The sequence below is a fragment of the Chiloscyllium plagiosum genome, unplaced genomic scaffold, assembly GCF_037043375.1.
Source record: "Chiloscyllium plagiosum isolate Xiang-an unplaced genomic scaffold, Cpla_swu_hap1 HiC_scaffold_2, whole genome shotgun sequence".
In the NCBI taxonomy this organism is placed as follows: Eukaryota; Metazoa; Chordata; class Chondrichthyes; order Orectolobiformes; family Hemiscylliidae; genus Chiloscyllium; species Chiloscyllium plagiosum.
Window position 1 is genome coordinate 112,292,208 of NW_028270140.1, and position 576,716 is coordinate 112,868,923.

The 576,716-nt window shown below is 40.6% G+C and overlaps 2 protein-coding genes across 7 annotated transcripts; one reads left to right on the forward strand and one right to left on the reverse strand.

Annotated features, from left to right (window-relative positions):
* Nucleotides 1–6,111: 6,111 nt before the first annotated feature.
* xrcc4 (X-ray repair complementing 4) lies at nt 6,112–392,384 on the reverse strand. 5 transcript variants are annotated; one of them, XM_087999705.1, is made up of 10 exons: nt 392,246–392,371; nt 362,283–362,350; nt 361,507–361,653; nt 347,203–347,366; nt 340,804–340,991; nt 232,256–232,422; nt 223,407–223,559; nt 221,623–221,750; nt 140,649–140,784; nt 6,112–8,754 (listed from the first exon to the last, which is right to left on the reverse strand). In XM_087999705.1, exons 4-10 carry the CDS (start codon nt 347,345–347,347, stop codon nt 8,640–8,642), a joined length of 1,032 nt encoding a protein of 343 aa, XP_087855831.1. In that variant the 5' UTR covers nt 347,348–347,366; nt 361,507–361,653; nt 362,283–362,350; nt 392,246–392,371; the 3' UTR covers nt 6,112–8,639. The 5 variants fall into 5 exon arrangements, with proteins under 5 accessions (XP_087855831.1, XP_043564433.1, XP_043564426.1 ...); XM_043708498.2 differs by lacking the exon at nt 361,507–361,653 and adding an exon at nt 372,741–372,915 and having other exon boundaries at nt 392,246–392,364; XM_043708491.2 differs by lacking the exon at nt 361,507–361,653 and having other exon boundaries at nt 392,246–392,370.
* An 89-nt stretch (nt 392,385–392,473) lies between these two features.
* tmem167a (transmembrane protein 167A) lies at nt 392,474–423,866 on the forward strand. 2 transcript variants are annotated; one of them, XM_043708560.2, is made up of 4 exons: nt 392,474–392,608; nt 404,136–404,245; nt 412,487–412,521; nt 423,445–423,866. In XM_043708560.2, exons 1-4 carry the CDS (start codon nt 392,606–392,608, stop codon nt 423,513–423,515), a joined length of 219 nt encoding a protein of 72 aa, XP_043564495.1. In that variant the 5' UTR covers nt 392,474–392,605; the 3' UTR covers nt 423,516–423,866. The 2 variants fall into 2 exon arrangements, with proteins under 2 accessions (XP_043564495.1, XP_043564487.1); XM_043708552.2 differs by lacking the exon at nt 392,474–392,608 and adding an exon at nt 401,990–402,130.
* Nucleotides 423,867–576,716: the final 152,850 nt, after the last annotated feature.

Consider the following 576,716-nt stretch of genomic DNA (forward strand, 5'->3'; position numbering starts at 1 on the left):
ATAAACAATCTATTGTAAGAGGCGGCTCAATGATGGGGGAACCCAACACCTCAGTGCAAAACTGAAGCATTGGAAGCACCTTCAGAAGTGATGAGTGAATGATTCATTTTGGCGTCCTCCTGAGATAAAAAAAAATTGGAGGAGTAGTCCATTTGGCCTGGTGTCCAGTATCACAGATGTCAGTCTTCAGCCAAATAGATTCATTTAGTGTGATTTCAAAACATGGCTGATGGCAAAAGCAATAAGCCCTGACAACATTCCATTAATAGTCCTGAAGACTTGAGCTTCAGAACTATCTTGTGCTTCGCCAAGCTATTCCACTACAGCTGGAACATGGGCATCTACTTGGCAATGTGGAAAATTTACCATGTATATCCTGGCACAAAAAGGATAATTACTGTCCCATGTGTCTGTTCTTAATCATCAGCCACATGATGGAATGTTGATGATAGTGGTATTAATTGGTACTAAGCCACTAATAACCTGCTCATTGATACACAATTTAGGTTCTGCCAAAGCCACTCAGCTTCTGATTTTGTTGCAGTCTTGGGTCAAACTCAGACAGAAGAGCTGATTTGAAGAGGGAAAGTGAGCATAATTGCCTTTGATGTCAAGGTTGCATTTGATAGTATGGCATCAAGGAGCCCACAAAAAGTTGTAATCAATGGGAATCAAGGGCAAAACGGTTTGCTGGTCGGACACATTCCCAGCACAAAGAAAGATGGTTCTGGCTGTTGGAGATTGAGCATCTCAGCTACAAGATATTGCTGCAGGAGTTCCTCAGGGTAGTGTCCTAAGGCAGTTTACATAAAGTGGAGGAAGCAAGGATCTAGCACTGCTTTAGAGGATTACAGGCTTACTAGAAAGGAGCTCAGGAATGGACTGAGGAGAACCAGGAGGGGGCACAAGAAAGGCTTGGAAGGAAGAATGAGGGAGAACCCAAAGGCATGTTACTCATATGTGAGGAATGAGAGAATGATCTGGGAGAAGGTAGGGCCGGTCAGAGATAGCATAGGGAACTTGTGCGTGGAGTCTGAGCAGATAGGGGATGTCCTAAATGAGTTTTTTGCTTCAGTTTTCACTAAGGAAAGGGACCTTGTTGTGAATGAGAACTTTGAGGAGCTGGGGAACAGGCTTGAACAGATCAAGATTGATGAAGTTGATGTGCTGGAAAGTTTGGCAAAAACATTAAGATAGATAAGTCCCCAAGGCCAGACCAAATTTATCCGAGGTTACTCCATAAGAGCGAAAGGAGGTTGCTAAGCCACTGGCGAAGATCTTCGCTTCCTCACTCTCCATGGGAGTCATACCGGAGGATTGGAGGGAGGCGAATGTTCCTTTTATCAAGAAGGGGAATAGGGAAATCCCTGGCAATTACAGAGCAGTTAGTTGTACGTCTGTGGTCAGCAAGGTTTTGGAAAGAATTCTGAGGGATAGGATTTATGACTATTTGGATTAAAGGCAGTCAGCTCACAAATCTTATTGAGTTCTTTGAGGAGGTGACAAGACAAGTCGCCGAAGGTCGAGCAGTGGATGTTTAGATTAGATTCTTTACAGTGTGGAAACAGGCCCTTCGGCCCAATAAGTCCACACCAACCCGCCGAAGCGCAACCCACCCAGAGCCATTCCCCTACATTTACCCCTTCATCTAACACTACAGGCAATTTAGCATGGCCAATTCACCTAACCTGTACATTTTTGGATTGTGCGAGGAAACCGGAGCACCCGGAGAAACCCACGCAGACACGGGGAGAATGTGCAAACTCCACACAGAGAGTCGCCTGAGGTGGGAATTGAACCCGGGTCTCTGGCACTGTGAGGGAGCAGTGCTAACCACTGTGCCACCATGCCACCCTAATGGCGTACATGGACTTCAGCATGGACTTTGATAAGCTTTCCTCACAGTATGGAGGTATGGGATACAGGGAGATTTGGCTGTCTGGATTCAAAATTGGTTAACTGACAGAAGACAGAGAGTGGTTTTAGATGGAAAATATTCTGCCTGGTGGTCAGTGGTTTCCCACAGGGCTCTGTTCTTGGGCCTCTGCTCTTTGTAGTTTTGATAAATGACTTGGATGAGGAGGTTGAGGAGTGGGTTAGTAAATTTATCAATGACACACACGTTGGAGGTACTATTGATAGTATCGAGGGCCATTGCAGGCTGCAGCATGACATAGATAGTATGCAGAGCTGGGCTGAGAAATGACAGATGGAGTTCAACCTGGATAAATGCGAAGTGATGCATTTTGGAAGGTCGAAATTGAATGCTGAATATAGGATTAAAAACAGGATTCTTGGCAGTATGGAGGAACAGAGGGATCTTGGTGTTCAAGTACATAGATCCCTCAAAGTTGCCACCCAAGTGAATAGGGTTGTTAAGAAAACATATGGTATTTTGGCTTTCATTAACAGGGGACTGAGTTTAAGAGCCACAGGTTTTGCTACAGCTCTACAAGTCCCTGGTGAGACCACACTTAGAATGTTGTGTCCAATTCTGGTCACCCTATTATAGGAAAGATACAGAGGCTTTGGAAAGGATGCAAAAAAGATTTACCAGGATGCTGCCTGGACTGGAGGGCTTGCCTTATGAAGAAAGGTTGGCTAAGCTCGGACTTTTCTCTCTGGAGAGAAGGAGGAAGAGAGATGACCTGATTGAGGCATACAAGGTAATGAGAGGCATGGATAGAGTCAATAGCCAGAGACCTTTCCCCAGGGCAGGATTGAGTGGCACGAGGGGTCATAGTTTTAAGATAGTAGGAGGAAGATATAGAGGAGACGTCAGAGGTAGGTTCTTTATGCAGAGAGTTGTAAATGTATGGAGTGCATTGCCAGTGGTGGTGGTGGAAGCAGAGTCATTAGGGACATTTAAGCGACTGCTGGACATGTACATGGATAGCAGTGAATTGAGGGGAATGTAGGTTAGGTTATTTTATTTTAGATTAGGAATAATCCTCCGCACAACATCGTGAGCCAAAGGGCCTGTTCTGTGCTGTACTTTTCTACGTTCTATGTTCCATGAAACCATAGCACCCGGAGGAAACCCACGCAGACACAGGGAGAATGTGCAAACTCCACACAGACAGTCGCCCGAGGCGGGAATCAAATGCGGGTTCCTGGCGCTGTGAGGCAGCAGTGCTAATGACTGAGCCACTGTGCCACTCCCAATGGATTGCCGCCTACATTTGTTGTGTTTATTGCACAACATTCAGCATCATTTGCAATTCCTCAGATACTGAAGCAGCCTGTGTTTAAATGTAGCAAGACCTGGACAATATCCAGGTTTGTGATGAAAAATGGCAAGTAACATTCATGCCACACAAATGACTATCACCAACAAGAGATCAACACATTGGCACTGACACTTAATGGCATTACCATCATTGAATCATCCATTATCAACATCCCAGGGATTAACATTGAAACTAAACTGGACTCACCATATAAATATAATGGTTATAAGAGCATCAGAAGTTAGGAATACTGTGGTGAATAACTCACCTTCTGACTCTCCAAATGTTATCCATCATCTACATGACACAAGTCAAGAGTGTGATGGAATTTTTCCTACTTGCCTGGGTCAACAACACTCAAGAACCTTGATACCATCCAAGACAAAGCAGCAGCTGGACTGGCATCACATCCAAAATCATCCACTCCCTCCACCTGCTCAGTGGCACATGTCTATACTATCTGTAGGCTATACAGCAGAAAATCACCGAAGATTCTTAGACAGCGCCTTTCAAACCAATGACCACTTCAATCTAGAAGGATAAGGGGCAGCAGATACATGGGAACACCAGCACCTTCAAGTTCCCCTCCAAGCCACTCACCATCCGGACTTCAAAATATATCACCATTCCTTTATTGTTGCTGGGTCAAAATGCTGGAATTCCACCACCCACCCAAGGGAATTGTGGGTCAACCTACAACACATTGACTACAGCAGTTCAAGAAGGCAGCTCACCATCACATTCTCAAGGGCAACTAGGGACAGGCAATAAATGCTGGTCAGCCAGCAACTCCCAAGTCCCATGAGTGAATAACAAGAAGAATGACAAGTGAATTGAACAGGTATTTTGCATCTGCCTTAAATATAGAGAATATACAGATCCAAGAAGCAGTGATAAATCAGGAAACAGAAAGGAGGAAAGAACTCAGAAAAATAACAATTTATTCAGTACCACTTTGGTGACTGTTAAGAGTTGCAGGTTGACAACTGCTCAAGTCCTAAGGACTTCATGTTATGGCCTTAAAAGAACTGGCTAGGAGATGCTTTTAAATTCTCAAACTTTCTTCGGTTTGGGGACAGTCCTAAGATTGGCAGAATTAGAATGTAACTCCTTTATTCAAAATGGGAGAAAGACAGAAAGCAGAAAACTGAAATTCAGTTAGATTTATATCCGTCATAGTGAAAATGTTAGAAGCTATGATTTTAAAAAGATATTCTAACAAATCCCTTGGAAAAATTTATTGTAATTAGTCAGAGTCAACATGGTTTTGTGAAAGAGAAACATGCTTGACAAATCTGTACCAGCCTCCATCACTTCCTCTGACAACTCATTCCATACATATACCACCCTCTGTGTGAAAAAGTTGCCCCTTAGGTCTCTTTTATATCTTTCCCCTCTCACCCTAAACCTATGCCCTCTAGTTCTGGACTCCCCCACATTAGGGAAAAGATCTTGTCTATTTATCCTATCCATGCCCCTCATGATTTTATAAACCTCTATAAGGTCACCCCACAGTCTCCGATGCTCCAGGGAAAACAGCCCCAGCCTATTCAATCTCTCCCTATAGCTCAAATCCTCCAACCCTGGCAACATCCTTGTAAATCTTTTCTGAACCCTTTCAAGTTTCACATCTTTCCAATAGGAAGGAGACCAGAATTGCATGCAATATTCTAACAGTGGCCTAACCAATGCCCTATACAGCTGCAACATGACCTCCAAATTCCTGTACTCAATACTCTGACCAATAAAGGAAAGCATACCAAACGCTTTCTTCATTGTCCTATCTACCTGCGACTCCACTTTCAAGGAGCTATGAACCTGCACTCTGAGGTCTCTTTGTTCAGCAACACCCTCTAGGACCTTACCATTAAGTGTGCAAGTCCTGCTAAGATTTGCTTTCCCAAATTGCAGCATCACACATTTATCTAAATTAAACTCCACCTGTGACTTCTCAGCCCATTGGCCCATCTGATCAAGATCTCACTGTAATCTGAGATAATCTTGTTCGCTGTCCACCACACCTCTAATCTTGCTGTCACCTGCAAACTTACTAACTATACGTCTTATATAAATGATTTGGATGTGAGCATAAATGATGAAAAGTAGTGGACCTGGCACTGATCTTTGTGGCACTCCACTGGTCACAGGCCTCCAGTCTGAAAAACGGTCCTCCACCACCACCCTCTGTCTTCTACCTCTGAGCCAGTTCTATATTCAAATGGCTAGTTCTCCCTGTATTCCATGAGATCTAACCTTGCTAACCAGCTTTGCATGGGGAACCTCATCGAACGCCTTACTGAAGTCCATATAGATCACATCTACCGCTCTGCCCTCATCAATCCTCTTTTTTACTTCTTCAAAAATTTCATTCAAGTTTGTGAGACATAATTTTCCACGCACAAAGCCATGTTGAAAATCTCTAATCAGTCCTTGCCTTTCCAAATACATGTACATTCTTGATAGGCTAAGTGAGCAAGCAAAGATGTAACAAATGGAGTGTAATGTGGGAAAATGTGAAATTGTTCATTTTGGCAGAAAGATTAGGTAAGTATTTTATGGTTAAAAGAAGCATCTAAATGGTGAGAGATTACTGAGTTCAGATGCAAAGGGACTGGGGTGTCCTCGTGCATGTATTGCAAATCATAGTATGTGTTGCATATTACATCACCTGAAGTGATGCTCTTGCAATTTAACAGTCATCCCATACTCAGCACTAAATCTGTGAAATGCTTTTGACTCAAGTTTCAGAGGGTCCCCAGGTGACATACTCCAGGAAGAAGCTAATGTTATAGGGATAAATGTGGGAGACAGAAATTTGTTTGAAAGGAATTAGTGAGGCAATAAAATTATTGAACAAATCATTGAACAACCATGCTTGGAATCAATTTTGACAAAACCAATAGTATTTATTCAACACTTTTTTATTTGTTCAATATTGACACAAAATGAATTGTAATACCATCATTCAACAAAGAAAACCATTTACATGAATTTCTCTGCTCAAAGTTACTTCCTCTATGTAGCTTTGCTCACCCTTCTAGAGTGGTTCCCAGCTGGATAGATGAATAAACAAATGAAGCTTTCATCATTTCCCATCATCAGATCAGGCATGCAGCAGTATCAAAGAAGCACCTTAAGTGCTCTGGGTGAGTGTTATCTGTTCTGCATGTCTTTAATCCTCTGTTTGTAGATTAAATACAGAACCCATGTCTTTAAAAAGGAAATAAAAATAAACATCAAGCATTTTACCAATGATAAACTACAAAACAAACTGATGGTAGTGCATGCTCTACAGTAGAGGAACAACATTAAATACAAGCACAGGAACAGTAATGCATAAAAAATGGAACAAAAGAACATCTTACTGAAATTAATGAACAATTAGCAATCTTGAATGATAGATTGTAAATTAAGGAGTTCAACTGTATCATAAAGTGTAAGAGTACAGCTCACAGGTGTGTGAGGTAATGAATTCTCAGCTAAGTAACAGCTTTTTACTCACAACCATCTGTTGCAATACTGACAGAACTGAATCAAAAGTACAAATCCAGCAAGTTTGTTTTCTCAAAGTCCACTACCCAAATGAATTATCTTCTTAATGGAGTGTAAATAATTTTTCAGAAGGAATAGTACTGATCAGTTTACAAATTCAATGAGTACCACATGCAACTATATAAAACAGAGATGCAAAAGAATGAGAGAGACGTTAGCCAATTGTTTCCTGAGCAGGCTTCAAACTGTCCTCAAACTGCTGTAATCCTTCAAATTTCTTAATTTGTAAACCTGGATGAGAAGTGGTTTTGGAGATGAAAGTTCAGTCAGGGCTAAATGATGAAGATAATGACTAAGTAACTACCCTTTTTTTTAAGAGCAGAGCATTACACATTAGTGACTAACAGCATTCAGGACTCTTTAAAGCTAATAACAAATCATGCCTCTTTTAGCTCATAGCAAAGAAAGATGGTAACTGGGGTTAGTTATATCTCAAAATCAGGGAAGACAAAGGGCTTTTTTTCCGAAATAATGTTATCATTTTAGTCTATTACTTGAGTCTCTTTGTTGTGTCCTCCTGTCATGTAATGCAAGGTGTGAGCCTAACCATGTCTTTTTGTTCAAACGTTTGCCTCCAAGTGGATACAGCTACATTACACATCAGTTAGATTGGCATTACAGTTGAGCTGCTTTCATAAGCCCACCTGATATGTCAATTGATGCTGTGTTGGCAAAGGCAGAGATAAACTAGGGATTTGTATGAGTGCATTAACCAATAACTAATATTAGTAAATATAATCTGCTACACCTCATAGATGGTGTTTTGAGCACACTGTTGTTGAAATTACAGTCTTTATGGGCATATTAGGATATGCCATGATATGTTTCTGGAGAGGGGATTCAGTTAAAAAAAAACTCTTGACCAAACAGTGAGATCCATAGCCTAGAAATTACCTTTGTTATTAACTTCCACGACTTTAATGAGACCTTGTTACTTATTTTAAATGGTTAATTTCCCTGCTAACATGGTAGAGGAAAAGCACATTTTATATGCAAGTGTATTTTTGCTGACATTAGCAACACTAATTTCTATGCTTATAGAACTAATTGACTCCTGCCAGCTACTGACAGTGGTGTTAGGAATTACAGTTACCTGTTGGACATTAGAAATCCTCTAATTGTCAACACTAAGACATTAAGTGTTGGTTTTATATTATGTCCTCTGGAACTCTGCCAGGCATCTCTACTCAGAGAAGTAAACATAAATTAAACTTGCTGAAAACAGTATTGAAGGCAGTAGTAATGAAACATTAACATTAATCTTATTCAGCATCCTTATGACGTCAAGCCTTGATTTCAATATTTGAAGATTCATCCTATTTCTTAGCATGGTACTTTGAGAGGGATGGCCAACCTGTAGCAACATCCTTCAAATCTATGTTATTCTGCAGTTAAACTTACCTTGCCGTTCTTGTCAAATGTGCTTCTTTCCAAGCACAGGGAAATTCAGCCACTTATTCATATTAAACTTACTTTCACATGCATTTAGAAACTTTACAACTAATCCCATTAGACATTATGAAGGGAATACTCTGAGAGATGCATTTAAAAAAAAATTATTTGTGGCATAATAGAAAAGTCCGAGATGCATGGATTTTCATAACTTTGTCCTCATTCGCATATGGATCACAATAAAAGAGGAAGGTTTGTGTTATGTGATTTGAAAGAGATCATATTTGCAGAAGAATAAGTTCATTTTATATATTTAATAAGAAACTAAACTTTCAAAGAACCCAAATAGTAATAGTTGAAATTACAGATGAAGATTTCCCTATAAATAATTAATTGTATTTCATAAGATGATGGCAGTACACATATACTAATCACTTGGTTTATTTGCTATTCTCTCTGTATAATTTAAATATTTTCAAAGAGATCATCCGCTTCAACAGTATTCGGTAAAGTTTTTTGTGATTCTTCCTCTTCATCTTGATGATGGATTGCTGATGATGTAGAGCTCATTGGGCATGATCTGCAGAAAAATAACAAAGCAAATAAGTTAGAAAAACAGAACCATTGTCTTTGGTTGCAAAATAACTGGATCTCTTAAATTGTGAGGTTAATATGACTAGTACTTGTTACTAGAGTTGATATCAAAGATTACAGAATATTAGTTATTAAAAATCTGTAAAGAGAGTAAATTATCAGTTTCTAGCAATTGCTTGGAAGCAGAAGGTTCCTTTATTCCTTACCTTTGTGATGTGTTGGAGGAAGCTTCCTGTTAAATCAATGGATGAGTCTCAATTAGGGTGGGTGCACTGATCAGAGAATAAACTGATGCTGGACACCAAAATATGATTTTGAATATCACACAGGAAGCCAGATGGGGTAGATAGATGGCTTGCTTTGCCAGCCAAGTAACTGACAGTAAACTCAAGTTCTTTCAGACCATTCTGGCAGTCACGCTGTTTAATTAGCAACTGTGGGTTATCCAGGTGTCAAGAGTAACATTTCAAAAATTCAAAGTGGTCTTTACTGAGTCTCTTTCATTTCATTTAACTACCTCCACTGAGAAAGCCAGACAGCAGCTCACCATAGATGACAGCTTTGGGAATTCTATAATCAATTATGTGTCAAGTCCAATGCAAATACATCCTTTTAATTGTGGCCTTGATTCTAATTATAGTACAGCACTTCAGGGATTCAGCAATGTGTTTAATTTCTATTTAGCAAACTGAGTGCATGTAGTCTACTATGGAAACATGACAGTGTTGAAAGGCAAAATGCTTTATTCATATTACACCTATTTCCTTGATGAAGTTAAATTAGTACAGCCAAAGGCATGAATGATAAATTATTTGTCTTTAATGACAAATTTAAACAAATTAATAAATAGTTGTAATTAATAAAAGAAACCAATAATGAGTGATTGTGAAGATGGATGTATAAAACATTTTTGTTGCTATGGTACTTGTGAAGAAAGGTTTCTAATTCCTTGATGTGGTGCTACCTGTGCTGGCAAGATTCAGAAAGCAACATGTAAGATTCAGAAATGTGGAGCTTGGAATGGGTCACTAAAACGTTTATATCCTGCAGAAAATTGTCTTTCAACTAATAACATTTTAGACTACTAATTACCAATGAAGAACTACACCAGAGGAGCCAGGCTAGTTGAGCCACTTTGTCAAATAGAAATTGCAGCTTCACTTATGAGCTGGTAGTCCTGTGGTCACAATCCAGATGTTCCCTATAGCTCAAGGCTATAGAATGTACTCAGTGCTGTGTATTTTGCAGAACTTCAAAGTTACATTTTAGAATGGAAAAAATACTAAGGCCACGTTGGACAATTGATCTAAAGCTTACTTGTTGGTGACCTTCAATGCTTACAGAATGTTATTTGGACCTGTCAAATTCAGAGACAACAGGACAAAACATCTTCTACTGCTGTGACTTCCAGAAATATGTTCCAATATTAGAAATATTAGGAAATATTAAATGATAAAGTGAAATTTGCTGCTAAAGGTAATTCATTCTAAACAGTAGGTTGCCTTCACCAAGAAGATACTTAATTTTCTTAAAAGTAAAATGTACTTATATGCAATATTACATCTCCATTTACAAGTTCCCTGATGACACCACCATAGTCAGTTGAATCTCAGATGGCGATGAAATAGAATACAGACGGGAGGTGCAAGGCCTGGAAAAATGGTGCACTGAGAACAACCAGCAAAACCAAGGAACTATTATTGACTTTCGACGGGATGTTACTTATGCTCTCCGCTATACATTAACAGCACAAAGGTGGAATGATTGGAAAGTGTCAAGCTCCTGGGAGTGGTCATCCACAAGAAGTTTTCTTGGACTCTTCATGTGGACGCACTGGTTACAAAGGCCCAACAATGTCTCTTCTTCCTCAAGCAGCTGAGGAAATTTGGCATGACAGCGAATACCCTTGCCAACTTTTATAGGTGCGCCACCGAGAGCATTTCTGTCTGGATGTATCACTACCTGGAATGGCAACTGTATCATTCAAGATCAGAGACGGTTACAGAGAGTAGTGAATTTGGCCTGGACAATCATAAAGGCCAACCTCCCATCTATAGAATCCACCTACCACGCCCGTTGTCAAGGAAGGGCCGCCAGCATTCTCAAAGATCCATCCCACCCTGGCAATGTTTTTCTACAACCTCTACCTTCGGGGAAAAGGTACAGAAGCCTGAAAACACGCACCAGCCGGTTTCGAAACAGTTTCTAGTTTCTAACAGTTGTTAGAATACTGAATGGACTCACAAACTCTTAACATTTGCCTGTACCTGTGTTTTTGTTTTGCTGCTGTTTACCTATTATTTACTTATCTATGCTACTTAGCATTGTGATCTGCCTGTATTGCTCGCAAGACAAAGGTTTTCACTGTGCCTCAGTACACGTGACAATAAATTCAATTCAATTCAATCGCCATTGTTCATGTTTGAGAATTTATGTCAAAATGTAAAACTTAAGAGTTGTTTTGTAAATGATCATTCTTCCATTTAGAAAGACCAATTCTGAATCTAAACGCCAAAGGCCAGATATAGCTCTTACTGGGCTACTAAATGGAGCAACTATGTCCTGAAAGTTTGATCCATAATAAGAGCAAAGATTGCAAATAACAAAACCAACATGGTATTAATTCCAGCCAATCAGAATGCTCTACCTAGACAGTCATGTTTTACCAGCTGGAGTCAGTATGTTGGGTAAACTGAAGTGTGACAATATAACCAAGAGCAGATTGTAAAAACAAAGTATACAGATTTTTAAAAAATGAAAATATGTTCTTTGTCATGACAGGTTAAGAACAGTTCCTTTAAGAGTAGAAGTTTAGCCTTTTATTTCTATATTTCAGCTCTTCTCTAGATAGAGAATGAACTTAAGACCATCAGCATTATTTATTCATATTTCTAAAATTTCACATAAAAGTAAAAACACAATGCTACTATTTTCTCTCATCCTTCAAAACTGGATGGCTGGAGACTTACTAATTATTCATTGACTAAATTCTACAGATAATGGCAGCTAACACAGGACTTAATCTTACAATTCTGTTTGGTAAGGATTTGCATGCTTTCAGATGTGAACTGACAGCATCAATCATTACACAGTTAAAAGCTGCTTTAATTAAAGTATAATAGCAATAATGGTTAAGTAAGATTTTACCTCAAGCATTATTTATTAAACTGTAGATGCAATTTTACACATAATTTCTTAAATTCAAGCATATCTTTCTAAACGACAAACTATATTGTTAAAATATATCAAAGCAATATATAGAGATCATTTTCCTTAAAGACCAAAAAGGTTTTCACTTTAAAATTTTCCCTTCTAATGCTGATCCCCCACTCATGTTGGAAGTATGCCCTCCAGCATGATCTTTTGGGAGGCTACCAGAGTTATACAGTCATAATGTCATACAGCACGGAAACAGACCCTTTGGTCCAACTTTTCTGTGCTGACCAAGTTTCCCAAACTAAACTAGTCTCACTTGCATGCATTTGGCTGATAACCCTCTAAACCTTTACAATTCATGTTTCTATCAAACTATCTTTTAAATGTTGTAACTGTGTCTGCAGCTGTGACTTCCTCTGGCAGTTCACTCCATACGTGAACCACTCTCTGTGTGAAAAAAATGCCTCTCAGATCCCTTTTAAATCGTTGTCCTCTCACCTTAAAACCCTAGTTTTGAAGTCCCCCACCCTAGGGAAAAGACTTTTGCTATTCACCTTATCAATGCCCCTCATGATTTTATAAACCTCAATAAGGTCACCCCTCAACCTCCTATGCTCCAGGGAAAAGAAGTCCCAGTTTATTCAGCCTCTCGTTATAACTCAAACCCTCCTGGCCTGGCAGTACGGTGGTAAATGTTTTCTGAACCCCTTCCAATTTAATAATATCCTTCCTCGAGCAGGGTGACCAGAAATTCACAAATTACTTCAAAAGTGGCCTCACCAACATCCTGTACAACCTCAACATAATGTCCCAATTCCTATACTCAACTGTCTGAGCAATGGCGGCAAGTGTGCTAAACACCTTCTTAACCACACTGTCTACCTGTGATGCAATTGCATTTGCTGTCCAATTAAAGGATGATGGGTGCCAAATAAGCAGAGGAACTGTCAAAACACTTCTGAATGCTTAACAAAAGGCCAAGAAACCTGAAGGCTGACAGTATAGAGCAGGAATCCTCCACAAGATGCTTTTAGCTGTAGCCATACTAAACTTCTTTCAACTCTACAATAGTGGAGTGAACAACCTGTTCTGAGCTATCTCTGCTCTCTTTTGATGCCAATTCAGGTTGAATTGGTTCAGATTACATTCATGGAATTCAGAACAATAAAGGGGTTCTCATAGCAATCTATAAAATTCCAACTGGACTGGACAGGCTGGCTGCAGAAAAGATGTTCCTGATGGCAGGATAATCTACAACCAATGGTTAAGTAAGGATATGAGGTAAGCCATTTAGGGCTGAGATGAGGGGAAATTTCTTCATGCTGACAATGGTGAGCCTGTGGAACTCACTAACACAGAAAAAAGTAGAGCCCAAAACATTGTATGATTTCAAGAAGGAGTTTAATATAGCACTAAGGACTAAAGGGATCAAAGGATATGGGGGAAAAGCAGGAACAGGCTATCGAGTGGATATCAGAATGGTATATTCACTATTTGCCACATGGCATGATCTCACCCTACCTCTCACTCGGTGATAACCAGCTTTGGTGAATAATTAATTAATGATGTGGGATTGAAGTCATTAAATTGACACGTTTTCCAGGCAGGATGATAATTTTTCTTGTCCAGAAATTAATTGGGGGAATCAGGAAGTGGCATGTTCTCCACCTCCACCTTTGCCTTCCTATCTCATTATAAAGTGCCACTCCCCACCTCCTCCGCCCACTCCGACCCCCCTTTCACCCTGTGAAAACGAAAGTGGTTGTGGAAGGTCGGTCAATTCTGGAGACAACAATTTAGGAATGAATGTCAATGCCTTGGAGAGAGAAGAAAAGATGTTTGTTAGTATAATCCCATGGATGAGGACCTTCAGTTACATAGCAAGAATGAAGAAGTTGGAAGCATCAAGAAACTACATCGCTACCTGGAGGCAGCCTTTAAGCAGGCAGAACTCCAGGCAGATGTTGTCATGTGTTGCCCCATGAATGTGTTCCTTCACTGGTGGGATGCTGAGGCCTTTTTTTCTAAGTAAATGATAGTTGGAAAATGAGCATTTCCATTCTAGGGTTGCCTTTTCCCTCATTTACCTAAAAAGGGCGCCGACTGATTCTTCAGAGCTGAAGTGATTCTTATTGGCCCTCCAGTTTTGAGAACCCAGTTACCATCCTTAACTGGAGAAGGGAGAAGAAGGACTCATGCTCATTCCTGAAGAAGGGCTCATGCCTGAAACGTCGATTCTCCTGCTCCTTGGATGCTGCCTGACCTGCTGCGCTTTTCCAGCAACATATTTTCAGCTCTGATCTCCAGCATCTGCAGTCCTCATTTTATTCTTGACTGGGAGGCAAGCTTGTTCTTTGGTCATCAATAGGTCAACTTGGGAAAAGTCACAGCCTTGTAACTGTTACCCACAATTGACTATGATTGTGAGGTTCCAAATATGGAGGGAAAATTTTCCTCCTGGTATTTAGTACAGAAATTAGCCTTTTGGCCTCACAGATACACACCAGTTTTTATGCTCTATGTGAGCCTCATTCCATGCCTCTTCGCTTAACCTTGTTAACACATACATCTCTTCCTTTCTCCCTCCTGTTTTGCTAAGTTCTGCATGAACTGCATTGATATTAGTTACTTTAATTACACCTTGTAACAGCCTGCAGTACATGCTAACCACACTCTGGGGGAAAAAGTAAATTTGCCCTGAATTCCTTAATGGCTTTAGTACTGACTATCTTATATTTATACCCTCTAGTTCTGGTCTCTTTTGCAAGTGGAAATACTTTGTCGATGTATATACCCTATCAAACCTTCCTATCGTTCAAGACCTCTATCAGGGTATTCTCTAGCCTCATCTTTTTATGCAGTAAGTTTTCATTACCTGGTAGTATGGGTAGCGGAAGCAGATTCAATAGTAACTTTGAAAAGAAAACTGGATAAATACTTGAAGGGAAAATAAATGTCAAAGTTACATGGCAGGAGTAGGGGAAAGGAATTAATTGGATAGGTCTTTATGAGAGCTGGTGCAGACATGATAGGCCAAATGACCACCTCCTGTTCAGTATCATTCTCTGGTTCTCAACAGGATCCATTTGATAAAACAATTGTGTCTTTACTGCCTCTGGTTCTCGCCAATTATTATGCAACTTAATGTGCAAAATGTTCCAAAAACTGGGCTCGCAGTAGGCACTCATAAAGCAATTACATATAAAATCCAAGATTTATGTTTTCTCTTTCGTAAACTGATTTTTTAAAAAGAACTTGCAGCCTTTTCCATCTTATGGCGTGGCTTGGCTTTAACATGTTAAAAATTTGCTTTTGGTTTGCAATGTATAGGCTACACAATGTAGACAATTCACCATTTTTAGATATTCCATAAATGAACAGAGTGAACTTTTGTTGCAAATATTCTTTAATCTAGATTTGATGGCAATTTAAATCTTTCATGTGAACTGGAACTAGCTGAAAAACATTGGCCTGTGTAAGAACACAAAGGAAGGGGCAGAGCCATACATCTGCAACAACAGCTCTTTATGAGCAAACTGCCCGTGTCAATCATAGTAAGCAAACTATTGTACACATGTGAACCAGATGCTCCTTCTGTAAAATAACCCAGGGTGTTACACAGATGAATCATTGAGAAGTTAATTATCCATCAGTCCTAGCTATTAGTCTGGGCATTTTTTTTCTATTCCATCTGTTGCAATCCAGCCCAAACTACGTGGAAACAGAAACATTACAACTGAAAACTTTACAGGCACAAAAGCTCTTTTGAGGTTCTTTGTTTAAATTTTGGAAAGAACAATTTTCAATTGTTCTCCAGATTTGCAGCTTAGAATTCCAACAGTCAACAGATTTGCATTTTGACGCTATGTTTATTTCTCACATCCCTTTACGAAATAAACTATTATTAGCTATTGCCAGTCAAATACTGATTGAACACCACCACCACCACTATGCCTTTTAAGAAATTAAAAATGACAAGTATATATACAAGCTAATACATATTGGATAGCAAACATCAATTCTGGTGACTTTTTGTGTTTTCATAAAGTTTTCGGGGATGTTTTTGAAGTAATGCACTGTGTGAAGCAGGCCTGCTTGTCTGACCTGACGTGCACTCTCCCTTCCTAACTTGGCTTCCAGCCGAGTCCAAAAATCTGGGTTCATTTAGGAATTGGTGGGAACAACAGATGAGGGGACACTGTTTCATTCATACTGTAAACAAGCATTCAGTCATACAACAGGATGACAAAAATTGCATTTGCCCTTCACACTTTCCCTGAGGGTGAAGATGGAAATACTACCTGGTGATAATTCATGACCTAGTACACTGTTATTTCATTGCGCTGGCAAACTAAATTGTCTCATTTGACCCTCCCCCCCTACATCATTGAGATTTGAGGGGAGGAACTACTTCTTGCAGTTTTCATTTATTCAGAAACATCTTTACCTGAGGTCAAAACTCTGCTGCAATTTAGCTTCAAGTAGACAAAACTTCACATCATTACAATTTTCTGTTTTCTTAGAGAAAAATACATGCCAACATAGTAATCCAGAGCTTCCACTGTTGCTCTCAAAATTCAAGCGTTTTTTTAACTTGGGATTGCTGATGAAGGGCCGAGATTCAACCAGGTTCAAAGTTGAGGAGTTGGAGAAAATATGTGTGAAATCAAGAAATTATGGCTGAATATAAATGAATTGATTGGCTACATTCTAAGACAGTAGAGCTGCTTCTGCTATTCTGAACATCAATACAGGTTCTTAACAGGATGGGTGGAAAATGCAGAGATCGGAGCAGTGTGACACTGATTGATTTCCCTAGTGCCAATGACATGGCTGTAGTTTAAGCTTCAAGTTCCACTGTTGTTAAATCAATTAACATTTGCATAATTTTGATTTCAAATTACTTTGGGAATTTTTCATGGGGACACAATCTGAAGATAACCGGTCAATCGTCTCACTCAGATGTGAGAAATGTCTTCACTCAAATAGTTGGAATACTCTACCTGAGATGGTTTTAGATGCTCAATTGTGAAATATTTAAGGCTGAGATAGACAGACTTTTTTTTCTCTCTCAGGCGATTGAGGGATAAGGGATCTGGTGGGAAAGTTGAAGCCAGATCAGTCATAATTGAACGAAATGACATAGGAGACGTGACAATCAGTATAGTCTTCTGCTCATAATTCCTATCTGCCTGCTATGTTAAGCAAGTATACTATAGATGAGAATGACGAAGTTAATTATCAACCGTCTTCCAGTCATAAATTTTGCATGACAATTAAGGTGGACTTTCTAGCTGGAACACAAGAACAATAACATTAAATTGGTTTTGCAGATGGATTCATTTACATTTGCCGTTACTTCTTAATTCATTTCCTATTATCGCCATCTCTATTTGGACAATTTTTAATCTTGTCACCGTAATTGTTTTGAATCAAAATTCGATTATGTTTCTCTACAGTGTGCCACATTCTTATTTTCTGAGAACTGTCATTATAAACAACCTAGAATGATTTTTAGAGGGATGATAATTTCTTCACTTAGAATACTGCCAGAACTGTTCAAAAACTATCAGACTGTATCTGAGAGCGGAGTGGTAATCTTACTTATGAGTAGGATGAGAATATAAGTCATGACAATTGACGGGAGGTCACAAATTGAATGTACTGAGGGTTGCTGAATCATTACATAATCTGGATCATTTGCAGAAATGGAACAATTAGATCTATCCAATAATACAATCCTACTTACAATTCTGTTTGTAAACCTCACAATTTTTTCCTGCTGAAAGTAATCCCTGACATCCACAAAGTAACGGCTTAGTGAGTAACATAACCAACACGGCCTGGAAAAAGACTAATCCTTTAAAGTAGAACAAGCAATCTTCCTGGAGAGTGCTAGAGGCTTTCTCCATAATATTGCTCATACTGTCAGGAGTCTCTTTGAAGTTGCAAAATGATAGTTCTCCTTTCTAGCCACTGATGTCGTGTTATTCTTTATGACAATGTTTTTAAACAGCAGGTTTTATCCTTTCTCATGTTGAAATAAGTTTTGTGCATGTACACTGAAAAATAATTACCACTATTCCAAAACAGAGTTTAATACTGGAAGCTGTCTGAGGTTATGGCACCATGTATAAGTAATTCTGTCTTTACAAGCAGGATAGCAACTGCAGATTCCTTTACATTTCAGAGCATTAGTACATCACTGACAATAAAAATGGACACTTATCAATCTAAAAATCTTACTAAAATAGGCTTCTGCAAAAAAAAAACACTTTATACATTTAAACATACTGAAGATTTATTTTTGTATCTTCAACACACTGTTTACTTTTCCCCATTTTCTTAAAGCAGCGACTCATGCTGGGGTTTGGTTCATATGTTGCTGGCCACCCTCTGATACTAACTCTAGTGGTAATTCTTCAAATGCAAGCCCCAGACAGTAACTGTCATCAGGTCTTTCGACAGGTGACCCTCAATGGGTGACCCTGATCCTTTCATCACTAATGTCCATGCATTCAAACTTTGTGCCAAGACGAAACTGATTGTGATCAAGAGTGAAGGATTTGACTTAATCTTGTACTTTCAAGTTGAGAATAATCAAGCAAACTCTAGTGCTTCACTTCCTACCCTGGCTGGTTTGGCAGAGTTTGGATAGATACTGAATCTTGTAATTTTTTTTATATAACTAAGTTTATATTGTGTGGTGCAGATACCAATTGAGCTAAAAGGCACTGAAATGAAGATTAAAATCCCAGCAAAGAAAATGCTTAATCAGAATATGATATTTTCTAAAACAAATCTTAACTGCCTTGTGTTCTTATATGGCCTATTGAGGATAATTACAATACTTTGTCTGCAGTTCCTGCACCTACCAATACCAATCTTGGTTCAGTAGTAACATTCTCAATTCTAGGTCATTGACCTTTATGTCATCATTGTTGACTGGAGTGGTGCCAAAAGACTGGAGGATAGCAAATGCTGTTCCCTTGTTTAAGATGGGGAGTCGGGACAACCCTGGTAAATATCGGCCAGTGAGACTTACTTAGTTTGTGGGTAAGGTGTTGGAAACGTTTATAAGAGATAGCATTTATAATCATCTGTAAAGGAATACTTTGATTAGGATTGTCAACATGGTTTTGTGAAGAGTTGGTCATGCCTCACTAATCTTATTGAGTTCTTCGAGAAGGTGACAAAACAGGTGGATGAAAATAAAGCGGTTGATGTGGTGTATATGGACTTCATAAGGTATTTGATAAAGTTCCACACGGTAGGCTATTGCACAAAGCACGGAGTTTCGGGATTGAAGGTGATTTCGTGATTTGGATCGGAAATTGGCTAGCTGAGAGAGGACAGAGGGTGGTGGTTGATGGGAAATGTTCATCCTGGAGCTCAGGTACCAGTAGCGTGTCGCAAGGATCTGTTTTGGAGCCACTGCTGTTTGTCATTTTTATAAATGATCTGGATGTGGGTGTAGAAGGATGGATGAGTACGTTTGCGATGATACTATTGTAGTCAGAGCTGTGGATAATGCCAAAGAATGTTGTGGGTTACAGAGGGAAATGGATAAGATGTAGAGCTGGGCTGAGAAATGGCAAATCAAGTTTAATGCGGAAAAGTGTGACGCAGTTCACTTGGAAAGAAATAACAGGAATGCAGAGTACTGGGCTAATGGTAAAGTTCTTGGTAGCATAGATGAACAGAGAGATCTCGGTGTCCTGGTGCATAAATCCCTGAAAGTTGCCACCCAGGTTGATAGGGTTGTTGAGAAGGCGCATGATGTGTTGGCGTTTATTGATAGGGGGATTGAGTTTCAGAGCCACAAGGTCATGCTTCAACTGTACACGATACTGGTAAAGCCGCACCTGGAATATTATGTGCAGTTCTGGTCACCGAAACAGGAAGGATGTGGAAGCTTTGGAAAGGGTTCAGAGCAGATTTACTAGGATGTTGCCTGGTATGGAAGAAAAGTTTTACAAGGAATGGCTGAGGGAACTGAGGCTGCTTTTCTTGGAGAGAAGAAGGTTGAGAGGTGACTTAATTGAGACGTATAAGATTATCAGAGGGTTAGATAGGGTAGACTGAGAGAGCCTTTTTCCTCAGATGGTAAAGGCTGACATGAGGGGACATAGCTTTAAATTGAGGGGTGATAGATTTAGGACAGATATTAGGGGTAGCTTCTTCACTCAGAGAATAGAAAGGACAGCCTGCCTGCCTGCAACAGTAGTAGACTCGCTGACGTTTAAGGGTATTTAAATAGGCATTGGACATATGTACGGATAATAATGGAATGGTGTAGGTTAGATGGGCATCAGATTATTTTCACAGGTCAGCGCAACATCGAGGGCTGAAGGGCCTGTACTGTGCTGTAACGTTCTATGTTGTATGTCAGCAGGTTACGGGTTCAAATTTCAGTTCAGAGATTTGAACACCTATATCAGGCTGACACTCCACTGCAGTACTGAGGGAGTTCTGTACTCTTTAGGAAACCATCTGATCCTTCATGTGAGCTGCTAATCTGAAGCCCTAATCTGTCCTCTCAGCTAAGTTGGAAAGATCCCGTAGTACTATTCAGGAGAAGCCGCAGAACATTCTCATACATTCCCTACTAATATCAAAATCAATTAACTTTTGTCATTTGCAAATTGGATGCCAAGATTTCTGTCTTTTAAGTCATCATGGGATGTGGTCGCTGCCCACTCTCCATTGCCTTTTCAGAAGGTGGGGGTGAGCTAACCTCTTAACTGCTGCAGACTATTTGGTGTAGGAAAATACACATTGCCATTAGGAAGGGACCGCCAGGATTCTGATCCAGTGACACTGCAGGAACAGCCATATATTTCTAAACTAAGATTAGAATTTTCAGTTGGCGGTGTTTCCATGTCCTTAGGATTCTCAGTAGAAATGGTCATGAGTTTAGAAGGTGCTGTCTATGAGCTTTGGTGAATTTTCTATGATGTGCTTGTAGATGCTAGACACTATTGCTACCCAGTGTCAGTGGTGGAGGATGTGAATGTTTGTGGATGGCATGCCCATAAAATGGACTGCTTTGCTTTGAATAGTGCCAAACCTGATGTTGTTCGAACTGCATTCATCCAAGTAAGTGGGGAGCATTTAATCATTGTCTTGTGCCTTGCTGCTACTGTCTTGGTGGGGAGGACTTAGGATGGCATGAGATGAGTTACTCACTGCACAATTTTCTTTTGATCATTCATGGCATGTGGGAATCACTGGCTGGGCTAACATTTATTGCTCATCTTTAGTTGCCCATGGGAAGATTTCCTAGCCTCCAACGTGTTTTCATAGCCACCTTGTTAATATGGCTAGTCCAGTTCAGTTTCTGGTCAAATCAGAGATAACCAAGATATTGATCATGTGGTGTTCAGTGATTGTAATGTCACTGAATGTTAACAGGTGATGGTTAGATCCTCTCTTGCTGGAGATGGTTGTTCCCTGCCACTTACATGGTAAGAATGTTACTTGCCACTTGTCAGCCTGACTTGGATATTTTCCAGATCTTGTACATTTGGACATGGTCTGCTTCAGTATCTGAGGAATCATGAATGGTGCAACCAGTGAAACAGTGATAACACTTCAAAGGTACTTCACTGGTAATAAAGCACTTGTGGTCATCTTGAAGTTGTGAAAGGTATAATGTAAGTCATTTCAAAAAAAGTGTAACAGATTTTCAAAACACTAAATATGTCAAAGTAGTGGGTTTAATAGTTTAATGAAGCTGCGGTCCACTCAGTATTAAATGAGAAAACTGAGAACTACACAATTTATTTTATGTAAAAAGGGATCGAAAGAAAATCTGTTGCCAGATGCACAAATTCCAGATCTGCACAAAGCATTCTCACATACTAAAAACTATTCAATCACTAAAATATACAGGCAAAAAAGATCTTGAAGCCATTTCAGCATTGCATATCCATCTCACTATATAATTTGCTTAACTATATTGAATATTTCATTGAGAATAGGAATAAGCTGAAATTATACATCATATTGCAAAACAACGCAGTCTTTATGAAAGACTAAAGAAAGAACCAATGGCAGTATCTTACAGAGGTCTAGTCAACCCTAGCTGTGGTGATACATGACCCAGCACCAGACGATTAGTGCAATGAGGTCTATCTCGGCATCAGGACCAACCTGTGTCATCTTTTATGCTTTATGTAAGTAATGTGGTGAGATTTTGGTAGACAGTAGCAAGATGTCAGTTGATGGTGATTATTCCTTGGTAAATGCCTTGTTAACAGCCCAATATGCCTCATTACTATTAGAAAGCGTGACAAACAAGTTTAATGTCAAGATAACTCAATAAAGAACCCAGAGTGGTACCTAGCAGATTCAGGTTGCAGTTTACTCTGAACAACCTCGATGTTGGAAACCAGGCACCAACATTGCAAGGCACAATTATCAGACACTGGTCACCTGCACCACACAGCCTCAGACATTGGCACATGCCAGCCTCCAACAATCCTACTGGCATTTCACAGATCCACTTATAGGATCCTTCTGAATTTCAATGGTGCACCAACAGCTATTATTGTAATGTTGCAACAAGGACACTGCACGATAGGGGCCATGGGCCCAGACCAGGCTCTCCTACACTCACTCACTCTGAGCCTAACTGGGTGTTCACACCTTGGCTCATCAGTCAGAGATACCAGGCTCATATTGCTGCTATCTTGCCATGCCATTTAGTGCATACTCAAAGCCAGGAAGTTTGTTATGGGTGTCAGCAGGCCTCAGTCAAATCAAGGTGGATAGCCATCACTCAGAACAGTCAAAGTCAGGAACCTCACTACATCAGGGTGAAGAATCAAATGCTGGGCAATGAAAGACAGTCTTTACTCTTGCTGTCTTATTCTGGGCAGTTATTCTTATGGACTGAGAGAAAGGCAGGTATTAGGGGAGACGGATGTGGATTGCACTTTCTAGTGCTGTTGGTACAGCTTGAAAGATGTCTTAAGTGAAAAGGCTGCACAAAGGTTAGAATAGTTAGTGGAGTCAAGGGTTCGGGTGGATAAGAGTGAGTGCAGTAACTATTGCAGGCGATAGTGAGAATGGTAGAGCATGAGCCTTGGTGGGAGATGGGTACACTAGCAGAGAAAGTGAGTATGAGGCATTAGAGAAGATATGGGAGCATTTAACCTGGCAGAGTGGGGAAGGAAATTGATCTCTTTCTTACAGAGGTTGAACTTTCCTTTAAACTGATGAAAGTGGGATGTCAACCTTGGACCAGGTTGCCATGATCTGGTGCCTTACTGCTGGTCCTGGCAGAAGACAAAGTCCCACTTTGGTACAGTGTCATCCAGCAGTACCTTCATAACCCTGTCTGTAAAGTGGGATGCCAATTTCCCCAGATATCATGTCCAAGACTTAAGTCATAAACCATGCAATCAAATGGTGTGGGTGCAAGAGATGCCAGTAAATCTGAGGATATCCACTGAGTGGCAGGTTGTTCCTGAAATGTTACATGGTAAGGTAGCACCGAAATCGAACGTGAGAGAGGCCATAAGGGTGTGGTAGATAATTAATGAGGTGCGTTTGGCAGATGCAACAAGAAAACTCACTAGGCCAATGCTGAGAAACTCTCCAAAAAGCTCCACACAACTCAGACTTAGCCAAAGAATTTGTAAGATCCAGTGCAAAGTGCTGTAGAAACTCGGCACATGTGTGGAGGGAAAACACAAATTAACATCATGTCGATATTCATATTGGTCGTGAGATGCTAACATTGCTTTTATTTCAGAAATCAACCATCCAGTTCTTTTTTCCTTCTGTCTTGAAGAAAGATTGTTTGGCAAAGATTTCAGCTTGTCTCTTTGCTTTGTGCATATGAGGAGCAGTTCCAATCTTTCCTGGTCCAGAGCAATAATTGCCAAATTATTCTCCAAACAAAATTAATTTCAGAACTTAACTGCTGGTATTAAAAATTCAGGCATTAAATCCACTTTTAATAAATCCAGCCTAATAAATGCATTTTCGAAGTGCTTAAACAAAGACATTTCCGATGAACAATGCATTTTTTCTCACTTGTTCACAAGCCTAAATGCTTTATTTTATTGAACGATAGGGAAAGCACATTCAATTGCTAAGTAGTAGTAAAAGACCTCAAATAATCTACTCTTCTGAAACCTATCCTCTTACAAGCTTATTTGTTCTAGTGTTCATACTGAAATATGAATTGAGACGGAACAGCAGAGGTCTTAACTCATTCCAGTCTAATCTTAAATTAATGCAGGGTCAGGCTGGCAGGAACATTTGCAGCAAACATCTGTCTCTTTTGATGTCCAGTTAACTGACTTAGGAGTCAAAAGGTCAATGTAAACCTAACAGTATATTTAGACATCTTTACCCTGAAAAGTTTACAATTACTTTGATCTGTTTATTACTCTATCATTATTTTCAGCTGTTTCATACTGAGGAGAATAAAGATGCTTTGATTAGTTGATCTTTGAGCCCAAAAATATACTTTTTTGTTACCTCACTGGGCTGGAAAGGGTTAACCTGTCAGTTCGACAATTTATTTTGAGAAAAGAACACCAAGACATAGAATTGAACCTTTTTATACCGAGTGTGTGGTCTGTGGAACTGTGGAATAACATCCATTCAATAACAACTCAGTCGGATCTATTTATTATTAATAGTGCCTGTGTAAGAGTCTGGCACTTTCAGTGTGAGAGAAGTGATCGCTGACACATTTGGTCCACAGCACTTTAAACCACAATATCTGCTCATCACACTCGTTTTCTATAGTGATCACCATTATTTTCAGGCCACAGACTTTATACCTTTCTTGTGCAAATCTATTCACACTATCTACCATGTGATCAAGTGTGGCAGCCACTCTTATCTGGGCCCAGAACCTTTCATGTTGCTGTTGCAAAAGGCTAATCTCAAGTAACCAACCACACCAGTCAGTTGTAACATTCTACACAAGTAGTACTGAAATGGTAGTTTCTGTTATTTCCCTAAGTACTCTTAGGAAATACTAGTAAGCTTATACTTTATAAATAATACAAATTTGAAGTATATGCCCAAGACAAAATTTACAAAAACAGATTGTAATGATGTACAACTGCCTGGTAAGGTAACCAAAAAGGAATAGTTTTGCCAGTCTGGATCTCAAAAGGTTCTCAGAACAAATATGTCAAAAGCCATCAAAACTCATTCCCGCACATACTTAACTCTTCCATTTTATCATTCAGTTGCATTTGAACACTCAAAAGTGTTTTTGCCTCAAGTGATTGGCAAATTAATCCCAACATTCACCATTCTTTGAAACAGAAATTTTTCCTGTATTCATTTTAGATTTAAACTTAAAAAGAATAAGTTCAAGACCTTTGATCCTTTTACCTTCTCCATTATCATTTTATGTACCACTACCCCAGCCACTTTCAAACCTTTTTTCTGGTCTATAAACTTTTCCTTCATTACTTTCAATATTGCTGAGCCCCTTTAAATTAAAGAAATGCTTTACTCATTTTTTTTTCAAAAGTTGTTGCATAAGTGCATGTTTCTGTGATCAAAATCAAACACAATGCTTCAAGTCAGAGAAAGTGAGGACTGCAGATGCTGGAGAACCAGAGTTGAAAAATGTGAAGAAGGGCTTATGCCCGAAACATCGATTCTCCTGCTCCTCAGATGCTGCCTGGCCTGCTGTGTTTTTCCAGTACCACAATGCTTCAAGTGATCAAGATCAGATATGCTCCAGCGATCTTCCACACTTTATTTTTTATCCCAGGTGAGTAAGAACTCACAAGGAAACAAAATGCAACATATTATGAATCAAGAGGGAATAATAACTATTAATTTTGACTTATTTCATGAACTCTATCACTATCTAATTTTCACACATTCTGTTTCAGCTTAGACTCTCTGGGTCACAGGGATATTTAAAATGTTAACCATACCTGCTTATGGAGACCGATCTACTGAATACTTCCTATATATGAATTTTTTCTCCTTATTGCCGCATTCTTTTTCTTCTTTTCTCATTGTCTTCTTGCTACTTTAAGACCAGGGAAACAGTTTTTAATTGCAGCATTTCTTAGTCCCCTGGTTTTCTGCTATCCTCAGCATTAACTCTGTAGTTGGAGAAATGCCACTTTATATGTTAAATCTATTGCTGATGTTTTGGATACAAAGATATTCTGGAAAGTTGTATAGCTAGGGTGAGACAGCTTGCTTTAAACTAAACAACAGGGGAAAAAAGGTGTCACACCAGGGAAGATATGATAAATTAAAGGGAAAGGAAAGGCATATTAGGAAAGGGCAGAACAAAAACTTGAGAGTGAGCCAATCAATAAGTCTAGAGTTTTCAAAAAAAAACATAAAATGACAAAACTAAAGGCTCTGTATCTGAATGCATATGTCACACTTGTATCAAAACATGTGAATTAGAGTCATAGAGATGTACAGCATGGAAACAGACCCTTCGGTCCAACCTGTCCATGCCGACCAGATATCCCATCTCAATCTAGTCCCACCTGCAGCACCCGGCCCATGTCCCTCCAAACCCTTCCTATTTATATACCCCTCCAGATGCCTTTTAAATGTTGCAATTGTACCAGCCTCCACCACATCCTCTGGCAGCCCATTCCATACATGTACCACCCTCTGCGTGAAAAAGTTGCCCCTTAGGTCTCTTTTATATCTTTCCCCTCTCACCCTAAACCTATGCCCTCTAGTTCTGGACTCCCCAACCCCAGGGAAAAGACTTTGTCTATTTATCCTATCTATGCTCCTCATAATTTTGTAAACCTCTAAGACAATAGACAATAAGTGCAGGAGTAGGCCATTCTGCCCTTTGAGCCTGCACCACCATTCAATATGATCATGGCTGATCATCCTGAATCAGTATCCTGTTCCTGTTCCTGCCTTATCTGCATAACCCTTGATTCCACTATCCTTGAGAGCTCTATCCAACTCTTTCTTAAATGAATAATGTCACTCTTCAGCCTCTGACACTCCAGGGAAAACAGCCCCAGCCTGTTCAGCCTCTCCCTGTAGCTCAGATCCTCCAACCCTGGCAGCTCAAATTGAATTAAATACTGTTTGACCGAATAACCATTGCAGAGATGTGGCTAGCAGGTAACCAAGGCTGAAATTTGAATATTCATGGGTATTTGAGAACTTGGAAATACAGGAACCAGGGAAGACACAGTGTGGTAGTCTTGCTCAGTTAAGGATGACATTACTACAATAGTGGATATTGCACCGTCCTTTCTTAGTCCCACTATGATATGGATCACAACATAAATTTAATTGTCTTACCTCATTCTCAATATGGCCAATCTTATATTAGATAATATCTCAATATATCTCTAGATTTTGCATAAAAACATCCCTAAACTAAGTTTGTTAAATAAATACAAAGTTATTGATTCAAATAAACTTATTCCATGAAGATGTCGTAACGTGTGGTGCTGAAAAAGCGCAGCCAATCAGGCAGCATTGGAGGAGCAGGAGAATCGACGTTTCAAGCAGCAGCCCTCCATCAGGAATGAGGCTTGTGGCCCAAGGAGGCTGAGAGATAAATGGGAGGCGGGTGGAGCTGGGGGGGAAGGTAGGTGGGAATGCGATAGGTAGGTGAAGGTGATAGGCTGGAGAGGAGGGTGGAGTGGATAGGTGGGAAGGAAGATGGACAGGTAGGACAGGTCAAGAAGGTGGTGTTGAGTTGGAAGGTTGGATCTAGGAAGGTGTGGGGGGGTGGGGGGAGGGAAATGAGGAAACTGATGAAATCCACTTTGATCCCGTGTTGTTGGAGGGCCCCAAGGTGGAAGATGAGGCATTGTTCCTCCAGATGTTGGGTGGCTAGGATTTGGCGATGGAGGAGGCCCAGGAACTGCATGTCCTTGACGGAGTGGAAGGGGGAGTTGAAGTGTTCAGCCACAGGGTGGTGGGGTTGTTTAGTGCATGTGCCCCAGAGATGTTCTTTGAAGCGTTCCACAAGTTGGCATCCTATCTCCCCAATGTACAGGAGACCACATCGGGAGCAACACATACAGTAGAAGACGTGTGTAGAAGTACAGGTAAATCTTTATCAAATGTGGAAGGATCCTTTGTGGTGTTGGACGGCGGTCGGGGGAGGTGTTGGTGTAGGTTTTGCACTTCTTGTGGTTGTAGGAGAAGGTGCTGGGAGTGAAGGGCTGGTTGATGGTGGGGGTGGGGGTGAGTGGTGGTGGTGGATCTAACAAGGGAGTCACGGAGTGAATGGTCTTTCCAGAATGCAGATGTGGGTGGGGAGGGAAATATATCCCTGGTGGTGGGTCTGTTTGTAGGTGGTGGAAATGGTGGAGGATGATCTGATATATCTGGAAGTTAGTGGGGGTGGAAGGTGACGAGCAGGAGGTTTCTGTCCTTGTTGCAATTGGAGGTATGGGGTTCGAGGGCGGAGGTGCAAAATTTCTTTTTACAAAGACTCACATTGAGAAAAATACTTTTGGCCATTAGGTTTTAGGTCTTGAAGCATGAAACAATGTAGGGCATGTTCAGGTGGCTGTTGATCTATCATTCTAGCATGTGTAGATAGCTGTCACCAACTTAGGCAGGTATCTCTGGGATATTGACAGATGCAGCTTACTCAGAAAACAAGTATTGAAAAGATTTTTGGTTGCTGTTTGAGAAGACAAACAGATTTCACATCGGACTTACCACCAAACTAGTTCAGAAACAGGAAATATGAGCTGAATAGATCCTGTTTTCAGCAAGCTTTCTCACTGAAGCACTGTTAAAATAGAGCACCCACTCAATTGTAAAAAGTCAGATGTTTTCCCTGAAGAGAATTCACGCAACTTAGCTCCACAATATCCAAATTCATGTGGTTTCCAAGAAATGCCTTATTACAGAAAAGGTTCCATTGTTCTTTTGTTGATCTCTTTAGAAAAATCCAGCTAAGTCCAATCTTTCAAAATCAAGCCTTTAAAAATAATTAAATAGGAGGCCACCAAAACACCACAGCCCTTGGAGAAAAAAATTGAAACACCATTTTCAAAAGCATTTCATTACAAAGTGTAGTTATGATTAAGAAATACTTTAATAATGAAGACATATTTAGACACTCATTCTCACACAATTTTTCTCTGTAATCTATAGTTTTCTCAAATATCCTTCTAGTACTTTGAACCTTTTATTGTCCCATTTTCTATCTTTCTTCAGTTAGTGGGGTGCTGAAAAAGGGGTTTGGATTTGGGACCAGCTCGTAATCTCAGTTGCCTGTTTTGCAGTTGCAATATTCTGGTGATCTGTGTGAGTTCTTACTAACAGGGGGACTATTTCTTTTAAAAGAATAATTTTCCCCAAGGCCTCAACTATGTTTAATACCCACATCCAACTATCAAAATTATTTTGCCCTACTTTCTCAAATCTGATAATCTGTTTCCAAGCTGTTTCCAGATATTTCGAGTATTTCTGCCTGTAAACCTCACGGACCAACTCATATTCACCGAGAATAGCCTTCAAAATCTGGAACTAAACAGGTTTCTAACCTTTGGGAACATTCTGATGAGGAAAGATCCAAGTCCAAGACCCAATGGGAGAACTAGAAACCCCATCAGAAAGTAAGGCATAACTTCACAAGCTCTTCCCATCAACTTGTTTTGCATGAACAGTGTACAGTCTGCTTTTTGCAATCTCTTCTGCTATCTTTTCAAAAGGAATGAAAAATCCCTAAGCATCCCTATGTGGGCGGCACGGTGGCACAGTGGTTAGCACTGCTGCCTCACAGCGCCAGAGACCCGGGTTCAATTCCCATCAGACTGTGTGGAGTTTGCATGTTCTCCCTGTGTCTGCGTGGGTTTCCTCCGGGTGCTCTGGTTTCCTCCCACAGTCCAAAGATGTACAGGTCAGGTGAATTGGCCATGCTAAATTGCCCGTAGTGTTAGGTGTAGGGGTATGGGTGGGTTGCGCTTCGGCGGATCGGTGTGGACTTGTTGGGCCGAAGGGCCTGTTTCCACACTGTAAGTAACCTAATCCCATTAACTTTGGGAGGGCTTGTGCAAATTTTAACAGTTCTCCCATTGGATCTTGAATTGGACTTGGATCTTTCCTCATCAGAATGTTCCCAAAGGTTAGAAACCTGTTTTAGTTCCAGATTTTGAAAGTGCCATTCCCTTTCTCTCTGCAGCTGATTTCCTCTCTCCTTTTTCTCTTTATTTTTCCTCTCTTTGAAGTTCAAGTCTGCTAATTTCTCTTGTTGGAAAGGGCTAAAGATAGGCTGAGTGAGTGAGCAAAGATGGAATATAATGTGGGAACTAATGAACTTGCCCATTTTGGCAAAAAGAACGAAGAAACATTATTTATATGGAGGGAGATTGCAAAACTCTGAATGGAGGTACCGGGGAGTCCTGTTATTTGAATCATAAACACCAAATACACAGGCTCACTTAATGTGTATAACATAAATATACTGTAGTCACTTATTGCAAGTGAAAAAGATGAAAAAAAGTAGGAATGTTTCACTACATTCTCCAGGGTTTTATATATAGTTTGGTTTCCTTACTTAAGAATGGAGGTTAGAAGGAGTACAGAAAAGGTTCCCTCTTAACGGGCCAAATGGCCGACTCTTGGTCCTAATTTGTATGTTTGTATATTTGGCTAGTGCATTTTTGTTGAGAATTTTGGAAGATGGTAACTATTTTAGTTAAACAACATAAGAAATATAATTTTGTTATTTTCTGTTTATTGGAACACAAGGAATCATTATTCTCCAATCCCCCCCTCCCATTTACGGGAATTTCTGTGGATATGGTCCTTCTGGCAGAAAGCAATGGCAAGGACAGACTAGAACTGTTGAAAATAATACAATAATAAGATTTGAAGAGTGTGAATTTGTAGCTTTAGATACGTCTTTAACAGTGGCTCTCATGAATCTTTTTTGGCGGGTGGTGAGTGCTTCTAAATCGAAGCACAGTAAGGTTAGAATTGACAGAGAAAACATACCTAATTTTATTTCGTCCTTTTCATAGCCATTGTCTCATGTCAGTCTAGGGTTCCATAAGGAACACCTTTACTTCTTCACCTCACCCATCTTGGTGTGACTGTTATTAATTTATTTTGTTCTTTTTCTTGCTCTTAAGCAAAATCATAATTGATTCGAAATTTGACCTTTGTTTCCTTATCCACAGATCCTGTCAGACCTGCTAAGTTTCTCCAGCACTTTCTCATTTTATTTCATACCTCCAGCAACCTTAGATTTTTACTTTTATTTTATTTATGAAGTGTGGCTGAGAGTCTCAATGGTGTACATATCATTGTTTCATTATATTCTCACATAAATACTTTATAGCACAGAGCACTAGATAGCAATCTAGAATCTGTAAGCTTTCTTCATTCTCATGGCTAAGAGATGCTGTGGTTAATAGCAGTACCCCAGTTGCTACCTTAGTTAAAAATAGCTAACTTGATACTGACCAAGATTAAGACTAAGGATTTTCCTGCTTGTTAAAGGGCAATGTGATTGTCAGTTGATGCAATACTTACTGAGCAAAAATTAAATTACATTTAATTAAATATTGAATATAGCCAGTAGATACTGCTATCACGTATTGTTATCATGTGTTGTGGTGCAATTTGTTCTTGCCATTAAAATCAACCTAAAAGAGACACTGATACTGTCTTTCAAAAGTTTTACAATAGGATTCAATAATTGCATCTAACAGATGCTGGATCAGCATAAACGTATAAAATATATTATCTTCCAAAAATGTAAGCATGACACTGGGTGTAGCCCAATGTGCAAATTAAATGAGCCTCCCCATATGGTCCACAATTAATTATTGCTGGCAAGAATAGCCACAAAGTACACCACAGACAGCTGCAGTTTCATTTTGTACATTCAAACCCCTGCAATATAAACTAAGGTATTATTTTTTTTAAAAAGTGAGTACTAAATAAAACTGTCAGTTGTTAACTTCAACAGGATTGTGCAGATGAGATATTAATCTATATCACAAAAGGCTGTCATAATTACTCACAAACAGCTCACCTACTAAGTGAGCAGACATTAATCAGCAAATAATTTTGAAAGAATCTAGAATGCAGCAAACTTCTTCTGTTGTTGCTTTTAGCTACTCCTGTCAGAATATAGCTGTTGGGTATGCCAATCTCTTCAGGTTTTGCCCATCCAAATCAACAGTAGCTCAGCTACAGCAACTCTGTTACAACCAACATCCACCTATGCTCAGGTTGACCCATCTTTCAGCTGTCCTCCACTTTGTTTTCTCGGAGATACCTCTGTAGCTTTTACATTCTGATCAAATAGTCAAATTATTGACATTTTCTTTCCCGTCTGTCACTTTTTGCAATCCTTTTTGCAACTTTGAGTACCTCTGCATTTGTCTGATGGTCTGTATATGCAACATTTAGCCTACATTTTAGCATCCATGTTTCTTCCAAAGATCCATTATTGTCCAGATTTCTGAGGTATTCAAGAAAGTGGACAGAATGTACCATCTTAGATGTATTTTTCCTGTCACTGAGTTTTCTTGTTGACACATCCTTCATCAAATTAATTCTGGCTATCTCTGTTCTTTTTCTAACTTTTGCGTCACACCTGCTGTTATTATTTGACCTAAATAGATACTTATCTATGAGTTACACCATTCAGTTCAATCTTCACTCTTATTTCTTCTAAAGTATTCCTTGTAGTCTCCATTTAAATACCGAGAAAATAATAGGCACTTGATGTCAGGAACAATACAATGGCTCCAGGGATTATGTGGAGAGTCAGGAGCTTGAGCAGACCTAAGAGGACATGGAACAGTTGGGTGAATTTTATGTTCTGAATACATTTAGAAAATGAGGTGCATTTTAGAGGATTTCTTCATAGGACTGATATGGTCGACTCCATGCGAGCTGTGTGCAGATCTCAAGTTTTCTATTTCCTACAATCATTCTACACTCTTTAAACTTAATAGCATGCTTTTAAAAATTACTAGTAACTCTGTTAACATTCACCTGTACCTGTGTTTTTGTTTTTGCTGCTGTTTACCTATTATTTACTACCAATGCTACTTAACTCTGTGATCTGCCTGCACTGCTCGCAAAACAAAGCTTTTCACTGTGTCTCGGTACATGTGACAATAAATTCAATTCAATTCAGAATGGTACTCACTGGAATTTTGAATAATAAGGTGGGGGGTTCTCATAGAAACATATAAAATCCTGATGGGACTGGACAGGCTAGAAGCAGGAAGAATGTTCTTGATGTTGGGGAAGGTCTATGGGTCACAGTCTAAGAATAAGGGGTTAAGCCATTCAGGACTGAGATGAAAAAGATTTTCTTCACCCAGAGAGTTGTGAACCTGCAGAATTCTCTACCACAGGAAGCTGTCAGGGTCAGTTTGTTAAATATATTCAAGAGGGAGCTGGATATGGCCCTTGCGGCTAAAGGAATCAAGGGGTATAGAGAGAAAGCGGGAGTGGGATACTGAAATTGCATGATCAGCCATGATCATACTAAATGGTGGTGGAGGCCTGCTAGTGAGAATGGAAATTGAAGTAGCACTGACCATTGTTTTCCAGTTCTCCTTAGACTAGGATGCCAAAGAATTAGAGGAAATATAACACTCTTGTTCCAAAAGGGCTGTAAAGATAAGTCCAGTAATGACAGGCTATTCAGTTTAACTTCAGTGGTGGTGAAGCTTTTAGAAATTATATTTTACAACATTAATTGTTACTTGGGAAAAATCAAGGTGAATTAAAGAAAACCTGCATGGATTTATGAAGGAAAAATCATGTTTTAACTAACTTGTTGAGTTTTTCAAATAAAATAGAGAGTTGATGGGGTAAATGTGGATTTCCAAAAGGCATTGATAAAGTACTGCACAACAAATGTATCAGCAAAGTCAAAGCTCATGAAATAAAAAGCACAGTTATAACAAAGATAGGGAATTGGCTGAATGACAGGAAGTAGAGTGATGGTGAGTGATTGTTTTTCAGAAACAGGCAAGTTTATAGTGGAGTTCCCCAGAGGTCAGTGCTGGGTCTGTGTGGTTGCTCTTAAATGTTAATTACTTAGACCTTGGTGTTCAGGGCACAGTTTCAAAATTTGTACATGACACAATACTTGGAAATACTGTGAACTGAGATGACGACAGCACAGATCTTCAAATAGGCATAGGTAGGCTGGTGGATAAGTGGCAGATGAAATTTAATGCAGTGACATCAGAAGTTATTCATTTTGTGAGAAAGAATGTGAAGATGCAATCCAAAGGGCACAATTCTAAAAGGGTTACAGGAGTGAAGGGTGTATGTATAGTATATATAAGTAGAATCAGGAGATATACGTGCACAAATCAGTGAAGGTGGCAAGATGGATATGAAAGTGGTGAACAGTGTATAGGGAAGGGACCCTGGAACTTATAGATTTAGGCATACAGGTCAAAAGTGCAGAAGTGATGATAAGCATTCTATAGTAAGTAAAGTTCCGTGGCGTATTCTTTAGGAAAGATGTGATGGCACTAAACAGAGGCAGGAAAAGAAATGAAAGTAGTTTCAGGGATGAGGAATTTCAGTTATGACATTAAAAATCCCACAGCATCCGGTTATAATCCAACAGGTTTATTTGGAAGCACTAGCTTTTGGAGCGCTGCTCCTTCATCAGGTGGTTGTCTGTTATGACATTTAGGAGGTAGAAATTGTCCTATTCAATAAAGGTTAAGAGGAAATTTGATAGAGGTATTCAAAGTCATGAGGAGTCTGTACAGATTAGACAGAAAGGGATAAACTGTTCTGATTGGTAGATGGAACAAAAATGAAAGTGCGTAGACTTAGGGTAGAATGTTAAGATCCAGAAGGCTGAGAAATATCGCGGCATGGTGGAGGCAGATTCAGTCACAGCATTCAAACAGGAACTGGATCATAATCTAAAGAGAAAGGAATTTCTAGAGCTATAGGGAAGAGGCAGAGGGGCAGCACGAGCTGATTACTTTTGTGAAAGGCTAACTTGACCACAGTAGACCAAATACCTCTTTCTGTGCTGTAACTATTCTTACAATTCTATGACTTGAGGTCTCAGTGTGGCCAACTGCGTCAGAACACAGCTTTTAATCAAATTTAAATGACCCTAAGTAGGGGAAACTCAGCCATGGAAATGGATGCTGCAATTAGGAAATATCTGATGGAGGAATTGAAAAGAATGAAGCATCTTCTCGTTTTAGCGTGCCAAAAAGTACAAAACAAAACCAAAGAAAATGAGTTAAAAATCACATAACACCAGGTTATAGTCCAACAGGTTTATTTGGAAGCATAGAGTCATAGAGATGAACAGCACAGAAACAGACCTTTTGGTCCAACCTGTCCATGCCGACCAGATATCCCAACCCAATCTACTCCCACCTGCCAGCACCTGGCCCATATCCCTCCAAACCCTTTCTATTCATATACTCATCCAGATGCCTTTTAAATGTTGCAATTGTACTAGTCTCTGCCACTTCCTCTAGCAGCTCAATCCATACACGTACCACCCTCTGTATGAAAATGTTGCTCCTTAGGTTTCTTTTTTATCTTTCCCCTCTCACCCTAAACCTATGCCCTCTAGTTCTGGAGTCCCCCACCCCAGAGAAAAGACTTTGACTATTTATCCTATCCATGCCCCTCATAATTTTGTAAACCTCTATAAGGTCACACTGCAGCCTCTGACACTCCAAGGAAAACAGCCCCAGCCTGTTCAACCTCTCCCTACAGCTCAAATTCTCCAACCCTGGCAAAATCCTTGTAAATCTTTTCTGTACCATTTCAAGTTTCAAAACATCTTTCCGATAGGAAGGAGACCAGAACTGCATGCGACATTCCAACAGTGGCCTAACCAATGTCCTGTACAGCTGCATCATGATCTCCCAACTCCTGTGCTCAATGCTCTGACCAATAAAAGAAAGCATACCAAACGCCTTCTTCACAATCCTATCTACCTGCAACTCCACTTTCAAGGAGATATATAAGAGGCATCTGGATGGGTATATGAATAGGAAGGGTTTGGAGGGATATGGGCCGGGTGCTGGCAAGTGGGACGAGATTGGGTTGGGATATCTGGTTGGCGTGGACAGGTTGGACCGAAGGGTCTGTTTCCATGCTGTACATCTCTATGACTCTATGAACCTGCACTCCAAGGTCTCTTTTTTCAGCAACACTCTCTAGGATCTTACCATTACGTGTATAAATCTTGCTAAGATTTGCTTTCCCAAAATGCAGCACCTCACATTTATCTAAATTAAACTCCATCTGCCACTTCTCAGCCCATTGGCCCATCTGATCAAGATTCCGTTGTAATCTAAGGTAACCTTCTTCGTTATCCACTACACCTCCACCTAGCTTTTGGAACACTGCTCCTTCATCAGGTGGATGTGGAGTATCAGATCATAGGAAATAAATCGGTTAGACTATAACCTGGTGTTGTGTGATTTTTAAGTTTGTACACCCCAGTCCAAAACCAACACCTCAAAATCAAGAAAATAAGAGTAGGGAATTGAAGATGGTGCCAAGGCAAGTAAAATTAAAAGTTCAATTTTATTCAATTAAAATGCATTTTGTAATTTATGGTAAATCCAGCAGTAACAAGTCTGCTTTTATATTTCAGTTAGAGAAATAATTATATCCTCTATCACAGTATAGGAGTTGAACATTTGGAATATCATCCAGCTCAGACAGAATGAACATTTTCCAGGCAGTAGACTTAAGAGTTGCTCTCTTTATTATTTTAAGTTGATGCATCAATCACTTTATCAATCTGCATCAATCTTGCAGAGTTACTCAATGAATTTGTCACTTTGCCTGTGAGCAAGTAGGTGCTTGGAATCAGAGAATACTTACAACACAAGAGACCATTCAGCCTGCCAAATCTGGGATGACATTTTGAAGGACTAATTCTTTTTTTTTTCCTTTTTCAGATAACACTTTTGAAACTGACCCAACCTCCACAACACTCTCAGGCAGTGAATTTTGGATCCTAACAACTTGTTATTGAAAAGAAAGTTTCCCTTACATCATCCCTTATACCCCTCACAATATTGAAATCCTCCATCACATTCTCCAACAATCTTCACCAAGACTGACAATCAAAACCTCTCTAATCTTTAATCCAAGCAAATTTGATAAACAGTTGTATAACTGCTAAAGCAAAACATATATATTTATACACAACACCAGAACAAACTGTTCTTCAGAAAGTTTCTTTCCCATATATTAGTAATAGAAATGCAATTGATGATGGCACTTGGAAAATGAGCCGAATTTAAATGTTCAGCTACACCTTAACAATATCTTCTCTACTTGTGTTGCCATAACTTGCCAGAGGAACAAGTCAAAGAATTTATTAATATCCTCAATTATCAACTCTGTGATAGGACATAATTACAGATGCTATGTAAGGAAAACTTAAATGCCAAGAGTTTTGAGGTGTGTGCTTTTGAGGGAAAAGCATGTTCTTTCTGGTTGGGATGCTGGTTCCTTTAAGAATTAGACTTTCTGAAAGATTTCTGGATTATAAACGCACTTGCTTGCTGTAAATGATGACTAAGCTGCCTCAGGGATAAACAATAGAGACCAAAAGAACCAACCAGAAGCTAATTATAGGGGTGAGTAGGGTCTTTCCTTGTGGTTGCATGTTAAAGGAGTTTGAGTTTAGCTTAGAACAATATGGCTGCAGAGTACAAAACATCTCTTAGAGTTTGTGTGAAAATTTGCATGCTAACTAATAGAGGGTAAACGCTTGCAAACTGAAGGACTCAGAAGAGTGACTTGAACTTTTAGGAATATCCACATATATAAAAAAAGAGCATTTTAGATGCAATACTCCAGCACATTAGACTTAGGAACAGGAAAGTTCTGACCTGATGTTTAAAAGTATTAAAAGAAGAAATTGCTGGAAACATTCAGCACCTATCGAGACAAAGCAGAATTAATGTTTTGGGTCCAGTGATCTTTCTTCAGAACCGATGGTAAACAACGTCTGTTTATTCATTCAAGGAATGTAAGCGTCACTAGCTGGACCAGCATTTATTGCCCATCCCTAATTGCCCAGAGGACAGCTAAGAGTCAACATGTAAGCTAGACCAGGTAAGGATGGCAATTTCCTTCTCTAAAGGACATTAATGACCAGACAGGTTTCCCTGACAATTGTCAATGGCTGCATGATCATTAGACACTTAAAGTCTAGATTAGAGTGGTGCTGGAAAAGCACAGCAGTTCAGGCAGCATCCGAGGAGCAGTAAAATCGATGTTTTGGGCAAAAGCCCTTACCTAGTTTTTACCATTAGACACTTAACTCCAGATCTTCATTGAATTCAAATTCCTCCATTTGCCATGGCAGGATTTGTATCTAGGTCCCCATGACATTCACTGGGTCTTTGGATTAATAGCCTCGTGATGATACCAATTGGCTATCAGTTCCCCTGAGTTATCGATCAAATCTCTTCAGGTATGCTAATTTGACGCCCCTCCTTCCTAAAATCCACTAGCAGCTCTGCCCACGCAAACCCATTATTTACAATCACTTGTGAAGAAGGGTCACTGGACCCAAAACAATTACTCTGCTTTGTCTCCACAGATGCTGCCAGACCTGCTGAGTTTTTCTAGCAATTTTTGATTTTGTTTCTGATTTTCAGCATCCACAGTTCTTTTAATTTTTTTAATATTAAAAGTAATACTGACACTTTTGTTGAAATGGAATCTATTACTATGGGATAGTAAAATTAATGGAAGTAAATGGAAGTTCAAGGAACTCCCAGCCCTTATACAAATCACTGAAACAGTAGTCAGATTAATAAGTACCCAATTGAAATTTTGTGGTGTAAGTGAAATTGGTGATAAAGGAATTATGAATTGAGCAGTCTGTTACAGTGAAACAAAAACAAACTTTCTTTGATATCTCTAACATAATTAACTATTAAAATAGAGTGTAACTATTTGTTCTTTTATTTTTGTTTAGTGAAATTCTTTGATTTACACTCGGAAACTTGTGACTTTCATTTTGTTAGTGAATACTCAAGTTTTCAGATTTTGAAGAGAATAAAACCTGTTAATGGTCTCGATAGGTAGTTTTTTCTAATTAGATTAGATTCCCTACAGTGTAGAAACAGGCCCTTCGGCCCAACCAGTCCACACCGACCCTTTGAAGAGTAACCCACCTAGACCCATTTCCCTCTGACTAATGCACCTAACACTATGGGCAATTTAGCAGGGCCAATTCACCTGACCTGCACATTATTGGACTGTGGGAGGAAACCAGAGCACCTGGAGGAAACCCACACAGACAGTCACCTGAGGCTGGAATTGAATCTGGGACCCTGGTGCTGTGAGGCAGCAGTGCTAACCACTGAGCCGCCCATTTCTTCTAAAACATGATGGTTGTGTTCTTGTGCAACCCCGTGTTATAGAAAAATTGTTCTTTAGAAATAGCACTTAAAGGGTTGGCAATGTAATCGCGTTTCAGCCAACACATGTTTTAAAAGTTCGCACTTTAGAAACAGTGTCCCCAATTCATCAATCATGTTATAGTGAATTTGCATTAATGATATGCACGTTATAGCAGAAAGACCTGTATGAAGATTATAACAGGCTATACTGCAAAAAGTTAAAAAGATAAACTTCCATTTTATTGTTTTTTTAAAATCCATCAATTTACTATCTACTTAACACATTAAAATTAATCATACAGGATTTAGCTTTTCTCTCAGTTATAAAAAATTATATTAACTTTGAAGGGTAAGCAGCATCCTTCTTATTTTGCCAGGTCATCAGCTACAGGAACAATTAGTCCTTCTGCTATTTTTCTTTTGGGTTCTTCAAGTGTCCAAGTAACCTATTATGGCCTCATTATGATGAAGATTGTCAAAACAAAGGATCTGCAAGAAAAAATACTAAGAAAGGTAGCAAAGGTTAAGGTGGAAAGAAAATTAAAGGCGGCTTGAGTTAAGTTTGTAAGAGCAAGATATACGGTATCTTCTGTGCCCATCTTATTAAAGACGTTTTTCAAAGTTTATATACAAATTGAGATTCTGGTTTATTTTTAAACAAGTTCAACTTTTATTGTGTACATATGGTTGTTAAAGGTCATCATGAACTGCTCGAGTGATTTCTATTCTCTTCTGCCAAAAATGAACTGTCTTGCACTGACCCGAAGCAATGGTGTATATTTCTCAGAAAGGGGTTCTGACTCTGAGGCCCAATTTGTGGATAAATGTATGGTTACACATGGATTATTTATTTTCCTGATATGATCTGTTGCCTGGGTTGAAGTAGCTAATCTAAGCTAGAGTTGCAGTTGTAGCAATGCAAATGTTCTAAGTGATTCTTTGCAGTGCAGAAGGTACACACAGGACAGTCTTTATAGCTGTGGTGGTGTTCATGGTCAAAGAGTCTGCTGACACTTGCTGTTCAGTCTTGCTGGCCATCTTGAGGGAAGTACTGGAAGGCAGTTGTGAGCTAGGAGATTTGATGCCATACTCCAGCACGTGTTTAGGCAGGGAGAACCTTGGAGGAACTCCTCTTATATCCATAAACATTACAATGCCAGGATTTATTTAGAAAAGGATATTAAGATAACCTAACCAGGGATGTTTTTAAAACACTGAAGATGTTTTGTTGAGTTCCAACTCTGGCAGCTATTTCTTCACGTGCCAAGTTAAAATTATTTGTCATTCAGGATAAATTAAATGGCATATGCACAACACGCACTGCGTAGACAGTGTTCAGGCTCCAGATGGTCTTTTGGCTCTTATATACATGCGCAGAAGAACACATTCACCATGTCAGTCATGATGCTGAAGATAAACTGCTCCAAGATGAGAAGTTAGAAAAATGATTTTATAGCATCCCGCCATGCACGAAACTATTATAGCTTCAGAAACTACTCTTCAATACAATAAAAGCTAATGCACCGTATAGCTATTTTCTGAAGACATATATGGGGGAATAACATAAATATTAAGTCTGTGTACTTTTTGTGTGCCTTTACACTTTACAAATCAGACCAAATTCCCTCAAAATATATCATGATGATGGCCTGGACCCCAATGTTTTCTTATTTTTAAAGGCAAGTGTAAGGCATTGTGTTCCCGATGCAATTTGATTGGTCAAACTACCAGGCTTGAAGCAAAACACACTTTATTTGTTCACTATAGTTAAAATACAAACAAAAGAAGAAAGAATTGAAATAACCTAACTCTGCAGGAAAACTTAACAGATTAATAGATAATTTAACTACAAAACAGCAATTGCTCCAATATTGTAACATCCCATAAACACAACCTTGGCAAAGGCAAATTTGGTAAAACAGTTCATCTCACATGCAATTCTCGAGTCGAGGAAGAAAAAACATCACGAGAAAACTCAGACAGAGAGAGAACATTATATAGTGTTTTGCTATAGTAGGGAGAGGTGTACAGCAGCTTCCAAACCCCAGCAGCTACTGAAAGTGAAACTAAAATCATGGTTTTGTGGGAGCTTGACCCACACCCCTTCATCCCTATTCTATGGTGCAATTTTTTAAAAAACCCAAGGCCTCACAAGCTGTTTACTTTATTGGTTTGGAAGAGATTGCTTGTCACCTCTAACTCAACCTCTCTTCATAAAAAAACTAGGACAAAATATTCTTAAAGCCATAGTATTGTCATACCATATATAAATGCAAAGACTGACATTCTTGGTGCCAAATATTCAATATTAATAAAATAATGTGTGTGCAGTATACTTGCAGTTGTTCATTTCTGCACCTCTCTCTATTTAACAAGACAACTGTAGAAATGCTAGAGCTAGGTGGTCAGTAAGCACTTTCAAGCACTCTTTATGGCACCGAAGCCTTCAAACATGTGATTGGCCACAAGCAGGGGGCTGATTACAAAAATTTGTCAACTTTTAAAATTAAAAAATCTGTCTTTCTAAATGCACTTTCTTCTGTAACAAAGACCATTCATCTATACAAAGGTGCAACTATTTGTCTGCAGACATATCAACTCATCCCACACGGACTCCGGACCACCTTTAAACCAGCAGAGTTTGGACCTGAACAGGACAAACAGTACAGACTACAGATTCAAAAACACCAGCAACAGTTCTCCTTCAAGATCCTCCGCTCCATGCTTGCAGCAATGCGCCGGCACCTAACCTCTCTACAGTCAGCCCTGCCTCAGCACACTCTCTCAGAATTGCAAAGGACCCACTCTATACAACATCCTCAAGAGAATTCATACTCTCAACAAACAGTATTTCAATTCCATCTCAAACATCAAAAACTGTAAGTACAACAAACTTTTATCCACCCACCTCCATAACCAGCGCTCCTCAAACATTCCAGAAGATTCCCCTGGCCTCGGAATCTATCCCGCCATTAGCCATGCGGCTAATACAGCTGCCACCCCCACGCTGATTGATGATGTCACTTCCGCCCCCATCATGGCCACTCCCACAACCACTTTCACCCCTCACAATTCCTCATGCATCATACCTGACATCACTTCCGCCCCTCACATCATCGCTGATGCCACATGGTCAGTGACTTCCGCCATCCCTACTGCCGTTGTCACCACCACTTCTGCCCCCACCAGCACCACTCACCTGCATTCTGCTGACATGCCCCCCATAGACCCCACTGTCACTATCCCCATCCCCCAGAACCCCGAGGGGAACACTACCTCTGCTCATGACTCCACCCCCATTCCCCCCACCATCACACCCACTCCAGTTACAGGTTCCGCCCCAATGCCCAGCTCTACACCCACACCAGATTCCAGCTCCCAGCCCTGCCGAGTTTTTACCATCCCTCCAGACCTCCCCCTCACTGAGGACGAACGATCAGTCCTCAGCAAAGGACTCACCTTCATCCCTCTCCGTCCACGCATCAATGAATTTAATACACACCGTGACGTCGAACAATTCTTCCGTCGCCTCCGCCTCCGAGCTTACTTTCATAATCAGGACTCCCGCCCACCTTCCGAGGACCCCTTTGCCCACCTCCAACACACTGCATCCACCTGGACACCCCGCGCTGGCCTATTACCTGCCCTCGACATCTTCATTTCCAACTGCAGCCGGGACATTAACCGCCTCAACCTGTCTACCTCCCTCCCCCACTCCAACCTCTCACCCTCACAACGCGCAGCCCTCCAATCCCAACCTCACCATCAAGCCAGTGGATAAAGGGGGCGCAGTGGTAGTCTGGCGCACTGACCTCTACACCGCTGAAGCCAAACGTCAACTCGTGGACACCTCTTCCTACTGCCCCCTCGACCATGACCCCACCCCCCATCACCAAACCATCATCTCCCAGACCATACAGAACCTCATCACCTCAGGAGATCTCCCACCCACAGCTTCCAACCTCATAGTCCGGGAACCTCGCACTGCCCGGTTCTACCTCCTTCCCAAGATCCACAAGCCTGACCACCCTGGCCAACCCATTGTCTCAGCATGCTCCTGCCCCACTGAACTCATCTCTATCTACCTCGACATTGTCCTATCCCCCCTAGTCCAGGAACTCCCCACATACATTCGAGACACCACCCACGCCCTCCACCTCCTCCAAGACTTCCGTTTCCCCGGCCCCCAACGCCTCATCTTCACCATGGATATCCAATCCCTCTACACCTCCATCCGCCATGACCAGGGCCTCCAAGCCCTCCGTTTTTTCCTCTCCAGACGTTCCCAACAGTACCCTTCCACCGACACTCTCATTCGTTTGGCCGAACTGGTCCTCACCCTTAACAATTTCTCCTTTGAATCCTCCCACTTCCTCCAGACCAAAGGGGTAGCCATGGGCACACGTATGGGCCCCAGCTATGCCTGTCTCTTTGTTGGCTACGTAGAGCAGTTGATCTTCCGTAATTACACCGGCACCACTCCCCACCTCTTCCTCCGCTACATTGATGACTGCATTGGCGCCACCTCGTGCTCCCGCGAGGAGGTTGAGCAATTCATCAACTTCACCAACACATTCCACCCTGACCTTAAATTTACCTGGACCATCTCTGACACCTCCCTCCCCTTCCTGGACCTCTCCATCTCCATTAATGACGACCGACTTAACACTGACATTTTTTACAAACCCACCGACTCCTACAGCTACCTGGATAAAACCTCTTCCCACTCCACCTCTTGCAAAAATGCCATCCCGTATTCCCAATTCCTCCGCCTCCGCCGGATCTGTTCCCAGGAGGACCAGTTCCACTACAGAACACACCAGATGGCCTCCTTCTTTAGAGACCGCAATTTCCTTTTCCCACGTGGTTAAAGATGCACTCCAACGCATCTCGTCTACATCCCGCACCTCCGCCCTCAGACCCCATCCCTCCAACCGTAACAAGGACAGAACGCCCCTGGTGCTCACCTTCCACCCTACCAACCTTCGCATAAACCAAATCATCCGCCGTCATTTCCGCCACCTCCAAACAGACCCCACCACCAGGGATATATTTCCCTCCCCACCCCTTTCCGCAAAGACCGTTCCCTCCGTGACTACCTGGTCAGGTCCACGCCCCCCTACAACCCACCCTCCCATCCTGGCACTTTCCCCTGCCACCGCAGGAACTGTAAAACCTGCGCCCACACCTCCTCCCTCACCTCTATCCAAGGCGCTAAAGGAGCCTTCCACATCCATCAAAGTTTTACCTGCACATCCACTAATATAATTTATTGTATCCGTTGCTCCAGATGCGGTCTCCTCTACATTGGGGAGACTGGGCGCCTCCTAGCAGAGCGCATTAGGGAACATCTCCGAGACACCCGCACCAATCAACCACACCGCCCTGTGGCCCAACATTTCAACTCCCCCTCCCACTCTGCCGAGGACATGGAGGTCCTGGGCCTCCTTCACCGCCACTCCCTCACCACCAGACGCCTGGAGGAAGAACGCCTCATCTTCCGCCTCAGAACACTTCAACTCAAGGGCATCAATATGGACTTCAACAGTTTCCTCATTTCCCCTTCCCCCACCTCACCCTAGTTCTAAACTTCCAGCTCAGCACTGTCCCCATAACTTGTCCAGACTTGTCCTATCTGCCTATTTCCTTTTCCACCTATCCACTCCACCCTCTCCTCCCTGACCTATCACCTTCATCGCCTCCCCCACTCACCTATTGTACTCTGTGCTACTTTCTCCCCACCCCCACCCTCCTCTAGCTTATCTCTCCACGCTCCAGGCTCACTGCTTTTATTCCTGATGAAGGGCTTTTGCCCGAAACGTCGATTTCGAAGCTCTTTGGATGCTGCCTGAACTGCTGTGCTCTTCCAGCACCACTAATCCAGAATCTGGTTTCCAGCATCTGCAGTCATTGTTTTTACCATATCAAGTTATGTGGCAAAGTATAAAATCTTGTATTTTTTTCTTGGCTTCAGTTACTTCTATAAAAATATTTTTAAAATGGTTGATTTAAGCAACAAGTGATCTGCTAACAGAGATCCTATTTCCTACAAATTGTTAAGATACTGCAAAATTGAATGGCCAAAGGACCTCTGTTACCTTCCTTTTTAACTAAATAGTTTAATTTTAAAATATCAAAAATATTTAGCAGGAAATAATTTCTAATGGAATTCATTTCATAGAAGCAATCCCAGTTGAGTTCTGACTGCCCGCTTAGGATGCCAGGTTGAAGTTAACTACCGGGGACTGACTTTTTTCTGGAGTCATCAAAATACTCAACTGACTTCCTCATTGAATGATACACATTTATAAAAAAACAAGCTCAGTGATGGTAACACACAAATGGCTGATCTGTTGGCATAATTTATTTTACAAAATTACTTAGATTGTGTTTGTAATCATGTTTTGAAAATTTCCTCCATATATTATTCCATTCTTAGTCCAGAGGGGAACCAGTAGATGTGTTGTATTTGGGCTGTCAGAAGACATTCAATAAGGTACCTCACAAAAGGTTAGGTCATAACATAAGAGCCCTTGGTGCTGGGAATAGTATATTGACATGGATAGTGAATTGGCTAATGAGCAGGCGATAGCAAGTATGGATAAGGGTCTCTTTTTCAGTTTGGCAAGTTGTAACCAGTGGAGCTCCACAGGGATCAATGTTGGGATTGCAACTAATTATAATGAATATTAATAGTTTGGAGGAAGGAAGTGAACTGTAGCCAAATTTGGAGATGACACAAAGATAGATGGAAAGGCAAGACAGAGACAGTGTTAGATTAAGCATGTGGCAAGAAGTTGGCAAATGGAGTGTTATGTGTGAAATAGGAAACTGTTCATTTTGAAAGGGAGAACAAAAGAACAGATTATTATTTAAATGGAGAAAAACCTCAGAAAGCTGCAACACACTGGGACTTGAGGGCATTTGAGCACAAAACACAGTAAGCTAGCAACAGGTGTAGCAGGTAATTAGAAAGACCAACGGAATGTTAGCTCTTATTTCAAGGGGATTGGAGTAAAAGAGTAGGGAAGCCTTCCTACAAGGTGCAGGTGAGACCATATCTGTAGTACTGTGAGTGGTTTGGTCCCCTTATCTAGGCAAAGATATATTTTCATTGGAGGCAGGTCAGAGAAGGTTCACTTGGATGTTCTCCAGTCTGAAGGGATTGGCTTATAAACAAAACTAGATAGATTGGAAATTTATTTATTGGATATTAGAAGAATCAGAGGTAATCTCATTGCAACATATAGGATTCTTAAGAGTCTTGACAAGGTAAAAGCTGAAAGGATGTTTCCCCTCAGTGAGAGTTTAGGACCAGATGGTATAAGTTTAGATTAAAGTGACACCGTTTTAAGACTGAGATGAGGAGGAATTTCTTTTCTGAGGGTTGACTGTCTTTAGAGCGGTGTGGGGGCATAACCCTTATGCTTATTTAGGGCCGAGATATATAAATTCTTGATCAGTAGGGGAATCAGGGGTTGGGGTTGGGGTTAGGGAAATGCAAAAAAATTGGATGTGGAATATCAGATCAGCCATGATCCTACTGATGGGCAGAATAGGCTTGAGAGCTTGAATGGCCTATTCCTGTATTTCCTTCTTACGAATTGATGCAAACGTAGTCAATCAATTTCTTTTTATCTTTTGCACACAACCAAACTGCCGTCAAAGTCAAATTGGCCATGGTTAGGATGCTGTTGCCTTTTTAACCCAGCTGCCAGTACAGACATGTTAGCGTTTAGCTGTGGTGGTGCCTAGCCCAGAAAAATGGGGAGGATAAATGGTCGGAAGGGGGTCTGGTTATAAAATCACCTGAAAACAATGACTGATTATGCAGGTGATCAACCAGCATTGCAGTGACTCTATTAAACATGGGATAACATAAGGGAGGATCCTATAGTCTCTTGCCTGTTTAGGTCCAGGTATAAACTGCCTTTAAAACAGGTGATAGACATCTGGCTGCCATTACATAGATAAGTAATAATGTTATTATCTGATTTAAACAAGTAAAAAAAGGTTAGAGGTGTAAGTTTCAACAAATAATTGCAAAATTTTGTGAACTGCATTTCGTAGTTTGCAAGTAATAAAATTGATTGTGTTATGAGGTTGTGACTTGTGATGTAGGGTCTGACAAAAGAAAATGTTTGAGTCATGAGCTTAGAAGGGAAGACCTGCCTGGTGGTTGTAACCTTCATGATATCAATTGATAAATCATGGAGATGCTGACGTGGCTGTCTGGAAATCTATTGAATTGCTGTCTAATTCTGTATTTCACTGATATTGTTGAGGCATCAAAACATTTCAGTTATGTTGATTTAGCTGGACCCATGGTACTGATTCACTTGTGAAATACCATTACTATTCATTTCTATCCTTATCAAGAAAACAAACCTAGGGCAGAAACCTACAGGGGTTCGAATGATGTGAGCTATGGCGAGAAATGTGGGAGAATCATTAATAAGAAGTCCAGCAAAGTCTACCTTGATATCAGGAGTTACTCAAGTCTCACCACAGAACAGAAAATTCCCTGTCAAGGAGGATTATTACTTATTAATGACCTTATTAACTGCACGTCTTGCTTCATTATTATACAACTTCCTATCTTCGAAGCTGCCATGAGCAAACGAGATACTGAGAATTCTCAACATGGAAGTCAGAGTAGGTACCTGGCATCTACAGCTCACCACTGGCTGAGAAGGTTGCACTGTTTTTTGTCATTTATATAAATGATTTGGATGTGAACAGAAGAGGTTTGGTTAGGAAGGTTGCAGATGACACCAAAATTGCAGGTGTAGTGGACAACAAAGAAGGATACCTCAGAATACAATGAAAAGTTGATCAGATGGGCCAATGGGCTGAGGACTGGCAGATGGGGTTTAATTTAGATAAATGTGAGGTGCTGCATTTTAGATGGGCAAACCAGGGCAGGATTTATACACTTAATGGTTGCTGAACAAAGAGACCTTGGAGTACAGGTTCATAATTCTTTGAAGGTGGAGTGATGGAATTTGGTTTGCTTGCTTTTATTGGTCAGAGCATTAAGTATAGGAGTTGGGGAGGTCACATTGAGGCTGTACAGGATATTGGTTAGGCCACTTTTGGAGTTCTGTGTGCTACTCTGGTCTTACTGCTATAGAAAGGATGTTGTGAAACTTACAAGGATTCAGAAAAGATTTACAAGGATGTTGGCAGGGTTGGAGGGTTTGATCTATAGCGAGAGGTTGAACAGGGTGGGGCTGTTTTCCCTCGAGTGTCGGAGCCTGAGGGGTTTCTTTAAAACAGTTTATAAAATCATGAGGCGCATAGAACTGGTAAAGAAAATTGGTCTTTCCCCCAGGGTGGGAGAGTCCAAAACTAGAGGATATAGGTTAAGGTGAGAGGGGAAAGATTTAAAAGGGACCTTAGGAGGAACTATTACACACAGAGAGTGTTGCGTTTATGGAATGAGTTGCCAGAGGAAGTGGTGGAGACTGGTACAATTACAACATTTAAAAGGCACATGAATAGGAAGGGTTTAGAGGGACATGGGCCAAATGCTGGCAAGTGGGACTAGATTTATTTAGGATATCTGGTCGGCTTGGATGAGTTGGACCAAAGGGTCTATTTCTGTCTTCTTTTATCAGGTAAATACATCAGCAGTTTTCGAATAAACACTTTTTCAGAATCAAAGAACCCTCGGAAGATTGCTGACACTGCGTGCACTGTGTAGCTACTTCCTTTAATATCCTGGATGCATCCAATCAAGTCTAAGAGACTTATCTGTCTTGGCCCCAATAGTTTTCATAGAACTCCCTCTCTATTGATACTCATTATATATTTATTTGCTCTCCCCTTTTGTCTCTTTAATATTTAGTATTTTCGAATGCTATTAGTGTCTTCTAATGTGAAGACTGATGCAAAATATTTATTTGACTCCTCTGCCAGTTCCAGTCCCCCATTATTAATTCTCCAGTCTCATTCTATGATTCTATGAGTCTACGCGGAGAATGTGCAAACCCCACCCAAGGTCAGAATTGAACTGGGGTCCCTGGTGCTATGAGAAAGAAGAACTAACTAAACCACCAAGCCTATTTGAATAATATCCAGCTCCTTTACTCTTGAGGAGCCCATGGGCACATGTTCACGTTTGCTCCCCTTCCTTTTTATATACAGGACAACATCGATTATCCGAACAAGACGGGCGGGGAGTATTTTGTTCGGATAACTGATTACGTTTTTACAGGACCTTGAGATCTTGTTCGGATAATCCGAAATTAGGATATTTGACATTCGAGTAACCGAGGCTGTTCTGTATTTAGCAAAATTCTTGATGTCCATCTTGATATTTCTTGCAAGTTTACCTTCAAAGCTTCTTTTCTCCTATTATTCTTCTGGTCATCTTTTTTGGGTTTTAAAACTTTATCAATTATACAGCTTACCACTAACTTTGCCACACTGTATGTTTTCTTTCCTTTCAATTTTTGATCACAGCTGGCCTATTCATTCCTAGAATTTTTCTTTTTCATTTGGATATATCTTTGATGCGAGCCCTGGACTATTTCTGAAACCTCTGCCATTGTCCCATAAACATCTTTGCTGTAAACTCTTTCCCCAATCCTCTCCAGCTCGGTCAACCACCATTCCTTTGCAATTACTCTTATCCTACAATGCCATGATAAATAAACTGGGCCTATATTGAGTTTAGAAGAATGACAGGGAATCTCACTGCAACATGTAAGATTCTGAAGGATCAGAATTATCAGAAGAATCACTGAGAGCATTATCAATGTCTGGGGAGTCTAGGATGGATGGGGAATTTGGGGAGAGGACACATTCTCAAGATTAGGGGTTTATCATTTAAGGTTGACATGAAGAGAAATGTCTTGACAGAAGATTAGATTAGATTAGATTAGATTACCTACAGTGTAGAAACAGGCCCTTCGGCCCAACAAGTCCACACCGACCCTCCAAAGAGTAACCCATCCACACCTATTTCCCTCTGACTAACGCACCTAACACTATGGGCAATTTAGCATGGCCAATTCACCTGACCTGCACATCTTTGGATTGTGGGAGGAAACCGGAGCACCCGGAGGAAACCCACGCAGACACAGGGAGAATGTGCAAACTCCACACAGACAGTTGCCCGAGGCTGGAATCGAACTGGGTCCCTGACGCTGTGAGGCAGCAGTGCTAACAGCTGTGCCACCGTGCCGCCCCATGGGTTGGCATTATGGAATTATCTTACCGAAAGTGTTTGAGATACTCTACCATTGACTAAGACTGGGATGGACAAATATTTGATCTCATGGGGAATCAAAAAAAAGGGAGTTGAAATCCAAGATTTGGAGATGCACACACACACACACACACACATATACGTTTGGGGGGTGAATTTGTACTTGCAGAGTTACATTGTACTTTGCTCAAAAACTGTATGAATGCATGTAAGACTCTGTTATTTCACTTTTTTGGTTAGAATCAGTCTAAACATTATGGCACAGACAGAGAACACAGGGGGCTAACACCTTCAATATATTGTCTGGCTAACACCATTTTGTTACAATTAACCTGAGAATGTAACTTTTTAAAAAAAAGTTTTGTGATTTACACATGAAAGAACTGAAACTATCATGGTATTCGAACAGATGAAAGACTCAACAAACAATCAAGGTATTTTTCAATGTATGATTTCAGTTACATCACACCCTAAACTTTTGCTATAAATTCTGTGTCTTACAATGGTGTACTCCACAACCACCTGATGAAGGAGCGACGCTCCGAAAGCTAGTGCTTTCAATTAAACCTGTTGGACTATAACCTGGTGTTGTGTGATTTTTAACTTTGAAATCCAAGGTCACATTAAACGTCAGGCTTCATGAGACATATGACCTACTCTTGTTCTTAATTCTTGTATATTCTTGTCTTTACAGAGGTTGGTTCAGGAAAAATAAGCAGGCTTTATTCTCTAAAAGATTTAGTGAATTAGTTGATTTTTAGATGAGCTTAGATTAGATTAGATTACTTACAATGTGGAAACAGGCCCTTCGGCCCAACAAGTCCACACCGACCTGCCAAAGCGCAACCCACCCAGACCCATTCTCCTAGATTTACCCCTTCACCTGACACTACGGGCAATTTAGCATGGCCAATTCACCTAACCTGCACATTTTTGGACTGTGGGAGGAAACCGGAGCACCCGGAGGAAACCCACGCAGACACAGGGAGAATTAGCAAACTCCACACAGTCGCCTGAGGCAGGAATTGAACCGGGTCTCTGGCGCTGTGGGGCAGCAGTGCTAACTGCTGTGCCACCGTGCCACCCATAAAAATAACCCATTTTAGTGAGAAGAGAGTTTATGATCAGTTTTTCAAAACAAAAGTCTACAATGATTTCTGACTGTTTTTGTGTAATTTGAGATCTTATTCTTTGGATTATTAATTCAGTAACATAGTCACAAAACTACTGCACTTGATTTTATATTTCATAGATCCTTCTATATCTTTACATTTTACTTCATTGTCTGTAGTTAACCATAACTATATTGAATGTTACCTCTAATACCTCCATAATGCTTCATGGAGAATAAAACTGAAAGATAAGGATGGTCCCATTAGAGACTCAAAGAATCATAGAGTCCTACAGCACAGCGACAGGCCCTTTGGCCCAAACTGGTCCATGCCAACCAAAATGTCCTTCCACGCTAACCCCATTTCTCTGCACTTGGCCCAAATCAGTCAACTGGGTGCCTGAAATTTGATTGTTGCCAGTGCAAAATGATGAAGCAGCATTGATCCAATACCAATCAAGCACAAACTTCCAAAATTAATTTCCATACTAAATGGCACTAAATCTTTCAGAGTAGCCACAAAGATGTTGTGTCAGAATGCAATTCTGGTATAGTAGGTTAGTAATTTTCTGGAATTGAGTTAAGGACAGATTTCTGGGTAGAGTATGGGAATTTTATTCTGTACTTGACCTTGACTATGTTTGATTTGGCACTGCTCAATGCTAATACCGAATTCTCAAATTGAAATCGCCCAATTGCGCAGTATCGACATCACTCATCATGATAAGTACAATATAAACTGAGAGATTAACTATCCAGACATAAAAAAATTTCTTGCAAAACAGTTGCTTTATTTCCTTAAGATTACATCGCAAGGGTATAATTTTCTCCCATTGACTGGGAATGAGAAAGTTCTAATGTAGTTTTTGCAATAGCCTCAAGCCATTAAAATAATACATATTTTAAATAATAATACTTTCTACTTAATATTAAATTGCTGCTCAGAAAGAACAGTGTTTTTTGGATTCCATTTTACTGTAGAACATGACTAAGCATACTCAATTTTTTCATTGGATTTAGTACAGGTTGTAAGTTCTTTTTGAAGAAAATCAAGAATTACAGCCTGACTAATTAAGATCCTTTTAATTGCTCATTATACCCTCTTATTTGCTTTTCAAAAATTACCAAGTGTTAAACTTTGCATAACCGATTAGAACAGTTTTATTGTTCACTGAATTGAGATTTTTCAGACAGAAGACAGTTTCCAAATTTACCATGGTGATAAAAATAGTTTATACTCTCGAATAATGTCCATTACAATACTAAAATCCTGTCGTGAATCCAATCTCAAGTTATTATTCAACGGGTACTTCAGGATTTACTTGCAACTGCAGTGATTCAAGAAGGCAGCCCACCACCACCTCCTCAAAGTCAAATAGGTATGGGCAATAAATGCTAGTCGCCAGTCACATTCGTGATGAATGCCACCAGCAAAACTAACATCGTTTACAAGATACCATGCAAGAACTGTAAAAACACTACATCGGACAAGCTAGCAGGAAATTTGCCACTATGTTATATGAACACCAAATAGCCACCAAACAACATGACCGACTATCATTAGTTTCTATGCATACAAAGAAGGACACCACTGTGACTGGGACAACACACACATCCTAGGACAGGCAAAACAAAGACACGCATGAAGAATTCTTAGAGACATGGCATTCTAACCAGAACTCCATCAATAAACACATCGATTTAGATCCTATCTACCTTCACTTGGGAAAAAAAAACGGAAATGACATCATCCATTTTAAGAAACCAAGACCTATAGTAGAGAGGTGGGACATACCACCCGCGCTTCACTGGAGACTCTCACTGATGATGTTACCTAGTATGGTGACAAAATGTCCGAAAATAAAACTTCAAGCTCAGTGAGCTAACTGACATACTTATCTCTCTTCTCTCTCCACTAAAGCAGAAATATATATTGCAGACATTCCAGATAATTTTATACAATAGTACTTGTCATTTTCAAGAAAATATTTAAAGGAAAGATTGGGCAGGGAGGACCTGTATCCATTACAGTTTGGAAGAGTGAGAGATGATCTCATTGAAACAGGCAAAATATTGGCAACATTTCAAAGGGAACGGAGTACCAAATAGGGAACTCTTACTAAAAGTGTACAAAGCACTAGTTGGACTGCACATGGAATACTTTGAAGGGTTTTGATCACCATATCTGGGAAAAGATATATTAGCATTAGTGGTAGGCCAGAGAAGGTTTATTCAGTTGATCCCAGGTATGGAGGAATTTCCTTGTGAGAAGTTGAATCTGTTCAGAAACCCATTGGAGTTTAGAAGAATGAGGGGTGATTATGTATTGAATCATACAAGACTTAGTGGCTTGATAGAGTAAATGTAGATGTGTTCTCCCTTGTGGGAGAGACAAGGACTAAGAGGACATAATCTCAGAGTAATAAATCACTCAGTTAGGACAGAGAACAGGAGTATTTCTGTTCTGTCAGGGCGTACTGAATCTGGATTTTTTGTCACAGAGGGCTACGAAGGCTAGGTTGTTGATTTGAACTCCTTTATTAGTCAAGAATCTAACAACTGCTGCCTTAAAAATATTAAATTACCCTACCTCCATTTTCCTGAGAGAAAATGAAATCCAGTTTAAATGAAAGAATTCTGATTTTCAAACTGCATTACTGAGATCTATCCTCTCACACTAGGGAAACATGAGAATTCCAGATGCTGTGTCAGATAATGGGGACATCTCTACTTAGATAAGGGGACTGCAATGGTTCACAGTTTTTCAGGTGTGGCCTAAATATTGTCTTATTTCAGCAAAACCTCCCTATTTTTATACTCCATTCTCCTTGACATAAAGGCAAACATTCTACTTGCCTTCCTTATTATCTGCTGAACTTGAATGCTAGCTTTTTTGTCATTTATTTACAAGGATATCCAAATGCCTCTGTAAAGCAAGGTTCTGCAGTCTATCACCACGTGTATAACATCTAGCTCTTCAATTCTTCGTGCCACAATGCATTATGTTACTTTCTCCCACATTATGCCCAACTGCTAAGTTTTTTGCTCATTTGCTTAATCTTACCATAATCCTCCAGTTTCTGTGTCATCCTCACCAATTCCCTTGCCACCTGTTTTTTTTTGTCATCTGCAAACTTGGCGATAATACAGTCACTTAAATGGGGAAAGGCAAGTGGAAGGTGAAAACAGAAACTTTGAATATTTTTAAGGCAGATCTGGATAGATCCTTGGTAAACAAGGGGTGGAACATTACCAGGGATGAGCGGGAACATGGGAGTTCAGATTACAATTAGATCAGCCATGTTCTTATCAAATGGTGGAGCTGGCTCAAGGAGCCAAATGGCTTACTCCTGCTCGTAGGTTGAATAAATATTAACCAGTATAACTCCCACACATCTGCTAAGGAGGTCAACACCTAAAAACACCTACCGAAAATATGAGCAAGTGTAAAGCAACTGCTGAAAACACAACCTTTTCACACCATCACCAGTGAAACAAATAAAATCAAACATGAATGACATACGATCATTTAAAATTTATGCTTGCAATGCATTGTCTTGTCAAAGTTTAACAATCTATTATTTGTGATGGGGTTTGACTCTTTACAGTTAACTTACCAATTTCTTTTCAGTGGCTCTTTGATCGATTTCGATTAAAATGGTTTCGACACAACAACTCATTAAATGAACTGGTAAAACAATCCACCAATTTTTTTGATCAACAGGTAAAGAACAATGCTGTGCTTACTCACTTATTCTGGTTGTATTTTATGGTTCAGATTAGGTTAGATTAGATTAGATTTCCTAATGTGTCACATCCAATATTCAGATTCGGTGACTCACTATTTTTGCACATTTAATTCAAGCAAATTTCTTTAGAAGCATTGAAATCTAATTGGTGTTTTAAATTTCTGATGAGAAGAAAGTGAGGATGGCAGATGCTGGAGATCAGAGTCAAAGAGTGTGGTGCTGGAATAGCACAGCCAATCAGGCAGCATCTGAGGAGCAGGAGAATCGATGTTTCCAGCATAAACCCCTAATCAGGAATGAGGCTTGTGGTCCAAATGGAAGGTAAATGGGAAGGGGGTGAGGCTGGGGGGGAAGGTAGGTGGGAATGCAATAGGTAGGTGAACGTGGGGGTGAAAGTGATAGGCCGGAGAGGAGGGTGGAGAAGATAGATGGACACAGATTTAAGTTGACTGCAAAAAGAATACAGATGATATGAGGATTTTGTTTCATGAAATTATCACATTCCAGCTTGACGGATTATTGGACAAGCCACATTCATCACACAGGAGCAGAAATTAGGCCTTTCAGCCCATTGAGTCTGCTCCGTCTTTCAATCATGGCTGATAAGTTTCCCAACCCCATCTTCCCACTTTCCATCCAGTAACCTTTGATCTCCTCGACAATCAAGAACCTATCTACCTCAGTCTTAAATATACTCAATGTCCTGGACTCCACAGCCTTCTGTGGCAATGAATTCCACATATTCACCACTCTCCGGCTGAAGACATTTCTCCTCCTCTCTGTTCTAAAGGTCTTTCCTTTACTCTAAAGCTGTGCCCTCAGGTCCTCAACTCCCCTGCTGATGGAAATATCTTGCCAATGTCCACTCTGTCCAGGCCATTCAATATTCTGTAAATTTCAATTGGATCATCCCTCATCCTTCTAAGTTCTATCGAGTATAGACCCAGAGTTCTCAAAGCTTCCTCATATGTTAAAACTTCCATTCCTGGGATCATCCTCGTGAACCTCTTCTGGACTTGCTCCAGAGCCAGTACATCCTTCCTTAATGTGGGGTCCAAAATTGCTCACAATACATTAAATGTGATCTGACCAGAGCCTTATAAAGCCTCAGAGGTACATCCCTGCTTTTATATTCAAGTCCTCTCGAAATAAAAGCCAACATTGTATTTATGTTCCCAACTACCAACTTAACCTGCAAGCTTACCTTAAGAGGATCCTGGAGTAGGACTCCCAAGTCCCTTTGCACTTCAGATTTCTGAATTTTCTCCCTATCCTGTGTGAAACTTGGCTTGATGGACAATATTCTGCAATTTGGTTACTGTGGTGGTCAGTCACTAGTTGTAAATATATCTGCTTTCTCAAAGACACATACAGACAGACTAAATTCACCAATGGTTCCTCACTGACGTCTCAGAAAAGGTCAGAGTTTTTCCTAGCCGTATCTAACTGGACTTTCTAGCCCTGGAAATCTGAGTTTGCCAAAACTAAACATGGGTCTTCTGCTGCACAGATCTTTCTTCTTCTGAAATGAATCTATTTGTGGCCTCTGGCTTCTCATTTATAAAAACTCAAATCTGTAAACACCTTAGCAATCACTGTATTCGATAGATTATGCAGTAATTTTGTCACATACTTTCTTGGAAATGATATTTAGGACTTGCTTGGAAACGACTTGAAAAACAAGTCAACTTCAAAGAACTAAAATCAAAAACCTCTTTACCTCTATTTTAGAATCCATCTCCTGAAATAATGTAAACATTCATTACTGAGACATTTGAGTTAGTCACAGAAAGTAGCTGTACATCACAGAAAGTTGATTGCTTTACAAGATGACCAGCAAGTTTCACAATCAATTTAAGAGACAAAATTAATTGTGCAATTTTCAATACAGTAAAGGTAGCTGTTATCAGATAGCACTTTGAATGTGCTGAAGTTTATCGAGGTTAAAGTCCGAATAGGAGAACATTGAAATAGTTCTAATACAGAGGAAATGAAGCATAAATTGAGTCAATTAATATTATAGAGGTGGATGTAGATGGCCTCTGTCATGGAGAAGTTACAGGGTGGGAACTAGACTCAAGGTAAAATAAGATTATTATTGTGAATATTCTGAGCGAGGGAGAGAGAAGTCTGGGGTGAGAGTACAGAATTGTGAAAGGGTTGAAGATCATAGATTTGGACTTCCTGACAGCGAAATACAGGAAACTGTAGCCCACCCAGGACTGAACCTTTGACAAGCATTCTGGGAGCCCAAGGAGGAGTGGAATGATTAATAGAGGTGGTGTATCTTCATCAACAAAGCATATCAACTACTGAGCATTTCAACTGGAACATTACAATCCTAGTGAGAGGTAATATAGAAGGCAGCTTACCATCACATTCGTAAAGGCAACTAGGGATGGTCAATAAATGCTGGCTAGCCAGTGAAGCCCACATTCCACAGGTGAATAAAAAGAATGAGGGCCAAATTTAGTAGACTTTGGAACTTTGTGGCGCCAACTGTTTAACGTGATAGGAGTAGCCAGTCAGCACTAACTTGCATGACCTGCTAAGTTCACAGCACCTACACACACAAAGACACACAGAAATGATGCCCCCAAATCTCCTACACAATCAGCAGCTGGTTCTGTCCAGCATGGCATAGTCAAATGATTGAGTGAATTTTAAAGCCAGTTCTGAAAGGAGTTTTCCATGTACATGATAAAAGATTCATTCACCTTCCCGAACAGTACATGAAAGTTACGTTGATAGCAATGTTTGGGTTATGTGCTTGCACAGCATTGCAAGCTTCTATACAAACCTGCTGCTGAAGGAAACCATCAATTTTTGTGTCAAGGCATTTTATCACAGCAATTTAGAGGCACCATTTTCTGAAGTGGTCAGGCTTACTTTTGAGATGGAACAGTCTAACAGTTCCCTTTCCTCAACATGCTGGTTGAGGAATTCACTAACAAGTTCTCCATTAATGTGATGCTGGAAACCTACCTTCAATGGCCAATAAACGTCAGGATTTGTATAGTTGCATGGCTATAAGATCGAGCGAATCAACAACCTTATAAATAACCATTTGCTTACATTGCAGAATGATAGAGAAGTGGAATATAGCAGAGCTATCCTTGGGACAATGCCTTTCCTGATGAGTTCACTGTGTATTGGGTCAAGGACCACCAATTACAGTATATATCTAAACAGTGCCCAGTATACCTCCAATTACTCCAGCAAGGTAAAGTATTTTAGAAATTTTAACAATGACTCCTGATGGGATGGAAAAGTAACATGAGACTATCTCTTGATTATGCTACAAGAGAATCAGCAACAACAAAATCAAAACAGCACCAGGTTAAATACTGGAGTTATATGCTTGCTCAGAAGAGAAAATGATTAGGACCAGTCAGCTTTCAGCTTCCTGTCAGCAGACAAGACTTGCCTCTCACTACATGCCAAGTACTACATTGACTACATTCAAAGTTGAGGTTAAGAACTGCAGAGACTACTTTCTACCACAAAACCTCTACACAGAGTGCTATGATAGTGACCAGATTATCTGCTTTGAGGTGTTAGTGGAGTATTAATTATTGTCTCTAAAACCAGTAAAATGTCTCTGTTCTTTTTTCAACAGTACCATGGAATCTCATGTCTCCATTTCATCCACAAAGTCAGAGCCTTGGTTTAATGTCTCATCTGAAAAGATGTATCAAAGTATCTTTTAATTTATTATATTTTTAAACTGTGGACTGCAATGGGAGAACTGTTTTCAAAGCTGAAAATTACTGAAGTATCACTGCAAACTTTTAAAAGCAAATTACCAACACGTATTTTAAATGTCGTTTATATTGCTGTGTATTGAAGCAGGAGGGAGTGAGGACTGCTGATGCTAGAGATAAGAGTCAAGAGTGTGTTGCTGGGAAAGCACAGCAGGCATGCAGCATCCGAGGAGCAGGAGAATCGGCGTTTTGGGCGTATGCCCTTCATTCTGAAGGGCTCATGCTCGAAATGTTGATTCGCCTGCTCCTCAGATGCAGCCTGACCTGCTGTGCTTTCCCAGCAACACACTCTTGACTATGTATTGAAGCAGTGGGCGGGGGGGGGGGGGGGGATGAGCTTATAGATGAGCAGGAGGGTTGGACATGAAACAAATAGCAGATTGGTCTGTGGACTAATGACCAATTTTCAGTGATAAAAGCTTTCTGCCTGCCAACAACTGGAGGACTGGTTTCCAGGTAGCTGAACAGCTTGGGAGTGTGACCAAGATAGGCAGGAAACATAAGACCTTTGGAAAGGAAAGAGCTGTTTTTGCTCTGCAGCAAAAAGCATCTCAAGCTGGAACATAGCTAGTTTATTTCCCACATTTAGTTTCTGTGAGTTCTGATTTTGACGTGATAAGTCAAAGGCCATTCTAAGTGTGAACCAGTCATCCTGTGCCTCCTGTAAATAGAAGTATCTGGAGAAGGAGGACTGAGAAGCAGTTTTCTGATCAGGAAAAGGATCATCTCACCAAACCCTGCAAGCAGGGACCATTGAATTGCCTTCCTTGGCTTTCCTATAAAGATAACATCTATGGTTGTTTTGTGTCTGCATCTGTGTGCAGAGGGGGTGGGATCTGTAAAGAGGTTCAGTCTAAACTAATAGTGTTATATGCTGATGGTTCACAATTGTTTACCTCTAACATTACATTTATTTGTAATGTTAAGTAATCATTGTTAAGTACAGAAACCCGGTCTATAGTTTCTGTCAACTTGGGCTTGAAAGACAAGTAAATTGAGGACTTCTCCTTACTCTTCAAAATCTTTAACTTCTCTGGTGACTGGAGAATAATGGGGCTTTATTTCCAGCACCTTTCCCTGGTGAGGCATAGCAAAGGTGCTATCTCAAATAATGATGTACTCCACTGAAGTGTCATCCTGGGTTTTGTTATCTCTGGAGTTGAACCCACAAATCTTCGATGCCAGAGATGAGAGTGCTATCCACTGAACCAATGATTGATGGTAGCAGATAGATATCTGCAATTGACCTAAACACTCTCTTCGACTAAGCAGGAGAATGATCTTGAGATTCATAAATGAGCATGAGCCACTGAGGCACAGAAGCAGAGGATGAAGAATTAAAAGTAAATGTATGGTATGCTTTTGGGATATCACATCTACAAACAAATTTACAGAAAACATGTTGACAATGTTTCCAAGCTGCTGATGAATATTAGTACTAAGTAGCAACAATTTCATAACTCTATACAGAATGTAATCTTTCTTCTCCAGATTTGAAATTCACGGTCCGTCACAGTAAAGCTTCTGCAACCTCAGGGGCCTTCAGCAACCACATGGCTCACAGATGTGTCGAATGAACCAACTTATTCTGCTCAATCATAGCAACAACTAAACTTGATAGCTCTTTAAAACCACTGTTACAGCAACTGATGCATCAATAACTTCAGTGAAACAAACCGGGAGACCATAATTAGATAATGTTACAACATTGTAAGTGCACTCAATATGATCAAAAGATAAATGTGCTGAGTGTAAATTAATTGAACCTCTGTATATTATTGAATAACAATACTATTGTTTTACTTATAACCAGACATCTTCTGATTATGTAGTACATGTCATCATATTTTGTTAAATGGAATCAATAGAGATTTGCTTTTCAATTAAACCCATAATAAACTTGGATTTGACAGATATTTCATTCATACCCTTCACCAGCTGTTGACAAGTTAGATTGTACTCTTTGTACTTCTCAAGGATATATTTTGCAGTTCACTATTAGTAGGGATGCAAGAGAAAGGTAGAATTTTTTTGAACTAAATGGTCTAGATTTAAAGTAGCAGATCAAAAATATTAATTTATACAGTGTCCTTAATATAGTAAAACATCCCATGGCAGGTCACAGGAACATAAATCATACAAAACAACAGATACCAAACCAAAGAAGGAACTGATAGGGCACAAGATCAGAAGTATTGTGAAAGAGGCAGACTTTAAAGAGCCTATTTAACAGGAGAGATAGATGAAGAGGTTTATTGAGTGAATTTCGGCAGTTAGACACAGCTACTAATGTTGGCACAAAATAAAGGATATGCATAAAAGGTCACAGGCAGAAAAACAGAATTCTCAAAGAGGTATGGGTTGAAGGGGTTTATTGAGCTCCTGAGTAAAGCCATGGAGAGATTTGAAGGATCAAGATTTTAAATTTAATGGAGGCAAAGTAGGTCAACAAGAGCAGGAATGATGGATGAACATGACTTGATGCGAGTCAGTGTGCAATCAGCAGAGATTTAGATGTGCTCTAGCTATAAAGGAAGAGGGAAAGTCTATCAGAATAGTACTGAAAAGATTGAGTTTGGAGACAGTAAAAACAAGGTGAGGATTTTATGAACTGATGGGCTAAGATAATGCTGGAGGGAGACAATATTATAGAGTGAAGAAGTCTCAGTAATGGATTGGATAAGGGTTTGGAGACTTATTTCAGGGCAATAGAATGCTGAGGTTGTGAATCATCTGGTTCAGCCTGAGGTAAGGGAACAAATAATTTTTTGTTGAAAGATGACAACGTACATCATTGCATCAGGTGGCCAAAAGTCTGAAAATAGTGCACGGAGACACAGTCCTTTGAAAATGATGTTTTTCAATAAAGCATTGTGTTTTGTCAAGAAATATTGAGATTGTCATTTAGCCAGTATTTGTAGCTAGAGCTTAAGTTAAGGAGAATTATTCGCATGCAATTTTGATATTTCATCATAGAGAAACAAAATCATAAAGATAAAATACGTTACAAGTGAAATGATTCCCTTGTTATGTCGAAATTCCTTCTGAAAAGGATATTTCCATGTGAACCTCTCCTAATTTGACAGGAGGTTCACAGCAATGCAGGCTTGGCTGTATTTTATCAGGTCTGTATAGACTTATTGAAAAGAGTTTTTACAAGTCCTGTTTTGACACTGTTTTCAGTAATTATTTTCAGTTGCATAGTAATATGTTGTTTTGTTTTTAATTTCTGGCAGAGTTCTTCTTTCTAGCGTTTTTGCTGATCTCTTGGGAGCAGTTGCGCACACAAGCAGCAAAAGTGCCCCTTTTCACAGTTCAGTCAGTCGTGCTCAGGGATTTATGTTATGGCAACAAATAAACACTCATACAGACCAACAAAGCCAAGTAAGAAACCATAACTTTTAAAAGAAAAGTATCTGGCACAAAACGAGCAGTGGCTGCGTATGCTACTGTATGGTTCAAATACAGATTTTCAGAGCATGGCGAGAAGTTGGCTGTTCAATTATAATTGAAAAACGTGGTGCTGGAAAAGCACAGCAGGCCAGGCAGCATACGTGGAGCAGGAGAATTGAGGTTTCGGGCATAAGCCCTTCTTCAGGAATAAGGCTGGTGTGCCAAGCGGGCTGAGGTAAAAGGTAGGGGGAAGGGAATTTGGGGAAGGGGCGCTGGGAATACAGTGGTTAGCACTGCTGCCTCACAGCGCCAGAGACCCGGGTTCAATTCCCGCCTCAGGCGACTGACTGTGTGGAGTTTGCACGTTCTCCCCGTGTCTGCGTGGGTTTCCTCGGGTGCTCCGGTTTCCTCCCACAGTCCAAAGATGTGCAGGTCAGGTGAATTGGCCATGCTAAATTTCCCGTAGTGTTAGGTAAGGGGTAAATGTAAATGTAGGGGTTGGGGTATGGGTGGGTTGCGCTTCGGCGGGTAGGTGTGGACTTGTTGGGCCGAAGGGCCTGTTTCCACACTGTAATGTAATCTAATCTAATAATCTAATCTAATAGGTGGAAGGAGGTGAGGGTGAGGGTGTGGCCGCCGACTTGCGGAATGTTTCAGGGAACACCTCTGGGACACCCCACCAACCAACCCAACCGCCCGTGGCTGAACACTTTAACTCCCCCTCCCACTCCGCCAAGGGCATAGAACATAGAACAATACAACACAGAACAGACCCTTTGGCCCAAGATGTTGTGCCGAGCATTTGTCCTAGCTTAAGCACCTATCCATGTACCTATCCAATTGCCGCTTAAAGGTCACCAATGATTCTGACTCTGCCATTCCCACAGGCAGCGCATTCCATGCCCCCACCACTTTCTGGGTAAAGAACCTACCCCTTACATCCCCCCATACCTTTCACCCTTCACCTTAAATTTATGTCCCCTTGTAACACTCTGTTGTACCTGGGGAAAGAGTCTCTGACTGTCTACTCTATCTATTCCCCTGATCATCTTATAAACCTCTATCAAGTCACCCCTCATCCTTCGCCATTCCAATAAGGAAAGGCCTAGCACTCTCAACCTATCCTCATACGACCTATTCTCCATTCCAGGCAACATCCTGGTAAATCTCCTCTGTACCCTCTCCAAAGCTTCCACATCTTTCCTAAAATGAGGCGACCTGAACTGCACACAGTACTCCAAATGTGGCCTATACAGCTGCAACATCACCTCACGACTCTTGAATTCAATCCCTCTGCTAATGAACGCTAATACACCATAGGCCTTCTTACAAGCTCTATCCACCTGAGTGGCAACTTACAAAGATCTATGAACATAGACCCCAAGATCCCTCTGCTCCTCCACCTTACTAAGAACCCTACCGTTAACCCTGTATTCCACAGGTCCTCGGCCTCCTCCATCGCCAGACCCTGGCCAAACGATGCCTGGAGGAAGAGCGCCTCATCTTCTGCCTAGGAACCCTCCAACCCCACCGGATGAATGTAGATTTCTCCAGCTTCCTCATTTCCTCTCCCCCCACCTTATCTCAGTCTCAACCCCCAGATTCAGCACCGCCCTCTTGAGCTGCAATCTTCTTCCCGACCTCTCCGCCCCCACTCCCTCTCCAGCCTATCAGCCTCACCTTCACCTCCTTCCACCTATCGCATTCCCAACGCCCCTCCCCCAAATTCCCTCCCCCCTACCTTTTATTTCAGCCCACTTGGCACACCAGCCTCATTCCTGAAGAAGGGCTTATGCCCGAAACCTCGATTCTCCTGCTCCTCGGATGCTGCCTGGCTGGCTGTGTTTTTCCAGCACCACATTTTTCAACTCTGGTCTCCAGCATCTGCAGTCCTCACTCTCTCCCGTTCAATTATAATACAAACCTTAAGATGAAGACCCAAGGCTTGCTAAGCCTGAAGTCCTCATTCAAATAATACCAGCACATTGCAAACATCAATCCTGCTGCAGCTTGCTGGAGGGGTCCCTGGAAAATGTGACCTGCTCAGGATTAATAAAAAGCCTTACCTGATTCCTGGTTCATGAGGGGACTACAGATGGAGGTAAGGTGAACCAAAGGAAGCTAGCACACACCTCCAGTGGTCCACAGCATTGTCTTGGAGCCAGCATTCATGATCCTCATTGCTCAGTAATGAAATTTTAAAATCATAAAAACTTGCTGTTTGCTATCTTTCAGGCCAAACTTGGAAATGAGAGTCTAAAACCATTAGCAGCACATTCAAGAGTCTCATAGTGATCTTAGACGCATACCCTGAGACTAGGTTTTCAAAAGCTTTGGGGGCAATTTGGGAGAAGCCATCAATTTCTGGCTAGGACGTCACTGCTGGAGACTGCTTCAGAACATTTATCCATTAATTCTGTGCAAAGAGGGCCAATTGCTGTTTATTCAATAGTTTTCTGTAAGATACAAAATCAGTGAAATAAAAATGATATATTCAATATTGTTTTTTAAGAAAAGGGCAATATTCCTGGAAGAATTCGGGAAGAAGATTCAATAGCTAATTTCAAAAGGAAACTGGAAAAGACGGTTGAAGAGTTTGATTAACACGATGGGCTGAATAGCCTCTGGTTTTGTGCTATGTGATTCTATGATAAGGCTTTAATGGTACAAGAAGAGCTCATATGATACCTCTGAACCTTTAAAACAAAAGTAGCAAGAGCTTAATTGCTGATCTTAGCTGGTGCAACAGTAGAGGAACTACAACTGACCTCAAGAAAATTGGCCAGAGATCCTGTTGTGTGACACTGACTCTGTCAAATCTCACAAATGAATAACCAGGAATTGGAATGCATTTGGCGCCTGTGGCTACGGATTCAGAAAGAGGAATGAGGATAACATTAATGACAAAATTGAAAAATATCTTAGATACATTGGAGTGAAGCCTTCATTATCTCTTGCAGAAGCATTAAGGATACATTTGGTAGCTAGCAGTTACATTAAAATACATTGTTGCAAAACTGATATTTATGCAGAACTGCCCTTCATAGAGCTGGTATAGGCATGATGGCTGAATGGCCTCCTTGATGGCCTGCACTTAGATACAGAGTGAGGGAAAGAAAGAATACTATGCTATTTTACCAGACATTTAAACTGTCCAATACTAAGTGATGACACTATGGAGAATCATAAACAGCTATGTTGCATAAGTTCTCTTTTCTAAATGAAAATTCAAGTTAACAAAGGGAAAAGAAAAAGTTTGCATCACTGTTCAACAGTTATCTCATAGCTTCATTTAATTAAAAGTGTTTTATCTTCTATTTTGGTATATCAGTCTAAAGGGTCTGTAATCAAAATCTATGAGAAAATCTTGTTTCAGGCAAAACAAAATTAAATACTGAAAAACAAAGCAAAGTATTTGCCAAAGGACTTCAAAATAGAGTATTATGAAACTAACACAAATAAATTATGACATTTAAGGAGAAAATATTTGTATTTGAACCTTTCATAACTAATAATATACTTAAGAGTGGAGTCACTACTATAAATATAGGCTACGTAGGCAGCCATTTTACTCACAGCAAGGACCGAAGAACAACAATGAGGTTAATAAGCTAATTAACTATTTTGCTAATGATGAAGGATAAAGGTCATATCCTTCATGCACCTTTTTGTAAAGGAACCAGTCTGATTGCTGTTTTCATGTTTTTGCTTTCAGATGGAGTTATTCATTATTCTGCCACGAAAACTTACTCTTAGACAATGCTATGTCTCTTTATAACAACCATTACCACTCCCCTGGCCTTTTGTCCCATTATATCTTTGTTATTTAATCTCTTTCAATCTCTATTCTTTGTTCAATCCCTTTGTTCTATCTCCCTTCTCCTCCCTCTCAACAGGATAATTAATTGCTACCACCCTTTACTTCTGAAGCAGATTCATTTCCAACACGAAACATTAACTCTGTTTCTCTCTGTACAGATTCTGTCAGATGTGCGGAGTTACCCAGCATTTTGTTTGTATTCCAGATTTTTAGCATTAGCAGTATTTTGCTTTCGTTCTGTCAAATATTGCCTTAGGAACCTTTATATCCAGCGCTCTTAGTTTAATGCCTCATCTGCAAAATGGTACACAAAAGAGTACACCAAACGTTCTAATACTGTGTTGAAGAGTCAGCCTAAGTTACAAGCTCAAGTCTTTGTGTAGAGGTGGGACCACATATTGATGAGTACATCACTTTGATATCTCCACAGTTGAGTGAGGAAGAAAGTCCCCAGGTCACTGACACTCAGAGGGGTGCTGGAGGCTAGGCATCTGCTCAGCTCCAGACAGGAGAGAACCCTGTGGTATTGGCCATTAAGAACTTAATCCAAATGCACAAGCAGACACAGGAGTAGTAGGCAGGTTTGGCAAAGGCACCGGGCAAACTGACTCAAAGGCTGGAGGACTCCACCAATGCTGTTTGTATCATGTTGCCTCTGACATGCAACAGTCAGGCTGCCTCCATGAAGAGGCTGGCAGTTGCTATAGAATGCCAGGTCCAGAAGACTCAGTGTCTGCTGGAATAAAACAAAGAATTGTGGATGCTGGAAATCTGAAACAAGAACAGAAAGCACTGGAGAAACTCAGCAGGTCTAGCTGCATCGGTGCAGATAGAAAGAGAGTTATGTTTCAATTTCAATGATCCTTTGTCAGATCTATTGAACATGTGCAGTGATCTTCAGTCTCTTGCACTCGGCACAAAAGTGGTCACCAATAGCAAGGCGTCAGGGGTGGGCCCCATAGCCTGAATGCTTCCTCTGGTTCTTGGGAGCAGAGATTCAGAAGATCTCCACTGTCTGGTCAGTGCCAGCACAAAGAGCCAGAAGTGACCTTGATGGAAACCCGATATGGTTCCAATGTAGGCACTATAGAAAGATAGCAGCTCCTCTGTAAAATAATGATTCAGCAGTCGCAGTGCACACAAATAATATTTGAACACAGTCCTCCAAACATTGGGACATGGATGTTCCTGACAGAGTAGAGCTGCATGCCTTGACATGGATGTTACACTGCATTGCCCTGATTCAGGGATCTGTTGCTTAGGATGTTTAGTATAGTAGGAGATTATATGTGTGGCAGTGATAAGGATCTCTCTCCCCAGCCCCAACCACAAAGTACAAAAAAAAGCTACACTGCACAATGGATAATAGCATAAATGTCTTATAGTCCAAAATGTGAAATGCGCAGTTTCTGCACCTCATGCAAGCTAGAGACCTTTGATGGTAATTGCTACTTTAGAAACTTGGTGAATCTTTGTAGGCCCCAAAACATTACTCTTGCCTCAGAGCAATTAGTAGCCACCCTTTTTATTTGCAGAGTTGACCACGGTCCTCTCTCGGGTCTGGTCCTGAATACCTCAGCAGCTAACTGACGGTGTCCAAGCCCATGGATGATGTTTTTGGTACACTGTCTCAACTGTCTCCCTTGGCCTGATGGAGGACGACTTCCCTTAGACTTTGAGACATGGCCTTTTGGTTGAAGCACATGCAGTGCATTTGTCATGTAAGCTGACGGCACATGGCATAAGTGTAGCATTAATGTATATAGTACCAAGATACTGCCTCGGATGGATTATTTCACCTATAGAGAGGGGTAAGACAGACTAGAATTGCTATCCTTCGAGCAGAGAAAGCTGAGAGGGGATCCCCATTGATGTAAACAAAATTATAAGGAGCATAGGATAGATAGGAAGGAATGCTCCTCCTTAGAAGAGGGGTCAGTAACCAACATACATAGATTTAAAGTAATGGGCAGGACGTTTTTTCCCACCCAGATGGTGTATCGAGAACTCACTGCCTGCAAGTGTATATTGTACAAGTATTTAGATGAACATCTGAAATCCCATAGCATACAAAGCTACAGACTAAATGCTATAAATTGAATTAGAGTGGATAGGTGTTTAGTGACCAGCATGGACCTCTTTTTATATTGCATTTTGGGTCTCATGGGAACATAGGATCAGGAGTAGGACATTCAGTCTTTCAAGCCTGTTCAATAAAAACATCGCTGATCTGTGACCTAACCCCACAAACCTGCCTTTGGCCCACATCCCTTAATATCTTTTTACTTAATAAACATGTGTCTGTCTCAGACATTAAATTAATCACTGATCTAGTATCCACTGCTGTTTGTTGAAGAGAGTTCCAAACATTGATGACTCTTTGTGTGTAGAAGTGCTTCCTAACAACTCTCCTGAACAGTCTAGCTCCACTTCTCAGACGATGCGCCCTAGTTCTCAAATCTCCAACCTGTGGAAATAATTTACCTTTATTTACCCTGTTCGTGTTAATATCTTCTTCACAGCAGATTGCTGCTCAATTTATATTAGTTATGTTAGTGTCAATGATCAGCTTGGAAGGAAATTCCCACATTGACATTTGAGCCAGAAACGTTCAATGCTGGCTGAATGCATGCCACTAGATGTTGCTCATTATTCTAAATCTTTCCACTGCTACATTTATAAGTCTCCAAGATGCAATGAGGCGAGCTCTCAGCATGAATTTTGCACGATGCCAATGGATAACCTTAAAACATTAGTGAATAAAATGGCCCACAATATTAATGAAATACGTCTAAAATCTATAGCTTGAAAATGACTGCACCATCTTATCTCTCTTCCTGACTTACCCTTTCTCTTTACCATCAAATTATGTCTACTGCAAAAGATCAGGAGTTGGCATGTAAATTATACCAACAAAGTGTACAGAAATAATTGAACAATTACCTGTGTTTACACGTCACTTCTCATGGCCTCAAGACATCCTAAAGCACTTCTAATCTAATTAAGCTCTTCTGAAATGCAGTTACTGTTGTAACAGTGGGAAACACAAAGCTAGCTTGCATACAAAGTTCTACAAGTAGCAATGAGATGTATTATCAAGCACAAAAAAAATCTGTTGGTAGAGGGATAAGTATTTGTCTAAGGCACCATGATAACTGAAGTGAAAACAAAGTGTTGGAGATCAGGAGGTCAGGAAACAATTCTGATAAAAAGTAACAGACTTCAAACATTAATTTATTTTTCTCTCTACAATTGCTGCCTGATGTGCTAATTACTTCTAGTATTTTCTGCCTTAATTTCAGATTTATCATACCTTTAATATTTTAATATTAATTAATATGTTGATTTTTCACCACATTGAGTCTTCTGATCTGAGTCAGAGTTAAAAATCACACAACACCAAGTTATAGTCCAACAGGTTTAATTGGAAGCACACTAGCTTTCAGAGCGACGCTCCTTCATCAGGTGGTTTGAGTGGTGCTCCGAAAGCTAGTGTGCTTCCAATTAAACCTGTTGGACTTTAACCTGGTGTTGTGTGATTTTTAACTTTGTACACCCCAGTCCAATACCGGCTCCTCCAGATCTAAGTCAAAACATTGTGGGTTTAAGTGCTGCTCTGGAGACTTGAGTGCATGTTGTTGATGGTAATAAACTGGCTCAGGACTGATGGCCTGTGTTTAACCCACATCTATCTTTCTTTCCCTTATTCTTAAATTATTCAAAATAGCACCAAATCGTGGCAACAAATGAAAGCTTTTCATTATATTTTGTTGTGTTCTTACTGTAAAATACAGGTGACAATAAAAAAATCACTCAGAATCTAGTCTAGAACTTCAATGCATCACTGGTGGAGTGAATAATTATTGAGGATACTGCCTTCTTGATAAGACAATAAACCAAGACTCCAAATCCTTTTTATATTAGGTACAAAAGATGTTGCAATCCCTTGGAGAGTCATTGAGTCATATAGCACGGAAACAGACCCTCAGAGAATGGTACAGGTTTTCGTATTTTAAAATATTAACACTAACAAAAAGTCTGAAAGAACATTTTGTGAAACACTATTTTTGTAGGCAACCTAGACATGAAAACTACAGAGAAGAGTTCTGGTTAAAAAAACACAATCAGGTATAAGTTACACTCTCCTTTATGTAGATAATTAATTCTCTCAGAGTTAGCTCAAAACAGTGCTTAGCTCCACAGAGTTTAGTTCTGATCTTTTCCTTGCCCAGCCTGGAAACTTAATTCCAGAAATCTCTTTCAAGGTGAGGTTTTTTGGAGATATCTTGCACTAGTTAAGACTAGATAAATCCTCCAGTCTTGCTACAACTCATTGCGAATTTGGTCTTTCCAATCTGAGTGCAAATTGCTGCATTCCTGTGAAGTGATCCATAGATGCTATAAATTTTCAATATCTTACAGGTTGTTTTGCTATGACGCACTTTTCGTCAGCGCGAATTGGCTATAATGCAAGTTTTTTATTAGCAATGTTCTACAGTGTGATTTTATATAGTGGTTTTCCATAGCACAATTTTTTATCGCAAGAGACTTGTAGTGTTAGCAGGTAGCAGAACGACCTGCACTTGTCAGGTTTCCTGCTCAAAGCCTACATTATATGTTCCTCTCAAAGCCCACTTCTACGGCAATGTGAATTACATGGGCCTTGTATCTGTAAAGAAGTGCCAATTACTAATGATTGGGAGCTCAATTCCTGTTCGTCTGGGGACTAAATAAACAGTTTAAAGCACAACTGATTTACATTCTGATATGCATAACAGTTTCTGGGACTTTGGAGACTTCTACACTATCCAATATTGCAATACAGGTTGCTGCACTGTCTCTACCAGTAAACACCTCGCATTTTCTTGCTGATAAATCAAACTGGGTTCCTTTAGCTGCTAAAAATCAAATCATTCAAGCTTGCTGCTAGATATCAGAGTGGATCACATAGTCCCCTCCATTTTACTTTCAATTAAAGGCTAAAGTTACAAAACAAAACAATCTTTCAGTGATGAGATTGATAACAATGATCTCATGGCATGATTCAAAGAGGAACAGGTATCTTATCAGTATTCTGACCAATATGTATCACTCAGCTAACATTACTACAACAAATGATCTGGGGATTATTTTGTGGAATACTGCTGTGAGCATGTTGGTTATTTACTTGTTGCAAAATGTTGTTAGTCTTTTACACTTAGCACTGAAGGCATTGTTTGATTGACCACGTTCATCTCTTGCTGATATAAATTTTAAAAATTGCCATTAGACATCAGAATTTGTCCATGAACAACTCAAGGTATCATTATCAAACAAATTCAACAACCTTCACATTTTCAAATGACTCATCTATTGAAGATGTTCCCTTTAAGGAGCCTTTAATGAATAGACAGTGCATAGACTTCTTTCCAAAAATAGACAGCACCTTCACACTGATGTATATTTAAGTTGCATCATTCTCGCACCTCTCTCCCATATGTGAGGCAGGAAGGTGATCCAGGGAAGCATTACACAGATTCCGTGCTATGTCCACAGAGTTCCTGCAAACTGTGCAGCTGCAATCTACTCGAAATCTGGTTCAGTAGGGCAATATACACCACAGAAAAATATAAAAGTGATACTTATTAGTGACCGTCAAGTGTAGTGTTCAGCCACTTCTGGAATGCAAGATTGACTCTAGCACAAGTTGGTGAGATGAAAATTTCCTTTCTCTAGCAATTGTAGGGATTTACTTAAGTGAACCTGGGTAGTCTCAATGCAATGGCAGCTGAGCACAAGTTCACAATACAAAATTTTCGATAATTTGTAATTAACAGAACTACATTTGTAACCTTAATTTATTAATTGGTAAAGATGAATGAACTTGCCAACTTTGTCAATATCACACTAAAATATACGAAAGGGAAAAGGGGGATAAAATCATGGACTAAAATCTCTATGATAAATTCCAGAATCCGATACAATGCAAACAAAGAGTCACTTACCATCATGTAATATGGAGCAGATATAATTGCTAGTCTGAGTGGAAACAAGTTCCATATTTTTCCAAAATAAAGAAGTGGGAAGTCTGTAAACCATTTGGGAGTTTTAGTATTTAGCTGTAATCATTGTTTGCTTATGATTTGTGCTGTGAATTCCAACATAAACCACTGGCCACTGGGAGTTTCACAAGGAAATGTTAACGGTAAAGCTGGCTAATAGCTTTTTCTGTTTGTACAATGCATGCAAATTAAATCATACTGTTATTTGAATCTTGATTTCTGCTTATGCCTCATCATTAAGCTGGTAACTAATCATCTCAAAGAAAAGCTTGGAGACAAAGTAATTCCAGTAGAGTTGGATTCTGTCAAAGAATTATTTGAACTGATTGGAAAAAAAAGTAACCTTCTGTTAAAGGTAATAAGTATAACATCCATAATTTGCAAACCTAGTTAACGTTATGCAAGTTGTCTGCAGAGTTCTGAAGAATCATCACATTGGACTTGAGATGTTAACTGTTTCTCTCTTCACATATGCTGCCAGACCTGCTGAGGTTCTCCAGCATTTCAGATTTCCAGCATCCACAATAATTTACTTTAGTACAAGTTGTATCAACAAAAGATTTCTCCAAGACTATTACGCTTGATAATTTTCTCCTAATTACAGAATGTAATATGCATGCATTTGTGCTGTACATGTGCCATGTATTTCTAATTTAAACTGGACATGCATTCATGTGATATCAATTCTCATTGAGATTACACATTTTAATATTTTGGCAGTACTGTAAGTGTTAAGTAACATGTCTAAATTACTACTGAATTGCTTACTTCCAATTAGAAATCCAGATATCATTTTACACACATTACAAAATATCATTTGCAGCTAGATTGAATCAACAATTTTCTAACTTTTAAGATGATTTGAACACAGAATCTGTAACATGGCTGTGATTTCTTCTTTGTACTTACGAAAGTCACAAATGACATCCCACATATGATTGCTGTTGAGGTAGATTTTCCTGACTTGTCATCTTGACTAGTGTCCAGTCTTTGGCCACACCAATTACCTCTAACCACCTCTCCATAGTAATTCATTTGGGTGAGGCTCCTTTCTTGTGGCTCCAATCTTAGATATCTAACTGTAGGCACGTGCAAGAGCATTTCTCCTGGCTCCTGTGCCATCTTGTAATCCAAAATGTTCTATCCTTGACTCCCTAATATTTCGTAAGATCATAAGACTACAGGAGACAGGAACAAAATTAGGCCCAGAGAGACTGCTCTGCCATTTGACCATGGCTGATATGTTTCTCAACCCCATTCTCCTCCTTTCTCCCATAAACCTTGATCGACTTACTAATCAAATGCCTAAGAAAATACCTATGTTCTTATCTACATGCTGCTCTTTGGTAACAATATCCACAGGCACAATATTAATTTTCCCATGTAGACTGACCCCCTACACAGTTGTCAAATTACTAAACTGCGCATCTGACATTCAGTATCATACAAGTAGAAACCTCCTCCAATTAAATATTAAGAAGATTGAGGAGATTTGTTTCCTGCCCCTCTCTAAACTAATTCTCGAACTACTGACTCCATTTCTCTTGCTGGCAATTAAGCCCTAAAATTAAACAAATAACTACGGATTTTGGAAATCTGAAACAAAAACTGGAAGTGCTCGAAAACTCAGGAAGCTTGGCAGCATCTGTAGGGAGAAAAACTAAGTTAACATTTTGAATCCAGTGACCCTTCATTGGTCACTATGAAATGGTAACTCTGCCTCTCTCTCTCTACAGATGTTGCCAAACCTGTTGAATTTCTCCATCATTTTCTATTTTTGTTTATAGGAACATAGGAACACGAGAAGGCCATTCAGCTCCTAGAGCCTGTTCCACCATTCATTCAATGAGATCAAGGCTGATCTGTAGCCTATCTCCAAATATCTGCCTTTGGCCCATATACTTCAATACCATTGCTTAACAAAAGTTTATCTAACTCCGATTTAAAATGAAAAACTGATCCTGCACTAATTGTGTTTGTGGAAGAGACTTCCAAACCTCTACCACCCTTTGTGTGTAGAGATGCTTCTTAAAACCTCTCCTGAACAGTTTGACCCTAATTTTCAAAATATGCCCCCTAGTTCTCGAATCCACAACCAGTGAAAGCAATTTATCTTTATCTTCCCTGTCTTGATCTATTAACAATGTTGAAGTCTATAATTAGATCACCCCTTAACCTTCTAAGTTCTAGAGAAAACAGGCCTAATTGTATAATCTCTCCTCATAACCTAATCTCTAAAGTTCAAGTTTCATTCTTGTAAAAGTATGTTATACATCCTCCAAGCATATTTTATCCTTCCTAAGGTGTGGTACCTAGACCTGTTCTCTGGGCTCCAAGTGGGTGTCAAACTAGCTGCGGCATAACTTCTGCCTCCTTACACTCCAGATATAAAGGTCAGCAATCCTGATTATTTTCTGAAAATGTTCATGATATTTTAAAGATTTATACACATGAACTCCCAAGTCTCTCTGGACATCCACTGTATTTAATTTCATACCATCTGGAATGTACCCTAATCAATCCCTCTATTGTCCAAAATGGATAAAATCACACTTACTCACATTGAAATCCATCTGTCCCATTCTCCTGGTCAATCAATATTCTTTGTAATTTTAGGCAAACATTTACACTGTCCACAATGTCGTCTAATTTGGAAACATCATTTTCTGAAATTAAGCCAAAGATCACACAACACCAGGTTATAGTCCAACAGGTTTATTTGGAAACACTAGCTTTCGGAGCACTGCTCCTTCATCAGGTAGTTGTGGCCTGATGAAGGAGCAGTGCTCCGAAAGCTAGTGCTTCCAAATAAACCTGTTGGACTATAACCTGGTGTTGTGTGATTTTTAACTTTGCACATCCCATCCAAAACCAGCATTTCCAAATCATGAAATTAAGCCGGTCTGTTTGCAATTTTGCTGTCATAGTTAATCCTGAGATGAACTTTTTATCTCATATTTGTGTTGACACCAAGACCGTTTAACCTCACCTCTTGTCTTTACCCCTGCCTCAGCTCATGTTCTGCTGAAACCCTCACTCATGTCTTTAGTATCTCTAGATTCATATATTTCAAAACAGTCCATTGCTAGCCCACCACATTCCATTTTCCCTAAATTTGAAGTTACTGAAAATTTTGCCGAATGTATCTTTAGTTGCAGAAACGTCTGTTTCTCTGTCACGCCCACTGATTGCTATCCAATAGTGGCTCCCGATCCTGGTTTTTAAATCACTTCGTGGCCTTGCCCCTCCCTATCTCTGTAATTTCCTTCAGCCCTAGAATCAAACACTCCTTTAATTTTGGCTCTTGTGCACTCCCAGTTAGGAGAGCTCCATAATTGTTAAATGTGCCTTCAGTTGTCTAGTTCCCAAGCTCTGGAATTCCCTCCCTCCACCTCTTCGGCTGCGTCCTTTGCTTTCCCCCTTTAAGACATTTCTTGAAACTCTTCTTTTTGAATGAAGTTTTCGTCACCTGACCTAATCTCTCCTTATGTGACTCAGTGTCATATTTGGCTTTTTAATGCAGTTGTGAAAATTCTTGGAGCATTCGTTATGTTATGGGCACAAGGCAAAAATAAATTATCAACCTCTTTTTACCACCTGGTAGTGTGTCAGTTGGAGACAGGACAAGAAATGCCATGGAATCAATTATCTGGGATCTGCGCCCAATATTTACTGAGAAAATGAGGTCTGCAGATGCTGGAGATCAGAGATGGAAATGTGTTGCTGGAAAACGCAGCAGGTCAGGCAGCATCTACGGAACAGGAGAATCGACGTTTCGGGCATTAGCCCGAAGAATTCCTGAAGAAGGGCTAATGCCCGAAACGTCGATTCTCCTGTTCCCTAGATGCTGCCTGACCTGCTGCGCTTCTCCAGCAACACATTTCCAGCCCAATATTTACTGTCATTTCAATTCAACTGAGGCCCACACCTTAAAAGGTGCACACAAAATTTAATGAGGCTGCAATAACAAAATCACATTATCTTTGGTCTTTAGCACCTCACTTAACCCTGACTGCATAACCAAATACAATAAGTTATCCAGCACAAGAGAAAACAAAGCACAAGAGAAAGGATTAATTTTGTTTTACAGCTGCCCAGAGTCCTCAAAAGTTCCTCATTTGTTAAGCTTTTCATTCGTGGGACCATCTTCATGAACCTCCTCTGAAACCGTTCCAGGCCCTGTACACCCATCTTGAGATATGTGCACAATACTTTGGCAAGAATAGAAACATGGACAATTTTCTAAATGGGGAGAAAATTCAAAAATCCAAAGTGCAAAGAGTTCTAGTCCAGAATTCTCTCAAGGTAAACTTGCAGGTTGAGTCAGTAGTTAGGACAGCAAATGCAGTGATGGCATTTATTTTGAGAGAATTTGAATATAAAAGCAGGGATGTACTTCTGAGGCTCTCTAAGCCTCTGTTCAGACCACATATGGGGTTTTGTGCACATATCTCAAGATGGGTTTTGTGGGCCAGGAGCAGTTTCAGAGGACGTTCATGAAGATGGTCCCACGAATGAAAAGCTTAACAAATGAGGAACATTTGAGGACTCTGGGTTTATACTTGATGGAGTTTAGAAGGATGATGGGGTATCCAATTGAAACTTACAAAACACTGAATAGCTTGGACAGTGTAGCTGTTGGGAAGATGTTTCCATTGGTAGGAGAGACTAGGACCTGAGAGCACAGCCTTATAGTAAAGGGAAGGCCTTTTAGAACAAAGATATGGAGAGACTTCTTCAACCAGAGAGTGGTGAATCTATGGAATTCGCTACCACAGAAGGCGAGGTCATTGGGTATATTTAAGATGGAGATTGATCAGTTCCTGATTGTCAAGGGGATCAAGGGTTACTGGGAAAAATCAGCAGCTGAGAAACTTATCAGCCATGACTGAATGGCAGAGGAGACCTGATGGACTGAATGACCTAATTTCTGCTCCTATGTCTTATGGTCTTATTCCGTTCCTGGCAGTGTGTTTCAGGCACTTATTACCCTCTGTATAAAAAAAAACTTTCCCAGCACATTTCCTTTATTATTTTCCACCCTTACATTAAGCCTAATTTTTGACATTTCTACTCCAGGAAAAATAATCCAACTATCCATTGCTTCTCATAATTTTATGAGAAATTATGAGAAATTACATTAGGTCGCCATCAGCTTTCAAAGCTCTCGCACAAACAATTTCTCTAACCTCTCGTCACGAATGCATTCCAATCCAGGCAACATCCTGGTAAACCTCTTTTGCATTCTTTCCAAGGCCTCCATATTCTTCCTTTACTGTGGTGGCCAGAATGGCATACAGTAAGAACATGAAGATTTTCTAGTATTTGGTGTTCCTAATGTCAAAAGGTTGTTTATCGCAAACATTTAACACTAAGTGCAATGCCCCTGGATTATGTATTTGGATTACTGACATCTCTGAGCACTGCTTTGCTGCCTGATAATTTTCTGACACTTGCTTTCATGTCTAACTTACAATTTGAGAGATACCCATTGACTCAGATGTCTGCATGCCAAAATGTTTGGTCTGATTATTAATTTTCCTTGGAATAAATGTGAGTTTACCTTCCACCGGAAATGTTTCTACCTCATTTATCTTTGTGTGGTTAGTTATTTGGTCCTTTGTTTTCTTGCGCTGTCTCCTGCTTGAGCATATTTTCTGAAAATGACCTATGTTTTGCAATAAAAGTATTTGTTTTTTAAAGCTGGGTGGAGTTCATGCCTGTGAGATTTCTTTGTTTCAAAACATTGGCAAGGACATTTAGTATCTGCTGAGTAACCCATTGTTTTAACTGGTGTGTTTTCTGTGGCTTTGTACTTTCAGAATGCATTGTCTAGATCTTTTATGTCAAGTTTTATCTTTTCCTCCTAGCATCACTCGGTTTGCTTCCAGAACTCTAGTTGATTCACCATCTGAATTATTTTTTCTGGACTTGGATTTTCTTTAGATTGTAATAAGTCTGACAAAGACTCGTCAGAAATGGCTACAACAGTCCAGTTTCTCCTGAATTCTGATATTAAGTCCCCATCGTTGCATCTTTCCACTATCCTTTACAGATCATTGATTGCTCATTCCTGGATTTATCTGCATGTTGTACTCTTTTATTGTATTTTGCCCTTGCAAGAACGTTATGAGTTCTGAGGTTTAAATAAAGACTTTTAAAGGCGATCTATACTCCTTCAAATTTTCCTGATGTTCCATTTAGCCTTCGGTGAGCAGTATTATTATCTGCTATACTTCAAATTGTGTAAAGAATTGTATTTACTTGTTCAGACTCTTTCTTAATGCACAGTGTGGAAGATTTTCTATCCTTCAAGAACTGATTTCTCCAGGATGTTCAACTTAGTGTTTTGTTTGAGCCATCTCTGAAATCAAAATTTCACGGCAATAGGACTTCCGGTGCCATAACTTCCAAATGTGACCAGGCATATCAGCTTCTTTAAAGTTTTTTTATTATGTGGTAATGGCATTATCTCACACTTTGTTGCTTTACTGGAGATATCCCATGCATTGAAACAGTAGAGGTTTTCCAAAAGAATTTGTGTTAAACCAGAATTTGTACTTTAAATTGTCCAACACTTAATTTAGTGGCTTGGTTAGCAAGTTCCCAAACTCTGAAACTGTGAAATATGTGAGGCGTCTCTCATGGCCCTCTTTAGTTATGTTTTTCCACTTCTTCTTCATGGTATATACACTTTGGCGACAATGCTCAAATGGAACTTTTTGTGATTCTAAATTACCGCTCTTTCAGACTGATTTACTGGACTGTTTAACGTTTTCCCTTCTGCACAAAGCATAGTTGGTGTTGAGTCACACAATCCTTGATGATTGCTCACTGGCTGAACTTGGATTCTGGATCGCTTCCACAGACACCACCTCATGATCTGCTTGTACCTCTGCCTTGGAACTGGAGATTTTTTCCCCTGTGCATCTTTTGTCAAGTCTGGAATGCTTCCTGTTCCATTCTCTGAGGAGTTCATCTGTGCTGAGTGCAGGCATGAGGTATATGGGGTATCAACAATCTGCTGTCTCTATTTGTCTTGAAGTTTTGTGGATCACCTGCATGTTTTTTTTCTGGCTTTCTTTGAAGGCCTGAAACCTAACTTCTCTAAATTGGCATCACTTAGACGTAAGCTGGTCATTATTGTTCCTTGTTGTAACAGAAACCCATCATTGCCAGCATGTCATTGTTCATCACATTGTGTGTTGCGTTTTCTTCACGTCTGAAGTAGTAAGGCGTGGATAAAGATTGCCATCTTTTTAATCAAACTCAAAGAGTCTTGTTTGGAAAGCATATAAGTTTATTACTTTACTGCAACTATTTACATATTACATGAATATGATTTATATTTCTACAGGGACTGTTAGCAGTACACTAGCTTCAATGTCTGTCTCATACAGCTCCGCCTTTGCTCTCTCCAGGTCCATGTGGGTAATACTTATTGCACTCCATCAAGTGATCACCCTTTCAGGTTAATATACAATAATGGTCTTTACATATCAAACAGTTTCAGTCCACAAAACCTCCTTTTATCTCCTAAATCTATTCCCACCTTTCACAGAACTCCATTTCTGAATCCTGCCAATCTAGTTTTTGCTTTTTACACTGAACCAAATGGCTGTTGTGAAAGGTATAAATCACATCCGATTGAACTGATAAATTTCTCTCCTTGTGCTCCTCTGCATGCCTGCAACCTTTGATACAGTTGACTTGACCACCCCCTCAAACACCTCTCTAGTTTTCTCAAGCTGAGTTGTAGCTCTCACATAGTTCCATTCTTATCAGTTTAATCAGAGCCCCTGCAGTGAAGTCTCTTCCTGCTCTCACATCATTACCTCTGGTGATTCCACCCCCCCCCCCCCCCCCCCACTGCCCCAACCCCATCCAAGGATCAATTTGTGGCCCTCTCATATTTCTCTCCGCATGCCACCTCTTGTACATTACTCAAAGTTACTGCATTTGCTTTCACATGCAGATATTTTCATCAGGAGAAAGTGAGGACTGCAGATCAGAGTTGAAAAGTGTGGCATTGGACAAGCACAGCAGGTCAGGCAGCATCCGAAGAGCAGAAGAATTGACGTTTTGGGCATAAGCCCTTCATCAGAATATTTTATCATCCTATTAAGGGATGTGTAAGGTGTTTCTCACAGATGTCATGACACATCCCTGGACCAGGTCACATGTATGCCAACGATTCCCACTCTACCTCACCACCACCTCTGTGACTCTCCACATTTAGTGAATTATCAGATTCCTTATCTGATATCCATTATTAGATAAGAAATAATTTCCTTTTTGTGAGTAGTGATAAGGCTGTAAATCATTGTTTATGGTTGCCATTCTAAAGTTTGTTCCTAATGGTTGATCTATTCCCTATTCCTGGCAATAGTCTGAAATAAAAATCAATCTGTAACAATCTTGGTATTACATCTGATCCAAAACTGTGTCCAACCTCACATTCATACTATCTCTGAGACTGTCTTTTTCCTCTTGAACGTGTCCCTATTTCAGCTCACCTGTTGCTGAAAGCTTCAATATTGCCTTTATGTCTAGCCTTGAGGCCAAAGAAGCTACCTGAGTTGGAAAACAAGTCCTCCAGAGCAGATGGAATCCCTGCTGAAATACTAAAATATGGCAGAAAGACACTCCTGACACAAATTCATGACCACATTGCTGTTGTGCAGAAGGAAGAGAGCATGCCGGGAGATCTCGGAGATGCTATAATTGTGGCCATACTTAAGAAAGTAGACATATTCAACTATGGAAATTAAAGAGGAATTTTCCAACTGTCAGCCATGGGTAAGGTTATTGTGAGAATACTCCTTAACCATCTACTCCCACTGGCTGAAGAACTCCTCCCTGAGTCTTAATGCAACTTTAACCCATCAAGAAGCACAACGATCAAAGGGCTTTGTCTCTGTCAACTATGAGGGAATGTGGAATATCATCCTCAAATTTGGCTGCCCGCAGAAATTCAGCACCAGATGTTGACCACTTTGAGTGTTACCGAGTGCAGCACATGCAAGCCAAGTACAAACAGTGAGAAAAATATGCACAATTTAGTGTCTCATCCACACAACCTCTCAAGCACCATCTGCCCCACATGTGGCAGAATCTGAGGCACCAGGATTGGATTATTCAGCCAGCACAGAACCCCTACCCTGCTGGAGTGGAAGCAAGCCAGTCTTATCCCTGAGCAATCTCTACACTTGACTATTTCAATACACTCCTCGGTGATATTCCTCATGCTAACTTCCATAAATTTGAGGTCATACAGAACTCTGTTGCCTATGTGTTATTTCACATCAAGTCCGATATTGACTGCAGATCAACTAACGTCTTGATTTTAAAATTCTTACCCTGGTTTCAAAATCTCTCCATGGTGGTGGTCCTCCCATCTCATAATCTCCTCCAAACCAACAATCCTCAGGAGTAGCTGCTCTTCTCTAATTCTGTGCTTTCCCAATCACAATTTCTCCATTTTTGGTGCTTATTGCTTTAATTATTTAGGTTAAAATCTACGAAGAAGCAGGCATAGCTGGGGCCCATGCAGGTGCCCATGGCTACTCCTTTGGTTTGGATACGAAGAGGCAGGCAAAGCTGGGGCCCATACAAAGAGGCAGGCATAGCTGGGGCCCATACACCGAACAACCCAGATGGCCTCCTTCTTCAAAGACCGCAATTTCCCCCCAGACATGATCGATGATGTTCTCCACCGCATCTCCTCCACTTCCCGCTCCTCCACCCTTGAGCCCCACTCCTCCAATCGCCACCAGGACAGAACCCCACTGGTCCTCACCTACCACCCCACCAACCTCCATATACATCATATCATCCATCGTCATTTCTGTCACCTCCAAACAGACCCCACCACCACGGATATATTCCCCCCCCCCCTCCCCTATCAGCATTCCGAAAAGACCACTCCCTCCATGACTCGCTTGTCAGGTCCACACCCCCCACCAACCCAACCTCCACTCCCGGCACCTTCCCCTGCAACTGCAAGAAATGCAAAACTTGCGACCACACCTCCCCCCCCTTACTTCCCTCCAAGGCCCCAAGGGATCCTTCCATATCCGCCACAAATTCACCTGCACCTCCACACACATCATTTACTGCATCCACTGCACCCGATGTGGCCTCCTCTATATTGGGGAGACAGGCCGCCTACTTGCAGAACGTTTCAGAGAACACCTCTGGGACACCTGGACCAACCACCCCGTGGCTCAACACTTCATCTCCCCCTCCCACTCCATCAAGGACATGCAGGTCCTTGGAATCCTCCATCGCCAGACCATAGCAACATGACAGCTGGAGCAAGAGCGCCTCATCTTCCACCTAGGAACCCTCCAACCACAAGGGATGAACTCAGATTTCTCCAGTTTCCTCATTTCCCCTCCCCCTACCTTGCCTCAGTCCCAACTCTCGAACTCAGCACCACCTTCCTAACCTGCAATCTTCTTCCTGACCTCTCCGCCCCACCCCCACTCGGCCTATCACCCTCACCTTAACCTCCTTCCACCTATTGCATTTCCAACGCTCCTCCCCCAAGTCCCTCCTCCCTACCTTTTATCTTAGCCTGCTTGGCACACTCTCCTCATTCCTGAAGAAGGGCTCATGCCTGAAACGTCGATTCTCCTGCTCCTTGGATGCTGCCTGACCTGCTGTGCTTTTCCAGCAACACATTTTCAGCTTAATTATTTAAGTCCCAAGTTCTTGAATTTGTTCCTTTTCTGCCTCGCTCCCCTCCTTAAGACACTTTAAAGCTGCCTCTTTGACCAAACATTTGGTCACCTGACCCAATATTAACTTGCTGCTCAGTGTCGTATTTTCTAAGAAAATTTGGTGAGTGTTTCATTATGTAAAAAGTGTTTGCTGTTGCTGGTCAATGACTTTAGAATCAGCATTCGTTCAGTGTAGTGAATAATTAACACCAGTAAAGCTTTGTGAGGTAGGCCTATGATTTGTAAACACACTTTTGTTGGGTTGCTATGATCACCATTATCAGATAACTCCTGGAATTCTGTTGAAATCACAAATCCCTTTTAGCTCTCTTGTCTAAACATCAACTATTGTTGTCGGTCTTTCACTGTTATCCAGAGTAAATAAGTGTAGAGTTGAAAATGATGACTGTGTAACCAATATTTTCTTAAGAAGAAGAAAAATGTGATCTAAGTGTTGTGCTTCATAGTGATACAAAAGGTTGCATTATTTATTTCAATGAATCCAATTGCTGCCTTCTAGTTCATGCTGGAAAAAACAGTTCAAATGCAGTGAGGCAATGTTGACACAAATTCCTCAGAGGAAACCTTAGTCCAAGAACACGTAAGAATCCTCCCACTAAACATCATAAATGAGCAGAGTTTACTTAGTGAAATCGAAGCATAGAATTAAAAATGATAAGTAATTATAACCATTCGCAAAATACAGAAATTGTAACAGGAGAATGCTATTAGACAATGTTTGGTCCAGAAAAGGCCTTTAGTTCATGATCAATAGTAGGGTCTTTTCCAGTTCTAAAAACACCTCTTGGCAATGCTATTTTTTTGGGTGAGTAAAATTTAATTTATTCTATTTTCACTGAATAATAAATGATCCATAACTGGTTGTCTTATTGGCATTTACATTTCCAAAAGGCCTTCTGAGCATTTCATGTTTTGTGTAGAATGATTCATAGATGCTGAAACATCACTGATTGCTACAATAGGACCAAGCAAATATTGAAGGCCCATTGTATCATTCAGTATGAATGATACAAATATCTCTCTGGGTTGTCTTATCCAGAAGAAAACACTTGCAATATATTTTTTAAAGTCAAAACACTTCAAAATAGAATTACAAGGAAAAAAAATTGAATGGCTCATAAGTTTACAGCATTATCAAAGATATTTTCTAATGCTGATCTACTTTCTCAAATGAATTTTTCTTTATGTTTAATGGGCTTGTCAAGACTTTGATCTAGTGGGTAGTTTCCTTAAATGCCAGATTAAGGCTTCATTTTGTGCAAAAGTTCAAATCTGTAAATGTCTAAATCAATAATTGTGACATATTTTAAAATCGTTAACGACTGATTGCCAGATGTCTTCATATATTTATCTAAGGGCAACAATAAAAATTAAGAACAAATCACTTGATAAAGTGGTCTTCCACTTCTTCAACTTCCTCAGAAAACATCCCTAGGTCCAGTCATAAGGAAATCTTTTTGTTTTAGATTCAAATACACGATGACTTTTGCTCCAAACAGACAGTTGTGCACTGTGCATTTTTAAAATAGTTTTCCTCGACTTGGTTGACAATTTTCTCAAATCAAATATTTGAAGTCTGAATTATTACACTGACAAAGATGTTTTAAAATTGAATAAACATTCCAAGTGGAAGAACAAATGGATAAAGCATCAAAGCAGGAGATGTGTGATTAAAAGCTTTGTTAAAGAGACAACCACATGATGAAGGAGCGGCGCTCCAAAAGCTGGTACTTTCAAGTAAACCTGTTGGACTGTCACCTGGTGGTGGATGATTTTTAACTTTATTAAAGAGGTTTCATTAGTTTTAATCTGTGACTAACATATCCTTCAGTCTACCACTACTATCAAGCAAGAGGATCAAATTCTAGTTTAATGAGTTTAGAAAGTTCTTGATTAGTAAGGAGATCAAAGGATATGGGGAAAAGAGGAGAATGGGGTTTAAAAACATTTCAGCCTTGATCAAATGGCAGAGCAAAGTCGCTGGGCCAAATGGCCTAATTCTGCTCCTATATCTTATGGTCTTACATGCTAGGAGCATTAGTAGGTATACCTAAAATGAGGTTACAAGCCAATAAAGCTGTATCTATATAGGTTTGTATCTATGTTAAACAGCAAAAGTTGTAGACATGAAGCTAGGAAATTTCACAACCACGAGATCAGATCAAAAGCTCCACAATTCAGCCACACCTTGATGTGAATGACAGTAGACAATTAAACATATAACAGAAGAGGGTCCTGGAACATCCCAATCCCTAATGTTGGCAGAGCCCAGCATGTGAGTGCAAAAGATAAGGCTGAAACATTTGTAAATGACCTTTAGCCAGAAGTTCCGAGTTATCCATATCAGCCCCTCCTGAACTACACACCATCACAAAAAATGGGCTTCAGCTACCACTCTGTGATATCAAGAAACAGCTAAGGATACCAGTAAAAGATTTGATGGGGCCATACTGGTCCCACTCATCTTGCCTACTTCAAAATGAAGGGCCTCCACAACCAGCAGCTTTTTGTACTATTTATTTTCCCTCTTGAATTGTAACAGTTATGGGCTCAAACAAAGCCTTGCTGTCGTGCTGAAAGTTTATGCTCCAGAATTAGTCATGTCTCGAACCAAACTGTTCCAGTACAGCTACAACATTAGCACCTCAGTGGCAAAATGGAAATTTGCCAAGGTATGTCCCGTCTATACAAGTTAGGCCAAATAGAATCCAGTGAAGTATCTTCCCCTCAATCTACAATTATGGAGATGTACAGCACAGAAACAGATCCAACTCATCCATGCTGACCAGATATCCTAAATAAATCTAGTCCCAGCTGCCAGCAGTTGGTCCATTTCCGTCTAACCCTTTCCTATTCATAAACACATCCAGATGTGTTTTAAATGTTGTAATTGTACCAGCCTCCACTAATTCCTCTGACAACTAATTTCCATACATGCACCACTCTCTGTGTATAAAAAGTTGCCCCTCAGGTCCCTTTTAAATCTTTTCCCATTCACCTTAAAACTATACCCTTTAGTTTTGAACTCCCCTCCTTGGGGCAACTTTTTCACACAGACGATGGTACGTATATGGAATGAGCTGCCAAAGGAAGTGGTGGAGGCTGGTACAATTACATTTAAAAGGCATCTGGATGGGTACATGAACAGGAAGGGGTTAGAGGGATATAGACCAAGTACTGGCAAATGGGACTAGGATATTTAGGATATCTGGTCGGCAGAGACAAGTTGGACCAAAAGGTCTGTTTCCGTGCTGTACATCTCTATGACCATATCTTACTGAACTCACCTCATTAACTGCCTACACTGTCACTATGGTAACTGCTCCAAAGATTCTAGCCCCGTTTTACCAGGTGCCATCCCAAGAAGAACTCGTTACTCAGTGGATATCGCTGAAAGACCAACATCCTTAGCATCCACGCCATACCTAAAAGGCCCCCCATTCTAACATGAGCATTGGCGCTCTGCATTGTTAGATGATGAACACAGTGCAAAGCTGTCGGAGAGGGGAAGAGGGTGCCACCATTCTCTGACATGGATCTGGAAGTCTTGGAGGAGATAATAATGCAGACAAAGGGCATGCTCTTCCTAAGGACTGGCAATGGAGGCTACGACATCAGACCTGTGGCAGCCTAGTTCAAGATCACCATCCGGTTAACGTGGCTTGAACAGTACAGAGAAATAGCCAGGAGTGGCATAAAAAGGTCAATGACCTTCTCCCCTCTTATATATGCGACCTCACACTCACTCAATCTCTGCTAATGCACCCATCCCCCACCAAGCATCATGATTTGCCACTCTCATTATTGTCTGAAAGATCTTCTCCCAGCCAACCCAACCTCCTATACCACTGTGTCCCCTCTGCACTGGTTATTCATTCACTCAAAAGACCTCACCACCTTTCGCCCCCCCTGCACTAGTACTAATAGTCATTACTTTCAGCTCATTCAACACCTCCTTTCCCACATTCCAGGAGAAAATGGCCCAGGTGAGGGAAGAAAGGGCTCAGATAGGTCGAGAGATGCCTGACATGAGACTCTTCACATCCAATGAGAAGAGAATACTGGTTCCCAGAGGACTGGCCTTGGATCTTTTCCTGTAGGAATGAAGAGAGATCATGTCCCACTGAGTAAGTACCACTCTACACTCCACTGGAAACCTGCTGTTAGTGACATTCATTGCACACTCCTTCTAACCACTCGGTGTGACACCTTCTGTCACTTGTGTCTTGCAGGTACCAGCATGGGATGTCCATGATTCTATACAGGAATGGCCCACTCTGCCAGAAGCCACTCCTTTGAGCTCTAAGGTGTGAGTACTGAGGTCTCAGAGAAAATATCAGCAAGGCTTTCTCTGGCACCATCCAGTTCAGAGACTGACAACTAGGTGGAAACATTAGCTTTAGAAAGTTTGGGAACACCTCACTATGACAACTGACTGAGGAAGAAAGGGCCCAGTCAGCTGCTCAGCTCTAGGCAAGAGAAGACCCTTTGGTGTAGGCAAACAGAGACTTTGTCCACAAGCACAAGGAGCAGCAGACAGGTATGCTGGAAGTAATGGCCCTCACTGGCCAGAGACTGGAGGAGTGCAGCTATGCTCTGGGGACCAGCTACCCCAAGCATCATCATCATCCATCGACATCCATGAAAAGTTGGATGATGGCAGTGGAGACCCAAATGCAGCAACCACTGCATGTGCTGAAGAGCCACATATACCGCACCCCATTGCCCCATCTATTGGTCCCCAAGACTGAAGGCACAGGAGAGGGGGCTGGGGATCATGGTGCACACTGCAGCTACTCTACACTCATAAAGAATCAGGGCAGAGTCGAACAGCCAGAGGAGGAACCACACCCCGCCTCTTCAGAAGTCTCCTGTCAGGCAACTCCAGCCCTCCATTTGCCTTCCTCTCCATGACTCTTGGAAGTTCAAGCCATGTACGGTCTACTTGCCTCCAGCAAGAAAACCCTCAGCACGTGAGGGCTGTCCAGATACAAATGCCCAAATTCACCCAACCAAACCTCCAGGGCCAGTGGGCTCCGTTGCCAAACTGTGGAACCAGTGGTACACTAAGATGTAGCGGGAAGAAAACAAAGGAAAAAAACTATCAAGGGTATTTTGGTGCCACAGTTGACATTGCATTGTATGTGGAGTATCAATTTGCACTACGTTGATTTGTTTATCTCTCTCTGTAGTCTCAAATGTAGCTATACCACCATGATCCTAACTCCATACCCTGTCAGGATTTGTTATGGATTGATGTCTATGTTGAGAACCTTCTATAACATAAACATACAAGATAAACAAGGTGTATATAATGTTATGGGTTATACTCATACTACTGCTCGTAAAATGCCTTTCCTCAGCCTCTGTTTCCAAAAATGCTGGTGTGAATGAAATGCTCAGTGATGTCTGAGGCAGGGAGTCAATGCATTCAGCTTGCCAAGGATTAGGGACCCTGCAGGCTTGTATCCTGTACAGTGCATAGATCAGTGTTTAATGTTTGTGTCCTTTAAAGGGCCTCACATTGATGGGTCTTACAGCTCATCCTTCACAGAATGAGACACTTAACTAATCCTCTCGGTGTGTGATCACAGCCATTTCCTTCCCATTGCATAGTGTTGATTTCCAGCATGATGGGAGGTGACAATGAGCATTCTTCATCCAGTGATTTCCAGCCTCTGTCTCCACACAAGGACCCAAACATGCAGATCTCCTTCCTGAGTCTTTCCTGTGAACCCGACAGGCTCTCCAGGTCCCCATCAAACCTGTCTAAATGGGCCTTCATATGCCCACTTTTCCTCTCCAGCCTTGGCACAGACCATGGATAAACATCCCTCCTACATTACCCTGTTCCATTCATACTTTACCATTTCTTCTTTACAAATACAGTTTCCCCACTTCACAGCTGTCACTGCTTCCCTCTGATCTGCAGCCACAATGCTGAGTTATCTTCCTCTGGCAGTGGTGCCCCTTGCATGCACCCGCCTCTCCCCAGATCCTCCTTCCCCTTAGTTTCAGTGGACGAGTGTGATAAACCAACTGCAGCCCAGCTACTTGTGTGACCAAACCCATACAACAAGTGCCCTGACCATTTAGTGACATCTGCACAGTTCCCTGACTGCTCTAGGCCAACCTTCCAGACTGGTCAGTATATAGCCACATCCATCACTTGGAATACAGATGTGTAGACCCAGTGACTGAAAACACCCTGAAAGGATACCTGACCATGGCCAATCCTGTAGCCTGGTATTGGAAGTTGCATTTCACTTACTATGCCAGGGTCCCCTTACTGATGGATGCTTCTATGGACCATGGTGAGGATACTCCCCTAAAGTGTTGAGGCTTGTCAGCGTGTTTGCTGCTGGCACATGGTGCATGAGTTTGACATTGTACACATAGCAAGATGTCTGCTCCCTGACTGAGGATTGTTGATCACCAAGCAAAAATCTCACAACACCAGGTTCTAGTCCAACAGGTTTATTTGGAAGTACTAGCTTTTGGAGCGCTGCTCCTTCACCAGGTAACTAGCGAGGCAGGATCATAAGACACAGGATTTATAGCAAAAGATCATAGTGTCATGCAACTGATACAATATATTGAACACACCTAGATTGCTGTTAAGGCTGTCATCTTTTAGAATGGGTTGAAGGTATCAATTTATTAAATCCCAGAACTTCTTTCAAGTCACATTCCTGAGATAATCTAAGGTTTTATAAAAAAGATGACATCTCAGTTCATTAAAGGTGTGAGGTTAGAGTCTATCTGTATTCCAAACTTGAGTCAGACTGGTTCTATTTCCGAAGTAGGAATTTATAAAATGTCACATTGATTGACCACCTGCAGATTGTGTGCTTTTTGAACAAAATAGAATGTATCTGGAAATAAAATTCCATTTAGCTATTTTTGAGAAGATTTGTAGCTCAGGTTACAGGCCTAAAGTGTGTGCAGCAGTCAACTTGACCACAGTTTGGCTAAGTCATGAAACTAACATGAGGGAAATGAAGACTATCTGAATCTAAATAAACATTTCGGTACAAACATTTCAGGATCCATGAGGGGGAAGGGGAGCAGCTCCAAGTTGTGGTCCACATTGACACTAATGACATAGGTAGGAAAAGGGATGAGGATTTATGGCAGAAATTCAGGGAGCAAGGGTGGAATCTTAGAGCTAAAACAAACAGAGTTGTTACCATTGGTTTGTTACCCGTGCCACATGCTAGCGAGGCAAGGAATAAGGAGAGAGGAGTTGGACTCATGGCTAAAGGGATGGTTTTGGATACCTGGATAATTGGGGTTCATTCGAGAGTAGGTGGAATCTCTTCTAACAGGTTGGTCTACACCTGAACCAGAGGAGTACCAATGCTGTGGGGGGGAATTTGCTAATGCTCTTTGGGAGGGTTGAAACAAATTCAGCAGGGGGATGGGAACCTAAATTGTAGTTCCAGTATCCAGGAGGTTGAGAGTAGTGAGATCAGAAATAAGGTTTCAAGGTCACAAGAGTGCAGTGGCAAGCAGAAAGGTGGTTTGAAGTGTGTCTACTTCAATGCCAGGAGAATCCGGAATAAGGTGAGTGAACTTGCAGCATGTGTTGGGACCTGGGACTTCGATGTTGTGGCCATTTCGGAGACATGGACAGAGTAGGGACAGGAATGGTTGTTGCAGGTTCTGGGATTTAGATGTTTCAGTTAGAACAGGGAAGATGGTAAAGGGGGCTGGTGTAGCATTATTAATCAAGGACACATTACGGTGGCATTAAGGATGTATAAGGACTCATCTCCTGAGGTAGTATGGACTGAGGTTAGAAACAGGAGAGATCACCCTCTTGGGAGCTATCTATCGGCCTCCGAATACTTCCAGAGATGTAGAGGAAAGGATAACAAAGATGATTCTGGATAGGAGCGAAAGTAACAGGGTAGTTATTATGGGGGATTTTAACATTCCAAACATTGACTGGAAATACTATAGTTCGAGTACTTTAGATGAGTCAGTTTTTGTCCAATGTGTGCAGGAGGGTTTCCTGACACTGTATGTAAACATATCAACTAGGGGCAAGGCCACATTGCATTTTTGTACTGTGTAATGAACCCGGCCAGGTGTTCAATTTGGAGGTAGGTGAGCACTTTGGTGATAGTGACCACATTTTCAGTTATGTTTACTTTAGCAGTGGAAAGGGATATGTAAATACCACAAGGCAACAGTTACAGCTGGGGGAAAGGCAATAATGATGCAATTAGCTAAGATATAGGATGTATAGGAAGAGGAAGGAAACTGCAAGGGATGGACATAGTTGAAATGTGGAGCTTAGTGAAGGGACAGCTACTTGATAAGTATGTACTTGTCAGGCAGGGAAGATGTGGTTGAGTAAGGGAGCCATGGTTTACTAAAGAAGTTGATTCTCTTGTCAAGAGGAAGAAAAAGGCTTATGTTTGGATGAGATTTGAAGGCTCAGATAGGGCACTTGAGAGTTACCGATCAGCCAGGAAAGACCTAGAGTGAGCCAAGGGGAGGCAGGAGGGGACATGAGGAGTTGTTGGCAGATAGGATCAAGAAAAACCCTAAAGCTTTCTATAGGTATACCAGGAATAAAAGAATGACTAGAGTAAGACAAGGGCCAATCAAGGACAGTAGTAGGAAGTTGTGCATGGAGTCTGAGAAGATAGGAGAAGCACTAAATGAATACTTTTCGTCAATATTCACACGGGAAAAAGACAATGTTGTCAAGGAGAATAGTGAGAAACAGGCTACTAGACTACATGGGATTGAGTTCACGAGAAGGAGGTGTTAGCAATTCTGGAAAGTGCGAAAATTCCTGGGCTAGATGGGATTTATCCTCAGATTCTCTGGGAAGCCAGGGAGGAGATTGCAGAGTTTTTGCTTTGATCTTTATGTTGTTATTGTTTACAGGAATAGTACCAGATGACTGGAAGAGAGTAAATGTTGTGCCCTTGCTCAAGAAGGGGAGTAGAGATAACCCTGGTAATTATAGACCAGTGAACCTTACCTTTGGTTGTGGGTAAAGTGTTGGAAAAGGTTATAAGAGATAGGATTTATAATCATCTAGAAAGGAATAAATTGATTAGGGATGGTCGACACAGTTTTTGAAAGGTAGGTTGTGCCTCACAAACCTTATTGAGTTCTTTGAGATGCTGACCAAACAGGTGAATGAGGGTAAAGCAGTTGGTGTAGTGTATATGGATTTCAGTAAGGCGTTTGATATGGTTCCCCACGGTAAACTATTGCACAAAATACGGAAGTACGGGATTGAGGGTGATTTTGTGGTTTGGATCAGAAATTGGATAGCTGAAAGAAGATATGAGGATGGTGGTTGATAGGAAATGCTCACCCTGGAGTTCAGTTACTAGTGGAGTACTGCAAGGATTTGTTTTGGGGCCACTGCAGCTTGTCATTTTTACAAATGACCTGGATGAGGGCATAGAAGGATCGGTCAGTAAATGTGCGGATGACACTAAGGTTGGTGGAGTTGTGGATAGTGCTGAAGGATGCTGCAGGTTACAAAGGGACATAAATAAGCTGCAGAGCTGGGATGAGAGGTGGCAAATGGAGTTTAGTGTAGAAAGGTGCGAGGTGATTCACTTTGGAAGGAATAACAGGAATAAAGAGTACTGGGCTAATGGTAAGAGCAAAGAAATCTTGGTGTTCATGTACATAGATCCCTGAACGTTGCCACCCAGGTTGATAGGGTTGTTAAGGCGGCGTACGGTGTGTTAGCTTTTATTGGTAGAGGGATTGAGTTTCGGAGCCATGAGGTCATGTTGAAGCTGTACAAAACTCTGATGTGGCTGCACTTGGAATATTGTGTACAGTTCTGGACACTACATTATAGGAAGGATGTGGAAGCTTTGCAAAAGGTTCAGAGGCGATTTACTAAGTTGTTGCCTGGTATGGAGGGAAGGTCTTATGAGGAAAGGCTGAGGGACTTGAGCCTGTTTTGCTTAAAGAGAAAAAGGTTGAGAGGTGACTTAATTGAGACATACAAGATAATCAGAAAGTTAGAGAGGGTGAACAGTGAGAGTCTTTTTCCTCGGATAATGATGGCTAGCACAAGGGGATATAGCTTTAAATTGGTGATAGATACAGAACAGAGGTCAGAGGTAGTTTCTTTAATCAGAGAGTAGTAGGGGCATGGAAATCCATGCTTGCAACAGCTGTGGATTCGCCAACTTTAAGAGCATTTAAATGGTCATTGGATAAACATATGGATGAAAATGGAATAGTGTAGGTTAAATGGGCTTCAGATTGGTTTCACAGCTTGACGTAACATCAAGGGCCGAAGGGCTTGTACTGCACTGTAAAGTTCTATGTTCTATTATATTGAAAGAAACTGAAATTAGGCAACCAGTCAGGGTCTTCTATTTTTACTTGCATGTGTATGAGAAGTTTCATACAGCAGAGATGAAAGAACGTAGAATATTACAGCGTAGTACAGGCTCGATGTTGCGCCGACCTGTCATACCAATCTGAAACCCACCTAACCTAAACTATTCCATGTACGTCCATATGCTTGTCCAATGACGACTTAAATGTACTTAAAGCTGGTGAATCTACTACTGTTGCAGGCAAAGCATTCCATACCCTTACTACTCTCTGAGTAAAGAAACTACCTCTGACATCTGTCCTATATCTATCACCCCTCAATTTAAAGCTATGCCCTCTCGTGCTCGCCGTCACCATACTCAGGGTGGACAGGGAGAGCCTTTCTCCATCTAACCCTCTGATTATCTTATTTGTCTCTACTGAGTCACCTCTCAACCTTCTTCTCTCTCATGAAAACAGCCTCAAGTCCCTCGGCCTTTCCTCATAAGACCTTCCCTCTATACTAGGCAATATCCTAGTAAATCTCCTCTGCACCCTTTCCAAAGCTTCCACGTCCTTCTTATAATGCGGTGACCAGAACTGTACACAATACTCCAAATGCGGCCGCATCAGAGTTTTGTACAGCTGCAGCATAACCTCATGGTTCTGGAACTCAATCCCTATATTAATAAAAGCTAAAACACTGTATGCCTTCTTAACAACCCTATCGACCGGGGTGGCAACTTTCAAGGATCTGTGTACCTGGACACCGAGCTCTCTCTGCTCATCTACACTACCAAGAATCTTACCATTAGCCCAGTACTTTGCATTCCGGTTACTCCGGCCAAAGTGAATCACCTCACACTTGTCCGCATTAAACTCCATTTGCCACCTCTCAGCCCAGCTCTGCAGCTTATCTATGTCTCTCTGTAACCTACAACATCCTTCATCACTATCCACAACTCCACCGACCTTAGTGTCGTCTGCAAATTTACTAACCCACCCTTCTATGCCCTCATCCAGGTCGTTTATAAAAATGACGAACAGCAGTGGACCCAATACCGACCCTTGTGGTACACCTCTGGTAACTGGACTCCAGGATGAACATTTCCCATCAACCACCACCCTCTGTCTTCTTTCAGTAAGCCAATTACTGATCCAAATTGCTATATCTAACACAATCCCATTCTTCCACATTTTGTACAATAGCCTACTGTGGGGAACCTTATCGAACACCTTGCTGAAATCCACGTACATCACATCAACCGGTTTACTCTCATCTACCTGTTTGGTTACTTTCTCAAAGAACTCAATAAGGTTTATGAGGCACGACGTACCCTTCACAAAACCATGCTGACTACCCCTAATCAAATTATTCTTTTCTAGATGACTATAAATCCTATCTCTTATACCTTTTCCAACACTTTACCAACAATTGAAGTAAGGCTCACTGGTCTATAATTACCTGGGTTGTCTCTACTCTCTTGAACAGGAGAACCACATTTGCTATCCTCCAGTCTTCTGGCACTATTCCTGTAGACAATGACGATTTAAAGATCAATGCCAAAGGCTCGGCAATCTCCTCCCTGGCTTCCCAGAGGATCCTAGGATAAATCCCATCTGGCCCAGGGGACTTATCTATTTTCACACTCTGCAGGATTTCTAATACCTCTTCCTTGTGAACCTCAATCCCACCTAGTCTAGTAGCCTGTATCTCAGTATTCTCCTCGACAACATTGTCGTTTCCTAGAGTGAATACTGTCGAAAAATATTCATTAAGTGCTTCCCCTATCTCCTCTGACTCCACACACAACTCCCCACTATTATCCTTGATTGGCCCTAATCTTACTCTTGTCATTCTTTTATTCCTTAAATACCTATAGATCATCACCTTCAATTAACAAGTTTAAAAACAATGAAGTTAGACATAGCAGTTTTTGCTTCAAAGAACAGATTGTCACAGAGTAGAGGAGGAGAGGGGTTTTTGCCTGAAACTGGAACCAGCTGGAGAAACGTTCTCTTGGCCTCTCAAGAAGGAAAATTGCCCGATTACAGATTGATAAAAAGGAACATCAGAACGCCAAGACATCAAAGGTCATTTGAAATATTTACTACTAGTGAGTTTTGAGAAGATTTGTAGCTCAAGTTGAGATTCTGGATGTTGGTGAATAGAAAGCAGGCCATGCTTCATCCAGAGGCTCACTGATGATGTTACCTAGTATGGTGATGAAACATCTGAAAACAAACTTTCCAGCTCAGCGAGCAAACCTACATCCATATTCATAACTGTTGAGGGTGCAAGACATCAATTAAAGATCTGCGGTCTCAGACTATAACCTTACGTTTCGAGGATACCCGAAGGACTTCAAACTGCATATTCCTTCCATCTTCCATTCTTACTGGAATTCTGGCTCTTTTTAATATAGCCCCAGTGTATGCATGCTTGATGCTATGACTTTTCTACTTCTCTAAGGGTTAGCAGATAATGAAATTACTTTTTCATTCACAATAAGACAACTAATTGAGTCCATACTGATGCAGTAGCCACCAAATACCTACATTGTTATTAAAAAGACCCTCATGTTAGAAAGTAATTTTAAACATTCATTCTGACCAATGGAGAAAGTTGAAAAGATGCGAGCTCATTCATTCCTCCTCACTTAGTGGTAACATCTTCTGTTTAGTAACTATCATTTTATCTTTTATAATATGGAATGTATTAAGATGAAACTTATAGAGCAATATAGAAACTCAAGCTCCCCTTTTGTAGAAGTTAAATTCTTAAGATCTCCATTTCACACAATGACCTCTGACCAGCCATCTGAAACAATGCATCAAGGTTGCAAACAAAAGTAATCTCGGAATAATAATTCATAAATTCTCATTAAACCTCAGATCCTAGCAATAATAGTTACAGAGGACACCAGTAAGTTATAGAACATAGAACAATACAGCACAGAACAGGCCCTTCGGCCCTCGATGTTGCACCAACCTGTGAGCTATTCTCAGCTCGTTCCCCCTTCACTTTCCCATCATTATCCATGTGCTTATCCGAGGATTGTTTAAATCTCCCTAATGTGGCTGAGGTAGGGCATTCCATGCCCTTACCACTTATCAGTGAGGCCAGATGACTTGATTGAGGCAAAAGCTATTTCTACTGAATAGTAACCTGAAGTACTTTTCACCGTCTGCTTCTCTTCATAAGTACTTAATATATCTATTATTAATTTGGTCAAATAGAGATCTTATTTAAAAAATACAACTCAATGTGGCTGATTTAATATTGATTTAGAGAGTTTTCAGTACTTCCTTGTCAATTTAAAAAGATACAAAGTCCTTGTAAAATTAGTAGTTTGGCGCACCGACCTTTACACCGCTGAGGCTAAACACCAGCTCGCGGACACCTCCTCCTACTGCCCCCTTGACCATGACCCCACTTCCCACCACCAAACCATCATCTCCCAGACCATCCAGAACCTCATCACCTCAGGGGATCTCCCATCCATCACCTCCAACCTCATAGTCCCACAACCCCGCACCGCCCGTTTCTACCTCTTGCCCAAAATCCACAAACCTGACTGCCCCGACCGACCCATTGTCTCAGCCTGCTCCTGCCCCACCGAACTCATCTCTGCATACCTCGACACGGTCCTGTCCCCCTTAGTCCAAGAACTCCCCACCTACGTTCGGGACACCACCCATGCCCTCCACCTCCTCCATGATTTTCGCTTCCCCGGTCCCCAACGCCTTATCTTCACCATGGACATCCAATCCCTGTACACCTCCATCCCCCATCACGAAGGACTCAAAGCCCTCAGCTTCTTCCTTTCCCGCCGTACCGACCAGTACCCTTCTACTAACACCCTCCTTCGACTGACTGAACTGGTCCTCACCCTGAACAACTTCTCTTTCCAATCCTCCCACTTCCTCCAAACCAAAGGAGTAGCCATGGGCACCCGCATGGGCCCCAGCAATGCCTGCCTCTTCATAGGATATGTGGAACAGTCCATCTTCCGCAGCTACACTGGCACCCCCCCCCACCTTTTCCTCCGCTACATCGATGACTGTATCGGCGCTGCCTCGTGCTCCCACGAGGAGGTTGAACAGTTCATCCACTTTACCAACACCTTCCACCCCGACCTCAAATTCACCTGGACCGTCTCAGACTCCTCCCTCCCCTTCCGAGACTTTTCCATTTCTATCTCGGGTTACCAAATCGACACGGACATTTACTATAAACCGACCGACTCAGACAGCTACCTAGACTACACCTCCTCCCACCCTGCTCCCTGTAAAAATGCCATCCCATATTCCCAATTCCTTCGTCTCCGCCGCATCTGCTCCCAGGAGGACCAGTTCCAAAACCGTACAACCCAGATGGCCTCCCTCTTCAAGGACCGCAATTTCCCGCCAGACGTAGTCGACGATGCCCTCCACCGCATCTCTTCCACTTCCCGCTCCTCCGCCCCGCCCCTCCAACCGCAACCAGGACAGAACCCCACTGGTCCTCACCTACCACCCCACCAACCTCCATGTACAACATATCATCCGCCGTCATTTCCGCCACCTCCAAACGGACCCCACCACCAGTGATATATTTCCCTTCCCTCTCCTATCAGCGTTCCGAAAAGACCACTCCCTCCGTGACTCCCTCGTCAGATCCACATTCCCCACCAACCCAACCTCCACTCCCGGCACCTTCCCCTGCAACCACAAGAAATGCAAAACTTGTGCCCACACCTCCCCCCTTACTTCCCTCCAAGGCCCCAAGGGACACTTCCATATCCGCCACAAATTCACCTGCACCTCCACACACATCATCTATTGCATCCGCTGCACCCGATGTGGCCTCCTCTATATTGGGGAGACAGGCCGCCTACTTGCGGAACGTTTCAGAGAACACCTCTGGGACACCCGGACCAACCAACCCAACCACCCCGTAGCCCAACACTTTAACTCTCCCTCCCACTCCACCAAGGACATGCAGGGCCTTAGACTCCTCCATTGCCAGACCATGGCAACACGACGGTTGGAGGAAGAGCGCCTCATTTTCTGCCTGGGAACCCTCCAACCACAAGGGATGAACTCAGATTTCTCCAGTTTCCTCATTTCCCCTCCCCCCACCTTGTCTCAGTCAAATCCCTCGAACTCAGCACCGCCTTCCTAACCTGCAATCATCTTCCTGACCTCTCCGCCCCCACCCCACTCCGGCCTATCACCCTCACCTTGACCTCCCTCCACCTATCGCATTTCCAACGCCCCTCCCCCAAGTCCCTCCTCCCTACCTTTTATCTTAGCCTGCTGGACACACTTTCCTCATTCCTGAAGAAGGGCTTATGCCCGAAACGTCGATTCTCCTGTTCCTTGGATGCTGCCTGACCTGCTGTGCTTTTCCAGCAACACATTTTCAGCTCTGATCTCCAGCATCTGCAGTCCTCACTTTCACCTTGTAAAATTATGGCAGTATTGCAGGTACCAGCATATGGTACTGTGATATCTTATTATAGGCAGCAACATCCACAAGTTTAAATGGTAAAGTGTGCCAAATTTACAGATCACAGTGATAGAGCTGGGACAAAGCCAAAGAGGGAAAAGGACCGAGCCAAGAATACCAAGATCACAGTCTGGATAATAACGATTTACTTAAAATTATCAGGAATAAAACAAAACATGGAGTTGGAAATTAGTATATACAGGGACATTTAGACCGAAGAGAGACAACAAAATGCATTCACAGCTTTATTTTGGATGGTGATAATCCAGCATTTTATTTTTTAAATTATCACTTAACCACATCACCATAATACTTTTATTTTGGCAGAATATTTGCTAAAACAGAATTGTTTGCTTTGAGATGTTTTTCATCATTTGTCTAAACAAATGAGTTCACATTGAGGAATACGATACATTGGGAAATATTGCTTTGTTTATTTTCCTAAGTGGAAAATGTGGAGTTGCCAATCCCAATATACAGTACAATATCAAATAATGCAGTGTTGATATTCTGATTAATGATATGAGCGGTCCTGTATGTCCTGTTGGTCTTTGGTGTTAGGAGGGTGAGTGCAGAGACACTGCGTGGAATTTAATCCAGCCCTTTGAAGTGGAAAGCATGGTGGCCAGGCCCAAGTACAGGTGAGTGGCAGCAAAACATCAGAGACTAAAAGGGCTGATGTGGGATTGCCAGCAAGAGGTGGTCATTTAGCTCATTCATGAGCCAATTGGCATCCATTGTATCTAAGTACCAAAATTCAGCAGTGCTTCAAATATTACATGGGAGTCGCATGTCAGTTCCTTAACTCCTGAAGGTAACCCAGCAAACACTATCTCTCAGGGATCTTCTGCAGTGGGAGCCCAGGGGTAGTGTGGAGTCCCTTGCTATTGGATGCTCTGTATCTTGAGTACCTGGCATCAGGGTGGCTTGTAGTGGCTGGTGAAAGCCACTCCCCTACCCCTCTTTCTAGCCCCCTTGACTCTCCCTCATCTGTCCTCACTCACCTTTGGCTTGGGGTTCCCTTTGTTATTTTGAGCTTCTAGCAGGTATATTTCTGGCAGCAGCCAGTATTCCTGTGAGAAAGAACATCCACCGCTGGAGTCTTGAATACCATGGAAGGGTCAATGATGTCCATGTTCGACTGTCCATATGAAACTGACCTGGGTGTCCTGCCATTTCTCTGGTGACACGTGACGTCCCTGTTGGGCTGATTAAATCTGATCCACTGATTTTCTTTCCGATTGTGAATCAATAATAAACTTGCCATTCTTCCTCTCTCCCTTGTATTGAGAGTTTAAAGAAGACATCTTCAGCTCTTCTCAAAATGAATGGGTCTGGGATGCTCATTGATCACACGGCATTATAGGAACTAACCTATTCTGGTTCTAATACAACATCCGCAAGTTTTTGGATCTTATTAGAATCAATACAAGTTGGTCTCAAAATCCTGTCAAGGAAAAAAGATATGATTTTTGCAGCATCTATTGCGATACTGTATATAATCACATTTCTCAGGCAGAAGGGCTGTCAGAATTCCTGAAAATCGCAGTGAGACTCAGTGTAATCCTCAAAATATGCTGGTTGTATCATGGTTAAATTACAGGATTAGTAATTCACATGTGATACTGAGAAAAATGACTAACAATGTATAAGCAGAAACATCATATGCACTTCGCATCACTGCAGCAATTCCTCATCAAAGCATCCTCGGCCCAACTATCTTCAACTACTTCACAAATGATTTTCGCTCCTTCATCACGTCATACATTGGGTAGTTTGGTGATGACTAGTTAGTGGTCAGCTCCACTTGCAATTCCTCATCCAATAAAACAGTCCATGATTACATACAATGGAAGCTGGTCAACATATAGGCATGGGCTGTCACAGGTCAAGCAACATCTGCTCCACATAGGAGGCGATGACCATCTTCAACAAGACTGACGTCAGCCAACGCCTCTTGATGTCCATTGATATTACCTCAGTCAAATCTCCAACTCACAACAGCCTAAGTCATAGTCTTTACAATACAGATGCAGGCAATTCAGGGGTCAACATTTACAAGAAGCCTAAATGTTGTGGTTGTTAGAGCAGACCAGATGCTGAGTGTTTTGCAGCAAGTGACTCACCTCACAACTCCCCAAAATGTTTCTGCTGAGCAGACGTCATGAAAGTGAAAGTGTGAATAGTAAAAGAGTAAATAAATTTCATGTTGGTTGTTTACTGTTCACAGTAGAAGACATAGAAAGTCTTCAAAAGATAATTGAAAATGAAGAAATGATATTGAGGATGAACTTGAAACAATCCTCATCACCAGGGAAAATGAGGTAGGAACATTATTGGACCTAAAGAATGACAAGTCCCCAGGATTGGATGGGTTCCATCCTGGGGTTTTAGAAGGGGTAGCATAGATGGGAGATGCATTGGGTATAATTTTCCAAATTTTCTTAAAATCTGGCAGGGTCTCAGCAGATTGGGAAAGACAAAATATAGCACCTTTATTCAGCAAAGGAGAGAGGCAGAAAGTATAAAACTATAGGCCACGTAGCCACCTCTCAGGGAAGGTGCTAGAAACCAATATTAGGGAGTTTACAGCGGGATACTGAGAAAATCAAGATATGATCAGCTGAGCCAACATGGCTTTGTGAGTCTTGTGACAAAGCAACATTTAAAGTGGATAAACGAGAACCAGTAGATGCAGTGTCTTTGGATTTCCAAAAGGCAGCTCATCAAGTGTTGCATCAAAGTTTACAAGATAAGAGCACATGGTGTAACAGGTGATGTAGAAGCATGGGAAAAGGATCGGCAAGCTAACAGGAAGCAGAGAGTCAGGATAAATGGGTCATTTTTGGGTTGTTGAGCTGCCAAGGGGATTAGTGCTGGGTCCTCAACTATTTACTATCCATGTCGATTATTTGGTACTGAATGTATGAAAGATATATTTGCTGATGATACCAAGCTAGTTGGCAAGAGGAGATAGGAATGGAATGTCAGTAACTTATGCGAGTATGCAAAAAGTTGTCAGATGGCATATAATATGAGCACATGTGAACTTGTCCATTTTGGTGAGAGAACGGGAAAGCACAATATTAGATAAATGGAGAAAAATTTCAAAACTGAGTGATGTGGAGGGTCTTGGTACATGAATCGCAGCAAGTTATTAGGAAGACAAATGGAATGTTGTTGCTTATTGCAAAGGGATAAGAATATAAAACTGGGGAAATTTTCACTGTAGCTCGGCAGAGTATTGGTGAAACCACATCTGGAGGACTGTATACAGTTAATGTCATGATCTGGAGATGCTGGTGTTGGACTGGGGTGTACAAAGTTACAAATCACAACACCAGGTTATAGTCCAACAGGTTTAATTGGAAGCACTAGCTTTCGGAGCACCGCTCCTTCATCAGGTGGTTGTCAGGTAAGAATCAAAATGAATACTTTGGGTCAATGTTTATGAGTGAGAGGGATGATGTGGCTATAGAAATGAGGAAGAGGATACAATTAAAGAAATTAGCATAGATATAGAGGTGGTGCTGAGTGGCTTAAGCTCAAAAGTAGATAAATCTCCAGGGCTGAATGAAATGCATCCCAGATTGTTAAGTGAGAAATGGGAGGAAATGGCAAGGGTACTTGCAAAAATTTAAATTCCTCTCTGGCCCCAGGAGAGGTACCAGCAAATTGAAAGACAGTCAATGTGGTACAGTTATTCAACAAGGGAGCAAGAGATAAATCAGGAAACTACAGGCCGGTCAGTCTAACCTTGATGGAGGAGAAATTATTAGACAAAAGGCATTCCTGATGAAGGGTTTTTGCCTGAAACGTCGATTTTCCTGCTCCTCGGATGCTGCCTGACCTGCTGTGCTTTTCCAGCACCACTCTGATCTAAACTGAGGGAAACTATTGGAAGCAATTCTGAGGCATAAAATTAACTTGCAATTGGAGAGGCAAGGATTAGTCAAGAATAGTCAGCATAGCTTAGTTAGGAGGAGGGCATGTCGGGAAACTTGACTGAATTTTCCAAAACGGTGATGAGGTGTGTAGATTAGAGCAATGATTTTGATATAGTTTGCTTGGACTTCAGCAAGGCTTTTGATAAGGTTCCACATGGGAGACTGACAGCAAAGGTAAGGGTTGATAGGATCCAAGGAAATTTGGCAAACTGGACCTATAATTGGCTGAGTGGTAGTAAGCAGATAGTAATGGTTGAGGTGTTTTTCTGACTGGAAGCCTATGTCCAGTGTGGTCCCACACGGGTCAGTGTTTTGCTCTTGCTGTTCAAGGTTTAATGAAAGATTTAGACTTGAATGTAGAAGTGTTGATTAGTAAGTTTTCAGATGTGGGAATAAAGTGGACCAATGAATCATGCCCCTGCTGATGCCTGCTTGCTTATAACACAGAAGGCAGTTGATTAAAGCCTCGCTCAAGTACTTGGGCACATCATGTTGCAGTCAGTACTGCACGACTATCAGAGATCCCATCTTTCAGATGAAATGATGAGCTGAATTCCCATCTGTTTTCACAAATAAACTAAAAAGATTACACAGCACAATTTGAAGAAAATCAGAGGCATCCTCCAAGTATCTTGGCCAATATTTATCCGAAATCACAATACCAGTTTGAGTTATTTATCTTCCTGATGTTTTGAGACGAAGCATAAATTGACTGTGGCATTCCTTATACTATACATAAACAAATTACAAAAACAATTAATTAGTTTTGAAGGACTTTGCAATGCCTCGAGATTTTGAAGTGTGCGATGTAAAGACAAGTTGTTTTCTATTTGTGCTTTGAGGCTATGCAGCATGCTGCAAAATTAACACAAAGCACTTTAACATGATTTATCCTATTTAAAGGAGCCATTGAGACTTTGTTGGCTCCAAAAACAGCAGTTAACCTCATATCACACAAAATGTCGGAAATATTTTAGAATGACGGGGACTCAATATGAAGCCTTACTTCATGCATTTGTAATAGGATTAAATGCAGTGCCACAAGCCTTTCATGTCAGCCTTTGGCTAATTTACTGAGTGTCTACTGAAGGTGCTAACAGTTGTGTGATTAGCACTTCAATGTTGTTTTAGGAGAGGATCCTTCCATTGTACCCCCTTTCTTGCCACTGGATTTGAAGGATCTCATGACTACAACAGAATTTAGCAATTTATCTGAAAGGCAAAACTTACATCAGAAACAACTGTGCCAAACTTAAATAAGGGTGATTACATGGAAATGAGGGCACCATTTGGCTGAAGTGGACAGGGAAAGCAGTTTAGCAGAAAGCAGAGCTGATGAACAATGGCAGATGTTTGAAAAAAATCACAATTCACAGCTAAGATATATCCCAGTGAGGAAGAAGGATCCGAGGAAAGAGGATAAACCAACCATTGTTAATTAAGGAAGTTAATCAAATATCAAAAAAAAAATGTGGCAAAAATTGGTGGTAAATTAGAGGAATAGGCAAGATTGGACGACAAAAAGATGATAAAAGCTAATATTGAGGGAGCCAAGAGCAAACTATCAAGAAACATAAAACAGACAATAAGAGCTTCATTAAATATGTAAAACAAAAGATGCAACCATCAACATAAGCTAAGGACGTAAGAATAGGGATCCAGGAAATGACAAAGGATTTGAACAAATTCTTGGCATTTATCTTCACTATGGAGGATACTCATAGCATTTCAAAAATACTAAATAAACAGGGAACTAAACAGAGGAGCAAAACACACATTTATCAACAAAGTACTAGGGAAACTAATGTTGTACTCAGTACTGCATGACTATCAGATATCCCGTCTTTCAGATGAAATGATGAGCTACATTCCCATCTGCTTTCATAAGTGAATTGAAAAGATTGCACAGCACAAGTTGAAGAAAATCAGAGGCATCCTTCAAGTATCCTAGTAAATATTTATCCTAAACCAGAATACCAGTTTAATTTATTTATTTTCCTGAGGTTTTGAGATGAAGCATAAAGTGCTGTGGCATTCCTTATGTTATGCATAAACAAATTACAAAAATAATTAACTAGTTCTGAAGAACTTTGGAATATCCCAAGATTGTGAAATGTGTGATGTAAAGGCAAATGAAGACTAATATGTTCCCTCGACTTAGTGGATTCCATCCTAGGATTTTAAAGGAAGTAGCTACAGAGATAGTGGTTGCACCGGTAGTAATTTTCCAAAAATTATTTGATTTTGGTAAAGTCCTAGAGGATTAGAAAATTGGCAATGTAACACTCCTATTCTAAAAAGAAGGGGGAAATAAAACAACAGGAAAGTATCAGCCACTATAAGCTTAATATCTCATTGGGAAAATATTAGAATCCATTATAAAGCACAGTATTTGAAAATGCATCATATAAATCAAGCACAGTTAGTAAGGGGAGATCAGAACTAACAAGTTTATTTCAGTTCTTTGAGGACATAACAAGCAGAGTAGATAAAGGGGAACCAGAAGATTCAACAAGACACTACACTTTAAGTTACTTAATCAGTTAAGAGCCCATGATGTTGGAGATAGAATAATAGCATTATTGGAGGATTAGTTAACTAATAGAAGACAGAGACTTGAGATAAAGGGAGCATTTTTTTTTATCACAACCTGTATTGAGTGGATGACCACAGGGGTCAGTGCTGGACCCCCAATTATTTACCATAACTGCTATTGACCTGGATAGGAAAGTGAATGCACTGTTACCAGGTTTGAAAAAATAAGGCAAGTGAGAATGACACAAGGAGTCTATGGACTGATATATTCCGATTAAGTGAGCAGACAGAAACTTGGCAAATGGAATACAATGTGAGAAAATAAGAGGATCTGCTCTTTGGCCAAAGAATAGAATATCTGAATTTTCTTTTTGATGAGGAAAGACTGCAGAAAGCTGCAGCACAGGGATTTGGGGCTACTAATGCAAGAATCACTAGCCTCCAAGAAAGCTAGCCTCCAAGTTCATCAGGTAATAGGGAAGAGAAATAGAATGTTGGCTTTTATTTTAAAGAGTATGGAACATATAAGTAGGGAAGTTTTGCTAAACCTATACAAGGCACAGGTCAGATCACGGCTGGAATACTGTGAACAATTCTGGGCTCCTCATGTAAGGAAAGATATAGTGGCATTGGAGGCAGCCCCCACCACCCGCCCACCACACCGCCGAGAATATTCACAGGGTAATCTTGAATATGGATGGAGTTCCCTATGAAGAGAGGTTGTGGAGGTTGGGCTGATGCAAATTGAAATTTAGGAGAATGAGAGGAGATTTTATTGAAACATACAAGATTGTCAGTTGAATTGACAGGAGAAATGAAGAGAAATTGTTTCCCCTTGTGGGAGAATCTAGAACTAGAGGGTTTAATCTCAGAGTAAGGGGCATAGATAACGTAAATGGCAAGTGCCTTTTACCTAGTATGGGGGATTTCAAGACTAGGGGCATATAGTTAAGGTGAGAGGAGAAAGATATAATGAGAACATGAGCAGCATTTCTTTTCCCAGTAGAGTGTTTCGTGTGCAGAATGAATGTCCAGAGGAAATGGTGCATGTGGGTACAGTTACAATGTTTAAAAGACATGAATTAGAAACGTTTGGAAGAATATGGGCAAAGCCCATGCACGTGGGACTAGTTTAGTTTGGGACTATGGCTGGCTTGGACTGGTTGGATCAAAGGATCTATTTCTGTGCTACATGCCTTTATTAGTAGAGGCATAGAGTTTAAGAGCAGGAAACCTATATCTGAACTGTATATAACATTGAATAGGCAGAAGCAGGAGTATTGCATGAAGTTCTGCAATCCACATTATAGGAGGGATGTGATAGCATTGGTGAGGATGCAAAGATGATGTACCTGGGCTGGAGAGTTTCAAATATGAAGAGAGATTGGACAGACTGGGGTTGTTTTCCTTACAGCAGAGGTAATTGAGAGGGGATATGATTGAGATGGGTAAAATGAAGGCTGCAGTAGATATGGCAGATAAGAATAGTATAGATATGGCAGATAAGAAGAAACCTTTCCTCTTGATGGAGGGATCAATGACCAGAGGGCCTAGCTAAAGAGAGTATGGAGATGTGGGAAAAACTATTTCAGCAAGACAGTGGTGGGAATCTGGAACTCTCTGCCTGTAAGGATGTTAGAAGCAGAAACTCTCACAGGTAGTTAAGTGGTCATTTTTGACTGGCATGGACATGATGGGCCAAAGGGCCTGTTTCTGTACTGTAGATCTCTCTGGCTGTAATAGTTTTCTGCTCCCAGAGTTTTGACATTAAACACAAACCATTCAAAAGTAACATTCATATGGGATTCAAAGTGGGCCTTCAAAGCCTATAAAATCTATGCAGCCTAGTTTTTTTGCTGCTCCATGGTTGAGGTTGAAATACAGCCTGCACCTTCCCAGCACTGATTAGCAAGTTTGCTACACCTATTTACTGTTGTAACTCAACATTGCAGACTGTTTTTGTTTAAAGAAAACTTCTTTCTTGCTGTTTCTTTCACTGGCTGGCTTTCCATAAACTCTGAAAATCCACACATGTTTAGCTGCGCCATTCCTTGCTGTCTCTTTCATAATAACTGGCTATTTCTCAGCTCTGAAAATTCAATTAACACAGCTGCATCAGTTGACACTATGTTTCAAGTGATGTGTTGTAATAGCTGCCAAAGGCTTCACACAAATACACTCAGAGCTAGAGGTCTCATGACTGCAGTAAGCCAGCCAGTATACTAAAAACAATTGGAATTCTCCAAGCAATAGCCTTATAGAACACACCATTAGATTAGATTAGATTACTTACAGTGTGGAAACAGGCCCTTCGGCCCAACAAGTCCACACCGACCTGCCGAAGCGCAACCCACCCAGACCCATTCCCCCACATTTACCTCTTCACCTAACACTACGGGCAATTTAGCAAGGCTAATTCACCTAATCTGCACATTTTTTTGGATTGTGGGAGGAAACCGGAGCAACCGGAGGAAACCCACGCAGACACGGGGAGAACGTGCAAACTCCACACAGAGAGTCGCCAGAGGCAGATGGCCTCCTTCTTTAGAGACCGCAATTTCCTTTCCCACGTGGTTAAAGATGCCCTCCAACGCATCTCGTCCACATCCCACACCTCCGCCCTCAGACCCCACCCCTCCAACCGTAACAAAGACAGAACGCCCCTGGTGCTCACATTCCACCCTACCAACCTTCGCATAAACCAAATCATCCGCCGACATTTCCGCCACCTCCAAAAAGACCCCACCACCAGGGATATATTTCCCTCCCCACCCCTTTCTGCCTTCCGCAAAAAACGTTCCCTCCATGACTACCTGGTCCGGTCTACGCCCCCCTACAACCCACCCTCCCATCCTGGCACCTTCCCCTGCCACCGCAGGAACTGCAAAACCTGCGCCCACACCTCCTCCCTCACCTCCATCCAAGACCCTAAAGGAGCCTTCCACATCCAAAGTTTTACCTGCACATCCACTAATATCATTTATTGCATCCGTTGCGGTCTCCTCTACACTGGGAAGACTGGACGCCTCCTAGCAGAGCGCTTTAGGGAACATCTCCGGGACACCCGCACCAATCAACCACACCGCCCTGTGGCCCAACATTTCAACTCCCCCTCCCACTCTGCTGAGGACATAGAGGTCCTGGGCCTCCTTCACCGCCGTTCCCTCACCACCAGACGCCTGGAGGAAGAATGCCTCAGCTTCTGCCTCGGAACACTTCAACCCCAGGACATCAATGTGGACTTCAACAGTTTCCTCATTTCCCCTTCCCCCACCTCACCCCCTAGTTCCAAACTTCCAGCTCAGCACTGTCCCCATGACTTGTCCTACCTGCCTATCTTCTTTTCCACCTATCCACTCCACCCTCCTCCCTGACCTATCACCTTCATCCCCTCCCCCACTCACCTATTGTACTCCATGCTATTTTCTCCCCACCCCCACCCTCCTCTAGCTTATCTCTCCACCCTTCAGGCTCTCTGCCTTTATTCCTTATGAAGGGCTTTTGCCCGAAACATCGATTTTGCTGCTCCTCGGATGCTGCCTGAACTGCTGTGCTCTTCCAGCACCACTAATCCAGAATCTGTAGTCATTGTTTTTACCTTATTTGAAAATAGGTATAACAGCTTTAGAAACAATTCCAAGAAGGCTCACTCGAGTCAATCCTGGGATAAAGGGCTTATCTTAAGAAAGACAGAACAATTTGTGCCTACATCAGTTGGACCTTAGGAGAATGGCAACTCATCTTACTTACACATAAGACTTAAGGGACTTAAGGGATAGGATGGATATTCAGAGGATGTTTCCTTTCATGAGGGAGCCTAAAACTAGAGGCCAGAGTTTAAGAATGAGAGATGTCCCTCTGAAGACAGAGATAAAGAGAATTTATTTTCTCGGAGGGTCATGAATGTGTGGAATTCTCTTTCCCACAGAGTGGTGGAGGCTGGGTCTTTACATTTAATTAAGACAGAGTTACATAGACGTTTAAAAGACAAGGAAGTTGATAATTATAGGGTGCAGAAAGAAAAGTGATGCTGAGGCCACAACTAGATCAACCTAGATCTTATTGAATGGCGGTGCAGACTTGAAGGGCCTACTCCTGTTTCTATGTTCTTGTGACGAAATGCTCTCCACTTGTCTAAATCTCCATCAGCTACGTAGATGCAATGAGAACACCTTTAGCTCCAGGAACCTTCAACTCCCCACCGCATATCATGTAGCATTCTAAATTGGATCAGTATTACTTTTCCTTCAAGGGTGCTAGCTCAAATTCCTGTTTCAGGAGGAGATCATTCAGTTCCGTATTTATGCTGACCAAAAAAAGTTAATCTCACTTTCCAGTTTGTGGCCTGACGTTTAGAAGGTTACAACAACTTCAAGTCCAAGTGTTCGTAAAAGCTGTCTTCCTCCACACTCTTTTCAGGCAGTAAATTCGAATTGTTCCCTGTCTCTTGGCCAAAATTTAACTCTCAATCAGCATTCAGAAATAGATTGTCTGGTGATCACATTGCTTTTTATGAACATCCATTGTGCTCAAGTTGGCTGTTATATTCCTGATAATATAACAGCAACCACACTCAGACACACTTCATTGACAGCAAAGTGTTTTACAACTTCTAACCGGTGGTCAAGAAAGAGGCTAAATGTGCTACTTTGAACTGTTTCTGCACTTCTCAGCAACTTGATTACTGTCCTTTGATCCCCATTATCGGAGGTTTACTGTAAATGCTAATCTTACACTCATCTGAATCCATACCTGAAACTAAAGCAATAAAAAGTAACTTTGGAAAATTGGAGTCCACCAGCATGTTTTCTATTGAATTTATCTAAACTTTATCACTTTTTAAGCTCAGATTATGGCAAAAATTGGGAATATAGGTAGGCGTGCCAGTTAAACTAGCCAGGGAACCAGAAAAATCAACATGCAAGTCAAAGACACATCAAATTATGATAACCAAACTCTGATGAATCAGAACTCTCAGTATGTTGAACGCCACCAGTTCTTTTAGTGATGATTTTCGCTTACAGGACGTGGGCATCGCTAGCTGGCCAGAATTTATTGTACATCCCCAGATGCCCTTGAGATGGTGATGCCCTTGAGATGCCCTCAAGGAGCTGCCTTCTTGAACTGCTTCAGTTCACTGTGTTGTGCAACATTCCCCCTGAGCTAAACAGGATGGATTTCAAACAGATCTAGTAACTCAAAACGAGATGCCCCTGAGGTGCCATGGCCATCAGCAGCAGAACTGTTCAACTACAATCTGTAATCTCATAGATCAGCATTTATTCCTGATGAAGGGCTTTTGCCCGAAACGTCGATTTCGCTGCTCCTTGGATGCTGCCTGAACTGCTGTGCTCTTCCAGCACCACTAATCCAGAATCTGGTTTCCAGCATCTGTAGTCATTGTTTTTACCTTGTTTATACCTCCAAACCTGCCAGGTGAAGCTATAACACAGCACCTACTTGCATACCAAATGGCTAAAGCAGCATGTGATAAAGTTAAGCGGTCGACAATGAAAGTATCCCACCTAAGCTGTGCAGTCCAGCTACATATAATTGTGAATGGTGATGGATATTTTAAAAAAGCAGGAAGAGACAACCCAACAAATGTCCCCACTCTGATTTATGGGGAGCCTAGCACATCAGTACAAAGGGCACAGCAGTTCAGGCAGCATCCAAGGAGCTTCGAAATCGACGTTTCAGGCAAAAGCCCTTCATCAGGAATCCATGGCCATCAGCAGCAGAACTGTTCAACCACAATCTGTAATCTCATAGATCAGCATTTATTCCTGATGAAGGGCTTTTGCCCGAAACGTCGATTTCGCTGCTCCTTGGATGCTGCCTGAACTGCTGTGCTCTTGCAGCACCACTAATCCAGAATCTGGTTTCCAGCATCTGCAGTCATTGTTTTTACTACATCAGTGCAAAGGTCAAGACTATTCTTATTAAAAAAATATTTTGAAGGGGCCTGAGAGAGCACATCTTGAGCAGATGTGTCCACGAGTGGGGAATCTCAAACTAAGGGCCATTAATTACAGAATAACTCATTCAGACTCATTCAGAGCAGTGATGCAAAGGATTATTTTCTCATAGAGGGTAGTAAATGTCTGGAATTCTTTACCCAAAACAGTTGTGAAAGCTAAATTGCTGAACACATTTAAAGAGGAAATGGATAGCTTTTTGGAAAATCAAAGAGTTGAGGGCAATGATGAGCTGGCATGAAACAGAAATTGACACCTTGGGCAGATCAACCACAGTCTTATAAAAAAGTAGGGCTGAAATGCCTATTCTTGCTTCTATTTCTTATGTTCCACTTAAAACTATTTTCATCCAGATGTGCTGAGTGAATGATCCATCATGGCTTCCAAATGATGGCCCCAGCACTGCAGATGCTAGTCTTCAGTCAAATTAATTCAGTTCATGTGATAGCAAGAAATGGCTGAAGATAATGGGGCCCTGACAATTTTTTCAAATTACTTGTTCATGGCATTGCAAGTATGCCAGTATTCATTGCCTATCCCGAATTAACCAAATGAAGGTGTGGTAAGCTATCTTCTTGAATCATTGCAGTCCTTTGGGCTGGGACTTAGGCCCACACACCACACTGCAGTTACAAAAGGAGGTCTTGGATTTTCTCCCAATAACAGTGAAGGAATAGCAGTATAGTCCCATGCCAGAATTGTGTGCAGCTTCCGGAAAACTTGAAGGTGGTGGTGTTGCCATGGCATCTGCTGTCCTTGATCATTTAGATGGAACAGGTCACAGGTATGGAAATGCTTTCAAAGGAATCTTGGCGACATACTGCTGTACATCTTGGAGATAGTATGCATCGTTGCCCTTGTGCATTGGATAGTGAAACGAGTGAATGTTAAGTTGATAAGTGGGGTGCCAATTAAGCAGGCTGCTTTGACCTTGAGTTTCAAGTATTGATAGGGCTCCATTCATCCAGGTATGTAGAGAGTATTAGGCTGTATGACTGAAGATTTGTGCTCCAAACCAAGCTGTTCCAATATGGCGGCTCTCCAGATACCTAGCCAGCAATGTGGAAAATTGACCAGACAGGCTCCATCCACAAAAGCAGAATAAATCAAATCTAGCTAATTAATATTCGTTCAGACTACCCTTGATCAAAGTGATGGAAGCTGTTATCAACAATTCAACCAAGCAAAATATACTCCATAATACCTGCTCATTGACATTTAGTATGGCATTCAACAGGACGAGTTGGCTCTCCTTACAGCCTTGGTTTAAAAAGAGGTAAAACAGTTGAACTGTAGAGATGAGGTGAGACTGATTGGCTTGAATTGAATTGAGTTTATTGTCACGTGTACCAAGGCACAGTGAAAAGCTTTATCTTGTGAGCAATACGTGCAGATCACAGTTTAAGAGTTGAAAATCATAGAACACCAGGTTATAGTTCAACAGGTTTAATTGGAAGCACTAGCTTTCGGAACGCTGCTCCATCATCAGATGCCTGATGAAGGAGCAGTGCTCCGAAAGCTAGTGTGCTTCCAATTAAACCTGTTGGACTATAACCTGGTGTTGTGCGATTTTTAACTTTGTACACCCCAGTCCAACATCGGCATCTCCAAATCATGACAGTGTTAAGAAGCATCGATAAGTAAATAATAGGTAAACAGCGGCACAAACAAAAACACAGGTACAGGCAAACGTTAAGAGTTTATGAGTCCATTCAGTATTCTAACAACAATAGAGTTGAAACTGTTTCGAAATCGGCTAGTGTGTGCATTCAGGCTTCTATACCTTTCCCCCGATGGTAGAGATTGTAGAAAAAATTGCCAGGGTGGGATGGATCTTTGAGAAAGATCCTTTGACATCAATGTAGCATTTGACCAAATCCGGAATCAAAGAGCCCAAGCAAAACTTAAGTCAATATAAATCAGCATTAAACTCCCTTCCAGTTGAAATCAAAGCAAGCACATAGAAAGACATACTGTGGTTGTTGAAGGTCAATCATTGCAGTGCTCGAGCATTGCTTCAGGAGTGTCTCAGGGTAATGTCTGAGGCCCAACCAGCTTCAGCTTCATCAATGGTTGTTCCTCCATCATAAGGTCAGAATTAGGGATGTTTGCATAGGATTGCACAATGTGCAGCACCACTGAAGACTTCTCAGATTTCGGGAGGAAATGGCCTAGTGGTATTATCACTGGACTATTAATCCAGTCATGTCCTGGGTACCCGGGATTGAATCCTGCCATGGCAGATGATAGAATTTGAATTTAATGAAAAGAATATCTGGAATTAAGAGTCTAATGATGACCATGAATCCATTGTTGATTGTTGGTAAAAAAAATCTGGTTCACTAATGTCCTTTAAGGAAGAAAACCGCCATCCTTACCTGGTTTGGCCTACAAGTGATTCCAGACTTACAACAATGCCGTTGACTCTTAAACTGCCCTCTTGGCAATTAGGGATGGGTATTAAATGCTGGTCTAGCCAGCGATGCCCTCAACGTACGAATGAATAAATAAAGATACTGAGTTAGCCGGTGTCCATATGCAGCAGGGACTGCATTAGGTTTGGGCTAACAGACAGAAAGTAACAGTCATGTCACGCAAGAAGATGTCCCCTTGACATTCAATATGTTTATCATCACTGAAGACCGAACTACCACCATCTTAGCGATTACTTTTCATAAAAAACTAAACTGAATCAACAATATAAATAATGTGGCTAAAAGAACAGGTCAGAGACCGGAATTCTGAGTTAATTAACTCCTCTCCTGACTCTCCAATATCTGTCTACAAGGCATAATTATGAAATATGCCCTACTGACTTGGATGTTCAGCTCCAACAATTCTCAAGAAGCTCAACACTATCCAGGACAAACCAGACCACTTGATTGGCACCTGATTCATCTCCATTAATGTTCATGCCTCCACCACCAATGTGCACTATTCATAAGAAACTCTGGCGCAATTCACCACAGCATTCTTCCAAACCCATGGCTTTTATCACCTATGGAGATAATGGAACAGATCCCTGACAGCACCATCATCTGAAGGTCTCCCTCTAAGCCATTCTGACTTGGAACAAAATCAATGTTCCTTCACTTTCACTGATCAAAATCCTGGATCTTTCTTCTTAACATCCCTGTGGGTATATCTGCTCTACGGAGACTGCAGTGGCTCTATAAGATAGTTGCCACAATCTTCTTAAGGGCAAATTGGGATGGGAAATAAATGCTGGCCTAGATAATGACCATAAATCCTATGAAAGAGTTAGAATAAAATCCCACTAAGTTAAATATTCAAAAAGCTAGTATAATGCAACTTTGACCATAGCCATCCATTTTCACACAGCAAAACCCTACCATTTTTATATGTTTAATGCATTTTGATGTCAGATTTCAAAAGGAATCTAGGTGCAAAAATAAAACAGACTTTCCAAAGAAATAATTGCTGCTCCATTAGGCTATTACTGCATTCTTTTTCTCTGCACCATTTAAAATTATATTAGAAATGAGACAGTTGAGAGCAGAGTACACTAAAGCAGGTGCTCAGACTGCAATTAGTAGCCAAGTAGCAATCTTCAAAGATAATGGTTGCACACAGCTGGTCAACTGAAATGACTGAGCATCTCCATTTTTTGGCTGCTTAATTAAAATATGCTTATCGACTGGCTCTTAAGCAGCATATTATAATCAGGGCAACGTGTGTCAGACAGAAAGAAATATATTTGTTTCAATAATTGCATACAATGTGATACAGTAAAACCTCACTTATTACGAATGCCTAAACATATTGTGGTCTAGAATAATGTGTTATTGACAGTGGAGTCAATTATCCAGTGTCATCACATAATAACATGAACTTGATTTACAATCCATTGTCAATTGATTTTCTTTGATAAATTCATATTTCGACAACTGTATAGGACAGCTATAGCACTGGTTTTCATCTGTTCATCTGGAGCAAAGGTTAAACTCCAAAAATTAGAAGGAAATCAATCAATACTTATGTCATTAATTATTCCTGACTGTTATCCATACTGTCTCCCACCACTGTAATAAGATATACATTTTATGCTTCTACTTTTATTCCTATAATAAATAAGGAAATAACAATACTTAATGTTGAATATCAATTTCAAATAAAGTAAGAAAAACAGTATGACATGAATAAATTGTTAAATGAAAATAAAATATTTAATTATTACAATTCTGATCGATGCTGCTGTAATTGCCAGCAGGTTTCTTCCTTCCTCAGTTTCACTTATCTTTTTGCTTTTGTTTAGCTTTTATTTTCCCTACTGTGCTGCTTTAAATCTCTTGTCCACTTTCTGTTAACTATTTTCACATTAGCAGGAGGCAATTTTGTACATGTGAAAGGGTGAGAAGTGCTGAATCAGATTTTGCAGTAATAATGACAGTGAAGCTGTCAGCTTTCACCATCATTACTCCTCTGAAACAGACAGCATCTTCAGCTGTTAAAATCCTGCTGTCAGTGAGACGCTGCTGCACAAAGTGTGACGGTCAGGTTCCACCAAGGCCTCTCAGCTCCAAACTCATTACAATTTTGATCCAAATATGAACCGAATTCCAGGGGTACGGTGGCTGCATATAACATCAAGGCAGCATTAAGGAGTATTTGCAAACTTGAAGTCAATGGGAGTCAGGAGGGAAAACTCTCCACTAGTCTGAATCAAACCTAGCACAGCAGAAAATGCTTGTGATCTTGGCAACCCAAACATCTGCAGGGCAGTATCCTCAACCTCTCAATCTTCGGCTGGTTCAGCAATGTTCTTTCCTCCATCATAAGGTGAGAAAGTACGGATGGTCACTGCTGATTGCATTCTTTCCAATACCACTTACATCTCCTCATATACTGCAGCAGTCTCCGGGACAACATTCAGGCCTGGTATGATAAGTGACTGGCAATATTTGTGCTACACCAATGCCAGGTAACATTTTCCAGCTAACCATCTACCACTGACATTAAACTGCATCACTGAATCCTTCACCACCATCATTGTGCAGAAACTGAACCAAACTAACCTCAATAATCATGAAGTGCTTTGAGAGGCTGGTCATGTCCCACATCAATTCCAGTCTCCCAGCCTGGCTCGATCCCCTGCAAGTTGCCTACCGATGTAACGGGTCCACAGTGGACCCATATCTCTAGCCCTGCACTCATCTCTGGAACATCTGGGCACCCAATCAATCTCCTGCTCATTGACTACAGCTCCATTTTCAACACCATTATCCCCTCCAGACTGAATCTTGGCTCTGACCTCTGCAATTGTATCCTTCGCTTGCTGACCCACAGTCTGTAATCAGTGAAGATAGGTAACTGCATCTCCTCCATAATAACACTCAACACTGGAGCTCCCCAAGGATGCATTTTTAGCCCCTTACTGCACTCCCTGTACACCCACGACTGTGTTGCCAAATCCTGAACCAATGCCATTTACAAGATTGCTGATAACACCGCCATAGTAGGATGGATATCAAACAACAAATCAAATAGAGAAGGGAGTTAGAGGACTTGGTGACATGGTGCAGTGACAACAATCTCTCTCTCAATAGCAGCAAAACTAAAGAACTGATCATTAACTTTAGGAAGAAAGGAGGAGAGCATGCCCCCATTTACATCAAGAGAACAGAGGTGGGCAGTTTTAAGTCCCTTGGAATGACAATAATCAACAACCTGTCTTGGACTTCCCACGTAGATGCAACAGTCAAGAAGCCACAACAATGTGCTTTCTTCCTCAGCATAAATGCTGATCTTGCCTGCAATGTTCACATCCCAAAAACAAATAAAATTAATCTAGTAGAAATGACTGAACTGAAGAGCACGCCCTTTTAGGACTCAAATGACACTGCAGAATCCCTTGAAGAAACGTTCAATGAAGTGACTGGATTTTTAATTTTCAGTTCTCAAATATTTCTGAAAAGCTTCCCTGACATTGAAAATCTACCTCATATGTTAAATCTCTACACTATGATAATGATACTAATCTTGATTCCCACATGAATGCCCAAATTATTTATTTTGCTCCTTGTAAAATTTAATTGACAGTCAAGGATAACCAGTGGTGACTTCCTAATTTGCTGTCGTTGAGAATGCAGGGGAGTTACTTCACGGGGTAAACACTCCTGCTTAATTTAAAGCAGCAACACAGAAAAGACTTATCCAATGCAGTACTCTGTGAAAATGCGAGAGGCCAAGAACTATTTTAAGTAAAAATTAACAACTTTATTTCTTAAAGTATAATAGGGAATAATTAAACAACTATTCACAACTCCTTCCTCTAACCTATCTTTTACTTTCCATTCTATGATACTAGTCTGATAAAACTCTCGATTAAGATTCACAAAACAAAACTTCTTATCTCAAAACCAAGCAGCTTTTGGTTCTTCTCTGTATTCCCATCTTCTTTTCTTCTTCTTGGGGATTCAGCTTCACAGGTTACTGATTGATAAAGGTACCTTGAAGAGAACTATTCTCTGGGCAGTTCACAGATGTTGTTGGCTCTGCAGTTCTCCTCCCAACTGTTCAATTTTCCCTAGCCTTATACCCCTAAAGCAACGGATTGTGTCATTGGCTTTTAAGATTGTCGATATACTATATTCAAACTTGATTGGAGTTTAGATTTTTTTGGGGCTACAATTTAAACTGATTGGCCTAATTCAAATGTGTTTTTGTTTCCAGGCAACCAGTTACCTGAGCTTTCCCAGTAGCTGGACCACATGTTACATTGTATCTTATTGAGAACACTTGGTACTGTCACTACTAGCTTCTTTTAACTCTCAAAGGTACAGTACACCCACATCTTCATAACAGGGGATCACTAATTTATGAATGTTAGAACTATGAATGCAATCCCATACTGGTATGTATTAATAACGAATGATTCTTTGACCCTGTGCGTAGAAATGGCTATTTTATATCACCCTCCATTGCGTTCCAACTTGTGCATAAATCGATTTGCGAATGTTTTTTGTTCGTACCCAGGGACTGCCTATAACACAATATGAGTTATTAACAATATGAGTTGTCTGCCTGATAATATCACTGAAGAATAAATTATTTCTTGATTTGTCATGACATTTTAATTAATTTCAAGAAAGGAATAATCCACTTCACAGAGATTGAACAAACCTCTCTTCTTTAACAGGAAGCAAAGGGAATTCAGCATGTCAACAAGGACCCTCACTAGCCTTTAAAGCTGCACCATAGAAAGCATTCTATCTTGATGAACCACAGCTTGGTATGGCAACTGCTCTGCCCAGAACTATAAGAAACTACGGAAAGTTGTGGACATAACCCAAACCATCACGCAAGCCAACCTTCCATCCATTGACTCCATCAACATTTATCGTTAATGCAGAAAGGCAGCCAACCTCATCAAAGACCTCTCACACCCTGGTCATAATATCTTCCAACCTTTATCGTCAGGCAGGAGATACAAAAGCTTAAGCACACTTACCAATAGGTTCAAGAACAGCTTCCCCCCCATTATTAGACATCTGAATGGAACTCTCAAATTTCAAATATAATGTTAATCTTGCATTTGTACACCTTCTTGGCAGCCGTAACTTTGTATTCCTCACTCTGTTCAATCACCTTATGGTCTCTGTGTCTTTGTATTTTAAAATCTGTTGCACTGCACGCAAAACAAAATTTTTCACTGTACTTAGGTACATGTAACAATAATAAATCAAATAAGGTTAGTAATGAGTGCCATTCTTTATTCAGGCTGTTGTGACAATTCCAGCGCACTTTTTCCAGTTTTAATAGTCAAGAGACTTATTTCCACTTGTAATGGTCAAAACTTATTTTCTGTTCTGACAGCTTGAAAACATCAACAGAAATCCTCATAGCTTAGGAGGCTTCATAGGCAAACCTGCTCTGTGCTTGGGTGGAACTGCTCTCTGAACTGAAAAACTGATTGCTCTGAATTGCAACCTTATTCTGAACTGAATTCAAACTGTTCATAGCCCCGATCTTTTTTTGGCCATGTTCGACCTTGCAAACATTTCAAAACTAACACCATAAGTGTCCTGTGAGGCACTCAACTTAAATCACACGCCTTCCTGGAAATGCTGTCTTTAGTCCATTGGTCCAAATCACTTTCACACCTTTTAACAAAATATTTACCTTCACAGAGCTGAAACCACACATTTATTTTAGCTCATCTTTAAAATCCAAATTACCAAATGATAACAGTATAAGTTTATCACACAGCCTTATCTTCTTGAATTCTCTATGTAAATTTATCTCCCACATTTCCTCATTTGTGTACTGCTCTGGAATATTCACATCAAGCAATTTTGCTTCATAATTTGTTTGATTGCATTTTAGAAGAACTAACAAGAGCTGAATGAAAATATTGTCTGGAAATCAGACTGTTACACAATGACAATCTTATCGAATGGACAATCCTAACTTTCACACAATTGAAGGTGGCAAGCAATGAATCACCTACTACTTAGAACATCAGGTTATAGTCCAACAGGTTTAATTAGAAGCACTAGCTTTCGGAGCACTGCTTTGTACACCCCAGTCCAACATTGGCATCTCCAAATCATACTTAGAACTTAGCACTTTTCTCTTAATATAACGGAGTACTGGAAATTTGAATTCCACTCTCAAACACATTAACATCCTGGGCTTGATCAATATTTTTCCTGCTACCACCAGGTAGAAAAATTGATAGCTGTCCACGCTTTCTCTCCTGGCTACAACAGTCGGAAGCCACAGTCCGTTGTCCAAGACAAAGTAAAGTTTCAATAGCTCTATGTGGTGCAAATTAACTTTCCTGCTATAATCAGAGAGATAAGTTTCAAATTTATTTTAGGTGACATTTTGGGATCAGACAATAATCATGCAGTCATGGTCATAGTGACTTAAATATCAACATTCAGCTTAAACAAAACTGATAAACAGCCAAATATTAAATCTCCAATCTTTTAATATGGAAAAACTTCCGTTAATAGCTGGCACCCTCTCAGTCAATTTAGGCACATTTTTAATACTACTATTTGAAATATCGCTATTACATATTACATAAAAACTCACATACTGAATAATGAACATCATATATTAAGTGCTCTTCAAAAGCACTTACAAGTCTGAAGACAGGAATTATAGATGATACTGTCCAGACCCTTATTTCCCACCTGTTTGCTTTTATCCTTTCACTGTTCAAAGGAATATTAATTGGCTTTATCATCAGTGCTGGCACAACATGTATCCTTTCTTTCAAGCACAGTATAGCGCTGACTTTGCTGATTGGCATTAATGATGAGGTCTGACCAGTGCATATAGAAAACGACTGCATCATGTGCTACTTTGGCAGAAATTGCAGGAATTCTGAAATAGTAGCACAGCACGACAACTAGGAGTTCTTCCATTAAAGCATTCAATGTATATCAAACTCCTCAATCAGAATAGAACTTTTCAAATAATAATTATTACAGGAAGTGCAAGTAAGATGAAAATGAAGCAAGATTACATCAATATGAAATTAATATTCCACATAAATATAACAATAATTTCTAAAGAGCAGAGACCATATGCACAGAAGAAAAAGTATCTTTTAGGGACTTGACTTGGAGACCGTAAGAGCATAAACTGAACAGAATTAACCACAATATAATCGTCTGCAATTTCAAAACTAACAAGGAAACAAAGTGTTTTAAGTTCAGGATCAGAATCATTGTCTTATAGCATAGGAAACCATTCAACTTGTTATAGCTGTGCTGATTGTTTGGAAGAACTGTCCAATTAATCTCACTTCTGTGCTCTTTCATCATGACCCTGCAGATTTTCCTTTGGGAAGTAATTATTGAACATGTTTCCACCATTCATCCAATGGTGCACTTCAAATCACAGATTCGGTGTGTCTCTTCTCTAGTTCTTTTGCCTATTATCTAAAAAGTATTTCTTATGGATTTTGACCCTCCTGCCATGGAAACAATTTCTCATGTTATTATTTAAAAATATCAAGCATCATGCAAATGGTACATTCTTTTCAAATTCACTTTCATTTCAATAAAATTTAATGACGAGTATGTGATGCACAATCCGATTTTCATTTCCACACAATATTCACTTTCTCTCATTCCTGTGCAGTAGTTGAGATTTAGAAGTCTCAATCCAAACTCTGTAATCCTGTGGTATGGTACACATTTCATTTTATAACAATCTGGTGAATCTACATTGAGCACCTGACATTCCAGCATATATGCAAACAGATAGCTGTGCAACAAGCACCCTTAACAGATCCCAAATTCTGTGCTGAGCTGATTTTTGCATACAAGTACAATTTGTACAGGTTTTCTCAATTAATTATGATTTTCCCTTGATCTCTCTGTTCAAACACATCTCCATCCATAATAATGGACTGACCTTACATTGAAGAGCCTTTTATCTGGGTTTGTTGTAAAGGAAGGACTTTTCTGTGTTGTACTGACTTTTTTTAAAATTTCACTTATCAGCTATTATTCAGTTGTAAGAGACCTCATCTCACAATCACAGGGTTCTTGGTTCATGTTGTATTCCATGATTTGAGCACAAAACAATCAAAACAGGGGAAAATGAGGACTGCAGATGCTGGAGATCAGAACTAACAGCCAAGTGTAGCACTGATAGTTCACTATAAGGGTGACATTTTTTGGATGAGACAGGTCTTAACTGTCCTCTGAGATGCATGTAAAAGATCTCATAGGATAACTCTCTGCTTTTCTTTGAAATTATACTATGTATGCTGGAGGAGAAAGTGAGGTCTGCAGACGCTGGAGATCAAAGCTGAAACTTTATTGCTGGAACAGCACAGCAGGTCAGGCAGCATCTAGGGAACAGAAGATTCGACGTTTCGGGCACATGCCCTTCTTCAGGAAGAAGGGCATGTGCCCGAAACGTCGAATCTTCTGTTCCCTAGATGCTGCCTGACCTGCTGTGCTGTTCCAGCAATAAAGTTTCATACTATGTATGCTGGTCAATATTTAATCATTAAATCAATGTCACAAAAATAGTTTAAGATTGTGTGAGAGCTGGCAATATGCAAATTGGCTGCAGTGTTTCATGTATTACAATAGTGACTGCATTTCAGAAGTACTTCAAGGCTATGGACAAGGTGTTGTAAAGTGGGATTAGAATGGGCAGTTAATTTCTTCAGCTAATGGGCTGCTTGGTCTGTGTCTGTGATGCAATTTTTTTTGGTCGAAGAGTGCTTTTAGACTTTTGGTAGTCATGGAAAACGCTATTAAAATGTAAGTCCTTTGTTTGCACAATATGTCACATTATTTTGAATTTTTAAAAAAATGACGTCAAACTAAATCTTGAATAACTTCCTCGTTTGCCGAGTTTTAAACATGCTTTGCCTCTAAATACTGTGTCCAAAACTATGCACAATAGTCCAGCTGCAGTTTACTAGTACAATATTATTACTTAGTTATAGAGTCATAGAGATGTACAGCACAGAAACAGACTCTTCGGTCCAACACTTCCATGCCAACTAGATAGCCCAAAACAATCTAGTCACACCTGCCAACACCCGGCCCATATCGCTCCAAACCCCTCCTATTCATAAACCCAGCCAAATGCCCTTTAAATGTTGCAATTGTACTAGCTTCCATCACTTCCTCTGTTAGCTCATTCCACACACATACCACCCGCTACGTGAAAACATTGCCCCTTAGGTCTCTTATATATTTTTCCCCTCTCACCCTAAACCTATGGCCTCTAGTTCTGGATTCCCCCACCACCAAGAAAAGACTTTGTCTATTTATCCTATCCATGCCCCTCATGATTTTATAAACTTCTAAACCCTCAGCCTCCGACGCTCCAGGGAAAACAGCCCCAGACTGTTCAGCCTCTCCCTATAGCTCAAATCTTCCAACCCTGGCAACATCCTTGTAAATCTTTTCTGAACCCTGTCAAGTTTCACAACATCTTTCCAATAGGAAGGAAACCAGAATTACAAGCAATATCCCAACAGTGGCCTAACCAATTTCCTGTACAGCCACAACATGACCTCCCAACTGCTGTACTCAGCACTCTGACCAATAAAAGCAAGCATACCAAATGCCTTCTTCACTATCCTATCCACCTGCGACTCTACTTTCAAGGTTTCTTTGTTCAGCAACACTCCCTTGGACTTCACCATTAAGTGTTTAAGTCCTGCTAAGATTTGCTTTCCCAACATGCAGCACCTCGCATTTATCTGAATTAAACTCCATCTACCACATCTCAGTCCCTTGGCCCATCTGATCAAGATCCCATTGTAATCTGAGGTAACCTTCTTCGCTGTCCACTACACCTTTAATTTCGGTGTCATCTGCAAACTTACTAATTATACCTCTTATGCTCACATCCAAATCATTTATATAAATGACGAAAAGTAGTGGACCAAGCATCGATCCTTGTGATAATCCACTGTCACAGGCCTCCAGTCTGAAGAACAACCGTCCACCACTATCCTCTGTCTTCTATCTTTGAGCCATTTCTGTATCCAAATGGCTCCTTAGCTCTGCATTATTGGCTATAGATAGAATACCAAGTTATGTTTGGTTTTAATCTTAATCTGTGTCGATGATACCTTAAATACGTGTGCAGTTCATGCGGAGGACTCTGTCTTCCCCTAATCCTTTAAAACTGTAACAGTTTGAAGAGTACATCCTTTTGACCGTCTTCTGAAATGTGCTATTTTACATTTTTCTATATCTGTCTACATTTTTGCTGGATAATCATGTCTTTTTTCAACTTTTCACATTTTTACTGAACTTTTCCCTCCCTTTCGATTTGGTGTTAAGTTTCATTCTAGTTCCCATTATTTCAGAATGGCTGCAGGGTCATCAGTTCCTATAATGTGGTCACCGGGAACCTTTCCAAGAACCTTCCTTGTTTATGTAGTGTGGAGTGTCTCCAAATACTTCATACGTTGAGTAAATCTGAGCTGGAGTGACCCTGGCTGTTAAATGCACTCAGCTTCACGAAATTCCCACATTATTCGAGTCCACAAATCACAGGTTTCTACTCTCTTGCTGCAATAATGAACTGAAATGATCTTAATTCAAAAAACGGAAAACTGTTTAAAGCTGTTGAAGTCAGTTACATCCTCACTCCATGGCTGTTCACATTTTTATTGTCACTAATTTGCAATCCTCTCCAAATAAAATTGCACATGCTCCTGTGTCAGGTCCTGTCTGGTCCAGCCTGGTGCACTATCTTAGCAGCAAGCTTCCATGCTGGCCAACTCATTTCAATACCTTCTGTAAGCAAAATTCACAGCTGCTATCACACTACACCAAGACATCTTTACCTTGCTTTAATCCATCTATGTTGAGCTTTGCCACTTACTTTCATACCAAATATTGAAATGAGATTTATAAACTACAACTGTACTGTAAGTGCAGCAGAATCTAGCTCTTGTAGAATTTCAATATTTCTTCCTTGCTTTTGCCTTTTGTAAGACGAGATGAAGAACTTCAGATTCTACTGGCTTCTTTTCTGACCTTCTCTATTTGCACTGCTACATTTCATGCCCTGCAAATACATCACTTGCACTGTTTCTCTAATAAGTATAATATTTTGGAATTTACATTCCATTTCTTTTCCTTACTCTTTCCTAAATATTTTACAATTTGCTACATTGAACTGCATTATATGATTTCTTTACTCAACTATTGAATTCAACAATTTGCAATCTAGCCTCACTTAAATGATCTATCTTTATCTATGTTGTGAATGGGAATTGATATCACAACTGTAGAGGTCACTGGAGAGACTTGTAATATTTTGAACTATTTTGAGCATCCCATTGTTTTATTATGAGGTTTGATGTCAAACTATTAGTTTGGATATCTTTACAAGCTGCTTAATAAGGCCATGTTAAGAACTGTCTTCCAGCTTAAACTTCAAATGAACACTATTTATGATACACGTATATTAAATACCTATCAGCTGAGAACTAACCTATCTTTATGTGTTCATGTCCACATGCACTCTTTGGTTGTTAACCGCGAGTCTCACTTTGGTGTTCCTTCTTGTGTGTACAAACTCAGCCCACTCTATGGCATTTATACTCAGTGATATGCAGCTCTGTGAAATCTTTACAAGATTCCGGGATCCTCAAGCACTCACACAACATCCATTATAGGAAGAACTGTGAGTGCAAGTGGAGAATGACTCTCTGTCTGCTATGAAAACCCAGACCAAGTTGGAATAATTTTAGAATTTAAACTAGAACTTGTTGAAAGAATTGAGATTTTAAAAAAATGGCTTTGAGAATGCTCTGGATGCAGAAATCAATAAAAAGGGAGATGTATATTTATATTTTGAGATATGGAGAACAGAAACTGAAGTTACAGAGCTACCGTGGCTAATGAAAATGAGAACAGGCTTCAAGGGCCTTTTCGTAAATTCAAAATATTGATGGCAAGGTCTCCATTTGTACCCATACCTAGTTTCTCAAGAATTCAGTGAATTACTGGGTATTTTAGAAGACAATTGAGTGTTAACAGTAACACTGCAAGCCTGGAGTCACATGCAGGTCAGACCAGGTAAAGGGGAGTAGATTTCCTCCCCTGAAGGGCATTTGTTAATAAGATAGATATTTTAAATAACAATTGATGATTCTTTCATGGTCACCATTAATTCACCATTAGTTTTCAATTCCAGATTTCTGATAATTCAATTCAAGTTCCACAAACTGCCATGGTGGGATTTGAACCCACGTTTTCCAGGACAGTAGCCTAGGCCTCTGGATTTCTAGGCCAGTGACATTGCAACAACACCATGGTCTCCACAATTTGATTCTTCTTTTGACCTACTTTATTCCTACACCCGCACTTGGTGATATCTATTTATTAAAGGTGATGGAACACAAGCAAGACACAATTGCCAGTTGAAAATCCATCGATGCAAAATCTGAGAGTTATTACTCAACTCTGAACTTGGATTTATCACAATTCCATTATTCATCAAGAACACATTTTACACCTTCACACTGTACCCTTATCTCTCTTCTATCATCGCCGAATTCTTAACCAATGTCTTCAGATTCTCAAAAGTTAATTTTTATTATGCTGCACTCACTCTATTACATTTCAGTTTTTAATGGTTTCTATATGAATTCTGATAAACTGAGACCTCACTGAAACAAAGTCTTGAGCATCTATTACTTTTATTCTTTGTAAGGATTACAGACTCAGTCTACTGTGGTGGAATGCCCTCACTTCCCAACCCATAAGATAATGAAGCACTCTTAACTAATCTTGGTTTTCTAATTCTTTCATGGTCTTTCACCACTTTATCTGAGCAGTCGTCTCTAGACATGTTTCTGGCCAGACCAGCAGGTCATCGGATTCTCGATTTCTACTAGTTCATTGCTTTGCCTGCTCCACCACATTCAGGATGATCATGTGCCTGCTGTTGACAGTTCTCTCCCAAAACCATTATTTCCACTTCTATCACTTTGTTTAAAATTGGATACGAGATGAAGGTTTAGAATAAGTTATTTGGGAACTTAGATTCTAAAGTAGAGCTAAATGGGCTTTTGATTTTAGTTCTGTGAAGGTACTTAATAAGATAATAGTGGTTTATGATCTACAGAAGGAATGGCAAGAAGTCACACAAAGGTTGCAGTTCAGAAGAAAAGATCCATACTAACAAAAGGCAGAGTAGTTTTCTCAATCTTCAGGCCACCAGTGTTGGAAGAAGTCTTAAGCAGTTTCAACAATCTTTAGATGTTTTCTTTCCTTGAAATTCAGTAAGAAGTGTTACTGAGTTAGCTGGTGTCTCAAGGAGAGATGGTAGTGACAGAATCACATGTGGGCGATGGGCATATGTCAGCAAAGGAAGCATTTTGCAATCTCACCAACTGAAGTGTAGATAGCAGTGATACTTCACTGGGATTGTGTGTCCAGAAAGGATACTGGTGGCAAAAAGGGTTGATTTTTAAAATGTTTATCTCAGGATTGTTCCAAACCTATATATAGATTTGTTTTTTAGATTTTTTTGTGTGTGTAGTGGGCATGGATGTTTGCCTGTTAAAAGCACATCAACAGCCTCTTTTGAATTTGTAGCGACAGATCATTGTGATAACCAAATTTTGAGAATAAATGGCCTATCAAGCCAGGTTTCAGTCTGGAATCTGACTTGTCCACTATTACCATCTGCTGGGATCATAAACTTGCTGGCAGACATTCTGTGACACGAGCAGTATTATAGAAATGCAAATTGGCAGTTGCAACAATTATTTGCATTCATAAAATTTAAACTTCAGTTATCAACAGAGTGCAGGAAAGCATACGGTTAGAACATGGATAGACAGGAGAGGAGGCACTGTTCTCAGGATTCAGCGACGTGGACAGAAAAAGGTAGCAGCGGAAGCAATAGGAGTGAAGTGAGTAGAAACAAAGGCTAAGCAGGTTGAGGAAAGCACCTTGGTGACCAGCTACTTTGCAGCTTCGTGGTATGAATTTTCCCACAGTTTGGCTAATTTTGGTCCATTTGAGGAAGTTTCACAGAGGGTTTCCTTCCGTGAGTCCTGGTGAACCTTTTTCATGTAATTCACTACTGCTAGCGTAACTAATTCGCATTCTGCCTCCAGAGCATCACTTTAATGCAACCTTGCACTTAGCAGAGGTGGAAGTGGTTGCCAGTGCAAGGTCCTTCTGAGATTCATGCTTTGGGTGTCATATTTAAATCTCTGCCGTGTACCATTTCAAATGCTGCAAACCAGAAACAGCCCTTAATACATTGGTTGCAAATCAAATTGCCATGACTGTGAGAGACAAGTTGGCATCTGGCCTCACTGAAAGGGGTATGGAGGTTCTGGTAGACAGGATGGTGGATTGGACAGCTTTTGTGTTAATTGGAGGGTCAGCAGAGGACAAAACAACACCAAATGCTGCCAGCCTGCTTTGAAGATACTAACCAGGTCAACACAGTGTCCAGGTCTACAGGAACTCAGTGCAATGCCATAAGAGGCTTAATGCTCTTCTGTGCTCTGCAAGGGTAAGTGCTACCATCTTCTCTGCTATCACACACTCACTCTACCTCTACTATTGCACCCAGCTTTAATCAAGGCTCATAGTCAATAACTCTCACTAATGAATGCAGCATTTTCCATCAAATGGCTTTCAATAACCTTATTTCCCAACAAAACCTCTTCCTACTCAGTCGTTCAGGGCATCTCTCCAACTTTCCTGCACCTGCACCAACACTAATAGTTCTGCCCATCACTTTCATCTCAATTAGTCTCTCCCGCTGTTCTACTGCTGGAGCAAATGGCCCAATGTCAGGCTGAAAATGTCACAGCAGGTGGCTGGGTGACTGCTATTCATCTACTCACTTCAAATGAGGAGAAAATTCTTATGCTCGCAGGAAACAACGGTGATTGCTCCTGTGGAGATGCTGTGATCATTATGTTCTGAGAACGAAGTAAAAGTCACTGTGCTCCAACCATTACCACCAACATGTTCAAGCATTCACCTCAATAGTGCAACTTATTTCCAATTTTGTCTTATGTAGGTGCCAGTGGCATCTACACAGCCTGCTCCCACCAGAGACCAGCCCCCCACCAGTTATCAGCTCCTCATCATCTCTAGGGAAGAACAGCCAGATCCCTCAGAGGATGCAGACAAGGCTGCTTTCTGAATCTTCCACCAACTCTGGGAGGTCAGCAGCAACAGATTTGAGAGGACAGCCTGACTCACTACTGCCCAATATTTTGATGCAGCTCCCCGACTGACTTACCAGTAATTTCTGGACTTTTGGACAGCTTTAGAACCAATCCACAGACTCTAATTGCAACTACTGTCAATCCCCTGAACTGAGATTGTGCAATGCCCTTGATTGACTGCGGTGTCAACCTTGACGGGACAAAAGATTACTCCACTTCAATTTTCAAACAAGGACATTTGGTCAAAGCACATGCAATATGCTTGCTGTGTAAGCTGCTAGCACATGCTAAAGGTGCAATATTGATACAGCACAGTGCTCTAAAGTAACATGTCTGCCCACTTGACAGTTCAGTGTTGGCGAGCATGACCACTGCCTGACTTCCTGCCTGTACCAAAGGACAAGGCAAGACTGAACTACTATGAACCTCTAACGTCTGAACGAAGCAGCAACATGCTAAAAGGCAAGGCCAGGCAGAAATGCTGTGAGGACCCAAACTCTAAAAAAGCGAGTTATGAGCCCTGAAATCCTATTCGGAGGTATGAAGACAGTAGAAAACGGCCTGGAAGCAGCATTGTAATGTATGGTAAAGTGCTAAACTGTACTATAGGTTAGTGTGTGATGTATTATGATGATGTGGTGAGGCTGGTGATTTGCTGATATCAACTTCTGCGAGCATAGGTTACTTGCTCATGGAGCACACTCTGAAAGATTAGGGAATGCTAGCCAACATGGAGGCCTGAGAAAATACTGGGCTGCAGTCATCAAGTCATTGCTCTGACTTTCAAGTTGGGGACTGGCGTATCTAGTTTCTCACCGGGAGAATAAGAACCTGGGTATAAAAATGGTAAAATTTGCTACTGAGATATTACTGCATGCAAATAGGGCTCTTGCCATTTACTAGTAAGATTTTCATCTAGTCATTGAAACCTCAAAGGTAGAATTGGGCTTGGAAATTTGTATTTCGATATCGAGAATGCTACTGCATTGGACACTATAATTACATCTATGGTTAGAGATTGGTGCTGGTCCAGGGTCAATCCTTGGGCGGCACAGTGGTTAGCATTGCTGCCTCACAGCGCCAGGGACCTGGGTTCGATTCTCATCTCAGGCAACTGTCTGTGTGGAGTTTGTACGTTCTCCCAGTGTCTGAGTGTGTTTCCTACGGGTGCTCCGGTTTCCTCCCACAATCCAAAGATGTGCAGGTCAGGTGAATTGGCCATGCTAAATTGCCCATAGTGTTAGGCGCATTAGTCAGGGGTATATATAGGGCGGAGGAATGGGCCTGGGTGGGTTACTCTTCGGAGCGTCAGTGTGGACTTGTTGGGCCGAAGGGCCTGTTTCCATACTGTAGGGAATCTACTCTAATCCTCTGATCATTCTTGTGCCATCGATGAAAAGGAAGCTGCTTTTGATTTTAATTTTGTAGGTTTTCTATGCAAATATATCTCCCTGGTAACATTGCACTAGTATAAATTGAACATGAACATGGGATGATATGCCTAATTTCCTGGGAGTTCTGTGTTAAATGTTTTAACTAGTAAGCCAAGTCATACAGTTCTGCAAATACTGGTTGAAACTGACCCAAAGATGATAGAACGGACTATGTAGATGTTGGTAAGACTGAGAGTGGACATTATTTCCTCTTGGCTAGAAAGACATGTTCCAATTTGCATGGAAGTTAAATTCAGTAAAACCACAGGAAACCTCAAACACATTTTTATCATCAAACAGTCTGTTATGTTTCTGCTGGATGACATTTGAGACAGTGATCTCAACAGTGTATCAACTGGGGCAACAAACTTCTGTTATGTTACCAGCTGATGTAATCAATGAGCTTATCCTGTGAAAAATAGAAAGCAAACTCCTTGCAGTCGGCCTGATATAAATGAATGACCTGTACGGAGGTGAAGTGGAAAGTTGATTTTCTCTGAAAATATAGAAGTCTTTAATTGACACATTAATATCTGTCTGTGTCCTAATTTTCTGCTCAAATTCATCACAGGCAAACTTCCTAAAAGAAGTCTGAGAAAATGCTGTTTGTTCTCTTGTGGTGGAACCTTAAAACTACGCTTTCAGATTATAACAAAAGGTGTCTGTGGGTGCGCCACATTGTATTACAAACACAGCGCAAAGGAATTTTGCAAGTCCCGTTGCCTCTTGAGCCACGAGCTTAATCTCCTTCAGCAATTCCTCAAAACCAAGGGCAATTTGTTTCCCCTCTGGATCAGTTGTTTCTGAGATGGCTGGTAAGGTGGTGAGGCATGAGAGCTAGTGATGCTTGAAGATTTGGGCAGAGGGGTTGTTTGGAGATTGGAGCATTCCCTCCCATCCACTCATTCCAACTTTGCCTCTGCAATGCCCAGTGAAGTCTATCAATATGTTTGGTGTTTGCCTAAACGAGTCTTCTCTATTTTGATCAATCACAAACTAGGATTTCCAAGAAGTTGGCAGTTAAGTTTCACTTCTTCAGGCTGCTTGGAAGACATTCATAAAGTATTTCCATTGTCTTCCGGCAGGATTCCTGCTCTATCTAAATTTTAAGTAGAACAGTTGGTTCAGAATGTCATTCAGGCATACGATTAATAAGTCCACTCTAGATGAGCTGGTGTCCAGCTCTTCCAAACAACTTCCTGAAGCAAAACACCTCATCCTCTTCAATGATTAAGATCATTGTGGATCATTATTCTGATTCTGTATGCCTCCTTTCAATTATGATGAAAAACACCAAAACCTCAAATGTGTCAGCGTAGTTTTTTTTAGCAGATTGAGGAAAAATATTTGCAGACCAGGATATTAATCTAAGAAGTTCATGGTTTACTGGTCAGCAGTAATCCCAGTGTTCATGAATGCTTCAATGACTTGGTCAACCAACTGCAGACATCGCAGAATGATCATGAGGAGAACCTTCACAAAACCATAGGTCATAGGAGTAGAACAAGGCCATTCAGTCCAGCGAGTCGACTCTGTCATTCAATGAGATCATGGCTGATCTGATAATCGACGTTGAGAGTGTGGTGCTGGAAAAGCACAGCAGTTCAGGCAGCATCCGAGGAGAAGGAATCAACTTTTTGGGCATAAGCCCTTCATCACGAATGAGGCCGATGAAGGGCTGATGCCAAAAACATTGATTCTCCTGCTCCTTGGATGCTGCCTGACCTGCTCTGCTTTTCCAGCACCACACTCTCAACTCTGATCTCCAGTATCTGCAGTCCTCACTTTCTCCTGATCTGATAATCTTCAACTCCAGTTTCCTGCCTTATCCTCATAGCCTTTGGTTCCATTAATGGTTAGAAATCTACCTTTCAGCCCTGAATATATTTCGACCCAGGCTCAATTGCCCTTTACGGTAAAAGAAAATAAGACCTTCAGAGAAAATAAAACCTCAATTCTGTAATAAACTGGTGACTCTTTATTCTGAGATTATACTCTCTGATTCTGGACTCTCCCACAAGGGGAAACAATCTTTCCTCATCTAAGCTGTCAATTCAAATAACAATCTTGTATGTTTCAATAAAGTCTCCTCTCATTCTCCTAAATTTCAATTAGTATCGGCCCACCTTGCACAATCTGTCCTCATAGGAAACTCCATCCATATCAAAGATCAACCCTGTGAATATTCCCAGGAGGGACCTGCCTCCAATGCAAATATATCTCCCTGATCTGATCTGTGCCATGTATAAGTTTAGCAAAACCTCACTACTTATACATCCCATACCCTTTAAAATAAAATGTCAACATTCTATTTCTTTTCCCTATTACCCAATGAACTTGGAGGCTAGCTTTTAGTGATTGCCCCAAATCCATGTGCTGCAGCTTTCTGCAGTCTTTCCTCATTAAAAAAAAACAGATAATCTATTCTTCGGCCAAAGGGCATATCCTCTTATTTTCTTACATTATATTCCATTTGCCAAGTTTTGTGCACTCACTTAATCTGTCTATATCAGTCCGTAGACTCCTTGTGTTATTCTCACGTGCCTTATTTTTGCAAACTTGGTGACAGTACATTCACCTTCCTATCCATGTCAATAACAGTTATGGTAAATAATTGGGGCCCAGCACTGACGCTGTGGCCATCCACTCAATAAAGGTTGTGATCATTAAAATGCTCCCTTTATCTCAAGTCTGTTTCCTATTAGTTAATCAATCTTCCAATCATGCCATTATTCTATCCCCAACACCATGGGCTCTTATCTTATTGTGTAATATCTTATCGAATCTACTGGTTTCTCTTTGTCTATCCTGCTTATTATCTCCTCAAAGAACTGAAATAAATTTGTTAGCTCTGACTTCCCCCTTGTGAAGCTATATTAGCTGTGCTTGATTTATATGATGTGGAGATGCTGGTGTTAGAAGGGGTTGGACAAAATAAAAAAATCACATGACACGGGGCTATAGTCCAAAAGGTTTGTTTGAAACAGCTTGAGGAAGAGACCGGGAGCTCCGAAAGCTTGCGGTTTCAAATAAACCTGTCAGATCTGGTGTCATGTGATTTATATAATGCATTTCCAAATGCTGTGCTGTTATGATGGATTCCAACATTTTTCCAATGACTGATATTAAGCTTAAAATGGCTTATAGTGTTGCCTTTTCTACTTCCTTTTTTGAATAAGTGTTACATGGCAGTTTTATAATCCTCTGGGACTTTTCCAGAATCTAAGGATTTTTGGAAAATTACTACTGGTGCATCATTTCTGCAGCTAATTCCTTTAAAATCATACAATGCAATTCATTAGGTCGAGGGAATGCATTGGACTTCAGATCAATTAGTTTCCCGAATACTTTAGTCTTATAATAGGTGTGTTTATTTGCTCACCCGTTAGTTCCTTGTTTATTTAATATTTTTATAATGCTATGAGATTCTCTACAGTGAAGATAAATACCAAGTATTTGTTCAAATCCTCCACCATTTCCTGGCTCCCTATTATTACTTCCCTAGTTTATGTTCTTGGTTACATCTCTCTTGCTTTTTACATATCTAATTAAGCTCTTACTGTCTGGTTTTATGTTATTTGTTAGTTTACCTCATTTTATTTTCTCTCTCATTATTAGTTTTTAATCATCTTTTGTTCACCAATCTTGCCTAATCTTTTGATTTATCACCAATCTTTGCCACATTATATAATCCTTTTCTTTCTGATACTGTCCTTCCCTAGTTAACAACGTTGGTTTATCCTCTTCCTGAGGATCCTTCTTCCCCACGAGGATATATCTTTGCTATGAGTTATGAAGTATTTTTTCAAGCATCCACCATTGTTCATCAACTTTGTTTTCTGCTATCTACTCCAGCCAACTAGACCCCTCATTTCAATGTAATCACGCTTGCTCAAGTTTGGCACAGTTGTTTCTAAAGAGAAAGTGAGGACTGCAGATGCTGGAGATCACAGCTGAAAATGTGTTGCTGGAAAAGCGCAGGAGGTCAGGCAGCATCCAAGGAGCAGGAGAATCGACGTTTCGGGCATGAGTTCTTCTTCAGGAATGAAAAAGGACTCATGCCCGAAACGTCGATTCTCCTGCGCTTTGGATGCTGCCTGCCCTGCTGCGCTTTTCCAGCAACACATTTTCAGCACAGTTGTGTCTAATCCAAGATTTTTCTCTCAGATGGAATACTAAATTCTGCTGCAGTCATGGATCTTCCAAATCAAGTGGCAAGAAAGTTGGTTCAATAGAAGGATCCTCTCCGAAAACAACATTGAGTTGCTAATCACTCAACTGTTAGCACCTTCAGTAAATTAGCCAAAGGCTGACATGAAGGGTGTGTGGCACTGCATTTAATTCTATGTAGAAATGCTAGATTTAGGCATTCAGATTAAGTTCCCATCATTCTGAAATATTTTCAACATTTTGTGTGACATGAGGTTTTTGACATGCTATTTTTGAAGCCCAATTCCTTTAAATTGGATAAATCAAATTCAATTGCTTTGTTGTAATTTTGTATCACGCTGCATGACATCAAAGCACAAACTGAAAACAAATTGTGTTTACATAGCACACTTCACTATCTCAAGACATTCTAAAGTGCTTCAGAACTAATGAATTATTCTTGTAATTTGTTCACATACTGTATAAGGAATGCCACAGTCAATTTATGCTTGGTCTCAAAACATCAGCAAGATAAATAAATTAAACTGGAATTGTGGTTTTCGGATAAATATTGACCAGAACGCCTCTGATTTTCTTCAAATTGTGCTGTGAAATCTTTTCAATTTATTTATGAAAGCAGATAGGAATTCAGCTCATCATTTCATCTGAAAGATGGGATCTCTGATTGTCGTGCAGTACTGAGTGCAGCATTGTGTGCCCAAGTACTTGAATGAAGCTTTAATCAACTGCCTTTTGAGTTATAAGTAAGCAGGCACAAAGGGATATGATCCATTTGTCCTTTTTAATTGTCTCCTTTCATTCAAGAGAGTTTTTTTTTGAGATTTTGCACTTAGTTAATGTACCAACAGAAGTACTGAAGAGGAGCTCAACTTGACAGACAGATTTCTGTTCTGAGATTTTGTCAATTTCCTGGGTCAGAGTCATTTAAATTGTTTTGCAAATAATGGCTGTAGAAGATCTAACGCAGGTAACATGCCTGGCAATCATTGTGCTACCCATAAGTATAGTGCAAACATTTTCACAAAGATGCCTTAGCACCTGTGATAATAATACTGGAAGATCTCCCTCCACTGCATGTTGTAACATTGGATTTCGGGGCAGAGAAGCATCCGTTGCATCCTCCTTTTCTATTGCTTCTAAGTTCCTTTTGCACTACTTAAATCTCATTGATTAAATATGCAAATTATGGGTCTTTTCATTCCCCAAAGTATCAAACATGAGGATGCCAAGGCTAATTACCAATTTAAAAATCCAATTACAGTGCAAAATAATTTCAATCTGAAGACAACAGGAAAATGTCAGTAATTGTGTACGTCAAAGAATACTCAGCCTCAGCAAGATCTGGCTCATTTTGCTCAGAGTTGGCTAAAATAAAATGTATGTGATTGAGACACTCCATTATTATTGCGCAGAAAATTATTGAGAAGCATTTAGCTACCTGGACGAGACACATATTTGACTCAATTGAGTTCAAAATGGTGGACACGCAATATCTATATTTGTGATAACATTTGATGACACTGAAAAGATCAATTTATTTGGAGGTAAGACGTGATAATGCACAAGAGTTGGCACTGTACTGCAGGTCTTGTTGAGCAGAGGAAAGGCAGCAGCAAGTCAGCCTATGTTCTTGAAAGTAACTTATTAATTCTTACTGACAGCTATAATTATCATCCAAAGTCAGAGATTCAAAGACCTGTTCATTTAAAAACTTAAGAAAGGGTCTGCAATGCCAAGATTGATTAAATGTTGAACAAAATTAAGGAAAGCAGAACAAACCTGAAATGAAGTGCAATTTACATTGGCACTGCTTCTATAAAGTCTGTTCCAAGTAAAGTTAACTTCAGTACAAAATGTTCCTCTCAGTACAATCACTTTGCAAACGTTTGCTGATTCATAACAAGATACTTGTGTGCAAACCAATTGTGGATCTATAGTCCAATTTGCAACATAACGTTATACACCAAAGCTTTGTATTCTGCAATGCTTTGTTAATGTGGAAATTGCCAGTCAAACAATTTATGCCAAATACTGTTGTAATCTTTGCACCTTCATTTCCTATTTGTGTATATTCCACTTTAGTTATTGTTTTGTTTTTTCCTCAGCAAGGCAGCAATTCTGAGAATGTACCACTTTCCCATCTATTATCTCAAATTTACCTGAAGCATTCTTGGAGACTAAGCGTATTGGATAACCAATTCTTAATTTGAAGTTGCTGACTTAAAATGATTAATTGTCATGAATTAAAATCATGCAAGTTGTTATTCACAACAATGAGTTTAAATATCACGAACTTACAGTTAGAAGTGATGCCCAACGATTTATCAGTTAAAATGTGGTTGGCATAAACTAAACTAATCATTGTTTCAATTGCATGAAAAATGAAATCTTGTATTCATACAGCACTCTGTACATAGATAAATACATCGATGGGAAAAAGAGAAAGACCAAAGGATAACAAACATCATGGGATCATGAAGGCAGACAGTGAAGTAGCACTGAATTTTTTGGAGAAAATTCTGAAGTTTAAGATATAGTGATTGAAAAACAGCCAGTGGACAGAAGTGTGGCAAAAACGTATGATGCTCAAGAACAGGGATATATGGCAGAATGTGATATGAGGGCATTTGAAGATGAGACCACTGTCCTTGAAGGTGATTTGTTGATACTGTGAAAGTAGCATCACATTACAAAGATAGCATCAATGGGTAGGTGGTAAATTTTTAACAGATGAAAGGGAGAACTAGGCAAGGAGAGTAGTTGAGAAATCAATTCTTGCTGACTTTTTCTTGCATATGTTAAACGGTTATGAGCTTGTAAGGCCAGGTTTAGTGCTTCTCTATAATTATTCTTGAGAAGGCGGTGCTCTGTTTCTTGAATCACTGCAGATCTTGTGTTTTAGAAACCCCCTTAGAGCTGCTATAGAAGGGATATTTCTGTTTTCTTTTACACAGCAACAGTAGAGGAATGCTAATGTAGTTTGAAGCAAGAATAGAAAGTGGCTTAGAGGTAAACATGCAGATACTGATGTTCCCATGGGTATGTGATCCTTGTTCACGTAGGGAGTATAGGTTTTGAGTTTGAAAGTTGTCTTGATGAATTGCTACAGTACATCTTATTGATGGCATGCTCTGCTGCCATTTTGTGCCTGTAGTGGAGGGAATGAACGCTTAACTGGTAAACTGCGCTGATCAAGGAAGCAGCTTTATCATGAATGGTGACAAATTTCTCAGAGTTTGGTTGATTTTACACTTATCTAGGCCAATAGGAAATATCCATCACACTCCTGACTTGCGCATTGTACATGATTAACAGGCTTTGGTGAGTACAGAAGTAGATAATCAGCACAGAATTCCTAACTCTGACTTGCTTTTGTAATTACAGCATTTATAAAATTGGTTCAGTTAAATTTATGATCATTGGTAACCACCAGGGTGTTGATGGTGTGAAATTCAGGAATGGAAATGAATATGAAGAGGTGGTGGTTAGATTTCTTTTGTGGAGATGGTCATTACTTAGCACTCTATGGTACAAATACAATTTTCCACTTATCAATCCAAGCCTGAATGTTGTCCAGGTAGTAAACTAATTTATGTGCTAACTGGTTTGGAGCTGAGTGGCCCTGGCAAAATGTGAAGAAACGTACTATTCTATATTTGTTCCACCCTGCTACTACACTATAATGGAACCCCGGAGATTAACTTGTACACAAACAACCATTTTCAGCAGTTTTGTCATTTCTCTTGAATTTCAATTAATTTTCCCAAAAGTGCCCATGTATATTTGAGTAATAGCTGATCTCATGTAAAAGTCGACCCCCTATTTTTGGCCAAATAATTTGGAATTTTCCAGCTATCTCATGTAAAAGTCGATCCTAGTTCTTCAGATAACAGATCAACGTTTATGAGTCAGTGCGTCGGCTGTTACCTCCCGCTCCAGCTTTCCCGTCTGCCGGTTGTTACGCTCCGTTCCCAGTTTTCCAGTCCGCTGGCTGTTGTGCTCCACTCTGGGTTTTCAGAATTACCATAATTTGGTTTTGTTTTCTTTATTCGGTCAGAGATCAATTGGGGTTCTGTATGAATACAGTATGAATTTTGACGGGCATGAATTTCAGCCCCTCAAAAATAGTATCCATGTAATTGTCAACCCCATAAATTTAACCTTAAAATTTTTTTTAAAAAATTGACTATTACTCGAATATATACGGTATTTCAGAAGTTTGGGAGAATCCCAAAAAACATTGAAGGCTATTTGATAGGTTGTCAGAGATTGTTGATTCCTGCACTAAAATGAAGTACAAGTCACTTTATCAAAATTAAACTTTGTAACTAAAAATTCCTCTCGAAGTAAAATTTAAGAGATCACTGAGTAATTTGACTTGGAGTTACTTGAGTTCAGGATATTTCTTATTCATGATCTGCTTCTTTGAAAATGGATGATGATATTGCTGCAGTTATCCTTGCTATACCAATGTCATTGTAACACCTTCCCTATCCAAACTGAGGGTCTATTGAAGTCAATGTTTGTTGTAGTACAAACATTTAGAATGAGGCAATTTACCACCAACATTTTTATTTTTTAAAAAATGAAACAATATTGTCAGTCTTTAATAACGTAACCAAAAGCAGAAGTATTCTTCCTTTACTGAAATGGCCAGTGGGTTTAGTCACATGTAAGAAGAGAGGTGTCAATGTAAGATCACTGGAGTAGTCATCAAGAAACTCAGGCTAATGTTTGGAGAACAAGGCTGCTATCCCGCAATAGCGGATGGTAAAATTTTAATTCAATTTTTAAAATCTGGAAGTTAAAATTAGTCTAATGTTAACAATGCAACTACTGTCAATTGCTGTGAAAACACAGTTGGCCATTAGGGCAGAAAATTTATTATTCTTACCTGGTCTGACCTACATGTGACTCTAGACCTACAACAATGGGGTTGACATGTAACTGCCCGTTATGGCCACAGCCATTGATGACCTTAGCAAGCTACTCAGTTCAAGGAGCAATTGGGGATGGGCAACAAATCTGACCCAGCAGCTAATAGCCACACTCCAGGAACAAACAATTCAACAAAGAACACAGTCCCTCACCTGAATGCTGAACTCTAATTATACTTTTTAGGGATGACCAACCTAAGTATGATGAGATATTAAAACACACAAGAGTTTTGTTGCTCTTAATATATTTTGCCTTTCTTTTTCTACAACAGGATCACATTTCACATGAATAATGTTTAATTTTGAAATTTCATGCATAAGTGGAATATGAGTTGTCTTAACCAAAAGAAAACTGCAGGAGCATTACAGAATCCAGGTACAACAATGTCAAAAATGTCTTTGTTAGGTCCATACCCAACTCTAAATAGATCCAGGACAGAACTTGAAACCAGTGGATATCGGAGAAACTCTGAAGGAACATAATTACTTTACAGAAAACTTATAATTAATTTAAGCCATATACTAATTTGAATAACCATGATGTGCAGGCACTGTGTTGGACTGGAATGGACGAAATCAGAAGTCACAGGACACCAGGTTATAGTCCAACCCGTTTATTTGAAATGACAAGCTTTAAGGGCGCTGCTCCTTCATCGGGTGAAGTTCACCTGATGGAGCAGAAGCACTCCAAAAGCTTGTGATTTCAAATAAACTTGTTGAACTATAACCTGGTGTCGTGTAACTTTTAATTTGAATAAGTTATTAATAAGAATTTGAATAAGTTACTGCTGTACAACATTAATCCACATAACCAATTAACTCACTTGTAGTTCTAACTCATCCATGTAGCGAGTTTACAAACCAAAACGCCTGCATAATATTTCATCCACGATTGACACCATGAGATGCTAATATAGAAATAGATAATATATTTGCATGACATCATCGTACACTCCTTTAATGGAGGTATTAAAGAATTTCAAGTTTATCTCATTCAGTTCACATATAAAAATTACTTCATCTCTTAGAAAATTCTTACCTCTTTTCTTGAGAACCTTGTGGGATTTCTTCCACTTTATTCTTCTGCTGCGGAAATCGATGCCTTCGCTTTCGACATGGTGCTACATCAACCAAATCGCTCAGAGAGCTGCATATAGGATCACTTTGTGGTGGAACTGAGAAAATAGGAGACAATTGTAATAAATATATTTTTATCCTCGTCTGAACTACCGATTTCAAATCTAGAACACCAAAAAACCGTATAGATCATAATAAAAACAGGAAATGATGGAAACATTTAGCAGGTCTGGCAGCATTGGTAGACAGAGAAGCAAGGTAGTTATGAATTAAAAGCATATATTGTCAGGCTGAAACACAGTAAGGAGCAGGCCCAGTGGCATTTTTTTTGATATTACCAACCTGGAAAGAGCTCAAATTTAATTTAAAATGTCATTTTTTAATATTCCCATTATTCAATCAAAGCTTGCCATAAACTGATGAATAGCTAATAACTGATGTAAAACATAAGAATATACTCACAAAGTACGCAATTCTACCTTGGTCTCCAATTTGAACCTTCTTTCAGAACCTGGACTAAGCTTTTGTGATTACTCATTCATTATATTTTAATCTGTTTTGAAAGCTTGCACTGTGTTCTGTGGCAGTTCCATACATTACCAAAAAGTTTAAGATTAACTACACGTCACAAAAACTACAAAATAATATGTCAAAATATTTGCCACACCGAAAGTTCCAGAATTATCTTCAGCGGAAACTGATATTCCTTCATTGATAGAGAGAAGAAAACAACAGTTATTGAATTTGATGTGCATGCGTGAAGAGTTATTTATTTTTGACCAGGAGTCAATCAGAGAGCAGTGAAAGTGAAATGACCTCTGAGATGCACAATTTTGTGTTGATTTAAGAATATGTAGTTTCCCATTTTATGGAAAGCTTAGCTGCTTTTAACATACCTTAAGTCTAAAGTAAAGTTAACTTTCATGCAAGTTTCCCACTTTAACTTTTCTTAAAAAAGGCCAAAGAAAGTAATATTACTCTAAAAGAAACAAAAACTTACTGCTGTGATACTGTTTAACAATGACTTGAAATAACTCATGATAAGCTAACACAAAGTGAGGTAATAGAACAATGTCACTTACAACTGGATTTGGGAGGATTGCAGAGCTTTGATCTGATTCATTAGTTGTGAGATCACTCAGCACTATCACTGTATTTTGGTTAAGTAATAGCAATATCAGTGGACTAGTAATTAAAAGCCTGGTGTAACGTTCTGTGGAAAGGAGTTTGAATCCCACCAAGGCAGTTGAATTCAGTAAAAATCTGGAAACAAAGGTTAGCCTAATGGTGACTACGAAGGCATGGTTTATTGCTGTAAAATCCCATCTGGTTCACTAATGTCCTGTCGGGAAGGAAATCTGCCATCCTTATCTGGTGTGACCTGTATGTGACTTCAGACCCACAGCAATGTGGTTGACTCTTAACTGCCCTCTAAAATGACCTAAAATGCCACCTATGTCATAGCACAGAATTGCTACAGAACAGAAGCAGGCCATTCAGCCCACTGTGCCTACACCAACCCTCCAAACAGCATCCCACCCAGGCCCATCTCCCCCCACCTCATCCCCACAATCCCTGCATTTCCCATGGCTAATCCACCTACCCTGCACATCTCTGGTTATTATGGGCAATTTAGCTTGGCCAATACACTCAACCTGCACAACTTTAGACTCTGAGAGGAAACCAGAGCACGCGGAGGAAACCCACACAGACACAGGGAGAATGTGCAAATTCCACACAGACAGTCACTCAAGGTGGAATCGAACTAGGTTCCTGGAGCTGGAAGGCAGCAGTGCTAACCAGTGAGCCACTGTGCAGTTCCTTTCAAGAGTAATTAAGCAGAGGCAATAAATTGCCAGTGGTACCACATTCAATGAATGAATAGAAGAAAATGCTGCTCCTGCTGTTCAGAATGTGAGTTTTTAAAATTGTTCATGGGGCATGGGTGTTACTGGTAATGCCAGCATTAAATGCCCAACCAAATGGTGATAGAGATGCTGATGCTGAGATGCTTTGTTGAAATATTGCAGTCTGTGGGGGTTAAGTACACCCATAGTGCTGTTAAGAAAGAGGTTCTGGAAATTGATCCAGTTATAATGAAGGAATGGAAATGTATTTCCAAGGATCTCCTGCCTTTGTCCTGGTAGGTGGGAGATGTCATGGATTTGGGAGCTACTGTTGAGGGAGCCTTGGTGTTTTATTGCAATACACTTTGTTGATGATACACACTGCTACAACTGTGAATTGGTGGTGAAGGGAATCAATGTTATAGGTGATGGACAGGATGTCAATCAAATATGCTACTTTGTCCTGGATGGTGTCAAGTTTCTTTGGTGTTATTGGAACTAAACTCTTTCAGTCAAGTGGACTGTACTCGATTACACTCCTGACTTGTGCCTTTGAACAGATTTCAGAGAGACAAGAGGTGACTTTCTTGCTGCAGAATTCCTAGCTTCTGACATGTTCTTATAGTCACATCTTTTAAATGGCTCCTCGCAGAGTGTTTTAGGGAACATCTCCGGGACACCCGCGCCAATCAACCCACCGCCCCGTGGCCCAACATGTCAACACCCCCTCCCACTCAACCGAGGACATGCAGGTCCTGGGCCTCCTCCACACTGCTCCCTCACCACCCCACACCTGGAGGAAGAACGCCTCATCTTCTGTTTCGGAACACTTCAACCCGAGGGCATCAATGAGGACTTCACCAGTTTCCTCATTTCCCATCCCCTGACCTTACCCCAGTTTCTAACTTCCAGCTCAGCACTATCCTCATGACCTGTCCTATCTGCCAATCTCCTTTCCCATCTATCTGCTCCACTCTCCCCTCTGACCTATCACCTTCATCCCCACCTCCATCCACCCATTGTACTCTTTGCTACCTTCTCCCCAGCACCCCCATCCCCCGGCCATTTCTCTCTCCACCCTGGAGGCTCCCTGCCTCCATTCCTAATGAAAGAATTTTGCCTGAAACATCGATTTTCCTGCTCCACGGATGCTGCCTGACCTGCTGTGCTTTTCCAGCACCACTCTAATCTAGACTCTGGTCTCCAGCATCTGCAGTCCTCACTTTTGCCTTTTAAATGGCTGGTCCAGTTCAGTTTCTGGTCAATAGTAATTCTCAGGATGTTGTTAGGTGATGTCAGTGATGGTAATGCCATTTAATGTCAAAGCGTGACATTAGATTCTGACTTGTTGGAGATGGGTACTGCATAGCACATTGTGTGGCATGACTGTTCCTTGCCATTTATCTGCCCAAGCTTGTGTGTTGTCCAGGTCTTGCTGTTTAAAGATATGGACTGCTTTAGTACCTGAGGAGGTGTAAATGGCTAAGAACATGTGCAATCAACAGCAAACATACCTACTTCAGACGTTGTGATAGAGGGAAATTCATTGCTGAAGCAGCTGAACACAGGACACCGCCTTTAGGAACACCTGTAGAAATGTGCTGGGACTACAATGATTGACCTTCAAAAACTACAAGTCTCTTCCTTTGTGCTACGAATGACTCCAGCCACTGCACTGTTTTCTGTGATTCTCATTGACTCCGGTTTTATTAGGGCTCCTTGATGTCACACTTAATCAAATGCTACCTTGGTGTCATGGGCAGTCACTCTTACCTCATCTCTGTCAATTTTTGTCAATGTTTGGATCAAGCTTATAATGAATTCAGGAACTGAAGGCACATGGCAGAATCTCAAACTAAGGGCAGTGAACAGGTTATTAGTTTGCAAATGCTGTTTGCTAGTACTGTCAATGACATGATCCATCACTTTACTGATGAGTGAGTGCAGATGAGTAGATTATTAATTGGATTGGATTTGTGCTGCCTTATGTGAATAGGATATATCTGAGAAATTTTCCACTATGGCAAATAGATGCTAGAGTTGTAACTGTATGAAACAGCTTGACCAGGCAACTGATTATTTTGGGAACACAAATCTTCAGAGAACAGCCTTTGAAGTATTCAGTGTCATAAGCTGGTTCTTGATATGACGTGGTGTGATGCAAGTTTATAACATATTAGACTTATTTTGGAAACTTGTACTCTAAATTAGAGGTATTGGTTTACAGTCTTACGAAAATCTGATGGCTTCTTTTAAAGAAAGGATCAGAAAGTTCTCTATAACACTGAATTAAAAGCAGCTTTTCCAAGAAATCATGGGAATTAAACTAAATGACTCAACAAACCACCTGGTAAGATAATTGTTGCTCTGTTGACTTGAGTTTTTACAAACGGGGACAGGTGGCCAGGAGCTACAAGTGGGATTGGTTCACATGAATAAAATTCTTATTAGCAGAATGGCATGGAAGTTTTTGTTGGATTTAAGAGCAACAGAGATGGAAAGAATTTAGAAGTTGCTTTCGGAGTAGAAATAGACAGGACTAGAAAAAACCCTATGCTTTTCTTAGGGTTTTCTTAGTGAGGAAATATGAATGAGTTTGCCTGTCTGCATTACTCAGAAAAAGATGGAGAGTTCAAGGGAAGGAAATGCTTGTGACTTCTTCATTTCAGTAGAAATCTTAAGGTCATGTTAGGAGGGATACCTCACTGAGGTTGAATCTCTGCATAGAATACGACTGGGAAAAAGGTTGTTTTATTTCAAAACTGTTTATGATAAGAGTTAAAAATTGTCATACATATAGTTTTTATTGTTCCATTGTGTAATAAATTTATGTTCTTTTATTAAAAATATGTTGACAGCCTTCTATGATTATGTTCAGTTACAGACCACCGTGGTAACTAAATACCAAAAATAAAAATGATGATCTATCAAACCAAATTTTATTCTGGAATCTGATTTGTCTAGTTTCCATAGGCTGTGATCATGGGGAGGGTTTCTGGGGGACAGAAATTTGTATAATTTAAGAGGGATGCTTGACATAGACAAGAGTTATTGTACATGAAAACAGGAGTAGTTGTGCAAAGTTAAAAATCACACAACACCAGGTTATAGTCCAACAGGTTTAATTGGAAGCACTAGCTTTCGGAGCGCCGCTCCTTTATCAGGTGAAGGACCCAATGAACCTCCTGATAAAGGAGCAGTGCTCCGAAAGCTAGTGCTTCCAATTAAACCTGTTGGTCTATAACCTGGTGTTGTGGATTTTTAACTTTGTACACCCCAATCCAACACCTGCATCTCCAGATCAGGAGTAGTTGTGAAACTTGTTATGTGGATTGGAATTTCAGAATGGTTTTCCCCATTGGTAAGACCTTTGTGGGAGCAGGAAATAGTGTGAGTGGTTCATTTGAAGTCTTGGACTAAGGCTGTATTTATAGATATGCTTGAAGTAATTATTCAACATTTAGAACTAAAAGCAGGGAAACTTGAAATTGAACACCACTAGAATGAGGTAAGATTTAATTGGAAATAAAAAAGACATCTTAACTGGTAGAAAAAAAAAGCAATGGAAATTACAGAGAGAAAGGAAAACAAATCCGGAAAGAAGAAAGCATGAATTGAGAAGTGAGGAGAAATAAAAACAAAGAAGTGGAATTGAAAAAAAACTGGAACTTCAAAGAGGTCAAGAAAACCGACAACATGATTTGCCTTAAAGAAAAGCTTAGAGTAAAGGGATAAAGAGGAAGTAGTAGAGCTGAATGTTATTTGAATTGGAGGTGTAGTGGACAGTGAAGAAGGTTACCTCAGATTACAACAGGATCTGGACCAGATGGGCCAATGGGCTGAGAAGTGGCAGATGGAGTTTAATTCAGATAAATGCAAGGTGCTGCATTTTGGGAAAGCAAATCTTAGCAGGACTTATATACTTAATGGTAAGGTCCCAGGGAGTGTTGCTGAACAAAGAGACCTTGGAGTGCAGGTTCATAGCTCCTTGAAAGTGGAGTCGCAGGTAGATAGGATAGTGAAGAAGGCATTTGGTATGCTTTCCTTTATTGGTCAGAGTATGGAGTACAGGAGTTGGGAGGTCATGTTGCGGCTAGGCCACTGTTGGAATATTGCGTGCAATTCTGGTCTGCTTCCAATCGGAAAGATGTTGTGAAACTTGTAAGGGTTCAGAAAAGATTTACAAGGATGTTGCCAGGGTTGGAGGATTTGAGCTAAAGGGAGAGGCTGAACAGGCTGGGGCTGTTTTCCCTGGAATGTCGAAGGCTGAGGGGTAACCTTATAGAGGTTTACAAAATTATGAGGAGCATGGATAGACAAAGTCTTTTCCCTTGGGTCGGGGAGTCCAGAACTAGAGGGCATAGGTTTAGGGTGAGAGGGGAAAGATATAAAAGAGATCTAAGGGCAACTTTTTCACACAGAAGGTATGGAATGAGCTGCCAGAGGAACTGGTAGAGGCTGGTACAATTGCAACATTTAAGAGGCATTTGGATGGGTATGTGAGTAGGAAGGGTTTGGAGGGATATGGGCTGGGTGCTGGCAGGTGGGACTAGATTGGGTTGGGATATCTGGTTGGCATGGACGGGTTGGACCGAAGGGTCTGTTTCCATGCTGTACATCTCTATGACTCTATGAATGAGTAGGATTGCAGAAAGCTACAGGACTGAGTGATTTGGGAGCCCCTGTGTGTAAGTCACAAAAAGCTAGCATCCAAGTTAAGCAGGTGATAGACAGAGAAAATGTAATATTGACCTTTATTTTAAGGAAAATGGAGTCTAAAAAATAGAGAATAAGAGTTAAAACTAGCCAAGGCACAAGTCAGACCATGCCTGGATTACCAGTAAAAGGTTTGAGCCTTTCCTTATCTAAAGAAGAACTGGCATTGCAGGCAGTTTAGAGAATGTTCTAGAAGGTTGATTGAGAGGTTGAGTATGTGTGACTTGTACTGAATTGAGTTTCGAAAAATGTGAGGACATGTTATCAAATCATATAAGATTTTTATCAGGGCTTGACAGATGAGATGCGAAGAAGTTGTTTCCACTTGTGGGAAGTCTGGAAACAGATGGTGATAGAGTAAGGGGTGCCTACTGAAGACAGAGATAGAGGAGGACATCTTTTCTTGTAGAGCTGGTGAATTTGTCATGCACTTTACATCAGAGGGCTGTTTAGGATGGGTCATTAAAGGATATTCAAGGTTGAGATACAAACTTCTAAACAATAACGGAATCAAATATTGGGATGAGCAAAAAGGTCTACTTGAAGTCACACTTAGCCAATCGTGCTTTGATAGGAAAGACAATCAGTTGTACCTCACCTCTGGAATTTAATTGCTTTGACCATGTTAAACCAAGGCTGTAATTAAGTCAGGAGCTGACCTGGCCCTGATGAGTCGTGGCCAAGTTATTGGTAAGCAAAAGCCACTTGATAGCACAGTTGATGTCCCCTTCTATTACTTTACTGATGATCAAGAGTAAACTGATGGTCGTTTGAATTTGACCTACTTGTTTTCTGATTCCAATGGGGTAAAGGCCTCTCAAGGTTAGTTACCTTAAGCATACATCAGATTTGACCTATACTGCGGTGGAGAAATGCAAAACTTCTTTCAATCCATGGCGTAGAACCAGTAACATGCAACCAATCTAAACAAAGAGAAAATTCTTTTTCATTGCTAAAATGAAGAAGCATTTTACTGCATCAAGATAGGATAGACAGATGCTTTTCTGTACAGAAAACAGAAACTCGGAAGTCCAACATTTTATTTCGTTGGAATATTTGCGAAGAATGTGCAAACCTAAATAAAACATGTTGGCTGCATATTTTAATCAATATTTAATTGTTCTGATCACTTAAACTGCAGATGAGGAGAAATTTAAAATGTAGTAATGGTCGTTGTGAGCCAGCATCCTGAGTGAAATTTAAATGTCTTTCTTGCTGATGGGATACATTTTATTTGGCTCAGTGCCTATGTAGCATCTTTCAAAATATTATGGAACCTCTTACACTGTCTCTTTTTGATGAGTCTGTCTGGGGAGAGTTTGCATCCCATATGTCACAATTTTTATCTTATTTTCATAGTCGGGTCTCAGCATTCCCGGGCCCTTTAGTGCACTAAAAAGCACTAACTTTCTCTATTGATTTTGAAAAGTTACTTCAATAAATTTATACTCCACTTTTTATGTTGTACTTATACTATAAGACATAGGAGCAGAAGTATATCATTCAGTCCATTAAATCTGCTCCACTACTCAATATGATCGTGGCTGATCTGATAACCTTCAACACAGTACGGTGGCTAAGTAGTTAGCACTGCAGCCTCACAGCACCAGGGACCCGGGTTCAATTCGGGTGACTGTCTGTGTGAAGTCTGCACATTCTCACTGTGTCTGCATGGGTTTCCTCTGGGTGCTCGGGTTTCCTCCCACAGTCCAAAGATGTGCAGGTTTGGTGAATTGGCCATGCTAAATTGCCCATAGTGTTAGTTGCATTAGTCAGAGGGAAATGGGTCTGGGTAGGTTACTCTTCGTAGGGTCGGTTTGGACTTGTTGGGCCGAAGGGCATGTTTCCACATTGTAGGAAATCTAATCTAATCAAACTCCACTTTCTTGCCTTTTCCCCCATAACCCGAGATTTACTTAGTGACTGAAAATCTGCCTACTTAATCTTACATATACTTAATGACTCAATCTCTACAGCCCAACGCAATAATGAATTCCACAGATTCAACACCCTTTGAGATAAGAAACTCCTTCTCATCCCTGTCTTAAATGAGCAATCACTTCCTCTGACATGTCCACTGAATTTAATTTGTTTTTATTTATTCACAGGATGAGGGCATCACTGGCCAGCATTTACTGTGCCTCCCTAAATGCCCAGAGGGCAACCACAGTCAACCACATTGCTGAGGGTCTGGAGTCAAATATAGGCCAGACCAGATAAGGATGGCAGTTTACTTCCCTAAAGCGAACCAGATGGGTTTTTCTATCAATCAACAATGGATTCATGGTCATCATTAAACTTTTAACTTCAGATTTTTAATTGAATTCAAATTCCATCATCTGGTATAGTGGGACTGCAACCGGATCTGCAGAACAGTACCTGGATCTCTGAATTAATAGTCCAGATAATGCCACTAGGCTGTTGCCTCCTGCATGACAGGGAATGAGCTTTCCATATCTATCCTGTCAAGTCTCCCGAGAATCTTGTTTCAACAGGGTCCACTCTTATTCTTCTTAACTCCAATGAGTACAAGCTTGACCTACTCAACTTCTTCTCATTAGACAGCCCCTCCATAACTGGTCTCAGTCTAATTGACATTCTTTAGACTCATTGAATGCCAGTTTATCTTTCCTTATATACCCAACACAAAAATTCAGTTTTCTACCTGTGGTTGAACTAGTGCCTTGTACAGTTTTAACAAAACCTGCCGACTTTTATACTCAATATCCTTTGAATTAAAGGCCAATTTTCATCTGCCTTCCTTATTACCCAGTGAACTTGCATGCTAGGTTTTGTGATCCATGCTTTTGAGGTTTCCAAATCTGCCTGCTTTGTAGCTTTCAGCAGTCTTTCTCCATTTAAACAATATTCAGCTTCCCTGTTCTTTCTGTCAAAGTGCACAACATCACATTTCCCCACATTGTGTTCCATCTGCCATGTCTTTTCCCACTTGTTTAACCTGTCTATATTCCTTGATGACTATGTCAGCCTTACAAATCGCCTTCAAACTTAGTCATCCACAAACTTGTCTATTGTACATTCACTTTACTCATCCAAATCATTAATAATATTGTAAATTATTTTAGTCCCAGAACTAATCCATGTGGCACTTCACAAGTTACAGGGTGCCATCTTTCATAAGTTAACCAATCCTCTACCCATGCTAATATACTACTTCCAACATCAATGGTTTTTGTTTTACCGAGAAGCCCAATGTGTGGCACCTTATCAAATGCCTTATAAAATCCAAACAGATTACATCCACTGTTAACTTCCCAAAGAACTCGAGTAAGTTTGCAATGTACGAACTCCCCTTCATAAGCCATGCTTACTCTGTTTAATCCTAATATGTAAGTTGTTACATCCTTTGTAATTGACTCTAATAGTTTCCCAACAGCAGATATTAAGATAATTGGCCTACAGTTATCTGTTTTTTTACTCCATTACATTTTAAATAAAAGTATTCCATCGGCAATCTAAGAATTCACGGAAGATTGGATGAGTGTAACCACTATCTCTGCAGCTACATCTTTCGATATTCTGGTCATGAGGTCCACGGGACTTATCATTCCTCAGTGCATTAGTTTCTCATCACATTTCTCGAGTTATAGTTATTGTATTTAGTTCTTCACTACCTTTTACCTTTTGATTATTTAGTAATCTGGAAAGCTTTTAAAGAGCAGTGTTAATATTCTCTACTGTGAAGACTGATGCAAAGTATTTATTCAACTCCTCTGCCATTTCATGGTTTCCCACTATTATTTCCCCGACCCCATTCTCACAGGGGGCGCATGTGCACTTTCCTCTCTTCCTTCTTATATGTTTAAAGAAGCTCTTGGTGTCCATCTTGATATTACTACCAATATTGCCCTTAAAACTTATCCCCTCACTTTTTTTTTTGGTTGCCTTTCGTTGATTTTTAACAATTCCCAATTCTTTGGTTTACCATTAATCTTTGCCACTTTGCATGGTTTTTCTTTCATTTTGATGTTATCCTTAACCGCTCTAGTTAAGCACGGTTGGCTTATCTCCTTCCTAGAATCCTTCCTCCTCATTGGGATATATCTTTGTTGTGAGTCATGAACTATTTTCTTCAACTATTATTGCTGCTGTACTCCCTTCCCAATCTACTCCAGCCAGCTCTATCCTCATTCCTTTGTAATTACTCTTAATATATCTCAGAGTGCAATCAATGAGGGAGGTTCATGCATTCGCTGTATGCCTCTGATATGTATAACTCATTAAATGTCAATAAATACCCATACATTTCTCCTCATACTTATCAAACAAAAGTATTATAACTATATTTGATATTACAAATCACAAAAAATTCTGTGAACCTTTTAAGCATATAAATGAATTTTCTCCTGGAGTTCTAAACAGCTCCCACTTAATTTTGTCATTTCCAATGCCAGCTTTGACTGGATTAGTAAACCAGTTGGAGTTTACATAATACTTAGAAAAACAGAACTAATGGGAAATCTGGGATTTCTATGCTCCTTCTTTATATCCATTAATAGCTGGAAACATCAATAAAATTGATTGTCCTTCATTTACCTCACAGCTAAAATGCATTCTGTGCCAGGCAGTGGCATGTTAATTGCTGTTGGAAACATGAGCAGTGACAGCATGAACAAAAAAGTGTCGTGTCATTCACACCATGAAATAATCTCAGCTCCCTTTTAAGTGCTAATAGAATAATTATGTTGCCAGCACAGCTGTAACATGGCATCTCCACTTCCTTTCCTTTGTACAATGATTTAAATGCATCACATACATTTTGTTCATACAGTCACCGATACATAATTCTCAAAGGGAGGATTTCACACAAAATTTGTTTAAAACAAAGATGTTTTCTAACTGGCATCCTTGATTAGATTACTTGCCTGAAGCGTTCCCATACCATGAAATAGCTCTTTTCCTCCTGCTGCTTTAAGTAAATTTGGCATTTATCCAAAAGATTAATTCTGCTGAATCTCTGTGTTAAACATCTAAGTCTGAAAATCTAAGGAATCAAATAGATCGGGCATTGAATTATTGATCATCCCAGGTTAATATTTTGGTTGTGGACATGAATAATTGAGATAAAATTTAATGCAGCTCACGTATTAAATTTTAATTTAATTCCTACCATTTAAAAGGTTGTATAGGAATAAATTTAAGAATTGGGCTTGTATTTTATGTATTTTATATTTTATGACATCAATGATGGTGTCATGTATTACAAAATTCCAATGTTACTGCTTCATTGGCATTATTTAAGCGACATTGAATACAGGAGTAAATGGGATGATAATGAAACTTTGGTATTTCAAAGATGACTCTCTGAAGAATATCTTTAATTAAGCAGCAAAGCTGTGCATGCTATTGTGTTATAGCTAATTGCTTACTGCTATTTTCAATTCTACTTAGAGTCATAGAGATGTACAGCATGGAAACAGACCCTTCGGTCCAACCCTTCCATGTCGACCAGATATCCCAACCCAATCTAGTCACACCTCCCAGCACCTGGCCCATATCCCTCCAAACCCTTCCTATTCATATACCCATCCAAATGCCTTTTAAATGTTGCAATTGTACCAGCCTCCACCACTTCCTCCGGCAGGTCAATCCATACAGGTACTATCTTCAGCATGAAAAAGTTGTCCCTTAGGTCCCTTTTATATCTTTCCCCTCTCACCCTAAAGCTATGCCCTCTCGTTCTGGACTCCCCCACCCCAAGGAAAAGACTTTGTCTATTTATCCTATCCATGCCCCTCATGATTTTGTAAACCTCTATAAGGTCACCCCTCAGCCTCCGATACTCCAGGGAAAACAGCCCCAGCCTGTTCAGTCTCTCCCCATAGCTCAAATCCTCCAACTCTGGCTACAGCCTTGTGAATCTTTTCTGAACCCTTTCATGTTTCACAACATCTTTCCAATAGGAAGGAGACCAGAACTGCACACAATATTCCAACAGTGGCCTAGCCAATAATCTGTACAGCCTCAACATGACCTCCCAACCCCTGTACTCAATACTCTGACCAATAAAAGAAAGCATACCAAACACCTTCTTCACTATCCTATCTGCCTGCGACTCCACTTTCAAGGAGCTAAGAACCTGTACGCCAAGGTCTCTTTGTTCAGCAACACTCTCTAGGACCTTACCATTAAGTGTATAAGTGCTGCTAAGATTTGCTTTCCCAAAATGCAGCACCTCGCATTTATCTGAATTAAACTCCATCTGCCACTTTTTGGCTCATTGGCCCATCTGGTCCAGATCCTGTTGTAATCTTCACTTGATTTAATTGTTAAGTTCTTCTTTAAATGAATACAGAGGATTTTTTTCTCTTGTCGTATTGTTAAGTTGAAAGTTCTTCTGTTCTTGTTTCAGACTACTGAGGTTTGCAAATGAAAGCAACAGAAAAGATGAATGCAAATTTATATGGTGTCTTTCACAGCAACAGGCCATCCCAAAGGAATAGTACAGCAAATGAAGCACTGTTCTGTACAGTAGCATATCAAGGAAACAAACCAAAATTGGAGGTTTGTCTCTATCCTAACAATCCAATGAAGTCTCTGACACATTTGGCTATATTTACATGCATTGAGGCAGTAGGAGGTCTGATAACTGAACAGTCCCTCAATTAACTTCACAGGAAAACCTCTGACCCCTGACAGGGGATTCCAGAACAAGGAAAGAAGAGATTTGACAAACAGAGCAGGGATAATGGTGCTCATAGTGTTAGAGGTAAGGTGCTAGCATGATAGAAGCATGGTTGTCTGGCAGGAAGCAGAGAGTGTGGGTCCTTCTCAGGGATGCAGCCAGTGAGAAGTGGTGTTTCATCAGATTCCGTATTGGGACCACAAGTTTTTACTTTGTAATTAATGAGCTAGGTGAAGGAACTGAGGGCATTCTGGCTACGTTTGCAGATGATACAAAGATAGATAGAGGGACAGGTAGCATTGAGGAGGCAGGGAGGCTGCACAAGGATTTGGACAAGTTAGGAGAGTGGGCAAAGAAGTGGCAGATGGAGTACAACGTGAGAAATTCTGAGGTCATGCACTTTGGTTGGAAGAACAGAGGCATGGACTATTTTCTAAATGGGGAAAAAGTTCTGAAGTGCAAAGAGACTTGGGAGTTCTAGTCCAGGATTCTCTCAAGGTAAACTTGCAAGTTGAGTCAGTAGTTAGAAAGGCAAATTATGGCATTTACTTTGAGAGAACTTGAATTTAAAAACAGGGTTGTACTATAGGGATCTAGTCAGACCACATTTGGAGTATTGTGCGCAGTTTTGGGCCCCATCTTTCAGGAAAGATGTACTGGCCCTGGCGCGTGTTCAGAGGAGGTTCACGAGAATGATCCCGGGAATGAAAAGCTTAACATATGAGGAACGTTTCAGGACTTTGGGTCGATACACGATGGAGTTCAGAAGGATGAGGAGGATTCTAATTGAAACTTATAGAATACTGAGGGGCCTGAACAAAGTAGATGTTGGGAAGATGTTTTCATTGGCAGGATCGAAGGGCACAACCTTAGACTAAAGGGATGGCCTTTTTGAATGAAAATAAGGAGAAACTTCTTCAACCAGAGACCGGTGAATCTATAAATGATTTTGTAACAAAGGTTTTGTTATAGAGATCCTTTACTTTGTACATTTCCTCTTGACTTATGTATGATTAGCAGAGAGGATAAGTATTCTTACTTGACCAAGACTCAGCCCACTTTTTGTCATTTATATAAATGATTGGATGTGCACATAAGAGGTATAGTTAAGACGTTTACAGATGACACTAAAATTGGAGAACAGGATCTTGATCAGATAGGCCAATGGGTTGAGGAGTGGCAGATGAAGATTAATTTAGATAAATGTGAGGTGCTGCATTTTGGGAAACCAAATCTTAGTAGGACCTAAACACTTAATGGGAAGGTCCTAAGGAGTGTTGCTGAACAAAGAGACCTTGGAGTGCAGGTTCAAAGCTCCTTGAAAGTGGGGTCGCAGGTAGATAGGATAGTGAAGAAAGCATTTGATATGCTTTCCTTTATTGGTCAAAGTATTGAGTACAGGAGTTGGGAGGTCATGTTGCGGCTGTACAGGACATTGGTTAGGCCACTGTTGGAATATTGCGTGCAAATCTGGTCTTCTTCCTATCGGAAAGATGTTGTGAAACTTGAAAGGTTTCAGAAAAGATTTACATGAATGTTGCCAGGGTTGGAGGATTTGAGCTATAGGGAGAGGCTGAGCAGGCTGGGGCTGTTTTCCCTGGAGCGTTGGAGGCTGAGGAGTGACCTTAAAGAGGTTTATAAAATCCTGAGGGGCATGGATAGGATAAATAGTCAAATTCTCTTCCCTGGGGTCAGGGGGTCCAGAACTGGAGGGGCATAAGTTTAGGGTGAGAGGGGAAAGATATAAAAGAGACCTAAGGGGCAACGTGCATGGAATGAGCTGCCAGAGGAAGTGATGGAGGCTGGTACAATTGCAACATTTAAAAGGCATCTGGATGTGTTTATGACCAGGAAGGGTTTGGAGGGACATTGTCTGGGTGCTGGCAGGTGGGAATAGATTGAGTTGGGATATCTGGTCGGCATGGACAAGTTGGACCGAAGAGTCTGTTTTCATGCTGTACATCTCTATGACTCAATGACTCTATAATTCACTGCCACAGAAGGCAGGGGAGGCCAAAATTGAGATAGATAGGTTCTTGACTGTTACGGGGATCAAGGGTTACAGGGAGAAGGCAGGAAAATGGGGATGAGAAACATATTAGCCATATCCTAATTTCTGCTCCTATGTCTTATGGTTATATAATGAAAGAGAAATACTCCTTCAAAACTTTGTGACAAGAGTCGGGGGAGATTCACTTTGTGTATGTGCTTTATATTCATTTGAATTTAGCCTGGCTCGGTATATTTAATTCCAAGTTTGCTTATTGTTATGCACTTCCTCCAGGCTAAAATCTTTCTGCCAAAGTACAGTGGGGATCCGTTCAGTTGTTAAACCATCGCAGTGCCTCAAATATATGTAAGTAGTATCTTGCACAAGAAAGAAATGCCTTTGGGATTGTAGCAACTGTAGAGAAAATCAAACTCCAATATTTGTTTGCTCTCCATATGCAAAGACTGTACAGAACCAAATTGATTTAGTAACTGTGTCTATACGTAATGATTTTATTATGAATAAAGTATATGTTTGCAATTAAAAAAATTCTTCTGCATCGACTCCATGAAGTCATATTATTTAAAGTTCTTGATTAGATCGCCCCTCTACTGGCAGTGGGGCAGCACAGTGACTCAGGGGCTAGTAATGCTGCCTCACAGTGCCAGAGACCTGGGTTTGAGTCCATCCTTGGGCAACTGCCTGTGTGGAGTTTGCACATTCTCCCAGTGTCTGTGTGGGTTTCCTCCGGGTGCTCTGATTTCCTCCCACAGTCCAAAATTGTGCTGATGATGTGGATTGCCCATGTAAATTACCCATTGTGTCCAGGATGTCCAGGCTAGATGGATTATCCACGAGAACTGCAGGGTTACAGGGATAGGGTAGGATGGTGGGTTTGGGTGGGATGCTCTTCCGAAGGTTGATGTGAACTCAATGGGCCAAGTGGCCTGTTTCTGCACTGTGGGGATTCTATGATTCTACCTTCTTTATTTAGACAAGTACATGTCCAGTTTGCCCATCACTAATAACAATAATGTTGTGACATATCCACACTGTATTCCTAGATGTTTACTCATTATCAATGCAATCTTGCCCATTTCCAGGATGTCCGATTTCCAAAGTCTTGGCATGCAATCTCACGGAGATGGCTGCTGTGCCACAGTAGTATCCCTGCCTCTGGCCCTGAAAGATGGGTTCAGGTCTCATCTACTCCAGTGTGTCAGAACATTTGCCAACACTTGGTGCTAACAATAGAACACGGTGCTCCTAAGTGGGATATGGCCAAGGCAGGGTCTCACCTTTTGCATTGTATTTAACAGCCAAACCATTAGAAGAAGCACTGCCAAATGCTTTCAATACAAAGGTGATACACTTAAAAAGAAATAATTATTTGAAATGCTAATGTAGGAGTATGCTGGATTTGGGAAACCAATTTATGGCTACATTTCACACGACGGTTGGAGGAAGAACGCCTCATCTTCCGCATAGGAACCCTCCAACCACAAGGGATGAACTCAGATTTCTCCAGTTTTCTCATTTCCCCTCCCCCCACTTTGTCTCAGTCAAATCCCTCGAACTCAGCACCGCCTTCCTAACCTGCAATCTTCTTCCTGACCTCTCGCCCCCACCCCCACTCCGGCCTATCACCCTCACCTTGACCTCCTTCCACCTATCGCATTTCCAATGCCCCTCCCCCAAGTCCCTCCTCCCTACCTTTTATCTTAGCCTGCTGGACATACTTTCCTCATTCCTGAAGAAGGGCTCATGCCCGAAACGTCGATTCTCCTGCTCCTTGGATGCTGCCTGACCTGCTGCGCTTTTCCAGCAACACATTTGCAGCTACATTTCTTATGTCACACATAAAACTGCAATGAAAGCTCCATTTTCTGACATTATTCCAACAAGAATTTGGGAAAGCACGATGGCTGCAACCTATAGCTTTTGAGTCTTGCTTTTAACGGAATTTAGCACAACTAAGGCCAAACATATTTCATAACAGTGGGACCAAGATTTGAAATATACAGTGTCCTTGTAGTGTTGACTTGCTTCAATGGGAGTACTACACATCAATCTTGTGAAGTCTGATGTCTGCAACCTTCTCAGAGTTAGTCATAACACAGCTCTGTGCTCAGTTTATCAGGCATTCTACTCATGAATGAATTCCTCACTGTACACAAATACTAACATTGCCCTGGTTAAGGGTACTAATCAAGTATATGTTGGGCATCAACATCTCAACGAGTTGGAATTGTCTGGAAACAATAAATATTTGACCTGATATGTAATTAAAGAAGTCTGCTGTTAATTCTGAAAACAAAATCCAAGTGAAAAACTGACAGAATTAGTGACTGGAAACCTGTGAATGTTAAAATGTAAACAAATCTGTTGCACTTACACTATTATTTGAATTCATGGAATGGGGGTGTCATTGGCTGGCCAGTATTTGTGGCCAATCGCTAATTGCTCAAAAAGCAGTTAGGAGTCTTGAGTCACATGTAGATCAGATAAGGTGAGAATGGCAAATTTTCTTCCCTAAAGGACATCAGTGAACCAAATGCATTTTTACAACAATTGACAGTGGATACATGGTCACCTTTCACTAGCTTTTTAAGCACAGGATTCAAAGGAACATTAACATTCTGACCAAGTAAAACTGACAGCAATTGCTTGTATTCGCATATGAAAATTAAGCATAGAAATCCAAAAGCTGCTGTTTAAATTATACCTTGCTCCTCCACAAAATATACTATTGTGACCTTTGCAGATACATCCAATACAGAATCATTGCAAACCTTGTTTTAGGCTTTATTTTGCTTTGTAAAAAGATATTTAGCCTTCACTAATCAGGAACTGAATTTTCAATCGTAAATCATACTTACTTTCAAACCAGTCAGAACTTATAAACTAATGTTACTTATTGTCTAGGAAAAGCTAAAATTTCATGACTTCAACACTTTTCTTTTAAATTTCTTGATATATTTTCAGTTACTCCCTCAATCCCAACTGTAGTTGATAGAATTACTGAAAGGAATATAGCTTTATTGTTTCATCTGGTACTTAACATTTATTTTAGGCATGAATCAATAACATGAAAATAACACTCTCGTTTTGATGTAAGACCGTAAGCTTAGTAAACTAAGCACTATCCAAAATGAATGGAACAACATTCCAGAGATGAGCAATTTGTTTTGTGAAGCTAATGAGCACTGTAGCCTCATATTCTCTGGAGTTTAGACAAATGAGATGTATAATATACTAAAGAGGATTGCCCAACCAGGCATAGAAAGGATATTTCCTCATATGGGATTGAGAGCTCATAGCTTTAGGTAAGGGACAGAATGTTTAAAACAGGGAGGAGAAATTATTTCACTCAAAGCATTATGAATCCTTGGAATTCACTGCCCCAGATTCCAGTGGACGCCAGTACACTGAGTAAATTTAGGAAGGAGATAGACAGAGGTTTAATTAGTAATGGGTTGAAGGGCTGCGGAAAGCAAGCAGCAAAGTGGAGTTGAGGCTGAGATGAGATCAGCAAAGATTCATACTGAACTGTGGAACAGGTTCGAGGAGCTAAATTGCATATTCTTACGTTCTAAGACTTAAGCAGTATTAAAATCTATAAGGCCAGAGCTGATAACTTTTTCATAAAAGCTGATCATGGATTTCAACAAAATCAAAAAAATACTTGAAATGGTCAGGTCTGGTGACATCTATGAAGACTGAAACAGAATTAATGTTTCAAGTCATGGTGATACGTCATGACCTGAATCATTAACTTGGTTTCTCAGCAGATGCTGCCAGACCTTCTGGGTAGTTCCAGCAGTTTCTGTTTCTGTGTCAAATTTCTAATATTTGGAATAACTATGCCTTTGAATTAGATTAATGGTCCGGATTTTCCAATGGCCAGACAGTCATTCTTCCTGTGTAGACTGTGCAGCAGAATGCCCATCAGAACAAACTCTGAAGGAATTGCTTGTGAAGTTGAAAGTTTTGCCGGGCATTTACTCTCCAACTAGAACCCTCCAAAACTATCCATTTAAATCAGAGAATTATTGAGAGAAAGACTCTGCATTGCTGAAGGAACCTGATCGGATTCGCCAGTCAGAAAAATAGAGTTCTCTCTTTTCATCAAATAACGATGCAATTGCAATCTACGTGGCATTGCCAGTCCTTGCAAATTCCGGCTCAATCTATTTCCTTTCCAACAAAGATAGACATTACCAGAGAACAATTCACAGTTTAGCTAGCTTATTGACCATATGTGTTGACGTAAAAGTGGAAGTTGGTGCAACTTGTAAATGGGTTGCAAAAGAATGATGAAGGGTTCTACCCGAAACATCGACTCTCCTGCTCCTCTGATGCTGCTTGAGCTGCTGTGCCCTTCCAGCTCCACATTTTATAGACTTTGCAGAAGAATGTGAGCTCTCACACATTCTCCATGTGATACTGGGTCACAGGTCCATCAAAATCACCAAAATGTCTAAAATGATGCCCTGGGGTATGGACAAATTACAATGTAAATGTGATTCTTAAGCTCTCTTAAGACATTGATAGCGACATTACAATTTGCTGTCTCTTTCTTTCCATTCTAATTAGTACCTAATTACCATTGCAAGTACAGACCCTCAAAAAAGTATTAGCACATAAATTAACAATTTGTCAATTAACCAATTAATAGTCTTGTTCACTGACAATTTTTTTATATATCACATTCAAACAGCTTCTCAAAGTGAGGAAGCTGATATGAATTTATTCTGTTTCCATTATTTTGTGACTTCAGAACATGAGTGGAATATACACAATTACATCTGCATGCTGTTCAAAATCAAGTTCATTACATTTCTGTAACGATTAATCACTGATGTTAGTGGAGATTTGTACACAGTGTCAAACTGAATTTAATTTATTTAATATTTCTTAGTTAAAGGTCAGAAACTATTAGCACTCAATTTTCTGGTTCTCCAGTGGAACTTACATTGTCCACTAAATCATTTCCAATTCCAAACTGCTCTGGACTTTGTTCTATTGCTGATGAATGATTGTTGCTATGTTGCTACCGTATTTTGTAGTACCAATATTTTCCATAAACTCAATCTGCTATTCAGCTCATAACATATATTCTCATAATTACTGGATTATAGCCAATAAATTAGCTGCATATAGAATTCCTCCAAAGATCACAGAAAATCCTTCTACTTAGGTTTTTAGAAACTGACAACAGCAGTGACCAAGACAGTACTCTTGGTACTATTTTTGCTTTGCAATATATTCCTTGACCTTGTTGAACTATGCCTTCTATCTCTCTCTGGATTATGACCACTTGACCTCAGCATCTATTAATAGATTCATTTCACAGATTTGTCAAGGGGTATGTTTGCTTGCAGACCCACTGTGGTACATTTTCTGCCACATTTTCTTGCCTTCCATTTTTGTACATCATGTTGGCAATTAGTGCCTCACAGCCTGCTTCTTACTCACTACATTCAGCAGCGTTTAGATTTTCCAGTGACATTCTTTGCTCTGGTTATAATGGTCACACTCCTCCACTAACTAGCTTCTTCTGGCAAAAAACCTGACTTTTCAATAACCAATTTCAGCAATTTTCCGAAGGAATGATACCAACCTTCTCGTCACTTGCCAATTCAATCACCGGCGTTGCTCTCATCAAACATTCCTCATCGGTCTGCTGCAGTGTTCTAGCACGGCTCAATGCAAACTGGGGTAACAGCACCTCAATTATTGCTGAGGCACTGAACATTAAGCTCAACAACCTCAGTTCTGAATAAGAACATCCATTCTGAAGAAGGGTCATTGGATTTGAAACTTTAATTGATTTCTTTTTCTCCACAGATGCTGAATTTTTCCAGCAATTTCTGTTTTAATGTGCATCAAGAAAAAGGTCCTCCTTTTTGGTTACAACTGCGCACCCCTGCATCCACCCCATGCTTTGTTGACTCTGCTCTCAGTAAATCCATAATTAACACCAATTTTGCAACTCAATGTTTCCTTCAACATTAAGAGCACGCTCTTTGCTCCAGGCACCCTCATTATCTGTTGTCCTCGCTCTTCCAATCTGATGTCAAGAACATAAATGCATCATTCTCGAGATCTCTTCAGTTTTGAAGAAGAGTAATTGAATACAAAATGTTAATGGTGTTGCTCCCTCCACAGATGCTGTTAGACTTGATATAAATCTGAAGTATCCTCCCCTATCTACAAATTTGTACAGTTGTCTGCGGTCACGGAAACCAATGCTTTCTCAGGGTGAAAAACTCTCTTTATCCAAATTCCCTGTTGTTTAAAGCTGTTGTCTGTTTGGTCTTCAAATATCTGCTAAGAAAACGCTAGAATACTTTACGGATGGTCACTGCTGCTACTGTCAAGTAAATTTACCCACAACAGGGTATACCAGTGCACCAATACTTATGTTACCATCTATAACACAGGAAACTGGGTGTGGACCACATGGTATATAAGAATCCAAAGATTTTAATTATAACTATTATTATTTGTAATAAATGTCTTTTAGATTCTATGTCAGATATATATTCCTTATGCATACAAATGTTAGAACCAATATTAAGCTATTGTAAACAATAGAGGACCATGCTTCTCGTAGATTGCCATGTTTCAAGTAATCTGAAGTAGGATAGAATATGAGAACTTGAGTAAACTCTTTTCATCTGACTATGTGACTCCTTGTTCTGTTGTAATGTCATACTTTGTCTTATAACAATGAGTCTTGGACATTTCATTACGCTGATGCACCATATAAATATCTGATGTTCAACCAAATCACTTCCTGGCTGAGCTGCAAAGGACCCTCAATGTTTTGTGCAACACTAACTACATGATAATAGCATACATAGACCTTCAGATATTGGTGACCACGCTGGAATCAGTTCATCCACTCACTTTGCTGGAACACTCATGCATTTTCATCATCCATATTAGAGGGTATTTACAGTCCAGAAACAGGTCATTCAGCTCAACATGTCAAAATTGGCATTTACGGTCCATACAAACCTATTCCCCTCTTGATGTCTAATCCAGACATGTTCTTTATTCTGATAATCTTCAAGTGCTTATCCAGTTTCTCTTGAATCTATTCTATTTCCGGTCAGGCAGCATCGAAGGAGCAGGAGAGTTGACATTTCGGGCTTAAGCTCTTCATCAGGAGTTGTCCGAAACGTCAACTCTCCTGCTCCTTGGATACTGCCTGACCAGCTGTGCTTTTCCAGCACCATACTCTTCGACTCTGATCTCCATCTGCAGTCCTCACTTTCTTCTATTCTATTTCCCTCAACTACTCCTTGTGGAAGGAAGTTCCATATTCCAATCACTGTTTAGGTAAAATTGTAAACGACTATTTTGTATTTATTCATGGCAAGCTCTGGTATAACATACAATTGCAAACAACTTGTCAACATCTACATTATAAAGTGCTTTCATAATCTTGAGAACCCATGTCAGGTTACCCTTTTGTCTTTGCAAGGGGGGAAAATGCCAAGCCAGAGAACTTTTCTTTGCAGGCATAATCTCTTGGGAAATGCCAACTGTGTTCCAAATTTAGTCAGTCACACTAAGGAATGATGTGTAAAAACCAGCAAGTGATTGCAGGTTACTACTCTTCTTAAGCGTAAAAGCACATTCAGTCAGTACCAATGGTAGGTCCATACAAAGTGCCTGCAGATCTATTCGTACCTCAGCTTCCGTTTAGGTCTGAAAAGGATAAAGGCCATAGGCAATACTCACCACTGTGATAATCACTGCATAACATCATTAACAATTCAATGTTAAATTGACATAGTGGTGCTCACAAATGTCAAATTGGTTTAGAGACCAACTTGCCAGAAGAATGGCAACATTTACCTACTAAAGCTGACACTGCCAAAACATATATAATAAAGTTTTCTGAAGCAGATCATTTGCAATCCCTTGATACTTCTAATATATGATATATTAAATATCAATTTCCAACCACCCACCTCTCAAATCTTTTGCAAATTTCTGCAGTGATCAAAGAGGGGGATCAAATTACAGGGAACAGAAATGTTCTTCTTGCTTCGGTTATGTACTACTAAAGGAAAAGAACAAAACGTTGCTGATGCTGAGCCTCCTCTACTTGCCTAACGATGCTTTACTGTTTAATCTTAGAACAGTAGCTCTAAAAATACACAAATGTACAACGATTGTTTCCAAATCCCACATCAACCATTCCACGGCCATGCCAATAGTTTGAGTATGATTGGAATTTCATTCTGTGGTTTGAGGAGACACATTTCAGATTTATAAGCATTATCTAGGAACACAGGAATGAAAAAAAGACTGCTCTACCTTGGAAGCCTGTTCAGCTATTGAATTAGAGCAGAGTTGAGTGGTATTTTAACTCCATCCAACACCAACCTTGCATATCTCTTCATATCCAAGTCTAGCAGAAATACATTGATTTAAAATTATTAATTGAGTGAGCATTGACAGCTTTTTGTGAGATAATGTGAAATGTCTGACTTTGACTTTTAAATTAATATCCTTTTTCTTCCTTGATTCCCTAGAATCTTAGAAGATTTCTACCAACTTTCATCAAATCTTAATATTGTTACTTAATTTTGTTTATTCTTTCATGAGACAGGAGCATCACTGACTGGGCCAGCATTGATTACTCATTTCTTTTTTGGCTGAAAGAAGGTGGTGGTGGTGCACTGCTTTCTTGAAGAACACTCAATTTAGAGAGGGAGTCTCAGGATTTTGATCCAGCCACAGTCAAGGATCAACAAAACAGCTTCAAGTCAGGATGATCTGTGGTTTGCAGAGGAATTTGCAAGTGGTGGTATTGCTATGTAACTCCTGTTCTTATCCTTCTAAGTGGCAAAGGTTACAGGTTTTGAAGATGTTGTCAAAGGAGGCTTAGGAAGTTAATGCAGTGCATCTTGCAGTTGGCACAAACTGCAGCCACTGTGCACTGACAGTGAAGGAAGTGAATATTGAAGGTGGTGAATAGGATGCCATTCAAGAGGGTCAGTTTGTTCCGGATGGCGTCTATTAGGTTATCCAAACTTGTCATAGATATTGTGATTTAGACGTAGGAAATATTGCATGATTACATTGGTCATTTCCTTCCATTCAAGTACATAGCCACTGTCCTTACATAGACTCCTACCAAACTAGGTCAATAATTTACTTACAATTTCATTAACTTCCATTTTACCGAGTAGCATCTTATCAGGAACCTTACAAATATTTTTTTGGAAGTCCATATAAACAGCTTCCACAGAGACAGAAGTACATTCTCAAAAAAATTCAGTTAGGTTTGTAAAATGTAACCTGTCTGTTAAAAATTCAACTCAAATGTCTCGAAGTACACTGTTTCTTTGTCTCAAACGATAGAATCCAAGACTCTCATTACAACTCGTATTAAACAAACTGCTCTGCAATTTTCAGAAACAGCATGGAGAATTGATGTTAAATGGTTCGGCAGTATGGTAGTAAAGGCTGAAATAATGGGAGAGAGTATGGAGGTTATATAAATAGTGTGAGAGAGAGATGTGATTATATATAAGGTACCTCAGTGAATGAGCGGGGGACAGTGCAATAGCACTGAGATTATATAAACAGCATGGAAGCAACAATCCTGAAGCAGCAAAAAAAGATCCAAAATCAACAAAAAAATACAAGTAATAATGTCATAGGGCAGCAGACTGTAATCAACTAATTCATCTTTAGAACCAAAATAAATTGATTGAGCAATAAAAAAATTATCAAGCAGGAATTCTAATGCAGTAATCTCCAGATTATTCTGGTGCCACATGCAAATGCGCACAGAAAACAGGAAGATAAGACAGATGAATGAGTGGCTGGAAAGATGGTGCAGGAGGGTCGCCTTTAGATTCCTGAGGGAGGTTGCTCAGCTGGAACTGAATTCCTTGTGGGATGCTTTCTTCGTGCTGTTGGGAAGTTTTAAACTGACTTAGTAGGAGTGTGGGAACCAGGAGAAAATGTTAGGAAGTAATAACAGGGTGCACGAAATGCTAGGAGAGGCCAATAAAATTAAAATAGAGAGCAGCCCGTCAACAGTTAGGAGTCAGTCTAGGGGAGAAAGTAATGAAGTCTAAATCAGGGTAACATTGCATGTATTTGTATGTATACAGTTTAGCTAATAAGATTGCCTTGTGGACTGATGATGTTGTGGTGACTATGGAGACCTGGTTAAAGGAAAAGTAGATCTGGGCGCTAAACATTCCTTGTTTGCAATATGATCAGAAAAATAAAAGAGGACAAGCTGAAAAGAAAGAGGGTTGGTGTTTTTAGTTCAGGAGAACTGTGCAGTACTGGAGGAGGAGGATGTTTAAGAGGGCTCAGGATAGGCTGTATCCTGCTAGAGCAACAAAATATGAACACAAGAACAAGGAACAGAAGTTGGCAATTCAGCCCTTCAAGCCTGCTCCACCATAGTTGATCTCATCTTGGCCTCAACTCCACTTTCCTGCCCACTCCTCATAACCCTTCAACCCGTTACTAATTAAAAATCTATTTCCTCCTTAAATTTATGAAATGTCCCAGCATCCACTTCATTCTGAGGTTGGTTGAATTGGAATAAAAAAATTGTTCTGCACTGCAAATGAAGTGGAAAGTTAAGGCTATAGTGATTTGGCAAAAATGAATTCCAAAGATTCACAATGCTTTGAGGGAGGTAATTTCTACTCATCTCTGTTTTAAATCTAGCGTGCCTTATCCTAAAACTGTGATCTCTCATTGTAGATTGCTGCACAAGATGAAACAAGCGAAATAAGAAGTGAAATTACATTTTTCAGTGTAGTCAATAGACCACCAACTAGTGAGAAGAATCTAATAGAGTAAAGAATCTGCGAAGAAATTACAGAGAGGTGTAAATATCACAGCAGTTAGTTTGGGGGATTGATTCGTATATATACAGCAACAACTTTCATGACGGAGTCCAATGTATTTTTAAAGATGTGTGTCTCATTCAGACCGGTAGCCAAAAAGAAGCCTTTGGTCTGCTCTTATCATGCTGTTTAAGTAAGCAGGGTCAAGGTTTCAGTGTAGCAAACTGAGCATGGTCAGGTTATATGCTGTAGTTGCTTTGATATTCCTCAAAAATTAGGCAATTGTTATAATCTGTTTCTCCAGTAGTGCAAACTAATCATTTTATTTATTGGAAATATTTGCTTACCTCATGGTTGGTACATGGGAAATTTCTTCCATAATCAATCCTGATTTTCATTACAAGGCTTCTACTCAAACAAGCAGCAAATCTTGCCAATATTGTGCAGCACTACCCTGGTTTCAAAACCGATTATTTTTATCGTAAGCAAATAGGTCACTTACAGAAACTGTGCCAAAGCAGGACACCACCACAGAAAAGTAAAATGAGCTACCCACAAAAGAAACAAATGAAGAACAGACATCAGTGGAAGAAAAACTCAGTTTTCCTCAGGAAAATCAGTGGCCCATTGCAAGCCTTTTGGAGTGCAGACATTTGCATCAATGGGCACCTTACAAATTGCAACTTAGTTATGGATGGAAATGTCACAGTTTTGACAGATAGAAAGCCTTGGTTAACAGAACAGCCTGTTTACAACAGACCGAAGTTCAGCTACATTTTTCATGAGGAATTACACCTACAAACTATTTTCTATAATACAGGAGACACCAAATACTAAAAAACTTTATGTATTTGACAACTAAAAGTTTTCTTTCCCGGATGGTGCATATTGACCTCAATCTTGTTCAAAAATTAAAAGAAATTAAAACAAAAATAGTTCAAGGAAAACCTGGCAGAAAATTTTGATGGGCTCTGTTGGATCATGGCATAACTAAAACAGGAAGCAGAATCTCCTGAGGTTGGTTGAATTGGGAAAAAAAATGTTCTGCACTGCAAATGAAGTGGAAAGTTAAGGCTATAGTGATTTGGCAAAAATATTTTCCAACGCTATCAAAATTAAAGAGAGATCAATGGTGACAAGGGCTGAGAAGAAATGCAAGCAAAGAAGCGGTAACTGATAGTTCCACACAACTTAATAGGATATACAGTGATAAAAAGACATTGGAAGAATTTTCAATTGAACTGAGTAAGGCTACTGCTTGAAAATGGCTGTACATATTTGAAATATGTCCTTAAATAGGTGCTGATAATTCCTGCTTGTCTGGCTCATTGGGCAAATCTGAGAAATGGATCAACACATTCAAATTGGAAAGAAATGTATTTTTGCAATTCGTATCCAATGAAAACACAGCTGCACTGAAATACATTGAATTTTTTCACTGCCAACTCGAAGGAAGTTGTAACAATGTCTCCATCTCGCCACTTTACAAGCCTTACATATGTGTCATAATATAGGAAATATCAAAAATAGGAGAAGGCCATTTTACCCCTCCAGCTTGCAACATTATTTGATAAGAATGCGGCTGATTTTAAACTTCTATTCCACTTTCTGCCAAATCTTCCCTGATCCCTTCTAGTCCAAAAAAAAACATCAATCTTCACTTGGAATATGTTCAATGACTGATTGTTGAATTGGAGAATTCCAAAGATTCACAGCAGTTTCAATGATGAAATCTTCCATCTCAGCCCTAAATGACTGAACCTTTATTCTGAGGCTATAACTTTTAGTTCTTGACTCTTAGAAGGGCAAACAATCTCTTAGCATTCACCCTGTTAACTCTTCTCAGATTCTTACAGGTCCCATTTATATCACCTCCCATTGTCCTAAACTCTAAGTCATATAGGTCATTCAATTTAATTTTGCTTCAGAGGATAATTTTATTATCCGTTTTCATCTGAGTAAACCTTTGTTGCACTCCTTCGAAATATATCCTTCCTTCAGAACAAAGTCCAATACTATGGGCGGCACGGTGGCACAGTGGTTAGCACTGCTGCCTCGCAGCGCCAGAGACCCGGGTTCAATTCCCAACTCAGGCGACTGTGTGGAGTTTGCACGTTCTCCCCGTGTCTGCGTGGGTTTCCTCCGGGTGCTCCGGTTTCCTCCCACAATCCAAAGATGTGCAGGTTAGGTGAATTGGCCATACTAAATTGCCCGTAGTGTTAGGTAAGGGGTAAATGTAGGGGTATGGGTGGGTTTCGCTTCGGCGGGTCGGTGTGGACTTGTTGGGCCGAAGGGCCTGTTTCCACACTGTAATCTAATCTAATCTAAACTATACCTAATGATCCAGGGTGGATTCATTAAGAGTGCATCAAGAGTTCCTCACTTTTGAATTGAAACCTCTTCCAATAAAATCTAGCATAAAATGTGCCTTTTTTTACTGTATCATTATGTCAAGTTTGTGTTTTACATTGGAACATATGAACTGGGGCCAGAGTAGGTCATAGAGCCCCTTCAGCCTGTTCTATCTTTCAATAACATCATGGCTAATCTAAGTGTAAATCAAATCCACATCCCTTCTTACCCCTGATAACCTTTCATTCTCTCACTTAACAACAGTCTATCTATTTCTGCTTTAAAACTAATCAATGTTCCTGCATCTCATACCTTTTCAGGAAGAGAGATTCAAAGACTCAGGACCTTCAAAGCAAAAAACCTGGCCTCATTTTTTTAAAAATGAGCAACCTCTTACTTGAAACAGGGAACCCTCATTCAAGATTTCCCCAAAAACAGGAAACATCGTGTGTGTGAGTATTATCACTACCTTATTTAACACCATGTGTTGTGTTACATAGACAGGAACAGAAATAGGCCATTCAATCCCTTGAGCCTGCTCCGTCATTCATTATGATCATGGCTGATCATCAAGCTCAATACCCTTAATCCTGTCCTCCGCCCATATCCCTTGATCCCTTGAGCCACAAAAGCTGTATCTATCTCCTTAAATATACATAATATTTTGGCCTCAACCACTTTCTGTGGTAGTGAATTTCACAGGTTCACCACTCTCTCCATGAAAAGAATTTCTCCTCACCTCAATCCTAAAAGGTTTACCACTTACCCTTCAACTATGACCCTTGGTTCTGGACTCCCCCACCATCCAGCGCATCCTTCTTGCACCTGATCTGTCCAGTTCTGTTATAACTTCATAGGTTTCCAAACAACCCCCTTATTCTTTTAAACTCCAGAGAATACAATCCTAACCAACTAAATTTCTCCTCATACATCAGTCCTGCCACCTCAGTTATCAATTTGGTGAACTTTTGTGTACTTCCTTGTTAGCAAAAACATCTTTCCTCAGATAGGCAGACCAAAACTGCACACAGTATTCCAGTAATGGCTGCACCAATGCCTTAAGCATGCTTGCTCCTGTCCTCAACTCTCTCCTTATAAAGGCCTCACCTGACAAACGTCATTCAGATTTTTGAAGCGGTGACAAAAGTGGTCGACAGAGGTAAGTTGATGAATGTTACATGGATTTCCTGAGGCTTTTGTTAAAGTCCCACACAAGAGACTGTCAGTTAAGTTGGAAGGCCACAGAATTGAGGGAAAATTACTTACATGGATAGAAAATTGGTTTAGTTTCTGGGGACACAGAATTGGAATAATGTCCAACGAGATTTGGGGGTTCATAGCTCTTTAAGTAGCTCTTTAAAATGCCATGAACCAGTGCAGAAAATAGTCAAGAAGGCTAATGCTGGCTTTCATATCTAAAGGACTGGAGTATAGGGATCAAGACATTAGGCTGCAATTATACAAAACCCTAGCCACTTACAGTACTGTGAGCATATCTGAGCACCATACCTTAGGAAGGATGCTTTGGCCCTGGAAGTAATTCAACACAGGTTTACAAGCTTATACCTGGACTTCAATATCAGGTTATGTGGAGAGATTTTAAATAAATTAAACCTTTACTCTTTAGAAGGTTAAGTGGTGATCTAATTAAAGTCTTTCGGGGATTAACTGGGCAACTCATGGTCAATAAAAGTAAACTATTTCCACCAGGTAAAGAATCTAGAACTGGGGGCATAGTCTAAAACATAGGGCTAGGCAATTCAGGAGCGATATTAGAAAGCACTTCTACTTGCAAAGAGTAGTAGAGGTTTGAAACTCTCATCCCCAAATGGCAGTCAATGCTAATTCAATTGTTAAATTTAAATTTGAGATAGTCAATCTTTTATTAAGCAAGGATATCGAGGGAATATGGGCCCAATGCAGGCAAATGGAGTTAGGCCACAGATCAGTCATCATCTTAATGAATGGCAAAGCAGGGTTGAGGGGCAGAGTAGCCTAATCCTGTTCTTATGTTCCCAACATACAGTTTGGCTTCTTTACTGCTTGCTATATTTACACGCTTATTTTCAGCAACTGTGCATGAGGCCACCCAGGTCTCATTGAACATTCCCCTCTCAATTTACAGCCTCCAAGTAATAATCTGCTTTCTTATTTGTACCACCAAGGTTAATAATATCACATTTATCCACATCATACTGCATTAACTATGCATTTGTCCACTTATTCAGCCTGCCCAAAGACACCTTTGCACCTTCCTCACACCTTACACTTCCACCCAGCTTTGTGTCTACTGCATAAGTAGGCGCAGACTCGTAACAGCGGCTCGTAACAACATTTGCTTCCAGTGCAGATTCATGGAGGTAGCAGCAGAGGTGTATTTGGGCCCAGTACGAGACCCAGTGGCATCAGCAGCCTGAGGTGAGCCTGAAGTGAACTCATGGCGGCAGGGGTGTCAAGTCTGGGTCGGTTCAGTAACTGGCAGCATTGGTGGCATCTGCAATGATAAGATCCAGTGAGGACTTATAGTGGCAAGGACGTCGGTGGAGGTGAGATGGCACTGATGAGTGGTGACGTTCGCTCCAGCGGCTGCTGCATGGCAAAGGGGACGCGTGCCCTACCACCAGGCCCAGGTCGGAGCACTGAACAAGAAATGCTGTAAGGTTGGACACTTTGTTTATTTCTTCACTTTTCTGCCTTTATATTCTGTGTTTTAGTTTAGTTTTCTGTGTTTTAAGATGGTACCGGAGCGTGTGACACATTACAATACTTTTCACTGTATTTTCTAACAAGATAGACTTGACAATTAGTAAATCAAATATTTTGAGGCATTACAGTTAGCTCCCTCATCCATGTCATTAATGAATATTGTGAATAGCTGTGGTCCTAGTACTGATCCCTGCGGGACCCAAACAGTCACTGCCTGCCATTCAAAAAAACACCCATTTATTCCTTCTCTTTGTTTCCTGTCTGCTAAACCATTTTTATCCCTCTTAATGCACTATTCAAATCTCATGCACTTTAATTTTACACATTGTTTTGCCTTTCACTTCACTATGTGTTGATCTTCACTGGACTTTTATCCCAAACTTTGTTATTCACTGTTGCATTATTTCTCATGGTCAGTATGTTAATATACCTTTTAAAGACATGCTTATGATATCATAACCACATCACAGCACGTCACCTGGGGTGTAAAGGTCTCATACTCTGTCTTACCTCAGATACTTGAAGCAAGTCTACTGGGAACATACTCCTTTTTTGTATGTTAGTTGCTTAATGTTAGCTGAGATACTTCGGTGCTTGAGGCATTTAATGCTTGGCCAATGTTAGTTGTAATAAATGTCTGTTGGATACTTTAACACCATGATATCCACTCACAGTTTCTTAAGTGATTATATAAAAATTGCCATGGTCAGGTCAACACACAATTGGAGGCAAACTATCATTGCCACTACATTTTTGGCATTATGTAAACAGTACCTGTGGACAGGAGGAATAATGTACACATGTCATAATGGAAAACCTCCATGGCAAAAATGCTACACAAAATCTGAAGTTAATGACACATAAAATTAAAATAGTTTACGTTTCAAAATTAACTAATGTCTCAGCTAGACTCCATGAAATTAAATATGTTAAATATTTTAAGAATTTTATGGTGCAAATCTCTGTGCACAATTAACAGTAATCCAAATCAATAATTATGTATCTGGAGGAGCTGGTGGTATTGTGATAATATCAGTGGATTTAGTAAACCCGAGGTCAGGTGTATTGTTCAAATCCCAGCATGGAATTTCAATTCAATTTAAAAATCTGGATTATAAAACTAGCCTCAGTAAAACTACCATGGCAATCACCATTGATTGTCGTAAAGAAAATCAACTAATCTGCCTTTTTTGCCTGATCTGGCTTATCTGTCACTCTAGACCCACAACAATGTAGTTGACTCCTAACTGCCCTCTGAAATGGTCTACCAGGGGCACTCAGTTCAAGGGCAATTAGGCAGCAACACCTTGTAAGAATAAAGGAAATAATCATGCCTGGTAACGAGTATATGCATGTGTGTGGTTTGTAACATTTAGATGTATCACTTTCAACTAAAATAGCATTACTGCTAAATGCTTTTCGCATTAGCAATAGTGATTCATCCTTCTCCAGTCAGGACGTAATGCTAATTATAACCCAAATTAGGTCAATTTGTTTGAACAGTTGATATAGACTTTCGAAACAAACTAAACTTATAGGAAGACTGCTTATGTTTCCTCTAAGACTATTAATCATTACCTTACAAATACAGGTGATATCAAAATATGAGATTTACTAACAAGAGTACAATTCAAAAAAATTGGATAAATGTACATGGCTCAGTGTATGCATTTTTACAACCACAGTCACTTGGTTGAAACCACAATATCCTTTTGCAATGAGCAATATTATAGGAGTTATTTGGAACAAAGGTGACTCAGTCTTAATTTTTTTTTCTTTTCTGTCTCGAACTACACAGGCGTTTTTCTGTTAAGACTTTTCAATGATACCTGACCACGAGGTGTTGTGCAAGAGTAATCAAGGGTGATTTGCCTTTTTCTTTTGCTAACTGTTGGAAAGCTTTCCTGTTGGAGAGCCAAGATCATTAACGTATACTTTAAAATCTGTACTTTTGATACACCATCATCTAAAATATAATAGTGTATCCAATAGAAAGATTTTTGTAAACCCTGGAACGTAGATCATAAAATATCAGAACAGAATGAGATCGATAGGTCCAAAGAATCTGCTCTGCCATTTGATTATACGGAGATGTTTCTAAACCCCAATCTCCTGCCTTTTCCCCATAATTCTCGATTCCCTCACTAATAACCTATCTACCTCTGTCTTAAATGCATTCAAAGACTTGGCCTCCACAGCTTTCTGCATAAAATAAGTTCCACAGATTCACCACCCTCTAAATGAAGAAATTCTTCATCTCAGTGTACAGACGTTTGGGTTTATTCAATGCTATTTTGTCTGACACTTTTCAGTGAACAGACCACAGATAATCAGTAATAAATGGCAAAAACTTACAATAATGAGATCCACTAAAATGTTCGTGCTTGTCGGGTTCTCATCAAACCAACAGACTGTGCCACTAACTCTGCAAATAAACTAAGTTTTATTTCACTATTTTCACATAAAATTAAATAATGCATAGTTTGCACAGGTCCATCTACTTTTCAAAACAAAAACAGAAGTTGCTGGAAGAGCTCAGCAGGTCAGGCAGCATCTGTGAAGCAAAATCAAAGTTAACATCTTGGGTCCGGTGATCCTTCCTTAAAACTGGAGGATCGGTCACTGGACTCAAAACGTTAACTTTGTTTCTCTTCACAGATGCTGCCAAACAGGCTGAGCTTTTCCAGCAATTTCTGTTTTTGTTTCTGATTTACAGCATCTGCAGTTCTTTCGGTTTCCATCTGCTTTTATATCAGTATATGAATGGCTGGTATTCTATTTATCAGTGAATAACTGGTTTCGCTCAAATCACTATAACTGTTTATTTTCCTCCATGCCTGACTTTAAACGATTTTGTGAATTTTCTGCACGACTGTGTCATGCGTAACCACACCCATAGAATATGAAAAGGTCAATAACTCAAAGAAAGGGAACAGGAAATTATTTAATCTGTAGGCTTCAGAAAATATCAGAGTGGAATCTAAAATTATATTTGTAAAACTTATTTTCACATATGAAATACAATTGCTTAAATTCAAAATTCTGCCAATACTCTAAATTTTAAACAAAAATTTAAAAAATGCTACACATATTGAGCAGTTTCTGTAGATTAAAAAAAAATCAGTTAATGTTTCAGCTCAATGACCACTTGTCAGAAGTTTTAATATTGTGAGGGTGTTAGGGAGAACAGGTGATGTACGAAATTTGAAAGGGGAAAATAAACACTTGTTTAAAGTAGAGAAAGGGGAAAATAAATGTGCCTTTATCACACAGAAATTGAGAAAAATGTGATGTTAAATTGGAAGGTAGGGTAATGGAATATGTCACTTGGAAATGAAGTGAGAGGGAAAGCTGGATGAGCTTGAGGACAGGACAGGAAGGAGTGCCAGTGTGAACAGGGGCAGGAGAAGGAGAAAACAAAGGAAGTTTCAATTAAATCTGAGAAAGAATCTTCTGGCCACCCTAAACTTGTTCTCAATACATTGTAACCTTTCAGGTGGGTGTTTTTTTAGAACCAAGACCATAGGTATAGGAGCAGAAGCTGGCCATTCAGCCCATCAAAACACTCTGCCATTCAATGAGATAATGACAATCTGATACTCAATTCCATTCTCCTGCTTTTACCCCATGTTAAGACGGACCTGCGGGGTCCCGTCTTTGCGTGTTCTTTCGGAAGGAGAGACTCACATTGGCAACTATGGTTAGACGCAGACAGCCGTTTATTCACAGAATCTTAACTGGTACAATGAATCTACAAGCATGCATTCGTTGGAGAAGGCGTTCTCCCTTCTCGTTCAAACTTGACACAATTATACTTCGTGCTGCCTGGAGTCCCCGGTCAGTTCGCCTTCCCCATTGGTCCATTCATCTGCGCGCGCTGGGGATCCGTCCTCCTATAGGCCGCATCGAAGTGCCTGTCCAGCTCCTGCTGTGCTTGACAATGGCTCAGCCATCCCCGGGAGCGGTTCCGATCCCGTATTCAATAGTTCATTGTTTCAAGGAATTACTATGCGTCTGACAGGCTAGCCATTTTCAATAGTTTCAGTTTAACTAAATTGACAATTACACTTATCAACTTTAGACTTAAATAGAGCCATTCACACTTAACAGTTACAGGTTCCGATAGAGCAATTCACACTTGTCTAACAGTTACAGATTCCGATCGGTTTCTTTATTCATCCCGAGTTTCGATGGGGCAATTGATACTGGCTGGTATTTACAGGCTCCAAGATTTAATTAACATTATGCATATCCCTTACAAGCTCCAGCCAGGTAGTCATGCAGTCGCCAGCAGCAGCTTGCTTGGCTGTTGTTAACCATTTCAGGGCTGGAACTAGAAGTGTCTGTTGCAGAACTAGTGTCACCCTCCCTAGCCCTATATTAAACACCCCAGTGAAATCTCCCCAACACCCATAATCCTCGATTCCCTTACAAACTGAAAATCTCTCAGCCTTCAATATAGTTCATGACCCACCTTGGCAGCCCTCTGCAATTAAAAAAAATCCACAGATTCAACACAGTTTGAGAAATTTGTCTTCATCTCCGTATTAAATGTTTGACCCATTACTCTAAGATTCTGCCCTCTGGTCCTAGACCAAGGAAACAATCTCTCTGAATTTAACCTGTCAAATTTCCCAAGAATCTTATATGTTTCACTATGGTTGCCTTTCATTCTTCTAAATTCCAATGAATTCAAACCCAAACTATTCAACTTCTCCTCATTAGATATTCCTCCATGCTGAACTTGGTTGCTAATTCTTTGACTTTCTTGCATGAGAGTTCCCAGATCCCTCTGTTCCATATCCTTCTGCAATATTTTTCATTTAAATAGTATTCAACTCTCCAATCTGCCCAAAGTACATAACCACACATTTTTCAACATTATATTCCATATACCATGTTTTTGTCGACTTGTCTAACCTGTCCATATTGTCAATATTTACTTTCCTCATCCAAGTCATTAATATATATTGTAAATAATTGTGACCCCCAGACCAATCCCTGTGGCACTCCACTAGTTACCTGTTATTCTCTTGAAATGACCCCTAACCACAATTCTCTGTCTTCTAGCAATTAGGAAATCATTTATCAATGCTCATATGCTCTGCCCAACACCTTGGGCTCTTTTCTTATTAAGCAGCCTAATGTGTGGAACCTTAGCAAATGCCTTCTGAAAACCTAAATATATTACATCCACAGCTTCACTTTTACCTATCTTGCTTGCCATCTCCTCAAGTAATTATAGTGAATTTGTCAGGTATGAGGAAGCCACGCTGATCCCACTTCATTATATGTATAATTCTAAATGCTCGGCTATTATAACAGACTTGCTTTATAATAGACTCTAAATTTTTCCCAACATTTGGGCGGCACGGTGGCATTGCAGCCTCACAGCGCCAGAGACCTGGGTTCAATTCCCGCCTCAGGCGACTCTCTGTGTGGAGTTTGCACATTCTCCCCGTGTCTGCGTGGGTTTCCTCCGGGTGCTCTGGTTTCCTCCCACAATCCAAAAATGTGCAGGTTAGGTGAATTGGCCATGCTAAATTGCCCGTAGTGTTAGGTGAAGGGGTAAATGTGGGGGAATGGGTCTGAGTGGGTTGCGCTTCGGAGGGTCGGTGTGGATTTGTTGGGCCGAAGGGCCTGTTTCCACACAGTAATCTAATCTAATCTAATCACAGATTAAGCTAACTGGGCTATAGTTACCTGTCACTTTTTTTTGTCTCCTTCTCTTTGTAATTTTAAAAAAATATCCTGCACTATTTAAGAAATTGCCTGCACCTTTTATCAAGTGGATTACCTGACATTTATTTAAATTACATTCAATCTGAATAAGTAGAAGCAATGGAAGTACAATGTCATTTTTATTCCATAATTAGTGCTGGTGAAACTCGACTGGGTAAGACATGATATTTATATGCCTCACATCAGACTATTGATGCAACTGCTCCACCAAGAACCTGATTATAGCAAGAGATTCCCAAGAAGACAGCAAGAAGTCTTTAGGAGGTAGGAACATAAGAACAAAAGTCGGCTCAAAGGTCTAAATCAACAAGCACACCATTCACTGCTGATCCTTGTATCAGTGCCATTTCCCAGCACAATTTCTATATCCCTAAGTAGGCCTAGTGCAGACTTCGTGGCAGCAGTGAATCGGCCCAGCTCGGACCTTGTGCCAGTGGCAAGTGAGCCTCTACCTACTTTTCTGAGATAAGCATGGGACCTGGCATTGAAATTGGTGGCTGCTACATCAGCTGAGGCAATGTTGGCCCAGTGGCGAAAGATGGCACCGGAGGATCAGCAACTTTGTCGCTAGTTGGGTCCGATGCTAGCGGCGGTGGAGCGGTAGTGGAAGAGCATCGAGATGGGCCCAGCAACAAGAGATGCAATTAGGTATACAGTCATAGAGCTGTACAGTAAAGAAACAGATCCTTTGGTCTAACTTGTCCATTTCGACCATATATCCTAAACTGACCTGATCCCATTTGCCAACATTTGGCCCATATCCCTCTAAACCCTTCCTATTCACGTACCCACAAATATGCCTTTTAAATGTTGTTCTTGTACCAGCCTCTAACACCTCCTCTGGCAGCTCATTCCATACACACAAAATCCTCTGCATGACAAAGTTGCCCCTTAGGTCACTTATAAATCTTTCTCCTCTCACCCTTAACCAATGCACTCTAGCTTTAGACTCCCCTACCCTGGAGAAAAAAACTTGGCTATTCTACTAACTATGTCCCTCATGATTTTACAAATCTCCGCAGCCTCTGACATTCCAGGGAAAATAGCCCTTGCCCATAGCTCAAACCCTCTAACCATGGCAAAATCCGTGCAAACCTGTCTTGAAAGTTTTCAAGTTTCATAATACCGTTCTTATAGCAGGGAGACCAGAATTGAATGCAATATTCCAGAAGTGATCTTAACAATGTCCTGTAGAGCCACAACATGACCTCCCAACTCCTATACTCAATACACTGACCAATGTATCAAATGCCTTCTTCAGTACCCTGTCTACCTGCAACTCCACTTTCAAGGAAATATGAATCTGCACCGCAAGATCTCTGTTTGGCAACATTCCCCAGGGACTACCATTAAGTCTATAAGCCCTGCCCTGACCAAAATGCACCTTTATCTAAATTAAACTCCATCTGCCACTCCTCGGCCCATTTGCCCATCTGATCAAGGCTCCATTATATATTAAGATAACCTTCTTTGCTATCTGTTACACCGTCAATTTTGGTGTCATCTCCAAACTTACAAACCATACCTTACTATATTTACATCAAAATCATTAAAATAAATGACAAAAGCAGTGAATTCAGCACTGATCCTTGTGGCATACCGCTGGGTCACAGGTCTCCAGTCCAAAAAGAAACCCTGCACCACCACCGCCCTACTTCTACCTTCAAGCCAATTTTGTATCAAATTGGCTAGCTCTCCCTGTACCAAGGATCACGTTTTTCAAATGAAGTTTAAATAACAGCACATTACAGAGCAAAATTTGAACCATTATCAAATCCTATGATTAGCTTATATTCTCAGTGTCTCACCAGTACCTCTGGTGGGTCTGCACATACTATTTCTAAAAAGTATAGTTTTCTAGTATCACTTTTAAATTTAGAAATTAATTCTATCTTGCGAATCTAATATATAGTGACCCTAAACAAATGGCATAAATGTTGCATTTTACAATGTCAGCTAGACAGTATTAAAGAGGTTTACTACATGAGTCTTGACCTGAATTTAATGTACTCAGTACTGCCAATGTCATGTTTCACAAACTTATAGTTCAAGGACAGCAAGTATAACATCATATCCAGCATGATTTAATAAGCAACAAAATTAATCTAACATATAATTAATCTTTGAATATAGACTGCTTTGTAACGATTGTAAAGGCATAATGAGCTGTTGAAAAATACATTTTGCCATTATTTTCAGTAATCTTATGTTACATGATAAAATACGCAGTCTTACGGTTTCAAAGCACAATACATTTTTTAAGAAAAGATGCACAGACTATTTGTTATTTGAAAAATGGAATGGTCAGGTTAGGACCATGGACTCCTTCGCAGTAGAGTGTACCTGTTTTAATACAGAACAAGAATACCTCTGTATCTCATCTTATTAGTTTCCTCTGTGTAGCAGAATGGATGCATAAAACAGCAACATTGTGTTACAACAAGCCATGTGCTGCGTTGTAAAATATGTAAAGGTCTATCATTTTCTTGGTCTAACACTTTCGTTTCTCTATATTCGCATGTGCTGAGAAATCAGTGCTAATATTCAAATCTTTTAAATCAAAACTGAAGTGGCTGCGCTAATAGAGAAGCCATATGCCAACAGTTTAAAAAAAGTAACAAATTCCTACAGCTGCAGTATATATTCCTTTGTTTAACTTTGGATACTCCTAAGGAAAGAATGTGTTACAGTGAGTAAGAACATGAGCTTGTCTTATTCCCAAAAAAGATTAATCTTTAAACAAACTTTTAATGTTTTGGGGAGATCTACTTCGTCTCACAAGGTCATACAGCCAACAGCAGAGGGAATTATGACTCAGTTCCACTGTTACTAATCAACTCCAAAAACAGGAAACCTTCTTTGCTGTGAGCAATCAGTCAATTGGACAAACTCCTGGAATATGTTGACAAACCATGTCTAAAGAACACTATTTATCTTGTGTTTGAAGGTTACTTTCCTGCACGTCGTAAGAGGAGGACTTGAAATAGGGAACCAGTTTGAAGGAGACTTGGACAACTTTGGGCATCGTCTGAACAAAGGTTGATTTTCTGACAACTCTGAATTCGGACTATTGTGAATAGATTCCGGGCGCTAAGCTGATTTACTGTCGACAGGCAGGAGGCTGGAAGACCACAGCAAGTCAGGCAATATCAAGAAATTGAGAAGTTGACATTTTGGGTGGAACCCTTCTTCAGGACTGGGGGTGGGTGTAAGGGGAGCTGAACTTAAAGGGGGTGGCGAGGCAGGGTGGCAAAGTGGGGATAGGTGAAGACAGGTATCGAGTACGGCCTGGTTGGTCAATGGGAGGAACGAATCCTGTTGGTGGGAGGGAGGAGTGGAAGGGAGGGGGAGAGGCTGGGGCTGTAAAGAGAGGTTATTTAAAATTGGAGAACTCAATGTTCAGTCCTCTGGGCTATAGGCTGCCCAGGTGGAAGATAAGGTATTGTTCCTCCAATTTGCGGTTTGGTTCGTTGTAGCAATGGTGGAGGCCAAGGCTTGTCACGATGGAAAGAAGGTGGGTAGGGGAATTAAAATGGGCACTGACTGGGGGGTCCGGTCGGCTCCTGTGGGCCCGGCTGAGATGCCCGACGAACCATTCCTTAAGTTTACGTTAGGTCTCCACAGTGTATAGAAGATCACATCGGGAGCACCTGATAAAGTAAACTAGGTTGGAAGAGAGACAGGTGAACCTCTGTCTCACCTGGAAGGACTGTTTAGGGCCTTGGATGGAGGTCAGGGGGGTGGTGTACCAGCAGGTCTTGTATCTTTTCTGGTTGCAGGGGAGGGTACCTGGGAGTTTGGGGAGGTCGGTGGGGTTTGCACCACTCTCCCCACCGAGCCCCCTGAACCCCCAGGTACCTTTCCATGCAACCAGAAAATATACAAGACCTGCTGGTACGCCACCCCCCGGCCTCCATCCAGGGCCCCAAACAGTCCTTCCAGGTGAGACAGAGGTTCACCTGCCTCTCTTCCAACCTAGTTTACTGCATCAGGTGCTCCCGATGTCTTCTATACATCAGGGAGACCAAATGTAAACTTAAGGAACAGTTCGTCAGGCATCTCAGCTGGGCCCACAGGGGCTGACCGGACCTCCCAGTCAGTGCCCATTTTAGTTCCCCTTCCCACTCACTTTCCAATGTGACCAGCCTTGGCCTCTTCCATTGCAACTACAAATCAAACTGCAAATCGGAGGGACAACACCTCATGTCCCACCTGGGCAGCCTACAACCCGGAGTACTCAACATTGAGTTCTCCAATTTCAAATCACCTCCCTTCCCATTCCCAACCCCTCCCCATCCCTTCCATCAACTGGATTCATTCCTCCCATTGACCAATGAGATGGTATCCTCTACCTGTCTTCATCTATCCTCACTTCACCACTCTACACCTGCCAACCCTCTTTATCTGCAGCTGCCCCTACACGCATCCCCAGTCCTGAAGAAGGGTTACACCCGAAACATCGACTTCCCTACTTTCTGATGCTGTCTGGCTTGCTGTATTCTTCAGCCTCCTGCCTGTCCACTTTGGATTCCAGCATCTGCAGTTTGTTTTGCCTCTAAGCTAATTTAATGGTGAGGTAGTAGGTGACTCGACTACACATTTTCTTGCATTCACTGGCTAAAAGCAGTTCAGAACCACATCTCTGTGATCTCTACCCCAGGTAGGGCAAGGAAGCGGATCTCTAATCCACCCAACTGCAATGGGATCAAAACCCATGACGATAGCATGAATCTGATGCAGTCTAGCAGCTCAGACCACTGAGCCAACCTGTCCTAAAAAGAGTCCAAGTGACTGTAACAACATATAATTTTACACACATTTTCTAGTATGGTGTTATGTTCAGCGATGGTACAAGTTTTGATTTCTTTCCATCAATTAAGTTGACTGGAATTTCTTCCATCCTTAATCCACGCCAATGGCCTATGTTAGAAAGATTTACAAGTTGATACTCCACCTGTTTGGATGCATTATGAATAAGCCCTCCTTGGCCATTAAGTTCTGGAGCAGAACTTAAACCTTTGGCTCCAAGGCAAGGACCAGCTCATCACAAGACCTCCTTTCAATTGCACTGGACTTCAAGTATTAAATTTAATGTTCTAAAATGGTAAATTTATTTTTGTTTTGAATGAGCACACTGAGATAATGGATGACAGAAAGAGGATACCTTGTGAACAAATCAAAGCAGTGAGAGAGAAAAGTAAATACTATGATCATGTAAATTCCTAAAATACAAGCAATGTTTGATAAAATAAAGGCTCTAAACCCCTAATGATTCCACAGCCTTGCTGTTAAAGCAGTCATGCAATTGGAAGTAATGCCAGCTAGTCAATTAAGTTTGTCCCATTCAGCAGTGTAGTAATAAAAATGGCATTCAAAATTCCACTTGCATTTAAAAGAATGAGAGGTAACTTGATTTAAGTGTATAAGTTATAAGGGCTCTTATGTTTCAGTGGTAGGATCCTTACCTCTGTGTCAGGATGTACAGATTAAAGTCCTCCCTACTTCAGGTGAGTAATAACATCTCTCAATAGGTTTGATTCAAAAATATTTATATTTACTTGGCAGGTAGACATGGAAAAGTTGTTTCCTCTTGTAGGTAAGTCCACAACTGAGGGGATTGTTTTAAAACTAGGGGTCACTCTTTCAGGATAGAGATGGGGAGAATTTTCTTTTTCTCAGAGGATTGTGAAACTTTAGAACTCTGCCTCAGAAGGTAGTGGAGGCGGGGTCATTTCATTATTTTAAGACTGTGGTGGATAGATTCTTGTTAGGCAAGGGACTCAAAGGTTACCTTATTGAATGGTGCAGCAGGCGCAAGAGGCTGAATGTTCTACTTTTGCTTCTATTTCGCATGGTTGTACGATAGTGAAGAAACCCAACTCTGTCGACTGATCAATCAATGATGTAGTGGGTAACCTCTGACCCCATTCTATGCCATCAATATGTTTCATCATGTGACATGAATGGAAAGAAGCATGATACTCCAGATGGAGACAAAGCCTGCTCTTATGCAGGTCAGGAAGGAACTATTTGTTTCACATATTACGTTGTCCCTAGTTGGTTATCATAATGCCCATTTACTTCATTATAGGCTCATAACACTGGTTGTGGATCTTGACAGATTCATGCATTTGAACGTCAAGGTCTCTTTTCTTTTCAACAGACTTTAATGCAGAGTTCAGCAGAGAAAATGCCAGGCACTAACACTACCAATACACAATACATTGTACTCATCAACATTGACTGGATATGGTGGAATAGTGATAATGTCACTGGACTAGTAATTCAGAAACAATGTTTTGGGGTCAAGGGTCCAAATCCTACCATCGCAGATGGTGTAATTTGAATTTGATTAAATCAGGAATAAAAAGATGGCCTAATAGCGATCATTGTTAATTGGCCCATTGACCACTGTTCAACCCAGTGGGTTCACTAAGGTCCTTGAGGACATCCTGACCTAGTTTGGCCAAACTGTGACTTCAGCCTCACAATAATGTGGTTGACTCTTAACTGCTCTCTGGGGTAGAGATGGGCAATGACCAGTAGCCAGTGATGTCCATATCCCATGAACAAATAAAAAGAAAAATTAATGTCATCCATCAACTGAAGCACATTCCCCACAATATCAAGATCAGATTACAAACCATTTTTCAACAGTTCTTGCATTAGCACAGATCCTTATATCCTCTGTAAATTTAGTACCACCATGCCTTCATCTGGATCATTGAGATACTCTGCAAACAGCAATCCCTATGCAACTCCATGAACATCCTTCTTGACTCAAGGCTGCTATAATTAATAAGAATTCTCTGTCTTTGAGAAGGCAGCCATGTCACTATTAAATCTGAAAAGAGCTGAAACTTTATTGCTGGAACAGCACAGCAGGTCAGGCAGCATCTAGGGAACAGAAGATTCGACGTTTCGGGCACATGCCCTTCTTCAGGAATGAGCAGAGAGTGTTCAGCAGGAGAAGATAAAAGGTAGGGAGGAGGGACTTGGAGGAGGGGTGTTGGAAATGTGATAGGTGGAAAGAGGTCAAGGTGAGGGTGATAGGTCGGAGTAGGGTGGAGGCGGAGAGGTCAAGAAGAAGACTGCAGGTCAGGAAGGCGGTGCCGGGCTGGAGGGATTCGGCTGAGACAAGGTGGGGGGAGGGGGGGATGAAGAAACTGGTGAAGTCCAAGTTCATCCCCTGTGGTTGGAGGGTTCCCAGTCGGAAGATAAGACGCTCCTCCTCCGACCGTCGCGTTGTTGTGGTTTGGCGGTGGATGAGTCCAATGACCTGCATATCCTCGGTGGAGTGGGAGGGGGAGTTGAAATGCTGTGCTACAGGGTGATTGGGTTGGTTCGTCCGGGTGGCCCAGAGGTGCTCTCTGAATCGCTCCGCAAGTAGGCGGCCTGTCTCCCCAATATAGAGGAGGCCACACCGGCTGCAGCGGATGCAGTAGATAATGTGGGTGGAGGTGCAGGTGAATCTGTGGCGGATATGGAAGTTTCCTTTGGGGCCTTGGAGAGAAGTGAGGGGGGAGGTGTGGGCGCAAGTGTTGCACCTCCTGCGGTTGCAAGGGAAGGTGCCGGGAGTGGAGGTTGGGTTGGTGGGGGGTATGGATCTGACAAGGGAGTCGCGGAGGGAGTGGTCTCTACGGAAAGCTGATAGAGGAGGGGAGGGAAATATATCCTTGGTGGTGGGGTCCGTTTGGAGGTGGCGGAAGTGACGGCGGATGATGCGCTGTACATGGAGATTGGTGGGGTGGTAGGTGAGGACCAGTGGGGTTCTGTCCTGGTGGCGGTTGGAGGGGCGGGGCTCAAGGGCGGAGGAGCGGGAAGTGGAGGAGATGCGGTGGAGGGCATCGTCGATCACGTCGGGGGGGAAATTGCGGTCCTTGAAGAAGGAGGCCGTCTGTGTTGTGCGTATTTTGAACTGGTCCTCCTGGGAGCAGATGCGGCGGATCTGAAAACATGGACCATCTATCATATATCTTTTCTGGAGGAAATGATGGTGTATCCATGTTGTTACTCTTTCTTTTACTCCATGATCTCTATCTTTGTTCAGAAGATAACTGTGTAGCACTTCAGTACAGTGTAAATGCCTTTAGAAAGCTCACAGACCACATCAACCACATCAGGGAGGCAAATCATCCAAACCCCCTACTGTGGAATGGGGTTCAAATCTGACCAGGATTAATACATCAGGAATTATAAAGCTAGTTGACCATAACAGCTGTCATCAATCATTGTAAAAGCTCACCTGAGTCAATAGGGTTCTTCAGAGGTGGAAATCTGCCATTGTTATCTCTTCTGCCCAACATGAGAAACTAGAACAAAGGCAGCCGACCTCTCAAATAGTTTAGGGGAAATAGAGCCAGGCAACAAATACTGCTGATGCTCACATCCCATGAAAGAATAAAGAAAAAAGTAGCAACAAAAATACCAGCAAGGATCTTCATCACAAGCTTTCTGAACATACAAACACACCACCAACTTCATAATTCATCTCAGAAATTGAAAACAGGCTCATAAGATGTAGACTTAGTTTCCAGAAACTACACTGTGTCCTCTCAATAGTACCTTCAAAATGGTTACTTATTGCATTCCTGGTGGTCACTTCCAATACAATGAAGTAAAATACTGGTAATGCTGGAAATCAGAAATAAAACCGGAATGTGCTAGAGAAACTCAGATCTGGCAGTATCTGTGGAGAGAAAGAGTTAATGTCAGGCACAAATGTTAACTCTGTTTCTCTCTCCACAGATGATCCCCTCCGGCAACTTGCCTGCAACTGACATTTAGCTAATAGCTCTATAATTTCCCAGTTCGGACTTTGTTGCCCAGTTTGAGTATCAGTACATTATTAAGCTCCTTAGAGAAAATTTGTATCCTGCCAATAGTGTGCATTATATTGGCAACACTATGAAATTATCTTTTATGCCAGCTATTGTTTATATCAATCTACTGAAATTATTGCTGGTGGCAGAAATTACTCTGAAAGATTCAAAATTTAGGTGTAGCCCAGCTTCAGCATTCAGTGAGAATCTTTTCTTACTTTGGCTCACACATCTTTTCAGTGGGAGTCAATGAACTGCCATGCTCCCCAAAAACAGCTCGGCAATTAGGGGATTGACAGTAAACGTCCTCACAGGTGACCTTACATTGGACGGAAGGTCCTTGAAGAAGTAGCTGAAGATCCTGAAGCTGAAGTGACTGACCTCCACAACCTTCTTCCTTTGTGTCAGGTCTGACTCCAAACTGAGATTTTCCCTGATTCCTATTCTCCACTTTCCCAACAGCTCCTTGACACCACACCCAGCCAAAGGTGAGCTTGATAATCAAGAGCCTTTGAAATACATCTCTTTGGTCCATGTTTGTACAGACGTCAGGAGCTGAGTGGCTCTGGTGAAACCTACATTGAGTGGCAATGAGTAGATTATTACTATGCAAACACTACTTGGCAGCGTTGTTGATTACATCATCCATCACTTTATTGAGAAGACTGATGAACCAGTAACTAGTCAGGTTGACTTTTCCCTGCTTATTGTGTATAGGACATGGCTGGGCAATCTTCCACATTGTCAGGTCGATGCCATATTGTAAGCTGTACTGGAACAGCTTTGCTAGGAACACAGTAAGCTCTAAAGTATGCATCTTTAGTCATATTGCCATAGTGTTTTGGGGGCCTGACATATCTGCCAGTCTAACATTACTACTAAGTTGAGACATCAACCATGGTTCAATACAGAATGTAGGAGGGATTCTTGGAACAGCACCAGGTATACCTAAAAACAGGTCAACAACCCTTGATTCCTGAAGAAGGGCTTATGCCCGAAACGTCGATTCTCCTGTTCCTTGGATGCTGCCTGACCTGCTGCGCTTTTCCAGCAACACATTTTCAGCTCTAGCTGCAACACTGCCAAACAATGGGAGCAGCATGTGGCAGACTAGGCTAAGGTATGTCACAACCAACAGATCAGATCAAAGCTCTACTGTCCACCCATTTGTAAATAGCAGTACACAATAAAATAACTCATAACAGGAGAATGCTCCACAAATATCCCCACCCTCACCAACAGGGGAGTCCAGAATATCAGTAAAAAAAAACAAGGTTGATAGATTTGCATCCATCCTCATTCAGAAGTGCTGAGTGGATGATCCATCTTGGCCAGCTCTTAAGGTCCCTTACATCACAGATGCCAGTCTTCAGTCAATTTAATTTGTTAAATACGATATCGAATAATCGTTGATTGCAAAGACTAAAGGCCCTGACAACATTTGGGCAACAGGAGTCCATTTGGCACATCATGTTGGTACTGGCTCTCCAAACATGCATCATACTTAACGCTATTTGCCTTCCTTCTCACCACAGCCCTATAAATTCTTACTTTTCAATTGACCACATTGCTTCCTTTTGAAATCCTTAATTAAACCTGCCTCACAATACTCTCAAGCAGTGCAGTGTAAGCCTGAAAAGCTTTTTTTAAAAAGAATCACTCACAAGATATGGGAGCCGCTGGATGATACTGCACGTATTGTCCATTCCTACTTGCTCTTGAGAAGATGGTGATGAGCTGAGATGGCTGACCTCCAACAGCTAAAACCATCTTCCTTTTTGTCAAGTATGACTCCAACCAGTGAAGAGTTCTTCCCCTTATTCCCGTTTTGGTAGGATACCACACTCGCTCACAGGTGACCTTCATGTCAAGTGCAGTCAATCTCACCTCAGCTCTTTTGTCCACGTTTAAACTGAAACTGCAATGAGGTTAGAACTTGTTGCATGCAAAGATTTTTCCTCATATCATTTTTGTTTCAATTACCGTTGCCTTAAATCTATGCTCACTTGCAATCTCAATCCTTTTACAAATGCAAACATTTACTATCTATTGACACTGTCCAGATTTCTCGCAATTATGGATGCTTCAAACACTTTTTGGCTTTCACTTCACCAATCTATCTTCATAAGTGAACTTAGTCTTTCCTGAAACTATTTTTGTGAACCTCTTTGATACTCTCTTCAATGCCCAGAAATGGTTATAATACTAATTGAGACCAGATTAGAGTAGGTCCAGATAAGTCCAGTATAACTTTCTGGCTTTTGTACTCTATGCCCCATTATAACACGTTTTGCAAATTTTAAAACTTATGCATGTATTCACCCATGTCCTTCTGCACTCTCTCACTCTTTAAAGTTGTACCCTCTATAACTTGTGTTCCAGAACAAATTATCTTAGGCAAGTTGTTCCAGAACATTTACAATGGTGGAATGTACCCTGCAATGCTGAAAAATACCTAGGAATGTTCTGTCGAAAAAAGGTCCGACAAATACAACCTGGCCAATTCCAAACCTATCAGTATATTCCATCTACATATTCAACTGATGGAGTGGGCCATTATCAGTGCTATCGACCAGCACTGGCTCAACTCTAATATATTCACTTACACTTAGTTTGGATTCCACAAGCAGTACTCCACTCCTTGCCTCAAAATAGCATTGCTCCAAATATGAACAAAAGAACTGTAAGTCCAGAGACAACGTGACAGTGACTGTGTCTGACATCAAGGTAGTAATTGACTGAATGTGTTATTAAGGAGCCTTAGCAAAAGTCCAGTTCATAGGAATCGGGAGAATATCTCGCTGGTTAGAGTCATACCCAACACAAAGGAAAAGGATGTGGGATTGTTGGAGGTCAAAATTCTCTGCTCCAAGACATCTCTGCAGGATTCCTCAGGAGAGATGTTTTCTAATCAACCTATTCAAAGCTGTCAATATGCATCTCTGGAGCAGATGGGAGGTGAAACTAGGCCTCTTGGTTCAGAGGTAAGGACATTACCACTGCATCACAAGAACCTACAGTTTCTCTGAATTATTTCTAGGTCTAACTACATTCAGCTGCTTCATCAATAATCATTCTTGCTTAAGGTCCAAGGCAGAGATGTTTGCTGAACAATACTATTTGTAACTTGTTAAGATAATGAAGCAGTCTCCATCTAAATGAGGCAAGACTCCAAGCTTGGACTGATAAGTGGCAAATAACATTTACACCCTTTGATCACACCTTTATTACCCCTATGATGTGTGATGGCCTTACATCACTGAGTACCTACTACCAACATCCTGGGATTGCCTTAACCAGAAGTTAAACAAAACTAGCCATATGAAATCTATAGCTAGAAGAGCAGGTTGGAGGCTAGGAGCTCTGCTGTGAGTAACTCTCCACCTGCCTTTCCAATATCTGTCCACCATCTACAAAGCACAAGTTAGGACTAAAATGAAGTGCTCTCCACTTAGCTAAATGAGTGCAAAACCAATCACATCCAAGACCCTCAATATCATCGAGAATAAAGCAGACTGCCTGATTGGCATCTTGTCCACCACCTTCCATATTCACCCTCTTCCCTCACCAACATACATCTACACCATCGACAAGACGCATTATAGTAACTCACTAAGGCTCTTTTGACAGTACCTTCCAAACCAGTGATCTCTACTATGTGGAAGGACAAGGATACCAGGTCCGTGAGACCACCACCATCTTGCAACAGCCCTCCAAGTTATGCAACATCTTAACTTGAAATTATATTTTTGTTCTTTTGCTGGGTATACAGTAAATCCTTGAACTCCCTTCCCCATGTGAGTATGTTTATATCTCAAGGGCTACCATAATTCAAGACAGTAGCTCACCAGCACCTGCTCAAATTTGGGATGGTAATAAACAGGACCCAGCCAGCAACACTCACATTGCATGAACAAACATTATACGCATTAAGGCTATGTTACATCATTTAAAAACGCAAATGAGTTTCATTTTCTTTATTCTTTCTGAAGATACTGCTGTTATTGGCAACGGCAGCATTTGTTGTCCATCCCTAATTGCCCTAATTACCTGACTGGCATTCAAGATCATTGCAGAGTTAACCACATTGCTATACATTTAGAGTTATTTGCAGGAAAGAACTGGGAAGCACAGTTCCTCAAAAAGCTCTAAGAAATTAGCATAACATGATTTTCCTTTCACAAAATCACACTATTTCTACCTGATCACATTATGGTTTTCTTAGTATTATGCCTCCTTAATAATGGATTACAGCAATTTCCCCATCACAAATATTAGGCGAACCGGCCAAAGGTTTCCTGAATTCTGTCTTCTTTCTTTCTTGAATTAAACATACTACATTTGCTGTTTTCTAATCAGTTAGGACTGCTGAAAGACTATAACCAGTACCTCTGCAATCTCTGCAGTCCCTGGGCTTATAAATACATTTCTGAGGAAGGGTATAATAACTGCAATTCTCCAGTGTGAAATCTTTTGTATCTACGGTATTTATGAATTTTTCACAATTTATTTGTGTAAATGCTTTGTTGATTATTGATAGCCCAAATTTATTTTTAATTTGGATTGGTGCTCTCAGAATAGATTTTAAGCCACAAAAAGTATTTTTACTGCCTTTAATTTGAAACCAGATGGTCTTGGGATTAAAGCACAAAGCTTTTATTTCAACAGGCTATCAACAATAGGAAGATGTTCAGTCAGTTTACAAGACAGCCACAAACAGTGCGAGACCAAGTCATTAATCCCAGTGAAGTGCATCACAACTTCTGTTAGCAGAAGACATCTAGGTTCTTCGTTACTAACCTATTTCACTTGTATATTTCCTTTTTTATGCATCATTAGCTAAATAAAGCATTGCAGAAAGCACCTTTGGAATGCTTCCAGTATCAACCAAAATGTTAGTTTCCCTTATCCCTACCATATAACCTTTGTTCTTCTAGAAACCATTCAAATACCTAGTAGGGATTGCCAAAGTATTACATTAAATTCAAAAGCATTTCTGTCTGTTTGGTTTGCTATTTTATTATATTTTCAAAGTTTAGATGTCTTATTTTATCAGGTATGTTTGGCTGGAGAGCGGGGATGTGCTGAATATTCCTCCAGAGGGACTAATGCAAATTATTTCCTCTTTACTATATCTGGATAAAATGCACAGCAAATAATGAAGAAAATGACTGCTGGGATCTCCTATGGATGTAATGCCGACACTAATTGTTACAATTTGCTTGCCCAAGAGCCAGAAATAACATTGTTAAATTCTAATGAGGAACACCAGAAGATTCTGGCAATTGTGAATAAAGTTCAGGGCACGTGTTATGCTCTCTGAAAGTATAATATTCTCAAATTGCTGGCAATGATAGTACACTTATAAAGTTACTTTTATTGATTTCTTCAGAATTTATTTCCCATATTTTCTCATTTTGCCACTCACAGGCTTTGACTTTGTCCAAGTTGCCAATCTTTCTAAGTGAGGCTATTTAAATACATCCTTGGCTTTAAGAAGTCCTCCAACATCATGCATAGAGTGAAAGAATTATTGCCACACAGGAATTGGCCATTTGGCACATTGTATTTCTCGAAGTGATGCCCTCTAAAATATTTGTTTACTTAATTTCATCACTTGTTTTCCAGTTAAGGTTCAATAAAGCTAAAGTTGATGCAGATTCTGCCTCTATTTCTCTAAGTTTCTTCCACTTTAGTTTTATGAATGTGTTTCTTTCTTGCTGGGATATTTTTTCAAAAGGCTCTTCATACCTTTTAGTACCACATTCAATTTACTGTTTTCCAAATGAGGCCTGATTGAATGCAATAAGCTGCACAGTGTAACGGGCATCACAGCTACGCTCAACCTTGACTGAACAGCCACAGGAACACGTTTTCAGCATGTTTATTCGATAGTGACCGGGAGCAATTTTTCTTCTAAATTTACAGCACAGTAGCATCTCTCAGCTATCGTATTCAAGAACATTTTCCATTAAAGAAGGGGATCAAACATAAATCAACCTGTAAAAGGTCACCAAAGTTGACCAACAACTACAGAAATGTCATTGACTATAAAATGTTCAGTCATCCTTCAGCAATTAAAAAATGTTACCTAAAATTTGTCACTGAAACAAATCTAAAATTGGAACATAGAAAAGGCTAAAAGGCCTCAATCACTTTTTAAAAAAACTTCTTTTTTCATAAAGCTACCTTTAAAAGGACAGAACAAAACTTATCAATCCTCAGTACGTGATGTTGGGCATAAAGCAGTTCACATTACAGAATTAATTTAGAAACAGAGTTACTGTAACAAGAGTCTGGAAACAGCAATAAGCATTAACGGTCACTATTTAATGACCAGATATGCTGTTGTTGGTGGTCATCATTGAGGGATGATTGTTTCTTAGAGCCCAATTTGGAGTAAATTATACCACTGCCAGAAACAGTTATTTTCTATTAAAATCAGAGTGCTTTATGATAATTACAGTTTTAGGTGCGTGTGGAAAAACAACTGTAGTGAATGGAACCAGGGCCAGGTGTATCTCATTGACCACAAGATTCTAGATTGGGGTCGTTAACCTGGGCAATCAGGGAGCCTTAGCTGACAGAAATAAACAGGAGAAGGTCTCCTCAGTCTAAGGAGTGGCTTTGAGCCGGCTGGTCACAGCCCCTGTACTTATACACATGTAAATAAAGACTTGGTGACGGGATAACAGCTTCTGTGCAGTTATTTCAGTAACATATGCAAGGAAGATTAATGTGGATTTTCAGTTATATCTTCTCAAACTTCCACCTTCCCACCTCAACCAATAATGAGGTAAACATATACCACCTGAGATTTTATAAGTTCATAGAGCAACTAAAGCCCATTCTTGAGGATGAAGGCATCTGCCTGAAGGAGATGAAAATGTATTAAAAAAAATTGAGTAGAACAGTTGACAGAATAGGTTTCTGTATGTACTTCCAAATTGCTTTCTTCCTTTGTTGTTTTTATTAATATTATACAACTATCTCTTGTTCTTCCTACTTACTTTCTTGCCTCTCTTTGGCTCTGTTCAAAGCCTGCAACATTTTAATTGCATCAGGATAATGTAACCACTCTCTCCCTCTCTGGTCTTGTTGTCCAGCAAAATAATCCATTACAAGAAAGAACTACGCTGCCATCTATAAGAGAGAGCAAAAGTACGGTTGGCATTGTCCTCTTTAATTACAGACAAACAACTGATGGTGAGCTTAACTTGAAGGTTACCACATCTCAAGCAAGGGAGAGGCTGAGAAGGAGAATCCTTAATTCTAACTTCGGTGCTTTTGACATCACACTGCATTGCAAACCAGCCATCCAGACAATTGAGAAAACCGACCCTGGTAAAGAAAGACCTGTAATTATACAACAACTCTTATGGTGTCAGATGTCCTAATAAAATTATTATTAATTTTCTTAATAATCACAGAAAATTAATTTACTTTAAACTGCAGCCATTGTTTCAATGTGGACGCAATCAAACAACTTTTATCAATACTGAAAATCATTGTGGTGACAGAAAACCTGAAAATGAGGGTGTCAACCAACTGGAATTTTGTCGACCTTTGTGCTTGCTCCCTTACTGATAACATCTCTAGATGGACATGCATAAAAACATTCATGGCAGACTACAATGGTGATATCATACAACTTACTTTTCATAATTTATGGAGTAATTGAGTGATACAGCATGGAAACAAACCATTTGGTCCAACTCTTCTATGCCGACCAGTACTATCTCAGTAGCATCAACGACGTTGCTATTTAGAATCATGGAGATGTACAGCAGAGAAACAGACCCTTTGGTCCAACTCGTTCTTGCTGATCAGATATCCTAAATTAATCTATTCCCATTTTCCAGCATTTGGCCCATATCACTCTAAACTCTCCCCATACAACTACCCATCCCGTATCTGCGTGGGTTTCCTCCGGGTGCTCCGGTTTCCTCCCACAGTCCAAAGATGTGCAGGTCAGGTGAATTGGCCATGCTAAATTGCCCGTAGTGCGAGGTGCATTAGTCAGAGGGAAATGGATCTGGGTGGATTACTCTTTGGAAGGTTGGTGTGGACTGGTTGGGCCGAAGGGCCTGTTTCCACACTGGAGGTAATCGAATCCAGATGCCTTTTAAACGCTGTCATTGTACCATTTGTACAAAATAGGCTCTCGGAATGGTTAGGCATTAAAGAAAATATTTCTTCTCGAAGCACCCAGCAGAGGTATATTTTAAGTGTGGCTAACTATTAATTCATATCTGCTTTGATAAGTTTTCTTGAGAATGGGGTTACGTTTCTTCAGCAATGTCATGATATGACTTAATTCCTTCTGCTGTTAGGCTGTTGTTCATGGCATTCCCCAAAGGGTTTTCAATATGAATTCCGCAAGGAAAAGAAATTGAATCAAAAGCAGAAAGCCACTTGTGTCTAACAGCATAGGAGCTGTCTCACAGAATTATTCATATATATGTGGAGATGCTACTATTTGATTTACCAGTTCTGGCAGAGGCTTTGTTTTACAAATAAAGTCATCAAGAGGTTATAGCCACATACTGTAACCTGATTTATAACCCAATTAGTTGTCTTTTGAATCATACATGTACAAGGAAGTATAGAAACAATTGGATGTCTATGAATTGAAAACAGAGAAAATAAAGATTTTCATGTGGTCTTTAAGGGAGCAGTCTATTTCAATTCCATAAGAAACTGTTGAGCATTGGCTTTACTGCATGCTTACTCTAGGCTTTACTAATTTATCACTAGTAATATTAAAAAGCTCTTAAATTGTAGTGGAAAGTAAACATGTTGCAATCCACTGAACAAAATATTTAGAATAATGTTTCAATTAATAAAATGCATTTTAGAACAGCAAAATAAATTACCGTAAATGTATAGCTTTGGTGGAACAGGAAGACAAAAGTACTGAAATGAAACATGCATGGCAAAATCATGTATGCTTGCATTTGGTGCATTATTAATTGAGATTTGGTCAAAGATAGCATATAATCATGGCCATGCCTCTATGAGCAAGTTTCTGGCTCCACCTGAAAGTTAAGAATCATGTTCTCCATTTTGTGTTGCATTCTCTTCAGTCTTCAGGCTTCTGATCCTTTCATTTAACCACTGATAATCCTAATTCTCCCTCTCAGCCCTTTGCTGACCACAATCTGCCTAGTGAACCCAGGATAGTAGTGAGTTGTGAAGATCAACACTCCCCACCCAACCCTCTACAGTACTCTATGTCCTCTTCTGCCCTCGTATTCTGAGCTACCCCCTTCACTTCATTATCGATTCAGCACCAATGCATAATGCATCCCACTCCAAGACTTGAGTTTCTCATTTTCCACTATATTGCACAGGGTTTCTGCTGATAACCTGTTTGATATTTACTTCCCAAAGGGACCATTGTCCATTGTCCCAAATGACCTGTGAGGGCAGCCCTGACTGAACACATACCCATGCCCCTTCCTGATGTCTCCACAGCTTCTAGACCTACTTATCTGTGAACCTCGACTGGTTGGCCTTGATCTTAGAATTGATCATGACCAAATCTCTGGACTGCAAAGACATGGCTCCCTGGTCGCAGCCAATACCCAACATCATGGCTGAACCCTTGGACTGAGACTGGGCAATGACTTTGACTGATCGTTGTGACAACACCTGACTAATCCTAGTTCCCCTTCACTGAGGACTGGTTCCCTTTAACACTCGGATGTGGCCAAAGTGGCTGCCATATGCTGTATGTAAGGTTCAAATGACAGCATGGTACCATATGTCAATGTCACTTGACTGTTCCGTTCCAATGGCCATAACAAACTGCCTGTGCTAAAAACCAAGTCAAAGTAGAGATGCTGTGACCCTATACAGTCTCAAAGAAATGGCAATACACTAAAACTGTAACAAAAGCCTGCACAAAGTGAAATCTATAGAGATGAGACAATCTCCTTGTACTTGAGCCTACCAGGGAGATGGCAATTCTGGATCTGGTGTTGTGCATCAAACCGGATTTGATCGGGGACCTCGAAGTAAAGAAGCCATTTGGAGATAGTGGCCATAATATAATAAGTTTTCATCTGCAATTTGAGAGGGAGAAGGGAGAATTGGAAGTGTCAGTATTGCAGTTGAACAAAGGGAACTATGGAGCTATGAGAGAGGAGCTGGCCAAAGTTCAATGGTTCAATACCCTTTGCAGGGATGGCAGTGGAACAACAATGGCAGATCTTTCTGGATATAATGCAGAAGGTGCAGGATCAGGTCACTCCAAAGAGGAAAAAGATCCTAAGGGGAGGCAGGGGCAGCCATGGCTGACAAGGGAAGTTAAGTACTGCATAAAGATAAAAGAGAAGTAGTATAACATAGCAAAGATGAGCAGGAAACCGGAGGACTGGGAAACTTTTAAGAGCAACAGAGGATAACTAAAAAGGCAATATGCAGAGAAAAAATGAGGTACGAAGGTAAACTGACCAAAAATATAAAGGAGAATAGTAAAAGCTTTTTTTAGGTATGTGAAAAGAAAAAAAAAGTTAAGACTAAAACTGGGCCCTTGAAGACAGAAATGGGTGAATTTATTATGGGAATAAGGAAATGGCAGAAGAGTTGATTAGGTACTTTGGATCTGTCTTCACTGGGGAAGACACAAGTGATTGCTCAGACGTAATAGTGGCTGAAGGACTTCGGGTAATGGATGAACTGAAGGGAATTAATATTAAGCAGGAAATAGTGTTGGACAGACTGTTAGGTCTGAAGGCTGGTAAGTCCCTGGGACCTGATGGTCTGCATCCCAGGGTACTGAAGGAGGTAGCTCTCAAAATTGTGGACGCATTGGTGATCATTTTCCAATGTTTTATAGATTCAGGATCAGTTCCTGCGGATTGGAGGGTGGCTAATGTTGTCCCACTTTTCAAGAAAGGAAGGGGAGAGAAAACAGGGAATTACAGACTGGTTAGCCTGGCGTCAGTGGTGGGAAAGATGCTGGAGTCAATTATAAAAGATGAAATTATGAATCATTTGGATAGCAGTAACAGGATAGGTCAGATTCAGCATGGATTTACGAAGAGGAAATCATGCTTGACTAATCTTCTAGAATTTTTTGAGGGTGTAACTATGAAGATGGACAAGGGAGAGCCAGTGGATATAGTGTACCTGGACTTTCATAAGGCCTTTGATAAGGTCCCACATAGGAGATTAGTGAGCAAAATTAGGGCACATGGTATTGGGGACAAAATACTGACTTGGATTGAAAATTGGCTGACTGACAGGAAGCAAATAGTAGTGATAAATGGATCCCTTTCGGAATGGCGGGTGGTGACCAGTGGGATACCACAGAGTTCAGTGCTGGGACTGCAGCTGTACACAATGTACGTTAATGATATAGATGAAGGCATTAAAAGTAATATTAGCAAATTTGCTGATGACACAAAGCTGAGTGGCAGGATGAAATGTGAGGAGGATGTTATGAAAATATAGGGAGACTTGGACAGGTTAGGTGAGTTGATGGATGCATGGCAGAAGCAGTTTAATGTGGATAAATGTGTGGTTATCCACTTTGGTCGCAAGAACAGGAAAGCAGATTACTATCTAAATGGAGTCAAGTCAGGTAAAGGGATAGTACAACGTGATCTAGGTGTTCTTGTACATCAGTCAATGAAAGCAAGCATGCAGGTGTGGCAGGCAGTGAAGAAAGCTACCAGCATGCTGGCCTTCATAACAAAAGGAATTGAGTATTGGGGCAAAGAGGTCCTTCAGCAGCTGTACAGGGCCCTGGTGAGACCGCACCTACAGTCATAGAGTCATGGAAATGTACAGCATGGAAACAGACCCTTCGGTCCAACCTGTCCATGCCGACCAGATATCCCAAACCAATCTAGTCCCACCTGCCAGTACCCAGCCCATATCCCTCCAAACCCTTCCTATTCATATCCCCATCCAAATGCCTCTCAAATGTTGCAATTGTACCAGCCCCCACCACTTCCTCTGGCAGCTCATTCCATACACGTACCACCCTCTGTGTGAAAAGGTTGCCCCTTAAGTCTCTTTTATATCTTTCTCCTCTCACCCTAAACCTATGCACTCTAGTTCTGGACTCCCCAATCTCAGGAAAAAGACTTTCCCTATTTATCCTGTCCATGTCCCTCATAATTTTGTAAACCTCTATAAGGTCACCCCTCAGCCTCCGCTGCTCCAGGGAAAACAGCCCCAGCCTGTTCAGCCTCTCCCTGTAGCTCAGATCCTCAACCCTGGCAACATCCTTGTAAATCGTTTCTGAACCCTTTCATGTTTCACAACATCTTTCCAATAGGAAGGAGACCAGAATTGCATGCAATATTCCAACAGTGGCCTAGCTAATGTCCTGTACAGCCGCAACATGACCTCCCAACTCCTGTACTCAATACTCTGAACAATAAAGGAAAGCATACCAAATGCCTTCTTCACTATCCTATCTACCTGTGACTCCACTTTCAAGGAGCTATGAACCTGCACTCCAAGGTCTCTTTGTTCAGCAACACTCCCGAGGACCTTATCATTAAGTGTATAAGTCCTGCTAAGATTTGCTTTCCCAAAATGCAGCACCTCGCATTTATCTGAATTAAACTCCATCTGCCACTTCTCAGCCCATTGGCCCATCTGGTCCAGATCCTGTTGTAATCTGAGGTAACCCTAGATATGCAGGGGCAGACATTCAATATATTTCATATCTATTTCCATTATTTCAGACATATGTTTCAGAAAATACAGAATAGACACATTCCAACAAGCAAGAAAAATTCTAATTCCAAACTTCCAAGGCAAGGACACACCCTTTATCAAAATGAAAAAAGAGCTAAATAGCAATCTTGTGAAAGAACATTTAAGAATGAGTGACTAAACACAGAAGATAGGAACAGGAGTGGGTCATTTGACCCCTCGAGTCCATTGTCATTCATTATGATGATGACTGATCATCATGCTAAATACACCTATCCTGCCCTCGCCATATCCCTTGATTCGTTTCGTCACAAGAGATATAGCTACCTCCTTCTTGAAAACACATGCAGGTTATTCTGCCATGCGCTTCGTCCATGCAAATTGGCTATAACGCAACTGACAAAATATAGATGTTGCTTGGATAATGCAAACCTTCTACTGAATGGGTATAGCAATTTTCTACTAGTGACCCTCTACAGCGCGATTTTCTATCGCAGTTTTCCATAGCATGCTAGTCTATAGTATGATGTTGCAGAGGAACACAACTGTCACATTATGCAGAACAACCTGTAGTGTTTTGGCCTCTACCACTTTCTGTGTTAGTGAATTCCACAGGCTCACCATGCTATGGGTGAAGGAATTTCTACTTATCTTAAATGATTTAACATGTTGCCTTAAACTGTGACTCCTGGTTCTCATAGCTTTCTATGAGATCCTCCCTCACTCTTCTAAATTCCAGTGATTACAATTCTGACTCAATCGCTCCTCATCCACCAGCCCTGCCAGCTCAGGAATTAATTTGGTAAGCTTTTGCAACACTCCCGCTATAGCACGAGCATCCTTCCTCAGAAAAAGAGACCAAAACTGGACACAATATTCCAGGTATAGCCTCACCAATGCTCTGTATAATTGCAGCAAGACATCCTTGTTCCAATACTCAAATCCTTTTGCTATGGATGCCAACATACCTCTGCCTTGTTTATTGCCTGCTGTACCTGCATGCTTACTTTCAGCGGCTGTGCATGTGGACACACAGGTCACGTTGAACTTCCCCTCTTTCAATTTACAGCTTCCAGCTAATAATCTGCTTTCCTATGTGTACTAATTTGTGCTAATGTCATTTATCTACATACATTTGCCATGCATCTGCCCACTCCCTCAACCTGTCTAAATCAACTACAGTATCTCTGCATCCTCCCCACAGCTCAGCTATCCACCCAGCTCTGTCATCTGCAAATTTGAGATATAATTAGATCATGATCAAATTTTACATTACGTTTGGAAGTGAGACAGTTCATTTTAAAGCAAAGGTGGTCAATTTGAAAAGGGAAATTATGAATATGTGAGGCTAAGGTGGATTGGAAAAATCAATTCAAAGTTATGACTGTACATAGGCAATGGATAGTCTTTAAAGAACTATTACATGATTTAAAGCAGCTATACATTCCTTAAAGATGCAAACTTAACAAAGGTCAACGAGGTAAAAACAATGACTGCAGATGCTGGAAACCAGATTCTGGATTAGTGGTGCTGGAAGAGCACAGCAGTTCAGGCAGCATCCAAGGAACTTCGAAATCGACGTTTCGGGCAAAAGCCTGATGAAGGGCTTTTGCCTGAAACGTCGATTTCGAAGTTCCTTGGATGCTGCCTGAACTGCTGTGCTCTTCCAGCATCACTAATCCAGAATTAACAAAGGTCAGTCAACCATGGCTAACAAAGGAAGTTCAGGATTGTAGAAGATTAAAAGAAAAGGGCCATAAAATTGCCAGCAATTGCAATAATTGAGGATTGGGAGGGAAAATAGAATATGAATGCAATCTAGCAAGGAACGTAAAAGTGAACTGGAAAGCTTCTATAGATATGTAAAAAGAAAATATTTGGCTAAAATAAATCTGAGTCCATTATAGGCAGAATCAGGAGAATTTATAACGGGGTTTAGAGAAATGCAGTAAAGTTAAATTATTACTTTGAGTCTGTTTTCGCTGAGGAGGATACCAGAAATCTCCCAGAACTAGAGAGAATGAGGAGTCGAAAGAAATTAGCATTTGTAAGAAGATTGCACTAGAGCAACTAATGGGGCCATAAGTTGATAAATCTCCAGGAACTGATGATCGACATTCGAGACTACTGAAGAAAGTGGCTATTTAGAAGGTCAATGCATTGGGGATTATCTTTCATAATTCTATAGATTCTTCAATGATTACTGTAGATTGGAAAATAGCAAAGTCAGGTCACCTGTTTAAGAATGGAACAAGAGAGAAAACAGCGAACAACAGACTTGTTAACCTTATATCAACAGGAGGGAGAATCTATTATAAAGAATGAGATCAATAGACACCTTGTTGATAATGAGCTGATTGGGTTATTCATCATGGCTTTGTGAAAGGGAAATTGTCTAGGTGAAAGTGAGGACTGTAATGCTGGAGAGTCGAGAGTGCTGGCAAAGCACAGCAGGTCAGGCAGCATTCGAGGAGCAGGAAAATCGATGTTTCAGGCATTAACTCTCCATCAGGAAGCCTTCCTGATGAAGACCTTATGCTCAAAACGTCAACTCTCCTGCTCCTTAGATGCTGCTTGACCTGTTGTGCTTTTCCAGCACAACACTCTCGAAAGGGAGATTGTGTTTATCAAACTTACTAGAGCCTCTTGAACGTGCTATTAACAACACTGATAAAGGAGAATCAATGGACGTAGAAAAATTAGACTTTCAGAAGGTTCTAATAAAATTGTCCAGAGAAGACTGGTTAAAAAAATTAAAGAACATATGATATGAGTTAATTCACTGGCTTGGTTTAATGAATGACTAAATGTTATGAGGAAAATGTAAAGCAGATTCAGTAAGATTTAGAGAGGCTTAGTGAACAGCCATGAACATGGCAGATGGAAGTGATGTAGAAAGCTGTAAGGCTATCCAATTTGGCTGGAGAAATGGATGTGCAGAGCATTTCTTAAATGGAGAGAGGTTTGGAAATGTGAAAGGATCTAGGGGTGTCTTTATCTCCAAGTTACTAAATATGCAGGTGCACCAAACCTATTGCAACAGATTTGAGTACAGGAGTGAAGGAGCTTGGTTAGACTGCATCTTGAGTGCAGTTTTGATTTCCTTATCTCAGTAAAGATATTATTAGCATAGAGGTGGTACAACAAAGGTTCACTCGGGATGGTGGAACTGACCTATTAAGAGACAGTGGGTAAAACTGAGCCTAAAATCTCCAAGGTTTTGAAGATTTAAAGGTGATCTAATTGAAACTTACTCTGAAAGGATCGGCAGGGTCGATGCTGGTCAGATGTTTTCCCTGGTTGGGGAATGTAAAGCCATAGGGCATAGCTTAAAAATAAGAGGGTTGCCACTTAGGATTGAGTTAAGGAGAATTTATATTTCCTCAGAGGGGTGTGGACATTTCCAATTCACTCCAACAGTCTTTGAATATGCTTAAGTCGGACACTGATTGATTTCTGAATACCAACAGTGCACAGGATTATGGGATGGGGCAAAATCCCTGATGATGGGCTTACGCTTGAAATGTCGACTCTCCTGCTCCTCGGATACTGCATGACTTGCTGTGCTTTTCCAGCACCACACTTTTACAACCGTGAGTAAATTTGTCTGCACAGCAATGATCAAATTGAATGGCGGAACAGGTTTGATGTGCTGAATAGCCTCCTTCTGTTCCTAAGTTAACTAGAAATGTTGAAGGTAATATCAAACTAAAAGAGAAAACATTTATTTGCGCAAAGACAAATGGTAGGTGAGAAAATTGGACACAATATGAAGCATAGCAAAGGATGACCAAATAAAGAATAAAAATTACAGTATGAGAAAAAGCTAGCCAGACGCATAAAAACATATAGCAAGAGTTAACTAAGTGAACATTGGTCTTATAGAAAGTAAGGTAAACAAGCAGGAGGCTGGAAGAACACAGCAACATAAGGAGGTGGAGAAGTCAATGTTTCGGGTGTAACCCTTCTTCAGGACAATGGAGAAATAACGTAAAACAGGAAAAATGGCAGCTTAATTGAATAGGTATCCTCATTGTAGAGAATACTCGTAATATCCCAGAAGGAGTGATAATTCAGGAAATGGAAGAGGGGGAGGAACTCAGGAAAACAAAATTACCAAAGAAGTGGTACTGTGCAACCTGCTGGAGCTGTGAGCTGACTGATTTTATTCTAGCATCTTAAAAACACACTGGCTAGTGAGATAGTTCTGAAGCAGAGTCATACTGGACTCAAAACAATAACTCTTTTTCTCTCCACAGGTGCTGTCAGGCCTGTTGAGTTTTGCCAGCACTTTCTGTTTTTATCACAAATTTCTGGCATCTGCATTATTTTGTTTTTATTTGAGATATTTGACGTATTGGTTTGAATCTTTCAAAACTCATTTGACTTGGGGACAGTCTCAGCAGAATGGAAATAGACAATGCAACTCCTTTATTCAGAAAGGGTTACAAAAAGCAGGAAACAATAGTCTAGTTAGCATAACATCTATCAAAGAATTGAGCACAGCAGAACAGGCAGCATCCAAGGAGCAGGAGAGTCGATGTTTCTGGCAAAAGCCCAGTCCTCACTTTTGCCTAGTTTATCATAGAATTGCCTAATCCCACCTCTAATTCCTATGTTCCTATAGGGAAAAGACTGGAAGCTTTGTTTAAGATGTGTTAACAGGGCACTTGAATAAGTTCAAAGCTATCAGGCAGACTCAACATGGTTCTGTAGAAGAGAAATCATGATTGACCAATCTATTGGAGTTATTTGAGGAAGCATCATGCGCTGTGGATGAAGGGGAACTGTAGATGCATTGTACTTAGCCTCCAGAAAACATCTGATGCAACACCATATCAAAGAATATTACAGAAAATAAAAGTTCATGGTATAAATAGCAGCATACTGGCATTGCTAAAAGAATGGCTGGATAAGAGGAATCAGAGTTTACATGTAAATGGATCTTTTCCAGATTGGCAAGATGCAATGATTGTTGCCCCACATGGATCAGCACTAGAACTCTGTACAATTTATACAAATGCCTTAGATAAAGGAATTGAAGGATAAAGGAATGATGACACGAAGGTAGGTCGAAAAGTAAGTTGTCACGAGGATACAAGGAGGGTACAAAAAGATACTGATAGATAAAGTGAGTTGGCAAAGATGTGCTAAATGGAGTATAATGTAAGAATATTTGAATTTGTCCAACTTTGAAGGAAGAATAAAGAAGCACATTATTTAAATGGTGAGAGATGTAGCACTCTCAACTGCAGAGGGACCCAGGTGTTAGCTTGCATGGATTGCACAAATTTAGAATGCAGGCAAATCATGTTATCATTTATCACAAGAGGAATTGAAGACAGAAGTAGGGAGGTTACGTTTCAACAATGCAGGGCACTGATGAGACTATGGTAAAAACAATGACTGCAGATGCTGGAAACCAGATTCTGGATTAGACTATGTCTGGAATACTGTGAACAGTATTGGTCATCCTATTCAAGGATGAATGTAAATGTGTTTGAGGCAATTCAGGGAAAGTTTACTGGATGAATACCTGGAATGGGCAGGTAGTCATATGAGGAAAGGTTTAATGGTTAAAATTACTTTCACACCTTGTTAAAAAGAGTGAGCTCACAGCCAAAAACTAAAGTTCCTTCACTTTAGTACCCAATTTCTCAAATAATAATATATTATGAACCATCATAATAAAGAGATTGCACTTTACAAACAGGGATTAATTTGACCACAATTGCAATTGTTTAATTGGTCAAAAATTTATACCATGTTACCTAAGATAAAATTGAGGTGAAAATGTGTTGCTGGAAAAGCGCAGGTCAGGCAGCATCCAGGGAACAGGAGAATCGACGTTTCGGGCATAAGCCCTTCTTCGGGAATGAAGAAGGCTTATGCCCGAAACGTCGATTCTCCTGTTCCCTGGATGCTGCCTGACCTGCTGCGCTTTTCCAGCAACACATTTTCAGCTCTGATCTCCAGCATCTGCAGACCTCACTTTCTCCTCTAAGGTAAAATTGAGGCTTTGTGCTAAGCATGTCTATATTGACTCCATTGCATCTCATAAATTCAGCAGGGAGCTGACATGCTCAGCTTCAGTCACCTGTATAGAGGGAAAAAGAACTACAATTCTCCAGTCTGTATAGATTTATTGGCTGTCGCATTGATGCACGATTTGTTAAAATGAATTTGAGATTCATGAAGTGGTCACTGGCCGATAAGTTATTCCCTCTACTTCTGATGAATTATTCATGAATAGATAAATCCTCCTTATTTGAAAACGCAATGAAGCAAATAAATTTGTAGTGCTCTGACAAAAATGCTTTAACAAAAAGAAAACAACTCATGAAGTCAAGTGTTATGCTAATTCGTCTAAATCACAGGCTTACCAGGAATTTAAATTTTTCAACTCAGTCTATTTCTCTGGCTTTCTCATTAAACACTGGCTCTGCGCTGCATCCCAGAATACTCTAAGGGAATCTTCCCTCAAAAAATTCCATTCTTCTTAACATAGCCAGCCAAGGTCTGCCCACTCAGCTGCCTGAAAAAATCAGTCTCTGGCACTGAGATATGGTCCATGATCCATAGTGTTGTTAGGAGATTTTAAATTGATGATTGATTACTGATAGCCTAAGTATTCAACTTGACTGGGAAGAGCAAATGTTGACCAAGATTTTCCACTGGCCAATGTTCTTCTACTCGTCCTCCAACTCCACCAAGGACATGCAGATCCTGGGCCACCTCCATCGCCAAACCTTAACCACCCGATGCCTGGCGAAAGAATGTCTCATCTTCTGCCTTGGGACCCTCCAGCCACATGGCATCAATGTGGATTTCACCAGATTCCTCATTTCCCCTGTCCCCACCTTATCCCAGATTCAACCTTACAACTTGGCACCGCCCTCATGACCAGCCCTACCTGTTCATCTTCCTTTCCACCTATCCGCTCCAACCTTGTCTTCCACCTATCACCATTACCCCCATTCATATACCTATTGCACTCTCAGCTACCTTCACCCCAGCCCCACCCTCCTCCCATTTCTCTCGCCACCCCCTCGGCTCACAAGCCTCATTCCTGATGAAGGGCTTTTGCCCGAAACGTCGATTCTCCTGCTCCTCGGATGCTGCCTGACCTGCTGTGTCTTTCCAGCACCACACTCTTTGACTCTGATCTCCAGCATCTGCTGTCCTCACTTTCTCCCAGTTTTCTTCTACTGTCGATGGGCATTGTGAATGGAGACCTAGTGAGATACCTTGCTTCCTTTCACCATAAGGTCAGAAGTGGGAATGTTCATTGGTAATGAACAGCAATATTTGTAACTCCTCAGATGCTGAAGTAGTCCATGTCTAAATGCAACAAGACCTGGATGATAACCAGACTTGGGCTGACAAGTGACAAATTCCTGCCAGGCGATGACCGTTTCAAAAAAATAGGGAATCTAATCATCGCTTGACATTCAACGTTCCCACCTTCATTGAATTCCCCACTACCAACATGATTGGGTCTACCACTGACCATAAACTGAACTGGACTAATCACGTAAGTACTGTAGCTACAAGAGCAGGTCAGAAGCCAAGAATCTTGCAGCGAGTACATCACCTCCTGACTCCCCAAAGCCTATCCACGGCATGTTAGGAGTGTGATGGAATATCGCCCACTTACCTGGATGTGTACAGTTCCAACAATGCTCAAGAAGCTTGATATTGACAAAGCAGCAACTATTACATCCACAAACATTCAGTCCCTCCATCACTAATACTCAATAACAACAGTGTATACCATCAACAAGATGTAGTGCAGAAATTCACCAGAGACCTTAGATAGCACCTTCCCAAACACTCGCAGTAAGAAGGACAAGGGCAGCAGATACAAGGGAATGCAATCACCAGCAAGCTTCCCTCAAAATCACTCACCATCCTGACTTGGAAATAAATCACTGATCCTTCAGTGTCATTGAGTCAAAATCCTTGAATGCCCTCCTTAATGGCATTGTAAGTATCCCTATGCTAGATGGATTGAACAGTTCAAGAAGGCAGCTGGCCACCATCTTCTCAAAGGTAAGTAGGGACTGGTACTAAATTCTGGCCCAGCTGCGAGACCTATATCCAGTGATGGAAAAATTACAAATGAACAGGAAATAGTAGAGAATTCGAATAGACAGTTTTAATTAGTCTCACAGAACAACACATGAATACCATTCCAAAAATACTAATAATCTAGGGGCAAAAGGAGGGGAAGAAACAAATGCAATAACCATTAAGTCCAGCAAAGATTCATGAGGTTGATTTTAGATATGGAGGAAGTTTCTTACTTAGAGAGGTTGAATAGGTTGCACTGACTTCAATTTAGAAGAATGAAACAAAACCTTATCAAACTTTATAAGATTCTTAACATTCTTGACAGAATTGGTGCTGAGAGGTTGTTTTCCCTTGGCAAGAAACTAAGACGAGAGATAATAATCTGATAGCAAGGGGGTTTCCCAGTTAAGCAATTTCTTCTCCAAGAGGGTAGTGAATCTGTGGAATTCTTTATTTCAGCCCAAGGCTGGGTTATTAGGTATATTCAAAGCTGGGATATACAGATTTATAATCAATCAGGAAATCATGGGTTAAAAGGAATAGGCAGAAAAGCAGAGTGGAGGGTAATCAGATCAGTCATTATCTCATCAATGGACCAAATGATCAACTTCTGTTCTTCTGTCTTATGAAACGAGAAAAGACCATGTGAACATTGACATTCAGTGGTTAGTCAAGGTTAATCAGATAATCAGTCCATGGTTAAGGAGTTTTTGCCCTGACTGGGGCAGCACAGTGGCTCAATGGTTAGCAATGCTGCCTCACAGCACCAGGGACTCAGGTTCAATTTCAGCTTGGGTGACTGTCTGTGTGGAGTTTGCACGTTCTCTCTGTGTCTGTGTAAGTTTCCTTCAGGTGGTCAAGTTTTCTCTCACAGTCCAAATATATACTGATGAGGGGGATTGACCATGCTAAATTACCCCATGTTGTGTCGGCTAGGTGAGTTAGCCATGGTAAATGTGGGGTTATGGGGATAGGATGCTCTTTGGAGGGTCAGTGCAGACTCAATGGGCTGAATGGCCTCCACCTGCATTATAGAGATTGTACGATTCTCTTCGGTCTTAATTTCATGCCACTGTATACCCATGACTGTGTCGCCAAATACCAGACTAATGCCATTTACAAGTTCGCTGATGACACCACCATAGTCAGTCAAATCTCAGATTGCAACAAAACAGACTACAGACAGGAGATGGAAGACTTGGAAAAATGGTGCACTGAGAACAATCTAGCTCTCAATGCTGGCAAAACCAAGGAACTCATTATTGACTTTTGGCTGGATGTTACTCATGTCCCCCCTACCATTCAAGATCGCAGACGGTTACAGAGAGTGGTGAACTCAGCCCAGATAATCACAAAGGCCAACTTCCCATCTATAGAATCCGTCTACCAGGCCCGCTGTCATGGAAAAGCTGCCAGCATTCTCAAAGATCCATCCCACCCTGGCAATGCTTTTCTACAACCTCTACCATCAGGGAGAAGGTACAGAAGCCTGATCACATGCTCTCGTCGGTTTCGAAACAGTTTCCACGCGACTAGAATACTGAATGGACGCCCAAACTCTTAACATTTGCCTGTACCTGTGTTTTTGTTTTTTTTGCTGTTTGCCTTTTATTTACTTATCTACGCTACTTAACTCTGATCTGCCTGTATTACTCGCAAGACAAAGCTTTTCACTGTGCCTCGGTACACGTAACAATAAATTCAATTCAATTCATTTCAATTCAGTTCTTGAAAGTGAGCTATGCCCTGTGCTAGCCATTGTGGTGGAATGCCACAAACCTACCTCTTGAGGCATGCTTGCTACTGTCAAAGCATAGTTGGTCAAAAATTATAAAACAGCCAGAGAAATGTTTTAAAGAACCCTGAAAACCTACTTGAAAAAGATTAGCTTTGACATCAGCTACTGTGAAGTGAGTGTATTGGACTGCCTGATAGCAACCCACACTTCAGCAAGGTGTAGCTGGCTTTGCAGCAAGTCGGATAATGAAGTCTGTAGATGAAAAGTTATCATAGTGACATGATAATAACATAAAATGAAGTCTATTTAGCACAATTAATTGTTCATTCAAATTTTATACTGTCCAGAAAATCTGGTGAATTATTTGGGGACTTTTTTAACTTGCAATGACTGCCCCAAATATATTCATGTTCAAGACAGTGAGAAAACCAAACAGTTGTTGGAAATGTGAAATACAGAAAAAGTTACAAATACTCAGCAGGGCAGGCAACAGCTGTGTGTTAAGTAATAGCTAATTTTTCCAGTTAACAGTCTATCAAACATTCACAAATACTGTCTCATTCATTCAAAAATTCAAGCATTTTTTGGTTTTACTACAAGGCAGCCTGAAGGAGTTTCACATATGTATGCAGTATATCTAATACCAATACGCATAAATGTTTCAGAGACTGCAAGTGAATGTTACCACGCATTATAGTAAAGAAAAACAGAAAAGTCAGAAAAACTGAGCAGGTCAGGTAACATCCATGGAGAGACAGCAGCATGAGAGACTTGATGACCTTTCATCGGGACTGAAGAAAGGTAGAAAGTTAACATTCTGCATTATGCATCAAAGAAACAGCAATGTGCCTCCACTATGGTATAACATATGAAATAATACTTTAATAATACCAAGGAAAAATACTATAATTAAACATTGGTCACACAATAATAACACTGCATCAGCAGTTTCATTTTGTCCGCAGATTGGTTCTTGAGCCTTATGGCCAAAGTGTCAAACAAAATGATGAAAACAGCATGCTTAGTGTAGACCATCTTACTGCAATCTTTTGGTGAAATAAATACGCAGTTCTCTATCAGGACACAATGCCACACTGTTGAACTAGCATGAATGCTGACATAAAGTTGAATAATGTACAATTAAGATACTGAAAGTGTCAGAAAGATCATGTTGAATTCTTCTTCGGAGGTGTTTTTGCTGCTGGGGTGTGGTGGGAATGAAGTTAGAATGGGTCTTCTGTTCGCTGTGTTATCCGATCAATTTTTTTGTGGTTTGGACTGATTATTTATTCAATTCAATTTGGCACCAAGAGGAGCCCACTGTTTCCAGAAAGCAACACCAGAACTTAAGGGATAAAAATTTCTGAATTTATTTTTTTCAAATTGCATTAAAGATCTCTGAGAACAAACTATCCAGGAAGAGGAGGTGATTGCTTTGAAAGAGAAGGTAGTGCAATATTGGACCTCTTTTCTTTACAGCAAACCAAAGCTGTGGTCCCACCAACCCTGTCCTGCTGGTGGCAGTATTAGGAGGGAGGGAAGTCATGCAAGAATCTAGGCTGCAATGTCATGTATATTCACTGACTGTCATATAAAGGAAGGAAATCCACTTCTTCAGTGGCAAGGGCAATGAATGTTCAAAGATCCAGCTGACCAATCTTCATCTCCTCTGTGTTACTTTTATGAAGCTGAAGGGCATGTACTGTGCATTTAAGAGAGGGTGAATGTTGTTTTGCACTGAGAGCTTGCAGGCACCTGTCATATGACTAACTAGCATTAGATTAGATTAGATTAGATTAGATTAGATTAGATTTTAGATTAGATTAGATTACATTACAGTGTGGAAACAGGCCCTTCGGCCCAACAAGTCCACACCGCCCCGCCGAAGCGCAACCCACCCATACCCCTACATTTACCCCTTACCTAACACTATGGGCAATTTAGCATGGCCAATTCACCTGACCTGCACATCTTTGGACTGTGGGAGGAAACCGGAGCACCCGGAGGAAACCCACGCAGACACGGGGAGAACGTGCAAACTCCACACAGTCTGTCGCTTGAGTCGGGAATTGAATCCGGGTCTCCGGCGCTGTGAGGCAGCAGTGCTAACCACTGTGCCACCGTGCCGCCCATCTCAGTCTCAGAGTGTACACTGAACACTGAAAATATGTAACACTTAGCTGTGAAATAGATACCTAAGTTTGACAACAATTTGAATTTAACTAATCAGTTTAAATTATGCCCCAGAATACTAAAACCCAATCGAATTTGAATTTATTGTTTTGCCAATATCGAACCAATAAGACAATCCGATGTTGGGCGTATAAAAAAGACAGGCAATTTAAAAATCAGACAGAGCAACTGCCATTTGAAACACTCTTTATAAAACGGACATTTTCATATGAAACATCTTCACAGTAAAAGATGACGACCCAGGGAGATTTTCAGCTGGAAGAAGAAAAGCACCATAGATGATAGCCGCTGTATGGTGTTGAAATTAAGCTGATGTAATTTTAATAAGTGATTTATTGGAACAGTATATCATTATAGATAAGGCGGCAGATAATAAGCAGTTAAGAGAAAGGGGGCTGAGAGCTGTGAATAGTGTTTTGGAATTAGAATCCCTGTAGTGTGGAAACAGGCCCAACAAGTCCACACCGACCCTCCGAAAAGTAATGCACTCAGACCTGTTCCCCTACCCTATATCTACTCCTGACTAATGCACCTAGCCTACACATGCCTGAACACTATGGACAATTTACCTAACCTACACATCTTTGAATTATGGGAGGAAACCAGAGCACTCGGGGGAAACCCATGCAGACAGGGAGAATATACAAACTCCACACTGATAGTCGCCCAAGGCTGGACTTGAACCCAGGTCCCTGGCGCTGTGAGGCAGCAGTGCTAACCACTGAGCCAATGTGCCATCCCATTGTTGTTCTTTCATATTCACTTTTAGAGTTAAAGAATGAATTGATATTATTTCCTGTAAATAATGGAATTTGGGAGTTCTCTATCACTCATATTTGAACAGATTACGAGGTGAGGTGAGCTTTTAAGGGTGCTTGGTTTAATTAAGAGAAGGATTCACCGCCATGTTGTAACATTACTTTGAGCTGGAGAAAAGTCCAGCCCACTAGTAAATTGGAGACATGGATTTTTCAATTCTGAAAAAAGTATTTTATTTTGTTTCTTATGAGTCAAATTGTTCACCAGTTTGAGCTGACCCTTTAGAAACCAAAGTTTCTTCCAGAGTTTTAATATTTATTAACATGAGCAAAAAGCTGTTAGTCTTATGGCTTATGTCCTTGCATTTTGTGTTTTCTTTGAAACTGGTCTGTTGGGTGGCTTCCCAAGCCTAAAAAAAAATCCTCCAGAAGTATACTGATCTCCTAAGCATCAGGAAGAGTCAGGGTATGGGCATATGCAATCCAATGCAAAAACTTTCCAAGAAAAGTTGAAAGCTGACACCATACTTATGTTATAGAAGTCACAGGCATTGCCTCACAGTTCTTCTGATTTTCTGTCTTGCTGTATGACATCACTTCAGCTCAGTCGGAATAACAGGATAGAAACCATCATGCTCTCAAGACTGTAAAAATAAAATGATCACCTCCTTCCTCAACTTGATAAGGACACAAAATTATGTGGGAACGACTGTCGAGGATCTGTTTGTGTCCCGCTTCTGTGTGGTAGAGGTTGAGTCAGCTTCATCCAGTCTTTAATGTATTTTCTCTATCTGGCTTCAATTCATTTAATTAACTCTAAAAGTAAAAATTGGTAAACTGACGGAAATCCAAAATTTAGTTTTTAAACTTTTGTCAAACCCAATTACACAGTCTGAATGATCCACTTTGGATCACTGGGTCAGAAAGCCTACCAAATAATAATACAACTAGAACCTGGATAATCAGACAGTGGCCTGAAAGGTTGAAGGTTCAGATGATAAATTGGGAATGGTGCCCAAAGACAGCCTGAAACATGGAACCAGTTCGTCAGGCCAAAGTGCCATTACAAGATTCTTCCTGTTAAAGCTGACTTCTGATTAGATATAAATATTTGAATCAATTGGCACAGAAGAAAGGACCAAAGTACCTTTCGTTGATGCAACATAGGCCAACTTAGTGATATGAATTCTTGATGTTTGAACAATAAACTAAATTAGAACAATAAATTAACAGGTTATTTTGCTAAAGCAATGGGCAGAATCAGTCCCCTTTATTGATACCGATGCCATTGAAGCCACAATATGCAGACATTTACAATCTGAGATTACATGTCCAGGACAGATGTGCTTTCTCTGATCATCACACTTTATTCAAGCCCGATTCTGCTATTGCTTTCCTGCCTGGCCATCCACCTCTCCCTTCCAATGCCGCCTATGCCTCATTTTATTCCATCTCTCCATCAAAGGCTCTCCATAAAACAAACTCCTGGTCCTAAAATTTGGTCACTCCTCTCACGGTTCAGCATTTGTTTCTTACCTCTTGTTGAAGCACCTGAGGATATTTTCTCTGTAATGACTGCACCAGGCTGAATAAGTTGCAGCAAAAAGAAAATACAGAAATAGTAAAGAGAAAGAAAGCAAGGCAGGCAGAATATACACATTTGAAGATTCAAAGCACTTCATGGCCAATGAAATTCTTTTTAAAATGTAATTACCATTGTTCTGGAAGCATACTATCTTAGTGCAAATTTGTGTATGATTACCAAGTATAAGAGAGTCGAGAAGGCAGCAAGGGATAGTTGGATGAGAAAACAGACTGGACTATATGTGTCAAATATATTTATTTTATAGCCTCCATGAAATATATATTACTTTTTAGAAACTCATTAACTCTTCCAAAATGAGAAGTAAACTATTACATTCACTATTTTCTGTGCTATCAGCACTTTGCATTATCATCTTCCTGCTGGTTTATAGGGGTCAAGAGGTTCATTTCCTCTCGTTAAGGTGCTAGACTGAGCTTATCACAACTAAATGTGGATTTGGTGTCCAAATTTACAGCAAACAAAGTAAAGCTGTTGCTAATGGAAAGTGCATCCTTCCAAGCTGGGTGGTAATTGAAGGTACTTAACGTAAATGATGGCGTAAAGAATCTTAATTGCCAACAAGCAGGAAATCACTCCTGATTTTCTATATATGAAACCAATGGATGAACTTTCTCTTTAAAAGGTCATACTGGAAAAGATGATTAATAATAGTGTCTAATTAAGCAAGAAGCTATTTATCAAATAATTCCAAAATAGCAAACACAAAAGCTTTTGAGCTTATATACAAGCAGCTCAGCTGGCATTATGTTTAAAAATCTGTTGGAACAAAAAAATTACAGGGTTCAATGCTTTTTTGCATGGTGCAAGCAGTTTTTCTATTCTGTATTGGGATTTCCGGCTTGTAGATAACTGGCACTACACAGTGTGGACCGAGGCATTTGCACCAGAGGATTCAAATCTCAAGTTGGGTAAACTATACATTCTATAGGAAGGGAAAAATCAGTCAAGGTTGCTCCTCCTAATTCCCATCATTCCCTCCTGCTAAAAAAAAGTGTACGTGTAAATAACAGAACAAGAAATGACTGGATTCAGCTGCAGTGTTCTCTCTCTTTCTGCATGATTATGCAGCCTAATAATATGTGCCATCACAAATGACACTTTCAAATTGCTACAAGCGTATGACTAATGCTCAAAGAATTATAATCTAACATGAATCTTTCCTTTTAGGTAAGGAGGATAACATTGGTTAAAGGCCAAGTAAATAATGTTCCAGGTGGCCAGCTTCAACAGGACCTCGACAGAAAGTATTCTTTAGAATCCAACAACTGTATTCAACAAGCAAGAAAAAACATTTTAAACACTAAGTTTTACAACAGGACAGCAATTAACTGATATTTGTTAGTTTTTCTGTCTGCCATGTCAAGTTGTCAAAAAGACATCTGTGGACAAAAATTTAACTAAACTCAGATAGATAACTATCTAATTAAATTTCAAATTCCATTTGGAGAAACATGCCAATGTGCGCAGAGTAGTATAGATTCACAGTGACTAATATAGTACAAAAAGAGGTCCCTGAAATCCCTCGTATGAAAAGAGGTTCCTTGTATCCAAGAGGGTCATCAAATACCTATCTACTTCAATCCCATTTTCAGCACTTGGCTCATATCCTTGGATGCTCTGGAATGCTCATTGGTTAGGCCACTTTTGGAATATGGTGTTCAATTCTGATCTCCCTGCTATAAGAAGGATGTTGTGAAACTTGAAAGGCTTCAGAAAAGATTTACAAGGATGTTGGAGAGTTTGAGCCATATGGAGGGGCTGATTAGGCTGGGGCTGTTTTCCCTGGAGCATCGAAGGCTGAGGGGTAACCTTATAGAGGTTTATAAAACCATGAGGTGAATAGTCAAGGGGTGGTGGAGTCCAAAACCAGAAGCATAGGTTTAAGGTGATAGGGAAAGATATAAAAGGAACCTAAGGAGCAACTCTTTCACACACAGGGTGGTGTGTGTATGGAATGAGTACCAGAGGACCTGGTGGAGGCTGGTTCAATTACAACATTCAAAAGGTGTCTGGATGATTATATAAATAGGAAGCATTTGGAGGGATTGAGCCAAATGCTGGCAAATGGGACTAGATTAATTTAAGATATCTGGTCACATGGACAAGTTTGACTGAAGGGTCTGTTTCTGCACTGTACATCTCTATGACTCCACCTAAATACTTCTTAGATGCTGTAATGGTTAGTCTCTGTCACTCTTTCAGGTCAGTTCCAGATACTAAACATCCTAAAAGGTGGAAAATTCCTTCTCACACCTCTTCTTAACTTTATGCCCCCTGGTTTAGATCCTTCTACTAAAGGGAAACATTCACTTGTATTGACCCAACTTGTGCCCCCCTATTCTAAGGTAGGCAACCCTGGCCTATGTAGTCTCTTCATAGCTGAAATGCTGCAGCCAAGGCAACATTTTGGTGAACCTCATTTGCACTCTGTCCACTGTAATCACAGCCATCCTAAAATGTGGTGACCAGAACTGCACACAATATGTCAGCTGCAGCCTAATGTTATAGACAGCTCCATCATAACCTCTTTTCTCTTGTACTCAATGCCTTGACTAATAATAGCAATTGCCCCATATGCCTTCTTAGCCACCTTATCTAGCTGCCCTAATGTCTTCAAGAGTCCATGTTGATGCACACTCAGGTTACCCGATCCTCAGTATTCTATTGCCTTGTTTGTTTGCCTAAAATGTGTCACTTCACACTTTAGAATTAAAATCCATTTGCCACTGTTCTGCCCATCTGACAAGCTTGTTGTAGTATCCGTCGTCGAAAGATTTCCTCCTCAGTATTTACCACACCATTAACTTTTGTGTAATTTGCGAACTTACTGATAAAACTCCTACATTCGTATCTCAACCATTAGTGCACACCACAAACTGCAATTGAACCAGAGCAACACTGCAGTATGTCACTGGACACAGGCTTTTTTTTTCACAAAGTCAGCCTTCAGCCTATGCCCCCGAAACTAATCCAATTAGCCAAATTGCCCAGGATGCGAAGGGCTCTTACTTTCACAATTAGTCTCCATGAGATACCTTGTGAAAACCTTACTGGAGTCCGTGTAGACTATATCAACTTTGCTACCATCATCCACGCACAAGGTCACACATTCAACATGATCTCCTTAAGACACTTAAACAAAAGGAAATGCTGATTCTTTACAAACAAAGACAAAACTATCTTTTAAAAAAAATCCTTCATAGGACACGAGCATTGCTCCTAAGTCCAGCATTTGTTATCTCTCTACGATGACATTTGAGAAGGTGGTTAGCCACATCGTTGAATTACAATAATCAACGTAGTGTAAGCACGCTCACAACCAAGAACCTAGTACAACTGAATAGAATAAGTGGGTATTTTAATGGTTGTCAGGATGTCACTATTGGCATGCCACAGGGGTCAGTGTGAAGTCTTCAATCCTTCAAAATTTAAAATAAATGATTTGGATGAAGACAATGAAGTATTGTAGCTAAATTTGCTGATGTCAAAAATATAGGTAGGAAAGGGATGATTTGGAGGTGCCGGTGTTGGACTGGAGTGTACAAAGTCAAAAATCTCACAACACCAGTTTATAGTCCAACAGGTTTATTTTGTACAATGTTATACCCCACAACCACCTGAAGCAGCAGCAGTGCTCCAAAAGCTAGTGCTTCCAAATAAACCCATTGGACTATAACCTAGTGTTGTGTGATTTTTAACTTGGGAGGAAAGTGAGTTGTGAATAAATTATAACAAGCCTACAAAGGGGTACAGATAGGTTAAGTGAGTGGGCAAAGATACGGTTAATGGAAATAAAAGTGGAAAAGAGTGAAATTGTCCATTTTGGCAGAAAGAATTAAAAAAATTAATCTCAATGGTGAGAGATTGCAGAACACTGAGGCAGAATGATCTGTGTGAATTACAGGTCAGTATGCAGATACAACAAGTAATCAGGAAAGAAACTTGAAAGGATTCAAAACAAAATTACAAGAATGTTGCCAGGGTTGGACAGTTTAAGCTGTAAGGAGAGCTGATTAGGCTGGGGCTATTTTCGCTGGAGCAATCGGAGGCTGAGGGGTGACCTTATCAAAGTTTATTGATCATGAGGGGCATAGATGGGACGAATAGTCAAGGTTCTTTCCCTAGGGTAGGGGAGTCCAAAACTTCAGGGCATTTGCTTACAGTGAGAGGGGATGTAAAAAGGACCTAAGGAGCAACCTTTTTCATGCAGAGGGTAGTGCATGTATGAAATGAGCTGCTATAGGAAGTGGTGGAGTCTGATACAGTGACCACATTTAAAAGGCATGTAGATTAGTATATGAATAGGAAGGGTTTAGAGAGAGATGATGGGCCAAATGCTGACAAGTCAGACTAGAATAATTTAGGATATCTGGTCAGATTAAAAAATTGGATCAAAGGGTCTGTTTCAGTGCTGTACATCTCTATGATTCTATACTGACATGACAATAAATAATAAGTTGAAAAATTAGATAACTGCATTTAAAATGAAAAAGATATGCAATAAATACAATCAAACTCAAATAGGACAAATTCTTCCGTCCAACCCAAAATCAAACCAACAATCTTTCACATAGGATAGGTAAACTATGTTGCCAGTTCTTAAAATTGAAAATTAGTGGTTTATATTGACTTCAGTTCCTAACATGACTTGCTTGATCAACGAGCAAACACCAAATCAATATCAGATGACATTTCACATCCTATCCTGTCCAATGATATGAACAAATTCTGATCAGAAACACTCAATGGCATAAAACAACAAATTGCATTCAAGATTTAATATGATTTCAGGTAAGAGACAACAGGCATTATGATGTACATTTAATCATTTTCTAGAAAAAAAGGACTCAGTACCAGTGAGCTGGTGGATGGCTATACTTAAGATGGAGGACATAGAAATTCAGGAACTTGCACATCAGTTATGTTGACATTAGAAAACTACTGCAGTCCCACATAATAGAGAAAATTGAAGCGTACCCAGAAATGACAGATTTAATAATGAATAATCAGCATTCATCCCAAAAGGAAAAAAAAATGTTTGATCAAATTTAAAATATTATTTGAGGTGGTAACAAATGTAGTGGACATACAGTAGCACCTCGACTTATGAACGACCCCGTTCACGTACAAATTGGTTTACGAACAGGATTGTACGTAAAATTTTGCTTCAACGTACGTACGAAATTCAAGGTACGAGCGAAGGTACGAACGCAAAAAACCCGTGTGCGATCACGTGGTTTCATTGTTCTGCTTTGCTATGCGCTTGTTGAACGCAAAAGCTCTTGGGCCCCGCGTGATCTCATTTGGCGGGTGCGCTGTGAACAGCCGTCCAAGCATTCTTACGCTATTCAAACAATTGGAAAAATTGATACAGTTCGCGAAGTTTGCGGTTCGCAAACCGGGTCCCGGAACGGATTAAGTTCCTAAATCGAGGTGCAACTGTAATTTATCAGGATTTTCAAGAAGCCTACATTTTTGTCCTTCCTAACAGATAAATGAATAAGATTAGAGAACGTGGGCGAGTGACATGGTGGATTCCTAGTTTACTTCAAGTTAGAACTAGAGCACACTAGTAATGGGCAGTTATTCAATGGGACAGTGGGAGATTGTGGATCATTGGGAGGACCATAGCTGTTCATAATTTACACTAATGATTTGAAATTTGGAATCTGTAACAATTTTAAAATTTGTGGATGGCTCCAAATTAGAAAGGGTAGTCAATACTGAGGAGAATGACAGCAAGTTACAGAAAGACATTAATACACTTCAAAAATGAGCAAACAATTGGCAAATGGAGTTTTATATCAATAAATGCATAGCAGTTTATTTTGTTAGGACAAATAGTGAGGTTTATTATTACTTGGAAGGAGTAAGTCTACATGAGGTCGAAAAACACATGAATCTTGAAATATACCAACCACTACAAGTTCAAACCAAGCACTAGAAAGGCAGAAGTGAAAAGTAGGAAATCATTCTAAACTTGTACTGAACCTTAGTTAGACCACACATTGTGTGTTGCATGCAGTTCTGGATGCCATATTATAAAAAGAATATATTGAGGGAATCGAGAGGGTGCAGAAAAGATTTGCAAGATTGATACCAGGAACATATGTGTATCTGTTTCAGGAAGCAATTGTCTGGCTGGATTAATTTTCTCTTTAAAAAATGGGGTGACTTTACACAAGTCTTTAAAATTATGTAAAATTTCACTGAGTGAATACAGAGAGAAGTTTTCCTCTTGTGGGCAAGAGGAGATCCAGAGGCCATCAAAGTAAGATAGTCACTAAAATCCAATGGAGAAAAAAAAAGTCTTTGTCTAAAAAGTAATGTGAATCTGAAACTTGTTATCATAGGGAGTGGATCAAACTAATAGTTTTGATACATTTAAGGGGATGCTGAACAAGATATTGAGGGAGAAAGGAATATGTCATTACAATTATAGATTGAAATGAGAAAAAAAAATGTTTGGAGGCACAACTACAGCATAAGCAATTCATGGATTTAGTATATTGAATTACCTGTTACTGTATTTATAGCCTACATAGTCTTATGCACATATTTAAATAAATTACAGTTTTACAAACTGCAGTAATAGGAGATTCCAGTGAACCCACAGAGAGTAAATTGCTATCAGCAATCAGATTTTATTCTGTAGTTGCTCAATTACTAAAATGCTGAGCTATTCCTTTGTATTGTGAGGGAATATAACTTTAAAGGCAACTTACTCTAACTAACATAGAAAATAAACAGAAACCCAAACTGAAAGGGAAATAGAACAAGTAAACAAAGAAAGGAAACTGTCTCTTTGAGTTTACAAAGGAAGAAAAATAAACTTAAAGCTTCTGCCAAAGTGACCTGTTTAAATTATGTAAAAGGACACAGATCAGTCCAAGCTCAGTAGGTTTAGTTGATGAGTCCACAGACACAGTACAAGCAAACTGAAAAAAAAACTGAAGAATACAGAGTCCAAATCCAGAAAGACAGAACATATTGCTGTAGCAGTATCTGTTGCTCCAAGATAATGTTGGTAGGTCCACCCCATCCAGACTGAGGTGAGCAGGTTCTGCAATGTGTGTAATGTACCGTGTGGACCTTGTGCATGGAACCTGAGTACATTGTGAGCTGCTGTCATCTGAGGATCAGACTAGCCTCAAGAATGGGAGGAGCTGAAATTCTTTACATGAAAAACAGAGTTTGCAATGAAATGTGATCACTAAAATCTGAGTGGACTGATGAACCAATTTGTTAGATCTGTCTTAGTTTATCTGTCATTTAAAGTACAATTCATTGTTTATATTCTGACCATAAATTGCCTGTTAATTAATGTTTTACTCATTAATTTTGGATGTTAGAGTATAAGATAGATTATATTTAGTATTTACTTTGTTGAGTTTTAAATTATAAGAATTATGTTTTAATCTTGAGGCTTCATTATTTTAGTAAATAAAGTTGGCAACATTTAAAAGCCGTAGTTAGGAAGAAAGGTTACAGGTTTCTGCTGAGATCTTAGTCGTATTGACATTTTCTGCACTGTTTCAGTCATTCATTGGTAGTTTCTGGGGTGTCTTGATATTTGTCGATGCTCTTCACATACAAAGTTTCAAAAACATTCATGTTAGTAACTATAGTACGATTATTCATGCATTTGCTTAGGTATAAAATTACATATCTTGAATTTATGAATGGATATTTCAAAGTTTGCCTTTGTGTTTATTCTTTTAGGAGAAAAAGGAAGTGAATTTACATTTCTTGTTCGATCAGAACTGATTGTCTGTCAAAGTGCCATCACATTAGAATACAAGATTGTAAAACCATCATTAGAAAAGTTTGAGTCGGTTCTAAATTAATAATACATATGCCCGCTGAAGGATAAATATTTTTAAAGCAACAGTTCTCAAACTGTACCAATTTTCTAGGAATGGCTTTTCCAATTAATAAATAAAAAGGTCATGGCTACAGCCTAAAAAGAGGACTTGCAGAAAATAATACAACAATCCAGGGAAGTAAGTCTACCCAAATAAAAGTGCCTCAAAAATTATTATAGGATTATTTTTCAGTATCTCCCCTCTGTTTTTACTGACTTAATTTAACATTGATTACATTACTACACACTTAACATTCATGTTAAAAATGTTTGAATTGAAATTATATTCACAAGCAAATTATTAATTTAAAAACCAATTAATCTCACTCACAATTGGTCTTCCCTGCTATCATTTCCTTACCCTTGGTTGGCCTGGAAGGTTGAGACCAGATTCTATTTTCAGAGGTATGACCTTTGCTTTCTTCATCAGTGCTACAATCAAAATTTTCCTCAGGTACTGACACTTCTTGGCTAGTAGCAGCAACACTCCTAAAACAAAAATCACACAAATAAAGCATTCACTAACAGTCTTCATTATTGCTCTCAAAATTTGTGGTGCCCTAATCGAAGTACTTTGTTGATGTACTTCATTACCAACATATAACAAAGTCCAATGCGATGGTAGACCAAAGCCTTTTTGAGCTATCAGTTTCAATAAATAATACCATGTCACTTTTTTTGTAGTAATTTTAACTTGCTCAAAGAAAGCAGATCAATGTACACAAAAAATGCTACTCCTGCAATGTTAATCTGAGGGCAGAATGTGTAATAACCTAATGTGGAAACTCGGAAAGTAACAGTGGAATGTGTCAGAAGGAGAGCCCCCCAATGTCTTCTTCCGGCTGGGTAACATTATCAGTAAACACTGGCCATCTCCCAGTGGGTTTTGTGAGAGGTGTAGATGCCTTCCTTACATTTGCTCCACATCAACTAAGACGGGGTTCCAGGAAACAACGTCTACCCGAGTAGATGCTATTGCAGGAGGGTGGCCCTGCAGAATCCATATACTTGGGCCAAGCTCAATAAAATAAAATTGACTTTGTTACCAAGGATGCCTCTACTTCTCCCTGTGGCATCTCAGGATGGCCACCTCTATCTTCAGCACTACCACATTGCTGGTGCTCTGATCAGGCTAACAGCTTTGAGAGACAGGGGGTGGGGGGAATGGGGGGATGGGGGTGGTGGGGTGGGTGGTGGTGGGGGTGTGTGAGTCCATGTGGGATGCTGTTCAGAGGGTCAGTGTGAGCTTGATGGGCATAATGGCTTGCTTCTTTTGGGATTCTATGATCAAATACATTATCGCCCTAAAGGCCAAATAAGTGATGTAGGTGAACTGCAAGTTACTTTAAGACAGAAAAGTTAAAGAACTAGGTGTCATAGGACATTTATCTGTACTTTATACTGAATTGTCATGACCAAACATTTAAAATTAAAATCTATCTAAAATAATTTATTAAAAATTACTATACTAACCTACATATGTACCTTACTGCAAAAAAACCTCCTAAAATAATTATTTTAACTATTTGGGATATGATAACAATGATTGCTGGATTTCATTCCTCTTACAGCTGTCAGTTAGCTTTATAGTTATTAATAAGCAACGTGCTGTTGAGTAAGAGAAGCAACTTAGTAAGGGCGGCACGGTAGCACAGTGGTTAGCACTGCTGCCTCACAGTACCAGGGTCCCAGGTTCAATTCCAGCCTAGTTCTCCCTGTGTCTGCGTGGGTTTCCTCCAGGTGTTCCAGTTTCCTCCCACAAAGACCTGCAGGTCAGGTGAATTGGCCAAGCTAAATTGTCCATAGTATTAGGTGCATTAGTCAGAGGGAAATGGGTCTGGGTAGGTTACTCTTCAGAGGGTCGGTGTTGACTTGTTGGGCTGAAGGGCCTGTTTCCACACTGTAGAGAATCTAATCTAAAGGCTGACATACATCATTCAAGGTTAACATACTACTAATACAGGGAAAAAAGAAAACAATTAAATAAAGTTATATTTAGTCTCTTGTTATTCTGGAAATAATTTACAATTAAATAAAAAGTTTGTGCTGTAATGCAACTATGTACGTATGGCACATAAAGTCTTGTTACTCCACTAAATGAGCAATTACATGCAATTACAGCAAACCTCAAATGCTAAAAGATACCTGTTCTGACTCTTGAATTCCACTTGCTCATCAAAGCGCTTTAAATTCTCCCGTAAATTTCGAATTTTGGCCTTTTTCTCATTTAGTACCAAAGTGAAACGTGAATAGAGGTCTTGCTCTAGTTCTTCTTTAGCCTTTACGTATTTCTCCAACCTAAGGTGAATACATGACAAGAAGCGCATAAAAACGTGAAAAATAAATAATACTCCAGATAATATTTTTACATTTAAAATACAGGCCTTTTTTTGTCAGAATATCTGTACATAACGATATTAAAATTGCTCATCTCTACACTACCAATGTATGTTCTGGTTCTGTCAATCATTATTGTCACAAATATAAACATGGCATGATTATGATGTTTTAGGACATAAGTAAATTAATTTGAAGGAGCTCGTATGACCTGCCTGACAACAAGCTTGGGTGGACTGTTTGCTAAAGCTTAGGGAGGACCTGGCATTGATTTATGGGAAAAAGGTGCAAATGTTCCACCTATGAACAATGGCAAAGGTATCTGCAATGACCTTCGGTAAACTACAAAGATTATATTTTCATAAGTGAGACAATCTAGGCAAGCAGCTGTTGAACAGATTTGGGCATAAAAGACAAAGGCTGGAAGATTGCAGAGGTGGACTTTGCCTCGTTTGTAATATAAACAACTAGGAAAAACTCCTGGGCATCTATGTCAACTCAATGCCAACTCAAACATCTGCCCATCTCCAGCATACTATGAAATGGTAAGTCAATGCCAGTGATGCTCCGCATCATAATGCCTTGCCCTCCCCTCCCCTCCCCCCACCGCTGCACCTTCCATGACATTGAATGACAACTCATTCCCTCATGGATATCCCATAGCCCCTCACACCCTCTATTCCAACTCAATGCAAACTCATACCCTACCCATGAACCCCACATCCCCATGTCACCTCATCCAGTATCTATGCACAAACCTTAACATCCATGTGGAGATGAAATAAAGCTCTCAGCAGGTTCTTAAACTACACACTTGGTAGAGAAAAAAACTCCCCTTCACTAAGACCAATTTTACCTTTTTAAATCCCAAGTTGTCAATCTCTTATAAGAACAAATACCAATCATAACTCAGGTATAAACTACCAGCCTTTTAATAATCTATGAATTCAGAACTCCTGCTGAGATAATTGTGAGTTTTGAAACTGAGCCAAGGTTGCATGATGACATAATAAAGCCGTGAAGGAAATGTCAATGCTGCATGAGATAACCAGCTGGTCTGTCAATCAAAGCAATCCAGTAGACTTTTTTTTAAACAAACACAGCCGGTTTTTGTCTTTAGTTTAAAGATTGGGTTATTTTACAAATATCAGATCATGACATTTAAACGGACGTTCTTCCTTTAACAGCACTTGTATCTAGTCCACTTGTATCTGAGATTGCCACACTGTAGGCCAAAGCCCTTGAAAAACAGCCACAATGGTATCTTTTTGAACTGAACACCAAGTTCAAGTTGCCCTGCAGAGTTCAAGGTTCTCTTCTGCGCGAATCTCACCATGACCTCCTTTCTCCAACCAGCAACAATAGAACCTGTCAGAAATGAGGGCAGGACTTTTGCAACTGAGTTCCAGTCATTATCAGCCAAGGTTTTCAAAGACTTTCTGAAACTGTTTTTCTATCTACAGGTGTAGACAGACCTGCTGAGTAACTCCAAATATTTCAGTTTATATTTTCTATTTCCAGCAACGACTGTATTTTGCTTTCACACTAGCTTACTCTACACACAGGCACATATGCAAGAACACAAGCAATAGGATAGGGAATAGACCGTACGGCCAGTCGAGCATGCTCCGCTATTCAATATGATCATTGCTGAACCATGAAATGCATTTGCTGTGGCAGAGAAACCAAAGGTTCTCTAAAGTGCAACATTCAGAGCACACTCGGTACTAGATTTGTTAGATGCCAACATTCAATTCCATTCTCCCACAGAGATTGGGCTTTTTCCAAGATTTTTGACAGGTCACTCAGGCTACGTCTGAGGTCACTGCAAAGCAGATCCAGGATCACAGATATTTGGAGCGAGAGACAGAACCGGAGATGGGGTAGACTCCATGTTAGCTGAAAATGTGTTGCTGGAAAAGCGCAGCAGGTCAGGCAGCATCCAAGGAGCAGGAGAATCGACGTTTCGGGCATGAACCCTTCTTCAGGAATGAGGGAAGTGTGTCCAGCAGGCTAAGATAAAAGGTAGGGAGGAGGGACTTGAGGAGGGGCGTTGGAAATGCGATAGGTGGAAGGAGGTTAAGGTGAGGGTGATAGGCCGGAGTGGGGGTGGGGACAAAGAGGTCAGGAAGAAGATTGCAGGTTAGGAAGGTGGTGCTGAGTTCAAGGGTTGGGACTGAGACAAGGTGGGGGGAGGGGAAATGAGGAAACTGGAGAAATCTGAGTTCATCCCTTGTGGTTGGAGGGTTCCTAGGCGGAAGATGAGGCACTCTTCCTCCAGCCATCGTGTTGCTACGGGCTGGTGATCGAGGAGTCCAAGGACCTGCAAGTCCTTGGTGGAGTGGGAGGGGGAGTTGAAGTGTTGAGCCACAGGGTGGTTGGGTTGGTTGGTCCAGGTGTCCCAGAGGTGTTCTCTGAAACGCTCCGCAAGTCGGCGGCCTGTCTCCCCAATATAGAGGAGGCCACAGTGGGTGCAGCGGATGCAGTAAATGATGTGTGTGGAGGTGCAGGTGAAGTTGTGGCAGATATGGAAGGATACTGGTTGTCCTGGTTGGGTCCAAATTGTGTTGGTCTGAACGTAGTCCGGAGTCCGTGCGGGGTCAGTCGGTTCCGTAGGCAGGTGCTGAGGAAGGAGATGTGGCTGTGGTAGCGACTCTGTTTGAGAACGTGGCTGAAGAGTTTCTGGGCAGAGGAGATGACCTGGGGTGTGCAGTGAGTGAGGGACTCACTGAAATCCTTGTAGAGGGAAGAAGAGAGCTTCTTCAAGGAAGGCATCCTTGCAACTCCATGTTAGGAGTGCTGATTTTTAGCAGTCATGCATTGAAAGAGCCAAAAACAAATTGGATGGCTCTATATTGTTAGAATGAATTAATGAAGTAGTTCAGAAATTACTAAGCAGTTAAGAGTTGGAATCAGAACTCAGAAGTAGTCCTGGGAAACTGCAAAAGGTGTAACGGTCACAGTTTCTGTGCTGGGAGAAGCTGTAAGGCACTTGAAAGAAGCCCAAGAGCATTAATAATACAGCTGAGACAGTGAGGGGTGAAAAGCAACAAGCAGTACTTGCTTGTTAAATTGAGCAATATTAGAACTTGGCGAAAACCGAAGGACACTGCTGGCTTGGTGAAGTTAGCTGTCGGTACAAAGCTGGGTATCATGTCTGATAGCAATAACTGGAGTTCAGTTTTACTGGAGTGTACACCAGGATTGGAATATGATTGATCAAAACAGGAGCAGAACAACAAGTTGAGGCAGTACATGATGAATGACTCTTGTGGGGGAATGCCAAGGCCAGTTCATCAAAAGCGAAGCATTGTGATTCCTTGTGAATTTTAATGAAATTTGATGATCCATTGTGTCATTAACATTTGGGAGGAAAATTGCTGAGAATTACTTGACATCTGTTTTGACTGCATTTGCTATTTGATGTGCAAAAAAAAGGATGTTCAGTCACAGTCGGAGTACAATATCCAGATTTACATGTTAATGTTGATTGTTATAAATAAATTGTTCATGTACTCTGGATTATATTACTATAGTACAACTTGTATCTAAAGTATTGCTATTTTTTCAAAAGCTATTTTTTCAAAAATGTTTTCAGTAATGCTTGTGAATCTCATCTTTTGTCTACTTTAAAAATAAAGGTTCCTGGTCCTTAACGAGATCAGAACATAATTTGGTGATCAAAGCATAAAGTTGGGTCACTGGTCTGGGATCATAACATATTTCAGCTCCATTTTCCTACCCACTCCCCATATCTCACAATTTCTATTAATAGATCGTCAGACATCAGAAAATAATTAATTAACCATTTTCTTGTAGTAGAGCACAGAATTACAGGAACATTTCAGAAAAAACAGCATAAAGAAATAATAAAATAAGCAAAACAAAACAGCGCTGTTGTAATTAAAGTTCTTTGAGTAACTCGTATGCAATTAACTCATCAACAGTACTGAAAACTAAGCTTCAGTCTTTAATTTTACTACAATAACAACTAAAATCAGAGTGACCATATGACAACTTTGAACATTTGGCATTGATTAATAAAGTTACTTCCCTTCCTTTAAAACAAGTTATAATTACATTTGTTTCAAAAATATATTTTAAAACTAATTTACTCCTGAAAATAGGATTAATAATGTTTTGCAATCTACAAACTAATGCACAATTCATTATGCTCACAGTGAAGCTGGATGTAGTAAAATGAAGGCCTGCATAGTGATTGGCCTAATTTTGACCCAAAACCTACAACCCACAGATGTTTACTTATAAATGAATAAAAATACATTATTAAAACATTCCCACACTAAAGCAGTCATTAATAACCAGATTAAGCCAAAGCTGGTGGAATTACTAGCATAAAATATGATTTGACTTATTAAAAGAAGAACCTTTGATAAATTCATCAACCAATAAGAAGAGACTGTCAATTACTACCAAGGTCTTTCTGAGCAGTATTGGTTTAAATGACTGTGAGACTCCAGCTGTTTCTTCTAATTATCCTACATTATATCACTCCATAATATAACTTTAGATTTACTTCAGATATTCAAGGTCATCCTTTTTGTTTAACGTTTATCTAAGGGCATTAAAAATATTACAGTTAAAGTAGACATGGTTTTGATGTTCTTTGAAAAACAGCCATATGCAAACAGTTTGCAGATTTTATACCATTATCAAAAGACAAATTTTCAAAATAAACCATTTGTAATAGAAATGTAACTCCAAACCACCAATGTTATCACAGATCTTTGATTGATGGAAACCAACAACATAACCTTGTCTCAGCCATTCAAAAGCTGCTGTTTTGCAATTTACAAAGGCAGCAAGTAATCTTTGTGTCACATACACAAGTTTACAACTGAATTCTGTTAAGTAATTTGCTATCACGGATTTTATACTTAATAATTGATCAATATGCATTGTTTCATATGGACTTTAGCCCATTTAATTTCTTGCACTGAAATAAATCTCACTGCATAATTCTTACATTTTCATGATACGAAGACATGTTTATTTTTGGTCCTGACACTATTCCATTTGAACTAACACTCACTTTGTTGGTTAACCCCAATGGCCTTTCATATATTAGAGACCTTCTCTTTTGTTTTTCTTCCCACTCTCCACCAGTCCCCTTGCTAAAATCTATTACATTTCTAACTTTTCCCAGGTCTGATAAAAATCGATCTGAAATATTCATTAATTCTCTCTGCAGATGCTGTCTGATCTTATGAATTTTTCCAAATATTTCTTCCTGTTTCCAGATTTTGAAGATCTGTCATGCTTTTCCTTTATGCAATTCGATTATATTGAACAAAGAATGGGCTCCAAAGAGTTTTTTGATCTGATTAGTATCACAGATAAAAACAAACTTTGTATGACACAGAAATATTTATTACAGCATCTAAAGGTTTAAGGCTGTTGTGATGTTTCTCATGTTAGTAGCTCAGTCTGTTTTTCATGACATGGAGGATGAGTCCAGCATGTTCGGCAGATTGAAGCAGGAAATTCTCAGTTTGTTGAGGAAAACTTTTCTCACAGCTGTACGAAAGGCGAAGATGCCACTTTCGTAATAGTGACAGTATTACCCTAGTGCGCAATCTAAAGAGGATTATAACTAAGCAAAACAGCATTATTCAGAAAGAGAAACATTTTTAGACTAAAGAATGCTCTACAAATTAGAAAGTACAATCTATTACATTACCAAAGCTATTACCTAAGCAAAACATTATATGTTAGAAATCTGAAGTAAACCAGAAATTGCTGGAAACACACAACAGGTAAGCAAAATCAGTCGCTCTACTCTAAACCTGTAGCTCAAAATCTGCTCTACACTTCGGTAATGACTGATATGTTTCACAACCTTTGATCCCCTTACTAATCAACAACATATCTATCCCTGCCTTAAATTCACTCAATGACTCAGCCTCCATAGCCTTCTTCAGTAATAAGTTCCACAGATTTAGCACCCGCTGGTTGAAACAATCCTCAATATCTCAGATCTCAAGGCTCATCACTTCATTTTGAGGCTGCACCCTCAGATCCTCATCTCTCTTGATAGTGGAAACATCTTCTCCATGTCCAGTCTATCCAGGTTTCTCATTATTCTGTAAGTTTCAATAAGATGCCCCCTCATTCTTCTAAACTCCGAGAACAAACTCAGAGTCCACAATTGCTCCTCATATGCCAAGTCCTTCATCCCCAGAATCTTTCGCGTAGATCTCTACTGGACCCTTCCAAGGCCAGCGTATGCTTCTTTAAATATGGGGCCCAAACTACTTACTGATGTGTCTAACTATTCTAGCCATCTTGAAATGAATGCTAACATTGCATGTACCTTAACTGCCAACAGAACTTGCATGTTAACCTTAAGAGAATCATGAACTAAGACTTCGAGTCCCTTTGCGCTGAAGATTTCCAAAGTTTTTCACCATTTGACAATTAGTCTACTCCTCTACTCTTCTTATCAAAGTGCACAACCTCATATTTTCTCACATTGCATTCCATCTGTTATTTCTTTGTCCATACTCGTAGCCTTTCCAAGTTCTTCTGTAGCCTCCCTGTTTCCTCAACACTATCTGCCCCTCATCTCCCTTTGGATCTTCCATAAAAATATCAACAATCCCCTCAGTTCCTTTGTTCAGGTCATTAATGTATAATGCAAATAGTTGTGGTCCCAACACCAGAACCCTGCAGAACTCCACTAGTCACTGACTGCTGTCCTTTATCCCTACTCTCTGCCGTCTGCTAGCCAGCCAATTCTCTATCTATGCCAGTGCCTTGCCCTTAATACCATAAGCTCTTATCTTATTTAGCAGTATGGCACCTTGTCAAAGGCCTTCAGGAAATTCAAATAGATCACGTTCACTACCTTACCTTTGTCTAACTTGCTCATTACCTTCTCAAAGAATTCTAACAAATTTTTCAGACAAGACATCCCTTTGGCAAAGTCATGTTGACTCAGTCAGATTTTTCCAAGTACTCCACAATCTCATCTGACGTAATGGACTCTAAAATCTTACCAATAACCAATGTCAGGCTAACTGGTCTATAGTTTCCAGTTTTCTGCCTCGTTCCCTTCTCTGACTCCAATGATTCCTGGAAGATCACCACCAATGTCTCCTCAGCCTTCAGAACTCTGAGATGTAGTCCGTCTAGTCTGACTGATTTATCCGTCTTCAGACTTTTCAGCTTCCCCAGCTTCTTCTCCTTAGTGATGGCCACCACACTCACCTCTGCCCCCTAACTCTTTTGAAGTTTTAGTATAGTACTCGTGTCTTCCCAAATTCAGTTCCTCTGCTATTTCTTTGTCCCCATTACTACTTCATCAGTCTCATTTTCCAGCGGTTTAATGTCCATTCTTGCTTCTGTCTTACAGTTAATCTATCTAAAAAAAAATCTTTAAATTTTCTTTTATATTACAAGATAGCTTACTTTCATATTTCATCTTCTCACCACCACCCCCCCCTGCACACGCTGTCCCGAACACCTCCCCCCAAACACACACACACAACTATTGTATTTTTAGCCGTCCTCTGATGATTTTTAAAGACTTCACAATCCTCTAGCTTTCTACTAATTCTCACCACATTCTATGCTTCCCACCACCACCACCACCACCACCACCATAACCAATCCAAGTTCCTCTGCAGCCTAAATGGGATGTCCTTAACCCGGTCACACGCAGGCAACACAGCCTTTGGGACTCTCGAATGTCGTCACAGAGAACAGTGTCTATTCCCCTGGCTATATTATCCTCATTTACAACTACATCTCTCTTTTCTCCCTGTTCTTGAATGGCTGCCTGTACCACAGTGCTGTGGTGAGTTTGCTCATTCTCCCTGCAGTCCCCCCTCTCACCCATACAAGAAGCACAAATCTCAAACCTGTTAGGCAAGCTCAAGAGTTGAGGATCCTGGATCCCTTTAACTGCCTCGCTCATAGTCACACCCTCCTGTCCCTGGCAACTGACTGAATTCAAGCTTGTCAATGTAAGGGGTGTGATTGCCTCCTGAAACACAGCATCCGGGTAACTTTTTCCCCTCATAGATGTGTCATAGTGTTTGTTGCTCAGCCTCCAGTCCATCAGCTTTGAGCTGGAGCTCCTCCAGCATCCAACACTTGCTACAAATGTGGTCACTATGAACAACAGTAGGGTCCACCAGCTCCCGCACCATCGCCTGGCCCTGCATCTGCATTTACTTAGTTGTTAATTTGAAAATTTCCTACTTGTCATTTCGTTTGTAATATTCCTCCCATTTACATTCAATCTGAAAGTAATCTAAATCAACGGTTACTACCAACCAATGAGTTTATGGTTTTCCAGTGATGTCATTGTTTTTGTGTTGGGTCGACAATCATGGGCTTCACTTTGTCATGTTAAAAAGACCTTACAAGCTATGGAACAGAAAGCAAGCAAAAAGAACCTGTTGCTCTCTGCACCGAATTTTCACACTGCTCCAAAGTACCTGAAGTATATATGTATTCAAGCTATGTCTTACTCTGGATGAGATTTCTCCTTTGTGACCATGCAAAGCTTGCGAAGCGCTTGATTCCAAAAATCATAACTGGGCAAGTTCAGGAATTCCTCTAAAATTTCATTCACATGAGAAAAATCATATATAAGCACTAATTGCAGAGACCTTTAGACAAGAACTTACTCTTTCAAGTTGTAATTACGATCGCTCAACAGTCTCTCATTCTCTTGCTGCAGGTGTTCATTTGTGTCTCGGAGTTCTCTGTTGCAATGTAATACATAATCGATAAGTCCTTTAATAACTTCTTTTGAGTCCGATACTTTTCGCAATTCCACAGAGCCAAGTTTAAACTGGACAGAAATAAAACACAAAAGACAAAATGTAAGTGAAAAACACTGATTTTCCAAACCTCAAACCTGGCCCAGAACTTGCTGGAGCAGCAGATTTTCTCTCAAATAGCATGAATCGGAATTTTTACCTCATCCATCAAATTGCAAATACTGGAAGCACAAGTGATAATGGTGCAGCAAAGGACTACATTGCATATAGGACCACACAAACATTCTGGGCAAATGTCTCCTTGAGCAATAACATTTAAGCAGAAAGACAAGTGTGGACAGCAATGGAGAATGCAAAGTTAGAATATGCCAGGGCAGCTTGGCCAAGTGGAATGTATAGCATGGGAATTGTGGGAAATAATGAATGCACCATATGTCCAGGATAAACACATCAGCAGGAAGCGTCACAGATTCACAACCCTTTGAGAGAAATAATTTCTCCTCATCGCTGTTTTAAGTCTGCTATAACTTATCCTAAAACCATGACCTCTCATTTTGGATTTCCCCACATGAAGAAAAATCTCACGGTGGATGCCAGGGTACTGACAAAATTTAAGGAGGAGATTAACAGAATTTTAATTATGAATGCGTTAAACAGTTATGGAGAGCAGGAAGGAAAATGGAGTTGAGGCTGAGATGAGATGCAGTGATCATATTAAATGGTGCTGCAGGCTTAAAGGCCCAAATTGCCTACTCCTGCTCTGAATTCTCATGTTTCCACTTGTGCAGAGCTAACGGAACAGCAGTGTAAACCAGTCAATAATTTGTGGTAAATGCAAATCAAATCATATCAATTGCTTGACACAAATTAATGGATTATTTATGTAGTATTAATAGTGAGAACTGCAAATTTCAGTTAATTTTCCAATATTGAGCATTATTTCTCCATCCACAAAATTTATCACTTCCATAAAATAAACTAAAACATCTATGAGGCAGCTAAACTTTCAATTCAAAATAAAAACAAAATGTACAAATGGTTAGTGAAGTATACATTTTTGTAGAAGCTTTTCAAATATTTGATCAAAACTGCTAACAGCAGCTAACTTGTTAATATTTAATTGAAAATAAAACATTAAATGGTCCAATACCTAGACAGAACATAGAGTTAATCAAAACATTGAACGTTGTGAAACAGAAAATGGTGTCAGTAGTTCAACCAGACTTGAGCTACTGAGTGACATATGGTGGTCTCACATCTAATTATGACTCTCAGATAATGAGTTGTGAAACTATCCAAAAATACCATCAGACTTGATAAGCAAAGATGAGCAGAAGCACATTCCAAAACACTCCTAAAAGATCTTCACGTTTGACACATAACTTATTATGGCTCGATGGGAAGTAATGTGGAAAAGGAATCTTCAAAGCATTGCCCATGTTTTGTTAATAACCTTTAAAATGGCTATATTATTTGTTCTGGTCACTAACTTACAAAAGAAAACAACAAATAATTTTGTGATACATTTTCTGCAATAGCGTTGCCATGGTTAATGCTTCAGTATGAGAGTTAGCACCTACCGCTTAATGCAATTTGTCAATTCATTTAATCAATCTTAACTACATAATCAAATAGGAATACAATAAAAATATCAAAAGTCCAAGAGATTCTGTGTTCAATACATTGCTGGGAATATTTGTACTCTGTGTTAAAAAGAGGGGGACATTGTTTTAGTTTAATTTCTTAGAGTTGTTCTTGTCAGCTTATTGTCAAGGCTTTTGGAGGTCTGTCTCTTTACCCAGATTCTAATCAGATTTTACAATCCTTAAAATGAAGAGACGGGGTCGTAGTTTAGTGCATTAATAAAGAAAATGAGAGTGGAAAGAATTGTGCTTTTATTTAGGGAGTGAAGCCCCAGGATAAACAGAACAATCCAGGAAAATCAATATGTGTGCAAGGCCAGACAGTGGATGGAGTTCTAAACGTTATGGTAAGAAATCTTGCACAAGTATAGGGAACAGTTTAGGGAACTCAAATTCCAAAGAACTGGCCCACCACCTACCTTTAACTAGAAAGATTAAAGACAGCATCAAGGTTCAGGAAAAAACATATAATTGTGCAAAGACAGATGGTGGGCAGAAAATTGGATGCAATATAAATTACAGCAATGAATAATGAAACAAAAAGAGAAAAAAAATTAGAGCACAGAGAAATTAGCTAGAAATATGATTGTAATTTTCCTCAGTTCTTACTTCTCTTACATGGCCTGATTTAAAGCTGCTTCTGGAACGTTCCTTGAAACATCTATAGTGAAAGCTGATACAAAATGCCTGTTCACTTCATCTGCCATTCTCTTATTTTATTTTTAAATTTTCCAAACTTACTTTCTGTAGGACCAATGCCCACAAACTTTTAGTTTTTCAATATTTATAAGGACTGTCACTGTGTTTTCATATTTCTGTATAAGTAAAATAGAAATAGTGATGACAGTATCGTAATAGAAATATGGAAATGTCTTTTAAATATACCTTATAATTATTTTTCTGTGAGAAGGTGTTTTGGAATAATGTCAAACATTAACTTATATGTTGTGTGCTAAGGAGAAGGAAACATAGTTCTAGTTTAAATTTTTTAAGAATTGCTCTTGTGAGCTTAGCGCCAAGAGCTTACGAGTTGTGCAGTAGCCTATTGACAGATGTCCCAGAATTCACCTCGAAACAGAAAAATCCAGAGAGTTAGTGTGTAAGTACTGGAGAGAGGATGCAGGACTGCTACACTCTATAGTAAGAAATCCTGTGACATGACAAAAACATACAAAATACAAAAGAAGAAATTGCTGGAAAATCTCAGCAGGTTTGGCAGCATTTGAGGAGAGAAATCAGAGTTAATGTTTCGGGTCCAGATTTTAAAAAGTTCTGAAGAGGAGTCACTGGACCTGAAATGTTAACTCTGATTTCTCTCCTCAAATGCTGCCAAACCTGCTGAGATTTTCCAGCAATTTCTTCTTTTGTATTTTGTATGTTTTTGTCATGTCACAGGATTTCTTACTATAGAGTGTAGTAGTCCTGCATCCTTATTATAGCCTTTTTGCATAAGACACACACTTCTGATAGTATGCTGAGGAGGTTTCCATCCATCACAGGTGAGAGGTTGCTTATATTATTATTGATAAATAAAATGCATAACTTCAACACTATTTTATATCAATCAAGCTACAGCAGTGCTAGGTGCATATTTCGGATCCAGATTTGAAAAGGTTCTGAAGAGGAGTCACTGGACCTTAGATTAGATTACTTACAGTGTGCAAACAGGCCCTTCGGCCCAACAAGTCCACACCGACCCGCCGAAGCGCAACCCACCCATACCCCCACATTTACCCCTTTAACCTAACACTACGGGCAATTTAGCATAGCCAATTCACCTGACCCGCACATCTTTGGACTGTGGGAGGAAACCGGAGCACCCGGAGGAAACCCACGCAGACACGGGGAGAACGTGCAAACTCCACACAGTCAGTCGCCTGAGTCGGGACCTGAAACGTTAACTCTGATTTCCCTGCACAGATGCTGGCAGACCTCAGCTTCCCTTGCAGTTTTTGTTTTTGCTTCAGATTTCTAACTGTTTTTACCACATAAAATAGCCTTGAACATATAGCCAGGCTGAGGGAGAAGATTTTAAATAACTCCAACATCAACTTGTGGCATTAAAATTTATAGATCAAATATATCATAACTAATAACAATGGTCTATATCACCTGGAGTTCCAGTAGCATTGTCTATAGAAAGTGTTGAAAATTCTCTACAAAATGTATTACATATAACAAGTATTCTGACTGGTGATGCCTTAGAACTTCTTGTTACATTATTAGATTTTTATTCTGATTGCTAGGAAATTATCTGAGCAGCAAATGAGATCAAGTATAGGATTTCAAACTGGAAAACAGAAGTTACTGAGGATCTTACTATAATGTTGAACTAGGAGGTTTTGTTTTAAAACAGTTCTTTGCACAAAATGTTTACATTTAATTCAAGGACCTTTACTTTGCAAACATAAACATCCCAAAAAAAAGGAGGAGGAATGAGAAAAACTGCTGGTTTCTAAAACAGCAGAAACAAAGTTTGTCATTTATCAAGGCCGAAGATTGTTTGATTCATTAAAACTCAATCCTCGGATATATGTAAAAATGTGGTAGGGCTGGAAACATCTGTGTGGGTGAGAGGGAGTCTTATCTAACAGACTCCTTTTGGCTGGAATAACTATTAGTGGGAGAATGTGAACATTGCATGGTGGTCTGTAATACTGCAATTCGACAAGGCAAAAAGAGCAGCACTGAAAATAAAATACTAGCTGTCTGATTCAGATAGAAAAGCAGAAGTAATATGGAATGGAAAGAATTATTCAGAAGCAATTTCGAGAGGAAAGGGATCACCAAGAGAAAAATCAGCAACAGGGTGGGGTGAGAGGGAGTGCTCAAGTATTGAGGAGAAATTCTTTCCAGTTATGATAGTGGTAACAACAGGAAATTCGGAAGAGCACTGCTCAAGATATTACCCAAAAGAAATTCACTTCTTTTGATAAAACATTAAAAATACATCAAACATTTTTTTTTGGCAGGAACGTTTATGGGAACTTGCAGTACCAACATCAAGTGGAACACTCATAGTAAGGTCCATAGGTAAAAGGATGTAAATGGTCATTGCCTGATACTTTCTGTAGCATGAATGTTACTTGCTCAGTACCCCCAAAAAAATGCCCTCTTCCAATCAGCTCCCCAACAAAACAGAAAATAGGAGGCCTGGGTAGCAAGCTTGCAGATGACACCAATATTGAAAGTATAGTACACAGTAAAGAAGGTTATCTAAGATTGTGAAGAAGGGCTTATGCCCGAAACGTCGATTCTCCTGTTCCCTGGATCCTGCTGCGCTTTTCCAGCAACACATTTCCAGCTCAGTATCTAAGATTGTGGTCAATTGTGTCAATGGCCTGAGGAGTGGCAGATGGAATTTAATATGGATAAATGAGAGGTATTTTGGTAAAACAAACAAGGGCAAGACTTACACAATTAATGGTAGGGCCCATGGTCGAGTTGTTGAACAGACAGATCTAGCGGTTCAGATAAATAATTCAATGAAGTTTGCACAACAGATGGATGGGGTTGGTGAAGACAATACTTAACACGCTTATCTTTATTGCTCAGACCTTTGAGTATAGGAGTTGGAATGTCACGTTGAAGTTATACAGGACATTTATGAGGCCTCTTCTGCAGTACTGTGTTCAGCTCTGGTTGCCCGTATTAAGGAAGGATATTATTAAACTGGTAAGGTTCAGAAAAGATGTCGGGAATGGAGAGTTTGAGTTCTAAAAAATAGCTGGATTGACTGGGTCCTTTTTTTCTCTGGAGCATAGGAGGTTGAGGGGTGACCAATTGGAAGTTTATAAAATCATGATGGGCACAGATAAGATGAATAGCAAAGGTTTTTTTTCAGCCTTAAGGTGGGAGAGTTCAAAACTAGAGGGTTTTTCTTTAAGGTGAGAAGAGGAAGAAATAAAAAGGATGATGGGTAACTTTGTTATACAGAGTGGTTAGTGTACGGAATAAACTGCAGTTACAACTTTTAAAAGACATTTGGATAAGTACATGAATAGGAAAGGTTTGGAGGGATATGGGCCAAATGCAGGCTGGTGGGATTAGGTTAGTTTGGGAACATGGACGGTGTGGACTAGTTGGACTGAAGGGTCTGTTTCCATGCTGTACTGCTCTATGACTCTAACTTCCTAATCAACTAAGATCAATGGGAATATCCAGGAAGATACGGATAATTTCCACGTCTTTGAAGGTCCCTCTTAAAGGTAGACTCAGATGTGAAAACTTTTTATTGCCTCTAATGTACCAGGTCAGCCTTTGGCTGCCTGAGGAATGGAGTGTTTCAGGACCAGTATCTCTAAGGTCATGGATTACAAGGAGCAGTGGGCCCCACATTCTAATTTACTTCAGCAGACAGCCACAAAGTATCAGCAAAAGTACTGCGAAAGGTGCCTTTGAAAGATCCTTCAAATCTGATGGGAAGGAAGGCAGCAATCATTGATTACTAGCCGCTCAGAACCAGCTTTACTGGGCAGGACATGCTGACCTCTCATTCCTAAAGCAACCGTTCCACTGTAGCTTGGCTGTTGTAAATAATTCCCAGGAGGTCCGCAGAAAACAGTTTAGGGATTTTCTTAAGGCATACCCAAAGAGATTAGGTATCCCCAAGAACACGTGCGAGTTCCTGGATTATGACCATCTCAAGTTGCAGAAGGTTTATTTGGGAAGACAGCAAACATACTAAGAGACTTCATCTTAAAGGTCACACAGGTGAAATTAAGGTGCTGGAGAAAGCACACAAACCAAACAACGAGCTGAGCCATCAAGTATCAACTTCTCCGCATCTGGTAGAGTATCTGGTGGACTTATCAGCCAATGACTTCAATGCACTAGATTGGAAAGTAGTCATTTTTGATATCAAGAGACTGTTCCAATAAGATGAATGTAACTTGCAACCTATCAGTTAAATCTGAACCATGTTTAGGTTATGATGGTTATGCATTTCTAATTTATTTTCCCTTTTTAAAAAAAGTTATAATTCTGTTGAATTAGAAGTTGACATCTTGTGTAAAGTATAAAAAAGTCCTGTTTCTATTTTACATAAAAAATATAGACCCAAAAACATTACTGATTCATTTTTGATTCTTTGCTCATTCATAGTAAAATTCACCCAACCAAAAATTAATTTTAAAGCGATGCTTTGGTGTATATATTTGGAAAATGTAGAAACAGGATTTCCTTTGCTCCAGTTACTTTTTTAAAAAAATTAAAGTTCTTGACTTCAAATGGTATTATGAAAAGGGAAAATGAATTGGAAATGCTCATATGATGAAAGACCTTAATGTCAACAGAATGGGGATGGTGGGAATCAGTTATAAATAACATTGACATCTCCCAAGTGTCAAGTATAAACCATTTTCATCTTTTTGATTCTGTCTTCTGTGCATTTTATGCAAACATTTTGCAATATATTCAACAGGGAGGATTTTTTGATCTGACTTAAATTGTATGCTAAGTAAATTGAACCTTCCAGGGGGTTTTCAAAAAAATAACATTCACAAATGTTGCCAGATTTGCAATTGAGGTTGATAAGCTACATGCACACTTTATACATATATATAAAAAACATTCATGGACTGTGGGCTTCATTGACTAGATCAGCATTTATTGCCTATCCCCAATTGCCATCAGGAACGTAGTCAGTGAGCTGCCTTCTTGAACCACAGCAATGCACATGGTGCAAGTAAACCCACAGTGCCGTTAACAAATGAATTCTAGTGTGTTGGTCCATTGATAGTGAAGGAACAGCGATGTAATTCTGAGTAAGGATGGTGTGTGGCTTTCTTCCAGATGGCTCTGCCCTCATACATCTTCAATCCTTATCCTTCCAAGGTAAACATCACAGGTTTGGAAGTGCTGTTGAAAGCGCCCTTGTAACTGCTAAAGTGCATATCACGTATATTATACACAATGCTACGACTGTATGTCATTGGTACAAAATTGAATGATTTATGCCACGGATGGGCAGCTTTGTTCTGGATGGCATCAAGCTTCATGAATGTTGTTGCAGCTGCATTCATCAAGGTAGAGAATGGAAGTATACCATTACTCCTGACTTGTGCCTTGTAGATATGGCACCTGCTTTGGGGAATCAGGAGGCAAGTTACTCACTGGAATCACAGTCTCTGATCTGTTCCTGCAGCCACAGTTTTTATGTGATAGTCCAATTACATTTCTTGTCAATGATAACCCTTAAGGATACTAATAATGGGGGATTCAACAGCACTCCTGCTATTTAATATCAGTAGATAGTTTGATTCTCTCGTCTTGAGTTTGGCAGTATTGATCAGTACTGACTTTGTAGTTCTACCTATGCTATCATGTAACAGAAGTTTCAAAGATTGAACCTATTTGGTTCGAGTTAATGTTCAGAAAATGAGATGCTGCATTGTTGGAAGTTTATGACAAATCCCTACCTAAGGGGATAAGGGAAGAAATTTCCACAAAACTAAAAATAATTGAACACTAATAATAATAATAGAGGAATTCAATTATCCTAAGACAGACTGAGGAAAATGCATTGTAAATGCCAGAAAAAAGAATTGCTAAATTACATATACCAGAACTTTCCTAATCAGTATGCGTGTAACTTAAGATAGGGAAGGTAGGAGTTCTGGATCAAGTTCTGAGGAACTGAAGTGTAACAAATGGAGTGTGAGAACATCTGTGTAATAGTTACAGAAAGGGACAAAGGAAAATCAAAGGTGAAAATGTCCTACTGGAAGACAGATAATTTCAAAAATTAGAGAAGGGATTTACAGTGCACAGGAGCAAAGATTAACCAAGAAAATAATAAATGAGCATGAGCAGTTCTTCAAGACATGAGCAGTTCAGTGCAAACTAAGCACATCTGAAGCACAGGAAAGATAAGACATCCAACATCGGGACTCCTCAAATGATAAAGGAAATAGATATAAAACTGGAAAAGGGGCTACATAAATATCTGGTACAGAAGAAATCAACGGGACAGACAGCTGAGTAGGAATTTAAAAATGGAAAACAGAACAAGTGGAAAAAGTAATGGCTAATATTAATTATAACAAGTAAAAAGGAGTAGTCAAAAAAAATGGTGGAGCCAATTAATGACAAAAAATATAAATTCTTCTTTGGAGACACAGGATGTAGCTGAGGTACTGAATCAGTACTTTACATCTGTTTTCACAAAAGAAGAGGATGATTTTAATGGTGCAATCGTGCATGAAGGCCACCAGTACCTTTTGAAGGAAAACCAGAATGAGCCATAATTGCCAGCTTGGCAAAACACTGAATGAATTGAAAACAAACAGATCACAAGTCTTAGGAAAGCAGAAAAGTAAAGAAACATTTGAAGTAAAAGAATGTGAGGATTAGCATTATAGACAGAGTGCTGTCCGGGATGAAGGGCATTGTATATCACGTAATACATGTTCTTACAGAGAAACCAGAATTGGTAGTTAATTTATGAGGAGGTATGGAATTAAATATAAACGCTTTAAACTTCTGACAAATTCCAAGTACTTTCAAAGATTATTCCTAGCACTGTCATCACTAGCATTTTTTAAATTAACCAACATATGTTTACTTAAACTGAAATAATGTGAAGTATATAATTATATTTTTCCTGACATTTCCAATTTGACCATATTTGTATCAAGTATTACATTGTTAGAAACCATCATAATACAGGATTACAAGAGAATTAAAAGTAAACAACTTGAACTTAAATGGTGCAATTGATAAACAATGGAAGCGCAGGTTTTGGCAAAGAGCAAATTTACAGCTAAGGATAAAGGATTCCTAAAGTGAGTTAATAGTAGCACTTCAGGGTTGTTTAGGGACAGAGGTCCAGCATTAATTCTGAGACGGCTGAAGGTAATTTCCATTGATGATGGAGAAGAGGAGAGAAAACACAAAGCAAAAGGTTATATACAGATAGTGTGGGGTGGATTTAGGTGGGTGCAGGTCTCAGCACAGAGAAAAGGTGAAAAGGATTTTTGTGAGCAATATTTGCTTAATTCTACAGGTTAATGTATTCCATGATACACACGAGTAGGATATTGAAAAAGCTGAATCACAGCAAGGAAAGAAATTGGGAAAGAGAAGTTAAAACAACACAAATTGTTGTTATCAGGAACACAGAACACATTCAGTTATAACATTATAATCAAAGACGGCACTCTGTTAATCATACAAGAGCACTTAAGTGGAGGAAGCAAGTTTTTGTCACTCATATTGCACTTGTGCTATACAAAGAAACCACTTATTTCGCAATGATCCAGAAACATGTGAATGACAAAATGCTGAGAGATAAATCAGAGACATATTTTTACTCACATTACATACAGTTAATATCACAATTCAAGTACCAAGACTTAGCAATCCTGAGGGCAAATTGACTTGTATCCTTGACTGATACAACAAACCGTGCTGAATACATGATTCCAATGTTTATTGTACACAATATTTGACATCATCTTCCAATTCTTAAAACATATAATAATACCAGAATCTGCTTCTCACTTTCAAAATATTCAAATTTTCTGTAATAAGATCAGCAAAATTGTTTTTCTGAAATATATTTGAGATTGAATATTAAGTAGAATTAGAGAAATGTACTTAACATAAATGTTCCTGAAAGTGAAATAATTTCAGATTTTAAAAACATTGTCAAACTTGGAATTTGGTGCCAAAATAATAATTTAATTTGCAAAGAAAGAATAAGAATTACTAGAAAGCATAGAAGGAGAAAAACATTCTTTTCCCAGATGATATCTAATCATCATTCTCCCTCAATTTTTGGTTTCCTCAGTGAAGGTTCTACGCAAATACTTTCTTATTTTGATAGACAGGAACAAATCTCTGGTATATATATATTCCTTTATTACTAATCATAGATTTTTCTTTGGCAATTAAAAATGATTCTATTCCTTGTCCAGACATCAACTGAGGAGTGTTACAACATTTAACTCTTTGAACTAGTCTCAATGATGAAAGAGCCCAGCACACCTGTGCAAAAGATAAGGCTGAAGCTTTTGCAGCCAGAAGTACCAAGTGGGTGATCCAACTCGGCCTCCTCCAGTGGTTGCCAGCCTCACAGTCAATTCAATTTACACCACGTGATATCAAGAAACAGTTGGAGATACTGGATACTGAAAAGATGATGGACCCTGACAACATTCTGATAATATTATTGAAGACTTGTGCTCCAGAACTTGCCACTCCCTAGCCAAGCTCTCCCTGTGCAGTTACAATACTTACATGCATCCAACAATGCGGAAAATTTCCCAGGACACAAAAAAGCAGGTCAAATTCAAACCAACTAATTACCGACCATCAACCTCAATCATCAAGAAAGTGATGGAAGGGGTCATTAACAATGCTATCAAGCAGCACCTGGTCAGTGTTGTTCAGTTGGGTTCCACCAGTGTTACTCAGTTCCTGACTTCATTACAGCCTTAGTTCAAACAAGGACAAAGGAGGTGAATCCCAAAGATGAGATGAGAGTAACAGCCCTTAACATCAAAGTCGCATTTAACCATCTGGCATCAAGGAACCCGAGCAAAACTGGAATCAATGGGAATCCGGGGGCAAACTCTTCAGTGGTTAAAGTCATACCTGACACATAGCAAGATGGTCATGGTTGTTGGAGGTCAGTCACCTCAGCTTCAGGACATCGCTACAGCAATTCCTCAGGGTGGTGACCTCGAGATAACCATCTTCAGTTGCTTCATTGACCTTCACTCTATTATAAAGTCAGAAGTGGGGATGTTGCCAATGTTTGCACAATGTTCAACTCCATTTGTGACTCCTCAGATACCGAAATAGCCAAAAATAGTTCATTTGCATCAAGATCTGGACAATATCTAGGCTTGGGCTGACAAGTATCAAGCAACATTTGCATCACAGAAATGCATGCAATGACTATCTTCAATAAAAGACAACTTAATCACCACTCATGACATTAAATGGGTATTACTCATATCACTAACAACATCGTTAATCAGAAACACAACTGAAATCGCCACATAAATACAGTGGCTACAAGAATAGGTTAGAGGATAGGAATACTGTGGTGAACAACTCACCTCCTGACTCCCCAAAGCCTGTCCACCACCCATAAAGCACAAGTCAGGGGTAAGGTAGGATACTTGAGATGGAAATGTGTTGCTGGAAAAGCGCAGCAGGTCAGGCAGCATCTAGGAAACAGGAGAATCGACGTTTTGGGCATTAGCCCTTCTTCAGGTAGGATACTTCCCAATTACCTGGATGGGTGCAGCTCCAATAACACTGAAGAACCGTGACACCATCCAGGACAAAGCAGCCCACTTAATTGGCACCATATTGACAAGCATCCATTCTCTCCACCACTGAGACTCAGTAGCCACAGTGTGTGGTATCTAGAAGTTGCACTGTGGATATTCACCAAAGATCCTCAGACAGCATCTTCCATCCCATGACTACTTTCATCTAGAAGGACAAGGGCAGCAGATACATGAGAACACCAGCACCTGCAAGTTCACCTCCAATCTACTCACACAGAATCATACAGATATACAGCATGGAAACAGACCCTTCGTTCCAACTCGTCCGTGATGCATATATCCTAAATTAATCTAGTCCCATTTGCTAGCACTTGGCCCATACCCCTCTAAACCCTTCCTATTCATATACCCAGCCAGATGCCTTTTAAATTTTGTAATTGTACCAGCCTCCACCACTTCCTCTCGCAGCTCATTCCATTCATGCAGCACCCTGTGTGTGAAAAAATTGTCCCTTAGGTCCCTTTTAAATCTTTTCCCTCTCACTTTAAACTTATGCCCTCTAGTTCTGGACTCCACTACCTTGGGGAAAAATCCTACGCAAGAAAGTATTTGTTAGAACCTGCACTAAGGAAACCAAACATTGAGGGAGAATGGGGCCCTATCCATGCCTCTCATGATTTTATGAACTTCTATAAGGTCACCCCATAGCCTCTGACGCTCCAGGGAAAACAGCCCAAGTCTATGCAATGTCTCCCTATAGCTCAAAGCCTCCAACACAGGATTCCAAAAATGGCCTAATTAATGTTCTATACAGCCAAAACATGACCCCTCAACTCCTATACACTAATCTCTGAGCAATAAAGACAAGCATAACAAATGTCACCTTCACTATCCTGTCTACCTGCAACTCCACTTTCAAAGAAATATCATGACTTGGAAATATATCATCCTTCCTTGCCTGTTGCTGGGTCAAAATCCTAGAAATAATTACCCAAGGACAGCACATGGACTGCAGCAATTCAAGAAGGGAACTCATCACTTTCTCAAGGGCAACTAGGAACAAGCAATAAATGCTGGTCCAAACATTTCCCACAAGTGAATAAACATAAATAAAGTGTAAACAACATAATGTGAAAGATTTACGTTTGAAATTTGAAAAACAGTTTTGATACCTGTGTTCTCAGATGTTATCTTAATACTAATAGAGTTTGGCAGGAAAGTTGTGGCTGTATTGGTGAGCTTCCCCATTTGACTAGGGTAGTTGTAAACTGAAGATGTAGCATTGTCAGCTAAGAGTTTCATCAATGAAATGTATCCCCAACTGCTGAAACAAATGTATTTTTTATGTGTATTTAGTATTTTAATTGCGATCACATCAGAAAGGGCTTAAACAGCGAAAGAATAACTGCCAAAGCCGCCAGGCATTTCCCCAGCGTGGTCAGTGAAGTGTGAATCAATATTGCTCATTTTAAAAAATTTGTATGTTTCTGCTCAATAGAGGAGCAGTTAAGCTTTTGTTTAAACAGTTTAAAAATTTGTTTCTCTCAAGCTGTTGCTGAAGGTTTCTTAAAATGAAGAGATAAAGTCATTAACTAAAGAATCACATGTACCATGATAAAACAGTACACCAAAGTTTGTGAGAAGAATTGTAGTTCGGGTGCTCGTTGTTGTGGTTCTGTTCGCCAAGCTGGGAATTTGTGTTGCAGACATTTCATCCCCTGTCTCGGTGACATCCTCAGTACTTGGGAGCCTCCTGTGAAGCGCTTCTGTGATGTTTCCTCCGGCATTTATAGTGGTTTGTCTCTGCCGGTTGTCAGTTCCAGCTGTCCGTTGTTGTGGTCGGTATAGTGGGTCCAGGTCGATTTGCTTATCGATTGAATCTGTGGATGAGTGCCATGCCTCTAGAAATTCCCTGGCTGTTCTCTGTTTGGCTTGTCCTATAATAGTAGTGTTGTCCCAGTCGAATTCATGTTGCTTGTCATCTGCGTGTGTGGCTACTAAGGATAGCTGGTCATGTCGTTTCGTGGTTAGTTGGTGTTCATGGATGCGGATCGTTAGCTGCCTTTCTGTTTGTCCTATGTAGTGTTTTGTGTAGTCCTTGCATGGGATTTTGTACACTACATTGGTTTTGCTCATGCTGGGTATCGGGTCCTTCATTATGGTGAGTTGTTGTCTGAGAGTGGCTGTTGGTTTGTGTGCTGTTATGAGTCCCAGTGACCGCAGTAGTCTGGCTGTCAGTTCAGAAATGCTCTTGATGTATGGTAGTGTGGCTAGTCCTTTGGGTTGCGGCATGTCCTCGTTCCGTTATCTTTCCCTTAGGCATCTGTTGATGAAATTGCAGGGGTATCCGTTTTTGGCGAATACATTGTAGAGGTGTTCTTCTTCCTCTTTTTGCAGTTCTGGTGTACTGCAGTGTGTTGTGGCCCTTTTGAACAGAGTCTTGATGCAACTTCTTTTGTGAGTGTTGGGGTGGTTGCTTTCGTAGTTCAGGACTTGGTCTGTGTGTGTGGCTTTCCTGTATACCTTTGTGGTGAATTCTCCGTTAGGTATTCTCTGTACCATCACGTCTAGGAATGGGAGTTGGTTGTCCTTTTCTTCCTCTCTAGTGAATCGGATTCCTGTGAGTGTGGCATTGATGAGCTGGTGTGTGTTCTCTATTTCTGTGTTTTTAATGATTACAAAGGTGTCATCCACATATCTGACCCAGAGTTTGGGTTGAATTTGGGGTAAGACTGTTTGTTCTAATCTTTGCATTACCGCTTCTGCTATGAGTCCAGAGATGGGTGGGCCCATGGGTGTGCCGTTGACATGTTCATATATTTGGTTGTTGAATGTGAAGTGTGTTGTGAGGCACAGGTCCAGTAGTTTGAGTACACCGTCTTTGTTGATAGGTTCACCGTCCTGTTGTCTGTTCTGTATGTCCAGCAGGTTGGCTATTGTTTCTCTGGCAAGGGTTTTGTCGATAGAGGTGAACAGTGCCATTACATCGAATGAGACCATAGTTTCTTCCTTGTCTATGTGTATATTTCTGATGATGTCCAAGAATTCCTGTGTTGACTGTATAGAGTGTCTGGATCCGCTGATCAGGTGTTTCAGTTTCTGCTGTAAACAGATTTTGAGTGAATTTTGGTGAATCCTGGAGTTTACTATACTACAATCCTTGTAATGGTGCTGTATACCATCTTCCGACAGAGTTCAATCACTGCACTAAAAAAAAGGAAAGTAGTAACTCAAAGTGAACAATGTTAGATTTACATATCTCCACAGAACAAAACAATCAATGCTGTTATTAATAACTTGCAGACAGTGCATTTTTGTTTCCTGATTTTCACTTTGATATTCTTCTCCTTTTCGTTTATCATTCATCTTTTCCCAAAATATTATTCCTGCGCTGACAACGCTGAAAGTCAAATTGCTCCTAGTTTACTTCCAGTGAAGCTATTGAGCTGGCAAAGAATTGCCTTCTGGTTTAGTCTCTATTTCCAGTGGGAAGAGTGTCTGGCCTTTTTTCAATATCTTTTCGATTGTAGCTGAGACTCACTGATACAGAATATTGGGAGAAAACCTCTTTTTCTACAACCGTGAACTTTCCACAGTGCCAACATTAATGTATTTGTATGGTGCCTTGCATGGAATCGTAGTTTTCAATCATACAGAAATATATTACCTAAGCTTACTAACAAAATGTGGCATTACCATACAGTGAGCAAAATTGGCATCATTCAGCAATACTGCTAACATTTAGTTCTGTTACAACACAGAGACACAATTGTTCACAAAAACAGCTGGTCTGGAAAACATTATAGGCTTTTATTTTTCTAATCAATTACTCTGTGTTTTTGAGAATGTGAATGTTTTCCTAAGTGATGCCATTGCTGTCTCTAGGGGAAGTTTTGTAGAGGAACCATGACGTCTAGGGGTGTGCTATGAGCCAGAGTACAGCAGCCGACAAGATGCTACAAGGCATTCACAGTCCTGACTTGGTTGACAGAATCCAGGTGTCAATATGCTTACAGACCATCAATCTAAAATTAGCTAATAGGCGATTAGCCAAATCTGTGACCACCATTAAGACAAACCGGTATCCTTACCCACCAAGTAATTAAAATGTTGTATTTCATTTACATTTGGGGAAAAAACAGAACTGAAAGCTAGTTCTGAAAGATCCATTGTGTACATGCTGTAACATTAAAAATTAAGTCAAAACTGATCTTAAACATTCATTAATCTTCCATATTCACTGAATCACTTCACCTTTATTGTAAAATGCTTATGTTAATTTTGAAAAAAAGTGCTTTCAAAAGATGGCAAAATATTAAAAAGATCACTTTCAATATGAAGTACTTTACCAAGAAATGGAATAATTTCTGGCTTTTGGCCAGTAAGGCAAGTGTTAATTGCATGCTCTCTGCCCAATATGCTGATTGTAACATTATACCAAGGTCAGAGAGTTACTTCTGTTCAGCGCATGTAATTGAGATGTCAATCAGGTGCAAACCGTGGGATCAGAACATAACCAGGAGTAGAATGCCCAGCTTACCTTCATGGCAAATAGGCCAGAGAAGAGACAACCTGTTAACTAATCACATCCTTAATGGGTGTGAATGTAGAGGTGGGTGTGTGTTGCGGAGTCAGTGGTTAGAAAAGAGTGGTTTCAGCTGTATCACCGTCAACTGTGCCTCTTTGGTAACACTTAGTCTTGAAGACAGATGATTATGGGGTCATGTTCCACTCCGAAGACTGAGTGCAAAATCTCGGTTGACACTCTAGTACAGAAATAAGCAGAAGATGACAGACGAAACTAAGGAACCAACTGTCTTCTCAGGTCATCATAAAATCTCTCATGGCACTATTTCAAAAAGCAGGGGAATTCTCCCAACGGAATAGCTAATATTTATCGCTCAACCAGCATCACTTAATAAAACATATCTGGCCATTTATCACATCGCCTGATATGGAACCTTGCATACTCAAATTAAATGTTATCTTTTCTATTATAAAGTATTTCATTCTCACCAACATTGGGACTTCCTGAGTTTCTGAAAGGCAGTTAGCTCAGTTGGCTGGATTGCTAGTTTGCAATGCAGAGTGGCGCCAATAGCATGGGATCAATTCCCACACTGGCTGAGGTCAGCTTGAAGGTTCCTCCTTCTCAACCTCACCTGAGGCATGGTGATCCTCAGATTAAATTTACAACAGTTATCCCACTCTATGATAAAGCAGTCCTATGGTCCTCTACAACGCTAAAACCTGCTGCACTTTTCCAGCAACACATATTTAAGCTCCTCTACAACACTGGTCACTCTGCCTTCTTACAAGGATATAAGATGCACCACAGCAACTTGCCAAGGCTTCACAGAATCATACAGCCTTGAAATAGACCTTTCGGTCCAACCAGTCCATGCCGAACATAATCCCAAACAAAACTAGTCCTACCTGCCTGCTCCATAGACAACAGCTCTCAACCTGTAATCTCTAACATGTAGTAAGGGTAAGTGAGTCAAAGGTGTAGAAATACCACTTTCTCAAGCCTACTCAGTACTGGTTGGAAACAAATTGCCATTGTTTACATCACTGGGTCAAACTCCCAGGACTCCAAACCTGACAGCACTGAGGAGTAGTTTTATCAGGTTTAGCTCAGTTCACCACAACTTTCTCTGGGGAATTAGGCTTGGTAACAAATGCAGGGTTTGCCAGTAATGCTCATATCACATGACTGAATAACTTTTTAAAAATTGTTTGATTTCATAACTGCATTGTTTGCAGGTTAATGGAATACTGGGAATATAAGCCAGACGTCTTGGCTTATATACGTGACTTTGTCCTTTCACTTGAGCAAGGGATTAGCCAAAACAAATGCAAACAAATGATATTGTAGTATGGTTGTTAATATAATGTAGTGTCTCCCATCCATCCTCCTCCTCTAACCAAAAAGAGTTCTGTGCGTCGGTGGTAAGGTGACAAGTGTTTTATTTCGTGTTTCATTTGTTTTCTTTTCTGGTAGTCTATTTGGAATTCAGAATAGAGGGAATGGAGGTTAGGGCAGTGGAATGTTCCTCCTGTGGTATGTGGGAGGTAGGGGTCACCTCTCGTGTCCCTGCTGACTTCAAGTGCAGCCAACTCCAGCTCCTCGAGAACAGTGTTAGGGAACTGGAGCTAGAGCTGGATGAACTTCGGATCATTCAGGAGGCGGAGGGGGTTATTGAGAGGAGTTACAGGGAGGTAGCTACTTCACAGCCAAGTGAAAAAGGTAGATGGGTTATCGTCAGGGGTAGGAAAGGGAACCAGCAGGCAGTGCAGGGATCTCCTGTGGTGGTTCCCCTCAACAACAAGTATACCATTTTGGATACTGTAGGGGGAGGGGGACTTACCAGGGGTAAACAATGGGGCACAAGTCTCTGGTGCAGAGTCTGTCCTGTAGCTCAGAAGGGAAGGGGGAAGAGGAGCAGAGCTTTCGTCATTGGGGACTCCACAGTTAGGGGGACAGATAGGAGGTTTTGTGGGAACGAGAGAGACCCACAATTGGTGTGTTGCCTCCCAGGTCCCAGGGCTCGTAATGTCTCTGATCGTGTTTTCGGGATCCTTAAGGGAGACCGGGAGCAGCTCCAAGTCGTGGTCCACATAGGCACCAACGACATAGGTAAGAGGAAAGGTGGGGATCTAAGGCAAAATTTCAAGGAGCTAGGATAGAAGCTTATAGCTGGATCAGAGTTGTTATCACTGGTTTGTTGCCCGAGCCACGTGCTAGTGAAGCAAGGAACAGGGAGAGAGCGGAGATGAACACATGGCGGCAGGAATAGTGCAGGAGGGAGGGTTGGGGATTCTTGGATAATTGGAGCTCTTTCTGAGGAAAGTGAGACCTCTACAAACAGGATGGTCTTCACCTGAACCAGAAGGTACCAGTATCCGGGGGGGGGGGGGGGGGAATTTGTTAATGCTCTTCAGGCGGGTTTAAAGTAATGCAGCAGGGGGATGGGAAGTTGAATTGTAGTTCCAGTATCCAGGAGGTTCAGGGTAGTGAGGTCAGGGATAGGTTTACAAGGTCGCGGGATGGCACCAGCAATCCAAATGTTGGTTTGAAATGTGTATACATCAATGCCAGGAGCATTCGGAATAAGGTGGGCGAACTTGCAGCATGAGTTGGTACCTGGGATTTCGATGTGGTGGCCATTTCAGAGACATGGCTAGATGAGGGACAGGAATAGTTATTGCAGATTCCGGGATTTAGATGTTTCAGCAAGAACAGAGAAGATGGTAAAAGCAGCGGGGGTGTGGCATTGTTACAGCAACTGAGATAACATTTGAGGACTCATCCACTGAGGTAGTTTGGGCTGAGGTTAGAAACAGGAAAGGAGAGGTCACCCTATTGGGAGTTTTCTACAGGCCTCTGAATTGTTCCAGAGATGTAGAGGAAAGGAGAGCAAAGATAATTCTCAATAGGAGTCACAGTAACAGAGTAGTTGTTATGGGGTCTTTAACTTCCCCAATATTGACTGGGAACACTATAGTTCAAGCAGTTTCGATGGGTCAGTTTTGTTTATTGTGTGCAGCAGATTTTTCTGACACAGTATGTAGACAGGCTAACAAGGGGCAATGCCATATTGGATTTGGTACTGGGAATGAACCCGGCTAGATGTTAGATTTGGAGGTAGGTGAGCACCTTGGCGATAGTGACCATAATTTGGTTATGTTTACAATAGCAATGGGCAGGGATAGGTATATACCGCAGGGAAAGAGGTACAACTGAGGGAAAGGCAATTATGATGCGATTAGGCAAGATTTAGAATGTGTAGGATGGAGAAGGAAACTGTAGGGGATGGACACACTTGAAATGTGGAGCTTATTCAAGGAACAGGTACTGCAAGTCCTTGATAAGTATATACCTATCAGGCAGTGAGGTAGTAGTCGAGAAAGGGAGCCATGGTTTACTAAAGAAGTTGAAGCTCTTGCCAAGAGGACAAGAAAGGTTTATGTGAGGATAGGGCGTGAAGGCTCAGCTAAGGGGCTTGAGAGTTATAAGTTAGCCAGAAAAGATCTAAAGAGAGGGCTAAGGAGAGCCAGGAGGGGACATGAGAAGTTGTTAGCAGATAGGATCAAGGAAAACCCTAAGGCCTTCTATAGGTATATCAGGAATCAAAGAATGACTAGACTAAGATTAGGGCCAATCAAAGACAGTAGTGGAAAGTTGTGTGTGGAATCTGAGGACATAGGGAAAAGCGCTTAATGAATACTTTTCATCAGTATTCACATTGGAACAGGGCAACGTTAATGAGAATATGGAGATACAGTCTACAAGATTAGATGAGATTGAGGGTGACAAAGAGGAGGGTTTAGTAATTTTAGAAGATCTTAAAATAGATAATGCTCCATGGCCAGACGGGATTTATCCTCGGATTCTCTGGGAAGCCAGGAAGGACTTTGCAGAGCCTTGACATAATTGCTGACAGAAGTAGTACCAGAAGACTAGAGAATAACAAATGTTGTTCTCTTGTTTAAGAAGGGGAGTCGGGACATCTCTGGTAATTATAGGCCAGTGAGTCTTACTTCGCTTGTGGGTAAGATATTAGAAAAGGTTATAAGAGATAGGATTTACAATCATCTGGAAAGGAATAATTTGATTAGGGATTGTCAACAGGGTTTTGTGAAGGGTAGGTCGTGGCTCACTAACCTTAATGAGTTCTTTGAGAAGCTGACAAAACAGGTGGATAAAGATAAGGCGGTTGATGTGGCGCATGTGGACTTCAGTAAGGTGTTTGATAAGGTTCCACATGGTAGGCTATTGAAATAAGGAATTTCAGGATTGAAGGTGATTTAGCGGTTTGGATCAGAAATTGACTAGCTGAAAGAAGACAGAGTGGTGGTTGATGGGAAATGTTTATCCTGGAGCTCAGTTCCCAATGGTGAGCTGCAAGGATCAGTTATGGGGCCCACTGTTGTTTGTCATTTTTATAAATGACCTCGATGAGGGCATAGAAGGATGGGTTAGTAAGTTTGCAGATGAATGGCATCTTGTTAAATGGCACGGGTGAATGGTTATCAGGGAAGGCGGGAAAGTAAATTTGAGATTACAATCAGGTCTTATTGGCCGGTAGAGCAAACTCAAGGAACTAAATAGCCTACCTCTCTTCCTAATCCAAAAGTTCATATCTGGACTGCATGATTGCATGCAAAGCAGAGGTGTTAAGAAGAATACAGCTAAGAATACATGTAAGTTACACTGTATCAGCACAGCCAAGCTCAATGGACCAAAGTCTCTATATGACCAAGCTTTTCAGATGTTTTCCTTATATGATTGCTCTCATTTGAAACTGTTAGCATGTTTGGTCTCTTCTTTGTTAAACTGCTAACAACTTCTGGTACCTTTACATGCCAGTTATAGTGGACAGTGAAGAAGGTTAAGTATGTATGTAAGCTTGGCGAACGTGAAGGTTTGTTTTCAAACATTTTGTCACCATAATAGGTAACATCATCAGTGAGAGTCTCTGGTGAAGCGTTGGTGGTACATCCTGCCTCTCTATTTATAGGTCTTGGTTTCTTAAAACGGGTGATGTCATTTCTGGTTCTTTTTTCCAAAGGAAGGTAGAATTCTTAGAGGCATGGCATTCTAACTAGAACTCTAGACCTTATCTACTTTCCCTTGATAAGGCAGACAAAGGCAGGACTTACACAGTTAATAGTAGGGCCCTAGATAGTGTTAAAATCAACGAGGTAAAACCCCTCCAACCGCAACAAGGACAGAACGCCCCTGGTGCTCACCTTCCACCCTACCAACCTTCGCATAAACCAAATCATCCGCCGACATTTCCGCCACCTCCAAACAGACCCCACCACCAGGGATATATTTCCCTCCCCACCCCTCTCCGCCTTCCGCAAAGACCGTTCCCTCCGTGACTACCTGGTCAGGTCCACGCCCCCCTACGACCCACCCTCCCATCCTGGCACTTTCCCCTGCCACCGCAGGAACTGTAAAACCTGCGCCCACACCTCCTCCCTCACCTCTATCCAAGGCCCCAAAGGAGCTTTCCACATCCATCAAAGTTTTACCTGCACATCCACTAATATCATCTATTGTATCTGTTGCTCCCGATGCGGTCTCCTCTACATTGGGGAGGCTGGGCGCCTCCTAGCAGAGCGCTTTAGGGAACATCTCCGAGACACCCGCACCAATCAACCAAATCGCCCAGTGGCTCAACATTTCAACTCCCCCTCCCACTCTGCCGAGGATATGGAGGTGCTGGGCCTCCTCCACCGCCGCTCCCTCACCACCAGACGCCTGGAGGAAGAACGCCTCATCTTCCGCCTCGGAACACTTCAACCCCAGGGCATCAATGTGGATTTCAACAGTTTCCTCATTTCCCCTTCCCCCACCTCATCCTAGCTTCTAACCTCCAGCAACTCGATCCCCTGACCTGTCCGGACATGTCCGACCTGCCCAGCTCCTTTTCCACCTATCCACTCCACCCTCTCCTCCCTGACCTATCACCTTCATCTCCTTCCCCACTGACCTATTGTACTCTATGCCACTCTCTCCCCACCCCCACCCTCCTCTAGCTTATCTCTCCACGCTTCAGGCTCTCTGCCTTTATTCCTAATGAAGGGCTTTTGCCCGAAACGTCGATTTTGCCTGTCCTCGGATGCTGCCTGAATTGCTGTGCTCTTCCAGCACCACTGATCCAGAACCTAGATAGTGTTGTAAAACAGAGACACCCAGGAATTCAGGCACATTGGTCTTTTGAAAGTTGTGTCACAGGTAAACAGAATGATAAAGGCTACGCATGTCTTCATTGCTCAGATCACTGAGTATAGGAGTTAGCATATTATGTTGAGATTGTACAGGATATTGGTGAGGCCAATTTTGGAGTACTGTGTACAGTTATACTCACTCTAGTATAGGAAGACTACTATTAAATTGGAGAGGGTTCAGAAAAGATTTACAAGGATGTTGCCGGGACCGGAGAGTTGGAGTTATAATGAGAGGATGGATAGGCTGGCAGTTTTGTAACTGGAATGCTGAATGTTCAGAGGTGACATTACAGATGTTTATAGAATTATGCGGGACATATGTCAGGTGAATAGCAAAGATCTCTTCCCTAGGATAGGGGAGTTCAAACTAGACAGCAAAGGTTTAAGGTGAGAGGAGATAGATTTGAAAGGGACCAGAGGGCGACTTTTTCACACAGAGGGTATGTGAAATGAAGTGCCTGAGGAAGTGATAGAAGCAGGTACAATTACAACATGTAAAACATATTTGGAGAGGTACATGAATAGGAAAAGTTTGGAGGGATATAGGCCAAACGCTGACAAATAGGACTAGTTTAGTTTGGGAAATTTGGTAGGCATGGTCAAGTTGGAATGAAGGGGCTGTTTTTTTGCTGCATGACTCTGTGTCCCAAAAAATGATTTCCCACAACTGCACACAGTGTGTGGTTGAGATCCACACAGATGGAAATCTATTAGAAATTACTGAATTGAGCTTTCTCCAGCTTTTAATGACTTACCCAGTCACAATTACTAAACAATCCCTCTAGTCCTAAAAACAGGTTTTTTTTATTTGTGCAATCTCTATTTCATTATAAAAACCCAACAAATGTGTTATTTTTTAAATTCCAAAATAAATTTACATTTTGACTTCTATTTTAATCATGTGTATATGCCTCAAACTTTATTGCTTGTAAAATTGTTAAAAAGTTATTACTTGTTACTTACTGGTTTGCAGTCTCTGGGAATTTAAAATACTACTTAGCTGCTTAATATGACTGTTGCAAACTTCTTCATAATGAATCTAAACCTAACTTTATGTACCAGCTGAAATTCTCCCAATTGTCAGTTGATGTCTGGATTTTTTGCATGTATTAGTGCTATTGAATAGTTTTTAAAAAAACAAACTGTGAGGCAATATAAAATGCTGTTATGATATAATGTGCATTTTTACCATTAATTTCTTACACAGTGTTAACCTGATTTATAAGTCACCTTGAATAAATTCTCTTTCCAGAGTACTAATGAATACAAAGGGAAAACAGAGTAACTACAAATAAAAAAAGTCAAAGGGGAAAAAAAATATATAATATGATTGCATTAACACAAATGGAGTTGAAAAAGCTATCAACAACAACAAATCGACAAAGTTAATTTGAGCAAGACTGTAACCTCAATTTTCGTATTAGCTTTGCAAATCCCAATTTTAAAAGTAGCCACCACATTTCAGATTTTCACTCTGTGGATAGTTGGTTCAATTATGAGTTGGAAATGTGTTGCTGGAAAAGCGCAGGTCAGGCAGCATCCAGGGAACAGGAGAATCGACGTTTCGGGCTTATGCCCGAAACGTCGATTCTCCTGTTCCCTGGATGCTGCCTGACCTGCTGCGCTTTTCCAGCAACACATTTTCAGCTCTGATCTCCAGCATCTGCAGACCTCACTTTCTCCTCAATTATGAGTTGGGCCAAGTAGTACAGGAAGAGCCTAAGGAGGTGCCCAGTTCCTGAGGCACCAAGCAGGAGACTGTCTGGGGTCTCTGCACCACATTTAATGTATAAAAATACAAATTAAAACAAAAAAGATCTTTCCTGCTCTCATCCCTTATTCTATGCCTCATTCATGTCAAACCATGCTACTGCACCCACCCTTTTGGCAATTCAAACCCTCATGCCACCCAATACTCATTTATTTATCCCCATGACCTTCATACCCACTGTGTAAACCGATACCCAGGCACTCTGGTTTTAAGGTATGGAGCAGGAGGTTTGGGGGGGGTTAAAGAAATTGTTTTCCATCTAGATTGTTGTGGATATGTGTACTATCTAACAGGCTGGTAAAGCCAGGAACCCTCAAGATATTTAGATGAACACTTGAAAGGCTATGGGCCAAGTGCTACAGAATTGGACTGGAATAGATGGATATTTGATGACCAGTGGAATACGGTGGGTGATAATACTATAGCTTTAAGAGATGCATTTTGTCCTTTTTTTATGAAGTAAGTTTGAGACAGAGGTGATAAGTTGTTTGCTCAAAACCACTAAGGTAAACAGCTTGTGAGGCCTTGGTTATTTTTTAAAGTTGGAACAATAGAAGCAGCCAGAATGGGTGGGATCAAATTCCCACAAAACCAGGATTTTTAGTTCTCGCCTTCAACAGTTGCTGGGGTCTTAAAGCTGGATATAGAAGCTCTTATTTCTCTCTCTGTCACAGCTAAAAGCTGGGGTTTTATTCCTGCTGCTAGAATTGTATATGAGACAATTTATTTTAATGAATTTGACTTTGCCAAGGGTGTGTTTATGGGATGTTACTTTATTAGAGCAATTAATTAATAGTAGTGAACATATCTATTATTTTGTTAACCATTTCAATAGAATTACAGCTAAGCAATTTTAAAAAAAAATTGCCTTATTTTAAATGTAGTATAGAATAAAATGTGTTTTGCTTAATTATGAGTAGTTTGACCAATCGAATTGCACCTGGAAGACAATGCCTTACATTTAACTTTAAAATAAGGATCTTAAATAATTTAGGATCTTAAAACATTTTGACGAGGTTTGGTTTAGTCCATAACAAATGGGCTGAAGGTCCTCGGTGATCCATCCATTCTGGGCTCTTATATACCTGTCCATCTATGTCTGTCTCCCACAACCTCCATGACAGTTTGTATCCCACCACATTTACAAACATTCATTCCCTCCAACATGGATAAAAATCACACAATACCAGGTTATAGTCCAAAGGGTTTATTTGGAAGCAGCAGCTTTCAGAGCGCTGCTCCTTCATCAGGTAGCTGTGGAGCAGGACCATAAGACACAGAATTTATAGCAAAAGATTACAATGTCATGCAACTGAAACAATATATTGAACAAACCTAGATTGCTGTTCGGTCTTTCATCTTTTATAATGGGTTGCAGGTTTTCATTCATTAATATGTAAATCACAGAACTTGTTTCAAGTCAAAATTAAGTCAATTGCATGACACTATAACCTTTTGCAATAAATTCTATTTTATGATCCTGCTCCACAGCTACCTGATGGATGCGCAGCACTCTAAAGGTTAGTGCTTCCAAATAAACCTGTTGGATTATAACATGGTGTTGAGTGACTTTTAACTTTGTCCACCCCAGTCCAACACCGGTTCTACATCATGTCCAATACTGATGTTCAGCACAATGTACCACCTCCAAGATACACTGCAGAAATTCACCAAGGCTTCAAGACAGCCTCTTTTAAACCCATAGTCAGTACCATCTAGAAGGTGAAGGAGGGCAGATACATGGGAACATCTCTACCTATAAGCTCTATTCCAAGCCATTTACAATCCTGTCCTGGAAATATATCATAATTCCTTGAGTGTTGCTGAGTCAAAATCCTAGAACTCACTCCCGAACAGCATTGTGAATTTATGTACACCATATGGACTTTACATAATATAAAACAGACGTCATATTATCACCTTCTCAAGGGCAAATCAGCACATCCTACAATTACGAATGGAAAATAAACACTGGCCCAGCCAGTGATGCCACTATCTGTGAGTGTATTCAAAGTAGAGATGCCAAACAGTCCAATGAACCTTGATCAATCCTATGCCAGCTCAGTCCCACCTACTACCTTTTGCTCTTTCCATGCCTTGGTTTCAAAAAGAAATTGAATGTGTACTTGAGTGAACTTTGATGATATGACACATCTAACTCACCTCTCATTCTTGTAAATTCTAATGAGTGACAGCCCAATCTACACAACCTCTCCTCATAACCATTCCACCATATCCAGAGTCAATCTCGTTAACCCTCACTTAACTGCCTCCAATGCCAGTAAATCTTTACTTACACAAATGGGCCAAATCTGTTCTAGGAGTCGGACTAGGTGCCTTGTACAGATTTAGCAAGACCTTTCTATTTTTATACATTATTCTATTTGAAATCAGGGCTAATATTCTATTTCATAGAATCCCTACAATGTGGAAACAGGTCATTCCACGCAACAAATGTACACAGACTCTCCGAAGAGCATCCCAGCCAGACTCAACCCCCTACCCTATCCCTACAATCCTGCACCTCCCATGGCTAATCTTCCTAACCTACACATCCATGGACTCTATGGGAAATTTAGTATGGCCAATCCACCTAACCTGCACACTTTTGGACAGTGGGAGGAATCTGGCGCACCCGGAGGAAAACCATGCAGACACGGGGAGAATGAGTTGCCAGAGACTAGAATTTAACCCAGTTCCCTGGCGCTGTGAGGCAACAGTGCTAGCCAATGAGCCAGCATCTCATTTGCCCTCCTTTTATCTGTTGTATTTGTATACTGCCTTTTGTAATTTAAACACAAGGATCTCCAAATCCCTCTGTGCTGTTCCCCCTTTTATCTATCCTGCTCGTTACGTCTTCAAAGAATTCAGATTTGTCAAATATGATTTCTACTTGATTATATTATGTTTTTCTAAATGTTTTATGATTACATATGTTACAATGAACTCTAACGTTTGCCCAGTGGCATATTTTGAGCTAACTATCTTTAGTTCTTTTGTCACCTTCCTCGTTTCAGTCCAATGGGACCTTTTCAGAAGCTAAGGATTCTTGGAAGATTACTGCCAGTGCACCCATTATCTCTTTGGTACTTCACATAAAATCCTAATATAAAATCCATCAGCTCCCTATTGGGCCCTTATACCTAACGGTTTTCCTTGTACATTTTCTTCAAATTTTCTTCTACACCCCTCCCTCCCATTAGCATATTGATTATTTAATATTACTGGAATGCTTTTTGTGTCCCCTACCTTAATGACTGATGTAAAATATTTATTTAACTCCTCTGCCATTTCCTGGTTTTATGCTATTATTTTCCACCAGCATTTTCTAAAGGACCTATCTTTACTTTGACCAATTGTAAATTCTCTCATGGGATGCAAGTGTCATTGGTCCAGCATATATTTACCATTACTCATTGCCCTTGAAAAGGTGGTCGCAATCTTCTCTTCCCTTTTTATAAGCTCTTACTGTCCATTTCTATTTTACTTGCTAGTTTGATGTCAGTTTATTTTCTCTGTCTTTATTCTTTCATATTTTGTTGGCTTTTGAATCTTTTCCAAATTGCATGTTTTTTTCTTCAATTTTATACTATCCTCAACTCTCTTGTTTAACCATAGTCGGATTATCTCCTTCTTTGTCTCTGGGACATACCTCCGCTTAAGAGTTATGAATTATTTTCTTAAATACTTGCCATTGTTCCCCAAAAATCTTTTCTGCTAAACTTCTCTCCCAGTCTATTCCAGCCTACTCTGCCCTCCAACTTGTGAAATGGCCTTATTTAAACTTAGCAATTGTTTCAGAACCAATTTTCTCATTTTCAAATTGAATGCTAAATTCTACCAGGCTAATGTATCCAAGGGGATTACTTACTTTGATATTACTGATTAAACATGTTCCATTATACATTGCCATGTCCTAAATAGCCTCATCCCTGTTTGAATCCACAATATATTGCTCCTGGAGACTGTACCAAGTACACTCTATGATTTCTGCCTTATGGGTTCCTCTGCCAATCTGACAATTCCAATCTACACAAAGTCACCCATAATTAAAGTACTGCTGCATTTTATATATGCCTTGTCAACTCATGATTTATTCTCTGCCCCTAGAGACTGATGCCACCAGTATCTACTTGTTATTTCCGACCTCTAGTTGAACAGATTTTACATCATCCAAACTCTGTGGGAAGCAAGAGAAGTGATTGCTGGGCCTCTTGCTGAGATATTTGTATCATCAATAGTCACAGGTGAGGTGCCGGAAGACTGGAGGTTGGCTAACGTGGTGCCAATGTTTAAGAAGGGCGGGAAAGACAAGCCAGGGAACTATAGACCAGTGAGCCTGACCTCAATGGTGGGCAAGTTGTTGGAGGGAATCCTGAGGGACAGGATGTACATGTATTTGGAAAGGCAAGGACTGATTTGGGATAGTCAACATGGCTTTGTGCGTGGAAAATCATGTCTCACAAACTTGATTGAGTTTTCTAAAGAAGTAACAAAGAAGATTGATGAGGGCAGAGCAGTACATGTGATCTATATGGACTTCAGTAAGGCATTCAACAAGGTTCCCCATGGGAGACTGATTAGCAAGGTTAGATCTCATCGAATACAGGGGGAACTAGCCATTTGGATACAGAACTGGCTCAAAGGTAGAAGACAGAGGATGGTGGTGGTCGAGGGTTGTTTTTCAGGAGGCCTGTGCCCAGTGGAGTGCCACAAGGATCAGTGCTCTACTTTTTGTCATTTACATAATGATTTGGACGCGAACATAAGAGGTACAACTAGTAAGTTTGCAGATGACACCAAAATTGAAGGTGTAGTGGTGAAGGGTCAATGGGCTGAGAAGTGGCAGATGGAGTTTAATTCAGATAAATGCAAGGTGCTGCATTTTGGGAAAGCAAATCTTAGCAGGACTTATACACTTAATGGTAAGGTCCTAGGGAGCGTTCCTGAACAAAGAGACCTTGGAATGCAGATTCATAGCTCCTTGAAAGTGGAGTCGCAGGTAGCTAGGATAGTGAAGAAGGCGTTCGGTATGCTTTCCTTTATTGGTCAGAGTATTGAGTGCAGGAGTTGGGAGGTCATGTTGCGGCTGTACAGGACATTGGTTAGGCTACTGTTGGAATATTGCGTGCAGTTCTGGTCTCCTTCCTATCGGAAAGATGTTGTGAAACGCGAAAGGGTTCAGAAAAGATTTACAAGGATGTTGTCAGGGTTGGAGGATTTGAGCCTAAAGGGAGAGGCTGAACAGGCTGGGGCTGTTTTCCCTGGAACATCAGAGGCTGAGGGGTGACATTATAGAGGTTTACAAAATTATGAGGGGCATGAACAGGATAAATAGACAAAGTCTTTTCCCTGAGGTCGGAGAGTCCAGAACTAGAGGGCATAGGTTTAGGGTGAGAGGGCAAAGATATAAAAGAGACCCAAGGGGCAACTTTTTCACGCAGAGGGTGGTACGTGTATGGAATGAGCTGCCAGAGGAAGTGGTGGAAACTGGTACAATTGCAACATTTAAGAGGCATTTGGATGGGGATATAAATAGGAAGGGTTTGGAGGGATATGGGCCGGGTGCGGCAGGTGGGACTAGATTGTGTTGGGATATCTGGTCGGCATGGACGGGTTGGACCGAAAGGTCTGTTTCCATGCTGTACATCCCTATGACTCAATAACTCAGTTCAATTCTTGCTATTCTATCACAATCACCTGCTACCTCCATCCACCTACTGCCATTCACCTACCTTTCCCCCACCCCCACCCCTTATTTATGTCTCTGCCCACTTCCCCATCCACATTGTGATGAAAGGCTAATGCTTGAAACTAATGCCTCTCATGCTCCTCAGATGCTGCCGGACCTGCTGTTGCACTTTCCAGCATCATGCTTTTCAACTCTGGCTCTCCAACATCAATTGTCCTCACTTTCTCCTATTCTACTTATCCTATCCAGTACTAACAAAGCCTCCCACATCCTTCTTGCTTGTTCTTTTGAAAAATCATATATCCCTAAACACTCAATTTTAAACTGTGATTTCCTTATAAAAAGTTTCTGTCATGGCTATAAGATGAAAGCCATTACCTCTTTTTCTGCCATTAATTCATTTACTGAATACTACACACATTTAAGAGCCATTAACATTGCCTTTTTATCCCACTTTGAACCTATTTGCTGCTTTTATTTAATCTCCTACACTCTGTCCTTTTTTATCCTACTCTAGATATCATTACCAAAATAGCTGCCTTGCAATGCTTCAACCTGCTTTTACTGAGTAAACCTAACTGCCCCCCAACCTGAACCTTACACTCCTCCCCCCAATCTGCATAAGTTTAAAGCCCTCTCTAATTTTAGAACTCAGTTTCTAGCTCAAACTGGTAAGTAACAAACACTTACCAAAGATTTGCAGATTAGGTGGTCTGTCTATGCTAAATTGCGTCGTGGCGTCCAGGGATGTGCAGGTTAGGTCAGTTAGCCATGGTAAATGCAGGGTTATGGGAGTAGGTTGAGGGGGTTGTGGTGATTCGGGTAGGATGTCTTCGGTGGGTGGGTCAGTGTTGACTCAATGGGCTGAATAGCCTCTTTCTTCATTGTACGGAATCTATAATTCTATTACATGACACTCAGAACATTAATTGTATACTTTTAAAAAATATATAGTGCAGAAAGGCAAATAAAACCACAATGATCTGGACCCACCACTGGATCTAAACTGTTAATTCTGCTTACTGTCCACAGAGGCTGCCAGACTTATTGAGTTTCTCCTGCAATTTCTGTTTTCATTTTAGATTGCGAGCATCTGTTGTTTTATTTTCATGACCTTACAAATATTGTGGCCTAATTAGTAGGCCTGGATTAAAAGGGAATGAAGAGTGCATTGAGACCCAATTTCTCCTAATTTGATTTTGGTAGCAATGTCTAATGGCAATTCACTGTAAATTTATAAAATGAGAAAAAGCAATAGTTTCAGCATTAGCAACTGCTATAGTCACTATCACAGTTTATTGACACAATATGGCACCTAGCATTCTTGGCCTCAGAAGCCAGAATGATCATATACTCAAGTTTCAAAGTACAAACATAAATCTGTGCTTTCTTGATTCAATGGATGAGGACCAAACCTGGTCAACACCATTCCAGCAAGCATACATCCTATCCAAAGTATTGTGCTGAACCTTCCCAGGAGTGGCACTGTCACATTGCCACTTCACTGCCATTTTATTTTTTAAACAGACAAGAGAGATCTACATTCCTGGCCAGAACATCGGAGGCCAGGTCTTATTAGAAATGTGCAGTGTTCTTCCATTAGAATCCATCTTACTCATTAGGGCCATTAGCCAACAAATATGGTCTGATAAGACATTAATGGTTATTGTATAAAATGGAAGCACAGGATGTAGATTTTTTGGCTGACTGCGAACAGAATACACATAATCGGGTCTTTTACTGATTGCTGGTTTGCGACAAATGGAGTCCCACAGGGGTCTGTGCTGAAGCATCAGCCTTTTACAATTCAAAGCAGTAATTTAGATGAGGGGACCAAAGGCATTGTAGCTAAATTTGCAAATTGCACAACGATGGCAGGAATAATAAAGATGCAGAACACTCCTTAAATGAAGAATGACTGCAGAATTCCAATGTGCAGGGAGATCTATGTGTTCTAATGGAGAGTCAGAGGGCAGAATCAGACAGTCACAGGAATTCAGAAGGTCAAGGGAAGAACATGAGGATCAAGATGAGAGTCAGCAGGTTAGGGAATCTGCAGGATTGAGTGTCAGGGTGGGCAGAGGGTCAGATGGTCAGTATTTTTAATATAGAGTCATAGGGATGTACAGCATGGAAACAGATCCTTCGGTCCAACCCGTCCATGCCCACCAGATATCTCAACCCAATCTAGTCCCACCTGCCAGCACCCGGCCCATATCCCTCCAAACCCTTCCTATTCATCTACCCATCCAAATGCCTCTTAAATGTTGCAATTGCACTAGCCTCTACCACTTCCTCTGGCAGCTCATTCCATACCCTCTGTGTGAAAAAGTTGCCCCTTAGATCTCTTTTATATCTTTCCCCTCTCACCCTAAACCTATGCCCTCTAGTTCTGGACTCTCCGACCCCAGAGAAAAGACTTTGTCTATTTATCCTATCCATGCCCCTCACATTTTGTAAATCTCTCTAAGGTCACCCCTCAGCCTCCGACGCTCCAGGGAAAACAGCCCCAGCCTGTTCAGCCTCTCCCGATAGCTCAGATCCTCCAACCTTGGCAACACCCTTGTAAATCATTTCTGAACCCTTTCAAGTTTCACAATATCTTTCTGATAGGAAGGAGACCAGAACTGCACGCAATATTCCAACAGTGGCATAACCAATGTCCTGAACAGTCGCAACATGTCCTCCCACGTCCTGCACTCAATACTCTGACCAATAAAGGCAAGCATACTAAACACCTTCTTCACTATCCTATCTACCTACGACTCCACTTTCAAGGAGCTATGAATCTGCACTCCAAGGTCTCTTTGTTCAGCAACATTCCAATTTTATTCTCAACTTCAGAATTTGTACTTTCCACTTTAACTCACTTTTTTCTTCTTTCCACTGGATAGGTAACAACAACTTGCATTTATATCACAGATTTCACACTATAAAAGGCCCGAGGTGCTCACAGCAGTAGTCACAGCATAATTTGACACTGAGCTACTTGATCAAAGTGTTACAATCTAAATGAACACGATTAATTTTTATAACTAAATTCGAACACTCTCAGACTTTGAATGAAACAGACGTAAAATTTCACTTCTCAAACAAAATAAAACATCGTATACAAGAGTTGAATAAAGCAAACATGACAGATTTAAATAGCTGCTTCATGTCACACAACCTGAGTACTGCTGAAAAAGATACATCCTCTCAAAGTTTTTCGTCTTGTACTCACTGGGACAGGGTTGTAACACACAAACTCTCAAAGAGAACAATAATTTTAGGATAGAGCTAACTACTTGGCAAGTGGACTCTGTTTGGTTAAGGCTTTGTCATGAGGATGCATTAGGGGACAGTAAGCTGCCAAATATTTGTTCAAATAAAATTTGTCTCTGTATCTCTCCCTGGCGACATGATTGGCATAAGGGATGCAGCAGGAAAGTATTGTTCCAGTCCCAACCTTTGGTTCAGTTGTGAAAGGCACAATGTTTGGACATATTCTGTTTTTTTTTGTCAGCTCTTCAGACAGAAAGAGAAAGATATGCTTTTAGAACTTATGAATCACAATAGTAAGAAATTCACAACAAAAGAAATAGGTTTTAAAGAGCACCCTAAAGGAGGAACAATTGGTGGGAGTACTTATTGATCGCATTCCAGTGATTAGGGTATTGACAGCTGAAGGCCTGGCCAGTAACAGTGGATAAAATAAGGCAAATGCAAGAGGCCAGATTTAGTGAATAATGAGGGTGGGTTAGACGATTGTCAGATTTCAAATAAAGGTAAGAACTTGTTTAACTGGCAGCCAATGAACAGGTTTGGTGTAAGGCAAGTCATCATCTGCAGAGTTTTACTTGACCTACAATTTACAAAAGATAGAATGCCCAAGAGTTCACTGAAACAGTCAAGAGATAACAAATACTTGATGAAGCCTTAAACTGAGTCAACTGAGGCAAAATTGCATAATCTTACAGAGTTAGCAAGACAGAATCTTAATGATAGTGCAGATAATTGACTACAAGCTGAACTCTGGAGCAAATCAGATTGTGAGCAGATTAATTCATCATCAGACTGTTGCCAGGGAGAGATACAGAGTTGGGAGTTCAGGAAATGGAATTAGTAATAAGAAAGAAAGTATGGCTTCAGTTTTTCCAAGTATTAAATTGGAGAAAATATTTGCTGATGTAGTACTAGATCTTGAACAAACAATCTGACAATTTAGAGACAATGAAAAGGGAAAGTGAGGGAAGGACATGTGGAGATGGACACTGAATTTTTTGAAGCTGGGCTGAAGTGGGAGGTCTTGAAACATGGAATGCAGGATCGGATTCCAGGATTCTTGCCCACATTTATGATATCAATGACAAAGCATTTTAATCCACTTCACACATTTTAATCTTGTGTAAGCAAACATAGACTGAAAAATTTCTTCAAAGTTCAGGTCATTATGAGGTAATGATATCAATCAAGCAAAACTGGCACTCCCGAACATGGTGTGCCAAAATATCTTACAGAACTAAGTCCACTAACCATTCTTGGAGTTCTGCCAAACTTTTATAAAGTCACCATCAGCAACTGTATCAATAGAATAAGTTTGAACAGATGGCCAGACGTTTATTTTAAGATGGGCTCATTATGAATGCTTGGTGGAGCTCCAAGAATGGCTATTGTAAGCAATAGTTGCTGACACAAGGTTAAAAAGACTTGAGAGGGGCATGGAAGATTAGAGATAGGTCAATAGCTTACAAGGAGGTTGGGCAGAGTTGGGGGAGGTGCTCAAGGTTTGATGGGGAGGCAATAGGTATTTTTAAGCACAAATTATAGTGTGTAAATTCTGTTTTTGTGACTTTCTTGCACTAATTTAATAAGTTAAGCTTTAAAAATGGCTTTGCTCCCTAATCTTGATCAAATGAATTACCACTGTTCATTCACTCATGAAATGTGCGCATTGAAACAAGATTAGTATTTTATGCTCACTCATAACTGCCCTGGGAAAGTTTGAAACCTTGCAATTCTTGGATGTAGGGACATCGAAAGTGCTGTTAAGAAGGGAGTCCAGAGGATTTTGACACAGTAAAGGTTTGGAAGCTGGTGTTGGATCCAGCCTTGTTGAGATACTTCATTGCAGCTTATAGATAGCATACATTACTGCCACTGTGCATTGGTGTTAAGGGGAATGAATGTTGAAGTCGCCAATTAGCAGAGTGCTTTATCCTTGATGGTGTCAAGTCTCTTGAGTATTTTTGCATCTGCATTCATCCAGACAATTAGAGAGTATTCCAACATACCCCTGACTGGTACTTATAGATAGTGGACAAACAAAAGGGAGACAGGATGGGTGTTAATCACTACAGAATTCCTAGCTTCTGACACACACATACAGCTACCAAATTGGTCTGATCTAGTTCATTTTCGGGCCAGTGGCAACCTCCAGGATGTTGACAGTAGCAGAATGAGCAATAGTTATATCTTAGAATGACAAAGAGTAATGGTTAGAGTCTCTCTTAATGGAAAGGGTCAGTGCCTAGCACTTGTGTGGTATGAATATTACTGCCACTTACCAGCCCAAGCCTAGACATTAGCCATGGCTTGCTGCATATGAACACTGACTGCTTTAGTACCTGAGGAGTTGAAAATGGTACTGAATTTTGCACAATCAACAGCATTTCTAATCTTATGATGGAGTTAGAGTCAACGATTTCCTATTCTTTTCCACACCCCTTGACCTGTCTGCAGTCCTTCACATGGTTGACTATAACTCTGCTGTCCCTTTGCTCAGCTGGCCAGGGCTGCACAGATTCTATTTTATTCATGTTTAACCTGTTGCAGCTAAAGATCGATTTGCAACAGCTCCTCTCCCTATATTTGAACCCCTGGCATTTTGCAAGAACATCTGTTTGCCTCCTTACTTTTTTTCACCTACATGCTGTTTTTCAGTAAATCATACAAACTCATTGCAACTGTTTCCTTTTGTACAATGATTAAAAAAACAGTTCTACCTCTCCTCCAACTCTTCTTTTTAAATTGTCTGACTGCTCATAGGACACTCAGTAATGATCAAACAAAAAAATCCTTCAATTATACATTGGCAATACATTGTTGCAAAAGACTCCCATCCCTTTCCACTGACTCCACCTCGCCCCGAACAACGGTCTGAGATGGAAACCAACTGTTTGGGCATTAGTGTCACATCTGACTCTGACATCAGCTTGCTACCACGTAACATGCACCATCATTACAATTACTTATTTCCATATCACAATCATCAACCTTATCTCACCTTATCTGTTGCCGACTCATTTTTTAATCACAGAAGGTCATGCGTACTTGGAACTCTCTTCCACAAAAGGCAGAGTCTTTGAACCTCATTAAGGCAGTGGTAGATGTACAATAATTAGATTAGTTATGATCGAATTCATGTTTATGAAACCATGCTCATTGAATTACAATAGTTCATAATGAAGTAACAGCTCAATTTTAAATCTCATCCCTGTTTTATGATTACTTCCTCAATCCTTCGGCCCGACAACACTCCTGTATTTCTGTACTCTTCTAATACTGGCTTGTTGATCAATTATAATCACAATCATATAGCATACAGCTTCCCAGGCTCCAAGCTATGGAATTTCTGCCCTAAACTGCTTTTTCAGTCTTCCTCCTCGAAATTGCTCAGTTTCCAATTTTGTTCTTTACTGCTCATGTGAAAATCCCTGGGAACACTTCATTACATTAAATGTCCTATACAGCCACAAGTTCTTGTCATGTTTTTTGTGGGATCATTGACATCCTGAACAAGTAGATGAAACCAGAACCTAATATCCTATCTGAACTTTTTCAGTGCTGTACTGGGGTGTCAACCCACTGGATTTAAACAACGTCAGCTCTTTTCTCTCCTTACAGATGCTGCCAGACCTGCTGAGATTCTCCAGCATTTTCTCTTTTGGTTTCAGATTCCAGCATCCGCAGTAATTTGCTTTTATCCAGGATTTAAACAAATCCTAGCTTAGGTTTTGAACTGACAATCTTTTGACCCAGAAATGCCATTGTTCCTACAAAGTAAAACTGATGAATAATGTACTGAACCTTATGAATGTTAACTTCAAAAGGAAAGACATCATACTATCAGCTTGATTTAGGCAGATAATTCCTTTTTATCTTTAATCACTTCACATTTGTTTTATTAAATACTTTTTATTTGGTATATTTTTCCACTTGTAACTGAGAGGCAATATGCATGCAACATCTATTTAAAACAGATTTCTAATAACTAGTATAAACCTTTGCAAATTGTTCATGAATCATGAACACTCTGAAGGAATACACTTCTAGGGACAGGTTTGGTGTTGCTATAGAAGTGTTTGTTTATGCCCACCCGAGTATATGAGGAGGAGATTGTAGCATACTGGCAGGCATTGGTCTTGTAGCCCAGTGGTCATTCTAATATATCCTGGTTCACAGGTTCAAATCACACCATGGCAAAAAGTGGACTCCTTATTCCAATTCAATTCAAATACATTTGGAATATAAAGCAATTCTCAGTAAAGATGAGCATAACAACTATTATGGCACTGTAATGGCCCAACCAACAATTGCTCGATCAAGCTATTTCACTGCCCCTGATAATTTAATTTCATAATTTGATGTTCCATCATTTTATTTTAAGAGCATTCAATAATTCACTATAAGATGAGTCCTCAGCCAATTGGAGAACTCACTGTTCATTACTGGACATCAAAAGAATGCAAAATAAAATAGATAATGCTGGAAATACTCATATCAGCAGCACCTGTGGAGAGAGAATCAACTTTGCTTTTTCAGATCAGAACTTGTAACCTAGTAAAAATATCAAAACAAATAAAACATATGTCAAAATCCAAGACCAAAAAACTTTTCCCTAAAAAGACTTACTCCTACCAGCAAAAGTAGTGATCTGCTTATGGAAAGCAATTGAGAAGCAAGAATTGGAAAGTGGTCAATGGGCACAGTACTTTAAGGACACTAGAACAAAAGAAGTTGTGTGCCACACAGACAGTCTCATTATAAATACTTTGAAAAACTATGATCCTGACTACCTCTTCTGATATCCAGTCCTTGTACACAGTAAAATAATAGAAAGAATTAGGTGTTAAATTTACCAACACTTACTTCATTTTCATATATTTTATGAGAAACTTGAATATTTTCAGTGAAATCACATCCACCGTTGTTAATGGAAACTGCAGCTGGCAAACATAAAGCATACCTCCAGCCTAACTCAAGCATCACTCCATGTCTGCCAAACAGACACTGGTTTCCATAAGTTGCTGCTGAAGTAACATATCACAATGAATGACAGCTTAAAGAATGGAAAGAATAGAGAATTAGCCTCAGCACATTTAAACTTTCTAGTTCTAAAATAAATTACAGCCCGACATACATTTGTCACACGTGAGAGATATAGTCTGGTGGACTAACATGTTCAACATTGTCTTGGGCATGAGAGTATTAGTATATTTTCAAAACTGTTTCAAGTCATTTTACTTATTTCCCTTTGAATAAAATTGAGTGAAATACAAATAACAGTGAGAACAGATGTCCCTTACTTTCTATGTACTGGAGTGTCGTTTTCAAAAACAGAAACCACAATCCCACATGCAAAATTATTGGTAAACGACTTTCAATCTCTTATAATAAAAGATTATACAATTTTCTGAAGCAGATGGGTCAGTATGACTGAATTAGTAATGTGTGTTAATACAATACTGTAACAATCATGACTGTACTCTGATTTATGCAGCAAAAGCAAAGATTTGTGCCAATTAATATTTTTAACTGTTTAAAACTTTTGAATTGAGAAATGTGGTTTGGTTCTGTGGCTTTCACTAATCGCACTTTAAAGTACTGACATAAATTTTTTGGACAATTACATTTACAGTCTTTCATTTCTTAATGACACTTTATTACTTCATGAACTACAGGGTGGCCTTTGCTCAGCATGTTCATAACCAACAATGTACAACAGGCCTGTACTCCTCAGAATAATTAAACTGGCTTAGGTTCAGAGAGTCCATTTGGTTTCAGAAAAACTGGCCTGCATCCATCAAAGAACAAATTAACCCAAACATACTGCTTTACCTTCTTGACCTTCTATGTAAGCAGTCCACATGCACAAATATCCTCTTTCACCTTCAACCTACATACAATGATGTAGCATAGCAAATCAAATCTATTGGAGATGACGTAGCTTTATATGTTGCAGTTTTGCTTATGGTTAAGGAAGTCAATCCGTGACAGACAAGTACCGTCACAGGTGGCACTCAGACACTGTAGTTACTGATCGTGACACACATTAGCACAAAGGTGATTTCTCATGTTAGTGGTTGGTGTCTTCTGGGTGCAAAAATCTTGATCTGGGGCCTTCATGTCATATTGCCATGGAGAAAATCTTTGGAGATATATCTATTGTCTGCACTGTTAAGATGCTTAAGCCAATAGTCATGCCTGCTTGATTACTGCCAATATATATGAGGGATTTATCTTTGAGAGGACTGCCACATTCATGACTTTGCCTTTCCATAAAATGTAAAAAAAAAATGCATCGCACAGAACAAAGATGAAAAGACTTGAGCTTCCATTTTTGGCAGCTATAATTGATCATTGTTTTGCAGCTATACAACAAGGTGGGGGAGCCCTTTTGTGGCATAGTGGTAGTGTCCCTGCCCTTGGACCCAAGAGGCTTGGGTTCAAGTCCCACCAGCTCCTGAGGAGTGTAATATAATCTTTAAACAGGTTGATTAGAAAGGTATGGTCAATTAAGAGATATGTAACAAGATGCTGAGCATACAGGTCTCATAAACCAGCACTATGATTAAAAAGAATCAACACAATGTGAATTCATGTATATATTGTGACCTGCCAAAGAGCCGCTGCTTTCTCTACATTTATACTGAATCCCATTTAAAATCTGGAGCTGTAATTCGAAACTGATTTTCCTCAACACCTTCAAACCCTCCTTGGGATAATCTCAAATCTTAAATTGCTTCCAGCTTTATTTGTCCAAAAAAGCTTTCAAAAGTTTGGATTACCACAAAACGTTTTCCTGATAGGCATTCACAGATAAATTTAACAAGCCAAGATATCTGCCAGAGCTTCACTCAATGAACAGGCAGATTGGGGAACCAGGTATGCCAATAAGGACCCTGACTCAGAGTGTTCCCAAAATTCTGTTCATTTAAATTAATCACTGCAAACCAAAGTGCAGTAAATTCTAACTCAACAATTCTTGTGCCTAACTCTTTGATTTGCAGTTTTGTCAAGTGTGGGATTCTGCCAGAAGTGGACTCTGAATAAATTCATCATTGCATGTTTTTGCCAAATACTTTGGATCTTGCAGCATATACTCCAAGTGCTAAATAAAACCAATTTATTTCACTGCCAGAGAATAATGTCCTAACACCATTATTTCAATGAAAAGCATTTTTCTTGAAAAGTTCTTTCAAGCTCCAAGAGGCTACAACATGCATGCTTATCTTATCCTTAAAGTAGCATAACCTGGTTAAAAAATTGTAGCATAATCAAAACAGAGGACATTCAGAAGTATGGGTTAAAGAAGAGTCTTAAATAGATAATCAACAAGTAGAAGAGAATATAAAAAATCATTCCAGTAATATCTGTACATCAGGCAGTGGAAGCGAGAGGAATTTAAGAAATTACAGACCCTGAGGAAGCAATTCAAGGCAAACTTACGCAGCTGCAGGCTTCGAGCTCATCCTAGAGTTTTAAAAGAGATTGATGGAGGTAGTAGGTGCATTGGTGTTAATTTTGCAAAATACTCTTCATTAAGGAAAGGTTCCAGCTGACTGGAAGATAGCAAACAGAACACTTCTATTCAACAATGGAAATACACAAAACTGGAAACTCTAGGCCAATTACCTTATCATCTGTTTTGGGAAATATGTTAGAATCAATTATTAAAGAGGTTATAACTGGTGACAAACAAAACTCAAGGTAATGAGAAAAAGCATGTTTACATGAAAGGGAAATCACATTTAATAAAGTTGTTCGACTTCTTTGAAGGAGTAATGGGTGCTGTGGATAAAGGGAAACACGTAGACAAACTACAATTAGCTTTCCAAAAGCCTTTTGATGGCTTGCCATATCAAAGATTATTGGGGAAAATAAAAGCTTTTGATGTAGGGAGCAGCATATTAACATGGATAGAAGCTTGTCCGCCTGGCAGAGAACAGAGTATGTATAGATAGGTCTTTGTCTTCTTAGCAGGTTGTGATGATTGGAGGTTGTTCTGCAGCCTCAACTGTTTACTGTTTCATCAATTACTTAAATGAGGGGAGCAAAAGCAACGTTATTAAATTTGCAATTGACAAAGATAGGTAGCAACATATGTTATGAAAAAATAAGAAATGTGCATACAGATATAGATAGGTAAACCAAAGCGTAACAGATTGAATATAATGGGGAAAAATAAGAACTTGTTCAATTTTGTAGGGAGAATAAAAAAGCTAGTTATTACTTAAACAGAACAACAGCAAAATTCCAAGTTTCAGATGGATTTAGGTGTTCTAGTACATGAGTAACAAAAGGATAGTACGCAGGATACCACATAACCAAGAAGGCTAATGGGTCACAATCCTTTATTGGGAGGAGAAGTGAACATAAAAGTAGGTATGTTATGCATCAGTTATACAGGGTATTAGTGAGACAATATCTTGAATACTGCATGCTGTTTTAAGAACATAAAAACTAGGAACTGGAGTTAGTAATTCAGCCTCTTGAGCCTGCTCCCTCATTTGATACAATCATAGCTAATCTCATCTCAGTCTCAACCCCACTTCCCTGCCAGTTCCCCATAACCCTTTAACCCATTACTAATTAAAAGTCTATCTCCTCGAATTTATTCAGTGTCCATGCATCCACCACACCCTGAGTAATGAAATCCACAGATTCACAACACTTTGAAAGGAGTAATTTCTTCTCGTTGTTGTTTTAAATGTTCCATGCTTTAGCCTAAAACTATAACCTCCCATTCTAGATTGTCCCACAAGGGGAACCATCTCCTCTATGTCTACTTTGTAAATTCCCTTTAATGTCTTATATATATTAATTCAATCTAATCTCATTCTTCTAATCTCCGATTGTATTGAGTGTACACTGCTCAAACTCTCTTCCTAAACCCACCCTTTTACCCTGGAAATTAACCTAATGAACTTTCTCTGAACTCCCTCCAAATAAATTATATTCCTCCTCAAACAAGGGGACCCATAAGGGTTTTGGTCTTTTTTTTTAAAGATAGGATGTAAACACATTGGAGATGGTTCAGACCAAGTTTACTAAATTGACACTTCAAGAGTCTTTGGACTCAAATGATTAATTCTGGTGCCCTCTCCACAGAGGTTTGCAGACTTGCTTCAATCTCCAGCATCTACTGTTTTTTACTAGACTGATAGATATTTGAATGAGTGGGTTGTCAGATCAGGATAGATTGGACAGACTGGGCTTGTTTCCATTGTAGTTTAGAAGAGAGAGAGTTGACTTGAGTAAAGTATATGGTATGGATCAGGCCAAACCCCCTCAACATGTTCATAAGGTAGCCTCGATCTAACTTTTTTCTTATTTTAAAGGTAAATGTAAGGTGTTGCAATCCAAATGCAAGTCGATGGTCAAACTACCAGATTTAAAGCAAAACACATGTTACTCATCCACTATAGTTAATATACAACAAAATAAAGAAGGAATTGAAATAACTTAACTCTATCAAAAAACTTAACAGAATTATTAATAGTGACTGTATCTATTATTAACTGTTTCAATGTAGTAAAATACCATAAACACACTGTTGGAAAAAACCCAAATATAGAAAACAGATTATCTCACATGCAACTCTAGTAGTAAGACCATAAGACATAGGAGCGGAAGTAAGGCCATTCGGCCCATCGAGTCCACTCCGCCATTCAATCATGGCTGATGGACATTTCAACTCCACTTACCCGCATTCTCCCCGTAGCCCTTAATTCCTTGTGACATCAAAAATTTATCAATTTCTGCCTTGAAGACATTTAGCGTCCCAGCCTCCACTGCACTCTGTGGCAATGAATTTCATAGGCCCACCACTCTCTGACTGAAGAAATGTCTCCGCATCTCTGTTCTGAATTTACTCCCTCTAATTCTAAGGCTGTGTCCACGGGTCCTAGTCTCCTCGCCTAACGGAAACAATTTCCTAGCGTCCACCCTCTCCAAGCCAGGTATTATTTTGTAAGTTTCTATTAGATCTCCCCTTAATCTTCTAAACTCCAATGAATACAATCCCAGGATCCTCAGGCGTTCCTCGTATGTTAGACCTAGCATTCCAGGGATCATCCATGTGAATCTCCACTGGACACGCTCCAATGCCAGTATGTCCTTCCTGAGGTATGGGGACCAAAACTGGACACAGTACTCCAAATGGGGCCTAACCAGAGCTTTATAAAGTCTCAGTAGCACAACAGTGCTTTTATATTCCAACCCTCTTGAGATAATTGACAACATTGCATTCGCTTTCTTAATCACGGACTCAACCGGCATGTTTACCTTTAGAGTATCCTCAACTAGCACTCCCAGATCCCTCTGTACTTTGGCTTTACGAATTTTCTCACCGTTTAGAAAGTAGTCCATGCTTGTATTCTTTTGTCCAAAGTGCAAGACCTCGCATTTGCTCACATTGAATTCCATCAGCCATTTCCTGGACCACTCTTCCAAACTGTCTAGATCCTTCTGCAGTCTCCCCACTTCCTCAGAACTACCTGCCTGTCCACCTAACTTTCTATCATCGGCAAACTTCGCTAGAATGCCCCCAGTCCCTTCATCCAGATCATTAATATTTAATGTGAACAGCTGCGGCCCCAACACTGAACCCTGCGGGACACTGCTTGTCACCGGCTGCCATTCCGAAAAAGAACCTTTTATCCCAACTCTCTGCCTTCTGTCAGACAGCCAATCCTCAATCCATACCAGTAGCTCACCTCGAACACCATGGGCCCTCACCTTGCTCAGCAGCCTCCCGTGTGGCACCTTATCAAAGGCCTTTTGGCAGAGAACCCCAGCTTTTGACTATAACCTCTCCAGACCCCAACAGCAACTACTGAAAGCTAAACTAAAAAATCCTGGTTCTGTGGGTAGAAGCTTGACCACACCCATTCAGGCTGCTTCTATTGTTCCCATTTTAAAAAAAAACAAGGCTTCACCGGTTTCTCATAGACTGCTCAGCACCTGCTGCTCAATTTCTCTCTAAAATAAATCAGGAAAAAACAAACTTCCTAAAACCACAGTATCTTCACAATATAAGATCATGAATGGTTTTGACAAAGTGACAAAGCAAGATGTTTTCTGTTATGGAAAAGACCAGAATTAGTTGGCACCATTTGAAAACTATGGATTGTTCTTTTAGGACAGATGAAAACTTGTTTCTGTTAGATGGTTGTGCAACTTGGAATTCTCTGTCTTAAAAGGTGGTAAAAAAAAGTCATTGAACACTTAAGAGTCATAGAGATCAGAGCACAGAAACAGACCCTTCGGTCCAACTCATCCATGCTAACTAGATGTCCTAATCAATCTAGTCCCATTGCCAGCACTTGGCCCATATTCCTCTAAGGAGGAGAAAGTGAGGTCTGCAGATGCTGGAGATCAAAGTTGAAACTTTATTGCTGGAACAGCACAGCAGGTCAGGCAGCATCCAGGGAACAGGAGATTCGACGTTTCGGGCACAGGCCCTTCTTCAGGAATGAGCAGAGAGTGTTCAGCAGGAGAAGATAAAAGGTAGGGAGGAGGGACTTGGAGGAGGGGAGTTGGAAATGTGATAGGTGGAAAGAGGTCAAGGTGAGGGTGATAGGTCGGAGTAGGGTGGAGGCGGAGAGGTCAAGAAGAAGACTGCAGGTCAGGAAGGCGGTGCCGGGCTGGAAGGATCCGGCTGAGACAGGGTGGGGGGAGGGGGGATGAAGAAACTGGTGAAGTCCAAGTTCATCCCCTGCGGTTGGAGGGTTCCCAGTCGGAAGATAAGACGCTCCTCCTCCGACCGTCGGGTTGTTGTGGTTTGGCGGTGGATGAGTCCAATGACCTGCATATCCTCGGTGGAGTGGGAGGGGGAGTTGAAATGCTGTGCCACAGGTTGGTTGGGTTGGTTCGTCCGGGTGGCCCAGAGGTGCTCTCTGAATCGCTCCGCAAGTAGGCGGCCTGTCTCCCCAATATAGAGGAGGCCACACCGGCTGCAGCGGATGCAGTAGATGATGTGGGTGGAGGTGCAGGTGAATCTGTGGCGGATATGGAAGTTTCCCTTGGGGCCTTGGAGAGAAGTGAGGGGGGAGGTGTGGGTGCAAGTGTTGCACCTCCTGCGGTTGCAAGGGAAGGTGCCGGGAGTGGTGGTTGGGTCGGTGGGGGGTGTGGATCTGACAAGGGAGTTGCGGTTGCAAGGGAAGGTGCCGGGAGTGGTGGTTGGGTCGGTGGGGGGTGCGGTTGCAAGGGAAGGTGCCGGGAGTGGTGGTTGGGCAACCGCAGGAGGTGCAACACTTGCGCCCACACCTCCCCCCTCACTTCTCTCCAAGGCCCCTGCTGAACACTCTCTGCTCATTCCTGAAGAAGGGCCTGTGCCCGAAACGTCGAATCTCCTGTTCCCTGGATGCTGCCTGACCTGCTGTGCTGTTCCAGCAATAAAGTTTCAACCATATTCCTCTAAACCCTTCCTATTCATATACTCATCCAGATGCCTTTTAAATGTTATAATTGTACCAACCGTCATCACTTCCTCCAGAAGCTCATTCCATATAGCACCACCTTTTGCGTGAAAGAGTTGCCCCTTAGGTCCCTTTTAAATCTGTCCCCTTTCACCTTAAACCTATAGTTCAAGACTCCTCCACCGAAGGGAAAATACCTTGCCTACTCACCCTTCTAAGGTGGAAGTGGGTAGATTCTTGCTAGGCAAGAGAATCAAAGGTTACCAAGGATTGATGGAAATGTGGAATTTGAAACAAACAGATTAGTCATAACCTTATTGAATGACGGAATAGGCTTCAGAGGCAGAATAGTTGACTTCTGCTCCTATATTTGTATTCATAAAGGAGGAAAGAGGGTTGGAGAGTAGAAGACCTTTAAGGAGTTAATTCCAGTGATACACGGACCTCAATGTGAAGCAAAGGCATTGTGAGACATGTGGCACGGAGATGGATGAACTCCTGATTTTTCACAATAATGTAGGACAAGAAGGGATTTAGTCACATGGGTCAAAGTTTTAACTTTGAGGCATTAGAGCAATAGGAGTCAATGTACAGCAGTGAGTTCAGGCACTTATGGCTAGGCAATGAATGCAAGCGATGTCCACATCTCAGGAACAAGTACAACGAAACAAGGTAATTGGCAGTTGAAGACAATGTGGATAGAATGTGGGAAGCAAGAGTTTGGATGAGCTCAAGTGTATGAAAGATAGAGGAGAAAAACCACATTAGAATATTTAAGTCTGGAAATGATAATATCATGGCTTCAGTAGGAGATAGGCTGAGGCAGAGTTGATTGAATTAATGTTGGCCAGTTGATTAGAAGCTCAGGTCATGGTCAAATCAGAAGCTGTATTTTCTAATCTATACTTTCCAACTTTACCTGAGGCAATGGTTAAGGAGTAGAATGGAATCAGCGATGAGGACATAGGACTGGAGAGATTAGTTGGTTGAGCTGGAAGAAAAAGATAATGTTTCCAATATTAAAGAAAATAATAGTTCATTCTGAACTGGATACTCTGTAAGTGGACTGATAACACACGAGGTTGTGAATAAGCCAATACCATGAAGACATAGAGTTTGGCATCATCAAAGTACATCAGAAACCTGACTTCAAGTCTTTGAATGATGTCAGTAAGGACCTACAAGCAAATGAGGAATGGAAGTCAAAGACAGTGCTTAGAGGAGTCCAGATAACAATGTGTGGTTGGAAAAAGAAACAATTGAAATAGACTCACTGGCTGGGATTAGGTGGCAAACATTGAATCAAACGTGAGATTTCAGATTAGTAACAAGTTTCTTACGGTAGAATAAGATGGCCTACTTTTTGAAAGGCTGCAGAACTCAAGGATAAGGAAGGATAGTGCAAAACTGTCAAGAGTCACACAGAATGTCTTTGGACTTGCAGTAGGGCAATATCATTGCTTTCAGTTAAGTGGAAAGCTGATTGTCAAGATTCAACCAAAGAGGAACGTAGATTTTTGTGTTGAAAAATAAACATATGAGGTGAAAAAGGGAGTCTTTGAGATGATGGCGATAGCAGCTTTGAAAACACAGCACCCCAATAGAGGCTTCCATTTGCAATACAGCAGTAATTTTCTGCCTCATCAGGGTGAAGTAACATTGCTTATATAATTCTAACACGCTTGACAACAGCAAAGTTTCAGCAACAATGGTTGGTCAGTTTCCCGGCAGATGTTGTAAGGCAAAAATGAAGCAGCATCCAAGTCTCTCCAAGTCTCATTACCTCTGGTAGATACTCAACGCCAAGTCAAAAGAACGTCAGCTCAACAAGCCCTCAAATTGCCTTTTCTCTTTACAGATGTTCACTAGCCTTATACTTGTACTTTCTATTTATCACTTTCTGCTTATTTCGCTTCTGTGAGAAATTCTGTATTTGTGGCAAGCTTCCATCCATATTGACACAACATTACATGAAACCTTTTTAAATAATACAAAAATGCCAGTGCTTCAGTAGAAATCCTTCCACAACTTTGCTCAAAAAGCACAAATTGAGATTTAGAAACAAACCAAATGTGATCCAGTTTGATTGACTTGATGAAACTTACAAGAACCTATCCTGAGAACATTCAGTGGTCTGACCTTACATTCAACACCATTTCTCTCATAAACAGTTAACAATGAGAAACAGCTTTATTTTAATTTTTAGCAGCTCCTCAAACTGGAAGCATTGCAATTTTAAACCATGTTACTTCTGGCATTAAAAGGAAAGATTACCACTGCTTTGAAAGGGTTAGGGCTATTTCATCAGAGCTAAATTGTGTTATATAAAAAAAACAGCAGGGAATAGACATCTGAATTCGGTCCAAAAACTTTATGTACTGTAGTACTTCCAGATGAGTTACTGCAATAATTTCAAGGAATATTGATATCTCGGAACTAAAACGTAAACCTAAATCACTTACTTCCACTGGTGTTTATGCAAACACCAAACTAGCTTCTTCTGTACTTAAAACAGTTGAGCATGGGGATTTTGAACAAGGACTCCCATGTTTCTTAATGGATGTCAGACGTTAAAGATTAATAAAACTACACAGGATTGACTTACATTGTAACACAAATGATATGTAGCACAAAAACAAGAAGCAACGAATGGCTTCAGGAAAGAGGTGATGAAATTTATTTGGGAAAAGCCTCAATAAAATATTGTTAAAGTTTATTTTAAACCGTCTTGATAAATAATTATTCAGAATATACAAGGCAGCAATACACCACATTTCTCCACGTAATTTGGTTTCTGACAAGATCCGAATCACATTAGAAGTAAAACAAAGTTTGCTACACTGAATCATTGATTACTTGCTATTTCTATCTTATTCTGTAATCTGGGAGTTGGGTCATTATTACGCAGCAGTTTAGAATTTTAAAATAAGAATAGGGTGAGTATTGTAGTTTTTTCCTGTGATCTAGCTGGGTGGAAGTAGGTAGCTTTGGTAAGGATATTTGGAACTTTAAAAAAAATGCAAGTGAAAGTAATTATGCGAAAATGCTTCAAAATAATTTGCAAATCATGCATCTTTTATTTTTTTTTCTAGTTTTATTCACATTAACAATAAACAGATGACAGTTCTTTACTTTTAAAAGTTTGTCCCTATGGAACTATTTGTCAATTACTCGGTGGCATTAAATAATTATAAAGTTATGTTAATTTTTAGCTTATTGAATAAATTGAATTTCAAAAGAGTGGCGCAGCAGATGAAATAGATAAACTACTCTTCAAAGAAGTGTTATAAGGTGAGGTCATTCAATGGCATTATCAGCACATATAGGTTGACAAACCACATCACTATATTTCATGTGAACAGATTAGTTTCTGAAAGAAGTTTATTGCCACAGTAACAGCTGTACTTCTAATACAAGAGTTTCATGCACATACTGTATTGAAAGTGCTCCTGTCAATGCAGCATCCCTTACTTCAGCACGGCACTGCAATAAATACTGCCAGAAAACCACCACACGAGGTGGCTCTTAAAGACACCTCCAAAGGCAGCAATGGCCCATAGCGCATTCACAACACTACGTTATCTTATCTGTGTTTTGAGAGCTTCATTTATGCTTACCCATTTCCTCTTCGTCCACTTAGATTTTCCATCTTTGCATATTCTCACATGCACTGTGGTATTTTGTTGACGGCAACAGAGAGAGCTACAATTTTCATTGCATTGAAAAACCGAAATGGTACAAATGCGAGAGAACACTTGAAAGTAACTACTTTCATGTCCACATACATTTGCAATTTAACTACTGCTTAATAGTTTGATGGAATGTGTCATAATTCCTATGTTCTTCTGCATATTCTTCACTGCTTTGCTTTGGAGGACATTTTAATGGATATTTTGATGAAATATACATCCAACTCAGAGCAGACGGCAATCACTTCACCTTAATATATCTGAAATCCTTAAGTAAGATTTAAAGGATGGTGGACTGTCCACTTAAGCGTTACTACAAACAAGTGTCCTGGCAACATAAGATACTGCTTCACATATTTGAATGGTGAAGAGTTCCCAACTTCATTTCTTACAGCAGCTGATTTGATATGGATTAAGCCGCTGAGTTAAAATTGTGAACAATCATTCCAGATCCATCATGTAATTAAATAAATACTGACATCTTTAAATGACAGTACAATTCATCAATGACATTTGTATGGCACCAATATGACCAGAACCGGTGTTTTGTGAAGTATTTGATCATCTAATGTCTTGTCTAAGCTACTACTTGGCAATCTTTCTTTAAACCATGTATGTAACTGGATTTGTTTTGAAGGAGTTAACCAACATCACACTTCACGACTTCTGACGTGCGTTATTACAGAGTGAAGTCACCACCCCTCTGATAATTAAAACTAAACTACCAGAGGGAGCATCTCGCCTCGTAATCTGATAAAGAAGTGTAACAAGTGATATAACCTAACTCTCACCTCCACAATTTGTTATAAAGGTGTGGTTAAATGAAATGGAATCCTTTCACCCACTCTATAATTAACAAGTAACAATTTATTTATCTAACTCCAACAGTGAATAAATTAACAGAATTCCTAACAAACTGAACAATTACTCCCTAACTAAACTAAATTCTATTGGTATGCTGTTTCAATACCACAGGTCCCACATATATAAGTCTAATTAATAAGAACAATAAATTAAAACTTATTCTCTCAAAGTTCACAGAGAATTGATCCTATAGAATGCTCCTCACCCTCACCTGCTGACTCCCTCTGTCCAAAGTACCTTCTCAGTCTGCCCAATTCTGGTGTCTGGAATATTAGCTTAATGTGCCTTGTGCCTTTATAGATAGATATTGCTTTTTTGAGAGCATAGAGATTTCTTGTGAGAGCCTGATATTTCTTTCTCAGATGGCAGTTGGCTCTCTCTCATAAGTTTTAAATGCACACATGTTTTATACATGCGATTACTTATTAATTTCTTTACAATTGGATTGGTTTGAGGTAGTCAACAAATTTGAATTTAATTGGTCCTTAATCTCCATGTGCCTTTTTAAATTAATTGGCTGAGTTTAACCTGCTGTCTGGGTAAAAAATGCTGCTTGAGCCTGCTAACTGAAAAATCTTTTGATACATTTGTTTCAATTTTGAGGCTCTCCGCACAACGCTTGCAAACTTCCAAGCACAAAGTACAATCTCTTAAAGACTATGCACTACTTTTCAATTCATTTTACAATTTTGCCATTGTTACACACCAACTTCATGACAGAGTCTACTCCTCAAATCTGTTATAGTTCAGGCTGCCAAACTCTGTAATCAAAATATGACAATCACAGTTTACCTTAAATAACTTGTTTGTATTCACAACATTTCAGAATTTTTAAAAAATGCATCTATCATTTGACAGCCTTATCTCTAATCTGAGTAAAAAATTGAGCCTCTCTTCACAATTTGCTACTTGATTTGCAAAGTTAACTTTACTGTATATGTGATCCCTCAAATAAGCAACATTAATAAGGTAGTCAAAATTGCAATATTTCCCTCCCTGGATGTGGCAAGAAGGATACAAATATCCTTTCTGAGTGAGCTCACTAAATAGCTGCACTTCTCACCACCTCGAGAATAAACCAATTCTGAGTAAGAAGGATCATAACCTGCCACCAATCAATATCCTTAATTAATCAATTAACAGCTACCTAAGGTTTTCAATGCACCACTGCTTACCTGCTTTCCCAGTAGGAAATAAATTCCTGGGGCGGGGGAGCTGGATGCTGGTTGATGCTAAAAGAAGCTTGCAGAATAACTTGAAATACCTAATCATTGCTTGACCTAGCGGGCTTCGTTGCGAGTAAGGGAAGGCCAATGTTCTAAGTGAGCACTCTGCCAATAAAGTAGAAAGATGTGGTACTGCGGTTGAACTGCAGTGGGGCAAGGTCAGAAGTCAGACACATGAGGTTATAGTCCAATAGGTTTATTTGAAATCACAAGCTTTCGGAGTGTTGCCCTTTCATCAGATGAAATGAGAGAGCAGTACACAGGCACAGAATTTACAAGCAGAGAGATCAATGGGCAGACAGATCAAAAGCTCATACAACTGGTGTGAGTGGAGGGTCGACAGACCGAATAATAAGTCTCTGCAGGTGATCAAGGGTGTCAGACAGTGTGAGTAAAGTGTCAATAGCTGATTAACAATCAAAGGGATGACCTATAATCCAATTAAATGAGGCAGAGAGACAATTACAAAACAAAAGGTAGTGTTGGAGTCAAACCAAATGACTGGAATAACCTATTGATACACTCAAATATCTTGGATGTAGTCCAAGGCTCGGTCCTCCAGGCAACAGACTCAAACAGATTGAAGTTTCAAGAGATAGGTACTAGTCAGATCCAAAGTCTGATTATATCTTATTAATTTCTCTCCATTGAATGACTAGAAACATACCAAATGCTAAACCAATTTGTTAACGCTTAGTTTAGAAAATACAAGAAGAAACAGGTTATATTGTAACCTACTTCTGCTTGACTTCTTTGTTTAAGGACAAGGCCAACTCACTGAATCATGAGCCTCTATGAGCAGGGGAAGATGGCTGGCTCCAAATCCCTCAATGGTTGGTAACAATCTGATCCACACAGACCATGCAGCCAACTGGCCTGTCAAGGAGACTGACTTCCTGTGGCAACATGTACATACCTGATGTAGATCAGAGCTATGAATAGAGTTGATAGAGGCTCCAATTTACTTTCTAACAGTACTGAAAAATTATATGTAATTTTAAATAAGTCCAATTAAATAGAAATGTCAACATTAATTGAGATGAAACACTTTCAATCATGGCCTCGGCTCCTTGCCCATTTTGATCCTTAATTAGTTACATCCCATCTTCTAACTACGGTTTTAACACAAATGCCTCAAGATGATTTTATCTTACGTTTTATGTTAGACGCCAGTGTCTCATTCTCTCTCTCTCTCTCTCTCAGAAAAAGGCTAACTGACCCATAGTAACCCTGTGTTATGTCTCCTTCACTTTTTAAATAAGTCATTGCATTAGCAGATTTCTAATTCTTTGCCACTTTCAAGGATGCAAGGATTCTTGGAAGATTACCACCAGTGTCCCTACTTTTTCTGTTGTTACTACTTTTCATATCCAAGAAAGCATCACATCAGATCCAGGGGACCTATCAATCTTTGGGCCAATTAATATCCCCAATACTTTTCTTTCATGATATTTATTGTATTTATTTTCCTGAGACAATTTAGCATTTTTGGAATGTTGTTAGTATTTTCTACTATCATGGCATGAGTGGGAGTTGTTTACAGAGGCATGCTTTTTCAGATAAATACAGTTGCTAGTGAATGCAATTTAAGAGCTAAAATTCATGGCTAATCTACAAAACGAAAGCCATGTTGAAAAGAATGAAAGATTGCATGTGATTCCATATTTATGAAGGAAAAATCCAAGTGATTACAACTATAAGAGTCTTATCTTTGCATCGACTATTAATGCCAAAATTTATCCCTTTATTTGAAATGTTCTTCATCTCTTAATCTTTGAATGACATTGACCTCAGTTAGTTTTGTGTAGTAAAAACTTTAACAAGTGAAACCTTGTCTAGCAGTTTCTCTTTGTTGGCAGTGTATGAGTACTTTGTTTTTTTAAAAAGTGGTACATTATTACAATTGTAGCAACTTGAAACACACTAATATGAAAATTCTCCTGAATGTTCTTCAGGAACACTTCTGCTTCTCTTGCTGTAATACCATGACTATCCCAGGCAATTTTAGGATTAGTGTTCCGATGATGACTATTCTGATAGTTCTGCACCTCCTTGTAATTTCAAATGCATCATCCCTCCCTTTCCCTTCCAGCACACCAAAGGGATTCGTGGGAGGCGATGGTCCAGTAGCATTGGTGCTGCACTTGTAATTCTGATATCCAGGTAATGTTTTCAGGACCTCACAGACACCAAGTTTGGGTTCCACCAGGGTTACTCAACCCTGAGCTCAATACAGCCTTGGATCAAAGCTACCTACGTGACTGACACAACATTCACAAATATTTACATCCTCCACCTCGACGCTTAGGAGCAGTTGTGTACCATCTACAACATACACTGCAGAAATTCACCATGGCTCATTTCAAATCTACACCCATTGAGAAGGCCAAGGGCAGTGGACACACGGGAACACAACCAGCTGTAATTTCTTCGCCAAATCACTTAACATCCTGACAATATTGCTATTTCTTCAGAGAGTCACGAGGTCAATATCCTGGAACGACCTCCCTAACATCAATGTGGGTGAGTGTACCTATGTCAAATGGACTCCTACAGTTCGGGAAAACAGTATAAATGTTGATTCCCAGTAATGTTAGTATTCTTGCTTATGGTCCCATTGAATGTAACAAAAGAAGTTCAACAAATTTCTTTTCAGCACTTATTCAAATTCTGTACTACCAAATGACAGCATATTGGCTTTCGTAAGTACGTGTTGTACCTGTACATTAGCCTTTTGTGATAAGACCGCAGTACAAAAAGATATAGATCGGTTAAGTGAATAGACAAAGATATGGCAAATGGAAAAGCATTTTATTATCTCTGATCAGGAGTGCCTTTTGTGATTCATGAATTGGGACAACCAGATCCCTCTGTATCCCCTCATCATTCAGCCAAAATAGACAATTCCACATTTTCCATCATTATACAGCAAACTTGGTTTAAACAGACACCTTGTGAACCAGCATTCTTAATAAACTGTCAAAAATTATATACCTGAAACACCAGACATTTACTGAATTATCGCGATATTTGCTATATCAGTTGAGGGTGAGAGTGAGAAGGCTGTCTGCCAAAATGTTTTATTTAAGGCAAAGTTGCATTATTATTTAAGTGGTTAATGCTATAAAGAAAGTATAACAGTATACCGCTGCATTATGTTTCTATTACTTAGTCTGTGCTTTTACATTGATTAATATGGACTTCTTCATCTACTGGAATACTTGAGCAACGAACACACTCCTGATCAGAGATAATAAAATGCTTTTCCATTTGCCATATCTTTGCCCATTCACTTAACTGATCTATATCTTTTTGTACTCCAGTCTTATCATCCCTAATATTTACTTTGCATCCATCACTAAATTTAGCAAACATATCTTCTGTCCCTTCATCCAAGATCACTTATATAAGCTGTAAAATATTAATGCCCTGAGCACCAATGCTTGTAGCATACTACTTATTACAGTTTGTTAACAAGAAAGACTTGTTTTTGCCTACTCACTGCTAGCCAAACTGCTATCCATGCCTATATGCTATCCCCTACACTAGTAGACATGATTTTCTGCAATAACTTTGATGTGGCATCTTATCAAATGCTTTCTGAAGTACACTAAGTACACTACATCCACCACTCCCCTTTATCCACTGCTCTTGTTACTTCTTCACAGAACGCTAATAAATTGTGGAAGCATGATTTCCCTTTCATGCAACCACCTTTATTTTGCCAAGTTAACTTGAACATTTCTAAATGCTTTATTATAAGGTCGTTAATAACAGTTTCTGACATTTCCCACACAAAATATATAAAGTTAACTGGTCTGCAGTATCCTCCTTCCTATCCCTCTGCCTTTTTGAACAATGCAGCAATGTTTGCTACGTTCCAACTGAATGGAATCCTTACCAAATCCAAACAGATTTGCAAAAATAGAGCCAATTATCAACAATCTCAGCAGCCACCTCTTTTAAGACCGAGGATCAAATGCATCAGGGCCCAAGGACTTGCCAGCATGCAGCTCCAACAATGTGCTCAGTACTGCTTCCCTGGTGATTGTGATTTTTGAGAGTTCCTCAATGCTTTTCATTTCCTGAATTATCACCATTTCTGGAATGTTAAGAGTATCAACTGAAGAAAAGACCAAAATACCTGTTGATTCATCTGCCATTCCCTTATTTTCCATTTCTTTTCCCGCACTCACTTTAATAATGCTTTTCCTTTTAAAATACCTGTAGATCATCTTACTATGTATTTTTATAGTTCCATCTAACTCATTTTATTTTTCTCTCCCTATAAAATTAACTATAAAATAACAAAGATTAATATTCTGTCCAATCTTCTGTCCTGCAACCCTTCCTTGCATAATTGCATGCTTTATTTTAAATTGATATTATCTTCAAATATTTTAGTCTAACACCTGTTATTCTCTCTCTACAGCATTGTGTTTAGGCCTATCACAGACAACTCCTTGTCCCATTCATTCCTTGCTCTAAATGCAAATTATCTTTAACCTTTTCCAGTGCTGATTAAATGTCATCAGCCTGACATGTTGAGCAGAATTTTCTTCTCCCTGGAAGTGACAGGGCAAATAACTGCTGAATTAGTATGGGAGAGATACAGGCTTCTTTCTCAATGGACAAATCTCCCAAGCTGCCACCTCAACCTACCACTGGCCATTTTTGGCAGTTGAGAAAAATGACTACTTGCCTAACAGAGAAACCAGGGCAGCTGTGCCAGGTTGGAGGGTCTCCATTTGTCCCAGTTGGGGGGTACCTGTGAGCATAGATAAGAGGATAGAGGTTGGCAACTTGCTGCCCTTGCCTTAAACTTCCCTGACCCTCTGGTCCAGATCTTTATGGTTAAGCAGCCCACGCGTCATTGATTCTCTCCAGCTTTCAGTGGTTGTTGGCCTCTGATTAGGCAGGAATTTCAGGCATGTTGGGGATTCTCTTGAGAGACACCGAATAGGTCGAGAAACCCATTGTTAGACACATACATGTCGGACTGGCATTTGATCTGGTGGAGTTTCCAGCTGGTGGAGCAGGGGGCTCACTCTCCATGAAAGATGCCAGTCCCTACAGTTACCACAAAAAACATAAACTTCTAGCTGTTAAAGCTATTTTACTCATTATCGATGCTGTCAAACTCGCTGAGTATTTCATGTATTTTATATTTTCATTTCAGATTTCCAGCATCTGTTTATAGTTTGCTTTTCAATTGTAGCTACATTTTACTGGATTTTTATTGTACAGACAAGCCTCAAGTTCATTCCTGATCATTGTTTCCATTATTTTATACTGAATAGAAACAAGCTAAATAGCTGTTAATCTCTGTTTGTCACACCTTTTGAATTCAAGCCTCTTTGGTCTACTTCTAATTTAGTGCTAGTTCCCCAGTGGGTTTGTCTTTTAACTGCTAATCAATCGTTTAAAATTGAAGAGTGTGCAAAGTTTATTTTTGATCAAGTTTGTGAGACATGATTTCCCACACACAAAACCATGTTGACTATCCCTAATCAGTCCTTGCCTTTCCAAATACATGTACATCCTGTCCCTCAGGATTCCCACATTCGCATATGCCATAACAGACTCAATTTATAAACAAAAAGAAAAAGAAGGAAGCATATGTAAGAGGGAAATCAGGAGAGCAAAAAGGGCACATGAGATTGCTTTGGCAAATAGATTTAAGGAGAATTCAAAGAGTTTTTACAAATAGATTAAGGACAAAAGGGTAACTAGGGAGAGAATAGGGCCCATCAAAGATCAGCAAGGCGGCCTTTGTATGGACCACAGAAAATGGGGGAGATGCTAAATAAGTATTTTGCGAGAGTATTTACTGTGAAAAAGGATATGGAAAATATAGACTAAATGGAAATAGATGGTGATATCTTGCAAAATGTCCATCTTACAGAGGAGGAAGTGCTGGATGTCTTAAAACAGGTAAAGGTGGATAAATCCCCAGGACCTGATCAGATGTACCTGAGAACTCTGTGGGAAGCTAGAGAAGTGATTGCTAGGCCTCTTGTTGAGATATTTGTATCATCGATAGCTGCAGGTGAGGTATCGAAAGACCGGAAGGTGGCTAACATGGTGCCACTGTTTAAGGTGGTAAGGACAAGCCAGGGAACAATAGTCCAGTGAGCCTGACGTTGGTGGTGGGCAAGTTGTTGGAGGGAATCCTGAGGGACAGGATGTACATGTATTTGGAAAGGCAAGGACTGATTGGGATAGTCAACATGGTTTTGTGTGTGGGAAATCATGTCTCACAAACTTGATTTGAGTTTTTTGAGGAAGTAACAATGAGGATTGATGAGGGCAGAGTGGTAGACGTGATCTATATGGACTTCAGTAAGGTGTTCGACAAGGTTCCCCATGGGAGACTGATTAGCAAGGTTAGATCTCACGGAATACAGGGAGAACTAGCCATTTGGATACAGAACTGGCTCAAAGGTAGAAGGCAGAGGGTGGTGGTGGAAGGTTGTTTTTCAGACTGGAGGCCTGTGAGCAGTGGAGTGCCACAAGGATCAGTGCTGGGTCCACTACTTTTTGTCATTTATATAAATGATTTGAATGCGAGCATAAATGGTACAGTTAGTAAGTTTGCAGATGACACCAAAATTGGACGTGCAGTGGACAGCGAAGAGGGTTAACTCAGAATACAACAGGATATTTGTGGGCGGCACGGTGGCACAGTGGTTAGCACTGCTGCCTCACAGCACCAGAGACCTGGGTTCAATTCCCGCCTCAGGCGACTGACTGTGTGGAGTTTGCACGTTCTCCCCGTGTCTGCGTGGGTTTCCTCCGGGTGCTCCGGTTTCCTCCCACAGTCCAAAGATGTGCTGGTCAAGTGAATTGGCCATGCTAAATTGCCCGTAGTGTTAGATAAGGGGTAAATGTAGGGGTATGGGTGGGTTGCGCTTCGGCGGGGCGGTGTGGACTTGTTGGGCCAAAGGGCCTGTTTCCACACTGTAAGTAATCTAATCTAATATTAACCAGATGGGCCAATGGGCTGAGAAGTGGCAGATGGAGTTTAATTCAGATAAATGCGAGGTGCTGCATTTTGGGAAAGCAAATCTTAGCAGGATCTATACGCTTAATGGTAAGGTCCTAGGGAGTGTTGCTGAACAAAGAGACCTTGGAGTACAGGTTCACAGCTCCTTAAAAGTGGAGTCACAGGTAGATGGGATAGTGAAGAAAGTGTTTGGTATGCTTTCTTTTATTGGTCAAAGTATTGAATACAGAAGTTGGGAGATAATGTTGGGCTGTACAAGACATTGGTTAGGCCACTGTTGGAATAGTGTGTGCAATTCTGGTCTCCTTCCTATTGGAAAACTGTTGTGAAACTTGAAAGGGTTCAGAAAAGATTTACAAGGATGTTGCCAGGGTTGGAGGACTTGAGCTATAGGGAGAGACTGAACAGGTTGGGGCTGTTTTCCATGGAGCGTCGGAGGCTGAGGGGTGACCTTAAAAGAGGTTTACAAAATTATGAGGGGCATGGATAGGATAAATAGGCAAAGTCTTTTCCCTGGGGTCGGGAATCCAGAACTAGAGGGCATAGGTTTAGGGTGAGAGGGGAAAGATATAAAAGAGACCTACGGGGCAACCTTTTCACACAGAGGTGGTATGCTTATGGAATCAGCTGCCAGAGGAATTGGTGGAGGCTGGTACAATTGCAACATTTAAGAGGCATTTGGATGGGTATATGAATAGGAAGGGTTTGGAGGGATATGGGCCAGGTGCTGGCAGGTGGGACTAGATTGGGTTGGAATATCTGGTCAGCATGGATGGGTTGGACTGAATGGTCTGTTTCCATGCTGTACCATCCCTATGACTCTATGACTCTAAAAATCCCCACCCCAAAATTACTAAGACAATCACACAAAAGTGTATTCTGATTCTGCAGTCATTTCAAATCTGTGGTCTGACTCTGGGTCAGAAAAAATGACCAATGTGACCCAAAGCATTCAAAAGACAAATCAACTATAATAACTTCTATGCACTATATAAACACATATGATGTAAAGCCATCCATAATAGAAAATTCCATTTGTGATAAAACTTCAATTTTTCATTCATCATTCAAATGGGGTTCGAACTACTGTAAAACCAAATTTCAATTTTAAAATGAACTCATGCATTTACTATTGGAAAAAATATACACTATTATATTCAGTAGAGAACTAACCTGTAGACATTGAGACAAATACAATTAAAAATCATTAGTCAGCTGAACCACAATTATGGGGAAGGAAATACTTAAAAGTTATCTTCATGACTGAGCTTTGCCTTCTATCTGGAAAGGCCACTTAATTACAAAACTTCAGACTTCTCACTTTAGCTGGCTCCAGTCCCTCTATTCATCATCCTCTGATGACAGAAATGGCTAAACATCAGTCATGAGATCATGTGATATTCAGAAAGAATGTATGTGCCTCTGTGTGGTACTGGCATTGCCTTGAAGCTGTTAGTAGGTGACAGCATGTGGGTTAAATTACCTGTTTAAAATTCAGTTCAGATCAGTTTGCAATATAAAGGACATTAATACTTCCATAGTTCTCACAAAATATCAGTGTCACAATTATTTTTCAAAACTCTCTAGACCCCTCTGTGCTCACCTCCAAAACTAGAAGCAGCTCTAGAACTCCTTTGTCATTGAGACTGACGCCATCTGGTCAGCTACCTATGTCACTTTCCTTCTTTCCCTTAACTTAGCGATCAAAATGTTCCCATATGCTCGAACTCTAACTTTGAATCTTCTCAATTTTTTCTCCCATCTTCCTTCTGATCTCTCCAAGCACATTTCGTCCGTGAAATCTACATTGACTAAACTGCTAACTACTCGTTTTCTTTCCTGGCTCCAGTATTAGTTGATGATGGCAACAGTTCTTTCTCATCAGGTGCTGTCACTCTTCCTTTCAAATTTGTACATGTCCTCCTCAAAAAAAAACTTGACCTCTCTGCTTTTGCTAACTACTGGCCTGTTGCCTACATCCCTTGCCTCTCTAAATACTTTTAACTTGCTGTTGCTTCCCAACTTCATATCCATCTTTTCAGATACTCTATGTTTGATTCCCTCCAATCCAGTTTCTGACCCAACCACAGGACCAAAACAACTCTTTTCAATTTCACAAATGGTATCTCATAACTGTGAGAAAGACAAACTGCTCCACAGCTGATGGTACAAGTACTAAAGAACCCAAATTTAAGGGAATGGGTAAGGGAGACCGGGGGTAAATGAGAAGAAGGGAGGTAACGCAATGGGTGGTAATAACCTGGAGCACTATCTGAGATGGAGGTTGAAATGGAGATGATCACTAGTTTCAATAGGAAATTGGAAAGGTACTTGCGTGAATTAAGCCTTCATAACTCCAGAGACAAAGCAGAAGAATGGAACTGGCTGGATAATGCTATGTCCAGCGTGGACCTAATGGGCCAAGTGACCATCTTCTGTGCCCAATGACTATAAATTGCATTTGCCCATTATCAGTGTTTACAGACAAAATGAAAAATTGTTCCCAGTGAAACAATGCCTGAATTTTAAAATTCTCACGCCGGTTTTCAAATTCCTCCATTATCTCACCTCTCCCTAGTCCTGTAATCTCCTCTTAGGCTTCACCATTGTTGGCTGTGCACTCATCTGCCAAAGCCCACAAGTCTGGAATTTCCTCCTTATGGCTCCTTGCTGTCAAATTAGATCCAAGTCAGTTGGTAAGACAGAAACCACGGCACTTCTGTTTGTGGATAAGAGTTTATAAACTATAACATAGAAATTGCAGGAAAAAATCAGCAGTTTATTAATTACTCAGCCAAACAACTTTTCCCACACAACAGTCTACCTGTTGCTCCTTCCTATCTCGCCAGTAGATTAAGCAATCAATAAACTTCAATCATTTGTTTAACCACTTACTGCATTAACAGATTTAGCCCTTCTCTAAATAAAACTTTTGAAGACATACAAACAATCCTAGAAGAAAACTAACAAAAATTAAGCAAAATATATTTTTCATATGCTATATACAAGCTTCCATTTCCACCTTCTTTATTAAAGCATAAAAAAAATTATAGATTTGATCACAAAACAACCCAAACAAAAATTGTTTTAGAACTATGTTCTTATATCTCCATATCACACAAGGTGTCTCTAATCAAGTACCTGTAATAATTAATTCACGAAAACATATTTTTCTTTGTGAAATAGTCTTCAAATCAGCTGCAGACTTTCAACCTTTAAATCAGAGACACCATTTATTAAATATACATTGTCTCATAGAGAACGGTTAACCACCTAAAATTCTATGAGCAAACATTTCTCATACTTTACTTTCATATGATATCTTTTAGAATATTGGGCAAATACACTGCTCTACATATAGTTTCGACTAACACCAATGTTTCAGCAGTTAAGCTAACTTAGACATAAGACATAAGATATAAGACACAGGAGCGGAAGTAAGGCCATTCGGCCCATCATGGCTGATGGACATTTCAACTCCACTTACCCGCATTCCCCCCGTAGCCCTTAATTCCTTGTGACATCAAGAATTTATCAATTTCTGCCTTGAAGACATTTAGCGTCCCAGCCTCCACTGCAATCTGTGGCAATGAATTCCACAGGCCCACCACTCTCTGGCTGAAGAAATGTCTCCGCATTTCTGTTCTGAATTTACCCCCTCTAATTCTAAGGCTGTGTCCACGGGTCCTAGTCTCCTCGCCTAACGGAAACAATTTCCTAGCGTCCACCCTCTCCAAGCCATGTATTATCTTGTAAGTTTCTATTAGATCTCCCCTTAATCATCTAAACTCCAATGAATACAAACCCAGGATCCTCAGCCGTTCCTCATATGTTAGACCTACCATTCCAGGGATAATCCGTGTGAATCTCCGCTGGACACGCTCCAATGCCAGTATGTCCTTCCTGAGGTATGGGGACCAAAACTGGACACAGTACTCCAAATGGGCCTAACCAGAGCTTTATAAAGTCTCAGTAGCACAACAGTGCTTTTATATTCCAACCCTCTTGAGATAATTGACAACATTGCATTCGCTTTCTTAATCACGGACTCAATCTGCATGTTTGCCTCCCCACTTCCTCAGTACTACCTGCCTGTCCACCTAACTTTCTATCATCGGCAAACTTCACTAGAATGCCCCCAGTCCCTTCATCCAGATCATTAATATTTAATGTGAACAGCTGCGGCCCCAACACTGAACCCTGCAGGACACCACTTGTTACCGACTGCCATTCCGAAAAAGAACCTTTTATCCCAACTCTCTGCCTTCTGTCAGACAGCCAATCCTCAATCCATACCAGTAGCTCACCTCAAACACCATGGGCCCTCACCTTGCTCAGCAGCCTCCCGTGTGGCACCTTATCAAAGGCCTTTAGGAAGATACCATCCACTGGGATTCCCTGGTCTAACCTACTTGTCACCTCTTCCATGCACGGCATGTCGTCCCGCCGTCATTTCCGCCACCTCCAGGCGGGCCCCACCACCAGGGATGTGTTTCCCTCCACTCCCCTATCAGCGTTCCGGGGAGACCGCTCTCTCCATGGCTCCCTCGTCGGGTCCGCGCCCCCCGCCGGCCCGGCCTCCACTCCCGGCGCCTTCCCCTGCAGCCGCGGGAGGTGCAGGGCTTGCGCCCAGGCCTCCCCCCTTGCTTCCCTCCGGGGCCCCGGGGGAAACTCCTCTATATTGGGGAGACAGGCCGGCTACTTGCGGAGCGTTTCAGAGAACACCTCTGGGACACCCGGACCAACCAACCCAACCACCCTGTAGCTCAACATTTCAATTCCCCCTCCCACTCCACCAAGGATATGCAGGTCTTTGGACTCCTCCATCGTCAGACCACAACAAAACGACGGTTGGAGGAAGAACGCCTCATCTTCCGGCTAGGAACCCTCCAACCACAAGGGATGAACTCGGATTTCACCAGTTTCCTCATTTCCCCTCCCCCCACTCTGTCTCAGTCAAATCCATCAAATTCAGCACCGCCTTCCTAACCTGAGATCTTCTTCCCGACCTCTCTGCCCCCACCCCAGTCTGACCTATCACCCTCACCTTGACCTCTTTCCACCTATCACATTTCCGACGCCCCTCCCCCAAGTCCCTCCTCCCTACCTTTTATCTTAGCCTGCTGGACAAACTTTCCTCATTCCTGAAGAAGGGCTTATGCCCGAAACGTCGATTCTCCTGTTCCCTGGATGCTGCCTGACCTGCTGCGCTTTTCCAGCAACACATTTCCACCTTTAGAGAATCCTCAACTAGCATTCCCAGATCCCTCTGTACTTTGGCTTTACAAATTTTCTCACCGTTTAGAAAGTAGTCCATGCTTGTATTCTTTTGACCAAAGTGCAAGACCTCGCATTTGCTCACATTGAATTCCATCAGCCATTTCCTGGACCACTCTTCCAAACTGTCTAGATCCTTCTGCAGCCTCCCCACTTCCTCAGTACTACCTGCCTGTCCACCTAACTTTCTATCATCGGCAAACTTCGCTAGAATGCCCCCAGTCCCTTCATCCAGATCATTAATATATAATGTGAACAGCTGCGGCCCCAACACTGAACCCTGCGGGACACCACTTGTTACCGACTACCATTCCGAAAAAGAACCTTTTATCCCAACTCTCTGCCTTCTGTCAGACAGCCAATCCTCAATCCATACCAGTAGCTCACCTCAAACACCATGGGCCCTCACCTTGCTCAGCAGCCTCCCGTGTGGCACCTTAACAAAGGCCTTTATGAAGATACCATCCACTGGGATTCCCTGGTCTAACCTACTTGTCACCTCTTCAAAGAACTCCAATAGGTTTGTCAGGCACAACCTCCCCTTACTAAATCCATGTTGACTTGTTCTAATCTGACCCTGGTATTTCAACTAACTCTTTGATTTTCTTGGCTTTCCAGGCCAACAGGCAGCACTATTTATTCATTCCCATCATGAATATTATAAATCCTGCCAATAGATAAAAGTTAACTTACAAAAGAAACAAATGTGTTGAGAAACAAAACTTTTTCAGACAGCAAGTATTTGGGGTCTGGAACACACTGCCTAGAAGTGTCATGGAGGTACAGGTCGTTCTGCTATAACACGCATTTCATTAACACGAATTCAATGTAATGCGATTGATGAACTGGGGACACTGTTTCTAAAGTGCCATCTTTCGAAAGGTGTGTTGGCTGTAATGTGATTACATCACCAACACTTTAAGTGCTGTTTCTAAAGTGCAATTTTTCTATTACACAGGGTTACACAAGAACGCAACCATCGCGTTACAGAAGAACTACCTGTAGATTCAATTGACACATTCAAGAGGAAGTTTTATGATGCTAGTTTCTCTTCATAATAACAGAAAAACAATGCTGGTCGGCTTTAAGCTGAACGCAATCTACTTTCGGGAAGATTGACCTAACCAAGAAAGACCGTATCTTTGCTGCATAATTCAAACCACAAACACATTTTCTTTTAAATTTCCATTGCTTCTCTTTTTTTTAGGCAGTTTCCTTTTTGAAATATTTCATCCTAGAAAAATGTAGCTTGTATATCCCTAGGAACAGGAAAGAAAAGGACCTCAGGATAGACAGTCAGCAGCACCGAGATGAGTGGATGAGAGGAAATACAAACAGGCAGTCAGCACCAACTGGAGGAGCAAATAAGAAGAAAAAACATCCAAGACAGGCCTCTAGTAGCACCGAGAGGAGCAGGTGGGATAACAGCCTTCAGACAGGCAGTCAGCATCATTTCAAGCAACAGGAGAGAGAAGAACTCCAAGGCAGGCACCAGCAGCATTGAGAGGATCAGACTAAATCCGACCCTGAGTAAGGCAGTCAGCATCACCTCAGGAGCGGGTGAGAGGAGAAACTCATGACTGACAGTCAGCAACAAAGCACTAATTAAGATCATGCAGGAAAGAAGGAGATAGTCTAGAATGACCAGGCAGGTAATAGAGTCATAGAGATGTACAGCGTGGAAACAGACCCTTTGGTCCAACCCGGCATATGCTGACAAGATATCCCAACGCAATCCAGTCCCACCTGCCAACACCAGGTCCATATCGCTCCAAACCCCTCCTATTCATAAACCCATCCAAATGCCTTTAGATGTTGCAATTGTACGAGTCTCCACCACTTCCTCTGGCAGCTCATTCCATACACATACCACTTTCTGCATGAAAATGTTGTTCCTTAGGTCTCTTTTATATCTTTCCCCTCTCATCATAAACCTATGCCCTCTAGATCTGGACTCCCCCACCCCAGGGAAAAGACTTTGTCTATTTATCCTATCCATGCCCCTCATGATTTTATAAACCTCTATAAAGTCACCCCTCAGCCTCCGCCACTCCAAGGAAAACAGCCCCAACCTCTCCCGATAGCTCAAATTCTCCAACCCTGGCAACATATTTGTACATTTTCAAGTTTCACAACATCTTTCCGTTAGGAAGGAGACCAGAATTGCATGCAATATTCCAACAGTGGCCTAACCAATGTCCTGCACAGCTGCCACATGACCTCCAACTCCTGTACTCAATATTCTGACCAATAAAGTAATGCAGGGTCTCTTGAGTTTACTAACTGGTTTTCCAGTTTGGATATTGGTGATGGCAATGGTTCATCAGAGAAATGTAGTAAGAGCAAAGTTTGTGGCTCAGATGCACAAGCTAGCGAGTACAAGAGTGGAAAGGCAAAAGTGGTCAGCCATTTGATAGTTCGGGATAGTTTTCTGGAGCCATATTTTGAGGACAGGCTATTTTAAATATAGTAATAATTTGTCCTTTCTCATTGCACAATAACCTTGGTGCAAAATAAGTTTTTCAGAATAGAGACCATCATTACAAATAGATTTGCATTAAGGTTTAAAAAGATTTAATTTAATCTCAAACTGGGATTTTAAATTTAAACAATGACAATTATTAAGGTATGAGGAGAAATTTGGTAGTAGTGCAAAATGCATTAAAATGTTTAATAGTAGAATTAATGCTTGGTTTTTTAAAACAAAACATTCCTTTAAAGGAAAAATACCAAACAGAAAAGGCGAGATTGGCATATCAACGAAGGCAAGTTAAAGCTCATTTTAGATCAAAGGGGGTTTCAAAACAAAGTTGCAAGCCTAAGTGAACAGGAGAATTTTAGAATTCAGCAAAAGGAGAACCAAGAAATTGATAGACAGAGAGAGAGAGAGAGAGAGAGAGAGAGAGAGAGACAGAGAGAGAATGAAATGTGAATGTAAAATAACAAAAACCATCAAAATGGATTGTAAAAGCTTCTATAGGTACAAGGAAAATATTAGCACACACACACACGTGAGAACATGACAGAGAATATCTAAGATAATTTATTAGAGGTAATAGCAAATTGACAAAAACAAACTATTCTGCATCTGTCTCCGGGGAGGAAGACACAAGAAGTCTTCATGAAACAATTAAGATGCAAGGGTCTAGTGCAAGTACACAATGTAAAGAAGTTAGTCTTGGTAAAACAAAATGTAGTGCTGGAGAAATTAATGATGGAAAGTAGGCAAATGCCCAGGAGTTGAACTTCATGTGAGAGAGTTGAAAGTGATGGCTAATGATCTAATGGATCTGTTGGTGCTCATCATTCAAATTGCTAATTAATCTGCAATTGCCTACAGATTAGAAGAATGACAAAATAATCCCACTTTCTAAGGAAGGAAGGAAAGAGAAAACAGAACTGCAGATCTGTCAGCCTGACATCAGTAGTAAGCAAGGTATGAGAATCCATGATAAAGGAAGTGATTAGTGGACATTAAAAATAATTCTTGAGATTCGATGAAGTCAGCACAGATTTAAAAAGGGGAAATCATGTTTGAAACAAACTGCAAGCTTTTTGAGTATGTTACTATCAGAGTCATTAGGTAACCAGTGTTGACTTGTATTATAACCAAAAGAAAATCAGTGGATGTGGTCTGTTAGGATTTTCAGAAGGCTTTTGGTGAAGTCCCAACACAGGATATCAGTAAACAAAATTAAATTGCATGGGATTGGCGATAATACGCCAGCATGAATTGGGAATTGGTCAACTGGCAGAAAGCAGAGAGCAGGAATCAATGGGTCATTCTCAGGTTGGCAGACTGTGACCAGTGAGGTATTACAAGGATCAGTGTTTTGGGCTCCAGCTGGCCACAATCTAAATCAATGATTTGATGTGAGGCTAATTATTATTTTTATTTTTGCAAAAGTCACAAAAATTTTTAGGAATTCAAGTTGCTTCACAAAAAAGTCTCAAGTTAATTGAGAGAGGGTGAGTGAGTGAGCAAGAGCCAATGTCAGTATAGCTTTGTTTAAATAAGAGGATCAAAACTATTCACAGTATTCCTGCTGTGGTCTGATTACTGTGTTGTAGAGTTTTACCAAGACTATTATTTTTAAACCCATTCCATTTGAAATAAACATTCAACACTTCATTTGCCTTCCTTCTGTCTATACTTCTTATATGCTAGCCTTTTGTGATTTATGCAAGAGAATCCCAAATCCCTGTGCTGTGTCCATTGGTTCATACACTAGGAACAATCCTGTACTGTAGCTTTCTGCAGTTTTTCTCCAATGAAGTAATACTCACCACCTCTATTCTTCCTAAACACACATTATCTCTCATTTTGTTTCATCTCACTTAACATGTTTATATGCCCCTATAAACTCTCTATAGTACCACTTACCACCCCAACTAATTTTTGTGCCAAAGGCAAATTTAGTGATAGTACATGCGCTCCGTCAACCAAATAATAACTAATTTTGTAAATAATTGTGGTCCCAGCACTGATCCCTGTGGAAAGAGGTTCTGCTGAGCAGCAAGAGGCTGAATTAAAAAATCAGAAATAAAAAGGTAATAAGCACCATTTGCTACTCAAACCACAAACAAATTGGTGCAGGGTCACCATAGAGTCACAGAGTCGTAGAGATGTACAACATGGAAACAGACCATTCAGTCCAACCCGTCCATGTCGACTAGATATCCCATCACAATCTAGTCCCACCTGCCTGCACCTGGCCCATATCCCTCCAAACCCTTCCTATTCATATACCCATACAAATGCCTTTTAAATGTTGCAATTGTACCAAACGTGTCGCTGAAACATTGGTGTGAGAGAAATGGGTTTAAATCCATGGGACATCGGCACCAGCACTGGGAATAAAGGAGGCTGTTTCAATGGGACAGATTCCACCTGAGTCACAAAACCAGGGCGGTCAACAGAATTTCAAACTAAAAGGTGGGGGAGGGTTGGGGAGTGGGGAGTGCAGAGCAGAAATGCATCCCAAAGAAGAGAGAACATACTAAGGGGAGTACAAGGTAACTGTGGCTGACAAGGGACGTCAGGGACAGCATAAAAGCAAAAACATACAATGTGGTGAAGATTAGTGGGAAGCCAGAGGATTGGGAAGGCTTTAAAAACCAGCAGAGGACAAAGAAAAGAGAGTAATAAGGGGGGAATAAGATAGAATATGAGGATAAGCTAGCTAGTAATATAAAAAACATTGCAAGAGCTATATATATCAAAAGGTGACACTGAACTGTTGGAAAATGAGTTTGGAGAAATAGTAAGGATGAGCAATGAAATGGTGATGGAACCAAGTAGGTACTTTGCACCAGTCTTCATGATGGAAGATACCAATAGTATACCAGAACTTCAAGAAGTGTGTGTAGTGACCATTGCTAAGCAGAAGGTGCTTGGGAAGCTGAAGGGTCTAAAGGTGGATAAGTCACCCAGACCAGATGGAGTACACTCCAGAGTTCTGAAGGAGTCGGCTGAGGAGTTTGTGGAGTAATTGGTGGTGATCTTCCAAAAACCACTGGGGTCAGGGACGGTCACAGAGGACTGGAAAATGGCTAATGTAGCACCCCTGCTTAAGGAGGAAGACTTCAAAAGACAAGAAATTTTCAGCTGGTGAGCTTGACCCTGGTCGTTGGTAAGATTTCAGAGTCAACAATCAAGGACGATATTGAAGAGTACTTGGAACTGCATGGTTAAATAGGGCTGAATCAGCACAGCTTTGTCAAGGGGATGATATGCGTGACAAATCTGGACAGAGAATAGACTGACTGGCAGAAGGAAGAGCTTGGGAATGAACAGGTCTTTTTCAAGATGTCAGCTGGTAGCTAGTGGAGTCCTGCAGGGGTCAGTGTTGTGACCACAACTATCCACATTATATATTAACAATCTGGACAAAGGAACTGAAGACATTGTTGCTAAGTTAACAGTTGACAGAAAGATACGTGGAGAGACAAGTAGTGTTGGGGAGGATGAAGGCTGCAGAAGGACTTGAACAGACCAGCAGACGAAGAAATGGCAGATGGAATACAATGTGGGAAAGTATGAGATTAAACATTTTGGTAAGAAGAACAAAGGTATAGACTATTTTCTAAATGAGGTAAGGATTTAGAAATCTGAAGCACAAAGAGACTGAGCCGTTTTATTTCAGGACTCTCTTAAGATTACCATGCAGGTTCAGTTGACAATTAAGACGACAAAAATAATGTTAGCATTCATTTCAAGAGAGCTAAAATACAGAAACAGGGGTGTATTCAACAACTCCTCTGCCATTTCCTGGTTCCCATTATTATTTGCCCAGCCTCATTCTCTAAGGGGCTTATGTTAACTTGGGCCTCGCTCTTCCTTTGTGTACATTGAAAAAGCTTTATTGTCCATTTTTATTTGACTTACTACTTTACCCTCACTGTATCCTCTTCCTCACTACTTGCTTTGCCATCCTTTGCGGTCTTTTAAAACTTTCCCAATCCTCTGATTTACCACTCATCTTTGCCACATTGCATATTTCTCCTTTCAATTTGATACTATCCTGAACTTTCATGGTTAACCATTTGCAGTAAGTCAATAACTATTTTCTTAAACATCTGCCTTTGTTCCTGAGAAACAGAAGCAACCCAGAGACACACTGGGCTACATGAAAGCAAGTTAACTTGATTATTACTGACATGTAGAAGACATGTAGCAGTCCATTAAAAAAATGTCATGCTGCGATCACAGAATTGTTTGTCTCACTTTACTCTGTTCTAACTTCTAAATGTATCTACATTATTACACTAAGCATTATTTTGAGACAAAATTTGTAATCATATTTACTTGCATTCATCACAAGATATTTCTTTCTTTTCTCCACTTGAACCAAAACATTGTTTGTTTATCTATTTTATGATCTACTGTATTTTCTCCTTTTCTGTCTGGGTCAAATTAAAGTCTCCTTTTTTGTTTGGTTAAAATTCTTAATCTTTTTAATATAAACATACTTAAGCAAAAGTTATATGAAATTAGTAACTCAGTAATATCACCACGACTGGCCTCACATCAAACTTTGCAGGGGGTGGCTCAGAAAGTAACTTCAAAACTTCTGTCCTGTGAGAGAGCTAACTCAGGGCAAGCTCAGAATCAAACTTGGTCTCCTGGGTGAATAATAAGGAATAATAATAAGGAATAATAATTTGGAATAATAAGGAAGATCTGACTTAACGTCCAAATTGCTATATTTGTTAGAAAATTGTGTGTTTCTTCCTAGTAATTTAGAGTGGGAAATTGAGTCAGATCTTCCTTGTTATACATTTAGGAGTGCACATCTTTGGACACTGAATGAGTGCAGTCAGGTTTGGTTTGATATGTTCCAGATGTATTCCACCCAGGATCACAAAAACAATGACACCAAGTGGAAGAGGTGGTTATAATCAGAGAATCGACGTTTCGGGCATGAGCCCTTCTTCAGGAATGAGGAAAGTGTGCCAAGCAGGCTAAGATAAAAGGTAGGGAGGAGGGACTTGGGGGAGGGGCGTTGGAAATGCGATAGGTGGAAGGAGGTTAAGGTGAGGGTGATAGACCGGAGTCGGGGTGGGGGTGGAGAGGTCAGGAAGAAGATTGCAGGTTGGGACTGAGACAAGGTCGGGAGAGGGGAAATGAGAAAACTGGAGAAATCTGAGTTCATCCCTTGTGGTTGGAGAGTTCCTAGGCCGTCATGTTGCCATGGTCTGGCGATGGAGGAGTCCAAGGACCTGCATGTCCTTGGTGGAGTGGGAGGGGGAGTTGAAGTGTTGAGCCACGGGGTGGTTGGGTTGGTTGGTCCGGATGTCCCAGAGGTGTTCTCTGAAATGTTCCACAAGTAGGCGGCCTGTCTCCCCAATATACAGGAGGCCACATCGGGTGCAGTGGATGCAGCAAATGATGTGTGTGGAGGTGCAGGTGAATTTGTGGCAGATATGGAAGGATCCCTTGGGGCCTTGGAGGGAAGTAAGGTGGGAGGTGTGGGCGCAAGTTTTGCATTTATTGCGGTTGCAGAGGAAGGTGCCGGGAGTGGAGGTTGGGTTGGTGGGGGGTGTGGACCTGATGAGGGAGTCACGGAGGGAGTGGTCTTTTTGGAACGCTGATAGGGGAGGGGAGGGAAATATATCCCTGGTGGTGGGGTCCGTTTGGAGGTGGCAGAAATGACGACGGATGATACGATGTATACGGAGGTTGGTGGGGTGGTAGGTGAGGACCAGTGGGGTTCTGTCCTGGTGGTGATTGAGGGGCGGGGCTCAAGGGCGGAGGAGCGGGAAGTGGAGGAGGTGCGGTGGAGAGCATCATCGATCACGTCTGGGGGGAAATTGCGGTCTTTGAAGGAGGTGGCTTTCTGGGTTTTTTGAAGAAGGAGGCCATCTGGGTTGTTTGAAGAAGGAACCCTCGAACTCAGCACCGCCTTCCTAACCTGCAATCTTCTTCCTGACCTCTCCGCCCCCACCCCCACTCCGGTCTATCACCCTCACCTTAACCTCCTTCCACCTATCGCATTTCCAACGCCCCTCCCCCAAGTCCCTCCTCCTTACCTTTTATCTTAGCCTGCTTGGTACACTTTCCTCATTCCTGAAGAAGGGCTCATGCCTGAAACGTCGATTTTCATGCTCCTTGGATGCTGCCTGACCTGCTGCGCTTTTCCAGCAACACATTTTCAGCTCTGATCTCCAGCATCTGCAGTCCTCACTTTCTCCTAGAAGGTTATAATCAGAGGACTACTAGTCCTAATGGGTTAAAAATCACATAACACCAGGTTATAGTCCAACAGGTTTAATTGGAAGCACTAGATGAAAGACTACAACCTGGTGTTGTGTGATTTTTAACTTTGTACACTCCAGTCCAACATTGGCATCTCCAAATCAGTTCTAATGGGAGATTCTTTGGGAACTTCTAATCAGGAGAACTATCTTCCAATAATAATGAAAAATGTAACATAGAAACTGTCCAAATTTCCTAGAGCAAGAGATCTCCCATTTAAGAATATGGTGAGAAAGACATGAATATTCGTAATACTATTTCTCGGAGTGTTGGAGACGAGATCATTTAACGCTCTAAGGCAGAGATAGACAAACTTATAATTAGCTTGAGAGTCAAAAGTAGTAGGGAAGATGAAGCTGAGGCCACAAGCCAGCCATGATGCTTTTTTGAATATTGGAATAGAGTAGAAGGACCGATTAGCCTACTCCTTTTGTATGTGTACTTCGCCATTAAGACAGTTTAAGGATTGCATGTGCTCCATGTACATAATGCTTTGACTAACCTGGCAGTTAGTCTGCCGTGGGTCTGCAAGCACCACACACGGAAATCAGCAGTTCGCTGTAATGCCTGCTTTGTAACTTCTAATGGGTTTTACTTTTCAAGTAAACAAACCCACTGATGAGAGATTGATTATTGGTTCTTTATCATTATATGGCATGGTAAATTGTGGTGATAAACATCATACTGATGAGACCTACCGTGCTTGAACAATCAGCAAGCAAGTTAATTGAAGGTTAAACACATAGTCAACAGTATTAAATCATGCGAAACCATAAGGTAGCCTTTGATGTATTTGACATAGCAAGCTTCCGAATAGAGCTTAAATGTTTCTAACCACATTCAGGGCTACAGTTTCAAGATTCGGGTGTGTCTGATACAGAAAATCTATCAACTAAGATTTGCTCAGCAGTTGCAAACAAAAGTCAACATCGGCGTTACACATCAGGATTAATAAACAAAGAGCTGAACGATCACATGTATTCCAAACAACATTAGCAGAGGCACTAGTCAGAGCTAAGCAGTCCCACAGCCAGTGGATCAGATTTACAGTCTTCAGGCCTCTATGCAATTGTGAATAGTGAAGGAGAATCAAACAGCTCAGTGGAGGAGGCAGCTCCACAAGTATCCCTAACATGAAAAGACCAATTCAGTGTCAGATTAGTCTTTCTTCTTCATCAACTAGAATTCAAGTTGACTGGCAAGGCTCCCATCATTGAGGATGATCAAGTTCAATCTTGAAGGATAAATATTTAAATAGTTTTTCAAAACATCCACTTTGGAGTCCTGAATAACTAAGGGCTCCATGCAACTGTATAAGTTACATTTCAAATACCACCCAAAATTAAAAAAAAAAATTTTTCCTTCTTATCTCCCGTGTCTTCAATTTTTCCTTCCTCTCTCACCCAAGTTCCACGTTGCTTGTAGATTGCTTTGAGATGTTCATTGAAGGCATAAGTTGCTGTCCAGGCTATCGCTGTTAAATTTAATTTACATTAAATTTACCACAAAATGCTTGTACGTAGCAAATGTTATTAAATGCTCTTGAAGAAAACTGGGCAAGTGGCACGACAGTTTAGCGCAATGTTCCTTTAGCTCTGGGATGAGTAATGATGGAATAAAGTTGCTTCCATCTGCTCACTGTGAAACTGTTACTGGGAACATTAATTCAAATCACATTAGCTGTGGAGGCAGACAACAATATATTGAAATATATTTAAGAATTGCTAGTATACATATCCTCATGTATATTCTCATGTGGTGGGCTAAATTTTCTGGGCTGGGAGCCATATCAGCAAAGGAGCACTGTCCAGTCTAGGAATCCACACAGGCAGAGGGAGGTGAGGGGGAAGAGATAGACCCTCTTTTGCACATTGAAGCACCCTATCTGTACTTTAAGGGTCCCAGGAATAGGAGGACATAGGATTGACAGAGCTACTGGTTCCAGAAGGCAAATTTAGGTGTGGGATGTGTGCAAGGGAATTTCAGTGATGAGATAGGTGAGTTAGTTACATAGCTAGCCTGGATTCAGTTTTTAATTTTAACATTTCCTGGCTAGTGATTGAAGCTAAATGTTCTAAAGTCTCAAAGCTGGAGACTTTCTAGGGCAGTTTCCAGTACCAGGTAACAAATCAATGGAAATTTCAACTTCCTAGACAATTCTCACAAAGTCAGCTGCATCAGGACTCCCATATGGCCTCAACACACAATTCCGGTCTATGTGTCAATCAGAAATATCCTCCTATCCAATGTTTTAGGCCATTGTTATTATACAGAGGAAGAGTTTGCTCTGTATCCCACGAACATTATCACTGGGGTTGGGACCTACATCCCCCTAAGTTTCTTTTCCATTGCATGGACTTCTGCAAATGGAAGTCAATGTGCTTGCATTTAAACTGCGTTATGTGGGACATTTGAGCAGCTGCACAGTCAGGCAACTTCAAAGAAATGTTGGTTGGGACAGCTTGGAACTGATCACAAGTCTACTGAAGGGTCTAAGCCCAAGTATTAATTTCTCTCAGTTTGATATGAATAAACAATTCACAAACATAACTGTCAGACAGAGAACACTAATGAGCAATGTGATGTGCGAGATTTTCTTTAAACATGTTGATAAAATGCCTTTAAATTTTAAACAAGTTATTCTTTGACATTAAGCTGCCTAAGTGTAACTCCACAACTTCATTTACAGTAAATTCACTTAAAGCACAGGTTAAGCTTTTAATTTTAGAATTCTCCCCAAACTTGATCAATAAAACTTCTAATCAATTGTATACGTTGCCAACGAAGTAGTCAAGAACTAAGCCCCTTGCAAAGCTTCAAAGATGCAACTTCAGCACTTTACAGCAGTATTTCATTCACTAGCAACTAGATCTGGATTGTCTTAATAATAACAGCAACTTTCTGTACCTCTTAAATTATGTTGCTAAAATTCAAGACAAAATGACTCTGTATTTAAATGATCAAAGAACCAAAACTCCTCCAATTTGATCCTTTTCTTGTTCCTTTTTAGTTTCTGATAACTTAGGCCTCCAGCTATTTTCACAAAGAGCAATGTGCTGTCCTCTTAACCTTGTATGTCACTTTGATAGATATTGTATGTGTTCTTTTTCTAAGTGTTAACACAGTTTCACATTCAACAAGATAATCTGGCTGCAGAGTCAGGTCAATTTCAAGCATTTAATGCATGTTTTACCTGACCTTACAGTTCAGTTTTTGCACATGCATTTCAGATTCAACCGAATGTAACTGCAAATTTATCATAACAAAACAAGTTTTTACAGATAAAATAGGTAATCCAAATGAAATTTGTTGTGTACAATGGGAGCTGTAGGAAAACCAGTGGCTTAGATTCCTGGTGACATTCTTTCATTTAAGATCAATAACAGCAGTAGGTTTTGCAGCCCCAGACTCTATCATTCAAAAAAAATGGTGAATGTGACGACAGCCTTAACTTCACTTTGCAGTCTTCCGTCATTACCTGTACCTCCCAAATCAAAAATGTGTCGTAACTCAGTCTTGAATATTTCTGATGATCCAGCTTCGACCATCCTCTGGAGACAAAATTCCAAAGACAATAGACCTTCAGAAAAGCAATTTCTCATTGTCTCTTAAATAGAAGACCCATTTTGAAAAAAAGACAAAGACCTCTTTTTTAAACTGTGTCCATTAGTCCTAGATTCCCAGGTTGGGAACCACCGCAAAGCATCAACTCAAGCTTCCTCAGAATTCTACATGCTTGAATAAGATCACCCATTCTTCAAATCTCCAATAAGTATGGACCAAAACTGCCCAATCTTTCCTCAGAAGACAATGTTTCTGCTCCTGTAATCAGCCCAGTCAGCTTTCCCTTAACTGCTTCCATTGCAATCTCACCAATGCCCCATAAATCCTTATCCCTCCAAACTCATTCTGTATCTTGATCTATAAATCATAATAATTTCTCACGTGGTATTGATGTCACCCTTTATTAACAGAGCCACATTTCTCTTTTTCCTTTCTTTCTGTCCTTCTGGAATGTCCGAAACCTTAGCCACCTTGCAACCACATCTATACTGACAACTAGATGATACTCATATCACACCACACAAGATGTAAAGATGATTCTCAATTCTAATCGGCATCTGTTCTTCCCATCATCATACTCCAGGAAAGGAAGAATGATTAGCTAGGGGAAGGCCAACTTCAATGGGATAAGAATAGATTTTGTCGTGGTAATCTGGGATCAACAATTGGCAAGCAAAACTGTCACCAAGTATGCCTCCTTTAAAAGAGGAGATAGTTCAGTATGAGTCAAGGTAAATCCCCATGAGGGGGAAAGGTAGGACAACAAAATCCAAAGTGACTCACATGACACTAAGTTGGAGGAGAATGGGATGCTAAATACAGCTGTGAGCTGGATAATACAGATGAGAACAAAGATCAATAGAGAAGTTTCAGAGGACAAGTTAAAAACAAGTATCAAAAGAGAACTGGCAGCTAACCTAAGGGCAAATCTTTAAGCTTTTTATCAGCATACAAACAGGAAAAAGGTAGGAAAAGAATGAGTGGCACTAATTATGGACAGAAATAGGGTATTGAGACCTTAAGACAGAGGATCCCAAAACTATTCACAATATTGCAATCTGACCAAATGGGTCAACCTTATACAGCCTTGATTCCTGATGAAGGACTTAGGCCGGAAACATCAATTCTCATGCTCCTCGGATGCTGTCTTACCTGCTGTGCTTTTCCAGCACCACACAATTGACTCTGATCTCCAGCATCCGCAGTCCTCACTTTCTCCTCTCAATATAAATACCAACATTTCATTTGTCTTACTAACTGCCACTGAATCTGCATGTTAACCTGAAGAGAATCTTGAACCAGGAATCCAAAGTTCCATTGTGCTTCAGATTTCCAAAACTTTCCCCATTTAGAAATTAGTCGATGCTTCTATTCTGTTATTAAATTGCATAAACTCACACTTTCCCACTTATGAATGGACGAGAGGTTTATGGCTCGGAAGCCACATGAGTACTCTGCAGTTGTTCTTACAAACAAAGAAGACACTACTTAAGTCATAATGAAAAACTGTCTAGTTGAGATTCTGGACTGACTAAAAATTAAAAGATGAGGCAATACACGGACTGGCTGTACTTGAGGTAACTAGTTACCAGGATCAGATGAAAAGTACATTAAAGGAAACTAAGAGTTTAAAAATTCAGAGGCACTGACTATAATTTTCCAACTCTTTGGAAAAAACCATGGTGCAAGATGACTCTATTATTGCAAATATTACACCCTTAGTTCAACAGGGTGCAAGGATAAGTTTAACAACTTCAAGCCAGTCAGATTAACCTTAGGCATTGGAAAGTTTTCCAAAATGATCATTTGGAGTACAGAGCATACAGAATTTAAGGTTTTATAAATAGGTGCATAGAATGCAAAAGTAAGGAAATTATGATAAACCTCTATTAAACACAGGTTAGGTCATCGAGTCAGAGTTGCACAGCACAGAAGCAGACCCTTCAGTCCAACTCGTCCATGCCTACCATTTATCCCAAATTAATCTATTGCCATTTGCCAGCCCTTGGGCCATATTCCTCTAAACCTTTCCTATTCATATCCCAATTCAGATGCCTCTTAAATGTAATCGTAGCAGCCTCCAACACCTCCTCTGGCAACTCATTCCACACATGCACCACCGTCTGCATGAAAATGTTACCCTTTAAGTCGCTTTTATCTTTCCCCTCTCACATTCACCCTCTAGTTTTAGACTCCCCTACCTGGGAAAAAGTCCTTAGCTAATCACCTTATCCATGTCCCTCATGATTTTATAAACCACTATAAGGTCACCCCTTAACCTCTGATGCTCCAGAGAAAATCATCCCAGCCTATTCAGGCTCTCCCTATAGCTCCAATCCTCCAACCCTGGCAACAACCTTGTAAATCTTTTAGATTAGATTAGATTAGATTACTTACAGTGTGGAAACAGGCCCTTCGGCCCAACAAGTCCACACCGCCCCGCCGAAGCGCAACCCACCCACACCCCTACATTTACACCTTACCTAACACTATGGGCAATTTAGCATGGCCAATTCACCTGACCTGCACATCTTTGGACTGTGGGAGGAAACCGGAGCACCCAGAGGAAACCCACGCAGACACAGGGAGAACGTGCAAACTCTACACAGTCAGTCGCCTGAGGCGGGAATTGAACCCGGGTCTCTGGCGCTGTGAGGCAGCAGTGCTAACCACTGTGCCACCGTGCCGCCCACACGGCATCTTTACAAGTTTAGCAACTTTTCTTAAGAAATGTATTGTGTCCAGCTTTGGGCACCATAGTTTAAAAAAGATATGAAAGCATGAGAAAAAAGTTTTAAATTGCTCCAGAAATGAAAATCTTCAGTTATATTGCAAGAATGGAGAAGCTGCAGTTACTCTCCTGGGAGTAAATAAAACAGAGATTTATTCAAGTTATTTGATATCAAAAGGGGTCTGAATAGTGATATTAGAGATTCAGCCCTTTGGCTGAAGGATCCACAACTGGAAGACAGTTTTCCAGTGACTGGTTAGTGTGTATTTTTATCTAACACAGACTATTTGTCCTGTATCAATTTACAAATTGCAAAAGGCAGCACATTTTGATTCATTCATCAAAAGTTTTTCTCAACATACTATAAGATGCATTGCACAACATAAACAGTTAGGATGAGAGTCTAAAACGTGATAAAAATGGAAAATCTAGGTTTAATTTAACAATGTTGCCTTTAATTTCCTCACTTAATGATTTTGCCTGAGATACAATTTCAATGACACTTGCCAATCTCCAAGGTCTTAACGAACTGATCATTTTTCATTGTAAGGGAATTCAGTTGGCAAATACTTTGAATGCTAGACACATTATTCTTCACAAAGAAACTCTTTTCTCTAGTGGTCATTCCTGAATAATCAGGAATAAGTACCTATTAGGTATTCCCTTTCTTTTACGTAAAAGACCTGAGGTCAATTGTTAAGTATTTACTGCCTCATTGGCTTTCATGGCACAAACCAGGGATTAAACTTGCAGCCTTTCTGATGTCGTAATTTAAAATCTTTGTCAGGACGAATTAATGCAAAGAAGGCAAGAACGTCCTCACTTTTAAAGGCATCTGAATGGGTACATGAATTGGAAGACTTTAGAGGGATACGAGTCAAATGCTGGCAAATGGGACTAGTTCAGTTTAGGATACCTGATCAATGCAGACAATTTGGACCAAAAGATGCTATATAACTCTTTGACACTATAACAGAACCATTCATTTATCAGGCAGTGATTGATGCAGTGTTAACAATAACCCCGTACAACTCCAATAGTTTGCAAAAATTCAATTTATGTTCTGTGTGCACGTAAAACATGCAGAGCTAGTAGTGTTGAGTTTTACAGAAAGTTCAGTGACCTTTCACCTACTGCGGGCATTAGAATGATAAGGACAGAATTGTGAAAATCCAAAGTGAGTGAACTATTTTTCCACTATCAGCAACAAACAGATAACATTCCATGGATACAAACCCTGAAATAAAACAGAGCACATGCTATCACAGGAGGCATAAGCACAGACCTGTTACCATAACAACACAAATATATATACTAGCAGCTCGTCTTCTAGCTGGTGCACTGAGACTAATTCTAAATCATGGAAGTGAAAATCGGATGTACTTTCTTCTTTACCAGAAAATATATCAACATTAGAAAACTATTCAAAATTCTTCTGATTTGGTCACTGGTCAAAAATAAGAGATCACAACTGCAAGTAAAGCAGATAACGACACCAAGGGGACATGAATTCAGAAGTTTTGGCCTTTGCAATTGTCCAACAGCTTTCAAGTTCCTTTAGCTTGCATGGATTAGAGTTGGGGATGGAGGATAGGAGACCTAATTGACCAAAGCACATTAAAATATTTTCTGAACCAATTGTGGGAGCAAAAGGAAGGTAGTGATAAAGAGAGATTGATGTCATTCTCTGCAGCGAAGAGAGGTAGCTTGTCCATGCCAGGGGTTAGAACACCTGCTCATGGCTGGAAAGGAACTTGCAATGGAAGGGGGAAAGTCCAGTCCTTGTGGCCCATTATAGGAGGCAATGGCCTCATGGTTTTATCGCTAGATTATTAATCCAGAAACTTAACCAGTGGGACCAGAGTTCGAATCCTGCCAAGACAGTCGGTGGAATATGAATTAAATAAAAATAATCTGTAATCAAGAATCTACTGATGACCATGAAACCATTGTGAATTGTTAGCAAAACCAATGTACTTAAGGAAAAGAAATTTGCCAACCTCACCTTATCTGGTTTATATGTAACTCCAGAGCCACAGCAATGTGGTTGACTTTCAATGTTTCTCTGAAATGGCTTAGCAAGTCACTCATTTATATCAATCGCACAAAGTCTCAACAAAGAACCAAAACTGACAGACCACCCGGCATCGATCTAGGCACCAGAAAAAGACAACAGCAGTAATAGTCCTGTCAATCCTGCAAAGTTTTCCATACTAACATCTAGAGCCAAAATTAGGAAAGCTGTCTCACAAACAAGTCAAGCAACAGCCCGACATTGTCTGTAAGGTATTATTCTGAGAGTATGACCATGTTCCAGACATCACCATCACCATCCCTGGATACGTCCTGTCCCAACAGTAGGACAGACCCAGCAGAGGTGACGGCACAGTCGTATACAGTCGGGACCGAATTGCTTTGGGATCCTCAACTTTGACTCTGGAACTATGAAGGCTTGTGGCTTCAGATTAAACATGGGCAAGGAAGCCTCCTGCTGATTACCATGTACCATTCTCCCTTGGCTAATGAATCAGTACTTTTCCATATTGAACAACATTTGGAGGAAGCATGGAGGTTGGCAAGGGCACAAAATGTATTCTGGGTGGGGGATTTTAATGTCCACCACCAACAGTGGCTCGGCAGCAGATATTATTGATCAACGTGTTTGGGTTGCAAAGGAGATAACTGCAAGACTTACCAATCTGTTAGTTGCAGATGCATCTGCCCATGACAGTACTGGTAAAAGTGATCATTGTATAGTCCTTGTGGAGACAATGTCTCACCTGCAATTTGAGAATAACCTCCATTGTGTTGCATGGCACTATCACTATGCGAAATGGGACAGACTTCGAGCAGATCTAGCAACACAAGACTGGGCGAGCATGAGGTGTTGTGGGTTATCAACAGCAGCAGAATTACATTCCAACATCATCTGTAACCTCAGAGTTCTGAGGAAGGATTACTCGATCTGAAACTTTAACTCTGATTTCTCTCCACGAATGCTGCCAGACCTACTGAGCTTTTCCAGCAATTTCTGTTTTTGTTTCTGATTTCCAGCATCTGCAGTTCTTTTAGTTTTTATTTTATAATCTTGTAATCTCACTGGCCCGGCATACCTTCCCCTCCCAAACCATGACCATCAAGCCAGAGGATCAACCCCGGTTCAACTGGGAGTGCAGGAGGGCATGTCAAGAGCAGAACCAGGCATATCTAAAAATGAGGTGTCAATCTGGTGAAGCTATCAACTAATCAATCCCACAACCAATGGATCAGATCCAAGCTCATCAGTTCTGCCAAATCGAGATGTGAGTGGTGGTGAACAATTAAGCTGGATGAGGAGGCTCCACAAATATCCCCATCACCAATGATGGAAGAGCCCGACAGATCAGTGCAAAAGATGAGGCAGAAGCATTCGCAGTAATGTTCAGCCAGAAGTGCCGAGTGGGTAACCGATCTCAGCTTCCTTCAGCGGTCCCCAGCATCACAGATACCAGTCCTCAGCCAATTTGATTCATTCCACGTGATATCAAGAAATTATTGGCAATACTGGATACTGCAAAGATAATGAGCCTTGACAACATTCCAAGGAAATGGTACTGAAGACTTGTGCTCCAGAACATGTCACTCCCCTAATTAAGCTCTTCCAGTATAGTTGCAACACTGGCATCTACCAGATAATTTAGAAAATTGCCCCACATGTGCCCCGTACACAAAAAGAAGGACAAATCCAACATGGCCAATTAACACCCTATCAGCCTACTCTCGATCATCAATAAAGCAATAAAAGGTGTTGTCAACAGTGCTATCAAGCAGCATCTGCTCAGCAATAACCTGTTCATGACACCCAGTTTGGGTTCCACCAGGGCAGCTCAGTTTCTGACCTCATTACAGCCTTGTTTCAAACATGGACAAAACAGCTCAAATCCAGAGGTGAGATGGTAGTGACAGCCTTTAACATTAAGTCCATATTCCAATAAGTGTGGCATCAAGGAGCCCTAGCAAAACTAAAATAAATGGGAATCAGAGGCAAATTGGTTGGAGTCATACCTTGCACATAGAAAATGGTTGTGATTGTTAGAGCTCAGTCATCTCAGTTCCAGAACATCTCTGCACGAGTTCCTCAGGTTAGCGTCCTACACGCAACCATCTTCAGCTGCTTCATCAATGACCTTCCTTCTATCGTAAAGTCAGAAGTGGGGATGTTTGCAGATGATCGCACATTGTTCAGCACCATTTGTGATTCTTCAGATACTGAAGTAGTCCATGCCAATTGCAACAATACCTGGAGAATATCCAGGCTTGGGCTGACGAGTGGCAAGTAACATTCGTGCCACACAAATGCCAGGCTTTGACTATCACCAGTAAAAGACAATCTAACCAGCAACCCAAACATTCATTGGTGTTACTGTCACTGAATCCCCACTACCAACATCCTTGGCATAACCATTGACTAGAAACTCAACTAGACTCGCTAAATAAACACAGTGGCTACAAGAGCAGGTCAGAGACCACGAATACTGTGGCTGGTAATTCACCTCCTCACTCCTCAAAGCCTGTCCATAATTTATAAGGTACAAGTCAGGAGTATGATGGAATACTCCTCAATTGCCTGGATGGGTGCAGCTCCAACAGTCAAGAAGCTTGACACCATCCAGGACAAAGCAGCCTGATTAATTGGCACTGCATCCACAGACATCCATTCCCTCCACTATCGAAACTCAGTAGCAGCAGTGTGTACTATCTACATGATGCACTGCAGAAATTCACAAAGATCCTTAGACAACATCTTCCAAACCCACAATCACTTCTATCTGGAAGGACAAGGACAGCAGAAAAATGGGAAAACCACCACTTGTAAGTTCTCTCCAAGCCACTCACCATCCTGACTTGGAAATATATCGCCATTTATTCATCTTCCCTGAGTCAAAATGCTGCAGTTCCCTCCCTACCAACATTGTTGGCCAATCCACAGCACATGGACTTCAGCAGTTCAAGTATGCAGCTTACCATCACATTCTCAAGGGCAACTAGAGACAGGTAATAAATGCTGGCCAGCCTGCGACACCCACTTCCCAATGTAGGTACCATTGACAAAGGAAAAACAAGAGATCCTGTATAGTCAATATCAAGAGTTAGAAACCAAATTAAACAGAACCACAAATGTAATAATTTCTAGATTATTACGTGAGCCGCAAACAAATTAGCATATAGTAAAAACGATAACGATAATGGTGGCTCCAAGGCAGGTGTGGGAAAAGTGGGTTCCAGTTCTTGGGCAACTCGCACCCAGAATGGGTGCACCTTTGGGATAGTCCACACCTGAACTATGCTGGGCCTGATGCTCTCGGGAGCGAGGTAACAAGGGAAGTCAAAGGAGATGTAAACTAAATAAACTAAATAGTGTGGGGCAAGGGATCAAATTTGGGAAGAGGTGGGAAATGCAAGGCATTGAAATAAGATAACAGAAAAGATAATAATAAGGGAAATAATATCAGACCATAACAGCAAAGAATAAAGTATCAATCTCAGTAAAACAACAGAATAGGCCACGGGTTACAAAAATAAGGAATTTACGCATCAATGAGTTGTTTAAATATTTCCAAACAAGACATATCTTTCAGTTACTTCCGTGGAGTTAATTCTGTAAGCATTTCTGTTGTTCTTCTTTCTGTTCTTCCAATAACTCAGCTTATAAATAGGTTGTAAAGAGAGAATGACTAACTATGCAGTTCCCAACAAGTATTTGATGTTGGTTTCACCTAGACAACAGTCATGAATATAACTGTGAAGTCAAGTTGATTTGTTCTGTGAATAACGTTCCTGAATTTATATAGCTCTCACTGGCAATGAGCAAATTATTAATACCAAAGTGTTAGAGAGGGTAGTACTACTACCCTCTTTGCATAAATCTTCCTTTAAAAGTGCTTGCCTTTTTACAAAGTTCACTCATTATGCCAAAATGATTGCTTAGAATTCATGTATGAAGTCAGCTGGGTGCTTTATGCACTTATAAATCTGATGGGCCTACATGATGGTCCCTGACCTTTTTCAGGAATTTCCGGGCTACCTAAAAATATCATTACTCAATTTCTGGACGGACATATTTCAGGAATATGTGAGGCACAGGATGTCAATCAGGAGCAGCGTGAGTTAACTTCCATCCTATTGTATTCGCACATCTTAAGGATGGCCAAAGTGCTCGACAGCCAGAAAGTGAGGTCATTGTTTTCTTCTTCAATGACCATTTTGTTCCCAAAAAAATTCCCATAAATATTGATGAGATGAATAATTCTTTAATCTGCTGGTGGCTTTTGCTGAGAGAACGCCAGGTCATCAGAACTCCCAACTGAGGGCTGCACGGTGGCTGACATTGCCAGGGATCCAGATCCAATTCCAGCCTCGGGCGACTGGCTATAGGGAGTTTACATCTTCTCCCCATGTCTGTATGAGTTTCCTCAGGTTTCCTCCCACAGTTCAAAGATGTGCATGTTAGGTGGTCTGCCATGCTAAGTTACCCAGGGGTATGCAGGATAGGCTGGTTAGCTACAGAAAATGCAGGGTTACAGGGATAGGCTAGGAGGGTGGGTCTGGGTGGGATGCTCTTCAGAGAGTCTGTGTGGACTCAATGGGCCAAATGGCATGTTTCCACTGTAAGGATTCTGAGTCTAACTCTTCAAATATTGCCACTATATCTTTAATGTCCACCTGAGCAGACTTGATACATACATCCACCTCAGTAACTGAGTAGTATTCTCAAGTCATGGATTAGGCAATGATTTCAGAACCTTTTAACTCAGAGTGCCCATCCAAACATCGAATAAGGTGTCAGAAATCAATCAATCATCTAACAATCAAGGATTCTACTTGAACATATATTTTGAATAATACTCATAAAACAATTAGGTGAATTTAAGATATTTAAGTTTAGAAAAATCATTAAGAATTGTTATATACCAGTTCTAAATCACAATTAAGGCAGTAAACGTGGGTCATCATGTCGTGACAAATCCCACAAGTTATTACACTTGAGAAATGAATGGTTACAGTTTACTGCTCACATAACTCAGTTTTTCATTAAGTCCCAGAAGCAGTAAAAATGGCAGCGATTAATCACTTCTCATAAAAAATTTATTGTTGTGATGATAATAAATTACATTACAGATATTTTTTGAAATGATCAGATCCAGATTTGAAAGTCTATTGCAGAAATGCAAGTATCTCACAATTGTATTGTAGTATTTTTCTTTTGCTCCAGATTAAAATTGTAGATTCTATAATTACAAATTATAGTTCAAGAAGTGATGTACAATAAAATCCCACTTTTCGCAGGGAATGCGTTCCCAGAGAATATTGCAAACAGTAATATTAATGAGTAAATATGTTTTAGAATATAGATTCATGGGATAGGCTACAGCCAAGCAATTTTTTGATATCCATTGGCATTGTTTTAGTAAATACAATGATATTCAGTTTATTACTATTCCATTTTACCTCATTTCATGTTTGATAGTTTTCTTGTCTTACCTGTTAAGGACACTTACAGCAGGAATGGTTATTGTAAAGACCAACAAATACTGTTGCAATCTGTTTAAAATGTAAATTTTAAATTCTAATCAGATTCCCTGCAGTGTGGAAACAGGCCCTTCGGCCCAACAAGTCCACACTGACCCTCCAAAGAGCAACCCCCCCCCCCCCAGACCCATTCCCCTACAATTACCCTGACAAATGCACCGAACAATACGGGCAATTTAGCATGACCAATTCACCTAACCTGCACACCTTTGGACTGTGGGAGGAAACCGGAGCACCCGGAAGAAACCCATGCAGACACGGGGAGAATGTGCAAACTCCACACAGACAATTGCCTGAGGCGGGATTTGAACCTGGGTCCCTGGCGCTGTGAGGCAGCAACGCTAACCATTGAGTCATCGTTCTGCCTTTTTACTGACTTGCTTGGATATCTGCACTAATAACTTGATCTTAAAGTCAAAATAATGTGAATAATCTGAAACCTCCCCATGTGCAATATTGCATCCTATAATAGTCACAAGTAAACCAACATTGACAACACAATGAACGATATGATGCATAGACTACTTTGTACGGTTAAGTGTAACCGTGAAGAGCGAACATATGAACAACAGGGCTTTACCATTATGATAATTTGAGGATAATTTCAGACAGACATAATTCACGTACTAAATCTTCAAATTACATTAAGAATAAAATTGGGAAACTCATCTTTAAAATTGTTTCCATTGAGTGATTTGACTGTTTGTGACAGACTTCAATCTTGTGCAAAATGGTTTTAAAATAGTTCCAAATGGGTGGATAGGTATTTGAAATACACATCTAAAACCTTTAGGACACACTGTCAGATAAGACTCACCTCCAGCAGGACACAATCAGTAACTTTACCAGAATACGTCTGCAATTTGCTAAATTATACAACAGTACAGCACACAATTCAACTACTTTTATCAAATTGCTAACACACCAGTTAAAAACAGTAGAAGGCTTCAAGAAGAATGTAACAATGTGGTGCGAATTAAAGTATCAACTATGCTAAAGCTAATTGTCACAGTAATACTAATACATCGATTTTGGACTTGAGTTAGAGCAGCGATTTGATTCCAGTGGGAGCATTTGATTAAACAGTAAATTGCATTTTGACAGGCCCTAAAACAAAATTTCAGTAAGGTTGGCTTAGATAATGATGTGGTGACAGCTGAAAGTCAGAGCAAGGATGAAAAGTTGACATAAGATGTGGAGCCTGCTGTGAAGCAGCCATTGCTAAGAGCAGGTAAGGGTTAACTTTCCAAATATAGACTGGGACTGCCATGGTGTGAAAGGTTGAGATGCAGAGGAATTTGTTAAGTGTGTACAAGACAATTTTCTGATTCAGTATGTGGATGTACCTACTAGAGAAGATGCAAAACTTGGCCTACTCTTGGGAAATAAGTCAGGGCAGGTGACTGAGGTGTTAGTGGGGGAGCACTTTGGGGCCAGCGACGATAATTCTATTAGATTTAAAATAGTGATGTAAAAGGATAGACCAGATCTAAAAGGTGAAGTTCTAAATTGGAGAAAGGCCAATTTTGGCGATATTAGGCAAGAACTTTCGAAAGCTGATTGGGAGCAGATGTTCGCAGGTAAAGGGACGGCTGGAAAATGGGAAGCCTTCAGAAATGAGATAACGAGAATCCAGAAAAAGTATATTCTGTCAGGGTGAAAGGAAAGGCTGGTAGGTATAGGGAATGCTGGATGACTAAAGAAATTGAGGGTTTGGTTAAGAAAAACAAGGAAGCATATGTAAGGTATAGACAAGATAGATCGAGTGAATCCTTAGAAGAGTCCAAAGGAAGTAGGAGTATAATTAAGAGGGAAATCAGGAGGGCAAAAAGGGCACATGAGATAGCTTTGGCAAATAGAATTAAGGAGAATACAAAAGGTTTTTACAAATACATCAAAATACAAAAGGGTAACTAGGGAGAGAATAGGGCCCCTCAAAGATCAGAAAGGCGGCCTTTGTGTGGAGCCGCAGAAAATGGAGGAGATACTAAATGAGTATATTGCATCAGTATTTAACGTGAAAAAGGATGTGGAAGATATAGACTGTAGGGAAATAGATGGTGATGCCTTGCTAAATGTCCAAATTACAAAGGAGAAAGTGTTGAATGTCTTGAAACGGGTAAAGGTGGATAAATCCCCAGGACCTGATCAGGTGTACCTTAGAACTCTGTGGGTAGCTAGAGAAGTGATTGCTGGGCCTCTTGCTGAGATACTTGTATCATCGACAGTCACAGGTGAGGTGCCAGAACACTGGAGATTGGCAAATGTGGTGCCACTGTTTAAGAAGGGTGGTAAGGACAAGCCAGGGAACGATAGACCAGTGAGCTTGATGTCAGTGGTGGGCAAGTTGTTGGAGAGAATCCTGAGGGACAGGATGTACATGTATTTGGAAAGGCAAGGACTGATTAGGGATAGTCAACATGGTTTTGTGCGTGGGAAATCATGTCTCACAAACTTGATTGAGTTTTTTGAAGAAGTAACAAAGAGGAATGACGAGGGCAGAGTGGTAGATGTGATCTATATGGACTTCAGTAAGGTGTTCGACAAGGGAGACTGATTAGCAAGGTTAGATCTCATGGAATACAGGGAGAACTAGCCATTTGGATACAGAACTGGCTCAAAGGTAGAAGACAGAGGGTGGTGATGGAGGGTTGTTTTTCAGACTGGAGCCTGTGACCAGTGGAGTGCCACAAGGATCGGTGCTGGGTCCTCTACGTTTTGTCATCTACATAAATGATTGGGATGCGAGCATAAGAGGTACTGTTAGTAAGTTTGCAGATGACACCAAATTTGGAGGTGTAGTGGACAGCGAAGAGGGTTACCTCACATTACAACAGGATCTGGACCAGATGGGCCAATGGGCTGAGAAGTGGCAGACGGAGTTTAATTCAGAGAAATGTGAGGGGCTGCAGTTCGGGAAAACAAACCTTAGCAGGACTTATACACTTAATGGTAAGGTCCTAGGGAGTGTTGCTGAACAAAGAGACCTTGGAGTGCAGGTTCATAGCTCCTTAAAAGTGGAGTCGCTGGTAGATAGGATAGTGAAGAAGACATTTGCTATGCTTTCTTTTATTGGTCAGAGTATTGAGTACAGGACGTGGGAGGTCATGTTGCGGCTGTACAGGACATTGGTTAGGCCACTGTTGGAATATTGTGTGCAATTCTGGTCTCCTTCCTATCGGAAAGATGTTGTGAAATTTGAAAGAGTTCAGAAAAGAGGATGTTGCCAGTGTTGGAGGTTTTGAGTATTAGGGAGAGGCTGAACAGGCTGGGGCTGTTTTCCCTGGAGCGTCAGAGACTGAGGGGTGACCTTATAGAGGTTTACAAAATTATGAGGGGCATGGATAGGATAAATAGGCAAAGTCTTTTCCCTGGGATTGGGGAGTCCAGAACTAGAGGGCATAGGTTTAGGGTGAGAGGGGAAAGATATAAAATAGACCTATGGGGCAAATGTTTTCACGCAGAAGGTGGCACGGGTATGGAATGAGCTGCCAGAGGAAGTGATGGAGGCTGGTACAATTGCAACATTTAAGAGGCATTTGGATGGGTATATGAATAGGAAGGGTTTGGAGGGATATGGACCGGATGCTGGCAGGTGGAACTAGATTGGGTTGGGATATCTGGTCGGCATGGATAGGTTGGACCGAAGGATCTGTTTCCATGCTGTACATCTCTATGACTCAAGTCAGTTGCATTCTGAATGATTAGCCATTCATCAAAGGTGGAAGTAGGGAAGTTGGAAGCAGATTAAGGAAGACAAGCTTGAGGCATGGAATAAGGAGGGTTAATAGCTTGAACTTGACATAGTAGCTACAAAAGTAACAACGATTAACAGAAATATGGGCAGACTTTATTGAAATCTATATAATAAATACCACAGTTAGACCATTAAAAAAGCTACCTACCGCAATCTGTTATAAAATTTCCCTTTCCCATGTTCAATATTTTTTTTTTAAACACTGTTCTCCAGGATGTGGTCAACATTGACAAGGTCATTTTTACTTCCCATCCCTGAGCAGCATTAAAGTATTAAGAGTCCATGAATGTGGAAGAGAAGTCACATGTAGGCCAGACTATGTACAGCAGGCAATTTCCTTTCCCTTGAGGACAGTTAGGTCTTTATGACAATCCAACAACTTTTGTGGTAACTTAATATCACCAGTGTACAAACAGTGATGTTTAAAGTAAACTGTACCACAAATTGGCAGTTTAAATATAAAGTAGTCTGACTGAAAATGTAAGATGTAAAATAAAGCTTGTGACCAATAACATACACGATGAGCAAGACATTTTAATAGACAGATGTTACAATTATAAATATAAATAACAGCAGTCTGATGATCTTGTAAGAATGCAAAATTTGGGCTGAGCTGACCAGTGGTATGTAAAAGCTAAGTGGCTATTTTGAACTTTTAAAAACAAAGGTAATTATAGTAACTGGTTCACTTATTACCAATCATGCAATCATTGCAGAATGTGCCAAATCATTTTAAACAAAAAGGAGAAAACATTCAGTTAATAAGAACGTCTTAAGTTATTTAAATGATGCAAATATTTTGCAGTTCCTCAATGACTATTGCACAATGAGTCGTAGGTAACAATTTCAACTTCTGGTTTATTTAACAAACACAAGTACAGCATTGACATCATCATTTTCTCTTTATACAGAATAATTGAACTTTTTTTTAAAATAACCAAGTATTTAACCAACTTTACAAGCCTACGGCATGCATTTTTAATGAAAGTTTAATGGCAGTTACATTAAAATCAAGGCTCAAAGCAGACCGATATGCCTACGTTTGACAAAGTAACAGCCATAAGTAAGTTTTCAAATATCCATGAGTTAAATGTTGAGAGATTTATTTTCATAACATGTTGCACCAATTGTGAAATCTTGAGAGTTTTCAATTCCAGTCCAACTGCTATTGCCTGTTGGCAAATATAGAGAGGTCTATTTTTCAGAGTAGTCTCTGTAGACTATGTGCATCTTAACTATGGATTTTGCTGTCCATCTGGATCTGAAAGACCTCTGTTTTCTCAGAATTGTTGCTTAAATCCAAGAAGGCATAACAGCAAACCATTGATGCATTTTTGCATGACTTTAGTTATTATTAATGGGTCCCAATACTGAAAATGGTATGACAGCATTGCTACAAAATACAGCAGATTTAACAAATATCTGCTTTGACCTAAACAATAGATTAGTATTTAGATGTGAATCCTGTTAAGAATTTAAGTGGCCGCAGTCAGAGCTGCTCCCTGATTCAATTAGATTATGGTTGATCTATACTAAATCCATTTGTTAAGTATCTATGTATCTTTAGCCAACAAAATTCCATCTATCAAAACTTTGAAAGCTCCAAACAATGCCCAGCTTACCCCAGCTTTTCGGAGGAATAAATTCAAGATTTCCGTCATCATTGGTTGGTAGCTCTTGTCTTGAATTACTGTTTCAAACTGCTAATTTGCAGTAACAAGAAAGGTGGTGTTCACTCCAAACACCACAATGCTGTTGTCAAGCCAAAAAGACATCCTATCACACCAATAATTAATGTGCTATTTGAATTTCAGTGACAGAGTGATACCAATTACATGGACTATGCATCCCTAAGATTGGAAAAATCATACCAAACAGCCTACCCCATCAGTTCTTTGTACCAAGCAAGGTGCTGCCTAAATCCAACTAGTCTATGCATACAAAACTCAAAATCCACTCTCCAACAATGGATCTAATTGCATGACTGGGCAATACTTGCTAAATAATACCAAGTGTGAGAAAAAGTATGTTGATATCCAATTTAGGATCAGTTGTTAGGCTCATTGTGTGGTACTCTTGCAAACAGTGGAGGTTACATATATTAACAAGCAGGATTCTGTTTGCAAACAGAAAGAACACGCACATACACACCACCTGTTTCAACTTAACAAAATAGTTGATAGTCATTCTCTGGCTCATTTTTTAGGGCAATGTCTTAATCAGAAGCAGCCGAGCTCGCTTAAAATTTGAACAGACCTTGGCAGTTAACTGTCAGTCTTCATCCACCTGGTGCGTTCTCCATGGCAACAGCTCTGCCAGAATTCACTTGGCAACCAATCAACACTCCTCTCATACAGTACATATTTGTTTTCCCTTATGTTGGTATGATTGCAAATTGTCCTGATGAGTACAATACAAAAAGCTTTGACAAAATGGGTCTTTTTCAGAAATATTTGATGGTCAGCAGTCAGGAGCAAGGATCAGCAGATGCAACGGCAGCAGGGGAAAGAGCGAGCAGAAGTGTTGGTCGGGAGGGGTCAAAGAGCGGGGTGGGGGGGTGGCAAAGAATCAGGCTGGACAACGGGATTTGTAAGGTGCAGTGTATGACTCTATGTCTCTCAGTGTGAAATTATGCTTGATAACTATCCTGTTAAATGTGTTTGGATGTTTTATTAGGTTAAACATGCTACATAAACACAAACTGTTATTGAAGTAAATGCCTTCACAGTGGATTAAACAAGTTTCACAGCTTCAGAATAATCTTCCTTTCCCAATTCACTCTCCCTCATTTGTTGTCAATTTGCCTAAGTATTTGATGGTTGACATTTGCCAAAAAAAAGTACCTTCATACCCCAATTGCACTGTGTTTCATACACAGAAGTAACTCCATTTAGAACTGTGATTTAAGTTGAATGCCTGATAGCCTATCATTATGCAGCTGAAGTTATGATGCACACTTTCAATCTGGAAACAATAATTAGGATAGAAAAGAAATATACATGATCCGTGAAAGGAAGATGCTTAATATGTTAAATTTCCTTGCAAGTTTTGATCTTTCTATGCTTTCAGCATCAGCTTTGGCACTTAAGACACTGTCGCTTAGTGACAATGTATAAAGAGGTTCAGTTTTTACACATACATTGACACCACCAAGCTGAATGCCTTCATTACCTCTCTTGCTTCCTCTAGTTTTCATGTAGTTAAGACCTCTTGTTCAAACTTCAGTCTTGGACAAAACAGTTTCTTCCAGCTAAACACTGAGGTTGAAAGCCAATAAGTGCAAACTCCCACAATAAACCTTTTCCACTCATTCAGTGCACCTCCTGATTACACTCAGATTAAACCAATCCATTTACAATCTCAACATTCTATTTGATAATGAGGCAAGTTCCAAATGCTTTACTGCCTCTTGTCCAACCAAACCCGTTACCCACTGGAAGTCCTCTTTCCTGGCCTTTATCACTTAATTGTTAAACTATTCCAACTTTCCAGGCTTGCCCTCAACTTCCATACTGCATGATCATCAGTTCACCGAAAGTTTTGTTGCTCAAACCCTATTAATTGCCTGGTCACAGGCACTTTCCTCCTTCCTTCAGCTCACCAATGATGGTCACGCTACCACCTATAAGACTCCACATTTTGAAATCCATTCGCACCTACAAGTAACTCACATAACACAGCTTTTTAGAACAAGGCTTTTAGTTAACCTTCCTAATATCTCCTTTGTGCCTTCAGAGATCATTTTCATCAGATTTGACAATCATGTTGTACCTTTGGATGCACTATGTCATAGGTGATTTACAAAGGTATTTTGGTTGTTATGCTTGGTATTAAGAGTGCAAAATATTGAAATGTGTTTTGTTTTTTATTTTCATTAAACCACTTCTAGAAAGTGAACATGCAGAACAAAACAAAGTCTCCTTACAATATCCTTCAATGAATTTTGAGCTAACCACTACGTACTTCTTCCATCATCCACATCACTGCTTCTACTTCTTTCGCAAGGAGGCCATTCCCAGGTCAGTGTATTCATTTTTAGTACTCTTCCTTCATCTGGATTCCTCCTCCTGATCTCCATGCCTTTCCAAATCTTTTCACTGAGAACTATTGCATGACATCAATGATTGCAAACTCTGCCCTCCCTCACTCTGAACTATTTTCCCCTAAGCTTCCAACCCAAACATTGTCATCAGAGTTGTTGATGATGACCTTTTCCTACTAGAGACCAAATGTGAACTTTGGTTCTCTCTATTATCTGCCACGGACCTTGCCCATGCTACTGAATATCAAGCCATGATACCAAGGACTGTGATAGACCTCAGCTCCTTTGCAGATGGTCAGGATTGTCAGGTTCCTCAAAACCTGAGAAGCCAATTCTCTCTCCCACCCCAAAGCTCGAGAGGCCCATTCTTTTAACCTGCTCCTTCTACACTTATTTTATTGCTTCCTATTTCATCCAGTCTTGAAGCACCTACTTCCATGATGAGCTTGATATCTTCCAAAAAGTCAAAAGTATTCAGCTTTTATAACTTATTCAGAGAATGTAGGATTTGCTGACTGGGACAGCATCTATTGCACATCCCTAGTTGCCCTCAGTACTCCCTTGAAGCTCTTACAGACAAAGTTCCAGGATTTTGACTCAGTGACATTGAAGGAATGACCGTATATTTCCAAATCAGGGTGGTGAGTGGCTTTCAGGGGAATGTGCACATGGAGTTATTCCCATGTATTTGCTGCCCTTGTGGTTCTAGATAATAGTGTTTGATAGTTTGGAAGGTGCTGCCTAAAGGAGCCTTAGTCATTTGCTTGGTGGCATGGTGGTTCGGTGGTCAGCACTGTTGCCTCACAGTACCAGAGACCCGGATTTGATTCCACACTCAGGCCAGTGACTGTATAAAGTTTGCACATTCTCTTCATGTCAGCGTGGGTTTTCTCACAGTCCAAAGATGTGCAGGTTAGATAGATTGTCTATGTTAAATTGCCCATAGTGTCCAAGGATGTGCAGGATAGGTCAGTTAGCCAAGAAAAATGCAAAGTTACAGCGACAGAGTAGGGGGATGGATCAAGGTGGGGTGCTCTTTGGAGGGTCAGTGTGGAATTGATGGGCTGAATGGCCTGCTTCCACACTGTAGGGATTCTATGATTCACTACCCAGAGAAGAAATTCCTCATATCTGTTCTGAGTGGCCCCTTACTCAGGTATGCCCTCTGGTCTTAGACTCTCTCCAGTGGAAAACAATCTCTCTGCATCAACCCTGTCAATGCCCTAATAATGGTATGTGTGTTAATAAAGTCACTTCCTATTTTTCTAAAGTCCAATGAGTGAGTATAGGCCCCCACCTACTCAACCTCTTCTCACAAGACACTCGTTACATAGGAGTCAACTCGGATCAACCTAACGAACCTTCTATAGACGGGTTCCAATGCCAGTAGATCTTTCCTTGGATAAGGGGCCCAAAACTGTGCACAGTATTTGTTGTTAATCATACGAATCATTGGCCAACGAGTCTCCCTTATGAAAAGTAAAATAAAAGATTCTGGCCAGCAATTCCCCTTACTATTGCCAAGGGATGTCTGGCATTTTACCTGTGTCAGATTGCAGCTATCACCAGCTCCCCTCTTCACTTCAACACAAATGCATATAGACAGCTTGCTTTGAAATCAGATAGTCTTTTTGAGAAGCAATAGCCTGAGGTTCAGGCTCTTAATCAAATCAAGTGATAAAATCACTTCCAGTGAAAATCCATGCTGGTAAAAAAAGAGGCAATCTCTCCTACTCCATTGGGAAGAGGGAGCCCAGCAAATAAAAGGGTGCTTTTCCACAAACTATCCATAAAGAGTAAGCTTGAGATCTGGTGAAGACAAAGAATGCTTCTCCAAACTTTCTCCTGAACCATGGTCTGACTTCAATACAGAAAAAGACCATTTGATCCTTCAATCCTGTGCCACTCTCAGCAAGATTGATGTATCTAGGCCCATTTCCCTGCTTTATACCTACAACTGTGCAAAATCTCCCTTTCACTGCAAGTAAAGATGAATTCTCTCCACATCTTTCCTGAAATGTGGTGCCCAGAATGGCCCAGGTGAGGCTCAACCAGTGTTTTGTACAGATTTATTATGACGTTTTTGTTTTTATGATCATGCCCCTATTTTTCAAGTCCAGGATCCTGTATGCTATATAATCCACTCATTCAACTTGTCCTGCTCCTTTTAATGAGTTCTCCCCAGACACCCAGATATTCTTACTCCTGCATCCCCTTAAGATTTGAATTGTTTGTTTGTATTGCCTCTCCCCATTCTTATCAAAATGAATCACTTCAGGTTTATCTGTATTAAATTTGATCTGCCAATTGTCTAGCCCACTATGTCCTTTTGAAGTTTAACACAACCATCGTCAAGTTCACAATGTTTCTAAAGTTCCTGTTCCCACCTCCCTATCTTGCTCTGCACCAGCCAGTTCACCTGCATCTATCATGAGGGGAAATGCAAGAATCTATCATTAATGTTACAGCAAGATGCTTATGAAATCTTAATGAAAGCTGTCAAAGTTACCATGAATTTTTGAGCAGGAAATCAAGTTCAACACTTCTTTGAATAAGTAACAAGTAACACAAATGCTGGGGAACCTGTACATGTAGCTGATTTCTGAAATAAAGTTTTATAAAGTTAGCTCATAGGAAGCAGTGAGTGGAGGATAAATAGGTCATTTTTGTATTAACATAACTAGTGGAGTACCACAGAGACCAATACAGGAGCCTTTACTATTTAAAATCTATTTGCTTGGATGAAGGTACTGAGTGTATATTTGCTAAGTTTGTTGCTGACACAAGATAAGTATGACAGTACAGCAGGTGATTAGACAGTCAAACTGCATGGTAACATTTATTGAAGGGAGAAGGAATATGAAAGTAGGGAAGTTTGGTTGCACTTGTATAAGCCATTGGTGAGATCATATCTGGATTACTGAATATCTCAGAACTTAAATCGGGGTATAATTGTATTAGAAGGCTCATTTAACTGACTCCTGAGTCAAAAGAGTTACACCACGAAGAAACGTTGGACAAATTGGGCCTTCTAAATCCAAAAGAATGAGAGACAATCTCATTTAAATACATAAGATTCTGAAGGAACGAGATAGGTTGGGTGCTGATAGGATGTTTTCCCTTATGGGAGAGATAAGAAACAAAAAACAGTTTTAAAAATGTGATTTCCCAAATAAGATTGAGAAAAAAAAACTCATCGCCAAGGGTCATTTGTCTGTAGAATTCTCCCCACCGAGCAGTGGAGAAAAGTTTTTTGAGTGGTTTTAAGGTTGAGTTAAATAGTTTTTTGATTGGCAAAGAAGTCAAAGGTTAAACGTTTTATGTTCAAAGCTACCTATGAATCCTCCATCATCTGCCCCATGTTGCAAACTCCCTGCTACTTTTCCCCAACCTCTTTCCTGAAATTTGTTTCTCAGATGGGAACTAGAGTATTATCCACTCAGTTTGACCAAAACACTATATTGATCTTTACACACAGTATTCAACGGTTATTATTACCTATTACAAATAGATTCAGCCACAGAAGAAAACTAATACTTAGCAACAGGTGCACATATTTTGCATTTCATCTCATACTTATCCCATCTCCAATAAACCAGAGTATTGAAGAAAAATGTGTCTGCTTAATGCATTTTAATTAACAAATTTTAAATTCACAATAGATCATAGCTACTTTAGAACTTAATGTGCTAAAACAATTAGATGCAGCTAGGATTTAAGTTAATACAATTTTACTCATATTTAAACCAGGATATCATTTGAGCCAAGACTGTGTTTCTCTGTCAAACTAACAGGAGAGGGAACTGAAAGGACTTACCTCATTCAATTTGAAATACCAGCTCAATGAGTAATTTATTTTGCAGACCACCTCATGTCTCATTAATTTCTATGGGAATTCAGGGAGTTACATTGGGAAGCCAAAATACAAGACATTGTCTCTCAGGACCTTTGGTCAAAACAATTATACGCCAGCTGTGCAAGTAAGACAAATATCCACATTACCTCAGGGAGAATTAGGCAGCAACGTCCTGAATCATGGTCAGAAGAAATCACAAAACACTGATAGGTGTACAGGCACAGCAGGAAAACAGAAGCATGAAATAAATAGGCAAGTGAATCTTGATGTGGTACAGGGAAACCAAGAGAATGGAGAGAAAATGAATTATAGAATATAAAATGAAAGAGGGCCATGCTAAGGAGGGGACTCTACATATCATGCTTCGCCCAGCTATAGTATCATCAAAAAGAATTTCCAAGCAAGCAAATTTCAGACTAAGACACCACTAAAGACTCAGTTAAAAATTGCGCTGCCTCGTAAATAACCAGATTACATAAGTCAGGAAGATCCCCAGGTTCAGACCGATTTCAACCCTTAGCCACTAACATCCTGTGAAAAATATTCAAAACAAGTTGGCAATCTACATATCATAAGGATAGCTTTAAATGTCACAGCTATTTATTTCCCTATAACTATCAGAATCCACTTTTACTTTACATTGTTTGCAACAAGTATTGTTATCAGACTACATACCATTTGTTCCAAGACAGACTCAAGCCAATCCATATAACCCCTACAGAAGACATTGTACCTCTCAAGTATAAGTCTACAAAAACCTGAATCTTATATCTTAGGACAGTGGCTTTTTGCTGGTGTTCATCAGATATCTTCTTCCACGTGGCAATTAATCATCTCCATCTGTACTTAACTTTCTAACTCTCAATGCTCCCTTTAACCACATAGCTATCAAACCATTTTTTAAAATGTTAAACAATGAAACATTAACCATTTCACTAGAGTCTATAATTCACACGTCTAAGACTCTGCAAGGAGATAAATTTTCTTCGATTTCCAAGGATCGGTTAAAGCTCACTAATTTTATACTCTATTTACTAGTTTTATGCTTAATTCCAAGTTAAATAACATGCACATTTTTCTATTGCTGCTGACACTTTAAAAATCTTGTCCGTCTTCTGTATATCTCTGTCCATGGAAAACATCAGCTCTGTAAATTTCTCTCAATTCAGAACACCAACTGCCAGGTTCATTCATGTCTTGCATCTCTACACTGTCTCTAATGACAGAAAATCTTGATGCTCACAGCTGAAACGGCTGGCAACACTAAAGTTCTGTTTGTGCTTCAAAGAACATATAAATGTTTTACAGACACAATTTGGAACCCTGCTACCAAACCTTTTGGCGTAGACGAAAAAAAGCCCGCCCATACTGAAATCCAAGGTAGACAAGTAGAAGGCTGGAAGCAACACATCAAGCCAGGCAGCATTAGGAGGTGAAGAAGTCAACATTTCAGGTGCAAACCTTCTTCAGGAAAAAGGGTTACAGTTGAAACGTTGACTTCTCCACCTCCAGATGCTGTTTGGCCTGCTGTTTTCTTCCAACCTCCTGCTTGTCAACAAAGCCTTTTGGCAGCGGCTTCTATGAACAGTCATGAATTTCAGTTCAAAATGAGATAATGCTCAAAAGTGAGAAAGCATCAAAAGGGAGAGCATTAACTCCTGAAGACAAAGCTTCATTCTCCTTAAGATCTCAGCAAAATTTACCAAATCAGTATCCCCAGTTGGTCTTTTAATCATCCCTGACTTTAATATTGCTTTATTTCTAAAACATGCAGATCCTACAATGCTTGTGCATTCACATTTCCCACTACTACTCCACGATTTCTTGCCTGCCATCAATATGCAGCCTTATGCTCTGCCTCCCAGGAAACCTGCAGCAAATGTCACATTTTTCTCCAAAAGCAACTGCTGCTGCTCCCAAATGCAAGCTGCTCGCTAACACACATTGCTCTTAGATTTTCCCCAGTGAAAGTTACAGCCCTGACCAAAGAGGAAAACCATGGCTGGACCTGGTGACAACAAAAGTCATCATCCTCACCAATAGAATCCCCTTGGAATTTGTTCACCAGTGTTACTTCCAGCTGCCTGCTGAACCTCCAAACACAGCATGGGTTTCCTCTGCATTTGCTGCTGATAGGCTCACAATTAGCCTATCAACAGCAAACTCACCAGCAAGGCAAGAGAGAACCTTGATTGGAGAAGCAGCAACTCTCAGTTTCTGTCCTTTCTATACTACAAGGGTGACTTTCCTTGAACTGATGGTTCCTTCCACCCTACACTTCCCAAGTATTTTGAGAACTTTCTAGGGCAAATTGACCTGCATTCCTGTGAGGTTTGAGCCCTGATACATGTACTTAATATTCCCGTACCTAATGTCCCCTCCTTGTTCCAGCACCCTCTCACATCCAAACCCTACGACTGTGTACTTGTTTACTTCCACAAATGACATTGACAGAAGGAGGAAGGTGGCAATTAACAGAGAAATCATATCACAATTAGTACAAATTAAGCTTTAAGCATAGCATATTGCAAAACCTAATAAGATTAACCTGTTGTGATCATTGATCTATCAACAATTCCTCACTATCTAGTCAACATATGGTATCAAACTAAGTAGATTTGTACTGTCACAAATTTGTTTCATACATCATAATTGCTTTTGACTATATTTTAGCAAAAATGTTGGCTTTTACCAGAATGCATGCAATTAAATAATCACTGAGAGAATGGGGAGAGTTGCAGCCCCAATGTGCCACCTCCAGGACAATAGTCCAGGAGCAGCATAAATTTCCGACAGATTAGATTTCATACAGTGTGGAAACAGGCCATTTGGCCCAACACGTCCACACTGACCCTCTGAAGAATAACCCACCCAGGCCCATTTCCCAACATTTACCCCTGACTATTGCACCTAACACTATGGGCAATTTAGCACAGCCAATTCATCTGATCTGTACATCTTTGGACTGAGAGAGGAAACCCACACAGACACGAGGAGAATGTACAAACTTCACACAGACAGTTGCCCGAGTCCCTGGCGCTGTGACACAGCAATGCTAACCACTGAGCTACCATGCCGCCCTTCCAAGCAAATCTGCAAACACAGCACATCCCAAACAAGCTGCAGCATAGCAAACAAGTGGCAGTGGTGGGATTTGAACCCACACCTCCTTAGAGATTGGAACCTTAATTCAGCGCCTTAGACCGCTCAACCATGCTACCAGCCACTAAGAGGCCATGAAGTTAGCAAATTGGCCAGTGGAGAGATAAATGAGAGGGGGGTGGGAGTGGGGAGAAAGTGGCACAGAGTACAATAGGTGAATGGGGGTGGGGATGGAGGTGATAGGTCAGAGAGGAGGGTGAAGTGAATAGGTGGAAAGGAAGATAGGCAAGTAGGACAGGTCATGGGGATGGTGCCAAGCTCCAACCTTCCAGCTCAGCACTGTCCCCATGACCTGTCCTACCTGCCTATCTTCCTTTCCACCTATCCATTCCACCCTCCTCTTTGACCTATCACCTTCATCTCCAACCCCCATTCACCCATTGTAATCTTTGCTACCTTCCCCCACCCTCCTCTCTGACCTATCACCTCCATCCCCACCCCCATTCACCTATTGTACTCTATGCTACTTTCTTCCCACCCCCACCCCCCTCTCATTTATCTCTCCACTCTGCAGACACCCTGCCTCAATTGCTGATGAAGAGCTTTTGCCCAAAACATCAATTTTCCTGCTCCGCGGACGCTGCCTGACTTGCTGTGCTTTTCCAGCACCACTCTAATCTAGACTCTGGTTTCCAGCATCTGCAGTCCTTGTTTTTACCAAATTGGCCAGTGGTGCCATATTAAGTGCTTGCTTGTCCCTAATCCTCCTAAGGGACAAAAAAAATCAGGCCCTAAAACATCTTAACTCAGAGTTCGTATTATCCATCTTATTTTCTCATTTCTTTTAAAATAAACTGCACTTTTCAGATCATTTGAATATTAGTGCTAAACACAAACTAGTGTAATACCTTCGGGTGGAAAACAACTACTTTTCCAGCTGAGGACAGCTAACTCTGCACATGCAAGAGATTGAAGTTAATACCTGCTGGTCAGCATGGTTTAATATGACATGAACAAATGGGTTTAAGTTGTTTATGTAGTTCAAGTTATGTAGTTGAACTTATTTAATTGAAAAATTGCTTTGCAATCAGACACCGAAACTGACGTTAAATGGCAACAGCCCAATCAATGGAGCAGCAAATCCTGATGTCGCACAGGGAATATCTGTTAACACATTCATCAATAAAATGGATGAGAGCAATTGTTACCGGTATGTTATAAAATGTGCTAATGTGGTGAGTTGACAAGAAAAGGTAAACAGTTTTTAAAACGTGAAATTAAAATTTATGCAAGTAAAAATAGGACTCACCATTCAATGGGCTTAGATGAAGTTGAGAACTATAGATTTGAGCTCTATTATTGAGAAATTGTTTTGGGTAACTTTTCCTTTGTATATATTCAAATGAAATCCTTGCTTCCTTGACCCACTGACGTGACTGTGATAATTTTTCACTACAATAGGAACCTATTTAACAAAATTAAGGCAAATGTGCATTTATTTTGTGCATGTGGTGTCAAATGACATTGGAGTCAGACCGTTATTGCTAAAAATGTCTGCAGTGGTATCTCAACAGCATCATCCCAAAATCAGGCTCAATTTGAAGTCATGGACTTGAGTGGCAGTTGTGTTTGACTCCTTTGAGAATAATTATAGCTATGTTCATCATTATTGGCAAACTCAGTGACAAGGGCCTTCCAATCATACAATTATGGAAGCTGTGATTTATGCAGAGTAAATATTTCAGTCGGTTAGCCAACACCCAAAGAGCTGTGTGTTTGAAATATTGGCCTCATCAAGCAGAATTGTTCAGTCAGACTGAAGTTACAGTTAATATTTCTGCTTGAAATCTATTTGCAAAGTGGGTCATGGCTTTATTATTTTGTGTACTGCATACAAATATACATCATATATTACTTAAATCAAATATTATTGCTTCAATTGACTTAAATAACAATATTTGTTAGTCCAGAGTCATTGAGATGTACAGCAAGGAAAACTCATCCACGCTGACCAGATATCCCAACCCAATCTAGTCCCATCTGCCAGCACCCAGCCCATATCCCTCCAAATCCTTCCTATTCATAGACCCATCCAAATGCCTCTTAAATGTTGCAATTGTACCAGCCTCCACCACATCCTCTGGCAGCTCATTCCATACACGTACCACCCTCTGTGTGAAAAAGTTGCCCCTTAAGTCTATTTTATAACTTTCCCCTCTCACCTTAAACCTATGCCCTCTAATTCTGGATTCCCCCACCACAGGGAAATGACTTTGTCTATTTATCCTATCCATGCCCCTCATGATTTTATAAACCTCCATAAGGTCACCCCTCAGCCTCCAATGCTCCAGGAAAACAAACCCAGTCTATTCAACCTCTCCCAATAGCTCAAATCCTCCAACACTGGCAACATTTTTTCTGAACCCTTTCAAGTTTCACAACATCTTTCCGATAGGAAGGAGACCAGAATTGCATGCAATATTCCAACAGTGGTCTAACCAATGTCCTGTACAGCCGAAACATGACCTCCCAACTCCTATACTCAAGACTCTGACCAATAAAGGAAAGCATACCAAATGCCTTCTTCATTATTCTATCTACTTTTAAGGAGCTGTGAATGCACACTCCAAGGTCTTTCTGTTCAGCAACACTCCCTAGTACCTTACCATTAAGTGTGTAAGTCCTGCGAAGGTTTGCTTTCCCAAAATGTAGCACCTCGCGTTTACCTAAATTAAACTCCATCTGCTACTCCTCAGCCCATTGGCCCATCTGATCAAGATCCTGTTGTATACTGAGGTAACCTTCTTCGCTGTCCAGTATACCTCTAATGGGCGGCACGGTGGCACAGTGGTTAGCACTGCTGCCTCACAGCGCCGGAGACCCGGGTTCAATTCCCGCCTCAGGCGACTGATTGTGTGGAGTTTGCACGTTCTCCCCGTGTCTGCGTGGGTTTCCTCCGGTGCTCCGGTTTCCTCCCACAGTCCAAAGATGTGCAGGTCAGGTGAATTGGCCATGTTAAATTGCCTGTAGTGTTAGGTAAGGGGTAAATGTAGGGGTATGGGTGGGTTGCGCTTCGGCGGGTCGGTGTGGGCTTGTTGGGCCGAAGGGCCTGTTTCCACACTGTAATGTAATGTAATCTAATCTAATCTTTGGTGTCATCTGCAAAGTTACTAACTATACCTCTTCTGCTCACATCCAAATCATTTATATAAATGATGAAAAGTGGGCTGAGTCTTGGTCCAGGTAAAAACAATGACTGCAGATGCTGGAAACCAGATTCTGGATTAGTGGTGCTGGAAGAGCACAGCAGTTCAGGAAACATCCGAGGGGCAGTAAAATCCTCGGATGCTGCCTGAACTGCTGTGCTCTTCCAGCACCACTAATCAAGAATGAGTCTTGGTCCAGTAAGAATACCTGTCCTCTCTGCTCATCATACATATGCCAATAGGAAATGTACAAAGTAAAGGATCTCTGTAACAAAACCTTTGTTACAAAATCATTTAGCTGGACAATAGGTCAAATAAAGTTAAACTCTGGATTATAAGGAACAAAAGGTTTGCATGGTGAATTGGTTCAATCCAGGAACTCACTGTATCAACCTAAATGAATAGCAGTTCACATCTCAAACTTGTCGTGATTTCATTTATCACACTAATTATAGTTTGGTGATTGCAGATTTAAGAAATGCATCATTTTGAATAATTATGAAAAGTAAGAAAATATTCACCAATTACTGAAAAGTTCACAGTAATATCAAAAAGGATGTGATAATTCAGTTCACGTTCAAATGTTCACATATAAAAATAGAAAATCAACCAATTGCTTAGCAGGGTGCAGGCCATAATTTAACGCAGAGCTTCAAAAGATCCCAAATTGGAAATTTTCCAATCAAAGTTAAATTAACACTTTTAAGTCAAAATAACTATGAAAAAATATTCTGTTAGCACTATCATCACAAAGCCATTACTTGTCCGCAAAGTTTTCTATGCAGCTAATAAAATGTACTCGTATTCCATGACATTAATGTGTTTCACAATTAATAACTTTTAGACCTGTTTAGAGCACAGGCCGACTCTGTGCTTGACCTGTAGTGTTTGTTTAGGTGGCAGTGGTTTGAATGGTCAGTCTGCAGTCTTCAGTGGCCTTCACTGAGTGAAGGCACGTGGGTGGCCCAAGATTGTACAGCAGCTGGTAGTGATACATACTGTGCACCAACTGCATTAAGACTACTGTTACTTTCAGGATTGACTTTTCACTTCCCCTCATGCTTGCAATTCCCAAAAACCTATTTTGCATTCATCTTAATTATATGTTTATGCTTCATGATGCAGCCATTTGTTAAACTGCAGATAAACCTATCTTTACACAATGCTTCTGAATATACAACAGAGAGATTCATCATAGTAAGTGGCAACAGCAGTTTTGTAAGCAGTTTTACTCATAGCACGTTTAATAACCAAAGATATAAAACAGCATAAACTTCTAGGTTCTCTTCTTCCACACACAATACAGCTTTACTTTCAGGGTTCCTGACAAACTATATATTTACCCTCTACACAAGTGATCAACCACTTTACAGACAACCCTCAAATAAAAGCAAAATGCTACAGCTGCTGAAAATCTGGAATAAAATCAGAAAATGCTGGAGATTGCTACAGCTGCTGAAAATCAGAAAATGCTGTTTCCAGAGGCAAACAGAGTTAATGTTTCAAAATAAGTGTAGCTTTCCTTTGGAATATCTCCGCAGAATAGTCATAGTTGGTTTGAAACAAATTAAGTCCCAATTAAGGTCAACATTGCCTCCATTCGTCTGAAATATTGTTTTATTAATGATTTGCCACTACTCAGGCAGGACTGGAATTGTTATATTTAGTCTGATTATATTCTAACTAAAATTCTCACAAAAATAAGGTCAAACAGCATCCATGGAGAGAAAAAGAGAGTTATCATTTTAGGTCAGTGATCTTTCATCAGGATTCTGGTCTGAAATCTGGAATGTTGAACCAGAAGTCAAGTCTTTTGGAGGGTTTTTTGCAAGGTCTAGAGAATTCCCTCACAGTACCTTACTAAACTCAATTTATTAATTACCTATTTCATCCCCATGGGATCTTCCACGTTTGGTTCTGGCCTTATCCTACCACACATCATTGCCAGAGCAACTCACCACTCGACAGGCATTCACTGAATGACAAGTGTGCCTTGCACCCGTGCCATCTTTCAAAGGCAATTGTGCATCTGCAGAAGAATTGGCAAATCCAGCATTGTCAGTCATTGACAACATCATGGTATAGCAGCCACAAAACCACACTGCACACAAGTTGGCAGGCTGACTCACACAAATGAATTCCTCACTCTAGTTGCAATTTAACTACTATACAGTGTGCTTTACCTGTTTGTAACTAAATCCTCAAAGTCAGTGTAACCCAGTCCCCAATCACACTTGTCCCCACAGCTTGGCATTATCGAGGAGAGGCACATCATAGACCAGTAAGCAATCGAACAAATCAAAACATGAGTTTTATTAACCAGAAGAAAAACAAGAACATAAACAAAACCAATAGAGGCTGAAGTTCACCCTGACAACACAAATCAGATTTCTACACCACAAACAAAAAATATTTTACTGTCTACAACTGTTTGCTGCAACCACCTCGCAAATATTGGAAATGGATGTTAATGAGGTCCTAAATAAAAATCGAAAGAACTGTAGATACTGGAAATCAGTAACAAAAAGAGAAATTGCTGGATAAACTCAGCAGGTCTGGCAGGATCTGTGGAGAGAAATAAGCATTAATGTTTCAGGTCCAGTGGCCATTCCTCAGAACTTTGCTTTCTGAGAACTGAGTTCTCCGGATGGGCCAAATGGCTTCTATCTAGAACTTTGCTTTCTGAGAACTGAGTTCTCCGGATGGGCCAAATGGCTTCTATCTGCTCTGTAGGGATTCTATAATTCTAGCAAAAAAAAACCCACTAATTTCAGTTCTTAATCTCAGGAATTGAGTGCTAAAAAAAGCTCAAACTTGATAAATGGAAGCCAGTTCCATAGGCAGATCCCAAAGTTTGATAAGAACAACGATATGCAGGTATCATGGAATGATAGTCTCTGCTTCATACAAACATGTATTTTTCATAACAGATCAGTCTGGAATCTAAGCAAATGGGACTGATAAGGAGAATTCAGCTGGCAACATTTACTGAAGTCTTAAATTATCTGTAATGATCTTAAGTACTAATAAGCATTTACAGAATATATTTAGAGATATCTATTGTGAAAAGAATCCTGGTGAAAAGAACTCTCAAATACATTTTGTTTAATTATTATATGCTTACACAAATACAGGATCATAATATGTGCCATGTTAAACATGAAGCCTGAAATGTTGGAAATTACATTGCGCTTTCTTTAGAATATCAGCATGGGAAAATATCAAAAAATAAGTAAATTAATAATTTTACCAAAATACAGTACAAGTTGTCACACATGTTTGTCGTCACTATTTGATATCAGGTTATTCCAAGACAAACGTAAAACAGGAGAAAATAAACAAATATAGCATGAAATGGAAAGCATGTGTGAGAAGGCTAAAACAGTAGAATGGAGAGAGCTGCAATTATATATCCATTTTTAAAAATCAGGCTAGATATGAATACATAAAGTTAATAGGATAGCAACACATAATTGTTTAAGAAATGATATTGCATTTCTAACACGTTCTGAAAAATATGTAACATTCCCAATAATCTTAAATACACTATGGAGGAAATTCAATTCTTGAACACAGAATTTAAAATGTCTACATGTTCATATCAGAAGCAAACACGTTCCATTCCAACTCATTTGTGTTCATCTGTATAAATCTGGAGATGCGGAGAAATATTTTATGGAAACAATTTTCCCCAAGATTGAAGAGCAGATTCATAAATATCATCCCCTAACACTCTGGCTAAAGGTAAAATTCTTCATTGTCTTACCAGACCATAGGGTGCTCACTCATTAGAGAAGGATGACTGGTGATGGTTTAAGTAGAGGGTTATGATGCCTCAAGTGAGGGGAGAGGTTGAGGAGAGTCCACCATGGTAACTTCAGCTGGTGCATTGCAAGCCAGCCATCCAGCCAAATGAGCTAACCAAGGTAAGTTTCTTTGAAACCAAACTAACAAAGTTACTTTAACCTTCCTATCTTTTTACATAAATAAAACTATTGTTCTTAAATTAAAAAATAGAACTGTACTTACTGAAATGTCTTGTAAAAGCTTTTCATATAAAAAATGAAAAACTTCCTTGTCCTTGTCCTTAAAAAAGTCAAAACTATATTTTTTCATTCTTTCTTCCCCCATTGTCAGTGCTTGTCGAAGTTCATCAACATATTTTTCTCTGTCCATTTCAGCCTCTTTTGCTTCCATTGTTACTTGATTTTCTGACACTGGAAATAGAATTGACAATTGCATGTGTAAGCAATTTCAAGTTTAATTTAATTAATCACGAAATAAACAGACTGATTATAATTAAATCTAACATAAAGCTACTCCCAGTAACGATAACCACAAAACTATTATCAATTGTAATAAAACCCCAGTAGGTTTATTGGCTTCCTTTCGGAAGGAAGACTATGCAACATCCAGCATCACTGTGAAGCAGACTCTGTTAAAAATCATACAACACCAGGTTATAGTCCAACAGGTTTACTTGGAAGCACGAGCTTTCAGAGTGCTGCTCCTTCATCAGGTGGTTGATTTTTCCACTCCAAAAGCTGGCACTTCCAAATAAATGTGTTGAACTATAACCTGATGTTTTTAACTTTGTATACCCCAGTCCAACACCAGCATCTCTAAATCAAGCAGACTGTGGGAAGTGTGCAGCAAACTAGCATCACTGACAAGTAGGTTGGGAGAGAGGACCTGGTGGGACTCAGGACATAAATAAGAATAAGATTTTTCTGCTCTGAAAGCTAGTGCTTCCAAATAAACCTGTTGGAACTATAACTTGACAGAAGAACAATTTCCCAATAAAAGCCTAGGCTGCTCGGCCCAGATGAAGTTCAGCTGGTGTGCTGGTCTGGTTTTTAATGGTTTAAACTAATTTGACATAAAATGGGATACAGAATGGAGGTCCAACAATGGCTGATGCATGGACAAATGTAGAAGGAAAGCCAAGTCAGTCTGATAGGCAGAGTACATGTAGTCATGTTAAAACAAAAGTGAGTTTGGCAAGGGAAGATGGAATTTATTTTAATGCAAGGAAGCAGAGGAATTGAGTGCGCTAATTAACATATGGGATCTGACACTGTTGATATCATGGATTTTCCCCCAATATTGAGTTTCTGGAACCTAGTGACTGAAAGGATAACAGATGTGGAACCATCAAAACATCTAAGAAATAATTAGATGATCATTAAAGCTCCACAGAATTCAAGGTGACAGGCTAGATGGTTGAAAATATGACTAAAGTAGATAATGCCAGATGGCTGATAAAATGGGCTGAAGGATCTCTTTCTGGGCTGTTAAACTCTATGACTCTATGAAGGAAGTCTGCCATTCTTACCTAGTCTGGTCTACATGTGAATTCAGGCCCACAGCAATATAGTTGACTCTCAACTGGTTCCTGAAATGGACTAGCAAGCCAGTTAATTCAAGGGCAATTAAAAAAGGACAACAAATACTGGTAGTGTCAATGATGCCCATATCCCATGAAAGAAAAAATGTTGGGCACAGCACTTGTGAAATGGATCTGAACAGAGTCAATGATAAGTGAAATTAGGCTTGCGAACATTATTCTGTTAAAAATGCAAACAGTACTTTAGTTTTCCTTTTCTCCAAAAAAGTCTATCAATTGTTTAACTTGAACCAGAATAGACTGCCCAGGCATACTACATCTTTAACATTTGGGTTTTCCACCTTTCAGAGTTGAATTTTTCAAAGTGCCTTGCTATAAGGTCTTTAATAATGGCTACTAATTTTTCCCCAATGACAGACATTAAGCTAATTGGCCTATAGTTTCCTGCTTCCACTCCCCCTCTCTTTCTGAATGAAGGATTTATATTTACCACCTTCCCAATCAAGGGACTAGAATCAAATCTAGGGACTAGAAGGAATGCAAAAGTTTTGAATGGCTGGAAGAAGTACAGAAGTAGGGAGTGGTGAGACCACAAGGAATTTGGAAACAAGCATTGGAATTTTAAAGTCAACACCTTGGTAGGCTTAGAAGCCAATGTAAGTCAGCCAACAACATTCAGTTATAGCTTGGGAAAAATTGCAATTTCATTCTTTAGCTTATGCTGAGAAAAGGATTCTAAATGGAAAGAGCTCATTCCTGATGAGTTAGACTGGTGCTCTGCATTTTTTTTAATGTTACAAATTAAATTGCCATCTCTGCCAGTACCTATTTTGGAAGAAGCTCCACATTCAACATAGATGGAATAAACCACAGATTTGGTACAATGCACGAGGTTTCCATTGCAACCAGATCTCCAAATGAGCATTATAGCTTGATGCCAATCTCGTGCCTTTCCCCAGACCCCTGTACATCCCTAGTTTCTATTCAAATAATCAGTTAATGCCCTGTTGAATACCTTGATTGACTTTCCTCAGCCACATTTACAGTCAGTACATTTCAGATTCAAATCACTCACTGTGTGAAAAAGCTTTTTCATACATTACATTTGCTTCTTTTGCAGATTATTTTAAACTTGGGACTTCTCCTTCTCCATCCTCCATTCAGAAAGAATTTCTCCCTATCTACTCCATCCAGTTCTATTGTAATTTTTACAAGTTCTATCAAAGCTTCATTGCGTATTCTCTGCTCAATGAAAACAGAACAAATTTCTCCAGCATATTTTCGCAATGTAAGTTTCTCATTCCTGCCACCATTCTTGTGAACTTCTTCTGCACACACTCCAACATATTCCCATCCTTCTTATAGTATGGCACACAGAAATGCACACAGTACTCCAGCTGGGGTCTAACAAGTGATTTCTACAAGCTTTGCATCACTTCCTTGATCTTGTGCTCTAGGCCTCTATTAATAAAGTCCAAAGTACTCAATGCTTCACTGACTGTGCTCTCCTTTGTCCTGCCACCTTGAAAGACTTGAATACATAGTCACAGCGATCCCTCAGTGCCTATACCTGCTTTGTTTTTTAAACGTGTCTCCATGTTTCCCAACAAAACGAATCACTTCACACTTCTGCGCATTAAACTTTACCAGCTTCCTTGCCGCCCACTCCACAAATATATCTATAGTCTGTTCTGCTTTAATGCGATAGTTCTGTTCCTGTGCAATCCCGTGTTATAAGAAAATCACGTAATAGCAACACCATTAAACCGAAGGGATTGGAATCATATTATAGACAGTGTAGGTAAAGAAAGGTCGTGTTCTACAAATGATGGTCTAAATTCTTCAATGGCATTATAGCCAATTCACGTTGAAGAAATGCACATTACAGCAGAACCAACTGTACATTCTTTTGGGGTTCTTCCCTGCCATCTCACAATTTGCGATGTTTCCAAGTTTTGTATCATCATAAAACTTCGAAATTGTCCCCCAGCACAAAGCATCTGGGTCATTAACATCTTGGAACACTTGCCCCTCTCTGCCTTTTACAGTAACATTATTCCTGTCCAAATATGGGAAATTCAAATCCCCCATTATAAATACTTGAGATCACTAGTATCTACATCCTTCTCAGTAATGTAGTCTGTCGACTACACAGATCCCTTTCTTTGTTTGGGTCCACCAAATTTATTCTTTCCTTGTATCTTCACTTTCTCCAGCACTGCAATGCAATCCTTAACCAATGCTGCCAACTCTCCTTTTTCTGTCCTATTGTTTCTGAACAGCTAGTATCCTGGATTATTTAATAGCAGGTCTATTCTTGCTTGAGTAACAATATCATAAACATACTATACAATCTGCAACTGGAACGCGGAAATCTTATTAATTGCACTCCATGCAAATTATATAGATGATTTTCAATGTGAGCATAAAAGAGGTACAGTTAGTAAGCTTGCAGATGACACCAAAATTGGAGGTGTAGCGGGCAGCGAAGAAGGCTACCTCAAATTACAACAGGATCTTGATCAGATGGGCTAATGGGCTGTGGAGTAGCAGATGGAGCTTAATTTAGATAAATGCGAGGTGGTGCTTTTTGGGAAAGCAAATCTTAACGGGACGTATACACTTAATGGTAAGGTCCTAGGGAGTGTTGCTGAACAAAGAGACCTTGGAGTGCAGGCTCATAGCTCCTTGAAAGTAGGATCGCAGGTAGATAGAATAGTGAAGAAGGCATTTGGTACGTTTTCCTTTATTGGTCAAAGTCTTGAGTGCAGGAATTGGGAGGTCACGTTCCCGCTGTACAGGACATTGGTTAGGCAACTTTTGGAATATTGTGTGCAAGTCTGGTCTCCTTCCTACTGGAAGGATGTTGTGAAACTTGAAAGGATTCAGAAAAGATGTTGCCAGGGTTGGAGGATTTGAGCTATAGGGAGAGGTTCAATAGGCTGGGACTGTTTTCCTTGGAGCGTCTGTCGTTGAGGGGTGACCTTATAGAGGTTTACAAAATCATGAGGGGCATGGATAGGATAAATAGACAAAGTCTCTTCCCTGGGGTGGGGGAAGTCCAGAACTAGAGGGCATAGGTTTATGGTGAGGGGGGAAAGATATAAAAGAGGCCGAAACAGCAACTTTTTCACGCAGAGGGTGGTGCGTGCATGGAATGGGATGCCAGAGGAAGTGATGGAGGCAAGTACAATTGCAACATTTAAAAGGCATCTGGATGGGTATATGAATAGGAAGGGTTTGGGTTTGGAGGGATATGGGCCGGGTGCTGGCAGATGGGACTAGATTGGGTTGGGATATCTGGTAGGCATGAATTTCTGTGCTGTAGATCTCTATGGCTTCTGACTCTATATACTTGCAGTTTAACTATAAGTCAGACTTCATTAATTTCTCTCTTACTCCGACTTTGTCGATTAACTTAACTTTTCTCTATTCTCATTATAATGTCTCTCCCAGTATCCTTAGCACCCTGGTATTTCTCTCTCAATTTCAATCAGAAAGATAGGTTTCTCATGAGTTCCAATGAATTTCAGCCTTTGCATAAACTTTCCTCAGCAAAATGTGACATCCTCATTTATAAAGTTTTAAAATGCATCAGCTTCTGACACTAAATTAAAGTGAGCTATTTGTTGCTTACATAAATATCATAAAACAGAGTCAGTTTCTTTTTACATATTATCACAAAATAAAATCTGTTATTTTTAGCTTAAGTGGACTAACTTTGATCAAATACATAATATTCACTGGAGAATGACACAGAATTGAATATGGAACACAATTTACCTTTAAAATAAGCTTCTTTGACTTTGCAACAACTTGAAAGCTGTTACAGGGTTGACTTCTGTATCAATGCCAAAAGAAACTTGGGTTTTGCTTAGTTATTCTAGACCTCCATTTTACATCTATTCTACCACAAGATAAATTTATCATTACTCCCAAAGTGTTACACATCAGTTGGGTAGAAAACAAAGAGGAAATGGCACCCCATTATCAGAACTGGAGGATTATTTTTATTCACCACACATTGTCTTTATTGTCTTCACATTATCAAACAAAATCTACCTACACATCAAGTAGGAGCTGAAAGCCCTAGCTTGTGTCTATCAAGTCCACTTCTCCATTGCATTCAGTCAAATATCATTCAAACGTTGAATTTAACATGCAAATAGCATTTGTTCACTAAACACGTGACCATATCACAAATAAAATAATAATGATTAAATTTTGAATTCTTTTATTATCAAAATTAAATAACCTCGAGAAAGTTAAAATCATTATTCAGGTACTCTGCACTATCTCAAAACATGATTTTAATTTCAGAAGCAAAGTCAACATTGCTACAGTCTGCATTTCCATGTGTAAAAGATCCACGAGTACAGAGACCAGACGCCCTGGTTTTTCATTCAATATACCAGTGTCCTGACAATTTCTTTAAAAATGGCTTCAGTGTCCTTGTTTCACCTTTTTCCATTTTGTCAAATAAAATCTAAACCTCTGGAGAAAATCTATGTTAAATTTTGTCTTTCTTCTTGTAATCACTCATCACACAACATTCTATTGAGTAAAGTGTGCTGGTATCCCTCTCTACCACTCCTCAATGTGTTGAGGAAGTTGCCATTATGTTTTTAGTGCTGATGGCTAATTGCTGATAAGGCCTTTTAAGCAATCTATGGAACAGATTGCCAACTCAGTTTGGACCTATTCTGGCTGATGTTATCACATGACCTTCCACTTTCAAATGCCACTTCTCCAGAGTCCTGCCAGTGGTCACCCACCCTATCTATTATCCAAGAGCCCCACCTTTCCAATGGCTTTCAATGTGCTCTGGTTTTGACTTTTGAAAATCTAGTCACACTATCCATGAGAGTGTTTCGTCAAACTGCGTTCACAAAATGCACGTCTTTTACATGCTAAGTGCAGAAACATAAGCTTGCATATTCATGTTCCTCTATAAATAGATGGTCATACAAGAGATTACACATCAGCTTTACAGACACGAGCATCAAGCAGCAAACCTCAGCAGGAATGTATAAATCAGATTCTTATGAAGAAACAAACAAAAAATTACAATGCATAAATACCTCTTCCACTCCAAGCTTGTTCTCCATTGCAGAGAGTCACTACAAAACCACTTCCCAGGTCTCGTTCCTTTTCCCAACTTATCTGCATATAGTGTACAGTGTCTGGTGAGGAGAGTGGCCAGATTCTGCAAACATGCCTTTCCATTGTTATCTTGTTTTAGGTTCTAAAGCAAAAACAAAATTATGTGGAACATTATGATGCACGAAACTGATTTTAGCAGCTAAAAACAATACATTTTATGACAAAATGGGATGACACTTTGAAGAGTGCTGGAACTTCTAGAAAAAATTACAACCAACACCACCAACTGATCTAAGTATTAATATAAAAACAGAACATAGCCAGGATTGAGGTATGATTTACAATTCATTCAAATTCTGGTCAGTTCTAAATTGCTATCTAAAAGTTTAAATGGTTAATGATCTTTTCTAAACATTCATTCATAAGATGTTGGCGTCACTTGCTGGGTCTGCATTTATTGCCTGTTCCTAGTCGCCCTTGAGAAGGTGAAGTAGCTGCCTTCATGAAATGCTGCAGTCTATTTGTTGTAGTAGACTCAGAATGCCATTATGAAGGAAACTCCAGCATTTTTACACAGCAACACTAATGGAACAGCAATATATTTCCACCTCAGAACAGTTGTGACTCAGAGGGAACTTGTCGTGCTGACTAGCTGCTGATTGTACTTTGGTTCTACAATTCTAAACTCAATTCCAAGAATATCACCTATATCTAATACTGGTAATTGTACTTCACCTTAAAATCATGATAGCATGTAATTCTTTACATACTGGATGCTTTTCATACCCTCTTCAAATGAGGAACAAACACAGAAGATACCGAAAATAACTCAGCAGGTCTGGCAGCAATGGTGGAGAGAGAACCAATTAATACTGAGTGTCCAGTGCGATTCTTCAGATCGGTCATTAATTCTGCTTCACTCACCACAGATGCAGTCAGACCTGCTGAGTTTCTCCAGTATTTTCTGTGCTTCTTTCAGATTTCCAGCATGCACAGTAATTTGTTTTACCTCTTTAAATGAAGTGTTGATTTTTTTGTAGTGTAATGTATGAAAAAAAGACTTGAAAAATTAAAATTGAACTGAATCTTGGAATTGTTGTTTCCTTCCTGATTTTTTTTAAGTATCTCTCTGAATGTTGTCATATTGTGACTTGAAACATTTCCAGATAAATAATGGACACAAGTGATCCTAAGAAATATATGGTATAAACAATATATTTTTATATTTAATACTTCATTTAAATGGCAGCAATCTGGTTTCCTCCCACAGACACAAAGATGTACAGGTTAGGTGAATTGGCCATGCTAAATTGCCCGTAGTGTTAGGTACAGAGGTGAATATAGGGGAATGGGTCTGGGTAGGTTGCTCTTCGGAGGGTCGGTGTGGACTTGTTGGGTTGAAGGGCCTGTTTCCACACTGTAGGGAATCTAATCTAATCTAAAAATATCAGATCCTGAAAATAAATCTCAATGTCAACTATTTACTGTTACACATGATAAGTAATCCACAAATATCATATTTTCTTTGGCTTGTTGTGTATCATGAATAACCACAATGAAACTTCTTCTTACATCTATTATTCAGAGTCCATCTGTATTTGAATTGTTTCTATCTCGGGTTGCTTCACACTCACTTATGATGAAGGCAGCAGTGCCAATTTTGTTGTATGCAGTACAGACGAGATTTTAGGAGTTAGGGAATATAATAAATAAGTTTATCAAGAATGTGAAGACAGTGGTGTTTTAGATATAATGCTAAGAACAATCCAAAAATTGGGATAGCGCTTTAAGTATTGACTACAGTTTGTATCTGATTAAAATAATAAATTTTGAAAGTAGAAGAATATTCATTCATTGAGAGACAATTCTGTCAGCAATCATTCCTCAAATTGACTCGAGTAAAGCATTTTGAGGAAAAGGATTAAAGATTATCACTCTGAGAACAAAGTGCTCAATATAAATTGCGAAGATCTCAGCTGTTTGACAACCTCAATAAAGTTAATGATTTTAAGTGTGGGATGTGACGAGATTGCGACCTCCTGCAGTCTTGACTTAGATCTTCAACTCTTGATGGTGAGCTGCTAATATATAATTGACCTCATATGCCTCAGGGACCAAATTGTTGATTGTCTTCTAGCTTCAATCAATCAAATAGAGATGGCAATTGCATTTATAATGATGGGAAAAGATTCACATGTCTTTCCTAAATGAGGACAATCCCTGAAGATGAAGAACAACTATGTCAGTGGCTTTTGAATAAAGATCCACTGTAAGATGTGATACAGAAGAAACTGCTTTGTATTGACTGATTGGTAATTAGTGTCAACAGGTATGTGAAGTCAAAATGAATCAGGAATGAAGGAATTGTCCAATTTAAATGCATTGCACTGCGACCAAAGTAATTTTAAACAATAAATTGTTCATTCATCTTCGTCCTACGAAATAAACTTTTCACGACAAATAAAGTACTCATCTGTCATACATGATTCTCATATTATCTCAGTCTGGCAGAAAAGCAAATTTGTCTTTGCAATACACAGTTTCGCACCATGTCACATCCATGTCACAAAGGAGTAGTGTTCCAAAAGCTTATACTTCCAAATAAGCCTTTGGACTGTAACCTGGTGTTGTGTGATTTTTAACTTCATAGCAAGTCAGCAGTCTGAATACTGACAAGGATGAGTGTCTCTCTGGAGACTGTAGCTAGAGCCAATTCCACAACATCACAGAGGGGCATAAAGAAGATTGAAAAATATAGTGACATGGAATTCTATAGTTAGAGAACTGACCTATAGCCACAAATATGATAACTGCAGGGTCTGTCATTTTCCTGCTGCCATGCTCAAGGATGCAGATACCTTAATGGGAACAATGGTGTTTGGGTTCCACATTAATATCAACCCATGTAGGTAGCATGATGGATGTAGTCACAGAGTCAGAATTAAGAAGGTTAATAGGAAATTAACCTACATTCTCAGATACAAGGTATTCAGGAAAAATAAGAAGGTAAAAACAATGACTGCAGATGCTGGAAAACAAAATTATTTATTGTATCCGCTGCTCCCGATGCGGTCTCCTCTACATTGGGAAGACTGGACGCCTCCTAGCAGAGCGCTTTAGGGAACATCTCTGGGACACCCGCACCAATCAACCCCACTGCCCTGTGGCCCAACATTTCAACTCCCCCTCCCATTCAACCGAGGACATGTTCCCTCACCACTCAACGCCTGGAGGAAGAACGCCTCATCTTCTGCCTTGGAACACTTCAACCCCAGGGCATCAATATGGACTTCACCAGTTTCCTCATTTCCCCTACCCCAGTTCCAAAATTCCAGCTCAGCACCGTCCCCATGACTTGTCCTACCTGCCTATCTTCTTTTCCACCTATCCACTCCACCCTCCCCTCTGACCTATCACCTTCATCCCCCCCCCCATTCACCCATTGTACTCTTTGCTACCCTCTCCCACCCTCCTCTCTGACTTATCACCTCCATCCACACCCCCATTCACCTACTGTACTCTATGCTACTTTCTCCCCACCTCCACCCCCCTCTCATTTATCTCTCCACTCTGCAGGCACTCTGCCTCTATTCCTAATGAAGGGCTTTTGCCCGAAACGTCTATTTTCCTGCTCCTCGGATGCTGTCTGAACTGCTGTGCTTTTCCAGGAAAACTAAGAAAAAAAACAAGGTGGCAGTTTTGATTAATAAAGAAGATTGTTAAGTATTGTAAAGAATATCGGGGAGGGGGTGCATGTTATTTGGCCACAGCTTAGGAACAAAAAAAAACATTGCTTCAAGCCACCAATACATGGGAAGGATGTAGAGAAACAAATATGCAAGAAAATTACAGATATGCAAGAATTATCCAATAGTTATAATGTGTGACTGTAATTATTTGACTGTAGACTGGGACAAAAGTATTCTTTATTCATTCACGGGATGAGGTGTCGTTGGCTGACAACATTTATTGCCTAAGCCTAATTTGCCAGAGGGCAATTAAGAGTCAACCACATTGCAGTAGGTCAGGAGTCACATGTAGGCCAGACCAGGTAAGAAATGACAGATTTCCTTCCTTAAAGGAAATTAGTAAACTAGATAGCTTTTTTCTGACGATTGATAATGGACCTATAGTCATCATAGATCCTTAATTCCAGATAGTTACTGAATTCAAATTCCACCATCTACCATGGTGGGAATCAAATCCGGGTCCCCAGAATGTTATCTGGATCTCTGGATTAACAGTCCAGCAATAATATCACAAGGCCATCGTCTCCCCCCTAGAAGTAGCAGAAAGCACAAAGAGGGACTGAAGTTCCCATAGGACATTAAGGAGAATCTTCTATGAGTATGTCTTCTTTCTGGTTGGACTAGAAATGAGGTGACCGAAGTGGATCAAATATAACTCAAGGAACATTTAGGAAACAGACACCATTTTATCAGAAGGTTTAGACTGACTATAGAAAATGGCGAAGAACAATCCAGTGCAAAAACAATTAACTGGCAAAAATGAATTACGGATGTATCTGCCTCACATTAAGTGAAACCAAAGGTTGGCAGGCAATACTAAAACTGAACAACAGGACATCTTTAAAGAATATTGACATCAAGTGCTGTCAAGGTATAGTCCCAAATGGAAATGTGTCCAGTCTTTGACTATCCAGGGATGGAAAGATCTGGGCCAACACGACAATTAATTAGTTACTGATACAAAGTGGTCAAATTATTTCCTCTTTAACGTCATTCTCTGGGTCAAGGGTCAGTCTGTGGGTTCTGACAATCTTGCACACAACAGACAATTACATTCCACTTGTGATTATATTTGGTGCTCACAGATTTGAATTTTGAGAGCTGAGGGTTTTGTACACAGTTGCTCTGTACACAGTGGCCTCATTGGTGAATAACCCTAATCAATCTATCCCAGTAAATTGGTATGCACAGATTCAAAAACACGCAAGTCAATAAATGCAATCAAATCTTATAATTGACTCTTGTGGCTATACAAAATTCATCTAAAATACCGGTGGAAGCCAGAAAATTCAACACACCTCTTCTCAATAATGAACAAAGGCTACTTTCTACAGCCTTGGTTATCAGGAATTGCTGCAAGCATGTTATTTGCACTTTGTCACCAGATTTTGTGACTGCATAACGTTGCTCCAAAATTCAATTTTACTCAATTTTACTCAATGTTACTCAAATAACTGCATCAACATACCAGAATTGTGAGATTTAGTGATAAAATATATCTTTGTATTTTCACTGCTAATTTCATATTCATCTCTTATCCAAGCAGCGACACTAAACTAACACACTTCTCAGGAAACAAAGCTAATTCTCCCAGAATGCAATTTCGCAACTGCATATCAAGATACTGATGAGCTTTAAGAATTTTACACAATACACAATATATTAAAAGTGACCTTTTGCAACAACTAGAAAAGAAGTTTTGAGAGACTGAATTGCTGAAACAATTGAATTGCTGAAACAATGAAATAGACTAACAGTTCCCAACACCAATTAAAACTTAGCAATGAAGAAGCCTCAAGCATAGTTCAAGGGTCATTATTGAGAAATAGAAAAAGATTCCCAGAAATAGTGCCATCAAATTTTAATGATGTATATACAATCATTTGTTTATCTTGTCTGAGCATATCTTCCAAAACTATTACAGTACCACAGCTGTCTTTTCCAAGTTCATAAAAAGTTTTTACTACTTCAACTGCCCAAAGTTGGTACCTCCATTGAGGGAAATTGGAAATTTAATATGGGCAAAATTTAAAGATTGCTTTCCATTTTGCAATTCTTAACTCTGTCAATAATGCATTCTGCATTAAATCCTGAACAATGTGGGCTATGGTGAATTAGTTGGGAAAATATTGTGCGATTGGAAAAGAGAGATTTGGAATGTCAAGCAATAAAAGTCCAATACTGCATGTACATTTTGAACAGCAAGATGAGAATCTCAGGAGTGACTGGTGAGAGACCCATTTGTATGTATTAACATCTCATTACTACCTTTTCACCCCTCCATGTAGTTGAGAGAAAGTAGATGGTGACAATTCCTGATACCAAATTCCCGATGGCGATAATTCCTGAGTGAGTACCTGGTGGGTCCAGCTCATTCTTTGCTCCTCTGGCCACCACCTTGCCAGCAGTTCCCCACATATTAGAGTATACTCCATGGGTAGTGCCCACCTGCATCTCCTGCCCACTTCCAAACTCCACCCCGGCAATTGGACACATGCCAGTCTTTCAAAATCATCATGGCACATTTCCAACTCACTTAGAATATGGTTATCTGCTTCAAAGCTATACTTTGGAGCACACTGATATGGCGTACTATCACGCTGCTACCAAGCCATTTGCATGTAGGGACAAACACCCATCTCGTGGATTACAACAGGGTGTATCTCCTGCTCTCTTAGGACCCAATCACACTGTACATACTTCGATGTTCCCAGCATCTTTCACAGCATGGATTATCATTCAGAATTTACAGTCTCACCATACTTGTTTTGCCTTGCCTTTGAACACAGACACAAGCTTATCATCTTTGCTTGCTGTAATCAGTCAAAAGAGTGGACATATTGCTTTACGGCGCCGCGCTACATCAATGCCTGAACTGCAGCATGTGCCAGCAGCCTACACAGAAAACATATGTTTCATCCAATTCAAATTATGTCTGAAGTCCAACAGCAGCAAGTCCTTAGTCAAGATTGACTGTCATCATTAAGGGAGTACGAGCACAGTTATTCAATGTCCTCATCTGTTCTCAGTTAGGGGCTTCAACATGCAGCAGTCAAGATCAGGGGTTCTATATCATTACAAATGTGCCACAGTCACTCCTACAGATCCAAAGCAACTAAATAAGGGGTTACTGCTAAATCACTCAGAACAAGACAGAGGTCAATCAGGGCTATCTATCAAAAATGGTCAGGGGTGAGCCACAGTCAGTCCTGAACAATGATAGGATGTTGTGCTACACTGGACATTAGGGAAAAAATACACAGGATTCAAATATGGCATGGCAATAAGGACAGATATCCCAAATAACTTGAAGCTGCACTCTGACAGTCAATCGGACAGGTGATATTGTAACGTGGCAATACATTCCCCAATGAAATGCCACTCATGCCACCTATGTGCACTCAGAACCCATCACTTTCCCTTTTCACATCCACTACATGCATGTGAAGAGCTATCTGTACCTGGCAGTGTTTGACCTAGTGCACAGATAGGATTTAAGTATGATGCCAGTGGCAAGTAATTCCACAACTGCGCATAAGAGCAACAGCATATAAGCACGAATCATACATAATAAGGTGAACAGTGAAGAATTACATGAGATAATCTACCAGAGATCAGGGAGAGAATTCCACCAAGAAACTCCCTGAAATTGACACTGAACCAAATTTTTGGTAAAACTCATCTATGCCATTTGGACTTTTCCAACAAGAATATAAATGGAATTTAAATCTTCATGGGAAAACTTTACTGTTCTTTGTGTACAAACTCAGACTTGATTGGTACACAAGTCCTGGCAATACAATCACTGATATCTAGGCAACTCTATTCTTTTATGCTTGTTGCATCTACTTGTTGGCTTGCCTTATTTGCAAAGACCTGTTGTTATCCCTGTCGATGAATAATTGAAAACACTCAGGTCAGTAACTTATGTTCAAACTGCTGCAAATTTTAAGTGGATCAAACCTATTTCATTGACAAAAAGGAAAATAAAAGAGCACTCATTTCACACTGAATAACTATTTCCCCTAGTGCTGCTGGTAAACTGACAATGCAGAAAAGAAAAATATTTGTTCATGCTATTTCTAACTGCCTCGCACATTCTAATAATGATCTATATTAGTTTAGGAGCAAATAAACTTCAGAACAAATATGCACCCAACATTCAAATAGTGCCTTGAAATCTTTTATAATCATCTAAGCATGCAGTCGCAGCCATTTTTAACATCTCACTCAATTATCGTCAATTATGGTAATACAACACTTCCTCCGCATGAGCTGAAATATTAGCCAAAATGACGTGTCCAAGTCCTGGAATGGGAATGAGTCCGCAATCTTCCAATTCATTCACCAAGCTAAATTGATATATCTCCCTAGAATTCTACATGTACATGATAACTGAACAGAATTAAAGCCTTTTTTGGTTACATGAGCTACTAGGATTTTCAATAATGTTTTCATTCTTGAATATTTGCAAGTGTGTGTTTGAACTTTGGAAATCTCATCGATCTCGGAATGACCCAGCAGGGTATTATGAAAATTACAGAATTTTGGCTCAAATTGCAAACAACAAATTGAATTTTCAAACAATTTGTACTAAACCCACTTTGTTTTTCTTTAAATATTGCTTTTCTTCCACAGATGCCCATGTTTATTTTTACAATAACTGTTTACTGCCTTATTCAGTAGTTATATTGTACAGAACACCATAACTTTGAGGATGATCTGGAAAATGGAGGTGTTTAGGTGCAGTAAACTGGCATTTTAATCTAATTATGGTTTACAATTACCACAAGAATAGAAACAATATACTTGTAATGAATTCACCTTAAGTTGTGTTATTAAGCCACCTACATTTCCATTCTTGATGATGAGAAACAACATTAATGCTACTGCGCATGGTAGATTAATTAGTAAAGTCGGATTCAAATGAGATTGCCAATTGGATACAAAATTGACTTTATGGTAGGAGATGGAGGTGGAGGTGAGAATTGTTTTTCAGGCTGGAGGCTTGTGACCAGTGGTGTTCCACAGGGATTGGTTCTGGGTCCACTTTTGTTTGTCATTTATATAAATGATTTGGAATGAGAATATAGGAGGCATGGTTAGTACGTTTGCAAATGACACCAAAATTAGTGGTAAAGTGAACAGTGAAGAAGGTCTAAGTTTACAAAGAGCTCTCGACCAATTTGGTCAATGGGCTGAGGAGTGGCAGATGGAGTTTAATTTAGATAAATGTTAAGTATTGCATTTTGGAAAAAGAAACAAGGGCAGGACTTACACAATTAATGGTAGATCCCTTGCTGAGTTGTAGAACAGAGACACCTAGCGATTCAGGTACATAATTCTCTGAAAATTGCGTCTCAGGTAGACAGGATGTTTAAGGATGCATTTCGCATGTTTGCCTTCATTGCTTAGTCCTTTGAGTATAGGAGTTGGGACATCATGTCGAGGTTGTACAGGACATTGGTGAGGCCTCTTCTGGAATACTATGCGCAGTTCTGGTCAGCCGGTTATAGTAAGGATTTTATTAAACTGGAGAGGGTTCAGAAAACAATTAGCAGGATGTTGCTGAGGATGGAAGGTTTGCGATATAAAAATAGACTGGGACTTACCCACTGGAGTATAGGAGGTTGAGGGATGACCTTATTGAAGTTGATTATAAAAACATGAGGGGAATAGATAATGTGAATGACAAGTGTCCTTTTTCCTAGGGTGGGGAAGTTCAAAACTAGATGGCATATTTTTAAGGTGAGAGGAGAAAGATTTAAAAAGGACATGAGGGGCAACATTTTTAAACAGTGAATGATTCGTGTGTGGAACGAACTGCCAGAGGAACATTGCAGCACAGTACAGGCCCTTCAGCCTTCGATGTTGAGCCAACCTTTGGAACCAATCTGAAACCATTATCACTATTCCATTATCATCCATACGTTTATCCAATGGCCACTTAAATGTCCTTAACGTTAGCGAGTCTACTGCTGTTGCAGGCAGGGTGTTCCATGCCCCTACTACTCTCTGAGTAAAGAACCTATCTCTGACCTCTCTCCTATATCTATCACTTCTCAATTTAAAACTATGTCCCCTCATGCTAGCCATAACCATTCGAGGAAAAAGGCTTTCATTGTCCACTGTATCTAATCCTCTGATCATCTTGTATCCCTCTATTGTTGCCTATTAACCTTCTTTTCTCTAATGAAAACAGCCTCAAGTCCTCATAAGACCATCCCTCCACAACCAGGAAACATTCTATTAAATCTCCTCTGCAACTTTTCCCATGATTCCACATCCTGCCTATAATGAGGTAACCAGAGCTGAATCCAATACTCCAAGTGTGACTGCACCAGAGTGTTGTACAACTGCAACATAACCTCAGAACTCAATCCCTCCACCAATAAAAGCTAACACACCGTACTCCTTCTTAACAACCCTATCAACCTTGGTGGCAACCTTTAGGGATATATGCACATGGACACAGATCTCTCTGCTCATCCATACTACCAAGAATCTTCCCATCAACTCAGTACTCCTGTTACTCATTCCAAAATGAATAACCTCACACTTTTCCACATTAAACTCCATTTGCCACCTCGCAGCCCAGCTCTGCAGCTTATCTATGTCCCTCTGTAACCTGCAACATCCCTCCGCACTAATCACAACTCTACCGAACTTAGTGTCATCTGCAAATTCACTAACACATCCTTCTATGCCCGCATCCAGGTCATTTATAAAAATGACGAACAGCAGTGGCCCCAAAACAGATCTTTGTGGTACACCACTAGTAACTGAACTCCAGGATGAACATTTCCCATCAACCACCTTCTTCTTACAACTATCCAATTTCTGATCCAAACCGCTAAAGCACCCTCAATCCCATGCCTCCGTATTTTGTGCAAGAGCCTACCATGGGGAACCTTACCAAGTGCTTTATGGAATCCATATACACCACTTCAACCGCTTGACCTTCATCCACCTTTTTGGTCACCTTCTCAAACAACTCAATAAAGTTTGTGAGGCCTGACCTACCCTCCACAAAACCATATTGACTATCCCTAATCGAATTATTCCTATCTCTTATAACCTTTTCCATACTTTACCTAAAACTGAAGTAAGGCTCACTGGTCTATAATTATCAGGGTTGTTGTTACTCCCCTTCTTGAACAAGGGGACAACATTTGCTATCTTCTGGTCTTCTGGCACTATTCCTGTAGAAAATGATGATGTAAAGATCAAAGCCAGAGGCTCTGTAATCTCCTCTCAAGCTTCCCAGAGAATCCGAGAATAAATCCCATCCGGCCCAGGACACTTATCTATTTTCACATTTTCCAGAATTGCTAACACCTCCTCCTTATGAGGTGGTGGATGCAGGTATGGTTACAACTTTAAAAGACGTTTGGTTACAAATATGAATACGAAAGGTCTGGAGGGATATGGGCCAAATGCAGGCAGATGGGACTAGTTTAATTTGGGAACATGGTTGGGACTGGTTGGACTGAAGGGAGTGCTTCCATGCTGTATGACTCTATAGCTCAAGCTATAATTGAGTGTAATAATACAAACTAACTCTGATTCATTGAAATATCATTTACCATGTTTCAAATAAATGGTATTTATAGTATAACTATTTTCAGTTAGTCTTTCAATTGTAGAAGCTATTTGCAATTTCAATAAAATGACAGCAATGTTTCAGATGGTAACACATTCACATTGACTTAGAAGGTATTGGTTCATGTCTCACTCCAGGGGGAGTCTTGCCTTCTCAGGATTGAGGAAACTAGGTCTGGGTTCCCTAGAGTTTTGAATAATAATTGATGCTATTATTAGAATTCTTATAGGACATGACAGGGTAGATGCAAACAGGATGGTTCCTCTCGATGGTGACTTGAGAAACAAGGGACTTAATCTCAGGATAACGGTTTGGCTATTTATGATTGAGATGAGGAATTTTTTTTCACTCTGAATGTGGCGCATCGTTGGATTCTTTAACAAAGAGAGTCTGCACAATCATTGGGCTGGTTCAAGAGAGAAATTGATAAGCTTCTGAAGATTAATGAGAAAAAAAAGGATATGTTGATCGTGTAGCAAATTGAGCCATAATCTAACTGAATTGCAGGGTGGTCACAATTTGAAGAGTAGTCCTTCAAACCTATGTTTTCATGATGTGGCCATCTATTTGTGATGTAATTGAACACTTCACTGAGTACCATATCCTTGCAAGTTTCTTCACTAATTTCTCTGGCAGAAACCAGTGTGCAATTTTCATATCAAGTAAATCATAGGTACTATATAATTCAGCAGCTAGAACTGAATCAGCCATTAAAGGAAATCTCAGTAACACTCAAATTTACAGAATCTGTTGATTTTCAATGTTTAATATCCCACCACTGGCTGATTTTATTATTTAGTCCACTTTGCTCAAAGACTATTTGTGCTTTCTTAGAATTCTTCAACGACAGACACTCTTACTGATCATGTGAAAGTAGCTTAAGCCTGTTTAACCTTCTTAAGCCAATTTCTTTTCATCAGGGACACTTTGTTCCTTCCTTCTAGTACCAATGGCAAGAAATCAAGTGGAATATGATGATGCATCCAAACTTCACCCAACATGGGAATACTATTATTGTACTAAACAGTTTTGCATCAGGAAATATGACCAAGGAAGTTCTTGTACTCTCCTCTGAGCTAACAATGATAGTTGAAGCAGTGTCAATGATCAAAGTAAGTTATCAAACTCTGATTTTTTACTTTTAATTTGGAGGTAGAATTATTTCTTTCCTTTTATCCTTCATGTAGTCATTTTCTTAGTCTCTGATGGGATACAATTCTCCATCTTGCTACTCAATATTATTTCAAATAGCAGATATAAAAACTGAAAGCATTTTCAAAGACTTCCAGATTTCTGAATCAGCTTTGAATTTACTACAATTTTAATCTGATGCATGGTTGCAACTTAGTGTTTGATTGTATCTTAGAACACTACAGTTTTCTCTCCTCCAACATTCTGTGTATAACGGACTTTTCCCCAGGCAGAACAGTTTGATTTGAAATAGGGCAATTAAATCTTGGTGGCTACCATGACAACAATAATATCTAAATTTCAGACTCAGACTGGGAATGTGGCTGCCATTGCCTGGAACCACTGAAATACAATGGACCTCCCCACAGAATGAGGAAAACCCCTTTGCAATTTGCACCCACTCTGTGATTTTCATAATAGTGGCCCCATTACAGGTCTTCTTTCATTTCATTTCATCTCATCTTATTATCACTGTTGAAAAGCTTGGACTACATTTTTTTTTACTCTTCGGCCTCCCACAAACATGTTCATTAAATTGTGCCAAATCCAAAGTAACAAGAAAGTTTCTTTAATTCAAGAATGCAATTTCCAATATTTGCACTGCATCGCAGTTTCCTTTGACTCTTAGTGCAATCTCATTCTTATTCATGACACTATACAACTCAAGAACTTGATAAATTTCATAACAGCCCATACAACTAAAATCTAAAGAGTTTACTGATTTGATACCACCTCATTACCCTTTTCCCTTATCAAGATGAGAAAAACATTTATTTTGGCTTCATCCCTTATGTTATTAATTTTGAGCCAAATGTGTAGCCTTTCATTCAAAATTATACTCGTCCTCTTTGTTGAGGTTGAATTCCTCCATTGTACCAAATATGCTTTCAGTGTCATTCTTTCAACTATGTACAATTGTGTCTCACTGGGTATCTATATGCAATATTAAGTTGGAATAATCAGGATATAGGCTCGGCTACAGGCAGCCATTATTTACAACTATATCTCCTCACTCATTTAATTATCAACACAAATCTGAATGTTATTCAGCCCTTTTTGTACAGAGTACAATTGCTTCAGAGGGCTCTTGTGGTGCACTGGCAGCATCTCTATCTCTGGGCAAGAATAAGTGAGTTCAAGTCCCACCTGTCCCAAACATGCGTTCTTATATTTTTTTTATTATCTAAGCAGCTGTGAATGGTGCTGAACACTGTCACAATAATCAGTAAAAATTCCCAATTCTGACCTTATGGCTGAGGGAAAGTCATTGATGAAGTAACCAAAGATGAGCAGAACAAGGGCCATATCCTGACGAAAACTGCAGTGTATCTTGGGACTCACACAATAGGCCTCCAGCAACCATAACCATCTTTCTTTGTGCTCCAAACAGTGGAGAGTTTTCTCCAGTTCACATTAACTTCAATTTTTGAAGGTTCCTTAACATTAGACATGGTCAAATGCTGCCTTGATATCGAGGAGCCACTCTCACTTGATCCTTGGAATTCAGTTCTTTTGTTCATGGTTGAATCAAAGCTGTAGTGAAGTTAGGAACTGAGCAGCTCTCCTGGATCTTAGCAATAATTTGCTCACCAATGCTCAATTAAATGTTATTTAATAGTACTGGCAATGACTCTTACCATACCTTTGCAGTTGACGGAAAGTACACCAAAAGGACAGTAATTATTGGATTATTCATGCTCTTTCTTTGACAGGACAAAATAACACTGCTGGATAAATACCTTTGTTGTAGTTAGAGTAGAACATCATTGTTAGGGCATAACTAATTCTGGAGGACGTCTTCACTACTGCAGTCAGGATATTGTCAGAGTCCATAGGCTTTGCTGTTTCCAGCATTGCCAGTCATATAGGCAAACTTCTACCATTTTCTGCAGCAAAGAGAGTGTCCGAAAGACTATGTTGGTTACTTGATGCCTAGATTAAAGACAACTCTTCTGGGCTGGATGTAAGTAGAATTAGGAAAGTGGTTCCACTGATAGGTTACAAGCAGCCGGATGCTAAATTAAAAAGCAGAGCCACAAAGGAATAACCTTTGGATGACGACACATGCTGTGAAAATTGGTACAGCGTAAATAAGATTAGAGGTAAATATGTGGCTTAAAGATTGGTGTGGGAGAAATGGATTCTGCTTCATGGGGCACTGTCATCAATATGGGGAAAGAGAGCGCTGTACCATTTGGAGGACCTTTATTTGAATCATGCTGAGACCAGTGTCCTGCCGAATCATAAAACTAGGGTCGTAAATAAGACTTTAAACTAAATAGAGGGGGTGGGAGTTCAAGCGAAGAGAAGTTTAAAAATCAAAAAAGAAACCACAGAGCAAAACTGCAGATCAGTAAAGATGTGAAGACTGCAGCAGAAATTAAAACTGGAGGGAAATAATAATGGGGGGGAAAAAAATCAAAGCTTAAGGCTCTTTGTCCAAAAGGATACAGCAATTGTAACAGGATAAATAAGTTTATGGCACAAATAGAAATAAATAAATATGACTTGATACCAGTTACAAAGACGTAGCTTCAGGCTGACTTGGACTGTGGGAATTCGGTATTCAAGCTATTCAATATCCTAGAAAAAGACACAAATGGGAAAGATAGTGTCAACAAACAATGGTATTGGTGCAGTGGTGACCAGTAATTTATTGCACCTCTAATGTGATTCGGTATCAGTTTAGGTGGAAATAAGGAATAGCAAGAGGTAAATGTCACAGACAGGAGTCATCTGCAGGCTCCCTGAATACATGAAGCTCTGAGCCAGGAGGGCCAGATTCAAGTCCCACCAGCGGAATTCTTTACCACAGAGAATAGTCAACTATACTTGAGGCTGTGATCTCCAGATTTCTAATAATTAAGGGATTCAAGGGTTATACGGACACAGCAGGAAAACGGAGTTGAGGTTGGTCAGATCAGCCGTGTCACTGAATGGTGGAGCAGACTTGATGGGCCTAATGGCCGAGTTCTGCTCCTACCTCTTATTGTCTAACTATGAAAGACAGAATTGTCGAAAGCAGACTGGGCATCTAAATGAAGAGGAAAATCAGTGAATGAACAGTGGCAGATATTTAAAGAGTTATTTCACAATGTTCAGTGTTATGAAGGTGTAGAAGTGTACTGTACTTTTAAGAGAGTGAAGGACTTCTCTACCAAGTGCTGGAGAATTTACAATGTAACATTTGGTTCAGAGCAGATAGCACTGACTGAGTTGCTTTGAGACAAAAAACAAATTCGAATTCAGCCAATAAGTTTAAATTATATCCCAAAAATACCAAATTCCAATAAAGTTTGAATTTAGTACATTGACAATCTTAAAAACCAATGACACAATCCAATGCTTTGGGGGTACAAGACCAGGGAAAATTGAATAGTTGAAAGGAGAACTGCCAAGCTACCAGTATGTAAAGACTGCCTGAAAAAATAGTTCTCTTAAAAGTACCTTTATCAATCAGTAACCTGTGAAGCAGAATACCCAAGAAGAAGAAAAGAAGACCATAATATAGAGAAGAACCGAAAGCTGCCTGGTTTTGAGTTAAGAAGTTTTGTTTTGGAAATCTTAATCGGGTATTTTATCTAACTAGTATTGTAGAAGGGGTAGGTTTGAGGAAGGAGTTGTAATTAGTTGTTAGTTAATCATTCTCTGTTATACTTTAAAAAATAAAGTTGTTAATTTTTACTTTAAACAGTTCTTTGCCTCTCAAATTTTCACAGATGACTGCACGGAATACATTTTTCTATGTTGCTGGTTTAAATTAAGCAGGACAGTTTACCCCATGTCGTAACATTCAGCAAAAATTTATTCCAGTGAAAAAGGACTTGATGGCAAAGATGAATCACAGTGCTTTTATAGCTCTTTAAAAAGAGAGTCATTAAATTAAATGTTGGACCTGGAAGGACAGGGAAATGGCAGATTATTTAAACCAATATTTTGCACCAGTCTTCACAGTGGAGGGCACTATTAACATCTCAAAAGTAACAGATAAGCAAGGTGTTAATGGAAGAAATGACCTTCTAACAGTCTATCACAAAGGGTAAAGTATTTGATAAACTAATGGGATTACATTTGGGTAAATTACCAGGACACAATGATATTCTTTGAGGATAAAACAAGTAGAGTTGATAAAGGAAAACCAGCAAATGTAGTGTATTTGGATTTCCGAAGGCATTTGCTAATGTGCCATACAAAATATTATTACATAAGGTAACAGTATTAGGGGTAATTTGTTCGCATGGATTGAGGTTACCAAGAGACAGCTGTGATTAATGGATCTCTCAGGTTGGACAGTGGGGTACCACAAGTTTCAGTTCTTGGGCTACAATTATTGACTCGGAGGAGAGGCAGAGTGTAGTTTTCTGCAAATTTGCTGATGATACAAAATAGGTGGGAGGACATTTTGAGATGAGGGCATAAGGAATCAGTAAGGGGATATAGATAGATTGAGTGAATGAGCAAACTTTTGGCATATGGAGTTTGAGGTCATGCATTTTGGTAGGAAGACTCCAAAAAAAGTGTAGCACAAAAGCACCTGGAAGTGCTTGAGCATGAAACACAAAACCATTAGCACATAATTAATTAAACAAAGAAAAAGAAACAAAGAAAATTTACAGCCCAGCAACAGGCCCTTCAGCCCTTCAAGCCTGTGTTGATCTAAATCCACTGTCTAAACTTGTCGCCCAATTCCTATCCCTCTGCTTCCCCACCTACTCATGCATCTGTCCAAACGCATATACCGTGCCTGCATCTACTACCTCTGCTGGCAACGTGTTCCAGGCACCTACCACCCTCTGTGTAAAGTACTTGCTGCATGTATCCCCCTTAAACTTTTCTCCTTTCACCTTGAACAAGTGACCTCTCATTATTGAATCCCACATCCTGGAAAAAAGCTTATCTCTATCTACCCTGTCGATACCCTTCATGATTTTTTAGACCTCAATCAGATCCCCCCATAATCTCCTTTTTTCCAATAAAAATAATCCTAACCTACTCAATCTCTCTTCATAGCTAGCACCTTCCTTACCAGGTAACATCCTCGCAAACCTTCTTTGCACCCTTTCCAAAGCATCCACATCCTTTTGGTAATGTGGTGACCAGAACTGTACATAGTATTCTAAATGTGGCCGAACCAATGCCTTGTGCAATTTTATCATGACTGCCAACTTTTATACTCAATTAAGGGAGCAGATGGATTTTGGCCCCTTATTGCTAGGGGGTTGGAATTTAAAAACAGGTAAATCTTATAACAACTTTATAGGTAGCTGGAGTACCGTGCACAGTTTTAGTCCCCATATTTGAAAAATAATATACTAGCATTGAAGGCTGTTCAATAGTGAATTACCAGGCTAATTCTTGGGACGAGGGGACCGAATTATCAAGAATGGCCTTTATTCATTAGACTTCAGAAGAACAGTGGGGTGGATGGCCATGGCGGGGGGGGGGATAATCTTATTGAAACATGCAAACTTCTTAGGGGGCTTGATAGGGTAGATGTTGAGAAGATGTTTCCGTTAATGGGAGAATTTCAAACATTACTGGTCTGGCATGAAAGAATAGTTGAAGTCTCAAGCAGATCACTATGATCTCGTAAAATGGTGGGGCATGCTTTGAGGCAAATGGCCTACTTTACTCCTTTTTCACATTTTTTTAATTTCTTAATAATATGTGGAATGAATTGTCTGAATTAAATGATAGTGGTAACCTGAGGGGGCACTTCTGGCTGAAGGTGATTGCAAATACTACAGCCCATTTCCACTTATCTACTGGATTTCCTAATCATTGTGTTAAGGGAGGTATGTGGTGTCTCCTTCTCCTCCGATTAGTGACTGGCAGCTTTCACAGAGCCTTGAATTGCTTTCTTGATATTGGCCCACTCCATTGCATGTTCCTTTTGCTCTCTGACATGCACTGTGCTCCAGGTTGAGTGAAATCGATTTCCATGCTACAGAATTTTGAGCAGTAGCAGGATACAACAATGGGAGATTCAATGCAATTGAGGAGAGCCATAAAGTTATTTTAATAAAATGAAAATAAAATTCAATAGAGCTTTATGCAGCCCACTGGAGCCAGGCCAAGACTTGAAAAATACTGAAAGATTTTGAATAATTGACTTTGATTGTTCAAGACGCAATTTTACATCATTCACTGGTTTACAGGTTTTGTATTGTAAAGCAAATCTGCATATAATACCACTGTGATTATAAACATGTAAACTGAGAACTTAACCTAGATAAAATCAGTTTTCCATTGCTGTAGAACAGTTTTCTACTGTTCCAAGTATACAATAGAGCTTATTTCCAGTTTCATTGAAGATCTTCAAAAATGAGGAATGATGTGGAAGAGAGATTGAAACATCTTAATAACTATTGTATAACAGAAGCATTCTTCAGCATATTTACTGAATAAGCTCCATTGAATTGAACCGCACATGTAAACTATAACACTTCCACACTTGGTACTATGTGGCTTAATTTAAGTTTGTACTAACTAGTTTTCCATTATTGCAATTGCAAACAGACTAATTGCTTACAGTGATTTATTCTGTCATTAAATTTTATTCTGCCAGGCAGCATACAATGTGCATGTTCTTTTATCAAATGAATTTATTCACTGTTTTATGCTATTCATTTGCCAACCATTCAGCTGCGATAAAACGTATGCTCAGCCTTCAAGCCACCTCAATTGCTTCAATTGCTATGTGCTCCATTCTTTCTCCAAACTTAATGACACTTCCTCTGTAAGTGAGTCACAGCTGAGTGTCTTTACTTCAGATTGGACACTTTCTTCCTGTCCAACTTTGTGGAATGGGTGGCCTCCAACTCCCTTTGTCGACACAAACAAACTGCCCTTTTGTGACAGTCTTTGAACTGTTTCATTTGTGAAAACAAGTCCAAACTATGCTAAGCTAAACCAAGCCCATTCTCACACTACCTTATTCAGTTCTTCCTTCTCTACCAGAAACTTCTAATTTGGCTGCATTTCTCTTTTCCATGGAAAACTATAAATTGAAGTCATGATTCAAACAGTAGAAAATCTAAAAATTCTCTTGAGAGTTCCTATTTCAACATAGCTAATCTCAAAGTGAATTTCGAAGTTAGAAACACAAAAGTGGCATTGTTTCAATGCTTCCACTGAGCTAATTTGAAAATTTTGCTTTCCCATATATGAAAGTAGTATTTCTTCTCTTCCATCACAACATTTCACAACATTTTGTAACATTGCCTGGGAAAGCTGCAAAATATGGTCTCAATTTGTCTCAAATAACCCGAATTACACCTCAATAAAGCTTGCAAAGTCATGGCCAAAGCAATATTTCTTAGACTTACAACATATTTGTTTTCCAAAATCCATCTTCATCCTTTAATCCTTTTAACAGTTACACTATATGCACTCAATTCATCCAACTTTACAGCACCAAAAGAAGCCAATTCAAAAAAAAAATTGTGACTGCGTCAGCTGAAATTAAATAACCCAGTTTAATCCCATTTTCTTGCATTTGGACCAGAATCTTGTAGTTGTTCACTCAAGATGCAGCCCCATCACCTTTTAAAAAGAATTAAGGGTTACCATCTCCACTTCTCTTTCAGGATGTGGGTTCCAAGAACCCTGTCACTGCCTGGTGAAATTATGTTTTCCCTTATCTCCCATCAAATCCAGCAATCAATCACTTCACGTCTGTGCTCTCTGGACACTGACCTTTCTGGAAAGGTAAGTGGTCCCTTCACATCCACTCTCTCATGCCCCCTCACATCTCAAACAAAATCTCCATCAGCCTCCTCAGTTTGAAGAACAATACCAGTCTTTCCTCAGAGCTGCAATCCTGGCAACATGCTTGTACATCTCCTCCGTAGCGATCAGAATCAAAAAACAGTACTCAAGTTGTGGTCTAATTAATTATTTATTCAGTTTCAGCAAAAGCCTTCCTGCTCTTACATTTTATAACTTGGCTAACACAGGAGAGGATTCCAGATGCAGTCTGATCCGCCTTGATGGCCTGCCCTACTATCTTCAAAATCAGGACTCGTGGGCATTCACTCTAAGGTCCCCCACCGGCTCTATACCTCTCAGTATTCTCCTACCATGTCTGGTTTCACACCCCAGATGCATCATCTCTTAAAGATGAATTCCTTTTGCCACTTCTCTACTCACCTGACTAATCCAGCGCTATCTTCCTGCAGTCTACAGCTGGCCTCCTTCCTATGAACGAGGCGGCACGGTGGGTCAGTGGTTAGCACTGCTGCCTCACAGCGCCAGGGTCCCAGGTTCAATTCCAGCCTCGGGCGACTGTCTGTGTGGAGTTTGCACATTCTCCCTGTGTCTGCGTGGGTTTCCTCTGAGTGCTCCGGTTTCCTCCCACAGTCACAAAGATATGCAGGTTAGGTGAATTGGCCATGCTAAATTGCCCATAGTGTTAGATTAGATTAGATTACTTACAGTGTGGAAACAGGCCCTTCGGCCCAACAAGTCCACACCGCCCCGCCGAAGCGCAACCCACCCATACTCCTACATCTACCCCTTATCTAACACTTTGGGCAATTTAGCATGGCCAATTCACCTGACCTGCACATCTTTGGACTGTGGGAGGAAACCGGAGCACTCGGAGGAAACCCATGCAGACACTGGGAGAATGTGCAAACTCCACACAGTCAGTCGCCGGAGGCAGGAATTGAACCCGGGTCTCTGGCGCTGTGAGGCAGCAGTGCTAACCACTGTGCCACCATGCCGCCCACAAGGTGCATTATTCAGAGGGAAATGGGTCTGGGTGGGTTACTCTTTGGAGGGTCGGAGTGGACTGGTTGGGCTGAAGGGCCTGTTTCCACACTGTAGGGAATCTAATCTAATCTATATTGTTTGGCCATTAACAGAATTTGAAACACAAGTTGCCAATTAGATCATCACATCCAAGTTTAATATTACTCTCCAGTCACTCTACTCTGAAAATACCCAATCTTATCTGATCTCAAAAATGAAGTAATCTCAGGCCTGGTTAATATGTCAAAGGGAATATAGGTGCAATAGGCTCAGCCTGTCGTTATGACTAAGTAGTTAAGCTGAGGAGTTTCAAATCCATTGGGATTTCTCTACATAGTTTGAACATGTCAACTACATTTCTCTTCATCTCTTTGTACGGTTTTGTAATTCAGTGGTAATGTCCCTACTTCTGGGGTTGAAGATCTGGGTTCAACTCCCACCTATGCCCGAAGGGTGTTATAGCCTGTTAAATGACTGAACAGGTGAATTAAAATTATTTAGCTCTTTAACAGGAGCTATCCCAAGCTGTCCTTCTTCCCATTTATCTACTTAGATTTTCCCTTTTCAAAGTCTTATCCAAATTCTTTTAATCATGTTTAAGCCACTCCCTCAGTAAAGTAGTAGTTATAATTCTGAACTAATAATCCAGAGATAATGTTTAAGTGCACCATGGATTCAGTATAAAAACACTGGAAATAAAAGGTAGCATCAAAAAGGTGACTGTAAATTTGTCAAATTATTGTAAAACCCTAACTGACTCATTAACACTCAGGATAAAAAAAACCTGCCAGTCTTGCACCATTTGATTAAAATGGGGCTTTAATGTTCATCACCAATTGTGGTTTGTTAGTACGTCTGGCCAAGCTGGACGAGTTACAAAGGACCAAGCTGCTAGACTAAGTCTGCAGCAAATAGGGAGGGTTCCAACAAGAGAAGAAATTGACCTTGTCCTCCTCAATCTGTCTGTTACAAATGCATTTCGGTTGGACAGTAGCAGTGACAGACTCCATATAGTCATTGTGGAGACAAAGTCCCTTCTTAATTTTGAGGATACCTGCCATGTATAACACTATCAGCATGCTAAATGAGGCAAAATTTGAATAGATCTCACAACTCAACACTGGGCATCACGATACACTGTGGGCCATCAGCAGCAACAGAATTGTATTAAACCACAATCTGTAACTACCTGGTCAAACATATCCCTCAATCTACCATTATCAACAGGTAGGCGATCAACTCTAGCTCACTGAAGTGTGCAGGAGGATATGCTAAAAATGACAAGTCAAATTGGTTACAACACGAGATCACTTGCATGTTAAATAACATACAAAGTATGCAATAGATGGACCTAAGTCATGCTACAACCATCTGCTCACACTTAAACTAAACCAAAGAACTGCAGATGTTGGAAACTGCTGAAACAAACATCTGACCCATTCTGAAGAATGGTCACTGGACCAAAAATGTTATGTTCAGGCTGGATGACATGCAGGGATGAGGAGGCTAAGGGGAAACCTCACTAATTAGTCTGTGTGTCCATTCCTACAAATGATTTGGAGGTGCTGGTGTTGGACTGGGGTTGACAAAGTTAAAAATCGCACAACACCAGATTGGACTATAACCTGTTCCTACAAAGGTATAGTAGATGTAAGTAAATGTGCCATCTTTTAGCAATAAATTCAGCTGATTTAAATGTACCTTAAGAGTGTAATGTTTGAGAACTTGAAAGGGTTCAGAAAAGATTTACAAGGATGTTGCCAGGGTTGGAAGGTTTGAGCTATAGGGAGAGGGTGAATAGGTTGCGGCTATTTCCTACAGCGTTGGAGGCTGAGGGGTGACCTTATAGAGGTTGTAAAATCATGAGGGGCACAGATAGGGTAAATAACCAAGGCCTTTTTTCTCCACTTTAGGCAAGTCCAAAACGAGAGGGCATAGTTTTAAGGTGAGAGGGGAAAGTTTTAAAAGGGATCTGAGGGGCAACGATTTCACACAGAGTGTAATATGTGTAGGGAATGAGCTGCCAGAGGAAGTGAAGGCAGGTATAATCACAACACTTAAGAGGTATCTGGATGGGTCCATGAATGGGAAGGGCTTAGAGAGATATGGACCAAATGCTGGCAAATGGGACTAGATTAATTTAGGATAGCTGGTCGGCATGGACAAGTTTGATTGAAGGGTCTGTTTCCGTGCTGTCCATCTCTATAACTATGACTCCATAATCATTGAATTAAACATCGAAGAGGAAGAACAAACTCCACAAATCCTGAACAATTGGGAGGCGCAGCACATCAGTGCAAAATACAAGACTCAACTATTTGCATCCATCTTCAGCCAGAAATGCCAATGGATGATTCATTTCAACCTCTTCCAGAGGATCCCAACAGCACGGTTGACAGTTCTCAACCAATTTAATTCACTCCTATAGTATCAAGAAATAGGTGAAGACACTGGATCCTGTAAAGGTGATGGGCCCTAACAACATTCCAGCAGTAATAGTGAAGAAGGCCTGTACTCCTGAACTTGCCAAGTCTCAAACCAAGCTGTTCCAGTACAGTCACAGCAAAGGCCGACAGTATGGAAAATTACCTAGTGCTGTCTCTGTCCTGTTGACAGGTAGGAAGAACAAATGCAACCAGCCAATTACCGCATTATAAGTCCACTGTAGACCACTAGTAAAGTGAAAGAAGTAGTTATGAATACTGCTATCAAGTAGCACTTGTAAAGAATAATGGTCAGGGAGTCCAGAACTAGAGGGCATAGGTTTAGGGTAAAAGGGGAAAGATATAGAAGAGACCTAAGAGGCAACTTTTTCACATGGAGAGTGGTATGTGTATGGAATTAGCTGCCAGAGGAAGTGATGGAGGCTGGTACAATTGCAACATTTAAGAGGCATTTGGATGGGTATATGAATAGAAAGGGTTTGGAGGGATACGGGCAGGGTGCTGGCAGATGGGACTAGATTGGGTTGGGATATCTGGTCGGCATGGATGGTTGTTTCCGTGCTGTACATCTCTATGACTCTATGACTATAACCTGCTAAATGACACTCAATTTGAGGGTTCCGTCAAGACAACTCAGCTCATAATCTCACCACAGCCTTAGTCCAAATATGGACAAAAGAGTTGAGTTCCACATGTGTGGCGACAGTGGCTACCCTTGACAGCAAAGAACCCCAGGAAAACATCTAACACATCTTAAAATGTACATATACAATACTCAAATTTATTTCCTTCAACTGTAATAAAACTCTTGAATCACATAACTAGTCACATGGTGTCTTTAATTCCCTTACTATTCCTTCACCTACATCATCTTGGATTAAGCAGGACTTTATTTTTAAATACATATACTGAGTATAGAATTGACCAATTTTATATAAATAAAGAGCAATTAATGAATTACACTGTTCAGTAATTTGACTTTCAAACTTTTACATCGACAGAGTGACCTCATCAACACTCTCATTCACTGCCAGCTGTCATTTGACAATTATCACATTATTTTGAACACTATACTCTAATTGGGTATTTTGCCTCAAATTGAAAGTGGTTAATCATCAAAACTAACCAACTATTAACCAGATTCCTAGTATTAGGAGCTTATCTTTACAGTTAGTTGGCAAAGGAATTGTGGGAATGCAGTGGGCACTGCAACAGACATAAACTCTTCTAGTCAAAAGACAGGCTTAAATAGTGTCATAGCGATGTACAGCACAGAAATAGACCCTTCGTTCCAGCACGTCCATGCCGACCAGAGATCCTAAGTTAATCTAGATCCATTTGCCAGCACTTGACCCATATCCCTCTAAACTCTTCCCATTCATGTACCCATCATGATGCCTTTTAAATGTTGTAATTGTAACAGCCTCCACCACTTTCTCTGGCAACTCATTCCATACACACAGCACCTTTTGCGTGGAAAGGTTCCTTCTTAAGTCCCTTACAAATCTTTCCCCTCTTATCCTAAACAACAGCTTGCACTCCTTTTGCTAAATGCTGACAGGGAACTACTCTTTGTATTAATTCATGTGATGTGAGCATTGCTAAAATTTAGCGTGGCATTAATTGCTACAGTCATTACACATCTGATGTGGGTGCCTTGATTAGTTGTACATACCTGCTGTCGGTATACTTTCAGTTCTGTTTCTACATCCAAATGAAATTTCAGAAATACAATATTAATTTATGTCAGAAGTACTAACATTTCAGTAGCTTACCACAGGTTTCAGGGCTGAGCCCCTTGTTGTCCGCGATGTGCATTAATGATCTCGAAACAAATGGAGGAGGTACCACCAGTGAGTTCCCAGATGTCACAAAAATCGATGGAGCATGTAAATAGCGAGAAGGAAAGCCTTCGACTACAGGACGACATAGGCGGGCTGGTCACATGGGCTAAATAGTGGCAAATAGAATTTAATCCTGAGAGTGTGAAGTGATGCATTTTGGGAGAACAAACAAGGCAAGAGAGTACATGTTGAATGCAGGATTGTAGAAAGTACAGAGGATCAGGCAGACTTTGGTGTGCATGTCTATAGATCCCTGAATGCAACACAGATCAGGTGGTCAAGGCAGCAGATGGCATACTTAGCATTATTAGGCAGGGCACTGAATACAAGAGCAAGGAGATTATGATGGAGCCGTATATAATATTTTTTAGATCATAGCTGGAATACTATGTGCAGTTCTTGTCACCACACTATAGGAAGGATGTGAGTGCGCTACAAACAGTGCAGAATTGATTCACCAGGATGTTGCCTGAATTGGAGTGAATGAGCGATGAAGAGAAACGAGATAGATATAGTTCATGCAGAACAGAGGAGGTTATTCAACCCATCAGGTCTATGCCTACTTATCTACATTAATCCTACTTTCCAACACTTGGCCCATAGTCTTGAATGTTATGGCATTTCAAGTGCTCATGCACATATTTTTTAAAGGTCGTGAGGTTCCCTGCCTGTATTACCCTCTCAGGAATTCCAGATTCCCACCAGTTTTCCTCAAATTCCCTCTAAGCTCCTGCCTATCTCCATAAAATTATGCCCCCTCTTGATTTTCCCTTCAACTAAGGGAAACAGCTGCTTCCTCTGCACCCTGCCCATGCCCCTCATAATCTCACATAACACTTAATCATATCACCCCTCAACCTTCTCTCTTTAAGAAAACAACTCAAGTCGATCTAGGCCCTCTTCATAGCTAAGATATTCCATCGTAGGCAACATCCTAATGAATCTCCTTTGCAACCTCTCCTTCCTATAGAATGGCAAGCAGATCTGAACATAGTACTCCAGCTGTGGCCTAATCAAAGACTTGTACAACTTAAACATAACCTCCCTGCTCTTATAATCAAGCCATTATTGACAAAGAAAAGTGTCATGTATACCTTCTTATCCACTTTATTAACCTATTCTGCTCGCTTCAGGAATTTGTGGACAAGCACCCCAAAATCCCGGTTTCTCCGAGCTTCTTAGTGTCCTGCCGTTCATTGATTATCCCTTGGCTGGTCTTGTATTCCTTACAGTGGAGAAAGTTGATTGAGGTGCACAAATTTCTGAGGGGCATAGAGCATGTTAATAGGGAGAAACATTTCCCTGAGTTGAGGGGGAAACAATCAGGAGGCACAATTTTAAGGCAATGTGCAGTAGATTTAGGGGGAATTTGAGGAAAATGTTTTCACCCAGAGGATTGAGTAGTGTCTGGAACTCGCTGCCTGAAAAGGCGGTCGAGGCCAGAATGTTCAAGACATTTAAGAGCTGTTTAGAGGAGCACTTGAAATTACATGCTTTCCAAGACTATGGGCCAAGTGCTGGAAAATGGATGGCTGTTTGATGTTAAGCATGGAAACGATAGGCCAAAGGTCTCTTTTTGTGCAGTACAATCTCTCTGACTCTCCATGATGGTAGTTTACTTAATTAAATGTCACAGTACATAGAGGGCCATGGAAACCAGAAGATCTGTCTGTCACTGATAAGTCGAAAGATCTTTCTCCTTTCATGATTGAAAAAATGTTACAAACTTGTGGAGTTCAACAACTTATATTTATATCTGAAAGGAAATTGAAAATTATCAATATCCATCAAGGTATTACAGAGCAGTAAGTCAAAAGGAAAATCAGGCAGTGTAAGAAAAAAAGCTTCAGAAACCACAAAGCTCCAAGCTTAAGATGCTGCTTTGAAATCACTGTCTGTTTTCTGTGTTTGTAAGCATATAGCATCATTTGTATGTTTTCCACTTTTGAGTTCATTTTACTGCCAACAGCAGCTGGCAGTTAGTGAAGACTGTCTGTGTTCTCCCCTGTCATTGATTCTGACAGTGCAGACACTAATGAATTAATGTTGATCTTGGCATCATTGTTGGTAACTTATTACCAAGTCATTTGCTACTGATATTTATATTATACAAAGGGATACTGTATACATCAATGTGCGAATTCCTCCCAAACATAGTGCAATCTGAAGGAACTTCCATTGTAAAAGCATTACATTCCTGTATATATCCATTCAGTGCTATGGAACTGATAAAAAGTAGTAGTTTGATTTTATCATCTTTGCCTCAAAATAGTCAAAGACACTGCAACCAAAAGCTTTTCAGGAAGAGGGATCCAGGGCTCTCAGCTCTTGGAGAGAAAAAAAAAATCACTTTTTCTATTTAAATGGGTAAGCCCTTGATTTTTAAACAATGATCCCAAGTTGAAGACTCTCCCAAAAGAGAAAACATCTTCTCCACATCTACCATGTCAAGACCCTCCAGGATCTTATGTCACAGAGTCACAGGGTCATAGAGATGTACAGCATGAAAACAGATCCTTCGGTCCAACCCTTCCATGCGGACCAGATATCCCAACCCAATCAAGTTCCACCTGCCAGCACCCGGCCCATATCCCTCCAAACCCTTCCTATTCATATACCTATCCAAATGCCTCTTAAGTGTTGCAATTGTACCAGCCTCCACCAATTCCTCTGGCAGATCATTCCATACACATACCACCCTCTGCATGGAAACGTTGCCCCTTAGGTCTCTTTTATAGTTTTCCTCTCTCACCCTAAACCTATGCCCTCTATTTCTGGACTCCCCCACCCCAGGGAAAAGACTTTGTCTATTTATCCTATCCATGCCCCTCACAGTGTTGTAAACCTCAGCCTCCGATGCTCCAGGGAAAACAGCCCCAGCCTGTTCAGCCTCTCCCTAAAGCTCAAATCCTCCAACTCTGGCAACATCCTTATAAATATTTTCGGAACCCTTTCAAGTTTCATAACATCTTTCCAACAGGAAGGAGACCAGAATTGCACGCAATATTCCAACAGTGGCATAACCAATGTCCTCAACATGACCTCCCAACTCCTGTACTCAATACTCTGACCAATAAAAGAAAGCATACCAAACGCCTTCTTCACTATCCTATCTACCTGCAACTCCACTCTCAAGGAGCTATGAGCCTGCACTCCAAGGTCTCTTTGTTCAGCAACACTCCCTACGACCTTACCATTAAGTGTTTAAGTCCTGCTAAGATTTGCTTTGCCAAAATGCAGTACATTGCATTTATCTAAATTAAACTCCATCTGCCACTTCTCAGTCCATGGGCCCATCTGATCAAAATCCCCTTGTAATCTGAGGTAACCTTCTTCGCTGTCCACTACACCTCCAATTTTGGTGTCATCTGCAAACTTACTAACTGTACCTCTTATGCTCGCATCCAAATCATTTATGTAAATGACAAAAAGTAGAGGACCCAGCACCGATCCTTGTGGCACTCCACTGGTCACAGGCCTCCAGTCTGAAAATCCATCCTCCACCACCACCCTCTGTCTTCTACCTTTGAGCCAGTTCTGTATCCAAATGACTAGTTCTCCCTGTATTCCCTAAGATCTAACCTTGCTCACCATGGGGAACCTTGTCGAACGCCTTACTGAAGTCCATATAAATCACATCTACCGCTCTGCTCTCATCAATCTTCTTTGTTACTTCTTCAAAAAACTCAATCAAGTTTGTGAGACATGATTTCCCACACAAAAGGTCATGTTGACTATCCCAAATCAGTCCTTGCCTTTCCAAATACATGTACATCCTGTCCCTCAGGATTCCCTCCAACAACTTGCCCACCACTGACATCAGGCTCAATGATCTATAGTTTCCTTGCTTGTCCTTACCACCCTTCTTAAATATTGGCACGTTAGCCAACCTCCAGTCTTCCGGCACCTCACCTGTGACTGTCGATGATACAAATGTCTCAGCAAGAGGCCTAACAATCACTTCTCTAGCTTCCCACAGAGTTCTAGGGTACACCTGATCAGCTCCTGGGGATTTATCATCTTTATGCGTTTCAAGACATCCAGCACTTCCTCCTCTTTAATATGGACATTTTTCAAGGTGTCACCATCTATTTCCCTACATTCTATATCTTCCACATCCTTTTCCACAGTAAGTACTGATGCAAAACACTCATTTTCTGTAGCTCCACACAAAGGCCGCCTTGCTGATCTTTGAGGGGCCCTATTCTCTCCCTAGTTACCCTTTTGCATTTAATGTATTTGTAAAAATCCTTTGGATTCTCCTTAATTCTATTCGCCAAAGCTATCTCATGTCCCCTTTTTGCCGTCCTGATTTCCCTCTTAGGTATACTCCTACTGCCTTTATACTCTTCTAAGGATTCACTCAATCTGTCTATACTTAACATATGCTTCCTTCTTTTTCTTGACCAAACCCTCAATTTCTTTAGTCATCCAGCATTCCCTATACCTACTAGCCTTTCCTTTCACCCGAACAGGAATATACTGTCTCTGGATTCTAGTTATCTCATTTCTAAATGCTTCCCATTTTCCAGCTGTCCCTTTACCTGCGAACATCTGCCCTCAATCAGCTTTTGAAAGTTCTTGCCTAATACCGTTAAAATTGGCCTTTCCCCAATTTAGAGCTTCAACTTTTAGATCTGGTCTATCCTTTTCCGTCACTATTTTAAATCTAATAAAACTATGGTCACTGTCCCCCCTGACACCTCAGTCAACAGCCCTGCCTTATTTCCCAAGATTTGGAGATGCCGGTGTTGGACTGGGGTGTACAAAGTTAAAAATCACGCAACACCAGGTTATAGTCCAACAGGTTCAATTGGAAGCACACTAGCTTTTGGAGCGTCGCTCCTTCACGACCACCTGATGAAGGAGCGACACCCCAAACGCTAGTGTGCTTCCAATTAAACCTGTTGGATTGTAACCTGGTGTGTGATTTTTAACTTTATTTCCCAAGAGTAGTCAAGTTTTGCACCTTCTCTGGTAGGTACATCCACATATTGAAGCAGAAGATTTTCTTGTACACACTTAACAAATTCCTCTCCATCTACACCCTTAACACCATGGCAATCCTTATGTGTTTCAGTCAAGTTGCCTCTCACTGTTCTAAATTCCAAGGATACAAACACAGCCTATCCAACTACTACTCGCAAGTCAAAATACACATTTCAGGTAAGAGTCTTTTTTTTTGGATTTCCTCCCTCTCATTTCCTGATTCATCACTACTTCTGCAATGTGACTTGTATAATGAAGACAGATACAAAGTAGTTGTTCAATTCATCAGTCACTTCCTTTTTGTCCACAATTAGCTCTCCAGTCACACATTTATAGGAACAATAAATAAAGGATAAATGAAGGCCTTATTTTGGCTACTTTATAAAATTTGCATTGCTCCACAATTTTCTTGGACATGACACTCGATTATGTAGGCTTTAAAAAAAACAATTTACAAGAATAGTTCAGGGTTGAGGGATTTCATTCATGACGATGGGGCATTGTTCTTCAAAACCCGGCAAGAGATTGAGTAGAGAGTCTCAGAGTTCTGAAGAATCCAAGCAGAAGCATCTCCTCATGGAAGTGACATGAGAAAGAATCTACTTTTTTAAATGCAACAAGTGGTTAGAGTCTGTTATCACACTGAGCAAATCGGAGGGGAAAATAAACGTACAGGATTAAAGGGAGAGGGAGTGCAATTAGATGAACAACATTTGCAGATAACTAGCATGGAGGCAAAAGGCTGAGTAATTTTCTTCTTGGCTATGTTTCATAGAAATGCCACTGTTGGCATAAGGAACATGTAGGTGCAAACATTCCACCTGGCAATGCCACACTACTGACATGCAGCGGAAGCATGCCTTCCAATTGAAAGGATCTTCTACTGCGTCAGACTTTGAGCATTCAGTGTAGTGGTGTCAAAATCTTCAGTGCTGTCAGCCAACCTAAATTCAGCCCAGAGAAGAAATATCTCTCTCTCTCCACTCCCCACCACTTCCCCCCCGTCACCACCACCACCACCACCACATCATACAACACCTCCACCCGCCTTGTTGAGGAACAGCCCACATCAACAGTGATGCTACTTTGTGACTTTTGCCCCAGCTCCAGAAATTTTGATCTCAAAATGACCAGTTGCTCATGTGCAGTCAGTATAACATTATTACGCACGGAATATAGGAGACATCCACAGATCCATTTTGGCTTGAAGGTATCTGTTGTCAGTAACTAACATCATGGGCCCACTTGTGCCTGCACAGGCAGCCATTTTGATGGCTATCTTTACGTTTGTGCTCCTCATTCCATTTTTTCTATACTTTAACCATTGTCTGATTGCACGAAAGGAGCAACTAATTTGGTTCAGACTTCTGAATAAAGCGGAGACTTTGCTCATCTGTTCCTAGTTTGATTACCACAATCTGGAACCAGGCGTTCACAATTTAATTCCTCAAATTAGTGTGGTCTGGTGAAGAATGAACAAAAAAGTCAAGAAAATCAGATGAAAGAGAACAAAATAGCTGAAAAACAGCAAAGAAACATAGAAATTAAAATACATATTGTAGAAAGAATAAATAAATGGACTCATTTCTCATCAAGCTGAGAGATGTCAGTAGTTGGCAACTGAATACTTCACATTAGATATCCCACATCATATTACGGCAGTCAAATCCACAGCAATGTTACCTCTACTCTGAACCAATCAAGTGCCTCAACCCTTACTTCTAAAGAGCAATTACACAATCTATGTAGAATTTTCAATTTCCTGTACTAACCATTGTATAGCTCTTCTTGGTGGGTTTAACAATTAGTGAATTTGGTGAACTATTAGTGGTCGCTACTGTATTCATTGGGAACTAGGTTGAAACTACCCAACTCACTTTACATAATATAGTCAACAAAGGAAAGTGTTCTCCCTTCAGCTTGTGCTACATGTAAGCACTGGTCCCAGCACATAAAAACGTACAAGCAATTGCATTGTTTGATGCTTCTTTGATTTTATACTTTCCAACTGTAACAATCTGTTCCCAAATTGGTCCATTATTTTAAAAATAATACAACCAAGTGATTTGGGTAGTGCAATAAAATATGCCAAAGGAGCATATTTTTCATTTTAAACTACCAAAATTAAACTCCTGCCTTTGCAATATTTTCATTGCGATGATTTATACAGGAATAGTTTTCTGCTTTTTAAGCATTTTTCTTTATTATTGAAAAGTTCTATAGCAGCCAATTCAATATATTACAAATTATGTGCATAAGTTACCACAAAAGATTTGCTTCTGGTATATTTTTATGGTGACTTATTAATTGATATTCATTTTTTTAAGAATACAAGTGGCTGTAATCTTGCATTTTAATCCATTACTGAATCATTTGAAATAGTTAGAAAAAATTGCATTGAGTTGTTCAAATGTTTCATTGTGGATTCTCTTGAAATAAATGTTTCTATTTGTCTTTAAAACTACTTTTCTGTCAATTTCAAGCTGTCTCACTGGACACCACTTTCCAACCACCTTGCAGAACACTTTATTACAAAGTCAGAAATCAGATCAGTTTTAGGGTGTATTGTCTGGGATACGCACCAACTTTATTTATTCACAGGATGCAGCCATCCACTGGCTAGGCCAACATGCACTTCCCATCTCGAATTGCCCTTGAGAAGGGGGTGGTGAGCCACCACATTAAAACAATACAGTATTTAAGGTACAATACTCTGAGGAAGGGAGTTTCAGCATTTTGACACAGTGACAGTGAAGAACGTAATTAGAGTGCCAGCTTAGAAAACTGCAAGGTTTGGAGAGACAAAGTCTTTAGGCAAGTGTAAATTAATGAAATACAATGGAATGCAAACATAGTTCTTTTCCAATCTACACCTAATACAATATCTTGTATTCCAATACAAAGATGTGTTTACAACCCTCCATTATTTTTACCATGGCAATATTTATAATGTTTACCAGAAGACCTAACACATATTCTTGTCTTAGTTCTGGTAAACACGATAAATATTTGTATAGTGTAAATAATGAGGTTATAAATAAATTTTAGTCTCAAAATATAAGCCTCTGCAATGGCTCAATGTGTTAAAAAAAATGACTAATGATTTTACAGGCCAGAAGAATCATGAGTTGATTGCCAGTCTGTATTCACTGTGTCTTGGTCTGGGTACTATGATTGATTTAGTAGCTACACAGAGAAGAAATTTTCTTAAGATAAAGCACAAAAATATCAACACTACTGTAGGAAAGGGTATATTTTTGCAGGAAAAAAATCTCATAGCTAAATTGCAGCTGTCTAATATGCCAAAGAGTGTACTAATGCATGTAATTAGAATTCTGAATTGCAGTACAGTATTTCTAAAATCTGATTCAAATTACGGCAGTTTAGTTTTTCTTCATGTGGGAACATCAAGGTTATAATCCAATGGTAAGATAGAAGTACAAGTTCTGGCTCGACTGAATACTTGATATGAGCCATGCTGCCACAGAAAGGCTGAGTATAGCCTGGCATCAATGAATCCGAGAAGATAAAACTGGGTGGAGAATCTCCAGTGAGACTAAAGAGGATGAGAAATAGCTTCTGTAAAATAAAAACACAGACAAAATTCAGATATTAATTTTTCAATCAGAAGAATCAAGATAAATTCCACAAAATTGGTTTTCAGCACTGTGAATTTTCCAAGTTAACCAGGATAGAGTGAAAGCCTACTTCCAAAATAGTCCAGAGTGAAATTGGAACACTTTACCCAGAACACTGGATATATAAGTGGAAGATCAATAGATTTTACAAAGCAAGTGGTTAGGATTTGGAATGCACTGCCTGTGTGTGGAGTGGAAGCAGAATCATTTGAAAATTTCATAACATAACTGAATAGTTATCTGAACAGAACAAAATTTCAGGGGTACAGGAAAAAGAAAGGGGAGACGGCCTAACTGAGTTGCCCCTGCAGACACTAAGATATGTGGACAATCCCAGGAAGATGGAAGTCAAGAAGTCACTTGTACGACTAGAGTACAGACTCCCTAACAGTAACATTGTGGTAGAGTTGGGCATAAAGAAAGAGATAATGGAGCCTTCTCAAAAAGATAAGGCCATAATCATGGGAATTTTAATCTACATGCAGACTGGAAAATTCAGATTATTGTTCATAGAATGTTTTCAGGACAGTTTCTTAGAAAAGGAGCCAACCACAGATCAGGCAATGCAAGACCTGGTATTTTGTAACGAGGAAGGATTCATTAATGATCTAATTTTTAATGTTCCCAGAGGAAGAAGCAATCACAATGAATGAATTTCACATTGTGTTTGAGGAAGAGAACAATTGATCTAAGACGAGTCATTAACGTTTCCATATTAATCCAAACAGGAATCCCATCAGAATTCAAAAAGGCTAACAAATGTTTTATCAGCACAAAGCAGTGAATTGATTGGTAGCTGCATCTAGCAGTGTTTCCAGGAGTTGGTCCTTGCCCCTGAATTGTTGGCATCCCTTTCTGTGGTGCTTTTTCTGTACTTCTTCTTGCTGACAGGTGTTCTCAAAGAATTTTGGCTCTTCATGTAGGAGCTTCCTCTAAGTCAGTTTCTTCTAAACGAGGGTCTCCCATGTATTGAGATCGATGTTGCATTTCTTGAGGGAAGCATTCTAGGACGCCTGGTAACTCTTTATCTTCCACTCGTTCGAGTACCTTCCTTGAGCTGGGTGAAAATTTGCTTGGGAGTCGTAAGTCAGTCATCCTCAACATGTGGCCAGTCCAGCAGAGTTGGCTTCAAATGATCATGACCTCTTTGCTGTTGCTATTGGCTCCTTCTAGGATTCTAATATTAGTATGCCTGTCCTCACACTGATGTGGAGAATCCGTCTCAAACAGCATTGATTGCATTTCTCAAGCCTCGAGATGGGATATATATTTATCAACTAAGTTTCAGAGCCATAGAGAAAGTTGGAAGGATGACTGCCTTATACACAATGGTAAGGCTCGCATCCTGAGGCATTCGAAGGTGGCATTCACAGATTGGATGCGAATGAATCTCTGCATCAATGTCAGCCTTAGCTGAGTGATAGCCTCCTAGGTAGGGAAAATGTTCCTGTTTGGGAGGATTTCTCTGTTGATCTTATTGGAGAAAGGACAAGAGCTTGACCCTGTACAAGTTGGTAAAGGATTTGAGTCTTCTTAAGATCAAAGCTGAGACCAATTGTTAGGTATGATTTCATGAAGATATTAAGTGAGGCTTAAAGGTTCACTTCTGAGACAGCAAAGATGACACTGTCATCCATATAGTGAAGTTCGACAAGCAAGGTGTTGTTTTCTTCTTGGATTTCAACTACTTGAGGTAGAAATGTTTTAGTCCATCCTGTAGGCGGGGTTCACATCACTGAGAAGCTGAAGGTGAAGAAAAGTGGTAATGAACAGGCAGTATATTACCTTTAGAGTAATGGGTAAGGCTGGTAGGAGTAAGGAACAATGGATGAATAGAGATATTGAGGGTCTGGTCAAGAATAAGGAGATGGTATGTCAGGTGTGGACAACTAGGCTTAAGTAAATCTCTTGAAGAGTATAAGGGGAGTAGGACCATTCTTTCAAAGGAGGTCAGGAAGGCAAAAAGGTGTTATGGATAGCCTTGGCAGATAAAGTTAAGGATAAGGATAAGGATACAGAGATTCTACAAGCACATTAAAGACAAAAGAGCAAATAGGGAGAGAATAGGGTCCCGTAAAGATCAACAAGATGGTTTATGCGCGAAACTACAGGAGATGGGTGAGATACTAAACAATTACTATGCATCAGTCTTTACTGTGGAGAAAGCCTTGGAAGCTAGGGAACTTGGGAAAATAAATATTGATTTGTTGAAAATAGTCCACATTACAGAGGAGAAGTGCTGGAGATATTAGAGTCATACAATCGGAAATAGACCCTTCGGACAAACCAGTCTATGCCGAACATAATCCCAAACTGAACCAGTCTCACCTGCCTGCTCTTGGCCTGTTTCCCTCAAAACCTTTCCTATTCATGTATCCATCCAAATGTCTTTTAAACATTGTAACTGTACCCCCATCATGTGGTTACTTGGCTAGCACGCTTTCTGGTGAAGAGCTTCGCGAAAAGTACAGAGATTTTAGTGCTTAAGTGTTAAATTTACTATATTATTTCATTAAAATATATTTTTTTTAAAATTACTTCGACTGTGCTATCGCTTGTGTTCAGCTAACTACTATTTTTGTTTGATTTTTATTGGTATTTTTGGTGTCTCGCCCCAATCCTGCTTTTCCCATAGGCCCCATTATTTCTATTGCATTACTTCTACAACACGGCATTGTGCGAGAATGCAACTACTGTGTTATAGGAGAAATACCTGTACCATTAACTCTATCTGTACCTGTTATATTGTTAATACTTATGTAAGGTCACCCCTCAATCTTCTACACTCAAATAAAAAAGTACCAGCCTTTCTTCATAACTCTAGCCTTCCATAGCCAGCAGCATCTTGGTAAATTTCTTCTGAACCCTCTTCAGTTTGATAATATTCTTCCTACAACTGGATAATTAGAACTGGACACAGTATTCCAGAAGAGGCCTCACCAATGTCCTGTACAACCTCAACATGACTTCCAACTCCTATACTCAAAGGACTGAGCAATGAAGGCAAATGCCTTTTAACCACCTTGTCTATATGTGACACAAACTTCAAAGAAATATGTATCTGCACCCCTAGGTCCTTCTGTTCTACAACACTACCAAGGGCCAATTATTAATTATAAAAGCCTTACCCTTATTTGTTGTACCAAAATGCAATACCTCGCATTTATGTATCTTAAAACTAGAAAGGTAGATAAATCTCCAGGACCTGATCAAGTGTAATGAAGACATTGTGTGAAACTAGAGAAGAATTTGTGGGGCCCAACACAAAATATTTGTATTATCCACAGCCAAAGGTGAGGTGCCAGAAGACTGGACAGTGGCTGATGTTGCGCCTTTATTGAAGAAAGGCTAAAAGGAGAAGCCTGGTAACTACAAATCCTTGAATTTGATATCAGTAGTGGATAAGTTGTTGGAGGGGATTCTGAGAGAAAGGATTTATGTGCATTTGGAGGGGCAAGGACTGATGAGGGATAGCTAGCATGGCTTTGTGTTTGGGATATCATGTCCACAAACTTGATTGAGTTTTTTGAGGATGTGACCAAGAAGATAGATGAGGGCAGACTGGTAGGCATTGCCTACGTGGACTTTATTAAGGCTTTTGACAAGGTTTTGCATGGTTGATCCTGAAAAGATAGACTTTTAGGTGTAGTATACTGGTATTTTAATCTAATTATGGTTTACAATCACCATAAAAATAGAAACAATATAACTGTAATGAATTTACCTTGATGTGTTTCAACTGTGGTATTAACCCACCCACATTTCTATTCTTGATGATGATAGACCACATTCATGCAACTGCACATGGTAGATTAATTAGTAAAGTGAGATCACATGGGATTCAGGGAGAGCTTGCCAACTGGATACAAAATTGCCTTAATGATAGGAGACAGAGGAGGTGGTGGAGGGTTGTTTCTCAGACTGGAAGCTTATGACGAGTGGTATTCAGCAAGGAACTGTGCTGGATCTACTGTTGTTTGTCATTTTATATAAGTGATTTGGATAAGAACATAGGACACATGGTTAGGTAAGTTTGTGGATGACATTAGAATTGGTCATGATTTGGAGGTGCCAGTGTTGGACTGGGGTGTACAAAGTGAAAAATCACAATACCAGGTTATAGTCCAACAGGTTTATTTGGAAGCACTAGCTTTCAGAGCGTTGCTCCTTCATCAGGTGGTTGTGGAGTATAAGATCATAGGACACTGAATCTATAGCAAAGGTTTACAGTGTGATGTAACTGAAATTATATATTGAAAAAGACTTGGATTGTTGTTAAGTCTCTCATTTTTAGAATGGGCATGTTGGCTTCAGTTTTTTCATCTGTAAATTCCAGGACTTTCTTAACGTTACATTCTGAAGTGAATCTTAACTTGAGATAAATATGAGGTGTTGAATTTTGATAAGATGAACAAGGCCAGGACTGACACAGTTAGTTATAGAATCGCTAGAGTGTGAAAGCAAGCCATTCGGCCCATCGGGTCCACACCAACGGTCGAAAGAGCATCATCCTACCTTATCTGTGTAACCCTGCATTTCCCATAGCTAATCCACCTAGCCTGCCCGTCCCTGGACATTATAGGCAATTTTGCATGACTAATCGACCTAACTTGCAATCTTTGGACTGTGGGACGAAAACACAGCACTGGAAGAAACCCATGCAGACATGTGGAGAATGTGCAACCTCCATTCAGACAATCGCCCAAAGCTGGAATCAAATGGGGTGGTCCCTGGTGCTGTGAGGCAACAGTGCTTGCCAACTGGATACAAAATTGGCTTGATGATAGGAGACAGAGGAGGTGGTGGAGGGTTGTTTCTCAGACTGGAAGCTTATGACGAGTGGTATTCAGCAAGGAACTGTGCTGGATCTACTGTTGTTTGTCATTTTATATAAATGATTTGGATGAGAATATAGGACGCATGAGTTAATAGTTGGGCCCTGGGGAGTATTATCAAACAGAGAGACCTTCGTGCATAGTTCCTTGAAAGTGGTAGAAAAGGTGATAAAGAAAGCATTTGGCACACTTGCCTTCAATGCTCAGATTAGGAGATATAGTGAGGACTGCAGATGCTGGAGAAGTCAAACTCAATAAAGTGTGGCACTGGAAAAAGCACAGCAGGTCAGGCAGCATCTGAGGAGCAAGGGAGTCAACGTTTCAGGCTTAACCCTTCATCAGGATGTCCTGAAGTTCTGACGTTGTATTGTGGTCACACAGGAGCTGGTGAGGCCACCTTCGGAGTACTGTGTACAGTTCTGGTCACCCTGCTATAGGAAGGATGTTATTAAATTGGAAAGGGTGCAGAAAATATTTACAAAGATATTACCAGGCCTGGAGGGTTTGAGTTATAAGGAGAGGCTCGATAGGCTCGGACCTTTTTCCCTGGAGCGTAGGAGATTGAGGGGTGACCTTACAGTGATTTGTAAATCATGAGGGGCATAGACAAGGTGAATAGTGTAGGTCTTTTCCCTCAGGTAGGGGAGTTCAAAACTAGAGGGCATAATTTTAAGGTGCGAGGATAAAAGATATAAAAGAAACCTGAGGGGCAATTTGTTCACACAAAGGGTGGTTCATCTGTGAAATGAACTGCTAGAGGAAGTGGTATATACAGATACCATTCGGATAGGTCCAAGAATAGGAAAGATTTAGAGGGATATAAGCCAAATGCAGCAGGGTGGGATTAGTTTAGTTGGGAAACTTGGTCAGCATGAACTTGCTGGACCGAAGGGTCTGTTTCCGTACTGTGTGACTCTGTGACTCTTAAGATAGAGAAAAAGGTGGGGATGGTGGCACACCTCTGCTTGACCCTGTCCTGATCTCAGGATTATATCACATGCACAGTCTAGATTATAATATCTACAGGTAATGTCACTAGTTCAATCAACTTGAGTGTAGGGTTTTGCAGCTTCATCATCAGCTGGAGTCAATGCAGTATATCTGCAAGGCTGAGAGTTACATGAATAGCATGTCTTTAGATGTGATCCCCTGCAGTCAGAGAAGGAATGGGTGACCATCAGTTAAAAGGAGGGCAGGCAGGTGGTCAGGACAGACCTATTTGTATTTCACTCAAGATTTTCTATGTTGGAAAAGAGTGACAGTTCCTCTAGGGAGTCCTATCAGACCCCAGCTGCTCAAGGGGGGAACCATACAGAGGAAGAGCTACTGGGTCAGAAGACTCAACTGAGAGAGTTACAGATAGGCATTTCTGCAGCCACAGGATGGTAGGTACCTCTTGAGGCTAGGGTCAAGAATGTTGCTGATGGTTGCAGAACATTCTGAAAGGAGACGGCAAACAGTCAAAGATAACAGTTCACATTACTAGTAATGACATCGATAAAAATAGGGATTAGTTCCTGCAAAAAGAATTGAAGGAGTCAAGTGGCAGATTGAAAAGCATGACTTCAAAATATTGTAATCTTTGCATTATTCCTGATGCCACATGAATAGGCAGATAGATGAACGCATGATTGAAAAGTTAGTGTAAGGAGGAGGGCTCTATATTGGTTCCTGAGGAAGGTGAGGCTTGCACAAGTCCAGCAGGTTACACCTAAATCACAACAGAGACAACATCTTTGTGACAGTGATGGCTAGTTCCATTGATGGGGATTGACACTCATTTGGCAGGCGAATGGGATATGAAGTGGATGTACAACAGTGGGTGATGCACAGACACACGTAGAAGAAAAGCCAAGTCAGAATGCCACCACATCCAAGTTCCCTTCCTGACTTGGGACTATATCGCTGCTTAGACTGCGGTGGTTCAAAAAGACAACTCAAGGGCGATTAGGGATGGGCAATAAATACTGGGCCAGCCTGCTAATTCCACACCTCATGAATGATTTTAAAAAAGACTCCAGTACTGCCCATATGTGGGAACTGATTTATTAAGACAATGAAGAATGGTATCCTGTAGTTGCAGACTACTACTCAAAACTCCCTTTTATCTGAAGGATCAAAGACTTATGACCTACAATAATCTCAGCAGGTCAAATTCTGTCTGCAGAACAAAGGATTGCTGAATCAGTAATATGCAACAGTGGAACTCAATTGATCTCCAAAGAATTTCATGAATTTGCTGAGGAGTAACGGTTCAACATGTTACCCAAAGGGACATCAAGTTGAACTATGTTGCATTGAGACAGTCTACAGAACATTCACAAAATTACTGAAGAATCCAAACCTCACCTTACTGCCATTCTGACCTACACTTCTATAGGCTGACAAAGATTAGAATGCAGAGCTAGTGAATATAAGAAAACATATAACACCCCTGCCAAGGAGGATGCTTACTCCCTTGAAGAGAGTAAGACAACTCACTGATAGAAAGAATAGAAGGTCGCACAAGTAGAAGATGGTCATCCCTTGCACAAATATGTTAAGTCCCTGCCTGAATTGTTGACAGGACAGGACAAACTTTACATGTGCAGGATCCAACATGTAAACCTGAAGCCTAGCAAAGGTTCTTTGTGAAGTTGAGGCTTCAAGATCATACAATATTGGGACCTAAACAAATCAGCAAATGAGAAGGAACAGAGTCCACACTTGAACTCCATCTGAGCTCAAAAAAGCTCACTAACTAGTGACATAACATCAACAGCATCACCCACAAAGTAATGCAGCATCAACACCATCACCTGTAAATAAAAGAACATGAGCAAAATCAAGCATGACTCCAACACAACAGGAACAATGTGAACATCACTGCATTCTAACTCTTCACAGAGCAATAACTGACAAATCCAAGAAGGCTCAACACCCTTACCCAGAAGCGATATCATGAATATGGGGAAACCCAGTACAGCAGACTGTAAACATAAAGCAAAATACTGCAGATGCTGGAAATCTGAAATAAAACTCTAAAAGATCTGGAAAAGCTCAGTAGGTCACATGGACATATTAAACCTCTCTCATTACCTTCATGAACTCAGCCTATTTCTCACACGCCATGCTGCACTGTCCATTTCACACTTCATCTGAACTTTCTCTCCCCGTTAGGACTTAAGGAATGCAAGTTCTAATCACTCAGACACTTCTTTTTGTCAGCACCTACACCATGATCCCAGCACCAAACATCGAACCATTTTCAGGACTGTCACTGAACTCATTGCCTCTGAAGAGCTTTTCAACCTGGGAAAAAAAAATCCCTGAATAAATATTTTCCAATTTTGACTTGAATTTTTCTCAGATTGTCCAGGTGCTCCCCAAAATTGTTCTGACAGGTTTAATTATTTCAAACATTTCCAGTCTCCTGATATGTCTTCCTTTTTCCTCAGTTAAGGATACTCAAGTACATTACAAAAGTTGGTTGTTTGATACACAATATAAAATAAAGTCATAATTGGTATAGTTTTAATATATAGTAGTTTGCTTTAAAGAAAGAGGGATAGTACGTTATTCATAAAGAGCAAGGAATTGTTATACAAATACACAGGGTAACATAGTGCTACATTACAGTTCGGTGCTGAGCAACTGCACTCCAGCCGCATATGCAGCTGTATGAAATGCTTATTGAATTTCCATCATTTTGAGTCTATAACTGTGATTATTTCAAACTTACATGAACCAGAAGACACAATTGCTTCTCCTGGTTACGGCCTTTCACTTTATCATAATGTCATAAGTGAGGATGTTTGCTGATGATTGCACAATGTTCAGCACCATTTGTGACTCAGAAACTGAAAGAGTTCATGTTCAAATGCAATAATATCTGGACTTGGGCTGACAATTGGCAAGTAATATTTGTACCACATAAATGCCAGACAATAACCATCTCCAATAAAAGACAATCTAATCACTGTCCCTTGATAGTGAATGGTGTTACCATCACTGAATTCCTGACTATCAACGTCCTGGGGGTTACCTTTGACCAGAAACTCAACTGAACTCGTCACATAATCACAGTGGCTACAAGAACAGGTCAGAAGCTAGGAATCTCCTGACTCCCCAAAGTCTGTCCACTATCTTCGTGACTCACTAAAGCCTATTCACGCAACAATAAATTATATTCTATTCTCTTCTATTTTGTACAAGGCAAAAGTCAAGACAGTGATTGAATACTTCCCAATTGCCTAAAAGGATGAAATTTCAACAGCATTCAGGAACCTTGACACCACCCAGGAGAAAGCAGCCTGCTTGATTGGCACCATGTTCCATCGGTGCTCAGTTGCAGCAGTGTGTACTGTAAGGTCCACTGCCCAAATTCACCAAAGATCCTTAGATAGCACCTTCCAAATCCCTGACTACTTGCATCCAGAAGGGAAGGATAGCAGATATATGGGAACACCACTACTTGCAAGTTCCCCTTCAAGCCACTCACCATCCTAACTTGGAAATATATTGCTGTTACTGAATCAAAATCCTGGAATTCCCTCCCTAATGGCATTGTGGGTCAGCTACACCACGTGAACTGCAGTGGTTCAAGAAAGTAGCTCACCACCACCTTTTCAAGGACAACTAGGGATGGGCAATAAATGCTGGCCCAGCCAGCAATGCCCACATCCCATGAGTGAAATGAAAAAGAAATATCTATTGAGAAAAGAGTACAAACTTAAGTCCTGATAATGCTATTAAATTTGAAATTTATCAAATATGTTTTACTAACTGTAATTTCACCAGAACACACAATATACAATTCATCAAATGTCTACCATCAGATTTTTATTAAATTATTCAAAGTTTTAAAAAAAAACCTTAAAATTAGAAGTCAAAGATGCAGTTACAGGTACTCTAATAGGTCCAAGTTATACTCATTTCTTTATGGGATTTGTGAAACATTTTCAACTTGTGCTCCTCCTACAACACTTTCTCCAGTACATGGATTGGCACTGCTTCCTTCTCTCATCCAGAACTGGAAAAATTCATCAATTTTGCTTCCAAATTCCAACCTGCTCTCACCTGGTCCATCTTGGACTCTTTCCTTCCATTCTCTTACTTTTGTTCCACTTGCTCCTTCATCAATAGTATAAAAACACCATCATTTACAGCCCCTTCAGTTCAGAAGTCATAATTGGGCTCAAAACAACATTAACTTTCTTTCACCAGCCATACTGACAGACCTACTGAGTTCTTTCAGCACCTTTTGTTCTTATTTCAGTTCTTCAGAATCCACAGTATTTTGGTTTCAAAGTAAAACACTGTGGTTGCTGAAAATGTTAAGCAAAAAGAAGGTGCTGCAGAAGCACAGTGGGTCTGGCAGCATCTGTGGAGAGAGGAAGAGTTAATGTTTTGAGGTCAGTGTAACTTTTCCTCAGAACCCAAACAGTTTGATCTTCTCCTCTAGAGCTGTTAGACCTGATGAATTTCTCCAGCATTTCTATTTTTATTTCTGTGTTTTGGTGACTTGATTTTACATTACTTATTTTGTTGAATGAAAATACAATTGCTGCCATCTTTCTATTTAAAAAATGACACTGTCTGATGGACATTGTCGGACAGAAGATCTGCAGAATATAGTAATGTTTGAAAACTAGGGATGCTTTCAGAGTTTTAAGTGGCTGGCCAAACTCCTCTGAGGTCTAAATGACAAGGCCCCCTCCTTCAAAGGTGTACAAATAGCCAACATTGACAAGATGGGCAGAATGATCTCTGCCTGATCTATATCTATTAAAGAAAGAGGGTTTTGCGGTCTTCAGTCGGAAATTTCGTGGACTTCAAAACATTTTGCTGTCAGTTTCCACACGTTAAAGGGCGTTTATAAACTCTTGTTTTCAAAAAATGTGAAGTCAAACTATCCAGGATCAAACAGTCGGACTTATGTCGGATAGAGTTCATGACAACAAACTGGTAGACAACCTGAACTCATAACTTGTACCTTTAATGACCAGACTCGGCCTGAGTGCACTGAATTTAAACGCCGAGCCTCCTTTACCGCCGACACTCTGCTCTCATTTCTCTGGTTAATTTCACAGCGACATCAGAGCACACCCAGAACCTTCCACACGTCCAGCCAATCGCAGCGCCTCACGCCGTGCGGCCCGATTCCGATTACGTTTCACACAAACATGCGCTTGAGCCTGAGCCCCACCCCGTGTGAAGATGCTGTGTGGCACGTCATTACCAACCGCCGGCAAAGGCGAGGAGGAAGAAAGCGTTGAGAAGGCAATCGGCTGGAAAGGGGAGTGCGTCACTTCCAGACCTGCCGGAAGTGTGATGTGGCTATGAAGTGTGCAGGATGGTGAGTGAGGGTTTGTCTTTTTTGTTCTGGTGTTGCAGGTGTTTACTGACTAGCTTAGGTTCTGATAAGTGTTTGTGGAGTTAGTGTGTTCCTATTGACAGCCCTATTTGTTTTTGCTGCTGCTCTGCAGTATGGGATAGGAGATGGGGGAATAGCAGTGTATTGGGTCAGGGCCTTCAGGTAACAGACTGTTTTCTACCGGTTTTACTGGCTGTTATCGAAACAAATAATTTATCCGAACAATTGGAGTAAGTAAACCCGTGGACGGGCCAAATTTAGATGCAGATGTTCCAGAGTAATCAGTTACGATGCGGAGTAACCGTTCAACAGCAAATATTTCCTGGGATCACTTATTTTTAAATGGCCTAAATTCCACATTGTTGGAGTCGATCTTATTTTAAGTATTGACACATGGCGTCCTTTTGGCCTGATAGTAATGATTATGTTGAATATGTATATTGACCTCTATGGAAGATTGACTTGTGGGCTGTCTTCATAGAACGGTTATAAGAGGAGGCTATTTAGTTCGCTGTGATTGTACTAGCTCTACCAAAGCAAATAACCATATTTTACTCAGTCCTTTCCCTGTAGGTTTGCAGTTTTTTTTTCTTCAAGTACTTAAATTGCCTTTTTGAAAGCCAGCTTGAATCTGCAGCTTCCACACTCAGGTGATGTGTTCCTGGCCACTTGTGTAGAAAAGGCTCTTCCTCATGTTGCAGCTGGCTGTTTATTCATCTATTGGATGGATATTGCTGGCTAGACCTGAATTTAGGCTCAGTCTTAATTGGCCTTGAGAAGATAATGGTACTTTCTTGCAGTCTTCAAGGTGCAGGACTACTGACAGTACAATTAGGGAATTTTATCCATGCAACTTTGAAAGAGAAGCAATGTAGTTCTAAGTTTGGAGTATCATCTATTTGGGCATGGACCCATTCAAGAAGACTACTTAGACAAGATAAGATGTACAAGTAGAAGTAGATCATTCAGCCCAATGAGATCATGCCTGATCTGATAATCCTCAGCTCCATTTCACTGCCTTTTGCTCATAATCCCTATCTCCTTTACTGATATACCCTCCTGAGCCTGAAGAATATTTTACCCCAGAGGGCTGTTAGGTTAAGTCATTAAGAATTCCACAGACTAACTTGAATAAAAGCAAAATAGTATGAATGCTGGAAATACTTAGCAGGTCTGTCAGATCTTTGGAGAGAGAAACGTTTAATATTTCAAATCTAGTGAGTCATCTTCAGAACTCTGGAGCTTCTGAAGAAGTCATAGTGGACTTGAAATGTTAATTCTGTTTCTATCCCCACAAATACTGCTGGACCTGCTGAGTTTCTCCAACTTTGTGTTTGACCATAGTGCCTTGTGAGAAAAGCTTCCTCCCATCTATGTTAGATGACTAACCTCTGACACTCATTCTAACCTCTCCATAGCTACATTATCAAGTTGCAAGGTATTCTTGTGTGTCTGGCCCCCAAGGTAATCTTCACATAATCTTAATTGTTAGTGCATAGGTCCATACAACCATTGTGCCTACACCAGCTCTGCAAATGAATATTGTAGCCTTGTACCAATCTCGTGCTTTTTGCCTCATAACCTTGCACACGATATCTGTCCAAATTATCATCCAATGCCTGTTCAAATGCCGAAATTGAACCTGCCTCCACCACAATCCAAGCAGTTTATTTAAATGGAGAAAAACTGCAGAAAACAGCAACACAGACTTGGGGGTACTTGTACACAAAAGACAGAAAACTAGCGCACAAGTGCAGCAGGTAATCAGAAATGGTAATGGAATATGAACCCTTATTTCAAGGGGATTTGAGTATGAAAGTAGGGAAGCCTTTCTGCAACTGTAAAAGGTGCTGGTGAGACATCTGGAGTACTGAGGGTAGCATTGTCCCCTTTTTTAAGGAAATATATTACTTCACTGGAGGCAGTTCAGAGAAGTAAGATGGTCCCCTGGTATGGAGAAATTGTCTTATGAGCACCGGTAAAACAGTTTGGGATGGGACTCATTAGAATTTAGACGAATGAGAGGTCATCTAGTTGAAACATATAGGATTTGTAATGGGCTTGATAGGGTAAAGGATGAGAGGATGTTTCCCCTCATGAGGGGCTAGGGCATTGTCTCAGAAATAAGGAGTGCCACTTGAAGACTGCAGAGGAATTTCGTCTAGGATTAAGTGTCTGAACTACTTGCCACACAGCTGTGGGAGCAGACTCTTTGTATATATTTAAGATTGAGCAATTCCTAATCAGTAGGGGAAATCGAGGGTCGTGGGGAAAGGCCAGGTAAGTGGCTGTTCAGGTATGTTGGATCGACCATGATCCTGTTGAATGGTAGAGGAAACTCCTGCTTATGTTTCTTGTGGTCCTCGTGCATTGCATACCCTCACTATTTGCCGCATGAGTTTTTTTTCTCACATCATCATGCCTCTTTTACAGATCACTTTAAGTCTATGCCCTCTAATTTTTGTTCTTTTCACTAGTTGGAACAGCTTCTTGCAATCTAGCTTTCCATTTTGAAGACCTCTAACAAATTTCCTCTCTGCCTTCTTTTCTCCAAAGATAACAGTCCTAATTTCTTCAATCTAGTTCCTTGACATTTCTCATTTCTGGAACAATTCTTGTAAATTGCTTATGCACTTTCTCGAATGCCTTCACATCTGCCTTGTTATGTGGTACTCTCTTAGCACCGAATACTGCAGCTGAGGTCCAACCAGTGCCTTGTACAAGTTCAACATCATCTCCTTGTTCTTGTACTCTGTGCCCTTCTTATTAAAGCTGAGGACACTATGCTTTATTAATAGTTCTCTGCATTTATCCTGTCACCTTCAAAGTTTATTGTGTTTGGAGCCACGCCCTGAGTGATCTTTGTTCCTTTGAAGCCTCTCCCCCTGAGTGACCTAGTGCCTTTGAAGCACCCACAGCCCCAAGTGATCTTTGTGTTACTGAAGATATGACCTTGGAGGCAACTGTGGAGAGATCTGTCTATTTCTAGAATACTAGATCAACAGCAATCTTAATATTCCACATGTTCTTTTCTTCAAGCCAAAACAGGTTAAGACAGTTAAATTTTAATGTAAACTGAGGAGCAATGGAACGAGAGAGAGACAGCATACTCATCCCATTTTAGTCACAGTCATGTGCAGATGTACTCCATGCAGTCTTTGAGGAGTAGGTCTGGCCGCACTTTTGTTTGGAAGAGAATTTCAGGATTAATGGATAAGACCACAAGGTATAGGAGTGGAAGTAGCCCATTTGGTCAATCAAGTCTGCTCCTCCATTCAATCAGATCATGAAGCTGATAATTCTCTACTTTGCTTTCCTGCCTTTTTACCAAAATGCTTGCCTCACTTACAGATTAAAATTTGTTTATCTCAGCCCTGAATATATTTAATGAGCCAGCTTCAACAACCTCTTGCAGTAACGAATACCATGGATTCAGTACCCTCAGAATAAAATCTCTTTTGAGATAGAAGTGACCTGTACAAGAAGGACAGATTGCACCTAAATTGGAAGGGGAGTGATATACTGGCAGGGAAATTTGCTACAGCTGCTCGGGAGGATTTAAACTAGTAAGATGGAGGGGTGCGTACCAGGGAGGTAGTGAGGAAAGAGATCAATTTGAGACTGGTACAGTTGAGAACAGAAGAGAGTCAAACAGTCAGGGCAGGCAGGGACAAGGTAGGACGAATAAATTAAACTGCATTTATTACAATGCAAGGGGCCTAATGGGGAAGGTAGATTAACTCGGGGCATGGTTAGGGACATGGGACTGGGATATCATAGCAATTACAAAAACATGGCTCAGGGATGGGCAGGACTGGCAGCTTAATGTTCCAGGATAAAAATGCTACAGGAAGGATAGAAAGGGAGGCGAGAGAGGAGGAGGAAGTGGCGTTTTTGATAAGGGATAGCTGTGCTGAGGGAGGATATTCCTGGGAATACATCCAGGGAAGTTATTTGGGTGGAACTGAGAAATAAGAAAGGGATGATCACATTATTGGGATTGTATTATAGACCCATTAATAGTCAGAGGGAAATTGAGAAACAAACTTGTAAGAAGATCTCAGCTATCTGTAAGAATAATAGGGTGGTTATGGTAGGGGATTTTAACTTTACAAACATAGACTAGGACTGCCATAGTGTAGAGGAATTTGTGTGTACAAGAAAATTTTCTGAAGATACAAGGCACAGTGGTTAGCACTGCTGCCTCACAGAGCCAGACACCCGGGTTCAATTCCCGCCTCTGTGCAAACTCCACACAGTCAGTTGCCTTTCTCCCCGTGTCTGCGTGGATTTCCTCCGGGTGCTCCGGTTTCCTCCCACAGTCCAAAGATGTGCAGGTTAGGTGGGTTGGCCATGCTAAATTGCCCGCAGTGTTAGGTAAGGGGTAAATGTAGGGGTATGGGTGGGTTGCGCTTCGGCGGGTCGGTGTGGACTTGTTGGGCCGAAGGGCCTGTTTCCACACTGTAAGTAATCTAAAATAAATCTAAAACTTGACGTTCTCTTGGGAAATAAGGCAGGGCAGGTGACTGAGGTATGAGTGGGGGAGCACTTTGGGGCCAGCGACCATAATTCCATTTGATTTTAAATAGTGATGGAAAAGGATAGACCAGATCTAAAAGTTGAAGTTCTAAATTGGAGAAAGGCCAATTTTGACGGTATCAGGCAAGAACCTTCAAAAGCTGATTGGGGACACATGTTCGCAGGTAAAGCGATGGCTGGAAAATGGGAAACCTTCAGGAATGAGATAACGAGAATCCAGAGAAAATGTATTCCTGTTAGGGTGAAAGGAAAGGCTGGTAGGTATAGGGAATGCTGGATGACTAAAGAAATTGAGGGTTTGGTTCAGAAAAAGCAGGAAGCATATGTAAGGTATAGACAGGATAGGTCGAGTAAATCCTTAGAGTATAAAGGCAGTAGGCGTATACTTGAGGGAAATCAGGAGGGCAAAAAGGGGACATGAGATAGCTTTAGCAAATAGAATTAAGGAGAATCCAAAGGGTTTTTACAAATATATATTAAGGACAAAAGGGTAACTAGGGAGAGAATAGAGCCCCTCAAAGATCAGCAAGGCGGCTTTTGTGTGGAGCCACAGAAAATGGGGGAGATACTAAATGAGTATTTTTCATCACTATTTACTGTGGACAAGGTTGTGGAAGATAGAGACTGAAGGGAAATAGATGGTGACACCTTGCAAAATGTCCAGATGACAGAGGAGGAAGTGCTAGATGTCATGGAAAGCATAAAGATGGATAAATTCCCAGAACCTGATCAGGTGTACCCTAGAACTCTGTGGGAAGCTAGAGAAGTGATTGCTGGGCCTCTTGCTGCGATATTTGTATCATCGATAGTCACAGGTGAGGTGCCAGAAGACTGGAGTTTGGCAAACGTGGTGCCACTGTTTAAGAAGGGTGGTAAGGACAAGCCAGGGAACTATAGACCAGTGAGCCTGACGTCAATGGTGGGCAAGTTGTTGGAGGGAATCATGAGGGAGAGGATGTACATGTATTTTGAAAGGCAAGGACAGCTTAGGAATAGTCAACATAGCTTTGTGCATGGGAAATAATGTCTCACCAATTTAATTTAAGTTTTATTTGAAGAAGTAAGAGGTTTGATGAGGGCAGAGTGATAGATGTGATCTATATGGATGTTTGACAAGGTGCCGCATGGGAGACCCTCTAGCAAGGTTAGAACTCATGGAATACAGGGAGAACTAGCCATTTGGATACAGAACTGGCTCAAAGGTAGAAGACAGAGGGTGGTGGTGGAGCGTTGCTTTTCAGACTGGAGGCCTGTGACCAGTGGAGTGCCACAAGGGTCAGTGCTGGGCCCTCTACTTTTTGTCATTTACATAAATGATTTGGATGTGAGCATAAGAGGTGCCGTTAGTAAGTTTGCAGATGACACCAAAATTGGAGGTGTAGTAGACAGCGAAGAAGGTTACCTCAGATTACAACAGGATCTGGACAAGATGGGCCAATGGGCTGAGAAGTGGCAGATGGAGTTTAATTCAGATAAATACGAGGTATGCATTTTGGGAAGGCAAATCTTAGCAGGACCTATACGCTTAATGGTAAGGTCCTAGGGAGTGTTGCTGAACAAAGAGACCTTGGAGTGCAGTTCATAGCTCCTTGAAAGTGGAATCAGAGGTGGATAGGATGGTGAAGAAGGTGCTTGCTATGCTTTTATTGGTCAGAGTATTGAGTGCAGGAGTTGGGAGGTTATGTTGCGGCTCTACAGGACATTGGTTAGGCCACTGTTGGAATATTGCGTGCAATTCTGTTCTCCTTCCTATCGGAAAGATGTTGTGAAACTTGAAAGAGTTCGGAAACGATTTTCAAGGATGTTGCCAGGGTTGGAGGATTTGAGCTACAGGGAGATGCTGAACAGGCGAGGGCTGTTTTCCCTGTAGTATCAGAGGCTGAAGGGTGACCTTATAGAGGTTTACAAAATTGAGGGGCATAGATAGCATAAATAGACAAAGTCTTTTCCCTGGGGTCAGGGAGTCCAGGTTGAGAGGGGAAAGATATAAAAGAGACCGAAGGGGCAACCTTTTCACACAGGGTGGTACGTGTATGGAATGAGCTGCCAGAGGAAGGGGTGCAGGCTGGTACAATTGCAACATTTAAAAGGCATCTGGATGGGTATATGAATAGGAAGGGTTTGGAGGGATATGGGTCGGGTGCTGACAGGTGGGACTAGATTGGGTTGGGATATCTGGTCGGCATGGATGGGTTGAACCCAAGGGTCTGTTTCCATGTTGTCCATCTCTGTGGACTCTGACTCTAATTGTTCCTCCTTATTTCTGTCTTCAATGTATTTTCTGTATTCCTCCTTATTCTAAGCTTTGTTGGCAATCCGCCTCTCATGAGTTTGATTGTCCACTTAGGGAAGTTTCTAGCATACTCTTATTTGACCCATTGGCGGTGAAGGAACTGTGTTATGGTTTCAAATCAAGGTAGCGTGTGACTTAGAAGGGAAATTAAGTGGTTCCCACCAGTGGGAACAGTCAGCCCAAGATGAGTATTTTCATTTTAAATCAGGGTATGAAAGCAGAGCTAGCTCAAATGAATTGGCAAATTAAGTTGAGGGATAAAGTAGTATTGACACAGTGACTGGCATTTCATAAGAATTTCAGGAAAGGCAAGTTAGAAACATCACAATGAAAAATAGGATTACCAAGAGGTGGGCACATCATCTGTGGTGAACTAAAAAAGATTTTTTTTTTGACCTTCATTTAAGTTTATTGCCCATCCCTAATTGCCCTTGAAGGTGGTAGTGTGCAGCTTCCTTGTGCTTCTGAAGTCCTTTGGGTCTAAGAACCCCCACAATGCAGTTAGAGAGGCAGATCCAGGCTTTTGATGAAGTGACATTGAAGAAACAATAATGTAGTTCCACGTCAGGGTAGTGTGTCATTTGGAGATTCTGGATTAGTGGTGCTGGAAGAGCACAGCTGTTCAGGCAGCATCCAAGGAGCTTCGAAATCGAGAGGAAGGTGGTAGTGGTGGTCCCATACATCTTCTGCTTCCTTTGATTTTCTAAGTGGTTGAGGTCGCAGCTTTGGAAGAAGCCTTCAGTTTGAGTTGATAATTAAATTTGACAAATGTGGAATTAAAAAGTAAATCTAATAGTGATCATTTAACTGTTGATGATCATAAAAACCCAGTTGGTTCACTCTTCAGGAACAGTAACCTGCTTTCTTCAACTAGTTTGGCCTACATGTGACTTGACTTCCCTTTGAACCAATCTAGCAAGTAATTCAGCACTAATACTGCTATAAAGTCCAAAGCAATAAATTCATGCACCACTTGTCATGACCCTTGTTGAAAATGCACTGATACCCGAACTCTTCCACACTCAGGGTTGTCACAAATGTTGAAGTTTTAAGCAAATTACTCAAGTTCACCAGTTTCTGATGAACTTAGTTTAACAAAATTCTGACAGGCTTTTTGTGGTTGACAAGAAACTATTATTTATCACAAAAAATCAGTTCTAACCATAGAAAAATAAAATATGAATGATCAACTTATAACTCCCTAACATTAAGCTCAAACCCATTTCTGAACCCCTACACTCATGCAGACATATAAAAAGAAGCATCGATGTTACGAGTGGAGTGAAAAATACTGGGGAAACACATTTTAAAAGCCCCAGTCCACGTGATTTATCTCTTTTTTTCCACCCTCAAGTCCTTCTAATCTTTGATCTCTTTTTCAACATCCTTTCAGTTCTTTTCTGAAGAGATGGGTTGGTTGGCACATTGTTCAGTCTTTCAATCATTGGTTAGAGGCAATAGCTGAAAGCAAATTATGGCAGATTAGCCAACTTTCAATTGTTTATTTTACTCCAGAGAGAGAATGAGAGGTGTTGTCTTGAGCCCTTTTGCTTCTATAAAGTTTGTATCTCTTTGTTTACCTGCCCAGGAGCTAGAGAGTTATTATGCTAAGACTCCTGGCCCCCTCAATTGGTCCTGGTAGGTTTGTGCAATCAGCGTATGGCTGGGTGAAGTGTACTCTGCATACCCACCCAATGTGCCATGGCATCTCAAACATCTTCCCTGAAAACCCATCTTCCCCCACACCCCACCTCTGCTTGAACAAAGCCATATATAAACAAAACTTAGTGAGTTTCAGTGGTTTGTTTCTGAAAGTGCAGCAGCTCCTTCCACAGTCCTTAATTTAAGGTGGTTCATTTCCTATTTTTGGACTTTACATAACAAACATCAACTTGGGCAAATGAAAACCTTCAGTCTGATGACCCTGCAATCCTCTCCTTATTAATGTCTTGGAGCCTGTGTCAAAATTTGAAGCACTTCTCCACAGATAAGTCTGACATATATAAATTTCAGACTGAGAGTATGACTGTGTCTCAGACAACATTATCCTTGGGTTTGTCCTATCCTACCACAGGACAAACAATGAAGAGTTTGAGGAAGTTGTCTTGGGGGTATGCATCATTTCCAAAGTGAAAAATACTGATGACCCTTTTTATGTTGTTACGAAGAAGTAGAACCAATTGAAGTACTGCCACAGAATTTGAATTAATTCAATTTTTCCTCCATCCTTTCAAATATATGTTCTTAATATGGTAATTAGCTATGAAACATGCATAACAATATCTCCATAAGAATTGCAAACATGAGTATGCCTAGCCAGTCCTTCCATTCTATCAGGTCATAGTTGATCTGATTGTGGTCTCACTTTCCCACTAATTCACCAACGAGGGAATCAGTCAACCTCTATATTTAAAGCATTCAATTATCCTGCCTCCACTTTACTCTGAGGGAAAGAATTCTTCCTCATCTTAAACTTAAATGAGAGATCCCTTATTTTTAAATTGAATTCCAGTGTTCATTTCTCCACAAGGCAAAACATCCTTTCAGCATCATCCTATCAATCTCCTCAGGATCTTGAGTTTCAATTCGATCACCTCTTGTTCTTCTAAACATCAATGGATGTCCAACCAGTTCTTTTTCTCCAGAGAAACTCCATCTCCACCCCATTCAAGGTATGTATAAGATGAGTGAGCTGCACCTGAACAGTTTCGGACATTTTTATACAATTCAAGTAAAATTCGCCTTCATTTCAGACATGTAGAATGTAATTTGAGACTTTGATAATGACCATTGTGGCACTGCGCGGGTTGCAAACCTGACTGAAGAAAATGGCTTGCAATCACTTACGCTCTTCCCTGTGTGCTTTTTAAGAGCAGTGATTTGCATGTTGTATTTGGGGCAGAAAGACATCCCTTGGTTCTTCAGGTTGTTAATAATAACCAATAATTCATCAAAACATCAATATGTGACCAAATGTTTGGATAAGAGTTCATTTTTAAATAAGCTTTGCGAGATTAAGATGGGGAAGAAGTGGGATCTCGTATGGGGGTGTTAGTGGGGGCGGTAGGGGCAGCAGTGTTACAGAGAATGGGGCTTAAAGGTTGCCATTAGAGGCTAACATTATGGAAATAGCAGATCTGTAGCAAATAGCACTTGTAACAATGGAAGGCAGAAAAGGTGAGATGTAGCAATTGATAAATGGTGAAATCGTATCATTTAACCTTTGTTTTAGCATGCAAAGACCATTTTGAACTTCGTTGTTTTTTTTTAATTGTGGCCAGAAGTGATGTAATCCCTGCAGGGAGCACTCAGTTGGAGCTGGATGGCATAACAGAGTTCCTACATCCCTGTAAACGTACAAATAAAACTGCCAAACAGCTCTATATTACAAATAAATGGCAAAGAAAAACCACATCTTTACATTGAAAGTGCAATTGTACAGAGCCTTGCAACTTAAGCTGCAGATTTGCCTTCTGTTATGCTGGGGTTACAGCAAACAAAATTCACCCTTTACTTGCTGAAAGATGGTTTCTGACTTGACCGGTGTTGTGGTGATTAAAAACATCTGCACTTCATAGTTAAATTTATAGCGCAGAAATAGTACAAGTACGTGCAAACATACAAATTAGGAACAGAGGTAGGTCATTTTAGCCTAAAATTCCTGATCTGCCATATAATAAGATCATGGCTGAACTGATTGCTCCACATCGCTGGCTACCCCTAGAACTTTTACCCTCTTGCTACTCCAGAATCTAGCCACCTCTGCCTTTGAGAATATTCAAAGATATTCTGTTCATAAATAGATGTTTGAGGAAGCGAGTTTCTATGATACATGGCTCACCTCCCTGCTATCTCACCCCAGGAGAAAGAAAATTCTCTCCATTGTTCTTATATTGGAAACAATTTATTTTAAAATCATGACACCTAGTTCCAAGTTCATTCTTGAGAAAAAAATAACCTTTCCACATGCACCCTGTTCAAACCTCTCGTGTTCTTCTATTTGTTTCAAGTCACTTCTACTGTTTTAAACTCCATTTGCAAGCATTGCTTATCTAATCTTTCCTCAAAGATAACCCTTTTATTCTGGAGTTGATTGCTGGACCTTCTCTGAACTGCTTCCACCAAATTTCTTTCTTTCCTGAAATGGGTGAAGATGGAGCCCAGAGAGAGAGAGAATGGTTGTAGAGAAGTCAAATGGGTGGATGATAGTCTGCCAGGAAGAAGGAAAAGCTGATAATGGAAACCGTAAGTAGGTGAAAATGGGTAGACTAAACTGAAAGCAAACCCTGTTATGACAGGGTCTGGGTGTGGGTGCCTGCTCACATCAATGTCTCCTCCTATATTGGGGCGATGAAATGCAGACTGGGCGGACACTTTGAGGAATAAAGTTCTGTCTACAGAAATGACTGAGTTTCCTGCAACTGAACCCCCTCTCTTCTCTATTTGATATTCATTCGGATGTCTCACTGCATCCCGATAACCTTTTCCTTAAGCAATTTGCCAAATTCACTGCTCAGGTTTGCCCTTATGTGTGTAACATGCAGTATTCTATCCAAGATGTTTTAAATTTCATGTTTTCCTATTTTGTTTACCTTTATTTGCATTGTTAGTTTCTAATCAGTAATCTGTGTTCCAGCACGCCAAAAGAAATTCTCATTAAAATTTTTATCTCTACAGTCGGCAATTTTCAACTTCCAGAGTCTATTGACGGTGATACTACTCTTGATTTGTACCTGTGCTTACATCAGAGCCCTAGCTCCTAGTGTTCTGGACAAAAATAAAACTGGGTAAGGACACAGTAACTTTTGACTTTTTAAATTAAGGTTTATCAAATTTGTTCAAAAGTTAAAATGTGACCAAGTACAATAGACTGCTTTTGAAAATATATTTAATGCGGGATATTTATGATCTCTATTGACTTAGAAATTGTTGGTCTTTGGGCATTAACTGATGGTTTTTCCCTCAAGATTTGAAATAAAAGTAGTCGCTATAATCCCAGAGGCCAGTTCTCTAGTTAGAGATGACTGGTGGTGAGTTTAACCCGAGGATCATAATGAGGGATGGTGTTGAGTAGGCGGGACTTTTTTTATTCATTCGTAGAATGTGGACATTATTGGCTAAATTGGCATTTTTTGCCCATCCCTAATTGGATTCCCAAGTTGAAAGTCAGCCACATTACTGTGAATCTGCAGTTTCCTTCAAACAGCAGTTTCCTTCCCCGAAAGACATAAAAGAAACCTCATCTGATTCACTAGACAATTGGAAAAGACAAGATTTTTAATTCAATTCAAATTCTACCATCTGCCATGGCAGATAATACGAATAATATCATTACACCATCACCTCCCTTTCATGGTGACCTCAGTTGGTGTGGAAGTTGAACCCATACTGTTGGTAGCCCTCCATATCGCAAAAAAGCAATCCAGCTAACTGACCTGCCAGGAGCACCTCCAAAAGAAATGAAAAGGCATGACGTAAATTCAGGCTGCCTTCATTTATCATAAGTTTTTTTTTACTGTTATAAATTTTTCTAAATCACAATCTTTTACATGAAATGCATCATGGGGGCATTGCTTTATGCGGAGTTTTGAGTTTTACTTTTGAGTGTCTGCTTATGTAAACTGAAATTAACCAAGAGAAGTTTTACATTTATTTTGATACTGATCATTTTGCCATAACACATTGATACTGACCAAGTACTCGTATAATGGTGTAAGTAGATATGGCTACTGTTACTGACTGGAGTATTATACATAGATTTGAGCAAACTTTGAGAATTAACTACATTATTAGCAATGGCTGTGCATTTCATTAAATACCTCTCATTGCACTGTATTTGGAAAAAGCAAACTGAGGCAACTTTGAATATGTTTCCCCTGTTTTAATTGACAAGGATTAATCTTAAGCTATTTTAATCTGCTAACAAGCATCTATTTACAAATCATGGGATGACGTTGGTGCATAGACTGTTGTAATATTGTTCACCTTGGAAAAAGAAGAAAGAACCACTTGAAGTTGATTTTAATTTCAGGAATCTGCCCAGTTGATTCAAAAATTGACAATACTATATAAATGTCCATTGCATCTCACCACAGGTCAACGCATAATGCATAAAATTTGTTCAGCACAACAAACATTAAATAGAATTATGTTGGATATTCTCATGCCATCCCCTGTCACAATGTCTAAGAATTTGTGCTTCGATTTGTTGATTTTGGAAATTTGATGGGTGATTTTAAAACAAAAGTATTTGCTTGAACAGAGCAATGGAACTTCAACAGAGCAAAAACAGTGCAGCTCAATAGTAAGGTCATAAAGTTGAAGTTTCAAGTCACTAGAAGGATACTTTAGATCTGCCTGAGACCTTACTTAATGTCATCTCGGCTGATCAACATGAAACCATTTTTCATCCAGAATGTAAGTGCCAACTTCGATATATCACAGACAGCACTGCACTAATACATATAAACAATTAAACTAAAGTTGCAAAACAGGAGATAGCATCATACCAATTATTGAGTCATAGAGATATACAGCATGGGAACTTGTCCTTTGGTCCGACTTGTCCATGCTGACCAGATACCCTAAAATAATCTAGTCCTGTTTGCCAATATCCCTCTAAACCCTTCCTGTTCAGATACCCATCCAGATGCCTTTGAAATGTAATTGTACCAGCTACCTTCTACCATTTCCTCTGGCAGCTTATTCCATACATGCGCCACCCTCTGTGTTTTTAAAGAAAAGTTGCCCCTTAGATTTACTACGGTGTGGAAACCGGCTCTTCGGTCCAACAGGTCCACACCAACCCTCTGAAGCGTAACCCACCCAGACCCATTTCCTTCTAACTAATGCACTTAATACTATGGGCAATTTAGCATGGCCAATTCATCTGACCTGCAAATCTTTGGACTGTGGTAAGAAACCAGAACACCCAGAGGAAACCCATGCAGAAACTGGGAGAATGTACAAACTCCACACAGACAGTCACCCAAGGCTGGAATCGAATCTGGGACCTTGGTGCTGTGAGGCAGCAGTGCTAACCACTGAGCCACTGTGCCACCTTAGGTCCCTTTTAAATCTTTCCCCTCTCACCCTAAACCTATACCCTTTAATTCTTGACTCCCCCACCCCAGTGAAAAGATCTTATCTATTTACTCTATCCATGCCCCTCGTGATTTTATAAGCCTCTATAAGGTCAATCTCAGCCTCCAAAACTTTGGTAAAACAGCCCCAGCCTATTCAACCTCTCCCTATAGCTCAAACCTGACCACATCCTTATAAATCTTTGCTGAACCTTTTCAAGTTTCACAACATCTTTTCTATAGCAGGGAGATCAACTCCTATACTCAATGCTCTGACCAATAAAGGAAAACATACCAAACGCTGCCTTCAACTATCCTGTCTACCTGTGACTCCACTTTCAAGGAATAACAAACCTGCACTCCAAGGGCTCTTTGTTCTTAGTTTCAGTTAAGTAGGTACGTTCTGTTTTTTACTCAGTTCAACACAAGTAATTGTTTGAAATGTCTTCAAAGATGTGTTTGCTACATCAGCCGTACATTTCATTAAGGGTGAGAAGGGAATTAATTCAAGTAAATGCATCCCTTGCTCATGCACTGAAACACGAGAAAGCATATTAAACCTTAGGTACAATAGGCATTTAACAAACGCAGTGCATATAATTAGAAGGCACAGCTGAAAGGTGACATCTGGAAAGGCAAAGAAATTGGCAGAAGGAATTGGCCTGTTTCCAGTGTAAATCTCTATGTTGTTCGTGTGTCTGCAATGACACAAGATGAACAATGTAACAGAAGCCAAACTATAATTTTATTCTGAATGTGAGACTATCAGAAGGTATTCCGAAACAAATTTGGCTCTCCTCTAATTTATTATACGACAACTAGTACAAAGCTAACCTTTTAACATGCATATTAACAAACTAGTGGGTGTAATTTAACTACGCCCTTGTATTTTGCCTCCTGAGACTAAATTTTAAATCTAACCCAGACTGATGGAGCAATACTATCCTGTTTCTGCACTGTAAAGATCTTAAATTAAGTTTAGACAGTCATAACGTAGTTCCTTGTAGACATGATTTCATAGCACAAAACTGTCTGTAATGCATACAGATTGGCAGTTTTGCTAAGGGTTAGTAAGAATGCTGACGTAGGAAATGGAAAAACTCACACTGGCACAGCAGGGAGTGTCCTAGTAATGTTGGAGTTGTTAGCTGTTTTAGGCATAGAAGAAAGTCTATTTTATCTGTTTTTGACCATTGAGACATCTGATTTTGGAAATATTTGTCAACAACAGGTAATAAAACTGGTAAAGTGCTCTATTCTTCTGAAACCACATTTGTGAAAAATATAAATGTAAATCCTGATGAATAATGTGTGACTCTGAGAAGCATTTTCAATTGTCCTAGGTATGATGAAGGGTACTCAGAGTTATGGAGATGTACAGCATGGAAACAGGCCCCTCAGTCTGACTTGTCCATGCCAACCAGATATCCCTATCCAATCTAGTCCTACCTGCCAGCACCCAGCCCATATCCCTCCAAACCCTTCCTATTCATATACCCATCCAAATGCCTCTTAAATGTTGCAATTATACCAGCCTCCACCACATCCTCTGGCAGCTCATTCCATACACGTACCACCCTCTGTGTGAAAAAGTTGCCCCTTCGGTCTCTTTTTATATCTTTCCCCTCTCACCCTAAACATATGTCCTCTAGTTCTGGACTCCCTGACCCCAGGGAAATGACTTTGTCTTTTATCCTATCCATGCCCCTCATGATTTTATATACCTCTATGAGGTCACCCCTCAGCCTCCAACGCTCCAGGGAAAACAGCCCTCGCCTATCCAACCTCTACCTATAGTTCAAATCTGCCAACTCTGGCAACATCCTTGTAAATCTTTTCTGAACTCTTCCAAGTTTCACAACATCTTTCTGATAGGAAGGAGACCAGAATTGCACGCAATATTCCAACAGTGGCCTAACCAATGTCCTGTACAGCCGCAACATGACCTCCCAACTCCTGTACTCGATACTCTGACCAATAAAAGAAAGAATACCAAACGCTGCCTTCACTATCCTATCTACCTGTGACTCCACTTTCAAGGAGCTATGAACCTGCACTCCAAGGCCTCTTTGTTCAGCAACACTCCCTAGGACCTTACTATTAAGTGTATAGGTCCTGCTAAGATTTGTTTTCCCAAAATGCAGCACCTCACAATCTAAACTGTATCTGCCACTTCTCGGCCCACTGGCCCATCTGGCCAAGATCCCGTTGTAATCTGAGGTAACCTTCTTCTCTGTCCATCACATCTCCAATTTTGTTGTCATCAACAAACTTAATAACTATACCTCTTATGCTCACATCCAAGTCATTTATATAAATGATGAAAAGCAGTGGACCTCGCACCGATCCTTGTGGCACTCCACTGGTCACAGGCCTCCAGGTCTGAAAAACAATTCTACCTTTGAGTCAGTTCTGTATCCAAATGGCTAGTTCTCCCTGTATTCCATGAGATCTAATGTTGCCATGGGTAACCTTGTCAAACGTCTTGCATCCACCGCTCTGCCCTCATCAAACCTCTTTGTTACTTCAGAAAACTGTCAAGTTGGTGACATGATTTCCCACGCACAAAGCCATGCTGATTATCCCTAATCAGTCCTTGCCTTTCCAAATACATGTACATCCTGTCCCTCCGGATTCCCTCCAACAACTTGCCCACCACCGACATCAGGCTCACTGGTCTAATAGTTCCCTAGCTTGTTCTTACCACCTTTCTTAATCAATGGCACCACGTTTGCCAACTTCCAGTCTTCTGGCACCTCACCTGTGACTATCAATGATACAAATATACTTGGAATAATGTAGAATTTGAAAGGTTAATTTTCTGTGGAGTGATGTTTCTATCACCAAAGTGATAATATAATTTTATAATCATCTCTTTTGCTTCTTCACTTAATTTGAGTTGTCTACTCAAATCTGATGTTTGTTGCTATCCCCAGTCACAATGTCAGTCACAAAGTCATGATATTTCATGTCCTTAAGTTACCCTGCACTTCTTGGCCAAAACCTTCCAGATCTTATGCCATCAGTTGATGGGAAGCTTTTCTGTGTACCTCATGAAACACCTCCATGATCTTGTAAACTCTATCAAATCTCTTGTAAATCTCAAGTAAATCAAAATACTGCGGATGCTGGAAATCTGAAACAGGAAGCTGGATAAATTCCAGTGGTTCTGGCAACATCTGTAGAGAAAGAAACATTTAACTTTCATGTCTCTTTACTGTCTTTCTAAGCTAAAAGGTATTGGCAAATGGGGTTTTTATACTTTTGTCAGAGACAGAGTAGGAACAAAAGGGAGATGACTTGGAGGCCCAGTGCAAAAGACAAAGGCGTTGTAAAATGGGTCTAAATTAAGTTGTGAAGTGAATGTATGGAGAATGGGCATAATGTAGTCAGTTTCGTAAATTATGAAATTCAGTGTCGAGACCTTAATGCTGTAAGTGCTTTAGCACAAAATGAAATGTTGACTTCAAGCTTGAGTTGTGCTTTGTTGGAACATTGTAGCAGGCCCAAAACAGGAACTGACGAAGCCAGCATTTATTGTCCATTTTGAATTGCTCTTCAGAAGGTGATCGCAAGCAGCCTCCTTGCCCTGCTGCAGTCCATGAAGGGTAGCTTCACTCTTAATGTGGGCGGCACGGTGGCACAGTGGTTAGCACTGCTGCCTCACAGCGCCTGAGACCCGGGTTCAATTCCCGCCTCAGGCGACTGACTGTGTGGAGTTTGCACGTTCTCCCCGTGTCTGCGTGGGTTTCCTCCGGGTGCTCCGGTTTCCTCCCACAGTCCAAAAGATGTGCAGGGTCAGGTGAATTGGCCATGCTAAATTGCCCGTAGTGTTAGGTAAGGGGTAAATGTAGGGGTATGGGTGGGTTTCGCTTCGGCGGGTCGGTGTGGACTTGTTGGGCCGAAGGGCCTGTTTCTACACTGTAATGTAATGTAATCTAATCTAATCTAATCTTAATATGTCTGGGAAATGATTTCCAAGATTTTGACTCCACTATAATGAGAGAACAGTCATATAGTTTCAAGTCAGGCTGTTGAGAAGGTTGGAAGAAAACTTGCAGGTGATGTTCCAAAGCATCTGTGCCTATCCTTCCAGTTATTCTAGGTTTGGAAGATTCTTTTGAATGAGCCTTAATGAGTTACTACATTGCAACCTATAGATTGTGTATGATGCTGCCAGCATGTGTCAGTGGTGAAGGGAGTAAAAGTTGAAGGTGTTGAGTGCCAGTTAAATCTGGAACAGACATTATTGGTGCAGTTCATACGTGCAATTGGCTGATCCTTCACTGCTTCTTATTTTTACTTTTTTTTATTTTGAAATTTATCCCTGGGTGCTTTGCTGATAATGTCTGCTGTCAAAATTAGGTTGTAAAAAGAAATTACAGAATTTGTAGCTGAATTCAGATAAGGTTTCATTTTCTTACCTTTTTGATATCAGTTTGAGCAAGAGAAGTTTGGTATAACATGATTATTAGTTACTCTGATAATGTTTAGTCAACGTGCATTTAAATTGGCTTGTAGTAGATCTCTTCTCTCCTCCCTTAATTATAGTTCTTGTTTTATTCTGTATCTCAGTTGTGTTAAATAAGTTCACCCACAGTATCTTGTCCCATTTTGAGTAGATTCTACTTCGCAGGAGAAAGAAGGCATATCAAAGCAAGGTACCTCCCCAGACAGATGGTAGGAATATACCTATTGAATATTTGAGCTGCTGATTCAGAGTAGCATTATTGGAAGCCTGAAAAGTTAATATCTGAAAAGTTAAACTTATTTCCACTAAAATAAATTTTTCATTTGTAGCCCAAAGAGGATTCTGAAACCCTTCCTCATCCATATTCTCTTGTGAAAAGTAACCGCTACAAAGGTTCTCCAGGTCTTGAGTTACAGAATATCCCTATTTTAAATGTGGTGATACTCTGCATTGTTGCCAACAGTTGTCTCAATGTTCAATTTAATTATTTCACAAAAATGTTATCAAAGGTAATATTAAAAGACATTGAAAGCTAATATGTTTCATGATTCAGATTTCCGCAAGCCAATCCTGTGCAAAGCCTTCCAAACTGAAAATATTTTAAAATATACAGTTTAAAATTGAATTGTGTATTCAGCCTGAATTAAATAGGAAAGTGGAGTCAAAATGTTAATTTCCTTTCTGAAAACAACATCTTGATTTACAGAAGAATTCTTAAAGAAAGTGTTGTCTTTGTTCCTGAAAGATGTGAAATGAATAAGGTGTGACTTGAGCAATGAGATCTTTTCCATAAATTAGCATTCTCAAAATCAATGGTCAGTTGTTTTTTTGTTTCATTACCCAATTTAAGATGAATATCGAGTTAATGAACCTAATTTGATACTACTTTCATGCCTTGGTTTGGCAGATTATGAGTATGTCTGCTTCCATTTCCTCCAGCTCTATAAAGTGTCATTGTTGATTATGAAACTACACATTACACTAATGAGTCTGAAATGCTAATTTGGCTGTTCTTGACACTTCTTTCCATCAGTGAGTCCATCCAACATATGTACTGTTGTCGCAAGTCCATTACTAAACAAAGGTCCTCTTTATGCTCCATACTTTCTAGCTAATTTGTAACCATTCCTTATAGTTACAGTATGTAAATTTCTATTTGTTGCAACAACAAAAATGTCACTGGTGTTCAGTAATTCATCATATACTTGAATGGGTTTCTCAGTGCTAATGTCTCTGGCGCATCATCTTACATAAAGAGGATATCTTTACAAAAAAATTATTATACTCTACATTGCTTGAGCAATCCAGAAACTGGGTAAGATGAAGAATATGTTGTTGTTTTATTTTCATTTCTCCCATCCTGAATGACAAGTGTCAAATATAAAATTCATTGAAATTGTAATCCATCAGATTTCATCACAGTAAATTTCTTGCAAATGTTTTGTTGAATTTAAAGAAAGCTATTTGTTTTCCAGACTACTGGGAATATTTTGGAAGTGTGCTAGAATAGGTAAGCAATATTCTGTGCTTTTTCTTTTAATAATGTTCAGTTTTACTTTGACAGTTCTTCTTCCTCTATCTTCAACAGTAATGTTAATGCAAAATGTTACAGTGAAAGTTGCAGCTTATAATACTTCAGACCTAAAAATGGTTTTGCATTCAAGTTTAAATAGTCACCTGTCTGGTGCCAAACTGTCCTTTCTGTCTATCTCCATAACATTTTGTCTGAATCCCCCAATTCTGCAATTAATTGATCAATATAGATTTAAACATGCTGATTTTTTCATAGTGCTTATTTATTGACTTGATCCTTACAATGCTGTCGATTCTGTACTTTGTTTTTCATTCTGCAATCTAGCCAAGTCTCAGCTATGCTTCTGTGCTGTAGAATATATAGTAATATCAGTATAATTAAAGAAACACATTGTCATTTAATGTTTGATTAATTTATAATTAGTATGTGTATTTCTTGGTGCGAGTTAATCCTTTAGTGCAGGCCCATTGTCATCTGGAGTGCCATTCTTTAATACACTATAGAGGAGCTCTTCACCAAAAGTTATCTTTACAAGTTGCTAGACTGTTGCAAAACCTACGTAAAATGTAAACTTTATAAAGTACTTTCCATTTCTCCCTTCCCAAATAGTAAGTCTCCTTTCTGATTAGTTTTGACATTTATCACAAATTGCCCATCTGTTTCCACTCAATATTCTTGTTCCTTTCATTCCTGGAGACCAGCTCAGTCTTCACTGTGCGCTTGATTTCAGAATCATTATACAATCACTATAAAGCCAAATGCACTTTGAATCAGTACAAAAGTAAAATGCTAACTGCATCCTTAAATGGTAACACTCCCTGCTGGATTCAGCACTGAAGGAGTGTGATACATTCTTATTGGGTTTTGCATCATATTCTGCTGCATGTTCTAGTGTATTAATAGTAAAATAGAAATTCTTCTTCCTGGCTTTAGTCCAGACTACTTATATTGGTTTAAAAATAAAGTAAATAATATTTTAACTCATCAAAGATGAGTCTTGTGCATATGGAGGGTTTGATCGGGCTGGGGGGGGGGGACTGGGTGCAGATGAGGGTGGAACTTCAATTTAAAATTTGCAATTTTCAAAACATCTATAATTTTACAAAATTTACCTCCATATTTTGGGCAATTTGGGCACAGCTGTACAGTTTTAGTGCTCAAGTGCACATGTGCAAAATGAAAAACAAGGATATAATATTCCAATCTACAAATAGGATGTAAATCATCATATTTTATACCTGTATTCCTGGTGTCAAGCATTGGGGCTCAATGGTAAACTTAGAAATTGCCAAACTTATTTTGTACATAATTAATCTATGCAACAGATATCTCACTGAAAGTAAAAATGTCATTGGTGTTTATCTTCAAATTTTAATTAGGGATTTCCAGAATGCTGGGTTGAGGTTTTGTTCCACTGAAGATTGTAATAACCCAAAAATTACCAGGAGTGTTCAATGTTTGGATGTCAGATTGAAGACAATAGAATGATTTGAAACTTCCCATTTAATTCAGGTTCTTTTGTCAATCTAGGTCCACAATTCAGTACTGTTCTAACAATTTAACTCCTTTTTTGAATTTTTGTTTTGTATTTCTTCCTTTCGTGAAGGCTGTGCAAGACTACATCCGCTATTTTCTTTACTAAACAACTCTTGATGAGCAAAGATTAATTCAGGATATATTGCTGTTTTGAAAAAGTTTCTGTTTCTTAAGAATTTTAAGACTTGGGAATAGCGAAGCATTTTGCGCTCTCATTCAAACTATTGAGATCCATTTATAACAAATGCTGCTGTCAATGTAGCACCCTGTTTCAAAAGGTAGTATACAGAAGATCTACATTTTTGTTGCTGTGAATGAAATTGATTGTGTACTGTCTGCTCTTAAAGTTGCTATTTAGACCAGGCAAAAAGAAGAGGAAAATATATTTTCTTAAATAGATTAGATGCACTACAGTCTGAGAATAATGTAATTATGAAGATAACATTTGTAGCATCCAGACCTTGTCAAGAGTTTTGAATATTTTAGTAAGCTATATTTTTAATCGTGGAGGTAAATATTCCAAAATATTTCAATCAGAAGATGCATTTATACATTCAGAATAGCTCATGTAATGTGGGCATTTTTCTGAGGGTGAAGAATCAAAATTAATGCCTTGTGGGTATTAATGAATCTAAAGTATACTTGAGTTCTGTATTTGCAACCATAAGAAAGTAACGATGTGATGAAAGCTATTGTCATCTTTGCAAATGTTGGAAAATCTTGAGCTCATTTTGTGCTTGGAAATTAAAGTAGTGGGTTGCATTTGCTGCTGTAATTCACAAGTCATTGTGGTGTTCTAGGCATCTTTATTATCCGGTCAGAGTGGGATTCATCAAGTTATAGTAGTACCACCTCTTAATCAGACATAAATAAATATGGCTTTGAAAGACAATTTTAAACATTCAGAATCCTATAAAAAAACCAAGTGTTTTTAATTGATTTTACCCTATATTAACATCAGAGTCTGATCTATTCTCCATGCATAGTGTGGTACATAATAAACAAGAATAAGGAAACAGGTCCATAAAATGTTGTTACTATGACGATGTTCAGTTGTTTTTGTAAATCGGACTCCAAGACATTCTAACAAGCAATGTTCAACTTTCTGGAATTTCAGATTTTGGGGAAGAATGTTAATTGAGAGAGAATTTTGTGAGCCCATACTTTTTGTTGAATCAGTCAGTACGTACATGGTATTGACTTGTGCATATTTTTAAGCTATTTCTATCCTAATTCTCATGTGTTGAAGTCAACTGTTAGCAGAAAACATGCAAGTACTTTGACTCATTAGGTTCTTAAGCAATTGACATAGACTGCATTGATTGCCAAAGTTTGATTCAAATAATATGGGGCACATTATCTATTTGTTATTTAAGACCTAGGTCGGTCACATGAAAGGTTTCTAGGATTCCCAAATGTGATTTATTTTGAACGGAGAGATTCTAACATATTCAGATTGTACATTAAAATACTTGAATAACTTTACATCGTTATTCAATTAGTTATTAATATAAATCTGCAATAATAGAATTTATATATAAGCCAGAATTGGGACTATTTTATGATTTAAGTTAGAACAAATTCTTATTTAAGTAAGCAGTCATTCAGACAGCTATGTTCTTCAAGTGTTAACTGCTAGAAATTGACCACACTGGACCCATTATTACTGAGAAAAATGTGGACTCTGATCTACCATCAATTCCTTTGCCTATAAACTCCCACAAACTGTTCTTTGAGCTTATTAATGTAAAACTTTGTAATCCTAAAATACTTCTGAGACAAACCAGTTGAATGGGAAACAGTCTTTAGTGGTTCACTTTGCATGGGCATATGAAGGCTTGTTTTGCCTTTTATATTCCACATGATAAATGGAAATCAAAGATACTTTCTCACAGTTTTCAGAAAAGTAACAATCCGGTATCAGTGGCATTAAATATTAAACTGTCTCATACTTCTAAAATTTATTCAATTATGGTTTGAACCAAGTTATATCATTTATTAATAAGGCCATAGAGCTTTAAGAATACAATAAATGAATTAAATTGGCTGTTTACTTTTAAAGAAATAAAATATTGCTCTAGTAGTGTGCAATCAGTTTATAAAAATATAATTCCAGTGCCATAAGCAAGACTGTTTTTAATGCAAAGTTAGTTGTCTATGTATTTGTTATTGATCGACTCAAAGAAATATCAAGAGATATTAAAAGACATTTTACTTTTTTCCTTAGTATTTCAGTATCATGTTATTTTTCTTGAAGGTGCTACTTATTAAAATTGTTTAACTTCCAATATCATTTTGAAAATCTAAAGCAAAGAAAGTAAGTGTTGGAATGGGGGGGTTGATCATTTGTAGAGACAACAATCAAAATTAATATTTTGCAAAATCTCTTGAGAGTTAAAATAAGTTGAGCTTAGTGAAGAACTGTTAATTTAAATAATGTTAATCTTGACCCTGGTTTCATTTAAGTATGTGAAAATTAAAGATAATTCTAAGGGGTCAGTAAGAGTAGAATAAGTGGAGTTCCCAGTCCTACGTTTGCTTGACACATGGATAATCAATCCAAGCAGATGGAAAGTAAGTATGCTGAGATCCAGGAAGAGAGAATATAGGGGAGGAAATGGAGTAAACCTGTATTAGAACAGCTGAATGCAATCCAAAGAATCAGTATGGTTCTGAGAAAGGGAAATCATGTTTGACAAGTTTGCTGGAGTTCTTTGAGGATATAAGTGTTGACAGAGGGGAACCAGTAGAGCAGTGTACTTAGACTTCCAGAACGCACTTAAGGTACCTCATAGCTTATTGCACAAAGTATCAGAGTTCCCTCTAAGCTGTGCGCCACCGCCGCCGCAAGGTTTTGCGCGTGGCAATCATTTCTGGTTCTGAAAATTGCTACTGTGCTTGGGCTTGAGAGGCCTGTGCAGCCAGAAAGAAAATTAGGGAGTGCTGGGTAGGAGCTCATGCTGTCGGGGTAATGTGTTAGCATGGCTTGAGAACTGGTTAATGCACACAAGATATTTGGGATTAGTGGGTCATTTTCAAGTTAGGAAGATTTAACTGGTGGAGTGCAAGAAGGTTCAGTCCTAAGACCTCAGTTATTTAACATGTATAGTAATGATTTGGAGAAGAAGACAAAGGATCATGTATGCAAATTTGATTTCCCAAAAAAAAGGGAGGGAATGACGACAATGAATCTGTAAGGGGATATAAATAGGTTGAGTGAATGGGCAAAACCTTGGAAAGTGAAGGTTGGAAAATGTGAGGTCATGCACTTTGACAGGAAGAATCAAAAGGGTCATTATTGAAGACAAACTCAGTAGTGAAGCTCGAGGGATGTGAGTGTTGTGCGTGAAACAGAAAAAGTTAGAATGTAGGCAAATGGAATCTCAAGTAGGGAATTGTAATTTTTGGCCTTTATTGTTATGGGGTTTAAAAATTTAAAAATAAAATAAATCTTGTTATAATCATGTAGTATGTTAGTAAGGCTGCACTTGGAGTACAATTTTGCTTCTATCTTTAATAAAAGGCATACTGACATTGGAGGCTGTTCAAAAGAGATTCATTAGGCTGATTTTGTAGTGTGAAAAGGTTGATTTATTGAACAGATTAGGCCTTTATTCATTACAGTTTAGAAGGATGATATTATTGAAACAAGCAGGATTCTGAATGAGCTTGACAGCTTACGTATTGTGAAGGTGTTTCTACTAATGGAATCTTGAACTCGGGGACATTACTACAGAATAAGGGTACACTCATTTAAAACTGAAATGCAAAGAATTTCTTCTTCCAGTGGATAGTAAATATTTGGAATTCTCTACCAGAGTTGGGGTTTCTGAAAGTATTTTGGAAGTTGGTAGGTTTTGGAAATAGTTGAGTGCTATGGGGAGCTGGCACGAAAGAGGAATTGAGGCCTAGGCTGATAAGCAATGATCTTGCAGAATAGGGCAAGCTTGAAGGAATGAATGTCTTATCCCAAAACTAGTTCTTAACAATAATAATTCTTAATACTATATCTAACAGATCCCTACGAGGAGAAAGATCAGTTAAAACAAAATTGCAATTGTTTAAAACAATTTTGTACAATAAGAGAAAGGGTAATGAAGTTGGGCATTAAGTAATGAAAGCACCCCACTAAAAGCATGATGTGAAAGAGAAGTCCAAAGGCCCCTGGCACCCAGATCTAACTTACTCTTCTTAGAAATAATTTACAAATAACCTGGTTTTTATAAAGAAGTATGTGTAGAAACTTGGAAATGCTAAATAAGTCAGACAGCATCTATAGAGAAACATGTCTGAGAGTTGATAGTTCAAGGAGATCACTGTCTGGATCCCACTATCTCCGTAAACGGGGTGCCGTCCAATGACTAAATAAGGAACATGAGTTACGAGCAGTTCTTGCATCTTTTCCTCAAACTCTATTTAATCCTTTGAAAATGAACTATGTATTTGTGAACTGATTTAATTTTCAATAAACAAAGTCTGTGTGCTGTACCTTAAGTCCTTATTTAATGTCATTACCACGTGTTGTTGCAATATTTGACTGAATGGTGAAATAGTTATTTAGAATGTGATTCCTGTGGATTTGATATGGATCAGTTTAACAAAAACTGACACTTGGCCAGTTAAGAATCTCTGCATTCACAGCTACAGCTGGATCCTCATTGCCAGCTAAAAGATATTGAAATCTATCCAGGTAATAGAGAAATCATCAGCATTAGGGAAGGAAAGGCCAAATAAAAATCTGTATTTATCCTTACTTTGCATCCAATTTCCCTCTTTACTATCTACATATATCCAACACACAGATTAAAGAGGCGGCTTTGAACCCTGGATTCATCCTGTGTTCGTTTTACTTAAATATGTACAATTTCCCCCGTGACATCAAGTATAGGAGTCATGTCAACCTCACTTGTTTTGAAATATTCAGTTCACTAATTGCATTAAGACTACTCTTCTCTCATCCAGTCTTGAATGTGTCATATCATCTTCTGGCTTGGTGTCAGAAAGACAAAAGTTATTATCTTTGGGCCCACCAAAATTTCTACTTACTTGCAACTGAGGCCAATTAAGCTTTCTCTAAGCTGATAGACTAATGCTTCTTTATCTTCACTTTTTGAAATCATAATCATCCATGGGCTTAAAATAAAACCTGATCTGTTTTTCCTCATGAACTGACGTGCTATCTCCACCCTTTTCTTCAGAACTCTTAGTATGTACCCACCTTTTTAAATATTACCATTTTTTTTTAAAAAGTCAGGCGATGCTCACACATTCAATACAAGGGAAGTAGAAAATTTGTGCAATGTTGCATTCAGTTCTGGGTGTTACACTGCCAGAGGATGCGAAGGCTTTGGAGAGGGTACAGAAAGGTTTACCAGGATGTTGTCTGGTTTGGAGAGTATTAGTTGTGAGGAGAGATCGGACAAACTTGGTTTGTTTTCACTTTCATCTTTGAAAGCTAAGGGGCAACCTGATAGAAGTTTACAAAATTGAGAGGCATGAATAGAATGAGTGTCAAAGTCTTTTTCCCAGTGTAGAAATGTCAAATGTCAGTAGATCAATAGGGGGCATAGATTTTGGGTAAGAAGGGGAAAGTTTAAAGGAGATGTGAGAGGCAAAGTTTTACACAGTGGAATTACTGCTGGAGGAAGTGGTAGAAGTAGATGCGACAGCAACATTTAAGAGGCATCTTGACAGATGAGCAAACAGGCAGGAAATAGAGGGATACAACCACATACAGGCAAAAGGTTTTTTAGTTTAGAAGGATGTCCTGTCAGTGCAGGCTTGGTGGACCAAAGGGCCTGATCCTGTGCTGTACTTTGGTTCCTTAAGGTATCAGGATGGGTGGATAAAGAAATTAAGGAGACATATGGGAAACTTGCCTTTATAAACCCAGGCATAGATTTTAAGACCAGGGACGTTGTTTAGGCCATAGCTAGAGTATTGCGTGCAGATCTGGAATGCACATTTATAGGAGGGTTATGATAGTGCAGAGGAGATATTCCAGGGTGTTACCTGGGCAGGAGTGTTTACGAACGGAGTTTGGACATATTGGGATTGGCTTCCTTAGCACGGAGGAGATTGAGAGAGTACATGATTGAGTTACATAGACCAGGGCTGGAGTGAGAAACTTTTCTCCTTTTAATGGACAGATCAATGACAAAGGAGCATGAATTTTAAGGTAAGGGATAGAAAATTAAAGGAGATATGAGGAAAATCCTTTTCATCCAGAGAATGGTGGGAATCTGGAACTCGCTGCTTATAAGGATTGTCAAGGCAGAAACCCTCCTATCATTTAAGTATTTAGATGCACAGTGTGATGCCAAAGCATACAAGGCTATGGGCCAAGTGCTGTAAAGTGAGATTAGAAACGTTCAGTGGTTTTTGACCACCATGGATGCGAAAGGCTGAAGAGTCTTTTTCTGTTTTGTAGATCTGTGTTTTAATGAAGTAATTTCTCACTTTTCTGAACTCCCAACGGATACAACCCTAGCCTGTCCAATCTTTCTTCATAAGACAACCTGACCATTCCAGATATTAGTGTGACAAATATCCTCTGAACGGCTTCCACCTCATGTACATCTTTATTTAAAGGAGACCAATATATACAGTACACTACTTCAAATGTGACCTCACAAGTGCTCTGTATAACTCAAGCATAACTTTTGTACACCATTCCTCTCGTAACAACTGATAACATTCTAGTAGCTCTGAGGGGATTTTTGAAGCTTAGAACTTTTTAACACAGGTGTATGAAAGGTCGAGAAGGAGACTCTTGAAGTTTTATAGACTGGGAGTTGAGGTCACAGTGAAATCATATGAAGGTATTAGAGAAAGGGATTCTTCTCTGATGAAGGCTGTTCGAGAGATGTTTGAGATCTGAACAGGAATATTTGTGTTATTGGGATTACATGTATCTGTATGTAGTTCTGGTTTATGCTAATTTTTCTTCATTTTTACTTAGTAAACTTGTGTCTTATTAATAAAAAACATATCTTCAACATTGCACACTCTTGTTTCAATGGGAGACCATGTCTTTAAAACCAAAATAAAATACTCTCCATCAAGGCAGAGATTTCAGTTCAGCAGCTGATTTGTCCAGTAATATCAACTAGAATCTTAATGCCTTATACCATGAGACTTTCTTCTCCACCATAACATTTGCTTTGGCACATTTATCAATATCCTGGAAATCTAAGTACAGTACAGCTACCAATTCCCCTTTATCCATTGTATCTAATACTTCAAAGAACTGAAATAAATTGGCTAAACATGATTTCTCTTTCAGAAAACTATGGCTATCAAACTTTGCCTGGTTACCTTGAATTTTTTATGTGCCCTGCTGTAATATATTTAATAGTTTCGAACATTTTCTCTATAGCAGATGTTAAGCTAACTGGCCTATAATTACTACTGGCTTTGTGCTTCCCTCTGACTTTGAGTAAAAGAGTTCTATTCACAGCCCTACTATCTAATGGAATTTTGAAAATTAGAACCAAAACATCAGCTATCTTAGTAGCCACCTCTTAAGAACTTGAATGGTGAAGTCCATTGGAACTTGGGGATTTGTCAGTGCACATCTTTGACAATTTGCTCTATACTACTTTCCTAGTGATCTTAATTTTTTAAATTTTCTTCTTCCTTCCATTTCCTGATTTATGGCTATTTATGGGATGTTACGTATCCTCTGTAGTGAAGACCAATGCAAAATACCTATTCAATTTACCTGTCATCACCTTTCCCATTACCAATTGCTCAAAATGACTTCTAAAGAGCCAACGTTCAGTCTATTAGCTCTAAATATCTATAGAAACTCTCACTTTTATTTATATGCTTTTAGCTAGCTTTCTCTGTACTCTCTTCATTGTTATTAATCTTTCAGTCAACTTTTTCTGATCTGCCACCACCTTTTTGTAATAATGCACTTTTTCTTTCAGTTTGAAGTTTTCTTTAGTGGTCAGTTAGTTGATTGATCCTGTAGTCCAACTGTCATTCAAACAAGCTGAAAGAAGCTCATTTTTGTTAAATAATTGCAAAAGCTGAGGCTTCTGCATCGTCATCGCCCCCCACCTCCGATTAGCCTTACCTGCCTCACTTGCAGTCACACTCAATAGTCCCTGACCAAATCAGAAGATCTTATTCTAAGGGCTGTGGCTGTTCCTTGTTACAAAGTATCCACGAACCTCCTCGTCGAATTGCAAAGCCTGCATTTGGCCTCCAACAGAATCACATGTTTACTGTGCATCACAGTGGCATTCAAGAGCAGTCACATTCTGCAGTTGCAACACACCACCTGTCCTGCCCTCAATGTGTTTTAATTGATTAATTGTTTTCCTTTATCTTTCCTTTCTTTTTTCAGTGAACCTTACCAGTGGTACTTAAGTTGTGTAAACCTTAAGAATAGACCTGAACCACTTTGTGGATACTCATCAAACCACCTATAGTGCAGTAAGGTTCCAATTCAGAGAAAATGAAAATGTTCAAAAAAAATCACAAGCAAGAGAACACCACCTTCCCTCCTTCATTCCCCTCCCCATGTTCTGTGCTGTGTTGCACAGAGATACCTAGCTTTCCAAACTTCTGAAGAAAGAGCTAGCTGATATCAGTTTTAGCGGATGGCCTTTTACTATCTATCTTCTTTCTTTGAAGACCTTGTAAATCCTGCATCAGGCAGGAAAATATAGTATTGACACAATCTAATTTTTGTTTTTATTATTTTTATAAAGTTTTCGATGTTCTACCCTCAAATATTGTTATCCAAAGCGTGCTCAATCTTTCTTTCACCAAACCCTGTTCACTTGTAACCCTTTTGTTTACTGACCTCAATTTGCTCCAAGTTCAATAATGCCTTGGTTTGAAAAAATATTAAATTACTCCATGGTACTCTCTTTTTATTTCTCTGTAATTTCCTCAAATCATAGAACCTTTCAAGTACAATTCTAATTCTGACCTCTTGAGCATTCCACAATGATTCACTCCAACATTGGTGACCATGCCTTCATTTGCCAAGGGTTGCATTCTGGAATTCTCTCCAAATCTTTTGTTGTCTCTCTTTCATCTTAAACCTGATGTTTCTTAAAAGCTGCCTCTTGGACCAAACTTTTGATCATCTATCCTAATATCTCTTTGTGACTCTGTCAAATTTTGCTTTAATGCTCTTCTAAAGCACCTTTTGGATATTTGATCAATTTAAAAGTATGGTGTAAATGCCAATAGTTATTGAACTTCAGATGTAATATGATATTTCATGTTCTTTTTAACGATTGTATGATTAAATTTGTTCAATGTTTCGGGTTCTCATTTGTGTTTTTAAATCATTCTTATGTTAAATTATTTTAAACATTTTGTCCTATTTTTGCTTTGCAGGTGAACGAAAAAGCCCCTATGTCGCCATATGTTGTGTAGTAATGGCATTCAGTATTCTGTTTATGCAGTAGCAATTGCCTTCAAAGGATCAGCACTATGGATGATAGACATTGGTTAATATACACAACAGAAGAACTTTATAAATGTGACCGTGATGCACGAAAGGCTGCAGCTTCTAAAATCTGTGTTTTGCTTCTTCCGTCACAAGCTTTTCTTAGCAGTGGCATCAGATACAACCCTGTTACTGGACCAAGGACTGAGATATTTGAGATAGAACTCCACTGTAGTCATTTTTTATATATATATGGACTGCAACAACCATCCTAGATTAAGAACTAATATCACAATGTGAATTATTTGGTCAGTTATTGCTGTGTGAAACTGACTAAATATTGTATTGTCAATAAAAACCTTCAATGATACTTAAACTTTTTTCATTGAAAGAATACAATACTGATCCTAACAGCATACTTTAGCCCAAAGGAACACATAATGAAGATATTCATTACTTTGTTAAAACAACGGAGCTTAACTGACATTTCTGGCTCCCTGATCTTTGCTGTCAATTTTGCAGTATTTATTTACTTAAGGTTGTGGTTACAAGTGCTTGAAATGTCTGCGGTTGGTATTTTAAAGGTTATGGATAACTATTCCCTTATAGTAAAAGGTTTTTAAAGTGGAAATTAATGAATAGTTTTTAAAGCTTCCTCTTCATGCTTCATGAATAGAGTTCACTGCTTCCAGTCCTGTCTGCTGGGTGGATGGACATGGAAGTGCAGTAGCTTGCCAGTGAGGTGATATGAGCACAGAAACTTTTGAACTTGCCTTTCCAAAGGTTCCCTATTGCAAACTATGGCTCACGACACTTTTTGAGATATCATGAGCTATGAACTAAATCTGGTCCAAACATGGAAATTACCAAGGACTAGACATGTCAATCCTCATAATAGTGTGCCAGGTGTGGACTTTTCCAAACCAGCCTGGACCATTAATAGTTGTTCCTAAAAATCTGCCTGAGAATCCCACAATCGGGTTATGCTCAGTCTTTTGAATGGCTCCCAAGACATCCTGAATCTCTGAAAGACCATGATAAGGTGTCCAGGTAACTCTTCTCCTTTCCTGATGTCTGGTGATTCCTAGAACTCAGATTCCAGATCACCAGCCCTGAGCCCAAATTGCACATTCTAGCATACGTGTGATCATCCAGGATTCCAGTACTTCCCACAGATTTTTGTAGTGCAGTTTCGGCATGACAATTGCCCAGTTTCTCTCATCTTGTTCCTAATCTTGTCTCTAATCTAAAAATCCCTTATTCATGGTTTCATTCTAATAAATCTCCTTTGCACTCTCTCCAGTGCTTTAACATCCATATGTAAATAAGTTGCCCAGATCTGAACGCAATGCTCCAAATGTGATCTGATCACTGATTTGTAGAGGTGTACATCACTTCCTTTTTTATATATACTCTATGCTTCCATTAATAAACCCTGGGATCCTATAAGTCTGCTTCCTAACTGTTTCAATTCGTTGCCTGGGTTATCCTCTGTCCCTTTCCTCAAACACAGTGTCACATTTGTAGTCTTCCAATCCCCAGGACTAGCCATGTGTTCAGAGAGGCCTGAAGAATTTCTGTCGATGGCATATACAATATATCATAACCCCATATTCTTTGTTCACATTTCTACAGGTGCCCATTAAATCTACTTATGTTTACTTCAAGCATTCCCTGTACTCTTGGATTTCTCAGTGACCCAGCTTATATTGTTGGAGTTTTACTTTGTGTGGAAGACATAATTAAATCTTTATTAACTATTTTTAATTGAAATCACAAGCTTTGAGTGTTGCTCCTTCATCAGGTGGATACAAAGCACCGAAAGTTTGAGATTTCAAATAAACCTGTTGGACTATAACCTGATGTCGTCTGATCTTGTCCACCCCAGTTCAACACTGCCACCTCCATATCATCAAACACTTGGCAACTCTTTAATTGACTTAAGGTGAGACTTTGCCTTAAAGGGCTTTGCATGAAAGTTGGAGAACACAAGTGATTTACTCTTGGTGATTAGTAGGTTGGAAAAGAATACTGCTGATATGGAAAGAAGCATTTTGTCATCTGCAAGCACTTCTGAATATAAATTTTAAAAAGGTGCTGGCTAATCACAGTGCAAACTTAATGGACTACTGATTGGATGCAGTAAGTTCAACAAGGCATTGGAGCCAGAATGTAAGGTAAGTGTGGGAGCTTACTAGGGCCAGGCTGGTAAGTCCAAGTAAGGAGGTGGAATCTACAGTGGTTGAAGGCAGGAGAGGACACAGTGGAGGGGACAGACCTTGAGGGGCCTCTGATAGGATCAGTGTTTCTGTCAAGGAGGGAAACCCTTGCCTGACACTAAGACTCACTTGATTGCCATATGGGGCCTGTCCTGCTAATTGGCCACTTAAGATCCTCAATCAAATCACTCATTTTCACTGATAAAATTCAAGTGGTACTGTACAATTTCAGCTATTGTCTCTGAACTCATCCTGAACGACCTCTCCCTAACTTTTAACTGTTTCCTTTTGTCTTTATTTATCTATGGAGACCCATTAGAGTTTAGCTTGTTTGTTCTTTTTGGAGAATTGTTTTTTCCATAAACTGAATCTTTTAAAATGTTCCTATGATACTAGTATGCCATTTTGTCATTTGCCAATGTTGTTGCCCATTTTATTCTTTTTAGTTCAATTCTCAGGTACTCATAGCATTTTTCAATCTGTTCCTCATCCCTCATGTCTTTCCTATCATCTTAAAATGCATTATATTATGGTCACCATCACTTAGACATTCTCCTACTTGAAATGAAGACTAACTTTCTGAATTGTTGCACTCCAAATGAAGGCCTCCCTGCTATCAAGTAGGGAGTTCCAGTCTCTTAATCTATCTTGTGGTTCTACCACATGACATGGGGTATTTTCATTGTGAAGGTTGGAGTTGATCTCCATATGGATAATAAAGTAAACTCTCTTCCCAATGCATCTATGACAGATCGATTAGCATGAAGAAGTCAAGTAAGCTTTCCCTCTGTATCGGTTCTCACTACCTGCAACATTTTTCAGGATGAACTCACTTTGTCCATGATTATACAACTGAACTAGTCCTGATGAAGTGGATTAGCATTCCCCACTCCAAATACATTCTTGTCATTGATATTTGCTCATCGGCCTTGCTGTATATATTACACATCTCTGGAGCAAGTAGAGCACTTGGCTCAGAGATTTCCTTAAAGTAAAGCCAAAATATGGATGCTGGGCATCTGAAACACACACAAATCAGAATTGCTGGGGCCACTCAGCAAGTCTGACATGGTCTGTGGAAAGAAAACAAGGTGTTAAAACTAAGACACAGGAGCAGAAATTAGGCCATTCAATCCAAGTCTGCTCTGCCATTTAGTCATGGCTGATAAGTTTCTTAACTCTGTTCTCCCTGTAACCTTTTGGTGCCCCTGACAATCAATAACCTATATATTGTCTTAAATATACTCGATGACTTGGCTTCCATAGCCTTCTGTAACAATGTATTGCATAGATTCGCCATTCTCTAAGGGTTTCTCCTCATCTGTTCTGAAGTGGCTTCCCTTTACTCTATAACTGTGCCTAGTCTCTTCCACCAATGGAAACATGTTCCCAATGTCCACTCTGTCCAGGCTGTTCAATATTCTGTAAGTTTCAATTAGATTTCTTCCCCACCCCATTCCTGCTAAATTCCATCAAGTATAGTCCTAGAGTCCTCAAACATTCCTCATGTGTTAAGCCTTTCACTCCTGGGATCATTCTCATGAACCTCCTCTGGACCCATTCCATCCAGTACATCCTTCCTGAGGAATGGGGACCAAAATTGCTCACAATACTCCAAATATGGTCTGGCCAAAGCCTTGCATGGATTGAGGATTGGCTGGCTCAAAGAAGGCAGAGAGTTGGGATGAAAGGTTCTTTTTCGGAATGTCAGCTAGTGACAAGTGGTGTCCCGCAGGGGTGAGTGTTGGGGCCGCAGCTGTTCACTTTATATATTAATGATCTGGAAGAAGGACTGTGGGCATTCTGGCACAGTTTGCCAATGATACGAAGTTAGGCAGACAGGCAGGTAGTTCTGGGGAGGTGGTGAGGCTGCAGAAAGATTTAGACAGTTTAGGAGAGTGGTCCAGGAAATGGCTGATGAAATTCAATGTGAGCAAATGCCAGGTCTTGCACTTTGGAAAAAAGAATATAGGCATGGACTATTTTCTAAACTGAGAAAATTCATAAAGCCAAATTACAAAGGGATCTGGGAGTACTAATCCAGGATTCTCTAAATGGTGACTTGCAGGCTGAGTCCATGGTTAAGAAAGCAAATGGGTTGGAACATAAAAGCAGTGACGTGCTTCTGAGACATCGTAAAGTTCAAGTTAGGCCCCATTTAGATTACTGTGTCCAACTTTGGACCCCACACCTCAGGAAAGACATACTGGTACTGGAGTATGTCCAGAGGAGGTTTACACGGATGATCCCTGGAATGGTAGGCCTAACATACGATGAATGGCTGAGGATCCTGGGATTGTATTCATTGGAGTTTAGAAGATTGAGGGGAGATGTAATAGAAACTTAAGAGATAACGCATGTCTTAGAAAGGGTGGACGGTGGGAATTTGTTTCCCTTAAGCGGGGAGACTAGGACCTGTGGGCACAGCCTTAGAGGGGGTCAATTTAGAATGAAAATGAGGATACGTTTCTTCAGCCAGAGAGTGTTAGGCCTGTGGAATTCATTGCCATGGAGTGCAGTGGAGGCTGGGGCATTAAATGTCTTCAAGACATAGATTGATAAATTCTTGATCTTTCAAGGAATTAAGGGCTATGAGGACAGTGTGGGTAAGTGGAGTTGAAATATCCATCAGCCATGATTGAATGGCAGAGTGGACTCGATGGGCCGAATGGCCTAACTTCCACTCCTATATCTTATGGTCTTAAACCTATATTTTAGTCTTTGAAATAAATGCCAACATTATATTTGCCTTCATAACTACCGACTCGACTTGCAAGTTTACCTTTAGAAAATCCTGGACTAGAACTCCCAAGTCCCTTTGCACTTCAGATTTCTGAATTTTCTCCCCATTAGAAAATATGCCTCAATTCTTCCTGCCAAAGTGCATGACCTCACATTTTTTCACATTGTTTTTGATCTGACACTTTTTTGCCCACTCACCTAACCTGTCTAAAACCTTCCATAGCCTCCCCACCTCCTTGATACAAAGATAGATGGAGGAATAGTATCATTGGCAAACGTAGCCAGAATGCCCTCAATTCCTTCAGCTCGATCATTAATGTATAAAGTGAAAAGCAGTCCCAACACTGAGCTTTGCAGAACACTACAAGTTATGGGCTGCCACCAAGAAGGATCCTTTTAGCCCCACTCTGCTTTTTGCCAGACAGTCAAGCTTCTATCCATGCTAGTACATTGTCTCTGGCACCATGGGCCCTTATCTTACTCAGAAGCCTTCTGTGCGGAACTTTGTCAAAGGCCTGCTGAAAGTCTGAGTAGATAACCTCCGTTTGATTCTAACATTCTAACAGATTTGTCAGGCATAATGTTCCCTGGATAAAACCATGCTGACTTTGCCCTATTTTAAGCATGCATTTCCAAGTATTCCAAAATCTCAATGGAGATCCCAGATCAAAATCTTACCAACAACCAAAGTCAGGCTAATCAGCCTGTAATTTTCCATCTTTTTGCCCTACTCCCTTTTTAAACAGAGGGTTACATTAGTGATTTTCCAATCCTCTGGAACCCTCCCTGATTTCCATGATTCCTGGGAAGTCACCACTAATGCCTCCACTATCTCTTTAGCTATCTACTTCAGAAGTCTGGGGTGTAGTCCATCTGAACCATGGGGTTTATCCACCTTCAGACCTTTCAGTTTTTCGAACACCCTCTTGGTGATGGCCACCATACTTCTCCATGCCTCTTGACTCTCTCGAATTTTTGGAATGTTACTCGTATTTTCTACCATGAAGGCTGACACAAAGTACTTATTCAGTTCCTCCCCCATTTCTTTGTTCTCCATTACTACTTCTCCAGCACAATTGTCCAGTGGCACAATGTCCACTTTTACCTTTCTTTTACCCTGTGTATATCTAAAGAAATCCTTGCAACCTTCTTTTGTATTACTGGCTAGCTTACCCTCATATTTAATCTTCTCTCTTTTTTAGTTGCCCTCTCTTGGTCTTTGTAGCTTCCCAATCCTCTGGCTTCCCCCTACCCTTGGCCGCATTATATGCTTTCTCTTTCACTTTTATGATGTCCTTGACTTTTCTTACCAGCCACGGTTGCCTCATCCTCCCTCTAGTCTGCTGCTTTTTCTAAAGGATGAATTTTTGGTGTGACTCCCACATTACTCCCAGAAACTCCTGCCATTGCTGTTCCACTGTCTTTCTGGCTAGGTTCCTCTCCCTGTCAATTCTAGACGGCACCACCCTCATGCCTCTATAGTTGCTTTTATTCGCCGTTACACCTGGTTCCACCTTCTCCATGTCAAACTGCAGAGTAAATTCAATCATGTTATGGTCACTGCCTCCTAAGGGTTCGATTAGGTTAGATTACTTACACAGTGTGGAAACAGGCCCTTCAGCCCAACAAGTCCACACCGCCCCGCCGAAGTGCAACCCACCCCTACCCCTACATTTACCCCTTACCTAACACTACGGGCAATTTAGCATGGCCAATTCACCTGACCTGCACATTTTTGGATTGTGGGAGGAAACCAGAGCACCCGGAGGGAACCCACGCAGACACAGGGAGAATGTGCAAACTCCACACAGACGGGAATTGAACCCGGGTTTCTGGCGTTGTGAGGCAGCAGTGCTAACCACTGTGCCACCGTGCTGCCCAAAGGGTTCCTTCACCTTAAGTTCCCTTATCAAGTCTGCCTCACTGCACAACACTAAATCCAGTATTGCCTTGTGAGCTCAACCACAAGCTGCTCCAAAAAGTCATCGCCTAGACATATCCTAGGATTATGTGGGAAGCAAGAGAGGAAATTGCAGAGCTGTTGGAAATGATCTTTTCGTCTTCACTGTCAACGGGGGTGGTACCAGGGGACTGGGGAGTGGCGAATGTTGTGCCCCTGTTCAAAAAAGGGAATAGGGATAACCCCGGGAATTACAGGCCAGTTAGTCTTACTTCGGTGGTAGGCAAAGTAATGGAAAGGGTACTGAGGGATAGGATTTATGAGTATCTGGAAAGACACTGCTTGATTAGGGACAGCCAGCACGGATTTGTGAAGGGTAGGTCTTGTGCAGCAGGTCAGGCAGCATCTGCCTGACCTGTGCTTTTCCAGCAACACATTTTCAGCTCTGATCTCCAGCATCTGCAATCCTCACTTTCTCCTCGAAGGGTAGGTCTTGCCTTACAAGTCTTATTGAATTCTTTGAGGAGGTGACCAAGTATGTGGATGAGGGTAGAGCAGTGGATGTAGTGTACATGGATTATAGTAAGGCATTTGATAAGGTTCCCCATGGTAGGCTTATGCAGAAAGTCAGGAGGCATGGGATAGAGGGAAATTTGGCCAGTTGGATAGAAAACTGGCTAACCGGTCGAAGTCAGAGAGTGGTGGTAGATGGTAAATATTCAGCCTGGAGCCCAGTTACAAGTGGAGTTCCGTAGGGATCAGTTCTGGGTCCTCTGCTGTTTGTAATTTTTATTAATGACTTGGAAGAGGGAGTCGAAGGGTGGGTCAGTAAATTTGCAGATGATACGAAGATTGGTGGAGTTGTGGATAGTGAGGAGGGCTGTTGTCGGCTGCAAAGGGACTTAGATATGATGCAGAGCTGGGCTGAGGAGTGGCAGATGGAGTTCAACCCTGTCAAGTGTGAGGTTGTCCATTTTGGAAGGACAAATAAGAATGCGGAATACAGGGTTAACAGTAGGGTTCTTAGTAAGGTGGAGGAGCAGAGGGATCTTGGGGTCTATGTTCATAGATCTTTGAAAGTTGCCACTCAGGTGGATAGAGCTTGTAAGAAGGCCTATGGTGTATAAGCGTTCATGAGCAGAGGGATTGAATTCATGAGTCGTGAAGTGATGTTGCAGCTGTACAGGACCTTGGTTAGGCCACATTTGGAGTTGTGTGTGCAGTTCTGGTCGCCTCACTTTAGGAAAGATGTGGAAGCTTTGGACAGGGTGCAGAGAAGATTTACCAGGATGTTGCCTGGAATGGAGAATAGGTCGTACGAGGATAGGTTGAGAGTGCTAGGCCTTTTCTCGTTGGAACGGCGAAGAATGAGGGGTGACTTGATAGAGGTTTATAAGATGATCAGAGCAATAGATAGAGTAGACAGTCAGAAACTTTTTCCCCGGGTACAACAGTGTGTTACAAGGGGACATAAATTTAAGGTGAAGGGTGGAAGGTATAGGGGGGATGTCAGGGGTAGGTTCTTTACCCAGAGAGTGGTGGGGGCATGGAATGCGCTATCTGTGGGAGTGGCAGAGTCAGAATCATTGGCGACCTTTAAGCGGCAATTGGATAGGTACATGGATGGGTGCTTAAGCTAGGACAAATGTTCGACACAACATCATGGTCCGAAGGGCCTGTTCTGTGCTGTATTGTTCTATGTTCTATGTTCTAACCCATCCCCACAAATGTTAACCTGCTGCTTTGTTTTCTATAGCTACTACATCTCTTGGAGTTATATCCCTTTAAACTAGAAAGTTGAGCAGGAGGAATAAAGTCCTGTTGACTGCCCTATTTACCTTTATCACTAGAACATTGGTCCCAGCTCGGTTCAGGTGGAGACAGTTCCAATGGTATAGATCCCTCCTGTTCTGATATTCATGTCAGTGCCCCATGAAAAGGAAACCCTCTTTCCCACATCACACTTTTAGCCATGTGTTTACTTCCCTTTTTCTTGTGTCCTTATGCCAATGTGCACATGGCTCAGATAGTAATCCGGAGATTATAACTCTTGAGGGCCTGTTCTTTACTTTATTTCCTAGTTCCTGATAATCCCTGAACAGGTCCTCTTTCCTACTCTGGCCTATGTTGTTTGTCCCAACCGGGGACCTACCCTCTCCCTCTCCAATATCCTTTCAGGCGGGTCAGAGATGTCCCTCACCCAAACATCAGGCAGGCAACATGCCATGCTGGATTCTCGATTCTGTTTAGAATTTATTCCCCTAATCCTAAAATTTCCCATGACTAGAACTTAACTTTTTGCCCCTCCCTCTCCCCTGCTTGAATGGCCTCCAGTACCAAAGTGTCATAGTCAGCTAGCTCATCCTCCCTACAGCTCTGTTCCTCATCCACGCAGGGAACAAGTATCTCATACCTGTTGCACAAGATCAAGCGCTGAGGCTCCTTCCTGAACATGGATCCTCTACCTGTCTCACTTGCAGTCACACCTTGCTGTCCCTGGCCACTTATCAAATTTGAGGTACTTAATCTACCAGGTGTGACTGCCTCCTGAAACAGTGTCCATGTAACTCTTCCCCCTCTCAGATGTGCCACAGTGTCCAAAGCTCAGGCTCCAGCTTATCAATTCTGAGCCAAAATTCCTCCAGCAAGCAACTTTTACTGCAGATGTGGTCACTGCTTGTCACAATGGGATCAGCCAGCTCCCACATCATACAGCTACAGCACATCACCTACCTACCCATCTCTACTTAGTGAATTAATTTATTAGTTAATTATTTATTGATTAGTTTTGCAGTTGTTTTTTCAAATTTAAGACAGATTTCCTACCAGCCAACCAGGTCACAGCTCTCCTGTGGTGCCATTTATTTCACTTTGGTTTCAGTTACTCCATGTGCTCCTCCCTCTGACTCCATTCCTGGGAACAAGGCTGGGAATCCCTGGGGTAAGTTAGTTTTATACTCAGTGTTCCATGTGCTTCTCTCTCTGGCTCTGCTCCCTAGAAACAAGCATTTAACATTTTAGGTCCAGTGATGCTTCTGAGATTTCCTTACCCATTTGTCTTGACGTTACAATGGTCCATAGCCTATTTTGCAGGAGACTGGGGAGTGATTTGGAGAGGTATTTACAAATCATGAAATTATTTACCTATTTCCAGTGGTTGAGATCTTGCACCAGAGAGTGCTGAGGTTAAATGAGAAATGGAGGAACTTAGATAGTGTTTCCATTAACCACACATCCCTCTTGAGTTAATGATTGAAGTGGAGACAATGTCAAGGTATTCAGATAGGTTGGATCATCATTGAATGAAAGAAAAATAATAGATATATTGAAGCAGGGTTAACACACAGGAGAAGAATAACTATTTATTTGAAGGTTAGGACAGTGTCAATAAAGAATGGGTTGCACATTTTGCTTGATGTAATTCCCAGGTAAAGTTTGTTAATCTTAAGTTCTTTGGGTTGTAATATGTTCTTTTAGGGAGAGAAAATAGTTAAAAAATTAGTTTGTTCCCTTTTCAAATGCTGTTGTTTACCTTTACATAAAGCATCTACGCCAGATCTCTCAGCCACAAATAAATCCGAGTGGGATGAGTACAATTCTTGTCTCTCCTTTCCAGGGAATGGTTTCATTCTTGTTGGTGCTGAACATTGCATTTTTGCTTTGAGTATTAAGATTGGATCCAGGAGCAGGGAGGATGCTGATCCCCACACACAGCAACAACTACTGTCCAAAAAGGATTTAGCCACTGATTCTTTTCAAATCAAGCAATTTAATACACCAACATTCTCGAGGCTGTGTCTAATCCAGATAATAAAATATTACATTTTTTGCGACTATTGTGACATTTTCTCCAACTCCCATCCCTCAAACCATTCTCCATTGCTAGAATCCCTTTTAAAAGAAAATGCTCAATTTAATTGTTTCAATTAGTGATAAGTCAAAGTAATTTTTGAGACCATAAGATGCAGGTGCAGAAGTAGGCTATTCTGTTCAGAGTCTGCTGCATCGTTCAATGAGATCATGGCTGATTAAATTATGATCAATTCCACCTTCCTGCCTTTTCCCATAAACTTTGATCCCTTCACTGATTTAAAAACGCACATACCTTAACTTTGAATATACTTAATGACAGCCCTCTGTGGTAAAGAATTCTACAGATTCACTATTCTCTAAGAGAAGAAGTTCCTTCTCATCTCCTACATAGGTAACCTCTTAAATTTTCCCACAAGGGGAAATGGGCTTTTTACAACTATCCTGTAAAGCTCAGTAGGAATCTTATGTTTCAATATGGTCACCTTTTATCCTTCTAATGTTTAATGAGTACAGGCTCATCGTGCACAGCTTAGCCTCATAAAACAATCCTTCTATACCAGAGATCAATCAAGTGAACCTTCTCTGGACTGCCTCCAATGCCAGAATTTATTTTGTTAGATAAAGAGACCAAATCTGTCCCCAGTATTCCAGGTGTGGTCTGTCTAGTGGTTTGAATAGTTTCAGCAAAGCCTTTCTATTTCTGCACTCCATTCCCTTTGAAATAAAGTCATTTCCTGTTATCTGCTGAACTGGAATGCAAGCTTTTTGTGATTCATGCAGCAGAACTTACCGCTAAATCCCTCTGCCACTTTTAAGGAGTTTTAAAAATTTTTTGCCAAATTTTGTAAATAATAAACTGGGTAATCCAAGATGGAGGACGGGAATACTTTTTGGCTGCAACAGCTGCTCCTTTTTTGAGGTATTTTAGGTGCTGAAGGTGATTTCCTCGAATTCCAGGAGCAGCAATTACTGTTTCATATGCTGTTGCGTTGTTTTGGAATTTTGGAAAAAAAAGTCAAAACAGCAGCAGTTTTAAAAGGGAGACAAACAGACAAAGGAAGCACATGGTGAGGTCAGTGCAGGAGAGAGAGAGAACCTGCACAGTTACTGCCTTTGCTGTTTGAATTCATGTATCGCTGGACATCGGAGTGCATCTGGGAAAATTAACAAACATTGAAATTCACAACTAATCTTGGAGGAACTGTTGGGCGAAGTTCACAACACAGACTCAAATAAGTTAATGTTGTTTTAAGTGTGGCCTACAGAGAATCTGTAATAGTGAATAGAATAGGTTCTTTCTTGATTATGTTTTTGGAGATATGTCTCTTGCACAAACTTAAAATATATGCCATAACTATGAATTTAACCTGAGGCAGTGTTTGTAGAGGAATAAGACAGTGTTATTTTCTGGGTCTGTAGGTTGTGAAGGAGCAACAATGGCCTTTAGTAGAAGTGATATGTACTTCTTGTCAGATGTGGGAGTTTAAAGAGAGTTTAATGGTTACTGCAGATTATATGTAAATGATGTTGGTTGGGAATCTTATCAGATCGAATGGATCGGTTTGCTTCTAACTGTCTCTCCAATGATGAATTTGCGACAGCAACAGTATGTGATGGATGGCAGTTATAGGAAGGGGGGAAAGTCTCAGATACAGTCACATAGATGGGTTAACTCCAGGAAAAGAAAGAGAGGTAGGCAGCTAGTGCAGGAGTCTTTTGTAGCTATACCCATTTTAAACAGGTATGCTGTTTTGGAAAATGTAGGAGTGATGGATTCTCAGGGGAATGTAGCATGAACAGCCAAGTTTCTGGTATTGAGACTGGCTCTAATGCAACAAGGGGTACATCGGGTTTCAAGAGATCAATTGTGTTAGGGGACTCTCTAGTCCGACGTTTCTGTGGCCAGCAGTGAAAAATCAGAATGCTGTGTTGCCTCCCTGGTGCCAGGATCAAGGATGTCTTAGAGAGGGTACAGAATGTTTTCAAGGGGAAGAGGGGCCAGCAAGAGGTAATAGTAACATTGGAACCAACGACATTGGAAGGGTAAAGGTTGAGATTCTGAAAAGAGATTACAGAGAGTTAGGCAGAAATTTAAAAAGGAGGTCCTCGAGAGTAGTAATATCTGGATTACTTCCGATGCTACAAGCTAGTGAGGGCAGGAATAGGAGTACAGAGCAGAAGAATGCATGGCAATGAGCTGGTGTATGGGAGAAGGATTCACATTTTTGGATCTCTTTTGGGGTAGAAGTGACCTGAGCAAAAAGGATGGATTTCACCTAAATTGGAAGGGGACTAATATACTGACAGGAAAATTTACAAGAGGTGGGGGGTGGGACCCAGGGAGATAGTGAGGAATGAGGTCAATCTGAGACTGGTACAGTTGAGAACAGAAGTGAGTCAAATAGTCAGGGCAGGCAGGGACAAGGTAGGACTAATAAATTAGACAGCATTTATTTCAGTGCAAGGGGCCGAACAGGGAAGGCAGATGAACTCAGGCCATGGTTAGGAACATGTGACTGGGATATCGTAGCAATTACAGAAACATGGCTCAGGGATGAGCAGGACTGGCAGTTTAATGTTCCAAGATACAAATGCTACTACAGGAAGAATAGAAAGGGAGACAAGAGAGGGGGGAGGGGAGTGGCATTTTTGATAAGGGATAGCATTACAGCTGTGCTGAGGGGGGATATTCCAGGAAATACACCCAGGGAAGTTATTTGGGTGGAACTGAGAAATAAGAAAGGGATGATAACCTTATTGGGATTGTATTATAGACCCCCCAATAGTCAGAGGGAAATTGATAAACAAACTTGTAAGGAGACCTCAACTATCTGTAAGAATAACAGGGTGGTTATGGTAGGGGATTTTAACTTTCCAAACATCGACTGGGACTGTCATAGTGTTAAGGGTTAAGATGGAGAAGAATTTCTTAAGTGTGTACCAGAAAAATTTCTGATTCAGTATGTGGAGGTACCGACTAGAGAATGTGCAAAACTTGACTACTCTTGGGAAATATGGCAAGGCAGGTGACTGAGGTGTCAATGGGGGGAGCACTTGGGGCAGCGACCATAATTCTATTAGATTTAAAATAGTGATGGAAAAGTTGAAGTTCTAAATTGGAGAAAGGCCAATTTTGGCGGTATTAGGCAAGAATGTTTGAAAGCTGATTGGGGACAGATGTTCGCAGGCCAAGTGATGGCTGAAAAATGGGAAGCCTTCAGAAATGAGATAACGAGAATCCAGAGAAAGTATATTCCTGTTAGAGTGAAAGGAAAGACTGGTAGGAATAGGGAATACTGGGTGACTAAAGAAATTGAGGGTTTGGTTAAGAAAAAGCAGGAAGCATATGTAAGGTACAGACAGGATAGATCAAGTGAATCCTTAGAAGAGTATAAAGGCGGTAGGAGTATACTTAAGAGGGAAATCAGGAGGGAGAAAAGGGGACGTGAGATAGCTTTGGCAAATAGAATTAAGGAGAATTCAATGGGTTTTTACTAATACATTAAGGACAAAAGGATAACTAGGGAGAGAATAGGGCCCATCAAAGATCAACAAGGCAGCCTTTGTGTGGAGCCGCAGAAAATGGAGAGATACTAAACGAGTATTTTGCATCCGTATTTACTATGGAAAAGGATATGGATGATATAGACTGTAGGGAAATAGATGGTGATACCTTGCAAAATGTCCATATTACAGAGGAGGAAGTGCTGGATGTCTTGAAACACATAAAGGTGGATAAATCCCCAGGACCTGATCAGGTGTACCCGAGAACTCTGTGGGAAGCTAGAGAAGTGATTGCTGGGCCTCTTGCTGAGATATTTGAATCATCGATAGTCACAGGTGAGGTGCCTGAAGACTGGAGGTTGGCTAATGAAAGCTGGTAAGGACAAGCCAGGGAACTATAGACCAGTGAGCCTGACCTCAACGGTGGGCAAGTTGTTGGAGGGAATCCTGAGGGACAGGATGTACATGTATTTGGAAAGGCAAGGACTGATTAGGGATAGTCAACATGGCTTTGTGCATGGGAAATCATGTCTCACAAACTTGATTGAGTTTTTTGAAGAAGTAACAAAGAGGATTGATGAGGGCATAGCGGTAGATGTGATCTATATGGACTTCGTTAAGGTGTTCGACAAGGTTCCCCATGGAAGACTGATTAGCAAGGTTAAATCTCACGGAATACAGGGGGAACTAGCCATTTGGATACAGAACTGGCTCAAAGGTAGAAGACAGAGGGTGGTGATGGAGAGTTGTTTTTCAAACTGGAGGTCTGTGGCCAGTGGAGTGCCACAAGGATTGGTGCTGGGTACTTAACGTTTTGTCATTTACATAAATGATTTGGATGTGAGCATAAGATGTACAGTTAGTAAGTTTTCAGATGACACCAAAATTGGACGTGCAGTGGACAGCGAAGAGGGTTACCTCAGATTACAAGGGGATCTTGATCAGATGAGCCAGGGGGCTGACAAGTGGCAGATGGAGTTTAATTTAGATAAATGTGAGGTGCTGCATTTTGGGAAAGCAAATCTTAGCAGGACCTATATACTTAATGGTAAGGTCCTAGGGAGTGTTGCTAAACAAAGAGATCTTGGAGTACAGGTAGATTGCTGAGAGTCTCGTATTCCTCAGGGATACGATCGCCTACATGCAAGGCAGAGGGTTGGACACCTGCCTGATCAGCCGAGACCAGGAGAAAGCCTTTGACAGGATATCACACACGTATATGAGAGATGTTCTCTCCAAAATGGGCTTTGGGGAGGGAATCTGCAATTGGATCAGACTGCTCTACACCACCATTGTCAGTGTAGTCTCAATCAATGGGTGGGAATCAGATAGCTTCCCAGTCAGATCTGGAGTCAGGCAGGGCTGCCCTCTCTCTCCTGCCTTGTTTGTGTGCTGCATAGAGCCATTTGCCGAGTCCATCAGGAAGGATGCGAGCCTGAGAGGGGTGACTATTCCTGGCAGCGGGGGCCTGCAGGTTAAGGCCTCCCTGTACATGGATGACGTTACCATTTTCTGCTCTGATCCACTGTCCGTGCGCAGACTCATGTGCAAATGTGACCAGTTTGAATGGGCCTCGGAGGCCAAGGTAAACCGAGGCAAGAGCAAGGCCATGCTCTTCGGGAACTGGGCCGACCAGTCCTCTATCCCCTTTTCCATTAGGGCCGACCACCTGAAGGTGCTGGGTATTTGGTTTGGGGGGGCTGGGGCGTGTGCCAAATCTTGAGAGGAGCATATCAGCAAAGTGAGGCAGAAACTGGGCAGGTGGAAGCTACGGTCTCTCTCCATCGCGGGGAAAAAACCTGGTCATCAGGTGTGAGGCACTGTCATTGCTGTTATACGTGGCACAGGTCTGGCCTATTCCCAGAACCTGTGCCGTTGCAGTCACCCGGGCCATCTTTCAATTTATATGGAGGTCAAAGATGGACCGGGTCCGAAGGGACTCGCTGTACAAAGATCTGAGCAACAGGGGAAAAAAATACACCCAATGCCACCCTCACCCTGATGGCCACCTTTTGTATGTGGCTGCATCGAGCTGTGCGTGGATCCCCCGTACGCAAACACCAAGTGTCACTACGTACTGAGGTTCTCCCTGTCCCCGGTGTTGCGAAGGATGGTCCTGGCCTCGCTGTCGCGGAACGCTCCGAGTAGTTGGACTGTTCCATATCACCTGTCCTTCGTGGAGAAGTTTATGAAGAAAAACACCTTTGACCACAAGTCCATCAGGAAGTGGTCAGCACGTAGTTTACTTGAGACCCTTCGGGAAAAGGAGAGGGCGGATCCTATCGAGCGGTTCCCTGAGCAGACTGTCAAAGCCATTTGGCAGAATGCCTCATTGCCAGAACTTTCCAACAAGCACCAAGACATGGTTTGGCTGGGGGTGAGAAGGACTATGCCTGTGAGATCCTTTATGCACGCCCGGACTCTCAGCCGCACCGCATGCTGTCCTTGAAGTGGCTGCGGGGGGGGGACAAGACTGTCACACACCTCCTTCTGGAATGTGTCTATGCAGAAGAAGTCTGGAGAGGAATGCAGTGGTGTTTGTTGAGGTTCGTCCCGAGCAGCGCTGTGATGTGGGACTCCGTGCTCTACGGTCTGTTCCATGGGACGCACACAGAGACGAACATCAACTGTGCCTGGAGGATCATCAACTCGGTGAAGGACGCTCTCTGGGTGGTCTGAAACCTGTTGATCTTCCAGCTGAAGGAGTTGACCCCGACTGAGTGCTGCAGACTGGCACATTCCAAGGTCCAGGACTACGTGTTGAGGGACACGCTGAAGCTTGGGGCAACTGCCGCCAAGGCGCGGTGGGGAAAGACCACCGTATAACATCTGCCTGCTTAAGAAGAACAGGGGGCCCACGCAGTCATTTGGGCTCTGCTGATGCCTAAATATATGGACATATGATTGATAAACATACAGACCTGTATATACAAATGATAAATTCTGATCTCTGTACGTAAATGTTTATGTATGTATGGCATGACCAGCTGTACAGACCATCAAATTACTTTATGAATAAAGTATATTTTTGAAATAAAAAAGAAAAAGACCTTGGAGTGCAGGTTCATACCTCCTTGAAAGTGGAGTCGCAGGTAGATAGGATAGTGAAGAAGGCATTTGGTATGCTTTCCTTTATTGGTCAGAGTATTGAGTACAGAAGTTGGGAGGTCATGTTGCGGCTGTACAGGACATTGGTTAGTTCACTGTTGGAATATTGTGTGCAATTCTGGTCTCCTTCCTATTGGAAAGATTTTGTTAAACTTGAAAGGGTTCAGAAAGGATTTACAAGGATGTTGCCAGGGTTGGAGGATTTGAGTTATAGGGAGAGGGTGAACAGACTGGTACTGTTTTCCCTGGAGTTTTACAAAATTATGAGAGGCATGGATAAGATAAATAGACAAAGTCTTTTCCCTGGTGGCAGGTAGTTCAGAACTAGAGGGTATAGGTTTAGGGTGAGAGGGGAAAGATATAAAAGAGACCTAAGGGGCAACTTTTTCACACAGAGGGTGATATGTGTATGGAATGAGCTGCAAGAGGAAGTGTTGGAGGCTTGTACAATTGCAGCATTTGGATGGGTATATGAATAGGAAGGGTTTGGAGGGATATTGACCGGGTATTGTCAAGTGGGACTAGATTGGGTTGGGATATCTGGTCGGCATGGACAAGTTGGATCGAAGGGTCTGTTTCCATTCTGTCCAGCTCTGTGACTCTATGACTAGTCATGGATGTATTTACATACACCTAATCTGAACTGAAGGTACTTTTCAAAATTTTTTTCAAAATGGACCAGTTGGTCTGTAAGGCCCTTAAATTTATTGGTTGTGTACAGCCATTAAGCATTTTCCACTGAGGCTGCACTACTTAAAAAAGGTTATAGTTTTAAATTGTTGAAAGAAGACTCTGGGAAGAGGATACTAACTCTGCATGGAGGGATTATGCTCTTATTATAAAATAAACAATTTAAGCCCACTTAAAACCTCAAATTGGTTTCAGAGGAAATGTTGTCCATTATGGTGAGCTCACATTGATTTAATAATCACCACACAGAGATGGAGTAATATAGCATGGAAATGGACCCTTTGGTCCAAACTGTCCATGCTGACCATAATCCTAAATTAAACTGGTCCCACCTGCCTGCACTTGGCCATACCCCTCTAAACATTTCTTACTTTTCCAAATGTCTTTTAAACATTGTATCTGTACCCGCATCCACCACTTCCTGTGGAAGTTCATTCCACACACAAAGTACTTAATAAAGTAAACACAAGTATGTATTATATTATATATTAATAGCAGGCTTACACAGAAAAAAATGAAAGCTCAACTGTGATATTAATATTTTATTGAATAAATTTTGGTGGAACCTTCTCTTTGATCATTTTAATACAATATCATTTCACATGAAGCAGATGATGGCTGAATTTTCCAACTTTAGTAGCCTTTATTTAATAAAGTTGTATTTGACCTATTCTGTGGACTTAAATGCTTTATCTCTCATCAAATGCGCATCATAGAATAAAATTGAATGTAAAATGCATCAATGTGAACTCTACAGTTTTGGGACACTGAGTACTATCAACCTTGGAGCTGGTTAATTTGTGTGAAATTCATAAAGAAGAATGACCTTCCCTCCATCATAAGGTTAAAAGTGGGCATGATTGCATGATATCCAGCACACTGCATGTTTCCACAGATACTGAACCAGTCCATGTTCAAATGCAACAGGATCTCTATAATATCCAAGCTTGGGCTGACAAGTGGCAATTAGCATTCACATCACACAAATGCCCGTTTATGACCATCACCAATATGAGACAATCTAACCACTGCCCCTTGACATACAATGTCTTACCATAACTGAATCCCCTACTATCAACATCCTGGGGATTATCATTGCCAAGAAACTCAACTGGACTCATTACATAAAGACAGTGGCTATAAGAACAGGTCAGAAGCTAGGAATACTGCAGAAAGTAACTCATGTTCTTACTCCCCAAGGCTTGTCCACCATCTATAAGGCACAAGGGATGTGAAGGTATACTACCCACCTGCCTGGATGACTGCTCCCCTAACAACATTCAAGAAGCTTGACACCATCCAAGACAAAGCAGCCTGCTTGGTTGACACCTCATTTACAGGCATCCACTTCCCTCCCCCACTGACTGGCTGTATACACTGCTGCTACTATCTACAAGATGCATTGCAGCGATTCACCAAAGATCCTCAGAGAGCACCTTCCAAACTCGTAACCACTTCCATCGAGAAGAACAAGGACAGCAGATATATGGGAACGCCACTACCTTCAGGTTCCCCTCCATGCCACTCACCATCCTTATGCTCTTAAGCTTATAATCCACAGCCACCTGATGAAGAAGCAGTGCTCCGAAAGCTAGTGCATACAAATAAACGTGTTGGACTATAACCTGGTGTTGTGTGATTTTTAACTCTCTATCCTGATTTGGAAATACATCACCATTCCTTCATTGTAGCTGGGTCAACATCCTGCTTCCCTAAAGGCTTTGTGGATCAACCCAATGCAGGTGGATTACTGCAGTTTAAGAACATAGCTCACGAGCAGTTTCTCAAGGGCAACTAGGGACAGGCAATAAATGCTGGCCAGCCAGCAACTCCCAAATCCCACAAATGAATTTTAAAAAGATCCATGAGCACAACAAAACTTAGCTTAAGTCAAATACTGTGAATTCTGGGAATCTGAAATAAAAACAGAAAATGCTGCGAAGGTTGAGCAGATCTGGCAACATTTGTATGGAGAGAATGATTATGTGTCATTGACCTTTCATTAGAATCCATTTACCTTTTGTGTTTTGTGAATTAACAACATCAAACTGAACTTACCCTGCATTTAGAAAGATGGGCATGATGTTTAACTGTCCTAATCTTGATGAAAATGTTAAGGTAACTGTGAACCATACGTAACAACTTGGAGGCAATTGTAAAAGATGTCAAGCTATCCCGTACATCTCTATGACTCTAAGAAGATAAAGAGCATAGCATGTTTTATTGTTGACAAAGAGTTATGCATAAAAATGGTCAAAACATTGCAAAATAAGTTTAAATTTCAGGAAAGAATGATTAAAGAATTGTTGCTTATAGCATCGGAACATGTATATTTTATAGTTCCAATCATAATATTGCCTTCAGCAAAATATTTTACCTGATGTGGCAATGCTTACGTTATCCATCATAATATAAGAAACTAGACATGAAGATTGAAGAACCCAATGGAAATTTATTACTGAACTAATACAATAAATATTAATTCACAGTCACATAAGTGCCAGAGCTAATATTAAATCAGTGCATTACAACAGAACAGCATGCTTCTTGTGGCATGTCATGTTTCATGTGATCCCAGTTTCAGATGAAGTATGAGACCCTTTTACTGTTAGCAACATTATGATACAGTGATGATGATATCATGAGCATGTCTCTTAAACAAATTCTGAATACTGATTATGAACTATAACACAACATCCCTCTTTTCCAAAGAGACAAATTTATCCCAAATATATGTGCATCGTTGTACATAAGCATGTGTTGTCAATTTGACAATTATGTAAACAGGTCAAAAGAAATTGTAAGATGAATAATTTCAAGTGGAATGAATTGGAGAACTTAATTGAGAGAAACAAAAAGTGGAAAGAACTGCAGATGCTGGAAATCAGAACCAAAACAGAAATTGCTGGAAAAGCTCAGCAAGTCTAGTAACATCTGTGGAGAGAAATCAGAATTAACATTCTGAAGAAGAGTAACTGGTCCTGAAACATTAACTCTGATCTCTCTCCACAGATGCTGCCAGACCTGCTGAGTTTTTCCAGCAATTTCTGTTTTTGTAACTCAGTTGAGAGAATCTGAGGTTGCATGCTGGGGTACAGAGGGGAATTATGAAGGGGAACAACTCAATGTATATAGAGGGGTAAATGATGGAACATGTAAGGAATGCAATAATGCAGAAAGGGAACTCTGCAACATTCTGGCTGTGATGGGGAGGCAATGGGCTACTATATCTGGCATGTTGGCTGATAGGCCTGATACTGTGGCAGTAAAGTGGCAAGTTGAAGAGTTAGATTAAAGGCTTGGATGGGAATATGGGACTGTTCAAATCTAATAAAACTGATGGGGATAGCTACCAAACAGGGAATATATATGTTTGGGGTTCACTAAGGGTGAGAGCCTGAGCCTGAGACCTCACTGTGTGAAGCATGGCACTTGTTTTTTTTCATTGTGATGCAGATAACGAGCAATGCAGCTGAAAATGGTTGCCACCAAACCTGAAGTAGACAGGTTAAGTGTTTGATTCTGTGCAAAAGGGGGATTTATTTTTGCAATGGAGGTCTTTCAAAGAGCAATAGTATAATTCAAGCATCTAAATAGTATAGGTAAAAGGCATTTGCTAGCAATATGTGCAGAATGTGAACTGAGTAGGCATTAACCTATTATGTGGAGTACAAATCTCTTGGTGCCGAGCTCCCTCGACCACATTGTGCTGCATTTGGAATCAATGCCAATAAAGGTTGTGGTGTACAAGTAATTGCAAACTGGAAGGATTCTTCCTAATTGCCAAACTAGGAAGCAGCCTCCAAGTTCCCTCAACCTTTCACGTTGTGCAATAGCCGTTCATTTCACCACTGGAGCTATTAAGCCTCATGTAGTGTTAAGGATGGCAAGTCTTTGCATCTTTGCAGCTGGACAGATATTTGCTCACGCAACTGATGACTTAAAGTGACACATATTTACAAATATGAACATATGTCAGTGAGCCACTTATGTTTTCTCAGAAGATCTATTTTTCTTTCTCTCTAACTATGTATCAGTACAGTTCCAAGAACTTCAGCTGGTGTAGAGGAAGCATTCCCTACATTGGAACCCTTATAAAAGCTGTTTTTGCAGGGGAGACATTGTAAAACCCTCCTTAAGACTGAAAAATTTAGAATTGAGATCAAGTATTTTGAGTTAACTATTAAATACAGCCAATATTAGATGTTCCACCTTCAAATGCACTCTTTTTGATACTATCATAAGCACCACTGCCATTTAGGTTATGAGAGGGGTAGATGACTGTTACAGTGACACTTATGTCAATTCATGTGTCCCATTGCTCACTGTCATCAATAATACCTTATGACTTGCTCACTGTCACAATCACATCAGAATTTCACCGGCAACCATGCAGGAGAGGCCAATCCTTATCATTAGGAGCTGGTTTGGGTTCTTTGCAATTGTCAAAGGGGTAGATGCATCGGGGGTCTATCACTTCTCTCCTACCTGTAATGGAAATGTACACAGAAATAACAGGCTGCAGGGTTATTCCTTAATGCCTGTGGCTGTTGGGAGAGCTACTATTTTGGCTCTTCCATAGAGACATGCTTTTTAACTGAGGCCTGTTTGCTTTGGTTGTTCATCTAATGAATCTCCACATCTCCTTTGCAATAGCTTCGAATGCAACGATTGGTATATACTAGATGTTCCTGGATTGGATTGAAATTCCAGAATGCTACAAACCTTTGGATGTAATGGTCTTAAAATGGGCCCTTAAAATAAAATCGATTCTTTCCTTGTGCTTGCGTTCTTGGCGTTCCATGTTGTGAGTGCTCATTAAAATCATGCAACCTGTACACAAAGGCACAGACGGATTCATTGTTTTTTCTCATAAATCTGAATGAGAGAATGAACATCATCGATCCTAAGGTCTGAGCTATTACTTCTGCAGCTGTTGGCAGATTGTAAACTTCAAGGTCTGTTTTTTGCTTTTAGCTTCCTCGTCAAGCAGGCAAAAAAAGTGCTTTAACTGGCTGTCCCCAACTGTGAAGTACTTCATCTAAAATCTAACTTCCGTTCACATCAAGTTAATCATCCATTTGTCTTGTATTTAATTCCCCAACACAAGTTTGCATACTGGCTGAGAAACAGCACCAACCTATTCTTTCTCACTCATCACTCATGACAGTGCTGATACAGGGGTGCAGGTGCATTTGGAGAAGGTCCATTTTCCAAAGCCAATGAGTGATAAATAGAAGCAGGTACAAAGCACAGGATTAGTATATACAAGTGATGAAGGGACTGTTTTCATGATAAAGGAAAGACCACGTAAATTGGTTAAGTTGGGATAACATAGGATGTCACTGGAGCAGCTACATGGGCTACATAGCAGGAGCTTGGAGTGACTGCATAATTTAATGTTGGAAGGCATACTTTGAGAATGATGCAAGTAGGCACATGAATAAAATTTCTTTCTTATCTCCCAATCTAGAGGTGGAGGCAGAATTGGAACCTCTAAATGTGAAATTACTTCACAACTATTCTATTTATACATCTGGGGGCAAATCCAAGTTTGACCTTTCCCATGCAAGTACAGAATTTTTTTAAAAACTATACTTCTAGTTCAAATATTTTATATCAGCAACATGAATGACATTATTGCCTTTTTATCATTTGTATAATTCTGCAATGTGCTTATTGCATTTCATGATTCAGATTTTTATGCATCTTTCCCTCATTAACATTCACTGTGCATTTTCTTATACCTTTTGGCTTCAGTGATATCTGCAGTAGATTTTGTAACAATAAAAGTCTGCTGGATCATGATCAATGCAGTTTTATCAGCATCTGCTTCCAAATCACAGATTCAAAGACTCAGATCAGTGTTTTGTTTTGAAAAGTATTTATCTCTGAAGCCATTTTTGAGATCAGGTTACAGACTTCCATACAAGTCGGTGAATATCATAACAGAAATTCTGTGTGGTCAGCTAGTCTAGCCTTTAGTTGAAGAGAGGTACACAGCAGCCATCTATAGATTCTGATTCTAGTTTGAGCATAGGGAAGAAGAATCTTTAGAATTGGCTTTATTGCTAGTGGTGAATGTAAGAACCTTTTCAAAGACTAGGGAAATTTGTGGTTACTCAAAGCTGCTAATCAATGAAAAAGATACAGAAATCCATTGGAAGGTACAAGTAATTGTGTTAAGACGTCTATCATTCTGTGAAGACAACTATGAATGAGCGGCACGGTGGCTCAGTGGTTAGCACTGCTGCCTCACAACACCAGGGTCCCAGGTTTCATTCCAGCCTCGGGTGACTGTCTGTGTTGAGTTTGCACATTCTCCCCGGGGTTCTCTCCTCTACATGGGTTTCCTCCAGGTGCTCCGTTTTCCTCCCACAGTCCAAAGATGTGCAGGTTAGGTGAATTAGCCATGCTAAATTGTCCATAGTGCTAGGTGCATTAGTCAGAGGGAAATGGGTCAGGGTGGGTTACTCTTCGGGGGGGGGGGTCGGTGTGGACTGGTTGGACCAAAGGGCCTGTTTCCTCACTGTAGGGAATCTATTCTATACAAAGCAAAATACTTCAAATGCTGGAAATCTAAAATAAAAGCATAGGAAACTAGAAATAGTAAAAACAAAACCAAACAGTTCAGGTACAGCATCTGAATGGACATGGCAAAGAAACAAAGATTGTACTGAGATGAGGCATGATTTTTAAAAAAATCTTCACAGAATGTAGCTGTTGCTGCTTACATTACACCAGCACTTATTGATCATCCCTAATTTCCCTTGAGAAGGTATCGGTGAATTGCCTTTGTGAACCGTTGCAATCCATATGGTGCAAGTACACTACTATGGAGAAAATTACAGGATTTTGACCCAGCAACTATGATTGAATGCTGATTTAAGATATAACTTACCCTTCCCTGTTGTTGTGTGATCAATGATGAGAAAGGTTGAATAATACGGAGACAATGAGAAAAATCAAAATCTCAACATGAAGCAAAGCTTACCTGATTTTCCCCTCAAGTCCTAAATTGTTCCTTTAGAATCTCACCATTGAGCAGTGGCTACCTTATATTATTTGCATTTCACTAAAGCCCAAAACCATCTTATCTTTATACCACTTCCAATTCTCCTCTCCCGCCTACATATATATTCCTGGCAAGTATATTAGTCTGGTAGCTGGTAGCTATATCTTGCCAAATACTAGTCCCAGCCTTTAACTGACTGCTTCTTCACAACAACATCATTGCATGCTCTATGGCCACCATCCTCCTTCATCCATCGACAACACAAGTCAACATTGACAAACCACTAGCCTTGCCACATCACCATGCCTGCTATCAGTCCCACTCACAAACCTTTCAAGATTTTACTTTGGAGTTCAGAGACAGCTAGAATTTGCATGTTTCTGCCAGCTTGCTTTGCATCTCATGTGTCTTCAAAGACTAGGGAAATTGATGGTTACTCAAAGCTGCTAATCAATGAAACAGATACAGAAACCCATTGGAAGGTACAAATAACTGTGCACCATTTTTCCATTCAATCCCCTTATATAACCACTAATATCCTTACTTTACATCCAGAACCCATGAAATTCCTTTGGCATGGTGGGTAAAACCATGTAGAGGCCAAGATTAATGACTGTGCACTGAATTGTAATTATATAAGGAAGTTGTGGAAGGGAGTTTTTTTCTTTGGTGGGAGCAGAGGTATCATGGTAGCATGGAAATTTTGTGCAACATACAATCTGATAAGGTGACATTTCTCAGAGCTTTTTACTGAGGTAGGCCAATGACTGCCTTGGTGTGAGGACATAATATGTGGCATCATTGTGATGGATGGGAGGGCTCAGGAGTTACTTCAATAAAATTGTGTTAGCATTCTGACAGTCCCCACAGGTAATCTGTTCATACATCTCTGATGAAGCTCATTGTAGTTGGAGTGCTGTGGCTTTGGTGCAACTCTGAAAACAACATAGGCAGAGACAGCAATGACCATTACATCACTAATCCCTTTGAGATTAGCAACCTCTAACAGCTGCCACACAACCTCCAGAGGAGAAACAGGAAATAAAGGAGGTGGAGAAGAAATGATGAGACCCCAGGTCTACACGCCTTACTGTTATTTTCTTAACTGCCTGAAAGACAGCACAGGCATGAATTAAGGATGTCCTAGGTCAGCATCACCAAACTACATCTTCTGCTGGACGAGGATTTAAGATCATGAAGACTGGGTGACAATCCCATCCCAGTATCTGTCAAGGTCACAGCTGCCCTGGATTTTAATTCCAGTGGCTTGTTTCAAAGAACATTTGGGGAAACAGTGTGGTATCTCCCAATAATTGAACCCTAAAGGTATCCAGGATGCCATTTTCTCCAGGTGACAGCTGTTCACATCTCCTCCCCCTGTGTTCACACAGCTCAGTCACTGGGATTAGCCACCATCATTAGTTTATCCCAGGAGGTATCATCTACACTAGCATTGCTTTGGTACCACTCTATCACCAACTTGCAAAGTTCATCAACAGGAAAGACTTCCACTCCATCAATATTTCAATATTATGTAGCTATCAGTGCAAAATTTTGGAGTAATGTGTCAGCTATTTTGGGAGCTGCCATGATCCCTATAAACTAGAAAACTCACAGATTCTTACATCCTTCTAGCTTCCTCAGGTCATACAGGGATGGTTGCTGGGAGACCACAGGAGCCACAGAGGTGTAGACCATTGACCTTGTTAAGACAAGATTTTAATGCCTACATTGTTTCAGTACTGCCTTGCAGTACAGCCCAGATAGTATTTCCTACTTTACTGTGGCATGCTGTGCCATTCACAACTAGAGCTCACACTGGGGGATGTCCTGTGTGTAGACAAAATGAAGACTAATCAACATTTTCTGAGGATGGAGCTGAGGATCAGTTTCAGACTATTAACCTGGAAAGCTGTACAAGAAAGCAATGCATCAGCAAGTGCCAGAAACTAGAGGGAACCTGATTGATCTGCTCCCAGATAGGTGAACTGGATGTAAACTTTAATTGTTTAATATTTTGTTAGAAATATGGCAAGCAGTTCTGTAGAGTGGAAAGGACATGTGGACTTTGATATTTTTGCAGTCTATGACAATTTATCCCTTTGAATAAATTTGTTGTCATCCACATGATTGTATCCTTGATATCTTCAGATGATCTCACTTTTAAATATCTACACACAACATGATCTGCTGAGTATGGGTAAAGAACATTAGTCAGTGAAAGAGTGCACTCATGTTGCATGGCATTAAGGTTAGGTAACTCATATGGTTTCCATCTGGATATTGTATCTACTTGTTGTATAATCAAGTGTTACATCATAGGTTTTCAGGTTTGGAAGAAAATGCTTTTTTAGTTTTAGTTGAGATCGTTTGCGTAGGTCTTGACTGATTGGATGTATAAAACCGTTGTTCCTGAGAAAGCAAGGTAGTTTAAGGCTGTTAAGAAAAAAGTTACTTCCACATAAGAAGTTTATTTTAAAACTCCCAGACCAGAGGAGTTTGGTTAAAACCTTGAAGGGATTATTTGAAGCTGAGTAAGTCTGAGGTTAGTTACATAGAATGTAGAACATAGAACAATACAACACAGTACAGGTCTTTGGCCCTTGATGTTGTGCTGACTTGTTATCCTACTCTAAGATCAAACTAACCTATATACCCTGCATTTTACTATCATCCATGTGCCTATCCAAGGGTCACTTAAATGTCGTTAACATATCTGACTCTACTACCGCAGCTGGCAGTGCATTCCACACACCCATGACTCTCTGTGTAAGGAACCTACCTCTGACATCTCCCCTAAACCTTCCTCCAATTACCTTAAAATTATGCCCCCTCATGACAACCATTTCTGCCCTGGGAAAAAGCATCTAAATATCCACTCTATCTATACCTTTCATCATCTTATACACCTCTATCAAGTCACCTCTCATCCTTCTTCTCTCTAATGAGAAAAGCCCGAGCTCCATCAACATTTCTTCATAAGACATGCCCTCCAGTCCAGGCAGCCATCCTAGTAAATCTCCTCAGCACCCTCTCTAAAGCTTCCACAAGCTTCCACAAACCAGAACTGAATACAATTTTCCAAGTGTGGTCTAACTAGGGCTTTATAGAGCTACTGCATAACCTCATGGCTCTTCAACTCAATCCCCCTGTAATGAAAACCAACACACCATACATGTTATTAACAACCCGATCAACTTAAGTGGCAAATTTGGGGAATCTATGGATGTCAACCATAAGATTTCTCTCCTCCCCCACACTGCCAAGATTCCTGCCTTTAACCCTGTAATCTATATTCAAACTCAACCTTCCAAAATGAATCACTTCCCACTTTTCCGGGTTGAACTCCACCTGCCACTTCTCAGCCCAGCTCTGCATCCTGTGAATGTCCCATTGCCAACTACAACAGCCCTCCACACTATCCACCTTCGTATCACAGACAAGCTTACTAACACACCCTTCTACTTCCTCACCCAAGCCATTTATAAAAATCACAAAAACAGAGGTCCCAGAACCTGTGGAACATCACTGATCACCAAGTTCTAGGCTGAATACTTTGCATCTACTACCACCCTCTTTCTTCTATCGGCCAGTCAATTCTGTATCCCATGCCTCCTTACTTTCTGAATCAGCTGACCATGAGAAACCTTATTAATCACCTTGCTAAAATCCATATACACCACATCCATTGCTCTGCATTCATCAATGTGTTTTCTCACATCCTCAAAGAATTCAGTAAGCCTTCTGAGAGATGACCAGCCCCTCACAAAGCCATGCTGACTATCTCTAATCAAACTATGCTTTTTCAAATAATCATAAATCCTGTCTCTCAGAATCCTGTCCAATAATTTGCCCACCACCCATGTAAGTCTGACTGCTCTGTAATTCCCAGGATTATTTCTATTCCCTTTCTTGAACAAGGGAATAATGTTTGCCAGCCTCCAATTATCTGGTACTACTGTAGAGAACAGTGAGGATGCAAAGGTCATCACCAAAAAGCAGAGCAATCTCTTCCTCGATTCCTGTGGTAACGTAGGGTATATCCCATCTGGCTCAGGGGACTGATCTATCCTCATGTTTTTCAAAATTTTCAGCACATCTTCCTTCTTAACATCAACCTGTTCGAGCATATCAGCCTGTTTCATGGTCCCCTTCACAAGTGAATACTGAAGCAAAGTATTCATTAAGGACCTTACGCACCTCCTCCGACTCCAGGCACAAGTTCCCTCCACTATCACTGATTGCTATACCCTCACTCTGGCCATCCTCTTGATCCTCACATAAGTGTAGAATGCCTTAGGGTTTTCCTTAATCCAACCTGCTAAAGCTATTTCATGCCCCCTTCAGGCTCTCTGAAGTCCATTGTTCAGTTCCTTCCTGGCTACTTTATAACCCTCTAGAGCCCTGTATGATCCTTGCTTCTTCAGCCTTAAGTAAGCTTCCTTCTTCCTCTTGACTAGATGTTTCACATGTCTTGTCATCCGAGGTTTTTTCACCCTACCATCCCTTCCTTGCCTCAATGGGACAAACCTATCCAGTACTTGCAGAAATGCCCCCTCAACAACCTCCACATTTCTGTTGTGCATTTCTATGAGAATATCTGTTCCCAATTTATGCTCCACAGTTCATGTCTAATAGCATTGTAATTCCGCCTCCCCAATTAAATACTTTCCTGTATCGTATGCTCCAATCTGTCTCCATGACTATAGCGAGTTGTGATCACTATCACCAAAATGCTCTCCCATCGAGAGATCTGACACCTGACCTGGTTCATTGCCAACCATCAAATCCAATATGGCCTCCCCTACTGGTCAGACTACCTACATATTGAGTCAGGAATTCATCCTGGACGCACCTGACAAAATCTGCTCCATCCAAACTATTTACACTAAGGTGGTTCCAATCACTATTAGGGAATGTTGAAGTCACCCCATGACAACAACCCTGTTACTTCTGCACCTTTACAAAATCTGCCTCTCAATCTGCTCCTCTGTATATCGGTTGCTGTTCAGTTATATGAAAGCTTCAGGAAGAAGCAACTGGATTTTCAAGATGGTGTACTCAAGCCACAGTTAAGCCTCATAGTTATGAATTAGAAGGAAACTCTCTTTTGTGTGAGTTCTGAAGAGGAGTGCTTTGTGGATTAATAGGATTGATGTGTTTGAAAACCTTTCAATTTGTGTCACATTTAATTGCTTAGTTTGTTCTCTTTTATCTTCATTTCTTTTGCATAATAAACTTCAGTTTTATTGTTACACCTGATTCATCAGCATTGTGTTTCAGTGATATAGAGCATCTCATTAAAACAAAAAAAAACTATCAAACCAAATTTCAGCCTGGGATCTGATTAATTCAATAATATCTTCACCTGAGATCATGACAGTAGCAAATAAAAATTTAATGATTCATTCAGTAATAAAGTAGAAAATCTTAGAAATAAGATCTTGTTCTTTTCCTACCTCTTTTTGCTATGTTTCATGGTCTGGCTTTATTTATTTCTTTATCCCCTAATGGTGAATTCAGGTGGTTGCTATGTAACCAATGATACGTATTTGGATACAATTTTTGTTTATATGCCAAACAAACTACTACTCACTTTGTTGCATCATGAAATCTTTTGTTGTTGAATCTACCTCACTCTCCACCCTAACACAAACCTTCTCCTTTTCCTTCATGCCGATACCCCTATATTGGCTTGGCTATTCTTACATTTCTATTGACCTGATATGTTAACACTATTTCACATATGCGCTTGACCTACTGAATATTTCCCACATTTCTTTATTATTTTTATTGGACACAGAGATTGTCTTTAGAGAATCTAATAGAATCAGAGAGGCATAAAGATGTACAGCACTGAAACAGACCCTTTGGTCCAACTCATTCATGGCAACTAGATATTCTAACCTAATCTAGTTTTGGGTTGGAATATCTGGTCAACATGGACAGGTTGGACTGGAGAGTCTGTTTCCGTACTGTACATCTCTATGACTATGTCTCTATTTGCCAGCACTTGGCCCATATCCTTCCTATTCATATACTAATCCAGATGCTTTTTAAATGTTGTAATTGTACCAGCCTCCACCACTTCATCTGGCAGCTCATTCCATAGATGCACCACCCTGTGTGTGAAAAAATTGCCCCTTAGGTCTGTTTCAAAGTTGTCCCCTCTCACCCTAAACCTGTGCTTTCAAGTTCTGGACTCCCCCATCCCAGGGAAAAGTCTTTGTCTATTTACCCTAGCCATGCTCCTCATGATTTTATAAACCTCTATAAGGTCACCAGCTCAGCCTCCAATGTTCCAGGGAAAACAGCCCCAGTCTATTTAGCCGCTTGCTAATACAAGGGGAACAGTCTTGAATTCAGCATAGAATTTTCATGATTGAAGGAAGGACTGACTTCTTCATGAAAGAGGTGGTAGGAATTCGGACTTCTCTTCTGTAGACAGTAATCGATGCTGGATCAACTGTCAACTCTAAATCTGGGATGGATTGATTCATATTAGCCAACAGCATTAAGATACATAGAACAAAGTTGAGCTTATGGAGATAGATTGCAGACCAGCCATGATTTTATTGAAGGTGAAACAGATTGCAGTGTCTAAATGGGCTACTCTTCTTTCTAGGTCCTTAAAACATCATATCATGGTCTCCAGGCAGTTTTTGAGCTAGAAGCTAAGAAAGAATTATGCGTTGTCAAAGGCTTTTGCAAAATTTGTCATATCAAAAGATTTGGTTAATGTAATATAGGAGATTCATGCTTAAAATCAACATCTTATGTCTGTCAATATTCCTGATGCATACCAGACATTTTGGTCTCACTCATTGTTTCATAGTCTTACCATCTACCCTCAAGATCAAAAGTGAGGTGAGGCAAGCAAACTATAGTCAGGTTTCATGTCAGCACTTTTTTTTATATAAGTATGCTGTGATTCATACAGGTAAGATTACTTCTCATCACGAAAATTGCTCAATGATTCTGGACAGAAGCTGTGATCACTGGGAGGAAGGAAAACTACTGATTTGTGGTGCTAGATTTTGAATGCATTTCAAATTCGAGTTGGATGGAAAGTAGTGCCATGTGACATTCCCAAAGGCGTTTTTAAGGTGTATTTTATGCGATAACAACAGATTTGCAGGGAAATAATCTCTAATTGAAAACATAAAAATTCTGTATCTGGTATACATCATACAGTTCTTAACAATGATTGTTATGAAGGAACAATTGTTCAATTCTGGAACACAATATGCCCCTGTATTATGAAAGACAAGGAGCACATTTAAGATAATTGTCAAAATATTCCAAGGGGACATGAGGAAATTTACTTAATAGATTGAGTTGTTGCAATCTGGAATGCACAGCCTAAAAGGGCACTGGAAGCAATTTCATTTGTAATAATCACAAGGGAACTCGAAAACTATTTGAAAAGGAGAAATTTGTCAGCCTGTGGGGAAAGAGGTAGTGCTGGTAGTCCTGTTCTGAGGAATTTGGACTCAGAGTTGATGAGATGGAGTCTGAGCTGCAGATAGGGAGTGAAAGTAGATGGCAGTCATAGGAAGAGTGCGGTTAGGGGAAGGGATACTGTTCTCTGCAGTAAAGAGAGAGTCCCGAAGGCTGTGTTGCCAAGGTTGAGAGCATCTCTTCTGAGCTTGAGAGGAACTGTTATTAAAAGAGAAAAGATCCAAATATTGTGGTCCAGGTAAGTTCAAATAATATAGGTATGACTTGGAAAGAGAGGTTCTGCTTAGGGATCTCAAGCAGTTCAGGGCTAAATTAGAAAGCAGAACTGCAAATGTAATACACGATGACCCCCATATCCGCAGAATCATTTTCCACGGTTTCAGTTACCCACGGTTTCCCGAGGCCTGAACATATAAAAGGGAACTTTCCAGAACCAGGGACCAGAAGCTGCTGGGAAGGTATGTCTTCCATTTAAATGAATGGGTTTGCTCCTATCTGCAGTGGGGAGCCCTCCTGAAGAAGGGCTTATGCCCGAAACGTCGATTCTCCTGTTCCCTGGATGCTGCCTGACCTGCTGCGCTTTTCCAGCAACATTCCTGAAGAAGGGCTTATGCCCGAAACGTCGATTCTCCTGTTCTCTGGATGCTGCCTGACCTGCTGCGCTTTTCCAGCAACACATTTTCAGCTCCTATCTGCAGTGTCAGCCTTCTGCGGTAGGTCCTGGAACATATCCCTTGTGGGTACATTGGGACTACTGAAGTATCAGGATTATTACCTGAGGCATGTGCAAATTGGCATAGGGTAAATAAGATTACCAAGATAAATGTATGGTTCAAAGATTTGTGTAGGGCTCATGGATTCTGATACATGGGGCACAGGCATCAATATCGGGGAGAAAAATGTTCCAGTGGGACAGGTCTCATTTGAACCTCACTGGGATCTAGGATTGTAGTTCGGGCTTTAAACTAATGACTGGGGAGGGGAGGCTTTAATTTAAGGCAAGTTTAAAGCACTAAAAAGAAACAAGGGAGACAAGATGCAAGGTAGTGAAGAAGTGAATGATAACTAGTGTGATAGGAAGGTCTATAAAATATTAACAGGAAGTGCAGCAGAAATTAGAACTAGAGAAACTAATGATTGTGAATCAAAACTTAGGGCCTTTTATTTGAATGCATGCAGCACTTGTCACAAGATAAACAAATTGATAACACAGATGGGTGGCACGATAGCTCAGTGGTTTGCACTGCTGCCTCACAGCACCAGGGTCTCAGGTCTGATTCCAGCCTCAGGCGACTGTCAGTGTGGAATTTGCACATTCTCCCTGTGTCTGCATGGGTTTCCTCCGGGTGCTCCGGTTTCCTCCCACAGTCCAAAGATGCGCAGGTCCGGTGAATTTGCCCTGCTAAATTGCCCATAGTATTAGGTGCATTAGTCAGAGGGAAATGGGTCTGGGTGGGTTACTCTTCGGAGGGTCGGTTTGGACTGGTTGGGCTGAAGGGACTGTTATCTAAAATATATGATTATGGCTTGATAACTATTAGGGAGACATGGTTGCAGAGTGACCAATGCTGGGAACTCAATAATCAGGGATATTCAATGTTCCAGAAGAATTGGCAAAGAGGAAAAAGAGCTGGGTTAGCATTGTCATTTAAAGAAAGGTATCAGAGCAGTGATAGGTAGTGTTATATGTACAATAGGTCATAATGTAGAAGCTGTTGGGTTGTAATGATACTTAGGCATACTTTGTCCAAGTTTTTTGAAGGAAGTTTTAGAGCTGTCTCTTCCAAGCCAATAACGTAAACAGCTTGTGAGGCCTTGGGTTTTTTTAAAGTCGAAACAGTAGAAGCAGCATGCATGGGAAGATTCCTGAAGAAGGGCTTATGCCCGAAACGTTGATTCTCCTGCTCCTTGGATGCTGCCTGACCTGCTGCGCTTTTCCAGCAACACATTTTTCAGCTCTGATCTCCAGCATCTGCAGTCCTCACTTTCTCCTACTTAGATCTATGAATGAGTAATGAAGTAGAATTTTTAAAAAAATCTTGTAATTAAGGATCCTCTAGGAAATGGCAGTCACAACATAAAATTTCAAATTCAATTTGAAGGAGAGAAACTTGTGTTTCAAACCAACATCTTCTACTTAAACAAGGCCAGCTGCAGAGTTATGTGAAAGAAGAGTTGTCTGAAGCAAGATGAAAAAGCAGACTATCGGAAAAGTCAATATTTGAGAAGTACATAGGCAGGAGGCTGGAAGAACACAGCAAGCCAGGAGCTAGAGAAGACTTCATTGATGCTGCCTGGCTTGCTGTGTTTATCCAGCCTCCTGCCTGTGTATTTTCGATTCCAGCATCTGTATTTTGTTTGCCTCTAATAATTGAGCAGTGGCAGACATTTAAGCAAATATTTATTTTAAAAAATTATGGTGATAAAGAAAAGCACAATGAGAAAGATGAGCTACCCGTTGTTAACAAAAGTGGTCAAGGAGAGTTTCCACACAAAAACTAAAGCATACAAATTGGTGAAAACAAGTGGTAGACCTGAGGATTGGGAATATTTTAGGACTCAGCAGTCATTCACTAAAAAAACTAATGAAGAGAGAGAACTGATAATTTAAAAATATAAAAATGAACAGCAATATCTTCTACAGACATATTTTAAAAAAGAGTAGCTAATGTGCTATCATTCCTAGGACTGCAATTATTCACTATCTATGTTAATGGTTTGGAGGGGGAGGCAGAGTGAAAAGTATCTAGATTTGCTGATGATACAGAAGTAAGAGGTAATGGGAACATAATAAATCTGCAAAGGAATAGAGATAGATAGGTTGAGTGAGTGGGCAATAATCTGGCAGATGGAGTTAATCTAGGAAAGTGTGAGGTCATACACTCTGGTAAGACAATTCAAAAGGCAGATTATTATATAAAGGGAGAGAGGCTTTATGACAGTAGCAAAGACCATGTGTGTATTCCCATGCAAGAAACAGAAAACATTAGCACGGTGGTGCAGCAAGTAATTAAAAAGGCAATGGAATGTTGGCCTTTATTGTGAGGGAGCTGGAGTTTAAATACAAAGAAGTCTAATTATAACTATACACAGTGTTGGTGATGCTGCACCTGGAGTATTGTGTAAAGACTTTGTCACAATATTTCAAAAGACTGTACTGGCATTGGTGGCAGTTCAACAGAGGTTCACCAGCTGATTCCTGGGATTAACGCTTTGAGTTATCAAGAACAGCTAAACAGATTAGGCCTTTATTCATCAGCAATTAGATGAATGAAGGGTGATCTTACTGAAACATAAAAGCTCCTGAGGGGCTTGACAAGTATATATTGCAAAGATATTTCCATTGATGGAGAAAACTCAAACCAAATAGTTCGGGGGACAGACAGGAGTTTTTGTGGGGACGAGAGAGACTCACGGTTGGTGTGTTGCCTCCCAGGTACCAGGGTTCGTGATGTCTCTGATTGTGTTTTTGGGATCCTTAAGGGGGAGGGGGAGCAGCCCCAAGTCGTGGTCCACATAGGCACCAATGACATAAGTAGGAAGAGAGATGGGGATTTGAGGCAGAAATTCAGGGAGCTTAGATGGAAGCTTAGAGCTAGGACGACCAGAGTTGTTGTGTCTGGTTTGTTGCCCATGCCACGTGCTAGTGAGGCGAGGAATAGGGAGAGAGAGGGGTTGAACATGTGGCTGCAGGGATGGTGTAGAAGGAAGGGTTTTGGATTCTTGGATAATTGGGGCTCTTTCTGGGGTAGGTGGGATCTCTACAAGCAGGATGGTCTTCATCTGAACCAGAGGGGTACCAATATCCTGGGGGGGAAATTCGCTAAGGCTATTGGGGTGAGTTTAAACTAATCCAGCAGGTGGGTGGGAACCAAAATTGTAGTTCGGGTATAGAAAAGGCTGAGGGAAGGGAGGTCTGAAATCAAGTTTCATGGACGCAAGATGGCACCGGCAAGCAAGAAGTTGCTTTGAAGTGTGTCTACTTCAGCACCAGGAGCATCCGGAATAAGGTGGGTAAACTTGCAGCATGGGTTGGTACCTGGGACTTCGATGTTGTGGCCATTTCGGAGACGTGGATAGAGCAGGGACAGGAATGGTTGTTGCAGGTTCCAGGATTTAGATGTTTCAGTAAGGAACGGAGAAGATGGTAAAAGAGGGGGAGGTGTGGCATTGTTGGTCAAGGACAGTATTACAATTGCAGACAGGAAGTTTGGGGACTCGTAAACTGAGGTAGTATGGGCTGAGGTTAGAAACAGGAAAGGAGAGGTCACCCTGTTGGAGATTTCAAAAGGCCTCCAAATAGTTCCAGAGATGTAGAGGAAAGGATAGCAAAGATGATTCTCGATAGGAGTGAGAGAGACAGGATAGTTGTCGTGGGGAACTTCAACTTTTCAAATATTGACTGGGAATACTATAGTATGAGTACTATAGATGGGTCAGTTTTTGTCCAGTTTGTGCAGGAGGGCTTCTTGACACAGTATGTAGACAGGCCAACAAGGGGTGAAGCCACACAAGATTTGGTACTGGATAATGAGCCGGCCAGGTGTTAGACTTGGAAGTAGGTGAGCACTTTGGTGTTAGCGATCACACTTCTGTTATGTTTACTTTAGTGATAGAAAGGGATAGGTATATACCACTGGGCAAGAGTTACAGCTGGGGGAAAGGCAATGACGATGAAATTAGGCAAGATTTAGGAAGCATAGGATGAGGAAGGAAACTGCAGCGGATGGGCACATTAGAAATGTGGAGCTTATTCAAGGAAAAGCTCCTGTGTGTCCTAGATAAGTATGTACCTGTCAGGCAGGGAGGAAGCTGTAGAACCCGGGAACCATGGTTTACGAAGGAAGTGGAATCTCTGGTCAAGAGGAAAAAGAAGGCTTATGTTAGGATGAGATGTGAAGGCTCAGTTAGGGTGCTTGAGGGTTACAAGGTAGCCAGGAAAGACCTAAAGAGAGAGCTCAGAAGAACCAGGAGGAGACATGAGAAGTTATTGGCGGATAGGATCAGGGTAAACCCTAAGGCTTTCTATAGGCATTTAAGGAATAAAAGAATGACAAGAGTAAGATTAGGGCCAATCAAGGATAGTAGTGGGAAGTTGTGTGTGGAGTCAGAGGAGATAGGGGAAGCACTAAATGAATATTTTTCGACAGTATTCACTCTAGGAAACGACAATGTTGTCGAGGAGAATACTGAGATACAGGCTACTAGACTAGGTGGGATTGAGGTTCACAAGGAAGAGGTATTAGAAATCCTGCAGAGTGTGAAAATAGATAAGTCCCCTGGGCCGGATGGGATTTATCCTAGGATCCTTTGGGAAGCCAGGGAGGAGATTGCCGAGCCTTTGGCATTGATCTTTAAATCGTCATTGTCTACAGGAATAGTTCCAGAAGACTGGAGGATAGCAAATGTGGTTCCCCTGTTCAAGAAGGGGAGTAGAGACAACCCTGATAATTATAGACCAGTGAGCCTTATTTCAGTTGTTGGTAAAGTGTTGGAAAAGGTTAAAGAATTTATAATCATCTAGAAAAGAATAATTTGATTAGGGATAGTCAGCACGGTTTTGTGAAGGGTAGGTCGTGCCTCACAAACCTTATTGAGTTCTTTGAGAAGGTGACCAAACAGGTAGATGAGAGTAAACCGGTTGAGGTGTATATGGATTACAGCAAGGTGTTCGATAAGGTTCCCCACAGTAGACTATTGTACAAAATGCGGAGGAATGGGATTGTGGGAGATATAGCAGTTTGGATCAGTAATTGGCTTGCTGAAAGAAGACAGAGGGTGGTGGTTGATGGGAAATGTTCATCCTGGAGTCCAGTTACTAGTGGTGTACCGCAAGGGTCGGTGTTGGGTCCACTGCTGTTCATCATTTTTATAAACGACCTGGATGAGTTGATTAGTAAATTTGCAGATGACACGAAGGTTGGTGGAGTTGTGGATAGTGACGAAGGATGTTGTAGGTTACAGAGAAACATAGATAAGCTGCAGAGCTGGACTGAGAGATGGCAAATGGAGTTTAATGTGGACAAGTGTGAGGTGATTCAATTTGGTCGGAGTAACCGGAATGCAAAGTACTGGGCTAATGGTAAGATTCTTGGTAGTTTGGATGAGCAGAGAGATCTCGGTGTCCAGGTACACAGATCCTTGAAAGTTGCTACCCAGGTTGACAGGGTTGTTAAGAAGACAAACAGTGTTTTAGCTTTTATTAATAGAGAGATCAAGTTGTGGAACCATAAGGTTATGCTGCAACTGTACAAAACTCTGGTGCGGCCACATTTGAAGTATTGTGTACAGTTCTGGTCACCGCATTATAAGAAGGATGTGGAAGCTTTGGAAAGGGTGCAGAGGAGATTTACTAGGATGTTGCCTGGTATGGAGGGAAGGTCTTATGAGGAAAGGCTGAAGGACTTGAGGCTGTTTTCGTTAGAAGAAAGTTGAGAGGTGACTTAATAGAGACATATAAGATAATCAGAGGGTTAGATAGGGTGGACAGGGAAAGGATTTTTCCAAGTATGGTGACGGCGAGCATGAGGGGGCATATCTTTAAATTGAGGGGTGATAGATATAGGACAGATGTTAGAGGTAGTTTCTTTACTCAGAGAGTAGTAAGGGTATGGAATGCTTTGCCTGCAACAGTAGTAGATTCCCCAACTTTAAGTACATTTAAGTCATCATTGGACAAGCATATGGATGTACATGGAATAGTGTAGGTTAGGTAGACTTCAGATTGGTATGACAGGTTGGCGCAACATCAAGGGCCGAAGGGCCTATACTGTGCTGTAATGTTTTATGTTCTAATTACTCAATAAGGGGATACTCATTTTAAGTTGTAAAGGATGGAATTTCTTCTTCAATAGGGTAGTATATATGTGGAATTCTCTACCCCAGAAAGTTGTACAGGCTAGACCATTGGAAGTTTTTAAAGAGGAGGGAAGTAGAATTTTAAAGTATTGAGGAAGTGGACAGTTTGATGGCTATGCTGTGTTGGCACAAATGTGCAGGTGAGACCTGGGTCTATGATCTTGTTGAATGGCCTACTTCAGCTTCTATTTCTTGTGTTCTTATGTTCTAAGGACTGGGGGTGGGCTTAATTGAATATCCCTCAAAGTACTGGCACATGCTTGATAGGCTGATTCAGTTGTTTTTTATATTGTTCTATGATTCACAAATTGAGTCAAAGTGTCATAGAGATGTACAGCATGGAAACAGACCCTTCAGTCCAACCTGTCCATGCTGACCAGATATCCCAACCCAATTTAGTCCCACCTGCCAGCATGCAGCCCATATCCCTCCAAACCCTTCCTTTTCATATACCCATGCAGATGCCTTTTAAATGTTGCAATTATACAAGCCTCCACCACTTCCGCTGGCAGCTCATTCCATACATGTACCACCCTCTGCGTGAAAACATTGCCCCTTCGGTCTCTTTTATATCTTTCCCCTCTCACCCTAAACCTATGTCCTCTAGTTCTGGACTCCCCGACCCCAGGGAAAAGACTTTATCTATTTATCCTATCCATGCCCCTCATGATTTTGTAAACCTCTATAAGGTCACCCCTCAGCCTCCGACGCTCCAGGCAAAACAACCCCAGCCTGTTCAGCCTCTCCCTATAGCTCAAATCCTCAAACCATGGCAACATCCTTGTAAATCTTTTCTGAACACTGTCAAGTTTCACAACATCTTTCCGATGGGAAGGAAACCAGAATTGCATGCAATATTCCGACAGTGGCCTAACCAATGTCTTATACAGCTGCAACATGACTTCCCAACTCCTGTACTCAGTAATCTGACCAATAAAGGCAAGCATACCAAACACCTTCTTCACTATCCTATCTCCCTGCGACTCCACTTTCAAGGAGCTATGAACCTGCACTCCAAGGTCTCTTTGTTCAGCAACGCTCCGTAGGACATTACCATTAAGTATATGAGTCCTGCTAAGATTTGCTTTCCCAAAATGTAGCACCTCACATTTATCTGAATTAAACTCCATCTGCCACTTCTCAGCCCATTGGCCCATCTAATCAAGATCCCATTGTAATCTGAGGTAACCTTCTTCGCTGTCCACTACACCTCCAAATTTGGTGTCATCTGCAAACTTACTAACTATACCTCTTATGCTCACATCCAAATCATTTATATAAATGATGAAAAGAAGTGGACTCAGCACCGATCCTTGTGGACTCCACTGGTCACAGGCCTCCAGTCTGAAAAACAACCCTCCACAACCACCCTCTATCTTCTACCTTTGAGCCAGTTCTGTATTCAATTTGCTAGTTTGCCCTGTATTCCATGAGATCTAAGTTGAAACTTTATTGCTGGAACAGCACAGCAGGTCAGGCAGCATCCAGGGAACAGGAGATTCGACGTTTCGGGCACAGGCCCTTCTTCAGGAACACACTTAAGAAATTCCTCTCCATCTAAACCCTTAACACTATGGCAGTCCCAGTCTATGTTTGGAAAGTTAAAATCCCCTACCATAACCACCCTATTATTCTCACAGATAGTTGAGATCTCCTTACAAATTTGTTTCTCAATTTCTGTCTGAATATTATGGGGTCTATAATACAATCCCTATAAGGTGGTCATCCCTTACTTATTTCTCAGTTCCACCCAAATATCCTGCCTGGATGTATTTCCGGGAGTATCCTCCAGCTGGAACGCTACCCCTTATCAAAAATGCCCCTCCCCCTCCTCTCTTGCCTCTCTTTCTGTCCTTCCTGGAGCATTTGTATCCTGGAACATTAAGCTCCCAGTCCTGCTCATCCCTGAGCCATGTTTTTGTCATTGCTATGATATCCCAGTCCCATGTTCCTAACCATGCCTGAGTTCATCTGCCTTCCCTGTTGCGCTCCTTGCATTGAAATAAATGCAGTTTAATTTATCAGTCCTACCTTGTTCTTTGCTTTGTCCCTGCCTGCCCTGTCAGTTTGACTAATTTCTGTTCTCAACTGTACCAGTCTCAGAAGCATCGGTTTATTCACTATCTCCCTGGGTCCCCTCCCTCACCTCCATACTAGTTTAAGTCATCCCCAGCAGTTCTCGCAAATCTCCCTGCCGGTATATTAGTCCCCTTCCAACTTCTGTGCAATCTGTCCTTCTTGTACAGATCACTTCTACCCAAAAACAGTCTCCAATGATCCAGAAATGTGAATCCTTCTCCCATACACCAGCTCCTCAGCCATGCATTCCTCTGCTGTATCCTCCTATTCCTGCCCTCACTAGCTTGAAGCACCGGGAGTAATCCAGATATTGGTACTCTTGAGGACCTCTTTTTAAATTCCTGCCTAACTCACCTCAGAACCTCAACTTTTTTCCTTCCTATGTTGTTGGTTCCAATGTGTACAATGACCTCCTGCTGGCCCCTCTCCCCCCTGAGAACATTTTGCATCCTCTCTGAGATATCCTTGATCCTGGCACCAGGGAAGCAACACATTATTCTGATTTTTCGCTGCTGGCCACAGAAATACTTGTCTGTATCTCGGACTAGAGAATCCCCTAACACAATTGATCTCTTGGAACCTGACGTACCCTTCATTGCATTAGAGCCAACCTCAGTACAAGAAACTTGGCTGTTCATGCTACATTCCCCTGAGAATCCATCACCCCCTACCTTTTCCAAAACAGCATACCTGTTTGAAATGAGGATAGCTACAGAAGGCTCCTGCACTAACTGCCTGCCTCTCTTACCTTTCCTGGAATTAACCCATCTATCTGCAACTTTCCCCTCTTCCTATAACTGCCATCCATCACATCTCTTTGCTTTTGTAAATTCCTCATTGCCTTTTGCTGTTTATACAACCGATCCATTCGATCTGATAGGATTCGTAACCAACGGCATTTATTGCAGATATAATCCTCAGTAATCCATAAAATCTCCCTAAACTCCCACATCTGACAAGAAGAGCATATCACTCTTTTAAAGGCTATTTTTGCTCCTTCACAATGCACAGACCAGAAAATAGCACCGTCTTATTCCTCTACAAACACTGTTCCAGGTTAAATTAATAGTTATGGCTTTTATTTTAAATTTAAAAGAGACATATCTCAATAAAATATATAATCAAGAAAGAACACACTCTACCCACTACTGCAGATTTACTCTAAGGCCACACTTCTGTTTCTGTGCTGTGACCTCTCCCAGACAGGTTCCTCCAAGATTAGTTGTGAATTTCACTGTTTGTTAATTTTCCCAGACGCGCTCCGATGTCCAGCAATACATGAATTCAAACAGCAAAGGCAGTAACTGTGCAGGCTCCCTGCTCTGTCAATTTCTTTCTCTCTCTCTTTCCTCACCATGTGCTTTCTTTGTCTGTTCCTCTCCCTTTTAAAAGTGCTGTTGTTTTGACTTTTATTTCTCCAAAGTTTCAAAACAATGCAACTGCATATAAAACAGTAATTGCTGCTCCTGGAATTCGAGGAAATTACCTCCAACATCTAAAATACCTCAAAAAAGGAGCAGCTGTTACAGCCAGAAATTTTTCCTGTCCTACATCTTGGATTACCCAGAATCTTGCAGAAAGAAATCTATGGTTTTATGCGATGTAAAGAGTTGTTACACATAAGTATCATTTCTATATGAAGCAATGTTATTAGAATCAGTCAACCTATTGCACACAGGTTATAACTGTGCAACAAACATGTTATTTAATGTTGTGGACAACATTAAATAACATGTTTGTTGTGCAAAATCTATGCTTATAAATATTATGACTACCATTAAAATTTACATAGTGACAAAATTTTTCTAATAAATTATTTTCACTGATGTTGGTTTCACTGTGTGAGGTTGACAAAGGGTGTAAGTATTAGCTCAATTCCTGCTGCCACAGTTATTTCCTGTTTTGTGGAGTGAAGTCAAAATACCTTTGTGCTTCATAGAATGGCATTCTGGAATATATATACACAGCGCTGTTTTCTGGAGGTTGTAATGATGACAATGTCATGCATATTTTGCAAACTATTGTCAAATATAGCTGAATAAGAGTTTAAATAAGAATTCTTAAAGTTTCAATTTTATAAATAAACACCTCCAATTACAAAACACCTCCAATTAATATTTTCTAAAACATGAACATTTAAGTGTTGTAGTAATAGGCATGCTTTCTAGAATTTTCAAATAGATGAATAATTAACTAAGATATTACAGAATTTACAGTTTTCCTCCTTGTTTTACAGTCTAGCTGACAGCAGTATATACATTAGAACAGAAGAACACAGGGTTAGGAGCAGAAGTATGTCATTTGCTCCTCAAGTCTGCTCTGATTTGGAGATGCCGGTGTTGGACTGGGGTGTACAAAGTTAAAAATCACACAACACCAGGTTATAGTCCAACAGGTTTAATTGGAAGCACTAGCTTTCGGAGCATCTCCTTCATCAGGTGGTAGTGGACCACTATCACCTGATGAAGAAGCGACGCTCCGAAAGCTAGTGTGCTTCCAATTAAACCTTTTGGACTATAACCTGGTGTTGTGTGACTTTTAACCAAGTCTGCTCTGTCCTTCAATAAGATTGTGACTGATCTGATTGTGGTCTCACTCTGCTGTTCTGTCTCCTCCTCATATAGCACACAGTGGTGAGGAGAAATTTGGTTCATTTCAATTTCATCTTTTCAGTTAAAATAATTACGTTCAAAATTGAACACAGTGATACTAAGAAAAATCATAATTTGTTCCATGTAGTCCAGCATAGATTCACCTGTGATAGAGGTGGCAATGGCATAATGGTCATGTCAATGGATTAACAGTCCACAGGCTCAGGCTAAAGCTCTGGGGACATACAATACAATATGACTGCAGAAGGAATTTGAATTCAGTTAACAAATCTATAATTAAACTCAAAATTTGTAATAGTGATAATGAAATCATCTTCATAAAAAAACCTCATAGTCTACATGTGATTCTAGCCCCCAGCAATGTGCTTCACTCTGAAATAGTCCAGTAAGGCAGAGGAAGGTGGTTGTGGTTGTTTGGGGTCAATTTTCTCATATCGGCATAGGGGTTCCTCAAGATAATGTCCCAGCTGCTTCATCAATTACATTCTTTTCATCATAAGGCCAGAAGTGGAGGACTTCACTGATTGTTGCACAATGTTCAGCACCGTTCATGTCTCCTGAGACACTAAAGCAGTCTGTATTCAAATACAAGTAGACCATGATACCAATCACAGCAGGTCAGGCAGCATCCAAGGAACAGGAGAATCGACGTTTTGGGCATAAGCCCTTCTTCCTGAAGAAGGGTTTATGCCCGAAACATCGATTCTCCTGTTCCTTGGATGCTGCCTGACCTGCTGCGCTTTTCAGCAACACATTTTCAGCTCTGATCTCCAGCATCTGCAGCCCTCACTTTCTCTCCATGATACCAATCAACCTAGGGTTGAGTAATGGCTAGTAAAATTCATGCCATCAAGTGGCAGCAATGACCATTTTCAATTATCTACCTTTGACATTTAGTGGCATTATTACCATCACATTTCCTTCCACCCCCCCATCATTGTGGGTTACCACTGACCAGAAATTGATCTAGACCAGCCATGAATGTATTGAGATTACAAGACTAGGAGTTCTGTGGTGAATAACTCACTTCTAACTCCCAAAAAGCTGCCCACAATCTACAAGACAAAAATCAAAAGGATTTATTTTATGATAGTCTTACATGTGCTTTGGGCATATACAAAAAAATGTTTTGACTTCAGTGGAGCAGGAGAGGAGCTGACTGTGCTCTGGCTTCTTCAACAGCCCAAGCAGTGACTGCCATTAAAAGATAAACTTCTTAGAGATTGTTGCTGTGGAACCAGACAGTACAGGAATTCTTCTACAATTCTACAGTATCCCAACTACCTTTCTGTTAATGTTCTATACTGCTATCATTGTTTACCTTCAGTTTGACAAATTCCCAAATATTGATCATCATCCAATGGGTGAGTCCAAGAAGGTATGACTGGTGCCAGCAGTTACACCTGGATGACTGTTGGCAGTTCCCTAATTTCAGGCAACCAGCTGGGGTATAATGCATGATGCCCATTTCAGCCTAAAATTAGCCCAAAAAGAATATTCAACTTATATTCCCACCTTGAATCAAATGTGTGCTTTTGGGTTTCCTTCATTAACTCTTCACCTTCATATGAACATTCAATAAGATCATAGTTAACCGATTCCCACACCTCAACACCTCATTCTCACCTGCCTCACATAACATTTGACTCCTGTTCGAGTTACTAATCTATTTACCTTCACCTTATAGAGAGACAACATCTTCACTGCTATCTGGGTCGAATTTGGTCCTTGTTCGCATGGTAACTGGTCATTTGAGGATTGATTGTCTATCACCCTTATCCACTTGAAGCCTTGGTCTCATTCCATAAGAGGACCTGAAGCTATTTCAGCAGAGTACGTGTTACCAGACAATCTGCAAATGAACATAAAAAAGCCTCCAAACTGGTGGTTCACTATCATAGAAGCAATACTGACACAAATATCATTAAGCAGAAATGTGGTGCATCCAGGAATACTAACCCAATCTGATGGTGCTGAGGTCAGCTCGTGGTTTAAATGCTCATTTCTTAGTATGGGTTCTGTGTTGTTAGAGCAGAGAAAACAAGGCAGATTCAGGTCCTGATACAATTTTCAGCTCCTCTCTCCTGCCTCAAATGTCCTGAAGTTTCACAGAGGAATCATGCAGTTTCAGGGCTAAACTTACTCAGACTCTTCCCTGATATAGGAGATCTATCATCTCCTGATATCAACAGTAGATCTCAGCAAGAAATGATGTTGCAAATTGTTGCCTTGTAACTTCCTCCTTCATTAGGCAAGTGTGGTCCAAACAGGGAGTTCTAAATTCCTATTTCAATGAGCTGACAAAGCAAAAGCCAATAAGGTCATGCTTTTAAAAACATGTCCATGATTTGATGCCATTCTGCTGAATTTCCATGGAAACAGAATTACTTTGCTGTGTACATCACAGTTCTACACATTTAAACAACTATCAATTATTTTTAAACTTATCTTGTTGAATAGTGATTTGTAATTCCATGTCCCTGTATTCAGCAGACCCTGACTCTTGGGTCACAGGTCAGCTTCTCAATCAGTCAGTAGCCCATGCCCATGTTGAAAACATCATTGGCTTGTTCAATATCAATGTCAGGGTTCATGCTGCAATTGACAAGGAGAAGAAAGATGGCTGGCCTCTCATATTTAAAACTCCAACTGAGATGTTCATCTAACAGCATAAGGTCATACAAACAGACCTGGTCATTACTCACACAGACCATTACTTCTTTTTCTCAAGCATTACTTCCTAACATTAAGGCAATACCAGGCACCATATTTTAAACTAATTACATCAATAACAATTTTGCCAAACCTTTATGTAAAATGGACATCCCAAGGAGGAGCATTCACACAAACCACATAAGGAAGTATCAGGACCGATGACCAAAAGCTTGGTCAAAAAGGTAGATTTTTCAGGAAAAGATTTGAAGAATAGAGGAATTGAAGTTTAGGAAGAGTCTGAAGCCACTGCTGTTTATGTTTAAACAATTAAAGCAGGATATGCTAAAAGGATAGAATCAAGGGAACACAATATCTAAGTGTTGTAAAGCTAGAGATTACAGATGTACTGAGGGGTAACCCAGAGGGATGGATGGGTTTAACAACAAAGGCTAGGAATTTAAAAATAGATGTTTTGTTTAAACTGAAGCCAATTAGATCAGTGAGCAGAGGAGGGATGCATATATGTGACTTGTTGCATTCTAACAGGTAGCAGAAAACCTTGGTGACCTCAGATTTATGGGATGTACAATGTTGAATACCAGCAAGGTGTACACCAAAATAGTCAAACCTTGAGTTAACAATGCATTCAAGAAAATGTATGTAATAAAAGTGAAGAAATACTGTCAGTGTAAGCAAAAAGTTTTATATTGGTACGTCTGGTTTATTAAATGTATCCCAATTTATCATAACAGATGTTCTTTTTTAGCAAAAAGGAATACAGAAATGAAAGAATGATATGCTACAGCATTGTATTACACCAATTGCTAACCACACGTTTAAAAATGATTTCCTTCATTTGATTTACAAAATTGCTGTTGGCGGATTTACTGTGCTACACCAAATCTAATCAGCTGTTTACTTTTGGAAATAATTTTCAGCCATCAAAACACTACATAAATTTGCAAACAAACACTTGTAAGGGGAAATTTTCGACTTCAGAATCCTGGCTCTGAGCTTCACCCATTAGAAGCATTTTCAAATTGCCCATATTGGCATCAATTGGGCAAGGTCACTCTTATTGAAAATGTCGGTATGGTATTTCTGCTTTGGGCACAATTTTCCAACTTTGCCCAAAATGTGTTCAATATTGTGCCAATTAGGTGATTGTTCATGTTTCCAGTAACTTTATCTCATTTTCATAAACACAGTTGTAAACTCTTCCATGACCCAGAGTAATCAGATTGTGTAATAAGACCATGTTTCATTTTCTTCCCGTTACAAGTATTTATTTATTTAAGGGTGGTAACATAGTGCAGTTTTATTAATTCACCAGGAAAAGAGTTATTGGCAAAGATAGATATTGTTATTAATTGCATACTTGTGTGAAACCTGATTTAAAAATGCTAAAAATGACTCGTAAAAGTTGAATGGGTTCATTTAAAGATTTCAGTATGTGCAAGTCAGTTTCTTGGTCAATTGTAAAGTTTTTGAAGAAACTTGCAACTTTGACCTCAGGGTCTGGCCAGATATGTGGATGGGCTCTGATCTGGGTGAATTGAATATCAAATTAGCCTAACCTGCATTTAAAACAGTCAAATGTTTCGCACTGGTTCCGCTAATTCTGCCCAGTTGTGTCATGATCGCTTTTGAAAACAAACATGAACTGCGCCCTGAAATGCTGGAGATCACAGCATGTCAGGCAGCATCCATGGAGAGAGTGCAAGCTAACCTTTCGAGTCTAAATGACACAAAGACATTAGCTTTCTTTCTCTCCGTGCTGCCTGACCTGTTGTGATCTCCAGCACTTTTTGCTTTCAGTTCAGATTCCAGTGTCTGCAGTAATTTGCTTTGAGGAACTGTACCTCCTGATTTAAATTCTACCTTGTTAGGTATTTATTCAGAGGTTCGAATGGTCTCCTATCATAGGAACAGTTCTGCTGAATATCAGGGCCATAGCATCTTCGATTTAATCACAAAAAAAAAGTGGATAGTGCCACAAAGCTAGCCCTTTTTTTCTTCTAAAAGCTGTTCCTTTTCTCAAGGATGCTGTGTCCTTGATATTTTTCAGAGAGATCATAAAACACTCCAGGCTCCGAAATGGCTGTGTTTGGTACAGAGATAAAAGGATATTGAGAGGCCTTTTTGTTTATACGTAAACAGATGAGATTTTAGGCCAAAGCTTTTATGTTTTTGAATTGAATTGAATTAAACTGAATTTATTGTCACGTGTACTGAGGCACAGTGAAAAGTTTTGTCTTGCGAGCAATACAGGCAGTTCACAGAGTTAAGTAGCATAGATAAGTAAATAATAGGTAGCCAACAGCAAAAACAAAAACACAGGTGCAGGCGAATGTGAAGAGTTTGTGAGTCCATTCAGTATTCGAACAACAGTAGGATAGAAACTGATTCGAAACTGACTGGTGCATGTGTTCAGGCTTCTGCACCTGCACCCCAATGGTAGAGGTTGTAGAAAAGCATTGCCAGGGTGGGATGGATCTTTGAGAATGCTGGCGGCCTTTCCTTGACAGCGGGCCTGGTAGATGGATTGTATAAATGGGAGGTTGGCCTTTGTGATTGTCCAGGCCGAGTTCACCACTCTTTGTAACCGTCTCTGATCTTGAATGATACAGTTGCCATACCAGGTAGTGATACATCAGACAGAGTGCTCTCGATGGTGCATCTATAAAAGTTGGCAAGGGTATTCACCATCATGCCAAATTTCCTCAGCTGCCTGAGGAAGAAGAGACATTGTTGGGCCTTTGTAACCAGTGCGTCCACATGAACAGTCCAAGAAAGTTTGTTGTTGATGACCATTCCCAGGATCCTGACACTCTCCACTCGCTCCACCTCTGTGCTGTTAACATTCAGGAGGGCATGAGTAACATCCCGCCAAAAGTCAATAATGAGTTCCTTGGTTTTGCCTGCATTGAGAGCTAGGATGTTCTCAGTGCATCATTTTTCCAGGTCTTCCACCTCCCGTCTGTCGTCTGTTTCGTCGCCATCTGAGATTTGACCGACTATAGTAGTGTCATCAGCGAACTTGTAAATGGCGTTAGTCAGGTATTTGGCGGCGCAGTGAGTACAGTAGGGGGCTGAGTACGCACCCCTGGCGTGCTCCAGTGTTGAGGATGAAATATTGTCCCCAATCTTCATTGATTGTGGTCTGTAGGTTAGGAAACTGAGGATGCAGTTGCAGAGAGTGGGGCTTAGTCCGAGATCACTAAGTTTAGTAATCAGTCTCGAGGGGATAAAATGTTGAAGGCTGAACTGTAGTCAATGAGTAGGATTCTTACGTAGCTGTTCTTGGTGTCAAGCTGTTCTAGGGAGGAGTGAAGGGCAAGTGAAAGGGCATCTGATGTGGATCTGTTGGTCTGATGGGCAAATTGGAGTGGCCAAGAGTAGTGGGGAGGCTGGAGTTGATTAATGCCATGACCAGCCTTTCAAAGCACTTCATGACCAGTGAAGCTAGGGCCAAGGGGCGGTAGTCATTGAGACATGCTGCATGAGCCTTCTTAGGCACAGGGATGATGCTGGCCCACTTGAAACAGGCAGGGACAGTGGCCTGCTGCAGGGAGAGGTTGAAGATGTCCGAGAAGACCTCTGCCAGTTGATCTGCATGTGCTCCTAGTGCACAGCCTGGTACTCTGTCTGGTCCCATCACTTTCCTTGGATTCACATGAAGGAAAACTGATCTGACCTCTGGTGCAGTGACTGTCAGGGTAGGTTCGTTGGACTTGTCAGAATAGGTGTTACTTCTCCACTGAAATTCTGCTTAAAGCGAGCATAGAAGGCGTTGAAACAATCTGGGAACAATGTGCCATTGTCTGCTATCTTGCACTGTCTCTTTTCAGAACCTGTGATGTCATTCAGTCCTTGCCATAGTCGCCAGGTGTCTGTCTGGGTCTCTAGTTTGGATCGGTATCGGTCCTCGGCTGTCGTAATGGCTCTTTGAAGGTCATACTTGGATTCCTTATATTTGAGTTGTTCTCCTGGTTTGAAGGCCTCTCGCCAGGTTTTTAGCAGGTTCTGTATGAATGTTCCTTCTAGAATGAACATTCACTTTTAGAAGTAACCTGTATAAGTCAAGGGGCATGGCCAGCTCTCTAGCTGAGCAGTTCAGTCCAGAACTAGTTAGGGAATTCACCAGTGGACTGTGTGGAAACAGGCTGCTAGACTCTTTCTCCTTCTGCCCTTCTAACTTTGACCTGTAAGCTTTTGTTTCATTTTTACTGAGTTTAAGGGGGTTTGCTTATTGGGACTGTTGTGTATATTTGAAACAGCACAATTAAATCTAGTTTGGATAGACTGAGTTCTGTATGGGTTCTTTATTCTGTTTTATGTGTTTCATTGTGTAATTTTGTGAATATATTTTTGTCTGTTTGAAAACCTGTTAGTCAACCTAGCTAACATACTCTGGATAATTTTCACTGTACACTAACCAAAGCAAATTTTAAAGTTATGGTCTGGGCTGCCAGCTTAAGAATGTTTTGAGTGGTCTGGCCTAGTACATAACAATAGCAAGAAATCATTAAAGTTGTGCAATCTAATTAAACGAATTGGAGGGACTCGATCAGTGTAATTATAGTTAGAGCAATAATTTTTGGCTTTCAGATAGCATCAACCCCAAGAAGAAATGAGGTGGTGAGGGAGGTTGATATATCGTAAAAGGGTCAAGCTTGTTCACTTCAAAGATATTCATCTGTGTTATGAAGTTAAAGGTGTGTACTTTACCTTTCAGAAAGTATGAATGCTGTTCTGCACTGAGAACTTACAAGAGCAGTCACAGAGTGTACTGGAAAATTGAAAATATGTAATATTTGGCTGTGAAATAGATGCTCCAGTTAGTTACTGTTTTGGCAACAATTAGAATTTAACCAATTAGTTTAAATTATACCTCAGCATACTAAAACCCAATCAAGTTTGAATTTCTTGTTTTGCCAATATCAAACCAATGAGACGATCCAATGTTAGGGATATAGAAAAGGAAGGCATTTTGAAAATCAGACAGAGTAACTGCCATTGAGAGAGACCCAAGACATTGAAACACTCTCTATCAAAGGTACCTTTTCATATGCAACATACTTGCAGTAAAAGGAAAGAAGACGACGAAGGGAGATCTTCAGCTGGAAGAAGAAATACACCAAATTTGACAGCCGCTGTATGGTTTTGAAATTAAGTTGATGCAATTTTAGTAAGTCTTTTATTGGAACAGTATACTCTTATATAGTTGGAGGCAGGTAATAAGCAGTTAAGAGAAAGGGGGGCTTTGAGGTGTGAATAGTTGTTGTTCACTTTTAGAGTTAAAGAATAAATTGACATTATTTTCTTTAAATAATGAGGGTTCTCTGTCACTCATATTTTAACAGATTACAAGGCGAAGTGAGTTTTTCTGGGTGGTTAGTTTATTTAACAGAGGGTTTTCACCGCTGGGTCGTAACATCTGTATCTAAAAATGTTTATATTCTTAAATATAAATATTTGGGACGGAACAGTGGCTCAGTGGTTAGCACTGCTGTTGGGTTAAATTCCAGTCTCGGGCAACTGTCTGTGTGAAGTTTGCACATTCTCCCCGTGTCTGCATCATTTTCCTCTGGGTGCTCCGGTTTCCTCCCACAATCCAAAAATATGCAGGTCATGCTAAATTGTCCATAATGTTAGGTGCATTATTCAGGGGTAAATATAGGGTAGGTGAATGGGTCTGGATGGATTACTCTTTGGAGGGTCGGTGTGGACTTGTTGGGCCAAATGTTTCCACACTGTAGGTAATCTAATCTAAAATCTGACATTTTTAAATCATTTTCTCTTTGTTCTCATACTGCTGAAGTTTAACACTATAGTTGGAAGCAAGTTAGGTCAGAGAGGATAGAATGTCTATATCCATTTGACAATAAAATATCAGAGCAGAAGCAGGTCATTCAGCCTAATGGCTCTGCTCCGTCAATGAGATCTTGTCTGATTAGAGAATCTTCAGTTCTGCTTCGCTGTCGATTTCCCTTACTGATTACAAACCTATCAATCTCAGCCTCGAATATTCGTAACAACCCAGTCTCAATAGCTGTTTTCAGTAAATAATTTCACAGATTGATTGAATAAAAGCAAAAAAAATGTGGATGCTGAAAATCTCAGAGCAGCACAGAGAACGCTGGAGAAACTCAGCAGGTCTGGCATCATCTTTGGAGAGAAAAACAGAGTTAGTGTTTTGAGTCTGATATGACTTCTTCAGAACTCAAAATGTTACCTCTGTAAATCTCTCCACAGAGGCTGCCAGACTATATTTTATATTAATTGCTTGTTTACCCCAAATGTTTATTTTCTTCCTCTTTGTTACTGTTTTGGTCATCTTTTGTTGGTTTTTAAAACTTTCCCAGTTATCTGGCTTACCAGATCTTTGTCACACTGTATGCTATTCTTTTAATCCATAACTTCCTTAACCTTCATGGTTAACAATGAAGGAGTCTCAAACTAAAATATCAAACTAATCAGTGCTATCCCACTAGAGAGCGAGAATGTGGAGTTAATAATTGTTAATGAGGAAACAGCAGATAAAATGTACAAATATTTTGCTTCTATCTTCACAAAATTGTATATAAAGCATTTCAGTAATCACTCTACGTTAGAAGGTGGAAGAACAGGAAGAACTTGGTAAAAATCCCTTTTCTTGAGAAATGGGACTGAGCAATCCAGTGGAGCTGTAAGTTGCCAAGCCTTGGGTCCTGATGAATTTTATCTTTGAATTTTAAAAGAGGTGGCTAATCAGGTAGTAGATGCATTGGTGTTAATTTTTCAAATTTTCCTGAGATTCAAGAAAGGCTTTATCAGACTGGAAAATAAATAATGTAACTCATCTATTCAAGAAGGAGGGAGGAAAGGAAACCATAATTAGCTGGACATTTATTATGGACATTTATTAGAGTGAACCACCTTTCAATTGATGAATATAGTTGATTGATCGGAGGGCAGCTTCTGATGTTTGTTAATGGCATTTAGAAAAATTCAAGAGCAGAGTTTTGAGAAAGGGAACTCTTCTTTAATGAATTTACCGGAGTGCTTTTGAATGAATAATATGAACAAAAAACAAAGAACAAAGATAATTTACAGCCCAGGAACAGGCCCTCCGGCCCTCCAAGCCTGTGCCGATCCAAATCTACTGTCTAAACCTGTCACCCAATTCCTAAGGATCTGTATTTCTCTGCTCCAGATGCACCTTAAAAGAATCTACCGAGCCTGCCTCAACTACCTCTGCTGGCAACGCGTTCCAGGCACCTACCACCCTCTGTGTAAAGTACTTTCCGCATGTATCCCCCTTAAACTTTTAACCTCTCACCTTGAACGTGTGACCTCTCATTATTGAATCCTTTTCCCTGGGAAAAAGCTTTTCTCAATCCACCCTGTCTATATCCTTCATGATTTTGTAAACCTCAATCAGTTCCCCCCTCAATCTCCTTTTTTCTAATGAAAACAATCCTAACCTACTCAATCTCTCTTCATACCTAGCACCTTCTGTACCAGGCAACATCTTCCTTAACCTTCTATGCATCGTCTCCAAAGTGTCCACATCCTTTGGTAATGTGGCAACCAGAACTGTACACAGTATTCCAAATGCAGCCAAACCAAAGTCTTGTACAATTTTAACATGATCTGCCAGCTCTTATACTCAATACCCCATCCGATGAAGGCAATACCTTCTTGACCACTCTATCCACCTGTGCAGCCACCTTCAGGGTACAATGGACCTGAACTCCCAGATCTCTCTGCTCTTCAACTTTTCCCAAGGCTCTTTGTTTTACTATGAGCTATGGATAAAAGTGAGCCTATAAATGTGCTGTACTTGGATTTCCAGAAGGCATTTGACAAGTTATTGTGCAAAAATAGGAGTTCATGGTATATGGAATAGCATAATAACACGGACAGAAGATTGGCTGAAAGAAAAATACTGTGGGTGCCAGAAATCTGATCGAAGAATGAGAATACTTGAGAACCTCAGTAGCTCTGGTAGCATCTGTGGAGAGAGAAAGAGAGTTACCTTTTGAGTCCCATTATGCTCTTCTTAAATGCAATAACTGTCACTCGATAAAAAGTGCTTCGAAGCAGAGTTATACCAGACTCGAAACGTTAACTCTGTTTTTCTCCCAACAGATACTGCCAGTTTCCTAAGCATTTTCTGTGTTTATTATAGAAGATTGGCTGTTTGGCAGAAAATAGAATGTATGTTGAATTAAGTCCTGATCTGACTGGCATGATATAATGAATGGAGTTGGACTTTAGCCTTACAACCTTTCTTGAACAAGTCCATGATGTTAGTTTTCTCACACCAGTTGAGGTAAACCATGAAGGATTCTCCTTCTCAACCTTTCCCCTTGCCTGATATTTGGTGATACCGCCACCGCCAGTTATCTCTCTCTCTCTCTCTCTTGAATGTATGAATGAAAGAGCAGCCTTTGATCTAGTATAACAATGATTAGTGTACCTTACTTTACCTTTAATTGTTTGCAATTCTCTAGTCTTCTGAGACCTCCCATAAATCCAGGGAAGATTGAAAGATTATGGCTGGTGCCTCCCCACAATTTCCACCCTCACTTCAGGCAAAATATTCAGGCAAAATGCCTGTAAAATCACCTATGAACTGGACACTGTATCTGGAAGGCAAAACAGTGACATCCTTCCCTATTTTCTCAGTTCACAAATTGCCAGCCTGCCAGGAGAGGTGAAGGAAAATGTTTCAAAGGCACTCTGAAATTTTCCTTGAAGTGTAGCAGCATCGGTTTAATGACTGAGAAGAGCTTGCTTCCAATTGTTCAAAATGGTGATAACCTTCTCATCAAATTGCATCAGGCTTTGACCCCAAATGGATTCACGATCGAGAAGCAAAGTTTACATTTTGAGCCTGATATGACTCCTGTTCAGAACTGAGCACTCAAAATGTTAACTCTGTTTCTCTCTCCACAGACCCTGCCAGACCTGTTGGTTTTCTCCAGTACATTGCATTTTAATTTTGGAATTAAACCTGATTGGAGATAAATAATTCAGGTTGGTGCAGAAAGTTAAAAATTGTTGATATTTTAATTTCCTGATATTGCAAATAAATTAGCAGTTATTTACAGAATTGCATGTTACGCATCAAAATAATGTACAACAGCATGTATGAATTTTCACTTTTTTAAATAATTTTATTTAACAAGACTTCATAATTGACTTTTAAACATGTTTTCTTTCTGCTTAGTATTGCTCTTCTGCAATTTGCACAGAGTAGATGCATCTTCAGTTATTATCTTCCCATATGTAACGCATAATCTGTACTTCATTTCTTGCTTCTCTGCACAACTCTCGAAATGTCTCTATTAAATGTGAACAAAGTGGACAGGTTTATCCCTGTATCCAATTTCCAGACATTAACCTTAAACATTATGTGTGTACAGTTCAGACCTGGAAAATCTCAAATCTAGACAGTGCACACTGGGGATAGGAACAGGTTTTAGAAAGTGAGTAATTATTTTCTTAGCTATAATTCAAGAGCAGTTCAACTACTCACCAATGGAAAATTTCTTTTAATTTAAAAGGAAACGCTACGTACTATGTATAAATATAAAACTAGGCTTTGAAATCATGCTGTTGGCTAGCACGGCTATGCAGCTAAGTTATTGGACTAAACAAAAACACATACAATGGATTAAATGCAAAAAAGGCCCAACATGTTTCCCGATTATTTTTCATTGTCTTTTCTAATGTACCACTCTCTAACCATTTGTCATTCATCCACCAGAATGTTATTGCCTCTACTGTTAGCTCAGTTGCTAGATGGTTGGTTTGCAATGCAGAGCAACACCAATAGTGCAGGTTCAATTCGTGCACTGGCTGAGGTTACCATGAAGGTCTTGCCTTCTCAACCTTGACTCTTAGATGAGTACGGTGGTCTTCAGGTTAAAGTCGCCATCTGTTGCTGATAAGAGTGCAGACTATGCTCTACCCTTATTCTACTTGCTGCATTCTATGTCCTCATCTTTGCCAAATCATTCACAGTCTCCCACTTTTCTTTATACTATCTCTGTCCTTACGTTCTCAAATCAGAAAAGCACAATGTAGAGCATAAGTGGCATAAGGTTGGCCCGTTTTCTGTATCCTAGATTGGCTTCAGCAATCTATCCTTCACTAAATCAAATTTCCCATGTTAGTCCAGATTCATTCTGAAAGGCAGGAAGAACCACAACCTATTTTTCTCCAGTATTAATTGCCCTGTTTGATTGCCCACTTTTGAATATAAACGAGTAAACTTGGGTAGGATTTGCTATTCCCATGCACAGTGTGGGCAATAGCGAGAATGTTGGGAAAATACAAGGGAAAGTGGAAAAGTCAGATTTTAGATGTTGAGAAAGAAGTTTCTACTATTTCCCCTTAGGTTTAGTGACAAGTCTTGAATATCACTAATGAACAGTAACTACCTTATTTCAATGCATTTCATTATTATCTCAACATCTCATTATTGGGTAAATGTGCCTCCTTGCTATGCAGCTCCTAATTCTTCCCTTTCCTGATTAACGAGACAATTCCTGACCCGAAGGTTAGAGTAGTAATCTGGTTAGAGTAGCAGCTCATCAAGTGCTTCTCTGGGCTTTCAGACAACATTGTCTTCAGCACAATGTCTCTGTATTCTCCATGGACATTGTCCTCTTCCACCCTTTGTCCATGCAAGTGGGCATTGCTAAACCACCATCCTAATCACATAATCATGACTGCCTTTGGATCAACTGACAGACCATACAGCCCACCAGAGCTTCACTTTGGAATGCAAGTATACTTATGAGTTGCATGCTTTTGCCAGGGCACTTTACCCACATCGACACACATTCACATCTAGACCTGGTGCAACTAATGGCTCTTAACTTATTTTCTTAGTGCTCACTCACTTTGCACATATTTGAAGTTTGGCAGCCTCTGTGCCTTTTTAACACAAAGGAGGAGGCTTGACAGTTGAGATCAAGCTTTGGAAAGCTGAGGGTTCAGTGGCAGAGTTGTCAGTAGTGGGGCCTGTTAGTGTGAAGTAGCAAAGCGAAGCTGATGGCACTGACCCTTGCGGAGATCATTAACTTTCTCTTTAATTTGCTGTGTGTTGTCTTTTACCCAGCACTCTGCACTGCCCCAATCCGGTATCCTGGTCCAGGCTGGCTGAGTCTGGTGGCATGCACTATGTTATGGATCAGCAGGAAATGTACTGCCCTCCTTTACATCAGCATCTCCAAGACCCTGTACGCAAACCACAGGACATTATCGAGGTTTATAAAATCATGAGGGGCATAGATAGGATAAATAGACAAAGTCTTTTCCCTGGGATCGGGGAGTTCGGAACTAGAGGGCACAGGTTTGGGGTGAGAGGGGAAAGATATAAAAGAGACCTAAGTGGCAATGTTTTGACGCAGAGGGTGGTAAGTGTTTGGTATGAGTTGCCAGAGAAAGTAGTTGGCATGGATGAGTTGGACCGAAGGGTCTGTTTCTGTGCTGTACATCTCTATGACTCTATGATTCTATATATTTATAAAAGAACAAATTATTTATTTTCCTTCACCCTCACACTACATTCATGTGCAGTTCAGTGTACAGCTGAGGTTGAAGGACTCTGCTAACTGGCACACTTTGGGACTTTGAAAACTTTGTGGGTGTCCCCTGAGGTCCTGGACCTTGAGGGCTCTGGCCTATTGAGAGTCTCTTGCAAAGATGAGGGCTCACCCACTTCAGCCTCAGCTGCTCCAGGCAATGAGGTTAGTGACACAAGATAGGCAAAGGAGCAGGGAACATCCTTTTGGAATGTACTGAGAACATACTGCTGGAGTGTACATCTTCAGTCCCCCAGCTCTCTGGGTACTTGTTGATACCCCCCTGTCTGCTTGAGAAGTAGAGGCCACTTGAAATGAAATTGATGTGCCTCATCATCCCCTTGTCTTGCCATTGATGTTCCCTGTCTGTCTCTGCAGAATGACCATGCTTCTTATAGCCGAGAACAGAGTGGCACGTTCTGCATGGGACTCAGCAGATGCTTGGTCTCTGGCTGTCCTCTGAGTGTCAGAGACCTCAGTAATTCTTCCTTCACCGACTGATGACATTTATCATCAGTTTGTGTCCTCAAGTTTCCTCTAGCTGATGTACATACAAACTTGGAAGATTCCATTGGGCTGAAAATTTCCTGCTCACTTGCACAGGGGCCTCTTTGCATGGGTGGCACGGTGGCTCAGTGGTTAGCACTGCTGCCTCACAACACCAGGGTCCCAGGTTCAATTCAAGTCTCGGGTGACTGTCTTAGTGGAGTTTGCATATACTCCCCATGTCTGCGTGGATTTGCTCCGGTTTCCTCCCACAGTCCAAAGATGTGCAGGTCAGAGGTGAATTGGTGATGCTAAATTGCCCATAGTGTTAGAGGCATTAGTCAGAGGGAGATGGGTCTGGGTGGGTTACTCTTCGGAGGGTCTGGGTGGACTAGTTGGGCTGAAGGGCCTATTTCCACACTGTAGGGAATCTAAAATGTGGGCGGCACGGTGGCTCAGTGTTTAGCACTGCTGCCTCACAGCGCCAGGGACCTGGGTTCAATTCCTGCGTCGGGCAACTGTCTGTGTGGAGTTTGCACATTCTCCCCGTGTCAGCGTGGGTTTCCTCCCACAGTCCAAAGATGTGCAGATTAGGTGAATTAGCCATGCTAAATTGCACGTAGTGTTAGGTGCATTAGTCGGGGTGAACATAAGGGAATGGGTTGCTCTTCGGAGGGTTGGTGTGAACTTGTTGGGCCGAAGGTCTTGTTTCCACACTGTAGGGAATCTAATCTAAATGTGATTTGCCAAGTCACTTGTTCAGCATCTCCATAAAACCAGGCTGTACTTACTAGTTGCTTGCTGGGACTTAATTCATTCTTATCTGATCTTAATTGTCTTAGTAAGTCACATTGTAGTTGAAATCTATGAATCTATGATTTGGAGAAGCCGGTGTTGGACTGGGGTGTACACAATTAAAAATCACAAAACACTAGGTTCTTGTCCAACAGGTTTAATTGGAAGCACTAGCTTTCCAAGCACTGCTTCTTCATGATGAAGGAGAGCCGCTCCGAAAGCTAGTGCTTCCAATTAAACCTGTTGGACTATGACCTGGTGTTGTGTGATTTTTAACTCTGTGAATCTAGTTAGCCTAACAAATTTATTTACATTTCAGCGGATCACTTGCTGAGAACAGTATGTAATTTAACACTTGCCAGCAGACTTTAAGGAACGGATTGATTTCTCAAACTGATAATGGGTTTTAAGAGAGAAAACATGCTTGCAACTGTGCTAATAGCTTGTGTGTTTCCAAGGAAGTTGTAACGAATCCCCATGCTTCACATTTTCATCCTAGTTTGTTTACACTGAGTCTATGTGGAGCACATTTTGTTTTCTCAGGGGTCTACCTCCCATTTTAACACATACCACCAGCAGCTGATTCTACAGTTACAAATGGCCAGTTTGGCCTTCGAGCTTGATTGTCGTTAGATAGGGTCAACTAATGGGCATGCAACGTCTGGAACACTCCTAACAGCAAATGAAAACAAAAGTTAATCTTTGCCTGCTCCATCCTCACCAAACTGCCTCTTCTGTGTGCTATTCCCAACACCTTCGACTCATTTGCATTTGCTTTACCAAATATTCAATTGTTATTTGTAATTAACCCTTTAATTAATTGGTTTGCATGCAGATTTAACTGATTACAAAACCAGCATATATACTAATCCTGAATGAATCAGTATGACATTCTTTAGTTCACTATTTTGTCAACAGTGATAACTTATTTACATTAGTGCCTAGGCTGGAGATAAATGCTCATTCAGCAATATTGGAAATAACTTGTAGACTTTAGACAAAAATGCTTGGATTTGACTGTACAGTTAAAAAAATACAAAAGATAATTCTGTAGAATTTTAGGCCTAGATTTTTCATTGACCACTCATTATCTAGTGTAGATGCAAATTGCACACAGAATGCCTAATGTAACAGATTCTGAAAGTGTTGCCTGTGAAATTGAAGATTATTCCCGGAACCCTCAGACAGTGTGCATTTAAATCAGAGAATTTGGAGGGTTCTGAATGAAATTAAGTAATTAGCTACTAAGGAAAAGTTAGACTATTAAATACATAATCAAAAAGTGTGGTGCTAGAAAAGTACAGCTGGTCAGACAGCATCCGAGGAGCAGGAAAATCAACATTTCAAGCATAAGATCTTCACCAGGCATGTGGGTGGGCCCAAAGGGGGTTGAGAGATAAATGGGAGGTGGGTGGGGCAGGGAGGAACATAGCTAGGAATGTGATAGGTAGATGAAGGTGGGGATGATGGTGATAGGTCAGAGTGGAGAGAATAGGTGGGGAGGAAGATGGACAGGTAGTGAGGATCTAAAATTTGAATTTAGGCTGTTGTCAGAAGCAACAAGTATATATATATATATATGTGTGTATGTAGGAACCTACCCTTTTGCCCACGTGACAATCACTGCTGGACAAGGGGATCCTGAAAATGGGTACAGGCAGGCCCCAGCATTTCACCTTTGAGACTGGCAACAAGGAGCAAAACCCCCAGGGACAAATGGCTGGCCCTTGCTTTAACTGTTGAAATGTGGCCACTGGGGAGTGATATGTCTTTAATGTTACCTTGGAGCTGACATGGGGAATTGACATGCTTTCTTCCTAGCAAAAGGAAAATCTACAAATATACACTGACTCTTCATTGTGCTTTTAGTAAGACCCATGATTTCGGAGCCTTGTGGGAACATTGAAGATGTTTAACCCCCAAGGAGCAGTGTTACAGTAATGCTGTTTTGTCCAATCTATCTGGTAATTAACAAGATGCTCAGCTCATGCTGGTGAAACTGATACAGTTTCTAAAGTAGTGGGCAAGTAGGTGTAGCTGCCAAGCAGGCAGCCTTACACCCCAAACTCCTGATCCCATGGGTCCCCAGCAAAAACCGGTTAGACAAAGTATAAGGACGGGTATGACAGACCTGGGTAAGGTACAGAAATCACGGGGGAATCCCCTGCTGAAGAGCACAAATTACGGCTTCAAATAGGGTACTCCCTTGATACTCAAACTAGAATATGGGTGACCCCTACTAGATTAGTTTGTGTTCCTCCTTTGCTGCTGCCTATCTTAATTGATTATGTGTATTTTGTATATTCTTGGGCGGCCACCATCCTTGCAAGGGGCGAGATGATAAAGATCAATCTTGCCCTGCTGTGTGGACTTGCCATTGCCAGCATTGGTGCACAAGAAGGGGCAGTTTACCTGTGTGATCCTGAGCAACCAGAGACTATGCATACCAACTATGCCAGGAAGATGTCCTTGTGTACCGAGAGACTGAATGTTACCAAGAAGGACTATTGCGTTTCTCCACGGAACACAGAAGCTTTTAACCTCTGTGTTGCTGGACAAATCTGCACCAGGCTGCCTTAATTTATTAAATAGGTAACCTTGCTTTAAACAGACCATATTCCTAGTGATTCTTTTGACCGATCTCGAACCAAGAGGCTCCTTTGGAGCGGCCCATATCTGCAGTAGGACAGCTCAACAGGACTGTGCCGAGTTGGAGGGTTGGATCTGGGATAAGTTGGGAGGAGGGGAGATCAGGAAACTGATGAAATCGACAATGATCCTGTGTGGTTCGAGGGTCCCAAAGCGGAAGATGAGGTGTTCTTCCTCCAGGCATCGACTCTGATCTCCTATTAAATATACAGAACCCAACTCCTGAGTAACTACTTAACTCACTCCATAATTATCCACACAGCCCCAACACAGCTCTCCAGTGTGGCCAAAGTGTGCTGTTAATTTCTGCATGCTGTGCTCTGCACAATTGGTGTAAGCAACGAGGCGATGTGATAGATGCTGGGGAGCTGGGGAAATGGAACCTATCATCTGAGGAGGAGGAAGCTGCCATTACCTATAGCAGAGCTGAGCTGTGTAACATATGAAAATGAAAGCCAGACAGAGCTTCTTGACACACACTTCCAATAGATGACAGCCGGGTACAATTGTAGACTAAAAAATATTTGTTCATCATGATGCCAAAATCTGCATTGTTGGGGCAAACTTCAGCCACTATTAGCTTTGTTTATGTTCACTTTTGCAGTAGATACTTAAAAAAAATCATGGCACTGGCTAGGCTAGTTTCTAAAAGCTCATGTTTGGATTTGTCCCATTATCTGCCCGAAAGTGATACTCCCCTGCTAGAAAATGACAGGTATACAGTGACCATTAAGGACAGGGTAGTGCTGATTTAAAGGGTGTTAAAACAGGATGAATCTACAGACATATAAAGTGTTTGGCTGAACAGTGACTAAGTAGAGAGATTAGGTTTGAACGTGCGAGAGAGTGCAAACCACCCGAGCTATGTGTTTAGACAACAAGGTGTTGGGGTTTCTATGTTGTTACATTGCTAGTGGAGGGACAATGCCAGCCTTTCAAAGATAATGTGAGTGCAAGGATTTAAATATCTTTCACTCAATTTAAAAAGTCAAAAATCACTAGGTTATAGTCCCACAGGTTTATTTGAAATTGCAAGCTTTCTGAACCCTCGCTCCTTCCTCAGACAGCTCGTGAGAGTGAATATATCGGACACAGAATTTATAGTAAAAGATCAAAGAGCAACTTCTGCAAATGTATTGAACAAACCTCGATGGCTATTGTCTTCACTATATTTATGGAGAGGAATAGGAGCAGAAAGTATGGGAAAGAATTTAATTTGGGGAGGAGGAATTACAAAGTTATTAGGCAGGAACTGAGGTGCCTAAATTGGGAACAGATGTTCTCAGGGAAATGCATGACAGAAATGTGGACGTTGTTTAGGAAACACTTGCTGTAAGTGTTGGACAAATACATATATATGTATGTATATGGGATTATTCCCGAAACATCAATTCTCCTGCTCCTCGGATGCTGCCTGACCTGCTGTGCTTTTCCAGCACCAGACACTCAACCCAAGGTTGTATGCTTGTTAAGAAGGCATATGGTGTGTTGGCTTTCATTAGCAGGGGAATTGAGTTTAAGAGCCATGAGGTTATGCTACAGCTCTATAGAGCCGTGGTTGGACCACACTTGGAATATTGTGTTCTGTTCTGGTTGCCTCGTTATCGGAAAGATATGGAAACTTTAGAGAAGGTGCAGAGGAGATTTACAAGGATGCTGCCTGGACTGGAGGGCATGTCTTATGATGAAAAGTTGAGGGAGCTAGGGCTTTTCTCATTGGAGTGAAGAAGGATTAGACATGGCTTGATAGAGGTGTACAAGATGATGAGAGGCATTTATAGAGTGGATAGCCAGAGACTTTTTCCCACGGCATAAATGATTACCAAGAGGGGGTATAATTTTAAGATAATTGGAAGAAGGTTTAGGGGAGATGTCAGAGATAGATTCTTTACACAGAGAGTAGTGGGTGTGTGGAATGCACGAGCAGCAGTGGTAATAGAGTCAGATCCATTACAGACATTTGAGCAACCCTTGGATTGGCACATGGAAGATAATACTATGAAGGCTATGTAATAATAATAAAATATCATAAAATAATAATAATAAAAGATAATATTTTGCAATAAATTCTGTGTCTTATGAAGGAGCAGCACTCTGAAAGCTAGTACTTCCAAATAAACCTGTTGGAATATAATCTGGTATTGTGTGATTTTTACCTTTATTCTGATAAAACCTGAAGTTATCTTGGGGCAGGGATTTACATGTTAATCAATTGAAACCTACACCTCCATTCTAACTGATTAAAAACTTAATAGCCATCTAAGTTTGTTCAGTATATTTGCTGAAGTTGTATGACCCATTGATCTTTTACTATAAATTCTGTGTCCAATACATTCTCTCTGACTAGCTGCCTGGGGAAGGAGCAAGAGTTCCAAACGCTTGCGGTTTCAAATAAATCTGTTGGACTAGAGCCCAGTGTTGAGTTGAAAGGTATGGAGCTGGAAAAGCACAGCAGATCAGTCAGAATCCGAGGAGCAGGAGAATCGACATTTCGGGTATGAGCCCTTCAACACGAATGTGATGGGAGGAAAGGGGGCTGAGAGATAAATAGGAGTGTGTGGGTGGGGGAGAGATAGCTGGGAAGGTGATAAATAGATGGAGGCGGGGTGTGATAGGTTAGAAAGGAGTGTGGAGTGGATAGTTGGGAAGGAAGATGGACAGATAGGATAGTTTAAGAATGCTCTCTGCGTTAAGAACCTATCTCTGACATCTCCACTAAGCCTTCTTCCAATCACCTTAAAATTATGCCCCCTCTTGATAACCATTTACGCCGTGGGAAAATGTCTCTGGCCACCCACTCTGTCTATGCCTCTCATCATCTTGTACACCTCTATCAAGCCATGTCTAATCCTTCTTTGCTCCAAAGAGAAAAGCCCTAGCTCCCTCAACCTTTCAACATAAGACATGCCCTCCAGTCCGGGCAGCACCCTTGTAAATCTCCTCTACACCCTCTCTAAAGTTTCCATATCTTTCTGATAACGAGGCAACCAGAACAGAACACAATATTCCAAGTGTGACTCTATAGAGCTGTAGCATAACCTCATGGCTCTTAAACTCAATCCCCCGCTAATGAAAGCCAACACACCATATGCCTTCTTAACAACCATATGACCTTGGGTTGACTGTCTGGTGCTGGAAAAGCACAGCAGATCAGGCACCATCCGAGGAGCAAGAGAATTGATAATTTGGGAATAAGCCTATATATACTATTGTCCATCACTTACAGCTGAGTTGGAGAGTTGGATCTGGGATGAGGTGGGTCAGGGGTGATGAGGAAATTGGTGAAATCGATGTTGATGCCGTGTTGTTGGAGGGTGCCAAGGTGGAAGATGAGGCGTTCTTCCTCCAGGTGTTAGGTGATTGGATTTGGTGGTGGAAGAGGCCCAGGATTTGCCGAGTGGGAGGAGGAGTTGAAGTGTTCGGCCACAGGGCAGTGGAGTTGTTCAGTGTGTATCACAGAGATATTTCCTGAAACACTTTGTGAGTTGGCGTCCAGTCCAACATGGGCATCTCCACATCATGACTAAATTTATACAAATTTTGGAAGTAATCAGTGACCTGGATTAAAATCAAGAATTTGCATTGTTCAAAGCAGTAATGATCTTCATTCTCTTTCCAGGGCTTACTCAGAAGCCCAAAGGAAGAGAACATCTGAAAAAATGAAGAACTGGAAATTCTGAAGAATTGATAACAGTCAGTGTAGGCTCTTGGAATTCTAGGATTTGATGTCAAGGGGAATTCTACTCTGATAATACATTGTTCAGTATCTGCAAGTCTGAGAAACTGGATGACTAATACATTTTCTGACTGGTATGATGAGTTAGCCAATCACTGAATTTTTAAATAAAACAGAAAGAAATATTGATGAGACATATGAATATACAAATCAAGAACAGGAGTAAGTCTTCAGCCTCTCAAGCCTGCTGTGTCGCTAAAATGGGTCATGGCTGATCTGATTTTAACCTTAAATCCACATTCCCACCTATTTCTCATAACATTTCATCCCATCTTAACAAGAATTTACCTACCACTGCCTTGAAGCAAAATGTTATACCAGGTATTAGTCTAGAAAATCCCCTCTGAGCTGCAACAAACACATTTATACTCTTCCTTAATTAAGCTAACCAGTACAGTGGACTTCTATCATTGATTCACTAAGCTGAAAGATGACTTGGTACTTTTGTATTCAATTCCCCTCGCAATAAATGATAGGACTCTATTAATTTTCCCAATTACTTACTGTAACAGCTCACTTTTGTTTTTGCAATCCATGTATAAATCATCCAGCTACCTCTGTGCCTTAAACTCAAGAATGATTGTTGTGCATCTCTTGAAATAGCGTACTGTAAATAGGATGAGCAAAGAAATTCCTGAGGTGAAAACCTGAAGGTTTCTTTATGAGGGGAAAGAAAATCAGTCATAATAAATTGAATGTTTTTCTGAATCTGACCAATTGAAATCATTTCTTGAATGCCTAGTATAATAGTTAAGTAATATAGACCCCTCTGAGGGAGGGTTACTGGATTTGAAACGTTAATTCTGATCGCACTCCTTAAAGCTGCCAGACAGATTTTCCAGCAACTTCTGTTTTTGTTTCTGATTTATAATGTCCACAGTTCTTTCGGTTTTTAGTTAAGTAATATATTTGTCTGGTTCCCCTTGAAGCAATGTATTTTTGTGATTTTATTTTAAATGGTGGAATCTATTGGATTGGAATTTGATTCTTTAAAATTAAATCCATTGTCATTTACTGAGGAAACAGATTTACAACCCTGTTGAAATTAGATCACTCCTGATAAATAGTGAACTTTAAGCTTGCAAGGGTGGAAGGACAATAATGAGTATAAATTTCTTGTAATTAATATTTTGATCATCTAAGTAGCTGGCAGGTTACTTCACCCAGAGAAGAAGTCAAAGCTGCATGTAAAGCACAATGTATTAAATAGTAACTGTTAGAATTACAAAAATATTTTGATATCTGCTTAGGAGCTTAAACGTGGCATTTTCTATTGCAGTTACATCAATACATTGTGTCTGCATACATCAAGCAAGACATTTCAAATGGTGATATTAGCTGGCAAATGTTTAAACCATCATTCTTCTTTTCTCTATTTTCATAAAAGTGTGAATAATATTAAGTAAATGCTTTACTGCCTCAATGAGAAATGTTGAGGGTGAACTGTTGACAAAGTGCTTCGAGCATTCATGTTACTGCTAAGGTTAGGCTATGCTGCAAAATGTTTAACTTACAGTCATGACAGTAAGATAAGTGTGAACGGTGGTCTCTCAGTCACCTGATAGTCCTCTTTTTGTTTGGCTCCTGACACGAAGTGAAACCTCATCTTGTTTAGTTCTGACATATCTGTCAATGCTTTTTAGCAATCTACAAGATGAGTTCTCTTAGAACAAAGCTCCTTTGATGGTTCAGCCATTAGAGATTTAAAATTAATCTATCACAACAAGTCTGTACTTTAATAATTCAGAGAAAGATCTCCCAGCTTCTTAGCAAGCCTACACCATACCTGAATAGTTTCTCAGTGCAGGTTGAGGCACTAGTAAAGAAAGTTAGCTTTCATTGAATTTATGTGCTAATGCATCAGTAGTTTTACTTGTCTTAAACTACTCAAGCTTTCCAGCTAACTGCCTAGAAATGGTGAATAATTTCCTGCAAATCTGCATGTTCCTGCCACACATTTTTTTTATTCTTTCATGGGATATGAGTGTCAGTAGCAAGGCCAGCATTTGTTGGCCATCCCTCATTGCCCTTGAACTGATGGCTTACTGGTCCTTTTCAGAGGGCAGTTAACAGTAAATTACATTGTTACACGTCTGGAGTCACATGTAGACTTGAGCAATTGTTCTTTCAACAACTGATCGTAGTTTCACATACTACCTTTCCAATCCAGATAAACAAATTGAATGTGCATTCCACTAACAGCTGTTGTGGTGGGATTTCAACCCATGTGTCCAAGTGCGTGAACGGGATTGCTGAATTACTAGTCTAGTGATATTATGACTACACTACAATCTCCCCTTAATGCACCAAGTACCCCTTCACTCAGCTATTTCACTTCTGCCCTGTTCAAGTTATTGAAGCCCCTTGCTTCTGCCACCATCACAGTAGCTACTCATTTGGTATTACTAGCCAGCCCCAATTTATAATATGCAGAACAGCAACCATAAACTCACATTTTAAAAATTCCCACCAAATGAGTTGTACTTCAACGATATTAAAACTTCTACCTAATATACATTTATCCAAAATTCTTGTTACAATTTTAACATTCACCCTCAAAGTATTACAAATTCAGGCACTTTTCCCACAGCAACAAAACCAGATCAGCAATTCTTTGCATTGTGCCTCAACCTATTTCATGTAATTAATTTCATCTGGACGCCCCTCTGTCATCTATTAATGTGAAATATCATAAACTGTCATTACCCTATGGTCAATTATAATGCGACCATTAGGTTCTCATCAGCTCACCAATTTGTGAATCTGCAAGACCACTGACCTGTTCAGTCAGCTGAATTAGGATTTTGGATCCTTGGCCAAAAATCTGTATCTTCAAATAATCTAGAATCATATTCAGAAAATGTTGCCTTAATATTAACTAATGCTTTGTCTCAATATCCACAAATTAATACACTTTCAACTTCTAGCATGGCTGTGATAGAATCAGGATCCTCAGTTCACAGGAATATTTTAAGTTTTCACCTCTCTGCTTCCAACATCGGATCAAAATTTATAGCCCATGTTTCCTGGTCAGGTTTAGGGGTCTGGGGTTGGTTACAGGGGTGCAGAGGATGTAAGTGGTTGGGAGAGTTAAATTTGGGGTGGAGCTCAATTTAATAGTTACCCAGCAACTTGAGTAGGTTTCTAATCCTCTAGTTTTCTCTGCATAACCATTATGTTTAAGTAAGTCAGAACACTCCATATTTTATAACTTCAACGGACATTTTTTCGCAGAATTTGAGATAAAGGAAATTGCCGATTGGAAAGTTCAATTTTACAGCCAATTTCCACAGAGTCATTGGCACAGGGAATTCCAGATGGCCTCATTGCACAACTCCAGTTGCTCCTATGACTCACTGGTCATCAGAATATCTGCGCCAATGCTAAATATTCAACTTTCAACACTATAATCTGTATATTACATTGTGTCTCTTGTCAAAATAGAATAATTTTCTTGCTGAGTGATCATAATCCTCAATCCATTGTTCTTTCTTTTCTGCCTATTGTTTGTAAAAATTCAAACGCTCATTATCATTACAGGGCAAGGTGGTAATCCAGTCTCCAGGAACTATCTCACCTGAAAAGGAATCAAACCTGCACAGAATTAGTTTGCGCAATATTCCAACCAACTGAACCAAACAGCCCCTTTCTCCTTGTTTGAAATGCTGTTTGGAATGATGTGGTAAAATTGCAGTAGGGATAAGTGAGGCATGCAGATATGCATTTCAGCTTAAATGGCAGGATGTGTCTGCTGGGATTTTTACTGATAACCTTGCCAATGTTTGGTGGTTTGTAGAGGTTCCTTTGTTTCAATTGCAGAAGCAAGCCTCTTTGCCAGTGGGATGTCTTTACAAGAAATCCAGATCTGATCTCTGCAAGGCCATTAGTGATGCCAAGAGGCAATACCAAACTACGTTAGAGGCCCAAAGTAACCACATGGACACCTACCATCTGTGGCAAGGGCTCCATGACATAATGAGATACAAAATGAAGCAAAAAAGAATAGGGAACTGACTTGCTCATTGCAGTCTATGCTTTATTCGAGCAGAAGGTCAGTGAAATAGCGTCAGCTGTCCCAACAGCTTCAGATGCACCTGTTCCCTCAGTCACTGCTGCAGATGTCAGATCAGTCTTCTTGAGAGTGAATCCATTGAAAGTGTCTGGCCAGATAGAGTCCTCGGAGGTGTATTGAGATCCTGTGCGGACCAGCTGGTAGGAGTATTTACTGACATCTCCTTAGTACAATCTGAAGTCCTCATCCACTTTAAGAAGACCACCATCATCCTGGTACTAAGGAAAACACATGCAATATAGATATAGATAGGGCTATGTCCTCCTCTTTGCTTCCTGAAGGCAAAGATCAACTTTTTAGTTTTGCTGATATTGAGGGAGAGATTGTTATCTTTACACAACATCGCCTAGCACTGTACCTCTTTCCTGTATTCTGTCTTGTTGTTTGACATTTGGCCTACAATAGTAGTGTCATCAACGAACTTGTAAATTCAAGTAGCCTCAACGGCTACTACCCTGTGGATCTAGCCTTTATACTCATGAAGCGCTTTGAGAGGTTAGTTAGGGCTCACATCCACTTTAGACTCCCAGCTGCATCAATCCCTTGCAATTTGTTTAATGGTGCAACAAGCCCATGGCAGATGCCATCTTCCTGGCCCAACACCCATTTTTGGAAAATCTGGATAACAAGGATACATACGTCAGGCTTATACTTATTGATTACAGCTTCACCTTCAACACTACAATCCCACTAGGAGAAAGTGAGGACTGCAGATGCTGGAGATCAGAGCTGAAACATGTGTTGCTGGAAAAGTGCAGCAGGTCAGGCAGCATCCAAGGAGCAGGCTTATGCCCGAAGTGTCGATTCTCCTGCTCTTTGGATGCTGCCTGACCTGCTGCGCTTTTCCAGCAACACATTTTTCAACACTATAATCCCAACAAAACTAATCTCTAAACTCTGAGACCTAGGTCTCTGCTCCGCCCTCTGCAACTTGACCCTCAGCTTCCTAGCCCACAGACCACAATCAATGAGAATAGGCAATAGTACATCCTCCATAACAATCTTCAACATTAGCACCATGCAAGACTGCCTACTCAGCCCCTTACTATACTCCCTGTACGCTCATGACTGAGAGGCCAAATTTTGTTCAAACTGAATTTACAAGTTCGTTGATGACACTACTATTGTAGACCAAATGTCAAACAACAAGACAGAATACAGGAAAGAGGTACAGTGCTAGGCGATGTTGTGTAAAGATAACAATCTCTCCCTCAATATCAGCAAAACTAAAAAGTTGATCTTTGCCTTCAGGAAGCAAAGAGGAGGACATAGCCCTATCTATATCACTGATACTAAGGTGGAGAGGGTCAAGAGCATCAAGTTTCTAGAAGTGACGATCACCAACAATCTGTCCTGGACTACCCACGTAGACGCAACAGTTAGGAAGGCACAACAAATCCTCTTCTTCCTCAGGAGACTAAGGAAATTTGGCACATCCATAGGACTCTCACCAACTTTTACAGATGCACCACAAAAAGCATTCTATCTGGGTGCATCATGGTTTGGTACAGCAACTGCTCTGTCCAGAACTGTAAGAAACTGCAGAACGTTCTGAACACAGCCCAGACCATTGCACAAGGCAACCTTCCATCCATTGACTCCATCTATACTTTGCAATGCCTTGGAAAGTCAGCCAACATCATCAAAGACCCCGCCTACCCCGGTTATAACCCCTCTGTTAGGCAGAAAGTCCAAAAGCATGTACCAACAGATTCAAGAACACCTTCCTCCCTGTCATTATTAGACTTCTGAATGGACCTCTCAAATTTCAAATCTAATGCTGATCATGCTTTTTGTGCACTTCTTTGCAGCTGTAACTTTGTATTCCTTGCTCTGTTCAATCGCGTTATGATCTTTTTATGTTATGATCTACCTGTACTGCATGCAAAACAGAACTTTTCACTGTAGTTAGGTACATGTGACAATAATAAATCAAATCAAATTGTATATCAGACTCTCTGTCTTCACACACGGGTTTCAGATGCAGTGCCATTAGCTGGAAGGAGGTGAGAAGGGGGTTTCAAGCTGAATGCTGGAGTGGGTGGGAAGATGGTGAGCGGAGACAGGACTGCTGTTATGTGGTATTCTCTTTTGGAAGGCTTTTTCCAACCTTTGCCTTTGTGCCATTTTGGAAAAAATGTTAATTTTATGTTTCTCATTCAGGTCATATTTCTATCCTGGAACTTTAGATGGCAGGCTTCACCTTTTAGGTATCATTGTTCATAAAACACTGGGTTCCTATGACAATCAATATTAGATTAGATTCCCTACAAGCCCACACCGACCCTCCGAAGAGTAACCCATCCCCCTCTGACTAATGCACCTAACTCTATGGTCGATTTAGCATGGCCAATTCACCTGGCCTGCACATCTTGGGATTGTGGGAGGAAACTAGAGCACCCAGAAGAAACCCACACAGATACAGGGAGATTGTGCAAACTCCACACAGACAGTTGCCCGAGGCTGGAATCGAACCTGGGACCCTGGTGCTGTGAGGCAGCAGTGCTAACCACTGAGCCACTGTGCCATCCATTGTGCAAGCACCCATGCAGTTCTGGAAGCCAGATATCTCTTATTCCTCTACTAAGAGCTTTGAAAAGGCAAGATATTTTACCTATACAAAATCTGTTGAAGTTCCAAAGTAAAGCTATGACCATACGTATCTGAGTTTAAGATTTCTTGGTACATTCCTGCAGTAGTCATTGCTGGTGCAATCTAAATGTGAAATGTAAATTCAATTTACTTGAAGATTTCTGGTCAAAGAATCCATAACACCATTTAAGTGGTTGGACAGTTTATCCAGACCTTCTGGATTTATGGCTTTTGTTTTCAATTGGTCTTGGTTTGCAGATGTGGCATGTTGATTGTCATCCTGGTGCACTGCCACACTGTAATTGTTTAATTGTGTTTGTTCAAGTCTACTGTGTACAATTAGCATGTCATGCACTTCCCTTAGCTGGCTTCTGTTCATCCTCAGATCATTTAGAGATACATTATATGATCAAACAGAGTCAACATGGTTTCATGAAGATGAAATCAGGCCTGAAAAATATTACTAGAATTTTTTTGAGGAGTTTTGAAGAGTAAGAAGTAGATGTAATATATTTGGTTTGTTAGAAGGTGTTGATAAGGTACCACACCATAGATTACTTAATAAGATGAGTCCATGGTATTGGAGGTGGTACATTAGCATCGATAGAGGTTTAGTTAATTAATAAAAGGCAGAGAGTTGGGATAAGTGGGGCATTTTCCAGATGGCAACATATAACTAGTGGAGTGCCACATGGATTATTGTCCACAATTATTTACAATATATTGATGACTTGGACAAAAAAGTGAGTGAAGTGTCGCCAAGTTTCCAGCTGACAGAAAAAGAGATGGGAAGAGAAGCGGTGAGGATCATAGAAAGAGTCTCCGGAGGCACATGGGCAAAAACTTTGCAGATCGAATAGATTCTAGCATTCAGTTGAATGGATAATAGGGAAGGCAAATGGAATCTAAACATTGGGATATCTTGTTCAAACTATGCAAGGCACTAGTTAGACCACTGTTGGAATGCTTTGAACAGTTTTGGGCCCCTTATGAAAAGAAAGATATACTAGTGTTAGAGATAGTCCAGAGATGGTTCACTAGCTGATACCAAGTATGGAGGAACTGTCTTATGAGGTGAGGTTGAGTAGGCTCAGCCTATTCTAATTGGATTTTTAAAAAATTAGGAAGCAATCTTATTCTCAGGGGTCTTGACATGGTATGTAAGGAGAGGTTGTTTTAGAATTTGTGATAGAATTTAGGACCAGAAGGCATAGATTCAGAATATGGGGCCATGCATGTAAAACAGAAATGAGGAGGAATTTCTTCTCTTAGAGAGTGAATCTATGAAATTCTTTGCCACAGAGGGCTATTGGTGTTGGGTTATTGAAAATATTTAAGGCTGAGATAGACAGAGTTTTAATCAGTCAGTGAATTGAGCTATGAGAAAAAGTTGCCTCATAGTTATACTTGCTATCTTCCATTGTATTAGGACTAGCTGTGAATCTAGAAAGCTTTGAAAAATTAAAGCTAATGCAACAGCTATCTTACTTGCCATTTCTTTTAAGATCATAGCATAATATCCATCAGGAATTGAGTACTATACTGTGACTTTAGTTTGAACTTTAAGAACATAATAACATTAGCTGCCTACCAGATACCAAATAATTTTCACTTCTAAAGTGTGGGCAAGAAGCAATTCCCAGCATCTGAAATACTGGAAAAGCAAAAAGAAGCACCTCTTTCCCTAATTTCCTTTCTCACCTAATTCACAGCACTCTATTGAATAATACACCAAGCTGACTAGTTTTATTTGCACCTAAATAAAAAGAACTTGCTGACCCAGTTACAGAGCAAATCAGTTTTAGCTACCAAGGCTCCAACCCCAACATGTTTCCATTGCCTTTCTCAGGTTACTATCTTTCTGAGTATTTATTCTAGAAAAATAGCAGATTGAGAATTAAATATTGAAAAGCATATTCATTCACCTAAACAATTGGTTGGCACAAGCCTAATATACATGTTCTTAAAGTTCAAACTAAAGTCACAGTATAGTACTCAATTCCTGATGGATATTATGCTATGATCTTAAAAGAAATGGCAAGTAAGATAGCTGTTGCATTAGCTTTAATTTTCCAAAGCTTTCTAGATTCACAGCTAGTCCTAATACAATGGAAGATAGCAAGTATAACTATGAGGCAACTTTTTCTCATAGCTCTTTAATTAACCCCAAGCCCAATTTCTCTTTCTGTGGCCAACTTGTTAAAATTCTGCTTCTATTGCTAACTCCAAAAAAAAAATTAGCTCTGGACAAAAATATTAAGAGATTCTTACTCACATACAGCCAGCATTCAGAACTCATCAGTGGAAAACCTCCCTTGCCAACTCAAGAGCGTAGTGATATTGTTTGTCCTTTTCACTCTTGTCCTGGAGTTGTTGTGACTTATACTTTCATTTGCATGTCTTAATTTCCTCTTTATACTGGGACCTTTGTTTTCGCTTCTTATTGACACACTTCTATTTTAGTCCCTCCTCATGCCTATTCTTTAACTACTTCTCACCCCAGGTCACCCCGTAAAACTTCATGAGGACAAGGATTTTCTTTCGCTGCCAGAGAAGTCAATTGAAATTCCATCTACACTTTACCCACAAAAACAAAGAACTCTTTCCACTGACATTGGTCAGAAAGAAAGGACTTGGGTCTGTGACAGAGAAATTAGATGACAGGTGTTAGCTCCTGATTAAAAATTTGCATATCCTTCTTCACTGTCAAGTCTATGATTCCATTAAACAATAATCACCCTGTCTAAAGTCACATAAAAATTGGCCCTGTTTTCTGACACCAAGGAGTATACACATTGGCAGCAATATTGCTCATAAAAATAGTAACAAATGCTGATAATAAACACAATTAACGATACAATTTTAATGAAATTGTGAAATGGAAATAAAGTGTTAAAATTTTAAGAACTGGCTTAATTTTGTACACATACATGTACATAAGCAGAGTTGGAAATGTTTGGAAATGCATTAGTATCACCAAACATAACGATAAAATTACAGGCAGATGCAAACTGTGCTTTCCTCCTAACTATGACTTCTATCAATGGGTTGAAACTAATTTACGCAGCAACACAGTTAGCTGTTTCATCTTAACATTTTAAGTCAAATGGAAATAACATAGAAATATTAAATCCAATGGACCAATTTGTTTAAAAGCTTTACTGACTGCTGTGATTAAAGTAGTCAGAAAGACTGATATTGTTTCTTCACATTTCTTTGTCCCACAGAAATAGTTTCCAACTTTATCTCTGAAAGGATCTAATGTAAAAAGCTCCTAAAGAAGTCTTTCAGGTTCAGAATAAAAATGCTATAGATTTGGCATTAAACTGAAACTGCTGAAAGATCAAGTTTTTTTTTGCAAAATATAGCTTGAGGCATGGAACAACCCAGGCAAAAAGAAATTAACATTTTGAGCGACTCTATCTAGCAACTGTCTTTCTTATGAGAAATAATTAAAATCCATAAGGCAGTGTACCACAGAAATTAAGCTTTGTTTCCTCTGGCTTTGATCAAATAGCTTTTCCTAGACTTACAGGCAACTAATTGACCAACCTCTGCAGTTAAAGCCAATCTTAATCTCAAAGGGCGATTTTCTAAAGTTTCAAACGAATTCCTTTGGAAAGAGTGAATCTTTGTTTTGTAATTCCTTTAACAAGTAATTGAGGAGCTTGCAAATTAACTTTATAAAGAGTTTTTTTAATTCAAAATTGTTTTCAGGCTGTTTGCAGCACAATTTTCAAAGTGAATCCTGAATCAAAACATGTTGAATTATATTAAATGGCATTGCTGTTATGTTTTCATTTTAAATTTGCTATTCTTTTTTAATTTTGGGACGTTTGATAAATGTATCTGTAGATGTAAGAGCATTTAAAACAGAGTTGTGTTTATTGATCAGTTAGCAGTAATTAGTCAACAGATAATTTTACTTTATCACTAGCCCACACTATTCTTTGCTGTATGAATGGTTCACTCAGTTGGCTGGACAGGTGGTTTTGTGATCCAGACTGATGCTAACAACACAACTTCAATTTCTGCATTGGCTGAGATTACAATGAAGGTCCTACCTTCTTAAGTCTTGCTCCTTACCTGAGATGTGGCGACCCTTGGGTTAAACTCACCAGGAGTTTCTCTCTCTCTAACAGGAAAGCAGCACTATGGGACTGTGCCCACTTTATCTAATGAACTTAAAATTCAACTCCGACTTTCACAGGCATTGTCAATTGAATGCATTCTTACTTGTGGAGATTGCTCCAACCCCAACATGTTTCCATTGCCTTTCTCAGGTTACTATCTTTCTGAGTATTTATTCTAGAAAAATAGCAGATTGAGAATTAAATATTGAAAAGCATATTCATTCACCTAAACAATTGGTTGGCACAAGCCTAATATACATGCATTCTCAAAAATGTATGATGAGCCAGTTAGAATAATTTCTTGTCCATGATAGAATTGTACTGTATAGGAATACCCATAGCCCATGATGTCTGTGCCAACTATGATGTCACCCTAAACTAATCTGCACATGGTCTATATCCATTTATTCCCTGTATGTTTATATATTTCTTGAAATGCCTTTTAACTTTTGCTAATGTATCTGCCTTGACATGGCACCATGTTCCAGGCACCTACCACCCTCTTTGTTAAAACCTTTCCTGGCACATCTCCTTTAAACTTTCCCCTCGCATCTTAGACCTACGTCCCCTAATATTTGACATGTGCACCCTTGGAAAAACAATCTTGACTATCCCCCCTTTACACACCTTTCAATATTTTAGATACTTCTATCAGGTTGCCCCTCAGCCTTTGAATCTTGCCATCCTTAACTTTCACTCTCACATGAACATGTTGAAACTGAACTCTGATCAACTGGCCTTTAAAAGAATCCTGCATGTCTGATGTCATTCAAAAGGCCATCCCCATCTAATTTCACCAGTTCCTGCCTTACACTGTTGTAATTAGCCTTCTCCGAATCTAGCACTTTCACCTAAAGACAGTCTTATCCTTATCCATAACTATCTTGAAATTTATGAAATTATGTTCCCAAAATGGACACCGTCAAAACTTCGATCATCTGGTCAGGTTCGTTGCCAAATACATGGTCTAATACAGCTCAGTCCCAAGTTGGAGACCTACATATTAGTTGCATCTAATGAATTCTGACTCATTTAAGCCCCTAGCTCTCTAAGGGAACCCTGGTCAATATTGGGGAAGTTAAAATCACCTACAATAACCCTGCTTTTTTTTACATCTTTCCATGAACTGCTTATATATCTATCCATCTATCTCCCACTGGCTATTGGGTGGCCCATGCTATAACTCTAAGATAATGATTGCGCCTTTCTTATTCCTGAGTTCTACCCATATGGCCTCGCTGGATGAGCCTTCCATGATCTCCTTTCTTAGCTGAGCCGTGACATTCTCCTTAATTAATAATACAACTCCACCCCATCCCTTTTACAACCCTCTCTAATTTGCCTGAAACATCTAAATCCTGGAATGTTGAGCTGCCAGTCCTGACCTTCTCTCAACCAATTTTCTGTAATGACTACAACCTTATAGTCCCATGTCCTAATCCAGGCTTTAAACTCATCTGCCTTACCTCTTATACTGCTTGGATTAAAATAAATATACTTCAGACTGCCAGTCCTGCCATATTCATTAACCTGTCCCTGTCTATTCTTCCTGTCAGACTTACTTGACTTAATCGCTACCTTCTCCTCAATCACCCCACATGCTGATCTACTGTTCTTATTCCCACCAACACAATCCCCCCACCCCCATCACACTAGTTTGAACCTCCTGAGTGACACTCATAAAGCTCCCTGCCAAGATACTGTGCCCCTCCAGTTTAGCTGCAACCTGTCCTTTCAGATAGGTCCCTACAAGAGATCCCAATGATCCAGATATCTGAAGCCCTCCTCCCTACACCAGCTCTTTAGCCATGCATTCAACTGTATCATCTTTAAATTTCTAGTCTCATTAGCATGTAAGGATTACAACCCTTGTCAATTTCCTACCTAACTCCCTAAATTCCCTTTGCAGGATCCCATTTCTCTTTCTACCAATGTTGTTAGTATCAATTTTTCCATGACTTCTGGCTGCTCACCTTTCCCCTTCAGAATATCCTGTATCTGCTCAGAGACATTCTTGACTCTGACACCAGGGAGGCAACAAACCATCCTGGAGCCTCGCTCACAGTCACAGAAAAGCTCTGCCTATAGAATCCTCTATCACTACTGCTTGCCTATCTTTTGACTCTCCTTGTTCTACATTGCCAGTTATGATACCACTGATTTGGCTACTGCTTTTTTCCTATGAGAGGCCTTTCCCTCACCCAACAGTATCCAAAACAGTATACCTGTTTGAAAGAGAAATGCCCACAGGGGGCTCCTGTACTGCCAGCTCACACTTACTCATCTTCCTGGTGGTCACTCAACCCTTCTCTGTCTGTGTAGCCCTTACTGGTGGTGTGACCAGCTCACTGACCATGCTATCCACGATGCTCTCAGCCTCATGACTGCTCCATAGTGAGTCCTTCCACAGCTCCAGGTGCTCCAAGCAGCAAATCAGGAGCTACAACTGAACACACTTCCTGCATTCTAATCATAATCAAACATATTTCCCAGTTTTAATGGAATAGTCTGAAACTATCATGGACAAGAACAAATATGAAAATAAGAGACAGATATCAGATGACTGATGGTTCAGGTGGTAGAATTCTCCTCTCTCCAGATGGTTGTGAGTTCATTTCACTTTGACTTGAGCACAAAAATCTGGTTTCACCACTCCTGTGCAGTGCTGAAGATAGTGTGGCATTGTGTGAGAGAGGGTGTCATCTTTTAATCAAACTAATGTTCCCTATATTCTCTATTTTGAACTTGAAAATGGAAGTTATCACTTATGTCCTAACCCATGTTTATCTAATAATCCACATCACTAAAACCAGGTTATCAGATCATTATCATACTGCTGGTTGTGACAACTTCTGTGCACCAAATGGCTGTTGCATTTTTTACATTACTGCACACCAAAAGGTATCTCCATTGGATATAAGCACATTGATATCACCAGTTCATAATGTGTGCCATTGCAATACAACTCCTATTTTTTTCTGTTTTCCACAAACTTCTAGTTAAAAACGTCTGGAAAATCTGACACTATTACATGAAAAGGAACAAATCTACATTGGTTCCAAATGGATATAAAGCTTGCTAGTGTTACCACTTGCCTCCATTTGTATAGAAGTACCAAAAGGAAATATCTGGTTTCAGTCTGATTTATAAAAAATAGTAATGAACTATTGAGGACAAAATGACCTTCTGTCCTATTACAATGCAACATATCATACTTGGAAAAGATGCAAACTATGAAGGAAGGATGAAATTATGCCATCTTGCAACATACCCTAACTTGATCCATTGTAATGTGTAAAGCTTCTTTTTTATATAGCCTATTTTTTCGAATCAATCTGTTCAAAAATGTTGTTACGCATCTCTGGAACAGGTGGGCCTCCCAGTCCAGAGGCAGGGAACACAACCACTGTTCCACATGACGGCCCCACTTGAGATGTGTGTTTATTGCCTGTCCCATAGTTGGCTTTGAGAAGGTGGTTGTGAGCTGCATTTTTGAACTCCTGTCATGTGCAGTAGCTAGACCCACAATATCATTCGGGTTTTGACCGAGTGAAAGTGAAGGAACGTCAATGTATTTCCAAGTAAGGATAGGGAATGGTTTGGAGAGGAACTTGTAGGTGGTGCTGTTTCCATGCATCTGCTGGCCTTGGCCTGCTGAATAAATGTAGTTCTAGGTTTGTTGTCTAAAGATTTTTGTGGTGAATTTTTCCAGTGTCTCTAGTGGATGCTATACACTGCTGCTACTGAGAGTCAGTGGTGAAAGGAATGGATATTCTTGGCTACGGTGCCAATCAAGGGGGCTGCTTTGTCCTGGATAATATCAAGCTTCTTGAGTGTTGTTGGATCTGCATTTATCCAGACAAGTGGAGAGTTCATTACATTCCTACTTGTGCCTTTGCAGATGGTGGTCAGCCCTTGGGGAGTCAGGAGGTGGGTGATTTGCTGCAATACTCCCAGTATTCTAAAACTCAATTACATTGTTTCCTTATAATTTTTCCATATGTCTTTTTCTGGTGTTGTTAACCATTTGCTAAATGCAAATGAATTTCTGTTTCAATATTATTGGCCAAATCTTCTGATCAGAAACTTTAGAGTATATTTCTGTTTGAATACCTGAACCTGGGTCTTTTCAGCTGAAGTGGTGAGGTCCAGGCTAGTAACCCACACAGTCAGTAGTGAAGTGGTTTGGAGTGGAAACAATGTCCCTTTTTCAAAGTGAATCCTACTTTATTTCAGGATGTAAAGATATTGAAGACACTTTGATAGCTACTGGGAGAAGGTAAGTATGTGAGGTATGTGAAGATGAAGGGTCACAAGTGAGTGTGGGTACAGTGTCAGGATGGTGAAGGTGTTTGAGGGCCAGGTGGATGCCAGTGTAAGGTACCAAAGAGGAGAGGGTATAAGGTACCAGGTGGGTGAGGGTGTAAGGTTGCATATGGATAGGAGGGTACTATGAAAGGAAGATGAGATTAGATTAGATTCCCTACAGTGTGGAAAGAGGCCCTTCAGCCCAACAACTCCACACTGACCCTCTGAAAAGTAACCCACCCAAACCCATTTCCCTCTAACTAATGAACCTAACACTATGGGCAATTTAACATGGCCAATTCACCTGACCTGCACATTTTTGGACTGTGGGAAGAAACTAGAGCACCCGGAGGAAACCCACGCAGACACGGGGAGAATGTGCAAGCTCAACACAGACAGTCACCCAAGGCTGGAATCGAACCTGGGACCCTGGTGCTGTGAGGCAGCAGTGTTAACCACTGAGCCACCGTGTTTAAAAGATGTTTAAATGCTTATGATAGGTTGAAGTGGAGGGAATTGAGGACTATCAGGATTACTTGAAAGGAGGGATTTGGTTGGTAGGATTGCCTTGGGGATCAGGTGCTGAGGAATGGAGTGAACAAAGTCAGAAGTTCTGGGTAGGTGCTGGGGTTGGAACTGTGGGGAGTTGGAAGGATTTGGGTCAGAGGGAGGTGAGGTTGATTCTTGGTGTCTTTGAAGGGTTGGGTGATTAAATAGTCAGGGATAATGGTTGGTGCAGGTATAGTTAGGGGGAGTGCCCATGGATCATTGAATGGCAAGTCAGAAGTGAGTCAAAGTGTCAGGTACCTAGGAATTAGAGCAAACACCCATACCACGATATTGTTCAGGCAATTAGGGATCAGCAATAAATTCTGGCCCAGACAGCAAAGCTCAAATCCCTTGAATGAGCAAAAGGTTTTAATTTATCAACTCTTTCTGGGTAACAAGCGAAATCAATTGGAGCCCCCAGAGATTTTGAGTGTAACTCAGAGTTGGGGACAATTACAGAGGATTGCAGGATAAATTCTGAGGGTGTCAAGTGCATTGGGACCTTCCACGCGGTCTTGATGGTCAATTCCTGAATATGTTACTTCAACAATTATGTTCCCATTGGGAGGTCTGAACTCAAATAAATTTAGTTTACCCAAAACTACTTCTAAAAATTTAAAATGTTGAGAATTCTGTACATTCTTGACCTGACATTTGATCATGTGAAAGGTTAGATTGTAGATAAGGAATCGCTTGCATTGTGAAATTTGAAAATACCAATTAATATTCAAAGCATTAAATCTCTGATTCAAGAGAAGGTAGGATTTCCATTGAAATTTTATTCATGAAATGTTTTTGCATCCTTCATCTCAATTTCTTCTAAGGCCCAGTTGTTTTTGCTCTGTAGATGATTCTACAATGGTCATCTAATATTATATTACAGAGGCTTTCTTCTGCCTGGTGACACATGAGGTAGAAAAAGCATGTGTCAGTACCCCATAGCGCAGTGGACATGGGACATTGAATAAATTTAAGGAAGATTCTTAATTTGTAATGAGTTAAAGGATTATGGGGAGTGGACAGCAATGCAGGCTTGAGGCTGAGATTAAATCAGCTATGATTCTATTGAATAGCAGATCAGGTTCAAGAGGCTGAATTGCCTACTCCAGCTTCTAATTATTGTGTTCTTATATTTTTATGTTCTTATGTTGCTGAACACGTCCATGTTATCAACACTTTTCCATGGCCCTCTTCCATGAGTGGTCTCTATCCTCTCCATGAACCCACGGATTCACTCCTCATATAAGGTGAATACAGTGGAGACATAAGTTGGGCACCTCACCACCCATCTTGGCCCTTTCTGCCCTTCTGTTTTCTACCAGAATGACATGAGACAGGATTGAATGAAAGTGGCTGGCACATTGGTATCATTGATGCAGATGCAGGAAAGGTGGTGAGGTATCCCAAGATTGGGTAGGAAGACGAGGATGCAGAACAGATTAGTCATATGGGATGTTGGGGTGGTTAACAGCTATTTGAGGGAAGGTATTGCATGCGGTAGTGAGTGCGGTCGACCATGGGCCTGGTGGGAGGTGGGTGCTGTAGCAGAGTTAGTGAGTGTGTGGTAGCAGAGTGAAGATGGTGACACTTATCCTTGCAGAGTGCCAAAGGTCATTACACTTCTTCCTGTAGTGCTGGGCATTCCTTCAGACTGTGAACACTGCAGTGATCCCAGTTGCGACATGACCTAGGCTGGCATGGGATGCTGGTGCTGTGCCTCATCTCCTGGTCCTGAAGAAAGTGGATGGCCCATCTCTTAACCAGTCTGCCCACCAGGACATCCGGGTCCATATTTGCATATCAGGGTGTCAATTTGCCTCTCTTAGCCATCTCCTGTGTAATTCTTCCCACACTGGAACTTTGATGAGAAATTCCTGACTTAACAGCATTTGACCTGCTGCATAGCTGGGCTTGAAATATTGGACCAGTGAACCAATGAAATGCCCTAACAGCACTTCTGCTGCTGGTGAGGGCAGGATCATGTGAGAGTAATGCCAGGAGAGCGTGGTGTATGGGTAATGAGGCGAACAGTGTAAATCAACATTAACAAATTCACTGGTGCTGAGGGAAAGAAACTCTCCATGAAACTCCCCAAAATTGACGCTAACCAGATTATAGAAACTTTACAAGAAAAAGTAGGGCAATTTGACTTATCTTGTCTGTGCCAGATGAAAAACTGCTGTCCAACCTCATCCCACTTTCCAGCACTTGGCCTCCATAACTATATAGGTTACAGCAATTCAAGTGCGTATTAAAGTTCTTTAAAATGTCTTAAGGCTTTCTGCCTTTATTACCCTTTCCATGAATTCTTTCCAGAGTTATCTCTCAACTTCCCTTTGGTGTTTCTGCCGATTCCCTTAAAGACATGCATCTTGACATTGACTTCTTTGCTCAGAAATAGTTCCTCTGTATCCAATTTATCTAGGTTCTTCATAAATTTATACATCTGTATAAAATTCTCATCCAAATTCTGCTGTTCCAAAGAAAGTAATCCTTGCATCTCCAACTTTTCTTTAGCTAGAATTCTCCAGTCCTGTATCCTCTCAGGTGTGATTATAATCTTACCATGCAATATCCAGTACTCCATCAGCACTCCAGTTGTGGCCTAGTCAAACAATTTCAACAATTTAAATAATTCCAGTGTAAGGTCCCTGCTCTTAAGTTCCATGCTTCAGCTAAAAAAGAAAAATATCGTCAGCTCCTTCTACAGCACTTTATCCAACTGCCCTTACCAATTTAATGGTTTGTGGACATGCACTCCAAAGTCACCCCATTAATCTATACTTTCTCTCCATACCATTCCCTTACGTCATTTCCCTTTCCCAGATGTATGTTCTTACACACTGCTGGATTAAATTTCAGTTGTCATTTTTCTGCTCACTTGACCAGATTTGTTTGTACAATTTATTTGGTTTAGACTCAACATTATCTTATTGAGTTGCCTGCATGTGATCCTAAATGAAAGTTAAAAATCACACACCATGAGGTTATTGCCTAACAGGTTTATTTGGAAGTACAAGCTTTCAGAGCTCAACTCCTTCATCAGGTAGCTAGTGGGGCAGGGTCATAGGACACAGAATTTATAGTAAAAGATCAAAGTGTCATACAACTGATGCGATGTACTGAACAAACCTAGAGTCATGTCAAGTCTTTAATCACTTAGAATGGAGATGCAGGTTTCAATTCATTAATATGTAAATCCCAGAACTTCTTTCAAGTCACATTCCTGAGATAACAAGGTTTTATAAAAAAGAGGTGACATCTCAGCTCAGACAATGCATTAAAAGTGTAAGATTAGAGTCTGTCTGTATTCCAACCTTGAGTCAGACCAGATCTCTATTTCCTAAGTAGGAATTTATAAATTGTTTGAACAAAATAGAATATATCTGCAAATACAAATTCACCCCATAGACTTATATGTGCATGTGTGCTTGTGAGGGAGAGAGTGTGTGTGTGTGTATTGGACAGAGGGGGAGGGGGAGTGTGTGTGTGTGTGTGTATGTGTGTATTGGATAGAGGGGGAGGGGAGTGTGTGTGTGTGTGTTGGAGAGAGGGAGAGGGTGTGTGAGTGTGTATGTGAGTATCACGGAGTATATGCCTGTGAGAGGGTGTGTGCATGAGTGTGAGTGTGCAGGTGTGTGTGCATGTGTATGTCTGAGAGAGCGTGTGTATGAGAGAGGGTCTATGTGAGTGTATAAGTGTGATTGTGTGGAAGAATGTGTGTGTATAGTGTAGTGGGGTCACCTGTAGTGTGACATGAACCCAAGATCTCAGTTGAGGCCATCCTCATGGTACTGAAATTGGCTATCAGCCTCTTCTCGCCAATTGAACAAGTAGAGGTGGGTTTCGAGTTCGGGAAGTATGATTAGTTGAAGAGCCATTCAGTGAGAATAAAGAGCAGAGTATGGTTAAAACCTGGGAAGTCGAGTGGAGCAAAGGAAAGGTCCCAATTAACCAATTTCGACTGGAATGACATACAATTCAGCTGCTGGCACCCAAATAGGACTTTGCAGTCCAAACAATACCATCACAGTCTTTGTGTCCTGTCAGCACTGGTGATCTTTTGTGGTTCCTGTCTTATACACTTATTTTACTCTGTTTACCTTTTGAAGCCATGGAACCCCTTCCTGATCTCATCCTACTTTCCAATGTACCTGCTGTGGATCTAGCTGATGATCTTTTCCCCAGTCTATTTTCTAAAATATAGGTTGTAGGACTTGGGCTGGGTTAAATATTAGAGCATTTCTAGTTGGCTCTTCTTGCAACATCGAATTCACTGTTGTATCATCTTCTGATCCTTCTCCTTCAACACTTTCTTCTAATCAAATTGCTTCTTCCAATCTCACCACTTACAATGTTTTCACAGTTTCCTCTGAACTTGCCCTCTCTGATTCTGAATTTAATTCTTAGCAGTTCTTAACATGCATCTCACCTTCACCCCTTTATGTCCTCAACTCAATGAATTTCAAGCTATCGTTGAATTCATCTTCTGTTTCCTTCATGCCTATTTCTTACACCATTGAACAGCAGACACTTTCTTTTATATTCAGAATGCTCATTCCTCTGGCCATATGCCCTCTATTGACCTTTTCCTTGAACATGGACCAACTCAATTTTCCTGCATCCCTCTCTTACTTTAACCTATCCCTCTGTACATGCAACAATCCAATCTTCCAGGTCCAACCCCAACATTGTCAACAAATTAGCTGATAAGGATAATGTTGATGTTTGGCAAACTGATCTTGACCTAATATAGGCTGAATGAAATCTCTATGACACTTCCTTCTACTTACCCCGAGATGCAACCCTGACTGAACATTAAGCCATCTGTTATGACAAAGATCATTGACCTGAAATATTCACTATGTTTCTCTCTCCACAGGTGCTGCCAAACTTTCTGAGTATTTCCAGCATTATTGGTTTTTATTTCCAACCTAAGCTGCTTTATGTCAAATTTTCAGAATCTATAAAAAGTTACTTTTGCATTCACATGGCTAATATGACTCATTAGAAAGATATCAGTATAATTCATTCTTTTATGGAGATTTCTGTCTATCAAATGGAAATGTAATTGTTAAATAAAACACATGCAGATACTAATCATAGGCAAAATGCATCTCTTAGCCACACTACCATACATCAAGAGCATTTCCGAACTGACAGCCAGACTACTGCGACCACTAGGACTCATAACAGCATACAAACCAACAGCCACTCTCAGACAACAACTCACCAGAACGAAGGACCCGATACCCAGCATGAACAAAACCAATGTAGTGTACAAAATCCCGTGCAAGGACTACACAAAACACTACATAGGACAAACAGGAAGACAGCTAACGATCCGCATCCATGAACACCAACTAGCCACGAAACGACATGACCAGCTATCCTTAGTAGCCACACATGCAGATGACAAGCAACATGAATTCGACTGGGACAACACTACTATTATAGGACAAGCCAAATAGAGAACAGCCAAGGAATTCCTAGAGGCATGGCACTCATCCACAGGTTCAATCAATAAGCACATCGACCTGGACCCAATATACCGGCCACTGCAACGGACAGCTGGAACTGACAACCGGAAGTGGCAGATTCAAACCACTATAAATGCCGGAGGAAACATCACAGAAGCGCTTCACAGGAGGCTCCCAAGCACTGAGGATGTCACCTAGACAGGGGACGAAACGTCTGCAACACAAATTCCCAGCTCGGCGAACAGAACCACAACAATGAGCACCTGAGCTACAAATCTTCCCACAAACTTTGTGCATCTTTTAGTTTTAAATCACCTTCATGTATTTCGATTTGTTCTGATACATTTTGAAAATCTCAATTAGAATAAAAAGTAAGAATGAAAATAAAATTTTGCACTGCATTTTTCTGCTGTGACTGGAGTCTACTCCAGCTAGTATTACTTTCTGGTTTATTGAATAGAAAGGAAATCTTTGTGTACCAAACTGGTAACTGAGAAGCAGTTCTGGTATTTATCATTTATGTTATGTGACATTATTGGTTACAGATGGACTATGTTCACTGTAAACATACCACTGTCGGTTATCACTTTTTAAATAGTTCCCAAAGTTTATATGCATCATCAGCCCTGAGTATCCAAGTACCTTTCCATTTAAAATGCTGGCTCTCTAAAGAAAAAACTGATACAAACTACAATAAAATGGGCACTTCAACCATTTATGGAAGGGCCTGATCATGCCATATGTAACTGATACAGTACTGTGCTTTATCATAAGTAGTTAAACTACATTTTATATTTGTAATCAGTTGGGAAAAGATGTTTGCGGAATACATTTTTAGTTTCTGGTGTTCCATTGGTAAATTGGTGCAAAAGTTCTATGTCAGGAATTTTAAGCTTTTATTTAGGAAAACAGATTTTGCATATTTTGCTTTATTTTGTACAAGTCATAGAAAGGCAGCAGTAAACATGTGTACACTTACACAGAAACAAGCCAAACACCTAAATGTTGGATGCCTTGACCTTAATTATTGACCTCTTGAATTCCAGCTCACAACAGGCAAGAAAGATGTACAAACCTATAAAAATGTCCATAAAATACCTACTTACATCGAAGGCTGTGATATCACCATAGCATCACATCCCTGTCTCTCAAGCCAAATCTGTCCACCCTTCCTAAAATTCACTTGTCTGTCACAAGTCAGGCATCTCATACAAAGTAACTTTGTCATTTTTTTCATTATGTTCCATATCACAGGTAATCTCCTCCACCCCAAACTGACACACATTCCTCCCCTGCTTTCCCCTCTCTGATTGATTCAGACAAATTCAGTGTCACTGAACAAAATTTAAAATGACCTTTTCGAAAGGGGCACAAACAAATTATAAATGAAAACAAAACACAAAAGGCAAATTATTGATGTCAATTGAAATAACTCCACAGAGGCCAGTGTCACATCACCAAGTTAGCCTTTATTTACACATGGGGACTCTTTGACACTAATACAGTTCCCTCAGTGCCAGTTCTCAGAGTGTCAGAACCCCAACGCTCTTGTTCTTACCTGTCAGCCAGGGCTCTCTGATTGGACCAGAATGACAGCCCCAATCATGGAACACATATCCTATCAAGTCCACCTGGCTGACTTCATTACAATCACTACATGAACCATCATGAAATTGTCAGTATCCACGAATCAACAATGTACTGTCAATGTACTGGTGGACACCAGGAGTTAAATTGTTTGGACAACACAAGACCTTTGTTGTGATTCAGATTAAGTGGTGATTTGACAGAAATTTTAAAAATTAGGCAGGAGCAGGGAGGTAGATAAGGAGAATGTAATTCTGCTGATTGGGGAAACATGGACAAGGGGATGCAATTTAAAAAAATGATATTGTTGTTGCAACCAACCATTCAATGATGATTGCCAACTGTGCATGCTCACTACTGATTATTTCTGACCTTGCCATATTATGTTGACGATTAAAAATTATAACGAAGATCCTACTTTGTTTATAATTTTTATTTTTATTACAACATAACCTCTTTCACTTTCCTTCAGTTTTAGGTATTTGTTGCTTTTTAAAAAATATATATTTAAAGGAGTTATCAACATAAAAGCATAAAGCTCTGGAAACATTCAGCAGGTCAGGCAGCATCTGTGGAGAGAAAGTAAGCAGAGTTAAGTTTCAGATTTGGTGACCTTTCTTCAGAGCTAGTTATCACTGATGGTGCAAAAGCTCCTGGGTGTCACCAAACTCAGCCTTAAAAAAATCAAATCAAGACCTTTTAGGAGTGGAGTTACAAAACATTTCAACATAGAGTCATAGAGTCATAGAGATGTACAGCACGGAAACAGACCCTTTGGTCCAACCCGTCCATGCCGATCAGATATCCCAATCCAATCTAGTCCCACCTGCCAGCACCCGGCCCATATCCTTCCAAACCCTTCCTATTCATATACCCATCCAAATGCCTCTTAAATGTTGCAATTGTACCAGCCTCCACCACTTCCTCTGGCAGGTTATTCCATACACGTACCACCCTCTGTGTGAAAATATTGCCCCTTAGGTCTCTTTATATCTTTCCCCTCTCACCCCAAACCTATGCCCTCTAGTTTTGGACTCCCTCACCCCAGGAAAAGACTTTGTCTATTTATCCTATCCATGCCCCTCATAATTTTGTAAACCTCTATAAGGTCACCCCTCAGCCTCTGACAGTCCAGGAAAACAGCCCCAGCCTGTTCAACCTTTTCCTATAGCTTAAATCCTCCAACCCTGGCAACATCCTTGTAAATCTTTGCTGAACTCTTTCAAGTTTCACAACATCTTTCCAATAGGAAGGAGACCAGAATTGCACGCAATATTCCAACAGTGGCCAAATCAATGTCCTGTAAAGCTGCAACATGACTTCCCAACTCCTGTACTCAATACTCTGACCAATAAAGGAAAGCATACCAAACGCCTTCTTCACTATCCTATCTACCTGTGACGCCACTTTCAAGGAGCTATGAACCTATACTCCAAGGTCTCTTTGTTCAGCAACACTCCCTAGGACCTAACCATTAAGCGTATAAGTCCTGCTAAGATTTGCTTTCCCAAAATGCAGCACATCGCATTTACCTAAATTAAACTCCATCTGCCACTTCTCAGCCCATTGGCCCATCTGGTCCAGATCCTGTTGTAATCTGAGGTAACCTTTTTCGCTGTCCACTACACCTCCAATTTTGGTATCATCTGCAAACTTACTAACTGTACCTCTTATGCTCGCATCCAAATCATTTATGTAAATGACAAAAAGTAGAGGGCCCAGCACCGATCCTTGTGGCAGTCCACTGGTCACAGGCTTCCAGTCTGAAAAACAACCCTCCACCACCACCCTCTGTCTTCTACCTTTGAGCCAGTTCTGTATCCAAATGGCTAGTTCCCCCTGTATTCCATGAGATCTAACTTTGCTAATCAGTCCCCCATGGGGAACCTTGTCGAACGCCTTACTGAAGTCCATATAGATCACATCTACTGCTCTGCCCTCATCAATCTTCTTTGTTACTTCTTCAAAAAACTCAATCAAGTTTGTGAGACATGATTTCCCACGCACAAAGCCATGTTGACTATCCCGAATCAGTCCTTGCCTTTCCAAATACATGTACATCCTGTCCCTCTGAATTCCCTCCAACAACTTGCCCACCACTGTGGTCAGGCTCACCGGTCTATAGTTCCCTGGCTTGTCTTTACCACCCTTCTTAAACAGTGGCACCATGTTTGCCAACCTCCAGTCTTCCGGCACCTCACCTGTGACTATCGATGATACAAATATCTCAGCAAGAGGCCCAGCAATCACTTCTTTAGCTTCCCACAGAGTTCTCGGGTGTACCTGATCAGGTCCTAGGGATTTATCCACTTTTAACTGTTTCAACATATCCAGCACTTCCTCCTCTGTAATCTGGACATTTTGCAAGGTGTCACCATCTATTTCCCTACAGTCTATATCTTCCATATCCTTTTCCACAGTAAATACTATTGCAAAATATTCATTTAGTATCTCCCCATTTTCTGTGGCTCCACACAAAGGCCGCCTTGCTGATCTTTGAGGGGCCCTATTCTCTACCTAGTTATCCTTTTGTCCTTAATATATTTGTAAAAACCCTTTGGATTCTCCTTAATTCCATTTCTAAAGCTATCTCATGTCCCCATTTTGCCCTCCTGATTTCCCTCTTAAGTACACTCCTACTTTCTTTATACTCTTCTAAGGATTCACTCGATCTATCCTGTCTATACCTGACATATGCTTCCTTCTTTTTCTTAACCAAACCCTCAATTTCTTTAGTCATCCAGCATTCCCTATACCTACCAGCCTTCCCTTTCACCCTGACAGGAATATACTTTCTTTAGATTCTTGTTATCTCATTTCTGAAGGCTTCCCATTTTCCAGCCATCCCTTTACCTGCGAACATCTGCCTCCAATCAGCTTTTGAAAGTTCTTGCCTAATACCATCAAAATTGGCCTTTCTCCAATTTAGAACTTCAACTTTTAGATCTGGTCTATCCTTTTAATCACTATTTTAAAACGAATAGAATTAGGATCGCTGGCCATAAAGTGCTCCCCCAGTGACACCTCAGTCACCTGCCCTGCCTTATTTCCCAAGAGTAGGTCAAGTTTTGCACCTTCTCTAGTAGGTATATCCACATACTGAATCAGAAAATTGTCTTGTACACACTTAACAAATTCCTCTCCATCTAAAAGTTTGGCAGTCCCAGTCGATGTTTGGAAAGTTAAAATCCCCTACCATAACTACCCTATTATTCTTACAGATAGCTGAGATCTCCTTACAAGTTTGTTTCTCAATTTTCCTCTGACTATAGGGGAGTCTATAATACAATCCCACTAAGGTGATCATCCCTTTCTTATTTCTCAGTTCCACCTAAAATAACTTCCCTGGGTGTATTTCTGGGAACATCCTCCCTCAGCACAGCTGTAATGCTATCCCTTATCAAAAGTGCCACTCTCCCCCCTCTCTTGCCTCCCTTTCTATCCTTCCTGTAGCATTTGTATCCTGGAACACTAAGCTGCCAGTCCTGCCCATCCCTGAGCCACATTTCCGTAATTGCTATCATATCCCAGTCCCATGTTCCTTACCATGCCTTGAGTTCATCTGCCTTCCCTGTTAGGCCCCTTGCATTGAAATAAATGCAGTTTAATTTATTAGTCCTACCTTGTCCCTGCTTGCCCTGACTGTTTGACTCACTTCTGTTCTCAGCTGTACCCATCTCAGATTGATCTCTTTCCTCACTATCTCCCTGGGTTCGACCCCCCCATCTTGCTAGTTTAAATCCTCCCAAGCAGTTCTAGCAAATTTCCCTGCCAGTATATTAGTCCCCTTCCAATTTAGATGCAATCCATCCTTCTTGTACAGGTCACTTCTCCCTCAAAAGAGATTCCAATGATCCAAAAATGTGAATCCTTCTCCCATACACCAGCTCCTCAGCCATGCATTCATCTGCTCTATCCTCCTATTCCTGCCTTCACTAGCTCGTAGCACGGGGAGTAATCCAGATATTACTACCCTTGAGGACCTCCTTTTTAAATTTCTGCCCAACTGTCTGTAAACTGCCTTCAGAATCACAATTTTTTCCCTTCCAATGTCATTGGTTTCAATGTGGGCAATGACCTCCTGCTGGCCCCTCTCCCCCGTGAGAACATCCTGCACCCTCTCTGAGACATCCTTGATCCTGGCATCAGGGAAACAACACACCATTCTGCTTTTTCACTGCTGGCCACAGAAACGTCTGTCTGTACCTCTGACTACAGAATCCCCTAACACAATTGATCTCTTGGAAGCCGACGTACCCCTCGTTGCATTAGAGCCAGTCTCAATATCAGAAACTTGGCTGTTCGTGCTACGTTCCCCTGAGAATCCATTACCCCCTACATTTTCCAAAACAGCATACCTGTTTGAAATGGGTATATCCACTAAAGACTTCTGCCTTAGGTGCCAACCTCTCTCACCTTTCCTGGAGTTAACCCATCTATGTGACTGTATCTGAGACTTTTCCCCTTGCTATAACTGCCATCCATCACATATTGTTGCTGTTGCAAATTCCTCATCCCTTCTATCTGTCTCTCCAACCGATCCACTCAATCTGATAAGGTTCGCATCCAACAGCATTTATGGCAGATATAATCCGCAGTAACTTTAAACCCTCTTTAAACTCCCACATCTGACAAGAAGTACATATCACTGCAAAGGCTATTTTTGCTCCTTCACAATCTACAGACCCAGAAAATAACACTGTCTTATTCCTCTACAAACACTGCCCCAGGTTAAATTAATAGCTTTGGCTTAAATTTTAAGTTTAATCAAGGAACTTATCTCCAAAAACATATAATCATGAAAGAATCCACTATACTCACTACTGCAGCCTTTCTCTTGGACAAACTTAAAACAACAATTAACTTATCTGATTCTGTGCTGTGAACTTCGCCCAACAGTTCCTCCAAGATTAGCTGTGAATTTCACTGTTTGTTAATTTTCCCAGATGCACTCTGATGTCCAGCGATACACGAATTCAAACAGCAATGGTGATAACTGCGCATGTTCTCTCTCTCTCTCTCTCTCTCTCTCTCTCCTGCACTGTCCACTCAGATCCTGCACAAATCATGTCTTCTTACTATCATGTATTGTTCCCACTGCTTCAAGAAGGCTGCTATCATACTGGTGCCAAAGTAAAACCAGGCAACATACCTTAGTGATTGCATTCCAGTAACTTTCATCGTTAGGAAGTGCTTGAAGAGGTTAGTTATGGCACACATCAACTCCTGCCTCCCACATTGCCTTGGTCCACAACAATTTGCCTACCATTACAATAGGTCCATGGCAGATGCTATCTCCCCTGCCTTACACTCATCCCTGAACCACCTGGATAACAAGGACACCTATGTAGATGCATATTTATTGACTTTAGTTCCACCTTCAACACCACAATTCCAACCAAACCTACCTCCAAACTCCGAGACCTAAGACTCTGCTCCCCCCTCTGCAACCTGATCCTCGATTTCCTGACCCACAGACCTCAATTAATAAGGAAAGATGATAACATCTCCTCCACAATAATCTTCAATATTAGTGCCCTGCAAAACTACTTACTCAGCACCTCACTATACTCCTTATACACTCACAATTATGTATTAGCCAAATTCAGCTGTTACACCATTTGCAAATTTGCTGCTGACACCGATGTAGTGTGTTGAACCTTAAACAACGATGAGACAGAGTTCAGGAAAGAGATAGGGAGCTTTCCACATGGTATAAAGACAACAATTTCTCCCTTAATGCCAGAAAAATGAAGAAGCTGGTCATTGACTTCAGGAAGCAAAGTGGAAGACACACCCCTGTCTGTATCAATGGCGCTGGGGTGAAAATAGTCAAGAGTTTCAAATTCTTAAGAGTAAATACCACCAACAAACTGTTCTAGTTCATCCACATTGACACTACAGTCAAGAAAGCACACAATGCCTCTACTTCCTCAGAATGTGAAGAAAATTATATGTACCCACAATGACTCTTAATTTTTATTGATGCACTGTAGAAAGCATCCTATCCAGATGAATCATAGCTTGGTGTGACAACTGCTCTGCCCAACACTGCAAGAAATTACAGAGAGTTGTGACCAGCCCAGTCCATCACAAAAACCAGCTTTCCTTCCATGGACTCCATCTATATTTTCTGCTGCCTTGGAAAAACAAACAATATAATCAACTACCCTCCTACCCCTCAACAACCCTTTCTATCAGGTAGAAGATACAAAAGTATATAAACATGTACCAACAGATTCAAGAACAGCTTCTTCCCTGCTGTTATCAAACTTATACACACTCCTCGATTATTAGAGTTGATCTTCTTTTGCATCTTGTCCGTAGCTGTAGCACTATATTCTCCTTTCTGTTCTGTTACCCTGATGTATGATTTGACTGGCTAGTATATCAAACTATACTTTCACTGTATCTCAGTACTTATAATTGTAAATCATATCAAAAACACAAACAGCATAATTTAATGCATTTTCCTTTGACAAGTTTGATGGCAGGAGCAGTAATAGGTCAGGGATGGTGGATGTGGGTCCCACAGGTTTCCCAGTTGAGTTTGAAGCAGAAAGACTCATGAATGGCTTTCTCTCCCCTTCCACCAATTGGGACTGCTAGGTGGCGCTCATCCCTCTACCACTAATAATCACCCAGTGGTGGGCTGAGGACTCATACTGTAGGAAGCTCAAAATGTGAATCCTGTTGGGGTTGCTTGTGGATGTCTGGAGGGAAGGCACTTCAGGCCTGAACAAAGCACTTGGCATCAAGATGTGGGGGCCCACTGAAAGCCAACAACTCCTTTCTCTTTGTCCCCACCCTGAGATCTCCCCTCCGACCATCACTGTTTCTATGGCCCAGGTCCCTTAGTGATCCTGAACCTTGTGTGAATGTGGCTGCTGTGGTCCTGGTGACATTGTTGAACATTGAGCAGCTACTGGCCTCTGATTGGCAGGTAGCTGATGGCAGGTGGTCTTTCAATGCAGTAAAGGCCCACAGTTGCCCAGTTAAGTGCCTGGTTGGTACTGAATATGATGGGTCTTCCTGAGAAGAGGTGATGCAGGGCTCTTGTTGGCTGTCCAGCCAACTGGCAAGATCCTGTTGCCTACATGCAATATTGCCCAAAGGGTGATCAAATGTTGGAGTGCTCTACTGCAAATAGCATTTTTACATTATTCTTTTATAAGATATGGGCACTGTAGGCTGGATCAGCATTTGTTTCTCCAGTTCAATTGTCCTTCAGAAAGTCTTGGGAAGTTCTCTTCTGGAATGGGTGTTGGTGGTACAAACAATGACTGCAGATGCTGGAAACCAGATTCTGGATTAGTGGTGCTGGAAGAGCACAGCAGTTCAGGCAGCATCCAAGGAGCAGCAAAATCGACGTTTCGGGCAAAAGCCTTTGCCCGAAACGTCGATTTTGCTGCTCCTTAGATGCTGCCTGAATTGCTGTGCTCTTCCAGCACCACTAATCCAGAATCTGGTTTCCAGCATCTGCAGTCATTGTTTTTACCTCGTTGATTTTAACCCTACTGCGAATCCTCTTGCAAGGATGCCTGCCTTGAAGAAGTTTTCCTCCTCTCTCTACAAGAATCTCAGTGAGTCCCTCCCCCACTGCGACTCCCAGGTCATTTCCTCTGCCTTGAAGCTCTTCAACCATGTCCTGAAACAAACTCGCTACCAGCCACATTTGCTTCCTTAGTGTTGGTACACCCACAGTCCTGGAAGGAAGAGAGTTCCAGAAGTTTGAGCCAGTGGCAATGGCAAGACAGTTTTACAGGGTGTTATATGACTTGTAGGAAATTTGCAGGTCATAGAGTTTATAAACATTTGTTGATGTTGTTCTTCCAGGTGGTTGAGGTCACAGGTTTTGAAGTTTCAGTTAAAGGACGATTGGTCACTTGTTACAGTGCTCTTCATACTGCTACCACAATGCATTGTTGGCAGAGGGCCCATAGGGTTAGGGTGGTGGATAAGGTGCCACTCAAGACAGCTGCCATGTTTTGAATAGTGTTGTGTTTATTGAGTGTTATTTGGTAAGCAGCGAGTATTCCATTCCTCAGCTGACATCTACTTATTAAATAAAGGAAGGTTTTATGGAGTCAGGATGTAAATATTCCCAGTTTCTGACCTGGTCTTGTAGCCACAATATTTATCGATGAACAATACTATTTCTGACCTTATGGTAAAGAGAAGGTCATGTATCAAGCTGCTAAAGATAGTTGGGCCAGCAAGTCCTATAGTGATGTTCTAGGACTAAGCTAATTCACTTCTAACAACCATAATTATCTTTCTTTGTGCTGTGTCTGACCCCAAAGAATGGTGAACATTCCCCCGATTCCCACAGATGTCAATTGTGTTAGAATTCCACAGTGTTACCTCATCTTTTGCGTTCAGATGTTTTATCCATGTTTGCATCAAGGCTGCAATGAGGTCAGAAACCAAGCAGTCTTGGTGGAACTCAAACTGAGAGTCAGTGAATGGACGAATGCCATTTGATAGCACTGTCAGTAACTCCTTCCATCAAATTGCTGACTGATTGGCTAGAGTTACCCTGCATTTTGTGAATATTATATACCTGGGCAATTTTCTGCATTTTTAGATGGATGCCTATGTTGTACTGAACTGGAATAGCTTGACCAGGGGCGTGACTAATTCTGGAGTGTAAATCTCTGTACTCCTGCCAAAAGTTGTCAGGGCACCCTAACCTTTGCTGTTCTAGTTTCTTCGCTGTTTTTTGATCTCACAATAAGTGAATCAAAGTAATTGAAGACTAGCATCCTAAAAGTAAAGTTATCATAGTCTTACCAGACCATTGGGCAGCTCTCACATTAGAAACAGGGATGGCTGGTGATGATTTAACCTGAGGGTCACCTTGCCTCAGGTGAGGGTGGAGATTAGGAAGGAATGTCCTTCATAGTGACCTTAGCTGGTGTAGAACTTGCGCCCACACTGTATTGTAAACCCACCAGCTAACTGAGCTAACCAAACCTCACTGAAGATGCTATGGAATGTTGTGTGAGGTGTTGGTTCTGAAAGGATTCATGACGAGGAGTACATTAAGCACTACCCAATATGATAATTAATTTTCAACCTGAGTGGGAGAACAGCATTTTAGTCGCAAGCGTTAGAGCTCTCCCTCATGGTCTTACTATCATACCAATGTAATTAATACCTACTCACTAGAATATAATATTCCATACCAAAAAACAGAAATTGCTGAAAAAGCTCAGCATCTGTGGAAAGAAATCAGAGTTGATATTTTGGGTCCTATAACCCTTCCGCAAGACTGATGGTAGCTAGGAAAATGAATAAGATAGGGTGGAAGAAGGGGCTAAGAGATAAACAATAGGTGGAGATGGAGGACAGTTGGACAGATAAAAGAATGGATAATAATCAGGCAAGGAGGATGAATAGGGATGGGGACTATTAATGGTGACTGTTAGTGGCTAACAATGGATTGTGTGCAATAGCAATTCAATATGCGTAGTGACATCAAACACTTCTTCCACCACCTCCGCCTTCGAGCTTACTTTTTCAATCAAGACTCCTGCCCACCCTCCGAGGAACCCTTCTCCCATCTCCAACACATTCCATCCACCTGGACACCCCATGGCGGTCTATTACCCGCCCTCGATCTCTTCATTTCCAACTACCGCTGGGACATTAACAGCCTCAACCTGTCTACACCCCCTCCAACCTCTCACCCTCACAATGTGCAGCCCTCCACTCCCTCTGCTTCAACCTCACCATCAGTGGCCAAAGGGGGTGCAGTGGTAGTTTGGTGCACTGACCTCTACACCGCTGAAGCCAGATACCAACTCGAAGACACCTCCTCATACCGCCCCCTCAACCATGACCTCACCCCGTCACCAAATCATCATCTCCCAGACCATACACAACCTCCCACCCACAGCTTCCAACCTCAGTTCGGGCACGCCGCACCGCACGATTCTACCTCCTACTCAAGATCCAAAAGCCTAAGTATCCCGGCCGACCCATCGTCTCAGCCTGCTCCTGCCTCACCAAGCTCATCTCCACCTATCTCAATACTGTCCTATCCCCCCTAGTCCAGGAACTCCCCAGATACATTTAGGACACCACCCACGCCCTCCACCTCCTCCAAGACTTCCGTTTCCCCAGCCCCCAAAGCATCATCTTCACCATGGACATCCAGTCCCTCTACACCTAAGTCCACCATGATCAGGGCTTCCAAGCCCTCTGTTTCTTCCTCTCCCGACGTCCCCACCAGGACCCTTCCACTGACATTCTCATGCATTTGGCAGAACTGGTCCCCAACCTCAACAATTTCTCTTTCGAATCCTCCCAATTTCTCATTCCTGATGAAGGGGTCCCACCTGAAACATCAATTTTTCTGCTTCTCAGATGTTGCCTGACCTGCTGTGTTTTCCAGCACCACTCTAATCTTGACTGTGTGCAATAGCAGACAAGGTGGGGTGGGGATTGGGGTAAGGACATGGGAGTTTGGGGGATTGGGATAAGGACATGGGAGTGTGGGGATTGACGTAAGGGCATGGTAATGTGGGGGATTGGGGAGGGGGAATGGCAGTGTGGGGGATTGGGGTAAGGACATGGGAGTGTGGGGATTGGGTAAGGGCATTTGAGTATGGGGGATTGGCGTAAGGGCATGGTAATGTGGGGGATTGGGGTAAGGACATTGGGGTGTGGGGGATTGGGGTAAGGACATGGTAATGTGGGGGATTGGGGTAAGGACATGGGAGTGTGGGGGATTGGGGTAAGGGCATGGTAATGTGGGGGATTGGGGTAAGGACATGGGAGTGTGGGGGATTGGGGTAAGGACATGGTAATGTGGGGGATTGGGGTAAGGACATAGGAGTGTGGGGGATTGGGGTAAGGGCATGGTAATGTGGGGGATTGGGGTAAGGACATGGGAGTGTGGGAGATTAGGGTAAGGGCATGGTAATGTGGGGGATTGGGGTAAGGACATGGGAGTGTGGGCGATTGGGGTGTTGGCATGATAATGTGGGGGATTGGGGTAAGGACATTGGAGTGTGGGGATTGGAGTAAGGACATGGGAGAAGCTCAAGCCCTAAAGTTGTTAAACTCGACATTGAGCCCAGAACTTCCCAAGTGGAAAATGAATTATTGTTCTTCCAGCTTGCACTGAGTTTTGCTGGAGCACTGCTGGAACCTGAGACAGCAATTCTGGTCAAGAAACAGGGAAATGTGTTGAAGTGTCATATTCTATATCTTGTTAAGACAAAACCATCTTTGTTAGACTATCAGATGGGTTTCCACAACTACACTGGTCCAGACAGGCCCTTTAGATCCCAACTAAAATGATGCTGTTGCGAGCCAATCTACCTGTTATGCATTTTTCACCAAGAATCCATCGTACAGTAGGGACCTCAAGATGAAACTGAGATGGATCCCTCACTCAGCTGTCATGGCTGAAATTCATTGTAAATGTCATTTGCACTGATGTGCTGGGACTCCACCATGGTTTAGGATATGGAATAAAGAAAAACAGGGCTAGAAAAGAAATCAGCAGATCTGGCTTCATCTATGGGTAGAGAAACAGAATTAATCTCATGTCTGATATGATTCTTCTTCAGAACTGTACATCTTTATGCAAAGAGAAATGATGTTGTCAGATCAATTGTCAGCTCTTTCTGTTTTTGTTTCAGATTTCCAGTATCTGTAATTTTCTTTTATTAGCGAGGATTGAAATTTTATTAGCGAGGATTGAAATATTCATAAAACATTCTCCTCTGGTTAGTTGTCTGTCTGCCACTTTTCACAACAATACATAACCGGACTGAAGAGCTTTGATCCAATCTTTTGGTTGTAGGATTAATTAGCTCTGCCTATTGCATGCTGTTTCCACTGTTCAGTATGAAAGTAGTATTGTAGCTTCACCAGGTCAGCACTTCATTTTTAAAGTATTGGTGGTGCTGCACTAAACATGCTCTTCTGAGTGCCTCAATGAACTAGGATAAATCCCTGAGTGTGATTGTATTGGTAGAATGAGGACCAGGCCATGAGGTTGCAGATTGTGAATGAATGCAAGTCTGCTGATGGCCCAAGGCCTCACGGATGTTTGGATTTGAGTTGCTAGATTGTTTCAAATCTACCGCATATATCATGGTTCTAGTGCCATACAACCTGAGTGAAGGTTTCTTCAGCATAAAGTCGATACTTCACCTGTACAAGAACTGTGTGGAGTCACTCCTCTCAAATCTGTCATTCTTATAAGCATATGCGATAAGTAAATTGATAACAAAAAGGTCACGTCAATATTTCCCTCTTGTTGATTCCTCACTACTGCCACATAGCCAGTCTAGCTGACAATAGTGATACTGCTGAGCCACTCTTGATGAATCACACCAAAGTCTCCCATCCAAGGACTCCAACCCTTACGTTTGTGGCTCGACTGAGAACCTTTATCAGGGAAACTTTACAGATTAAGGGTAAAACATTGGTTTCAGTCTCTTATGAGGAGTAGCTAGTTCAGCCATCATTGGTTGCAATAGAAGTCTTAGGCCCAAGCTTAATGGGACAAAATTGGTGGAGAAAGATTCATTGACATTGACTTAATATTTTTCAATTAGAAAATGGTTGCCTGAGTGAAATCCTTATTAAATACACAGATGTTTCTCAGGAAGGTTGAGGGACTATCAAAGGAGCCAAGACCGCCCTGCATGTTGACCAGGAAGAAATTCCATGATTCTGCAAGACCCACCCAATGTCTTTTGCCTTATAGGCAAAGTTAGAGGCAGAATCAGAAGGCTGGAAAATGAAGGAATCATCAAACCAGTCCAGTTTGTGGAATGGGCAGCACCGGTCACACCGATTGTGAAGCCCAAGGAGGCAGTTCACCTTTTTGGGGATTTTAAACAAACTGTTTTCACAGCTGAGTAAATACCCAATCTTTTGCATAGAGGAGTTATATGCTGGTAGGGGAGCTGTCATTCACGAACCTGGACATGAGCCTTGGGTACTTGCAATTGAGATTAGATGAGGATTCCCAGAACTATTCCCGTAAAGGTTTGTACCAATATACGATTCTGCCATGTCAGGTATCATCGGCCAGTGCAATTTGAGAGAGAGAGAGAGAGAGAGAGAGAGAGAGAGTAGCTTTCATTTATCATTTCTATGTTATATAACTAATACATTAAAATCAAGACAGCATTCCTCCAGGACTGAGGGTGCTGGAGGAGACAATGCAAAACATTTTACAAGGTCTACTCTAGGTCACAATTTATCTGTATGATGTGCTTAGTAACAGGGCAAAACATTGATGACACTTAGGGAACTTGGACACAGTCCTTAGACATTTCTCCCAGGTGGGCCTATGCCTTAGAAGGGAAAAACGTGTATTCCAGGTGCCCCGAGTGATCGACTTGGGCTACAGAGTCAACAAGAGGGGTTACAACCATTGAAAGGGAAAGTCAGGGCGATCAAAGGTGCCCTGGCTCCCACCTCTGTACTGGAGCTTATGTCTTTCCTTGGATTGGTGAGTTATATGGAAAGTTTATAACCTGGCCTCCATCCTGGCATGTTTGCATCAACTCTTTAAAAAGAGTCAGCCTTAGAAATGGTCACATAGCCAAGCCATAGCTTTCAGGGAAGTGAAGGAACAGCTGTCATCCTCTAACGTTATGGCACACTACGATCCCAAGTAAGATCTGGTATTGACTTGTGATGCCTCCCTGAACTGCATCGGGCTAGTTTTAGTTCATAGGTGGCCCAGTGAAGAGGAACACCCTACATCCAAGGCTTTGCGGCTAATGCAGAGCATAAGTACACACAGAAAGAGAAAGAAGGTATGGCAGTCATATTTGGAATCAGGAAGTTCCACCAATACATTTATAAACATAATTCTGTAATAATAACATATCACAAACCCCTGCTAGGTCTACTTAAAGAGGACAAGGCAGTACCACCCATAGCTTCAGGCCGAATGCAGTGGTAGGCTCTAATACTAAGTGTGTATCATTACAAGTTGGACCACTGTCTGGGATGCCAAGTGTTAAATATGGATGCATTAAACCACCTCCCACTGCCTGATTCATCACCAGTTTACTGCCACGGGAAGAATCCCATAATGATTTTAAACTTTCTGGACGCACACTTTTAGATTAGATTCCCTACAGTATGGAAACAGATCCTTCTGCCCAACAAGTCCATATTGACTCTTTGAAGAGTAACCCACCCAGACTCATTCCCCTACCCTATATTTACCTCTGACTTGGCAATTTAGCATGGCCAATTCACCTGACCTGCACATCTTTGGAATGTGGGAGAAAACCAGAGCACCCGCAGGAAACCCACACAGACACAGGGAGAACGTGCAAACTCCACACAGCCAGTCATCCAAGGTGGGAATCAAACCTGGGTCCCTACCACTGTGAGGCAGCAGTGCTAACCACTGAGCCACTGTGCCACCCCACTTCCAGAGGCTGCTGACAATATCAGACTTTAGACACGGAAAGATCTGGCCCTGGCAAAAGTGAAACAGCTGGTGCTGATGGGCAAAACCAAAGGGCCATCACAACCAGAATTCAAATCTTTTGGACCCAGAGATTTGGACCCAGTCGAGGATGGCATTTATTATGGGGAGAAAGAGAGATTGTGTCAAGTAAAGGTCACCACCAGATACTGGCTGAACTTCACCAGAGTCACCCAGGGGTTTCCAAATTGAAGATCTTGGTGAGGAGTTATGTCTGGTAGCCAGGATTGGATGTAGACATAGCTGTGTTTGTGGGGCAGTGTTCAAAGTGTCAATAAGGGCAAAACTCACCACCAGCAGCTCCCTCACCTTTGTGGGAATGGCTGGGTAAACGAGGCTCTTGGTTATATGTCAATTATGCAGATCCTTTCATGGTCTCAACATTCTTAGTCATTTTGGATGTCCACTCAAAAGTAGCTGGACGTGCATAGAGTTCATTCTTCAAATATGGGGATGACAATAAAAAAACCTGCATGCCTTTTTTTGCAACCCACCCAGACTCCTGGAAGTATTGGTTACAGATAATGGGCCATCGTTTACCAACAAGAAATTTGAGAATTTCCTAAAGTCGAAGACATATAAGGACAGGTCCAGACTACTCATCATCCAATGATTTGGCAGAAAGAGCAGTCCAAGCTTTGAAGGCAGGCTTAAAGAAACATCCTACAGTTTCACCAGATAACAAACTGTCCGAGTGCTAATTAGACTATACGACAACCCCAGATGAAACTACACGGATAGCTCCAGCAGAGATACTAATGGGGAGAAGATTCCACACTAGGCTAAATCTGATCTTCCCGGACCTGGGGAGGAGGGTAAGCAGCATCAGGAATGCCAATGCCAGACACAAAACTCTGTGAGAGAGATAGTTTACTTTAGAGAATGAAGTTAGGTGTAGGAACCACAGTAATGGCCTTGAATGGGTAAGAGGCATAGTTGATGTGAGGTCAAGTCCAGAGATGTGTAAAGTTCGGGTAGGTGTGACGTCCTGAACAAGTAAGTAGACCAAATGAAAGCTGCAAATTCACAAATGTGCAGGAGGAAAATATGTCTATCTCCTTAACTGCCTTTCTGACTGTTCTGGAGCCTGTGGTTTCTCCCTCTCCATCAAGCAGTGAAGATACCCGGAATAAGATGGACACGACAGCTGTTGAAGCCTTTGCTGCCTGAAGAAGAGAATGAATTTCTTCCTAGATGCTTGTAGGCAAGATGCAAGCTACTGTGCGTACCATGCTATCTGTAAGACAGGCAGAGTTGGAGCAACCTGGCCTGGTGCTAAAATGCTCCAGGAACTACACACAAAAAAAGAGAAAGCTGCATTGTTTGAGATGCCATCTTTCAAATGTGCTGTTGAACTAAGGCTGCACCTTCCTGTTCAGGCTGATGCAAATGATCCCATGGCACAATTTTAAATAAGGGCAGCAACATTATCCCGGAGTACTGGACAACATTTATCTTTCAATCATAAAAATATAGGTTATCTGCTCATAATCACATTACAGTTTTTGGGAGTGTGCAGTGTGCATAAAATCGATGCTGTGTTTTCTGCATTACAACAGTAACTACTCTTCAAATATTCATCATTGGTTATAAAGTGCTTTACATGTTTGGAGTTATGGAAAGTGGTTTATAACCTGCAAGTCCTTCTTTCTTTAAAACTAGGGCTAAGAATATTTTTGGCCCGGTGGTATTATCTGCTCCTACCCCACAGCCTCCTTTCTTTCCATTTCCTCTTCTAACCATATTTTCTCACTATTGATTTCAGTTAAGCTTTTCTGCTGCTTTCCAAGTAATTATATTAATCCTCATCTCCCACTCAAGACTCAAACCTAAACTTTTACCACCTGTTTACGATATTAGCTTAAGTCCTCCCCAATGAACACTCTGCGTGATGACAGATATGTTTCTCACGAACAACCAGCTGCAAGAGAACACAAAAAGCAAACAACTAAACTGGCACTGATATTTTCTTTGTAAAACTTTTATCAGTCCTCTTTTCTTTGCTAAACTGACACTGACAATTTGATACAAAATTTATTAGTATGAGCTTGCTGATCTTTCACCTAATAATAATGTTATCTCTCATAATGTAAGAAATTGTTCAGTTGCAGAATCCAGCAAATCTTTATTAGAGCTAACTATTACACACAGAAATTTCAACATATACATGTCTGTATTAACATTAAGCTATTAAGTTACAACTGAGAACCATATTTCCAGTAGATAGCCATGTTTCAAATGACCTGAAGCAAGATGGAGTATGAGCCTTGGATACCTTCAGATCATAAGTTGTGATGCCATGATGATATTTTGTGCATATTTCTTAAAGGCCAACTATTTGCTTATCATGAGAAAGAACACAACATCCCCATTTTTTCCAAACATTACAATTTATCCCAAACAAAGATACATCATTGTACATAGGCACATGTTGTCAATTCAATAGTTATACAAAAAAGGTAAAACAAAGTTTACAAGAATAATATTGCAAATTTCAACATACTCTTTTGGAGGCTTCATGTATCACCCCGCACTGATGATCTTCTGCTCATCATGTTATGCTTTGTTGCACTTTGATATGTTGGTTCTCCCGTTGCTGTCATTCAACATTTTGCACAATCATCACCTTTGTGCATAATGTGTGTGCTGCACAATCACCTGAATTGTTTTCTCTGGCTTTACAATGCATTACCATGGTCAGTAATGATTTTATGTGAACAAAAGAACAAAGATCACTACAGAACAGAAACAGGCCCTTCAGTCCAACAAGGCTGCACTAACACATGATGCCTTTCTAAACTAAAACATTGCCTCTATGCAATCTGCATCCCTCAATTCCCTGCCCATTCATGTATTTGTCAAGGTGGCTCTTAAATATTGTTACGTATCTGCTTCTATTACCTCCTCTGACAGCACATTCCAGGCACTTCCCATATGTCCTCTAAATTTCTCCTTTACCTTAAACCTATATCCTCTACTAAAAGACATTTATAGCATGGAAAAACGACTCCAACTATTCATTCTATCCATGTCTTTTATAATTTTGTAAACTTCTATCAGATCACCCTCAGTCTCTGACGTTCATGTTTGTCCAATCACTCCTCATAGCCAATAACCTCTAAACCAGTCAAATCCTGGTTAACCATTCCTGTACTCTCTCCAAAGCTTTCACGGAGAGTAACGGAATTACTGAGCACAGAAAATGACCTTTTGGTCCAACTCTTCCATGCCAACCAGCTTTCCCAAACTAAACTAGTCCCGGTTGCCTGGATCTGGCCCATATCTATCTGCACCTTTCCTATGCATGGACCTAACCTTTCCCGAGCTACCATCTTGCTCCTTATATACATGTAAAATGCCTTGGAATTTCCCTTAATCCTGTATGCAAAGGACTTTCATGGCGCCGTTTGACAGTCCTGTCTCCTTGTTTAAGTTCTTTCCTGTGATCTGGACTGTTTGCATTTTCTGCCCAATTGCACAGTTTTGGTCATGCTTCACCTAATCACTTGTTGTACATCTCTTCCATTCTCCTCTGTCTTTGAAGAAACATGTCCTGTCTCCCCAAATGATTAGACAATTGGTGCTGGGCAAAGTCATTCTTCTGAGCATAATTGGGCTGGGAGTGATAATCCTTATCCATTAGTGTTGCATGAAAATGCAACAATACAATGGGAAAAATTTACATTAGTGCAATGATCATTGTGTATGCCCCATATGTTATTTTAGACTGTTTGAGTGTGGATAGTGAGGGAATGATGTGATATGGTCACTCCCCACTTAACACATGTCTTGAAATGGATTGCTGGTGAATTGCTGTTGCCAGGCATTATTTGTTCTGGGATATCAGATCATCTGAAAATAGCACTCATGTCAACAATGGTTCGGTTTGCTGTTAAATCATCAAACAATGGAAATTTGGGGAAGTAATCCATTACAAGGATGTAATCTCTCCTGTGCACTGTGAATAGATCTGTTGTTACTCTTATTCAATGAGTGGATGAACATTATATGGATGTAGAGGCTCCGTCTTGCTTCAGCTGATGTGTTTGGCGCACCTCACACTTATTCTGGAGTCATTGCATATCCCGAACCATCCATAATGAGTACATAGACATATCATAGAATCATAGAATCCCTACAGTGTGGAAACAGGCTATGTTAGCCCAACAAGTCCACACCAAACCCAGTCCCCTATTATTCTACATTTCCCCTGACTAATGCACCTAGCCTTCATATCCCTGATCATTATGGGCAATTTAGTGTGGCCAATCCACCTAACCTGCACATCTTTAGACCGTGAGACGAAACCAGAGCACCCAAAGGAAACCCACACGTACACAGGGATAATGTGTAAACTCCACATAGACAGTTGACCAAGGCTGGAATTGAACCCAGGTCCTTGGTACTGTGAGGCAGCAATGCTAACCACTGAGGCACTGTGCCACCATCACTGTGCTAGCTATTGTATGTAATCAATACCCATGTGTCCCATGGGCATGACATCGTGGTATTTGCATTTGGACTTGTTTGCCCTTGAAATTGATTTGTCTTTAAATACCAAGATCGTATCTCTATGACAAAAATTTAAAAAAATCTCAGGTTCCTCTTTAGTACTGTTTGGCTATCCCTAGATGATGATCCTTTGGAACTTTTGTAGTTGCCCATCTTTGGCAATTACCAATTGCAACTGCTCATACAAGCTCTGGCCAAAGTGTAACAGACCAATTTTGAGAACATCTTCAATTTTGTAGTCTAGAGCTTCAATGTATAAATAAAGAGGAATACTTTGTGCAGGTTGGGTAACCTGTTCAGCCTCTTAGATTTGGCACCTGGCTAAAATTTCACTTCATTGTCATATTCTTACACCTGGACAAGATAATGCTGAAAATAGATTAAAGTGGCGCTGGAAAAGCACAGCAGGCCAGGCAGCATCCCAGGAGCAGGAAAAGTGACACTTTGAGCAAAAGCCCCCCCATCAGGGAGTACATTTGCCCGAAGCATCGATTTTCCTGCTCCTCAGATGCTGCCTGGCCTGCTGTGCTTTTCCAGCGCCACTCTAATCTTGACTCTGATATCCAGCATCTGCAGTCCTCACTTGCGCCTAATGTTGAAAATAGTGGTGCACTTGACAGCAGTCTGGAATATATTATTTCTAATGGTTTATGATAATTTTTGTAGTTAATTTCTTGCCAAATAAGTACATACGAAATCATATAATGGCATGTACCACGGCTAATTTCTCATGTTACATGTGGATTACTGGCTTGCGGAAATGAGAGGGTATTAGAACCAATGGCAATAAAGCTTTTGTCTTGCAAACAACATGTACCAACACTTTCTTGCATTGCAAGGACATTGAGAATTGTGACTTTCCTGGGTTCATGGTATTTCAGTGCACAATATTTTACTGATAGAATGAATCTTTGTCTTGCCACACATAAAAGAAAGTCTTCTTGAGTTAATCCGTCAGTGGAGATACCTTGTTTGCAAATTTTAGACAAAATGCCAAATGGAGGTTAAAAATTCCAAGATAATGTCACTAGTCCTGTTTATCTATGGAGTTGGCATTTGGTTAATGCCCTCGATCATGTTTAAAATCTTTTTTATCTCATTGTCAGTTGAAGAGTAGAAAGTGCAAGTAAGCAATACAAATACTTGTATAACGAACAAAGATTTCTGGAAAATGCAAACAGTCCAGATCACATAAAATCATTGCTGATTACGGTGTTACATTACAAAGGAAAGCAAATCAATTCAGGGCAATATACAGTATACAAAATATGCACAAAGGTGGTTGGGTAATGATGTCTGGACTCAGAACATTAATCATTTCTCTATCTACAGATGATAGCAGACTTGCTGAGTTTATCCAGCACTTTCTGTTTGTTTTATGAAACTTTGCATCACAACATACGACCTGAGAATATAGTGATGATTTCATAGGCATATCTCTTAAAGGCACCCTGAAATATTGGCCCAATTCAAATGATTATAAGATGACTAAAATGTAAAAAAAATTCAAAAATACAAGCATGTTTTTAAGTACACCTATGCAATATAATTTACTGTATATGTGATACACCCATATTTTCATTAGAAGCCACATCTACATAAAAAGCCTGAAACTGGGCTTTAGGCAAGTTTCCAGACCCATCACTGTTAGTCAAAGTTCTCATGTTAAAACACTACATACGTTAAATTCACTATTCACCAATATCAGGCATCACTTTGTGAAATGGAACCAGCTTACGTCCTTTGCTTCTGATGTAAGCAGCATGCCAATTTGGACTGGATATTATTTTACATTATTGCTGCCTTGCTCTTTTGCACTTGCACACTTTAGCAGGTTGTCGGCATGACATCGAACAATTCTTCTGCCGCCTTCGCCTCCGTGCCTACCTCTTTAACCAAGACTCTCGCCCACCCTCTGACGACCCCTTCTCCCGCCTCCAACACACCCCATCCACCTGGACACCCTGTGCTGGCCTCCTACCTGCCCTCGACCTCTTCATAGCCAACTGCCGCCGCGATATTAATCGCCACCTGAACTCCCCCACCCCTCTCACCCACTCCAACCTCTCACCCTCGGAACGCGCAGCCCTCCACTCACTCCGTTGCAACCCCAACCTCACTATCAAACCAGCAGACAAGGGAGGCGCGGTAGTAGTTTGGCGCACCGACCTCTACACCGCTGAGGCCAAACGCCAGCTCGCAGATACCTCCTCCTACTGCCCCCTTGACCATGACCCCACCCCCCACCACCAAACCATCATCTCCCAGACCGTCCATAATCTCATCACCTCGGGGGATCTCCCATCCACCGCCTCCAACCTCATAGTCCCACAACCCGGCACCTCCCGCTTCTACCTCCTGCCCAAAATCCACAAACCTGACTGCCCCGGCCGACCCATTGTCTCCGCCTGCTCCTGCCCCACCGAACTCATCTCCGCATACCTTGACACCGTCCTGTCCCCTTTAGTTCAAGAACTCCCCACCTACGTTCGGGACACCACCCATGCCCTCCACCTGCTCCATGATTTTCGCTTCCCCGGTCCCCAATGCCTTATTTTCACCATGGACATCCAGTCCCTGTACACCTCCATCCCCCATCACGAAGGACCCAAAGCCCTCCGCTTCTTTCTTTCCCGCCGTACCGACCAGTACCCTTCCACTGACACCCTCCTTCGACTGACTGAACTGGTCCTCACCCTGAACAACTTCTCTTTCCAATCCTCCCACTTCCTCCAAACGAAAGGAGTAGCCATGGGCACCCGCATGGGCCCCAGCTATGCCTGCCTCTTCGTAGGATATGTGGAACAATCCATCTTCCGCAACTACACTGGCCCCACCCCCCACCTTTTCCTCCGCTACATCGATGACTGTATCGGCGCCGGCTCGTGCTCCCACGAGGAGGTTGAACAGTTCATCCACTTCACCAACACCTTCCACCCCGACCTCAAATTCACCTGGACAGTCTCAGATTCCTCCCTCCCCTTCCTCGACCTTTCTATTTCTATCTCAGGCGACCGAATCAACACGGACATCTTCTACAAACCGACCGACTCCCACAGCTACCTGGACTACACCTCCTCCCATCCTGCCCCCTGTAAAAACGCCATCCCATTCTCCCAATTCCTTCGACTCCGCCGCATCTGCTCCCAGGAGGACCAGTTCCAAAAACGCACAACCCAGATGGCCTCCTTCTTCAAGGACCGCAATTTCCCCCCCGACGTGGTCGACGATGCCCTCCACCGCATCTCTTCCACTTCTCGCTCCTCCGCCCTTGAGCCCCGCCCCTCCAATCGCCACCAGGACAGAACCCCACTGGTCCTCACCTACCACCCCACCAATCTCCATGTACAGCGCATCATCCGCCGTCATTTCCGCTACCTCCAAACGGACCCCACCACCAAGGATATATTTCCCTCCCCTCCCCTATCAGCATTCCGTAAAGACCACTCCCTCCGTGACTCCCTCGTCAGATCCACACCCCCCACCAACCCAACCTCCACTCCCGGCACCTTCCCCTGCAACCGCAGGAGGTGCAAGACTTGCGCCCACACCTCCCCCCTCACCTCCCTCCAAGGCCCCAAAGGAAACTTCCATATCCGCCACAGATTCACCTGCACCTCCACACACATCATCTATTGCATCCTCTGCACCCGATGTGGCCTCCTCTATATTGGGGAGACAGGCCGGCTACTTGCGGAGCGTTTCAGAGAACACCTCTGGGACACCCGGACCAACCAACCCAACCACCCTGTAGCTCAACATTTCAATTCCCCCTCCCACTCCACCAAGGATATGCAGGTCTTTGGACTCCTCCATCGTCAGACCACAACAAAACGACGGTTGGAGGAAGAACGCCTCATCTTCCGCCTAGGAACCCTCCAACCACAAGGGATGAACTCGGATTTCACCAGTTTCCTCATTTCCCCTCCCCCCACCCTGTCTCAGTCAAATCCATCGAATTCAGCACCGCCTTCCTAACCTGCAATCTTCTTCCTGACCTCTCTGCCCCCACCCCAGTCTGACCTTTCACCCTCACCTTGTCCTCTTTCCACCTATCACATTTCCGACGCCCCGCCCCCAAGTCCCTCCTCCCTACCTTTTATCTTAGCCTGCTGGACAAACTTTCCTCATTCCTGAAGAAGGGCTTATGCCCGAAACGTCGATTCTCCTGTTCCCTGGATGCTGCCTGACCTGCTGCGCTTTTCCAGCAACACATTTCCAGCAGTGTCCAAAATCATGGCAGGTTGGCTTCAATTAAAACTATGCTGCACTGCTTAATACCTGCCATGAACTCTTGAAGGAAAGATGCATTGCAAATGGAGCAGGCATTGATCGTTCTATATGTAAAGGTCACATTTTTCATTTTACTTTATTCTTGTTTGCAGATCGAAGGAATGAGAAGGGAATTGCTGGACTTTTAAAAAGCAAGTTATTGAAATACAGTATAAGTCGGGTAAGGTACAAGAGAATACAATCCATCACAGGTGTGTGTGTGTGTGTGTGAGTGTGTTCAAAGTGAGATTCAGCCAGCAACACAGTTGCCAGTTTGTGGAATTATGACCAGTTTGTGAATTCCAAAGTTCATCAGCCTGACAACAAGTCTCTTATTGGTTCCTGGCTAACTGACCATCTTGTGAGTGTGAATGATATAGAAACCTCTGGAATGAGAGGTCGTGTGTTTCTCTCTCTCTCTCTCTCCAGTAAAATACATGAGCCAGAGAATGCCAATTGATTGCTTTCGTCAGTTGCTGTAAGCTTCTGGATTAGTGGTGCTGGAAGAGCACAGCAGTTCAGGCAGCATCCGAGTTTACTGCTCCTCGGATGCTGCCTGAACTGCTGTGCTCTTCCAGCACCACTAATCCAGAATCTGGTTTCCAGCATCTGCAGTCATTGTTTTTACCTAGTTGCTGTAAGCTGTTGCTTTTAACAAATAAGTCTGAGACTTTATAACATGTTGGCCATGCATTCTGGCCTCCTGGAAAGAAGTGAAAGCATCTTAAGGAAAACATAAAAGAATTGAAGGAAGGACTTGGAGACAAAAGGAACATCCCATTAAATTCTGAGGACTGGGCATGTATTTGGAAAGGCGAGGACTGATTAGGGATAGCCAACATGGCTTTGTGCATGGGAAATCATGTCTCACAAACTTGATTGAGTTTTTTGAAGAAGTAACCAAGAGGATTGATGAGGGCAGTATGGTAGATATGATCTATATGGACTTCAGTAAGGCGCTCGACAAGGTTCCCCATGGGAGACTGATCAGCAAGGTTAGATCTCATGGAATACAGGGAGAACTAGCCATTTGTATACAGAACTGGCTCAAAGGTAGAAAACAGAGGATGGTGGAGGAGGTTTGTTTTGCAGGTTGGAGGCCTATGACCAGTGGAGTGTGACAAGGATTGGTGCTAGGTCCACTAATTTTCATCATTTATATAAATTATTTAGATGTGAGCATAAGAGGTATAGTTAGTTAGTTTGCGGATGACAACAAAATTGGGAGTGTAGTGGACAGCAAAGGTTACCTCGGATTACAATGGGATCTTGACCAGATGAGCCAATGGGCTGAGGAGTGGCAGATGGAGTTTAATTTAGATTATTCTGAGGTTCTGCATTTTGGGAAAGTAATCTTAGCAGGACTTATACACTTAATGGTAAGGCCCTAGGGAGTGTTGCTGAACAAAGAGACCTTGGAGTGCAGGTTCATAGCTCCTTGAAAGTAGAGTCGCAGATAGATAGGATAGTGAAGAAGGCGTTTGGTATGCTTTCCTTTTTTGGTCAGAGTATTGAGTACAGGAGTTGGGAGGTCATGTTGTGGCTGTACATGACATTGGTTAGGCCACTGTTGGGATATTGTGTGCAATTCTGGTCTCCTTCCTATCGGAAAGATGTTGTAATACTTGAAAGGGTTCAGAAAAGATTTACAAGGATGTTGGAAGATTTGAGCTATAGGGAGAGGTTGAATAGGCTAGGGCTGTTTTCCCTGGAGCATTGGAGGCTGAGGGGTGATCTTATAGGGATTTATAAAATCATGAAGGGCATGGATAGGGTAACTAGGGATCTTTTCCCTGGAGTGGGGAAGTCCAGAACTAGATGGCATAGGTTTCGGGTGAGAGGGGAAAGATATAAAAGAGACTTAAGGGGCAACTTTTTCATGCAGAGGATGGTGCATGTGCGGAATGAGCTGCCAGAGGAAATGGTAGAGGCAAGTACAATTGCAACATTTAAAGGCATCTGGATGGGTATGTGAATAGGAAGGGTTTGAAGGGATAGGGGTGGGATGCTGGCAGGTGGTTGGTTGGGGATACCTGGTCGGCATGGACAAGTTGGACCGAAGGGTCTGTTTCCATGCTGTTCATCTCTATGATTCTATGACTCTGTAACTGTTTCCCTGTATTTATTTTCCTGCCATACTTACAACGGTTCTTTTTGTTTATTTGTGCCTGTCTGTCTACGTGTGGAAAGTGAGAGTGGGTAAGTTTGGAAGCGGGTTCGGGTTTTAATTAGTGGAATTTTTTTTAATCAACCTGTTCAGAGACATTATTCCACACTTCTGCAACAGGTGGGACTTGAACTCATGCGTGCTGACATGCTGACCATGCAAAAGAGTATATCTGTGATTAGAATATGTTCATTTGTATTCAATAAGTACTGAAAATAATCTATATTTTTTGTTAACCTGAGTCGATCAGACAAATAAATTGGGGAATTTGCGTACTTTAGTTGAATCTTAATCTTTTGTGATGACACTGGGAATAGTGGGGCTTGATTGCCATTGCACCGCCCCAGAAAGCAATAACAACAACTGATTCTGATCTGGGAAGGATATATCCAAAAGAGCCCAGTTAGCTAACCAGACAAGTTAGATGGTTGAGAAAACAGATGGCCATGGACAGTCAAATGTTAAACACTTAGAAAACACTTAGTGTTAACTCAGTTAAACTTAATTAAACACAGTGTTTTAGAAAAATCAGTGATACTAGTTATCTTTCCAAATACGTGTAAATCTTGTACCTCAGGATTCCCTCCAACAACACAACCACCACCAGTGTCAGGCTCATCCATCTATAGTTCCCTAGATTTTCCTTACCACCTTTCTTAAATAGTGGTACCACGTTAGCCAACCTCCACTCTTCCAGCACCTCACCTGTGACTATCACTGATATGAATATCTCAGCAAGAGGCCCAGCAATCACTTGCCTAGCTTCCCACAGAGTTCTAGGGTACACCTGATCAGGTACCAGGGATTTATCCACCTTCATGCGTTTAAGCTGTCCAGCATCTCCTCCTCTGTAATATGGATATTTCTCAAGATGTTGCGAATTTATTTTCCCATGTTCTGTATCTTCCATGTCCTTCTCCACAGTAAACACTGATGCAAATACTTTTCATATTTCCCCCATCTCCTGCAGTTCCACACATAGGCGGCCTTGCTGATCTTTGAGGGACTCTATTCTCTCCCTCATTACCCTTTGTCCTTAATGTACTTGTAGAACCCCTTTGGATTCTCCTTAACCCTATTTGCCAAAGCTATCTTATGTCCCCTTTTTGCCTCCTGATCTCCCTCTTTAGTATATTCCTACTGCCTTTATAAGCTTCTAAGGATTCACTCGATCTTTGCTATCTAGACCTGACATATGCTTCCTTTGTTTTCTTAACCAAGAACTCAGTTTCTCTAGTCATCCAGCATTCCATGTACCTTCAAGCCTTGCTCATCATCCTAACAGAAACATACTGTCTCTGGACTTCCGTTATTTCATTTTTGAAGGCTTCCCAATTTCAGCTATCTCTTTATTTCACACACACACCCCCAGTCAGCTTTTGAAAGTTCTTGCCTAATTCCATTAAAATTAGCCTTCCTTCAATTTCAAACTTTAACTTTTGGGTCTGGTCTATCCTTTTCCATCACTATTTTAAAACTAATAGAATTCTGGTCACGGGCCCCAAAATGCTCCCCCATTGACACCTCGCTCACAGCAGAGCAGTCTGCTTTCCAGATTCACTGCCGGGTCAGACAGTAGTCCAGGTTTTTTTCTCCATTTTGTTCACTTGTCATGTGGCCTTTGTCTTCCTCCTTTTTTAAAGTGCTGTTGTTTTTATATTTTTTCCTCAAAGTTCCAAAGCAACCTTCATGTTGACTAAATTATATCTCTGCATCACCATCAAATACTTTCTGACTTTCAAACATTATTAATTAGAAGTATTTTTAACATTATTGACTGAAAGACTGAACTTCATTTTCCTTATTTCAAACACCTTCGTCTCCTTCTATTGTTCATGTTATTCATGAATTCAAGTGCAGTGTAGATTTCACAGTTCTCCCTGAACTGGCCATTCAAAATGGCATAGGCAGGCAGGGACCCAAAGGTTGACTTGGCACCATACTTTCAGCAGCTGAAATGAAATAAGTAGGATTAGTAACACTATCCCGAAGCTCATAATAATGAAAGGGCTGTTTGCCAGTGGGCTGTCACATTAGGATGAAGGCAGGTAGATCCCCATTGAGAGGGTGTCACTTCCAGTTGACTGGATACAAGCCAGTTTTATGTCCCTCATGGTATTTCCTGCAGAGTCATAGAGTTGTACAGCATGGAAACAGACCCTTCATAGAAAAAAGCATCTAACAGAGAAGGGCAGCTGAATGGTGAAATAGAATCATCTCAGAGACATTCAGGAGTATTACTACTTAGGAAGTGGTTTTCCTGTACCCAAATCAGACCAAGCAGATCCTGTAGTTCGTTATACTTAAAGACAATGGTGACAGCATCTTTCATCATGAACAATAGCTCATACAGTGTAGTAATCAGGCATTCCCATACAGCATGGGAGTATGGATTTGATTTGACTTCATACTATGTGGTGAGCTGATCTTTGGAGTAAGCTTAAAGTCATCTCCTCATGCAACACATTTAGAAGCAGTGAAGAGCTGAAGAATTAAGAACTGTATGGAAGAAATCCTTATTGCAATCGTCAATGAGAAAGTATACTCCACTGAATGATTAAAACATTTCAGACCTGGAAAGAGGTGTGCTGCAACAGGAGAATTAGCAACTTCCTGGTGATGGAGAATCCATAACTCTGTAGTAAATACAGGCTGCATCACAAGGTGGTGAACTATGGGAACGTCTCTGAGTCGGAGCTCAGCAGTGAACAGAAAACATTGGAATCTTCATGAATAAACCATTGCTGTGGTGATTTTGAGTCATTTTCAAGTCCTAGGTACAGTTACAGTATTTTCATTCAAATAAATACTAGGGGCAATCATTGTGTGGTTGCACCAGATAGCTTCTCCATAATTACAAAAGTTTCAGCACAGTTTATAATTCTCAAGTAATGCAGGGCTCTTTGTTATCTCAGTCTCAACTTTCAGTCTGTTAATTCCTATGGCAACTTAACCTTCAGTTTCTCTTATCTCCATGATCTGTGTAGTGATGGATAATAGTTACAACTTACATTCTTAGTTAGCTCTGACAGAAGTGGAAACATATCTCATCATTCCCACAGTATTAGCTACATTTCCCATCATGCTTTGAGAAAGTGCTCATAACTACATTTGTCTATTCAAAGCCATTACTGCGTATTTACATATCAGTTTGAATCAATTGTCTTAATTCAGCTTGAAATCTCTGCTGAGCTAAGGGAAACTTTAAAACAGTACAGTAATCCAAGCTGAATAAACAATAAATTAGAAAATTACTCACAGTTCAAATTGAGCACCACTGCTATACACAGTGGACACCACAAGGCACAGCTACCAAAATGAAAGTAAAGAACCACAAATAAATATTAATCCAAGACAGCAGACTTTGGGACATTGTGACCAGTAATTAAAGTGATAATGTTGGAAAAAGTGAGAGCATAAGCGGACTTGGTCTAATGGCAAAAAGATTGTTTGGAAAAACCTGAATTGGAGCTGCGATAAAGGTGGGAACCATTTATTTAAACTATGAGGAACAGAAATCATGCTGTGAAGTCATGATTACAGTGGGAATGACCTTTTTGTTTTCATTCACATAATGTGGATATTGTTGGCTAAACCATATTAATGCCATATTCCTAATTGCTCATAATAAGTGGTATGAGCTTCTTGAATTTCTATAGTCCTTGTGAAGCTAATACACCCACAGCACTATTAGGAAGAGAGTTCCGGGATTTTGAGCCAATGACAATGAAGGAATACTGATATGGTTCTAATTCAGGAAGGTAGAGAATTTACAGCTGGGGATGACCTTGTGATTTTAGGTGGTAGAAGTTGAGAGTTTAGAAGATCATGTTGGAGGAGCCTCAGTGAGTTACAGCAGTGCATCTTATAGATGGTGCATACTGCTGCTACTGAGTGTCAGTTATGAAGGGAATGAATATGAAAGGTGGTGAATAGGGTGCCAAACAAGTATGTAATTTTATCCTGGATAGTATTAAGCTTGTTGAGTCATATTGCAGATTTTTTTTTTATTTTTTATAGATATTTTTATTAGAAATTTAACATTTTTACAAGTTTACAAAAATAAACAAAACTCTCAGATATAAACATTGATATACAATTAGCTCAAATATACAATAGCCAAAATTTGACAAAAAAAACAAAACAACAAAAAAAAACCGAAAAGAAAAAAAAAACAAACAAAACTCAACTATCTACTAATCTAACCTACAACTAACCAGGGTGTATATTTAAGTCTCTTACATGCTCGGGATGTGTTAGCATCAGATATGATAAAACCCGTATTCGTGCGGGATTCCTCCCCCGAGGGGCCGTGGACCAGCCAGGTCTGTAGTCTCAATTAAATAAAAGCCCTTGTTAGGATAGCCGAAATATCTGTATTTATGTAATTCAAAAAGGGCTGCCATATTTTATAAAATAATTCGGTCTTTCGGTGCACCATATTTGTAAGGAAGTCAAGGGGAATACATTCCATAATTAGTCTGTGCCAATTTGAAAGTCCAGGGGGGCCCTCCGCCACCCAGTTCATCAAAATATTTTTCCTTGCACAGAAAGAAAGAATAGAAAATAGTCTCTTCCCGTACGTGTCCAGGGAGGGAAAGTTCGAAAAGCCCAAGAGGAGAGATACGGGGTCCACTTTTATTTCCGTTCCTAAAATTTCTGTCAGGGTACTTGCTACTTTAGCCCAATATCTACGGATCTTATGACAGGTCCATAAGCAATGTACAAGAGTGCCCACCTCTATTTTGCATTTAGGACACATTGGAGATGCTCCTGCCTTAAATTTTGCCAATCGAACCGGTGCTATATGGGCCCTATGAAGTATCTTCAGCTGGATAGCCTGGGTTCTGTTACAAATAGTAATTCTTCTAGCATTTTCCCAGATATCATTCCACGTTTCTGTGGAGATTTCTAGTCCCAGATCCTGATCCCATGTTTTAAGCAGATTATCCATATCTCCCGATACTTCATCATGTAGTAAATGATAAATATTACTGACGGAAGATACCCCCACTGGTCGTAGGACACTACATTCTCTATCGGATTTATAAAAACTATCTAATAACGTAGTCTTCTTCTGTATATAATCTCGAATTTGGAAGTATCGAAAGAGGTCTCCATTGGGTAATCCGAATTTCTGACGCAGCTGTCCGAAAGACATCAGGACCCCATCTTTAAATAAATCCCCGAGACATGAGATACCCCTGGATCTCCAGAGTTTAAAAGTGGCATCTGTTAACCCCGGTTGGAATCCCCATGCTCCCACTATCGGTGCATAGGGGGATGTTTTATGTGAATTACCCTCATTTTGCCGCATTATATTCCAAGCCTTGATTGTATTCAGTATTATAGGGTTTTTACAGTGATCTGTAATGATTTTCCTCTTGTCTGAGAATAAAAGGTTAATAAGTGGGTATTTTACTTGAGAAGCCTCGATGTCCAACCAGATTGATTGTGGATCAGACAAGACCCAATCAGCTATGTAACTTAATAGGGAACTTAATTGATATTTCCTAAAATCTGGGAAGTCCAATCCACCCCTTGCCTGTGAAAGCTGTAGCTTCTTAAGCTTAATGAGGGGCCGCCTATGATTCCAGATAAAGGAACTCAGTCAGCCGTATAATTTACATAAAGCCGTCCTCGGCAGCATCACCGGAAGCATTCTCATAGGAAAGAGGAGACGGGGCAGGATATTCATTTTGATTAATGCTATTCTACCCAACCAGGAAATTGGCAGGTGTCCCCATCGCTGGAGGTCCTGCCTTATCCTTTCCAATAAATACACAAAATTAGCCTTATACAACTGACCAAATACTGGAGTAATAAAAATGCCTAAATATAAGAAACCCTCCAGGGACCAGCGAAAGGGAAAAAGGGAACCGTCCGCTAAGCGGGGTATCACAGCAAGGCCACCCATTGGCATAGCCTGCGATTTTGAAAAATTAATTTTATAGCCTGAGAATGCACTAAATGTATTAATAACTTGGATTAAGTGAGGTATGGACATCAAAGGGTTACTGAGGAATAGAAGAACATCATCTGCATAAAGGGTAATTTTATGTTTACCTGTACCAATCCTTGGGGCCACTATATTAGGATCAGCTCGTATAGCTTCTGCTAGTGGTTCAATTATTAGCGTGAATAACAATGGCGAGAGGGGACATCCCTGACGGCAGCCCCTACCCACACTGAAGCTATCCGAGCCTAATCCATTGGTAACCACAACTGCTTTGGGATCACTATACAATGTTGAGATCCATTTGGTAAACACCTGTCCAACACCAAACCTCTCCAATGTGTAAAACAAATATGACCATTCGACCCTATCAAATGCCTTTTCCGCGTCTAATGAAACCACTACTCCTGGTATCTTTCCCTGATGACAAGCTTGAATCATATTCAGAGCCCTTCTAACATTATTGGATGATCTACGGCCCTTAATAAACCCCGTCTGATCCTCCTTTATAATATGTGGCAGTATCCTTTCTAATCTCAGTGCTAACGTTTTAGAGAGGATTTTAAAATCTACATTTAGCAAGGATATTGGTCTGTATGATGTACAATCTTCTGGGTCCTTTCCTTTTTTAAGGATAAGAGAGATATTTGCCTCTTTCAGCGAAGGCGGGAGACAGCCCTGACTATATGCATAGTTATACATGTCCATAAGTGGACCAACCAGTATTTCTGTAAATTCTTTATAGAATTCAGCTTGAAAGCCATCTGGGCCCGGCGCCTTACCATTTTGAAGGTGCCTAATTGCATCAACTATTTCTTGGGGTGTAAGAGGAGCATTTAGGACCGATACTTGTTCCGGAGTTAGGTCTGGAAAAGTCAAATTTTTAAAAAATGACTGCATCCTCTTCGTCCTATCTTCACAATCCTGTGATTTATATAACTCAGAATAGAATTCTCTAAAGGTCGCATTAATCTTTTTATGATCATGAGTCAAAATACCCGTACTTTCCTTGATAGACATAATAGTCTGAGGGGCCTTTTTTTTCTTTGCAAGAAATGCTAAGTATCTACCCGGTTTGTAGCCATATTCATATAACCTTTGTTTTGCAAATAATATTTCCCTCTTAGCCGTTTGAGTAAGCACAGTGTTTAGAGCTGTCCTGAGAGCCGTAATCCTTTGCAATTTAATAATAGAAGGTCTATCAGTGTATGCTGTTTCAGCCGCTTTTAAGCGGGCTTCAAGCAGACGCTGTTGTTCTCCCTTTAATTTCTTCTGGGTCGCTGAGTAGGAGATGATCAAGCCTCGCGTGTAAGCTTTGATGGTCTCCCACATCATTGACGGGTTGCTAGTTGTACCTGAATTAATTTCTAAAAAAGTTTTAAATTCTTGAGAGAAGTACTTTACAAATTTACTATCTTTCATTAAGAAGGGGTCCATACGCCAATGCCGAGGGGATGTCCCACTGTTCCTCGCCTTAGTTTCCATATATACAGCAGCGTGGTCAGAAATTGCTATATTACCTATTTTACAGGATGATATGGAATTTAAAAAAATCGAGGGGGCAAAAAACATATCAATTCTGGTATGACATTTATGTGGATTAGAGTAGAAAGAAAAATCTCTACCCTGTGGATGAAGACATCTCCATACATCTACTAATCCTAATTCTTTGTTCAGATCCATCAATTGTCTAGATCTGGGAGATACTCCTGCAGTACTCTTAGGAATCCTGTCTATTTCCGGATCCATAATACAATTAAAGTCTCCCCCTATAATTATATGACGGGCATCAAAAGCCATCAATTTTGAAAAGGCTTCCGTTATAAATTTAAAGGGGTGTGCCGGGGGGCAGTACAAATTTAAAATCCCATATTCCTCTCCATTTATGAGGGCTTTAATCAAGATATATCGTCCAGACTCGTCTTTTATCTGCTTTAGGATTTTGAAAGGGAAATTCTTCCGAACAAGAATAACAACTCCCCTGCTTTTTGAGCTAAAAGAAGAAAAAAAGGCCTGATCAAATCCGCCCTGTCGTAATTTCAAGTGTTCTTTATCTGACAGGTGTGTCTCCTGTAGGAGAGCTATCTCAACTCTTTCCTTCTTAAGATTTGATAATATTTTCTTCCTTTTAAGTGGCGAATTACTCCCCTTGACATTCCAGGTGCACCACTTAACCGACTGATCAACCATAATCCTCTGGGCCAATCCGAGACCCCTCGGGAGGGGGAACCCTATCCAGAACATCCCGAGCATGGAACATGTAAAATTTACAAAAATAAAGCCTCTTTAATACACCCACAACAATACAGTAAAAAACTATTTCTAAATAAAAAAAATATAAAATGTATCTAAGTGGAGACTTTCCCCCTTGTTCCCAGGGGGCGTCACTTCCTCTCCAAAAATCCCTCATATCCTCTCCCAACCAATGCCCCACCCTTGACCCAGACACTCCTCAATAAAATGAGGAAAATTCAAATATAATACAAAGCTAGAGTTAACAGTGAGCACCCCACCCCCACCCCTACCAACACCTGGGTATATTTGGTAATGTTAATACCATATATAAACATATAACTATAAAATTACCAGTTCAACAAATAATAATTAAATATGATAATACAAAATAACGAAGGGAAAAACAACCCCGCTCCTAAAGACAGAGGTAAAATCGAATAAGGTAACCACCTCCCCCCACCAACATTAACCAAATCCCCCAGCTTATATATATATACATATATATACATACACATACACACATATATATATATATATATATATATATATACATACATACACACACATATACATACATCCCTCAAATATACATAAAATAATAACAGAAAACAACTCCAAGGGGGGGGAGAAAATCAAATCCCTCTCCCCACCCCCTATGATAATATTAAGCAGTAAGGTAAGAAAAAAAAAAGGGAGGGGATATAAACCAAAGCCGGGGGGGGGAAAGGCAGACCAACATCCATTATGTCCTACAGTTTATCTAAGAGAGTCCAAGAATTCCTTAGCCTTTTCTGGTGATCCAAAGTTATATACGGATCCTTCATGGTTAAAACGTAACATCGCTGGGTAGCGTAAGGAGTACTGAACATTTAAGTCCCTTAAACGCTTCTTCGCCTCGTCGAATGCCTTCCTCTTTCGAACCAGAGCCGGGGAAAAGTCCTGAAATAGCATGATCTTGGATCCTTTGTAGATCATAGCTTGGGGGTCTTTTCCGAGATTTCTAGAGGCTTCTAGGAGTATCTGCCTCTCCCTGTAGCTCTGCAGCCGGAACAGGACCGGGCGGGCTCGCTGGTTCGAGCCGGGCCCGCGTATTGCTACCCGGTAGGCCCATTCCACCCTTACCTGGCCTGATCCAGCTTGCAGATTTAAAAGTTGTGGCAGCCACTGCTCCAGGAATGCTGTAAGCTGGCCTTCCTCTTCCCGTTCGGGAAGGCCCAGCAAACGAATATTTTTTCGACGACCTCGATTATCGAGGTCGTCAATATGATTTTCCAAGGTCCGGACTCGCTGCTCGAGAGTCCGGACCTGATCCACGGCCGATTGAGCGGTTGTCTCCGAGGTCGCGGCCTTTAACTCCGCCCCTCCGACTCGGCGTTGAATTTCTTCAATTTCACGGTCGTGCTTCTGCAGCGCGGCCGAGAGCAACTCCCAACGATTTCTGGATTCGACGATAAAGGCATCGATCTTCGAGTCAAGCTTGGAAAGCATTTCTGCAAGACTTGCTACTGTAGGTAAGTCCCCCGGGGCGGCTGTGGACGCCTCTGCTGCAGCTGGAGAGTGTGGGGGAGGGGTTCCTGCTTGCTGAGAGCTGCAGGCTCCCTTCCCTTTAGTCATTTTAACTTAGGATAAAGTTGCTTAAATGTAATATTACACAACTAATTGAGTTACTAAACTATTATAAATGATTTATAAATGATTTGGTGAGCTTGGTAGGGGGTAGATGACCCACTGTGCCCAAGTCTTGGGAGGAGCACTATAGACTCAGTCTTACTGGGTCGCCGCCATCTTGGATCCCCATATTGCAGATTTACTCATCTACTGAAGTCAAGAACATTCCATGGCACTCCTGTCTTGTGCCTTGTAGGTTGTGGAAAATCACTTGGGAGAGAGGAAGTGATTTATTTACTGCAAGATTCTTATAACTAGAATTTGTATCTAGGTACCTTTGATTTGATTTATTTGATTTATTGTTGTACAGTGAAAAGTTTTGTTTGCGAGCAATACAGGCAGATCATAACATACAAGGACTTACAGATCACAGGGTATTTCGACAGAGCAAGGGTGATGACTGCACAGGAAGTGCACAAAAAGCAACATTAAATTTGAAATTAGAGACATTCATTCAGCAGTCTAATAAAATTGGGGAAGAAGATGTTCTTGAACCTGTTGCAACGTGTGTTTAAGCTTCTGTATCTTCTGCTGGACAGAAAAGGTTGGAAGAAGGTATAAACGATGGTGGGGTGTGGAGGGGCCTTTGATGGCAATGGCTGCCTCTCCACAGCAATGTGAAGTGCAGATGGACTCCATGGAATGGAGGCTTGCTTGCGTGATGTTCATAATTTTCTATAGTTTCTTGTGGTCCTGGGCAGAGCAGGTGCCAGGCCATGATGCACGTAGATAGGATGCTTTCTATGGTGTTTCTGTAAAAGTTGGTGAGGGTCATTATGGACATTCCAAGTTTCCTTAGCCTCCTGAGGAAGAAGAGGCATTGTTGTTCCTTCTTGATCGTCGCGTGTATGTGGGAGGACCAGGATAGATTGTTGTTATGGTCACTCTTAGGAACTTGACACTTTCAACCCTCTCCACATCAGCTCCATTGATATAGATAGGAGTGTGTTCTCCTCTTTTCTTACTGAAGTCGATGATCAGTTCTTTAGTTTTGCTGACATTGAGGAAGACATTGTCATCTTTGCACCACGATAGAATGCTTTGTAAAGCATTCTATCTACTTCTTGTGTTCTGACTCATCATTATTTGATATCCAGCCGACAACGGTGGTATCATAAGTGAACTTGTGGATGGAGTTTGGACTAAATTTGGCCATACAATCATGAGTGTATAGGGATTACCATATGGGGCTGAGTATTCATCTACTTAAGATGGCACTGTAAATAGTGACTTTAAAACTTTTCACTATTCATTTGAGTACATGTGACAATAAAGCTAATTCAATATAATTCAATTCAATTCAATGCTTTGTGTTTCAAAGCTTTGACAGCAATGCTGGGATCCTAAGGCAGGCTTTGCACCCAGCACATATTAGGAATTGACAGCCCCTTAGCAACCTTCCCTGGTCACCAGCACAACTCCCAATCCAGGCCTTGCACTTGGACAGAAAATTGCAAGTTTCTATTCTTAAACGCTAGGTTCATGGAGCAGGGTTTCTCTCACATGTGACCCATGTCACCAGAGATGGTAATGAAATTCTGCACCTTAGTCTTGTCAAGATTGAATGCTAATCCAGTGACCTTGTTAAACATTAACTGCACCTTGTTAACTTACTTTACCAAACATTTTTGTTAAATTTGAGTGTGGTCATATTTGACTGTACAACATGATATGATCAAAGATAATATTGTCCATAGTCTTAACAGAATATAGGGCTGCTCTCTCATTGTGAGATGACTGGTGATGGATTAACTTGAGAGATACTGCACCTTAGGCAAGGGGAGAGATTGAGAGGGAGAATCATTCAGGATAATCTCAGCCAGTTGGGGAATTGAATCTGCACCATTGGCATCACTCAGCATCAAAATCCAGCCCACCAGCCAACTGAACCAACTGACCCTCCACCCATGATATGACTAGGACTTCAGTGGTTCAAAAATATCTTTGAATTATTCACAGTTCGCATCTTATGCAAATAATTTCAATTTACCTTGTTAGGACAGATATTGGAGAGATTGGATCAGCTGACCATATTATAACCCTCCTTCCTTACTTTCTATGAACTTCAATGGCGAGTAAAATCTAGTGTGCTGTAGGAATGTTTCCTGTATAGCATATATATTTCAGTCACCTCTATATCTGAAACAAAAACCAATCTAAATTTAATATGTTAACTTCCAATAGCATACAAAATGCTTTTTTAGGTTAACACAACTTTGTTGGTATTCTTTTGTTATATTTCAATACCTGTGTCTGCCCAGTTTCTGAAGTACACTTCTGCTATCTGTCTCAGAATAGCTATTTTGGACATGTGCGGCAGCATAGTGACAAAGACTCAAAAATCTTTGGGTCAGATTTATTAACATTACAAGACAGCTCATAAAGAAGTGCAAATATATCTTCAGTGAAGGCTTTAAACATTCCTCTTTGAGTTGTGGAGTAAAGCTAAAGTAAGAATATATTTTATGACTAGAATCCATGGATATTCACCATCAAGTAGGTAGTAACTGGAAAACTTGAACTTCTATGTAAAATCTTAGAACTCACACTGTGTTACATGGTAACATAAACACTGCTGACACTTTTGAATATTGTAGCACCTGAACTATGGGAAGGATTCCTCAGAACTGGAGGTTGTAAGTAATGCTGTCTTGGGTTTCCTGAATTAAGGCTGTGTTGGCAGTCTGTGACTCTTATAGTGAACTGCAGAAGTTAGCTAATCTGCCTTATGCTTTCCTGTTGCTTTATCAACCTTAAAGCAGCAAATGCTTGTAACAATATTTAAATAGTGTTAGATTAATGCATAATGTAAGAGATGAAAAAGAGTGACACTGAATTTCTGTGTATGGTAAGGCAAAGCCAGTGGTTGTTTTGCCCAAAGAAGTAATTGCATTTTTACCCTGTATTCCCATAATGTATGGCACGTAACACCAATCTCAATGTCTACTCTGGGACCAATGGTCATTTGTTATAGTGGCTGTAGTGCACTCTCAATTCACAACAAAATGTATATTTGTTTGCAGGAGAAAGAAGTACTGTCTGGTCAATCTAAGGTGCCTAATGTTGGATACCTCTAAATAATAATTGAAGTTTAGGGTAAATGGTACCAATATATTCAACAATATGAAGTAGCTAACCTTTAAAATACCTTAATTAAGATTATAGATATTTCCTTCTGGTTCAAAGTTTGGGAAACAATAGTGTAGCAATGATGTTATGGGTGTTAGTAATCTAGAGGGCTAGGTTGATATCTTAGGGATTGGGGTTCAAGTCCCACTGTGGCAGAATCACACTATGGGCATGTAACATCCAATACTTACACAGGAATGTGTTACAAACGCTGACTGAATGACCAGGTGATCTGCTTCTATCAATAGAAGATCTCCACGGTGTACTTTGGGATAAATTATTTCTTATTTACTTGAGCAAGAAGGGTTCTTGTTATAACAATGCATCCAAAAGATAGCATCTAAAATAATCTCCAAGAATTTTACAGATTATCAGTTTTTAGATTATGCACTGAAATCCTACTGTGAGTCTTAAACCCACAATCCTTGACTGAGAGTCAGAAGCATAAATTAAGCTGAGCTGACAGTAATGAATATCCTGTTAGATTCTGGTTTAGACCATAGAATAGGTTTAATAAAAGTAACCAAATGTAGCAATGGATAAGAACAGCTTGTACTATTTTACAGAAAAATAACTTCATGTTAACTTCAAAAGATATGATAATTTGTTAACTATATATATCATATAGCCTAACATTAGAAAATAAATCTGTGCATAATACCTTCTATCAACACACCAGCTCCCTGCAAGCAGTGGTACATGCCACAGAACAAGATGAACTGCTTTGAAAAAGTCTCTTGAAATTTGATCTACAGGCAAATAAGTAATGTTTCCCATATTTGAACTAAACTAACCTAATAGTTGCCTCAACTTCAAACCAAATGTGACTCATATAAAACTATCTAACCTACAATATGTTTAAAGAATAATGAAACTCTATATTTGCATTTGTTATAAAAGTTGTGACCTACAAGTGACTATAGTCTGAGGAACAGAGAGGTCAGGAGATCATATGATCCTTTTGTATTAATTCATGCGAATTAGGCATTAGAGGAAAGACAAGTATTTGTTTCCCAACTCTAATTTTCCTTAAGAAGGTGATGGTATTACCTTCATGAGCCACTGCAGTCTGTAGGTATATCTATAGTGCTGTGAGGAAAGCAAATCCAGGATGGTGACTTAGCGATCATGAAAGAATGGTAATATAGTTCAAAGTTATATGCAGGATGAAATAATTGATTTCATCCTGCATATAAACAATGGATTTATTTTTAGTCAAGACATTTCTTAATAGTCACCTGTTTTATGATAAATATTTGTTTACAGATGACTCTCCTCCTTGGGTTTACAATTTAAGATTGCAGATTATGCTTTGGATATTGCTTTGAAGTAGTTGGTGACCAATCTGCTAAAGGGAAGGAGCTCCCAACTGATCTCTCCTTTTTCTGAAATAAACTCAATGTTATGAATCCTGATTGAAAAGTGATTGGAAGACTTCCTAATACTATGTTTCTTGACAAGATTTGTCTGCCAAGATCCCAGAAACAGTGGCTTTTAATTGGTGATATCCATCTACATAGGCAGGAATAACAGAACAACAGCCTGAACACCTCAAACTCTGTACCGTATATACTTGTGTAAAAGTCAATTTTTTTTAGACTATTTTTAAAGGTTCAATTAATAGGGTTGACTAATACACAGATACTAGTTTTGAGGGGCTGAAATAAATGCTGCAGTTCGAAATATCGTATTATTGGCAGAAGTTGATTTGATCACACAACTAATCCCAGGTAAAGAAGAAAACCACAATGAATTATGGTAAAGGTAATTACTGGATAAAAGCAAGAGAAACAAGAATGAATTACTGGTAGGAAGTTTTATTTATACATACGGTACGACACTTTAGCATGTTAAAGATTCATTGAAATCCTAAAAAATCACACTGTTCAACATCGTCATGGCCTGGTATAATTGCACACTTAAAATGAAACATTTATTAAATTCTAAATGTGTAAGCATCTTGAACTTTCCCACCAAATTCTTCCGTTTCTCTCCCATTTACTCTCATATGTAATGAACCTCAGTAACATTAACAAATTTGTTAAAGAATTAAGGATATATGTAGCTAATATATCTCACTTTTATTCAGATATAATGGCATAATTAAAATGATTAACTTTTTAGCAATATTAACTTTTGGATGTATAGTGAACAAAGTGCGATAAGTACCATTAGACTTAGTCCCGGTCTAAGTGAATGTATGAATGAATCAAAGCGTGCTGTAGTAAACCAAGTGAGCTAAGTAGAGTTATGAATGAATGAATGAATGAATAGGGACACAATATCGTAAACTAAGAGTGATGAGTAGAATTACCGGTATGAATGAATGAATGTGATTTTGTTGAAGTGGGTTAATGGAAACATGCAGTTTCCTTTGTCAGAGGTTTATAACGTGATATAGTAGGGTTGACTTATACATGAGATATATGAAAAATACAAGATTTTTTGGCCAAAAATCAGGGGTCGCCTTTTACATGAGACCGACTTTTACTCGAGTATTTACTTACAAGAACTAAAAGATAATGCTTAAAAGTAGTTTTTTCTCTCAAAAAGATATCTGGAGAGGCAGATCCATTTTTACCTGATGTATGTGATTGGGTTTTTTTAAATTCTTGGATTTAATGCAGATGTTGTTTGTTGTGAATCCATGATTACTCTTGAACTGATTGGGTCTCTGAGTTAATTTAGAGGGCAGTTATCATTCAACCAGATTGTTATGTGTCCGGAGTCAATTAAAGGCCAGACTGGATAAGGATGGTAGATTTCCTTCCCTAAAGGACATTAGTGTTTGGTTCTTTCAGAGTGGTAATCATTTATATTTTCATATTGCAAACTGTGTTTTAATGGGTTTTGCATCTGTATTGATTAAGGTGTATTCCAAAATAAATCAACAGTTTTGTGTTTAATAAAAAGATCTATTTGATGGATATTATGAAGTCTAATGTGTAGAAATCATATGATTGGCCACAGTAGTAACTGGGTAAAACAATTAAATCTATGCTATGACCTGTGGAACAGTTGCACTATAAAAAAGACTGTGCATCTCTCATCTTGGTCATAACATTATACGCCTCCTGCTTTTGCCCTTGTAGATCATGAATTTGAAAGAAGGCTTGGTGAGTTCTTGCAGTGTGGCTTACAGATGCTACATAGTCCAGCCCATGTACATTGATAAAGGAGAGAATTAATGTATGAGGTGGGAAATAGGCTCCCAAGCAAGTGGACTGCTTTATCTTTACTATTGTTGATCTTTTCGAGTACTAATGGAGATATAATTATCCAGGCAAATAGAGATTATTCCATCGCATAGTAGAAGGCTGCATGTTACATTTGATAAATTGTGGTAAGATACCGTTTCAAAATTAGTTAGTGTTTTAACTTTCAAATGAGTGCTAAAAGCACTGACAGGCTGATGAACAAAATCTGAGGGCTGACTTAACAAGACTGCAATCCTAACAGGCAGCCACAGCAGTCCCTTGCAGGAATTTGAGTGCATGCTCCATGAATTTATGACAATAAAACTTAATAGGGGAAGTTGTCCACAATGCCATAAAATTCCTCGATGATGTCAACTTCAATGGGTGAATGCAATGAAACCCCTGTATTTAAATGTTTTCTTCAAGGATAGCTACCTGAATAATTCCCCTACTTTGAAAAAAAGTTGTAGCATGTTTTCTGAGTTAACGTTTCTGCTTAATGGAACAGAAATCAGGCACCTGGGACTGTAATTAGCAGTTAGTGACAGGAAAAACTGGGGGTGGCCAAAACTGAGGTTGACTTCCACACACACAATACTACCTCTACCCTCTGTCAACCAACGCAATGTATTGGTAGTGCTAACTTGTAAAATACTGAAGTAGCAACACATATATGACTCATACAAGCTGCAATCTGGATTTGTTTAACACTGATGTGTGAAACCGCTTTGTGAACATTTTTTTGTAAATTTAGATTTTAATGACAGATTTTTTAATATAAAAACTTGTAAATCTCAACAAGACAAAACGTAAAACAAGTGGGAATCACAAATGTATGTTCTTACTACTCTCTATAGTAATTGTAATCTGACCAGGAATAGTAGGACTGGTTCACAGATGGAGAAAATTGCTGTAATCAGACGCAGAAGCCCATTAATCTAGCCCAACAAATGTGTTGAGTTTTACTTCATTTATTTGTGAAATATAATATGACAATAATCTATTTTATGATGGCGCTATGCTACCTTTGTTAAACTGTGTCATTTAGTAAACTACAGTAATGGCCTGGGGCCACGTGGTGCAAGTATACAGAGTCATGTACAATATTACTGCATCTGCTGCTGTTCTTCAGCCGTGGCAACTACATAGTCTCAGAAATACAAAAGTGGAAGAAGAAAACAGCAACTTTAATAGGCTGGTAATTTAATCGAATAGGTGTGCCAATAATGAAGCCTATGCATACATAGACAAAAGATAATTGTACACTCCAAAATTCTGGCACTAGTTATCTTTTCCTCCAAGTGGTCCCACTGTATTTCATCCAAATTATCTTTGCAATACATGGTAGATAAAGGACTAATCAGTGCCTATTTTGCAGGTGTTGCTTATAATAATTGCAGAGTCACCAGTTTTAAAATCACATTTTCTACAACTGTGAAGTTACAGTGAAACCAGTCCACCTTCCTCCAACCATTTTGATTGATTATTAAGATATACAATATGAATTTATGGCAGAATTAGTTGTTCAGTAACATAAAGAAAATGGATATCTGTGTGGAATACAATATCAGGAACATTCCTCTGTAACTTAAAGTTACGTCCAGCACAGGTAGAAAAATAAATGGAAGTTTCCCACTTCTGCTGTAACCAAATTGTAACCAAAAGAAAGTACACAGTCTTATATTCCTAATTATTTTGAAACTTTAATTTACATTACAGAGCATTTGTAGCAAAAAAGATGCTTACAAGTAGTTATCTAAAGATGTGATTCTGTGATAATTGTAGATTTGTACCCCACTCCATAGATCGGAGCATCTAACCCACACTGAACACTTCAGGATAGCACTGAGGCAGAGCTACCCTGCCACAGGTTTCTCTTTCAGGCGAAAATGTTAATTTTATGCTCTGTCTGTACTCTCTTATAAGCATAAAAAATTCCAAAGTTCGAACTAGAAAAAGAATAGAAGCCTTCGTTCAGGCCCATTGTACCCTGAGTGCTCAGTATCCTGGGTGTTCAGGTCCATTGTACCCTGAGTGTTCAGTTCCCTGGGTGTTCAGGTCCATTGTACCCTGAGTGTTCAGTTCCCTGGGTGTTCAGGTCCATTGTACCCTGAGTGCTCAGTATCCTGGGTGTTCAGGTCCATTGTACCCTGAGTGCTCAGTACCCTGGGTGTTCAGGTCCATTGTACCCTGAGTGCTCAGTACCCTGGGTGTTCAGGTCCATTGTACCCTGAGTGCTCAGTACCCTGGGTGTTCAGGTCCATTCTACCCTCAATGCTCAGTACCCTGGGGTGTTTAGTCCATTGTGGGCGGCACGGTTGCACAGTGGTTAGCACTGCTGCCTCACAGAGCCAGAGACCCGGGTTCAATTCCCGCCTCAGGCGACTAACTGTGTGGAGTTTGCACGTTCTCCCCATGTCTGCGTGGGTTTCCTCCGGGTGCTCCGGTTTCCTCCCACAGTCCAAAGATGTGCAGGTCAGGTGAATTGGCCATGCTAAATTGCCCGTAGTGTTAGGTAAGGGGTAAATGTATGGGTGGGTTGCGCTTTGGCGGGTCGGTGTGGACTTGTTGGGCCGAAGGGCCTGTTTCCACACTGTAATGTAATCTAGTCTAATCTAATTGTACCCTAAGTGCTCAGTACCCTGGGTGTTCAGGTTCATTGTACCCTAAGTGCTCAGGACCTGGGTGTTCAGGTCCATTGTACCCTGAGTGCTCAGTACCCTGAGTGTTCAGGTCCATTGTACCCTGAGTGCTCCGTACCCTGGGTGTTCAGGTCCATTGTATCCTGAGTGCTCAGTTCCCTGGGTGTTCAGGTCCGTTGTACCCTGAGTGTTCAGTACCCTGGGTGTTCAGGTCCATTGTACCCTGAGTGCTCAGTACCCTGGGTGTTCAGGTCCATTCTACCCTCAGTGCTCAGGACCCTTGGTGTTCAGGTCCTGTACCCTGAGTGTTCAGTTCCCTGGGTGTTCAGGTCCGTTGTACCCTGAGTGCTCCATACCCTGGGTGTTCAGGTCCATTGTACCCTGAGTGCTCCGTACCCTGGGTGTTCAGGTCCATTGTACCCTCAGTGCTCAGGACCCTGAGTGTTCAGGTCCATTGTACCCTGAGTGTTCAGTTCCCTGGGTGTTCAGGTCCATTGTACCCTGAGTGTTCAGTTCCCTGGGTGTTCAGGTCCATTGTACCCTGAGTGCTCAGTACCCTGGGTGTTCAGGTCCATTGTACCCTGAGTGCTCAGTACCCTGGGTGTTCAGGTCCATTCTACCCTCAGTGCTCAGGACCCTTGGTGTTCAGGTCCTGTACCCTGAGTGTTCAGTTCCCTGGGTGTTCAGGTCCATTGTACCCTGAGTGCTCAGTACCCTGGGTGTTCAGGTCCATTGTACCCTGAGTGCTCATTACCCTGGGTGTTCAGGTCCATTCTACCCTCAGTGCTCAGGACCCTTGGTGTTCAGGTCCTGTACCCTCAGTGCTCAGGACCCTGAGTGTTCAGGTCCATTGTACCCTGAGTGTTCAGTTCCCTGGGTGTTCAGGTCCATTGTACCCTGAGTGTTCAGTTCCCTGGGTGTTCAGGTCCATTGTATCCTGAGTGCTCAGTACTCTGGGTGTTCAGGTCCATTGTACCCTAAGTGCTCAGTACCCTGGGTGTTCAGGTCCATTGTACCCTGAGTGCTCAGTACCCTGGGTGTTCAGGTCTATTGTACCCTGAGTGCTCAGTACCCTGGGTGTTCAGGTCTTTTGTACCCTGAGTGTTCAGTTCCCTGGGTGTTCAGGTCTATTGTACCCTGAGTGTTCAGTTCCCTGGGTGTTCAGGTCCATTGTACCCTGAGTGTTCAGTTCCCTGGGTGTTCAGGTCCTTTGTACCCTGAGTGTTCAGTACCCTGGGTGTTCAGATCCATTGTACCCTGAGTGCTCCCTACCCTGGGTGTTCAGGTCCATTATACCCTGAGTGCTCAGTACCCTGGGTGTTCAGGTCCATTGTATCCTAAGTGTTCAGTAACCTGGGTGTTCAGGTCCATTGTATCCTAAGTGTTCAGTTCCATGGGTGTTCAGGTCCATTGTACCTTGAGTGCTCAGTGCACTAGGTTTTAGGTCCATTGTACCCTGAGTGTTCAGTTCCCTGGATGTTCAGGTCCATTGTACCCTGAGTGCTCAGTATCCTGAGTGTTCAGGTCCATTGTACCCTGAGTTGGCAGGTCATGTTACAGTTATATAGGACTTTGGTTTGGCTACATTTGGAATACTGCATACAATTCATGTCACCACATTACCAAAAGGGTATGGATGCGTTGGAGAGGGTGCAGAGGTGGTTCAGCAGGATCTTGCTTGTCATGGAGGGTGCTAGCTATGAAGAGAGGTTGAGTAGATTAGGATTATTTTTATTAGAAAGATAGAGGTTGAGTGGGGACCTGATTGAGGTCTACAAAATCATGAAAAGCATAGACAGGGTGAATAGCAATAAGCTTTTTCCCAGAAAGGCAGACTTAATTACTCGGGGCCACGGATTCAAGGTGAGAGGGGAAATGTTTAAGGGAGATAGGCGTGGAAAGTTCTTTGCACAGAGGGTGGTGGGGGCCTGGAACGCGTTGCCAATGGAGGTGGTAGAGATGGACACGACAGCGTCTCTTAAGATGTATCTAGACAGATATATGAAAGGGCAGGCAGCAGAAGGATGCAGATCCTTAGAAAGTAGGTGACAGGTTTCGATCGAGGATCTCGATCAGTACAGGCTTGAAGGGCCGAAGGACCTGTTCCCGTGCTGTAATTTTCCTTGCTCCTTTGTTCTTTGTTCTTTCAGCGCAGATGGGCCAAATGAACTCCTTCTGCATCTTTAACAATTTTGTGATCCTACCTTGTGTACTGACCAACACATATCCCTTAACCATCACAAAATGAATATTTTTTCATTAATTGTGATTGCAGTTTGTAGAACCTGGCTTTGTGGAAATTGTTGTCCATAATTCCTATCTTACAACAGTGACTACATTTCATTGGCTGTAACACATTTTGGGACATGATAATCAATGTTTCCTTTAAACTTGTTTCTTGCATTTTGTATCAGTGTGATATCATTTTTTGTGCACCTGCTTGCATGTATTATTTCTTCCAAAGAAGGCCTTCTGAGAACCTTACAGACTACTGCACAACTGTACATTCATTTGACCATGTCGGAATATTGTTTCAGATATTGCAAAAGGTGCTATCAAAATGCAAGCTTCTTCCCTTAAAGCAGAATGTCAGCATGCTAACTGATTAGACTTGCACTTACTTGATTGCACTATTGCCGAGCCTTATGGGTTTGTTGGGCGGAGATATTAATTTAGTTAGAACATTGAGGTTCCACGACAGGCAGCTTGTCCATTTGGGGTCAGGGAAAAGGTTATTGCTGCAGGATTTAAATGCTTTCCGAATACACACTGCAAACAAATGTTGGAGTGGAAACTGAAGAATTATTAATAATACAAGATGACTGTTAGTTTTAAAGGAGGTAAAAATACCCAGGATCTCTAAAGCCACAGTAGAAATGCTCTGAGACCAATGTTTGGAACAGCACGACAAAAGCCTCCGCACAGATCAGTGCAGGTTCATTTCTCCAGGATAGTAAATGTTAATGCCATGAGCAATTCTTTCTTCCTTGACTTGATGATTCAATATTACAAAAAGCTAATGACATTACCCGATTAGGAAGGGTAAGAAGATGTCCTCACACCTTTCAAGAATGCATCGCACTAAGCCATTTATAAATCCCTCTACATTGATAAAGTTCCAGATCTAGTTACCCTCAACACCCATGAAGAAACACTGTTAAAATCAATGTTTCCTGTAAGCTGCTAACACAGAGCGGATCGGCAACATGGTTGAAATTCAAACATTTCAAAATCGTTTGTTTTAAGATGCTGTGTGTGGCCTTGCAAACAAAAATATTAGAATGGCCATTTCTAACCTTTATCTGGAGAGGTCCTTCAATCATTCAGTTCATTGAAAAGCATCACATGGTTACAATGGCAGTGAAATGTGTGTACTCGCCAGGCAGCAAAACCGATTCATAGGTCCAGCTCTTCTCGTTTAAGCTATTTATTGGCCTTTGGTGACCCACTTGTGTTCCGCAGGTCTGGAGTTATCACCTATAATGTTCATATAAAGAAAGTTAATGATGGGGATGATTTATACAGCACAGCAGACAACGTGTCTGGTGCCAGAAGTTGTGAAGATCAGCAACAGCCTGCCTGGTGAAATGTACATATTATGTCAGAGATGTACAGAAAAGTAACACTTGACCGACAGACACTATTCTATGAGAAGACCCCTTTGGCTACAGTCTTCTTCAAACTCATTATACTATTCCATTTTTTTTGACTCATGGAGTGTGGGTGTCGTTGGCTGGGCCAGCATTTATTGTCCAACCTAGTTGCCCTTGAGAAGATGATAGTGAATTGCCTCCTTGCATGCAGTCCTAAGGGTGCAAGAACAGTCAAAGTCTAATGAAAGAGGGACTTTGACCCAGCAACACTGAAGGTACAAATCAGCATGTTGAATGAACAAAATCAGCAATTGCTGGAAAAACTCAGTGAGTCTGTGGAGAGAAAACAGAGTGAACATTTCAGGTCCGGTGACCTTTCTTCAGAACCCTGAAGGGAGGTAGAGAGAAAACAGGGAATTACAGACCAGTGAGTCTGACGTCAATGGTGGGGAAGATGCCAGCATCCATTATCAAGGATTTTATAGCAGAATACATAGAAAACAGTGGTAGAATCAGAAACTATCAGCATGAATTTACAAAAGGGAACTCATGCCAAACAAATGTATTGAAATTCTTTGAGAATGTATTGAATAGTGTTGATCGGGGAGCCAGTGGATGCGGTTTATTTGGAATTTCAGAAGGCTTCCAAAAAAGTCCCACATAAGAGATTAATGTGTAAAATTAAAGGATATCAGATTACTATATTGAGATGGATAGAAAATTGGTTAGCAGACAGGAGACAAAGGTAAATAGGTTTTTTCCTGAATAGCAGGCAGTGACTTGTGGGGTACCACAGGGAATAGCACTGAGACCCCAGCTATTCACATTGTATCTTACTGATTTAGATGTGGCAACTAAATGTAATATCTCAAAAATTGCAGGTGACACAGAGCTGGGTGGAAGGCTGAGCTGTGAGGAGGATGCAGAAATGTTGTATGATTTAGACAGTCTGAGTGAGTGGGCAAATGCATGGCAAATACAGTATGAATTGAATAAATGTGAAGTTATACATTTTAGTAGCAAAAATTGAAAGATAGATTAGTATTTGAATGGCAGTAAAATGAGAGAGGGAAATGTTCAATGAGACCTGGGTGCATTGGTTGCTGAAAGTAAGCCTGCAGGTGCAACAAGTAATAAAGAAGGAGCCTGTATGTTGGCCTTCATAGTGAGACGATTCGAGTACAAGAACAAGATTGTCTTGCTGCAATTAAACAGGGCATTAGTAAGGCCATAGCTGGAATATTGTGTGCGATTTTGGTCTCCCTATCTGAGGAAACATGCTCTTGCTATAGAGGGAGTGCAGTAAAGGTTTCCAAATATATTTCTGGAATGGCAGGACTGACATATGAGGAGAGATTGAGAGACTTGGAATGTTATTTTTATTACCTGGGTTACTCTTAGTATTACAGACATAGTTGGATATATAATCTCTAAAGAGCTGAAAATCTTGCAAACCTGGATCCAAGATTTTAGTAAGAAAGTGGGTTCATGTACAGAAATATCATTGTCCTTAGATGACTGAACATTGGAACACCATCCCCTTTCTTGAATAATCATGACAACTAAATATAAACATCTCTTTCTTGATTGACAAGTGACGATATGAAAATGAATGCAACACTTCACAAAAACTGACACCAGCAACAGCCATGAAAGTGAAAAGCAATGTCTACCTTTTCAAATACTCTCAGAGTTGCCTTAGATACTTATTATCAGGAAGCGATGAATTCGCTCATTTAAATTTCCATTTTCATGTTTCTGTAGACTTGCTGAACCTCTGGCAGAAATGTCTGAAATCATTCTATTTATAGACTGCATTTACTTTTGACTTTTGTGTCATATTAATACTCTCAATGGAAGACAAGGTCGTCAGGTTTCACATACAGTGTCTCTAACTAAACATTAAGGTCAGATTTGGCAATTGTAACAAAGGCATAACTGTCAATGTACACAGTAATTATTCCATGGAACTGAAAACAACTTTCTGGAATTCACGCATGCACTCTTGAATGATGAACTTCAGCAGTTGCTGTTAGTAATTTCCTACTCCTCGATATGTTGGACTATTCTGCCCCTGAGAAGGTGGTGATTATGAGCTGCCTTTTTAAACTGCTGCAGTCCACTTGGTGTAGGTACACCCACAATGCTGGGACGGATGGAGTTCCAGGATTTTGACCCAATGATACTTAATGAACAACGATATATTTCCAAGTTAGGTTTAGAAGGAAACTTGTAGGTGGTGGTATTCCCAAGTATCTGTGTTCTTCCTTTCTGAATTTTTCTGAATGTCTTGCATCCAAGAATATTTAACACTCAATCCTGACCTTCTTTGAGCCAGGACTCTGTTATACCTATAACATAATACTTTTTCTTGGCAATCCATTCCTGCACCACAGCCCTGATTCATACTTTAAGGGTAGAATTTTCCATTCTCTTGAGTGGCATAACTGAAAGCAAGAATTTTGAGAACTTTTTTTTAAAAATTCACTTACAGGATGTGGGCATCCAGGCTAGGCCAGTATTAATTGCCCATCCCTCATTTCCAAAAAAGCAGTTAAAAGTCAACCACATTGCTGTAGGTCCAGAGTCACATGTAAAACACACCAGAGAAGAATGACAGATTTCCTTCTGTAAATGGCATAAGTGAACCGGATGCATTTTTCACCTCAATCAAAAATAGTTTCATGGTGTCACAAAGCTGTTTTTTTTAAAGCTGCTCCTTTTCTCAAGGATACAATGTCCTTGGTTTTTTTCAAAGGGGTAATAAACCGCTCTTGATGCCGATTAGATTGGTTTGGTACAGAGATTAAGGATATTGAGAGGCTGATTTTGTTTATATGTAAACAGAAGATACATCAGGCCAAAGTGGTCATGTTGTATAAGTAACTTGTTTAATGAAAGGGAAGTGGTCAGCTCTCTCGCTGAGCAGTTTAGTTCAGTCCAGAACTAATTGGGAGTTCAACAGTGTACTGTGTGGAAACTCTCTCTCTTTTTCTTCCCTTCTAACATCAACCTGTAAGCATCTGTTCCATTTGTTAACTGTGTTTCAAGAGGGTTTGCTTATCGGGACTATTGTGTATATTGGGAACAGTATACTTAAATCGAGTTTGGATAGACTGAGTTCTGTAGGGGTTCTTTATTCTGTTTTTTTTTGTGTTCCATTGTGTAATCTTGTGAATAATTTTTTGTCTGTTTTAAGACCTGGTAATCAACCTAGCTACCTCACTCCAGGTAATTTTCACCATACACTTCCCAAAACAAATTGCAAAGTTATGGTCTGGGCTGCCTGTTTAAGAATATTTTGAATGGTTTGGCCTAGTCCATAACAATGGTCATTATTAAATCTTTAATTTTCAATTCTTCATTGAACCATCTACTATGGTGGGATTTGAACCAAGTCCCCAGAACATCAGCTGAGTTGCTGGATTAATAGTTATCTCTCCACGCTTCAGGCTCACTGCCTTTATTCCTGATGAAGGGCTTTTGCCTGAAACATCGATTTCGCTGCTCCTCGGATGCTGCCTGAACTGCTGTGCTCTTCCAGCACCACTAATCCAGAATCTGGTTTCCAGCATCTGCAGTCATTGTTTTTACCTCACCAGATTAATAGTATGGTGATGCTACTTTTAGATCATTGTTTCCTCATGCAAATAAAGAAGCTTCTCTCGGAAAATGGTGAAAATGGAAGTATCAGAATTTAGACATCAAAAAGAGCGTGATGATTTTCTCTCTAAAGTTTAAAAGCAAGGTTAGACTCATACTAATGAGCAGCAACCATCTATCTCTATACATTTTCACCTCATTATTAACCCAATTTACCTCATTTTTATGTGGCTACCAATGCTCCACTCATTCCCCAAGAAACTATGTTGCTATTTCTTGACATGAAAGTCAGCATGGGTTAGCTGGCAGAAGCAGCTTGCTGATTGCTTCTCTGTACCTCCATCCAATTCTATCTGCACAACAGTGTCCCTGCATGTTCCATGCACATTGTTCTTCTCCATCTTTCATCCACGCAATTTGTCACCACCAAAATATTCTCATCACCACGGTTACTTTCAGATCAACTTACACACCAATTTCATACGCAGGACTTTGCTTTGGGGTTCAGTGACACTTCTGCTTCTGTCAGGTCACTTTATGGGCGAGGACGTTTTCCCAGCATTTGAGGCTGGCCATGGCATCAGCGGTGGCAAAGCTCCTCCAATAATTGGGAGGACCAGCATCAGCCACATCAAGGACACGGCTCCTCCCTACTCAAACGCTGACCGAGATGTCAGGCTGTGGCTAGGCTTGGGTGCCTACATCAGTGGTCCTGAACACCTTTATGGAGATAGGACTTAGATATTAATATAGGGATGATTTTCTTATCTTTTAGTTTTCTTCTATTCCTGCTATGTTCTGGTTTTGTAACCAAGATGACACCGGAGAATGGCGACTTTGTACACTTTTCACTGGACTCATGTATTCCTATACTTAAGTACTTGTGACAATAAAGTCCAGTTCTAATTCCAATTCTAATTTTAATTTTAATTTGATTAAAGTCTGGAGATCTGTGTCTTTGAAGCTCAAGATTTTGCTGCACGCAGTCCCTGCAGGTAAACAGTAACTATTGCAGAAGTTACAGGTAGCTTGGTAGGGTGCTGAAGAGCCCCATCTAAGTCTGAGCTGTTTCAGTTGGGCCACCCTGCCAAGGCAATCTCGGGTTCAGCCATGGTCAGTCCTGGGGACTTAGGTATTAATGGTCAAGGGGCAGTCCATGAAGTCCTGATGAAAATGGGGAGCTCAAGCCTGATATGGAGTTGGGCTGGATTACTGATGGAATGGCTGTAACGAAAGAAGGAAATTCAAAAGTGAAGGTGGAGATCATATAGAGCACCACAAGGGTTTTTTTTCACAAATCATTATTACTCTGATCTCTACATGAGGAGAGTGTATGACCAAAAAGGGCATGGTGATTCATAAAACACTGGGCTCAGAGGGGTAAACTCTAATCAAGCTATTTTTGCAGATCTCAACTTCACCGAAGTATCGTAATGGTGCAGCCGCTGCTCAAATTCTGAACCCTACAGCTTAAGCTGGTGTAACTGATGACATTTTGTTGCACAAATGATTTTCTAGGACACAGAGAGCATTTTGGAATTCTCAGAAAAGACAACTGTAGACTATGGCAGACTCTGGTGATAGCAGATACAACAGCAGCATTTAAGAGGCATTTAGACAGACACATGAACGGGCAGAGAATAGAGGGATATGGACTATGTGCAGGCAGATGGGATTAGTTTAGGGTGGCATCATGGTTGGCACAGATGTGGTGGGTCAAAGGATGTGACCCTGTGCTATATTGTTCTATGTTCTATGTAATGCTCACTAGCCAATCAACTTTGGACTGCAGGACACATATTGCCTCACAGTAAATATCACAACCAAAAGGACTATTCAGACAAAACAGTAGATGATTTGCTTATCTTTCCTGAACTAGATTCTCGCATTTTCAAATGATAACAAATTGCGGGAGTAGTGTCAAAATGCACATAAGCCAGACAAGCTAGGGGAGCATGCAGTCTCTGAACTCATGATGCCAGATTGCCCAGACTTTGTTATTTAGAAGGAAAAAAAACTAATGGACTCCACTGATGAGTAGTGACTATATGGCTATTCAAACATATCTCTCAGGAAATTCCTTTTGGTCTTACATCCTATTACCATTGTTATATATTTGACCTATCATTTGGATATTCAGAAATCATTGCCTGACAGGTGAACATTTTAAGCTGTGAATCAATTTACATTTTGAGCAATATTCCAAAGTCATGTGAGCAGTTATGCAACAGAAGGTATTGGCAGCAATTCCCTCATAGATGAATAAAAATTACTCACTTAACAGGGATGCCAGTGTTACATACCATCTCTGCCTCTTTGGTTAGTAAAATTATATTTAATCTATGGTATAGAATCATAGTCCACAAAGGACTATAGGCTTACTTTTCCATCAGAGAAAGACATTAGTATTGTACAACTTGAGGGTAACCACTCAGCAAGCATGGGGTAAGTTGAGGAGGCAGGACTCCACAGACTACCAGAGCTGGTATAGGGTTTGAAATCATAATATTGAATTTATTCTACACCACAGTCTAGTCATTTGCCAACTTAGTTAAGTGATGCCTACTATCATCTCATTCAGTTTAGAAAAGCATATCAGCAATATTGGAAACAGAATCATGAAATCTCCATGAAAGGACGAAATACTGTAAAAGGAGGCAACAACCTAGTGGTATTATCACTGGATTCTTAACCCAAAGATCCAGGTAATGCTCTGGGAATTTGGCTTCAACTTGCACCATGGCAGATGGTGAAATTTGATAAAAATCTGGAACTAAGAGTCTGATTGATAGTCATGAGTTTGTTGTTAGTATCTGGTTAACTAACGTCCTTTAGGGAAGGCAACTGCCATTCTTACTGAGTCTGAGTGACATGTGACTCCAGACTCACAGGAAAGTGGTTGACTCTTAACTGCTCTCTGGGATGGGCAATAAATACTGGCCTAACCAGTGAGGTCTTCAACCCTGTGAATGAGTACAAAAAACATCTATCAAAATTCAACATAACTAGTCTTTTGATTATTAGTGGGATGGTTTACACATCATGAATATAGTTTAAAAAAAACAATAAGAAACATCACGTTTGTTTTATCTTCACCAAAGTCACTTGGCCATGATACAATTACAGTCACATTATTATCAGTGCATTGAATGATCAGAGTAGACTGGTCTCTTCCCTCTGTCTGCTTGGGAGAAAACAGACTTGACAATATCTTTTAGTTTTCTTTAGCTTAGTTTGCTTGAGACTATGCAGCCTGTTGTGTGACATTTGGTGATGTTATAATTAAATGCCTTGTAAACATCACCAGACACTTAAACATACTGCTGAATGATCACTTTATGATGCTTAAGGTCTAAGAGCATGTATACTTGAGACTTTCACGATACAAGCACATTGTTACTTTAAAAGTAAAGTATTGCAGATTTTAATCTAAAATAAAAGCAGAAAATGCTGGAAATGCTCAGCACATCAGGAACATTTGTGGAGGGAGAAACAGAGTTATATAAGAGAAACTCAAAGGTTGTGGGAGTAGGTTTGTCTACTGGCTGGAGGCAATCTCACAACGAACATCCAATGACCAACTAATCTCCACCTGCAGCCCATGAGACTAGATTGTGGTCAGGCATGGTGATCATTAACTGTAACGTGACCCACAGGAAGAAGTGAATAAGACTGTTTTAATAATGGCAGAAATTAAATACAAACTTTTTTTTTGATTTTGTGTTGTTGACATGACAAAGTGACACAGTTATAGGGCCGAGCGATAGCAGGCTGAGGTCAGAGGTCAGGTGCTTCAGACAGGACTTCAAGAGCTGGCAGAAGATCACCCTGGTCCTGGTCTTGATTGCTGGAGAATTTGTACTCACAGTCATGGAGGAGGGTGGATTAGGCGGATTAACCAGCCCTCATCCCTCCATCAAACATAGGCCTGCTTGCAATTGATATGAGGCAGTGAGATCTGCAGATTCTGGAGGTCAGAGTTGAGAGTGTGTTGCTGGATGAAGGGCTCCGGCCCAAAACATTGGTTTTCCTGCTCCTTGGATGCTGCCTGACCTGTTGTGCTTTTCAAGCAACACACTCAACTGCAATTGATATGACCCTACTTCCCCAGTCAGTGTGGCTGTGCTACCTTTCAAGAGAGTACAGATCTCCCAACATGCAAAGTGAGAATTGAAGTTCTGCGACTGTTTTAAGACAATTTTGATATAATTCTGATATAAAGACTATCAGTCCACTTAATAGCAACATTCCAGAAGAATTTACATTTCTACATGTCATGGAGATGCTGCACATCTCTCTGACTCTGTGACTCTATGTGAGGGGAAAGTGAGGACTGCAGATGCTGGAGATCAGAGCTGAAAATGTGTTGCTGGAAAAGCGCAGCAGGTCAGGCAGCATCCACGGAACAGGAGAATCGACATTTCGGGCATAAGCCCTTCTTCAGGAATGAGGAAAGTGTGTCCAGCAGGCTAAGGTAAAAGGTAGGGAGGAGGGACTTGGGGGAGGGGCGTTGGAAATGCGATAGGTGGAAGGAGGTCAAGGTGAGGGTGATAGGCCGGAGTGGGGTGGGGGCGGAGAGGTCAGGAAGAAGTTTGCAGGTTAGGAAGGTGGTGCTGAGTTCAAGGGATTTGACTGAGACAAGGTGGGGGGAGGGGAAATGAGGAAACTGGAGAAATCTGAGTTCATCCTTTGTGGTTGGAGGATTCCTAGGCGGAAGATGAGGCGCTCTTCCTCCAACCGTTGTGTTGCCATGGTCTGGCGATGGAGGAGTCCAAGGACCTGCATGTCCTTGGTGGAGTGGGAGGGGGAGTTGAAGTGTTGAGCCACGGGGGGGGTTGGGTTGGTTGGTCTGGGTGTCCCAGAGGAGTTCTCTGAAACGTTCCGCAAGTAGGCGGCCTGTCTCCTCAATATAGAGGAGGCCACATCGGGTGCAGCGGATGCAATAGATGATGTGTGTGGAGGTGCAGGTGAATTTGTGGTGGATATGGAAGTATCCCTTGGGGCCTTGGAGGGAAGTTAGTGGGGAGGTGTGGGCACAAGTTTTGCATTTCTTGCGGTTGCAGGGGAAGGTGCCGGGAGTGGAGGTTGGGTTGGTGGGGGGTGTGGACCTGAAGAGGGAGTCACGGAGGGAGTGGTCTTTTCAGAATGCTGATAGGGGAGGGGAGGGAAATATATCCCTGGTGGTGGGGTCCGTTTGGAGGTGGCGGAAATGACGGCGGATGATGCGCTGTACATGGAGGTTGGTGGGGTGGTAGGTGAGGACCAGTGGGGTTCTGTCCTGGTGGCGGTTGGAGGGGCGGGGCTCAAGGGCGGAGGAGCGGGAAGTGGAAGAGATGTGGTGGAGGGCATCGTCGACCACGTTTCGGGGGAAATTGAGGTCTTTGAAGAAGGAGGCCATCTGGGTTGTACGGATTTGGAACTGGTCCTCCTGGGAGCTGATGCGGCGGAGACGAAGGAATTGGAAATATGGGATGGCGTTTTTACAGGGAGCAGGGTGGGAGGAGGTGTAGTTTAGGTAGCTGTGGGAGTCGGTCGGTTGAGAGTAAATGTTTGTGGTGATTCGTTCGCCCGAGATAGAAATGGAAAGGTGTAGGAAGGGGAGGGAGGTGTCTGAGACGGTCCAGGTGAATTTGAGGTCGGGGTGGAAGGTATTGGTAAAGTGGATGAACTGTTCAACCTCCTCGTGGGTGCATGAGGCAGCGCCGATACAGTCATCAATGTAGCGGAGGAAAAGGTGGGGGGTGGTGCCAGTGTAGCTGCGGAAGATGGACTGTTCCACATATCCTATGAAGAGGCAGGCATAGCTGGGGTCCATGCGGGTGCCCATGGCTACTCCTTTGGTTTGGAGGAAGTGGGAGGATTGGAAGGAGAATTTGTTCAGAGTGAGGACCAGTTCAGTCAGTCGAAGGAGGGTGTCAGTGGAAGGGTACTGGTTGGTACGGCGGGAAAGGAAGAAGTGGAGGGCTTTGAGTCCTTCGTGATGTGGGATGGAGGTGTACAGGGACTGGATGTCCATGGTGAAGATAAGGCATTGGGGACCGGGGAAGCGAAAATCATGGAGGAAGTGGAGGGTGTGGGTGGTGTCCCGAACATAGGTGGGGAGTTCTTGGACTAAGGGGGACAGGACCGTGTCGAGGTATGCAGAGATGAGTTCGGTGGGACAGGAGCAGGCTGAGACAATGGGTCGGCCGGGGCAGTCAGGTTTGTGGATTTTGGGCAGGAAGTAGAAACGGGCGGTGCAGGGTTGTGGGACTATGAGGTTGGAGATGGCCTCCTTCTACAAGGACCGCAATTTCCCAACAGACATGTTCGACGATGCCCTCCACCTCTTCCACTTCCAGCTCCTCCGCCCTTGAGCCCCGCCCCTCCAACCGCCACCAGGACAGAACCACACTGGTCCTCACCTACCACCCCACCAACCTCCATGTACAGCATATCATCCGCCGTCATTTCAGCCACCTCCAAACGGACCCCACCACCAGGGATATATTTCCCTCCCCTCCCCTATCAGCATTCCGAAAATGCCACTCCCTCCGTGACTCCCTCATCAGGTGCATACCCCCCACCAACCCAACCTCCACTCCCGGAATCCTTCCCCTGCAACCGCAAGAAATGCAAAACTTGTGCCCACACCTCCCCCCCTTACTTCCCTCCAAGGCCCCAAGGGATACTTCCATATCCACCACAAATTCACCTGCACCTCCACACATATCATCTATTGCATCCGCTGCACCCGATGTGGCCTCCTCTATATTGGGGAGACAGGCCGCCTACTTGCAGAACGTTTCAGAGAACACCTCTGGGACACCCGGACCAACCAACCCAACCACCCCGTGGCTCAACACTTCAACTCCCCCTCCCACTCCACCAAGGACATGCAGGTCCTTGGACTCCTCCATCGCCAGACCATGGCAACACAACGGTTGGAGGAAGAGCGCCTCATCTTCCGCCTAGGAATCCTCCAACCACAAAGGATGAACTCAGATTTCTCCAGTTTCCTCATTTCCCCTCCCCCCACCTTGTCTCAGTCAAATCCCTTGAACTCAGCACCACCTTCCTAACCTGCAAACTTCTTCCTGACCTCTCCGCCCCCACCCCACTCCGGCCTATCACCCTCACCTTGACCTCCTTCCACCTATCGCATTTCCAACGCCCCTCCCCCAAGTCCCTCCTCCCTACCTTTTACCTTAGCCTGCTGGACACACTTTCCTCATTCCTGAAGAAGGGCTTATGCCCGAAATGTCGATTCTCCTGTTCCGTGGATGCTGCCTGACCTGCTGCGCTTTTCCAGCAACACATTTTCAGCTCTGATCTCCAGCATCTGCAGTCCTCACTTTCCCCTCACATAGAGTCACAGAGTCAGAGAGATGTGCAGCATCTCCATGACATGTAGAAATGTAAATTCTTCTGGAATGTTGCTATTAAGTGGACTGATAGTCTTTATATCAGAATTATATCAAAATTGTCTTAAAACAGTCGCAGAACTTCAATTCTCACTTTGCATGTTGGGAGATCTGTACTCTCTTGAAAGGTAGCACAGCCACACTGACTGGGGAAGTAGGGTCATATCAATTGCAGTTGAGTGTGTTGCTTGAAAAGCACAGCAGGTCAGGCAGCATCCAAGGAGCAGGAAAACCAATGTTTTGGGCCGGAGCCCTTCATCCAGCAACACACTCTCAACTCTGACCTCCAGAATCTGCAGATCTCACTGCCTCATATCAATTGCAAGCAGGCCTATGTTTGATGGAGGGGTGAGGGCTGGTTAGTCCGCCAAATCCACCCTCCTCCATGACTGTGAGTACAATTCTCCAGCAATCAAGACCAGGACCAGGGTGATCTTCTGCCAGCTCATTGTGGAGCCTCTTGAAGTCCTGCCTGAAGCACCTGACCTCTGACCTTAGCCTGCTATTGCTAGGCCCTATAACTGTGTCACTTTGTCATGTCAACAACACAAAATCAAAAAAAAAGTTGGTATTTAATTTCTGCCATTATTAAAATGGTCTTATTCACTTCTTCCTGTGGGTCACGTTACAGTTGATGATCACCATGCCTGACCACAATCAATTTCACAGCCTCAATGACTGTCCAGGCACAGGATTGGGTGGATGCTGCAGGAGTGGCTGAGTTTCTCCAGAAATTTCCATTTTTGCTTGTTTCAGACCTCTGCCTTCTGCAGTTCTTTGGTGCATTCTTCACTTCAAACACCTCACAGGTTGTCCTGAACACCTTCCCCTAGCCTCAGCAACAACTCAGAGAAACACCCAGAGAAAGCACCCAAAGAATCATTTCCAGCCATTTGCTATTGTTCCCATGGGGCTTTACCAAATTTTTTGTGGAGTTAAAACAGGGATCATGTGAAATTCAGTGAAAACCCCACTACCTTCTTGACAAATTACCTCAGCTTGTCTTCAAGTTACATTTATTTGCTCTTTCAAAATAGATTAGTTAATGTCTCATCGAAACTAGAAATTTAACAAGATCACATGAACTTTACTCAAATCTTCAATCAACATAATATCAAAAGCTGTGTCATTTGTGCGAAGGAGGATGCAACTCAGCATTATATCAGTGTTGAATCCTGGAACCACTTTGGGAAGAGTATAAAGTCGAAATGACTTGCTTATTGTTCTGACCAGAAGCATTACCACACACGTTGAAAGCAATTGAAGCATACCAGCTGCCAGCCCCTGGCTGAGTGGTTCAATTCCTATAGTGATCACACAGTGGCCTCTTCATGCATTCACAGTAACTACTCATAAAAATCAAATCAGCTTCACTAAATATGTAGAGTTAGCTATAGGGACTTCAGTCCTGTATTTAAGTGTCATCTTTGGAAAAGGCTGATGCTTTAGTAGAGTATCGAGGAGAATGGTGCATTGTCAGACATATTGCCTCTCAGGTTAGATTAACTTGAGTTTGCTCTCTCTCGTACAATGATAATATGTAGAGAAAAGCAAGCGAGTCATATTCATGTCTTAAACAGCTCCTAAAAATTGGATGTAATGGTCACTGATTTCATTGTTGTTTGAGGGACTTTATGTTCAGAAATAGGCTGCTCCATTTCCTCCATCACAACAGCTTTTGAAAATATTTACTCCTGGGATTCAAACATCACTGGCAACACCAGCATTAACTGCTCATTCCTAATAGTCCCCGAGGAACTAATGGGATGAAAAAGTGATCGATTAGTTAGAAAGTACTTTAACATGTCCTGCTCATGTGTGATCTCCTTTGCACAAGGTGGAACAGGTTCAGGAGGTTGAATGGCCTATTCCTGTTCCTTTATTCCAAATGGGGATTCAGTCATCACCTCGTGGAACATCTCTATTCAGTCTGTGAAGACATCGTGCTGTTAAGAAGGTACATAATCTGGAATGCAAATGCTCCTGTCTGTTCTAGTGAGTTTCGTGTGCAATTGTGAGCAAAGATGTTCCATTTATTATTTCAGTTGCATGACACTGAGATATGTTGCTATCAATTCTGTGTTTTATGATCCTGCTCCACAGCTACCTAATGAAGGAGCAGCGCTCCAAAGGTTAGTACTTCCAAATAAACCTGTTGGACGAAAGCCTGGTGTTGTGTGATTTTTAACTTGTATCAGCTAAGTACAAGAATTTCATGCCATTTCAGAAATTTCAGCATTGCATTCTTTGGCAACATGCCATCATTACACAGCTTCTGGATCGGCTCAATATGTCTTGCAACAAATTTTAAAAATTCATTAGAATTTGCTGTCCAGTTTGTGTTAACAACAGTTTCAGCTTTTTTTTTACTGCAATGTCTGTTTTCTCACAGAAGATTACATTGCATTAGCTCTTGTACAAGAAAGCAGCACCAAAACAGGAACCAGACCAATTAGGCATGAACACTGCTCTGCTATGTTGTTGACTGATTGTGTTTAACACCTTTCAGACATTCTGAAAGTAAAGATGTTCAGACACAATGCAGAGATCTGCTGGGCTAAATTGACATTGGCAGTTCTTATATCTATGTTACAGTTGTTCATTAACAGCCCATTTAAAAGAGCTGTACAGATTTAACTCTTACCTGGTGAAGAAAAGTATGAAGTGCCCCACCCTTTGAAAACTGGTATCTTTATTTTGTTATGGATTAAAAACACTTTACCCAAGGGTTGTTGTTGGTGAGGCACACAAAAGGACACAGAATTTGGTTTGCAGTTCAACTCAATTTTATTTACAAAATATTTCTTCTTAAAAACACCATGTGATCATTTCTCAAATTCCCGAATTATTTGCTCTCTAACCAGCTCTATCCATCTGAAGAATAATATTACCTGCAATGATCCAAGTGTTTGAGCTGGGCGATTGGAATCTCCTTTCTCTCTGACACTGGGTGGGCTCTCCTCCACAAATGCCTGGGAGGATCTTCTCCCGAGTCTTCTTGGATTGTTACATGGTTTTCTGTCGGGAGTCTGGCTGCAAGCCTTCCCTATGATTGTTTGCTGAGTCTTCACTGAATCTTCACTGAGGGATGGCTTCCAGCTGTTTTTATCCCATCTCACCCCTGACCTTTCAGAATATGCGGCCTTTGGCCAATGGGATCATGAGCAAGGTTCAAAGAATTCAATGGGGTCACGCCAATACCTTTCACTGCTGCCTGCTGGGTAGGTGTGAAGTGCACGTACTCACGCAGTCAAAAATGTTTCCAATACACAGCCCTGGCCTAGTTGTAACTAACTCCTCTTTGTACTTTGGTAACTTCTTTGACCTTGGTTTCCACTGTTCTCTGTAGCCAGTAGCCGCTGGCTAGTGTTTAATTTAGTTTTACCAATTCTCTGTCAGACCTGAATTCTCTGGCTTTGGGTTAATTTGAAGTATACAATTTGAGCCAATGGTTGCTTGACCACAAAACAATGGAAATTCTAAGATCTTTGATCTTTCTGGATGAAAAGTGAAGCCAAAAATACTGCTTGTCTTAATCAGAGTACTCTAACTCATGATGCTGCATTAATTGCTTTCATGGCAACACTCATGGATTGTCTCTCCCACACTGAAAACTTGTTTCCTCTTAGTATAACCATCAAGAAACTATGGTTAAGAGGTAGAACATCAAATCCTTGATCGCTCTTAGTAATGTCCTGTTGGAAGTGGTTAAAAAATATTGTTACCTTGCAGTCTATTGTGACAAGAATTCTGTCTCTTAACACAGAACTTTATACGTGGCTATAAAAAGCAGCTACAACTTTTGGCTGTCTCACAAAATGTACATAGGTTAACATCAAGTTGTCTCTGGACTAAAATGTAAGTTGCTGAGACCCATGTTCTTTGCAATTCACTGTATTGCTGTGAAACATGGATTGCTTGCAGCTATCAAGAAAAGTTATCTTTGTTGTCTGTGACATGTTCTGGGCATCGCATGGAAAGACATGGGCGGCACGGTGGCCCAGTGGTTAGCACTGCTGCCTCACAGCGCCTGTAGACCCGGGTTCAATTCCCGACTCAGGCGACTGACTGTGTGGAGTTTGCACATTCTCCCCGTGTCTGCGTGGGTTTCCTCCGGGTGCTCCGGTTTCCTCCCACAGGCCAAAGATGTGCGGGTTAGGTGAATTGGCCATGCTAAATTGCCCGTAGTGATAGGTTAAAGGGGTAAAGGTAGGGGTATGGGTGGGTTGCGCTTCGGCGGGTCGGTGTGGACTTGTTGGGCCGAAGGGCCTGTTTCCACACTGTAAGTAATCTAAGTAATCTAAGTAATCTAAGACAGATTAATGAATATGACAGCTCCCTAAGAGAGAAAAGTCCCAATCAAGAGCCGACTTCACTGGCTTGGGCATATTTGCATAATAGAGGCAAATGTTTACTGAAGGATTATCTGTATGATGAGGTTGTCAGAGTCAGAGTACCAGTAGTATGGTCAAAACTCTGCCTCAAGAATGCTTTCAAATGTGACATGAAGCCTCTAACCATCATTTTTTCACGTGAAAAACATGAGGAGAAACAAAGGGAAACAGTGTCAGTGTATTTTATTAGTAAGTCACCATCCATGAACTACCAAGTGGCCTGCACCACCATGACAAGCAGTGGCTTAACAACCAAACACAATAACATCTTGGTAAACAACAACATTCTAATACTACTTTTTACATGGCCCATCTGGCAGAACCTGCCTCTTATAAGTTGGTTAATTCAGCCTTCAACAAAAGTGTATCACATGAAGATATTGCATTCCCAAGGATCTGATTTGTTGCATAGTCATCATCTTACATGGATGGAAGGATGTCAATGGCCTATTGTTAATAGAACAATTTTGTTATGTTTTCTCCCCTCATCTTCTAAAGTGTGCATCAGCATTCTCAGTTCCACTGCTCTTCCAGTACTTTTCCTGAGTAGCCATTCAACAACAAAACAACAACAACATTATTAACAATTATTGTTTTTGACTATTTCAAGCTGATCAGTGGAAACAATGTTGTGAGTGGGGGTGTCAGAGAATAAATTGGTTTCCTTATCACTTTTTCTCCAGTGTTAGTCATAGCATCATTTCCTCTCCTCCTTCTATCTCTTGAATACTTTGTAATTTTGTGATGCTGATAGTGTCTACTACTGAGAAGACTGATGCAAAATATTTATTGAACTCCTCTGCCATTTTCTGATTCCCCATTATTATTTCCACATCCTCATTCTCTAACAGGCCATTGTTCATTTTGATTTCTCTCTTGCTTTTTATAATCTTTTTTTAAAAGCTCTTGATGTTACTTGCAAATTTACCATCATAGTTTATTTTCTCCCTTTTCCCTTTTTTTAAGTAATCTTTTGTTGTTTTTTTAAAACCTTCCAAATCCTCTGGTTTACAATCTTTGCCACATTATGGTTTTTTTTAATTTGACACTGTCCTTGACTCTTCTAGTGAACCATGGTTGGTTTATCCCTTTCCTAAAATCCATCTTCCTCATTGGAATATATCTTTGTTGTGAGCCATGAACTATTTTCTGAACTGTCTGCCAATGTTCTCCAACAGCCCTTTCTGCTAAACTCCAATCCCAGTCAAATCCAGTCAGCTCTGTCCTCATTATAACTACCCTTATTTAAACTTAACATAGTTGTTTCTGTCCCAAAATACTCAGTCTCAAACCCAATGCTAGATTCTGCCATGTTATGGTCACTTTTTCCAAGGGGATCTTT

Coding starts and splice junctions, on each gene's coding strand:
- xrcc4 (XM_043708485.2), bottom strand. CDS start 347,347: ATGGAAAGGCATGTTTGCAGAATCTGGCCACTCTCCTCACCAGACACT. Junction 232,423..340,803: donor AGCTTTTACAAGACATTTCA/GTAAGTACAGTT, acceptor ATTTCTGTCCAG/TTTAAACTTGGCTCTGTGGA. Junction 140,785..221,622: donor ACCTTCCAGGCCAACCAAGG/GTAAGGAAATGA, acceptor CTATTTTCTCAG/TTCCACCACAAAGTGATCCT.
- tmem167a (XM_043708552.2), top strand. CDS start 402,074: ATGGATGTCCAACCAGTTCTTTTTCTCCAGAGAAACTCCATCTCCACC. Junction 402,131..404,135: donor CCATCTCCACCCCATTCAAG/GTATGTATAAGA, acceptor TTATCTCTACAG/TCGGCAATTTTCAACTTCCA. Junction 404,246..412,486: donor CTGGACAAAAATAAAACTGG/GTAAGGACACAG, acceptor TTTGTTTTCCAG/ACTACTGGGAATATTTTGGA.